This window comes from Furipterus horrens, unplaced genomic scaffold, assembly GCF_987537825.1.
Source record: "Furipterus horrens unplaced genomic scaffold, mFurHor1.1.pri manual_scaffold_5, whole genome shotgun sequence".
NCBI lineage: Eukaryota > Metazoa > Chordata > Mammalia > Chiroptera > Furipteridae > Furipterus > Furipterus horrens.
Window position 1 is genome coordinate 142,299,346 of NW_028327175.1, and position 576,716 is coordinate 142,876,061.

General features: G+C 37.9%; 5 protein-coding genes, 2 long non-coding RNA genes and 13 pseudogenes across 12 annotated transcripts in view; 10 read left to right on the top strand and 10 right to left on the bottom strand.

Annotated features, from left to right (window-relative positions):
- The window catches only part of LOC150010032 (uncharacterized), a 1,573-nt gene extending 388 nt beyond the window's left edge, over positions 1-1,185 (top strand). Inside the window, exons 2-3 of the long non-coding RNA XR_016511219.1 lie at positions 437-542; positions 1,159-1,185. This is a non-coding gene — a long non-coding RNA (uncharacterized LOC150010032). The remainder of the gene's footprint in view (positions 1-436; positions 543-1,158) is intronic.
- A 514-nt stretch (positions 1,186-1,699) lies between these two features.
- LOC150010033 (destrin pseudogene) lies at positions 1,700-2,244 on the bottom strand (annotated as a pseudogene).
- A 1,687-nt stretch (positions 2,245-3,931) lies between these two features.
- On the bottom strand, positions 3,932-5,930 carry LOC150010034 (gastric triacylglycerol lipase-like). Its single transcript, XM_090279404.1, has 4 exons — positions 5,826-5,930; positions 5,547-5,664; positions 4,527-4,725; positions 3,932-4,217 (listed from the first exon to the last, which is right to left on the bottom strand). The coding sequence occupies exons 1-4, from the start codon at positions 5,928-5,930 to the stop codon at positions 3,932-3,934; spliced, it is 708 nt and encodes a 235-aa protein (XP_090135530.1).
- A 6,437-nt stretch (positions 5,931-12,367) lies between these two features.
- Positions 12,368-13,404, top strand: LOC150010035 (ras GTPase-activating protein-binding protein 2 pseudogene; annotated as a pseudogene).
- Positions 13,405-22,163: 8,759 nt separating this feature from the next.
- On the top strand, positions 22,164-22,809 carry LOC150010036 (ras GTPase-activating protein-binding protein 2 pseudogene; annotated as a pseudogene).
- A 12,103-nt stretch (positions 22,810-34,912) lies between these two features.
- On the bottom strand, positions 34,913-72,392 carry LOC150010037 (gastric triacylglycerol lipase-like). 3 transcript variants are annotated; one of them, XM_090278013.1, is made up of 11 exons: positions 72,245-72,392; positions 67,496-67,618; positions 62,191-62,302; positions 61,905-62,022; positions 60,935-61,133; positions 56,641-56,750; positions 54,735-54,871; positions 53,072-53,158; positions 52,252-52,323; positions 51,811-51,882; positions 34,913-35,281 (listed from the first exon to the last, which is right to left on the bottom strand). In XM_090278013.1, the coding sequence occupies exons 3-11, from the start codon at positions 62,293-62,295 to the stop codon at positions 35,045-35,047; spliced, it is 1,137 nt and encodes a 378-aa protein (XP_090134139.1). In that variant the 5' UTR covers positions 62,296-62,302; positions 67,496-67,618; positions 72,245-72,392; the 3' UTR covers positions 34,913-35,044. The 3 variants fall into 3 exon arrangements, with proteins under 3 accessions (XP_090134139.1, XP_090134137.1, XP_090134138.1); XM_090278011.1 differs by having other exon boundaries at positions 53,012-53,158; XM_090278012.1 differs by lacking the exon at positions 67,496-67,618 and having other exon boundaries at positions 53,012-53,158.
- LOC150010038 (ras GTPase-activating protein-binding protein 2-like) lies at positions 67,613-80,215 on the top strand (annotated as a pseudogene).
- Positions 80,216-84,289: 4,074 nt separating this feature from the next.
- Positions 84,290-87,989, bottom strand: LOC150010039 (UDP-N-acetylglucosamine--peptide N-acetylglucosaminyltransferase 110 kDa subunit pseudogene; annotated as a pseudogene).
- A 14,628-nt stretch (positions 87,990-102,617) lies between these two features.
- On the top strand, positions 102,618-104,190 carry LOC150010040 (uncharacterized). The gene is made up of 3 exons (XR_016511220.1): positions 102,618-102,648; positions 103,442-103,547; positions 104,164-104,190. It is a non-coding gene; the product is annotated as an uncharacterized LOC150010040 (long non-coding RNA).
- A 514-nt stretch (positions 104,191-104,704) lies between these two features.
- On the bottom strand, positions 104,705-105,249 carry LOC150010041 (destrin pseudogene; annotated as a pseudogene).
- Positions 105,250-106,948: 1,699 nt separating this feature from the next.
- Positions 106,949-108,947, bottom strand: LOC150010042 (gastric triacylglycerol lipase-like). Its single transcript, XM_090279405.1, has 4 exons — positions 108,843-108,947; positions 108,564-108,681; positions 107,544-107,742; positions 106,949-107,234 (listed from the first exon to the last, which is right to left on the bottom strand). Exons 1-4 carry the CDS (start codon positions 108,945-108,947, stop codon positions 106,949-106,951), a joined length of 708 nt encoding a protein of 235 aa, XP_090135531.1.
- Positions 108,948-115,383: 6,436 nt separating this feature from the next.
- On the top strand, positions 115,384-116,417 carry LOC150010043 (ras GTPase-activating protein-binding protein 2 pseudogene; annotated as a pseudogene).
- An 8,439-nt stretch (positions 116,418-124,856) lies between these two features.
- Positions 124,857-125,502, top strand: LOC150010044 (ras GTPase-activating protein-binding protein 2 pseudogene; annotated as a pseudogene).
- A 12,083-nt stretch (positions 125,503-137,585) lies between these two features.
- Positions 137,586-175,074, bottom strand: LOC150010045 (gastric triacylglycerol lipase-like). Of its 3 annotated transcripts, none has more exons than XM_090279267.1 (11): positions 174,927-175,074; positions 170,167-170,289; positions 164,862-164,973; positions 164,576-164,693; positions 163,606-163,804; positions 159,313-159,422; positions 157,407-157,543; positions 155,744-155,830; positions 154,924-154,995; positions 154,483-154,554; positions 137,586-137,954 (listed from the first exon to the last, which is right to left on the bottom strand). In XM_090279267.1, the coding sequence occupies exons 3-11, from the start codon at positions 164,964-164,966 to the stop codon at positions 137,718-137,720; spliced, it is 1,137 nt and encodes a 378-aa protein (XP_090135393.1). In that variant the 5' UTR covers positions 164,967-164,973; positions 170,167-170,289; positions 174,927-175,074; the 3' UTR covers positions 137,586-137,717. The 3 variants fall into 3 exon arrangements, with proteins under 3 accessions (XP_090135393.1, XP_090135391.1, XP_090135392.1); XM_090279265.1 differs by having other exon boundaries at positions 155,684-155,830; XM_090279266.1 differs by lacking the exon at positions 170,167-170,289 and having other exon boundaries at positions 155,684-155,830.
- LOC150010046 (ras GTPase-activating protein-binding protein 2-like) lies at positions 170,284-182,897 on the top strand (annotated as a pseudogene).
- Positions 182,898-186,030: 3,133 nt separating this feature from the next.
- Positions 186,031-190,680, bottom strand: LOC150010047 (UDP-N-acetylglucosamine--peptide N-acetylglucosaminyltransferase 110 kDa subunit pseudogene; annotated as a pseudogene).
- A 14,946-nt stretch (positions 190,681-205,626) lies between these two features.
- RNLS (renalase, FAD dependent amine oxidase) lies at positions 205,627-480,888 on the top strand. Of its 2 annotated transcripts, XM_090279268.1 has the most exons (7): positions 205,627-205,777; positions 206,575-206,680; positions 207,297-207,439; positions 210,351-210,509; positions 398,047-398,220; positions 434,507-434,682; positions 480,149-480,888. In XM_090279268.1, exons 1-7 carry the CDS (start codon positions 205,660-205,662, stop codon positions 480,299-480,301), a joined length of 1,029 nt encoding a protein of 342 aa, XP_090135394.1. In that variant the 5' UTR covers positions 205,627-205,659; the 3' UTR covers positions 480,302-480,888. The 2 variants fall into 2 exon arrangements, with proteins under 2 accessions (XP_090135394.1, XP_090135395.1); XM_090279269.1 differs by lacking the exon at positions 398,047-398,220.
- LOC150010049 (destrin pseudogene) lies at positions 207,838-208,379 on the bottom strand (annotated as a pseudogene).
- On the top strand, positions 242,280-243,288 carry LOC150010050 (nucleophosmin-like; annotated as a pseudogene).
- LOC150010051 (small ribosomal subunit protein eS26 pseudogene) lies at positions 389,650-390,030 on the bottom strand (annotated as a pseudogene).
- Positions 480,889-576,716: the final 95,828 nt, after the last annotated feature.

Consider the following 576,716-nt stretch of genomic DNA (forward strand, 5'->3'; position numbering starts at 1 on the left):
TCTGTGCCTTTGCAGCTTTCTCCAGATTATGAGGATCCCAAAATGCCCATTGACCAAGACTTAATGAAGGTCTAGTTTACAGGATCCGGTTATTCTCATGAATCCTGACTCAAAGAGTGAAAGCATCCGTTGATTGATTCATTCTGACATTTCATTCATTAGTTTATTTTACATTCATTCATACCTTTCATTCAAATTAGCTATACGTACCAGACACAGTGCTGAACGGCGCTGTATTATTCACATGTCGCTTAAAAAAAAATTACAAAATCAGTGACCAAATTTTCTTTTTTAACTATTTCCTGCCAATGTTGGAAAACAAAACCTTCAACTTAAAACAATCTTTTCTAATATATTTGGGGTAACATGGGGGTGAATAGCATTAATTGCAAAAGGTTATTCTAATGCAGAGACATTTCCCTGTGGATTAATTAAGGGGGAAGAATGACCACCAGCAGCAGTCCTCATAATCCGCAGAGCACAGTCGACTTGGGTGCCCAGTACATTACCTGCACTCCTCATTATGCCAAAAAACACCAAAGGTGAGTTAATTGAGAGGTGGAATGAGTCTTACTAGCTGTATGATGTAAAAATATAAAGTATTCATATTTAACAGGATTAAACTTTGCTTCTTGTAATATAGTGAAGTTATTATGATCATTTTTGATGGTTTCAGCTGTAAAAGGTTAACCTAAGTAAGATGGAAAAACTGTAATACATGCCTAATAGTGCTGTTGTGAAGGTCAGATGAGATGTTAGATGGAACACAGTAAGGGCTCAATAAATATGAATTACTATGTTGGTTTTGAGGAAGAAGACAAAATAGCTGTGTTAGAAATCAATGTTAACCAATTTAAAACTGGTGTACTGGATAACTTTCTGTTCAACTTCACTGACTTTATTTTTATTTTTTGAAATGCACAAGAAAATGGGCCTTTAGTTAATGTCAGCAAAAGATTTATGGATTCTCAAAACACTTCTGTTCTTCACCTGAATTATGTTTTATTAACAGAAAACATAGGTTGAGTTGATCATATGACAATTTCTGGTTATTATTTAATATTATAATCTCTAAAAATTCTTGTAAGAGACCATAGTATGTTAGAGCTAATTATATAGTACATACTTATGTTATATATGTATATTGCTTTATTTCAGTTTTTATGATGAACTGTTAGCTCATGGTATTTTGAAGCCTCTGACCTCTCCTATTGAAGGAATGGTGATGAAAGAAGGCGACTGTAACTTTGTGGCACCTCAAGGAATTTCTTCAATTATTAAACATTACTTGAAAGAATTAGGTAGGAATAGGATTTTCTCTGCCTTCATTTAAAATTAGCATTTTAAAATAAAAGTTATACACATAATTAAATATTAATACTGTAAAGAAAATTATAAAATAAAGTAGATATTCTCCTACTCAACATTCAATAGCTAGTTTTCCCCCCCTAAAGTAATTGCTGATAACAGTTTCCAATGTATGCTTCTAGAAAAGTGTTTATGCATCTATTAATCTACATGCTGTCTATTTATATATGTTTATATTTATTCCTTTTTTAAACTTTAGATTTAAGATTTATTTAGGGCTGTTTGCACATGTTTGTAGAATATTTAGTTTAACAGATGACAAGATAGCTCCCCCTCAGTGAGACCCTGGCCTGAATATATTTGCTTTACTTACATAGCAAGAGGATAACATTTAACATGGAAGCTCTTGATTTGTGGCACTGAACAATGATCTACACAGGCATCCTTCAAAAGCTACAATTAAGGATCCACTTAGCTTTTCAGCAATACAAGCCTGGGTCTTCTGGCCCATTTGTTCAGCATTTGTGTTTTATGCCTTGAAACTTCTTTTTGATTGCATCCTTGGAGCTTGCATCAATCATTTTATTTTTCAGAGGTGCTAGCTCTGATGCCTGTAAAAACAAACAAACAAATAAAAACAGCAATTCCTCTTTTCTGGATTCCTTGATGTCAAAGCTTGGATCAAACGAGGCATAGCAACAATCTTTCTCAGGAAGCATTCCCACAGATGTTTGAAAGGATCAGTTATGGCTACCCCAACATCTCCAACCAAGAATGAAGTTCTCTTTGCCTTCCTCAGTGATGTACTTTTTGTCTGCACTGAGACAAAAAAACAATAGCCTTCTTTCTTTCCTTGATTTCTTCTGGTGTGGAACACTTTCTAACTTTCATATCATAAAGAATGTGACATACTTCATCAGCAACTTACACTTCTGAGGCTATCTTCAACTTGGTGGTAGTTTGGGGGAGGATAAGGAGGGAAGTCATTGGGCTCATGTCTAATGAGTATCCTCACAGCAGCAGGACCGAGCAACCTGTGTATATTTATTTTTTCAAAAAATATATGCTAATGGGATTTTTTACATAAACCATTCTGTAACATGTTTGGTCTATGTTGATAATAAATCTATCTATTCTCTCTCTCTCTCTCTCTCTCTCTCTCTCTCTCTCTCTCTCTCTCTCTCTAAACAGTGCATTTAGTTAGACATTGTTCACATCTCTTCAGGTTTTGTCTGATCAGTTGTGAACTGCTGCTCCCTAAAACCTATTTGTAGGAAGTTAGGGTTAGAAAAATGAATTTAGAATTTCTCTTTAAAATGGAGGAAGGCAGGGAATAAAATTGAGTAAATATATAACAGAAACACGTTTGCTTTTGTAAAATGTTTAAACCTTAATATTCTGATATCGTTATAGCTATTTGCATTTTTTTTTAAATTTTTATTAAATATTATGTGCTAGAGAAACAGTGGTAAATAAGAGGTGGTTCCTAACTTTGTTAACCTAGAGTGCAGTAGAGAGAAAAGACATTAAACTATTACATACAAACACAAGAAAAAAAATCAATGATATGGAACATAAGAAAGCAAAAAACAATGAATCAGAACAAGAAGAAGAAAAATAATCCAAAACAGGATAGTATAAGCAGCCTCTGTGACAACTTCAAGGTCCAAGATTCACATCATAGGGGTGCCAGAAAGAGAATAGAAAGAGCGAAAAGCTATTTGAAAAGATAATGAAAGAAAACTTCCCCAATTTGGTGGAGGAAATAAGCATGCAAGTCCGGGAAGCATAGAATCCCAAACAAGATGGCTGCAAAGAGGCCCACTCCAAGACACATCATAATTAAAATGTCAAAGGTTAAAGATAAAGAGAGAATCCTAAGAGTGGCAAGAGAAAAGAAGTTAGTTACCTACAGAGGAGTCCCATAAGACTATCAGTTGATTTCTCAAAAGAAATTTTGCAGGCTAGAGGGATTGGCAAGAAATATTCAAAGTCATAAAAAGTAGGAACTTACAGCCAAGATTGCTCTACCCAGCAAAGCTATCATTTGAAATTGAAAAGCAGATAAAGCACTTCCCCACCAAGAAAAAAACTAAAGGAGTTCATCATCACCAAACCATTATTATATGAAATGTTAAAGGGATTTATTTGAGAAAAACAAGATCAGAACTATAAACAGTAAAATGCCAATAAACATACCTATCACAACTGATTCAAGAAAACATGCTAAGCAAACAAGAACAGAGACAGAATCATGACTATGCAGAGCATTTTGAAGCTTGCCAGATGGGAGAAGGATATATGGGAATGGGTGAAGAGGTGAGGGATTGAAAGTGCAAATATGTAGTTACGGAATAGCCCTGGGGATGTAAAGTACAGTATAGGAAATGGAGTAGCCAAAGAACTTATACACATGACCCATGGACATGAACACAAGTTTGCAGATGCCTGAGGGAGTGGAGGGAACAGGGTAGGAGGACAAAAAGGTGAAAAATTGGAACACCTGTAATAGCATAGTCAATAAAATATAATTTATAGATAAATAAATAAAAGAATAAACACACGATTAAGCCACCCACTTGTTTTCAGCAGCCCTGCCTGACCTGGCCCATGTCAGCACCTCTTATCTCCTCACTTCAGTCAGACACACAGGATTCCTTCCAGTTCCCAGAATTCTCAGAGCATATTTGTGCTTCAGCATCATCAGCTGAACTTTCTTCAGTTCTCCACTTCCATTATTAATTTCCAGGAATAAGGCAAAGGTGGGATAGTGATAGAAGAACCTTTGATAATCTTTCCGCAGTGTTGAATTGCCTCCGCCTCCACCTTGATACTGATATTGTCTCAGATTGTCATTCTTCAACCCCCAATTGGGTTTTAAACATCCTCTTGAATCCACATGGATGTTTCTTTTGAATCAAATCAGGGCAGAAAATTTCTTGTTTCAGTCATTTTGCTGACTCCACTTGGAAAAATTTATTCAGAGAAACCCTTAAGACTGGTTAATGAGATCACAGGATGTTTGGAGAAAAGGTTACCCTTGCAATGAAGTGTATGAGATAATCCAAGAAAGGAAAAGAATAAAAAATGACTTCCCTCTCTTCTTACTTGGAGTGTAATTATTAAATGGGACTGAATTGGAAGGGTAAGCATACCCGTGTTTTAAAAACTCAATATTTATTTTTAAGTGTCCATTGATAATTGTTCCTTTTTCTTACCTGAAAGCCCAGAATTCGACTGAGTCTGGTGAATAATACACATGTCTCCTGGCATAGGTGTTTCCTCTGCTGTTCCCCAACCACACATCATAACCAGCATCAGCCAGAATGAAGCCCAGGCTGTTGTTGGGCAGGTTGGAAATCCAGTTTGTGGCTGATGTGAGCAAACCATGTTGCAAAAACACAACAGGTTTCTGGCCTAAAGAAAAAAAAAGTATTTATGAGTGTATAAACTGATTTGTTATTCCAAGACAAGTTATAAAGTTAGAAACAGGCTTCACATGACTAGAATTAAATGATTTGCTTCATTGAGTTGATTATTTTTGAATATCTTATTTTCATTATAGTGATGGTTTCTCAGATGACAAAACTTATTAAAATGTACACTTTAAGTATGTGTAGTTTACTTATGCCTCCCCAAACTATTAAAAAATATATATTCTAAAGAAATTCAAAGTGATGTTAATTTAAGTGATTAAGTTAATTTAAGTGAATTTAAATTCAAAGTGATGTTACTTTTATACGTTTTGTACTTCACAATATTTCTACAATGTGAAAAAGATGAATTTTTAATAGTATTAGAAAAAAGAAAGACTTTTATCTGTTTAGGAAATGAGCCTTGAATTGTCTCCTCATCCCCGCCTCTGTAACACGCGTCCAGGCTAACTCTCCCTGATCCTCTAGGACTTTTTCAAAGAGCAAGTTTTCCTTGACTTCCCCTAGTTAAGTGCCTATGTCAGGACTTTTAGCTTAATATCCTGTGCACAAATCTAACATTGCTCTGATCACATATTATTATAATCGTCTGTTTATAATTATCTCATTTGCTTGATGTCCTTCTTGAAGATTGAAGATACAACTTCATCAGTGTTATATTTCTAGAATGAGCAAGACTAATTAATGTTTAGGGAAAAGTAAATAGTAGAAAGAATAGAAGGAAAAGAACAAGGATGTCATGAAGAAAGGAAACCAGAGAGGGAAAGAGAAAGGAAAAAAGGAAGGAGGGAAAGAAGGTTATACCTCTATTGTCTGAATTATTCTTCCCATAAGGAATTCTGAAGATCTCAAGAATATAACCATCTTCAGTCACAACATCATGTTCTTCACTTGGGTATCCCCAGTAAGATATAATCTGACTCTGATGAGGAAATAAAGAAACCTCTTTAAGCTTCTTAAATGCATCTAGTGAGTAGATAATTATATTTAATAGAGGATATAAAAGCTTAAATCTACTAAAATTCTAAATCATGGTAATCTCTTGGTTTTATGGGTTTATTTTTTAATCCTCCAGTAACTTACAGCATTCATAGATGCCTCAGGGCTTGCAGGATTTGATCCTCCAAAGAAACCACGTGTAGTTCCAAGTGCAGATATCAAAGTCGTCACTGTTAGTAGTAACCACATCTTGGACCTGCTTGATGTAGAATAATAATTTGTGCCATGGTAAACCTATGACACTTTCATAACACTCCTATTTTCTGTTAATTTTATATTCATGTAGAGAAATGCTTAGGTTTTATTATATATATCTGTTGAGAAAACACCAGGGACATGTGGATAAATAGCACAGGCGTTTTAATGCTTAATATGTGTTCACTCTATTTTATTCCTTTTGCTTAAGAATATTTTCCATTTGGTTTTGAAGTGATGTTGAATGAAACTTAATTGATAAAATTGTATTCTATTCTAATTTTCTAGCAGAATATTATATATTTTTTATGTTTTCTGTTAAAACTTTGGCCAACTTATTTTGAGATTCTAAGGTTGGGGATGGGTGAGGCACTGTATGGGTATTTGACCCTTCTAGATTCAATCTCAATATAATATGTATACAAAACGATCATGATGTTTATAATATTGTTTATGATATTCTCAATAAACATTTATTGATTTGAAGTAATTATGTGGATTTAAAAGCTACCTCACCTTCTCAAAATGCTACTGTATCTGGAGTAATGTGTGAATATCATTTTAGGAAAGTTTTTGCTCTTTTGATATTTTTTATGTGATATGACCTGGTTGAAATTACTTAGGTAGGCCTTGACAAATATTAATTGACAATATATTGGATAGTAAAATAAATGTTTTTCACAAGTGTTTAGCAATTAAAAGAGAAATCAGTATAAAATCAGTATCATGATTTGAAAATGATTCTAGCAATTTCCCAATTCAACTCACTTATACTCTGAAGGTAAGAAATAGAAACCTACTTCCTAGATAATTTAATGATAATTTCAAGTAGGCTGACTTAGTGCTATTGATTAAATGATCAATCTTTCACATAATTGCTTTAACAAAATTGGCAGGCTTTGAAAAGGTATTTTAAAAAGTCGAAAAACATATGTCAACTCCAAAAAGAATCAGCAACTCTTATGACAAAAAGTTAAGTTCTTTAACATAGAATTAGCTTTTAAAAATTAGTAAGAAAAAAACAACAGCAGTTGAAGTTGGTGTAGTGCATGTAAAGCTTTTCATAGAAATAAAAGTGTCTTAAAAGCTTAAGACTTAAAAACATTTGCAAAAATTCTCAATTTAATTTTTATGAATATAATATAAATTAAAACTACTGTTACAACAATTTTCACCTATCAAATAAAGTCTGATAAATTACAGTAATGGCAAAGTTAAATAAAATAGACACTTAAATGTTGTTTATGAAAATATAAATATTTGAAAATCTTTAAGAAATGTAGCAATACTTATGAAAATTTATAAAAGACTTATGAAAATTTAAGATGCATATCCCTTCCAATCCATATTTAGAAATTTAACCTAAATATAATTACAGGTGTGTCTACATGTTTGTACTAGGATATACAATACAGCATTGTTCATAACAGGAAAGATTGGGGAACAACTTCAATGCCTATCAGTAGGGAACATAATTTTATAAATTATTTCACAACCATAACACAGAACGCCATGCATATTGTTTAAAAGAAAACAGTGAGGTAGATCTGTATGTGCTTATATAAAAAGTTATCCCAGAGGGACTGTAATTGCAAGGCATAGAAAACAATGTATTTAGTATATATTGTAGAGTATATTTACTTGTGACAATGAAAATGTATCATTTAAAAAGTAAAAATAAAGCACCAGAATTGTTAGGCTTTTTGTAGCTATAAAGCAATACAAGCCAAGAGGACAGTCACAAAATGTATTTGCTATGAAATGAATAAAATATTTTGCATAGAAGTTAGCTTAGCTGATTAGTCTATATACGAGGTCTGATCTCTCAAAAAAAAATCTAGTAGGTTCCAATTTAAACTGGGTTTTCCAACGTAAAATTTATCAGCCTTTCTTGTCAATGTGTGGTTCTTGGAGCAACATATTAGCATATTTTTTCTGGGACAATAACTAGGAATTTCACATACACTCACCTCTGTAAAACTGAACTAGTATTCCTTCAATTTTAACATTTTAAATAAAATTACAACTTATAAGCTTTCTTTTTTCCAAATGACCATCTTGACAGCATTCTACTGTTTTGATCTTCTGATGGAAATGATCATTTGTTCCTCAGCACAAGACAGACTATCTGATATTAGACCCAGAACATCTAAACTTCCTTCTATGTTATAATCACCACCTACAAGTTTGAGAATCTTCAGATATTAAGCTTGGGAAAAAGCTCCAAGGAAGAAGGGATATTTGAAGGAATGTCATGTGGAGTATAGTTTTATATCAATTCATTTTTAGTTTTCCAGAAACAAATAATTCAATATATATTTACTAAGAAGTTACTGCATGCTATGAGTGATATTTGGAGGTCACATATGGAAAGATTTAAATTCTATATAGTGAAGACTTGTAGGATTCAGATTATTGGTTTTAGGGCTTCTGGCCAAGATGGAGGCTTAGACCGACACGCTCTGTCTCTCTCCACAACTACGTAGTAATACAACTACCTCAAAAACAAAGATAACCAGAAATTCCAGAAAATAAAACTACATTGAAGCCCAACATATGAAGTTATAAACCAGTGGTGCTCATCTGGGCGGGTAGGAGGGGCAAAATCGGAATTGAGACAGAAAGGCTGGCTGGGCTGTTGGCAGTAGCAGCGTGGGTAGTGGCAGGACTGTGAGAAATTCCAGGGGAGCAATCCCAGCTGCAGTCGAGACCCGGCAGCTCGCAATTCCAATGCTGGAGAAGGCAGACCCCCCCATTGCCTTGGACGGTGAGGCCATGGGGAAGGAGCCTCCTGGTCTCTCATCGGAGAGTAATGGCAGGAACCCATCTTGGACCCCCGCCCCCACACAAAGCACCACAGAGTGGTGAAAAAAGTCGCAGGTTGCTGGGTAGTGTGAGGGCATGGGGCGCCGTCCCCTACAGCCTGACCAGGAAACAAAGGTAAGCAGAAAACTGACAGGATGAAACAGACCATGATTGAAATCCTGGCGACACAGCTCACCAGGCAGCAGATGAGGGACCTAACTGGTGAGCAAATAAGAAATCTTTCTGAGGCTCAGTTCAGAGCTATAGTCATAAGGCAGCTTACAGAATTAACAAAAGATTTGGAACGAGACAGGGAAGGACTGAAAGCTAGTCACACTGAAATGAACGAAAACACATATGAGACAAGTGGTGAGGAAATGAAAACCAGAGATCAAATCAACAAATCGGAACATAGGAAAGGAACAAACAGTCAACCAGTGCAGTAAATGGAAACAAAAAGGGAGGAACAGGAGGAGAGGCTCAGAAACCTCTGGGACAGCTATAAGTGAACAAACATTCGAATTGCCAGAGGGCGAAGAAGAAGAACTAGAAATAGAAAAATTATGTGAAAAAATAATGAAGCAGAACTTCCTGAACTTGGGGGAAAAAATAGACTTACAGGTCCAGGAAGCACAGAGAGTTCCAGAAAAACTGGACCCAGGGTGAACCACTCTAAGACACATTATAATCAAATTGTCAAAAATTAAAGATAAAGACAGAATCTTAAAAGCAGCAAGAGGGAAGAAAAGAATTACGTACAAAGGAGTCCTAATTAGACTATGAGCTGATTTCTCAAAGGAGACCCTGCAGGCAAGAAGGGACTGGCAAGAAATATTCAAAGTAATAAAAATAAAAAACCAACAGCCATAAACACTCTATCCAGCGAAACTGTCATTCAGAACAGAAGGGCAGAGAAAGTGCTTCCAGGACAAATTAAAACTGAAGGAGTTCATTAGATCTAAACCACTATTATATGAGATGTTAAAGGGACTGGCTTAGAAGAAGGAGGATCAAAATTATGAACATTAAAATGAAAACTGCATCACAACAACCAATATCAGAAGCTAGGGAATCGAAACTAAGGCAAACTAAGTAGGCAATGAGAATGGAAAAAGAACTATAGGTATGGGGAACATATTGCGGGGGGGGAGGTCAGCAGGAAGGGGGAGAGGGAGGGAGATGGTGCAGGAATTAAGAAGCATAGTAGGAGGGAATGGAGTAGACAGGAAGAGGTTGAGAAGAACTATATGCACAACCAATGGACATGGACTAAAAGGGGGGGACAACTGGAGGGAGGGGTATCACTGGGTGGAAGGGAGCAAAGGGAAAAGAAACTGGGACAACTGTAACAGTATAATCAATAAAACATATTTTAAAAAATTATTGGGTTCAAGTGAAATTACTTGAAAGATGATGAGCTCCGTTACTGGTGATATTTCAATAGATGCATAGAACCATTCGTCATGATTCATGTAGAGCACTTAGCATAGTTCCTTACTATAGCAAAACCAGACTAGAACCCTCAAGACCTAAATATGACCCTCTGGTCTAAGAGTTTAGTCTCTTATTTAGCAGAGGATTAAACTCAATAGCATCTCTTAAATGAATTTTTAAATTAAACCACGTCTTTAAAATAATATTTTAGGAAGGGACAAACTAGTATGTAAAGACCCACCAGCACTGTTTTAACATTCAAACCTGAAGACTTTGATCAACTATCTTAAGTATCCATAGTTTTATACCATTTATTGCCTCCACTAACTAATTTGTTAACATAAAGTGAGGATATTTGAGCAATAGTTTGAGTTAATGAACATTCCAAGAACCCAGTCATATACATGTGCTTGTCAAATATGTTCAGGGGCATAATAAATATTCTCAAAATTCCAGATAATAACAGTAACTAACATTTACAGATTGCTCACTATGTGCTGGAGAGTGTTCAACATGTTATATGTGCAAGTGAGTTACTTTCTTTAAGATGGTTTCCTCTTCTATAAAATAGGGCCACTAATAGTGCATGTCCTGAAGTTATTATGAGAATTCAGTAACATAAAAAATGTAAAGTTCTTAAAAGCATGTTAGGCATCTCATTAACCATGGATGAATGCAATTATAATTAGTATCACCTCATTTAACTATTATTCTGGCCCTATAAGGTAAGTAGAATTATACTCATTGTTTTACAGATGAGCAAGCCAAGGCTAAAGAAGACTTCCCCAATAAGTGTGTAGAAAAAAACTGAGTTCACATTTGACACTAGGAAGTCTTTCTCTAAAGACTTTCTTCTTCTCCACTGTAATGTTTTTTAGGATAATGCTAGGCCAGCATCTATAAGAAACTACTTGGGATATCACTGATGGAGAGTACTTAATTATATCCAAACATATTTAGAGTTTATGATTTGAAGGTATATATTAGTAGTCTATGAAGTTTAACAATAGTATTCTTAATGTTTACCTCAATAACTATTGATTTGTGTGAAATTAAATTATTCAATATAACATTAATACAGCCAGTTCATATGACATTAGAGGACTGATCTATTGCTTCTCAAAAGGGAGAATAAAAGACACAACACTTTCATATTAGACATTCATAGCAAAAATACCTAATTAATAAAAAAATTGTCATCTAGTATTTAAGAATTTTATGTAGATATAAAAATTTTAAAAAAATCCAATTTCAGAAGGTTAAACCTTAATTTATATAGCTCAATATGCAACAAATATCTAGGTTTTTAAAAATGCAGTTGGTTTAAGGAAAAATGAATCTAATAATCCAAATATCAGTTTTGCTCAGCAGAAATTATACTCACAGTCTCCTAAGAAACACGATGATGTTTCTCTGTATGTTTAGTAGTGTGGTTAAGCTTATATTTACTTCTCTTATAAATAAGATTTGACAATGGCCAGAATTACTCATCTGCTGATTAAATTGATAAAATGTCTTTAAAATCACCACAACAGCAAGATGTAAAAGGACACACCTAAAAATCAAACACTGTGTTCAGTTGACATAGTATTGAATTCTAACTTTTAACTTTTAACAGTCACAAATATTGGCCAAAGGAACTACGATGATTAAGAATGATTTAGAAAACATTGAAAATGTTCTTAATAGCTTAAACACATAAAACTGTTGAACCAAAGATATAATGTAAAGTATTAAGTATTATGGCTCAGATGAAGAGGCCTAAGATGAAAAAAAAGAGTCATCTTGTACAATCATGCAAATACATATAATCAGCAAGGATTCTTTATTATGGTCTTTGACCAGGGTCTCCAAACCTGCAGATAACGGTCTAGCTAATATACAAAACCCAACCTTGACCTTTAAATATATATAGAGAAGCCTGTGCTCCTGGTTTCTCACCACAGCATCTAGTGCCCTGAAATAGCTGGTTGTGAGGGAGCAAGGAGCTCATGGCATTTGGGCTTCTGAGATTCAACATGGTGTCTGAGGGAGAAGACAGTGAGTACGAGAATTTGGGGTAGTGGTTGAATTTTATGTGACTCTCCTGCTGACCTCCATGTGAGTACCTGCCATGCTGTTGGCTGGAACATTTGACATTGTGCAGAAAGAAATGTTTATGGACAAGCCTGATGGACAATTTGTAATACAGGATGTTTGTGAGGCAATATTACACTTTGTTGAATGAAGTTCTAGAATATTTACAGTGGTTTTAAGGCAGGAATTCTCTGAATGTTCATGGTGGGTTAGATGCTAGCAAAAAAACCCCAGGAGGCTGTTTATGGCAAATGATATACACCATAAAGTATTGTCTCTAAACTTCAGTGACTGTCATACAAAACTCATCATGTGGATGGTCATGTAACATTGAGTGATGAAGTAGTTGTCCAGGTCATTAGTTTTCTCTCTAATGGTATACAGAGAGGAAGTTTATGCAAACCTTTGTTCTGGCTCCTGAGAGATCGATTCCAAATAAGTTTTATATTCACAATGATATGTTTTGTTACAGGATGAAGTACTTGGTGATACTAAACAAGAACTTGAGGGGGAATCAGAAGAAGAATAAGGAGAAGGAGAAAAAGGAGGAGGAGAGTGAGGGGGAGGGGAAGGGGAAGGGGAAGAAGAAAAGAAGAAGAAGAAGAAGAAGAAGAAGAAGAAGAAGAAGAAGAAGAAGAAGAAGAAGAAGAAGGAGAAGGAGAGGAAGAAGAAGGAGAAGGAGAGGAAGGAGAGGAAGGAGAGGAAGAAGGAGAAGAAGGAGAAGAAGAAGAAGAAGAAGAAGAAGAAGGAGGAGGAGGAGGAGGAGGAGAGGAAGGAGAGGAAGGAGAGGAAGGAGAGGAAGAAGGAGAAGAAGGAGAAGAAGAAGAAGAAGAAGAAGAAGAAGAAGAAGAAGAAGAAGAAGAAGAAGAAGAAGAAGAAGAAGAAGAAGAAGAAGAAGAAGAAGAAGAAGAAAGAACTATGTCCAGAACCTGTACAAGAAAATGCTAACGGTGGACTCTATGAAGCTCACCCTGTGACTAATGGCATAGAGGAGCCTTTGGAATCACGCTCTCATGAACCTAAACCTGAGTCAGAATCTGAAACAAAAACTGAAGAGCTGAAACTTCCAGTGAGAGAGAAGAACTTAAAGAAATTAGAGAAGGGGGAAGATGGCGGCAGAGTAGGGGCAGTGTTCTCAGTTCGCTCCTGTTAAGGAGAGACTCCAGGAACAAATGCGGACAGGAGTGATTGAGTGAGTGTGGATCTCTGATAGCGTTAACAGGGAGGAGAGCGTGGGAGCAGCGTGGAGGAAGGTAGAGGGGTTTACCATGCACTGTAGGCTGAGTCATTCCGGGACCCGGTGCGTCTGCAGTACCAAGCCGGAGAGCTCACTAGCGGAGAGCTGCTTGGAGGCTCCCCCTGCTAGGGGCACACCGATAAGTGAATTCTTGTAGGGAGTTAGGGAGAGGATTTGGCTGAAAAAGCCAGAGGAGGGAGAGAACAGTGAACAACCAGGACTGGGAGAAACTGTGTGATCTGAGTCTAGAGAGAAACCTCCTCAGCTGCAACCTCCGACCTAAAGCGTGGCATTCCGGGCGTGCGCAGCACTTGCGCTAGGGCCCTACAGAACAAAGGGACAGTTTTGGGGCAAGGAGACCGGCTGCACAGAAAAGCTGCTGCAGAACTCTGGACCGGGGAGAGCTCCTGAGCAAGAGAGCAGTGCATGCCCCCGGTGCTTTGAGGGATCGCGCTAGAATCCCACAGAACAAAAGGCGGGTTTGGGGCTAGGAGAGAAATAGGGTGCGCAGGACGTGTAAGTAGGGAAGAGAGCGGAGGCGGTGGTTCTGGAGTGGAGACAATTTTAGGGTGGGGAGAAGGGCCCGCCGGGAAAGGCTGCTGCGGAGCTCCAGGCTTGGGGAGAGCTCCTGGGTAGGAGAGCGCTGCGCTGACCGACCACACTAGAATCCTGCAGAACAAAGGGACTGTGCTGGGGCAGGAAGAGAGATAGAGCGTGCAGGCCTATAGACAGGGAAGCCAGGGAAAGCTGTAGCTTGGAGTAGAGACAGTTTTGGGGCAAGGGAAAGAGCCCACGCGGGAAAGCCGCTGCAGAGCTCCAGACCAGGGGAGAGGTCCTGGGCAGGAAAGGGCCACTGGGCCCAGCGCTTTGACCGACTGTGCCAGAGTCCTGCAGAACAAAGGGACGATCTCGAGACAGGGAGAGAGGTGGGGTGCGCAGGCATATAGACAGGGAAGAGAGCAGAAGCTGTAGCCTGGGAATAGAGACACGACTGGAGGCAGGGCGGGGATTGCTGGCAGGCACAGGCTGGACCAACAGAGGGAAGGAGTAGCTGGACAAGCCTGAGGAGGGCTGAGGGTGCCTCAGGAGAGGACAACTAAACGCAGCTCACAGCAGAGCGGTGGTAGGCCCACGAATGAAAGACTAGCAATCTCAGAATCAAGCAGGACCTTCCCACAGCCAGCCAACCAACCAGAAAAGATTTGAAACCCATGGAATTTTGAATAGGGGCGGACTCAGGAAGGAAGGAAGGAAAAACAAAAAACAAACCAAAAACACACAGAGCCTGTGCCTAAAAGTAGAATTGAGTTAAAATCCTCTCATTCTTTTATTTCTCACTCCCTCTCTAACGGCCCCTCCCATCCTTTCTTATTCTCTTTCCTTTTCTCCCCTCCTCTTCCCTCCCTTCTCTCCAATTAACATGTCTCCCCTTCATCCTATTCTTTGTTAATTTTTTAATTTTAAGTTCTCTCCCTTTCCTTCCTATTCCCTCCTCCTAATCCCCTTCCCTCCCCCTTATCCTCGACCTCCCTCCGATTACTTTCTCTCTCTCTCCTTTCTCTGCGCTAAGCACTTTCAATTTTATTAAATTTCTTTCTTTATTTTGTCCCCCTTCAATCTACATTTGCTTTTCTTTCCTCCCTTGCCCTTATTTTCCTTCTCTCCCTATAAATATTCCCCCTCTCTTTCTTTCTCTCTCCCTATTCCATTTTATATTCCAATCTTTTAATATTCAAATTATAATTCTAATCTATTCCACTCTCCCTTCACCCTCCCATTCTTACCCCTTCTCTCTTTCCACCCTATCCCCTCACTTCTTTCTCTCCCTCTTGTATTTCTCTCCTTCATCCTATCTTTTGTCAACCCTTCAATTTCAGTCTTTCCCTCCCTAATATCTCCTCTTCCTCCTGATTTCCTTCCCTCCTCTGTGTTCTTTCCCTCCCCCACCCTCTTGCTTTCCCATCTCTTATTCCTCTCTCTATATATTCTCTCTTTCTATCTTGCAAATTTATATCATGTTTTAATCTCCTAATCTTTTTTATAATATATAATTTTTTAAAAATTTTAATCCAGTCCCCCCTCTTCTTCCTCCCCTTCTTCTTGCGTTCTCTCTCCTACCCTTCTCTTCTCTACTTTCTCTCTCTCTTTCCTCTCTCCCTTCCTGTCTTGCTATTTTCTACTCTGTATTTTTATTCTTGAAAAATTCTTTCTCAATCAGTTTCCTACCTTCTAACCTCCTCAGCCCTCTGCTTCAATTTCTGGCTGTCTGTCTGCCTGGAGGTCTGTTGTGTCTATCCTCCCTCCCACGCTAATCATATAGCATATACCGATTATATAATCCTAATACTATACACTTATACTTTCTCACTCCACACTGTAACCCTCTCCTCCTTTTCAAACATACAGAGTAAATGTTAATTGCTGTCTTACATAACCTTGATCCCAATTGCTAATATTATTACTCTATCAACTTCCCACACGAAAATTACTCTTCTTTCATTTAAAGACTCCTATCTGTTTCTCCTACGAAATAAGAGTTCCAATATCTCCACAAGTATATTAATACAGGCTTATTTGCAGCCTATAGTGAGATTGTAGTTGGGGGAGATATTGGAGGGTGTGGGTTTCTTGCCTGTGTTGTGTCATTATGTTTTAGCAGCACCTCCACAAAAGATCTCAAGACAAGGTGGGCAGAGTGACCCTCAATCAACTAACCAGAGAAAAAGACCCACCAAAGAGTAGCTGAAATACAACCAGACAGATTAAAGAAATAACATCAAGGACAACACAGATGGAGATCCAAGATGGCGGAGCAGTAAGTGGAAGTTACACTAACCTCCTCCCAGGACCAGCCAGTGCTGACTCAGCCCCAGTACAGCAGACAGACCATTCTCCTCCAAGTGGCATCAGACTAAGAGGAAATAAAAGCCCTGCTTACAGGAATTAAGTTGCCACACCCACGGTCCTTAAGCCTGATGACTAATCACAGATTGAGTAGATTAACAACTAAAGAAGACAGACAAAGGCAGCAGATCCCTGGAAGTCTCCAACAGGCTGCCTACGGCCAGTCTGGTACATGATCTGACGCTACCAGAGGCAGATCCAGGACAAGAAGATCATTCTAAATAGCACCAACAAACAATAGGAATCACAAAAATGGGAAGACAGAGAAACAACCCCCCATCAAAAGGAAAGGTAAAATCCCCAGAGAGAGAGCTAAAAGAAATAGAGGGGAGAAAAATATCAGATACGGAATTCAAAACATGGATTATGGAGAAGCTGTATGTGCTCAGCGGAAACTACAAAGAACTCCAGGGAAACTATAAGAAACTCCAGAAAAACTACAAGGAACTTACAGAGAATTACATGAGCATGAAAAAGGACATAGAAGCTATCAATAAGAGCCAGGAGAAAATGAGGAATACGATCTCTGAATTGAAGAACACAGTAGAAGGAATTAAAAGCAGGCTAGAGGAAGGAGAAGATCAGATCAGCGAGCTGGGGGACAACATACACAAAAACTCCCAGACAGTGAAAAAAAATGAAAAAAGACTCAACAAGACTGAAGAGGTTCTAAGACAGCTGCAGGACAACATGAAACATAATAATATCCGTATCACAGGAATTCCAGAAGGAGAAGAAGAAGAGCAAGGGATAGAAAACCTCTTTGAAAAACTAATGACAGAAAACTTCCCTCACATGAGGAAAGAAAAAGTCATGCAAGTCCAGGGAGCAGAGAGGGTCCCAATGAAGAAGAACCCCAACAGGCCCACCTCAAGACACATCATAATTAAAATGCCAACATTCAAAGACAAAGAGAGAACCCTAAAAGCAGCAAGAGAGAAACAACTAATAACATATAAGGGAGCTCCAATAAGGCTATCTTCAGATTTCTCAGCAGAAACACTACAAGCCAGAAGGGAATGGCAAAAAATATTCCAAGCAATGAAAAACAAAGGCCTACAACCTAGAATACTCTACCCAGCAAAGCTCTCATTCAAAATGGAGGATGAAATAAGGAGCTTCCAAGACAAAAGAAGGCTAAAAGAATACATCTCCACCAAAGCAGCAATGCAAGAGATGCTAAAGGGTCTGCTTTAAGAAGATAAAGAAACAAAGAGAGACAGAGAAGAACATGAGTACAAAGGGGAAAAATGACAATGAATAAGTTCTTACCGGTAATAACCTTAAATGTAAATAGGTTAAACGCTCCAATTAAAAGACATAGGGTAGTTGAATGGATTAGAAAGAATGACCCACATATATGCTGTCTGCAAGAGACCTACCTTAGAAAAAAGATCTACACAGACTGAAAGTAAAGGGATGGAAAAAGGTATTTCAAGCAAATGGACATGAAGAAAAAGCTGGGGTAGCAATACTTATATCAGACAAAACAGATTTCACAGCAAAGGCCATAAAAAGAGACAAAGAAGGGCATTTCATAATACTTAAGGGAAAAATCCATCAGGAAGATATAACCCTTATAAATATATATGCACCCAACTTAGGAGCACCCAAATATATAAGGAAAATTTTAAATGACTCCAAGAAAGATATAGACAGCAACACACTCATAGTAGGGGACTTTAACACCCCATTGTCAACAATGGACAGATCTTCGAAGCAAAGAAACACCAAAGATATTGAGGCAATGAACAACACTCTAGATCAAATGGACTTAGTCGATATATATGGAAGTTTTCACCCCAAAGAAGCAAAATATACATACTTCTCAAGTGCACATGGAACATTTTCAAAGATAGACTACATGGTAGGACACAAAACAAGCCTTAACAAATTCAGGAAAATTGAAATTATATCAAGCATCTTCTCAGATCACAATGGCTTAAAATTGGAAATCAACCTCAAGGAAAAAACTCAAAAACATTCAAACTCATGGAGAATGAATAACATGCTATTAAATAATGAATGGGTTAACAATGACATCAAGAAAGAAATCAAAAATTTTCTGGAAACTAATGATAATGAACACACAAGAACCAAAAACCTATGGGATACAGTGAAAGCAGTCCTGAGAGGAAAGTTCATAGCATTACAGGCCTACCTAAAAAAGCTAGAAGAATCTCTAATAAAAAATTTAACCCTACAGCTACAAGAACTAGAGGAAGAACAACAAGCAAAGCCCAGATAAAGTATAAGGAAGGAAATCATCAAGATCAGAGCACAATTAAATGACATAGAGTCTAAACTAACATTTCAAAAGATCAACAAAAGTAGGAGCTGATTCTTTGAAAACATAAACAAAATTGACAAGCCTTTAACCAGGCTCACCAAGAAAAAAGAGAGGGACCCAAATAAATGAAATCAGAAACGAAAGAGGAGAAATCACAACTGATACAACAGAAATATGAAGGATTGTAAGAAATTATTACGAACAACTGCATGGCAAGAAATTTGACAACCTAGAGGAAATGGACAAATTCCTGGAAACCTATAGTCTTCCCAAACTGAATCAAGAAGAAACAGAAAGTCTGAATAGACCAATAACAGCTAGTGAAATTGAAGCAGTAATCAAAAAACTCCCAGCACACAAAAGCCCTGGACCGGATGGCTTCACAAGTGAATTCTACAAAACATTTAGGAAAGAATTAACTCCTATCCTCCTCAGACTCTTCCAAAAGATACAAGAAGAGGGAAGACTCCCAAACTCGTTCTATGAAGCCAGTATAACCCTAATTCCAAAACCAGGTCAAGACACAACAAAGAAAGAAAACTACAGGCCAATATCGCTGATGAACATAGATGCTAAAATCCTCAACAAAATATTGACAAACCGGATCCAGCAACACATTAGAAAGATCACACACCACGATCAAGTGGGATTCATCCCAGGGATGCAAGGATGGTTTAATATTCGCAAATCAATAAGCGTAATACACCACATAAACAAAATGAAAGACAAAAAAACCACATGATCATATCAATAGATGCAGAAAAACATTTGATAAAGTACAACACCCATTTATGATAAAAACTCTCAGCAAAATGGGAATAGAGGGAGCATACATACATGGATGGAACTAGAGAGAATTATGCTTAGCGAAATAAGCCAGGCAACGAAAGAAAAATACCTTATGCTGTCACCTATTACAGGAAACTAATGAACAAAACAAACAAATGATCAAAATTGAACCAGAGCTATGTAAACAAGAAGTAGACTAACAGTAACAAGGCGGGAGGTGCGAGGGAGTGAAGAGGGTAAGATGGGGAAGGGTCTAGTCAGAGAACATGTATAAAAGACCCATGGAAATGGACAACTGGGTGGGGACTAAATGTGGGAGAAGGGGTGGCATTGTGCAGGGAAGCAATAGGGGGAAAAAAGTGAGACAACTGTAATGGAAAAACAAACAAAAACTTTTTTTTAGTGGGGGAAAAATGAAAATATGAAGAATGGAAATGTCAATTCAGTGAATATTAGGACAAAGATTTTTCTTCACTTTGTATATTTTTATCCCTATGTGATCCCTCCAGAGTTTGGCATTCTAAACAAGTAAGTAATGACATAAGTTCCTTTGCATAGAACTAATAAGACCAGTTGTCAACAGAGGTTCTTTTTTTTTTGACCAAGTCTTTGACTGGAATGTCAAGCCTAAAGGAAACATACTTGGGCTCAGATTGTTACCAGAAAGCCCTGAGGAACTGGGAATGACTTTCAAAGGTAATAAAAGCCCGTGAGATAAAAGGCCTGGTACCATGGTTGGTTGTGCGGTCCACAGCAATCTTTCCAGGGAAGGAACGAAGGTTGTTTTCCTGAAAGATGGCTAGAAGGGACCTTAAGGCACAAGGAAAGACCAGAAAGACTTGGAAAAAACAGGTGTGTACAGGCAAGGATGAATGCCAGATATGTGGCACAGCTTCTGTGCCCTGAAGAACAGACTGAAGGTCACCCCAAATATTCCTTGGGTAAGTTCCAGCAAAGCAGACTTGGGCTCAGGTTGTTACCAAAAAGCCCTGAGAACTGGGAAAGAATTTCAAAGGTAATAAAAGCCCACAAGATAAAAGGCCTGGTACCATGGTTGGTTGTGCGATTCACAGCAATCTTTCCAGGGAAGGAACGAAGGTTGTTTTCCTGAAAGATGGCTAGAAGGGACCTTAAGGCACAATGAAAAACCAGAAAGACTTGGAAAGGACAGGTGTGTACAGGCAAGGATGAATGCCAGGTATGTGGTTCTGCTTCTGTGCCCTGAAAGGCAGATTGAAGCTCACCCTAAATGTTCCTTGCGTAAGTTCCAGCAAAGCAGAACTAAAGATCATAAGTGATCATTTGCTGCTCTTGTTGTGTTTATGCAAATGAACAGGAAAAATTAAAAATGGACTTAATGCAGTCCCTTTAATGACAAGGAGGGTAATCTTAGGGAGAAAAATCATTATTCAAGGAAAATCACAATGGTCAGTGGTAGACTATAAAGTAGTGCAGCTAACCGTCTTAAAAGTTTCTTTTCATTTAAAATATTGTTTCACTTGAAAATTAAACCATGTCTGTGATATCATCAAAGATATTCAAGTTGCAGGCAAGTAGAATGTCAAGTGCCTTGCAACTGGGTATCTTCTCAATAAGACAGACTTACAGATTTAGAGACTTGTTTGTGGGTTCTGTTACATAAATTAACATGTGTTTTCTGTTTTCAAAGGGCATAAGCCTATGTCTGCATTACCTGAGTGATTGTACGTATAAGCCGCACTTAATCCTCTCTGCAGCGCTGCCTCCTGAGACTCAACGGTTTGGCTGAACTAAATGACTGGGTTGGTGAAGAATGAGGTGGTCTGTGGACTTCACTTTAAAACTGGTTTCTCTTTTCTATCTTAATGGCTTGGACAGAAAGGGCCCAGAGGTCTGAGAGGGGGGAAACCTAAACTATTTCCCTCAGCCCAAACTAAGTATAATGGGCAAAAGGGTTTGGGACAGGTGAGATGTGTCTAGCACACCTTCCTCCAAAGAAGCCCTTTTTTTCTTTTTTTTCCCCTAATGTGGAACATTGAAAAATTAATCCCTGCCTTTTGTCATCTAGTAGTTATGGATTGAATGATGTCTTTTAACGCTTTTTGCCAAATCTGTTGCCCCCAGAACACAACAAGGATGCCAGCCTGTTAAACTAAGCACGCCGTTGTCCGGAGACCGCCAACTGACCGGGAATCTGCACGATCCTTCCCCATGTGGGAAGGCCACCCTCCCCTCCACACCCCCACTATTATTAGTGATTTCTGGACCTAAGGGTAGGTAGGATGACGACCATGTCCAACTTGAAGCAGCTAGAGGAACTTGAGACCTTCGCCCAGTGTCTTTTACAAGATTACAAAGGGTCTTGATATCTGAGAGGGAGGGATAGTTATTTTTTATTGTTAAAATAATTAATTAATCACATATTTACTAAAAAAAAGAGATAGAGAGAAGAAGAAGAAGAATATATGAAATGGTGAAGTGGGAAAGCTTGTATGTACGAACCATGGGTATGAACTTGGGGGGGGATTGCTGGGGGAGGGAGATGCTGGGTGGAGGGGAGTAAAGGGGAGAAAGTTGGAACTATTGTAACAATATAATCAATAAAATACATTAAAAAAAAGAAATTAGAGAAATCTAGTTCTCCTACTACTGTCGAGAGTTGAAGTTAACCATAGTTCTCTCTCAGTCACTTCATGTGCATGAATAAGGAACTATGGAACATCCTGGTTCCCATCCTAGAGGGCCAAGACTAGGCAGAGTAGATGTGGAACAAAATGAATCTGATCACCTTAAAGTAATTCACTGTCTTGTCAGTTATCAACTTTTTGTGGTAATTTGCCACATGATGTTGATGAAAATGAACTAAAATAATTCTTCATGACTTTTGGAAATGTTACGGTTCTTCACATCTATACCAGATGTGTTGGGGGAAAGCTTCCAAATTTTGGTTTTGTGGTTTTTGATGACTGTGAACCAGTTCAGAGACCCTTAATTGCAAAACCAATTATATTTCAAGGTGAAGTATGTTTAAATGTGGAAAAGAAAGTTAAAGCTGCAAGAGAGTGAGAAGCTAGAGATGGTGGTGATGATAAGGGATATTAGGCACAACAATTGAGGTGCTGGTGGTGCTCATGGAATAGTGGGTGAAAGAGTGATGTGTGAGGAGAATAGAATAGGACCTCCTCCACGAAGTGGCATGGCATGGACACTTGACTCTCAAGGAAGAACCAGGCATATTTAAGGCCACTTTATAGGACAGTGTTGCTGAAGCTTTACTGTTGGCAAAATCTTCGCATTGGTACGCGCTTCATCATGTTTGCATTCTTGTTAATTTATTTTGGCTTAGGTTAGAAATGTGACACAGTCTTTTTGATCGTTTCTTTGATGTGAAACGTACCTTTGGTTTTGAGTTACACTGAGGTGGACATTACTTCCCCAATTTCATAACAGGATCCACATTGTTAATTTATAAATCTAGACTTGCAGAATTAAGGACTGAGGTATGACCTTATCTTAAATTATGTACAATGAAATGAACTTTTTAAAAAGACATGCTCAATAAATTCTGGTTCTTTGAGTCTAGAAGTCCTCTACTGCACATTTTTTAAGTGTTATTATTTCTGCCTATTAATGTTGGAAACACAAATGGTGCAATTGGAAAATTTTGCCTTTTTTCTTGGCTCCCTCCAAAATGCATACCAGCAGAAAATTGTTGTGCATGTATCAAAATGTAATAATATGTATTTTGAACTAATTAACATCCACATCTGTAGAAAGTATCTTTTATCCTTTTTTCCAATAGAGAATAGTTTGAGAAATGATGAGAGCACTTTATCTCCTTTTTGTGACCAGTGCGTGTACACATAACAGCACTGCAATTATATTCCAGAACTTCACATGCTATGATCTTGAAAACTAGCCCAGATTCAGAAGTCCATATCTCAGATTTTTCTACCTGCCCCTCTTCTGTACAGGGATGGCTGGCTGCTTAAGAAACAACTCCTTCTCTTTTTCCTTTCTTTAAACTGTGTATAGTTAAAATTATCTTTACTGTATATTTGTTCTCTAGTAATGTAATAAGTATCATTGTGCCTTTTATTAATACATCATTACAGCTTTGCTGGTAATTTTGTATGAACAGTGTATGAACTCTTGTGCTGCAAAGCCAACCAAGCTGCAAAATGTTGAAAAAAATCACTGAAGTGTATAAAAATTGCAGAATCTTTACAATTAGCAAAATTGACTAGTATATTATTCATCTTCTTTACTTTAATGACTCGTGTTCTCTGTGGCAGGGAGTCTTTTGTGATTGGAAGGAAGATGAAAGGAGGAAGTTGGTTATTTGAATAAGTCTCTTGTTGACTGTTCTCTTAGCATGAATGTGAGCATTGAAGCAGATCACATGAGAGGTGCTTGGAAAAGACAATCAACTTGATGTACATAATTGACACTTTAACAGCAGTCAGATTCCATAAATGGCAAGTAAACATGAACAACGACACTGTGATTTTCAGAGAAGAGAACAGCAGTTCTTAAGTGTTTGCATTTTCTATTTTGGGGCAGAGTAATGTCATTAATTGTGCACAGTTCTTGAACTGGTGTCAGCAACCAAGTAGCTCTGAATTTAAGTCTGGGATGACATCTTTTATCTTTACATGAATCTCTAGACAATTCTGTAAGAAAACTTTGTAGCTACTGGATTATTGTCTGTCTTTATAGCAAGTTCGAGTAAACCTCATGAATGGCATTCAGTACATATCAGTTTCTGATGTTGTAAGCCAGGAGTGGTAAATAAGTGTGACCACTTAAAGGGGCTTGTTAGCATGGAAGACTTCTCCATTCTATCTTGGGAAAAACAAAAATGCACTTGACATAGTAGCAAACTAGTTTTGAATCACAGAAACTGTTTACTATTTAGTAGACTAACATATTTTGTTTTCCACGTACTGGGCAATATAAGTGCAATTAAATCTGTCCCTTTGTTTCTTTTGAATGAGTTCTTCCATGTTTGAAGAAAAGTCTTGCCCTATTGCATATATTTTGTAGACACAGATATCTAATAATTTCTGTTTTGGGGGACTTAAGTATTATTCTTTGTCCTTTTTAAAACACTTTTCACACTTTCTATGTAAAGTACTTGAAGTTCTTACCAGAAACTTAGTTTTGAGTTTTGAGGCCTTTATCAAACTACTTTTTAAATCAGTGGTTTATTACCAGTGTTCTTTATAGCATATTTTTTCTCTACTGTTTTACTTCTTTCTTCCCATTTCATATATCTAAAATTTCCAATCCAGGATATTGCCCTGCTCTAGAACCAAAAGTAACAGCAGATGTCAAGTGTAGTAGGAAATAAGAACAATGCGTCATTCAGCTTCAGGATCAAAATACCATGAACAAAATATTAAAACATCACATGTAGAAGTTTGCATGGTGATTGGTCACCAGCCATACTGTGGACTTTTAATATTTGTTCCATTTTCAGTGAACCAGAGTAAAAATATTTCTCTACCATTAATGTTGTTTGTTGAGTTTTATCAATGATGATATTCTATCCTTATGACACTATTGCAACTAAATTGGCTTTAGTAGGTGTATTAGATGGATAACCATCTTTACTGCTGTGAAGCTTGAAGCATTATATGCCAGTAGAATCCAGTTTAATTGTTTCAGGTAGAAATTATTCTTTCAGTTTCCATTTTAAATGTGTTTGAAGTAAACAAAAAAATAACGGATTCTACAAAAAATAAAAAAGAAACATATTGATGGTGCCATTTTCTTTATATAAAATTATTGGTTGGAGTTTGAATGATGTGGTTGTTTACAAGTGAGTTATGCAATTAAAACACTTATATTTTAAAATTTAGTTGCTCCTTTACAACAAACATGTATAAATCTACAGCTCACAGTGAGAGAAAAAAGAACCATATATTGATTTGGTAAAATAGTTAGAAATTTATTTTTGGAAACTATTATTTTTCTTAGTTTGAAAATTCCTACCAGTAATAGTGAAGAAATAATTATTGTTGAAAAGAACAAAATGGCAAGTTATAAATAACAAGTTTCCACAAGCATCATAATAAAACTGAAATTGCATTGTTTCAAAAAAATGAAAGATATATCAACACTGTATTTACATATTTTATATTAGTAATATCTTAATTTTACTTAACTCTGCTTGACTTTTGTTTGCAATAACATTTTTGAAAGAAAAATATGATGATGCATTCTCATGAAGAGCAACACAAAAGGAGAGGGCTTTGCTAGCTATCCTAAAAAATTCGAAGTTTTCACTATTAGATGAGAAGTAGATTAACTATGTTCCTTCATGTCATTGTTTGCATAGCTTTAAACAAAAGAATGAAGGATGTGTTCATTTGGCTTTTTATTGTGTTTGAAAATGATTTGGAGACAGAGTCTGTACACATGTAAATCCTAGTAGACTTGGAAAGAGATCTATGATTCTTACAATGATAATACAGCCAAACAATCAAACATGGTCTTGCTTCTTTATAAATACCCTTAAGTTCTGATTACGTAGGGGTAATTGTGGCAGTCATATGAACTAGTAAAAGGGAGTCAGTTTCCAATTTGCAACATGGAGGAAACATGATGCTTTCTCTACTCCTTAGAGTTCCCTGAACCTCCTCAACTGCATTCCACTCTCCCTTTCCTCTTGCTAACTCTCCTTCATCTTTAGGTCTCAACTCAGCCATTGTTTACCTGAGGAACACCACCATGACACTGTTTCTCCTCTCTCCATACAGGACTGAAAATTATTTTTATACATCATCATGAAAATATAGTTACCTTTATTATGGGATTTATGATTGATAGACTATTTTTTAGATCTCTTCACTTGGACACAACACACTCACTCAAAGAGAGCAATTTCTTAAGTTTAGGGGTTCCAATTTGTTCAAACACTATTATATCCTCAGAGCCTACAACTTGCCTGGAACAAAGTACATGATCAATAAGTATTTGATGAAAAAATGATTAAAGAAAGAAAAAAATTGTGAAATTACCCATACACACTTATGCACAGGCATACCAAACATCATTTTGCAATAACCTCCCTGATGCACTTAAAGATCATGTTATTAAGTTCATAGAAGTATAACACCAAGAACGATATTTCAATATACATGAGAAAAATATGTATGTATCAGAGTATTACTACCTTTTATTTCTTATGCTGATGATAAGAAGTTTTGGTAAAATAATAGGAAATTATAAACTGCTGAAAGAAAATATGTAATTTAAAGCTGTACAAATTGTTCCATGAAAACTACTTTGACTCCATAACCTTTGGAATAGACTTTAAATACACCATTGAAGAAATTAATGTTCAAGGCTTTAATTAGGCAAATAAAAACATGAATCTGGTGTAGAAAGCATCTTTGAATCAGGCTGTAATGTTGAGAGGTCAATGGCACGAGAAATGTTTGTACCTATAGAACCATATATTGTGTGATTCACATATTCACGAAGCTTTAGTTTACCTAATAAACTTGTATTAATAACAGTATTTGTTAAACTATCTGGGAGGTTTGTCACGGAAATGCTTTCATTTCCTTTTATTGCTTGGTATCTTTTCCTCAAGGTTCAACATTTCCTTTAAATGTCACCTTCATGGTGAGGACTTCTCTGAATCTCCCTGCAGAGTTAATAGGTTGTGCCCCTAGGTGTCCTAGGTTTTTATCTGTATCTCTATACTAGCATTTCCATGTTTTAAATGTAAGCTGCTTTTCTGTTTAGATTGTGTATGATTAATAAAATAATGAATAAATGAATAAGCACATGAATAAAGATCTAAGGAGATAATATGAAAGCAACTGCTTGGGAAAATTTAGAGAACAAGAAAAGTAAATATAAGACAGTATTATCAATAGTGTTTTGTGTTGGCTTTGTTGAAGAAATGTAACAAGGTCTATAAGATCATGCCAGCCTACCCACAGGTATATACTGTGCTATATATGGTGTGCAAATTTCTTCATCTTTGGTTTTGGACACAGGAAAGAATACCGTAAGTCTAAATGCATAGACTTTAGGGTCAAACTCACCAAGCTCGAATTCTTGCACTGTCACCTATTGCATGAATAAATTGATATTGTTTTTAGCTTCTTACTTACCTTATTTGTAAAATCAGGATATCAGTGCCTGTCTTGCATATAGTTTTATATAAATTAGGCAAGATGATGTATACAGTCTACCTAGCATTAGGCATGGCACAGATGCATAATAAGTGGTAATTTTAAATTTTATAATAAATAACTTGACTAATTGCTTAAGATCTCATTTATTTATTGATAAAATTCTTATTGAATGTCTATCATATGCTTGAAAACTATCTCAGAAGCTAGAAATATAGTCTTTGAGAAGACAAACCAGGTTCCTGACCTCTAGGAGCTTATATTTCAGGGCATACAGAGACAATAAAGAAATGGACAAAGTTTTCATACATTGGCCCTGGCCAGGTAGCTCAGTTGGTTAGGGCCTTTTCCAAATGCACCAAGATTGTGGGTTCAATCCCCAGTCAGTCACATAGAAGAATCGACCAATGAATGCATGGGTAAGTGGAATAACAAATTGATGTTTTTTTCTTTCCATCTCCCATTCTCTCCCTCCTTCTCTCTCTCTCTCTCTCTCTCTCTCTCTCTCTCTCTCTCTCTCTCTCTCTCTCTCTCTCTCTCTTCCTTCCTCCCCTAAAATCCATAAAGATTTTTTTAAAGTTTTCATACACTGTGAAAAGTGCCACGAAGAAACAAAAGAACTATATGAAAGAGAAATGCATTATTTCACAAATATATGTGAAAACTCTTGGTGCTTATTAAATGACTCCATTTGATCGTCTTCATAAAATGCCAAGGTTTCCTTACCTCTTGGGAGTGAGTACATTATCATTACAACTCCTCTTAGAAGCCTAGAGTGACCCATATCACTCTGAAGAGTTAGCAATGACATTTATAAAGAACAGATGTTCATAACCTGGGGTCCATGTAACGTTTGTGTATTTAGGTCCATGCATTTCTAAAGTCAATAGCTCCTTTACTTCCATTAGATTCTCTAGTAAAACTTAAGGAATACTGTGAAAAAATATGAAAGATAAATTAATAGTATTAATGAAAAACAACTTGACAGACAATGAAATCCAGAGCTTTATATTTAGTAGTAAGATTTTTTATTGTGCCAGTGATTTTATGGTAAATGTCTTAAAATGTTTCATGTCCCCAGAGCATATCCATTTGATCATAGGAGGTAAATACAGAAGGTGAATAAGGTTAGGGATTTAACAGAGTAAGTTGCTGGCATCTTTAGGGTCATTCAGTAAGAGCTTTCCTCTACAGTGTAGCTGGGGTTTTCCTGTCAGTCACTTGGTACTGTGGAGGAGTAGGTTAAAAGAATACAAAGAAAGAAAAGAGTTTTCACAAATAATTATACTTAAAAGTATCTTAGGTTTTTGTAAAACTATGCTTTACTAGAAAATAATGTGTTTTATTAATATTACAATTATTGGTGAAAGTGAGTTGACTTTAAAATCCATAGCTTCTAGAAAAAAGAACACTTGCATATTAGTAAAATATAAAAGTCCTACCACAGTGGTCCAACATACCTGGCAACCTTGATGACCTTTTACATATAGACTAAGATTAGAGGAAAGACAATATTTTTTTTTTCTAATCTTTAAGACAATGGTAAAATAGATTACTGAAACTGGATCATCTTTGTTGGCTGTTTTGAAGACACAAAGATAGGCATGGTTTAAAATTTCTAGACAAAAACCAGTCTGGATACTGGGTATTGTTCTGGTCTGGCAAGTTGGTCTTGAATTGATCCTGTAGGTCTAGAGATAAGGGTGTTGATCTCACCCTATGATTCAACTGGTTCCAGCTTGTCCTTACTTCTCTTCTGTGATCGCCACTTTGGTAAGGCAAATTTATGAGTCCCTACCACAACAGAGGCAAGTAGAGAGTTGAGGAGAGAAGAGGTTTTGGTTAAGGGACAGAGATATTGGGACAGAATTATGAAAAACCACATTGGAGAGAAAACTAATGGGTGTTCTAAGAATTTATAGACAGAATCTACCACACTAAATCAATATCTAAAATATGAAAAAGCCTGAAAAACAAAGTTGTCTTTGGCTGTGTAAAGTGATGGCAAGTAGGTCAAACATATTAAAAATATTAGTATTCCATTAGTTTAGACAACAATTTATATGTTATATATGTTTTACTTTCAACTTATTGTCCAAAGAATAGTTCTTCTGAATAATTATCATATTACATTTGCCTTTTTTAAAGTATATTTTATTGATTATATTGTTACAGTAGTTCCAATTTTTTCCCCTTTGCTCCCCTCTGCTCAGTACCTGCCTTCCCTCCAGCAATACCACTCTCCTTAGTTCATGTCCATGGGTCATGAATATAAGTTCTTTGGCTCCACCCTTCCCTATATTATTCTTAACTTCCCCCTATCTATTTTGTACTAACCAATTATGCTTCTTAATCCCTGCACCATTTCCTCACCTCTCTCCCCAACTCCTCCCAGCTGACAATCCTTCAAATCATCCCCATACCTATGATTCTGTTCCAATTCTGGTTTGCTTAGTTGGATTTTGTTCTTATTTTTTAGATTCAGTTGTTGATAGTTGTGAATTTGTTGTCACTTCAGTGTGAATAGTTTTGATCTTCTTTCTGTTAAGTAAGTCCCTTTGACATTTTGTATAACAAAGGCTTGATGATGATGAACTCTTTCAGCTTTACCTTGTCTGGGAAGCACTTCATCTGCCCTTCCATTCCAAATGATAGCTTTGCTGGATAGAGCAATCTTGGCTGTAGGTCCTTGCCTCTCATCACATTGAATACTACTTGCCAGTCCCTTCTTGCCTGCAAAGTGTCCTTTGAGAAATCAGCTGATAGTCTTACTGGCACTCCCTTGTAGGCAACTCTCTGCTTCTCTCTTGCTGCTTTTAGGATTTTCTCTTTATTTTTTACCTTTGGCATTTTAGTCATGATGTGTCTTGGTGGGGTTCCCTCAGGTCCAGCTCGCCTGGGACTCTATGTGCTTCCTGAACTTGTCTATCCATTCCCTTTGCAAAATTTGGGAAGTTTTCCTCCATTATTTCATCACATAAATTCCCAATTTCTTGCTCTTCCTCTTCTGGCATCCCTATGATTTGGATGTTGGCACATTTAGAGTTGTCCCAGAGGTTCCCAAGCCTCTCCTCATTTTTTCCAATTTCTGTCTCTTAACTCTGCACTGGTTGACTGTTTTTTTCTTCCTGTGTTCCAAATCATCGATTTGAACATGGGTTTTCTTCCCTTCACCATTGGTTTTGTGTGGATTTTCCTTCGTTTCATTTAGCATAGCCTTCACTTCTTCTCTTATGCATTTGCCATACTCAAGTATATCTGTCAAGCCTGTGAGCATCTTTATCACCAGTGTTTGGAATTCTGCATCTGTTAGGTTGGCTATCTCCTCATCTGTTAGGTTGGCTATCTCCTTGTCACTCAGTTCTCCCACTGGAATCCCGATCCTCTCCTTCCTTTGGGCCATACTTCTCTATCTCCCTCTCTATCTTCTCTGACAGGCTTCTGAGTTTGTTTACGTTCGTGTCCCAGGCAGAGCTGTCACTCCTGTTATGTTGCAAGGGGTGGAGCCTTAGGGATTTATCAGTACAGGGCAACCTGTTTCACCATGTTTTGGTGCTGTATGTTGTGGTGCTATATGTGGGGGAAGGGTGTGAGAGGGAACAATGCTGCTTGCCCAGCACTCTCCCCTTTTCCAGTCACTTTTCCCACTTCCATATGGGACTGGTGCCTCTCTAGCTGTTGCCCTGGTCATCGTTCCCAGAGTGGATGGGTCTGCAGACATTCTAGAACCATGGGGGCCCTTTAAAGAAACAGACTCTGCTGAGAGAGCAGCAGTTTCTGCCTCCGCCCCAACCCCCACTGGTTTGCACAGTCAGAAGCAATGAGGCTTGATTTTCCCCAGTGCTGGGATCGTGAGCTGCAAGGTCTGGTGAGGAGCTGGGAACGCTCCCCAGGTGTCCCTCCTAACTTTTTAAGATGTGCAATTGTGCTTTCCACCTGCTGTCACTACTGCCACCACCACCCCACGTCCTCTCTGCCCCAGCTCCGCCGCTCCTACCTGTCTGGATGAGTATTTCTTCTTCATATCTTTGTTTGTTGGACTTTCATGTAGTTTGATTTTCTGGAACTTCTAGTTGTTTCTAGTTTTGAGGTAGTTATATTCCTTCTTAGTTGTGGAGGGAAATGCAACGTGTCTGTCTACACCTCCATCTTGGCCGGAAGTCTACATTTGCCTTTTTCTGAGGATCATTCAAAAACTTTGAAGTTTTCTAAAGATCACTAAATATATATTCTCAGTGCTCTACTATTTTAATAGGGTTACCAAAAAAAAAAAAAAAAAGAAATATAAAAAAAATCTTTAGCCTTAATTATGATCTTTAAAGTTATTGTTTGCCTCCTCTTGGTTATATTAATAATATATACATACATTTTATTTTTTCTCAGTATCTATACACATGTCATTTATATTTGTATAGCAGCATTTAAAGTCCATACACTTGTGTTAAATACAAATTTAGCAACTTCAAAACTAATTGAACTTGACTTGGCTTTCAACCTCCATTTTGTTTGAGGTAGAAAACTCAATTTTTCAATTCAATAAATTATAGATTATCTCAATTTTTATGTGGTAAAGTCGCACTCAGTTCTAGAATTCCCTTTTTCCATATTGCTCTCCCCAGGAATTACAAAAGGCCTGTGAAGTTATACATTACTTAAAAATTGAAAAGAAGAGAGGTTTGGCCTCTCCTGAAGCATAAATCCACAGTGTGCCTTGCATTGCCACAGATACCCATTGTTTTACCACAGCCTGTGACTCCTGTAATATATGTTGCATTTACTGATAGTATTCCTTTATCCCAAATCTTCCCATCTGCTGTACCTTGTTGAACATGTCTGCACTTTTCTGGTGTGTCTTTCAGGCACTAAGCTGCAATGCATATTTTGTGAAGCCACCCTCAGGTCTATTTACATAGAAATATATGTCAATAACTACTTTTATTCATTTATCCATTTACTTTTGCCTTTTTAAAAATTTTATTGCTGTTCTTTTACAATCTGGTCCACCCCACCCCCCACCCCATCCCTGTTGCTTTTAACACATACTAAGCTGAACAGGCAAGTGCCATCTCTCCAGGCTATACACGCTGGGAGTGAGGCACACTTCCTCCTTGGTTTCTACTATCTTCCCACCTCTAGAATTTAGCCTAAAATGTGGCAGAAAGCAACAACATTATACTGGCATCAAGGCTCTCTTTACTATCCCCCCTCCCCTGGCAAACTCCTATATCTAGCTCAGAAAGTGTTTTTACTATTCATTCAGAATAGAGAAAAATTAGCTTTCATATCAGCAGGTATTCTTCCTAAGTCTATTATTATAATATCATATATGCTCATATTTCCTAAAAAAAAATCTTTCTCAAAAAACTATCTCTTGTAGTTAAAAATGTTCAAGGTTATTGTTTTTTCTGTTTAGTTATTTACATTCAATTTAGACAGTCAATGAACTTCCTATGGCTGAGTTATTATATGTCATTTTCCCTTATATAATAAATGCCACCGATTTAACAAATAGAAGGCCTAAAGGTAATGAAAAAATATAAGGACAAATTTCAGATTTTATTTAAATAACTGGAAAAACATACATAGTAAGAAAAAATAATTGACTTTTCTTAAAAGTATATAGATTCTTCAAAACAAGCATGATGCTTTTTATAGTCGGCCTTTGATAATATCAATGATTTCACAATAAACTTGATGATATACATCTAATCCAAACAAAAAGTCTATATGATTGTAGTAAGAAATAGTTTTGTGGTAAATGTGGTTTCTGATTTGAGAAAGTAAAATGTTAACATCTTCAGGATCAGCCAACAAGTCACTTTCACCATTCCAGGTTGCAGTTGACACATTCATGTTTGTCATATTGTACAATGGAGCAGTTGTCTAAATATAAATGAATAAATATAAGTGTTTTAACAGGAAATAACAACTAGAAAATTTTATTTACTAATTCTTTAAATGTTAAATTAAAATACTGTTTTAAAATAAGCTGAATTAAAATAATTATTACTATGGATGCAATGAATATGAAAGAATAGCTATTACAATTTTTACTTAGAAATCAGATACCAACTGAAACTAGATTGTTTGTTCTAATTCAGAGTATCCAAACATTCCACAGAAGTAATTCCACATAATCATGTTAATCAAAATTTTCTGTGGCTGTCAATATATTTACCAATAAATGATAAATACTAGCAGCCAAAGTAAAATCCGATTTTATCAAATTTGATGTTTATGTTAGTTCAAACTATACGCAAGCAAACCACATCAAACATGGAATTTAACTAATGTATAAAAGTAGGATAGAAAATAATCTTTTAGAAATTTTTTGTTTCCACTTAAAAAATAAAGGCAGGGGGATGAAAATAAATAAGAAAGCTTAAGGCTTTCTAACAAATGTTGAGGGACATGAAAATATAATAAGAATCATTAACAGATTTTCCCTGAATATGAACTTTGTTCTCTGTACTATGCTGTATACAAGGTATTCTGGGCTTATTTATATTTTATACATTAAACCCTACTATACCATGAAAAGTTGGATCAAAAAAAAAAAAAAACTGAATTGCATAAAATATGAGGTCACAATATTATGGGGTTAATAGAATTTCTTAGATGAGGCTGTGCTTAGGGAAATTTTATGAGTTTGGGGGAGCCATTATTTGGGGGGGTGCAGGGCATCAATTGCAGGCAGTTGTACATTCTGACTTAACTATCCGTGGAAATGTGTTTGGATCTTGTGGCTGCCAGGACAGTGGCAGTTATTTTTAAAATCTTTTGGTTAGTTGGTACCTGTTTTGAGATTGAGGTCCAGGGCGATGGGAACAGAATAGCAGTAGGAATGGATCACACATCCTTTACTTCCCAATGTTTTGAACCAAGATTGTCTGTTTCTTCCTAACCCACCCTTGTTCTCTTCACCCCAGGAAGTGAAAGTGAGGTGACTTCAACTCAGTTTATAGCCTAATTAGCCTTTTCATGAAGTTAAACATGCAAAAGGGCCAGTGATATCCCAACTGTGCAGATGGAAAGATTGAGCTTCAGCAATTGTAGACAACAGAAAGCAATGCACTCAATCTCAAGCATGCATAGCAGCTGTCAGTACTCACCCCAAAGGCCGTCTTTTGGAAACACTCATGACTTATGGGTCATAATCTATGCTGAGTTTAGAAGATAAAGTGAATAACAGGATTGGAAGAGAAGTTTCATCTCTCCAGGAATGTACTTTTTCAAGCGTTTCTAGATAAATTGTTCAGTGAAAATCACATTCAAAAAATCATTTTCAATTAATAATGACAAATAGAAAGGTTTTTGATGCTATATATTTCCAAAGTCAAAATTATAGCAAGAAGCATTGCATCTCAAACATACAGAAAATCATGTGTGAGAGAAGAAAATAGTTTGAAAAAAGTTAATGAATAATTCTTCAAATCCGGAACTAATTTTTATCTTTTTCCATCATAGAAACAATTTCATTGTAAATTTCTTGAGGGGCATTTATTGCCCAGAGAAAGTCCCAGTGGTTGTAAGAAGGAATCTTCTTGTGGTAAATAAGATTAGAGAGTTTTGGAAGCAAAAGTTCCACATCTCGAGGGTCAGCCACCCAATCATTGCCGCCGTTCCACACTGCAATTGGCACATTCATGTCTGTCACATTGTAGTTGGGAGGTGTGGACTAATACACAAGAGAGAAAGAATCACAGTTTTTATAGATATCTGAACTTTATCCCTATACTGACTCTTTGAGTAAATGATAAAACATTAACTAGCATATATATTTTTTATTGAGATATAATTGACATAATCAAGGTATGAAAACATTGTATTAGTTTCAGGTGTACAACGTAATGTTTTGATATATGCGTTAGTGTGAAAGATCATCACAATAAATCTAGTTAATATCTTCAGTTTTTAGGGTTGCTGTTTTTTTCTAATGATGATAATTTATAAGATTCACTTTCTTGGCAACTTTAACATATACAAGAGAGTATTATTAACTACATTCACTGTGCTGTACATTACATTCTCAGGAATTACTTATTTTATAACTGGAAGTTTGTAACCTTTTTAGTTCACTTTCTCATTTTGTCCACCCTACACCCTCTGTCTCTGGCATCCACCCATCTATTCTCTGTAGCTAGGAGCTCATTTCTTTTTCTTTGTATTTATTATTTTAGGTTCCACGTACAAGAAATCTTTGTCTGACTTATTTCACTTAGTGCAATGCCCTCAAGTTTTATCTGTGTTGCCACAAATGTCATGACCTACTTTTATAAGTAAATTCTAAGCAATGGTTGCTCAGAGAACATCACCTTTATCTACAGAGCAAAGTGGATGCAATATGATTTAATCAGTGCTTCTCAAATTTAACAGGCCTGTGAATCACTTAGGGATCTTGTCAAAATGAAAATTCTGATTCAGTGTATCTGGGGAAGAGCCTAGACTCTGCGTCCCCAGGTGATGCTGATGTGGCTGGTCCTAAAGCACATTTTGAATAGTGAGGCTTTCAATAACAGTTCTTACAAATTGAAAACATAGATTTCCACTCCCACTAAAAGTAGTGAACTTGATTGGAGTCTAATTGTAATACACTGTTTCTCCCCAAACACTCTAAACTATGATCTCCTCAAAATGTCTTGAATCATTTATTTTAGCCTTGTAAAGACTTACCATTATGGTCAGGCTTTAGATAAGTTCAATTAAGGAATTGAATTTGTTAAATACTTACCTGATTTTACTTCCTATGGTTCACATTCTGAGAAAAGCTATCATCAGCCCCATACTCTATTTCTCAAAAATTGCCATTTACACATAGTCTTTATAAAGGCTCATAAAGAAGGACAATTTAATAAGAAAATCACTGCCAATTTATCAAAGGAATTTTGTTAGTTTTTTATACACTATTCTCCAGAAAAGTAATTCCATATACTACATTTTTCTATTCTCACCTTATGTAAAAGCCAACTTGTCATAGCAAAGGATTTGACCATATGCAATTCTCCTTAGTATTTTAATACTTTATTATACTTGAAGATATTCTGAGCTAATATTGCTTTTCTTGGAGACAGTGTGGATTTGGGATTAGACTATTTTGATCTCACTTAATGCTCCAACATGGAGTCCTCTGGTTATTGATGGTAGAGGCCAGGAGAAAGATTGATTCAAATCAAGTCTCAGTTTTGAGGGCTTGGTGAAGTGATGGTTGGGAGGAAAAATTGTTTTCAACCAATGTTTGATCTGTGGTGTTCTGAAAATCTCTTTAAAGATAACAAAGGCGTAAAAAAGGTTGGGGGCTATCTATTCTACACCTAAAATATTGTGGTTAAAAGACACAAATCCCTTTTAAATATTGAGTCATGGAAGCAGATGAAAATCGGTACTTTTGTTCAGCTACTACCTGGGTGAAAAAAATTGGGATTGGAATAAGGAAGAGAAGGAGAGAATCACACCAAAAATGTAGGCATTTCCTTTGTTCATATTTAGCCAGTGGTAATTTGAGAGTTTACCCTGAGAGAAGGAATTATTGACATTATGCCATTAAATATTGTCAATAGCTCCCTGTATGTATGTGTAGAGATAAAGAAGTTATTATCTAAACTCATATTGACCTCAAATAGGGCAGACTCCAAAAATTAGGTGCTTTGTGCTACAAAAAGTGGGAGGAGTGCACAATATGTCTGCCTATACCACATGGTGCCTTCTGCTGAAAAAGATTTCCAGCCTTGACCTGCAAGGACACCATCCTTCTCTTGTATCTGGAAGTGTCATGGAGTCATTACCCTGGCTGACAATGAAAGAGAAGATATTGTCTAAAAAGACCAGATAATAAGTGAATTTGGCAAAATAGCAGGGTACAAAGTCAATATTCAGAAATCGAAGACATTTCTGTACACCAACAGTAAAATATAAGAGATAGAAACTATAACAGAAATCCCATTTACTATAGCAACAAGAAAAATAAAGTACCTAGGAATACACTTAACCACAGAGATAAAAGACCTGTATTCGAAAAACTACATAGCACTGAAGAAAGAAATTAAGGAAGATACAAATAAATGGAAGCATACACCATGTTCATAGATGGGAAGACTCAACATCATTAGAATGTCCATACTACCCAAAGCAATGTATAGTTTCAACACAATCCCTATTAAAATACCAATGACATATTTCACAGGCCTAGAACAAATACTTCAAAAATTTATATGGAACCAAAAAAGACATCGAATAGCAAAAGCAATCTTGAGACAGAAGAACACAGTAGGAAGAATTACAATACCTGATATCAAACTATACTACAAAGCCACTGTAATCAAAACAGTCTGGTACTGACATAAAAACAGACATATAGATCAATGGAACAGAATAGAGAGCCCAGAAACAAACCCAGGTCTATATCATCAACTGATATTTGACAAATAAGGAAAGAACATAAAATGGAATGAAAAGAGCCTCTTCAACAAATGGTGCTGGGAGAACTGGACAGGGACATGCACAAAAATGAAACTAGACAACCAACTTACACCACACATCAGAATAAACTCAAGATGGAGGAAAGACTTAAATGTAAGCTGTGACACCATAAAAGTCCTGGAGAAAAACATAGGCAGGAACATTTCAGATATCCCACGTAGCAATATTTTCACTGATACATCTCCTAAGGCAAGGGAAATAAAGGAAAGAATAGACAAATGGGACTACATCAAACTAAAGAGTTTCTGCTCAGCAAAAGAAAACATCAGCAAGATGAAAAGGGAACAAACCATATGGGAAAACATATTTGCCAATGAAACCTCAGACAAGGGATTCATCTCCGAAATATACAAAGAACTTATACAATTCAACACCAAGAAGACAGACAACCCAATTAAAAAATGGGCAAAGGACCTGAACAAACACTTCTCCAAAGAGGACATACAGAGGGTCCATAGGCATACAAAAGAAAGCCAACATCACTAGCCATCAGAGAGATGCAAATAAAAACCACAATGAGATACCACATTACACCAGTTGGAATGGCCATCATCAACAAATCAACAAACAGAAGTGCTGGCGAGGACGTAGAGAAAGGGGAATCCTACTGCACTGTTGGTGTGAATGCAAACTGGTGCAGTCACTGTGGAAAACAGTATGTAATTTCCTCAAAAAACTAAAAATGGATGGAACTGTCTTTTGAACCAGTGATTCCACTGTTAGGATTATACCTGAAGAATCTTGATACCCGAATTCAAAAGAACCTATGCACCCCTATGTTCATTGCAGCGCTATTTACAGTACCCAAGTGCTGGAAACAGCCTAAGTGCCCACCTGTAGATGAGTGGATCAAAAAACTGTGGTAAGGAGGGAGGAAGATGGCCGCGAAGTAGGGACAGTGTTCTCAGCTCGCTCCTGTTAAGGAGAGACTCCAGGAACGAATGCGGAGAGGAGTGACTGAGTGAGTGTGGATCTCCAATAGCGTGAACAGGGAGGAGAGCGTGGGAGCAACGTGGAGGCGGGTGGGGGTGTTTACCACACACTGCAGGCTGAGTCATTCCGGGATTCGGTGTGTCTGCATTACCAAGCCGGAGAGCTCACTAGCTTGGAGGCTCCCCCTGCTAGGGGCACAACGATAAGTGAATTCTTGTAGGGAGTTAGGGAGAGGATTTGGCCGAAAAAGCCAGAGGAGGGAGAGAACAGTGAACAACCAGGACTGGGAGAAACTGTGTGATCTGAGTCTACAGGGAAACCTCCTCAGCTGCAACCTCCGACAGAAAGCTGGGCACTCCAGGCACGCACAGCACTTGCGCTAGGGCCCTACAGAACAAAGGGACAGGTTTGGGGCAAGGAGACCGGCTGCACAGAAAAGCTGCTGCGGAACTCCGGACCGGGGGAGAGCTCCTGAGCAAGAGAAAACTGCATGCCCCTGGCACTTTGAGGGGTCTTGCTAGAATCCCACAGAACAAAAGGCGGGTTTGGGGCTAGAAGAGAAATAGGACGTGCAGGGTGTGTAAGTAGGGAAGAGAGCGGAGGCGGTGGTTCTGGAGTGGAGACAGTTTTAGGGCGGGGAGAAGGGCCTGCAGGGAAAGGCTGCTGCGGAGCTCCAGGCTTGGGGAGAGCTCCTGGGTAGGAGAGCGCTGCGCTGACCGACCACACTAGACTCCTGCAGAACAAAGGGATGGTGCTGGGGAGGGAAGAAAGATAGAGCGCGCAGGCCTATAGACATGGAAGTCAGCGAAAGCTGTAGCTTGGAGTAGAGACAGTTTTGGGGCAAGGGGAAGAGCCCCCGCAGGAAAGCCGCTGCAAAGCTCCAGACTAGGGGAGAGGCCCGGGGCAGGAAAGGGCCACTGGGCCCGGCACTTTGACCGACTGTGCCAGAGTCCTGCAGAACAAAGGGACGGTCTTGAAACAGGGAGAGAGGTAGGGTGCGCAGGCATATAGACAGGGAAGAGAGCAGAAGCTGTAGCCTGGGAATAGAGACACAACTGGAGGCAGGGCGGGGATTGCTGGCAGGCACAGGCTGGACCAACAGAGGGAATGAGTAGCTGGACAAGCCTGAGGAGGGCTGAGGGTGCCACAGGAGGGGACAACTAAACGCAGCTCACAGCAGAGCGGAGGTAGGTCCACAAATAAAAGACTAACAATAACAGAATCAAACAGAACCCTCCCACAGCCAGCCAACCAACCAGAAAAGATTTGATACTCATGGAATTTTGAATAGGGGCGGACTCAGGAAGGAAGGAAGGAAAAACAGAAAAATAAACAAACCAAAAATACTCAGAGACTGTGCCTAAAAGTAGAATTGAGTTAAAATCCTCTCATTCTTTTATCTCTCTCTCTCTCTAACTGCCCCTCCCGTCCTTTCTTATTCTCTCTCCTTTTTCTCCCCTCCTCTTCCTCCCTTCTCTCCCCTAAGCATGTCTCCCCTGCATCCTATTCTCAGTTAACTTATTAAATTTAAGTTCTCTCCCTTTCTCTCTCTCTCCTTTCTCTGCACTAAGCACTTTCAATTTTATTAAATTTCCTTAATTTTGTCCCCTTCAGTCTACATTCATTTTTCTTTCATCCCTTGCCCTTATTTTTCTTCTCTCCCTACACATATTCTCTCTCTCTTTCTTTCTCTCTCCCTATTCCACTTTATATTCTATTCTTCTAATATTCAAATTACAATTCTAATCTATCCCCTTCTCCCTTCACCCTCCATTCTTACCCCTTCTCTCTTTCCACCCCATCCCCTCACTTCTTTCTCTCCCTCTTGTATTTCTCTCCATCATCCTATCTTTTGTCAACCCTTCAATTTCAGTCTTTCCCTCCCTAATATCTCCTCTTCCTCCTGATTTCCTTCCCTCCTCTGTGTTCTTTCCCTCCCCCATCCTCTTGCTTTCCCATCTCTTATTCCTCTCTCTATATATTCTCTCTTTCTCTCTATCTTGCAATTTTATATCATGTTTTAATCTCCTAATCTTTTTTATAATATATAATTTTTTAAAAATTTTAATCCAGTCCCCCCCCTTCTTCCTCCCCTTCTTCTTGCGTTCTCTCTCCTACCCTTCTCTTCTCTACTTTCTTTCCTCTCTCCCTTCCTGTCTTGCTATTTTCTACTCTGTATTTTTATTCTTGAAAAATTCTTTCTCAATCAGTTTCCTACCTTCTAACCTCCTCAGCCCTCTGCTTCAATTTCTGACCGTCTGTCTGCCTGGAGGTCTGTTGTGTCTATCCTCCCTCCCACGCTAATCATATAGCATATACTGATTATATAATCCTAATACTATACACTTCCACTTTCTCATTCCACACTGTAACCGTCTCCTCCTTTTCAAACATACAGAGTAAATGTTAATTGCTGTCTTAAATAACATTCATCCCAATTGCTAATATTATTACTCTATCAACTTCCAGCTCAAAAATTACCCTTCCTTCATTTAAAACACTCCTATCTGTTTCTCCTACAAAATAAGAGGCCCAATATCTCCACAAGTATTTTAATATGGGCTCATTTGCAGCCTATAGTGAGATTGTAGTTGGGGGAGATATTGGAGGGTGTGGGTTTCTTGCCCGGGTTGTGTGATTATGTTTTAGCAGCACCTCCACAAAAGATCTCAAGACAAGGTGGGCAATGTGACTCTCAATCAACTAACCAGAGAAAAAGACCCACCAAAGAGTAGCTGAAATACAACCAGACAGATTAAAGAAATAACATCAAAGACAGCACAGATGGAGATCCAAGAGTGTGGAGGAGTAAGTGGAAGCTATACTAACCTCCTCCGAGGACCAGCCAGTGCTGACTCAGCCCCAATACAGCATACAGACCATTACCCTGCAAGTGGCGTCAGACTAAGAGGAAATAAAAGCTCTGCCTACAGGAATTAAGCTGTCACACCCACGGTCTTTAAGCCTGATGGCTAATCACAGATTGAGTAGATTAACAACTAAAGAAGACAGACAAAGGCAGTGGATCCATGGAAGTCTCCAATAGGCTGCCTAGGGCCAGTCTGGCACATGATCTGATGCTACCAGAGGCAGATTCAGGAAGAGAAGATCATTCTAAGAAGCAACAACAAACAATAGGAATCACAAAAATGGGGAGACAGAGAAACAACCCCCCATCAAAAGAAAAGGTAGAATCCCCAGAGAGAGTGCTAAAAGAAATACAGGGGAGCAAAATATCAAATACAGAATTCAAAACATGGATTATGGAGAAGCTGAATGAGCTCAGCGGAAACTACAAAGAACTCCAGGGAAACTATAAGAAACTACAGAAAAACTACAAGGAACTCACAGAGAATTACACGAGCATCAAAAAGGACATAGAAGCTATCAATAAGAGCTAAGAGGAAATGAAGAATATGATCTCTGAATTGAAGAACACAGTAGAACAAATTAAAAGCAGGCTAGAGGAAGCAGAAGATTGGATCAGCGAGCTGGAGGACAACGTACAGAAAAACTCCCAGACAACGCAACAAAATGAAAAAAGACTGAACAAGATTGAAGAGGTTCTAAGACAGCTGCAGGACAACATGAAACATAATAATATCCGTATCATAGGAATTCCAAAAGGAGAAGAAGAGGAGAAAGGGATAGAAAACCTCTCTGAAATACTAATGACAGAAAACTTCCCTCACATGAGGAGAGAAAGAGTCACGCAAATCCAGGAAGCACAAAGGGTCCCAATGAAGAGGAACCCCAACAGGCCCACTTCAAGGCACATCATAATTAAAATGGCAACATTCAAAGACAAAGAGAGAATCCTAAAAGCAGCAAGAGAGAAACAACTAATAACATACAAGGGAGCTCCAATAAGGCTATCCTCAGATTTCTCAGCAGAAACACTACAAGCCAGAAGGGAATGGCAAAAAATATTCCAAGCAATGAAAAACAAAGGCCTACAACCTAAATACTCTACCCAGCAAAGCTCTCATTCAAAATGGAGGGTGAAATAGAAGTTTCCAAGACAAAAGAAGGCCAAAGGAATACATCTCCACCAAAGCAGCAATACAAGAGATGCTAAAGGGTCTGCTTTAAGAAGATAAAGAGACTTCCGGACAAGATGGAGGCTTAGACGGACGCGCTAGGTCTCCCTGTACAACTAGAGAGGAATACAACTACTTCAAAACAAAGGATAACTACAAATTCCAGAAAATAAAACTACGCGGAAGCCCAACATATGAAGTTATAAACCAGCGGCGCCCTTTGGGCAGGTAAGAGCAAAAGAGGGTGGCGCTGTTTGCGGTCGCACCTGGGACAGCGGCGGGGAGAACAATCCCGGCTGCAGTCGAACCCCCGGCAGCTCGCGACCCCAACGCTGGGGAAAGCAGACACCACATCGCCTTGAACAGTGAGGCCCAGGGGGGCGGGAGGATGGATCCTGGTCTCCTAGTGGAATAACTGTGTGAATCCATCTTGGATCCCCGCCCCCAAAGAAAGCACCACAGGGCTGCGAAATAGGTCGCAGACAGGCACCGGTCGCTGGATTGTGACGACAAAGCACCACGACACAGCAAGTAAGGATGCCGAACGGCGCCGGTCGCTGGGTCATTACGAGTACAGAGGCACTGCCCCCTACAGCCGGCCCAAGAAAACAAAATGCATCTGTCAAAATGAGGCAGACAACTATAGAAATCCCGGTGGCACAGCTCACCAGGCAACAGATGGAGAACCTGACAGATGAACAGATAAGAAACCTGTCAGATGCTCAGTTCTGGGCCATTGTTATCAGGTGGCTTACAGAATTCACAAAAGATCTGGAAAAAGATGAGAAAGAAGCGAAAAACACTCATAACGAAAGGAACAAAACCACATACGAGACAGATGGTGAGGAAAAAAAATCCAGAGTTCATTTCAACAAACTGGAATATGGAGAAGGAACAAGCAGTCAACCAATGCAGAGAGAGGAAATGGGAAGCAATGATGAGAGGATCAGAAACCTCTGGGACAGCTATAAAAGGCCCAACATAAGAATCATTGGTTTGCCAGAGAGTGAGGAAGATGAACTAGAACTTGAAAAATTGAGTGAAAATATAATAAAGGAGAACTTCCCAGACTTGGGGAAGGAAATAGACTTACAGGCCCAGGAAGCACAGAGAGTTCCAAAAAAACTGGACCCAGGGAGAACCACTCCAAGACACATTATAATCAAAATGTCAAAAATTAAAGATAAAGAGAGAATCTTAAAAGCAGCAAGAGGGAAGAAAAGAATTATGTACAAAGGGGTCCCAATTAGACTATCAGCTGACTTCTCAAGGGAGACCCTGCAGGTAAGAAGGGACTGGCAAGAAATATTCAAAGTAATGAAAATCCAAAACCTACAACCATGAATACTCTATCCAGCAAAATTGTCATTCAGAATGGAAGGACAGAGAAAGTGTTTCCAGGACAAAATAAAACTGAAAGAGTTCATTAGATCCAAACCACTGTTATATGAGATGTTAAAGGGACTGGTTTAGAAAAAGGAGGATCAAGACAATGAAATCTAAAATGAAAACTGCATCACAAGAAACAACAGAAGCTAGGGAATTGAAACAAAGGCAAACTAAACAGGCAACGAGAGTGGAAAAAGAACTATAGGTACGGGGAACATATTGGGGGGAGGTCAACAGGGAGGGGGAATGGGGAGAGGGAGGGAGATGATATAGGAATTAAGGATCATGGTAGGAGGGAATGGAATAGACAGAGAGAGGTTGGGAAGAACTGTATGCACAACTAATGGACATGATCTAAAAGGGGGGGACAACTGGAGGGAGGGGGGCCACCAGGTGGAGGGGAGCAGAGGGAAGGGAAATTGGCACAAATGTAATATTATAATCAATAAAACACATTAAAAAAAAAAGAAGATAAAGAAACAGAGAGAGACAGAGAAGAACACAAGTACAAAGGGGAAAAATGACAATGAATAAGTACTTATCGGTAATAACCTTAAATATAAATGGACTAAACACTCCAATTAAAAGACATAGGGTAGCTGGATGGATTAGAAAGAATGACCCACATATATGCTGTCTACAAGAGACCCACCTTAGAACAAAAGGTCCACACAGACTGAAAGAAAAGGGACGGAAAAAAGTATTTCAAACAAATGGACATGAAAAAAAATCTGGGGTAACAATACTTATATCAGTCAAAACAGATTTCACAGCAAAGGCCATAAAAAGAGACAAAGAAGGGCATTTCATAATACTTAAGGGAAAAATCTATCAAGAAGATATAACCCTTATAAATATATATGCACCCAACTTAGGAGCACCCAAATATATAAGGAAAATTTTAAATGACTCCAAGAAAGATATAGACATCAACACACTCATAGTAGGGGGCTTTAACACCCCATTGTCAACAATGGACAGATCTTCGAAGCAAAGAAACACCAAAGATATTGAGGCAATGAAAAACACTCTAGATCAAATGGACTTAGTCGATATATATAGAAGTTTTCACTCCAAAGAAGCAAAATATACATACTTCTCAAGTGCACATGGAACATTTTCAAAGATAGACCACATGGTAGGACACAAAACAAGCCTTAACAAACTCAAAAAAATTGAAATTATATCAAGCATCTTCTCAGATCACAATGGCTTAAAATTGGAAATCAACCTCAAGGGAAAAACTCAAAAACATTCAAACTCATGGAGAATGAATAACATGCTATTAAATAATGAATGGGTTAACAATGACATCAAGAAAGAAATCAAAAATTTTCTGGAAACTAATGATAATGAACACACAAGAATCCCAAACCTATGAGATACAGCGAAAGCAGTCCTGAGAGGAAAGTTCATAGCATTACAGGCCTACCTAAAAAAGCTAGAAGAATCTTTAATAAAAATCTTAACCTTACAGCTACAAGAACTAGAGGAAGAACAACAAGCAAAACCCAGATCAAGTAGAAGGAAGGAAATCATCAAGATCAGAGCACAATTAAATGACATAGAGTCTAAACTAACATTTCAAAAGATCAACAAAAGTAGGAGCTGATTCTTTGAAAACATAAACAAAATTGACAAGCCTTTAACCAGGCTCATCAAGAAAAAAGAGAGAGGACCCAAATAAATGAAATCAGAAACGAAAGAGGAGAAATCACAACTGATACCACAGAAATACGAAGGATTGTAAGAAATTATTACGAACAACTGTATGGCAAGAAATTTGACAACCTAGAGGAAATGGACAAATTCCTGGAAACCTATAGTCTTCCCAAACTGAATCAAGAAGAAGCAGAAAGTCTGAATAGACCAATAACAGCTAGTGAAATTGAAGCAGTAATCAAAGAACTCCCAGCACACAAAAGCCCTGGACTGGATGGCTTCACAAGTGAATTCTACAAAACATTTAGGAAAGAATTAACTCCTATCCTCCTCAGACTATTCCAAAAGATACAAGAAGAGGGAAGACTTCCAAACTCATTCTATGAAGCCGTATAACCCTAATTCCAAAACCAGGTCAAGACACAACAAAGAAAGAAAACTACAGGCCAATATCACTGATGAACATAGATGCTAAAATCCTCAACAAAATATTGGCAAACCGGATCCAGCAACACATTAGAAAGATCATACACCACGATCAAGTGAGATTCATCTCAGGGATGAATCAATAAATGTAATATACCACATAAACGAAATGAAAGACAAAAACCACATGATCATATCAATAGATGCAGAAAAAAGCATTTGATAAAGTACAACACCCATATATGATAAAAACTCTCAGCAAAATGGGAATAGAGGGAGCATACCTCCACATAATAAAGGCCATATATAAGAAACCTGAAGCCAACATCATACTCAATAGGCAAAAACTGAGAGCATTCCCCCTGAGATCAGGAACAAGACAAGGATGTCCACTCTCTCCACTCCTATTCAACATAGTCTTGGAAGTTCTTGCCACAGCAATCAGACAAGAAAGAGAAATAAAAGGCATCCAAATTGGAAAAGAGGAAGTAAAACTGTCATTATTTGCAGATGACATGATAGTGTACATAGAAAACCCTATAGATTCCACACAAAAATTAGTCAACCTAATAAGTGAATTCGGCAAAATAGCAGGATACAAAGTCAATATTAAGAAATTGAAGGCATTTTTATACACGAACAATAAAGTCAGAGATAGAAACTGAAAGAAAAATCCCATTTACCATAGCAACAAGAAAAATAAAATACCTAGGAATAAACTTAACCAAGGAGGTAAAAGACGTGTACTCAGAAAACTACATAACACTGAAGAAAGAAATTAAAGAAGATACAAATAAATGGAAGCATATACCATGCTCATGGATGAGAAGAATCAACATCATTAAAATGTCCATACTACCCAAAGCTATTTATAGATTCAATGCGATCCTTATTAAAATACCAGCAACATATTTCACAGACCTAGAACAAATACTTCAAAAATTTATATGGAACCAAAAAAGAGCCCGAATAGCCACAGCAATTTTGAGGAAGAACACAGTAGGAGGAATCACAATACCTGATATCAAACTATACTACAAGGCCGCTGTAATCAAAACAGTCTGGTACTGGCATAAAAACAGACATACAGATCAATGGAACAGAATAGAGAGCCCAGAAATAAGCCCAGGTTCATATGGTCAACTAATATTTGACAAAGGGGGACAGAACATCAAATGGAGTAAAAAGAGCCTCTTCAACAAATGGTGTTGGGAGAACTGGACAGGGACATGCAAAAAAATGAAACTAGACCACCAACTTACACCATACACCAGAATAAACTCAAAATGGATCAAAGACTTAAATGTAAGCCGTGATACCATAAGAAAAAATAGGCAACAAAATTTCAGATATCCCACGTAGCAACATTTTCACTGATATATCTCCTAAGGCAAGGGAAATAAAGGAAAGAATAAAAAAAAGGGACTACATCAAACTAAAAAGTTTCTGCTCAGCAAAAGAAAACATCAGCAAGATGAAAAGGAAACCAACCATATGGGAAAATATATTCGTCAATGATATCTCAGACAAGGGATTGATCTCCAAAATATATAAAGAACTCATACGACTCAACACCAAGAAGACAGACAACCCAATTAAAAAATGGGCAAAGGACCTGAACAAACACTTCTCCAAAGAAGACATACAGAGGGCCCATAGACATATGAAAGTATGCTCAACATCACTAGCCATCAGAGAGATGCAAATAAAAACCACAACGAGATACCACCTCACACCAGTCGGAATGGCCATCATCAACAAATCAACAAACAACTTGTGCTGGAGAGGATGCAGAGAAACGGGAACCCTGGTGCATTGCTGGTGGGAATGCAGACTGGTGCAGCCACTATGGAAAACAGTTTGGAATTTCCTCAAGAAACTAAAAATGGAACTGCCTTTTGAACCAGCAATTCCATTGCTAGGATTATATCTGAAAAATCCAGAAACACCAATTCAAAAGAACCTATGCACCCCAATGTTCATAGCAGCACTATTTACAATAGGCAAGTGCTGGAAACAACCTAAATGCCCATCTGTAGATGAGTGGATCAAAAAACTGTGGTACGTTTACACAATGGAGTTCTATGTAGCAGAAAGAAAGAAGGAACTTCTACCATTTGCAACAACATGGATGGAACTAGAGAGAATTATGTTTAGCGAAATAAGCCAGGCAACAAAAGAAAAATACCTTATGTTGTCACCTATTACAGGAAACTAATGAACAACACAAACAAATGAGCAAAGTTGAACCAAAGCTATGTAAACAAGAAATAGACTAACAGTAAGGGGGGGGGGGGAGAAGAGGGTAAGAAGGGGAAAGGTCAAGTCAAAAAACATGTATAAATGACCCACAGATTTGGGCAACTGAGTGGGGACTGAATGTGGGAGAAGGGAGGAGCAGGGTGCAGGGAAGCAAGAGGGGGAAAAATGTGAGACAACTGTAATGGAAAAACAAACAAAAACTTTTTTTTAGTGGGGGAAAAATGAAAATATGAAGAATGGAAATGCCAGTTCAGTGAATATTAGGACAAAGATTTTTCTTCACGTTTTATATTTTTATCCTTATCTGATCCCTCCAGAGTTTGGCATTCTAAACAAGTAAGTAATGACATAAGTTTCTTTGCATAAAATTAATAAGACCAGTTGTTAATAGAGGTTTATTTATTTATTTATTTTTTGACAAAGTCTTTGACTGGAATGTCAAGCCTAAAGGAGACATACTTGGGCTCAGGTTGTTACCAAAAAGCCCTGAGAACTGGGAAAGAATTTCAAAGGTAATAAAAGCCCACAAGATAAAAGGCCTGGTACCATGGTTGGTTGTGCGATCCACAGCAATCTTTCCAGGGAAGGAACAAAGGTTGTTTTCCTGAAAGATGGCTAGAAGGGACCTTAAGGCACAATGAAAAACCAGAAAGACTTGGAAAGGACAGGTGTGTACAGGCAAGGATGAATGCCACGTATGTGGTTCTGCTTCTGTGCCCTGAAGGGCAGACTGAAGCTCACCCTAAATGTTCCTTGCGTAAGTTCCAGCAAAGCAGAACTAAAGATCATAAGTGATCATTTGCTGCTCTTGTTGTGTTTATGCAAATGAACAGGAAAAATTAAAAATGGACTTAATGCAGTCCCTTTAATGACAAGGAGGGTAATCTTAGGGAGAAAAATCATTATTCAAGGAAAATCACAATGGTCAGTGGTAGACTATAAAGTAGTGCAGCTAACCGTCTTAAAAGTTTCTTTTCATTTAAAATATTGTTTCACTTGAAAATTAAACCATGTCTGTGATATCATCAAAGATATTCAAGTTGCAGGCAAGTAGAATGTCAAGTGCCTTGCAACTGGATGTCTTCCCAATAAGACAGTCTTACAGATTTAGAGACTTGTTTGTGGGCTCTGTTACATAAATTAACATGTGTTTTCTGTTTTCAAAGGGCATAAGCCTATGTCCGCATTACCTGAGTGATTGTCTGTATGCATAAGCCTCACTTAATCCTCTCTGCAGCACTGTCTCCTGAGACTCAACGGTTTGGCTGAACTAAATGGCTGGGTTGCTGAAGAATGGGGTGGTCTGTGGGCTTCACTTTAAAACTGGTTTCTCTTTTCTATCTTAATGGCTTGGACAGAAAGGGCCCAGAGGTCTGAGAGGGGGGAAACCTAAACTATTTCCCTCAGCCCAAACTAAGTATGGTGGGCAAAAGGGTTTTGGACAGGTAAGAGGTGCTTAGCACACCTTCCTCCAAAGAAGCCCTTGTTTACTTTTTTATTTTTCTTCTTTCTCCTAATGTGGAACATTGAAAAATTAATCCCTGCCTTTTGTCATCTAGTAGTTATGGATTGAATGATGTCTTTTAACCCTTTTCGCCCCCAGAACACAACAAGGATGCCAGCCTAGTAAACCAAGCACGCCATTGTCCGGGGACAGCCAACTGACCGGTAGTCTGCATGATCCTTCCCCGTGTGGGAAGGCCACCCTCCCCTCCACACCCCCACTATTATTAGGGTTTTCTGGACTGAAGAGTAGGTAGGACGACGACCATGTCCAGCTTGAAGCAGCTAGAGGAGCTTGAGACCTTCGCCCATTGTCCTTTACAATATTACAAAGGGTCTTAATATCTGAGAGGGAGGAATAGTTATTTTTCACGAACCATGGGTATGGACTTGGGGCGGGATTTCTGGGGGAGGGAGATGCTGAGTGGAGGTGAGTAAAGGGGAGAAAATTGGAACTATTGTAACAATATAATCAATGAAATACATTAAAAAAAACTGTGGTACATTTACACAATGGAATACTATACAGTGGAAAGAAAGAATGAACTCCTACCATTAGTAATAACATGGATGGAACTAGAGAGAATTATGCTTAGCAAAATAAGCCAGGCAACAAAAGAAAAATACCATACGATATCACCTAGTATAGGAAACTAATGAACAACATAAACAAATGAGCAAAATTGAACCAGAGGCATGTAAAGAAGGAAAAGGCTAACAGTTACCAGGGGAGAGTGGGGGAGAGAGAGAAGGGGAGTAAGTAAAGGAAGGGTTTAGTAAAGGAACTAGTATAAATGACCCATGGACATGGACAACTGCGTGGGGATTGACTGTGGGAGAAGGGGTGGGCTGGGTGGTGGGCGGGAGCAATGGGGGAAAAAGTGGGGCAACTGTAATAGAAAAACAATAAATAAATCAAAAATTAAAAAAAATTAACTTGGTAATGAAGCTATAAATTTATAAATACAGTACTAACTGCCCTCTGGTGTTCAGACTAAGGATTTCACTGATGAACTGTGCAATGTGTGGCCAGGGGAGACTAAGGTTCTAAAGAAGCCATTTAGGGTCATAAAATAAAAGTAAAAAATAAAAAGACCAGAGATTCTAGCTTCATCTCATGAACAATTAGAATTATTTGTTTTTTATATTAGTTAATGCACTTCAGAAAGGAGAGAACAGCAGACAGGGGATTTGGGATACATAGCAGGTCCATCTAATGAGATGAGGGTGATTAAATTCTAAGAAGTCTCTCATATGTAGCGATGTGGTATTTTGAGGGCAGCCTGAATGAGCCCAGCCACTGGAGCATGAGAGCACACTCAAGAACGAGAGACAGGGGTGGCGCTTGACATGATGAAGGAATTACAAGGGAATATGTCTCTGCTTTATCATTTCCTTATGGATAGGAATAACCACCAACATTCCTCCAGATGTATGCAGTTATCGTAATTTTATCTTTAACATTTTAAGCATTTGTCTTTCAAAATGTGAATGATTTCAACTTGGAAAAGCTTACCTGATTATAGTGCATTGTGTTCTGAACTATGCTTCCCCAGTCAAAAGCTCGCAACTTCCCAGACTTAGAAACCTAATGTAGAGAAATTAAGGACACGAGGAAATATAAACTCTGCTTGCTATGTGAAAAATAAAATTCAAACACTTCCAAGTAGTGTGACTTTAAATTAAAACTATTATTAAAACAATTTTTATTTTAAAATAAAATCTATTAATCATTCAACAAGGTAGTCATGCAAGTTTATATGCAGCTTTGCTTTCATAAAAATTACTCATTTCTTTACTGACCAGAGTACCTGTTCCCACACGATTTACATTCACATGGATTGATGGTGATTTTCAGCTGGTAGTCACATGCCAGGAAAATTTCTCACCAGGAGCATTTGATAGAATATTTTAAGAATGTGCTTGAAATAATTGAATGGCATTTGAGAAATGATACCTGGTGCCAGTGGATTATATTTTGAACAGAAGTTCCCGCTGGATTATGTGCTAAATACACATCCACACGACTCTAGAAAGAAAACACATATGTTCACATTCACACTTAGAACTATATTCAGTTTCTCAAACCTCTAGTGTAACTATTTCTGATCCAGTTCAAGCATTTAAGGGCAGCATTTGATGGAAGTATATGAATAACACCATTGTATACCACTTTAAAGCTTACAAAGTGCAATTGCACAGGCTAACTCATAATTTGCACTACTCATAGAGGGGAGTTATCATTTCTATTTTATCAAAATGCAAATTGGGACTCAAATGAGTTCAGCAAAATGTCCAATGTCACTCAGACAGTTGTAGCATAGAGCCAGAGACATTAATCTAGGTCATTAGTCTAAATCCTCAGCATTCTATTCTTCTCTACTCAGTGCCAAGGGGCAGTGAATAAATTGCTCACACACAAACCTTTTGGTTTGCAGAATTGTGTGTGTGAGTGTACATATAAATAAAGGTCATTATATATAGTAAGTTGTATTTTTTTTCCTACATTAAGGGACAATAGGGTGATGGACGCAACCTCAAGGGGACAAAATTGGGAGAAATGACCTGTGATTTGTCTTGGGCTATTCTGCATATCATGTACACATTTTGAAGCTACTGCTATTTCTGATAAATTACCATTTTTAAGTGATGATGGGACAAGAAATCAAAAAATGTTGCTCCACATATTCAGAATAGAAACTTTAATGCATACAAACCATGTTGAAGTTCTTAGCATCGAATCCAGAAAAAAGAAATAAAACATTGGTGCAGAGGACCTTTAGTATCTCACGGGAACATATTTCAGTGGCTAAAAATTGAACAAAATCATCATGTGGCAAGAGTATTTTGTTACCAAAAATAATCTGAAAAAGAAAAGCATTAGAGGATTAGAAAACCAAGTTGCAGAAAAGACTTATTAATTTGTCTAATTTTCTGGTACAGGTATGAATACGTTGTTGATATTTTCATAATTTTATGTTGTTTTAGGAATTTCAAATACTTTCATGTAAATCCCACAATAAGTTGTGGAATGGGCAGAGCATATGTTAATATTGGGTATTTATGGCTGCATTGAGAACCATACTGATTGCTGAAAAGTATGAGACACAAAGGGTCTTGTTTGTGTAATAAGAGTTATGAAATAAAATCATAAAACTGTATGGCAGAATGTCACAACTAAGTGTCAAGATGTGTGATTTCAACAATAAATCATGAAAAGATCAGAAAGGGCAATGGTGACTCAGAGCCATATTTTCAGCCACGTCTTCAGAGAGAAATGCAGCTAGGTAATTTAATAATTGAAAGGATTGGACCCAATGCTTCTTGAGGAATATAGACATTTTTTCTTTTGTCATCCCTATCTTATACACAGGAGAAAGCATGAGGTTAATGATTATTAGTGATCTTGAGCTTATTAGAACTTATTAGAACTAGAATTATGACCCAAGCCCCAAGCCTCTGACTTAAGGGCTTGTGGAGTTTTTTTGTTTTTGTTTAGTTTTTTTATCACTCTCTACATTGCCTGTGAGAAAATGTAGTGCCGGTAGAAAATAAGTTTTGCATCCATGTAGCCAGGATCATCATGAAATCTTACATTTTGAATAAAATCTTAGACTCTAAATAAAGTTTCTTAGGCTTTAGACACACATGTTAATTATTACAAGTGAAAAGAAATGAATAGTACAAAATCAGACAAGGCAATGGCATCATTCCATTGTATAGTTTGAGGTTAAACTGTTCTATTAAAGGGAACTGCATGTGTTGGTTCTGTGGATGGGAGAAATAGATGATTAGTCTTTGGAAAAAATAAATATTAATTTTTTGGTATGTATAGCTAGTTAATATTTATGCTTTTGAAATCTATGGTACCACCCTATGAAATCCCTATTTAAAGAGACCGGAGCTCTTATGAAAGGGCTTAGAAAGCCAAGAGTATCTGAAGAGTGGTCTTAAAGTCCTGGTCTCACTCAACCATTACTTTTCTTTTTCTCCCTTTTGCTTTCATTTCTTTCTCTTCCCTTCTCTCCTCTACCCCTTCCTTCCCTTCCTATCTTGTTCTTCCTCTTACTGGTTTCCTTGGCTCAATTAGTTTCAGTTCTTATTGGACTATTTTGTTTTGTTTCTATTTCTCTTCCCTTGCATCAGAGGTGGAATCACAGTCTTGACAGAGCTGTGTGGAGTGTTTGGTAAGTGAAACATCTGTGAAGGCATTGCCAAGCCATGCAAAGTAATCAAGAACAAAGAAATATACAGGGATCTCACAAGCTGTAGTGGGGATTCAAACATGGTCAGTGCTATTCAAGAAATAGTATAATAAATGCATACATTTCCATTCTGGATGTAAACATGATTGTTCACCAAGTGGTTTTGTTTCTTTCCATCACCTTGAAATCCAAAGACAATTCAATATCTTACATTCATTTAAAAAGAATCATGTACCTTCAAAAGGAGTGGAGGAATACGGAGAAGTTCTTTCAACAGTCCTTTCATGTATGTCACGGTAGCAACTGGAGCTAATGCATAAAAGGCTTTGATTCTTTTAGCCAGTTTGGGATTAGTAGAAAAGGCAATAAGACCTAAAACAGAATAACAAAGAAAGGGGGGAGTGTGTGTATGTGTGTGCGAATGTTACAACTGTGACATGATTTAGGGTTTAATAGGACTGCCATCTGAGGAAACTGAGAAATTGACCATTTCTGCTTATCCCAAGTGATTAGATTTTGGTATTTTTCAGCATTTGTTTTATTTTCATAGATTCTCCATATAACATGAGGCTAGAACTTTTAAAAGGTTATTATAAACTCTTTTATCTGACATAAAAATAGGCCAACTTTAGGATAATCATATGGTGACAAAAAAAGTTATTTATACTATACATAAATACATCACTTAAATACATCAATTTAAATTCATCATCAAATGAGATAATTAACTTTAAAATGAGTAGGCTATCTGAACATAAAAGTCAAAAGCATTAGTTTGAAATGTGACTAAATAGGATTTGAATACTGGCTCTGTGGTTTATCAACTTTGTGACCTTGGACATGTCACCTAAACTCTAAGAACCTCGGTTTCCTCAGCTGAAATATGGGGATAATAATGAGTGCTTCATTAGGTTGTATAGGAACTATACAAGGTGAATAATCATGTGAAGTATTTACCAGGATACTTGGTAAATAGTAAATGTTTGAGAAATGAGTAGCTAAGACAATTCAAATACCAACATGCAGTAAATAGCTCAGTCTATAATTAATTGGTTTAATATACATAATATACAGAGAGCCTAATCTTTATTATTAACTCCCCAGGTACCCATACCCTTTCATCGAGGTCACTATTATCTCTCGTATGGGTAACTGTAAGAGTCCTCTAACTGGTTTCTCTGCTCCAGCCCTTGTTCCCCTTCAGAAACTGGAGGATCCTGTTAACAGCATCGCATACTCTAGATTCTGTAGATCAATAGTTAGGATCATGTAATCTTTCTGTTCAAAACTCTTCTGTAATTTCCTCTTTCGCTTAAAGTGAAAGCTGAAATTCTTACGGCAGCCAAAAAGCATGAACAGTCCTCCCTCCTAAACTTCTCCCCCAGCCTCCTCTCTCTGTCTGCCTCTCTGTCTTAGTATGACTAATATACACAGTGAATAGCCTTACTACCATATTTTAAACATGGTAAGTGTAGTCCAGTCTCAGACTCATTGCACTTGCCTGTCCCTCTTCCTGGAATATCAGTGTTCCAGGTTTGCAGTGCTCGTGACTCACTCCCTGATCTCCTTCATGTTGTTACTTAGAGAGTGGTTGGTGCTGCTCCCTACCTAAATTCTTGTGAACCCTTCTGATGCCCCCCTGTATCCCTCACTGATTTATTATTTTTCTCTACAGCCTATCATTATCTACCATACTTTATATTTCACTTTTTAATCTTTATTATTTTCTCTACCTCCTCTCACTAGTTTATCAGTAGTAGGAAGAAAACATTTTGGTCTATTTTATTTTTGCTCTATTCTAGGACACATAATAGATGCTCCAATAATACGGTTGAGTGGGTGAAATCAATTCAGTCCAGAGCCTGTGTGGCACATGGTTCAGAGCATGGGCTTGGGAGTCGGAGTGCCTGGGTTATATCTGAGATACCCTATTTGTAGTAACTATGTTACCTTATACAAATTATTTAACTTCTGTTTTGTTTCCTCATGTAAACAGGAATAATTGTTCTTATACCATTGGTTCCTATACATTACATTATATGATGATGGAAAGTGATTAGCACAATGTCCAACATGCCTGTATAAACACTAGAAAGAGGTTTACACCAACTAAACCACCTACTTGGACGGCTTTTACCTACCAATGGTGGTGCCCTGGGAATGGCCAATGTAATGTAGCTTTTCCTGTCCAGTTTTCTTTAAGATGAAGTCAATTGTGGAAGGAAGGTCATATTTAGCCATTTTGTCAAAGCTGAAAGAAAAAAAGACAAAATAAAATATTTCTTGCTATAATTTCTAAAAGTCAAACATATTTATAGCTAAGCTCTGGTTGAGAAATTGAATACTAGATTCTCTAGTCATTGCTCCTTATAGATCATTAGTGAGTTCTAGGTGCTTTTTGTGGTGGCTTCCTATAAACATTTGACATTATTTCTGAAGCCCAGTATTCAAGCCACAATTTAATCAAAATGAAATGATATCTAGCTGGTGATTATTTCTATACCTAAAACACTGTCTGATTTAATAATAATCTGTATGCAATGTTCCACTGACATTTAATATAAACTACATCCCTCTCTATTTTATTCTGCACAAATCAGCCAGAATGATCTTTCGAACATAAAAATGGAGAAGACTTCTGGTCAAGATGGAGGCATGGACAAACACGGCTCACCTCCTCACACAACCACATCAAAATTTGAACAACGATCACTCAGAACTGTCAGAAATTGAGTTGAATGGGAATCTGACACCTATGGAACTAAAGTAAATACATCCATTCAAGGAGGAGACATGGAGACACGGAACGAGCTGGCCCCAAACCCATGTGCTGGATAAAAATTTGGGAGGAATATCTCAGGATATTGCAGCCCCCCACTAGGCCCCTCAACCCAGGGTTCCAGTGCCAGGAAGATGAACACCCATAAATTCTGTCTGTAAAAATCATCAGGCTTATAGTCAATGACAGTCACTAGTGGAATGCCAAGCAGTTCCTCTTAAAGGAGTCACACATAGACTTACTCATACTCTCTCTGAGCTCCAGCACTGGGGTGGCAGGCACCTTGAAACACAGCAGCAGCATATGGGGAGAAAGAGAAATGTCTAGCAACATGGTGAGAGCTAGGGGGCAGCTTTCTCCAAGACAGAAAGGCTGGCAGAGGCCATTGTTCCTTTTGAGCCCTCCGCAACAGAGCCACAGATCTGGCAGGCAGGGGCCATATTTGAGACTCCATCAACCTGGCTAACTAGGTTGGCTCTGCCCTGATGAATGCCTGCGGCTCTGCCTCACTCAAATGATGGCCCCACCCAAACTGTTAACTGTGGCTTTTCCACAAGAATGTCTGGTTTAGGCTCAAGCTTCACATCTTCCTAAATACTTTCAAATAAGCAACAGCCAGGCTTAGACACCACCAGTTCCCATACCTTGGGCTAAGTGACCCCAGGCCTGGTACTAGCAGCAGCCAGCTTTGAATCAGAGTTCGGCTTCTAACGGGAGCCTCCTAGCTCAGCACAAGTAACAGGCATATGCAGATTGCTTTATAGCACAGGCCAGGTAGTCCCAGGCAGAACACAGTTGGTGGTGACCCTGGCAGGGAACCCCAGAACCTGTGCATCCAGAAGACAGCTATAGACCACATCAGAGCACCACCACTCTGCCCTGTGCATAGCTGATCCTTCACAAAGGGCGGAGGTTGGTGGTCAGTGGTCACTGCCAGTCCTTGCTGCTGACTGGCCTGGTAAATCCCTCCCATTGACCTTCCAACAACAATCAAGTCTCAATTACAAGAGGAAGGTGTACACAAAGAGTGTGCACTTTGAGCACCCTGCCTGGGGGAGGGGGAGGCTGAGCCACAGACCCTTACAGTACACCTACTACATTAGGCCATGCTACCAAGACAGGGAGTCATAGCAGCTCTACTTAATACATGGAGAGAATCACAGGGAGGCTGCCAAAAAGAGAAGACTAAGAAACATGGCCCCAATGAAAGAACAGATCAAAACTCCAGAAAAAGAACTAAACAAAATGGAGATAAGCAATCTCTCAGATGCAGAGCTCAAAATATTGGTTATAAGGATGCTCAAAGAAGTTAGTGAGGACCTCAACAGCATAAAATAGATCCAGTCAAAAATGAAGATACACTAATTGAAATAAAGAAAAGTTTACAGGGAAACAACAGTAGAGGGCCAGAACACCCAGTGGAGAGCTACAGACCATGCTGGAGCACTACCAACCTGCCTCTGCACAGCTGATCCTCCATGGAGGGCAGAGGTTGGTGGTGAGTGGTCACAGCCAGTCCTCACAGCAGACTGGCTTGGGTAAATCATTCCTATTGACCTGCCAACAGCAGTCAAGGCTCAACTACAAGGGTGTACTCAGTCCACATGAAGGGTTCACCTTGGGTACCCAGCTTGCGTGATAGGGGAGACTGTACCTCTCGACCCCACAGGACAACTACTACATTAGGCCACAATACCAAGAAAGAGAATCATAGCAACTCTTCCTAATACATAGACAAATACATGAAGCTGCCAAAAAGAGACAAAGAAACATGCCTAAATGAAATAATAGATCAAAACCTCAGCAAAAGAACTAAACAAAATGGAGATAAGCAATCTATTGAATGCAGAGTTAAAAACACTGGTTACAAGGATGCTCAAGGAACTTAGGACTTCAACAAAATAAAAAATATCCAATCAGAAATGAAAACCCACTAATTAAATAAAGAACAATTTACAATGACACAAGAGTAGAGGTGATTAATCAAGAAAGAAAATCAATGATTTGGAGCAAAGGAAAGCAAAAAACAATGAATCAGAACAAGGAGAAGAAAAATAATCCAAAAACAGGATACTATAAGCAGCCTCTGTGACAACTTCAAGGTACAACATTCACATCATAAGGGTGCCAGAAAGAGAATAGAAAGAGTGAAAAGCTATTTGAAAAGATATTGAAAGAAAACTTCCCCAATTTGGTGGAGGAAATAAGCATGCAAGTCCGGGAAGCATAGAATCCCAAACAAGATGGCTGCAAAGAGGCCCACTCCAAGACACATCATAATTAAAATGTCAAAGGTTAAAGATAAAGAGAGAATCCTAAGAGTGGCAAGAGAAAAGAAGTTAGTTACCTACAGAGGAGTCCCATAAGACTATCAGTTGATTTCTCAAAAGAAATTTTGCAGGCTAGAGGGATTGGCAAGAAATATTCAAAGTCATAAAAAGTAGGAACTTACAACCAAGATTGCTCTACCCAGCAAAGCTATCATTTGAAATTGAAAAGCAGATAAAGCACTTCCCCACCAAGAAAAAAACTAAAGGAGTTCATCATCACCAAACCATTATTATATGAAATGTTAAAGGGATTTATTTGAGAAAAACAAGATCAGAACTATAAACAGTAAAATGCCAATAAACATACCTATCACAACTGATTCAAGAAAACATGCTAAGCAAACAAGAACAGAGACAGAATCATGGCTATGCAGAGCATTTTGAAGCTTGCCAGATGGGAGAAGGATATATGGGAATGGGTGAAGAGGTGAGGGATTGAAAGTGCAAATATGTAGTTACGGAATAGCCATGGGGATGTAAAGTACAGTATAGGAAATGGAGTAGCCAAAGAACTTATACACATGACCCATGGACATGAACACAAGTTTGCAGATGCCTGAGGGAGTGGAGGGAACAGGGTAGGAGGGCAAAAATGTGAAAAATTGGAACACCTGTAATAGCATAGTCAATAAAAAATAATTTATAGATAAATAAATAAAAGAATAAACACATGATTAAGCCACCCACTTGTTTTCAGCAGCCCTGCCTGACCTGGCCCATGTCAGCACCTCTTATCTCCTCACTTCAGTCAGACACACAGGATTCCTTCCAGTTCCCAGAATTCTCAGAGCATATTTGTGCTTCAGCATCATCAGCTGAACTTTCTTCAGTACTCCACTTCCATTATTAATTTCCAGGAATAACGCAAAGGTGGGATAGTGATAGAAGAACCTTTGATAATCTTTCCGCAGTGTTGGATTGCCTCCGCCTCCACCTTGATATTGATATTGTCTCAGATTGTCATTCTTCAACCCCCAATTGGGTTTTAAACATCCTCTTGAATCCACATGGATGTTTTTTTTTAATCAAATCAGGGAAGAAAATTTCTTGTTTCAGTCATTTTGCTGACTCCATTTGGAAAAATTTATTCAGAGAAACCCTTAAGACTGGTTAATGAGATCACAGAATGTTTGGAGAAAAGGTTACCCTTGCAATGAAGTGTATGAGATAATCCAAGAAAGGAAAAGAATAAAAAATGGCTTCCTTCTTTTCTTACTTGGAGTGTAATTATTAAATGGGACTGAATTGGAAGGGTAAGCATACCCGTGTTTTATAAATTCAATATTTATTTTTAAGTGTCCATTGATAATTGTTCTTTTTTCTTACCTGAAAGCCCAGAATTCGACTGAGTCTGGTGAATAATACACATGTCTCCTGGCATAGGTGTTTCCTCTGCTGTTCCCCAGCCACACATCATAACCAGCATCAGCCAGAATGAAGCCCAGGCTGTTGTTGGGCAGGTTGGAAACCCAATTTGTGGCTGATGTGAGCAAACAATGTTGCAAAAACACAACAGGTTTCTGGCCTAAAGAAAAAATTATTTGAGTGCATAAACTCATTTTTTATTCCAAGACAAGTTATAAAGTTAGAAACAGGCTCTCATTTGATTAGAATTAAATGATTTGCTTCATTGAGTTGACTATTTTTGAATATCTTATTTTCATTATGGTGATGGTTTCTCAGATGACGAAACTTATTAAAATGTACACTTTGAGCATGTGTAGTTCATTGTATGCCAATTATGTCTTCCCCAAAAATTAAAAATATATATCCTAAAGAAATTAAACATGATGTTAATTTAACTGGTCTTGCTTACTTTTATACTATTTGTACTTCACAAATATAGCTAGAAAAAATGACTTTTATCTGTTTAGGAAATGAGCCTTGAATTGTCTCCTCATTCCCCCTCTGTAACAGGCATCCAGGCTACCTGACCCTGATCCTCTAGGACTGAGCTCAGTTTCTTTTTCAAAGAACAACTTTTCCTTGACTTCCCATAGTTAAGTGCCTATCTCAGGACTTTTAGCTTAATATCCTGTGCACAAATCTAGCATTGCTCTGATCACATATTATTATAATCATGTTTATTTATCTATCTCATTTGCTTGATGATCTCCTAGAAGACTGAAGGTACAACTTCATCAGTGTGCATTACCAGAATGATCAAGACTCATTAAGTGTTCAGGGAAAAGTAAAAGGAGGAAAAAAGGGAAGGGAAATAACAAGGAAGTCATGAAGGGAGGAAATGAAAGAGGGAAAGAGAAAGGAAAAACAGAAGAGGAGAGGAGGTTTATACCTCTATTCTCTGAATTATTCTTCCCATAAGGAATTCTGTAAATCTCAAGAATATAACCGTCTTCAGTCACGACATCATATTCTTCACTTGGGTATCCCCAGTAAGAAATCATCTGACTCTGATGAGGAAAAACAAAACCTTTTAAAGCTTACTTCTTAAATGCATCTGGTAAGTATATATTATTGTATTTAATTCAGCATGTAAAAACTTAAATCTACTATAATTTGAAATCATGGTAATCTCTTGATTTTATAGTTGTATTTTAAAAAATCTTTTAATAACTTACAGCATTCATAGATGTTTCAGGGCTTGCAGGATTTGATCCTCCAAAGAAACCACGTGTAGTTCCAAGTGCAGATATCAAACTCACCACTCTTAGTAGTGACCACATTTTGGTTCTGCCTGAAGTAGAATAATAATTTGTGCTATGGTTAACCTATGATACTTTCATAACACTCCTATTTCATGTTAATTTTATCTTCATGTAAAGTAGAGAAATGCTTAGGTTTCATTATATTTATTTTGTTGAGAAAACACCTGGGACATGTGGATAATAGCACAGGCGTTTTAATGCTTAACATGTGTTCACTCTATTTGATTCCTTCTGCTTAAGAACATTTTCCATTTGGTTTAGAAGTGATGTTGAATGAAACTTAATTGATAAAGTTGTATTCTATTCTAATTTTCTAGCAGAATATTATATTTTTCTTATGCCTTTTGTTAAAACTTTGGCCAACTTATTTTGAGATTCCAAAGTTGGGGAGGAGTGAGGCACTGTGTGGGCATTTGACCCTTCTAGATTCAATCTCAATATAATATGTATTCAAAACTATCATGATATTTATAATATTGTTTATAGTATTCTCCATAAACATTTATTGATTTGAAGTAATTATGTGGATTTAAAAGCTACCTCACCTTCTAAATGTGCTACTGTATCTGGAGTAATGTGTGAATATAACTTTAGGAAAGTTTTTGCTCTTTTGATATTTTTTATGTAATATGACCTGGTTGAAATTACTTAGGTAGGCCTTGACAAATATTAATTGACAATATATTGGATAGTAAAATAAATGTTTTTCACAAGTGTTTAGCAATTAAAAGGGAAATCAGTATAAAATCAGTATCACGATTTGAGAATTATTCTAGCTACTTCCCAATTCAACCCACTTATATTTTACAGGTAAGAAATAGCAACCTATTTCCTAGATAATTTAATGATAATTTCAAGTAAGCTAACTTAGTGCTATTGGTTAAATGATCAATCTTTCACATAATTGCTTTATCAAAATTGGCAGGCTTTGGAAAGGTATTTTAAAAAGTCAAAAAACATATGTCAAACTCCAAAAAGAATCAGCATATCTTATGATAAAAGATTAATTTCTGTACTATCTAATTAGCTTTTACAAATCAGTAAGAAAAAAAACCACAGCAATTGAAACTGGTATAGTGTATGTAAAAACTTTTCATAGAAATAAAAGTGTCTTAAAAGCTTAAGACTTAAAAACATTTGCAAAAATTCTCAATTTAATTTTTCATCAATATAAATTAAAACTACTGTTACAACAATTTTCACCTATCAAATAAAGTCTGATAAATTACAGTAATGGCAAAGTTAGATAAAATAGACACTTAAATGTTGTTTATGAAAATATAAATATTTGAAAATGTTTAAGGAATGTGGCAATACTTATGAAAATTTATAAAACACTTATGAAAATTTAAGATTCATATCCCTTCCAATCCACATTTAGAAATTTAACCTCAAAGACAATTACAGATGTGTCTACCTATTTGTACTAGAATGTTCAATACAGCATTGTTTATAACAGGAAAGACTGGGAACAATTTCAATGACTATCAGTAGAGAACATAATTTTATAAGTTATTCCACAACCATACCACAGAATGCCATGCATAGTGTTTAAAAGAAAACAGTGAGGAGATACCATTTTACACCAGTCAGAATGGCCATCATCAACAAATCAACAAGCAACAAGTGCTGGCGAGGATGTGGAGAAACGGGAACCCTACTGCACTGTTGGTGGGAATGCAGACTGGTGCAGCCACTATGGAGAACAGTATGGAATTACCTCAAAAGATTAAAAATGGAACTGCCTTTTGAACCAGCGACTCCACTACTAGGATTATACCCGAAGAATCTTGAAACACCAGTTCAAAAGAACTTATGCACTCCTATGTTCATTGCAGCACTGTTTACAATAGCTAAGTGCTGGAAACAACCTAAGTGCCCATCTGTAGATGAGTGGATCAAAAAACTGTGGTACATTTACACAATGGAATACTATGCAGCAGAAAGAAAGAAGGAACTCCTGCCATTTGCAACAACATGGATGGAACTAGAGAGAATTATGCTCAGTGAAATAAGCCAGGCAAAGAAAGAAAAATACCATATGATATCACCTAATACAGGAAACTAAAGAACAACACAAACAAAGGAACTAAATAGAACAAAGAGCAGAATAGCAGTCAATAGGGGGGAGGGGAGAGGGAGAGAAGGGGGATAAGTAAGGGAAGGGATTAGTCAAAGAACCCATATAAAAGACTCATGGACATGGACAACGGGGAGGGCTATGATTGCGGGAGAGGGGGTGGGTTGGGTGGGGGAGAGAAATTAGGGGAAAAGGGGACAACTGTAATTGAAAAACCAAAATTAAAAAAAAAAAAAAGAAAGAAAACAGTGAGGTAGATCTGTGTGTGCTTATATGAAAAGTTATCCGAGAGGGACTGTAATTGCAAGGCATAGAAAACAGTGTATTTAGTATATATAGTACAGTAGATATATTTCTGTTTATGAAAATGAAAATGTATCATTTAAAAAATAAAAATAAAGCACCAGAATTGTTAGGCTTTTTGTAGCTATAAAGCAATACAGGCCAACAGAATAGTCACAAAGAAAATGTATTTGCTAGGAAATAAATAAAATGTTTTGCATAGAAATTAGCTTAACTGATTAAACGTACTTACTAGCTCTAATCTCTTATAAAAACCTAGTAGGTTTCAAGTTACACTGGGTTTTCCAATGTAAAACTTATCAGTCTTGCTTGTCAACATGTGGTCCTTGGAGCAAATGGAGACAATAACTAGGAATTTCACATATACTCAAACTCAGTAGAACTGAACTAGTATTCCTTCAATTTTTACATTTTGAATAAAATTACAACTTATAAGCTTTCTTTTTCTCCAAATGACCATTTTGACAGCATTCTACTGTTTTGATCTTCTGATGGCAATTGTCACTTGTTTCTCAGCACAGACAGAATATTTGACATTAGACCCAGAGCATCTAAAATTCCTTCTATGTTATACACAAACTACAAGTTTGACAATTTTCAGATATTAAGCTGGGGAAAAGGCTCCAAGGAAGAAGAGATATTTGTCTTCCAATATTTGAAGGAATGGTATGTGGAGTATAGTTTTATATCAATTCATTTTCAGTGTTCCAGAAACAAATAATTCAATATATATATATATATATTTTTAAGAAACTACAGCATCTTAGGAGCAATATTTGGAGGTCACACATGGAAAGATTTAAATTCTATATAGTGAAGACTTGTAGGATTCAGATTATTGGAGTTCAGTGGCGTTCTTTGGAAAGTGATGAGTTCTCAGTTGCTGATGATATTTCAACAGATGCATAATACCATTTGTCATAATTCATGTAGAGCACTTAGCATAGTGCCTGACTTAGAGTAAAACCAGACTGGAACTCTCAAGACCTAAATCTGACCCTCTGGTCTAATAGTTTTGTCTCTTATTTAGCAAAGGATTTAACTTAATGTGATAGGATCTCTTAAAAATAGATTTTTAAATGAAAGCATTTCATTACAATAATATTTTAAGAAGGGACAAACTAATATGTAAAGACCAACCAATAGTGTTTTGACATTCAAACCAGAAGGCTTTGATCAAACATTTCAGGTATCCATAATTTCATACCATTTATTGCCTCCACTAAGTGAGGACATTGACCAATAGTTTGAGTTATCAACCATTCCAAATACCCAGTCATATACATGTGCTCGAAGATGTTCAGAGGCATAATAAATATCCTTAAAATTCCGATGACAAGTTCTAGGATAATAACAGTAACTAACATTTACAGAGTGCTCACTATGTGTTAGGCAGTGTTCAACATATTATATGCGCAAGCAAGTTACCTTCTCTAAGATGGTTTTTTCTTCTATAAAATACAGCAAGTGTATGTCCTGAAGTTATATGAGAATTCATTAAGATAATAAAAGTAAAGTTCTTAAAAGCATGTTAGGCATCTCACAAACCCTGGATAAATGCAGTTATAATTTGTATCATCTCATTTAATTCTCATTCTGGCCCTATGAGATAAGTAGCATTATACTCATCGTTTTACAAATGAGCAAGCCAAAGATGAAAGAAGACTTCCCCAATAAGTGTGTGGAAAGCAACTGAGCTCACATTTGACACTAGGAAGTCTGTTTCCAAAGATATGTTCTTCTCCATCATAATGTTTTTTAGGATGACCCTAGGCCAGCATCTGTAATAAACTACTTGGGATATCCCCAAGGATAGTACTTAATTTGATGCACACATACATACTTTGGGGGGTTTATAATTTGAAGATATATATTGTAGTCTATGAAATTTAACAATAGTATTATTAATATTTAATTAAATCACTATAATTTGTGTGAAATTAAATTGTTCAACATAACATATTAATACAGCCAGTTTATATGACACCAGAGGGCTGATCTATTGCTTCTCAAAAGGGAGAATAAGAGATACAGCACTTTCATATTAGACATTCATAGCAAAAATGCCAAGTTAATAAACAAATTTGTCCTCTAGTAATTAAGAATTTTATGTAGATATAAAAATACAAGAAAAAATAAATCCAATTCCAGAGGGTTAAGCCTTAGATTATATAGATTAATATGCAACAAATATCTAGGTTTTTAAAAATGCACAGTTGGGTCGTGGAAAAATGAATCTAATAATTCAATATCAGTTTTTCTCAGCAGAAATTATACTCAAAGTCTCCTAAGACATTCAATTATGTTTCTTTGGATGTTTAGTAGTGTGGTTAAACTTGTATTTACTTCTTATATAAAAAAGATTCAACAATGTCCAGAATTACTCATCTACTGATTAAATTGATATAATGTCTTTAATATACTACATATCAGGATGTAAAAGGACACACCTAAAAATCAAACACTGCATTCAATTTGGCATAGAGTTGAGTTCTCACTTTTAACTTTTAATAATCACAAATATCGACCAAAGGAATTATGATGATTAAGAATGATTTAGAAAACATTTCAAATGTCCTTGATAGTTTAAACATATAAAACTGTTGAACCAAATGTACAATGTAAATTATTATGTAGTATGGCTCAGATGAAGAGGCCTAAGATGAAAAAAAATGTCCTCTTTTACAAACAGTGCTTAAAATATTCAGACTGCATGGTTAGACAACCACCTGCAAATACATGTAAATCAGGAAGGATTCTTTATTATGGTCTTTGACCAGGAGTCTCCAACCCTGCAGATAATGGTCTAGGTAATATACAAAACCCAGCCCTCACCTTTAAAAATATATAGAGATGCCTGTGTTCCTGGTTGCTCACCACAGTGCCTGGTGCCTAGAATAGTTGGTTGTGAGAGAGAAGGAGCTCTCAGCTTTTCAAGCTTCCAAGGCTCACATGTATCTGAAGGAGAAAGAAGAGAGTAACAAGAATTCGGGGCAGTGTGTTAAGTTTTATGTGACTCTCCTGCTGACCTCCATGTGAGTACCTGCCACGCTGTTGGTTGGAACAGTTGACATTGTGGAATATTTATGGAGCTTAATCAAGTGCTTGTAAGACAGGAAGCGTGTGAGGCAATTTTATACTTTGCTGAATAAAGCTCCAGAATATTTGTACAGGTTTTATGGCAGGCATTCTCCTATGTTCATGATGGGTTAGATGCTAGCAGAAAGGACCAGGAGGCTGATTATGGCCAAATAATATACACCACAAAGTATTGTCTCTTAACTTCAGTGAATGTCACATCAAATTTGTCAGGTAGATATTCATGCAACATTGAGCGATGGAGTAGGTCTCCAGGTCATGGGTTTTCTCTCTAATGGTGGACAGCCATAGAGGAAGTTTATGCAAACCTTTGTTCTGGCTTCTGAGGGATTGGTTCCAAATAAGTTTTACATTCACAATGATATGTTTTGTTACAGGATGAAGTACTTGGTGATAACTAAACCAGCACTTTAGGGGGAATCAGAAGATGTAGAAGAAGAAGAAGAAGAAGAAGAAGAAGAAGAAGAAGAAGAAGAAGAAGAAGAAGAAGAAGAAGAAAGAACTATGTCCAGAACCTGTACAAGAAAATGCTAACGGTGGACTCTATGAAGCTCACCCTGTGACTAATTAGAGAAGTCTAGTTCTCCTACCACTGCTGAGAGTAGATATTAAACCATAGTTGTGTTTCAGTAATCTCTGCTGAATGAACAAGGAACCAAAAAATAGCTTGTTCTCATCCAAGGGGGTCAAGACCAGGCAGAGTAGATATAGAACAGAATGAACCTGATCACTGTAGAATAATTCATTATCCTGTCAATCATCAACTTTTTGTTGCCAATCTACCACATGATATTGATGAAAATGAACTGAAAGAGTTCTTCATGACTATTGGAAATGTTATGGAACTTCACATCAAAACCAAGGGTGGGGGAAAGTTTCCAAATTTTGGTTTTATAGTTTTTGATAACTTTGAACCAGTTCAGAGACTCCGAATTGCAAAACCAATTATGTTTCAAGGGGAATTGTTTAAATGTGGAAGAGAAAAATAAAGCTGCAAGAGAGTGAGAAGCTAGAGATGGTGGTGATGATAGAAGGAATATAAGGCACAATAATTGAGGTGTTGGTGGTGCACATGGAATAGTGGGTGGTAGGATGATGTGTGAGCAGAATAGAATAGGACCTCCTCCATAAGGTGGCCTGGCATGGACACTTGGCTCTCAAAGAAAAACCAGGCAGGTAGAAGGCCACTTCACAGGACAGTGTTGCTGATGCCTCACTTTGGCAAAATCTTTGCATCAATACATGCTTCATCATGTTTTCACTCTTGTTAATTTATTTTGGCTTAGGTTAGAAATCTGACACAGTCTTTTTGATCATTTCTTTGATGTGAAACACATCTTTGGTTTTGAATTAAATTGAGGTGGACATTAGTTCCCCAATTTCACAACAGGATCCACATTGTTAATTTATAAATCTAGACTTGGAGAATTAAGGACTGAGGAATGACCTTATCTTGAACTATTTACAATGAAATGAACTTTTTAAGAGGACATGCCCAATAAATTCATGTTCTTTGAATCAAAAAATACTCTACCACATATTTTAAGTGTTACTGTTTCTGCCTATTAATGTTGGAAACACAAATAGGGCAATTGGGAAATCTTGCCTTTTTTTCTTGGCTCCCCCCAAAATACAAACCAGCAGAAACTTATTATGTAGGCATCAAACTGCACTAACACATATTCTGAACTAATTAACATTGATATCTGCAATAGGAGGCAACAGGGGCAAGAAAAATACTTTTCTTTTTTTTCCAGGAGAGAGTAGTTTGAGAAATGATGAAAGCATTTTCTCTGCTTGTTATGACCAGTGTGTGTACACATAAGCCGTAACAAGACTGCACATGTAGTCTAGAACTCCACATGCTAGGATCTTGAAAACGAGAGCAGGTTTAGTAGCTCCATATCTCATATTTTTTTACTTGCCTCTCTTCAGTACAGGGATGGCTAGCAGCTCAACAAACTCTCCTCTTTTTCCTTTCTTTAAGCTGTGTCCAGTGAAAGTTGTCTTTACTGTATATTTGTAAGACACATCATTGTGCTTTTATTAATATATTACAGCCCTGCTGGTAATTTTAATACAATATAATGTATGAACTCCTGTGCTTCAAAGTAAAACAACTGCAAAATGTTGAAAAATCAGTGAAGCATATAAAAATTGCAGTATCTTTAAAATAGTAAAATTGACTAGTATATTATTCATTTTTTTTTTGATAAAGCAAAGAAGTTTTTATTCAAAGGCAGTCACTTAAGTCTATCAAGTCATAGCTTTAATCACTTAAACTTATCAACTAAGGCTAAACTTTAACTCCTGGATTCACCTATCATACCCCATATTAGTTTTAATTATCTCATATCTATAGGGTTAGTTTACAAACTAAAAGAACATAAGATACAAAAGCTACACAATTTTGGAAGAATGGCAGGCTTCTGCCTCAGAGTTCATCGCCTCTAGAACATCCAAAGAATGAACCTGCCACCCACTGCCTGGCCAGCCCAACCCTAGGCTGCACCTGGAGTTCCTTCCCAACCAAAATATACCATCTATTGGGAAATGCAGGCAGCTGCAGCATGATCATCCAGGCATCCTTGAGGAAGAAGATACAGAGAGCCAGAAAGATCCAGCCTCATCTTCTGTAGTTAACAGCTTTCTGTTCTCTGTGGGAGGGAGTCTCATGTGTTTGGGAGGGAGAGGGGAGGAGGAAGTGGTTATTTGAATAAGTCTCTTGTTGACTGTTCTCTTAGCATGAGTGTGAGCATTGAAGTGGATCTCTTGAGAGCTGCTTGGAAAAGCCAATCAACTTGATGTACATAATTGACATTTAAAAGCACTCAGATTCCATAAATGGCAAGTAAACCTGAAGTGAGGACACTGCAATTTTCAGAGAAAAGAACAGCAGCTCTTAAGTGTTTGCATTTTCTATTTGGGAGCAGAGTAATGTCGTTAATTGTGCACAGTTCTTGAACTGATGTCAGCAACCAAGTAGCTCTGAATTTAAGTCTGGGATGACATCTTTTATTTTTAAATGGATCTCTAAACAATTCTGTAAGAAAACTTTGTAGCTACTGGATTATTGTCTGTCTTTATAGCAAGTTCGAGTAAACCTCATGAATGGCATGCGGTACATATAAGTTTCTGATGTTTCAAGCCAGAAGTGGTAAATAAGCGTGACCACTTAAAGGGGCTTGTTAGCATGGAAGACTTCTCCATTCTATCTTGGGAAAAACAAAAATGCACTTGACATGGTAGCAAATTAGTTTTGAATCATGAAAACTACTATTTAGTAGACTAGTAAACGATGCACATGCTTTGTTTTCACGTACTGGGCAATATAAGTACAATTAAATCTGTCCCTTTGTTTCTTTTGAAATGAGGTCTTCCATGTTTGAAGAAAAGTCTTGCCCTATTGCATATCTTTTGTGGGCACAGATATCTAATGATTTCTATTTGGGGGGGCTTACGGATGACTTATTGTCCTTTTTAGAGCACTTTTCACACTTTCTACGTATAGTACATAAAGTTATTACCTGAAAATTAAGTTTGAGTTTTGAAACCTTTATCAAACTACATTTAAATTAGTGGTTTATTATCAATGTTCCTTATAGCATATTTTTCCTCTACTCCTTTACTTCTTTCTTCCCATTTCATATATCTAAAATTTCCAATCCAGGATATGGCCCTCCTCTGGCACCAAAAGTAACAGCAGATGTTAAGTAAAATAAGAAAGTAGAACAAAGTATCATTCAGCTTCAGTATTAAAATACCATGAATAAAACATTAAAACAAGAACTGCACTAGTTCCCCAGGGGCCCAGTCTTCTACCTTTATGCAGTGGTGCTCTGGTGTTGACTTGCACACTCTTGCAAAAGCCTATGGTGCACATCTCTTACCAGTTCTGTTTTTGTAATATGTTAACATAAGAGACGTTCAAAACTATAGAGAATTTTTATGAGTTTATTTGAGTCAAACTGATGACAGTTGTGGGGAAGCAAAATCTCAGAGAATTAAGAAAATGCTCTCAAAAATGGCAGTTTTTGGAGATCCAAGATGGCGGAGGAGTAAGTGGAAGCTACACTAACCTCCTCCCAGGACCTATCTGGAATTACAACTTAATTGTGGAGAAATCACCTGGAATAACCCACTGAATACTAGCTGGAAAGAAGCCTTATAACCAAGGACAGACAGAAAAGGCTGCTTCATCACAACATGACTGATAGGAAGTATGAGATGGGAGAAGTCTGGCTGGGCTCCCATGGGTAGCAACTGAAGGGACAGAGAAATATCTCAGCAGCCTGGAGATCCCCCTGAGAAGGGTGGGATCTAACCCCCCAGCTGGACTTCCCAGCCTATAGCAACAGAGTAGAAAATAAAATAGCATCCAGCTGTGAAAAGCGAGAAGCCATGGGTTTTTTGCTGGTCTGAGAGAAATGGCTCAGGACTACTCTTAAAGGGACAACATATAAAAATATATTGGCACTCACTTACCCTGGGCTCCAGCAGAGGGAGGACAGAGTGGACTGGAGATGCTTAAGGAAAGTTTGGGGCAGTGGCTTTGAGGAGAGAAATGAGGGAGCAGTCAACCAGGTCCTAGTGCTGACTCATTCCACACACTGCCGGCAAACCACTCCCCTCCAAGTGGTGTCAGCCTGAGGGGAAGCAGTAGCTCCGCCCACAGGAATTAACCTTCCCTGCTCTCAGTGCTTAAGCCTGATGGATGACCACAGATTGAATATATTAACAATTTAAAGAGACAGACAAAGACAGTAGATCACTGGTAGTCTCAAAGAGGCTATCTAGGCAGAGACTGGGACATGATCTGACATCACCAGGGGTAGATCCAGGAAGTAAAGAAAGTGCACCTCTATAACAGTATGCAAGACATGGTAGGAGGAGTGACTCTCAATCAACTAACTGGAGGAAAGGACCCACCAGAGAGCAACACAACACAAACAAAACCCAAGTACAACCAGACAGTCCAAATAAACAGCATAAAGAGAACCTCAAGAGCATCAAGTTCAGGAGATCAAAGTGACTGCACCACTGAATCCAACAGGTCTCCTACCACAGAAGGTCACAGCACAAAGACAGGAAGTCAAAGTAGATCAATCTAAGAAGCAGAAAAAAACAAGAGCCACCAAAATGGGGAAACAAAGAAACAACCCTCCATTAAAAGGAAAAGAGGAATCCCTAGAAAGACTGCTAAATGAAATAGACATAAGCAAACTGTCAGACATGGAATTCAAAATAATGATTATAGGGAAGCTCAAGGAACTCAGTGAGCTCAAAGAAAACTATTAGAACTCCAGGAGAACTATGAAGAACTACAAAGAAGCTATAAGAAACTTACTGAGAACTATACCAGCATTAAAAAGGACATAGAAACTATCAATAAGAGCCAGGAGGAAATGAAGAATACAATTTCTTAACTGAAGAACATGGTAGAAGGAATCAAAAGCAGGCTAGATGAAGCAGAAGATCTGATCAGTGAGCTGGAGGACAACATAGAAAAAAATTCCCAGACAGTACAACAATATGAAAAAAGATTTTAAAACTATGAAGAAATTTTAAGAGCTGTGGGAAAACATGAAATATAATAATATCCATATCATAGGAATACCATAAAAAGAAGAAGAGGAGCAAGATATAGAAAACCTGTTTGAAAAAGTAATGACAGAAAGCTTTCCTAACTTGATGAGAGAAAAAGTCACGCAAGTCCAAGAAGCACAGAGGGTCCTGATGAAGATGAACCCAAACAGACCCACTCCAAGACATGTCATACTTAAAATGGCAAATCTCAAACACAAAGAGAGAATCCTAAAAGCAGCAAGAGAGAAATAGCTAATAATATAAAAGGGAGCTCCAATAAGGCTATCAGCAGATTTCTCGACAGAAACACTGCAAGTCAGAAGGGAATGGCAAAAAATATTCCAAGCAATAAAAAACAAGGCCTACAACCAAGACTGCTCTATCTAGTAAGGATCTCATGCAAAATGGAAGGTGAAATAAGGAGTTTCCAGGCAGAAAAAGGCTAAAAGAATATATCTCCACCAAACCAGCATTGCAAGAGATGCCTAAGTGTCTGCTTTAAGAATATGAAGAAACAGAGAGAGACAGAGAGGATCACAAGTACAAAGGGGGAAAATTACAATGAATAAGTACCTATTAGTAATAACCTTAAATGTAAATGGATTAAATGCTCCAATAAAAAGACACAGGGTGGCCGAATGGATAAGCAAACATGACCAACATATATGCTTTCTTCAAGAGACGCACTTCAGAACAAAAGATCTACAAAGACTGAAGGTGAAGGTATGAAAAAAAATATTTCAAGCAAATGACATGGAAAAAAACCTGGGGTAGCAATACTTATATCAGACAAACAGATTTCACAACAAAGGCCATAAAAAGAGACAAAGAAGGGCATTTCATAATACTTAAGGGAACAATCCATCAAGAAGAAATAACCCTTATCAACAAGTATGCACCCAACATAGGAGCACCCAAATATATAAGGAGAATCTTGGACGACTTCAAGAAGGATATCAACAGCAACACACGTACAGTGGGGGAATTTAACACTCCATTGTCAACAATGGCCAGATATTTTAAGCAAGGAAATACCAAGAATATTGTGGCACTGAACAACACTCTAGATCAAATGGACTTAGTTGATATATACAGAATTTTTTACCCCAAAGAAACAAAATATACATTTTATTCAAATGCATATGGAACATTTTCAAAGATAGACCACAAAACAAGCCTTAACAAATTCAAGGAAAATGAAATTATATCAAGCATTTTCTCAGATCACAATGGCTTGAAACTAGAAACCAACCTCAAGGAAAAAACTCAAAAACATTCAAATTCATGGAGATTGAATAACATGCTATTAAATAATGAATGGTTAATTATGACATCAAGGGATTAATAAGAAGGTTTCTGGAAACAAATGAAAATAAACATGAGAGAGAGTCTGGGTCCCTCAGAGTGGATGAAGAAACTACTCAGACACTCTCCATCTGTGAAAGGAAGGGAGGAAGTCTTCTCTAGTGGAAAATCACCCTCGTTTCTTTATTAGCCAGGGTTTTTATCCACTTTCCAAATGCGGAAGTACTTAAGAAAAATATGCAGCCCTTCCCCAAATGGTAGGGAGTGAAAGGGAAATGCAGATCAATACAGGGCTGAAACATCCAGGTATTTTACACAAGTTCAAAAGCATTTCCTCTTACTTAATTGTTCTGTTCTTCACATTTTACTGACAAAGATTTGAGGCTTTACAGAGAAAAAAAGAGCAGGTTTCCTTTTTCTTAAAAGCCACTTTGCATTTCTGTTCTATCTTTAAAATCCCCCAGAGGGTGGGATTCAGAGCAGGCCTGAAAGACAACCTGCCAGCGAAGGGCCCAGTGGGGTGCGGCTCCGTACAGCAGTCAGAGTCTTTTAAACCAAGCCTGTCTGATTCCCACATCTCCCATGCCTTTCTGTCCCCCACATAAACACGCAACAGCCCTAAACCTATGGGACACAGGAAAAGCAGTCCTGAGAGGGAAGTTCATAGCAATATAGGCCTACATAAAAAGGAGAGAAGAATCTCAAATAAACAACCTAACCCTGCATCTACAAGAACTAGAGGAAGAACAACAAACAAAGCCCAGAGCAAGGAAGGAAATAATCAAAATCAGAGCATAATTAAATGACATAGAGACTAAACAAACAATTCAAAGGATCGATAAAACCAGAAACTGGTTCTTTGGAAAGATAAACAAAATTGACAGGCCTTTATCAGACTCATCAAGAAAAAAAGAGAGAAGACCTAAATAAATAAAATCAGAAACAAAAGAGAATAAATCACACCTGATACCACAGAAATACAAAGGATTATAAGAGATTACTATGAACAAGTACATGGCAAGAAATTTGACAATGTGAGTGAAATGGACAAATTGCTGGAAACATATAATCTTCTAAAACTGAATCAAGAAGAAACAGAAAACCTGAATACTGATAACAAATATTAAAATTGAAGCAGTAATAAAAATCTCCCACACACAAAAGCCGTGGACCAGATGGATTCACAGGCAAATTTTACAAAACATTTAGGGAAAAACTAACTCCTATCCTTCTCAAATTATTTCAAAAAATCCAAGAATAGGGAAGAGTCCCAAACTCTTTCTCTGAAGTCAGTATTATCCTAAATCCAAAACCAGGTCAAGACACACAAAGAAAGAAAACTACAGGACAATATCGCTGATGAACATAGATGCTTAAATCCTCAACAAAATATTGACAAACCAGATCCAGCAATACATTAAAAAGATCATACACCATGATCAAGTGGGATTCATTCCAGGGATGCAAAGATGATACAGTATTCACAAATCAATCAATGTAATATACCACATAGACGAAATGAAAGCCAAAATTCACATGATCATATCAATAGATGCTGAAAAAACAGCTGATAAAGTTCAGCACCCATTTATTATAAAAATGCTCAGCAAATTCGGGATAGAACATACCTGAGCATAATAAAGGTCATATAGAAGAAACCTACAGCCAACATCATATTCAATAAACAAAATCTAAAAGCTTTCCCCCTAAGATCAGGAACAAGATAAGGATGTCCACTCTCTCCACTTCTATTCAACATAGTTTTGGAAGTTCTTCCCTGAAATATACTTAATGTTCAAAATGAGAACTTGAGAGACTGTCCAATGAAAGAAATTCTTTACTAGAAGAAAATATAAAGGAAAAAGAAATGACTTTTATTTGAACAATTAGATGAATAAGCAAAGTAATCCGTTATGTATTCTGCTAGTAAGTGGCAGATATAGGATTATAACTCCAGTGCCAAATGCTAGTGCCTTTTTTTTGCACCTCACTCTGATGCTATTAATACACTTATTGTTGTAATAAAGAGCCATGAGGCTGCTATCCACATGATCTCTTTGCTATTGCTGAAGGAGGGAGTCATAATTATGAAAAAGACTTTTCCCAGCCATTCTTCAGTCCTACAGAATAATGCTATTGTGGTTCAGAGTGTTTCTAAGCCCTAATTAAACAAGTCCCAGAGAATCAACATGTATGAGTAAAGTGACCCACAAAGAAAATTTGGGAGAAACTACTTGTGTTTCACCACACTTTGAAACCACTCTGTGAACAGTAAGACAGTGGAGAATCAAACTCTCTTCTTGAGGCATGTAGAGAGATGTATGAGGGGTAAAGTTTCACTTAACATTCAAATATTTTCTTGTCCTAAACTCACTGAGAAGAAATAAAAAAGTTAAGAATGGCCCTAGAGAGTCAAAAATTTATCTTGAAATGAATACCTGAATTGTTATCATTTTTTGTCCTTCCATAAGGAATTCTATAAAGGCCAAGGATATAACCATCTTCAGTTACAATATCATACTCTTCATTTGGGTATCCCCAGTAAGAAATAATTTGACTCTATGAAAAAAGAAAAGCAAACCTTTCAGAATAAGATTGTTAGTCAATTAATATAAACTAATTAATCTAACTTATTAATGTAATAATGAACTTTCATATTCTCCTAACTTTGGTGCTGTTTTTATCTTCACCAATTCACTGATTTATTCAGTAATAAGTACTTATAGATACCTAGTAAGCATTAACCTTATACAATAGGAATTTTTGGATATATAAAAAACAAAAATCTCTGTCTTCAAGGAGATATCTCAGAACTAACCCATTATTCTTTTTTTAACTACTAATAACTTACATTTTTACCTACTCACCCATACATATACAATTTTAAAGTATCTGTTTATCTATAAATGTTTGCATGACTAGGCATATAGCTAACTGTTCTTGTTATATTAAATAAACATGGCTGAACTTTTTCCAGACACACTTCGTATTAGTTGACCTATATAAAAATAAGAGTGCAGAAATATAAATTTGACTATAAATCTGTTAAATAAAAAATAATAGAATGGTAGCATTCACTGTTATTTTACCAGCTTAGCACTTATTTTTTAGCAACTTACAATATTCATTTTTATTTCAGTGTTCGCAGATCTTCGATATTGAAAGGCACCATGAGTAGTTCCAAGATTTAGTATAAAACATATCACTTTGAAGAGATACCACATTTGGGATCTACATATAAAAGCAGATGTTGATACTATTAAAATTAGAGCAAGTAATACCATTTGACTGTTTAAATAATTTTATGGGGTAGAAAATATTTCCATTTTCAGATAAGAAAGCTGAGGCTCTGAAAAATTAAAGAATTTGTCTAAGGATACACAATGTGTAATTGTCAGTTAGGCTTTATATTCAGGACTGCTTCATTTCAAAATCCATGATTTCCAGCTACCCTGTTTTGTAGCACAGACTTCTTCTTTGAAGTCTGCATTATTAGCATTGTTTAGCCCAACTCTGAGAGCTTTATCATATATTTAAAGTTAATTAAATTCATAAGGTATCAGTATTGATATAGAAAATATGAGTAAGACTAGCCAAAACCTTGATTAAATAAACTTTTATGGAATATCACACCACAACTTTTTTTTAAGTGCACAAGGAATATTCACTAAGAAAGGCCATATGTTGGTCATGAAGTACTACTAAATTTCAAAAATATTAAAATATTGCAAATTATGTTCTCCGATCACAACAGAACTAAATTGGAGGTGAATATCAGTTTTTAGAAAATGTAGAAAAATCTCAAATATTTAAAGTGCAAACAGTGCATATATGAACATATGAATAAGCCAGCGGTCCAAAAAAGATATACCGTGTAACATTAGAGAATATTTTGACCAAATGACTAGGACAGTATACTGTTTCTTAATATGTTGGACTTAATTGAAACAGGGCTTAGGGAAAATTTATAACTGCTAAGATACCTTGTTCACATAATAATAAATAGATGACAATAGGAGAACTTCTGTTAAACAATGTCACTTAATTTTGTGAACTCTTGAATTACATGTCAAAAATATAATGACTTGAAGATGGTGACATAGGAAGCTCCTGAATGTCCCTCTTCCCACGGACATACTAAAGAAATATCTACCTACACATGGATTTCTGTAAAAATCCAGAAACTACCTTAGCAACTTCTGCACATCACACAAATAAGAAAATATCCACATCAAAATGGGTAGAAAAGGCTGGAACACACTCACACCATAAATCCCACTCAGCACAACATCATACAATTTAGAGGGATTCCCAAACTCCCAGCTTTTTCCTGAGAGCAAAAGGTTTCAACACCACATCTAGGGCCCCAACTTTTAAGTCATTCACCCCGGCAATGGACCACCTCTCCCAAACACCTAGGTGTGAAAGCCAACCAAGCTTTCATCCTCGAGACACATAAGGCTATAGCAAACAAACAAGCAGTTATTAATGGGCATGAGCACTCAGTGCACCTGTCAGTGTACAGGGAGCTGGGAAAAGTGCTCATCTCTGTGTCTTTCCCTAAAGGGGGTGGGTCTATATTTTGCAAACTTCCCAAACTGCTGACTGAGGATCAGGCAGCTGATTTAGCAAGTATCTGGGTACTTACTGTTATCCTCGCCTTTGGGACACTGATAAGTCTTGGCATGGTCTCAGTTAGGGGGAGCCACTGAGAACAAAAGTGGCTTGGCTAATCACAAGGTCAACAACTACAGTATGGGTCAGTCTGATTCATGAGGTTAATCACTTACCTGAGACCACTCTTTCGAGACTAGCAGAGGTGACTGTTTTAGCTGATGCACAGAAACCAAGAGAGTCAAGAAAAGTGAAGAAAGAGGGATATGTTTCAAACACCACTAGCCATCAGAGATGCAAATTAAAACCACAATGAGATGCCACGTCACATCAGTCAGAATAGCCATCATCAACAAGTGAACAAACAACAAATGTCAATGAGGATGTGCAGAGAAGAAAACCTGAGTGCACTGTTGGTGGGAATGCAGACTGGTGCAGCCACTGTGGAAAACTAAAAGTGGAACTTCCTTTTGATCCAACGATTCCACTGCTGGGATTATACCCAAAGAATCCTGAAACTCCAATTCAAAAGAACCTATGCACACCTATGTTCATAGCAGCACTATTTAAAATAACCAAGTGCTGGAAACAGCCTAAGTGCCCATCAGTAAGTGAGTAGATTAAAAAACTGTGGTATATTTACACAATGGAATACTAAGCAACAGAAAGAAAGAAGGAACCCTTACCTTTTGCAACACCATGGATGGAACTGAAGAGTAATATGTTAAGTGAAATAAGCCAGGTGGCAAAAAACAGATACCATATGATTTCACCTATAAGAGGAACTTAATGAACAAAACAAACAAATGAGCATGAACCAGAGGCATGGAAACAAGGAACAGACTCACAGTGACCAGAAGCTCTCCTACAAGAAGTGGCGTGGCGGAGAAACTTGGCTCTGGAAGTGGAACTGGGCAGATGGAAGGCCACTTCACAGGGCAGTGCCAGTGAAGCTCCATTGTTGGCAATCTTGACATTGGTACATTCTTCATTGTGTTTGTGTTCCTAATTTTTTTTTTTTGCTTTTGAATGTGACACAGCTTTTTTGATCATTTCTTTGGTGTGAAAAGTATTTTTTGGTTATGAGGTGGACATTATTTCCCCAATCTCACAACAGGATTCATTCACACCGTTAATTTATAAATCTTAGACTGGAGAATTAAGAACTGAGGAATGACCTTATCTTAAACTATCTACAATAAAAGAAAGTTTTTAAAAGGGCATGTCCAACTGAATTCAGGTCCTTTGAGTCAAAAATAAAAAATCCTCTGCTTCACATTTTGTTTAAGTGTTACTGTTTCTGCCTATTAATGTTGGAAACATAGATAATGCAATTGGAAAATCTAGCTTTTTTTATTGGCTTCTCTCCACATCCCAAAATACAAACCAGCAGAAATTGTTGTGCACTCGTCAGAATGAACTAATGTGTACTCTGAACTCATTAACATTGACATTTGTAATGGGAGGCAACAGGGGAAAAATTCTTTCATCCTTTTTTCCAGTAGAGAATAGTATGAGAAATGATGAGGGCATTTTATCTGCTTGCTGTGACCAGTGTGTACACATAAACATTAACATGTCTACAAGTATATTTCAGAAGGAAATCATTTAGTTTGAACTAAATTTTAAAAAATCAAAACTTTAAAGACTATGGTCTTCAATACTTGACCAGATTTAGTATCTAAGATTTTTCTACCTACCCCTCTTCAGTACAAGGCTGGCCGGCTGCTCAACAATCTCCTCCTCTTCTTCTTTTTTTCGTTAAGCTATGCATAACGAAAGTTGTCTTTACTGTATTTTTGTTGTTTGGTAATGTAATAAGCATGATGATGCCTTCTATTAACACATCATTCCAGTCTTGCTGGTAATTTTGTACAATATAGTGTGTGAATTCCTGTGTCGCAAAGCAAAACTGCAAAATGTTAAAGAAGTCAGTGAAGTGTATAAAAATTACAGTATCTTAAAAATTACTAAAAATTGGCTTTAGTTAACAACTAAAATTAGTAAAATTCTTCCTTTAATTAACAGCTTTCTGTTCTCTGTGGCAGGGAGTCTTTTGTGATTGGAAGGAAGATGAAAGGAGGAAGTTGTTATTTGAATAAGTCTCTTGTTGACTGTTCTCTTAGCATGAATGAGAGCATTGAAGCAGATCACATGAGAGGTGCTTGGAAAAGACAATCAACTTGATGTACATAATTGACACTTTAAAAGCAGTCAGATTCCAACTATAGCAAATAAACTGGAAGTAAGACACTGCAATTTTCAAAGAAAAGCACAACAGCTCTTAAGTGTTTGCATTTTCTATTTGGGGGGCAGAGTAATGTCATTAATTGTGCACAGTTCTTGAACTGATGTCAGCACCTAAGTGGCTCTGAATTTAAGTCTGGGATGACATCTTTTCTTTTTACATGACTCTCTAAACAATTCTGTGAACAAAGTTTGTAGCTGCTGGATTGTTGTTTGTATTTACTACAAGTTCCAGTAAACTGCAAGTATGACAAAGGATATTCAATTTTATGCTTGAAGAATTCAGTACATATCAGTTTCTAACGTTTCAAGCTAGGAGTGGGGTAAATAAGTGTAACCATTAAAGCTGCTTGTTAGCATGGAAGACTTCTCCATTCTATCATGGTAAAAACAAAAATGCACTTGATGTAGTAACAAATGAGTTTTGAATCATGAAAACTGTTTGCTATTTAGTAAGCTAATAAATGATGCACATATTTTCTTTTCAATGTACTGGGAAATAGAAGTAAAATTAAATCTGTCTTTTTTTTCCCCTTTTGAATGAGGTCTTCCATGTTTGAGGAAAAGTCTTGCCTTACTACATATATTTTGTGGACACAGATATCTAATAGTTTCCATTTGGGGGGACTTAAGGATTCTTCTTTGTCCTGTTTAAAACACTTTTTACACTTTCTGACATATAGTACTTAAAGTTATTATCAGAAAATTAATTTTGAGTTTTGAAGCCTTTATCAAACTACTTTTAAATGAGTCATTTATTGTGCTTTTATAGCATATTTCTTTCCTTTACTCTTTTATTTCTTTTTTTCCCATTTCATATATTTAAAATGTCCAATCCAGGTCATGCCCTGCCACTCATGAAAACTGTGGCTCCCAAAGTAATGGCATGTTTAAGTGTAATAGAAAATTAGAGCAAAATGCCATTCAGTGTCAGCCTTTACATACCATAAACATTAAAACATTACATGGACAAATTTATTTGGTGATTGTTCACCTACCATACTGTTCACTTTTAACATTTGTCCACTTTCCAGTCAACCACAGTAAAAATATTAATCTACCATTACTGTAATTTGATGATTTTTATGGTACTATTCTTTTTTTTTTTTTCTGTAGCACAATTGAAATGTTTTACTTTTTTGATAAAGCATAGCATAATAGAAAAAAAACCTCGTTTCCAGTAATATCTATATCTCTATTCATAATTAAGTCTTCCATAGACCTGTTACCTGGAAACCAAAGCCTGTCACAATAAGCAAAGCTTTAACCAGAGTGGCTACTTTTCGTGCCAGAAAAAAGCCATCCCTATAGGAGGAATGATGTGCTATGGAAAAGGGCTGGAAGGCCACACAGCCTTGAGGGCACTAGAAGTATATCACCCTATTATTCCACATTAAGTAGTTTGGTGAATTGCAAATATCACTATCTGCAACCATGCTGGCAACCTTTAATATTTCCATCAGATAAAAAATAAATTAAGGAATTCCCTAAACCGATGTTCTTTGATTCACACTGTTAAAAGATAACACAGTTCATTAACACATAATTCTGGCTAAGAATTATACTTGAGACTCCTTGTTCAGGTTTTGGTTAACAGTAAGACTTTCAGAAATTCAAGTTCTTATTAATAATTTGTCAGCTAGAATACATTCAGGCATCGGCTGCAACTACAGAATAGGTACACTGCCTCAGTGCTTTGGGAAGACACTATAATCTAGAACACTACTAGCAGACAAAAAATTATCTGTTACTGGATAGCATAAGTGCAGTACAGCAAGACAAAACATATTCATATGTTGGTTTGTTTAAGCCTCGAGTCCTCCATCCTTTGTTGAAATTCAGTAATTTTATTCCTGTGGTTTAAAAATCAAGCTCCACGTGGCCTAAACTGGAATTTGTACTTCAAATCAAATAGCAGTACAGTCCGCTACTGCTGAGGCCGAATATATACAGACTCCAAGACCAAGTCCGTAAGACAGTTAGTACATAATTCCCCTAGAAGGTCTGAAAAACAATAACTCATATACATAGCTGGTCCTTTAGTGCTTTTTACCTATAACATATCTTTGATGGAAGTTATTTAATGTAGTCACAAATAACTATAACTTACTGATCAAATATTTGAATACTTATACTTACCTGGGATTTCATTTCTGCTGACAGAAATAGGAAGAACAGGACTCACTTTAAAAAAAAAGCAAACCTTAGAAAGGGAGGCAAAAATTTTATCACACACTATCAGTCTGGCAGCAGCATAGAGGGGCAGTTGACGGTAAAAACACTGGTGAAGTAGGTGAAAACTAAGCCAAAAAAAAAATCAGTATTATTATCATCAATGATAGTACCACAACTGTGCCCTTCATAATTAATAATCATTCTTATGAATTTCCACTTGGCACCAGATAATGTGTTTCAGAGAAACACTCCGGGATGTTCTGAATCAGACTTGGTTTTGTTAGCTGAGTTACGGGAGAAATTTTAAAGTAGGGTTAGGGGAAGAAAATAGACTAGAAAAACAATTCTGAGCCATCATCTAAACCAACAAAGCACTGATAGCTCCAAACATTAGGTTAGACAATCAAACAACTGATATAGACTCAAGTGGTTTATAAAACCTATAAAAGACTACACCAGCAAAGTTTCCATTAATCTGTAGAACTCAGAAACTAAAGCAAGGAGTAACATTTTAGCTTAAAACCTTATCTCAAGAGAATCATATATACTTCACATGAATAAAACACCTGAAACCAAACATTTTTAAAAACTCCAATACCCAAATATAAAGAAGAAATTAATTCAGAAGATTCAATCAAGCCACAGAATCACAAAAATGGCTGGACAGTTCAGATCTCCCTACCACACTAAGCATCCCATGGCAGACCAAGGGCGAGCAGACCTTCCAGACCTATGCACCATCTGGTTGCTGCAAAATTCTATGGAGATTCCTTGTAGAACAGCAGTTTCCATCTCTTGGGTCTCTCCCTATCTTGCACGAAGCAACTCCGGCTGTGCTATTCTATTATCATTATTTGTCACCCATCTGTAGCATGATACTTATACAGACAAGTAAAAGGTCCATTATCTAGTTCCCTTTCCCCTGAAGGTTTAGGCTCAGGTAGGGAGGCAATTCTGTTGTGCACAGTCTTTAGTTAGGCCGACTCAGTGACTTCAACAGGCTTAATCAGGTGATCGGGTTTGTTGCCAGCTGCGTAATGCTCCCACATCTGTAGATAGAGCCGCTCTAGTTCCATTGTGTATTGTTTGGTGTTGAAGAGAGGGGTAGATATTCTCTGTTTCCAGACTTTGCCACGAATTTTCTTCAGGTATTCTAGATCAGTTCCCAGTTTCACAGCTATATCTTCATATTCTTGTCTATTTTTAGCAATAAGCTCAAGACAACCTAAACAAGTGAGCTGGGAAGCTGCTACTCGGGAAGCCAGAGTTTCTCCTGGCATAGTCACCATGGGTGTCCCAGCCCACAGGACATCCATGCCTGTAGTGTGCCCATTACAGAGTGGGGTGTCCAGGCAGACATCTGCGAGCTGGGCTCTCCTGACATGTTCCTCTTTAGGAGCAACAGGTGAAAAAATGATACGGTTCTGGGGAAGGCCCATGTTTTGTGCGTACTGTTGGATATTAAGTTCTCCTACTGCTGGAAACCGCAACAGCCACAGCACGCTATTGGGAACACGCTTCAGAATATTTGCCCACATCTGCAAAGTAGAAGGGTCAATTTTATATAACTGATTAAAGTTACAATACACAATGGCATCTTCCGGTAACCCGTACTGAGAACGTGTGGTTACAATAATGGTACGGGGAACCTCCTCTCCAGTGGCAGCCTTATTGTTGATCTGGGTAGTTGCCAGTCCGTTGCTAATACTGAATCCATTAATTGTTACCTGAATTTGTCCTCTGTTAATCATTTCAATAACTGCTTCTGCAATAGTATTCATAGGGATAACTGGCATATTAAGAGCTGTATTACTGCTTTCTGCATTGTCTCCTCCTTCAGGACATTTCATCTTGATAATTTTCACATCTGGTAAACTATCAAGAAATGCTTTGAGGTGAATGCCATTCAGAACAATCCGATTGTCATAAATGTGCCCATTGGACTTAAAATCGATGACTGCCTTTTTCTTCAGATGAGGGAACATATTAGCATGATCCCCAATAAAGAAAGTATGAGGCATATAAGCTAGTTTCTCAGAATACTGCTCAGCAACTTCAGCTGGTGAGGTCTCCTGATCAGTGATGATATAATCCATGAAAAGTGCCCCACTAGTTCCAGGGTATCCCAGCCACATTGCCTGAATAGGAGCTGGCCTGAGAGCAAAGAGCTCATTTCGAGCTCCCTTGGTATAACCATTCATGTTCACAAGAATGTGTATACCATCCTGATGGATGCGATCAGCTGCTTTTCCATTGCATGGAATCTGAGAAAGATCAATGAAATGATTAGCTTCTGCCATCACCTTCGCTCGGAAGTTTGTACCATCATCTGGGCTCAGAGCATAACAGAACACCTCAAATTTATCAGGATTGTGCATGCCTGGGATAGACTGCATGAGGTGAGAAGTAGGATGATTCCCAAAGTCAGAACTCACGTATCCTACACGCAGTCGACCATCGCTGAGCTTCAAGTCCTTTGGATGTTCATATGGTGGTTTATGAAGGACATTAATGTTATCCAAGCAGAGGTTCCCATGCCTCTCAGCAATAGCCTTCCTGAAGCCATGAGAAAGAGGATAAAGCATACTATGATGAGGTTGCACAGAAGGCAGCCTATTCTTCTCTAACTGGTCAGCCACAATGCTGACCAACTTCTTCATTCGCTCATCATAGTCTGTCCAATCACAGACAATCTGCAGGCAATGAGCCAAGTTGCAATAAGCATCAGGAAAGTCAGGTTTAAGTTTCAGAGCAGTGCGGTAAGAAGCTATTGCTTCTGGAATATTTCCCAAATCCTTGTGAATAGAAGCCAGATTGCTGTGGGCATCTGCAAATGCAGGGTTAATCTGAATGGCACGAGTGTAGCACTGCAAGGCTCCCTGGACATCCTGCATCTCCTTTAGCGTGTTTCCCATGTTAGAGTAGGCATCGGCAAAGGTAGGACTGATTCGAATAGCCTCTTTATAATGCATCAGCGCTTCCTGCAGTTTTCCCTGCTGCTGCAGTACACTTGCTAAATTTGAATGGGCAGCAGCAAACTCTGGGAAGACTTCTAATGCTTTACGATACAAGCGAACTGCTTCTTCAATGTTTCCCTGTTCTCGTTTGATGTTGGCTAGGTTATTCAGTGAGTCTGCATGGGTGGGACACAGCCAGAGAGCTGTAATATAACAATATTCTGCCTCAGCAACACTGCCCTTCTCTTCGAGAACATTGGCTAGGTTGCAGTAAGCATCGGGGAAATGTGGCTGCAGTTCAATAGCTCGCCTGTAGGTGACTATTGCCAGATCTATTAGGCCTTGCTCATAGTATACACAAGCCAGGCTGCCGTGCACCACTGCGTGATTTGGACTCAAGCTTAGAGCACGAAGGTAAGCTGCCACAGCTCTGTCAAAAATCCGTGCCTCTTTCAAGACATTTCCTAAATTGATATAAGCATCCAGAAAATTGGGATCAAGAGTGACAGCCTTTTCAAAATGATGAATTGCAAGCCAAATCTCTCCTTGTGCATTGAAAACACAGCCAAGATTACTCCAAGCTACTGCAAAGTTCGGTTGCGTCTCAATTGCTTTCAAATAACATGCCTTGGCTTCTTCCAAGCGACCCAGGGCTTTGAGCAGGTTCCCCAGGTCACTGCAAACACAGTACAAATCAGGACCGTACTGAAGAACAGAGATGTAAGCTTGTACTGCCCCTTCCATGTCACCTGCTGCGACCAATGCGGCTGCCAGGTTGATATAACCATCGATGAAATCTGGCTTGAGACGCAGTGCATGCCGGTAATGCTCAATTGCTTCCTGCAACTGTCCTCTTTCCTTGTACACGTTCCCCAAATTCGAATAGGCTTCTGCCAGAAGGGGGTTCTGTTTAATTGCCAGAGTGCTAAAGTGAGCAGAACTGTCCAGCCTTCGACACTGGAAGTGTATAGACGAAAGTAATAAAAGCACACCAGTATTGTCTGGCTCTTGTCTCCAGAGCTGCATGCAGTGTCTCTCAGCTGCCTCAAAATCTCCTGCCTGATACTCTCGATGTGCCAACTCAGCTAACCCTTGGAAGGAAAGCATACGTTTCGTTGGTTCTGTGCTGTCGGCCACGTTGCCCACGGAAGACGCCATCTGGAGCTCCTTAAGGGAAAGCGAGAAGGGGGTGGATGAGTCCCGCTGTGCCGCCACTACTTGCACGAACGTTTCTAGAGGTAACAATGAGAGGGCAGCAGCCGTACCAGTGCTCTGGCAGGCTTGAGCGGTGGCAGCACTTACAGGCTTCGAACCTTAGGAACTCGGGCTGCCTATCTACCTCTCACGGTCCTGAAATGGCGGCTACGGCTCCTCCCTTTTATGGTACTATTCTATCCTAATGACACTATTGCAACTATCTTGGCTTTTGTAGGTTTAGAAGACAATGGATTGTCTAATCTTTATTACTGTAATGTGTTGGGCATTATATGCTAGTAGAATCTAGTTTAATTGTTTCAGGTAAAAGTATTCTTTCAGTTTTCATTTTGAATATGTTAGGACTAAAGAAACAATAAACAACTGGTATCTGTAGATATATATCTAATCTATATCTATATATAATCTTGAGGAAGGAAATCATCATTTAATAATATGTACCTCATTTTGAGGACTGCTGTTCTACAAAATACTTCAATTTCTTTTGCAATGTCCCCCATTAAGTGTTCATCCAGTTTTTGCTTGAAGGCTTCTGAACCAGCAAAGCTACTTAATGAGAAAATCTGTTTCTTTTTGGATGTATCTACCTGAAATTATTCCTTAAACATGTTATTTGAGTTAAGACAGAATCTACTTTCTTGTAGTTTTCATTGGTTGTTTCAGGATACTGAAAATGTTTAATTCTTTGTCTCCCTTTAATGTCTTTCACATATTTGAAGATAAGTTTCATGTTCTCCTTAAGTCTTTTCTAGCCTGGAAATCTCTATCCTCCTTAGCTGCTCAAATAAAGTAGTTTCAGGCCTGCTTACCATCCTGGTCACTTTTTTGGGGGGGTGACACAACTTTCTGAATGATCCTCTTAAAATCTGGGATCTAGCACTGAATTTAGCATTCTAGATGTGGTCTGGCCAGTCTAAAGTACGGGATTATAACTTCTCTTGGTCTGTACATTACAATTCAAATCATGGCACACCCTCATATTTACTTTTTGTCTTAACACCTCTATTATACTTATAATGCATAATGACTAGGGTCAACCAAAATTCTAAGCCTCTTTCCTTGATTCAGTAAAATTAATTTTTAGACACAAGGGTAAGATTTTTAATATCCTTGTCCAATTTTCTTTTGGTTAAATTTGTTTCAGTGACTGCCTATTAAAATACTTAAAACCATGATTATAAAATAGCCCCATGAGGGGGGGACCAAGATGGCCGCGGAGTAGGAACAGTGTTCTCAGCTCGCTCCTGTTAAGGAGACAATCCAGGAGGAACAAACTTGGGGAGGAATGATTGAGTGAGTGGGAATATCTGATAACGTGAACGGGGAGGAGATCGTGGGAGCAGCGTGGAGGGGGGTGGAGGGGTTTGTCACAAACTGCAGGCTGAGTCATTCTGAGACTCCGTGCGTTTGCAGTATCAAGCCGGAGAGCTCACTAGCTGGGAGTGAATTCTTGTAGGGAGTTAGGGAGAGGATTTGGCCGAAAAAGCCAGAGGAGGGAGAGAACAGTGAACAACCAGGACTGGGAGAAACTGTGTGACCTGAGTCTAGAGAGAAACATCCTCAGCTGCAACCTCCGACGGAAAACTCGGCATCCCGGGCGCGCCCAGCACTAGCGTTAGGGCCCTACAGAACAAAGGAGCAGTTTTGGGGCAAGGAGACGGGCCGCACAGAAAAACTGCTGCGGAACTCCGGACCGGGGGAGAACTGTGTTCTTGAAATCAGTGTTTGCTCTTTAGTCGCGCTAGAATCCCACAGAACAAAAGGCAGGTTTGGGGCTAAGAGAGAAATAGGATGTGCAGGGAGTGTAAGTAGGGAAGAGAGCGGAGGCGGAGGTTCTGGAGGGGAGACGGTTTTAGGGCAAGGAGAAGGGCCCGCAGGGCGGCAGAGAGCTCCGGGGAAGGAGAGTGCTGCGCTGACCGACCACACTAGAGTCCCACAGAACAAAGGGACGGTGCTGTGGTGGGAAGAAAGATAGAGCGCGCAGGCCGATAGACAGGGAAGCCAGCGGAAGCGGTAGCTCGGAATAGAGAAAGTTTTGGGGCAAGGAGAAGAGCACAGGCAGGAAAGCCACTGCAAAGCTCCAGACTAGGGGAGAGGCCCTGGGCAGGAAAGGGCCACTGGGCCCGGCACTTTGACCGACTGTGCCAGAGTCCTGCAGAACAAAAGGACGATCTTGAGACAGGGAGAGAGGTGGGGTGCGCAGGCATATAGACAGGGAAGAGAGCAGAAGCTGTAGCCTGGGAATAGACAGGACTGGAGGCAGGGCGGGGATTGCTGGCAGGCACAGGCTGGACCAACAGAGGGAAGGAGTAGCTGCACAAGCCTGAGGAGGGCTGAGGCTGCCTCAGGAGGGGACTACTAAAGGCAGCTCACAGCAGAGCGGTGGTAGGCCCACGAAAAAAAAAACTAGCAACCCCAGAATCAAGCAGAACCCTCCCACAGCCAGCCAACCAACCAGAAAAGATTTGAAACTCATGGAATTTTGAATAGGAGCAGACTCAGGAAGGAAGCAAGGAAAAACCAAAAAACAAACAAACCAAAAATACCCAGAGACTGTGCATAAAAGTTGAATTGAGTTAAAATCCTCATTCTTTTATCTCTCACTCTCTCTCTAACTACCCCTACCGTCAGTCCCTTCTTATTCTCGCTCCTTTTCTCCCCTCCCCTTCCCCCCGTTCTCTCCCCTTAGCATTCTCCCCTGCATCCTATTCTCAGTTAATTTTATAATTTTAAGTTCTCTCCCTTTCTCACCCTCTCCTTTCTCTGCGCTACGCACCTTCAACTTTATTAAATTTCTTTCTTTATTTTGTCCCCCTTCAGTCTACATTCATTTTTCTTTCATCTCTTGTCCTTATTTTCCTTCTCTCCCTATACATAATCTCTCTCTCTCCCTATTACACTTTATATTCTAATCTCTTAATATTCAAATTATAATTCTAATCTATCCCCCTCTCCCTTTACTCTCCTATTCTTACCCCTTCTCTTTTTCTACCCCACCCCCCCCACTTCTTTCCCTACCTCTTGTATTTCTCTCCTTCATCCTATCTTTTGCCAACTCTTCAATTTCAATCCTCCCCTCCCTAATATCTCCTCTTCCTCCTGATTTCCTTCCCTCCTCTGAGCTCTTTTCCTCCCAAATCCTCTTGCTTTCCTATCTCCTATTCCTCTCTCTCTATATTCACCTTTTCTCTCTATCTTGCAACTTTATATCATGTTTTAATCTCCTAATCTTTTTTATAACATATAATTTAAAAAAGAATTTTAATCCAGTCCCCTCTCTTCTACCTCCCCTTCTTCTTTTGTTCTCTCTCCTACCCTTCTCTTCTCTACTTTCTCTCTCTCTTTCCTCTCTCCCTTCCTGTCTTGCTATTTTCTACTCTGTATTTTTATCCTTAAAAAATTCTCTCTCAATCTATTTCCTACCTTCTAACCTCCCCAGCCCTCTCTTTCAATTTCTGGCTGTCTGTCTACCTGGATGTCTGTTGTGTCTACCCTACCTCCCACGCTAATCATATAGTATATACCGATTATATAATCCTAATACTATACACTTCCACTTTCACACTCCACACTGTAACCCTCCCCTCCTTTTCAAACAGACAGTGTAAGTGTTAATTGCTGTCTTACATAACCTTGATCCCAATTGCTAATATTAATACTCTATCAACTTCCAGCTCAAAAATTACCCTTCCTTCATTTAAAACAACTCCTTTCTGTTTCTCCTACGAAATAAGAGTCCCAGTATCTCCACAAGTATATTAACACGGGCTCATTTGCAGCCTATAGTGGGATTGTATTTGGGGGAGACATTGGAGGGTGTGGGTTTCTTGCCTGGGTTGTGTAATTATGTTTTAGCAGCACCTTCACAAAAGATCTCAAGACAAGGTGGGCAGAGTGACTCTCAATCAACTAACCAGAGAAAAAGATCCACCAAAAAGTAGCTGAAATACAACCAGACAGATTAAAGAAATATCATCAAGGACAACACAGACGGAGATCCAAGAGGGCGGAGGAGTAAGTGGAAGCTACACTAACCCCCTCCCAGGACCAGCCAGTGCTGACTCAGCCCCAGTACAGCAGACAGACCATCCCCCTCCAAGTGGTGTCATACTAAGGGGAAATAAAAGCCCTGCCTACAGGAATTAAGTTGCCACACCCACGGTCCTTAAGCCTGACGGCTGATCACAGATTGAGTAGATTAACAACTAAAGAAGAGAGACAAAGGCAGTAGATCCCTGGAAGTCTCCAACAGGCTGCCTAGGGCCAGTCTGGTACATGATCTGACGCTACCAGAGGCAGATCCAGGAAGAACTGATCATTCTAAGAAGCACCAACAAACAAAAGGAATCACAAAAATGGGGAGACAGAGAAACAACCCCCCATCAAAAGGAAAGGTAGAATCCCCAGAAAGAGTGCTAAATGAAATAGAGGGGAGCAAAATATCAGATACAGAATTTAAAACATGGATTATGGAGAAGCTAAATGAGCTCAGCGGAAACTACAAAGAACTCCAGAAAAACTACAGTGAACTCCAGAAGAACTATAAGGAACTTACTGAGAATTATACCAGCATCAAAAAGGACATGGAAGCTATCAATAAGAGCCAGGAGGAAATGAAGAATACAATCTCTGAATTGAAGAACACAGTAGAAGGAATTAAAAGCAGGCTAGAGGAAGCAGAAGATCGGATCAGCGAGCTGGAGGACAACGTACACAAAAACTCCCAGACAATGCAACAAAATGAGAAAAGACTGAACAAGACTGAAGAGGTTCTAAGACAGCTGCAGGACAACATGAAACGTAACAATATCCGTATCATTGGAATTCCAGAAGGAGAAGAAGAAGAGCAAGGGATAGAAAACCTCTTTGAAAAACTAATGACAGAAAACTTCCCTCACATGAGGAGAGAAAGAGTCACGCAAATCCAGGAGGCACAGAGGGTCCCAATGAAGATGAACCCCAACAGGCCCACCTCAAGACACATCATAATTAAAATGGCAACATCCAAAGACAAAGAGAGAATCCTAAAAGCAGCAAGAGGGAAACAACTAATAACATACAAGGGAGCTCCAATAAGGCTATCCTCAGATTTCTCAGCAGAAACACTACAAGCAAGAAGGGAATGGCAAAAAATTATTCCAAGCAATGAAAAACAAAGGCCTACAACCAAGAATACTCTACCCAGCAAGGCTCTCATTCAAAATAGAAGGCGAAATAAGGAGTTTCTCAGACAAAGGAAGACTAAAAGAATACATCTCCACCAAACCAGCAATGCAAGAGATGCTAAAGGGTCTGCTCTAAAAAGATAAAGAAACAGAGAGAAACAGAGAAGAACACGAGTACAAAGGGGGAAAATGACAATGAATAAGTACTTATCAGTAATAACCTTAAACGTAAATGGATTAAACGCTCCAATTCAAAGACATAGGGTAGCTGAATGGATTAGAAAGAATGACCCACATATATGCTGTCTACAAGAGACCCACCTTAGAACAAAAGATCTACACAGACTGAAAGTAAAGGGATGGAAAAATGTATTCCAAGCAAATGGACATGAAAAAAAAGCCGGGGTAGCAATACTTATATCAGACAAAACAGATTTCACAGCAAAGTCCATAAAAAGAGACAAAGAAGGGCATTTCATAATACTTAAGGGAAAATTCCATCAAGAAGATATAACCCTTATAAATATATATGCACCCAACTTAGGAGCACCCAAATATGTAAGGAAAATTTTGAAAGACTCCAAGAAAGATATAGGCAGCAACACACTCATCGTAGGGGACTTTAACACCCCATTGTCAACAATGGACAGATCTTCAAAGCAAAGAAACACCAAAGATATTGAGGCACTGAACAACACTTTAGATCAAATGGACTTAGTCGATATATATAGAAGTTTACACCCCAAAGAAGCAAAATATACATATTTCTCAAGTGCACATGGAACATTTTCAAAGATAGACCACATGGTAGGACACAAAACAAGCCTCAATAAATTCAAGAAAATTGAAATTATATCAAGCATCTTCTCAGATCACAATGCCTTAAAATTGGAAATCAACCTCAAGGAAAAAACTCAAAAACATTCAAACTCATGGAGAATGAATAACATGCTATTAAATAATGAATGGGTTAACAATGACATCAAGGAAGAAATCAAAAAGTTCCTGGAAACCAATGATAATGAACACACAACAACCCAAAACCTATGGGATACAGCGAAAGCAGTCTTAAGAGGAAAGTTCATAGCAATACAAGCCTACCTAAAAAAGCTAGAAGAATCTCTAATAAAAAATTTAACCCTACAGCTACAAGAACTAGAAGAAGAACAACAAGCAAAACCCAGATCAAGTAGAAGGAAGGAAATCATCAAGATCAGAGCAGAATTAAATGACATAGAGTCTAAAGTAACAATTCAAAAGATCAACAAGAGTAGGAGCTGGTTCTTTGAAAAGATAAACAAAATTGACAAGCCTTTAGCCAGGCTCATCAAGAAAAAAAGAGAGAGAACCCAAATAAATAAAATCAGAAATGAAAGAGGAGAAATCACAACTGATACCACAGAAATACAAAGAATTATAAGAAATTATTACGAACAACTGTATGGCAAGAAATTTGACAACCTAGAGGAAATGGACAGATTCCTGGAAAACTATAGTCTGCCCAAACTGAATCAAGAAGAAGCAGAAAGTCTGAATAGACCAATAACAGCTAGCGAAATTGAAGCAGTAATCAAAAAACTCCCAGCACACAAAAGCCCAGGACCAGATGGCTTCACAAGTGAATTCTACAAAACATTTAGGAAAGAACTAACTCCTATCCTCCTCAGACTCTTCCAAAAGATACAAGAAGAGGGAAGAATCCCAAACTCGTTCTATGAAGCCAGTATAACCCTAATTCCAAAACCAGGTCAAGACACAACAAAGAAAGAAAACTACAGACCAATATCGCTGATGAACATAGATGCTAAAATCCTCAACAAAATATTGGCAAACCGGATCCAGCAACACATTAGAAAGATCATACACCACGATCAAGTAGGATTCATCCCAGGGATGCAAGGATGGTTTAATATTCGCAAATCAATAAACGTGATACACCACATAAACAAAATGAAAGACAAAAACCACATGATCATATCAATAGATGCGGAAAAAGCATTTGATAAAGTACAACACCCATTTATGATAAAAACTCTCAGCAGAATGGGAATAGAGGGAGCATACCTCAACATAATAAAGGCCATATATGAGAAACCTGAAGCCAACATCATACTCAATGGGCAAAAACTGAGAGCATTCCCCCTGAGATCAGGAACAAGACAAGGATGTCCGCTCTCTCCACTCCTATTCAACATAGTCTTGGAAGTTCTAGCCACAGCAATCAGACAAGAAAGAGAAATAAAAGGCATCCAAATTGGAAAAGAGGAAGTAAAACTGTCATTATTTGCAGATGACATGATAGTGTACATAGAAAATCCTTTAGACTCCACAAAAAAACTACTCGATCTAATAAGTGAATTCGGCAAAATAGGAGGATACAAAGTCAATATTAAGAAATCGAAGGCATTTTTATACACCAACAATAAAAACTCAGAGATAGAAACTGAAAGAAAAATCCCATTTACCATAGCAACAAGAAAAATAAAATACCTAGGAATAAACTTAACCAAAGAGGTAAAAGACCTGTACACAGAAAACTACATAACACTGAAGAAAGAAATTAAAGAAGATACAAATAAATGGAAGCGTATACCATGCTCATGGATGGGAAGAATCAACATCATTAAAATGTCCATACTACCCAAAGCAATTTATAGATTCAATGCAATCCCTATTAAAATACCAGCAACATATCTCACAGACCTAGAACAAATACTTCAAAAATTTATATGGAACCAAAAAAGAGCCCGAATAGCCACAGCAACTTTGAGGCAGAACACAGTAGGAGGAATCACAATACCCGATATCAAACTATACTACAAGGCCACGGTAATCAAAACAGTCTGGTACTGGCATAAAAACAGACATATAGATCAATGGAACAGAATAGATAGCCCAGAAATAAGCCCAGGTTCATATGGTCAACTAATATTTGACAAAGGGGGAAAGAACATCAAATGGAGTGAAAAGAGCCTCTTCAACAAATGGTGTTGGGAGAACTGGACAGGGACATGCAAAAAAATGAAACTAGACCACCAGCTCACACCATACACCAGAATAAACTCAAAATGGATCAAAGACTTAAATGTAAGCCGTGACACCATAAAAGTCCTAGAGGAAAAAATAGGCAGGAAAATTTCAGATATCCCACGTAGCAACATTTTCACTGATATATCTCCTCAGGCAAGGGAAATAAAGGAAAGAATAAACAAATGGGACTACATCAAACTAAAAAGTTTCTGCTCAGCAAAAGAAAACATCAGCAAGATGCAAAGGAAACCAACCATATGGGAAAATATATTCGCCAATGACATCTCAGACAAGGGATTGATCTCCAAAATATATAAAGAACTCATACGACTCAACACCAAGAAGACAGACAACCCAATTAAAAAATGGGCAAAGGACCTGAACAAACACTTCTCCAAAGAAGACATACAGAGGGCCCATAGACATATGAAAGTATGCTCAACATCACTAGCCATCAGAGAGATGCAAATTAAAACCACAATGAGATACCACCTCACACCAGTCAAAATGGCAATCATCAACAAATCAACAAACAACTTGTGCTGGAGAGGATGCGGAGAAACGGGAACCCTGATGCATTGCTGGTGGGAATGCAGATTGGTGCAGCCACTGTGGAAAACAGTTTGGAATTTCCTTAAAAAACTAAAAATGGAACTGCCTTTTGAACCAGCAATTCCATTGCTAGGATTATATCCAAAAAATCCCGAAACACCAATTCAAAAGAACCTATGCACTCCAATGTTCATAGCAGCACTATTTACAATAGCCAAGTGCTGGAAACAACCTAAATGCCCATCTGTAGACGAGTGGATCAAAAAACTGTGGTACATTTACACAATGGAATTCTATGTAGCAGAAAGAAAGAAGGAACTTCTACCATTTGCAACAACATGGATGGAACTAGAGAAAATTATGCTTAGTGAAATAAGCCAGGCAACAAAAGAAAAATACCTTATGCTGTCACCTATTACAGGAAACTAATGAACAACACAAACAAATGAGCAAAATTGAACCAGAGGTATGTAAACAAGAAGTAGACTAACAGTAACAAGGGGGGCGGGGGGGGAGGAAAAGAAAGGTGTAAGGGGATGGGTCAAGTTAAAAAATATATATATATATGAATGACCCACAGACAGGTGCAACTGAGTGGGGACTAAATGTGGGGGAGGGGAGGGACAGGGTGCAGGGAAACAAGAGGGCTAAAAAAGTGAGACAACTGTAATGGAAAAACAAACCAAAATTTCTTAGTGGGGGAAAAATGAAAATATGAAGAATGGAAATGCCAGTTCAGTGAATATTAGGACAAAGATTTTCCTTCACGTTGTATATTTTTCTCCCTATTTGATCCCTCCAGAGTTTGGCATTCTAAACAAGTAAGTAATGACATAAGTTCCTTTGCATAGAACTAATAAGACCAGTTGTCAACAGAGGTTCTTTTTTTTTGACCAAGTCTTTGACTGGAATGTCAAGCCTAAAGGAAACATACTTGGGCTCAGATTGTTACCAGAAAGCCCTGAGGAACTGGGAATGACTTTCAAAGGTAATAAAAGCCCGTGAGATAAAAGGCCTGGTACCATGGTTGGTTGTGCGGTCCACAGCAATCTTTCCAGGGAAGGAACGAAGGTTGTTTTCCTGAAAGATGGCTAGAAGGGACCTTAAGGCACAAGGAAAGACCAGAAAGACTTGGAAAAAAACAGGTGTGTACAGGCAAGGATGAATGCCAGATATGTGGCACAGCTTCTGTGCCCTGAAGAACAGACTGAAGGTCACCCCAAATATTCCTTGGGTAAGTTCCAGCAAAGCAGAACTAAAGATCATAAGTGATCATTTGCTGCTCTTGTTATGTTTATGCAAATGAACAGGATAAATTAAAAATGGACTTAATGTAGTCCCTTTAAAGACAAGGAGGGTAACCTTAGGGAGAAAAATTAGTATTCAAGGAAAATCACAATGATCAGTAGTAGAGTATAAAACAGGGCAACTAACCGTCTTAAAAGTTTCTTCTCCAGATTTAGAGACTTGTTTGCGGGTTATGTTACATAAATTAACACGTGTTTTTTGTTTTCAAAGGGCATAAGCCTATGATCGCATTACCTGAGTGATTATCTGTATGCATAAGCCTCACTTAATCCTCTCTGCAGCGCTGCCTCCTGAGACTCAACGGTTTGGCTGAACTAAATGGCTGGGTTGGGGAAGAATGGGGTGGTCTGTGGGCTTCACTTTAAAACGGGTTTCTCTTTTCTATCCTAATGGCTTGGACAGAAAAGGCCCAGAGGTCTGAGAGGGGGAAAAACCTAAACTATTTACCTCAGCCCAAACTAAGTATAATGGGCAAAAGGGTTTTGGACAGGCGAGATGTGCCTAGCACACCTTACAAAGAAGCCTTTTTTTTTTTTTTTTTTTCCCCTAATATGGAACATTGAAAAATTAATCCCTGCCTTTTGTCATCTAGTAGTTATGGATTGAATGATGTCTTTTAACCCTTTTCGCCAAATCTGTTGCCCTCAGAACACAACAAGGACACCAGCCTGTTAAACCAAGCACGCTGTTGACCGGAGGCAGCCAACTGACCTGGAGTCTGCACGATCCCTCCCCATGTGGGAAGGCCACCCTCCCCTCCACACCCCCACTCTTATTAGGGTTTTCTGGACCCAAGGGTAGGTAGGACGACGACCATGTCCAGCTTGAAGCAGCTAGAGGAGCTTGAGACCTTCGCCCATTGTCCTTTACAAGATTACAAAGGGTCCTAATATTTGAGAGGGGGGGGTAGTTAATTTTTATGAACCAGGGGTATGGACTTGGAGGGGATTGCTGGGGGAGGGGGGTGCTGGGTGGAGGGGAACAAGGGGGAGAAAATTGGAACTGTTGTAACAATATAATCAATAAAAAACATTAAAAAAATAATAATAAAATAAAATAGCCCCATGAACTATCCATCTTGTTTTTACACCATCTAAAACTGTTAGATATGTCATCAAAGGTTATCTAAGTTATCAATGACACAATTAAGTAAAGATAGAACTGTGCATCAAATGAGTAGATATTCTCTGCTGACTGGCATATTTTATATTATTAAAGTCATACCATTAAAAAACACTCTATGAGAAAGGATATTTAATATTGAAATCATCCAAATGAATTACCATTCAGCCTACCTTACTTTAAGTATTACCTTCAAAAGGCTTGTATACCTTCTAGGCCAAAAGTTAGTGAACTCTCAGTTTCTGAGAATTCTATGTTTGATTCTAGTTCCCAGGGATACTGTATTGAATATGACAATGTCTCTGCCCTCTTGGTTCTTAAATTCTAGTAGGAGAAAGACAATAAATAACAATAAGTAAATGGGTATAAAAGCAAGATAACTTCTAAAAGTGATTGTTATGAAGAAAATAAAACAGGTTAATGGAGTAGTCAGTCACTGAGTGGCTGTTTTAGGTCAAGTAATTTATAGAAGGCCCCTTTAGGTGACTTGTAAGCTTGACTTGATTAACAGAAGGAGTCCACTTTGCAGAATCAGGAATAGGAAAGCAGTTAAAGGAAAAGGTCAAGGTGGCTAGGAAGAGTAAATATAAGTACATCTGTCCCAGCTATTTTGCAATACTACTTTCTCTAGGTCACCTAGTTATTCCCAACTCTCTTTGAAAGATAAATGTGTGCCAGTAGCCAACCATGGACCAACAACACTATAGTTATAGTTCTGGACTAATGTAACCCATCTGGAGGTTGGGAATGGGGAACAAGGTGGTAGTAATTAAAGTAATTAAAGATTAAAGTAATGAGAATCACAACCACCATGACTAGCTCTATTCAATGGTCACAACAATCCCAAATTCTGCCTTTTTTATTTTTAAAGATTTTATTTATTTATATTAAGAGAAGGGAAATGAGGGAGAGAGGGAGAGAAACCTTGACGTGCCAGAGATACATTGATCAGTTGTCTCTCACACACCCACAGCTGGGACCCTGGCCTGCAACCAAGGCACGTGCCCTGATAGAGAATCAAACCAGTGACCTTTGGGTTTGCAGGCCAGGACTCAGTCCACTGTGTCACACCAGCCAGGGCTCTGGCTAACTTTGTAAAGAGCATACTGTTGATCACAGGAGAGAAAAAAAAAAGATAGTGAAGAATTAATGAAAATTCACAACTCCAGGAAACACATGTCAAAAGTTCTTGAACATAAACAAAGGTTTACCATTTCCACTGATACGTGGACAATCTGAGTATGTGCTCAATGAAGATAAAATAATTCAATTTAGCTACAGCACAGGGCATATGCAGATTATCAACATAAAATATAAACAGGTTGGGGGAATATCACTGAATACTTCTATGCCAAGCAGTTAAACTTGATTTTGTATGAAATTGAGAGTTACTAAAAACTTTTTGAGGATGGTGGTGTGACTGATCTCAAAGCTTGGTGCAGAACAGACGAGGAGTGTGGAGACCAGTTAGAAAACTATGATAATAGTAGTAATAATAATTTCAGTTAAGAACTTAAGTAATGGTTAATATGTTGGTGATTACTTTTCAGAGTGCAAAATGCCCACAGTTGACAAGAATGCAGTAAAATAGGTATTTTAGTACATTTCTGGTGGAAGTGGAAATTAAAGACTTTTCTGGGGTATAACTGCATGGGATTGGATTACAAAGAAGAAGTCCAAAGGACCAGAGGACTGATAGATATGACGCATGAGGAAAGAGAAGCTATTGAAGATGATTAAGAGGTTTTAGACCTGATTGTGAAGATGATCAGACTATTAACAGAAATGAGGAAGCAAGAGATGGTGGAAAAGAGCAGAACAGATTCAAAAGACTATGAGGATCTGTCCTGGCCTCATCATACAAATACTGTGTAATCTTGGGAAAGCCCACTTAAACTTAAGTGTCTATATTTATGAATATAAAATGGTGGTGGCAGAAGGCATTGAAACAGACTACCATAAATATCCTTTCCAGCTAGACAATTCTGAGATTTTAGAATGTTGTGAATCATATTATTGAAGCTTTTAATTTCAGAGAAATCTCTTAAACTATAAACAAATAATAAGGCAGTTACTAGCTTATTATGTTTAACATATTACCTTTATTAACAAATAAATGGTTAGAAATATAAGGGTCTTTAAAAAACATTTGAATTAATAGTACGCTTCCTCTCATTTCTTTGCTACTGCATATGTATTTGTATGTCTCTGTGTGTTTACAAGAATCTGGGATTTTACTGCTTTGTAGCCTTTTTTTCAGCATTATAGCATATATAGTTTCCTATATATCTTGGTATATTCAGAACCATGTTTTTAAAGACGTTTTATACAGGTATGTGAATAGCTATAATCTAATCAATCCTCTATTGATTGTATATATCACTGTTTCTAATAACATTGAGGTAAACACATTTTTACCTACATCTTAATGTATATTTGAACACTATTTTCCCAAGATAAATGTCTAGACCTGGAATATCTCATTTAAAGGGCATAGTTTTAATTTGATATATTTTCAAACTCTTACCAGTAAGCTTGTCTATTACATTTCTACCAGTAATAACATTCAAGTGTGTTTTGTTACATTCTTGCGAAATGTAGGCATGTAACATTTAAAAAAAAGCAATTCCCAACAAGAGTGGCATCTCATTTTAATTTGTATTTGAATGTAGAAGAGTTAAACATTCTTATGTTTATTGGACTTTTGTATTTCTTTCTGTTCAAGGATCTATTAAATCTGTGAATATTTTCCTTTCCGATTGTCATTTATTTGTTTTAAAGATTTTATATAATAAGATTATTAAACTTTCATCCTTCATAGGTGTTCCAAAAATTTGTTCACCATCTATATTTTGTCTTGTGTATTTTAACATACAAGTTGTAATGATTATGCATTCTATGTTTTTCTGCTCAGTTCCACCTTTTATTTTTATGCTTAGAAATGTCTTCTTAGATTATATATGTTCTCCTATATTTTCTTCTTGTTCTTTTATTGGATATATGTAATATTAATCCATCACTAATTTAATGTATGGTAATTTCTTCATGATGTGGACATAAAGTAGAACTTATAATTTTAAATGTTTTCATCATAAGTGGCTACCATAATCAATTTTCTTACTAGTTTTTATAGCTGTTGTTTCCTAGTTTTCTAGGTAAACTTTTTTATCTACAATTCAATGTAATTTAATTCTTTATTTTTTAATAGTTCACACTTCTCATTGCTTTTTGTTGTTTCACTGACAATTTCCAAGACAATGTTGGGGGAGGGCATTAGAGAATTTGTAACATGTTCTGACACAAAACATTATTTACTGGACAGTTATCTAAAGTGTTTTGGTGAATCAATTATCTTTCATCTTCACAAATCTGAAACGTAGACATTATCATTCCCATTTCACAGATGGAGAAACTGAAGTTCAGGAAGATACATAAACACAAAGCCCAAGGGCTAGTTTAAGAAAAATTTTCTTGATTCCAAAACCTTTTTCTATTATGTGAACAGTGGCCATGAAGGCGCTGGAGGAAAGCTTGCTCTGGCGTCGCCGGAATGTCCCCTCCAACCCCCACTTTCAGACTTATCTCGTTGTGTGGGACAAGGCTGGGGACTCAGGTGGGTCGTCTAGTGGCGAAACACCGGAAGAGAAGCCGGCGCGGGCGCCCGCTTCTGATGTGGCGTGGGCCCCCGCGGAGAAAGTCGTAAGAAAATGCAGTTTCTTTAGGTCCCGGCACTGTCTGGCCGGCGCAGTGCGCGCCTCGCCACGTGATCGAAGGCTTCCGCCGCCGGGAAAAGGCTGGAGAGCGGGCGGGCGGAGGACGGCGACCGGGGCTGGGCTGGCTGCAGCGCGCCAGTACTGGGCGCACTTCGTGCCAGACTCGAGCGGCTTGGAAGTAATCCTGACCGGAGTTTGCCAAACTTGGGCCTACCGCTGTCGCTAATAAATAGAGTTTAGATTTTCACCTTGGCCTGTCTGTGCCTTTGCAGCTTTCTCCAGATTATGAGGATCCCAAAATGCCCATTGACCAAGACTTAATGAAGGTCTAGTTTACAGGATCCGGTTATTCTCATGAATCCTGACTCAAAGAGTGAAAGCATCCGTTGATTGATTCATTCTGACATTTCATTCATTAGTTTATTTTACATTCATTCATACCTTTCATTCAAATTAGCTATACGTACCAGACACAGTGCTGAACGGCGCTGTATTATTCACATGTCGCTTAAAAAAAAATTACAAAATCAGTGACCAAATTTTCTTTTTTAACTATTTCCTGCCAATGTTGGAAAACAAAACCTTCAACTTAAAACAATCTTTTCTAATATATTTGGGGTAACATGGGGGTGAATAGCATTAATTGCAAAAGGTTATTCTAATGCAGAGACATTTCCCTGTGGATTAATTAAGGGGGAAGAATGACCACCAGCAGCAGTCCTCATAATCCGCAGAGCACAGTCGACTTGGGTGCCCAGTACATTACCTGCACTCCTCATTATGCCAAAAAACACCAAAGGTGAGTTAATTGAGAGGTGGAATGAGTCTTACTAGCTGTATGATGTAAAAATATAAAGTATTCATATTTAACAGGATTAAACTTTGCTTCTTGTAATATAGTGAAGTTATTATGATCATTTTTGATGGTTTCAGCTGTAAAAGGTTAACCTAAGTAAGATGGAAAAACTGTAATACATGCCTAATAGTGCTGTTGTGAAGGTCAGATGAGATGTTAGATGGAACACAGTAAGGGCTCAATAAATATGAATTACTATGTTGGTTTTGAGGAAGAAGACAAAATAGCTGTGTTAGAAATCAATGTTAACCAATTTAAAACTGGTGTACTGGATAACTTTCTGTTCAACTTCACTGACTTTATTTTTATTTTTTGAAATGCACAAGAAAATGGGCCTTTAGTTAATGTCAGCAAAAGATTTATGGATTCTCAAAACACTTCTGTTCTTCACCTGAATTATGTTTTATTAACAGAAAACATAGGTTGAGTTGATCATATGACAATTTCTGGTTATTATTTAATATTATAATCTCTAAAAATTCTTGTAAGAGACCATAGTATGTTAGAGCTAATTATATAGTACATACTTATGTTATATATGTATATTGCTTTATTTCAGTTTTTATGATGAACTGTTAGCTCATGGTATTTTGAAGCCTCTGACCTCTCCTATTGAAGGAATGGTGATGAAAGAAGGCGACTGTAACTTTGTGGCACCTCAAGGAATTTCTTCAATTATTAAACATTACTTGAAAGAATTAGGTAGGAATAGGATTTTCTCTGCCTTCATTTAAAATTAGCATTTTAAAATAAAAGTTATACACATAATTAAATATTAATACTGTAAAGAAAATTATAAAATAAAGTAGATATTCTCCTACTCAACATTCAATAGCTAGTTTTCCCCCCCTAAAGTAATTGCTGATAACAGTTTCCAATGTATGCTTCTAGAAAAGTGTTTATGCATCTATTAATCTACATGCTGTCTATTTATATATGTTTATATTTATTCCTTTTTTAAACTTTAGATTTAAGATTTATTTAGGGCTGTTTGCACATGTTTGTAGAATATTTAGTTTAACAGATGACAAGATAGCTCCCCCTCAGTGAGACCCTGGCCTGAATATATTTGCTTTACTTACATAGCAAGAGGATAACATTTAACATGGAAGCTCTTGATTTGTGGCACTGAACAATGATCTACACAGGCATCCTTCAAAAGCTACAATTAAGGATCCACTTAGCTTTTCAGCAATACAAGCCTGGGTCTTCTGGCCCATTTGTTCAGCATTTGTGTTTTATGCCTTGAAACTTCTTTTTGATTGCATCCTTGGAGCTTGCATCAATCATTTTATTTTTCAGAGGTGCTAGCTCTGATGCCTGTAAAAACAAACAAACAAATAAAAACAGCAATTCCTCTTTTCTGGATTCCTTGATTTCAAAGCTTGGATCAAACGAGGCATAGCAACAATCTTTCTCAGGAAGCATTCCCACAGATGTTTGAAAGGATCAGTTATGGCTACCCCAACATCTCCAACCAAGAATGAAGTTCTCTTTGCCTTCCTCAGTGATGTACTTTTTGTCTGCACTGAGACAAAAAAACAATAGCCTTCTTTCTTTCCTTGATTTCTTCTGGTGTGGAACACTTTCTAACTTTCATATCATAAAGAATGTGACATACTTCATCAGCAACTTACACTTCTGAGGCTATCTTCAACTTGGTGGTAGTTTGGGGGAGGATAAGGAGGGAAGTCATTGGGCTCATGTCTAATGAGTATCCTCACAGCAGCAGGACCGAGCAACCTGTGTATATTTATTTTTTCAAAAAATATATGCTAATGGGATTTTTTACATAAACCATTCTGTAACATGTTTGGTCTATGTTGATAATAAATCTATCTATTCTCTCTCTCTCTCTCTCTCTCTCTCTCTCTCTCTCTCTCTCTCTCTCTCTCTCTCTCTCTCTAAACAGTGCATTTAGTTAGACATTGTTCACATCTCTTCAGGTTTTGTCTGATCAGTTGTGAACTGCTGCTCCCTAAAACCTATTTGTAGGAAGTTAGGGTTAGAAAAATGAATTTAGAATTTCTCTTTAAAATGGAGGAAGGCAGGGAATAAAATTGAGTAAATATATAACAGAAACACGTTTGCTTTTGTAAAATGTTTAAACCTTAATATTCTGATATCGTTATAGCTATTTGCATTTTTTTTTAAATTTTTATTAAATATTATGTGCTAGAGAAACAGTGGTAAATAAGAGGTGGTTCCTAACTTTGTTAACCTAGAGTGCAGTAGAGAGAAAAGACATTAAACTATTACATACAAACACAAGAAAAAAAATCAATGATATGGAACATAAGAAAGCAAAAAACAATGAATCAGAACAAGAAGAAGAAAAATAATCCAAAACAGGATAGTATAAGCAGCCTCTGTGACAACTTCAAGGTCCAAGATTCACATCATAGGGGTGCCAGAAAGAGAATAGAAAGAGCGAAAAGCTATTTGAAAAGATAATGAAAGAAAACTTCCCCAATTTGGTGGAGGAAATAAGCATGCAAGTCCGGGAAGCATAGAATCCCAAACAAGATGGCTGCAAAGAGGCCCACTCCAAGACACATCATAATTAAAATGTCAAAGGTTAAAGATAAAGAGAGAATCCTAAGAGTGGCAAGAGAAAAGAAGTTAGTTACCTACAGAGGAGTCCCATAAGACTATCAGTTGATTTCTCAAAAGAAATTTTGCAGGCTAGAGGGATTGGCAAGAAATATTCAAAGTCATAAAAAGTAGGAACTTACAGCCAAGATTGCTCTACCCAGCAAAGCTATCATTTGAAATTGAAAAGCAGATAAAGCACTTCCCCACCAAGAAAAAAACTAAAGGAGTTCATCATCACCAAACCATTATTATATGAAATGTTAAAGGGATTTATTTGAGAAAAACAAGATCAGAACTATAAACAGTAAAATGCCAATAAACATACCTATCACAACTGATTCAAGAAAACATGCTAAGCAAACAAGAACAGAGACAGAATCATGACTATGCAGAGCATTTTGAAGCTTGCCAGATGGGAGAAGGATATATGGGAATGGGTGAAGAGGTGAGGGATTGAAAGTGCAAATATGTAGTTACGGAATAGCCCTGGGGATGTAAAGTACAGTATAGGAAATGGAGTAGCCAAAGAACTTATACACATGACCCATGGACATGAACACAAGTTTGCAGATGCCTGAGGGAGTGGAGGGAACAGGGTAGGAGGACAAAAAGGTGAAAAATTGGAACACCTGTAATAGCATAGTCAATAAAATATAATTTATAGATAAATAAATAAAAGAATAAACACACGATTAAGCCACCCACTTGTTTTCAGCAGCCCTGCCTGACCTGGCCCATGTCAGCACCTCTTATCTCCTCACTTCAGTCAGACACACAGGATTCCTTCCAGTTCCCAGAATTCTCAGAGCATATTTGTGCTTCAGCATCATCAGCTGAACTTTCTTCAGTTCTCCACTTCCATTATTAATTTCCAGGAATAAGGCAAAGGTGGGATAGTGATAGAAGAACCTTTGATAATCTTTCCGCAGTGTTGAATTGCCTCCGCCTCCACCTTGATACTGATATTGTCTCAGATTGTCATTCTTCAACCCCCAATTGGGTTTTAAACATCCTCTTGAATCCACATGGATGTTTCTTTTGAATCAAATCAGGGCAGAAAATTTCTTGTTTCAGTCATTTTGCTGACTCCACTTGGAAAAATTTATTCAGAGAAACCCTTAAGACTGGTTAATGAGATCACAGGATGTTTGGAGAAAAGGTTACCCTTGCAATGAAGTGTATGAGATAATCCAAGAAAGGAAAAGAATAAAAAATGACTTCCCTCTCTTCTTACTTGGAGTGTAATTATTAAATGGGACTGAATTGGAAGGGTAAGCATACCCGTGTTTTAAAAACTCAATATTTATTTTTAAGTGTCCATTGATAATTGTTCCTTTTTCTTACCTGAAAGCCCAGAATTCGACTGAGTCTGGTGAATAATACACATGTCTCCTGGCATAGGTGTTTCCTCTGCTGTTCCCCAACCACACATCATAACCAGCATCAGCCAGAATGAAGCCCAGGCTGTTGTTGGGCAGGTTGGAAATCCAGTTTGTGGCTGATGTGAGCAAACCATGTTGCAAAAACACAACAGGTTTCTGGCCTAAAGAAAAAAAAAGTATTTATGAGTGTATAAACTGATTTGTTATTCCAAGACAAGTTATAAAGTTAGAAACAGGCTTCACATGACTAGAATTAAATGATTTGCTTCATTGAGTTGATTATTTTTGAATATCTTATTTTCATTATAGTGATGGTTTCTCAGATGACAAAACTTATTAAAATGTACACTTTAAGTATGTGTAGTTTACTTATGCCTCCCCAAACTATTAAAAAATATATATTCTAAAGAAATTCAAAGTGATGTTAATTTAAGTGATTAAGTTAATTTAAGTGAATTTAAATTCAAAGTGATGTTACTTTTATACGTTTTGTACTTCACAATATTTCTACAATGTGAAAAAGATGAATTTTTAATAGTATTAGAAAAAAGAAAGACTTTTATCTGTTTAGGAAATGAGCCTTGAATTGTCTCCTCATCCCCGCCTCTGTAACACGCGTCCAGGCTAACTCTCCCTGATCCTCTAGGACTTTTTCAAAGAGCAAGTTTTCCTTGACTTCCCCTAGTTAAGTGCCTATGTCAGGACTTTTAGCTTAATATCCTGTGCACAAATCTAACATTGCTCTGATCACATATTATTATAATCGTCTGTTTATAATTATCTCATTTGCTTGATGTCCTTCTTGAAGATTGAAGATACAACTTCATCAGTGTTATATTTCTAGAATGAGCAAGACTAATTAATGTTTAGGGAAAAGTAAATAGTAGAAAGAATAGAAGGAAAAGAACAAGGATGTCATGAAGAAAGGAAACCAGAGAGGGAAAGAGAAAGGAAAAAAGGAAGGAGGGAAAGAAGGTTATACCTCTATTGTCTGAATTATTCTTCCCATAAGGAATTCTGAAGATCTCAAGAATATAACCATCTTCAGTCACAACATCATGTTCTTCACTTGGGTATCCCCAGTAAGATATAATCTGACTCTGATGAGGAAATAAAGAAACCTCTTTAAGCTTCTTAAATGCATCTAGTGAGTAGATAATTATATTTAATAGAGGATATAAAAGCTTAAATCTACTAAAATTCTAAATCATGGTAATCTCTTGGTTTTATGGGTTTATTTTTTAATCCTCCAGTAACTTACAGCATTCATAGATGCCTCAGGGCTTGCAGGATTTGATCCTCCAAAGAAACCACGTGTAGTTCCAAGTGCAGATATCAAAGTCGTCACTGTTAGTAGTAACCACATCTTGGACCTGCTTGATGTAGAATAATAATTTGTGCCATGGTAAACCTATGACACTTTCATAACACTCCTATTTTCTGTTAATTTTATATTCATGTAGAGAAATGCTTAGGTTTTATTATATATATCTGTTGAGAAAACACCAGGGACATGTGGATAAATAGCACAGGCGTTTTAATGCTTAATATGTGTTCACTCTATTTTATTCCTTTTGCTTAAGAATATTTTCCATTTGGTTTTGAAGTGATGTTGAATGAAACTTAATTGATAAAATTGTATTCTATTCTAATTTTCTAGCAGAATATTATATATTTTTTATGTTTTCTGTTAAAACTTTGGCCAACTTATTTTGAGATTCTAAGGTTGGGGATGGGTGAGGCACTGTATGGGTATTTGACCCTTCTAGATTCAATCTCAATATAATATGTATACAAAACGATCATGATGTTTATAATATTGTTTATGATATTCTCAATAAACATTTATTGATTTGAAGTAATTATGTGGATTTAAAAGCTACCTCACCTTCTCAAAATGCTACTGTATCTGGAGTAATGTGTGAATATCATTTTAGGAAAGTTTTTGCTCTTTTGATATTTTTTATGTGATATGACCTGGTTGAAATTACTTAGGTAGGCCTTGACAAATATTAATTGACAATATATTGGATAGTAAAATAAATGTTTTTCACAAGTGTTTAGCAATTAAAAGAGAAATCAGTATAAAATCAGTATCATGATTTGAAAATGATTCTAGCAATTTCCCAATTCAACTCACTTATACTCTGAAGGTAAGAAATAGAAACCTACTTCCTAGATAATTTAATGATAATTTCAAGTAGGCTGACTTAGTGCTATTGATTAAATGATCAATCTTTCACATAATTGCTTTAACAAAATTGGCAGGCTTTGAAAAGGTATTTTAAAAAGTCGAAAAACATATGTCAACTCCAAAAAGAATCAGCAACTCTTATGACAAAAAGTTAAGTTCTTTAACATAGAATTAGCTTTTAAAAATTAGTAAGAAAAAAACAACAGCAGTTGAAGTTGGTGTAGTGCATGTAAAGCTTTTCATAGAAATAAAAGTGTCTTAAAAGCTTAAGACTTAAAAACATTTGCAAAAATTCTCAATTTAATTTTTATGAATATAATATAAATTAAAACTACTGTTACAACAATTTTCACCTATCAAATAAAGTCTGATAAATTACAGTAATGGCAAAGTTAAATAAAATAGACACTTAAATGTTGTTTATGAAAATATAAATATTTGAAAATCTTTAAGAAATGTAGCAATACTTATGAAAATTTATAAAAGACTTATGAAAATTTAAGATGCATATCCCTTCCAATCCATATTTAGAAATTTAACCTAAATATAATTACAGGTGTGTCTACATGTTTGTACTAGGATATACAATACAGCATTGTTCATAACAGGAAAGATTGGGGAACAACTTCAATGCCTATCAGTAGGGAACATAATTTTATAAATTATTTCACAACCATAACACAGAACGCCATGCATATTGTTTAAAAGAAAACAGTGAGGTAGATCTGTATGTGCTTATATAAAAAGTTATCCCAGAGGGACTGTAATTGCAAGGCATAGAAAACAATGTATTTAGTATATATTGTAGAGTATATTTACTTGTGACAATGAAAATGTATCATTTAAAAAGTAAAAATAAAGCACCAGAATTGTTAGGCTTTTTGTAGCTATAAAGCAATACAAGCCAAGAGGACAGTCACAAAATGTATTTGCTATGAAATGAATAAAATATTTTGCATAGAAGTTAGCTTAGCTGATTAGTCTATATACGAGGTCTGATCTCTCAAAAAAAAATCTAGTAGGTTCCAATTTAAACTGGGTTTTCCAACGTAAAATTTATCAGCCTTTCTTGTCAATGTGTGGTTCTTGGAGCAACATATTAGCATATTTTTTCTGGGACAATAACTAGGAATTTCACATACACTCACCTCTGTAAAACTGAACTAGTATTCCTTCAATTTTAACATTTTAAATAAAATTACAACTTATAAGCTTTCTTTTTTCCAAATGACCATCTTGACAGCATTCTACTGTTTTGATCTTCTGATGGAAATGATCATTTGTTCCTCAGCACAAGACAGACTATCTGATATTAGACCCAGAACATCTAAACTTCCTTCTATGTTATAATCACCACCTACAAGTTTGAGAATCTTCAGATATTAAGCTTGGGAAAAAGCTCCAAGGAAGAAGGGATATTTGAAGGAATGTCATGTGGAGTATAGTTTTATATCAATTCATTTTTAGTTTTCCAGAAACAAATAATTCAATATATATTTACTAAGAAGTTACTGCATGCTATGAGTGATATTTGGAGGTCACATATGGAAAGATTTAAATTCTATATAGTGAAGACTTGTAGGATTCAGATTATTGGTTTTAGGGCTTCTGGCCAAGATGGAGGCTTAGACCGACACGCTCTGTCTCTCTCCACAACTACGTAGTAATACAACTACCTCAAAAACAAAGATAACCAGAAATTCCAGAAAATAAAACTACATTGAAGCCCAACATATGAAGTTATAAACCAGTGGTGCTCATCTGGGCGGGTAGGAGGGGCAAAATCGGAATTGAGACAGAAAGGCTGGCTGGGCTGTTGGCAGTAGCAGCGTGGGTAGTGGCAGGACTGTGAGAAATTCCAGGGGAGCAATCCCAGCTGCAGTCGAGACCCGGCAGCTCGCAATTCCAATGCTGGAGAAGGCAGACCCCCCCATTGCCTTGGACGGTGAGGCCATGGGGAAGGAGCCTCCTGGTCTCTCATCGGAGAGTAATGGCAGGAACCCATCTTGGACCCCCGCCCCCACACAAAGCACCACAGAGTGGTGAAAAAAGTCGCAGGTTGCTGGGTAGTGTGAGGGCATGGGGCGCCGTCCCCTACAGCCTGACCAGGAAACAAAGGTAAGCAGAAAACTGACAGGATGAAACAGACCATGATTGAAATCCTGGCGACACAGCTCACCAGGCAGCAGATGAGGGACCTAACTGGTGAGCAAATAAGAAATCTTTCTGAGGCTCAGTTCAGAGCTATAGTCATAAGGCAGCTTACAGAATTAACAAAAGATTTGGAACGAGACAGGGAAGGACTGAAAGCTAGTCACACTGAAATGAACGAAAACACATATGAGACAAGTGGTGAGGAAATGAAAACCAGAGATCAAATCAACAAATCGGAACATAGGAAAGGAACAAACAGTCAACCAGTGCAGTAAATGGAAACAAAAAGGGAGGAACAGGAGGAGAGGCTCAGAAACCTCTGGGACAGCTATAAGTGAACAAACATTCGAATTGCCAGAGGGCGAAGAAGAAGAACTAGAAATAGAAAAATTATGTGAAAAAATAATGAAGCAGAACTTCCTGAACTTGGGGGAAAAAATAGACTTACAGGTCCAGGAAGCACAGAGAGTTCCAGAAAAACTGGACCCAGGGTGAACCACTCTAAGACACATTATAATCAAATTGTCAAAAATTAAAGATAAAGACAGAATCTTAAAAGCAGCAAGAGGGAAGAAAAGAATTACGTACAAAGGAGTCCTAATTAGACTATGAGCTGATTTCTCAAAGGAGACCCTGCAGGCAAGAAGGGACTGGCAAGAAATATTCAAAGTAATAAAAATAAAAAACCAACAGCCATAAACACTCTATCCAGCGAAACTGTCATTCAGAACAGAAGGGCAGAGAAAGTGCTTCCAGGACAAATTAAAACTGAAGGAGTTCATTAGATCTAAACCACTATTATATGAGATGTTAAAGGGACTGGCTTAGAAGAAGGAGGATCAAAATTATGAACATTAAAATGAAAACTGCATCACAACAACCAATATCAGAAGCTAGGGAATCGAAACTAAGGCAAACTAAGTAGGCAATGAGAATGGAAAAAGAACTATAGGTATGGGGAACATATTGCGGGGGGGAGGTCAGCAGGAAGGGGGAGAGGGAGGGAGATGGTGCAGGAATTAAGAAGCATAGTAGGAGGGAATGGAGTAGACAGGAAGAGGTTGAGAAGAACTATATGCACAACCAATGGACATGGACTAAAAGGGGGGGACAACTGGAGGGAGGGGTATCACTGGGTGGAAGGGAGCAAAGGGAAAAGAAACTGGGACAACTGTAACAGTATAATCAATAAAACATATTTTAAAAAATTATTGGGTTCAAGTGAAATTACTTGAAAGATGATGAGCTCCGTTACTGGTGATATTTCAATAGATGCATAGAACCATTCGTCATGATTCATGTAGAGCACTTAGCATAGTTCCTTACTATAGCAAAACCAGACTAGAACCCTCAAGACCTAAATATGACCCTCTGGTCTAAGAGTTTAGTCTCTTATTTAGCAGAGGATTAAACTCAATAGCATCTCTTAAATGAATTTTTAAATTAAACCACGTCTTTAAAATAATATTTTAGGAAGGGACAAACTAGTATGTAAAGACCCACCAGCACTGTTTTAACATTCAAACCTGAAGACTTTGATCAACTATCTTAAGTATCCATAGTTTTATACCATTTATTGCCTCCACTAACTAATTTGTTAACATAAAGTGAGGATATTTGAGCAATAGTTTGAGTTAATGAACATTCCAAGAACCCAGTCATATACATGTGCTTGTCAAATATGTTCAGGGGCATAATAAATATTCTCAAAATTCCAGATAATAACAGTAACTAACATTTACAGATTGCTCACTATGTGCTGGAGAGTGTTCAACATGTTATATGTGCAAGTGAGTTACTTTCTTTAAGATGGTTTCCTCTTCTATAAAATAGGGCCACTAATAGTGCATGTCCTGAAGTTATTATGAGAATTCAGTAACATAAAAAATGTAAAGTTCTTAAAAGCATGTTAGGCATCTCATTAACCATGGATGAATGCAATTATAATTAGTATCACCTCATTTAACTATTATTCTGGCCCTATAAGGTAAGTAGAATTATACTCATTGTTTTACAGATGAGCAAGCCAAGGCTAAAGAAGACTTCCCCAATAAGTGTGTAGAAAAAAACTGAGTTCACATTTGACACTAGGAAGTCTTTCTCTAAAGACTTTCTTCTTCTCCACTGTAATGTTTTTTAGGATAATGCTAGGCCAGCATCTATAAGAAACTACTTGGGATATCACTGATGGAGAGTACTTAATTATATCCAAACATATTTAGAGTTTATGATTTGAAGGTATATATTAGTAGTCTATGAAGTTTAACAATAGTATTCTTAATGTTTACCTCAATAACTATTGATTTGTGTGAAATTAAATTATTCAATATAACATTAATACAGCCAGTTCATATGACATTAGAGGACTGATCTATTGCTTCTCAAAAGGGAGAATAAAAGACACAACACTTTCATATTAGACATTCATAGCAAAAATACCTAATTAATAAAAAAATTGTCATCTAGTATTTAAGAATTTTATGTAGATATAAAAATTTTAAAAAAATCCAATTTCAGAAGGTTAAACCTTAATTTATATAGCTCAATATGCAACAAATATCTAGGTTTTTAAAAATGCAGTTGGTTTAAGGAAAAATGAATCTAATAATCCAAATATCAGTTTTGCTCAGCAGAAATTATACTCACAGTCTCCTAAGAAACACGATGATGTTTCTCTGTATGTTTAGTAGTGTGGTTAAGCTTATATTTACTTCTCTTATAAATAAGATTTGACAATGGCCAGAATTACTCATCTGCTGATTAAATTGATAAAATGTCTTTAAAATCACCACAACAGCAAGATGTAAAAGGACACACCTAAAAATCAAACACTGTGTTCAGTTGACATAGTATTGAATTCTAACTTTTAACTTTTAACAGTCACAAATATTGGCCAAAGGAACTACGATGATTAAGAATGATTTAGAAAACATTGAAAATGTTCTTAATAGCTTAAACACATAAAACTGTTGAACCAAAGATATAATGTAAAGTATTAAGTATTATGGCTCAGATGAAGAGGCCTAAGATGAAAAAAAAGAGTCATCTTGTACAATCATGCAAATACATATAATCAGCAAGGATTCTTTATTATGGTCTTTGACCAGGGTCTCCAAACCTGCAGATAACGGTCTAGCTAATATACAAAACCCAACCTTGACCTTTAAATATATATAGAGAAGCCTGTGCTCCTGGTTTCTCACCACAGCATCTAGTGCCCTGAAATAGCTGGTTGTGAGGGAGCAAGGAGCTCATGGCATTTGGGCTTCTGAGATTCAACATGGTGTCTGAGGGAGAAGACAGTGAGTACGAGAATTTGGGGTAGTGGTTGAATTTTATGTGACTCTCCTGCTGACCTCCATGTGAGTACCTGCCATGCTGTTGGCTGGAACATTTGACATTGTGCAGAAAGAAATGTTTATGGACAAGCCTGATGGACAATTTGTAATACAGGATGTTTGTGAGGCAATATTACACTTTGTTGAATGAAGTTCTAGAATATTTACAGTGGTTTTAAGGCAGGAATTCTCTGAATGTTCATGGTGGGTTAGATGCTAGCAAAAAAACCCCAGGAGGCTGTTTATGGCAAATGATATACACCATAAAGTATTGTCTCTAAACTTCAGTGACTGTCATACAAAACTCATCATGTGGATGGTCATGTAACATTGAGTGATGAAGTAGTTGTCCAGGTCATTAGTTTTCTCTCTAATGGTATACAGAGAGGAAGTTTATGCAAACCTTTGTTCTGGCTCCTGAGAGATCGATTCCAAATAAGTTTTATATTCACAATGATATGTTTTGTTACAGGATGAAGTACTTGGTGATACTAAACAAGAACTTGAGGGGGAATCAGAAGAAGAATAAGGAGAAGGAGAAAAAGGAGGAGGAGAGTGAGGGGGAGGGGAAGGGGAAGGGGAAGAAGAAAAGAAGAAGAAGAAGAAGAAGAAGAAGAAGAAGAAGAAGAAGAAGAAGAAGAAGAAGGAGAAGGAGAGGAAGAAGAAGGAGAAGGAGAGGAAGGAGAGGAAGGAGAGGAAGGAGAGGAAGAAGGAGAAGAAGGAGAAGAAGAAGAAGAAGAAGAAGAAGAAGAAGAAGGAGGAGGAGGAGGAGGAGGAGGAGAGGAAGGAGAGGAAGGAGAGGAAGGAGAGGAAGAAGGAGAAGAAGGAGAAGAAGAAGAAGAAGAAGAAGAAGAAGAAGAAGAAGAAGAAGAAGAAGAAGAAGAAGAAGAAGAAGAAGAAGAAGAAGAAAGAACTATGTCCAGAACCTGTACAAGAAAATGCTAACGGTGGACTCTATGAAGCTCACCCTGTGACTAATGGCATAGAGGAGCCTTTGGAATCACGCTCTCATGAACCTAAACCTGAGTCAGAATCTGAAACAAAAACTGAAGAGCTGAAACTTCCAGTGAGAGAGAAGAACTTAAAGAAATTAGAGAAGGGGGAAGATGGCGGCAGAGTAGGGGCAGTGTTCTCAGTTCGCTCCTGTTAAGGAGAGACTCCAGGAACAAATGCGGACAGGAGTGATTGAGTGAGTGTGGATCTCTGATAGCGTTAACAGGGAGGAGAGCGTGGGAGCAGCGTGGAGGAAGGTAGAGGGGTTTACCATGCACTGTAGGCTGAGTCATTCCGGGACCCGGTGCGTCTGCAGTACCAAGCCGGAGAGCTCACTAGCGGAGAGCTGCTTGGAGGCTCCCCCTGCTAGGGGCACACCGATAAGTGAATTCTTGTAGGGAGTTAGGGAGAGGATTTGGCTGAAAAAGCCAGAGGAGGGAGAGAACAGTGAACAACCAGGACTGGGAGAAACTGTGTGATCTGAGTCTAGAGAGAAACCTCCTCAGCTGCAACCTCCGACCTAAAGCGTGGCATTCCGGGCGTGCGCAGCACTTGCGCTAGGGCCCTACAGAACAAAGGGACAGTTTTGGGGCAAGGAGACCGGCTGCACAGAAAAGCTGCTGCAGAACTCTGGACCGGGGAGAGCTCCTGAGCAAGAGAGCAGTGCATGCCCCCGGTGCTTTGAGGGATCGCGCTAGAATCCCACAGAACAAAAGGCGGGTTTGGGGCTAGGAGAGAAATAGGGTGCGCAGGACGTGTAAGTAGGGAAGAGAGCGGAGGCGGTGGTTCTGGAGTGGAGACAATTTTAGGGTGGGGAGAAGGGCCCACCGGGAAAGGCTGCTGCGGAGCTCCAGGCTTGGGGAGAGCTCCTGGGTAGGAGAGCGCTGCGCTGACCGACCACACTAGAATCCTGCAGAACAAAGGGACTGTGCTGGGGCAGGAAGAGAGATAGAGCGTGCAGGCCTATAGACAGGGAAGCCAGGGAAAGCTGTAGCTTGGAGTAGAGACAGTTTTGGGGCAAGGGAAAGAGCCCACGCGGGAAAGCCGCTGCAGAGCTCCAGACCAGGGGAGAGGTCCTGGGCAGGAAAGGGCCACTGGGCCCAGCGCTTTGACCGACTGTGCCAGAGTCCTGCAGAACAAAGGGACGATCTCGAGACAGGGAGAGAGGTGGGGTGCGCAGGCATATAGACAGGGAAGAGAGCAGAAGCTGTAGCCTGGGAATAGAGACACGACTGGAGGCAGGGCGGGGATTGCTGGCAGGCACAGGCTGGACCAACAGAGGGAAGGAGTAGCTGGACAAGCCTGAGGAGGGCTGAGGGTGCCTCAGGAGAGGACAACTAAACGCAGCTCACAGCAGAGCGGTGGTAGGCCCACGAATGAAAGACTAGCAATCTCAGAATCAAGCAGGACCTTCCCACAGCCAGCCAACCAACCAGAAAAGATTTGAAACCCATGGAATTTTGAATAGGGGCGGACTCAGGAAGGAAGGAAGGAAAAACAAAAAACAAACCAAAAACACACAGAGACTGTGCCTAAAAGTAGAATTGAGTTAAAATCCTCTCATTCTTTTATTTCTCACTCCCTCTCTAACGGCCCCTCCCATCCTTTCTTATTCTCTTTCCTTTTCTCCCCTCCTCTTCCCTCCCTTCTCTCCAATTAACATGTCTCCCCTTCATCCTATTCTTTGTTAATTTTTTAATTTTAAGTTCTCTCCCTTTCCTTCCTATTCCCTCCTCCTAATCCCCTTCCCTCCCCCTTATCCTCGACCTCCCTCCGATTACTTTCTCTCTCTCTCCTTTCTCTGCGCTAAGCACTTTCAATTTTATTAAATTTCTTTCTTTATTTTGTCCCCCTTCAATCTACATTTGCTTTTCTTTCCTCCCTTGCCCTTATTTTCCTTCTCTCCCTATAAATATTCCCCCTCTCTTTCTTTCTCTCTCCCTATTCCATTTTATATTCCAATCTTTTAATATTCAAATTATAATTCTAATCTATTCCACTCTCCCTTCACCCTCCCATTCTTACCCCTTCTCTCTTTCCACCCTATCCCCTCACTTCTTTCTCTCCCTCTTGTATTTCTCTCCTTCATCCTATCTTTTGTCAACCCTTCAATTTCAGTCTTTCCCTCCCTAATATCTCCTCTTCCTCCTGATTTCCTTCCCTCCTCTGTGTTCTTTCCCTCCCCCACCCTCTTGCTTTCCCATCTCTTATTCCTCTCTCTATATATTCTCTCTTTCTATCTTGCAAATTTATATCATGTTTTAATCTCCTAATCTTTTTTATAATATATAATTTTTTAAAAATTTTAATCCAGTCCCCCCTCTTCTTCCTCCCCTTCTTCTTGCGTTCTCTCTCCTACCCTTCTCTTCTCTACTTTCTCTCTCTCTTTCCTCTCTCCCTTCCTGTCTTGCTATTTTCTACTCTGTATTTTTATTCTTGAAAAATTCTTTCTCAATCAGTTTCCTACCTTCTAACCTCCTCAGCCCTCTGCTTCAATTTCTGGCTGTCTGTCTGCCTGGAGGTCTGTTGTGTCTATCCTCCCTCCCACGCTAATCATATAGCATATACCGATTATATAATCCTAATACTATACACTTATACTTTCTCACTCCACACTGTAACCCTCTCCTCCTTTTCAAACATACAGAGTAAATGTTAATTGCTGTCTTACATAACCTTGATCCCAATTGCTAATATTATTACTCTATCAACTTCCCACACGAAAATTACTCTTCTTTCATTTAAAGACTCCTATCTGTTTCTCCTACGAAATAAGAGTTCCAATATCTCCACAAGTATATTAATACAGGCTTATTTGCAGCCTATAGTGAGATTGTAGTTGGGGGAGATATTGGAGGGTGTGGGTTTCTTGCCTGTGTTGTGTCATTATGTTTTAGCAGCACCTCCACAAAAGATCTCAAGACAAGGTGGGCAGAGTGACCCTCAATCAACTAACCAGAGAAAAAGACCCACCAAAGAGTAGCTGAAATACAACCAGACAGATTAAAGAAATAACATCAAGGACAACACAGATGGAGATCCAAGATGGCGGAGCAGTAAGTGGAAGTTACACTAACCTCCTCCCAGGACCAGCCAGTGCTGACTCAGCCCCAGTACAGCAGACAGACCATTCTCCTCCAAGTGGCATCAGACTAAGAGGAAATAAAAGCCCTGCTTACAGGAATTAAGTTGCCACACCCACGGTCCTTAAGCCTGATGACTAATCACAGATTGAGTAGATTAACAACTAAAGAAGACAGACAAAGGCAGCAGATCCCTGGAAGTCTCCAACAGGCTGCCTACGGCCAGTCTGGTACATGATCTGACGCTACCAGAGGCAGATCCAGGACAAGAAGATCATTCTAAATAGCACCAACAAACAATAGGAATCACAAAAATGGGAAGACAGAGAAACAACCCCCCATCAAAAGGAAAGGTAAAATCCCCAGAGAGAGAGCTAAAAGAAATAGAGGGGAGAAAAATATCAGATACGGAATTCAAAACATGGATTATGGAGAAGCTGTATGTGCTCAGCGGAAACTACAAAGAACTCCAGGGAAACTATAAGAAACTCCAGAAAAACTACAAGGAACTTACAGAGAATTACACGAGCATGAAAAAGGACATAGAAGCTATCAATAAGAGCCAGGAGAAAATGAGGAATACGATCTCTGAATTGAAGAACACAGTAGAAGGAATTAAAAGCAGGCTAGAGGAAGGAGAAGATCAGATCAGCGAGCTGGGGGACAACATACACAAAAACTCCCAGACAGTGAAAAAAAATGAAAAAAGACTCAACAAGACTGAAGAGGTTCTAAGACAGCTGCAGGACAACATGAAACATAATAATATCCGTATCACAGGAATTCCAGAAGGAGAAGAAGAAGAGCAAGGGATAGAAAACCTCTTTGAAAAACTAATGACAGAAAACTTCCCTCACATGAGGAAAGAAAAAGTCATGCAAGTCCAGGGAGCAGAGAGGGTCCCAATGAAGAAGAACCCCAACAGGCCCACCTCAAGACACATCATAATTAAAATGCCAACATTCAAAGACAAAGAGAGAACCCTAAAAGCAGCAAGAGAGAAACAACTAATAACATATAAGGGAGCTCCAATAAGGCTATCTTCAGATTTCTCAGCAGAAACACTACAAGCCAGAAGGGAATGGCAAAAAATATTCCAAGCAATGAAAAACAAAGGCCTACAACCTAGAATACTCTACCCAGCAAAGCTCTCATTCAAAATGGAGGATGAAATAAGGAGCTTCCAAGACAAAAGAAGGCTAAAAGAATACATCTCCACCAAAGCAGCAATGCAAGAGATGCTAAAGGGTCTGCTTTAAGAAGATAAAGAAACAAAGAGAGACAGAGAAGAACATGAGTACAAAGGGGAAAAATGACAATGAATAAGTTCTTACCGGTAATAACCTTAAATGTAAATAGGTTAAACGCTCCAATTAAAAGACATAGGGTAGTTGAATGGATTAGAAAGAATGACCCACATATATGCTGTCTGCAAGAGACCTACCTTAGAAAAAAGATCTACACAGACTGAAAGTAAAGGGATGGAAAAAGGTATTTCAAGCAAATGGACATGAAGAAAAAGCTGGGGTAGCAATACTTATATCAGACAAAACAGATTTCACAGCAAAGGCCATAAAAAGAGACAAAGAAGGGCATTTCATAATACTTAAGGGAAAAATCCATCAGGAAGATATAACCCTTATAAATATATATGCACCCAACTTAGGAGCACCCAAATATATAAGGAAAATTTTAAATGACTCCAAGAAAGATATAGACAGCAACACACTCATAGTAGGGGACTTTAACACCCCATTGTCAACAATGGACAGATCTTCGAAGCAAAGAAACACCAAAGATATTGAGGCAATGAACAACACTCTAGATCAAATGGACTTAGTCGATATATATGGAAGTTTTCACCCCAAAGAAGCAAAATATACATACTTCTCAAGTGCACATGGAACATTTTCAAAGATAGACTACATGGTAGGACACAAAACAAGCCTTAACAAATTCAGGAAAATTGAAATTATATCAAGCATCTTCTCAGATCACAATGGCTTAAAATTGGAAATCAACCTCAAGGAAAAAACTCAAAAACATTCAAACTCATGGAGAATGAATAACATGCTATTAAATAATGAATGGGTTAACAATGACATCAAGAAAGAAATCAAAAATTTTCTGGAAACTAATGATAATGAACACACAAGAACCGAAAACCTATGGGATACAGCGAAAGCAGTCCTGAGAGGAAAGTTCATAGCATTACAGGCCTACCTAAAAAAGCTAGAAGAATCTCTAATAAAAAATTTAACCCTACAGCTACAAGAACTAGAGGAAGAACAACAAGCAAAGCCCAGATAAAGTATAAGGAAGGAAATCATCAAGATCAGAGCACAATTAAATGACATAGAGTCTAAACTAACATTTCAAAAGATCAACAAAAGTAGGAGCTGATTCTTTGAAAACATAAACAAAATTGACAAGCCTTTAACCAGGCTCACCAAGAAAAAAGAGAGGGACCCAAATAAATGAAATCAGAAACGAAAGAGGAGAAATCACAACTGATACAACAGAAATATGAAGGATTGTAAGAAATTATTACGAACAACTGCATGGCAAGAAATTTGACAACCTAGAGGAAATGGACAAATTCCTGGAAACCTATAGTCTTCCCAAACTGAATCAAGAAGAAACAGAAAGTCTGAATAGACCAATAACAGCTAGTAAAATTGAAGCAGTAATCAAAAAACTCCCAGCACACAAAAGCCCTGGACCGGATGGCTTCACAAGTGAATTCTACAAAACATTTAGGAAAGAATTAACTCCTATCCTCCTCAGACTCTTCCAAAAGATACAAGAAGAGGGAAGACTCCCAAACTCGTTCTATGAAGCCAGTATAACCCTAATTCCAAAACCAGGTCAAGACACAACAAAGAAAGAAAACTACAGGCCAATATCGCTGATGAACATAGATGCTAAAATCCTCAACAAAATATTGACAAACCGGATCCAGCAACACATTAGAAAGATCACACACCACGATCAAGTGGGATTCATCCCAGGGATGCAAGGATGGTTTAATATTCGCAAATCAATAAGCGTAATACACCACATAAACAAAATGAAAGACAAAAAAACCACATGATCATATCAATAGATGCAGAAAAACATTTGATAAAGTACAACACCCATTTATGATAAAAACTCTCAGCAAAATGGGAATAGAGGGAGCATACATACATGGATGGAACTAGAGAGAATTATGCTTAGCGAAATAAGCCAGGCAACGAAAGAAAAATACCTTATGCTGTCACCTATTACAGGAAACTAATGAACAAAACAAACAAATGATCAAAATTGAACCAGAGCTATGTAAACAAGAAGTAGACTAACAGTAACAAGGCGGGAGGTGCGAGGGAGTGAAGGGGGTAAGATGGGGAAGGGTCTAGTCAGAGAACATGTATAAAAGACCCATGGAAATGGACAACTGGGTGGGGACTAAATGTGGGAGAAGGGGTGGCATTGTGCAGGGAAGCAATAGGGGGAAAAAAGTGAGACAACTGTAATGGAAAAACAAACAAAAACTTTTTTTTAGTGGGGGAAAAATGAAAATATGAAGAATGGAAATGTCAATTCAGTGAATATTAGGACAAAGATTTTTCTTCACTTTGTATATTTTTATCCCTATGTGATCCCTCCAGAGTTTGGCATTCTAAACAAGTAAGTAATGACATAAGTTCCTTTGCATAGAACTAATAAGACCAGTTGTCAACAGAGGTTCTTTTTTTTTTGACCAAGTCTTTGACTGGAATGTCAAGCCTAAAGGAGACATACTTGGGCTCAGGTTGTTACCAAAAAGCCCTGAGAACTGGGAAAGAATTTCAAAGGTAATAAAAGCCCACAAGATAAAAGGCCTGGTACCATGGTTGGTTGTGCGATCCACAGCAATCTTTCCAGGGAAGGAACGAAGGTTGTTTTCCTGAAAGATGGCTAGAAGGGACCTTAAGGCACAATGAAAAACCAGAAAGACTTGGAAAGGACAGGTGTGTACAGGCAAGGATGAATGCCAGGTATGTGGTTCTGCTTCTGTGCCCTGAAGGGCAGATTGAAGCTCACCCTAAATGTTCCTTGCGTAAGTTCCAGCAAAGCAGAACTAAAGATCATAAGTGATCATTTGCTGCTCTTGTTGTGTTTATGCAAATGAACAGGAAAAATTAAAAATGGACTTAATGCAGTCCCTTTAATGACAAGGAGGGTAATCTTAGGGAGAAAAATCATTATTCAAGGAAAATCACAATGGTCAGTGGTAGACTATAAAGTAGTGCAGCTAACCGTCTTAAAAGTTTCTTTTCATTTAAAATATTGTTTCACTTGAAAATTAAACCATGTCTGTGATATCATCAAAGATATTCAAGTTGCAGGCAAGTAGAATGTCAAGTGCCTTGCAACTGGGTATCTTCTCAATAAGACAGACTTACAGATTTAGAGACTTGTTTGTGGGTTCTGTTACATAAATTAACATGTGTTTTCTGTTTTCAAAGGGCATAAGCCTATGTCTGCATTACCTGAGTGATTGTACGTATAAGCCGCACTTAATCCTCTCTGCAGCGCTGCCTCCTGAGACTCAACGGTTTGGCTGAACTAAATGACTGGGTTGGTGAAGAATGAGGTGGTCTGTGGACTTCACTTTAAAACTGGTTTCTCTTTTCTATCTTAATGGCTTGGACAGAAAGGGCCCAGAGGTCTGAGAGGGGGGAAACCTAAACTATTTCCCTCAGCCCAAACTAAGTATAATGGGCAAAAGGGTTTGGGACAGGTGAGATGTGTCTAGCACACCTTCCTCCAAAGAAGCCCTTTTTTTCTTTTTTTTCCCCTAATGTGGAACATTGAAAAATTAATCCCTGCCTTTTGTCATCTAGTAGTTATGGATTGAATGATGTCTTTTAACGCTTTTTGCCAAATCTGTTGCCCCCAGAACACAACAAGGATGCCAGCCTGTTAAACTAAGCACGCCGTTGTCCGGAGACCGCCAACTGACCGGGAATCTGCACGATCCTTCCCCATGTGGGAAGGCCACCCTCCCCTCCACACCCCCACTATTATTAGTGATTTCTGGACCTAAGGGTAGGTAGGATGACGACCATGTCCAGCTTGAAGCAGCTAGAGGAACTTGAGACCTTCGCCCAGTGTCTTTTACAAGATTACAAAGGGTCTTGATATCTGAGAGGGAGGGATAGTTATTTTTTATTGTTAAAATAATTAATTAATCACATATTTACTAAAAAAAAGAGATAGAGAGAAGAAGAAGAAGAATATATGAAATGGTGAAGTGGGAAAGCTTGTATGTACGAACCATGGGTATGAACTTGGGGGGGGATTGCTGGGGGAGGGAGATGCTGGGTGGAGGGGAGTAAAGGGGAGAAAGTTGGAACTATTGTAACAATATAATCAATAAAATACATTAAAAAAAAGAAATTAGAGAAATCTAGTTCTCCTACTACTGTCGAGAGTTGAAGTTAACCATAGTTCTCTCTCAGTCACTTCATGTGCATGAATAAGGAACTATGGAACATCCTGGTTCCCATCCTAGAGGGCCAAGACTAGGCAGAGTAGATGTGGAACAAAATGAATCTGATCACCTTAAAGTAATTCACTGTCTTGTCAGTTATCAACTTTTTGTGGTAATTTGCCACATGATGTTGATGAAAATGAACTAAAATAATTCTTCATGACTTTTGGAAATGTTACGGTTCTTCACATCTATACCAGATGTGTTGGGGGAAAGCTTCCAAATTTTGGTTTTGTGGTTTTTGATGACTGTGAACCAGTTCAGAGACCCTTAATTGCAAAACCAATTATATTTCAAGGTGAAGTATGTTTAAATGTGGAAAAGAAAGTTAAAGCTGCAAGAGAGTGAGAAGCTAGAGATGGTGGTGATGATAAGGGATATTAGGCACAACAATTGAGGTGCTGGTGGTGCTCATGGAATAGTGGGTGAAAGAGTGATGTGTGAGGAGAATAGAATAGGACCTCCTCCACGAAGTGGCATGGCATGGACACTTGACTCTCAAGGAAGAACCAGGCATATTTAAGGCCACTTTATAGGACAGTGTTGCTGAAGCTTTACTGTTGGCAAAATCTTCGCATTGGTACGCGCTTCATCATGTTTGCATTCTTGTTAATTTATTTTGGCTTAGGTTAGAAATGTGACACAGTCTTTTTGATCGTTTCTTTGATGTGAAACGTACCTTTGGTTTTGAGTTACACTGAGGTGGACATTACTTCCCCAATTTCATAACAGGATCCACATTGTTAATTTATAAATCTAGACTTGCAGAATTAAGGACTGAGGTATGACCTTATCTTAAATTATGTACAATGAAATGAACTTTTTAAAAAGACATGCTCAATAAATTCTGGTTCTTTGAGTCTAGAAGTCCTCTACTGCACATTTTTTAAGTGTTATTATTTCTGCCTATTAATGTTGGAAACACAAATGGTGCAATTGGAAAATTTTGCCTTTTTTCTTGGCTCCCTCCAAAATGCATACCAGCAGAAAATTGTTGTGCATGTATCAAAATGTAATAATATGTATTTTGAACTAATTAACATCCACATCTGTAGAAAGTATCTTTTATCCTTTTTTCCAATAGAGAATAGTTTGAGAAATGATGAGAGCACTTTATCTCCTTTTTGTGACCAGTGCGTGTACACATAACAGCACTGCAATTATATTCCAGAACTTCACATGCTATGATCTTGAAAACTAGCCCAGATTCAGAAGTCCATATCTCAGATTTTTCTACCTGCCCCTCTTCTGTACAGGGATGGCTGGCTGCTTAAGAAACAACTCCTTCTCTTTTTCCTTTCTTTAAACTGTGTATAGTTAAAATTATCTTTACTGTATATTTGTTCTCTAGTAATGTAATAAGTATCATTGTGCCTTTTATTAATACATCATTACAGCTTTGCTGGTAATTTTGTATGAACAGTGTATGAACTCTTGTGCTGCAAAGCCAACCAAGCTGCAAAATGTTGAAAAAAATCACTGAAGTGTATAAAAATTGCAGAATCTTTACAATTAGCAAAATTGACTAGTATATTATTCATCTTCTTTACTTTAATGACTCGTGTTCTCTGTGGCAGGGAGTCTTTTGTGATTGGAAGGAAGATGAAAGGAGGAAGTTGGTTATTTGAATAAGTCTCTTGTTGACTGTTCTCTTAGCATGAATGTGAGCATTGAAGCAGATCACATGAGAGGTGCTTGGAAAAGACAATCAACTTGATGTACATAATTGACACTTTAACAGCAGTCAGATTCCATAAATGGCAAGTAAACATGAACAACGACACTGTGATTTTCAGAGAAGAGAACAGCAGTTCTTAAGTGTTTGCATTTTCTATTTTGGGGCAGAGTAATGTCATTAATTGTGCACAGTTCTTGAACTGATGTCAGCAACCAAGTAGCTCTGAATTTAAGTCTGGGATGACATCTTTTATCTTTATATGAATCTCTAGACAATTCTGTAAGAAAACTTTGTAGCTACTGGATTATTGTCTGTCTTTATAGCAAGTTCGAGTAAACCTCATGAATGGCATTCAGTACATATCAGTTTCTGATGTTGTAAGCCAGGAGTGGTAAATAAGTGTGACCACTTAAAGGGGCTTGTTAGCATGGAAGACTTCTCCATTCTATCTTGGGAAAAACAAAAATGCACTTGACATAGTAGCAAACTAGTTTTGAATCACAGAAACTGTTTACTATTTAGTAGACTAACATATTTTGTTTTCCACGTACTGGGCAATATAAGTGCAATTAAATCTGTCCCTTTGTTTCTTTTGAATGAGTTCTTCCATGTTTGAAGAAAAGTCTTGCCCTATTGCATATATTTTGTAGACACAGATATCTAATAATTTCTGTTTTGGGGGACTTAAGTATTATTCTTTGTCCTTTTTAAAACACTTTTCACACTTTCTATGTAAAGTACTTGAAGTTCTTACCAGAAACTTAGTTTTGAGTTTTGAGGCCTTTATCAAACTACTTTTTAAATCAGTGGTTTATTACCAGTGTTCTTTATAGCATATTTTTTCTCTACTGTTTTACTTCTTTCTTCCCATTTCATATATCTAAAATTTCCAATCCAGGATATTGCCCTGCTCTAGAACCAAAAGTAACAGCAGATGTCAAGTGTAGTAGGAAATAAGAACAATGTGTCATTCAGCTTCAGGATCAAAATACCATGAACAAAATATTAAAACATCACATGTAGAAGTTTGCATGGTGATTGGTCACCAGCCATACTGTGGACTTTTAATATTTGTTCCATTTTCAGTGAACCAGAGTAAAAATATTTCTCTACCATTAATGTTGTTTGTTGAGTTTTATCAATGATGATATTCTATCCTTATGACACTATTGCAACTAAATTGGCTTTAGTAGGTGTATTAGATGGATAACCATCTTTACTGCTGTGAAGCTTGAAGCATTATATGCCAGTAGAATCCAGTTTAATTGTTTCAGGTAGAAATTATTCTTTCAGTTTCCATTTTAAATGTGTTTGAAGTAAACAAAAAAATAACGGATTCTACAAAAAATAAAAAAGAAACATATTGATGGTGCCATTTTCTTTATATAAAATTATTGGTTGGAGTTTGAATGATGTGGTTGTTTACAAGTGAGTTATGCAATTAAAACACTTATATTTTAAAATTTAGTTGCTCCTTTACAACAAACATGTATAAATCTACAGCTCACAGTGAGAGAAAAAAGAACCATATATTGATTTGGTAAAATAGTTAGAAATTTATTTTTGGAAACTATTATTTTTCTTAGTTTGAAAATTCCTACCAGTAATAGTGAAGAAATAATTATTGTTGAAAAGAACAAAATGGCAAGTTATAAATAACAAGTTTCCACAAGCATCATAATAAAACTGAAATTGCATTGTTTCAAAAAAATGAAAGATATATCAACACTGTATTTACATATTTTATATTAGTAATATCTTAATTTTACTTAACTCTGCTTGACTTTTGTTTGCAATAACATTTTTGAAAGAAAAATATGATGATGCATTCTCATGAAGAGCAACACAAAAGGAGAGGGCTTTGCTAGCTATCCTAAAAAATTCGAAGTTTTCACTATTAGATGAGAAGTAGATTAACTATGTTCCTTCATGTCATTGTTTGCATAGCTTTAAACAAAAGAATGAAGGATGTGTTCATTTGGCTTTTTATTGTGTTTGAAAATGATTTGGAGACAGAGTCTGTACACATGTAAATCCTAGTAGACTTGGAAAGAGATCTATGATTCTTACAATGATAATACAGCCAAACAATCAAACATGGTCTTGCTTCTTTATAAATACCCTTAAGTTCTGATTACGTAGGGGTAATTGTGGCAGTCATATGAACTAGTAAAAGGGAGTCAGTTTCCAATTTGCAACATGGAGGAAACATGATGCTTTCTCTACTCCTTAGAGTTCCCTGAACCTCCTCAACTGCATTCCACTCTCCCTTTCCTCTTGCTAACTCTCCTTCATCTTTAGGTCTCAACTCAGCCATTGTTTACCTGAGGAACACCACCATGACACTGTTTCTCCTCTCTCCATACAGGACTGAAAATTATTTTTATACATCATCATGAAAATATAGTTACCTTTATTATGGGATTTATGATTGATAGACTATTTTTTAGATCTCTTCACTTGGACACAACACACTCACTCAAAGAGAGCAATTTCTTAAGTTTAGGGGTTCCAATTTGTTCAAACACTATTATATCCTCAGAGCCTACAACTTGCCTGGAACAAAGTACATGATCAATAAGTATTTGATGAAAAAATGATTAAAGAAAGAAAAAAATTGTGAAATTACCCATACACACTTATGCACAGGCATACCAAACATCATTTTGCAATAACCTCCCTGATGCACTTAAAGATCATGTTATTAAGTTCATAGAAGTATAACACCAAGAACGATATTTCAATATACATGAGAAAAATATGTATGTATCAGAGTATTACTACCTTTTATTTCTTATGCTGATGATAAGAAGTTTTGGTAAAATAATAGGAAATTATAAACTGCTGAAAGAAAATATGTAATTTAAAGCTGTACAAATTGTTCCATGAAAACTACTTTGACTCCATAACCTTTGGAATAGACTTTAAATACACCATTGAAGAAATTAATGTTCAAGGCTTTAATTAGGCAAATAAAAACATGAATCTGGTGTAGAAAGCATCTTTGAATCAGGCTGTAATGTTGAGAGGTCAATGGCACGAGAAATGTTTGTACCTATAGAACCATATATTGTGTGATTCACATATTCACGAAGCTTTAGTTTACCTAATAAACTTGTATTAATAACAGTATTTGTTAAACTATCTGGGAGGTTTGTCACGGAAATGCTTTCATTTCCTTTTATTGCTTGGTATCTTTTCCTCAAGGTTCAACATTTCCTTTAAATGTCACCTTCATGGTGAGGACTTCTCTGAATCTCCCTGCAGAGTTAATAGGTTGTGCCCCTAGGTGTCCTAGGTTTTTATCTGTATCTCTATACTAGCATTTCCATGTTTTAAATGTAAGCTGCTTTTCTGTTTAGATTGTGTATGATTAATAAAATAATGAATAAATGAATAAGCACATGAATAAAGATCTAAGGAGATAATATGAAAGCAACTGCTTGGGAAAATTTAGAGAACAAGAAAAGTAAATATAAGACAGTATTATCAATAGTGTTTTGTGTTGGCTTTGTTGAAGAAATGTAACAAGGTCTATAAGATCATGCCAGCCTACCCACAGGTATATACTGTGCTATATATGGTGTGCAAATTTCTTCATCTTTGGTTTTGGACACAGGAAAGAATACCGTAAGTCTAAATGCATAGACTTTAGGGTCAAACTCACCAAGCTCGAATTCTTGCACTGTCACCTATTGCATGAATAAATTGATATTGTTTTTAGCTTCTTACTTACCTTATTTGTAAAATCAGGATATCAGTGCCTGTCTTGCATATAGTTTTATATAAATTAGGCAAGATGATGTATACAGTCTACCTAGCATTAGGCATGGCACAGATGCATAATAAGTGGTAATTTTAAATTTTATAATAAATAACTTGACTAATTGCTTAAGATCTCATTTATTTATTGATAAAATTCTTATTGAATGTCTATCATATGCTTGAAAACTATCTCAGAAGCTAGAAATATAGTCTTTGAGAAGACAAACCAGGTTCCTGACCTCTAGGAGCTTATATTTCAGGGCATACAGAGACAATAAAGAAATGGACAAAGTTTTCATACATTGGCCCTGGCCAGGTAGCTCAGTTGGTTAGGGCCTTTTCCAAATGCACCAAGATTGTGGGTTCAATCCCCAGTCAGTCACATAGAAGAATCGACCAATGAATGCATGGGTAAGTGGAATAACAAATTGATGTTTTTTTCTTTCCATCTCCCATTCTCTCCCTCCTTCTCTCTCTCTCTCTCTCTCTCTCTCTCTCTCTCTCTCTCTCTTCCTTCCTCCCCTAAAATCCATAAAGATATTTTTTAAAGTTTTCATACACTGTGAAAAGTGCCACGAAGAAACAAAAGAACTATATGAAAGAGAAATGCATTATTTCACAAATATATGTGAAAACTCTTGGTGCTTATTAAATGACTCCATTTGATCGTCTTCATAAAATGCCAAGGTTTCCTTACCTCTTGGGAGTGAGTACATTATCATTACAACTCCTCTTAGAAGCCTAGAGTGACCCATATCACTCTGAAGAGTTAGCAATGACATTTATAAAGAACAGATGTTCATAACCTGGGGTCCATGTAACGTTTGTGTATTTAGGTCCATGCATTTCTAAAGTCAATAGCTCCTTTACTTCCATTAGATTCTCTAGTAAAACTTAAGGAATACTGTGAAAAAATATGAAAGATAAATTAATAGTATTAATGAAAAACAATTTGACAGACAATGAAATCCAGAGCTTTATATTTAGTAGTAAGATTTTTTATTGTGCCAGTGATTTTATGGTAAATGTCTTAAAATGTTTCATGTCCCCAGAGCATATCCATTTGATCATAGGAGGTAAATACAGAAGGTGAATAAGGTTAGGGATTTAACAGAGTAAGTTGCTGGCATCTTTAGGGTCATTCAGTAAGAGCTTTCCTCTACAGTGTAGCTGGGGTTTTCCTGTCAGTCACTTGGTACTGTGGAGGAGTAGGTTAAAAGAATACAAAGAAAGAAAAGAGTTTTCACAAATAATTATACTTAAAAGTATCTTAGGTTTTTGTAAAACTATGCTTTACTAGAAAATAATGTGTTTTATTAATATTACAATTATTGGTGAAAGTGAGTTGACTTTAAAATCCATAGCTTCTAGAAAAAAGAACACTTGCATATTAGTAAAATATAAAAGTCCTACCACAGTGGTCCAACATACCTGGCAACCTTGATGACCTTTTACATATAGACTAAGATTAGAGGAAAGACAATATTTTTTTTTTCTAATCTTTAAGACAATGGTAAAATAGATTACTGAAACTGGATCATCTTTGTTGGCTGTTTTGAAGACACAAAGATAGGCATGGTTTAAAATTTCTAGACAAAAACCAGTCTGGATACTGGGTATTGTTCTGGTCTGGCAAGTTGGTCTTGAATTGATCCTGTAGGTCTAGAGATAAGGGTGTTGATCTCACCCTATGATTCAACTGGTTCCAGCTTGTCCTTACTTCTCTTCTGTGATCGCCACTTTGGTAAGGCAAATTTATGAGTCCCTACCACAACAGAGGCAAGTAGAGAGTTGAGGAGAGAAGAGGTTTTGGTTAAGGGACAGAGATATTGGGACAGAATTATGAAAAACCACATTGGAGAGAAAACTAATGGGTGTTCTAAGAATTTATAGACAGAATCTACCACACTAAATCAATATCTAAAATATGAAAAAGCCTGAAAAACAAAGTTGTCTTTGGCTGTGTAAAGTGATGGCAAGTAGGTCAAACATATTAAAAATATTAGTATTCCATTAGTTTAGACAACAATTTATATGTTATATATGTTTTACTTTCAACTTATTGTCCAAAGAATAGTTCTTCTGAATAATTATCATATTACATTTGCCTTTTTTAAAGTATATTTTATTGATTATATTGTTACAGTAGTTCCAATTTTTTCCCCTTTGCTCCCCTCTGCTCAGTACCTGCCTTCCCTCCAGCAATACCACTCTCCTTAGTTCATGTCCATGGGTCATGAATATAAGTTCTTTGGCTCCACCCTTCCCTATATTATTCTTAACTTCCCCCTATCTATTTTGTACTAACCAATTATGCTTCTTAATCCCTGCACCATTTCCTCACCTCTCTCCCCAACTCCTCCCAGCTGACAATCCTTCAAATCATCCCCATACCTATGATTCTGTTCCAATTCTGGTTTGCTTAGTTGGATTTTGTTCTTATTTTTTAGATTCAGTTGTTGATAGTTGTGAATTTGTTGTCACTTCAGTGTGAATAGTTTTGATCTTCTTTCTGTTAAGTAAGTCCCTTTGACATTTTGTATAACAAAGGCTTGATGATGATGAACTCTTTCAGCTTTACCTTGTCTGGGAAGCACTTCATCTGCCCTTCCATTCCAAATGATAGCTTTGCTGGATAGAGCAATCTTGGCTGTAGGTCCTTGCCTCTCATCACATTGAATACTACTTGCCAGTCCCTTCTTGCCTGCAAAGTGTCCTTTGAGAAATCAGCTGATAGTCTTACTGGCACTCCCTTGTAGGCAACTCTCTGCTTCTCTCTTGCTGCTTTTAGGATTTTCTCTTTATTTTTTACCTTTGGCATTTTAGTCATGATGTGTCTTGGTGGGGTTCCCTCAGGTCCAGCTCGCCTGGGACTCTATGTGCTTCCTGAACTTGTCTATCCATTCCCTTTGCAAAATTTGGGAAGTTTTCCTCCATTATTTCATCACATAAATTCCCAATTTCTTGCTCTTCCTCTTCTGGCATCCCTATGATTTGGATGTTGGCACATTTAGAGTTGTCCCAGAGGTTCCCAAGCCTCTCCTCATTTTTTCCAATTTCTGTCTCTTAACTCTGCACTGGTTGACTGTTTTTTTCTTCCTGTGTTCCAAATCATCGATTTGAACATGGGTTTTCTTCCCTTCACCATTGGTTTTGTGTGGATTTTCCTTCGTTTCATTTAGCATAGCCTTCACTTCTTCTCTTATGCATTTGCCATACTCAAGTATATCTGTCAAGCCTGTGAGCATCTTTATCACCAGTGTTTGGAATTCTGCATCTGTTAGGTTGGCTATCTCCTCATCTGTTAGGTTGGCTATCTCCTTGTCACTCAGTTCTCCCACTGGAATCCCGATCCTCTCCTTCCTTTGGGCCATACTTCTCTATCTCCCTCTCTATCTTCTCTGACAGGCTTCTGAGTTTGTTTACGTTCGTGTCCCAGGCAGAGCTGTCACTCCTGTTATGTTGCAAGGGGTGGAGCCTTAGGGATTTATCAGTACAGGGCAACCTGTTTCACCATGTTTTGGTGCTGTATGTTGTGGTGCTATATGTGGGGGAAGGGTGTGAGAGGGAACAATGCTGCTTGCCCAGCACTCTCCCCTTTTCCAGTCACTTTTCCCACTTCCATATGGGACTGGTGCCTCTCTAGCTGTTGCCCTGGTCATCGTTCCCAGAGTGGATGGGTCTGCAGACATTCTAGAACCATGGGGGCCCTTTAAAGAAACAGACTCTGCTGAGAGAGCAGCAGTTTCTGCCTCCGCCCCAACCCCCACTGGTTTGCACAGTCAGAAGCAATGAGGCTTGATTTTCCCCAGTGCTGGGATCGTGAGCTGCAAGGTCTGGTGAGGAGCTGGGAACGCTCCCCAGGTGTCCCTCCTAACTTTTTAAGATGTGCAATTGTGCTTTCCACCTGCTGTCACTACTGCCACCACCACCCCACGTCCTCTCTGCCCCAGCTCCGCCGCTCCTACCTGTCTGGATGAGTATTTCTTCTTCATATCTTTGTTTGTTGGACTTTCATGTAGTTTGATTTTCTGGAACTTCTAGTTGTTTCTAGTTTTGAGGTAGTTATATTCCTTCTTAGTTGTGGAGGGAAATGCAACGTGTCTGTCTACACCTCCATCTTGGCCGGAAGTCTACATTTGCCTTTTTCTGAGGATCATTCAAAAACTTTGAAGTTTTCTAAAGATCACTAAATATATATTCTCAGTGCTCTACTATTTTAATAGGGTTACCAAAAAAAAAAAAAAAAAGAAATATAAAAAAAATCTTTAGCCTTAATTATGATCTTTAAAGTTATTGTTTGCCTCCTCTTGGTTATATTAATAATATATACATACATTTTATTTTTTCTCAGTATCTATACACATGTCATTTATATTTGTATAGCAGCATTTAAAGTCCATACACTTGTGTTAAATACAAATTTAGCAACTTCAAAACTAATTGAACTTGACTTGGCTTTCAACCTCCATTTTGTTTGAGGTAGAAAACTCAATTTTTCAATTCAATAAATTATAGATTATCTCAATTTTTATGTGGTAAAGTCGCACTCAGTTCTAGAATTCCCTTTTTCCATATTGCTCTCCCCAGGAATTACAAAAGGCCTGTGAAGTTATACATTACTTAAAAATTGAAAAGAAGAGAGGTTTGGCCTCTCCTGAAGCATAAATCCACAGTGTGCCTTGCATTGCCACAGATACCCATTGTTTTACCACAGCCTGTGACTCCTGTAATATATGTTGCATTTACTGATAGTATTCCTTTATCCCAAATCTTCCCATCTGCTGTACCTTGTTGAACATGTCTGCACTTTTCTGGTGTGTCTTTCAGGCACTAAGCTGCAATGCATATTTTGTGAAGCCACCCTCAGGTCTATTTACATAGAAATATATGTCAATAACTACTTTTATTCATTTATCCATTTACTTTTGCCTTTTTAAAAATTTTATTGCTGTTCTTTTACAATCTGGTCCACCCCACCCCCCACCCCATCCCTGTTGCTTTTAACACATACTAAGCTGAACAGGCAAGTGCCATCTCTCCAGGCTATACACGCTGGGAGTGAGGCACACTTCCTCCTTGGTTTCTACTATCTTCCCACCTCTAGAATTTAGCCTAAAATGTGGCAGAAAGCAACAACATTATACTGGCATCAAGGCTCTCTTTACTATCCCCCCTCCCCTGGCAAACTCCTATATCTAGCTCAGAAAGTGTTTTTACTATTCATTCAGAATAGAGAAAAATTAGCTTTCATATCAGCAGGTATTCTTCCTAAGTCTATTATTATAATATCATATATGCTCATATTTCCTAAAAAAAAATCTTTCTCAAAAAACTATCTCTTGTAGTTAAAAATGTTCAAGGTTATTGTTTTTTCTGTTTAGTTATTTACATTCAATTTAGACAGTCAATGAACTTCCTATGGCTGAGTTATTATATGTCATTTTCCCTTATATAATAAATGCCACCGATTTAACAAATAGAAGGCCTAAAGGTAATGAAAAAATATAAGGACAAATTTCAGATTTTATTTAAATAACTGGAAAAACATACATAGTAAGAAAAAATAATTGACTTTTCTTAAAAGTATATAGATTCTTCAAAACAAGCATGATGCTTTTTATAGTCGGCCTTTGATAATATCAATGATTTCACAATAAACTTGATGATATACATCTAATCCAAACAAAAAGTCTATATGATTGTAGTAAGAAATAGTTTTGTGGTAAATGTGGTTTCTGATTTGAGAAAGTAAAATGTTAACATCTTCAGGATCAGCCAACAAGTCACTTTCACCATTCCAGGTTGCAGTTGACACATTCATGTTTGTCATATTGTACAATGGAGCAGTTGTCTAAATATAAATGAATAAATATAAGTGTTTTAACAGGAAATAACAACTAGAAAATTTTATTTACTAATTCTTTAAATGTTAAATTAAAATACTGTTTTAAAATAAGCTGAATTAAAATAATTATTACTATGGATGCAATGAATATGAAAGAATAGCTATTACAATTTTTACTTAGAAATCAGATACCAACTGAAACTAGATTGTTTGTTCTAATTCAGAGTATCCAAACATTCCACAGAAGTAATTCCACATAATCATGTTAATCAAAATTTTCTGTGGCTGTCAATATATTTACCAATAAATGATAAATACTAGCAGCCAAAGTAAAATCCGATTTTATCAAATTTGATGTTTATGTTAGTTCAAACTATACGCAAGCAAACCACATCAAACATGGAATTTAACTAATGTATAAAAGTAGGATAGAAAATAATCTTTTAGAAATTTTTTGTTTCCACTTAAAAAATAAAGGCAGTGGGATGAAAATAAATAAGAAAGCTTAAGGCTTTCTAACAAATGTTGAGGGACATGAAAATATAATAAGAATCATTAACAGATTTTCCCTGAATATGAACTTTGTTCTCTGTACTATGCTGTATACAAGGTATTCTGGGCTTATTTATATTTTATACATTAAACCCTACTATACCATGAAAAGTTGGATCAAAAAAAAAAAAAAAACTGAATTGCATAAAATATGAGGTCACAATATTATGGGGTTAATAGAATTTCTTAGATGAGGCTGTGCTTAGGGAAATTTTATGAGTTTGGGGGAGCCATTATTTGGGGGGGTGCAGGGCATCAATTGCAGGCAGTTGTACATTCTGACTTAACTATCCGTGGAAATGTGTTTGGATCTTGTGGCTGCCAGGACAGTGGCAGTTATTTTTAAAATCTTTTGGTTAGTTGGTACCTGTTTTGAGATTGAGGTCCAGGGCGATGGGAACAGAATAGCAGTAGGAATGGATCACACATCCTTTACTTCCCAATGTTTTGAACCAAGATTGTCTGTTTCTTCCTAACCCACCCTTGTTCTCTTCACCCCAGGAAGTGAAAGTGAGGTGACTTCAACTCAGTTTATAGCCTAATTAGCCTTTTCATGAAGTTAAACATGCAAAAGGGCCAGTGATATCCCAACTGTGCAGATGGAAAGATTGAGCTTCAGCAATTGTAGACAACAGAAAGCAATGCACTCAATCTCAAGCATGCATAGCAGCTGTCAGTACTCACCCCAAAGGCCGTCTTTTGGAAACACTCATGACTTATGGGTCATAATCTATGCTGAGTTTAGAAGATAAAGTGAATAACAGGATTGGAAGAGAAGTTTCATCTCTCCAGGAATGTACTTTTTCAAGCGTTTCTAGATAAATTGTTCAGTGAAAATCACATTCAAAAAATCATTTTCAATTAATAATGACAAATAGAAAGGTTTTTGATGCTATATATTTCCAAAGTCAAAATTATAGCAAGAAGCATTGCATCTCAAACATACAGAAAATCATGTGTGAGAGAAGAAAATAGTTTGAAAAAAGTTAATGAATAATTCTTCAAATCCGGAACTAATTTTTATCTTTTTCCATCATAGAAACAATTTCATTGTAAATTTCTTGAGGGGCATTTATTGCCCAGAGAAAGTCCCAGTGGTTGTAAGAAGGAATCTTCTTGTGGTAAATAAGATTAGAGAGTTTTGGAAGCAAAAGTTCCACATCTCGAGGGTCAGCCACCCAATCATTGCCGCCGTTCCACACTGCAATTGGCACATTCATGTCTGTCACATTGTAGTTGGGAGGTGTGGACTAATACACAAGAGAGAAAGAATCACAGTTTTTATAGATATCTGAACTTTATCCCTATACTGACTCTTTGAGTAAATGATAAAACATTAACTAGCATATATATTTTTTATTGAGATATAATTGACATAATCAAGGTATGAAAACATTGTATTAGTTTCAGGTGTACAACGTAATGTTTTGATATATGCGTTAGTGTGAAAGATCATCACAATAAATCTAGTTAATATCTTCAGTTTTTAGGGTTGCTGTTTTTTTCTAATGATGATAATTTATAAGATTCACTTTCTTGGCAACTTTAACATATACAAGAGAGTATTATTAACTACATTCACTGTGCTGTACATTACATTCTCAGGAATTACTTATTTTATAACTGGAAGTTTGTAACCTTTTTAGTTCACTTTCTCATTTTGTCCACCCTACACCCTCTGTCTCTGGCATCCACCCATCTATTCTCTGTAGCTAGGAGCTCATTTCTTTTTCTTTGTATTTATTATTTTAGGTTCCACGTACAAGAAATCTTTGTCTGACTTATTTCACTTAGTGCAATGCCCTCAAGTTTTATCTGTGTTGCCACAAATGTCATGACCTACTTTTATAAGTAAATTCTAAGCAATGGTTGCTCAGAGAACATCACCTTTATCTACAGAGCAAAGTGGATGCAATATGATTTAATCAGTGCTTCTCAAATTTAACAGGCCTGTGAATCACTTAGGGATCTTGTCAAAATGAAAATTCTGATTCAGTGTATCTGGGGAAGAGCCTAGACTCTGCGTCCCCAGGTGATGCTGATGTGGCTGGTCCTAAAGCACATTTTGAATAGTGAGGCTTTCAATAACAGTTCTTACAAATTGAAAACATAGATTTCCACTCCCACTAAAAGTAGTGAACTTGATTGGAGTCTAATTGTAATACACTGTTTCTCCCCAAACACTCTAAACTATGATCTCCTCAAAATGTCTTGAATCATTTATTTTAGCCTTGTAAAGACTTACCATTATGGTCAGGCTTTAGATAAGTTCAATTAAGGAATTGAATTTGTTAAATACTTACCTGATTTTACTTCCTATGGTTCACATTCTGAGAAAAGCTATCATCAGCCCCATACTCTATTTCTCAAAAATTGCCATTTACACATAGTCTTTATAAAGGCTCATAAAGAAGGACAATTTAATAAGAAAATCACTGCCAATTTATCAAAGGAATTTTGTTAGTTTTTTATACACTATTCTCCAGAAAAGTAATTCCATATACTACATTTTTCTATTCTCACCTTATGTAAAAGCCAACTTGTCATAGCAAAGGATTTGACCATATGCAATTCTCCTTAGTATTTTAATACTTTATTATACTTGAAGATATTCTGAGCTAATATTGCTTTTCTTGGAGACAGTGTGGATTTGGGATTAGACTATTTTGATCTCACTTAATGCTCCAACATGGAGTCCTCTGGTTATTGATGGTAGAGGCCAGGAGAAAGATTGATTCAAATCAAGTCTCAGTTTTGAGGGCTTGGTGAAGTGATGGTTGGGAGGAAAAATTGTTTTCAACCAATGTTTGATCTGTGGTGTTCTGAAAATCTCTTTAAAGATAACAAAGGCGTAAAAAAGGTTGGGGGCTATCTATTCTACACCTAAAATATTGTGGTTAAAAGACACAAATCCCTTTTAAATATTGAGTCATGGAAGCAGATGAAAATCGGTACTTTTGTTCAGCTACTACCTGGGTGAAAAAAATTGGGATTGGAATAAGGAAGAGAAGGAGAGAATCACACCAAAAATGTAGGCATTTCCTTTGTTCATATTTAGCCAGTGGTAATTTGAGAGTTTACCCTGAGAGAAGGAATTATTGACATTATGCCATTAAATATTGTCAATAGCTCCCTGTATGTATGTGTAGAGATAAAGAAGTTATTATCTAAACTCATATTGACCTCAAATAGGGCAGACTCCAAAAATTAGGTGCTTTGTGCTACAAAAAGTGGGAGGAGTGCACAATATGTCTGCCTATACCACATGGTGCCTTCTGCTGAAAAAGATTTCCAGCCTTGACCTGCAAGGACACCATCCTTCTCTTGTATCTGGAAGTGTCATGGAGTCATTACCCTGGCTGACAATGAAAGAGAAGATATTGTCTAAAAAGACCAGATAATAAGTGAATTTGGCAAAATAGCAGGGTACAAAGTCAATATTCAGAAATCGAAGACATTTCTGTACACCAACAGTAAAATATAAGAGATAGAAACTATAACAGAAATCCCATTTACTATAGCAACAAGAAAAATAAAGTACCTAGGAATACACTTAACCACAGAGATAAAAGACCTGTATTCGAAAAACTACATAGCACTGAAGAAAGAAATTAAGGAAGATACAAATAAATGGAAGCATACACCATGTTCATAGATGGGAAGACTCAACATCATTAGAATGTCCATACTACCCAAAGCAATGTATAGTTTCAACACAATCCCTATTAAAATACCAATGACATATTTCACAGGCCTAGAACAAATACTTCAAAAATTTATATGGAACCAAAAAAGACATCGAATAGCAAAAGCAATCTTGAGACAGAAGAACACAGTAGGAAGAATTACAATACCTGATATCAAACTATACTACAAAGCCACTGTAATCAAAACAGTCTGGTACTGACATAAAAACAGACATATAGATCAATGGAACAGAATAGAGAGCCCAGAAACAAACCCAGGTCTATATCATCAACTGATATTTGACAAATAAGGAAAGAACATAAAATGGAATGAAAAGAGCCTCTTCAACAAATGGTGCTGGGAGAACTGGACAGGGACATGCACAAAAATGAAACTAGACAACCAACTTACACCACACATCAGAATAAACTCAAGATGGAGGAAAGACTTAAATGTAAGCTGTGACACCATAAAAGTCCTGGAGAAAAACATAGGCAGGAACATTTCAGATATCCCACGTAGCAATATTTTCACTGATACATCTCCTAAGGCAAGGGAAATAAAGGAAAGAATAGACAAATGGGACTACATCAAACTAAAGAGTTTCTGCTCAGCAAAAGAAAACATCAGCAAGATGAAAAGGGAACAAACCATATGGGAAAACATATTTGCCAATGAAACCTCAGACAAGGGATTCATCTCCGAAATATACAAAGAACTTATACAATTCAACACCAAGAAGACAGACAACCCAATTAAAAAATGGGCAAAGGACCTGAACAAACACTTCTCCAAAGAGGACATACAGAGGGTCCATAGGCATACAAAAGAAAGCCAACATCACTAGCCATCAGAGAGATGCAAATAAAAACCACAATGAGATACCACATTACACCAGTTGGAATGGCCATCATCAACAAATCAACAAACAGAAGTGCTGGCGAGGACGTAGAGAAAGGGGAATCCTACTGCACTGTTGGTGTGAATGCAAACTGGTGCAGTCACTGTGGAAAACAGTATGTAATTTCCTCAAAAAACTAAAAATGGATGGAACTGTCTTTTGAACCAGTGATTCCACTGTTAGGATTATACCTGAAGAATCTTGATACCCGAATTCAAAAGAACCTATGCACCCCTATGTTCATTGCAGCGCTATTTACAGTACCCAAGTGCTGGAAACAGCCTAAGTGCCCACCTGTAGATGAGTGGATCAAAAAACTGTGGTAAGGAGGGAGGAAGATGGCCGCGAAGTAGGGACAGTGTTCTCAGCTCGCTCCTGTTAAGGAGAGACTCCAGGAACGAATGCGGAGAGGAGTGACTGAGTGAGTGTGGATCTCCAATAGCGTGAACAGGGAGGAGAGCGTGGGAGCAACGTGGAGGCGGGTGGGGGTGTTTACCACACACTGCAGGCTGAGTCATTCCGGGATTCGGTGCGTCTGCATTACCAAGCCGGAGAGCTCACTAGCTTGGAGGCTCCCCCTGCTAGGGGCACACCGATAAGTGAATTCTTGTAGGGAGTTAGGGAGAGGATTTGGCCGAAAAAGCCAGAGGAGGGAGAGAACAGTGAACAACCAGGACTGGGAGAAACTGTGTGATCTGAGTCTACAGGGAAACCTCCTCAGCTGCAACCTCCGACAGAAAGCTGGGCACTCCAGGCACGCACAGCACTTGCGCTAGGGCCCTACAGAACAAAGGGACAGGTTTGGGGCAAGGAGACCGGCTGCACAGAAAAGCTGCTGCGGAACTCCGGACCGGGGGAGAGCTCCTGAGCAAGAGAAAACTGCATGCCCCTGGCACTTTGAGGGGTCTTGCTAGAATCCCACAGAACAAAAGGCGGGTTTGGGGCTAGAAGAGAAATAGGACGTGCAGGGTGTGTAAGTAGGGAAGAGAGCGGAGGCGGTGGTTCTGGAGTGGAGACAGTTTTAGGGCGGGGAGAAGGGCCTGCAGGGAAAGGCTGCTGCGGAGCTCCAGGCTTGGGGAGAGCTCCTGGGTAGGAGAGCGCTGCGCTGACCGACCACACTAGACTCCTGCAGAACAAAGGGATGGTGCTGGGGAGGGAAGAAAGATAGAGCGCGCAGGCCTATAGACATGGAAGTCAGCGAAAGCTGTAGCTTGGAGTAGAGACAGTTTTGGGGCAAGGGGAAGAGCCCCCGCAGGAAAGCCGCTGCAAAGCTCCAGACTAGGGGAGAGGCCCGGGGCAGGAAAGGGCCACTGGGCCCGGCACTTTGACCGACTGTGCCAGAGTCCTGCAGAACAAAGGGACGGTCTTGAAACAGGGAGAGAGGTAGGGTGCGCAGGCATATAGACAGGGAAGAGAGCAGAAGCTGTAGCCTGGGAATAGAGACACAACTGGAGGCAGGGCGGGGATTGCTGGCAGGCACAGGCTGGACCAACAGAGGGAATGAGTAGCTGGACAAGCCTGAGGAGGGCTGAGGGTGCCACAGGAGGGGACAACTAAACGCAGCTCACAGCAGAGCGGAGGTAGGTCCACAAATAAAAGACTAACAATAACAGAATCAAACAGAACCCTCCCACAGCCAGCCAACCAACCAGAAAAGATTTGATACTCATGGAATTTTGAATAGGGGCGGACTCAGGAAGGAAGGAAGGAAAAACAGAAAAATAAACAAACCAAAAATACTCAGAGACTGTGCCTAAAAGTAGAATTGAGTTAAAATCCTCTCATTCTTTTATCTCTCTCTCTCTCTAACTGCCCCTCCCGTCCTTTCTTATTCTCTCTCCTTTTTCTCCCCTCCTCTTCCTCCCTTCTCTCCCCTAAGCATGTCTCCCCTGCATCCTATTCTCAGTTAACTTATTAAATTTAAGTTCTCTCCCTTTCTCTCTCTCTCCTTTCTCTGCACTAAGCACTTTCAATTTTATTAAATTTCCTTAATTTTGTCCCCTTCAGTCTACATTCATTTTTCTTTCATCCCTTGCCCTTATTTTTCTTCTCTCCCTACACATATTCTCTCTCTCTTTCTTTCTCTCTCCCTATTCCACTTTATATTCTATTCTTCTAATATTCAAATTACAATTCTAATCTATCCCCTTCTCCCTTCACCCTCCATTCTTACCCCTTCTCTCTTTCCACCCCATCCCCTCACTTCTTTCTCTCCCTCTTGTATTTCTCTCCATCATCCTATCTTTTGTCAACCCTTCAATTTCAGTCTTTCCCTCCCTAATATCTCCTCTTCCTCCTGATTTCCTTCCCTCCTCTGTGTTCTTTCCCTCCCCCATCCTCTTGCTTTCCCATCTCTTATTCCTCTCTCTATATATTCTCTCTTTCTCTCTATCTTGCAATTTTATATCATGTTTTAATCTCCTAATCTTTTTTATAATATATAATTTTTTAAAAATTTTAATCCAGTCCCCCCCCTTCTTCCTCCCCTTCTTCTTGCGTTCTCTCTCCTACCCTTCTCTTCTCTACTTTCTTTCCTCTCTCCCTTCCTGTCTTGCTATTTTCTACTCTGTATTTTTATTCTTGAAAAATTCTTTCTCAATCAGTTTCCTACCTTCTAACCTCCTCAGCCCTCTGCTTCAATTTCTGACCGTCTGTCTGCCTGGAGGTCTGTTGTGTCTATCCTCCCTCCCACGCTAATCATATAGCATATACTGATTATATAATCCTAATACTATACACTTCCACTTTCTCATTCCACACTGTAACCGTCTCCTCCTTTTCAAACATACAGAGTAAATGTTAATTGCTGTCTTAAATAACATTCATCCCAATTGCTAATATTATTACTCTATCAACTTCCAGCTCAAAAATTACCCTTCCTTCATTTAAAACACTCCTATCTGTTTCTCCTACAAAATAAGAGGCCCAATATCTCCACAAGTATTTTAATATGGGCTCATTTGCAGCCTATAGTGAGATTGTAGTTGGGGGAGATATTGGAGGGTGTGGGTTTCTTGCCCGGGTTGTGTGATTATGTTTTAGCAGCACCTCCACAAAAGATCTCAAGACAAGGTGGGCAATGTGACTCTCAATCAACTAACCAGAGAAAAAGACCCACCAAAGAGTAGCTGAAATACAACCAGACAGATTAAAGAAATAACATCAAAGACAGCACAGATGGAGATCCAAGAGTGTGGAGGAGTAAGTGGAAGCTATACTAACCTCCTCCGAGGACCAGCCAGTGCTGACTCAGCCCCAATACAGCATACAGACCATTACCCTGCAAGTGGCGTCAGACTAAGAGGAAATAAAAGCTCTGCCTACAGGAATTAAGCTGTCACACCCACGGTCTTTAAGCCTGATGGCTAATCACAGATTGAGTAGATTAACAACTAAAGAAGACAGACAAAGGCAGTGGATCCATGGAAGTCTCCAATAGGCTGCCTAGGGCCAGTCTGGCACATGATCTGATGCTACCAGAGGCAGATTCAGGAAGAGAAGATCATTCTAAGAAGCAACAACAAACAATAGGAATCACAAAAATGGGGAGACAGAGAAACAACCCCCCATCAAAAGAAAAGGTAGAATCCCCAGAGAGAGTGCTAAAAGAAATACAGGGGAGCAAAATATCAAATACAGAATTCAAAACATGGATTATGGAGAAGCTGAATGAGCTCAGCGGAAACTACAAAGAACTCCAGGGAAACTATAAGAAACTACAGAAAAACTACAAGGAACTCACAGAGAATTACACGAGCATCAAAAAGGACATAGAAGCTATCAATAAGAGCTAAGAGGAAATGAAGAATATGATCTCTGAATTGAAGAACACAGTAGAACAAATTAAAAGCAGGCTAGAGGAAGCAGAAGATTGGATCAGCGAGCTGGAGGACAACGTACAGAAAAACTCCCAGACAACGCAACAAAATGAAAAAAGACTGAACAAGATTGAAGAGGTTCTAAGACAGCTGCAGGACAACATGAAACATAATAATATCCGTATCATAGGAATTCCAAAAGGAGAAGAAGAGGAGAAAGGGATAGAAAACCTCTCTGAAATACTAATGACAGAAAACTTCCCTCACATGAGGAGAGAAAGAGTCACGCAAATCCAGGAAGCACAAAGGGTCCCAATGAAGAGGAACCCCAACAGGCCCACTTCAAGGCACATCATAATTAAAATGGCAACATTCAAAGACAAAGAGAGAATCCTAAAAGCAGCAAGAGAGAAACAACTAATAACATACAAGGGAGCTCCAATAAGGCTATCCTCAGATTTCTCAGCAGAAACACTACAAGCCAGAAGGGAATGGCAAAAAATATTCCAAGCAATGAAAAACAAAGGCCTACAACCTAAATACTCTACCCAGCAAAGCTCTCATTCAAAATGGAGGGTGAAATAGAAGTTTCCAAGACAAAAGAAGGCCAAAGGAATACATCTCCACCAAAGCAGCAATACAAGAGATGCTAAAGGGTCTGCTTTAAGAAGATAAAGAGACTTCCGGACAAGATGGAGGCTTAGACGGACGCGCTAGGTCTCCCTGTACAACTAGAGAGGAATACAACTACTTCAAAACAAAGGATAACTACAAATTCCAGAAAATAAAACTACGCGGAAGCCCAACATATGAAGTTATAAACCAGCGGCGCCCTTTGGGCAGGTAAGAGCAAAAGAGGGTGGCGCTGTTTGCGGTCGCACCTGGGACAGCGGCGGGGAGAACAATCCCGGCTGCAGTCGAACCCCCGGCAGCTCGCGACCCCAACGCTGGGGAAAGCAGACACCACATCGCCTTGAACAGTGAGGCCCAGGGGGGCGGGAGGATGGATCCTGGTCTCCTAGTGGAATAACTGTGTGAATCCATCTTGGATCCCCGCCCCCAAAGAAAGCACCACAGGGCTGCGAAATAGGTCGCAGACAGGCACCGGTCGCTGGATTGTGACGACAAAGCACCACGACACAGCAAGTAAGGATGCCGAACGGCGCCGGTCGCTGGGTCATTACGAGTACAGAGGCACTGCCCCCTACAGCCGGCCCAAGAAAACAAAATGCATCTGTCAAAATGAGGCAGACAACTATAGAAATCCCGGTGGCACAGCTCACCAGGCAACAGATGGAGAACCTGACAGATGAACAGATAAGAAACCTGTCAGATGCTCAGTTCTGGGCCATTGTTATCAGGTGGCTTACAGAATTCACAAAAGATCTGGAAAAAGATGAGAAAGAAGCGAAAAACACTCATAACGAAAGGAACAAAACCACATACGAGACAGATGGTGAGGAAAAAAAATCCAGAGTTCATTTCAACAAACTGGAATATGGAGAAGGAACAAGCAGTCAACCAATGCAGAGAGAGGAAATGGGAAGCAATGATGAGAGGATCAGAAACCTCTGGGACAGCTATAAAAGGCCCAACATAAGAATCATTGGTTTGCCAGAGAGTGAGGAAGATGAACTAGAACTTGAAAAATTGAGTGAAAATATAATAAAGGAGAACTTCCCAGACTTGGGGAAGGAAATAGACTTACAGGCCCAGGAAGCACAGAGAGTTCCAAAAAAACTGGACCCAGGGAGAACCACTCCAAGACACATTATAATCAAAATGTCAAAAATTAAAGATAAAGAGAGAATCTTAAAAGCAGCAAGAGGGAAGAAAAGAATTATGTACAAAGGGGTCCCAATTAGACTATCAGCTGACTTCTCAAGGGAGACCCTGCAGGTAAGAAGGGACTGGCAAGAAATATTCAAAGTAATGAAAATCCAAAACCTACAACCATGAATACTCTATCCAGCAAAATTGTCATTCAGAATGGAAGGACAGAGAAAGTGTTTCCAGGACAAAATAAAACTGAAAGAGTTCATTAGATCCAAACCACTGTTATATGAGATGTTAAAGGGACTGGTTTAGAAAAAGGAGGATCAAGACAATGAAATCTAAAATGAAAACTGCATCACAAGAAACAACAGAAGCTAGGGAATTGAAACAAAGGCAAACTAAACAGGCAACGAGAGTGGAAAAAGAACTATAGGTACGGGGAACATATTGGGGGGAGGTCAACAGGGAGGGGGAATGGGGAGAGGGAGGGAGATGATATAGGAATTAAGGATCATGGTAGGAGGGAATGGAATAGACAGAGAGAGGTTGGGAAGAACTGTATGCACAACTAATGGACATGATCTAAAAGGGGGGGACAACTGGAGGGAGGGGGGCCACCAGGTGGAGGGGAGCAGAGGGAAGGGAAATTGGCACAAATGTAATATTATAATCAATAAAACACATTAAAAAAAAAGAAGATAAAGAAACAGAGAGAGACAGAGAAGAACACAAGTACAAAGGGGAAAAATGACAATGAATAAGTACTTATCGGTAATAACCTTAAATATAAATGGACTAAACACTCCAATTAAAAGACATAGGGTAGCTGGATGGATTAGAAAGAATGACCCACATATATGCTGTCTACAAGAGACCAACCTTAGAACAAAAGGTCCACACAGACTGAAAGAAAAGGGACGGAAAAAAGTATTTCAAACAAATGGACATGAAAAAAAATCTGGGGTAACAATACTTATATCAGTCAAAACAGATTTCACAGCAAAGGCCATAAAAAGAGACAAAGAAGGGCATTTCATAATACTTAAGGGAAAAATCTATCAAGAAGATATAACCCTTATAAATATATATGCACCCAACTTAGGAGCACCCAAATATATAAGGAAAATTTTAAATGACTCCAAGAAAGATATAGACATCAACACACTCATAGTAGGGGGCTTTAACACCCCATTGTCAACAATGGACAGATCTTCGAAGCAAAGAAACACCAAAGATATTGAGGCAATGAAAAACACTCTAGATCAAATGGACTTAGTCGATATATATAGAAGTTTTCACTCCAAAGAAGCAAAATATACATACTTCTCAAGTGCACATGGAACATTTTCAAAGATAGACCACATGGTAGGACACAAAACAAGCCTTAACAAACTCAAAAAAATTGAAATTATATCAAGCATCTTCTCAGATCACAATGGCTTAAAATTGGAAATCAACCTCAAGGGAAAAACTCAAAAACATTCAAACTCATGGAGAATGAATAACATGCTATTAAATAATGAATGGGTTAACAATGACATCAAGAAAGAAATCAAAAATTTTCTGGAAACTAATGATAATGAACACACAAGAATCCCAAACCTATGAGATACAGCGAAAGCAGTCCTGAGAGGAAAGTTCATAGCATTACAGGCCTACCTAAAAAAGCTAGAAGAATCTTTAATAAAAATCTTAACCTTACAGCTACAAGAACTAGAGGAAGAACAACAAGCAAAACCCAGATCAAGTAGAAGGAAGGAAATCATCAAGATCAGAGCACAATTAAATGACATAGAGTCTAAACTAACATTTCAAAAGATCAACAAAAGTAGGAGCTGATTCTTTGAAAACATAAACAAAATTGACAAGCCTTTAACCAGGCTCATCAAGAAAAAAGAGAGAGGACCCAAATAAATGAAATCAGAAACGAAAGAGGAGAAATCACAACTGATACCACAGAAATACGAAGGATTGTAAGAAATTATTACGAACAACTGTATGGCAAGAAATTTGACAACCTAGAGGAAATGGACAAATTCCTGGAAACCTATAGTCTTCCCAAACTGAATCAAGAAGAAGCAGAAAGTCTGAATAGACCAATAACAGCTAGTGAAATTGAAGCAGTAATCAAAGAACTCCCAGCACACAAAAGCCCTGGACTGGATGGCTTCACAAGTGAATTCTACAAAACATTTAGGAAAGAATTAACTCCTATCCTCCTCAGACTATTCCAAAAGATACAAGAAGAGGGAAGACTTCCAAACTCATTCTATGAAGCCGTATAACCCTAATTCCAAAACCAGGTCAAGACACAACAAAGAAAGAAAACTACAGGCCAATATCACTGATGAACATAGATGCTAAAATCCTCAACAAAATATTGGCAAACCGGATCCAGCAACACATTAGAAAGATCATACACCACGATCAAGTGAGATTCATCTCAGGGATGAATCAATAAATGTAATATACCACATAAACGAAATGAAAGACAAAAACCACATGATCATATCAATAGATGCAGAAAAAAGCATTTGATAAAGTACAACACCCATATATGATAAAAACTCTCAGCAAAATGGGAATAGAGGGAGCATACCTCCACATAATAAAGGCCATATATAAGAAACCTGAAGCCAACATCATACTCAATAGGCAAAAACTGAGAGCATTCCCCCTGAGATCAGGAACAAGACAAGGATGTCCACTCTCTCCACTCCTATTCAACATAGTCTTGGAAGTTCTTGCCACAGCAATCAGACAAGAAAGAGAAATAAAAGGCATCCAAATTGGAAAAGAGGAAGTAAAACTGTCATTATTTGCAGATGACATGATAGTGTACATAGAAAACCCTATAGATTCCACACAAAAATTAGTCAACCTAATAAGTGAATTCGGCAAAATAGCAGGATACAAAGTCAATATTAAGAAATTGAAGGCATTTTTATACACGAACAATAAAGTCAGAGATAGAAACTGAAAGAAAAATCCCATTTACCATAGCAACAAGAAAAATAAAATACCTAGGAATAAACTTAACCAAGGAGGTAAAAGACGTGTACTCAGAAAACTACATAACACTGAAGAAAGAAATTAAAGAAGATACAAATAAATGGAAGCATATACCATGCTCATGGATGAGAAGAATCAACATCATTAAAATGTCCATACTACCCAAAGCTATTTATAGATTCAATGCGATCCTTATTAAAATACCAGCAACATATTTCACAGACCTAGAACAAATACTTCAAAAATTTATATGGAACCAAAAAAGAGCCCGAATAGCCACAGCAATTTTGAGGAAGAACACAGTAGGAGGAATCACAATACCTGATATCAAACTATACTACAAGGCCGCTGTAATCAAAACAGTCTGGTACTGGCATAAAAACAGACATACAGATCAATGGAACAGAATAGAGAGCCCAGAAATAAGCCCAGGTTCATATGGTCAACTAATATTTGACAAAGGGGGACAGAACATCAAATGGAGTAAAAAGAGCCTCTTCAACAAATGGTGTTGGGAGAACTGGACAGGGACATGCAAAAAAATGAAACTAGACCACCAACTTACACCATACACCAGAATAAACTCAAAATGGATCAAAGACTTAAATGTAAGCCGTGATACCATAAGAAAAAATAGGCAACAAAATTTCAGATATCCCACGTAGCAACATTTTCACTGATATATCTCCTAAGGCAAGGGAAATAAAGGAAAGAATAAAAAAAAGGGACTACATCAAACTAAAAAGTTTCTGCTCAGCAAAAGAAAACATCAGCAAGATGAAAAGGAAACCAACCATATGGGAAAATATATTCGTCAATGATATCTCAGACAAGGGATTGATCTCCAAAATATATAAAGAACTCATACGACTCAACACCAAGAAGACAGACAACCCAATTAAAAAATGGGCAAAGGACCTGAACAAACACTTCTCCAAAGAAGACATACAGAGGGCCCATAGACATATGAAAGTATGCTCAACATCACTAGCCATCAGAGAGATGCAAATAAAAACCACAACGAGATACCACCTCACACCAGTCGGAATGGCCATCATCAACAAATCAACAAACAACTTGTGCTGGAGAGGATGCAGAGAAACGGGAACCCTGGTGCATTGCTGGTGGGAATGCAGACTGGTGCAGCCACTATGGAAAACAGTTTGGAATTTCCTCAAGAAACTAAAAATGGAACTGCCTTTTGAACCAGCAATTCCATTGCTAGGATTATATCTGAAAAATCCAGAAACACCAATTCAAAAGAACCTATGCACCCCAATGTTCATAGCAGCACTATTTACAATAGGCAAGTGCTGGAAACAACCTAAATGCCCATCTGTAGATGAGTGGATCAAAAAACTGTGGTACGTTTACACAATGGAGTTCTATGTAGCAGAAAGAAAGAAGGAACTTCTACCATTTGCAACAACATGGATGGAACTAGAGAGAATTATGTTTAGCGAAATAAGCCAGGCAACAAAAGAAAAATACCTTATGTTGTCACCTATTACAGGAAACTAATGAACAACACAAACAAATGAGCAAAGTTGAACCAAAGCTATGTAAACAAGAAATAGACTAACAGTAAGGGGGGGGGGGGAGAAGAGGGTAAGAAGGGGAAAGGTCAAGTCAAAAAACATGTATAAATGACCCACAGATTTGGGCAACTGAGTGGGGACTGAATGTGGGAGAAGGGAGGAGCAGGGTGCAGGGAAGCAAGAGGGGGAAAAATGTGAGACAACTGTAATGGAAAAACAAACAAAAACTTTTTTTTAGTGGGGGAAAAATGAAAATATGAAGAATGGAAATGCCAGTTCAGTGAATATTAGGACAAAGATTTTTCTTCACGTTTTATATTTTTATCCTTATCTGATCCCTCCAGAGTTTGGCATTCTAAACAAGTAAGTAATGACATAAGTTTCTTTGCATAAAATTAATAAGACCAGTTGTTAATAGAGGTTTATTTATTTATTTATTTTTTGACAAAGTCTTTGACTGGAATGTCAAGCCTAAAGGAGACATACTTGGGCTCAGGTTGTTACCAAAAAGCCCTGAGAACTGGGAAAGAATTTCAAAGGTAATAAAAGCCCACAAGATAAAAGGCCTGGTACCATGGTTGGTTGTGCGATCCACAGCAATCTTTCCAGGGAAGGAACAAAGGTTGTTTTCCTGAAAGATGGCTAGAAGGGACCTTAAGGCACAATGAAAAACCAGAAAGACTTGGAAAGGACAGGTGTGTACAGGCAAGGATGAATGCCACGTATGTGGTTCTGCTTCTGTGCCCTGAAGGGCAGACTGAAGCTCACCCTAAATGTTCCTTGCGTAAGTTCCAGCAAAGCAGAACTAAAGATCATAAGTGATCATTTGCTGCTCTTGTTGTGTTTATGCAAATGAACAGGAAAAATTAAAAATGGACTTAATGCAGTCCCTTTAATGACAAGGAGGGTAATCTTAGGGAGAAAAATCATTATTCAAGGAAAATCACAATGGTCAGTGGTAGACTATAAAGTAGTGCAGCTAACCGTCTTAAAAGTTTCTTTTCATTTAAAATATTGTTTCACTTGAAAATTAAACCATGTCTGTGATATCATCAAAGATATTCAAGTTGCAGGCAAGTAGAATGTCAAGTGCCTTGCAACTGGATGTCTTCCCAATAAGACAGTCTTACAGATTTAGAGACTTGTTTGTGGGCTCTGTTACATAAATTAACATGTGTTTTCTGTTTTCAAAGGGCATAAGCCTATGTCCGCATTACCTGAGTGATTGTCTGTATGCATAAGCCTCACTTAATCCTCTCTGCAGCACTGTCTCCTGAGACTCAACGGTTTGGCTGAACTAAATGGCTGGGTTGCTGAAGAATGGGGTGGTCTGTGGGCTTCACTTTAAAACTGGTTTCTCTTTTCTATCTTAATGGCTTGGACAGAAAGGGCCCAGAGGTCTGAGAGGGGGGAAACCTAAACTATTTCCCTCAGCCCAAACTAAGTATGGTGGGCAAAAGGGTTTTGGACAGGTAAGAGGTGCTTAGCACACCTTCCTCCAAAGAAGCCCTTGTTTACTTTTTTATTTTTCTTCTTTCTCCTAATGTGGAACATTGAAAAATTAATCCCTGCCTTTTGTCATCTAGTAGTTATGGATTGAATGATGTCTTTTAACCCTTTTCGCCCCCAGAACACAACAAGGATGCCAGCCTAGTAAACCAAGCACGCCATTGTCCGGGGACAGCCAACTGACCGGTAGTCTGCATGATCCTTCCCCGTGTGGGAAGGCCACCCTCCCCTCCACACCCCCACTATTATTAGGGTTTTCTGGACTGAAGAGTAGGTAGGACGACGACCATGTCCAGCTTGAAGCAGCTAGAGGAGCTTGAGACCTTCGCCCATTGTCCTTTACAATATTACAAAGGGTCTTAATATCTGAGAGGGAGGAATAGTTATTTTTCACGAACCATGGGTATGGACTTGGGGCGGGATTTCTGGGGGAGGGAGATGCTGAGTGGAGGTGAGTAAAGGGGAGAAAATTGGAACTATTGTAACAATATAATCAATGAAATACATTAAAAAAAACTGTGGTACATTTACACAATGGAATACTATACAGTGGAAAGAAAGAATGAACTCCTACCATTAGTAATAACATGGATGGAACTAGAGAGAATTATGCTTAGCAAAATAAGCCAGGCAACAAAAGAAAAATACCATACGATATCACCTAGTATAGGAAACTAATGAACAACATAAACAAATGAGCAAAATTGAACCAGAGGCATGTAAAGAAGGAAAAGGCTAACAGTTACCAGGGGAGAGTGGGGGAGAGAGAGAAGGGGAGTAAGTAAAGGAAGGGTTTAGTAAAGGAACTAGTATAAATGACCCATGGACATGGACAACTGCGTGGGGATTGACTGTGGGAGAAGGGGTGGGCTGGGTGGTGGGCGGGAGCAATGGGGGAAAAAGTGGGGCAACTGTAATAGAAAAACAATAAATAAATCAAAAATTAAAAAAAATTAACTTGGTAATGAAGCTATAAATTTATAAATACAGTACTAACTGCCCTCTGGTGTTCAGACTAAGGATTTCACTGATGAACTGTGCAATGTGTGGCCAGGGGAGACTAAGGTTCTAAAGAAGCCATTTAGGGTCATAAAATAAAAGTAAAAAATAAAAAGACCAGAGATTCTAGCTTCATCTCATGAACAATTAGAATTATTTGTTTTTTATATTAGTTAATGCACTTCAGAAAGGAGAGAACAGCAGACAGGGGATTTGGGATACATAGCAGGTCCATCTAATGAGATGAGGGTGATTAAATTCTAAGAAGTCTCTCATATGTAGCGATGTGGTATTTTGAGGGCAGCCTGAATGAGCCCAGCCACTGGAGCATGAGAGCACACTCAAGAACGAGAGACAGGGGTGGCGCTTGACATGATGAAGGAATTACAAGGGAATATGTCTCTGCTTTATCATTTCCTTATGGATAGGAATAACCACCAACATTCCTCCAGATGTATGCAGTTATCGTAATTTTATCTTTAACATTTTAAGCATTTGTCTTTCAAAATGTGAATGATTTCAACTTGGAAAAGCTTACCTGATTATAGTGCATTGTGTTCTGAACTATGCTTCCCCAGTCAAAAGCTCGCAACTTCCCAGACTTAGAAACCTAATGTAGAGAAATTAAGGACACGAGGAAATATAAACTCTGCTTGCTATGTGAAAAATAAAATTCAAACACTTCCAAGTAGTGTGACTTTAAATTAAAACTATTATTAAAACAATTTTTATTTTAAAATAAAATCTATTAATCATTCAACAAGGTAGTCATGCAAGTTTATATGCAGCTTTGCTTTCATAAAAATTACTCATTTCTTTACTGACCAGAGTACCTGTTCCCACACGATTTACATTCACATGGATTGATGGTGATTTTCAGCTGGTAGTCACATGCCAGGAAAATTTCTCACCAGGAGCATTTGATAGAATATTTTAAGAATGTGCTTGAAATAATTGAATGGCATTTGAGAAATGATACCTGGTGCCAGTGGATTATATTTTGAACAGAAGTTCCCGCTGGATTATGTGCTAAATACACATCCACACGACTCTAGAAAGAAAACACATATGTTCACATTCACACTTAGAACTATATTCAGTTTCTCAAACCTCTAGTGTAACTATTTCTGATCCAGTTCAAGCATTTAAGGGCAGCATTTGATGGAAGTATATGAATAACACCATTGTATACCACTTTAAAGCTTACAAAGTGCAATTGCACAGGCTAACTCATAATTTGCACTACTCATAGAGGGGAGTTATCATTTCTATTTTATCAAAATGCAAATTGGGACTCAAATGAGTTCAGCAAAATGTCCAATGTCACTCAGACAGTTGTAGCATAGAGCCAGAGACATTAATCTAGGTCATTAGTCTAAATCCTCAGCATTCTATTCTTCTCTACTCAGTGCCAAGGGGCAGTGAATAAATTGCTCACACACAAACCTTTTGGTTTGCAGAATTGTGTGTGTGAGTGTACATATAAATAAAGGTCATTATATATAGTAAGTTGTATTTTTTTTCCTACATTAAGGGACAATAGGGTGATGGACGCAACCTCAAGGGGACAAAATTGGGAGAAATGACCTGTGATTTGTCTTGGGCTATTCTGCATATCATGTACACATTTTGAAGCTACTGCTATTTCTGATAAATTACCATTTTTAAGTGATGATGGGACAAGAAATCAAAAAATGTTGCTCCACATATTCAGAATAGAAACTTTAATGCATACAAACCATGTTGAAGTTCTTAGCATCGAATCCAGAAAAAAGAAATAAAACATTGGTGCAGAGGACCTTTAGTATCTCACGGGAACATATTTCAGTGGCTAAAAATTGAACAAAATCATCATGTGGCAAGAGTATTTTGTTACCAAAAATAATCTGAAAAAGAAAAGCATTAGAGGATTAGAAAACCAAGTTGCAGAAAAGACTTATTAATTTGTCTAATTTTCTGGTACAGGTATGAATACGTTGTTGATATTTTCATAATTTTATGTTGTTTTAGGAATTTCAAATACTTTCATGTAAATCCCACAATAAGTTGTGGAATGGGCAGAGCATATGTTAATATTGGGTATTTATGGCTGCATTGAGAACCATACTGATTGCTGAAAAGTATGAGACACAAAGGGTCTTGTTTGTGTAATAAGAGTTATGAAATAAAATCATAAAACTGTATGGCAGAATGTCACAACTAAGTGTCAAGATGTGTGATTTCAACAATAAATCATGAAAAGATCAGAAAGGGCAATGGTGACTCAGAGCCATATTTTCAGCCACGTCTTCAGAGAGAAATGCAGCTAGGTAATTTAATAATTGAAAGGATTGGACCCAATGCTTCTTGAGGAATATAGACATTTTTTCTTTTGTCATCCCTATCTTATACACAGGAGAAAGCATGAGGTTAATGATTATTAGTGATCTTGAGCTTATTAGAACTTATTAGAACTAGAATTATGACCCAAGCCCCAAGCCTCTGACTTAAGGGCTTGTGGAGTTTTTTTGTTTTTGTTTAGTTTTTTTATCACTCTCTACATTGCCTGTGAGAAAATGTAGTGCCGGTAGAAAATAAGTTTTGCATCCATGTAGCCAGGATCATCATGAAATCTTACATTTTGAATAAAATCTTAGACTCTAAATAAAGTTTCTTAGGCTTTAGACACACATGTTAATTATTACAAGTGAAAAGAAATGAATAGTACAAAATCAGACAAGGCAATGGCATCATTCCATTGTATAGTTTGAGGTTAAACTGTTCTATTAAAGGGAACTGCATGTGTTGGTTCTGTGGATGGGAGAAATAGATGATTAGTCTTTGGAAAAAATAAATATTAATTTTTTGGTATGTATAGCTAGTTAATATTTATGCTTTTGAAATCTATGGTACCACCCTATGAAATCCCTATTTAAAGAGACCGGAGCTCTTATGAAAGGGCTTAGAAAGCCAAGAGTATCTGAAGAGTGGTCTTAAAGTCCTGGTCTCACTCAACCATTACTTTTCTTTTTCTCCCTTTTGCTTTCATTTCTTTCTCTTCCCTTCTCTCCTCTACCCCTTCCTTCCCTTCCTATCTTGTTCTTCCTCTTACTGGTTTCCTTGGCTCAATTAGTTTCAGTTCTTATTGGACTATTTTGTTTTGTTTCTATTTCTCTTCCCTTGCATCAGAGGTGGAATCACAGTCTTGACAGAGCTGTGTGGAGTGTTTGGTAAGTGAAACATCTGTGAAGGCATTGCCAAGCCATGCAAAGTAATCAAGAACAAAGAAATATACAGGGATCTCACAAGCTGTAGTGGGGATTCAAACATGGTCAGTGCTATTCAAGAAATAGTATAATAAATGCATACATTTCCATTCTGGATGTAAACATGATTGTTCACCAAGTGGTTTTGTTTCTTTCCATCACCTTGAAATCCAAAGACAATTCAATATCTTACATTCATTTAAAAAGAATCATGTACCTTCAAAAGGAGTGGAGGAATACGGAGAAGTTCTTTCAACAGTCCTTTCATGTATGTCACGGTAGCAACTGGAGCTAATGCATAAAAGGCTTTGATTCTTTTAGCCAGTTTGGGATTAGTAGAAAAGGCAATAAGACCTAAAACAGAATAACAAAGAAAGGGGGGAGTGTGTGTATGTGTGTGCGAATGTTACAACTGTGACATGATTTAGGGTTTAATAGGACTGCCATCTGAGGAAACTGAGAAATTGACCATTTCTGCTTATCCCAAGTGATTAGATTTTGGTATTTTTCAGCATTTGTTTTATTTTCATAGATTCTCCATATAACATGAGGCTAGAACTTTTAAAAGGTTATTATAAACTCTTTTATCTGACATAAAAATAGGCCAACTTTAGGATAATCATATGGTGACAAAAAAAGTTATTTATACTATACATAAATACATCACTTAAATACATCAATTTAAATTCATCATCAAATGAGATAATTAACTTTAAAATGAGTAGGCTATCTGAACATAAAAGTCAAAAGCATTAGTTTGAAATGTGACTAAATAGGATTTGAATACTGGCTCTGTGGTTTATCAACTTTGTGACCTTGGACATGTCACCTAAACTCTAAGAACCTCGGTTTCCTCAGCTGAAATATGGGGATAATAATGAGTGCTTCATTAGGTTGTATAGGAACTATACAAGGTGAATAATCATGTGAAGTATTTACCAGGATACTTGGTAAATAGTAAATGTTTGAGAAATGAGTAGCTAAGACAATTCAAATACCAACATGCAGTAAATAGCTCAGTCTATAATTAATTGGTTTAATATACATAATATACAGAGAGCCTAATCTTTATTATTAACTCCCCAGGTACCCATACCCTTTCATCGAGGTCACTATTATCTCTCGTATGGGTAACTGTAAGAGTCCTCTAACTGGTTTCTCTGCTCCAGCCCTTGTTCCCCTTCAGAAACTGGAGGATCCTGTTAACAGCATCGCATACTCTAGATTCTGTAGATCAATAGTTAGGATCATGTAATCTTTCTGTTCAAAACTCTTCTGTAATTTCCTCTTTCGCTTAAAGTGAAAGCTGAAATTCTTACGGCAGCCAAAAAGCATGAACAGTCCTCCCTCCTAAACTTCTCCCCCAGCCTCCTCTCTCTGTCTGCCTCTCTGTCTTAGTATGACTAATATACACAGTGAATAGCCTTACTACCATATTTTAAACATGGTAAGTGTAGTCCAGTCTCAGACTCATTGCACTTGCCTGTCCCTCTTCCTGGAATATCAGTGTTCCAGGTTTGCAGTGCTCGTGACTCACTCCCTGATCTCCTTCATGTTGTTACTTAGAGAGTGGTTGGTGCTGCTCCCTACCTAAATTCTTGTGAACCCTTCTGATGCCCCCCTGTATCCCTCACTGATTTATTATTTTTCTCTACAGCCTATCATTATCTACCATACTTTATATTTCACTTTTTAATCTTTATTATTTTCTCTACCTCCTCTCACTAGTTTATCAGTAGTAGGAAGAAAACATTTTGGTCTATTTTATTTTTGCTCTATTCTAGGACACATAATAGATGCTCCAATAATACGGTTGAGTGGGTGAAATCAATTCAGTCCAGAGCCTGTGTGGCACATGGTTCAGAGCATGGGCTTGGGAGTCGGAGTGCCTGGGTTATATCTGAGATACCCTATTTGTAGTAACTATGTTACCTTATACAAATTATTTAACTTCTGTTTTGTTTCCTCATGTAAACAGGAATAATTGTTCTTATACCATTGGTTCCTATACATTACATTATATGATGATGGAAAGTGATTAGCACAATGTCCAACATGCCTGTATAAACACTAGAAAGAGGTTTACACCAACTAAACCACCTACTTGGACGGCTTTTACCTACCAATGGTGGTGCCCTGGGAATGGCCAATGTAATGTAGCTTTTCCTGTCCAGTTTTCTTTAAGATGAAGTCAATTGTGGAAGGAAGGTCATATTTAGCCATTTTGTCAAAGCTGAAAGAAAAAAAGACAAAATAAAATATTTCTTGCTATAATTTCTAAAAGTCAAACATATTTATAGCTAAGCTCTGGTTGAGAAATTGAATACTAGATTCTCTAGTCATTGCTCCTTATAGATCATTAGTGAGTTCTAGGTGCTTTTTGTGGTGGCTTCCTATAAACATTTGACATTATTTCTGAAGCCCAGTATTCAAGCCACAATTTAATCAAAATGAAATGATATCTAGCTGGTGATTATTTCTATACCTAAAACACTGTCTGATTTAATAATAATCTGTATGCAATGTTCCACTGACATTTAATATAAACTACATCCCTCTCTATTTTATTCTGCACAAATCAGCCAGAATGATCTTTCGAACATAAAAATGGAGAAGACTTCTGGTCAAGATGGAGGCATGGACAAACACGGCTCACCTCCTCACACAACCACATCAAAATTTGAACAACGATCACTCAGAACTGTCAGAAATTGAGTTGAATGGGAATCTGACACCTATGGAACTAAAGTAAATACATCCATTCAAGGAGGAGACATGGAGACACGGAACGAGCTGGCCCCAAACCCATGTGCTGGATAAAAATTTGGGAGGAATATCTCAGGATATTGCAGCCCCCCACTAGGCCCCTCAACCCAGGGTTCCAGTGCCAGGAAGATGAACACCCATAAATTCTGTCTGTAAAAATCATCAGGCTTATAGTCAATGACAGTCACTAGTGGAATGCCAAGCAGTTCCTCTTAAAGGAGTCACACATAGACTTACTCATACTCTCTCTGAGCTCCAGCACTGGGGTGGCAGGCACCTTGAAACACAGCAGCAGCATATGGGGAGAAAGAGAAATGTCTAGCAACATGGTGAGAGCTAGGGGGCAGCTTTCTCCAAGACAGAAAGGCTGGCAGAGGCCATTGTTCCTTTTGAGCCCTCCGCAACAGAGCCACAGATCTGGCAGGCAGGGGCCATATTTGAGACTCCATCAACCTGGCTAACTAGGTTGGCTCTGCCCTGATGAATGCCTGCGGCTCTGCCTCACTCAAATGATGGCCCCACCCAAACTGTTAACTGTGGCTTTTCCACAAGAATGTCTGGTTTAGGCTCAAGCTTCACATCTTCCTAAATACTTTCAAATAAGCAACAGCCAGGCTTAGACACCACCAGTTCCCATACCTTGGGCTAAGTGACCCCAGGCCTGGTACTAGCAGCAGCCAGCTTTGAATCAGAGTTCGGCTTCTAACGGGAGCCTCCTAGCTCAGCACAAGTAACAGGCATATGCAGATTGCTTTATAGCACAGGCCAGGTAGTCCCAGGCAGAACACAGTTGGTGGTGACCCTGGCAGGGAACCCCAGAACCTGTGCATCCAGAAGACAGCTATAGACCACATCAGAGCACCACCACTCTGCCCTGTGCATAGCTGATCCTTCACAAAGGGCGGAGGTTGGTGGTCAGTGGTCACTGCCAGTCCTTGCTGCTGACTGGCCTGGTAAATCCCTCCCATTGACCTTCCAACAACAATCAAGTCTCAATTACAAGAGGAAGGTGTACACAAAGAGTGTGCACTTTGAGCACCCTGCCTGGGGGAGGGGGAGGCTGAGCCACAGACCCTTACAGTACACCTACTACATTAGGCCATGCTACCAAGACAGGGAGTCATAGCAGCTCTACTTAATACATGGAGAGAATCACAGGGAGGCTGCCAAAAAGAGAAGACTAAGAAACATGGCCCCAATGAAAGAACAGATCAAAACTCCAGAAAAAGAACTAAACAAAATGGAGATAAGCAATCTCTCAGATGCAGAGCTCAAAATATTGGTTATAAGGATGCTCAAAGAAGTTAGTGAGGACCTCAACAGCATAAAATAGATCCAGTCAAAAATGAAGATACACTAATTGAAATAAAGAAAAGTTTACAGGGAAACAACAGTAGAGGGCCAGAACACCCAGTGGAGAGCTACAGACCATGCTGGAGCACTACCAACCTGCCTCTGCACAGCTGATCCTCCATGGAGGGCAGAGGTTGGTGGTGAGTGGTCACAGCCAGTCCTCACAGCAGACTGGCTTGGGTAAATCATTCCTATTGACCTGCCAACAGCAGTCAAGGCTCAACTACAAGGGTGTACTCAGTCCACATGAAGGGTTCACCTTGGGTACCCAGCTTGCGTGATAGGGGAGACTGTACCTCTCGACCCCACAGGACAACTACTACATTAGGCCACAATACCAAGAAAGAGAATCATAGCAACTCTTCCTAATACATAGACAAATACATGAAGCTGCCAAAAAGAGACAAAGAAACATGCCTAAATGAAATAATAGATCAAAACCTCAGCAAAAGAACTAAACAAAATGGAGATAAGCAATCTATTGAATGCAGAGTTAAAAACACTGGTTACAAGGATGCTCAAGGAACTTAGGACTTCAACAAAATAAAAAATATCCAATCAGAAATGAAAACCCACTAATTAAATAAAGAACAATTTACAATGACACAAGAGTAGAGGTGATTAATCAAGAAAGAAAATCAATGATTTGGAGCAAAGGAAAGCAAAAAACAATGAATCAGAACAAGGAGAAGAAAAATAATCCAAAAACAGGATACTATAAGCAGCCTCTGTGACAACTTCAAGGTACAACATTCACATCATAAGGGTGCCAGAAAGAGAATAGAAAGAGTGAAAAGCTATTTGAAAAGATATTGAAAGAAAACTTCCCCAATTTGGTGGAGGAAATAAGCATGCAAGTCCGGGAAGCATAGAATCCCAAACAAGATGGCTGCAAAGAGGCCCACTCCAAGACACATCATAATTAAAATGTCAAAGGTTAAAGATAAAGAGAGAATCCTAAGAGTGGCAAGAGAAAAGAAGTTAGTTACCTACAGAGGAGTCCCATAAGACTATCAGTTGATTTCTCAAAAGAAATTTTGCAGGCTAGAGGGATTGGCAAGAAATATTCAAAGTCATAAAAAGTAGGAACTTACAACCAAGATTGCTCTACCCAGCAAAGCTATCATTTGAAATTGAAAAGCAGATAAAGCACTTCCCCACCAAGAAAAAAATTAAAGGAGTTCATCATCACCAAACCATTATTATATGAAATGTTAAAGGGATTTATTTGAGAAAAACAAGATCAGAACTATAAACAGTAAAATGCCAATAAACATACCTATCACAACTGATTCAAGAAAACATGCTAAGCAAACAAGAACAGAGACAGAATCATGGCTATGCAGAGCATTTTGAAGCTTGCCAGATGGGAGAAGGATATATGGGAATGGGTGAAGAGGTGAGGGATTGAAAGTGCAAATATGTAGTTACGGAATAGCCATGGGGATGTAAAGTACAGTATAGGAAATGGAGTAGCCAAAGAACTTATACACATGACCCATGGACATGAACACAAGTTTGCAGATGCCTGAGGGAGTGGAGGGAACAGGGTAGGAGGGCAAAAATGTGAAAAATTGGAACACCTGTAATAGCATAGTCAATAAAAAATAATTTATAGATAAATAAATAAAAGAATAAACACATGATTAAGCCACCCACTTGTTTTCAGCAGCCCTGCCTGACCTGGCCCATGTCAGCACCTCTTATCTCCTCACTTCAGTCAGACACACAGGATTCCTTCCAGTTCCCAGAATTCTCAGAGCATATTTGTGCTTCAGCATCATCAGCTGAACTTTCTTCAGTACTCCACTTCCATTATTAATTTCCAGGAATAACGCAAAGGTGGGATAGTGATAGAAGAACCTTTGATAATCTTTCCGCAGTGTTGGATTGCCTCCGCCTCCACCTTGATATTGATATTGTCTCAGATTGTCATTCTTCAACCCCCAATTGGGTTTTAAACATCCTCTTGAATCCACATGGATTTTTTTTTTAATCAAATCAGGGAAGAAAATTTCTTGTTTCAGTCATTTTGCTGACTCCATTTGGAAAAATTTATTCAGAGAAACCCTTAAGACTGGTTAATGAGATCACAGAATGTTTGGAGAAAAGGTTACCCTTGCAATGAAGTGTATGAGATAATCCAAGAAAGGAAAAGAATAAAAAATGGCTTCCTTCTTTTCTTACTTGGAGTGTAATTATTAAATGGGACTGAATTGGAAGGGTAAGCATACCCGTGTTTTATAAATTCAATATTTATTTTTAAGTGTCCATTGATAATTGTTCTTTTTTCTTACCTGAAAGCCCAGAATTCGACTGAGTCTGGTGAATAATACACATGTCTCCTGGCATAGGTGTTTCCTCTGCTGTTCCCCAGCCACACATCATAACCAGCATCAGCCAGAATGAAGCCCAGGCTGTTGTTGGGCAGGTTGGAAACCCAATTTGTGGCTGATGTGAGCAAACAATGTTGCAAAAACACAACAGGTTTCTGGCCTAAAGAAAAAATTATTTGAGTGCATAAACTCATTTTTTATTCCAAGACAAGTTATAAAGTTAGAAACAGGCTCTCATTTGATTAGAATTAAATGATTTGCTTCATTGAGTTGACTATTTTTGAATATCTTATTTTCATTATGGTGATGGTTTCTCAGATGACAAAACTTATTAAAATGTACACTTTGAGCATGTGTAGTTCATTGTATGCCAATTATGTCTTCCCCAAAAATTAAAAATATATATCCTAAAGAAATTAAACATGATGTTAATTTAACTGGTCTTGCTTACTTTTATACTATTTGTACTTCACAAATATAGCTAGAAAAAATGACTTTTATCTGTTTAGGAAATGAGCCTTGAATTGTCTCCTCATTCCCCCTCTGTAACAGGCATCCAGGCTACCTGACCCTGATCCTCTAGGACTGAGCTCAGTTTCTTTTTCAAAGAACAACTTTTCCTTGACTTCCCATAGTTAAGTGCCTATCTCAGGACTTTTAGCTTAATATCCTGTGCACAAATCTAGCATTGCTCTGATCACATATTATTATAATCATGTTTATTTATCTATCTCATTTGCTTGATGATCTCCTAGAAGACTGAAGGTACAACTTCATCAGTGTGCATTACCAGAATGATCAAGACTCATTAAGTGTTCAGGGAAAAGTAAAAGGAGGAAAAAAGGGAAGGGAAATAACAAGGAAGTCATGAAGGGAGGAAATGAAAGAGGGAAAGAGAAAGGAAAAACAGAAGAGGAGAGGAGGTTTATACCTCTATTCTCTGAATTATTCTTCCCATAAGGAATTCTGTAAATCTCAAGAATATAACCGTCTTCAGTCACGACATCATATTCTTCACTTGGGTATCCCCAGTAAGAAATCATCTGACTCTGATGAGGAAAAACAAAACCTTTTAAAGCTTACTTCTTAAATGCATCTGGTAAGTATATATTATTGTATTTAATTCAGCATGTAAAAACTTAAATCTACTATAATTTGAAATCATGGTAATCTCTTGATTTTATAGTTGTATTTTAAAAAATCTTTTAATAACTTACAGCATTCATAGATGTTTCAGGGCTTGCAGGATTTGATCCTCCAAAGAAACCACGTGTAGTTCCAAGTGCAGATATCAAACTCACCACTCTTAGTAGTGACCACATTTTGGTTCTGCCTGAAGTAGAATAATAATTTGTGCTATGGTTAACCTATGATACTTTCATAACACTCCTATTTCATGTTAATTTTATCTTCATGTAAAGTAGAGAAATGCTTAGGTTTCATTATATTTATTTTGTTGAGAAAACACCTGGGACATGTGGATAATAGCACAGGCGTTTTAATGCTTAACATGTGTTCACTCTATTTGATTCCTTCTGCTTAAGAACATTTTCCATTTGGTTTAGAAGTGATGTTGAATGAAACTTAATTGATAAAGTTGTATTCTATTCTAATTTTCTAGCAGAATATTATATTTTTCTTATGCCTTTTGTTAAAACTTTGGCCAACTTATTTTGAGATTCCAAAGTTGGGGAGGAGTGAGGCACTGTGTGGGCATTTGACCCTTCTAGATTCAATCTCAATATAATATGTATTCAAAACTATCATGATATTTATAATATTGTTTATAGTATTCTCCATAAACATTTATTGATTTGAAGTAATTATGTGGATTTAAAAGCTACCTCACCTTCTAAATGTGCTACTGTATCTGGAGTAATGTGTGAATATAACTTTAGGAAAGTTTTTGCTCTTTTGATATTTTTTATGTAATATGACCTGGTTGAAATTACTTAGGTAGGCCTTGACAAATATTAATTGACAATATATTGGATAGTAAAATAAATGTTTTTCACAAGTGTTTAGCAATTAAAAGGGAAATCAGTATAAAATCAGTATCACGATTTGAGAATTATTCTAGCTACTTCCCAATTCAACCCACTTATATTTTACAGGTAAGAAATAGCAACCTATTTCCTAGATAATTTAATGATAATTTCAAGTAAGCTAACTTAGTGCTATTGGTTAAATGATCAATCTTTCACATAATTGCTTTATCAAAATTGGCAGGCTTTGGAAAGGTATTTTAAAAAGTCAAAAAACATATGTCAAACTCCAAAAAGAATCAGCATATCTTATGATAAAAGATTAATTTCTGTACTATCTAATTAGCTTTTACAAATCAGTAAGAAAAAAAACCACAGCAATTGAAACTGGTATAGTGTATGTAAAAACTTTTCATAGAAATAAAAGTGTCTTAAAAGCTTAAGACTTAAAAACATTTGCAAAAATTCTCAATTTAATTTTTCATCAATATAAATTAAAACTACTGTTACAACAATTTTCACCTATCAAATAAAGTCTGATAAATTACAGTAATGGCAAAGTTAGATAAAATAGACACTTAAATGTTGTTTATGAAAATATAAATATTTGAAAATGTTTAAGGAATGTGGCAATACTTATGAAAATTTATAAAACACTTATGAAAATTTAAGATTCATATCCCTTCCAATCCACATTTAGAAATTTAACCTCAAAGACAATTACAGATGTGTCTACCTATTTGTACTAGAATGTTCAATACAGCATTGTTTATAACAGGAAAGACTGGGAACAATTTCAATGACTATCAGTAGAGAACATAATTTTATAAGTTATTCCACAACCATACCACAGAATGCCATGCATAGTGTTTAAAAGAAAACAGTGAGGAGATACCATTTTACACCAGTCAGAATGGCCATCATCAACAAATCAACAAGCAACAAGTGCTGGCGAGGATGTGGAGAAACGGGAACCCTACTGCACTGTTGGTGGGAATGCAGACTGGTGCAGCCACTATGGAGAACAGTATGGAATTACCTCAAAAGATTAAAAATGGAACTGCCTTTTGAACCAGCGACTCCACTACTAGGATTATACCCGAAGAATCTTGAAACACCAGTTCAAAAGAACTTATGCACCCCAATGTTCATAGCAGCACTATTTACAATAGGCAAGTGCTGGAAACAACCTAAATGCCCATCTGTAGATGAGTGGATCAAAAAACTGTGGTACATTTACACAATGGAATACTATGCAGCAGAAAGAAAGAAGGAACTCCTGCCATTTGCAACAACATGGATGGAACTAGAGAGAATTATGCTCAGTGAAATAAGCCAGGCAAAGAAAGAAAAATACCATATGATATCACCTAATACAGGAAACTAAAGAACAACACAAACAAAGGAACTAAATAGAACAAAGAGCAGAATAGCAGTCAATAGGGGGGAGGGGAGAGGGAGAGAAGGGGGATAAGTAAGGGAAGGGATTAGTCAAAGAACCCATATAAAAGACTCATGGACATGGACAACGGGGAGGGCTATGATTGCGGGAGAGGGGGTGGGTTGGGTGGGGGAGAGAAATTAGGGGAAAAGGGGACAACTGTAATTGAAAAACCAAAATTAAAAAAAAAAAAAAGAAAGAAAACAGTGAGGTAGATCTGTGTGTGCTTATATGAAAAGTTATCCGAGAGGGACTGTAATTGCAAGGCATAGAAAACAGTGTATTTAGTATATATAGTACAGTAGATATATTTCTGTTTATGAAAATGAAAATGTATCATTTAAAAAATAAAAATAAAGCACCAGAATTGTTAGGCTTTTTGTAGCTATAAAGCAATACAGGCCAACAGAATAGTCACAAAGAAAATGTATTTGCTAGGAAATAAATAAAATGTTTTGCATAGAAATTAGCTTAACTGATTAAACGTACTTACTAGCTCTAATCTCTTATAAAAACCTAGTAGGTTTCAAGTTACACTGGGTTTTCCAATGTAAAACTTATCAGTCTTGCTTGTCAACATGTGGTCCTTGGAGCAAATGGAGACAATAACTAGGAATTTCACATATACTCAAACTCAGTAGAACTGAACTAGTATTCCTTCAATTTTTACATTTTGAATAAAATTACAACTTATAAGCTTTCTTTTTCTCCAAATGACCATTTTGACAGCATTCTACTGTTTTGATCTTCTGATGGCAATTGTCACTTGTTTCTCAGCACAGACAGAATATTTGACATTAGACCCAGAGCATCTAAAATTCCTTCTATGTTATACACAAACTACAAGTTTGACAATTTTCAGATATTAAGCTGGGGAAAAGGCTCCAAGGAAGAAGAGATATTTGTCTTCCAATATTTGAAGGAATGGTATGTGGAGTATAGTTTTATATCAATTCATTTTCAGTGTTCCAGAAACAAATAATTCAATATATATATATATATATTTTTAAGAAACTACAGCATCTTAGGAGCAATATTTGGAGGTCACACATGGAAAGATTTAAATTCTATATAGTGAAGACTTGTAGGATTCAGATTATTGGAGTTCAGTGGCGTTCTTTGGAAAGTGATGAGTTCTCAGTTGCTGATGATATTTCAACAGATGCATAATACCATTTGTCATAATTCATGTAGAGCACTTAGCATAGTGCCTGACTTAGAGTAAAACCAGACTGGAACTCTCAAGACCTAAATCTGACCCTCTGGTCTAATAGTTTTGTCTCTTATTTAGCAAAGGATTTAACTTAATGTGATAGGATCTCTTAAAAATAGATTTTTAAATGAAAGCATTTCATTACAATAATATTTTAAGAAGGGACAAACTAATATGTAAAGACCAACCAATAGTGTTTTGACATTCAAACCAGAAGGCTTTGATCAAACATTTCAGGTATCCATAATTTCATACCATTTATTGCCTCCACTAAGTGAGGACATTGACCAATAGTTTGAGTTATCAACCATTCCAAATACCCAGTCATATACATGTGCTCGAAGATGTTCAGAGGCATAATAAATATCCTTAAAATTCCGATGACAAGTTCTAGGATAATAACAGTAACTAACATTTACAGAGTGCTCACTATGTGTTAGGCAGTGTTCAACATATTATATGCGCAAGCAAGTTACCTTCTCTAAGATGGTTTTTTCTTCTATAAAATACAGCAAGTGTATGTCCTGAAGTTATATGAGAATTCATTAAGATAATAAAAGTAAAGTTCTTAAAAGCATGTTAGGCATCTCACAAACCCTGGATAAATGCAGTTATAATTTGTATCATCTCATTTAATTCTCATTCTGGCCCTATGAGATAAGTAGCATTATACTCATCGTTTTACAAATGAGCAAGCCAAAGATGAAAGAAGACTTCCCCAATAAGTGTGTGGAAAGCAACTGAGCTCACATTTGACACTAGGAAGTCTGTTTCCAAAGATATGTTCTTCTCCATCATAATGTTTTTTAGGATGACCCTAGGCCAGCATCTGTAATAAACTACTTGGGATATCCCCAAGGATAGTACTTAATTTGATGCACACATACATACTTTGGGGGGTTTATAATTTGAAGATATATATTGTAGTCTATGAAATTTAACAATAGTATTATTAATATTTAATTAAATCACTATAATTTGTGTGAAATTAAATTGTTCAACATAACATATTAATACAGCCAGTTTATATGACACCAGAGGGCTGATCTATTGCTTCTCAAAAGGGAGAATAAGAGATACAGCACTTTCATATTAGACATTCATAGCAAAAATGCCAAGTTAATAAACAAATTTGTCCTCTAGTAATTAAGAATTTTATGTAGATATAAAAATACAAGAAAAAATAAATCCAATTCCAGAGGGTTAAGCCTTAGATTATATAGATTAATATGCAACAAATATCTAGGTTTTTAAAAATGCACAGTTGGGTCGTGGAAAAATGAATCTAATAATTCAATATCAGTTTTTCTCAGCAGAAATTATACTCAAAGTCTCCTAAGACATTCAATTATGTTTCTTTGGATGTTTAGTAGTGTGGTTAAACTTGTATTTACTTCTTATATAAAAAAGATTCAACAATGTCCAGAATTACTCATCTACTGATTAAATTGATATAATGTCTTTAATATACTACATATCAGGATGTAAAAGGACACACCTAAAAATCAAACACTGCATTCAATTTGGCATAGAGTTGAGTTCTCACTTTTAACTTTTAATAATCACAAATATCGACCAAAGGAATTATGATGATTAAGAATGATTTAGAAAACATTTCAAATGTCCTTGATAGTTTAAACATATAAAACTGTTGAACCAAATGTACAATGTAAATTATTATGTAGTATGGCTCAGATGAAGAGGCCTAAGATGAAAAAAAATGTCCTCTTTTACAAACAGTGCTTAAAATATTCAGACTGCATGGTTAGACAACCACCTGCAAATACATGTAAATCAGGAAGGATTCTTTATTATGGTCTTTGACCAGGAGTCTCCAACCCTGCAGATAATGGTCTAGGTAATATACAAAACCCAGCCCTCACCTTTAAAAATATATAGAGATGCCTGTGTTCCTGGTTGCTCACCACAGTGCCTGGTGCCTAGAATAGTTGGTTGTGAGAGAGAAGGAGCTCTCAGCTTTTCAAGCTTCCAAGGCTCACATGTATCTGAAGGAGAAAGAAGAGAGTAACAAGAATTCGGGGCAGTGTGTTAAGTTTTATGTGACTCTCCTGCTGACCTCCATGTGAGTACCTGCCACGCTGTTGGTTGGAACAGTTGACATTGTGGAATATTTATGGAGCTTAATCAAGTGCTTGTAAGACAGGAAGCGTGTGAGGCAATTTTATACTTTGCTGAATAAAGCTCCAGAATATTTGTACAGGTTTTATGGCAGGCATTCTCCTATGTTCATGATGGGTTAGATGCTAGCAGAAAGGACCAGGAGGCTGATTATGGCCAAATAATATACACCACAAAGTATTGTCTCTTAACTTCAGTGAATGTCACATCAAATTTGTCAGGTAGATATTCATGCAACATTGAGCGATGGAGTAGGTCTCCAGGTCATGGGTTTTCTCTCTAATGGTGGACAGCCATAGAGGAAGTTTATGCAAACCTTTGTTCTGGCTTCTGAGGGATTGGTTCCAAATAAGTTTTACATTCACAATGATATGTTTTGTTACAGGATGAAGTACTTGGTGATAACTAAACCAGCACTTTAGGGGGAATCAGAAGATGTAGAAGAAGAAGAAGAAGAAGAAGAAGAAGAAGAAGAAGAAGAAGAAGAAGAAGAAGAAGAAGAAGAAGAAGAAGAAAGAACTATGTCCAGAACCTGTACAAGAAAATGCTAACGGTGGACTCTATGAAGCTCACCCTGTGACTAATTAGAGAAGTCTAGTTCTCCTACCACTGCTGAGAGTAGATATTAAACCATAGTTGTGTTTCAGTAATCTCTGCTGAATGAACAAGGAACCAAAAAATAGCTTGTTCTCATCCAAGGGGGTCAAGACCAGGCAGAGTAGATATAGAACAGAATGAACCTGATCACTGTAGAATAATTCATTATCCTGTCAATCATCAACTTTTTGTTGCCAATCTACCACATGATATTGATGAAAATGAACTGAAAGAGTTCTTCATGACTATTGGAAATGTTATGGAACTTCACATCAAAACCAAGGGTGGGGGAAAGTTTCCAAATTTTGGTTTTATAGTTTTTGATAACTTTGAACCAGTTCAGAGACTCCGAATTGCAAAACCAATTATGTTTCAAGGGGAATTGTTTAAATGTGGAAGAGAAAAATAAAGCTGCAAGAGAGTGAGAAGCTAGAGATGGTGGTGATGATAGAAGGAATATAAGGCACAATAATTGAGGTGTTGGTGGTGCACATGGAATAGTGGGTGGTAGGATGATGTGTGAGCAGAATAGAATAGGACCTCCTCCATAAGGTGGCCTGGCATGGACACTTGGCTCTCAAAGAAAAACCAGGCAGGTAGAAGGCCACTTCACAGGACAGTGTTGCTGATGCCTCACTTTGGCAAAATCTTTGCATCAATACATGCTTCATCATGTTTTCACTCTTGTTAATTTATTTTGGCTTAGGTTAGAAATCTGACACAGTCTTTTTGATCATTTCTTTGATGTGAAACACATCTTTGGTTTTGAATTAAATTGAGGTGGACATTAGTTCCCCAATTTCACAACAGGATCCACATTGTTAATTTATAAATCTAGACTTGGAGAATTAAGGACTGAGGAATGACCTTATCTTGAACTATTTACAATGAAATGAACTTTTTAAGAGGACATGCCCAATAAATTCATGTTCTTTGAATCAAAAAATACTCTACCACATATTTTAAGTGTTACTGTTTCTGCCTATTAATGTTGGAAACACAAATAGGGCAATTGGGAAATCTTGCCTTTTTTTCTTGGCTCCCCCCAAAATACAAACCAGCAGAAACTTATTATGTAGGCATCAAACTGCACTAACACATATTCTGAACTAATTAACATTGATATCTGCAATAGGAGGCAACAGGGGCAAGAAAAATACTTTTCTTTTTTTTCCAGGAGAGAGTAGTTTGAGAAATGATGAAAGCATTTTCTCTGCTTGTTATGACCAGTGTGTGTACACATAAGCCGTAACAAGACTGCACATGTAGTCTAGAACTCCACATGCTAGGATCTTGAAAACGAGAGCAGGTTTAGTAGCTCCATATCTCATATTTTTTTACTTGCCTCTCTTCAGTACAGGGATGGCTAGCAGCTCAACAAACTCTCCTCTTTTTCCTTTCTTTAAGCTGTGTCCAGTGAAAGTTGTCTTTACTGTATATTTGTAAGACACATCATTGTGCTTTTATTAATATATTACAGCCCTGCTGGTAATTTTAATACAATATAATGTATGAACTCCTGTGCTTCAAAGTAAAACAACTGCAAAATGTTGAAAAATCAGTGAAGCATATAAAAATTGCAGTATCTTTAAAATAGTAAAATTGACTAGTATATTATTCATTTTTTTTTTTGATAAAGCAAAGAAGTTTTTATTCAAAGGCAGTCACTTAAGTCTATCAAGTCATAGCTTTAATCACTTAAACTTATCAACTAAGGCTAAACTTTAACTCCTGGATTCACCTATCATACCCCATATTAGTTTTAATTATCTCATATCTATAGGGTTAGTTTACAAACTAAAAGAACATAAGATACAAAAGCTACACAATTTTGGAAGAATGGCAGGCTTCTGCCTCAGAGTTCATCTCCTCTAGAACATCCAAAGAATGAACCTGCCACCCACTGCCTGGCCAGCCCAACCCTAGGCTGCACCTGGAGTTCCTTCCCAACCAAAATATACCATCTATTGGGAAATGCAGGCAGCTGCAGCATGATCATCCAGGCATCCTTGAGGAAGAAGATACAGAGAGCCAGAAAGATCCAGCCTCATCTTCTGTAGTTAACAGCTTTCTGTTCTCTGTGGGAGGGAGTCTCATGTGTTTGGGAGGGAGAGGGGAGGAGGAAGTGGTTATTTGAATAAGTCTCTTGTTGACTGTTCTCTTAGCATGAGTGTGAGCATTGAAGTGGATCTCTTGAGAGCTGCTTGGAAAAGCCAATCAACTTGATGTACATAATTGACATTTAAAAGCACTCAGATTCCATAAATGGCAAGTAAACCTGAAGTGAGGACACTGCAATTTTCAGAGAAAAGAACAGCAGCTCTTAAGTGTTTGCATTTTCTATTTGGGAGCAGAGTAATGTCGTTAATTGTGCACAGTTCTTGAACTGATGTCAGCAACCAAGTAGCTCTGAATTTAAGTCTGGGATGACATCTTTTATTTTTAAATGGATCTCTAAACAATTCTGTAAGAAAACTTTGTAGCTACTGGATTATTGTCTGTCTTTATAGCAAGTTCGAGTAAACCTCATGAATGGCATGCGGTACATATAAGTTTCTGATGTTTCAAGCCAGAAGTGGTAAATAAGCGTGACCACTTAAAGGGGCTTGTTAGCATGGAAGACTTCTCCATTCTATCTTGGGAAAAACAAAAATGCACTTGACATGGTAGCAAATTAGTTTTGAATCATGAAAACTACTATTTAGTAGACTAGTAAACGATGCACATGCTTTGTTTTCACGTACTGGGCAATATAAGTACAATTAAATCTGTCCCTTTGTTTCTTTTGAAATGAGGTCTTCCATGTTTGAAGAAAAGTCTTGCCCTATTGCATATCTTTTGTGGGCACAGATATCTAATGATTTCTATTTGGGGGGGGCTTACAGATGACTTATTGTCCTTTTTAGAGCACTTTTCACACTTTCTACGTATAGTACATAAAGTTATTACCTGAAAATTAAGTTTGAGTTTTGAAACCTTTATCAAACTACATTTAAATTAGTGGTTTATTATCAATGTTCCTTATAGCATATTTTTCCTCTACTCCTTTACTTCTTTCTTCCCATTTCATATATCTAAAATTTCCAATCCAGGATATGGCCCTCCTCTGGCACCAAAAGTAACAGCAGATGTTAAGTAAAATAAGAAAGTAGAACAAAGTATCATTCAGCTTCAGTATTAAAATACCATGAATAAAACATTAAAACAAGAACTGCACTAGTTCCCCAGGGGCCCAGTCTTCTACCTTTATGCAGTGGTGCTCTGGTGTTGACTTGCACACTCTTGCAAAAGCCTATGGTGCACATCTCTTACCAGTTCTGTTTTTGTAATATGTTAACATAAGAGACGTTCAAAACTATAGAGAATTTTTATGAGTTTATTTGAGTCAAACTGATGACAGTTGTGGGGAAGCAAAATCTCAGAGAATTAAGAAAATGCTCTCAAAAATGGCAGTTTTTGGAGATCCAAGATGGCGGAGGAGTAAGTGGAAGCTACACTAACCTCCTCCCAGGACCTATCTGGAATTACAACTTAATTGTGGAGAAATCACCTGGAATAACCCACTGAATACTAGCTGGAAAGAAGCCTTATAACCAAGGACAGACAGAAAAGGCTGCTTCATCACAACATGACTGATAGGAAGTATGAGATGGGAGAAGTCTGGCTGGGCTCCCATGGGTAGCAACTGAAGGGACAGAGAAATATCTCAGCAGCCTGGAGATCCCCCTGAGAAGGGTGGGATCTAACCCCCCAGCTGGACTTCCCAGCCTATAGCAACAGAGTAGAAAATAAAATAGCATCCAGCTGTGAAAAGCGAGAAGCCATGGGTTTTTTGCTGGTCTGAGAGAAATGGCTCAGGACTACTCTTAAAGGGACAACATATAAAAATATATTGGCACTCACTTACCCTGGGCTCCAGCAGAGGGAGGACAGAGTGGACTGGAGATGCTTAAGGAAAGTTTGGGGCAGTGGCTTTGAGGAGAGAAATGAGGGAGCAGTCAACCAGGTCCTAGTGCTGACTCATTCCACACACTGCCGGCAAACCACTCCCCTCCAAGTGGTGTCAGCCTGAGGGGAAGCAGTAGCTCCGCCCACAGGAATTAACCTTCCCTGCTCTCAGTGCTTAAGCCTGATGGATGACCACAGATTGAATATATTAACAATTTAAAGAGACAGACAAAGACAGTAGATCACTGGTAGTCTCAAAGAGGCTATCTAGGCAGAGACTGGGACATGATCTGACATCACCAGGGGTAGATCCAGGAAGTAAAGAAAGTGCACCTCTATAACAGTATGCAAGACATGGTAGGAGGAGTGACTCTCAATCAACTAACTGGAGGAAAGGACCCACCAGAGAGCAACACAACACAAACAAAACCCAAGTACAACCAGACAGTCCAAATAAACAGCATAAAGAGAACCTCAAGAGCATCAAGTTCAGGAGATCAAAGTGACTGCACCACTGAATCCAACAGGTCTCCTACCACAGAAGGTCACAGCACAAAGACAGGAAGTCAAAGTAGATCAATCTAAGAAGCAGAAAAAAACAAGAGCCACCAAAATGGGGAAACAAAGAAACAACCCTCCATTAAAAGGAAAAGAGGAATCCCTAGAAAGACTGCTAAATGAAATAGACATAAGCAAACTGTCAGACATGGAATTCAAAATAATGATTATAGGGAAGCTCAAGGAACTCAGTGAGCTCAAAGAAAACTATTAGAACTCCAGGAGAACTATGAAGAACTACAAAGAAGCTATAAGAAACTTACTGAGAACTATACCAGCATTAAAAAGGACATAGAAACTATCAATAAGAGCCAGGAGGAAATGAAGAATACAATTTCTTAACTGAAGAACATGGTAGAAGGAATCAAAAGCAGGCTAGATGAAGCAGAAGATCTGATCAGTGAGCTGGAGGACAACATAGAAAAAAATTCCCAGACAGTACAACAATATGAAAAAAGATTTTAAAACTATGAAGAAATTTTAAGAGCTGTGGGAAAACATGAAATATAATAATATCCATATCATAGGAATACCATAAAAAGAAGAAGAGGAGCAAGATATAGAAAACCTGTTTGAAAAAGTAATGACAGAAAGCTTTCCTAACTTGATGAGAGAAAAAGTCACGCAAGTCCAAGAAGCACAGAGGGTCCTGATGAAGATGAACCCAAACAGACCCACTCCAAGACATGTCATACTTAAAATGGCAAATCTCAAACACAAAGAGAGAATCCTAAAAGCAGCAAGAGAGAAATAGCTAATAATATAAAAGGGAGCTCCAATAAGGCTATCAGCAGATTTCTCGACAGAAACACTGCAAGTCAGAAGGGAATGGCAAAAAATATTCCAAGCAATAAAAAACAAGGCCTACAACCAAGACTGCTCTATCTAGTAAGGATCTCATGCAAAATGGAAGGTGAAATAAGGAGTTTCCAGGCAGAAAAAGGCTAAAAGAATATATCTCCACCAAACCAGCATTGCAAGAGATGCCTAAGTGTCTGCTTTAAGAATATGAAGAAACAGAGAGAGACAGAGAGGATCACAAGTACAAAGGGGGAAAATTACAATGAATAAGTACCTATTAGTAATAACCTTAAATGTAAATGGATTAAATGCTCCAATAAAAAGACACAGGGTGGCCGAATGGATAAGCAAACATGACCAACATATATGCTTTCTTCAAGAGACGCACTTCAGAACAAAAGATCTACAAAGACTGAAGGTGAAGGTATGAAAAAAAATATTTCAAGCAAATGACATGGAAAAAAACCTGGGGTAGCAATACTTATATCAGACAAACAGATTTCACAACAAAGGCCATAAAAAGAGACAAAGAAGGGCATTTCATAATACTTAAGGGAACAATCCATCAAGAAGAAATAACCCTTATCAACAAGTATGCACCCAACATAGGAGCACCCAAATATATAAGGAGAATCTTGGACGACTTCAAGAAGGATATCAACAGCAACACACGTACAGTGGGGGAATTTAACACTCCATTGTCAACAATGGCCAGATATTTTAAGCAAGGAAATACCAAGAATATTGTGGCACTGAACAACACTCTAGATCAAATGGACTTAGTTGATATATACAGAATTTTTTACCCCAAAGAAACAAAATATACATTTTATTCAAATGCATATGGAACATTTTCAAAGATAGACCACAAAACAAGCCTTAACAAATTCAAGGAAAATGAAATTATATCAAGCATTTTCTCAGATCACAATGGCTTGAAACTAGAAACCAACCTCAAGGAAAAAACTCAAAAACATTCAAATTCATGGAGATTGAATAACATGCTATTAAATAATGAATGGTTAATTATGACATCAAGGGATTAATAAGAAGGTTTCTGGAAACAAATGAAAATAAACATGAGAGAGAGTCTGGGTCCCTCAGAGTGGATGAAGAAACTACTCAGACACTCTCCATCTGTGAAAGGAAGGGAGGAAGTCTTCTCTAGTGGAAAATCACCCTCGTTTCTTTATTAGCCAGGGTTTTTATCCACTTTCCAAATGCGGAAGTACTTAAGAAAAATATGCAGCCCTTCCCCAAATGGTAGGGAGTGAAAGGGAAATGCAGATCAATACAGGGCTGAAACATCCAGGTATTTTACACAAGTTCAAAAGCATTTCCTCTTACTTAATTGTTCTGTTCTTCACATTTTACTGACAAAGATTTGAGGCTTTACAGAGAAAAAAAGAGCAGGTTTCCTTTTTCTTAAAAGCCACTTTGCATTTCTGTTCTATCTTTAAAATCCCCCAGAGGGTGGGATTCAGAGCAGGCCTGAAAGACAACCTGCCAGCGAAGGGCCCAGTGGGGTGCGGCTCCGTACAGCAGTCAGAGTCTTTTAAACCAAGCCTGTCTGATTCCCACATCTCCCATGCCTTTCTGTCCCCCACATAAACACGCAACAGCCCTAAACCTATGGGACACAGGAAAAGCAGTCCTGAGAGGGAAGTTCATAGCAATATAGGCCTACATAAAAAGGAGAGAAGAATCTCAAATAAACAACCTAACCCTGCATCTACAAGAACTAGAGGAAGAACAACAAACAAAGCCCAGAGCAAGGAAGGAAATAATCAAAATCAGAGCATAATTAAATGACATAGAGACTAAACAAACAATTCAAAGGATCGATAAAACCAGAAACTGGTTCTTTGGAAAGATAAACAAAATTGACAGGCCTTTATCAGACTCATCAAGAAAAAAAGAGAGAAGACCTAAATAAATAAAATCAGAAACAAAAGAGAATAAATCACACCTGATACCACAGAAATACAAAGGATTATAAGAGATTACTATGAACAAGTACATGGCAAGAAATTTGACAATGTGAGTGAAATGGACAAATTGCTGGAAACATATAATCTTCTAAAACTGAATCAAGAAGAAACAGAAAACCTGAATACTGATAACAAATATTAAAATTGAAGCAGTAATAAAAATCTCCCACACACAAAAGCCGTGGACCAGATGGATTCACAGGCAAATTTTACAAAACATTTAGGGAAAAACTAACTCCTATCCTTCTCAAATTATTTCAAAAAATCCAAGAATAGGGAAGAGTCCCAAACTCTTTCTCTGAAGTCAGTATTATCCTAAATCCAAAACCAGGTCAAGACACACAAAGAAAGAAAACTACAGGACAATATCGCTGATGAACATAGATGCTTAAATCCTCAACAAAATATTGACAAACCAGATCCAGCAATACATTAAAAAGATCATACACCATGATCAAGTGGGATTCATTCCAGGGATGCAAAGATGATATAGTATTCACAAATCAATCAATGTAATATACCACATAGACGAAATGAAAGCCAAAATTCACATGATCATATCAATAGATGCTGAAAAAACAGCTGATAAAGTTCAGCACCCATTTATTATAAAAATGCTCAGCAAATTCGGGATAGAACATACCTGAGCATAATAAAGGTCATATAGAAGAAACCTACAGCCAACATCATATTCAATAAACAAAATCTAAAAGCTTTCCCCCTAAGATCAGGAACAAGATAAGGATGTCCACTCTCTCCACTTCTATTCAACATAGTTTTGGAAGTTCTTCCCTGAAATATACCTAATGTTCAAAATGAGAACTTGAGAGACTGTCCAATGAAAGAAATTCTTTACTAGAAGAAAATATAAAGGAAAAAGAAATGACTTTTATTTGAACAATTAGATGAATAAGCAAAGTAATCCGTTATGTATTCTGCTAGTAAGTGGCAGATATAGGATTATAACTCCAGTGCCAAATGCTAGTGCCTTTTTTTTGCACCTCACTCTGATGCTATTAATACACTTATTGTTGTAATAAAGAGCCATGAGGCTGCTATCCACATGATCTCTTTGCTATTGCTGAAGGAGGGAGTCATAATTATGAAAAAGACTTTTCCCAGCCATTCTTCAGTCCTACAGAATAATGCTATTGTGGTTCAGAGTGTTTCTAAGCCCTAATTAAACAAGTCCCAGAGAATCAACATGTATGAGTAAAGTGACCCACAAAGAAAATTTGGGAGAAACTACTTGTGTTTCACCACACTTTGAAACCACTCTGTGAACAGTAAGACAGTGGAGAATCAAACTCTCTTCTTGAGGCATGTAGAGAGATGTATGAGGGGTAAAGTTTCACTTAACATTCAAATATTTTCTTGTCCTAAACTCACTGAGAAGAAATAAAAAAGTTAAGAATGGCCCTAGAGAGTCAAAAATTTATCTTGAAATGAATACCTGAATTGTTATCATTTTTTGTCCTTCCATAAGGAATTCTATAAAGGCCAAGGATATAACCATCTTCAGTTACAATATCATACTCTTCATTTGGGTATCCCCAGTAAGAAATAATTTGACTCTATGAAAAAAGAAAAGCAAACCTTTCAGAATAAGATTGTTAGTCAATTAATATAAACTAATTAATCTAACTTATTAATGTAATAATGAACTTTCATATTCTCCTAACTTTGGTGCTGTTTTTATCTTCACCAATTCACTGATTTATTCAGTAATAAGTACTTATAGATACCTAGTAAGCATTAACCTTATACAATAGGAATTTTTGGATATATAAAAAACAAAAATCTCTGTCTTCAAGGAGATATCTCAGAACTAACCCATTATTCTTTTTTTAACTACTAATAACTTACATTTTTACCTACTCACCCATACATATACAATTTTAAAGTATCTGTTTATCTATAAATGTTTGCATGACTAGGCATATAGCTAACTGTTCTTGTTATATTAAATAAACATGGCTGAACTTTTTCCAGACACACTTCGTATTAGTTGACCTATATAAAAATAAGAGTGCAGAAATATAAATTTGACTATAAATCTGTTAAATAAAAAATAATAGAATGGTAGCATTCACTGTTATTTTACCAGCTTAGCACTTATTTTTTAGCAACTTACAATATTCATTTTTATTTCAGTGTTCGCAGATCTTCGATATTGAAAGGCACCATGAGTAGTTCCAAGATTTAGTATAAAACATATCACTTTGAAGAGATACCACATTTGGGATCTACATATAAAAGCAGATGTTGATACTATTAAAATTAGAGCAAGTAATACCATTTGACTGTTTAAATAATTTTATGGGGTAGAAAATATTTCCATTTTCAGATAAGAAAGCTGAGGCTCTGAAAAATTAAAGAATTTGTCTAAGGATACACAATGTGTAATTGTCAGTTAGGCTTTATATTCAGGACTACTTCATTTCAAAATCCATGATTTCCAGCTACCCTGTTTTGTAGCACAGACTTCTTCTTTGAAGTCTGCATTATTAGCATTGTTTAGCCCAACTCTGAGAGCTTTATCATATATTTAAAGTTAATTAAATTCATAAGGTATCAGTATTGATATAGAAAATATGAGTAAGACTAGCCAAAACCTTGATTAAATAAACTTTTATGGAATATCACACCACAACTTTTTTTTAAGTGCACAAGGAATATTCACTAAGAAAGGCCATATGTTGGTCATGAAGTACTACTAAATTTCAAAAATATTAAAATATTGCAAATTATGTTCTCCGATCACAACAGAACTAAATTGGAGGTGAATATCAGTTTTTAGAAAATGTAGAAAAATCTCAAATATTTAAAGTGCAAACAGTGCATATATGAACATATGAATAAGCCAGCGGTCCAAAAAAGATATACCGTGTAACATTAGAGAATATTTTGACCAAATGACTAGGACAGTATACTGTTTCTTAATATGTTGGACTTAATTGAAACAGGGCTTAGGGAAAATTTATAACTGCTAAGATACCTTGTTCACATAATAATAAATAGATGACAATAGGAGAACTTCTGTTAAACAATGTCACTTAATTTTGTGAACTCTTGAATTACATGTCAAAAATATAATGACTTGAAGATGGTGACATAGGAAGCTCCTGAATGTCCCTCTTCCCACGGACATACTAAAGAAATATCTACCTACACATGGATTTCTGTAAAAATCCAGAAACTACCTTAGCAACTTCTGCACATCACACAAATAAGAAAATATCCACATCAAAATGGGTAGAAAAGGCTGGAACACACTCACACCATAAATCCCACTCAGCACAACATCATACAATTTAGAGGGATTCCCAAACTCCCAGCTTTTTCCTGAGAGCAAAAGGTTTCAACACCACATCTAGGGCCCCAACTTTTAAGTCATTCACCCCGGCAATGGACCACCTCTCCCAAACACCTAGGTGTGAAAGCCAACCAAGCTTTCATCCTCGAGACACATAAGGCTATAGCAAACAAACAAGCAGTTATTAATGGGCATGAGCACTCAGTGCACCTGTCAGTGTACAGGGAGCTGGGAAAAGTGCTCATCTCTGTGTCTTTCCCTAAAGGGGGTGGGTCTATATTTTGCAAACTTCCCAAACTGCTGACTGAGGATCAGGCAGCTGATTTAGCAAGTATCTGGGTACTTACTGTTATCCTCGCCTTTGGGACACTGATAAGTCTTGGCATGGTCTCAGTTAGGGGGAGCCACTGAGAACAAAAGTGGCTTGGCTAATCACAAGGTCAACAACTACAGTATGGGTCAGTCTGATTCATGAGGTTAATCACTTACCTGAGACCACTCTTTCGAGACTAGCAGAGGTGACTGTTTTAGCTGATGCACAGAAACCAAGAGAGTCAAGAAAAGTGAAGAAAGAGGGATATGTTTCAAACACCACTAGCCATCAGAGATGCAAATTAAAACCACAATGAGATGCCACGTCACATCAGTCAGAATAGCCATCATCAACAAGTGAACAAACAACAAATGTCGATGAGGATGTGCAGAGAAGAAAACCTGAGTGCACTGTTGGTGGGAATGCAGACTGGTGCAGCCACTGTGGAAAACTAAAAGTGGAACTTCCTTTTGATCCAACGATTCCACTGCTGGGATTATACCCAAAGAATCCTGAAACTCCAATTCAAAAGAACCTATGCACACCTATGTTCATAGCAGCACTATTTAAAATAAGCAAGTGCTGGAAACAGCCTAAGTGCCCATCAGTAAGTGAGTAGATTAAAAAACTGTGGTATATTTACACAATGGAATACTAAGCAACAGAAAGAAAGAAGGAACCCTTACCTTTTGCAACACCATGGATGGAACTGAAGAGTAATATGTTAAGTGAAATAAGCCAGGTGGCAAAAAACAGATACCATATGATTTCACCTATAAGAGGAACTTAATGAACAAAACAAACAAATGAGCATGAACCAGAGGCATGGAAACAAGGAACAGACTCACAGTGACCAGAAGCTCTCCTACAAGAAGTGGCGTGGTGGAGAAACTTGGCTCTGGAAGTGGAACTGGGCAGATGGAAGGCCACTTCACAGGGCAGTGCCAGTGAAGCTCCATTGTTGGCAATCTTGACATTGGTACATTCTTCATTGTGTTTGTGTTCCTAATTTTTTTTTTTTTTTTTTTTTTTGCTTTTGAATGTGACACAGCTTTTTTGATCATTTCTTTGGTGTGAAAAGTATTGTTTGGTTATGAGGTGGACATTATTTCCCCAATCTCACAACAGGATTCATTCACACCGTTAATTTATAAATCTTAGACTGGAGAATTAAGAACTGAGGAATGACCTTATCTTAAACTATCTACAATAAAAGAAAGTTTTTAAAAGGGCATGTCCAACTGAATTCAGGTCCTTTGAGTCAAAAATAAAAAATCCTCTGCTTCACATTTTGTTTAAGTGTTACTGTTTCTGCCTATTAATGTTGGAAACATAGATAATGCAATTGGAAAATCTAGCTTTTTTTATTGGCTTCTCTCCACATCCCAAAATACAAACCAGCAGAAATTGTTGTGCACTCGTCAGAATGAACTAATGTGTACTCTGAACTCATTAACATTGACATTTGTAATGGGAGGCAACAGGGGAAAAATTCTTTCATCCTTTTTTCCAGTAGAGAATAGTATGAGAAATGATGAGGGCATTTTATCTGCTTGCTGTGACCAGTGTGTACACATAAACATTAACATGTCTACAAGTATATTTCAGAAGGAAATCATTTAGTTTGAACTAAATTTTAAAAAATCAAAACTTTAAAGACTATGGTCTTCAATACTTGACCAGATTTAGTATCTAAGATTTTTCTACCTACCCCTCTTCAGTACAAGGCTGGCCGGCTGCTCAACAATCTCCTCCTCTTCTTCTTTTTTTCGTTAAGCTATGCATAACGAAAGTTGTCTTTACTGTATTTTTGTTGTTTGGTAATGTAATAAGCATGATGATGCCTTCTATTAACACATCATTCCAGTCTTGCTGGTAATTTTGTACAATATAGTGTGTGAATTCCTGTGTCGCAAAGCAAAACTGCAAAATGTTAAAGAAGTCAGTGAAGTGTATAAAAATTACAGTATCTTAAAAATTACTAAAAATTGGCTTTAGTTAACAACTAAAATTAGTAAAATTCTTCCTTTAATTAACAGCTTTCTGTTCTCTGTGGCAGGGAGTCTTTTGTGATTGGAAGGAAGATGAAAGGAGGAAGTTGTTATTTGAATAAGTCTCTTGTTGACTGTTCTCTTAGCATGAATGAGAGCATTGAAGCAGATCACATGAGAGGTGCTTGGAAAAGACAATCAACTTGATGTACATAATTGACACTTTAAAAGCAGTCAGATTCCAACTATAGCAAATAAACTGGAAGTAAGACACTGCAATTTTCAAAGAAAAGCACAACAGCTCTTAAGTGTTTGCATTTTCTATTTGGGGGGCAGAGTAATGTCATTAATTGTGCACAGTTCTTGAACTGATGTCAGCACCTAAGTGGCTCTGAATTTAAGTCTGGGATGACATCTTTTCTTTTTACATGACTCTCTAAACAATTCTGTGAACAAAGTTTGTAGCTGCTGGATTGTTGTTTGTATTTACTACAAGTTCCAGTAAACTGCAAGTATGACAAAGGATATTCAATTTTATGCTTGAAGAATTCAGTACATATCAGTTTCTAACGTTTCAAGCTAGGAGCGGGGTAAATAAGTGTAACCATTAAAGCTGCTTGTTAGCATGGAAGACTTCTCCATTCTATCATGGTAAAAACAAAAATGCACTTGATGTAGTAACAAATGAGTTTTGAATCATGAAAACTGTTTGCTATTTAGTAAGCTAATAAATGATGCACATATTTTCTTTTCAATGTACTGGGAAATAGAAGTAAAATTAAATCTGTCTTTTTTTTCCCCTTTTGAATGAGGTCTTCCATGTTTGAGGAAAAGTCTTGCCTTACTACATATATTTTGTGGACACAGATATCTAATAGTTTCCATTTGGGGGGACTTAAGGATTCTTCTTTGTCCTGTTTAAAACACTTTTTACACTTTCTGACATATAGTACTTAAAGTTATTATCAGAAAATTAATTTTGAGTTTTGAAGCCTTTATCAAACTACTTTTAAATGAGTCATTTATTGTGCTTTTATAGCATATTTCTTTCCTTTACTCTTTTATTTCTTTTTTTCCCATTTCATATATTTAAAATGTCCAATCCAGGTCATGCCCTGCCACTCATGAAAACTGTGGCTCCCAAAGTAATGGCATGTTTAAGTGTAATAGAAAATTAGAGCAAAATGCCATTCAGCGTCAGCCTTTACATACCATAAACATTAAAACATTACATGGACAAATTTATTTGGTGATTGTTCACCTACCATACTGTTCACTTTTAACATTTGTCCACTTTCCAGTGAACCACAGTAAAAATATTAATCTACCATTACTGTAATTTGATGATTTTTATGGTACTATTCTTTTTTTTTTTTTCTGTAGCACAATTGAAATGTTTTACTTTTTTGATAAAGCATAGCATAATAGAAAAAAACCTCATTTCCAGTAATATCTATATCTCTATTCATAATTAAGTCTTCCATAGACCTGTTACCTGGAAACCAAAGCCTGTCACAATAAGCAAAGCTTTAACCAGAGTGGCTACTTTTCGTGCCAGAAAAAAGCCATCCCTATAGGAGGAATGATGTGCTATGGAAAAGGGCTGGAAGGCCACACAGCCTTGAGGGCACTAGAAGTATATCACCCTATTATTCCACATTAAGTAGTTTGGTGAATTGCAAATATCACTATCTGCAACCATGCTGGCAACCTTTAATATTTCCATCAGATAAAAAATAAATTAAGGAATTCCCTAAACCGATGTTCTTTGATTCACACTGTTAAAAGATAACACAGTTCATTAACACATAATTCTGGCTAAGAATTATACTTGAGACTCCTTGTTCAGGTTTTGGTTAACAGTAAGACTTTCAGAAATTCAAGTTCTTATTAATAATTTGTCAGCTAGAATACATTCAGGCATCGGCTGCAACTACAGAATAGGTACACTGCCTCAGTGCTTTGGGAAGACACTATAATCTAGAACACTACTAGCAGACAAAAAATTATCTGTTACTGGATAGCATAAGTGCAGTACAGCAAGACAAAACATATTCATATGTTGGTTTGTTTAAGCCTCGAGTCCTCCATCCTTTGTTGAAATTCAGTAATTTTATTCCTGTGGTTTAAAAATCAAGCTCCACGTGGCCTAAACTGGAATTTGTACTTCAAACCAAATAGCAGTACAGTCCGCTACTGCTGAGGCCGAATATATACAGACTCCAAGACCAAGTCCGTAAGACAGTTAGTACATAATTCCCCTAGAAGGTCTGAAAAACAATAACTCATATACATAGCTGGTCCTTTAGTGCTTTTTACCTATAACATATCTTTGATGGAAGTTATTTAATGTAGTCACAAATAACTATAACTTACTGATCAAATATTTGAATACTTATACTTACCTGGGATTTCATTTCTGCTGACAGAAATAGGAAGAACAGGACTCACTTTAAAAAAAAAGCAAACCTTAGAAAGGGAGGCAAAAATTTTATCACACACTATCAGTCTGGCAGCAGCATAGAGGGGCAGTTGACGGTAAAAACACTGGTGAAGTAGGTGAAAACTAAGCCAAAAAAAAATCAGTATTATTATCATCAATGATAGTACCACAACTGTGCCCTTCATAATTAATAATCATTCTTATGAATTTCCACTTGGCACCAGATAATGTGTTTCAGAGAAACACTCCGGGATGTTCTGAATCAGACTTGGTTTTGTTAGCTGAGTTACGGGAGAAATTTTAAAGTAGGGTTAGGGGAAGAAAATAGACTAGAAAAACAATTCTGAGCCATCATCTAAACCAACAAAGCACTGATAGCTCCAAACATTAGGTTAGACAATCAAACAACTGATATAGACTCAAGTGGTTTATAAAACCTATAAAAGACTACACCAGCAAAGTTTCCATTAATCTGTAGAACTCAGAAACTAAAGCAAGGAGTAACATTTTAGCTTAAAACCTTATCTCAAGAGAATCATATATACTTCACATGAATAAAACACCTGAAACCAAACATTTTTAAAAACTCCAATACCCAAATATAAAGAAGAAATTAATTCAGAAGATTCAATCAAGCCACAGAATCACAAAAATGGCTGGACAGTTCAGATCTCCCTACCACACTAAGCATCCCATGGCAGACCAAGGGCGAGCAGACCTTCCAGACCTATGCACCATCTGGTTGCTGCAAAATTCTATGGAGATTCCTTGTAGAACAGCAGTTTCCATCTCTTGGGTCTCTCCCTATCTTGCACGAAGCAACTCCGGCTGTGCTATTCTATTATCATTATTTGTCACCCATCTGTAGCATGATACTTATACAGACAAGTAAAAGGTCCATTATCTAGTTCCCTTTCCCCTGAAGGTTTAGGCTCAGGTAGGGAGGCAATTCTGTTGTGCACAGTCTTTAGTTAGGCCGACTCAGTGACTTCAACAGGCTTAATCAGGTGATCGGGTTTGTTGCCAGCTGCGTAATGCTCCCACATCTGTAGATAGAGCCGCTCTAGTTCCATTGTGTATTGTTTGGTGTTGAAGAGAGGGGTAGATATTCTCTGTTTCCAGACTTTGCCACGAATTTTCTTCAGGTATTCTAGATCAGTTCCCAGTTTCACAGCTATATCTTCATATTCTTGTCTATTTTTAGCAATAAGCTCAAGACAACCTAAACAAGTGAGCTGGGAAGCTGCTACTCGGGAAGCCAGAGTTTCTCCTGGCATAGTCACCATGGGTGTCCCAGCCCACAGGACATCCATGCCTGTAGTGTGCCCATTACAGAGTGGGGTGTCCAGGCAGACATCTGCGAGCTGGGCTCTCCTGACATGTTCCTCTTTAGGAGCAACAGGTGAAAAAATGATACGGTTCTGGGGAAGGCCCATGTTTTGTGCGTACTGTTGGATATTAAGTTCTCCTACTGCTGGAAACCGCAACAGCCACAGCACGCTATTGGGAACACGCTTCAGAATATTTGCCCACATCTGCAAAGTAGAAGGGTCAATTTTATATAACTGATTAAAGTTACAATACACAATGGCATCTTCCGGTAACCCGTACTGAGAACGTGTGGTTACAATAATGGTACGGGGAACCTCCTCTCCAGTGGCAGCCTTATTGTTGATCTGGGTAGTTGCCAGTCCGTTGCTAATACTGAATCCATTAATTGTTACCTGAATTTGTCCTCTGTTAATCATTTCAATAACTGCTTCTGCAATAGTATTCATAGGGATAACTGGCATATTAAGAGCTGTATTACTGCTTTCTGCATTGTCTCCTCCTTCAGGACATTTCATCTTGATAATTTTCACATCTGGTAAACTATCAAGAAATGCTTTGAGGTGAATGCCATTCAGAACAATCCGATTGTCATAAATGTGCCCATTGGACTTAAAATCGATGACTGCCTTTTTCTTCAGATGAGGGAACATATTAGCATGATCCCCAATAAAGAAAGTATGAGGCATATAAGCTAGTTTCTCAGAATACTGCTCAGCAACTTCAGCTGGTGAGGTCTCCTGATCAGTGATGATATAATCCATGAAAAGTGCCCCACTAGTTCCAGGGTATCCCAGCCACATTGCCTGAATAGGAGCTGGCCTGAGAGCAAAGAGCTCATTTCGAGCTCCCTTGGTATAACCATTCATGTTCACAAGAATGTGTATACCATCCTGATGGATGCGATCAGCTGCTTTTCCATTGCATGGAATCTGAGAAAGATCAATGAAATGATTAGCTTCTGCCATCACCTTCGCTCGGAAGTTTGTACCATCATCTGGGCTCAGAGCATAACAGAACACCTCAAATTTATCAGGATTGTGCATGCCTGGGATAGACTGCATGAGGTGAGAAGTAGGATGATTCCCAAAGTCAGAACTCACGTATCCTACACGCAGTCGACCATCGCTGAGCTTCAAGTCCTTTGGATGTTCATATGGTGGTTTATGAAGGACATTAATGTTATCCAAGCAGAGGTTCCCATGCCTCTCAGCAATAGCCTTCCTGAAGCCATGAGAAAGAGGATAAAGCATACTATGATGAGGTTGCACAGAAGGCAGCCTATTCTTCTCTAACTGGTCAGCCACAATGCTGACCAACTTCTTCATTCGCTCATCATAGTCTGTCCAATCACAGACAATCTGCAGGCAATGAGCCAAGTTGCAATAAGCATCAGGAAAGTCAGGTTTAAGTTTCAGAGCAGTGCGGTAAGAAGCTATTGCTTCTGGAATATTTCCCAAATCCTTGTGAATAGAAGCCAGATTGCTGTGGGCATCTGCAAATGCAGGGTTAATCTGAATGGCACGAGTGTAGCACTGCAAGGCTCCCTGGACATCCTGCATCTCCTTTAGCGTGTTTCCCATGTTAGAGTAGGCATCGGCAAAGGTAGGACTGATTCGAATAGCCTCTTTATAATGCATCAGCGCTTCCTGCAGTTTTCCCTGCTGCTGCAGTACACTTGCTAAATTTGAATGGGCAGCAGCAAACTCTGGGAAGACTTCTAATGCTTTACGATACAAGCGAACTGCTTCTTCAATGTTTCCCTGTTCTCGTTTGATGTTGGCTAGGTTATTCAGTGAGTCTGCATGGGTGGGACACAGCCAGAGAGCTGTAATATAACAATATTCTGCCTCAGCAACACTGCCCTTCTCTTCGAGAACATTGGCTAGGTTGCAGTAAGCATCGGGGAAATGTGGCTGCAGTTCAATAGCTCGCCTGTAGGTGACTATTGCCAGATCTATTAGGCCTTGCTCATAGTATACACAAGCCAGGCTGCCGTGCACCACTGCGTGATTTGGACTCAAGCTTAGAGCACGAAGGTAAGCTGCCACAGCTCTGTCAAAAATCCGTGCCTCTTTCAAGACATTTCCTAAATTGATATAAGCATCCAGAAAATTGGGATCAAGAGTGACAGCCTTTTCAAAATGATGAATTGCAAGCCAAATCTCTCCTTGTGCATTGAAAACACAGCCAAGATTACTCCAAGCTACTGCAAAGTTCGGTTGCGTCTCAATTGCTTTCAAATAACATGCCTTGGCTTCTTCCAAGCGACCCAGGGCTTTGAGCAGGTTCCCCAGGTCACTGCAAACACAGTACAAATCAGGACCGTACTGAAGAACAGAGATGTAAGCTTGTACTGCCCCTTCCATGTCACCTGCTGCGACCAATGCGGCTGCCAGGTTGATATAACCATCGATGAAATCTGGCTTGAGACGCAGTGCATGCCGGTAATGCTCAATTGCTTCCTGCAACTGTCCTCTTTCCTTGTACACGTTCCCCAAATTCGAATAGGCTTCTGCCAGAAGGGGGTTCTGTTTAATTGCCAGAGTGCTAAAGTGAGCAGAACTGTCCAGCCTTCGACACTGGAAGTGTATAGACGAAAGTAATAAAAGCACACCAGTATTGTCTGGCTCTTGTCTCCAGAGCTGCATGCAGTGTCTCTCAGCTGCCTCAAAATCTCCTGCCTGATACTCTCGATGTGCCAACTCAGCTAACCCTTGGAAGGAAAGCATACGTTTCGTTGGTTCTGTGCTGTCGGCCACGTTGCCCACGGAAGACGCCATCTGGAGCTCCTTAAGGGAAAGCGAGAAGGGGGTGGATGAGTCCCGCTGTGCCGCCACTACTTGCACGAACGTTTCTAGAGGTAACAATGAGAGGGCAGCAGCCGTACCAGTGCTCTGGCAGGCTTGAGCGGTGGCAGCACTTACAGGCTTCGAACCTTAGGAACTCGGGCTGCCTATCTACCTCTCACGGTCCTGAAATGGCGGCTACGGCTCCTCCCTTTTATGGTACTATTCTATCCTAATGACACTATTGCAACTATCTTGGCTTTTGTAGGTTTAGAAGACAATGGATTGTCTAATCTTTATTACTGTAATGTGTTGGGCATTATATGCTAGTAGAATCTAGTTTAATTGTTTCAGGTAAAAGTATTCTTTCAGTTTTCATTTTGAATATGTTAGGACTAAAGAAACAATAAACAACTGGTATCTGTAGATATATATCTAATCTATATCTATATATAATCTTGAGGAAGGAAATCATCATTTAATAATATGTACCTCATTTTGAGGACTGCTGTTCTACAAAATACTTCAATTTCTTTTGCAATGTCCCCCATTAAGTGTTCATCCAGTTTTTGCTTGAAGGCTTCTGAACCAGCAAAGCTACTTAATGAGAAAATCTGTTTCTTTTTGGATGTATCTACCTGAAATTATTCCTTAAACATGTTATTTGAGTTAAGACAGAATCTACTTTCTTGTAGTTTTCATTGGTTGTTTCAGGATACTGAAAATGTTTAATTCTTTGTCTCCCTTTAATGTCTTTCACATATTTGAAGATAAGTTTCATGTTCTCCTTAAGTCTTTTCTAGCCTGGAAATCTCTATCCTCCTTAGCTGCTCAAATAAAGTAGTTTCAGGCCTGCTTACCATCCTGGTCACTTTTTTGGGGGGGTGACACAACTTTCTGAATGATCCTCTTAAAATCTGGGATCTAGCACTGAATTTAGCATTCTAGATGTGGTCTGGCCAGTCTAAAGTACGGGATTATAACTTCTCTTGGTCTGTACATTACAATTCAAATCATGGCACACCCTCATATTTACTTTTTGTCTTAACACCTCTATTATACTTATAATGCATAATGACTAGGGTCAACCAAAATTCTAAGCCTCTTTCCTTGATTCAGTAAAATTAATTTTTAGACACAAGGGTAAGATTTTTAATATCCTTGTCCAATTTTCTTTTGGTTAAATTTGTTTCAGTGACTGCCTATTAAAATACTTAAAACCATGATTATAAAATAGCCCCATGAGGGGGGGACCAAGATGGCCGCGGAGTAGGAACAGTGTTCTCAGCTCGCTCCTGTTAAGGAGACAATCCAGGAGGAACAAACTTGGGGAGGAATGATTGAGTGAGTGGGAATATCTGATAACGTGAACGGGGAGGAGATCGTGGGAGCAGCGTGGAGGGGGGTGGAGGGGTTTGTCACAAACTGCAGGCTGAGTCATTCTGAGACTCCGTGCGTTTGCAGTATCAAGCCGGAGAGCTCACTAGCCGGGAGTGAATTCTTGTAGGGAGTTAGGGAGAGGATTTGGCCGAAAAAGCCAGAGGAGGGAGAGAACAGTGAACAACCAGGACTGGGAGAAACTGTGTGACCTGAGTCTAGAGAGAAACATCCTCAGCTGCAACCTCCGACGGAAAACTCGGCATCCCGGGCGCGCCCAGCACTAGCGTTAGGGCCCTACAGAACAAAGGAGCAGTTTTGGGGCAAGGAGACTGGCCGCACAGAAAAACTGCTGCGGAACTCCGGACCGGGGGAGAACTGTGTTCTTGAAATCAGTGTTTGCTCTTTAGTCGCGCTAGAATCCCACAGAACAAAAGGCAGGTTTGGGGCTAAGAGAGAAATAGGATGTGCAGGGAGTGTAAGTAGGGAAGAGAGCGGAGGCGGAGGTTCTGGAGGGGAGACGGTTTTAGGGCAAGGAGAAGGGCCCGCAGGGCGGCAGAGAGCTCCGGGGAAGGAGAGTGCTGCGCTGACCGACCACACTAGAGTCCCACAGAACAAAGGGACGGTGCTGTGGTGGGAAGAAAGATAGAGCGCGCAGGCCGATAGACAGGGAAGCCAGCGGAAGCGGTAGCTCGGAATAGAGAAAGTTTTGGGGCAAGGAGAAGAGCACAGGCAGGAAAGCCACTGCAAAGCTCCAGACTAGGGGAGAGGCCCTGGGCAGGAAAGGGCCACTGGGCCCGGCACTTTGACCGACTGTGCCAGAGTCCTGCAGAACAAAAGGACGATCTTGAGACAGGGAGAGAGGTGGGGTGCGCAGGCATATAGACAGGGAAGAGAGCAGAAGCTGTAGCCTGGGAATAGACAGGACTGGAGGCAGGGCGGGGATTGCTGGCAGGCACAGGCTGGACCAACAGAGGGAAGGAGTAGCTGCACAAGCCTGAGGAGGGCTGAGGGTGCCTCAGGAGGGGACTACTAAAGGCAGCTCACAGCAGAGCGGTGGTAGGCCCACGAAAAAAAAAACTAGCAACCCCAGAATCAAGCAGAACCCTCCCACAGCCAGCCAACCAACCAGAAAAGATTTGAAACTCATGGAATTTTGAATAGGAGCAGACTCAGGAAGGAAGCAAGGAAAAACCAAAAAACAAACAAACCAAAAATACCCAGAGACTGTGCATAAAAGTTGAATTGAGTTAAAATCCTCATTCTTTTATCTCTCACTCTCTCTCTAACTACCCCTACCGTCAGTCCCTTCTTATTCTCGCTCCTTTTCTCCCCTCCCCTTCCCCCCGTTCTCTCCCCTTAGCATTCTCCCCTGCATCCTATTCTCAGTTAATTTTATAATTTTAAGTTCTCTCCCTTTCTCACCCTCTCCTTTCTCTGCGCTACGCACCTTCAACTTTATTAAATTTCTTTCTTTATTTTGTCCCCCTTCAGTCTACATTCATTTTTCTTTCATCTCTTGTCCTTATTTTCCTTCTCTCCCTATACATAATCTCTCTCTCTCCCTATTACACTTTATATTCTAATCTCTTAATATTCAAATTATAATTCTAATCTATCCCCCTCTCCCTTTACTCTCCTATTCTTACCCCTTCTCTTTTTCTACCCCACCCCCCCCACTTCTTTCCCTACCTCTTGTATTTCTCTCCTTCATCCTATCTTTTGCCAACTCTTCAATTTCAATCCTCCCCTCCCTAATATCTCCTCTTCCTCCTGATTTCCTTCCCTCCTCTGAGCTCTTTTCCTCCCAAATCCTCTTGCTTTCCTATCTCCTATTCCTCTCTCTCTATATTCACCTTTTCTCTCTATCTTGCAACTTTATATCATGTTTTAATCTCCTAATCTTTTTTATAACATATAATTTAAAAAAGAATTTTAATCCAGTCCCCTCTCTTCTACCTCCCCTTCTTCTTTTGTTCTCTCTCCTACCCTTCTCTTCTCTACTTTCTCTCTCTCTTTCCTCTCTCCCTTCCTGTCTTGCTATTTTCTACTCTGTATTTTTATCCTTAAAAAATTCTCTCTCAATCTATTTCCTACCTTCTAACCTCCCCAGCCCTCTCTTTCAATTTCTGGCTGTCTGTCTACCTGGATGTCTGTTGTGTCTACCCTACCTCCCACGCTAATCATATAGTATATACCGATTATATAATCCTAATACTATACACTTCCACTTTCACACTCCACACTGTAACCCTCCCCTCCTTTTCAAACAGACAGTGTAAGTGTTAATTGCTGTCTTACATAACCTTGATCCCAATTGCTAATATTAATACTCTATCAACTTCCAGCTCAAAAATTACCCTTCCTTCATTTAAAACAACTCCTTTCTGTTTCTCCTACGAAATAAGAGTCCCAGTATCTCCACAAGTATATTAACACGGGCTCATTTGCAGCCTATAGTGGGATTGTATTTGGGGGAGACATTGGAGGGTGTGGGTTTCTTGCCTGGGTTGTGTAATTATGTTTTAGCAGCACCTTCACAAAAGATCTCAAGACAAGGTGGGCAGAGTGACTCTCAATCAACTAACCAGAGAAAAAGATCCACCAAAAAGTAGCTGAAATACAACCAGACAGATTAAAGAAATATCATCAAGGACAACACAGACGGAGATCCAAGAGGGCGGAGGAGTAAGTGGAAGCTACACTAACCCCCTCCCAGGACCAGCCAGTGCTGACTCAGCCCCAGTACAGCAGACAGACCATCCCCCTCCAAGTGGTGTCATACTAAGGGGAAATAAAAGCCCTGCCTACAGGAATTAAGTTGCCACACCCACGGTCCTTAAGCCTGACGGCTGATCACAGATTGAGTAGATTAACAACTAAAGAAGAGAGACAAAGGCAGTAGATCCCTGGAAGTCTCCAACAGGCTGCCTAGGGCCAGTCTGGTACATGATCTGACGCTACCAGAGGCAGATCCAGGAAGAACTGATCATTCTAAGAAGCACCAACAAACAAAAGGAATCACAAAAATGGGGAGACAGAGAAACAACCCCCCATCAAAAGGAAAGGTAGAATCCCCAGAAAGAGTGCTAAATGAAATAGAGGGGAGCAAAATATCAGATACAGAATTTAAAACATGGATTATGGAGAAGCTAAATGAGCTCAGCGGAAACTACAAAGAACTCCAGAAAAACTACAGTGAACTCCAGAAGAACTATAAGGAACTTACTGAGAATTATACCAGCATCAAAAAGGACATGGAAGCTATCAATAAGAGCCAGGAGGAAATGAAGAATACAATCTCTGAATTGAAGAACACAGTAGAAGGAATTAAAAGCAGGCTAGAGGAAGCAGAAGATCGGATCAGCGAGCTGGAGGACAACGTACACAAAAACTCCCAGACAATGCAACAAAATGAGAAAAGACTGAACAAGACTGAAGAGGTTCTAAGACAGCTGCAGGACAACATGAAACGTAACAATATCCGTATCATTGGAATTCCAGAAGGAGAAGAAGAAGAGCAAGGGATAGAAAACCTCTTTGAAAAACTAATGACAGAAAACTTCCCTCACATGAGGAGAGAAAGAGTCACGCAAATCCAGGAGGCACAGAGGGTCCCAATGAAGATGAACCCCAACAGGCCCACCTCAAGACACATCATAATTAAAATGGCAACATCCAAAGACAAAGAGAGAATCCTAAAAGCAGCAAGAGGGAAACAACTAATAACATACAAGGGAGCTCCAATAAGGCTATCCTCAGATTTCTCAGCAGAAACACTACAAGCAAGAAGGGAATGGCAAAAAATTATTCCAAGCAATGAAAAACAAAGGCCTACAACCAAGAATACTCTACCCAGCAAGGCTCTCATTCAAAATAGAAGGCGAAATAAGGAGTTTCTCAGACAAAGGAAGACTAAAAGAATACATCTCCACCAAACCAGCAATGCAAGAGATGCTAAAGGGTCTGCTCTAAAAAGATAAAGAAACAGAGAGAAACAGAGAAGAACACGAGTACAAAGGGGGAAAATGACAATGAATAAGTACTTATCAGTAATAACCTTAAACGTAAATGGATTAAACGCTCCAATTCAAAGACATAGGGTAGCTGAATGGATTAGAAAGAATGACCCACATATATGCTGTCTACAAGAGACCCACCTTAGAACAAAAGATCTACACAGACTGAAAGTAAAGGGATGGAAAAATGTATTCCAAGCAAATGGACATGAAAAAAAAGCCGGGGTAGCAATACTTATATCAGACAAAACAGATTTCACAGCAAAGTCCATAAAAAGAGACAAAGAAGGGCATTTCATAATACTTAAGGGAAAATTCCATCAAGAAGATATAACCCTTATAAATATATATGCACCCAACTTAGGAGCACCCAAATATGTAAGGAAAATTTTGAAAGACTCCAAGAAAGATATAGGCAGCAACACACTCATCGTAGGGGACTTTAACACCCCATTGTCAACAATGGACAGATCTTCAAAGCAAAGAAACACCAAAGATATTGAGGCACTGAACAACACTTTAGATCAAATGGACTTAGTCGATATATATAGAAGTTTACACCCCAAAGAAGCAAAATATACATATTTCTCAAGTGCACATGGAACATTTTCAAAGATAGACCACATGGTAGGACACAAAACAAGCCTCAATAAATTCAAGAAAATTGAAATTATATCAAGCATCTTCTCAGATCACAATGCCTTAAAATTGGAAATCAACCTCAAGGAAAAAACTCAAAAACATTCAAACTCATGGAGAATGAATAACATGCTATTAAATAATGAATGGGTTAACAATGACATCAAGGAAGAAATCAAAAAGTTCCTGGAAACCAATGATAATGAACACACAACAACCCAAAACCTATGGGATACAGCGAAAGCAGTCTTAAGAGGAAAGTTCATAGCAATACAAGCCTACCTAAAAAAGCTAGAAGAATCTCTAATAAAAAATTTAACCCTACAGCTACAAGAACTAGAGGAAGAACAACAAGCAAAACCCAGATCAAGTAGAAGGAAGGAAATCATCAAGATCAGAGCAGAATTAAATGACATAGAGTCTAAAGTAACAATTCAAAAGATCAACAAGAGTAGGAGCTGGTTCTTTGAAAAGATAAACAAAATTGACAAGCCTTTAGCCAGGCTCATCAAGAAAAAAAGAGAGAGAACCCAAATAAATAAAATCAGAAATGAAAGAGGAGAAATCACAACTGATACCACAGAAATACAAAGAATTATAAGAAATTATTACGAACAACTGTATGGCAAGAAATTTGACAACCTAGAGGAAATGGACAGATTCCTGGAAAACTATAGTCTGCCCAAACTGAATCAAGAAGAAGCAGAAAGTCTGAATAGACCAATAACAGCTAGCGAAATTGAAGCAGTAATCAAAAAACTCCCAGCACACAAAAGCCCAGGACCAGATGGCTTCACAAGTGAATTCTACAAAACATTTAGGAAAGAACTAACTCCTATCCTCCTCAGACTCTTCCAAAAGATACAAGAAGAGGGAAGAATCCCAAACTCGTTCTATGAAGCCAGTATAACCCTAATTCCAAAACCAGGTCAAGACACAACAAAGAAAGAAAACTACAGACCAATATCGCTGATGAACATAGATGCTAAAATCCTCAACAAAATATTGGCAAACCGGATCCAGCAACACATTAGAAAGATCATACACCACGATCAAGTAGGATTCATCCCAGGGATGCAAGGATGGTTTAATATTCGCAAATCAATAAACGTGATACACCACATAAACAAAATGAAAGACAAAAACCACATGATCATATCAATAGATGCGGAAAAAGCATTTGATAAAGTACAACACCCATTTATGATAAAAACTCTCAGCAGAATGGGAATAGAGGGAGCATACCTCAACATAATAAAGGCCATATATGAGAAACCTGAAGCCAACATCATACTCAATGGGCAAAAACTGAGAGCATTCCCCCTGAGATCAGGAACAAGACAAGGATGTCCGCTCTCTCCACTCCTATTCAACATAGTCTTGGAAGTTCTAGCCACAGCAATCAGACAAGAAAGAGAAATAAAAGGCATCCAAATTGGAAAAGAGGAAGTAAAACTGTCATTATTTGCAGATGACATGATAGTGTACATAGAAAATCCTTTAGACTCCACAAAAAAACTACTCGATCTAATAAGTGAATTCGGCAAAATAGCAGGATACAAAGTCAATATTAAGAAATCGAAGGCATTTTTATACACCAACAATAAAAACTCAGAGATAGAAACTGAAAGAAAAATCCCATTTACCATAGCAACAAGAAAAATAAAATACCTAGGAATAAACTTAACCAAAGAGGTAAAAGACCTGTACACAGAAAACTACATAACACTGAAGAAAGAAATTAAAGAAGATACAAATAAATGGAAGCGTATACCATGCTCATGGATGGGAAGAATCAACATCATTAAAATGTCCATACTACCCAAAGCAATTTATAGATTCAATGCAATCCCTATTAAAATACCAGCAACATATCTCACAGACCTAGAACAAATACTTCAAAAATTTATATGGAACCAAAAAAGAGCCCGAATAGCCACAGCAATTTTGAGGCAGAACACAGTAGGAGGAATCACAATACCCGATATCAAACTATACTACAAGGCCACGGTAATCAAAACAGTCTGGTACTGGCATAAAAACAGACATATAGATCAATGGAACAGAATAGATAGCCCAGAAATAAGCCCAGGTTCATATGGTCAACTAATATTTGACAAAGGGGGACAGAACATCAAATGGAGTAAAAAGAGCCTCTTCAACAAATGGTGTTGGGAGAACTGGACAGGGACATGCAAAAAAATGAAACTAGACCACCAGCTCACACCATACACCAGAATAAACTCAAAATGGATCAAAGACTTAAATGTAAGCCGTGACACCATAAAAGTCCTAGAGGAAAAAATAGGCAGGAAAATTTCAGATATCCCACGTAGCAACATTTTCACTGATATATCTCCTCAGGCAAGGGAAATAAAGGAAAGAATAAACAAATGGGACTACATCAAACTAAAAAGTTTCTGCTCAGCAAAAGAAAACATCAGCAAGATGCAAAGGAAACCAACCATATGGGAAAATATATTCGTCAATGATATCTCAGACAAGGGATTGATCTCCAAAATATATAAAGAACTCATACGACTCAACACCAAGAAGACAGACAACCCAATTAAAAAATGGGCAAAGGACCTGAACAAACACTTCTCCAAAGAAGACATACAGAGGGCCCATAGACATATGAAAGTATGCTCAACATCACTAGCCATCAGAGAGATGCAAATTAAAACCACAATGAGATACCACCTCACACCAGTCAAAATGGCAATCATCAACAAATCAACAAACAACTTGTGCTGGAGAGGATGCGGAGAAACGGGAACCCTGGTGCATTGCTGGTGGGAATGCAGATTGGTGCAGCCACTGTGGAAAACAGTTTGGAATTTCCTTAAAAAACTAAAAATGGAACTGCCTTTTGAACCAGCAATTCCATTGCTAGGATTATATCCAAAAAATCCCGAAACACCAATTCAAAAGAACCTATGCACTCCAATGTTCATAGCAGCACTATTTACAATAGCCAAGTGCTGGAAACAACCTAAATGCCCATCTGTAGATGAGTGGATCAAAAAACTGTGGTACATTTACACAATGGAATTCTATGTAGCAGAAAGAAAGAAGGAACTTCTACCATTTGCAACAACATGGATGGAACTAGAGAAAATTATGCTTAGTGAAATAAGCCAGGCAACAAAAGAAAAATACCTTATGCTGTCACCTATTACAGGAAACTAATGAACAACACAAACAAATGAGCAAAATTGAACCAGAGGTATGTAAACAAGAAGTAGACTAACAGTAACAAGGGGGGCGGGGGGGAGGAAAAGAAAGGTGTAAGGGGAGGGTTCAAGTTAAAAAATATATATATATATGAATGACCCACAGACAGGTGCAACTGAGTGGGGACTAAATGTGGGGGAGGGGAGGGACAGGGTGCAGGGAAACAAGAGGGCTAAAAAAGTGAGACAACTGTAATGGAAAAACAAACCAAAATTTCTTAGTGGGGGAAAAATGAAAATATGAAGAATGGAAATGCCAGTTCAGTGAATATTAGGACAAAGATTTTCCTTCACGTTGTATATTTTTCTCCCTATTTGATCCCTCCAGAGTTTGGCATTCTAAACAAGTAAGTAATGACATAAGTTCCTTTGCATAGAACTAATAAGACCAGTTGTCAACAGAGGTTCTTTTTTTTTTGACCAAGTCTTTGACTGGAATGTCAAGCCTAAAGGAAACATACTTGGGCTCAGATTGTTACCAGAAAGCCCTGAGGAACTGGGAATGACTTTCAAAGGTAATAAAAGCCCGTGAGATAAAAGGCCTGGTACCATGGTTGGTTGTGCGGTCCACAGCAATCTTTCCAGGGAAGGAACGAAGGTTGTTTTCCTGAAAGATGGCTAGAAGGGACCTTAAGGCACAAGGAAAGACCAGAAAGACTTGGAAAAAACAGGTGTGTACAGGCAAGGATGAATGCCAGATATGTGGCACAGCTTCTGTGCCCTGAAGAACAGACTGAAGGTCACCCCAAATATTCCTTGGGTAAGTTCCAGCAAAGCAGAACTAAAGATCATAAGTGATCATTTGCTGCTCTTGTTATGTTTATGCAAACGAACAGGATAAATTAAAAATGGACTTAATGTAGTCCCTTTAAAGACAAGGAGGGTAACCTTAGGGAGAAAAATTAGTATTCAAGGAAAATCACAATGATCAGTAGTAGAGTATAAAACAGGGCAACTAACCGTCTTAAAAGTTTCTTCTCCAGATTTAGAGACTTGTTTGCGGGTTATGTTACATAAATTAACACGTGTTTTTTGTTTTCAAAGGACATAAGCCTATGATCGCATTACCTGAGTGATTATCTGTATGCATAAGCCTCACTTAATCCTCTCTGCAGCGCTGCCTCCTGAGACTCAACGGTTTGGCTGAACTAAATGGCTGGGTTGGGGAAGAATGGGGTGGTCTGTGGGCTTCACTTTAAAACGGGTTTCTCTTTTCTATCCTAATGGCTTGGACAGAAAAGGCCCAGAGGTCTGAGAGGGGGAAAAACCTAAACTATTTACCTCAGCCCAAACTAAGTATAATGGGCAAAAGGGTTTTGGACAGGCGAGATGTGCCTAGCACACCTTACAAAGAAGCCTTTTTTTTTTCCCCCCTAATATGGAACATTGAAAAATTAATCCCTGCCTTTTGTCATCTAGTAGTTATGGATTGAATGATGTCTTTTAACCCTTTTCGCCAAATCTGTTGCCCTCAGAACACAACAAGGACACCAGCCTGTTAAACCAAGCACGCTGTTGACCGGAGGCAGCCAACTGACCTGGAGTCTGCACGATCCCTCCCCATGTGGGAAAGCCACCCTCCCCTCCACACCCCCACTCTTATTAGGGTTTTCTGGACCCAAGGGTAGGTAGGACGACGACCATGTCCAGCTTGAAGCAGCTAGAGGAGCTTGAGACCTTCGCCCATTGTCCTTTACAAGATTACAAAGGGTCCTAATATTTGAGGGGGGGGGGATAGTTAATTTTTATGAACCAGGGGTATGGACTTGGGGGGGATTGCTGGGGGAGGGGGGTGCTGGGTGGAGGGGAACAAGGGGGAGAAAATTGGAACTGTTGTAACAATATAATCAATAAAAAACATTAAAAAAATAATAATAAAATAAAATAGCCCCATGAACTATCCATCTTGTTTTTACACCATCTAAAACTGTTAGATATGTCATCAAAGGTTATCTAAGTTATCAATGACACAATTAAGTAAAGATAGAACTGTGCATCAAATGAGTAGATATTCTCTGCTGACTGGCATATTTTATATTATTAAAGTCATACCATTAAAAAACACTCTATGAGAAAGGATATTTAATATTGAAATCATCCAAATGAATTACCATTCAGCCTACCTTACTTTAAGTATTACCTTCAAAAGGCTTGTATACCTTCTAGGCCAAAAGTTAGTGAACTCTCAGTTTCTGAGAATTCTATGTTTGATTCTAGTTCCCAGGGATACTGTATTGAATATGACAATGTCTCTGCCCTCTTGGTTCTTAAATTCTAGTAGGAGAAAGACAATAAATAACAATAAGTAAATGGGTATAAAAGCAAGATAACTTCTAAAAGTGATTGTTATGAAGAAAATAAAACAGGTTAATGGAGTAGTCAGTCACTGAGTGGCTGTTTTAGGTCAAGTAATTTATAGAAGGCCCCTTTAGGTGACTTGTAAGCTTGACTTGATTAACAGAAGGAGTCCACTTTGCAGAATCAGGAATAGGAAAGCAGTTAAAGGAAAAGGTCAAGGTGGCTAGGAAGAGTAAATATAAGTACATCTGTCCCAGCTATTTTGCAATACTACTTTCTCTAGGTCACCTAGTTATTCCCAACTCTCTTTGAAAGATAAATGTGTGCCAGTAGCCAACCATGGACCAACAACACTATAGTTATAGTTCTGGACTAATGTAACCCATCTGGAGGTTGGGAATGGGGAACAAGGTGGTAGTAATTAAAGTAATTAAAGATTAAAGTAATGAGAATCACAACCACCATGACTAGCTCTATTCAATGGTCACAACAATCCCAAATTCTGCCTTTTTTATTTTTAAAGATTTTATTTATTTATATTAAGAGAGGGGAAATGAGGGAGAGAGGGAGAGAAACCTTGACGTGCCAGAGATACATTGATCGGTTGTCTCTCACACACCCACAGCTGGGACCCTGGCCTGCAACCAAGGCACGTGCCCTGATAGAGAATCAAACCAGTGACCTTTGGGTTTGCAGGCCAGGACTCAGTCCACTGTGTCACACCAGCCAGGGCTCTGGCTAACTTTGTAAAGAGCATACTGTTGATCACAGGAGAGAAAAAAAAAAGATAGTGAAGAATTAATGAAAATTCACAACTCCAGGAAACACATGTCAAAAGTTCTTGAACATAAACAAAGGTTTACCATTTCCACTGATACGTGGACAATCTGAGTATGTGCTCAATGAAGATAAAATAATTCAATTTAGCTACAGCACAGGGCATATGCAGATTATCAACATAAAATATAAACAGGTTGGGGGAATATCACTGAATACTTCTATGCCAAGCAGTTAAACTTGATTTTGTATGAAATTGAGAGTTACTAAAAACTTTTTGAGGATGGTGGTGTGACTGATCTCAAAGCTTGGTGCAGAACAGACGAGGAGTGTGGAGACCAGTTAGAAAACTATGATAATAGTAGTAATAATAATTTCAGTTAAGAACTTAAGTAATGGTTAATATGTTGGTGATTACTTTTCAGAGAGCAAAATGCCCACAGTTGACAAGAATGCAGTAAAATAGGTATTTTAGTACATTTCTGGTGGAAGTGGAAATTAAAGACTTTTCTGGGGTATAACTGCATGGGATTGGATTACAAAGAAGAAGTCCAAAGGACCAGAGGACTGATAGATATGACGCATGAGAAAAGAGAAGCTATTGAAGATGATTAAGAGGTTTTAGACCTGATTGTGAAGATGATCAGACTATTAACAGAAATGAGGAAGCAAGAGATGATGGAAAAGAGCAGAACAGATTCAAAAGACTATGAGGATCTGCCCTGGCCTCATCATACAAATACTGTGTAATCTTGGGAAAGCCCACTTAAACTTAAGTGTCTATATTTATGAATATAAAATGGTGGTGGCAGAAGGCATTGAAACAGACTACCATAAATATCCTTTCCAGCTAGACAATTCTGAGATTTTAGAATGTTGTGAATCATATTATTGAAGCTTTTAATTTCAGAGAAATCTCTTAAACTATAAACAAATAATAAGGCAGTTACTAGCTTATTATGTTTAACATATTACCTTTATTAACAAATAAATGGTTAGAAATATAAGGGTCTTTAAAAAACATTTGAATTAATAGTACGCTTCCTCTCATTTCTTTGCTACTGCATATGTATTTGTATGTCTCTGTGTGTTTACAAGAATCTGGGATTTTACTGCTTTGTAGCCTTTTTTTCAGCATTATAGCATATATAGTTTCCTATATATCTTGGTATATTCAGAACCATGTTTTTAAAGACGTTTTATACAGGTATGTGAATAGCTATAATCTAATCAATCCTCTATTGATTGTATATATCACTGTTTCTAATAACATTGAGGTAAACACATTTTTACCTACATCTTAATGTATATTTGAACACTATTTTCCCAAGATAAATGTCTAGACCTGGAATATCTCATTTAAAGGGCATAGTTTTAATTTGATATATTTTCAAACTCTTACCAGTAAGCTTGTCTATTACATTTCTACCAGTAATAACATTCAAGTGTGTTTTGTTACATTCTTGCGAAATGTAGGCATGTAACATTTAAAAAAAAGCAATTCCCAACAAGAGTGGCATCTCATTTTAATTTGTATTTGAATGTAGAAGAGTTAAACATTCTTATGTTTATTGGACTTTTGTATTTCTTTCTGTTCAAGGATCTATTAAATCTGTGAATATTTTCCTTTCCGATTGTCATTTATTTGTTTTAAAGATTTTATATAATAAGATTATTAAACTTTCATCCTTCATAGGTGTTCCAAAAATTTGTTCACCATCTATATTTTGTCTTGTGTATTTTAACATACAAGTTGTAATGATTATGCATTCTATGTTTTTCTGCTCAGTTCCACCTTTTATTTTTATGCTTAGAAATGTCTTCTTAGATTATATATGTTCTCCTATATTTTCTTCTTGTTCTTTTATTGGATATATGTAATATTAATCCATCACTAATTTAATGTATGGTAATTTCTTCATGATGTGGACATAAAGTAGAACTTATAATTTTAAATGTTTTCATCATAAGTGGCTACCATAATCAATTTTCTTACTAGTTTTTATAGCTGTTGTTTCCTAGTTTTCTAGGTAAACTTTTTTATCTACAATTCAATGTAATTTAATTCTTTATTTTTTAATAGTTCACACTTCTCATTGCTTTTTGTTGTTTCACTGACAATTTCCAAGACAATGTTGGGGGAGGGCATTAGAGAATTTGTAACATGTTCTGACACAAAACATTATTTACTGGACAGTTATCTAAAGTGTTTTGGTGAATCAATTATCTTTCATCTTCACAAATCTGAAACGTAGACATTATCATTCCCATTTCACAGATGGAGAAACTGAAGTTCAGGAAGATACATAAACACAAAGCCCAAGGGCTAGTTTAAGAAAAATTTTCTTGATTCCAAAACCTTTTTCTATTATGTGAACAGTGGCCATGAAGGCGCTGGAGGAAAGCTTGCTCTGGCGTCGCCGGAATGTCCCCTCCAACCCCCACTTTCAGACTTAGAATTTTAAGAGAGCAAAGGTGACGTCAGGCACAGACAATTACCCTACAGGCACGTTCAGCAGTGTCTCCACTGGAGCCAACAGCAGCTGGTGTGGAGGCGGGTTGCCACCGCTAACCTACGCGGTTTCCAGGCTTTTGCAGGAGCGCAGGCGGGAGTGTGCAGCCCGGCCCTCTAAACGAGGGGGAAGCCCAAGTTTGCCGCTCTCCGCTGCGCTGACCTGCCTCTCAGCGCCGGTGGCCTCGTCTCTGCCCCCTGCAGGCCGGCAGACGGGACTGCTCAAGGGACAGTGGTGGCTCGATCCAGGCCGCCCATCCACAGACTGCAGGCCGAGCAGCGTCGCCGCGGAGACACGCGGCCATGGCGCGGGTGCTGATCGTGGGCGCTGGGCTAACAGGAAGCTTGTGTGCAGCGCTGCTGAGGAGGGAGATGGCCTGTCCTTTACATCTCGTTGTGTGGGACAAGGCTGGGGACTCAGGTGGGTCGTCTAGTGGCGAAACACCGGAAGAGAAGCCGGCGCGGACGCCCGCTTCTGATGTGGCGTGGGCCCCCGCGGAGAAAGTCGTAAGAAAATGCAGTTTCTTTAGGTCCCGGCACTGTCTGGCCGGCGCAGTGCGCGCCTCGCCACGTGATCGAAGGCTTCCGCCGCCGGGAAAAGGCTGGAGAGCGGGCGGGCGGGCGGAGGACGGCGACCGGGGCTGGGCTGGCTGCAGCGCGCCAGTACTGGGCGCACTTCGTGCCAGACTCGAGCGGCTTGGAAGTAATCCTGACCGGAGTTTGCCAAACTTGGGCCTACCGCTGTCGCTAATAAATAGAGTTTAGATTTTCACCTTGGCCTGTCTGTGCCTTTGCAGCTTTCTCCAGATTATGAGGATCCCAAAATGCCCATTGACCAAGACTTAATGAAGGTCTAGTTTACAGGATCCGGTTATTCTCATGAATCCTGACTCAAAGAGTGAAAGCATCCGTTGATTGATTCATTCTGACATTTCATTCATTAGTTTATTTTACATTCATTCATACCTTTCATTCAAATTAGCTATACGTACCAGACACAGTGCTTAACGGCGCTGTATTATTCACATGTCGCTTAAAAAAAAATTACAAAATCAGTGACCAAATTTTCTTTTTTAACTATTTCCTGCCAATGTTGGAAAACAAAACCTTCAACTTAAAACAATCTTTTCTAATATATTTGGGGTAACATGGGGGTGAATAGCATTAATTGCAAAAGGTTATTCTAATGCAGAGACATTTCCCTGTGGATTAATTAAGGGGGAAGAATGACCACCAGCAGCAGTCCTCATAATCCGCAGAGCACAGTCGACTTGGGTGCCCAGTACATTACCTGCACTCCTCATTATGCCAAAAAACACCAAAGGTGAGTTAATTGAGAGGTGGAATGAGTCTTACTAGCTGTATGATGTAAAAATATAAAGTATTCATATTTAACAGGATTAAACTTTGCTTCTTGTAATATAGTGAAGTTATTATGATCATTTTTGATGGTTTCAGCTGTAAAAGGTTAACCTAAGTAAAATGGAAAAACTGTAATACATGCCTAATAGTGCTGTTGTGAAGGTCAGATGAGATGTTAGATGGAACACAGTAAGGGCTCAATAAATATGAATTACTATGTTGGTTTTGAGGAAGAAGACAAAATAGCTGTGTTAGAAATCAATGTTAACCAATTTAAAACTGGTGTACTGGATAACTTTCTGTTCAACTTCACTGACTTTATTTTTATTTTTTGAAATGCACAAGAAAATGGGCCTTTAGTTAATGTCAGCAAAAGATTTATGGATTCTCAAAACACTTCTGTTCTTCACCTGAATTATGTTTTATTAACAGAAAACATAGGTTGAGTTGATCATATGACAATTTCTGGTTATTATTTAATATTATAATCTCTAAAAATTCTTGTAAGAGACCATAGTATGTTAGAGCTAATTATATAGTACATACTTATGTTATATATGTATACTGCTTTATTTCAGTTTTTATGATGAACTGTTAGCTCATGGTATTTTGAAGCCTCTGACCTCTCCTATTGAAGGAATGGTGATGAAAGAAGGCGACTGTAACTTTGTGGCACCTCAAGGAATTTCTTCAATTATTAAACATTACTTGAAAGAATCAGGTAGGAATAGGATTTTCTCTGCCTTCATTTAAAATTAGCATTTTAAAATAAAAGTTATACACATAATTAAATATTAACACTGTAAAGAAAATTATAAAATAAAGTAGATATTCTCCTACTCAACATTCAATAGCTAGTTTTCCCCCCCTAAAGTAATTGCTGATAACAGTTTCCAATGTATGCTTCTAGAAAAGTGTTTATGCATCTATTAATCTACATGCTGTCTATTTATATATGTTTATATTTATTCCTTTTTTAAACTTTAGATTTAAGATTTATTTAGGGCTGTTTGCACATGTTTGTAGAATATTTAGTTTAACAGATGACAAGATAGCTCCCCCTCAGTGAGACCCTGGCCTGAATATATTTGCTTTACTTACATAGCAAGAGGATAACATTTAACATGGAAGCTCTTGATTTGTGGCACTGAACAATGATCTACACAGGCATCCTTCAAAAGCTACAATTAAGGATCCACTTAGCTTTTCAGCAATACAAGCCTGGGTCTTCTGGCCCATTTGTTCAGCATTTGTGTTTTATGCCTTGAAACTTCTTTTTGATTGCATCCTTGGAGCTTGCATCAATCATTTTATTTTTCAGAGGTGCTAGCTCTGATGCCTGTAAAAACAAACAAACAAATAAAAACAGCAATTCCTCTTTTCTGGATTCCTTGATTTCAAAGCTTGGATCAAACGAGGCATAGCAACAATCTTTCTCAGGAAGCATTCCCACAGATGTTTGAAAGGATCAGTTATGGCTACCCCAACATCTCCAACCAAGAATGAAGTTCTCTTTGCCTTCCTCAGTGATGTACTTTTTGTCTGCACTGAGACAAAAAAACAATAGCCTTCTTTCTTTCCTTGATTTCTTCTGGTGTGGAACACTTTCTAACTTTCATATCATAAAGAATGTGACATACTTCATCAGCAACTTACACTTCTGAGGCTGTCTTCAACTTGGTGGTAGTTTGGGGGAGGATAAGGAGGGAAGTCATTGGGCTCATGTCTAATGAGTATCCTCACAGCAGCAGGACCGAGCAACCTGTGTATATTTATTTTTTCAAAAAATATATACTAATGGGATTTTTTACATAAACCATTCTGTAACATGTTTGGTTTATGTTGATAATAAATCTATCTATTCTCTCTCTCTCTCTCTAAACAGTGCATTTAGTTAGACATTGTTCACATCTCTTCAGGTTTTGTCTGATCAGTTGTGAACTGCTGCTCCCTAAAACCTATTTGTAGGAAGTTAGGGTTAGAAAAATGAATTTAGAATTTCTCTTTAAAATGGAGGAAGGCAGGGAATAAAATTGAGTAAATATATAACAGAAACACGTTTGCTTTTGTAAAATGTTTAAACCTTAATATTCTGATATCGTTATAGCTATTTGCATTTTTTTTTAAATTTTTATTAAATATTATGTGCTAGAGAAACAGTGGTAAATAAGAGGTGGTTCCTAACTTTGTTAACCTAGAGTGCAGTAGAGAGAAAAGACATTAAACTATTACATACAAACACAAAGGTACTTAATAAATGCTAAGAAGGAGTGAGAGCATTATGAGAGCGTGTATAATAAGAAAACATAACTAATGTGAGTTTCAGAGGTGTGAGAGGGGGAGATGGGTCAAAGAAAATGTCCCTGAGGAATTAATGTTTTCATAGGTTCCTGAAAGGTAAGCAAGAGGAAACTAGGCCAAGAAATGAGTGGTGATAATTCCATGCAGTGGACACATGAAATTGGAACTGTTCTAATGTAGGATCAAGTTGGTGCATTCGAGGAACTAAAAGGTCATTCTGACTGGAGAGTAGTGAATGAGGAAGAAAATGATGAGATGAAGTTCAGGACTAAGACAGGGGCCAGATCATAAGAGGTTTAATAAGCAATATTACAGATTTTATGCTTTATCTTATGTGCAGTGGGAAGTCATTGAAGAATATTATACTGTCAAGTAAAAAAAGACAACAGCCAACACAACAATAGCCATCCAGTGTGAATGTATCAGAATTGTACCTATTTTTTTTATCAGATCATCAAAAAATATATTTTTTAGTTTGCTACAGAATTTTAGTAATTAGTTTATGTGTGCCATGAGATGAAAAAGGCTGAAAATTGCTGCCTTAAACAAATATTGATTATACCTACTATATCCCAAGGACTATACTATATATGCTATATGCTATATATAGAAACAAAACAGACTTAATTACAGATTAAAAGGGAAGAAAATATTAATCAACTAACTACTCAGATAATTACTAAAATACCTGTGATAAGTGCAAAGAAGGAAAATGCAATAAGAGGATATTCTAGATTGTGTTTCTCTTGATTCCTTCTTAATAAAGCTAACTGATCCATTGATGAGGACTTGGATTTCTCTTACAGAGACACCTTTTTCAGATTTAATAGGGAATAATAATTTCTTTAATAGGGAATATTGCTCTTTCTTGCTATTGCTAAAGAGAAGACTTAACACCTTTACTAAAATGTATACTTGCTCTACAATGATAATGAGCTCAAAGCCAGAGAGATGTAGCTTTAAATTTTGGCATGATATTTCTGAATCTGTTTCCTTATCTGTGAAATTAATTGGTGTAATGTATATCAAGTGGTTCACATAGTCTTGGCACATAGTAGATGCTTAGCAAAAAATAGCTATGGTTACTATTATTATTAATTGTAATAGTGTTTTTTTCCCCAGAGTAGGCATTGATAGGCAGATCCAAGGGTGTCAGAGGACAGGAATTCCCACTAAATGAGACAAAAAGTAAAGGAAGTGAACCCTAGGGGCTGTAGAGGACAAACTACACCATTTAGTCACCCAGATGGATCCAGTTGGTGACTCTTCCCTCGCCCTTTTTTCACATTGAAAATTCTGTTTACGTGAACATGATTTTGCTTTTGTAACAGGTGCTGATATCTGTTTCAGACAACGTGTGACCCAGATCAACCTGAAAAATGACAAGTGGGAAGTCTCCAAGGAAGCAGGCTCCCTTGAGCAGTTTGATATTGTTGTCCTCACGATGCCAGTTCCTCAGATACTGCAGCTTCAAGGTGACATCGTGAACTGTGAGTCTCAGCCTCTGCTGTTTACTTCAGGGAATGGGATTTCTTTGAGAGAGCATGAATTCAGCTTAACTCTCTTAGCCAAGGGTGTAATAGTTATGGATTCTATTGATTTGCATGTTTTACAAACTGATAAGATGGCCTAGTTTACAGTGGTATTAGCCTTGGTCAAACTGAAACCCTTAGAATTTTTTTTCCTTAACCAGTTAAAAGTTGAAGGATTTTCATATTGCTCTTGTCTCTTAAGAGGTAAATCATTTTGATGTACATGCAGTAGCTTGGCCCCCAGGAATAGCAGTTTCTTTGTGGACAACCAGGAGAAAGATTTTTATGACACAAGCATTGATTATGTGAACCCCTGGCAAACCTCATTTCGGATTGCTCTTGAGTAAGTGTCTCATGTTCTTCCCTGCTTGGGATTTGTTGGCTCATCTTTCACCTGGCTCCTCCCCTGTCTTTTTCTCAAAAACAGCTTTAAGATGTAATCCTCCTACCATAACATTCATTCATTTCAAATACACATTTCAATGGTATTTAATATATTCATCAATATATGCAACTATTCCCACCCTCAATTTTGGACTATTTTAATAATCCCCAAAAGAAATCCCATATCCTAAAGCTCTGGCCCCCATCCCTGCATCCGCTATCCCTAAACGAACTGTCATCTACTTTTTGTCTCTGTAGATTTTCCCATTACCTAGATTCTTCAGAAAAACTGTTCTATGGTTCTGCTGTGCCTCTCCCTATGCCAGGTTTCACTGATTTTTCTCCTTTCATTTTTGTCTGACTGAACCTGACACATCAAGGTCATTGACTTCTAGAGGATACCTCACCTTGCCTTGAAGCCCATGAGTTATAATAAAACATAGCTTGGCGATGGTGGGCAAGACTTTGGGTCATGTGGGAAGGGCAGTGGATATTGATGTGCCTGGAGCTTTTGACTTCGTTGCATGACTAAAGCTGACAATGGATTTGATTGAGAATGGCCTTTTATGCCACTATTAGAAAGAAAACCTGGTAAATGTGGTTTATATATCATAGATACAAAAATGTGATAGAAATTGTTCTCTGAGGAAGAAAATAGCTGCTTATTATATCTTGAAAGTAATTTACTTTTCTTTAAATATCAATTCCAGTATATAGAGTATATAGGTACCTTCTTTTCTAGTGCTGTGTGAGGTTATGATAGAAGCAATTGGAATATTATATACCTATGAGCAAATTAGAAAACTAATTTCAGTGATTTCCATCATGAGTTAACTTCTAGTCTGTTGCCAACGTCACTTTAAAGTAGGATACTTTATTGTCATGGAGTCTGTAATAATTGGAATAATTGCAAGGTTGTCTTAAATAATATACTGGAACATTTTACTAGAACAGTTATTGGTCAGTGTATTCAGTTGTGCTACAAGTTATATATTTCAATTTTTAAAAGCTACATTGTTTTGTATGTGAAGAGAGATCCCTCAGCATTGCAATTTGAAGGTATTTATCAGTATTTGTATTAGAGACATATAAAACATAACACTTGAGATGTGTTTAAGGGCCTTCCAAACAATTGTTTTATATAAATCTTCTATACCCTTTTTTTTTGTATTTGAACTATATTAGACTGAGAGCGATAACTTAATTCTGCTAATATTGTATTTCATTATGTCTTTCCAGAGATTTTTGGGCAATTATTGCTTTATGATTTTTGATACCATTTTATTTGATTAATAATATATGTTCATTAAATTTATTTGATACATCCTTTTTACTTTTGGCCTTTCAGAGATACTTTATTTTGGAGGTACCTTTTTTTGAAATTTGTTCATCTTTCAGTCCAGTAACTTCATAAAGATATATAATAGTTGTGTGTCAGTTTTGCATGGAACATGTTATCCATTTTTTTACTTGAAAATTCAGCTTTCAGGTAAGTTTTCTTCTTATACTTGAAGAGGTATTTCTGGTCCATTTATTATGATCACAGAGTATCTCAGAAAACACAAAGTATCTCCCTCCCATATCAGCCATTTTGTTTGAACTCACTTTCAACTTCAGTGTTTGCATTACTTTTTAACTTTCTCTTTCTAGCCTTCTCTCCATGTCACCCATGGAGTTTTCAAAAGTGTTCCTTTTGCTCTCTTCCTTGAGATACCCTTTCAAAAAGGTCATATAATTCTTCACTGTTTTCAAGTCATTGCCTAAGTGTTTGTTGAACTACTATGCTTCTTGACAAAATTTTTCTGATGTGTGTTTTTCATCAGCTCATTTTTAAAGTTCTGTTAGGTTTTGTTATCTTTATCCATTTCTCTGCATAGGTCCCTCTCTAATCATTAATCATCTTTAAACGGGACTGTTTCTGTCAATTTTGTGATGATGAATAGTGTTATCAGGAAGGCCAGATATTTCAAAGTATGTTTTCTCAGAACACTTTCCATATAAATTTTGCAAATATTTACCTGTGAACAATTGAATGCTAATGATCATTAATATAATAATATAGTTGTTAACATGAAAAGATTTCAAAATATTTTAAAATGAAAAATAAAAAGATGCATATGTATGTTTTCCATCAACCAAAAATATTTTGACAGAAACATTTTAACATTGTTTATTGCTCAAAGATTATTTTTATATTCTTCATTACAATTTTTTTAAGTTGTAACTTAAAAAATAAAGATAGTTTAGTCTTATTATTAAAAAGGATAATCTTGACATAATTTGAAAAAGTATGCTGAAAAAGAAACAGATTTTTTTCTTTTTTCTTTTTAGTTGAGCAATATTGATGGAATATGTAGGCTCTTCATCAAGAATGACCTCACTATGAGGAAAAAGTTAATCTCTTCTGTCTGTGTTTCTGGAGAACTTTAAATACACTGTTTTGATTTTAAACTTTTTCAATTTCTACAAAGACATCCATTTACAAAGCCATTTACTGCCATCTAGTGGACCCTGGCATATATTGCAGTTCCCATCTGAATTTTTATTTTTATTTATTTTTTAAATTGTAATAGTTTATTTTTTATTGTATTTTTTTCATTACCATTTACCCCCCTTATACACTCTTCCATATCCACCCACCCCCTTCTTCCCACAATCACCACACTGTTGTACTTGTCCAAGAGTCCTTTTCTTTTTTGCTTAATCCCACCCAGTCCCCACTTCCCACCCCCAACCCCCACAGCTGTCAGCCTGCTCTCTATCTATGAGTCTGTCTCTGTTTTGCATGTTAGTTCAGTTTGTTAATTAGATTCCACATCTGAGTGAGATCATATGGTATTTGTCTTTCTCTGACTGGCTTCTTTCACTTAACATAATATTCTTCAGGTCTATCCATATTGTCGCGAAGGGTAAACGTTTCTTCTTTTTTACACCCAAGCAGTATTTAATTATGCAAATATATACCATAGTTGTTTTATCCATTCATCTACTGGGGGACACTTGGGCTGCTTCCAAATCTTGGCTATTGTAAATAATTCTGCAAAGAACATAGGGGTGCTTATGTTTTTTTGAATTAGTGTTTCAGGTTTCTTCAGATAAATTTCCAGAAGTGGTTTTGCTGTGTTATAAGGTAGTTCCATTTAAAATTTTTTTAGGTCATTCCATACTGTTTTCCATAGTGGCTGCACCAGTCTGCAGTCCCACCAACAGTGCAAAATGTTTTCCCTTTCTCCACATCCTTGCCAGCATTTGTTGTTTGTTGATTTATGGATGATAGCAATTCTGACAGGTGTGAGGCAGTATCTCATTGTGGTTTTTCATTTGCATCTCTCTGATGATTAGTGATGTTGAGGATCTTTTCATATGTCTATTGGCCATCTGTGTGTCCTCTTTGGAGAAGTGTTTGTTTAGGTTCTTGGCCCATTTTTAAATTGGATTGTTCGTTTTTCTTTTGATGTTTAGTTTTATAAGTTCATTATAAATTTTGGATGTTATCCCTTTATCAAATGTATCAGCAAATATGTTCTCCCATTTAGTGGGTTGTCTTTGTGTTTTGTTGATGGCTGCCTTTGCAATGCAAAAACTACCCAAAGCAATCTATAGATTGCATGCAATTCCTATCAAGATACCAATGACATATTCCACAAAACTAGAATAAATATTTCAAAAATGTTTATGGAATCACAACTGACCCTGACTAGCAATAGTTATCTTGAGGAAGAAGAACAAAGTTGGAGGAATCATGCTACCTAATATCAAAGTATACCATAAGGCTATAGTAATGAAAACAGCATGGTACTGGCATAAAAATAGACACATAAATTAATGGAACAGAATAGAGTCCAGAAATAAACCCATACCTTTAGAGTCAATTAATGTTTGATAGAGGAAGCAAGCACGTACAATAGGCTAAAGATAGTTTAATCAATAAATAAAGTTGGTAAAACTGGACAGATACTTTAAGAAAAAATGAAACTAGACCACTTTCTTAAAGCACACACAAGAATAAGTTCAAAATGTATTAAATATTTAAATGTTAGACTCAAAACCATAAAAGTTCTAGAGGAAAATATAGGCAGTAAAATCTTGAACATTGCTCATAGCAATATTTTTTCTGATATATCTCCTCAGGCAAGGGAAACAAAAGAAAAAAGTAAACAACTAGCACTATGTCTCTCTGAATTTTTAAACTAGAGAGGACTGTGAAGGTGATTGAAATACAGAATATATATAAAACTATCACATAGTTCACAAAACTCTATTATATCACAGGGAAATGAATTTAGGCCTATTCTAATTCATTTACCTAAAAGTGCATAGCTTATTAGAGACAGAACGAGGACTGTGTTACAGGTCTTATATTCATACAAACCATGAGCAATCCTTTGTCTTTGGCTTGTTTTTTCTTTTTAAAAAAATTTGTTTTGATTTATTTATTGTTTTTCTATTACAGTTGTGTCCTTGGCTTTTTTTTGTACTTTTCTTCTCATTCTATCTCTCTTTGTCTAAATCATGTCTGGCCTTTAGGATGACCATATGTACCATCCTTAAGTGAGAGACTTCCCTTTTGATTACAGTGTGGTCTGGATTTCTTCCTAACTCTCCCATTTCCCTATATAGTTTCCTACAGAAGAAAGAAAACTTTTTTTTTTTTTTTTTTGCAATTACTTGTTACCTTTATTACATTCTCCAAGTTGGGAGAACAGGGAAGTTATATGGACCATATAGCAAATCTCTTATAATTCATGATTCACCTTCTGCTTTTATTACTGCACTCTTCTATACATTAACATTACAAAAGTCACCTCACTTAATCCTCACCTGACACCATACACAGTTATATTCCCTATGCTTTACTTTTCATCCCTGTGACTATTTTGTAAATGCCAATTTGTACTTCTTAATTTCTTCACCTTTTTTGCTTAGCCCCCTAACTCTCCTCCCATCTGGCAACCATCAGTCAGTTCATTCTGTAAGTTTGTTTCTGTTTTGTATGTTCATTTATTTTGTTTTTTGGATTCCGCATAAGAGGGAAATCATACGGTTTTTGTATTTCTCTGTCTGACTTATATTAGTATAATAACTTCTAAGTTCATCCATGTTGTTTCAAATGGTAAGATTTCATTCTTTATATGGCTGAGTAATGTTTCATTGTGTATGTGTGCCACATTTTCTTTTTTAAAAAATATGCTTTATTGTTTATGCTATTACAGTTGTCCCAATTTCTTTTCCCTTTGTTTCCCTCCACCCAGTGACCCCCTTCCCTCCAGTTGTCCCCTCCCCTTAGTCCATGTCCATTGGTTGTGCATATAGTTCTTAACATCTTCCTATCTACTCCACTCCCTCCTACTATGCTTCATAATTCCTGCACCATCTCCCTCCCTTTTCCCCCTTCTCCCTCCCTGCTGACTTCCCCCCAATATATTCCCCATACCTATAATTTTTTTCCCACTCTCATTGCCTACTTACTTTGCCTTTGTTTCAGTTCCCTAGCTTCTGTTGTTGGTTGTTGTGATACAGTTTTCATTTTAATGTTCATAGTTTTGATCCTCCTCCTAAACAAGTCCCTTTAACATTTCATATAACAGTGGTTTGGATCTGATGAACTCCTTCAGTTTTACTTTGTCCTGGAAGCACTTTCTCTGCCCTTCTAGTCTGAATGACAGTTTCGCTGGATAGAGTAATTGTGATTGTAGGTTTTTGATTTTCATTACTTTGAATATTTCTTGCCAGTCCTTCTTGCCTGCAGAGTTTCTTTGGAGAAATCAGCTGATAGTCTTATTGGGACCCCTTTGTATGTAATTCTCTTCTTCTCTCTTGCTGCTTTTAAGATTCTCTCTTTATCTTTAATTTTTGACATTTTGATTATAATGTGTCTTGGTGTGGTTCTCCCTGAGTCCAGTTTTTTTTTTTTTTGGAATTCTGTGCTTCCTGGACCTATAAGTCTATTTTCTTCCCCAAGTTATGGAAGTTCTGCTTCATTATTTTTCACATAATTTTTCTGTTTCTAGTTCTTCTTCATCACCTTCTGGCAGCCCTTTGATTCAGATGTTGGCCTACTTATAGCTGTCCGATAAGTTTCTGAGCCTCTCCTCATTTTCCTCACTTCTCGTTTCCTCTTTCTGCACTGGTTGACTGTTTGTTCCTTCCCTATGTTCCAATTTGTTGATTTGACCCCCGGTTTTCTTTCCCTCACCACTAGTTTCGTATGTGTTTTTGTTCATTTCAGCAGGACTAGCCTTCATTCCTTTCCTGTCTTGTTTAAGATCTTCTGTTAGGTCTGTAAGCATTTTTATAACCAAAGCTCTGAACTGTGCCTCAGAAAGATTTCCTATCTGCTGCTTCGTTAGATTAGATATTTGCTGTCTGGTCAGCTGTGTCACTGGGATCTCTATCTTGATCTGTGCCATCCTGGCAGTTTTGTGTTGACCTTTGCTTCCTGGGCAGGGCTGTCACACCTCCTACGCTATAGGAGGTGGAGCCCCATGCACTCGTCATAGCCAGGCGATCTGTCTCACCACGCTGTGGCGTTTTCTGCGGGGGCGGGGGTCCAAGATGGATTCCTGCCATTCACTCTCTGCTGAGAGACTGAAGCCTCCTCCTCTGTCTCCACCCCCTCAGGGCCTCACAGTCTAAGGCAATGGAGGTCTGCCTTCCCCGGCTTTGGAATCGCAAGCTATGGGTCTGGTCTGCAGATGAGGGTGCTCCCCAGGTGCTCCTTGCCTCCTCCTAAATACGGGCGTCTGTGCTTACCGCTGTCCTGCCACCGTCACTGCTGCTGCCGCGGACAGCACAGCTTGACCTCTCCGCCCTGGCTTCGCCCTCCTACCTGTCCAGATGAGCACCACTTCTTTATAACTTCATATGTTGGACTTCCATTTATTTCCTGGAACTTCTGGTTATTTCTGGTTTTGCAGTAGTTGTATTCCTCCTTAGTTGTGAAGGGAGACAGAGTGTGTCAGTCTAGGCCTCCATCTTGGCCAGAAGTCTCCTGTGTTTGTTTGCTTCTGTGTCCCAGGGAGAGCTGTCGCTCCTGTTACATTGTAAGGGGCGGAGCCTTAGGGATTCGTCAGTACAGGGCGACCTGTTTCACCACGTTGTGGCACTGTATGTGGGGGAGGGGTCTGAGAAGGAACAGTGCCGCCTGCCCAGCACTCGCCCCCTTTCCAGGTACCTCTCTCACTTCTGCACCGGACTGGTGCCCCTCTAGCTGCTCCCTGGCCATCGTTCCCAGAGTGGGTGGGTCTGCGGATGTTCTAGGACCATGGGGGCCCCTTAAACAAGTGGACTCTGCTGAGAGACTGGCAGTTTCTGCCTCTGTCCCAACACTCACTGCTTTGCGCAGTCAAAAGCAATGAGGCTTGATTTTCTCCGGTGCTGGGAAAGTGAGTTGCACAGTCTGGTGAGGGGCTGGGAACGCTCCCCAGGTGTCCCTCCTGACTTTTTAAAACGTGTAACTGCACTTTCCGCTGGCCTGCTGCTATTGCCACTGCTGCCACCACCACACCGAGTCCTCTCTGCCCTGGCTCCGCCCTCCTACCTATCTGGATGAGTATTCCTTCTTTATATCTTTGTTTGCTAGACTTCCATGCACTTTGATTTTCTGGAACTTCTGGTTGTTTCTAGTTTTGAGGTAGTTGTATTCCTTCTTAGTTGAGAAGGGAGACGCAGCATGTCTGTCTACACCTCCATCTTGGCCAGAAGTCCACATTTTCTTTATTCGTTCATCTACCAATGGACACCGTGTTGGCTTTCATATCTTGGCTATTGTAAATAATGCTGCAATGAACATAGGGATAGCTATATCTTTCTTTACACCGTACACAAGAATAAACTCAAAATGGATTAAAGACTTAACATGTAAGACACAAAACCATAAACCTTCCAGAAGAAAACATGGGCAGTAAACTTTTTGACATTGCTCCTAGTAATATTTTCTTTTTGGTACATCTCCTCAAGCAAGAGAAACAAAAGATAAAAATAAACAAGGAGACTACATCAAACTAAAAAGTTTTTGCACAGGAAAGAAACCATCAGCAAAACAAAAGGACAACTTTCTAGATGCAAGAAGATATTCACCATTGATACATCCAATAAGAGGTTGATATCCAAAATATATAAAGAACTCATACAATTTAATATCTCAAAGCAAACAATTTGATTAATGGGGAAAGGCCCTGAATAGACATTTCTCAAAAGAGAACATAAAGATGGCCAATAGACGCATGAAAAGATGTTCAGTGTTGCTAATCACTAGAGAAATGCAAATTTAAATCACAAGATATCACCTCACCCCTGTCAAAATGGCTATCATCAATAAATCAACAAACAAGTATTGTCAAAGATGTGGAGCAGGAGGAGCCCTTCTGCACTGTTGATGGGAGTGCAAATTGGTGCAGCCACTATGAAAACAATATGAAATTTCTTCAAAACATTAAAAAAAGAACTACCATATGATGCAGTAATCCCACTTCTGGGTATTTGCCCTTCTAATTCTTGATCACCATGTTTTCCATATTTGCCTAATAAAAATTGCTAGTTAAAAAAATACCAGGGTCACTTTTGAGAAGATTTTGATTCCTAGGTTTTGGGCACGGCCCAGGACTCTGCACCGTTAACATGGAGCTCATGGGAATTTCTCTTCCCTGTTTGCCTGTGTGAGATATTGTGCCCTGTAATAACACTCATCAGATTTTATTGTGATTCTTCTTTTTTAGTGTCTTCCCCACTAAGCCATGAAATCCATGAGGAAAGGGGCCCTATAGCTCATTCTGTTCCCACCCAGAATCAAGTACCATGTCACACCGAGGTCCACACATCGCTAGTATTGTTCAATTAATATCTGCCGAATGAATGAGCATGTGTTTTGTTTTATTTACTAACTGGATTATATGCTCCTTGAGGTCAGATAATCATAGAGTAACTGTCCTGGCTTGATTCCTGGTTCACAATGCTAGGGTAAAAAGGTGAACCTTGGATGGATCATAGAATTTTAGGACTAGAAGGAACCCTGGGGCTCATTGCTTTTTCCACACTGATATTAGAGATGAGGAATTTAAGACATGATCTGCCTTGTACATGTCACACAATTTGTAAGAGGCCAGACAGGAGAGAGTATGGTCGAGAAAAAAAGGACATTTCAAATACCATTGTCTTAATTTCATGTTTCCCACAGATTTAAATAGAGCTCTTCACCAGGTTGTAAGGGAAGATCTGGGCCTGAAATCCACATATGTGACTTTCCTGCCTGAATTCTTCCATTTTCCTGTGAGGAAAGTAACAGAGGCAGAAGAAGGGATGTGGAATGAATATTGTAAAATAAAACAGGTGGCATATAGTCAGTGATTGTGAGGAATGAGGAGTCTGGAAGGTTTCTTTCCCTATACCAGGCTGCCTCCCACACAGAGATCCTCAGGTTTTCTCCCACACATACTTAAATTAAAGGAATGTATATTTTAAAGGTCTCTTAGCTAATATGGTTCCTTTATAGGTTGGTATGCTATCTCATATCCTTAAAACAAGAGTGTTATTTTTTTTTTTTTCTACTAAAGAAAGAAAGAGAGAAACTAGGTCTGGTGCTTCAATCTCCCTGTGAGTGCCACTCCTTCTATCCCTGTGTATACTCACATGTCTTCTTGCTTCTACCAGATGAATCGATAGAGGTGAGAACCTTATTCATCTGAGCAAAAACATGTCAGTATGGCTCCAGGAGGAAAATGTGCCAGTTATGCTCTGCCCTTATTTATCCCCCCCACCCCACTCTACTAATTTTGGATCAAAGGTCTTTGGGAAGAATATGATGAAAGCCATAGTCAGGTCTGTGCTGTGCATGTGGTTGCAGATCAGAAGAGACTCCAAGAGGAAAGTTGTGAGAGGCAAGAGGAGTCACAGAGTATGGTCTCCTTTCTTCAGAAATCATTGTCTACTGTGTATTTGTATCCAGAATACTGTGTGGTATTTGGATATTTGTGGAGATTGTGAATAGTTTAAAAGTTTCAGTAAATTCACAGTTGGTAGGTTTTTAATGAACTATGAAAGATCCTGGGGGTATATTTATTTCTAAATTTCTAAAGATGCCCTAGTAAATAACCACGTTCTCAGTAGTTACCTATGTACCATGCCTCCCCTTTTCTCACATCAGTGCTCTGGCAAGCGAAAAAAAGCTCTGCATGCTGTCCCCTCATCTGTCTTGCTTTCCAACTTCTGGCTACATACTCTGGCTTCAGATATCCTACCCACCAATGTGCGCCTTAATGCTGTCCTTAAGATATGTAAAATTGTTCATCATCTTCTTTCTTCTATATTATTTAGTTTTTCAATTTTACTTTTATTTTCTAGTTAATATAGCTTACTGATGAAAATATGACAGTAAAAGTAAAATAATATCCACTCATAATTCTAGACCCATAAATACTAACCCAGTAAATACACATTTCTAGATATTTTTAAAGGTAGATATAAAAATATATTTTCTGTTTTCAAACTTTATAATTTAGGAATATTTTTTCAATGCCAGTGAATGTTCATGTGTGTCATTGTTTTTACTACATAGTGTTTTATTTTTTGATTCACCTTGATGTATGAAAACAGTTGATGGACATTTTAGGTTTCCAGTTTTATGAAGTATTGCTTTGACAGTGCTAAGCTGAAATAGATTTTCTTCTCTAAACGCCTTTCCTCACAGCATGTTATTTTACTGTAGAGTAGAATAAAGCCCTCTTGATGCTTTTTGTTTTAGTTTTCTTAGCTAATATATCTTTCTTTTTTCTCTGCATACTTTAGAATCAGATTGCATTAAAAACTTCTACTGAAATATTGATTTGAATTACATTTAATTTAAACATTAACATAGGGAGATTTAATGTCTTTACAATAGTTCACCTTCCCACCCAAGGAAATGAAACCATTCTTCATTTAGTTATGTATTTTTATGTCCTTCAGTAAAATTGTATACCTTTTACCTAAAGATCTTACATATTTTTATTGGACTTGTTATGAAATCTTTTATGATATTTGTAGAGATTGTGAATAATACCACATTTGTTATCTTATGTTTACTTAGGTGTTTCCAGAGAATACCATCTAGCTGAGTTTTTAAATACAACCTGAAAAGTCTGTTTCTTTTCATAGGAGAATTTAATCCTTTTACATTTATTGAAAAAACCAAAATCTTGTTTCTAAACTTTCCATGGATATCTATTATTTATTTTACTTCATCCCCCCCCCACTTTTTTCTATTTTCTTATATTTGCCAATTTTATCAAGTATTTTTTATCCCTTTCCTCAATTATTTATAGGATCTATAGTTCTTTGCCACTCCATTATGGTTATCTTATCTTAAAACATATTTAAACCTATTTCATCCACTTCCTATCTCTCCCGACCTTATTCCACAAATATATTTTAAATGCTTACTGTATGAGATGTTGTTGTGCAAGTCAAAAAACTTAAGCAGTCCTTCTCCTCTTCTCCCCAAATATGTTTTATTACTGAAATGACAAACCTGATTAGTAATCTTATAACAAATAAAACCATCTGAAGTTTAATTAATAATTAATTCCCTATCCCATTGTCCTTCTCTACTCCCCAGAGGTAATTTGTGTGAACAGTTTAGCGAGTGCTCTTCCACACGTTGCTCCAAGCATAAGGGTGTCTTCTAATGTGTTGTTTTGAAATTGGCTTTTTAAATGGACATTTTTTCAGGTAAATATATATAAGTTATTTCCATTTAACAGCTGTGTAATTTTCTATAATTTAGATGTACCAGGACTTAGTTTTTTATCTCTTATTATTTATTGATGGACAGTTATGTGCTTTCCAGTTTCTTCTTATTTATTCCTATTTATTGCTATATTGGGTGATAAAATACCATAATTGAAGTTTGTAGATCAAAATATCTGTATATTTTAATAGATATTGCCATATTACTTTCCAAAAATTTTGTGATGATTCTCATTCTTAATTTTTTAAAATACCTGTTTTTTAATATTCTATATTCAAGGGCATTGGATGTTTTTAAGTTTTTATTAATCTTTTAAGATTTCTGCTAAAGTGATAAATGAAAACAGGTACTTTATTCTTGCTTTAATTTGCATTAGCCTGGACTGAAAGTGAGATTGAGCCTTTTTTCATAAATGTATCGGTCATTTAGACTTCCTCTTTGTGAATGTCCTGATCATCTCCCATGGTTACTTTCCTAGTGGGCAATTTGCTTTTTAGGAGAATTTTATGTATAAGATATGACTTTTTCAATATTGTAAAACAGTTATTTCCCAGACTATTATTTGTCTTTTGCCTTCATTTATGTAATTTGCCATAATTTCTTAAAATAATTTTTTTTTAGTCAATTAGATCTATATTTACTTTTATAGATGCTGGATTTCCTGACTTGCCAAGGACTATTTATTTACCTCACTCTACAGTCATACAAATATTCTTTTTATATTTATATATTTATATTTTATATATTTAAATATATTTACATTTTAATAATTTTAATTCTTATACTTTTAAATCTTCACTCTGTCTCTGTCTGTAATGTGCGTTTTATAATGTATGAGGTAGGCATCTAGCTCTGTAGGGTATTTTACCAATTTTATCAGCACCATTTATCTAATGAGAGATTATTTTCCCACTAAATTAAAATTCTTCATTTGCCATGTGTTAAGTTCCATGCATATTTGTACCTGTTGCTGGGTAACTATTCTGTTTCATTTATTTATTCCTGTGCTGATACCATCACTATTTCCTTTACAGTCACTTTGTGGTTGTAACTCATTTTTGAGGGAACAATATGGAGTGTATACATGAGCAAGCTTTAGAATTCTGAGGGCAGTCAGCTAGGTCCTCTTCCTGGTAGCTTCTTGAACTTCAAATGCAGGACCATTATTGCTTTTTGTTCCCAACTTTACAGAAATCCAGGATAATAAGGAAAAGTACTGTGTCATTTTTAATGTCTGAAAGCAAGAATTTCCTTAACACGTCTTTATTAATATTCAATTTAATAATTACCATGCCCTCATCAAGAAGGTTTATTTGTGCCCTGCTCTGGCCCCCTGCTCATTCTTCAAACTCAATTCAAAACTACGTCCTCAAAAATGTCTTCCTGACCCCCCAAGGCCAGGCCATTTCTCCTAATACATGTTATACTAGTTTCCTATCCCTCATATTTTTAACACATATCACAATTGTAAGTAATTAATGGCTTAATCCATGGTGTAATGTGTGTCTATCCCAGTAGAATATAAAGTACAGGCAGACAGGAACTGACTCGGACTTGCCTGTCCCAGTTTGCTCAGGATTACCTCTGAGTGCTTCATAGGAGGCAGGCCCTCAATCTGCTTACCAACTGAACGAATGACACCATCTGAAGTGTCTCAGACAGGCAGAGGAAAGGATGGAATGCTTGGGAGACGAAAGGGGGTCTTAGCAAAAAGTTGGAAATATAAATGCTTAGTTTATATTCTGGGAACTGAAAATAGACCAGAAGCAAAGGATTTGTGGTGGGGAATATGGAGAAATAAAGCTGGAATGTGGATTTGGGGCAGAATGTGAACATCTGTTGAACAAACAACAGAGGTCCTAATTCAACAGAAATACTGAATCTATGTTTTAAACCTGGCTGGATACATTGAGATGATGAATAACTTTACCTAATTGGATTGAGAGGGAGGAAACATTTGCAGGACTTGGGGAACCAGTGTTAAAAGGCTTTTAATCTTAACATATGCACTGTCCTCAGACACTTAGAACTTTAGTAAGCTATACTACAAAAATGCATAATCTTAGAACTTACTATGTGCCATAGAATATGATAACATATTGCTCATAATAAGCACCTTCAACCTCCTTTCTACAACTTCTAGAATCTCTCATCATCGTTGATGGAAAAATGAGAACCAATTCTTTTTACTAAAAGAAGTTTAAATTCCTCATTTTCCTTTGAAAAGATTTTGATTAAAAGCACAGGAAACGAAAGTCCTCTCTTCATCTAGTAACATGCTTCATTTTTTTTTTTCCAGCAGACCATCGCCATCGCCGAAGGAGGGGAAATAATTCAGTTTCTAAACTTCTTCATATATTAGCTGCTCTGTTGGTCTGCCTGCAAGCTTATGAGCTGAGAGCTGGTTCTGCTTAATCTTCCATTCTTTCTCTAAGTGCCTGGGAGGCAAACCCAAGCTAATGTTTGCCTCCCTGCCACCCTCCACAAACCCAGGAGTCAGTGAAAATGGAGGAGACTCCCACCCATGTTGGAGTTTAGAATGATCTGGCACTACTCTTACTTGTGTTTACTACCCACTCTAGGTCCTAGCAGGACAGAATAACTTTCCCTACTTGTATCCCTCTGGGGAACTAGTTACTGTGTGGGGAGAAAATGAAGAAGAGAGATAACCGGATGATGATGATAACCAACATCAAAGAGCATTTGGGGAATATCTATTAAGCACTTTACCTGCATCATATCATTTATTCTTCACAACCACTTTATGAGATGTAGTTCATCCCCATTTTATAGAAGAGGAAAGTGAGAAGCAGAGAAATTAAATTAACTTGTCTGAGGCCACATAACTATTGAGTGGCAGATCTGGAATCCAGATCTTCTCCAGACTCTAGTATTTGAGGCATTGTGCCTTTTTGTACGTATACCCAACATTAATGTGTGTGATTTCCCCATGTTTGATATAAATGCATCAATTATGTCACACTTTTGATATTTTTTAGTTTTTGTACACATGCTGTCAGTAGATAGATGTTTGAAACTAGGCCAAGAGGTTGCACCTCTAACAGAAGATCCTTTTGTAATGCTGCCTTCAGAACTTAGAACTTTATTTTTCATTCAGAGTTCTTCAATATCAGAAAGCTATACAAAGAAATGTCAAAGCTAAAGATGGGGTGAAGTGAAAGAGCAGAGAGCTATAATTTATTGAATTGCGTCATTATCACCAACTGAGTCACCAACTGAATTAAATTAAACTTCTCTGAGCTGGCAAAGACAGTTTAAAGAAGGAAGAAATTTGAGAACTGAGAATTTTAGCTTTCTGGCATAAATCTCTAAAGAGTCTCATGAAATGTGCTTAACACAAACAAGAAAGTATTACCACAATCAAATACTAATGTTAAAGTAGGGAATTTAAAACATTAAGATTAAAGGAAAGGAAGGGAGGGATAAAGGTATACCAGCATTCTGCATTGGACAAATTTCTTCCAAATTTGTTTTTCTCAAATGTATCAGATTTATGAGACATGGCTATGTGCTGACTAGACATTCTGATCACCTATCATTCTTCTAAAGTACTGTTTTCAGAGTCTGACATTTTCTCATTCTGACTTGAATGTTTGCTTCTAGAAGAGAATGAGAGAGAGAATCTAAAAAAATATTTGAGTAGCTAGCACAAAACACTTAATGTTTACCAGTGTAGAAGTTTCTTTTTGTTTGAGGAAGCTATTTAAATGTTGGTCTCTCCTAAAATTTCTTCCATGAATTAGCCTCCTCAAAATCACTATACCCAAAGCAGAGTTCCCTTTCCATTTCTGTGACTTGTTAGATATTTTTGGCATCTTATAATTTTACTTGCCACAGGCATATAAAATCTTGACATTTTATTCTAAGAAGAGAAATTAAATCCAGTTTTATTTTTAAATGGTAATTTTAATCTTTTATTCAGATGTTGAATTCATTTTTTTCATTTTAAATGTTTATCAAACATCTACTGTGTGCTCAAAATTGTTCTAGGCACCCTGAATACAGCCGTGAACCAAACAATAAAAGCATTAGTGGTGACAAGAAAGTGCTGGAAGAAAGAAGTGATGAGGTATGCTAAATTCTGCTTCTAGTTCATGAATGTTAAAGGGTCTTCTTTAAGAAGAAGATAAAAAACATGAACAATCAAGTGGCAATAAATACATATCTATCAATAATGGAATCTAGAAAACAAAATAAACAAGCAGAACAGAAACAGAATCATAGATACAGAAAATGTTGCCAGATGGGAGGGGATTCAGGAGGATGGGTAAAAAAGGTGATGAGATGAGGAAGTACATACTGGTTGTTACAGAATAGTCACAGGGATGCAAAGGACAGCATAGGGAATATAGCAGACGAAGAATATACTTGTATCTGCGTGGCCCATGGACATGGACAACAGTGTGGAGATTGCCTGAGGGAGTGGGGAGAGTCTGGGTGGAGGAGGGCAACGGGGGAAAAATTGGGGCAACTGAAATAGCATAAACATTAAAATATAACTTAAAAACATTTTTTTAAAAATTGGCTATTTAGCCACATGGAGGGCACAGGTAACATTGACAATTGTAGTATCTGCAGGTACTGGGAATGAAAAAACAGGAAGAGAGAATATTGGTATTACAGATTCAGTCTAGTGTTTCTCAATCTTTTATAGTTATCACCTCCCTAAAGAGCTTTTTAAGACATGTTTTTTCCTAATCGTCCACCCCCACCCCAAGAAATTCTAATGTCACAGATATACTTTGAATTTGTTAGATATTATATGTATGATATGCTTTATCTATAAAAAGAATAAGACTTTTTAACCTGAAAGGGTCACATTTTGCCTTTTGAGGGTACTGTCACCTCTACTCTAAGTGGAATGACTTAGACAATTCTTTAGAAGGAGTTTTCCTGTGAAGGGGTGCAAAGAATTGGGCTGGTAGCTAGAGGAGGAGGTTGGATCATTTTTATTGTTTTGTATTTTCAAGATGGGAAATACTATATCATGCTTGTGTGCTGCTGGAAAGAATCGAGTAGAAAGGAGAAAATTGATGATGTACACTAAGATTGAACAGCTGCAGGAGTCATGGTCTCAAGTAGGAGATAGAAGATGGGCCCTCAAATGGGAGCCAGACAGTACCCCCAAATAACAGGAGGGAAGGCGGAGCACGTGGGCACGGGTGCAGATAGGATGATATCTCTCGAGTTGAGAGCCTGTGGAAGTCCTCTTCCCATTGATTTGTTTTCTCAGTGAAACAAGAAGTAAGATCATCAGCTGAGATTCAAGAGAGGCAGGAAATTTTGAAGGTTTAAAGGAAAAGGAGAAGTGTGATCAGTCATCTAGGGAAGTGCATTGAGTGCATTGAGAATATAGGATAGCCAGGCAACACTAAGACCCACTTGAAGTTAGTGATTATTAGTTTAAAATAAGACAAGTCAATATTTTTTTTCCTCAAGCACTTGATTTTCTCTAACCACATTAGAGATTTTAAGTATTTGAACCAATGAATAAAGCGAGGTAGCACTGAGTTTATGCTGCATGCTACCTAAGAGTTTTTCAATTTACTTCTTATATGCTTTTAATTGGAATGTTTCATTCTTGATTGTGTTACAAATTAAGGACTTCAGATAGTAAGTCCTTACTTCTCTGATCAAAGTAACTAAGATCAACGAGGATTTTAGTGCTTTTATTTTGGTTGGTGTTGTTGCTGAATATGGGAATATGGGAAGAGAATATAAAAATGACAACTAGTTGTGAATCTCCTTCTAAAGGCGTATATTATTTTCATTAAAAATAAAACTAAGTAAATGGTAGTTTCTTTGAAGATGTGGTAGACATTCTCTAGAAATTTCTGAAATTCTCTACTATGCTTAATCATTCCTTCATACACGTATTCACTCAACAAGCATTTTCTCAGCATCTACTCTCTTGTCAGTGACAGGAAGGACAAAACTGAATACAATATGATTCCTATCTTGAAGTACATTATAGGCATCTTGATGTTACACTACTTTTAGGTGTATACATTTTTCTTTAGAGTATATAAAGATAAACTTAAACTAATACATTTAGACATCATGGTTCCTATTTGGCACCACATAGGATTAGCACTGAGAAAGAGAGGATGTTATAAAATTTGTAAAATAAAACATTCAAACCCATTCATAAATTCAAAACATTTTATATAAAATGTTCCTAGTTGAGTTTCTGCTCTTTTAATAGGAAACAGCGGTGTGCGGATAGAGATTGCTTTGTCATGACTACAGTTGTGTGCTTTACAGAATCTGTATTAGAAATTACTAATTCTCGAGATTGTTATGCTTTTCCTTGACAAGACCAGTTGTTGCTTTTGAAGAGTGAACAGCTTCATAAATCCGGCCTGTGATTTATCCTTCTGTTGAGGCCAGGCCTGGTACTTACAGACTGCAGGACACACAGATGAACAGCATGTGGCAGTGTTTAAATGCTGTTCTGAAAACCAAAGCCACAGGCCTAAGACAATTTAGAACACACTTGTCTGCAATCATTGCGAATGCATCCTGGGATTATATTTTTCTTTTATATTGCTGTGTGTCATGCTTTGTTTGCCAAACAGAATATAGAAAATGAATAGGCAGTTTTCTGGCACAATTCTTCATAGATAAATTGTCAGAATGAACTCTTATGCTTAAAAAAAACAAGCACAATTTAGTCACTGGATATGGCTGTATGCAGGTTGTTGCTGTGGGGAATTTTGGTTTGCATAATGTGTTATTTTCTTTGAAAATTCTGATAGACCAAGATTCTCTTCGTTTTCGTAGTAGTCCCACTCTGCCCACTGAAAAAGAGCAAAGTATCAAATTACTGTGGTTTCACTTATATAAATGCAGTTGCACATACCTAACATAATTGTGACTTTATTTTGCTGTGACTTTAAATTATAGATATTATTTTAATAAAAGAGAATTAAGCTTTTGATTCATTTTTATGACTTTCAGAGAGAATTTTCTTTCATGTAGATTTTTTCCCATATAGGACATACAGCCTACTGAATTTTAAGCCATCCCCCAAATACAAACATGTGTATATGTGTGTGTGACCCTCTTCATTTTCCTTCATATTTCAAGGTAATACCACTAGGAGTGATTGAAATCTTTATATAATAAAATAGTGGGGGCAAAGCTCTATGAACACAGCAGTCATTATCACAGAGCAGATATATAAAGATATTTTTAACCTGTGACTATTGTCTTTATGTATGAATATTCTCACCACTCTTCTACTTTTCGTATTTACTGTCATCACAAAGACTGCTTTGAGAGAATGTGATTCCTTACTGCCCACACTGCCATTTGCATTTCAACTAATTATAATACACATATATCTATTGAGCACTCACTGTAATTCTAGGAATTGTCTCAGATTCTGAGTTCACATAGGTTAATGATCCCTGGCCCCAGTTCTTAAGGAGCTCATAGTGGGAAGATTTGTCTGTTGTACTTTTCTTACAGTTGACTCTGAGTTCATTGTTTTGTGTATAGTTAGGCTTTAAGACAACTTCAGGTAATTTCTTCTGCCCTACTTGCTAGTATGGGCTCTACTGCTTGTTAGCTCTGTGACTTAGGCACATTACATAACCTCTCTGACTTCCTGATTCCTCTTCTATACAACTGAGGTGATGATTCCTACCTCATCAGGGCATTCGGGGGATTAAATAAGATGATGTATTAAAGCACCTAGTAACTTGCTGGCACATGATCAATGGTGAATGAAGAAAGCTGCTGCTGCTGCTATTGAACTTGTATTTGTCACATGTCTGGCACTTATTGCTAAGGTTTACTTCCCTTTGCTGCTATCTATTCTTCAAACACATGGCCAGTTAGAAATTCCGAACTAAGGTAAATAGTAATAACTCCAATTTATGAGCATCTTTTATGTGCTAGATATTTTACATGTCTTGTCAACAATCCTTAAAATAATCCAGTATTGTTAATATCCCTACTATATAGGAGAGGACCAGGGCGATGAAACATTCCTTTCTAACGCAATGAAAATTCCTATTAGAAGAATCAATTTCCTGACTCCAAAACCTGTCATCTTTTTAATATCACACTTTCTAAGCTACCTTCTAATTTTCAATGCTTTAAATTTTTTTTTTTTGAAAAATGGGTGTGTATTTATGATCACAAGCAGTAGAAGTTTTCATTTGAGCACAAACTCAGATACTGAAATCAGGATGCCTGATGATGTCATTAACAAGCTGAGATACAGAGATCTGCACTTTTGTGAATAAACGTGACTTAGTCTATGGACAGCCAAAATTCCCCAAATAGTTTCATATCTTCCTATTTGTATGAATTGATTTTTCCATATCAACTGAAAGGAGAATTGTTTTTAAGGGGTGTGTTGGGAGTGCTTTCTTTCCTTAGATTTTTGGAAATATTTTAGAAATTTTGATAAAAGTTTATCACTGATTTTTAACAGGTTTGTTGATATTTTGACTTTTCTTTAATCATAGTGGTAAACTTTGAAGATCTGTTCTTGCTTCAATAGACTGTTTCTCTGTCTTTATTTCGTACTTCTTGGTCTTTGGCAGCCCGAAAACATCAGGCGTAAAGAGGTGATACAATTAAGAAGAATAACAGCTGACCCATGTGGCTCAGCTGCTTAGCCATTGCTAATATAACAAGAGTTCCTAATTTGAGAAAAAGGAACTTGTGTGTGTGTATTTTCTATGGAGAAACGAACAAACTATTAAATTAAATTAGAATAACTAGAATTCTATGTAGAATTCTCGTTATCAGCTTCTAAATGGTTACCTTGGGCAAATGCCAATGTATCTGGGCTTTATTTTCCAACTCTGTAAAATGAGATCATTGAAGTCCAGATTTCTAAGATCCCTTCTCAATCTAAAATCGAAACTAACATGATTCTTTTAAAAGGCAGTATTTTTCCCCCCTGTAAGAAAGGCAGGTGTGTGTAATTGCTGTTTGGAATGTGAATTATTTGAACATGAGATCATAGGTAATAGATGTATGAAAGGGTGTTTATAAAATGTTATTGTGGATAAGTGAGAGAGAAATATTTTCATTGTTGTTTATAAGCACCTTGGTTAACAAGATTGCACCTTTCCTAAACACATTGAGTTTGGGGGGAGGAAAGAAAAAGAAAGGCTTATATTCAAACTAAGATTTAATAGTTCTTAAAAAAACCAATGGTTAATTTGTCTCTTTCATTCATTAAACTTGAGTTCCTTAAGTCTCACTTTATTTGTACCACCTTACACTGCCCCAGGTAATTTTTCTGAATGACTGAATTATTAATTGAATGACAAAATCCCCTGTGTACTTGATTATACTGCAAAAAGTAAGACTTTTTCAACTTGAACTCTTTTTAGCCTCAACTGTCTCATCACCTACTATCCACCTACATTATATGGAACAAAGAAAAATCAGTTACTAAAGTGAAAAAAAAATTCCCCTCTTACCTTGCCTTTTCACTGAACTCTCATTAAAAAAGCAAACTACTGTCTTTTTGGTGACTAGCTGAATGATTTCTGAAGTTTTACAAACAAATGATTTTTATTTCTGTAAAGCATTTCTAGCACTATTAAACCATTACATGAAATATAGCAGAAATTTGTGTAGGACTTTTTTCCCATTTGCATAAAGGTATAGCTAATGTAGCAACAAACTATAGCAGCAAAAAGAACAACAAAAAATTTTGGGGATTGTGTGTGTGTGTGTAAGTGTGTAGGTGGGTAAGGATGGATTTGAGTGTGGATATTGTATTGAAGGAGGAATGGAATTTAAAGACACAATTATTTTGTAACTACTCTGAAGCAAGACAAGTTTAGCACCAAGTCTAACAATAATATGTTTTAATATTAGTTGTTTTAAATCTAATAATGTTTTATACCTGGAGAAGTTTAAAAACTGGATTTCATTTGTGAATATAGAAAAAAAATCAAACCACTGCTTTTTCTGGGCCTCAGTCTCCTTAACCAGGACATGGGAAGATGAGATAAATGAAGTTTAAGATTCTTTTAGCACCAAAGATTCACTGAGTTTGTAAATCAGACAATCAGTCAGCTATAATACTGGCTTTCCAGTTTGACTGTAGAGTAACATTTCTCTACTTTCTTAATTTCATCTCTCCTGCACTGCCTTTTCACTCCCTTCTGTTTATCTCCTCTAAATGAGAATTATTCTTGTTTCCCTTTTTGTTCTTTGTATTATAAAAAATTAAAATAGTACATTGGATATTTTTCAAATATATATTTTACATATATGGGCAATATTCTTTTATTTTGATGTGTATAGGAGTAAGTTTTAGGAGATGAGAGTGTATAGGACTACAACTATATAACAAAAGCTCTACCTTTTTCTGTGGCCCAATATGAATGGGAGCATTTACCAGGATTTTTCACATTGAGAACAATTTATTACTGTCTAATTGTTCTCTGCTGCTGGAATCACTCCCCTAAATGTGAAAGAAGAGACCTAACCTCGCTTTTATGCTGTAAATGCACATGTATCAGTCCACTTTTTATTAATGATTCTGAATAAGCATTTCTTAATACATGTTGATGCTATTGTCATATGACACTTTCTTGATGGGGGGAGTTGTCAATTTTGCATTCTGGGGTCTTGCAGAATGCTAGATACTATTCATATATGTGTGTTAAATGAATGCTTCTATAATTTGTTGGTCCTTGAATGCATGGATTTTTAAAAATATATGTCTTCTTGTAAATATGTAGGGATATACATGATAATGATGTAGAAGTGTTAACACAACTAGTTCTTTCATGAGGTGCACATAAGTGATTTTTTAAAGTTTACTTAGTTTATATTTTAAATTTGTTAATATAGGACTTATAGGACTTGCTCTAATGATGTTATCTGCTCATCTGGAGTACTTCTTCCACAATTGTAGTTTTGCCCTTTCTTATGACTGCCTTATGAGGTAGTAGTTATTACCCTTTCATATTTAGGGACAGCCACTCAGAATCTTGACTAATGACTAAATAAAGTGAATGATTAGTCATAAATAAAATATGATTGGAAAGTAATAGGAGCAATTTTCTTAGCTGTCTCAAAGAACAGAATGGAGGTTGTGCCAAGAAATTCCAGACATGTTTTAAGGATGCTGGGATTAGGGAAGGTATTCATAAATATCTTTGGCCTTTGGTGCCATTTCTCAGGAGGCTTTTTTTTTTTTTAATTTTCACAACGTTTTCCATAGTAGCTTACTCATAAAGAGTTTTAAAAACTTCTAATGAAATGCACCGCATAAATTATTTGGGGGAAGAAAACTGACATGATATTTAACGTTTATGAATGTCTGTGTCTTGAGCAGCAATATTGTATGTCACATATTTAAATATCCCTCTGCCCTGAGAAACAGCACAGCAAAGAAGAATGACAGTTGAGCGAGGCTCAACAAGAGACAAATGTCTACAACTGTGTTAACTTATCAGGCCTTGGAAACTTGTCTCCTTCACCAACTATTCTTCTGTATGCAAGTAGATGCAGACTGTGAACCAGCATGATTTGTTTAAAGAGATTTGAGGATACATTAAGGTAAAGATATTTAAGTCAGAAAAGGAACCTCAATGTCTGATTCAGCTTTTCTATTAAATTTTCACAATCATATTCAATATTGCAATTCCTAGTTGCTCAGGCTAATACCAAAGAGTGTGATGGTTATTGGAAATTGGACTAAAATCTCAAATCATTACTGGTAAAACAGGTGTAAATAGGTAACTCTCAAAGGATTTTACAGCTTCAACATGAACAAAAATTTTAAACCATTACAATGGTTCTTCTGATCTGCAACCCTGAAAGGTCAAAGTATGTTTAATAATGAAAGGTAAGACAATTATTTTGATATTGTATGCTTTTGATGCGATAGTGTTTTATATATGGTAATTTAGCTCTTACAACACAATGAAGAGGTAGGTTCAGTTATTATTCCCACTTTAAAGATGAGGAAATTTAGGGTTAAGTAACTTGCTGAAGGCAACACAGTTAATGAGTGAGTTGGAATTGGGACCCAGGCAGGCTAAATTTGGGGGACCAGGCCTTCACCACTATACTGCACTACTTTTTACTATACTGCTTCTGATACTAAATGAATGAATCACAGATTTGCAAGGATAATGAAACCATGGTAGAAGAGCGAGATGGGCAATATTTCATTTTCCATATTTTGATAGCCAGTGTGGTAGACAAAATAATTTCCCCTCAAAGATGTCCATATCCTAATCCCTGGCAAATGTTACCTTACATGGAAAAAGGGACTTTCCAGATATAATTAAGTTAAAGATATTGAGACAGGAAGATTATCCTGGGTTTTGTGGTGGATCCAAAGTAATCTCAGGAAGGAAGAATCAGAAGTAGATGAGATATGATGATAAGAGCAAAGTTCAGAGATGCAATTGCTGGCTTTGAAAATGAAAAGAGACTACAAACCAAGAAATGTGGGCAGGCCTTGGAAGCTGGGAAAAGCAGGAAACAGATTTTCCTCCAGAGTCTCCAGAAGAAACACAGCCTGCAGATACCCAGATTTTAGTCCCATAAGACCTATTCTGTACTTCTTACCTCCAAAATGCAAGATAGTACATTTGTGTTATTTTTAGGCTGGTTTGGCTCAGTGGATTGAGCGTCGGCCTGCGAGCTAAGTGTCGCTGGTTCGATCTTCCAGTCAGGGCACATCAGAGAAGGAAAACTCTGATTCCAAAAAACCTCCGCTGCCTTGCGGCATACCTCTTCAGGGGAAAGGCTAAGGGAGTAAACCCCGACAGAAAATCCGGAGCCGGAGTCCCTAAGGCGGTTTGACGTTGTAGTCAACACCGGCAACTCCTGCGGCGCACCTGAAGCCAAGCTGTATTGACTCCGTCTTTCCCTTGGACCCTTCAGCTGCGAAGAGAGGGGGGGTCTGCTGCATGGGCAACAGCAGACCCTCCATATCACCCTGCCCAGGCTCTGTAGCTTCAGCGTCATCGCAAGATGTCAATTCAACACGGGAGGAGACAGATACCATGTCACTCCCGAGTCGGACTGCACAGCCATTCTCGGTGGTGCAGATAGACTCTTAAGAAGCTACACCATCGTCTCTCGAGACGGACGGCTGCCGATGGGAAGCCATATGTAGTTATTTGTTGCAGCAGCAAGAGAAAACTAATATACCCAGTAATTATTTTCATTAACAATAATGTTTTAATGAAACTTGCTAATACTCATTTAAGAATGATAATCATATTGAACATTATAACCATTTCTAACTCAATATACTATGTAGGAGTTGTGAGGAATTTACTTCTCTCTTAAAAATAATTCTAGTTGACTGCTTTCTCCAACAGTTTGAAAGCATCTTTATATCCTTACAGTTTTGCTGAGTCAAGTACTGATAGTCTTAACTAATTCTAAGGAACTTTTGAGCAATTCACTTGGAAATAACTAGGAACTTATTTAGGCATAGATCTTTTAATGAGATAATTCTCTTTACTTTATAGTGAAAAGGGTTTGCCCCTACACAGAAGATTATTTATATCCTACCCATAATTGGAAAAGCCAAAATTGCCTTGAAGTTTCAAAATGCTGGTATTTGGAAATGTATTTTCTTTAACCAAGATAAAATCTATTTTATCTGCAATTAGTTTCACTTTGTATATTCCAAGGCTGTGTTTGTTAGTAAATTTTGTAAAACCCTACTAATTATTTGAAAGGAAACATGCTTTTCAAATTCATGAAGTTTGAGATAGAATCCCAGTACTAACATGCACATGCCAAGACTGGCAGATGAAAGCACTTCCATATCTCCTTCCACTTTGAACACAGTGATCATGGACTTGGAGCATGTTCTTTAGATTAGCATTATCATAAATCAATGTGAAAAGAGGAAAAAGAATTTAAAAATAAATAGGAAAGGAAGTCTTGCATTAAGGACATGATATATCTGAAGATTATCTCAAGAGGTTGATATACCCTTTTAAGGCCATTGTTTCAGAATAATAAAATGAAAAACACTCATATTCATTTCTCCTCAACCTTTCATTCTGAACACTCTAATGCACATACCATAAATTAAGTTCAATAAGCATTTGTTGGACCTCTGTCGTTGGTGTACCATAATATTTCCATGATTCTTTTCTTGTCATTTACATGGTAAATCTAAATGCCATTTACATTTGTTGTCTGTTGTTTTGATTTCTTGGTAAGAACTCAATTAAAATTTGAAAGTTCTTATTCTCTTTGAAGTAATATTGGATTTTCTAATATTTATTATCCAGAAATTTTATTTAGTTAGCTCAATAATAAGTTTATGCTTGGGTAAAAAAGATCTTAACATTTCTTGCCGGAATAATTTTTTGTTTTATCATTGACATATGACATAAATTTTCTGAACTGTGGATTAGATTACAAAATTTTTATTTACTCCTAACATGAAGAAAATAATCAACTATTTTAAATCATTATCATTATCAGAAGTTTATTCAGTGTTAGTGTTCATTGATTTATTTCTGTTTCTTATATGAAAGTAAGAAAAAAATTGTCTCCTTGCAGTAAGCACAAAAGGCAAAACTTAATTCTCTTACTTAAATGCTATCAACATAAATCAGCGAACTCTGTCTTTATTTTAACTATTCAGTTTTTAAAAGTGACCATTATTCATTTTAGAATTTTATATTTTTTATTTCTAGATCAAGCAGGTGAAAAGATAAGAAAAGCATTTTTTTCTTTTTATAGTACTTTAAAATGCTTTGCATAGGCAACAGTGCTAAAATAGTCTTTTGCACTTAAAAATGACTTCACAATAAGATAAATATAAAAAGTAAATATAAAGTCAAATATGATACTTGAAGTATTCTGTAGTTTTGGATTTTAGTTTTTATTCTCGATGTGAAAGTAATTGCAGAATTTTCCTGTTATTTTCTACATACTTTATAATTACTTCTTGGTGGCATTGTAGTTGACATATGTTTTTCTTCAATACTAACCCCAAATTTAGGACACTATTTCATATGCATATACACATAATTGTTTATTTAATAATTATTTATTGAATGAATAAATTGATTCAAATTCTTGAAACACCTCAGAATGATCACCTTATCTAACTTTTATTTATTAGTGCTTATAATTAGATATAGATGTAGATAAATATGCCATGTTAGAAACTGACAAAAACAATATTGTCTTTTGACAAAATGAAGTTCCTGGGAACTAAACTTAACATAACAGCAGTATAATGATGAATTGTGCTATTGGATTTATACTGACTTACTATTGTTCCTTTTCCCTTTTTTATTAAAGTCTCTGTTTAAGTTTTTGGTCAGCATTCTAGAAAAATGAAGGCAAAAGGTTCAGGATAAGACACAGGGGACATTTTAGTTGTTTACTACATTGAAAATGCATGTTATGGTGTGAAATGCCTGAGAAGCAGAGTTCAGAAAAACAGCTCCCGCTAAGAAGGGGGTTTCTACAATAAGGCAGTCCTATAGCAAAGGGGCATTATCAGACAGGCTGCTAATGGTAGGGACCCCAAAAAGCAGAAATATCCAGAGTAGCACACCCTGGAGTATTACCATTCTTATCAAACACCTACCAAATGGGATTATCCCATGACCCCAAAGGGTCATAAAATTGGAATGTTAATTTTGTACTCTATACCGTACAACATAAGCAGCATGCTATTTCAACCTTTTATTTTAAAAATCAAGCTCAAAATTCTGTCACAAGAACATCTTTTCCTTAGTAGTATTTTTTACCTAAATTGTGAAAGAAGACTCAAAATCACTGGTCATCTAAATACACTTAAGGAATTGAAGCTCTGTCCCCTAGAGTGACTGTATGTCATCCAGAGTCCCATGGTTGCATATTATTTCAAAATCTAGCAATGCAGAGCCACCAATCTTGTCAGAATTGCTTGCCTATATGCTACACTGCGTATTTTAAGTCATTTTTGGATTGCCAGAATGCATAAGAACCCTGGAAAAGATTCTTGTAAGTCAAACTTTTAGTTTGGTGGCCAAATGATTAGACATAACTCACAAGGTTTTTTCCTATCCAAATTTGACCAATATTTTATGGAGTCTATTATGAGGGTAGTAGGAATAAATTGGAAAAAGGGCTGAAGATCAGGGTTAAGCAACAGGGAAGACTGACAAATTGCAGTCCTTCAAACTGATAGAAATTGGAGGTATAAAGACATGAGGGATGGTGCACCAGAGTACATTTATCTCTGCCACAAACAAGTCAAATGGGATGAAGACATGCAGATATTTGTCCTTCCATATTCCATTGGGTACTTTTAATGAGGCAAACAGGGTATAGAGATACCCTGTCTTTCTGAATGAAAAAGAGAAAGAAAGGAGAAACAATAAGACTAGCTAACACATAAATAACACAGTGGACCAGATAGATATAAAATATTTATTTAAAACATAAACATATAAAAAAGTGTTTTAAATATATTAACTAAATTAATTCTAGCACCACTCGTAACATTATTGTCCCCATTTACATGATGGAACTGAAGTACAGAAAAGTTAAGTAGCTTGCTCAATATCGTCGTCGTCGGTCGTCGGCAGCCGTCCGTCTCGAGAGACGATGGTGTAGCTTCTTAAGAGTCCATCTGCACCGCCGAGAATGGTTGTGCAGTCCGACTCGGGAGTGACACGGTATCTGTCTCCTCCCATGTTGAATCGACATCTTGCGATGACGCTGGAGTGTCCTCTCCAGTGGAGCTGAAGCTACAGAGCCTGGGCAGGGTGATATGGAGGGTCTGCTGTTGCCCATGCAGCAGACCCCCCCTCTCTTCGCAGCTGAAGGATCCAAGGGAAAGACGGAGTCAATACAGCTTGGCTTCAGGTGCGCCGCAGGAGTTGCCGGTGTTGACTACAACGTCAAACCGCCTTAGGGACTCCGGCTCCGGATTTTCTGTCGGGGTTTACTCCCTTAGCCTTTCCCCTGAAGAGGTATGCCGCAAGGCAGCGGAGGTTTTTTGGAATCAGAGTTTTCCTTTAAGCTCAATATCACAGAGCTTATAAGTAACTGAGCCTGAGTAAGGATTCCTACCCAGGCTGTCTGGCTACAGACCACACTGTACTGTTGTGCCTTCAATTTTTCAGACTTAGAAAATAAACATTTTAAATATAATGTCTTCATAATCATATAATCAGTAAATATCCCATAACTTTATCCAGTGAGATGCAAAACTCTATGGTGTCTCAAATAAAGCAAATAATATGTATTTTATTTGGGGGTTCAAATTCCCTTCGGTTATCAGATTTCATGTAATCAGTTGGTCACTAAGATCTTGTGACCAATTAGAAGCTGGTTCTCACGTAAGCTAGCTGTCTGGAACACAGTGGTCAAAGATGGCTTCTGTTGTCACTAATCTATTCAAATATTTCGTAAGGTATATAAAGAATTTTTGTGTGTATTTAGTACATTATGACCAATTGTTTATGTTAAGTAAGTGTCTTTGTGTATTTTAGGTTTGCTTTTCCAGAGACATCTGCTATGTGTCTTTCTTAACCAGATATAATTTCTTAAAAAGATAATTTGGATTGTACTAGACAACCAGTAGATAACCCATTGGTCCATCTAAATTTTAAAATATATAACAAGAAATCATGAAGTGGCATTTAAGAAGTTTCAGAGACTGGGGACTCCTAGATAACCAATTTTAGAAGGTTTATTCTTTAATATTGAAATGAATTCACATATATGTTTTATAGTTTTTCTCACAGTTATCATTGTGTGAACTTCCCACTTCACAAGGGAGAGGAAAGAGACTGTAGACATCACTGAGGGTGGAAATACTAGGAGCTGGTGATGAGAATGGAGGATGGGATAGAGGACGGAGGGATGGTGAAGGCTGGGGGAAGGCTGGCAAGTCATCACATATCATGAGGAATTAGACTGGAAATATTGAGCAAATGGATTGTGTAACTGAGGCATGAGGACAAAGGGAAAGGTTAGAGAGATGGGAATGTACAGGTTGAAATTGATTTAATTAAGTTCACCTCTTTTAAGAGCACAATTTAAAAGGATTCTTTATGGGATTGTCTGTGTCTCCATGTAGACATTACCCCAATTTGGTGGTAACTTTTTCCTCATTGTTGTGTATTAGGAACGCCATGGTTTTACATCACTCAGGGAAGATAGACTCACAAGTCCTGTGAGAGCCCAGAACATTTTTATTATATTTTGTGATTACAGTTGGAGTGCTGCTTATCTTCTTTCTTGTAAAACTCAGAGGGAAGCTTTCCAAGGGCTTTACTGCTCTTGGGTCCCTTTGTAATCAAATATGCATCTTCAGCAGTAATTTTAGCATCTTATTATTGTGTTGAGCTCTGGCAGCACTGCAGCCTCACAGCTTTGACATCACTTGTGGTTTGCAGAACATCAGCAGTGCTGTCTAGTGCTCCTGATAATAGTTTCTAAATGCATAGCTGATTTATACTGCTTGGAATTGTCCCATCTCTTCCTAGCAATTGAATTTGGCAAATTAATCATTTAACCTTTTCTACCCTGTGTGCAGGCCTCACTGTGAAGTCACTGGTATAACACCACGTAAGGTTTCACATTGATAGAAACATGTTTGCCCTGGAATTGTGAATGTCACACTTTCTGGAAGATGTACATATTGTCTTTTCAGATGAAGAAACAAAAGCAAATAAAAACAATTTTTTTCTAAGGACACATCTTAACGAGTCCAAAATGGAACCAGAAAGGACGATCTGTGCTCTTCCTTCCCAGTCACATGAGTGGTTTCTTGGGCTTCCTTCTCTTCTCACCAAAGCTCCTGTGTCAACAGCACAGAATAATCCTATTTGAGCTCAGCCCCACACTTACATTCTCAGAGCTGATTCCATGACACTAGATTTAAGGACTTAGAGAGGGGGACTATTAAGCGGACCAATGTGAATCTGATGAGCTTATTCTCCATTCATTATAACCTTGAATTTTTATATCACAGGGATCCATCTTTAATCAAGGCTTGTAATTAAGAAGAAACTTTGTGGAAAGAGACTCTGACAGTCACATGAATTGTCCCCTAAGAAAAATGTAAAGGTGTCTCTGCCCTCTTTAGCTCCCTATCCTCAGTAATGCCTCATCACATCCTTGGAGTAGGCTGTGAAGGGTTGCATTTAATACTACCATCCCTTCCAGCCCCCCATTACCTGTACCTAACCTCACCAAATAGACATGCCAGTCACTGAGACTTCCTCCCCCATGAAGAATCGTCAAATAAACCTCACAGGCAGGAAGTCCTTGTTAGTACTATACATTTACTCAGAGCAGGGCAACAAAGATATTGCCCTTTGCCTCAGGTCAATTTAACCCAGATCAGATTTGTCTAGAATATAGAGATATAAATTGTACCGCTAAAGAAGGAGCCATTGTTAGGTCAGTTGTTTTCTCAAGCTAAAAAAGGTTAGAATGATTTTCTTTTACAAACATAATCTTGCTGCCCTGATTTCCTGATTTCTTGTGCACGATAATACCATGTGTTCTCCAGACTAATTCTTCCCCAGTGCGATTCCATCTTGTGTGTCTGTTCTGCAGAACAGAAGTCGTTTATCTCTGTCTGCTTTCTTTCCCACCTAAGTGCGTTCCACCCCATGAAAGAGTCAGTGGACATGTGCCCTCGAGGCCCCAAAACTATCTTTTTAGTTGTGAACTAAAAGCTGACAAATATTATCACTTTAAGATGGATAATGATGAAAATGAGCACCAATTATCTTTATGAATGGTCAGTTTAGGGGCTGGTACAAAGGATGATTGCACCTTGCTGACTCAGAGGCAATGAATTGTGAAGGCTCTCCAATTAAAGGAAAACTGGCAACTTTGAAAATGTCTTTACAGCCAACAGTTTCTCTTGTTGGCTTTGAAGTAACACCACCTGTGGTCTTATGGTTGAAGGGTGGTTCAAGGCCTCTACGTATTAGTGGACAGCACTTATTAGCTGTGGAGGAAGATACACAGTCAGAAGATGATGAGGAGGAAGATGTGCAAGTCCTAAGTATATCTGGAAAGTTTTCTGCCCCTGGAATTGGTAACAAGTTTCCACAGAAAAATGTAAAGTTTGCTGCTGATAAAGATGATGATGATTTTCAGGATGAAGAAGCTTGAAGAAAAAAACTCCACTAAAGAAATCTGTATGAGATACTCCAGCCAAAAATGCACAAAAATCAAATCAGATTTGAAATGACTCAAAACCATCAACACCAAGATCAAAAGATCAAGAATCTTCAAAAAAACAAAGCAAACAAATTTAAAAAATGGGGAAAACTCCTAACACATAGAAAGGACCTTGTTTTATAGAACACATTAAAGCAAAAATACAAGCAAGCATAGAAAAAAAGCATTGGACAATCCTAGCACTAGTGGCAAATTAAGCCCAAAGATGGGGAAAGGGGAAAAGGAGAGACAAATATAGTCCATACTGAATATCATCAGCAATCCAAACTGAAGTTTTCTATTTTAATCTCAATCCCTTTTCCTGACTTACCACTCACCCATGCCCTCTTCCAGGTGGGAAACAATCTCCCTTTTAATCTCCAAAAGTACTTTTCTTTTAACTTCTGTAGTTCAGTGAACTTTTCTTTCTACTTGTTTATTTGCCTTACCTTTTTGACCATGTTCTAAACATTTTTTGTATCTCCCTAGCTGCTCAATAAATATTTGAATAAGTATTTAAAAAAGACTAATTCTTGGAACATTCTAGAAGGGTTTGTGTGCTTCTTATTTTGTTGCTACTTGTTGAAGTCCAAAGGGGTTAAATGTGTCAGACACAGTGGGTCATTTGCATGATATACTACACGTTAATAAAAAAGCATATGTGGGAATTCCAGGATATGTTTTATCCTGTTTCAGCATTAAATTTCAGATCATGGCCAAGGATCTGTTTTCATTGAGAAAAGCCAGAATCCGTCAAAGTCAACATGAAGCACAAGAATTGCATCATGATGAAAAAGAGTTAAGACATGTACACAGACATGTTGTTCTTTTCAGTTGTTATCAAAGTAGGCTCATATTTTTTTAAAAGTATTAAATTTTTCATTGCAATTTAGAAAACTTGTAGTTAGAGAATTCAGTTTACATATTGATTTATATTCCATTTTGAAAATTGCTCACAGGTAAATATTTTCTCTCTATATAATAGAAATGCTCATACAGTTTTCAGAGTTAACAGCCTTATCATGGAAAACAACTGGTAGAAGTTGGCATTTTTTTAATTGAAACCATATTCTAGAATTTTAATTTCAAGCAGGTTAAGAAATGCTTTAAGAAAAGGCCTATCATGAGTGACCACACTATATCAGAATGTGATTCCTGATCATGGTGAGAGAGCAACCTGGAGTTTCCAAAACTGTTTCTGATTAAGAGTAGCAAATTATCCTGCTTCTAGAAAATTACCATACACTTTAACACATGAAAAAACTGTATGTGGTATGCCTATAAAGTAATAAGATTTTGTTTTTAAACTCTTCTCATTTAAAAAATAAATTTTTCTTTTTGCTGCTGTGTTTGGGTGTTTTTTTCTACCTTGTCTTCCAACTCTGATTAGATCCTTTCCTTCATCTAACCTGTTTATTCCTTCCAGTGTATTATTTATTTCAGATATTGTATTCTTTATTCCTGACTAGGCCTTTTTTATGGTTTTTATGTCTTTTTTCATGCTGTTGAGTATCCTTATAATTATTATTCTAAACTCTATTTCTGATTAATTGCTTGCCTCCATTTTATTTAGTTATTCTTCTGGAGAGTTATCTTGTGTTTTCATTTGGAGCCTGTTTCTTTGTCTTTCCATTTTGGCTGCTCTTTTGTGTTTGTTTCTACATGTTAGGTAGATCCACAAAGACTCTAGTGTAGTCCTATGTCAGGCACTGCCTGTGACTGGCCTGGGCAACCTGTTGGAGCTATTTGTGATCTACAGCTTATGGCTCCCTCTGCTGGGCCTGGGTGTGTGCAGAAAGAAACAAGCTGCACACCAAGGCCCGCTTTTACCAGTACTGGGCATGGGGGAGAGTCAGTTAAAGTCTCCAAGATTTGGTTTTTAAATTACTTATATATAATTTACTTAAAATGTATGTTGTCCTTGAGAGAGTTCCTCTGGAAATTTGTACTTATCCCACAAGTCTCAAACTTTTTTGAAAAATTCCTTTAAATAAAGTTTTAGGCAACACTTTTAAATAAAACCAGAACAAAGTATCTTTTTGAAACTACCCAAAAGTGGATTTGGGACTTTAGAGCCACCCTAGAAAAAGTCTTCAAATTGCTGTCATAGGCACACATTTTTTTAGATGCACACCTACTTCTCTGGCCATTGCCTAAACAATTTTTGACTCTTCTAAAACTATTTTTTACTTTCAAAGGAAAGGTTTTGCTATCCTTGTAGATATTTGAAAGAATGAGAGCATTCTCTAAAAGCAATTCCAGAAGGTAATTGTTCAAAATATTAATAATAATAGTAACAATTTTGGTATAACAGCATCACTTTTAAAACAACACAATTGTCTGGATATATTAATTCTTACATATTTGTTGAAAAAACATAATACTTTATAGTCACACATCTAATAGGTTACAGTAGATGCCTTGTTTTAGAACTTTTTCATTTCCTTGAACCAGAAAACAACTACTGTTCTAGCAGCCTCACAGTAGCTTGTGAACTGCTTGTCTTTGACTTTTGGGAGAATATGGGATCCTACAGTTTTTCAGGATTTATGTTGTATAAACTAGCATAGTTGGTCCATGGGCATCTTAAAAAACTACATCTTACAGTAGTAAAAGTGTGTTGTTAGTAAAGTAAGTCTTCACAAAATAGGGCAAAAAAGGGTATTATATTTTGAAAAACAGATAATTACTTGAAATACTTTTTATCGCTATATAAGTTTTATATTTGAACTTACCTTGACATTTCTGGTGGAGGTGAAATCTAATTTAACTCATTTTTGTTACTTTGTAAATTACATTATTAAAGTGATAACAGTATTTTTTCATAGATGATGGCTAAAAATACATCGATGGAATAAATGAATGTGAATACTGAAGAACTGAATCATGAACAACATTTGTTATATTACAACAGCTTGATGGGTATTTAAAATTGATACAACTTTACTTTGGTAAATCTTTCTTTTGAATTATTTAACTTTGGAATATATTACATTGACTTCAGAGTTATGGATCTGAGATTTAAGAAAATGTTGATATGTCTATGTTACAAAGTAAGTTAGATATTTACAGAGATGAATTTATTCAACACTTACGTACTAAGAAACTATTGTGGTTCCACATGCTGTACTGGGTGCTGGAGATATTGTGATAGAAAACAGCATCCTTGCTATTATGAGCTTACACTCTAGTGACTGTAGGGCTCCAGAGAGAAAAGACAAAACTAGGAGTCTACATAGCGACTCTGTGTTCTATGGGAAAGCTCTCATTCCAAATTTCTGGGTTTTTCTCTTTACATAGAAGTATGATGAATTTGGATTCATGGTCTCTACCCTTTAAGCTCAGAACTTATGCTTATGATTTTCTGAAATTTTCTTTGTTATCTTAATTGATATAATCCCACCTCCCAAATTCTTAGTATTTTCAATGTGTAATATATGTGAGTACTATGTGAGTATTTTGTAAACTGGAAAATCTTTTCACTCTAAGGTAGTGCTATTATTCAATAAGAAGGCATTGAGTTAATATCTACACAAAGTACAACGTAGATCTGCCCAGTTACATAGAAAATGAGAAAACAACTCATCGAAAAGTCCTTTCTCCTCTCTCTCAAAAATTGGAGGTATTTTTGCCTGAATTAGCTGGTTAATATATCAACTGTTTACCTCAGTTTTGTAGAAACAATTTCTAAGTGTCTCAAAATTAGACTATGGTAATTTAGAGCTTACATTTTTCTGGTGGGCACAGAATGTTTCACCCCATGAAAGAGAGACTCTCAATATTGTTTATGGAAGCAGAGAACAAAATGAAGCCATGAATCTGGGAGATACTCTATTTGGCCACTGCTTTGGGGGAGAAATAATTCCAAATAATTAAAAATGGCCAGTTAAGCTTTTCCTTAAACATTTTTCAGCAAGGGAATATAATAACTTCCCTCAGTAACCTAAGTCAGCATTCACATACATATTTTTAAGTAGGTTTCTTCATGTAGAAAACTGGAAAAAAGGAAATACAGGTTAATGGCTAAGACCATCCCCTATATCTTCCTCCATTTTCCTATCATTTTGCTTTAAAAAAGAAAAGCCCCAAGCCATAGTTAAGCCTTCTTAAGAATAAACTGCAACTGAAAATGCTCAAACTTATTAAGAAAAGAAAAAAAAATGAGATTTCACCACTGCTGTTTTCACTAGGAATGAACAAGAATTTTATTATGTCTTTGAAGTTCTGCTTCTTGTACTCTTTTCTGGAAGCATCTCTAAAGACAGACATTGCAAGAGATTCTGAGGAGAAATAAATCATGATTGAATATAACCGTAGCAGAAATGTCTTTTCTAAGGGTTAATGAGGTCACATTGTTTGTTATATTTTTTGAAGTCTTAGAATACTTGTGGATTTTTTATTCTGATGACAAAGTGCAGCTGTTTCTAGTCAACTCTTTTAAATAAAGTTCTTTCTTAGCACATTCATTTCAAAACCAGCAAATTTCTGGGCCCAGAGTCAATCTTACCCCGTGTACATGCCAGACACTTTCATTACTTTTGAGAGTCATAGGTTAATCTCCAAGGATAGTTTCTTTTCCAGTCAAAATCACATGTAAGTAAATAAAGGCCCCATCTGGCTCTCTGCATCTGAAACTTGTTTCAAATTCACTTATAAATTCTTTATTTCCTCACAGTTCTGCTACAGTAACAGTTTCTGAATATCAATTATATTTTCCACTGCTGAAACTCTCAAGTGACTCAACAAGTGCATCATTATCTTTTTCTTCTCCAAGTTCCCCTGAGGACCTTACATTTGGAAAGATTTCACCCTTATAAAATTGTCATGATCAACACCATCTTTTTTCCTGTTTTTGTTTTTTACTTTTTATTGAAATATAGGTATAGGAAGTGTGCACAGATTAAGTACACATCTTAATGAATTTTTACAAATTGAACATGCACCCATGTAACCAGCACCCCTTCCAACAAATAGGACACACTAGCACCTGAGAAGCCCCCTTGCACTCCCTTCCAGTCACTAAATCTCCCAACCTCCAATAGTTACTACCCTGACTTCCAACAGCATAGATTTTTTTTTTAAAAATTTCTGTTTGTTTCTGTGCTTCATTTAAATTGAATCACACAGTATGAGCTCTTAAGTGCTTAACTTCTTTCACTAAGTGTTATTTGTGGAATTATCTTATTGACGTGTAGTTAAAATTGTCTTTTTCTTATTGCTTTATAGTATCACATTATGTAGCTATAGCACACTTTATTCATTTCACTGTTGATGGGCATTTGGGTAGTTTTTCAGTTGATGCTATTACGGATAGTGTTCTTATGAACATTCTTGTACATTTCTCTTGGTGAGCAATTTGTATACATTCCTCTTGGATATGTACATAGATCACCAACATTTCAATTTTTTTATTTTATTGATGAAAAACTTAGATGAAAATTTCTGATCAGCCTGAATCGATCAGAGTTACCATACTGAGTTGATATGATTTTTTTTCTAAATCATAGACTTTAACATTTTGGTTACCCAGGCTACCCTCTTGGTTTTGGTCAAGCTAGTTTCATTTCTGCTCTTTTCACTGCCTTCCTCTCACCCTGTATATCTATTTACTGTTCCCTCTCTGCCTTTACTTCTCCTAGAATAGAGAAGAAATAATATGATATTTATATTAATAAATAATAACAGCAACCATTTATTGAGCACTAACCATGTTAAAAAAAAACACTACTATGATTTAACTGCTTCTTAACTCTCACATAATCCCCATGTTATGCAAATATATTCCAATTGACCAATAATTTTTAATAATAAAATATTACAGATGTATTGAAAAAGAATCAAGAACAGTATTCCAACAATTCATGGACCCAACTATTAGATTTAATTTATGTAAAGAGTCTGGCATTTTTGCTTCAAATTTTTCCTGTACCCAAGATTTAGAATTAGTTCACTTGCTTAAGTCATACTACCATTAAGTGACAGAGCTGACAGCTGATTTTTAACTTTTTCTTACTGTCCCTGTAAACCCTTGCATTCTCCCTCACACTTTGTATTTCTTTTAAGGCCTAAGCTCCTCTCTTGCATGATTCTATACTGTTTTTGCTTCTCTCTAAGAATGCTAGCCAATATTCTTTCAGCCAACAAATATTTTTGAGCCTTTTTTATGTTCCAGGAACTATGCTAATACGTTTCCATGCCTCATGTAATTCTTAACTACAGCCCATAAGGGAGGTACTGGTATTGACCTCAGTTGACAGAAGCGGAAACCCCAGTTTAGGGGTTAAATCACTTGTTTAGTACCATAGACTTATTAGGCACCCAAGATTGTATCAATCTCAGTTGTGTCTGACTCTAAAGCCAACGCTTTTAATAACCTCTCAAAATCTTGTTCATTGGAGAAGGAATGTTATTTTTTATTATTTCTTGTAATTGTAGTTAGTATGAAATGCCAGCTGGGTGTAAGGCCCTCTCCCAAGTTTCTGCCATCTCTTGTTTCACAAGTGAGGACGTTAATGTCTAGAGCAGTTACAGGACCAGCTCTGGGCCCCATGGCTACTCAAGGGAGCCAGGGCTAGAACCTGTGCTTCATGATGCCTCATCCCGACTTCGCTATTATATAATGCTGCACCTCTCCAGGTTAAGGAGGTAAATGTGTGAATAGGTCCATGAAACAAATTTAAAACTCTTTTGTTAATCCTCTGATAAAACCACTCTCTTAAAGGCAATCCCCAATGACCTCCTCTTCATTGCATTTAGAATTTTTCTCCGTTTCACCCTCCTTATTTCAGGGCCTCCTCTAGGAAACTTTAGCTCTGGGCTATTCTAGATCTGAACTCCGCGTGTTCTTCTGTGATCCCATTTTTCTCTCTTCTTTGTTAATCAGTCCTCTTCCTTACTCCTAAAATACAGGCAGTACTTAAAGCTTTGTCTTGAGCCATCTTCTTTTTCTGTGCTCTCTCCCTTAACATTTTATTTACTCCAAGAGTTTCTGTGCATAAGACCACAAATCTTTATTTTAAACCCTGATTTCTCTTCCAAGATTGAGACCTGGGTCTCAGGCTGCTCGCAGAATTCAACTTGTGCAAAGCTAATCTCAGCATCTACTTTTCTCACCAAACATGTTCCTCCATTTATGCCCAGCACAGTGCCGTCCCATTGGCTTGCCATTCTGTCGTGACTCCATGCAGCGCTTACCTCTTGCCTGCACTATAACAAAGACCCTTATGGAATTTTCCTGTCACTAGTCAGATCCTACTTTAATCCATCCTTATATCTGAAACCTAAATAATCTTATTGGTACCCAAGATCATTTCATTATTCTGTGCATATAAACTCTGAGGGGTTCCCAGTGCCTACCAACTAAGATTAGGTCTTCAAAGTCCCATTTTATCTGATTTCTACTCACCTTTCAGATCAAGTTAATCTATTTCTTTTCCTTTTGACATGTCTACACATTTCACTTTCTGTATCTTTTTCTGACATTTCCTAACATTTCCTCACTTCTGTTAAGACCCAGTTCATCCTTCAAGGCTACTTTCCTGTATCACTTCCTTATATCCTCAGCCAAAAGTAATACTTGGTGGTCCTTTCTAATCAAGGATGACCAGTACTAGGGAAAAGGCCAGTCAAGGGGAATCCAAGTTAAACAAGGACCAAAATTTCATGGTAAATAAGAATAAAATGACTGATTTGGTAATTAACTTGAAAATGAAATAAAAAATTATAAACATAAGCTTATTTTCCTTATAATTTATAAAAGTTAGGTTGTAATTCAGATTATGTACTAATTCCTGGAATGTACAAAGAACGATTAAAGTATTTAATGAGATTTTAGCATTATTTTCTGACAGTTGTAAGATAGAATAATTCAGTCACATTGATTTTGACTTTCGCAGCACCAACATAATTTTTTTAATATTCCAGAAGCTCAGTTTTATGTAGATCATCTTTTAATTTGATTTGATTTTAAAAGCACCACGTCAGTCACTTATTATGTCTTTAATTACCTGGTTTCTCTTTGCCAGATCCTCATTTATAAGTGACTTTGCATTTGATTTTAATGGTTTTTTACCCCATCTCTATGTGCACTGACTTTATGCAGTTGTGCAGATTTTTCAATATCTACAATTATTATGAAATAGATTAAAATTGATATTGTAATCATGAAACAAACTGCAAAACCCTTTGTGATTACTTGACATTTTCTTCTTAGGTTTTCTATAGCATTTACTATGGTCTAAGTGTTTGAGTATATATCTGTCCTGCCAGGTTTTAAATTTCTTGCAAGTTCTTAGTTTTTTGTTTGTTTGTTTCTTGTACCCTTTCATGAATTTTTGATAATGTCTTGTACATAGTAAAAATTTAAATTTTATTGTTCCTTTGTTCCTCAGCAGAACCAATCCTTGCCTTTTACTGCATGTCACCATTAGAAACTATACCAGAAAAATGAATTGATTATTTTTCCCATTGGAACAGCACAGACAATAATGAGTTGCATTCCTAATCAAAGACTCAACTTCAGATAAAAACAATAATGTGACATAAAAGATGGAATAACTGAAGCCTTTTATGATGACTTAAATGAAAACATATTCCAAGTCTTGTAAAATGTCAGTATAGCATGCATAATGATTATTTGTTTATTATAACATGTACATAAAATGTAAAGGTACAAATTAGATTACACATTTAACATAAATGTAAAGGCTGTTGTAAATGTGAATTTAAAAGTTTAATTGATGACAAATTCTCTTCTTCCAAAATTTATAAGGGTCTTTGTAACCTAATTCTTTTTATTTTTAAATTATTTATTTATTTAATTTTTGTGGTGTAAAGACCTGACTTAATTTTTTGCCTTAATTTTAATCTCTTTATTTTTACTTTATTCTTATTGTTTACGCTATTACAGATGTCCTCATTTTCTCCCCCGTGCCAACCTCCCCTCCCCTCACACCACCACCCCCCCTTTCTCTGGCCATCACCACATTGTTGTCTGTGTCTGTGGATTATACATCTTTTTAAAGGTCTCATTTAAGTATGCCTTAAGCAGATACTTCCCTAGGGGAAGCAAACAATTCTGTTTACTTTTGATTTGCCTCATCTTATTGTAAGGTTACTCAGTACTCTTTTGGGAGATGATAATGATTTTGCTTCTACCACTGAATAGCTGATCTAACATTTTCTTATTCACCCTCTCCTTATTCACTTTAAAGCCATTCAATCTCAGAACAAATAAATTCTACACATGAGCAAAAAGTAGTTATGTCATTTTACTTGATATATAGTCATGAGAATACTACACACATCATTGGAGTGCTGTAAGAACTATTACTAGGTCTTTGGAATGGGCCTTTTAATGGGAATTTTTGACAGAAGATAGTGCCCTGACTTGACTTAGCATGTGCTATTATATGGAAATCAGTGAATGAATAAAGGTGGCAGAAATTTAAGAATGGTAGAAAGTATGCAGCTATGATTTAGTGGCACTGAGATCTATGAAGTGACTTGAGGTGGTGACCACCTGCATTGCTAACATATAACTAGGAAAAAAAATTGCCTTCATAACTCGAATGTCCCTGCTCTCTCTATAAAGCTCTTATCAGGACTAAGTGGAATTGTAGTATATCTAACCTAATGTGAGTTTTTCAAATATTCTGATAAATCTAATTTGTAGCAGAGAAGAAATTAAAATAGACAATTATCCAAAAGATGAGTTTAGAAACCATTCCCTTATTCTTACCTTTCTTTTCAGTACCTAAACATGCCATTCTACAGTCCTGTTTCTCTTTGTTGCTCTAGCAATGCCTATTAACCTGCAAGGTCGTTAATAAAGGAAGCCTGCCTTCTGCTGTACCTTTCTATCCCTCCATTCTCTGGCTCTCTCCAATTGTAATGCATTGATTCCTCTACTCTGAAAAATATTTCTTACACACTGGGTCAAGTATTGGGACCAATGACCTTAGAGATATTTATTGAAAAATATTTGTTCAGTTCAACTGTTAATAAATAATATTTAATTCAAACATATTTTTTGTCTTTACATCAAACTTTTTTTTAAAGCAAATTCTCATTTTTTAAATTTATTAGAGAGTGAACCAACATGCATTTCTGGAAATCATGTTATCTCATTCACGTTTTTGATGATCCTGCCTTGGTGCTCCCCCTCTGTTTCCTACGGGTTTACTTTTTTTGACTTCTTTTCTACTTTTTTAAAGTTTTTTTCAATGTTATCCATCAGACTTTCTGCTAAAGTTTTTAAAATTTTACTTTTATCATAGTATCCTTTCTTATTTTATAGATGCAATATCTTCTTTCATCCTTCTCAGGATAACAATTTTTTTCAAGTTTTTTTTTCTTTCTTCTCAGTTGCTGCTTTTTTGTTTGGTTTGGTCTTCTGCTTTTCATGTTCTTTGCAACTGGTTACCCTTGGTAGTCCTTTCATATTTTAAAAATGCATGACTAAATGCATGTTGAAAGCTCTGTGTGTGGGAAGAGGGAGGCATTAGTACATTTTGCTGAAGGACAAATCAGGCTAAGTTCTGACCATTTTCGAGGGCACCTCTCAAATAGGTCTAAAGTTGACCCACATAGTACCTTTGTGTGAATTAGAAAAAGGTGTCCTCTGGAACATTTGAGTTGTTGGACAGTTGATGTCTTCATGCTGATTAGAAAAAGTTAGCCCCTTCCCAGAGCACATGGCTTGGAAAATGGAGCCTGGATTGGGTTTCATTCCTTACTCACTTCTCTAATCAATGTCCCTTGTATAGTTAACAACCTGAGAAACTGTAAGAGACCTACTCCTAAAGGTTAGTATCTGTAGGCCTTTCTCTTCAGATGGTCAGTGTCTCAGGAACTGACATTTAGTGTTCTGCCTGAGAGTGGGATTGGATAGGGCTGGCGCGGGGGTGGGGGGGTGGGCTAAAGGTCTGGCTGCTAGATTTCTGGAAGCCAAATAGAGGAAAGAAGTTGAGGATAAAATGTCTCATTATTGAATATGCAGACTTTCACTTAAAAATCTGTTTCACTAGGAGAGTTACCCATACCCAGATTTACAAACCTATCTGATTTAGCATCTTCCGAGTCTTCTGCCATGATGGTCGTGAAGGGTAGAGGAGGAAATGTGGGGATTCCTGGAATCCAAGTTTTAAACTACATTCTTGTTTTCCATCGTAAATTGCTTACTTCTGAGACATCTTGTGCCTCTAGTTCCTGAACCTTCCTAGAATTCTGCATCTTCACTGGTCTCCCACTGTTTACCTCCTTTGCAAACTTAAAATTCAGCTATCTCTAAATCCCAGACAGTTATCCTTCATCCAAGTACTAAATAGCTTTTAAAATTTTGTTTCTGTACCTTGTCTACTATTGTGTCTTTTCAAGTTTTCTCTGTCTTTTTTTGTTTATTCACTTTTTATATGTATAGTCATCTTACTAGGAAATAATAAAGAAGCAGACAGAAACACCTGTATAATTCTTTGTGTTTAAATGAAAGTTCATAACTTCTTTATCATTTGGGGAAAGGGGAGTCTGTATTACTGAATTTTTACATATACTCATTCTAATATGTGTTCTAAATTTGGTAGTTAAGGATATCATATATTTTCTCAAGGTTGTAGTTGCTGCATTGTTCTTATATTGGTTTTCATTTGCCATAACTGAGGTGCTGAGGTTCATTGCAAGATTATGAAAATGAAGTAGATTTAAACAAGAGCTAAAGTGCAGCTTCGCACCTTGGTAAGAACATTTACTTGGACTTCACATCATCCCACAAATCTTGATTGTCTTCTGTGGGTCTTGTGCCAGGTTTTTTAATGCAAGTCATATAGTGATTTATTAAGGGTCTAAGGAGACCTAGGTAGCTAATCCATATTTGTATTATTACTAGGAGGTATTATAATCTCTAGTGTCTGCTTAAAGTGTGATCTAATGTTGCAAATTAATACAGAAATGTACAAGACCATTTAATATTTTTACTAACCTAGTTGTACTCCACAGCAGCACTCTAGTCAAATGAATAGCAAGTTATATTCTTTACCACCCACTTGAACTTACTTGTGAGTGAATATTTATTTGTAATGTCATAATAACAAGCCTGAATATCTAATTTAGTAAGATATTATGATCTAGAATTCTGAAAATCACTTCCTTCGCTACAGGAGCAGTTTAAATACTAGTGTTTGTTTTCATATATGAAGTATGTCTAGAAAGTATCCATCCATTAATATGAAAAATAGAGACATTTATTGAAAAAGATACAGCATATAAGATACAACATAGTACATAGGACAATGACACCTCAGTGCCCCTTAAAATAGGGACCTTGGGACCTCACACAGTTTTCCCAGTCGCCATCAGCAGCCCCATTGTATTTTTCTGAATCTCATCAACAGTCTGAAATCTCTTCTCTTTCAAAGGTGATTTTAGTTTTGAGAAAAGTCAGCAGTCTCAGGGTGCCTGGGTGATTTGATGTTTCGCCAAAAAACTCTGCGCAAAATGTGATGCATGAGTGGGCATCTTGTCATAATGAAGCTGCCAATCACCAGTTGCCCATATTTAGTTTCCAAGGAGGAATGTTCAAGCTTAACACAAAATTTGATGCAGATTCATTGCTCTCACTCAATCATTTTGAATGTGATGGTCACACTGTACACATGCTCACTCAATGGCATCTACCACCCCCACTGACTAGTACAGTGATGTCGTCATTGTTCATGCACACACATTCCAGTCCACTCTCCTTGGCTGCCAGGTTACACCAATATCATGCAAACCATTCTTGTTATATTAACAATTGCTAGACTTTTTATGGACAGACCTCATATATAACTAAATATTTAAGCTATGATTGCAAACTTATGGGGCATTATTTCTAAGCACAGTTCTATGTCAACAAAAATAAGTAAGTAAAATTAAGACTTCCAGTGATATATAGGGACAAACTGAAGTGGCATAGGCAGACGTGGCTTGCCTCTTTGCACAACCACATCAAAATTACAACTAAAACATAGAGCAACCATCATTCAGAAACATCAGAAATTGAGTTGAATGAAAATCTGACAACAACAGAATTAAAGAAACCACATCCATCCAGACTGGTATGAGGGGTGAAGATGTGGAATGGGCTGGTCCCTTACCCACATGTAATGGATAAAAATTCAGAAGGAAAATGTCAGGAACGAAGAGTCCCAGCCCCACACCAGGTCCAAAAGCCCAGGGCACCAGTGCCAGGAAAATAAGTCCCCACAACTTCTGGATGCAAAAACCAGTGGGAATTGGGTTGGTAGAAGAAACTGCTGGAACGCCAAGTAGTTCCTCTTAAAAAACTCACAGACATACTCACATACTTGGAATCACTCCCTCTGAACTCCAGCAGCACAGTAGCAGCTTGAAAGGCACCAGTAGTATATAGGGAGAAACTGAAGTGTCTGGCATCAAGGCAAGCAGAAGCCATTGTCTCTTTTCTAACTCGTCCCCCCATAAAGCCAGAATGTTGGTGCCATATCTGAGACTCCCATCAACCTAGCTAACAATGTTTGACCCACCTTGGAGATACCCAGAGACTCTGCCACACCCAACTTAATGGGCCCACCCAAGCTGCTTTTCTATATGAATGGCTGGTCTTGGCTCATGCTTCACAATTTTCTGAATCCTATCAAACAAGCAACAGCGGGCCTCAATGAGCCCCAGGCCCATCATTAGCAGCAGCCAACCTAGATTCATAGCTTGGCTTCTCTTGGGAATCTCCAAGCCCAGCGCAAGAAGCTGCCATCACAGACTGCTTTATAGCTCAGGCAGGGTAGACCTGGGCAAAACACAGGTGAGGGCTGACCTTGGCCTGCACCACCTGGGAAACCCCCGGGTCAGCTCACCCAGTGGACAGCTACAGACCACAATGGAGCATCATCACCTTGCCTCTGCACAGCTAATTCCCCACAGAGGGCGGAGATTAGAGGTAAGTGGTCATAGCCAATTTTTTCAGCTCACTGGCCTGGGTAAACCCCTTCCATTGATCTGCCAACAGCAGCCATGGCTCAACTACAATAGGATGGTATACTCTGCCCACATGAAGGGCACACCTCGAGTACCCAGCTTGGGTGATAGGGGAGGCTGTGCCACTGCACTCTATAGGACACCTACTACATTAGGTCACACTACCAAGACATGGAGTCAAAGCAACTTTACCTAATACATAGAAACCAACACAGGGAGGCTGCCAAAATGAAAAGACTAAGAAACATGGCCCAAATGAAAGAACAGATCAAAACTCAAGTAAAAAAGCTAAACGAAATGGAGATAAGCAATCTATCAGATGCAGAGTTCAAAACACTAGTTATAAGGATGCTCAAGGAACTTAGTGAGGATCTCAACAGCATAAAAAAATCCAGTCAGAAATGAAGGATACACTAACTGAAACAAAGGACAATTTACAGGGAAACACCAGTAGAGTGGATGAAGCCGAGAATCAGATCAATGATATGGAACATAAGAAAGCAAAAAAAAAAAAAAAAAGAACAAGAAGAAGAAAAAAGAATCCAAGAAAATGAGGATAGTATAAGTAGCCTCTGCGACAACTTCAAGAGGTCCAACATTCACATCATAGGGGTGCCAGAAGGAAAAGAGAAAGAGCAAGAAATTGTAAATCTGTTTGAAAATATAATGAACGAAAACATCCCTAATTTGGTGAACAAAATAGACATACAAGTCCAGGAAACAAAGAGTCCTAAACAAGATGGATGCAAAGAGGCCCACTCCAAGACACATCATAATTAAAATGTCAAAGGTTAAAGATAAAGAGAGAATCTTAAAAGCAGTGAGAGAAAAGCAGTTGGTTACCTACATGGGGAATTCCCATAAGTCTGTCAACTGATTTCTTCAAAGAAACTGCAATCTAAAGGGGATCAGCCAGAAATATTCAAAGTAATGAAAAGCAAGGACCTACAGCTAAGAAAGCTCTACCCAGCAAAGATACCATTTAGAATTGAAGGGCAGATAAAGAACTTCCCAGACAAGAACAAAACTGAAGGAGTTCATCATCACCAAACCATTATTATATGAAATGTTAAAGGTACTAGTTTACAAAAAAGAAGATCAAAACTATGAACAATAAAAGAGCAAAAAATATATGTCTATCAACAATTGAATATAAAAACTAACTAAGCAAACAAGAAGAACAGAGACAGTATCATGGATAAAGAGAGTGTTTTGATGGTTGTCAGATGGGATGAGGGGGAAGATTGAGTGAAGAGGTAAGGGGATTAAGAAGTACAAATAGGTAGTTACAGAATAGCCATGGGGATGTAAAGCACAGTGTAGGAAATGGAGTAGCCAAAGAACTTATACACACAATCCATGGACATGAGTAATGGTGTGGAGATTGCCTATGGGAGTGGGGGGTGCTGGGTGGAAGGAGTCAAAGGGGGAAAAATCAGAACAACTGTAATACCATAATCAATAAAATAGAATTTTAAAAAATAAAAATGAGGTCTACTGAAAACCTTTTTAGAGAAAATAATCTCTCCTTAACTTTGAATGACCTTCTGCATTGCTGTGGATTCAGCCACCTGACCTGTTTTATTATTTAGGTTCTCTAGATGCAGGTATGTAGGGCTTCCCTGGGGCCTTGAAGAAAGTTTATTGTATTGTGAAATTAGAAGGTTTAAAGATTTCTTATGTTCTGTAGAATATATTTCATATCAGGGGTAATCAACAGAAATTTTATGGAATGGGATGTAGAATGAAAGAATAATTCTGATATTAAATTTTTGGTTCAAGTATCTCATAACACACAAACACACAGGCAACAACAACAACATTCTTTGCTTCTCGAATGACTTAGACATGCGCATTTTCTTTTTGCTGTAGTACTTACATGCAGTTAGATGTCCCTTGCCATTGGGTTGCCAGAGGAGAAAAATAAACTATAGTATGATCTGCTTTTGGTTTAGGGCAAGAAATTTTGGTGTTTGAAGTATATTTAAAGATTAGCTACAGCTAGTATTTGGCACAGTTTTATTTGTAGGACCAATATTGTATTGATAAATTTGAAAATAGTCTAGTCAGTGCTTTGCAATAGTACTTTCAGTGATGATGGAAATGTTCTGTATCTCCACTATCTGATATGGTAGGTAGGCACTAGCCACATGTGGCTGTTGAGCACTTGAAATATGTCTGGTGGGGCTGAAGAACTGAATTTTCAATTTTGCTTAATTTTAATTAATTTAAATTTAAATAGCTAAATAGATAATGGGGCATTCTTTTTATAAGTACTTGGAAATATAGATAACAGAATAAAATTATTTCGAACAGCAGGTCTAGCCTATGGAACAGAAAACTGCCAGTAGCTTGACCTTGGCACAGGTCATTCATTCACACATCTATTCAACAAGTATGAAGTACTTACTGTGTATTGTACTAACTGTATTATGTTAGATATTGAGGTAAACAAGTTTTCTGTTGCTGAATTGAGCTCCAAATAAATGAAACATTTTTAAGGTCACAGCATATATATGAAGTTGATCAACTGAGGTTGGAGGGCCAAATGGTTCTGTTACTATTACAAAGCAGGTAGAAAGAAAAAATGGGACCCCAGAAGCCATCAGGGAAATGACTACAGCCAAAGAAAAGAGGACAGAAGCCAAGAGACCTCAGTAATTTTTTATAAGTAATCAGTTTGAAGAAATGGTACAGTCAAAATTATCAGAAGACACAGTTCAAAAAGTCAAAACAGAAACAAAGGGCCAAAGCCAAGTGGAAATTATTGCAAGATTAACACAGTGAATGGCACATTTCAGAAAGCTGCTGTTCAACCAGGACACAGTATTGTACCGAAGTACAGCTCAGTGGCCATAACACTACGTGAAATTCATCTAGCAAGGAGATGTAGTAGGTATGAGGCTGCTACTCACTTACATCCCCTATGTTGTCTTGGGTTAAAGGGAAGGGAGGAGAGGGTGAATTTATAACTTAAACAGTGATTCTTCTATTCTGCAGGTGATTCTGAAACTACCCTGACCTTGAGAATCCCAGCCAGATTCTGCATTTTCATACAATACCATAGTCTCTTTCTTATCCATGGTTTTATTTTCCACAGTTTTGGTTACAGCAGTGAACTGCTGTCCAAAAATATTAAATGGAAAATTCAAGAAATAAACAATTCATAAGTTTTAAATTGTGTAGCATTCTCAGTAGTGTGATGAAATCTTGTGTCATCTTGCTCCATCCCACCTGGGGCCTGAATTATCCCTCTGTCCAGTGTATCTGCTCTGCATATGCTACCTGCCTGTCAGTCACTTAGTAGCTGTTTAGTTATCAGAGAGACAGCATATTCACATAACATTTATTACAGCATATTGTTATAATTGTCTTATTTTTTATTTGTTATTGTTAACCCCTTACTTTGCCCAATTTATAAATTAAACTTTGTCATAGTTATGTATGTATAGGAAAAAAAACAGTCTATACAGTTCAGTACCATCTGCAGTTTCAGGCATCCACTGGGGATCATAGAACGTATCCCCTGGGGGTGAGGGAAGACTACTATATCTATAAATTTCATTTTTGGCTTTTTAAAAAAATGAGTCTGTAACCAAAAAACTACAATGATTCATGAGTATGATATTTAAGAATCCAAGAAAAAGATGAGAAAGAGTCATCTTTCATTTTGTTCTTTGTAGTTTTCTAAACTCAAAGGGAAGGATGGATGTTTGTGAGCTTGGAACTTGATGTAAAGTGAGCCCTTTCGAAAGGAGAAAATAATTCTGTAAATGTTCATTCTTGTAGAATAATGGACAGTAAAAATAGTGTCTTTTTACACTTGGCTAGCAATATAGATAACTGTATAATGTCATTTTCTAAATGGCATTTAGTGAGACATGTGCAAAGAAAACCCATAGCTAATCAATAGCAATATTTTCTTTTAAAAATATTTGTATTATTTCAGTTTCAGAATTCACCCTTTTATAAATCTTAAGAAAAAAAATCTTCTGAAAATTTCTTCTCACATTTCTTGATTCATAAGTGTATGTGATGATGTCAAGAACCGTAAAGATAGAAAAGGATTTCTTTGTTTAAAGAATTTCTTCCACTTCCCTGGATAGCTGTTTAGGAATATAGCTGTGTACACGCTCATGCTAAGGAAGGTCCAGAAAGAGGAAATGCTGCTGCCTTTTATGGTCCCATCAAACATTACCCCCAATCCCTGGAGGCAAGAAGTTCTTTGGGGAAAAGCTCACTTTGCTGCCTCCACTGTGGAAGCTCATTTTCTCTTGTCCTGCATACAGGAAAGCAGAACAGCTGTTTGCCACAATGGCAAAATACTTAGACTGTTATTTCCTTATCAGCCTTCTCTTTCTTAGATTAAACAAACCACATTTCTTTTTCTTTTTGTGTCCAATTTTCTTATCATTTTTTATTCTTTCAATTTCTGTAATCAGTCTGTGGGATTCTTTCCAAATCCTTTATAGATGTTTTCAGGGCCTAAAACTGAAGCTAATCAGTACCCTTATAAAGGCTTGCCCAGTGCTGAGCCTAAACGGGTGATTGCCTTGTAATTCTTATCAGTCACATGCTAAAAATACCCTTGTACAAAAGTTGGCTTTTAAATTATAGTATTACATCATTGGCTTGTATTTATTTTGCATTTTTCATAGAGGCACAGGTTTTTGTGTCTTGGATGCTCAACACCAGGCTTGATAAACCTTTTTTTTTTTTTTTTAATCCTCTCCTGAAGGTATTCATGCTTTTAGAGAGAGAGCAAAACATCGATGTTACCCAGACCAGAGATTGAACCTACAACCTAGAATGTGTTCTAACCGGGAATAGAACCCACAAACCTTCCGTTACGGGATGATGCTCCAACCAACCAAGCCACACAGGCCGGGGCCAGGCTTGCTAAATCTATATTGGTTCAGAACGGTTTAACTTGGAAAAATCTACACCACTTAACTATATTGTTGCATCTATTTGTCAACTCCCACAGTATCATTGCTATTTAGAATTTTATTCTGTATTTCAATTTCTGTAGCCAGTTTGTGCAGAATTCAAGTTTTTCACCTTCAGTTATGCATTTTTTTCTCGACATATGTTTATTAAACTTCTCTATTTCAGGCACTGCCTGTCCCGCCCTGCAGATTTTTAATATGTTGATAAATACTTTGGAATCACACTACAACATTGTTCTGGCCCAAGGCAAGAGTTTCGTGGCCTCATCTTAGGGAAATGTAGTTAACGAAGTATACAAAAGTCCTCATTAGAAGATGAGTCTTCAAAGACAACATTAGGGTGATGTTCAGATGTAGGACCAGCTAGTGAACTGAGGCTGCCAGAGCTTGTTTGAGCATCTACTCAGGGGTGAAAGTGAAGCAACACTTACTATTGCTTGGGTAACACCCTCTAACAAGAGTTATGATAGAAGTTACCCTTTCATGTCCACTTATTGGCTAAAATCTGAATCTCCTTATTTCATTGTCCATTCTGGTAATACGGGTGTTCCCAGTTCTTGGTGTTCAGACCGCTCTGTTCTTTTCTTTGCTAATATGATTCTGAGCCACGGTTTTAACTCTTTTTATCTGTACTTCTGTTTATAACTTCTCTATCCAAGATCCAGTTCTGTCTCATTAGTTACCTCAAACACTATTATTTGAAATATCTTTTATCACAAACTTAGTACATTTTATTCTCTCCTAAGTTATTTGCCAGTTCTTATAGCTGCATTTCTCTTACTGACTTATACATCCTTTGATGAAAACCTCATTTATTTTGTTTAATCTGTCACCCTTTTCTTGCGTTATATTCTTATAATCACAACTGCCTTGGTGTCCTCCTTCATTAATCCTTATTACCCATTATGGGCAGACTGAATTTCATAACACAGTTCCCAAAAACCTCCAGTGGTTCCCTACTATCTAAAGGGTAAAATCCCAACATTTCAGGCCTCACATACCTGGGAACCAAATAGGATCAGAATATTAAACACAATTATTCTGAGCCTTGCCTTTATCATTGCTTCCACCTCCCTTAAACATCATGCAATGAATTCCCTAAAAGGCAATTTATCTTTGAAAGTTGGGACAAGGAATTAGAATACCCATGGTTAAGATCTGAACTAGAAAAAACTAACTCAGGAATAGGATGATTTGATTTGGACAGAAAGTATCTCAAGCACATTTTGCAGCAAGGCCTGAAAAAAAGAATACAAATGTACAGGAAATAAGATACTCAATGAGAGAGAAAGGAAGCCTAACAAAGACTTTGGTAGAGGGAGATTTGAAGAATGGGAAAAAAAGAAAAGTGAAAATACCAGGTCTAAGTTAGTATAAACTAGTGTTTACATAGACTCTTGGCTCCTGATAACTTATGTCATCCTGTAACTCTCCCAGGTTTGTTTTCAGCAGGCAAGTATTCTAGGGAAATAATTCTCTTCTGAATTTAGAACTTCATCTGCAGGTGGAAATTTTCTGCACATGCTCAATAAGATATTTATTTAAAGCTTTGGCAAGTCCATGCTCTGTGTAATACATAGAAGTGGGCTAAGTAGATGATCAGTAAGTATTAGAGAACATACACCTATAATCTTCCTCTTGTGTAGAATTTAGGAAAGGTTAGGGATGGAACATTTGCTATGCTTGGAAAAGCACAGAAATTCAAGCCTGAATGTGCATTAGACTGACCTGTGATTTTAAAAAACAGAAATGCCTGGAAGGATCCCAGACCTTCTGAATCAGGGTCCCTGGCTCTGGGTCCCAGATACTTTTAAAATGCTCCTCAGATGATTCTGAAGAGCAGCCAAGCCTATGAACCACTGATTGAAGGCTGGAGAAAGTATTGGTTTTCTATAGACAAAATCCAAAGAACTATTTTGTCTTTCCTTGTGGATGCACCATGGGAAAATGGAAAAAGCACTGGGCTGAGATCTAATTCTGGACTTAGCTCTGCTAATGTAGGTCTCCTAATTTCTTTTCATTTCTGTATGGAGCGGTATTAACAGAAGCCTCTATACCAAAGGCGCTAACTTATAGTAGGTGGGCAATAAATGTTAGTTCTTACTTGCCCTTTCCCTCTCTCTAGGTAAATAGTGATTCTTCAAAAATAAGTAGTTCAGCACCCACTTCCTAGTCTAATGGGAGAAATGAATGACAAACCAATTATGCCAATATTTATTAAATTATAATCTTGTTACATGCCGCAAATGTAAAATATTATAAGGATCTCTAACAGGATTTTCTGTCTACTTTACATTACTATGTTAGCCTTCTGTTTTAGCTCCATCTTTTCATATTAATGTATTGAAATCATATTTCTCCAATGTTACCACAGGAAAGCTTATTGTAAGGAATAAAATCACTTATCCACAATGTACACTGTGATTTGCCTGTGGGTTATGTTATATCTATATTACTTAATGTTATGAATAAATATGTATACTCTTAATGCCAAGCTTTTTGAAATCCTTTTCCATGTATTTTAATAAAGGATCTAGATTTTAAATTTTATTATATCTGTTGGGTTAAAGACAAAAGAACTGGTTCTCATTATGGTCTAACTTGGCTGAAGTGGCAATGAAAAAACATTGAAAGTCAGTTCGATTTGGCAACACTAAAAAGAGAAATCTCTCCTACCATGTTTTGAAAAACAACTGTCAATTAAGTTTCATTTGGGATTAGGATCTGTCCTAGTTATGTACTTCAGAAAATTAAGATTTATAACGGAAGAGTCTTAGTGTCTTAACACCATTTGGTAAAGCTGTAATCTGTTCATTGTTTCCCATTGTGTAGAACTCAGTGTTCCTTTTAAAATGACATGAAAATTGCTTCTCAGGATCTTCTGGCATTGGCAATCAAGTTTTGTTTGGTGAAGAAATCTTTATTCAGTCAAAAATTATATGACCCTTTTTGGCTTTACACTGTTCATAAGTAGCAGGATTTTAGGCATTTGTATCTATAAGAAATCTAGAAGAAATCTCTGCACTGGATGGTGTAGGTGCCCTTGTTGAAAGATTATTTCTATATTACCAGTGAAAATATTAGAAGAATAAATAATGGCTCCTGGAAATCACTTCTCAAATTTATCAATCTGTGTTATGTATGGTCGTATAAAACAGAAGAGCATTTCACTCAGTTTATATTATATACACATAGGATAAATATCAAAGTGAACCTCTGAGACATCAAAAATTAGCACACTCAAAGCATTTAAATTCTGCAAACATTGCTAAAACAATAAACCTTTTAGATATGTTTTCAACTAAATATTATTATCTTCATTTTTAGCCAGTGTTACAGATACCCAACAGCAATATCAATTTCTGTTAATAAATGGTGCCTCAAATATGTGCATGGTTAAAAAATGATACATTTATTTTTTCCTTATTATGTAAAGTCTGTTTGTAATAAAAAGGAGCTCTGTACATAGGACAAAATAGATTTATGCACAATGAATTTATAATGATTTTCCAGATGTTCATATTTAACTAGCAACCATTATGAAAGGAGCAAGACTTTTAAAGGTTATCTTCCTGATTAACAGCTTTCACCATTCCTGGCTGGGTGATTTTATAGTCTGTCAGGGAAATTAACCATGTAGCCTCCAGATCATAGCTGTCATAATATAGACATGGTATAATTTCACACATTTCAATCATATATTGAGATGAAAAGCAGACATTACTTGATTTCATTTAATGATTTATGCACTGTCACAGATATATTGACATACCCAAAATACGAAGGGAAATGAACAGTTTGTCAAAGTTGGCATATAGTTTTTAAAACAAAAATATGGCCATCATCAGGGATGAAATGTATGACCACAAAAGCCCTCTCAAGGACTTCATGTCTCATGATTAATTTTTGTTTTCTCATGATGCTATTGAATATACCAGTGTGTCAAATTTCATCTTCTAAGAAAAACATCTCTTTGAAACAAACTAATTCAGTAGTAAAAAGGGAAATATTAAATCAGAAAAAGAAGTCCAACTTTATAGACAGACTGCAAATTATAGGGATTTCTCAATAGTCCCAACAATGTGCTATTGTTCTGAGGGCATGAGCTTCCTTATGCTTGAGTGGCTTATTATAATCAGTCTGCATTCTCACACCATGTAAATCCATTAAATTTATGACTCAAATCCATGAGAATTATAACTGAGAGAGTCTTACCAAATCAAAATGAAATTTAATTATATGTTCACATTATAATCTAGAGAATAGAGGTTTTAGTTTAAAATCGGCCTCATCTCTTTGTTCTGAATGGAAAAGGAACCATTTTTTTTCCCAGTTGTGACATACTTTCCAGGGTATATGTATTTTCCATATGCTTCTAAAGGTCTACATGTAGATAGTTCCTAATCTAGCCATCTTCCTTCCTATATCCTTTAACCCACTGTATTAGTTTGCTAGGACTGTCATAATAAAATACCACAGACTGTGTGACTTAAACAACAGAAATGTATTTTTCTCACAGCTCTGAAGACTGCAAGTCCAAGATAAAGGTGTTGGTGTGTTCTCCCTCTTTGACTTGCAGACAACCACCTTTTTGCTGTGTCTTTGCATGGTCTTTCTTCTGTGTGCCTGCATCCCTGGTATCTCTCTTTGTGTCCTCTTCTTATAAGGACATCAGGAAGATTTCCCCACCCTAATGGGCTCATTTTATTTTAATTACCTATTAAAGACCTTATCTCCAAGTACAATCATGTTCTGAGATCCTGGGAGTTAGGGCTTCATCATATGAAACTGGAAAGACACAATTCAGCCCATAACACCTTTTATGTATTGCTCTCAGTCTCTCTCTCTCTCTCCTTCCCTTTTTCCTTTTTTCTTTTATTTTACTTTTTATGAAAACATTTATTGAACATCTACTTGTATGCCAGGTGCAGGGCTAGAGGCTGAAGATACAATGATGAATGAATAAATTATAGTCTTTCCTCCAAAGCTTTGAGGAGAAAGCAAGGAAGCAAGGAAATGGTTAATTATATTATTGAAGAATAGTGTTCTCATGAGGGTGCACATACGGCATTATGAAAAAACAGGCAAGACCACTGAAACCTGCCTTGGGCAATTAAGAAAAACCTTTCCTGTAAAAGCGGCCTCTTAGCTGAGTCTTGAATGACTAGTAGCAGTCAGCCAGGAGAAGAGAACTGAGAGACTGTTCCACAGAGAAGCAACACATGCCAGAGCCCATAGGTGGAAAAGACGGTACAATTGGATCCTGCAAATAATACAGTAGAATGTGTGTGAAGCAGTTGTGAGGGTTGAGACTGGAGCGATAAATAATGGAGAACAGTAAATCATTATTTAGTACTTCTTGAAAATAAATTAACGTAAACATAATGGTATGCTTGGAAAAATAATTCATATTAAAGTCAAAATAGAAATGACAACCTTGGGAAAAAAATATTTGTAACCCATAGTAGAAGGGGCTAGATTCTTTAAGAGTTCTAATCAGAGTGAAAGGCCAGTAATCTAGGAGAAAAATAGGCAGAGGAGTAGAGAATTGGGAGAAAAGAAATGCAGTGGCTCTTAAACGTGTGAAAAAAGTAAGATACAAAATAAAACCACAAGATACTTTTCCATCTTTGGTCCTGGCAATTTAATAATAATGTATTGTAAAGCTAAAGAGAAACACATATATTGCTGGTGATAGCGTCAATTTTTATAACCTCAGCAGAGGAAAATTTGGCAATATCCTCCAAAGTTGTAAGTACACATTCCCAAAAGTTCAATTTCTAAAAAATATTCACACACATGAAATAGCATTTATACAAGTTTTTTTCACAACTAATTATAATAGCAAAATTTTATCATCTAATAATAAATCAAATGCATTCAATATTTTGAGGCAGATACAATGTTATCAGCGAAATATTCTGAAATCAATAAAAATATAAGAGGAATGGATAGAGGGATGAAGGGATACTTTGATATGTGCTAAAGCAAGTACATAATAAAATATTATTTATAGAGTCTAGCTGGTGAGTATATGAGTATTTACTGCAACTTCTGTGTACATTTGAAAACTTTTATAAAATGTTTTAAAAATTGCTAATAACGTTATAGTCTATTCATACGGAATGGCTTTATTATGGTGCATCCATACCATGGAACACTATAGCTATTTTTTAAAACAATATAACAGATGTTTATCTACAGACAGGGAAGGCTCTCCAAGATAGATTAGGAAGTGAAATTAGATACCACCATTTGTATATAATATCTCTAAAAAGATGTGCAAAGATTGGGGAAAAAAATAAAGCCTCTGGTAGGGGAACTTCATCTGGATGACAGGGTGGAAGAGAGATCTATTCTTTTACACACATTTATTTTGAATCATGTGCCTTTAACTTTCTACTCAAAAACAAAATTTAAAAACATTATAAATAGTTATTGGGCCAGATACTTCTGATATCTTATTTTTTCTAATTCTCACTGCTGTCCTGCAAGGTAGGTTATTAATATCACCATTTGCAGATGATAAGAATTTCTGAGTTGAATGATTTGCCAAGGCCACAGAAATATTAAGTGAAAAAGGCACAGCTGGGGCATAGGTCTGTCTATTTTCAAAACCTTTGCCCTGTGCACCGCCAAGTGGTTCTAGGAACACTGCATTCCAAGCAAAGGCCACAGAGGTGGGAAAGGGAAGCACTTGATGGAGACCTCTGAACAGTACAGAGTAGCTGGAGTGCAGAGGCCTTATGGAGTGTACTGGGAGAGAAGGAAAATTAAAACTACAGCCCTGATTATAAAAGGAACTTACACACTACATAAAGAAATGTGTACTGTACTCTTATTTTACAGACACTTAAAAGCCATAGATGGTGTTAAAGATTAGTAACTTTTTGATTGTGTACTGTGTGGTGAAGAATAGAGAAAACCAAAAAAATGACAAGTTCAGACAACTGGCTTAATGGAGAACTTTTATTAACCGTATTGTTTTCTGAGCATCAGTCAAGTAATATAATGGCAAATGTTTTGTAAACCATAAACACTTTTCATTATAAATTTTCATGTATGCATTTTATAGGCACATATGAACTCCCTACATATGTGCAATAGAAAACTTCCAAAAAGAACATCCACAACAATTTACTAAAGCAATAATTAAGGCCAAAGTGGACTTGTATCTAACATAAAAGGGCACAAGCACTTTTTTCTTTAAATCTCACCCTCTTTTAAAAAAGAGAATAACAATAGCTAATAAAAATACTAGCATTACAAAGGGATTACTATGTACCCTGCCCAGGCTCTGTAGCTTCAGCTTCACTGGAGAGGACACTCCAGCGTCATCGCAAGATGTCGATTCAACACGGGAGGAGACAGATACCGTGTCACTCCCGAGTCGGACTGCACAGCCATTCTCGGCGGTGCAGATAGACTCTTAAGAAGCTACACCATCGTCTCTCGAGACGGACGGCTGCCGACGACGACTATGTACCAGAATTTTCCAACTTCTTTTCTACAATATTATAATTATCATTACTAATAGTTATTATAAATATGCTATTTAATATTAAATATTATAGAACTACATAATTAAATTATATAAATGCTATGAATAATAACATTATAAATATGCTGTTTAGTAGCAAAAATTTCCCTTGTATTTTATACCATTTTAGTACATGCTGTATACTCAGTTGAATTCACTTAAATATAGTATTACTGGTTATATGCAAGAATGACTTTGAATTGTTATTTATAAAAGTAAAAAATTGGAAATAATCTAAATATCCACAATAGTAATTTGATTAAATGAATCATTGTTATTTATATTATGGAATATTATGCAGGCATAAAAATATGGTTTCAAAGAGTGTTTAATGGCAAGTGAAAAAAATAGGAAACAAAATATTATTTATAGCATGAGCGTCCATTTGTCAAGGACATCAGTGATGTCTAGGTTGCAACTGTCAGTCTTCTGCCTTCATCATACTTGTTCTACCTCAGGGACTTGAACTTACATTAGTATCACTCCTTCCTTCTTGAAATGCTTTCTTTACTGGCTTCCTGGACAAAACTCCTTCTTTTATTCTCTGACCTCTCTTAGTGTCCTCTTCACATTCTCTCAAATCTTCTCTAGACTTCTGAATGTTAGAGTGTCCCTGGACTCAACCCAATGCCCTCTTCCCTTCCTCATCTACACCCTCCTCATCCAGTTTCACCACTGTAAGCCCCAAATGTACATTTGAGGCTTGCGTCTCTCCCCTGAACTCCAGCCTACTTGGGAACTCAACCTGCTTATATAAGCTCCCCAAACTTAATTCATCTAAGATGAACTTCTGATTTCTCTCTTCACAAACATGTTCCTCCCATAGCTTTCCCCATGTTTGAAAACGATGATTCTGACTCGTTGCTTGAGCTAAAATCTCTGGCATTATCCTTGACTCTCCTCTTTCATACTTCACATCTTCATCACTGAGGAATGGAGGGAGATTCTATGACCACTGTGGCTTGTGTGTCACTGAAAAATGGTTCTCCTGAGAAATGAGGGCCTGAGGGTCTGATGCAGCTGTGGAAGGCCAGGAACCCACCACTGACTGGCTTTTAGGGAGGGAGGGAGATAATGCCCACTGAATCCCCATTGTTTTCATTCAAAATCCCAGCTTTTTATCTTGTAAAATGGGCAAATAATTGTATATACTTCGTATAGTATTTTATGTGGATTAAAGTTTTAAGTGTAGGTAAGGTGCTAATTAATATAGTGCTTGTTATATAGTAAGTTTTAAATAAATATTAACCTGCTTATCTTTTATTTATTTTCATCTTTGGTGATATGAATATGTTCTTTATTAATAGAGATATTGCTATAATGTTATCCCTGCTGAATGAAGCATTTAGGGAAAGGAGATGGATGTTTGGTGAAAGATTTATTCTGAAGCTGCTTGTGATATGACTCAGTGGAAATTTTAATTGTCACTGTTAAATGGTTTCTTGCTACTTTGAATAATTGAAAATACTTAAAAGGTATTTTAAAATCTTTTTTGTGCTATTTTTGCAAATTTACATCAGGATTGTTATAATTATCTGCCCCAATATTTTTGGTTTTGTCTTATTTTTTAAATGTTCAGTCATCTCTTCTGTTATACTATATAGTGCGTATTATCCCAAATGTGCATTCAGTTTGTGTATATGCCAGGTGATTCTTTGGGGGAAAATATAGCCTTCTATCTAAAAATCTGACATAAATTTGATATACTTTCATGAAATGTAAAATGGTTGAGACTTCCAAATCCTAAATTCTCTAAATGTTCATTTATATTAAAAGCCTCAGTAGGCACATGAACTCCAAATGTTAATATCATGGGGATGATTTAAAATGACCATTTGGACATAGATAGAAAGGGGACTATAAAAAATTTATCAGTTTTGGAATGGGGCTTGATAAGTCATTTTGGCAGAAACAGTCATAAATTGTTCCAGGCAGATGGGTATCACTCTTACCAAAGGTATTTGAGAAAGAAAGATTATTTGACCAATTGGTATCTTATTTTAGCATTTAATAACACAGGGAACAATTTTTAACGTAATTCCTGTTGAGTTCGATTTTTCAGCTGTTTTAGACTTAAATAGCCATGCTGCTTTCAAAACTGCAGTTAGTTTTCTTCTATCACGTCAAGATTTTTCTGTATCACTTATCTTAATGCAACCACTCTAGGCTGGATTGAGCCTGGATTGAGGGAAGCACTAGTGCTCTCCTATTGGCTGAGGGCAAACCTCCCTCCAGTGAGGACGGGTGTGGGACCACCTTGGAGACCAGCGACAAGTTCATACTTGTCTAGGCTATTCAGTTACACATGAGACAGTGTGGTGGGAGGTTGTGTGCCGCTCTGTATAGTGAATCATATTCCAAATTGTAGTCTGAGTTCTTGTCTGTATACAAGGAGTTAGCAGAATTTATTTTTTATTTACATATGTACTTATTTCCTTTCCTTCAGATCATGTGTGCCTCTGCTATGTCTCATCTTAAGTGCCTAAACAACCCTAATTTGTTTTGTTATATCTGTGGCAGTTTCATGATTCCCAAAGGACAAATATCAGTGCATTTGTCAGACAAGCCTATTTTGCATATTTTAAAGTAAAACTTGGTGATCAAGGTAAGTCCTGGGCCCCTCACAAGGTGTGCAAGAAGTGTGTCAAGAGTTTACGGATGTGGATGAAGGGAACACATGATAAAATGCCACTTGGTATACCTATGGTTTGACGAGAGCCCAGAGATCATTCAAGTGACTTGTTACTTTTGTACAGTGAAAACGTCAGGATATAACAAGAAAAATAAATATAAAATAGAGTACACTAGTCTACCATCAGCTATACACCCAGTGCCTCATTCAGCTGAAATCCCAGTGCCAGTTTTCATTGAACTACCCTCTTTCGAAAAACAGGAGTATGGTGAAGAACTGAGTGACAACAACGATGAAGATTTTGAAATTAAAGATGACTCCGTTCATAAGGGATTTGATCAGCATGAGTTGAATGATTTGGCACGAGATTTGGGACTATCCAAAAAGGTTTCAAAACTCCTAGCATCAAGACTGCATGAGAAAAACTTGCTCGAAAAAGGAGCAAAGGCATCCTACTTTCGATCAAGAGAAAATGCATTTCTGCAGTACTTTCAGTGACAGTGGCTTTGTGTGTTGCCATAACATACATGGTTTAATGAAGGAATTGGGAATTCCAGTCTATAATGCAACTGAATGGTGACTGTTCATCGACAGCTCAAAGCAGAGCTTGAAGTGCGTCCTCCTCCACAATGGCAATTTATTTGGTGCAGTCCCAATTGGCCATTCAGTTTGTTTGCATGAAGAATATGAAGACATAAAGAGAGTCATTGATCTGTTGCAATATCACAAGCATAATTGGATCATCCGTGTTGACCTTAAAATGATCTGCTTCCTTCTTGGTCAGCAACGTGGATACACCAAATATCCCTGTTTTATGTGTATGTGGGACAGCAGAGCTCCTGAGAAGCATTGGGTGGAGTCGAAATGGCCTCCAAGATCTGACCTCAAACCTGGTGATCCAAACATTCTACATGAGCCACTTGTTGACAGAAAGAATGTTCTATTCCCACCTCTGCACATAAAACTGGGTCTCATGAAGCGATTTGTTAAAGCTTTGCCAACTGAAGGAGACTGTTTCAGGTATCTCATTTTGGCATTTCCTAGCCTGTCAGTTGAAAAGATAAAATACCTTAATATGTATGTTTAGTAGCAGAACTTTACTACTTGTACATAATTTGACTTACAGTAACAATATATAGCCTTTATATGAATAAAATAACTCTAAATAAACAGTCTATTCAGGTAATTTTTTCTTTATTTTCCTTTGTATGTACATTTTGTATGATTTTGGGGACAAAGGAAGGGTATCCTGTACCTTAAAAAGTTGATGTGATAGAGAAAAACTGGGGTCATTTTTAGATTCTAATACCAAAAGTTAGTCAAAAACAAGTGTCAGATATAACTCAACGAAAATTGTGTTCTCCAGTGTAATCATAACTTGGATGATATCCTTCCTAATAGGTATTCCTCCCTTTTTATATTGTTTTTTGTAGAGAATATCTCATTTGTTTTTATTATTTTTTGCATATATTTTTGACTTATCTCCAACCCTTTTTATTTTTTAACCTAAACTGTTCTTGAATATTCAACTTAACCATTTTATGGCTTTTTAAAAAAAGGTAATAAATGTTTTTATATATTTTATTCTGAGTGTAGAACTGGGATTAGAACTCTTTCTTTCCTTCTGCCCTCCCTTTCTTGCTCACTCTCTCTCTTGCTTTCTTTCTATCATTGATTCCATCATTCAGCTAATACCTTCCCCACATTTACCCACACCAGCCACTATGCTATGTGTTGGGATTGCAGTAAGGTACAAGATATATGTGGTCCATTTTCTCATGGATCTCACAGGCTAATGCAATTCAGTCCCTCACTTAGGATAATGGGTAATCATTGCCTGTCTTTGTTTGGCAGTGTCAAAGACCAGCATGTCACAAAATCATGATCATACAAATAGAGGAGAAGGAAGTGATGGGTTCATATAAGCTCTCATTAGTATCATGACACTGAACTTCAAAAGTACTGCTGCATTCATTCCTTCTTTATCACCTCACTGGGAGCCAAATAAGAACCACAGAGGAATTCAGTTTAGGAGTGCCGGAAGAGAACTCCACAGGGCCAGTCTTAGAAGGGATTTAAGAGCCAGCCAACAACAACAACAAACAAAAACATTCTTGCCAAAGGAAAAGCAGTCATTCCAAAACTATCACATCCTGGGACCCAGAGGGAAATGTGCAGCGCCTTTGAGAAAGGATGAAGGAGGTTGATAGTACATCATCAGTAAGTACATCAACAGTTATATTTAGGATTCAGCTGAAAATGGTAATATTTGACATTATTAGAAACCATGTTTTCTTAAATTCTGCATAGTTCTCTTCTCCTATGTACACAGTGTCTCAAATAGACATTCCTAGATGGGATAGAATACTGGGAAAGTGAGAGTAATTATGGGCAACAGGCCTCCACCTAAAGATACAGAGTTCCAAGGCTGTGGTCTTTTAACTCTTCACCCCCGCAGCTGCTGTAGACACAACACGGAACCATCACCATCACCAATGACTCACAAGCTACTAATGTGGAAATGCTAGTAAAGATCATTAGGATTATATCAAACAAGAATGCTAAATAACAATAGCAGCAATGATCCTAGCTACGTTTGCTAAGCACTTACTAAGTGTCAGGCATTCTGGCAAACACTCTCAATACATTTTCTCATGGAATCATCAAAACATACCCATGTGGTAGAAAATTGTTAATAAACATTATAGAAATGGAGAAATAAAAGCATGGAAAACTTATACAATTATCATTAGGTTACAGAGATTGTAAGGGGTGGAGTCATTCAAATACAGATCTGTCTATCTGCACAGAACACTGTGATTCCTCTCTATAGCTCTGTCTCATTCAAGAACCCTCAATTTCAAGCTGCTTATCAATTGGAATTTGCTATTTTCCCCAAGTTTAATGGATACACAGCTGGCAACTAAAGACAGGGTAAGAGACTTAATAATAAAAGGCTTCAAAATAGTGCTTATAGTAATAGAGACCATTCAAGTTTAAAATTTCAATTTTCCAAAAATGATGATTCATTTTGCAGCTGCAACTGCTATCCATTAACTGATTAACTCTTCTCACTAGTGACTGTTTACTCTATTTTAAAGTTTCAGAAATAGCCAGTTAATCCCGCAGTTATCAGTTGCAGAGACATTAGATTTACATATAATCACAGCTCAAAATCATGCCTGTGGATATAATAAATGGTTACATTCTTTTATCAGTGGATTTAGTTTCCTAGTGGCCACTAATTTTGAACTCTCGATGTGTGCTGCATTGAAATTAAATATTTATTATGATCTTTTGAAGTTTACATTGGAAAGTACTTCAAAAACTGTCAGTACATCAAATTATAATATATTGCTTCTCTTTTTAAAAATCTGATACTGGTAATCCTTTGTGAATTTTGTGCTTTATGATTCTTTCATCAGTGCAGATGTTAGCAACTCACATGGGAGAGTTAAAAAATGTCTTCTCATAAAAGCTGTAAAAAAAGTGAGCCATAAATCATGCACTTTAAATATAGGAAGAGCATCTTGCTATGGGGTAGTACAGTTTCTCAAGAACAGATGATTGTAAAATGAAAGGTTTAATACTTCCATTAACATAGCACTTTCTTAATTGATTTGTTTGCAGCTGATTGGACCACTTTTTTTAGGGATGTCATTTAGGACTTACTAGTCTGTATTTTTCAATAGATTTTTTTAAATTACAAGGATAAATATCCAAAGAAAAGTGTTATACTCATTTCAGTGTGGTGATTGCTGGGGGACGGGGAGTGGGAGGAAGGTGGAGGAGGCTATAGGGTATGGAGGTGATAAATGGTGATGGATGGACAGGGACTTAACTTGGGGTGATGAGCACACAATACAGTGTGCAGTTAATGTGTTGTAGAATTGAGCTCCTGAAACCTGTATAATTTTTTAGACTTATGTCACCTCAATAAATTCAATAAAAAGGAAGAAAGAAAAGTATTATATGCATTTCATGTGTGTATGTGTGTGTGTATGTGTGTCATTGGGGCAGGTAGGCCCTTAGACTATGCATGCACATTTAATTGCATTTCATTGCATAGCTCTTGGACTTGACTTATGGTTAACAGTAAACATATATAATTATTCTTTCATGCACCTTGGCCATTGGCAGTGATTTCATAGCAGTAATTTAACTGCTGAGGCTGCAAGTCAGGATTCATCAGTTTTATTAGGATGCTGAACCTTAAAAGCTTAGGGTTGATGATGTTATTAACTCTCCCTGCATTTCCTCTGTAGTAAAGGGAAAAATTGGAAGTGCAGCAGTTTTTAATATAGTCCACATGTGGGTGGCTATAAAATGCAGGGTTGAAAACTCTGTCAGAGCTCAGTAAGTGACTAACTCAGTTAACAGTACAACTTCAATTGTCAGGCATTTAGTTGCTTCTGAATACTTTAGCCTTTCACTTTGCAAAATCAAATTTACAGAATTGTTTTGTGTTCTGATGTCTTTGTTTTTGTTTTTATAAATATTCACCTTTCTTTGGGTTTTTAGACATAAGTTTGCATTAATTTTTGCCCACCTTATGAAAATGTTCAAAATTACAGAAAAGCAAAAGAAAAAAAAAGAACACAATGGCATATAATATCAATTGTTACCATTGTTTCATATTTATTTTCTTTCTATATACAGATAAAATGATATAGATTTTATGTTTATTTTTTATTTATCTTTGCTTGTTAGTTTTTATTTTTCTCGAATCATTGGAAAGAACATTGATAAGTTGCAGACACCATGACAGTTTTTTTAATTAATTTTAAATTCAGGATCCAGTTAAAATTCACTCATTGAATCACATTGTTATATCTCTTTAGCTTTAATCTAAAACATTCCTCCCGCAACCCAAACCAGGCTCTACTATTGTGTAATTTGTGATCTTGACATGTTTGAAGAGTTCAGGCCAGTAGAAAATCTGATGATCTGAATTTGTCTCATTGTTTCCTCATTAGATTCCGAGTAAACCAGTGGCTCTCAAATTTTTGCATGCGTCAGAATCATCTGGAGGATTTGTTAAATATAAATTTCCTGGCCTATCCCCAGAGTTCTTGATTCAATAGTTCTGTGTTGGAGCCCAGTCATTTGCATTTCTAACAAGTTCCCAAGTGATGCTGATGCTGATGCTCTAGGAGCCACACTTTGTAAACCACTGGGGTAAACATTTTTCACAGATGATATGTGCTCTTCTTATTGCATCACATCAAAGGGTACAGGTGGCTGCCTGTTCCACTATTGATCATAAAAGTTTGATCATTTGGTTAGGGTGTTGACTGCTAGATCTCTCCATTGTAAAGAATCTTTTTTCTCCTTTGTAATTAATAAGTTATCTATGGAATATACTGTAAGAAGTAATCTGCAGGGACGGTGCAAATTTCTATTCTTTCTCTTTTTTTTAGTATTATATTTATTTTATTCTTTTTATTTATTTATTTATTTTTTGGTTTTTCAATTACAGTTGTCCCCTTTTCTCCCAATTTCTCTCCCCCACCCAGCCCACCCCCTCTCCCGCAATCATATCCCTCCCCATTGTCCATGTCCATGAGTCATTTATACAGGTTCTTTGACTAAACCCTTCCCTTACTTATCCCCCTTCTCTCCCTCCCCCCTCTCCCCTATTGGCTGCTATTCTGCTCTTTGTTCTATTTAGTTCTTTTGTTTGTGTTGTTCTTTAGTTTCCTGTATTAGGTGATATCATATGGTATTTTTCAAATTTCTATTCTTAAGAACCTGGTTTTAGCATCTGATGACAATTCTTGCCTGATTTAATTATCATTATTCTGTTATTTTGTAAATATTTCTTTTTCCTCCTCTCTTTCTCCTTCCCATGCACATAATATACGCATACAATTTCTCATTCTCTCTCTCCCATAGTCTCTGCTGTTTCTCTCTCCCACTCTTCTTCCCCCCCAGCTTAACCCACTTCTGACTTTTCACTATGAATCAAGAGTTTTTACATTTCATATGTTATAATTTATTATCATTGTTATTATTTTGGGGACAGTCCCTCCTGGGTCCTTTTGAAATGATGCCAATACTATTAGGCATTCACTTGTTTTCTGGAAAAAGGTGTTCAGATTTCACCTTGTACTATTTCTGCTCGATCCCTCAAATCAACCATTTCTCAAAGGAGAACTGGTTTCCTTTAGTAGGGAATATTATTTATGAGCCAGTATGTAGCTGTTGGGAGTTCTCGTTGCTATCAGAGTGTCATTGCTTCTAGGCTCTTTCAAGAACAGACCTAAGATTTAATTTTTTAAGTGATGAAATTATACAGTTCAAATGCAGCACCACCAAGTTCTTCCTCACCTTACTCCAGTCCCCATTGGTATCCACATGCATCCACAGTAAAAACTGATTCTCAAAACCAATTTTTAAACATGTTAAAAATTTTAAATATTTAAATATATACATATATATATTTGCTGCAGCACATACAAAATAGAATCAGAATTATGATAGTAATATTTCAACCAGTAATAATAAAACTACTAAGAAAAGTAGATTTCCTTGTAATTTTTGGTTCTTAGATGTATTAGAGTATATATAGTCTGTTGTGTTCAAAAGTTTCTTAAATTATTTTTATTGTTTATCAATTCGATATACAGTTTATTTAGTTGTTGCTGTTTTTATTCCCTTTAAGGGTTTTATTTTCCAACTATTTTGATTTAATTTTATGTTTTGAATATATAAAATATTTATGTGGTTAAAGTCAAAATTATATAAAACTCAAAATGTTTTAACCCCATTTATATTTATTGGTTTCAGCTTTATTATTATTATTTTTAAAATTATTTATTTGTTTGTTTGTTTGTTTATTTACTTAATTTTAGAGAGAGGGGAAAGGAGAAAGAGAAGGAGAGAAACATCAGTGTGCGGTTGGTTGCCTCTCACTCACGCCCCCAACTGGGGACCTGACGTGCAACCTAGTTATGTGCCCTGACTGGGAATCGAACCAGCGACACTTGGCTCACAGGCTGATTCTCAATCCACTGAGCCACAGCAGCCAGGGCTTATTATTTTGGTTTTTTTTTTTAATTAAAATAAATGAGTCCATGTACATTTCCCCTTCTTATACGAAAGTAGCATATAATATACATTCTATGGCAGTTTTATTTTTTCATGTAACCATATTTTCAGGTAATCACCCTAATACAAGTTCATTAAAATCATTCTTTCTCAAAAGTACATACATCCCATTGTGCATCATAGATAATTCAATCAGCTGCTTATGGGTGAACATTTGCTGTGATAAGTAATGTAAGCAGCTTTTAGCCTGTCTTATTTAGGGTCTTGCATGAGGTTGCAATCAAGCTGTGGGCCAGTTATATTATGGTTCAATTAGGGCTGAAGAATCTGCTCCTAGCTCACTTACATGGTTGCTAGCCAGCCTTTGTTTCTTGCCAAGGAGGCCTCTCTCTAGGCTGCCGGAGTATTCTCCAGACATGAGAGCTGGCTTCCTTCTTCCCTGGGTCACTCTCTGACATGAGAGCTGAGTTCCTTTAAAATGTATGATGAGAGAAAGCATTTTCACCCACTGTGCACATGTCCAAGGCAGAAACCGTGGTCATTTTATAACAGAATACTGGAAGTATCATCCTATCATATCTGCTATATTTTATTAAACTGTAAGTGGGTCACTGAGTCTAGCTCACACTCAAGGGATGGGGAATTAGCTCCACCTCTTGGGAGGAGGGGTGTCAAAAATGTATGAACAAACATATTTTTAAAACTACCACATTGTCTAACAGAGACTTCAATCTCAAAACCCTTATTCTGTGATAGCACTTGTACTATGTGATGTCACAAATATCATCTTAATTAATCCTAACAACCAACTTGTTCTACTCCAGAGTAGAACTACACATCTATCAAATTGCAGCTTTATAGTTTTAATGAGTTTTCAGGTTATACATCAATTTCTATGCCTATACTCAAAATTAAATTTCAGTAGATCATCTTACACATCTGTGCTATTCAGTATCTTAGATTTTGTTTTCCTGTTTTGAGGACAATGATAAAAAACAAAAGCCCCGTTTAGAGTAGGGAGAAATGGGGTGGGGGGTGATAGATAAAAATGGCTATAAATTGATAATCATTGAAACTGGATAATGGAAAGACACTTGAGGCCAATTATAATATTTTATCTACTTTTACATATTTTTTAAGTTTTCCAATATGAAAAGTAAAAGAAGAGAAAAGGAGAAAAAGAAAACCTATCTCTTTTAACTTAGTTTTCTGTCCTTTAGATATATTGCAGTAAGGTAATGTAAGTACTTTTGATCATTTGAAGAAAAAAAAAAAAGACTGGTTCTTCTGATAACCATGAAGTTTCCAGGTCATGAGGAGGAAGCTGAAGTTTCTAATATGTAGCCCTTCTTCTGATACAGAGTTTCCAAACTTTACTGTACACAAGAATCATCTGCAGAGCTTGTTCAAATGTCCCCAGATGCCGATACCAGCAATTATAATTTAGAAAGTCTTGATGAAATTTTTAAAAAGCCTGCATTTTAAGAGAATATCCCTGGTGTTTCTGATTCCAGTGATAGATGAATCCCAATTTGATACACACTGTTCTATGGATTTATCGTGAGGGCACGCTTATGAGTAAAGCTGTGTGATTGATATAAAGATGAATGTGTTCTTCTACTGTGCTCTATTTCCAAAAGAAAATTGCAAACCAGTAGAGGAGAAAGACATGCATAAAGTGGTATAATGGGAGTATAAAGATTTGGACTCATTCCATACTATCTAACCAGCTCTCAGCAAGAAGTGAAAATCATACAGGGGTAAATTTTTTGTCTGGTTGAACAGAATGAATGAACAAGAGCTTTGAAAAAAAATAGGAATAGATCATTGTTACCTTTTCTAAAAAATAAAAGTCAGATGTTTGAAGCTAGTCTTGTCAAGTGCTGAAAATTGTTCATTCTGTAGGTGATATCTCTGATAAGTACCAGGGTTTTAGGTTATTGATTAAAGAGGAATCCAGGTGCTTTGAATATAAAATGTTCAAATGACAAAGGTAGTTGAAAAGCTAACACATTATAGCTCACAAGATCAACTCACTTAAATATTATGGTAGACCTTACAGGAGCTCAGGAGTGTCATGGACAAAGTCATTATTTTAATTCTTAAGATCTTCCCAGGAACATCGACAGATAGACTGTTCAGAATCTGCACTGTTGAGAACTCAGGTGTTAATATTTAGCTATATCTCATTCATCAATTAAAATCTATTTTGTAAATAGGATTGTATGCTACTCTATGCATATCTGTGGAGGACATAGGGCTTAAAAAGAGAATTAATACTTAATTGACTGTCAGGAAATCTTCCCTTTTTTTCACAACCATATTATGAGATGGGTATTATCCCCATTTTAATGATAAGGACACCAATTTAAAGGTAATAACTTTTATAGCTAATCAGTCACATAAAATATATCTCCAGGTAATCAAATGATTTGCTCTTTAGTGTACAATTTAATTAATATTTTTGATATTAAGTTTTTCTAATAATAGCCAAAGAGGAGAAAGATGCTCCTAGTTCAGCAGCATCAAAATAATAATAGCTAACTTTTATTGAGTACTTATGAAATAGGTATAGTGTTAGTATGTATAAGTCCATTATATGTCATCTCCTGAGTTAAGATAATAATCTCATTATATACTTAGCTGTTTATTTAGGATAAGGGAAAACAAATCAAATTTATCCACTTGCTAGACAAAGTTATACTTTTATCATAAATCTCCTACTGCTGCACTACTTGTGAGTTATCTTTTAAAAGGCTGAGTGAGATCAGAGGAAAAATATAACAGCCAAACCAAACTTTTCGAAGAGGATGATGATTTAAAATATGTCTTTGAATTAAACACTGGTGATTGAGACTTACACTCTTTTCAAGTTCAGAGAAATGTCAACACTAACTAGCATGATTTGCTTGCCTTAGTTTGTATATACAGTTTTCAAGAATTACTTTTATCCTGAATGAAACTAAACTAAGACATAAATTAAGTTGCACTAAAAAATCCAGATGATGTCAGGAAGCATTAAGAACCCCTTATGTACTCTTAAACAATAGTCCAGAACTAACTCCAGTTAAGCCTAAAATCATTCTAGAGAAGTTTACTTCTAGTTTAGAGAAATACAGATATCTCAACTATAGATGACATCTCTGATAATTTTCAGCTCTAGAACATGTATAACGTAAGTGCTGGAACAAGTTATATAATTATTTGTCTTAATCCCAGCATTCTTAATCCTCACTGCCTCCTGTGGAGTTACTGTGGGAGATGATTCCTCCAGTTAAATGCTGATTTATGGCCTCCTGTTCAGACTACAATAGGAACTGACTTATAGCTAAGGTATCTGAGAATAAGCCCTCATATTTTATGTCCCATTAGTCAAAATTTCTATTTGGCACATCAACAAAAATAGCAGCCTAGAAAACACTATTAAAATTCTGATCTAACCATAAGTAGGACTTTGCTGTCATTAAATCTTTACAAGTTCATTGTAATGGATATTTATGACTATACATGTTCATAATTCTTTCCTCTATGCCTCTTCCTGCCAATAGGAAAATTTCCAAAAGCTTGCATATCTTATAAATATATGCATAAAGTTATTACTTCCCACCTTTTATCTGTTTGACACTTGTTTTTAGACTGCAGTACAACCTTCTTGTTGGCTAGTTTGCCTTTTTCTTATATGTACTTCTCAGGATCTCAGCTGGATGATAGGCAGGGTCCACTGCTGAGCTTTGGGCAGATAGGGACAAACGTGCTAGATCAGAGCTGGCAGAAATTGATTGTTAAGGTGGTGATGGGGAGGGGGTGAATAGGAGCCTATAGAGCTTCTTAAGGAATCACTCAGGCTGTGTCCACTTTGGGATTTATATCTCTCTGGTTACTGTGGGGATGGTAAATCTACTCACAAAGCAACTGAGAAATCTCCTATGAGAGAGGAAAAGGGAGAGAATGCATTCTATGCCCACCCTGCAAAAATGCTAGACCTGATAAAGCAGCCACAATAACAAATAATTTTTGTAAGAGCTTATAACATATTAGCTGTTAGAAACACAGACCTGAGTCCTGGGCGGGGAGAAAGAGAACTATAAGGAAATGTTGAATGTCCATCACACTAAACTTTCCTGCTTTAAAACCCATCTAACAGAGGATTAATCAACTGGGAGTTTTTATACCTTAGGGATCAAGATAGTCACTGGCAGAGAAATGCTGTGCCCAGCTAAGGAACAAAAGAAATTCTGTGCCCAGGAGAGCAGGGCAGACTGGTGAGTGCTTAGCTGCTGCTGCCATATCTCATGAGCAATAATGGAATCTTCCTCATGCACAACACTTCTACCTTTAATTACCTCAGGTTTATCTCCTAAGCCAAGGACATTCTTCTACATAAGCACACTGTCATTGTCAAACCTGGATAAAATTATGATCATGTTGTAATTTCATCTACTATTTTGTTTATATTCAGATATTCCCAAAATGTCCTTCATAGCTGTTTTTTCCCAAACTAGGATCCAATCAAAGTCCATGAATTGTATTAGTTTCTTCTGTCCAGAGAATGTGTAATTGTTAATTTTGAAATAACTTTAGACATAGAAAATAACTGAAAGAATAATGCAAAGGATTTCTATATAGTTTTCACCTAGATTCTCCAAATGTTAACACTTTACCACATTTGTTTTATTAATATCCCTCATACATACTAATAATAGACTTGTATTTATTTCTGAACTGTTTGAGAATAAGGTGAATAAGTGATGCCTCATATCCTTAAATATTTCTGTGTGTATTTTCTTAAGACAGGACATTTTCTTATATAATGGTAGTATAATGGTAAAAAACAGGAAATTAATTTGGGATACAATATTATTATCTAATCTACATACTCTATTCAAATATTGCCAATTATCTCAGTAATTCCCTTTATAACAGCAGAAAAAAATGTTTACTTTTTTTCCAGGATTCATTCCAGGATCATATGTTTCATTTAGTTGTCATGCCTGTTTAGTTTTCTTTTATCTGAACAGTTCCTCAATCTTCATCTTTAATGACCTTACTATTTCTGAAAAGTTGAAGAGTATTGAACAATTATAATACAAATGTTCCTTCATTTCTATGTCTGATGTTTCCTCATGATCAGATTCGGGTTTTGCGATTTTTGACTGGATGTGAGGAATGCCCTTCTCAGGACATTATGTTGAGTAGGCACATGATGTTGATTTTTCCTACCATTGGTGATGCTAACTTGGTGATGTTGACTGGTGGTGATCAGTTGGTTAAGTGATGTTTATAGATTTCTCCACTGTGAAGTTACTATTTTTCCCTTTGTAATTCATAAGTAATTTGAAAGATACTTTGAGATTCTGTAAATATCCTGTTTCTTATCAAACTTTCATCCACTAGTTTTAGTATCCATGGATGATTCTTGCCTGAATCATATCCAGATAAATTTTATGCTCTTGACCAGGACTTTTTGCTTTTTTCTCTCCTAAAGACCTCACAAACATCGTTTTATAACTACTTTACTCAAGATTTCTTCCAAAATTCTAGCTCGTTGGCTCTAAAAATCTTTCAATGGTATACTGTGTTTAGAGACCAGGTGTTGTTGAGTCTCCTCCTCCTCACACCTTCCCTTTGGACAGGTGCTTGTTCTCTCCCAGAACTTTTATTGGCTTAAGCCATCCGTTTGTTATGTAAGATATTTTGCTTGACATTTCTGCTTTGTCCTATTTTTTTTTCTCCTGCCTGTTCCCAGTTTTAAACAAAAATCTTTTTTATTTAATGCCCACATTTTCAAATCCAACAACTTCTTCTTTCCAAGGTTAGGCCCTTGTCACCTGCCTCTCTGTGTAAAGGACTTTCCCACTATTGTTTTAAACCCATGCCTTTTAGTCTCCAAGTCTGCCATTTTCTTTTCCCATCGCTCCCATTTCATGAAGCTTTTGAAAATCACCTTCATTGAGCCTTTTTATATCACTTTCAGCCTGGGCTACTGTAATTTGAAGACTGCACCCCAATGACTGTCACCTTCTTTCACCTTGAAACAGGTGAAAATAAGTTAATTCTGTACTGTTTCTGTCTAGCCCCTCTGCTTTCAGGGAACTGACTTGTGTCTATCTTCTGTATTACTGCTTTTTAATATGCGTATTTCTCCAATATTTTCAACAAGTTTACTTAGTCTTTCCAAACGACTTTGAACTCACTATTTAGAATTAATTTACTCATTTTTCCTTTACCTCGGATTTCATATCCTCCCCTGACCTTTGCTGCTGCTAGCAATCAAGTTCATTCTCATTGGGGCCAATTCTATAGGCCCATTCATTTTTCTCTGTTCTTTCATTTTCATTTTGATGTGTTTTCCAGGGAAGCAACACATTCAGTTTGAGATTCTCAGCCTTTAGTGCACCTGTTCTTTCTTCCCTGTAGTCTTTCCTGCCCTGTGGCCATCTCCGTAGCTGTGTCTGTATTTCCGCAAAAGTTCCCTAGCCTCCCTCTTCAGAAACACTGGGTATGTTGTGGTTCTCAAACTTGATACCGCCCCTGACTGCACACCATAGGGAAACGCTATTTTGAGTTGCAACTACCATTTCTTGAGCTGTTTAGCATGTATTTGCCTATTCCAGCTTTAATGTTTGTCTTCCATGAAATCAAGTGTTTTTTTAAGGAGTCCAGTTTGTTGTGTGCTGTGTGTGGCAAAGGGACATGGCACCTGATCACAGACAGCCTCTAAAGTCTTTGAAATTGTGTAGAGATTCCTACGCATTTCTCTTGGGAGAGGGTTTATGTTTCATCAAATTCTCAGAATCATCCTGCCTCCCTGTTTCAAATTCTGGTTCAAGTTTAGATTCCCTAATCCAAAAGCCAATCAGGCTATTTTATGCATTTTAGCATCTGAAGAAGTAAACTCTCAGGCCACAGAGTCTTCCTTCTCCTATTCCTTTCTCAAAGTTTAACATTTCCCAGGTTAATGAGATTCTAAATAGTTCTCTTGGAAGTTCTGGATTCTTTGCTCATAATATAATACCCCAAGGGATCCCAGCTTTACAATTTAAAAATCTTATCAATTCCTTAATTCCAGAGGTTTTAATTACTGCCTTGGATTCCTACAGTGAAGTCTATATTCATTCTATTGGACAATTGCTTCCCTGCTTTCACAGGTAGATAATTTCAAATAGTTTTCTTAGAAGTGCCCTTCTGGGGTACTTCTCTCCTTCCAGAAGCTGCATAAATGTTCTCTCCCCTCCTCCTTCTGTCCCCTTTGCCTTCTGGAACCCATATGGAAAGCAAAATAGACAAGTTAAAAATGTTTGCCTCTTTCCCTTTTCGTCTTCTGCATCCCCACCACAACTTTTAAAAACTGTTTTCCTCTGTCCTGGCCCAGTTTTTCAAATATGCTCTCTCTTCCTTTCAAAATTCCCACTTGGAGCTGACACTCATCAAACTCCTGAACCAAAAGAAAAAGTGCTGAGATACACATATCTGCACTCTCTCATTTCCACTCATGTTGCCCTTAATCTTGAATTTCTTTGTCAGTTAGGCTAACCCCAAACCAAGTTTTTATATCTTTCCCCTTTTTCTTCCATTCCTTCTCCCTTCTACCCACAGACTGCCCTCTCTCATTGTCATTTTAACATTCTCTTCTTTCTCCCCAAAATTCCCTCCTCTCTCATCCCCCCAGAGCCTCTTTTGATTTCCCTTTTCAGTATTCACCATTCACTTGAATGAAGACTATTTACTTTGACACAATCTCTGTGAGGTAGTGAGAGCCATTGTAATATATACTCCATCTTATAAAGATAATAGCTGACATTTGGAAAGTTTAACTTACGTGCCTAACACAACGTAAGACTTACAGACCCAAAGCCCTGTTGTCACAGTCAGTTTATCTAAGGATCCCTTTCCTTCTTGGAAATAAAGATGAAGATAACAAATTGAGGCTGTTAGCTAATTTTCTCAAGTCATACTAATATCTGTGTGCCCCTTTCTTAGACAGTTAAGTTTCATATTTTTGCAATAAGTGAAAACATACAATGATTGCAAACTCTCTAAACAAAACATTTACCTCAAAGTTGTACCAGTTTATTATGTAATGTTGCTTCTTAAAGACTGAGGATATTTTGACATATTCAAAATTAGGTAATAGAAACAAGATTTTTTATCATCGCTAGGACTTGTTTCTCTTTTTGCAGAGGTTATTAAAAAAAGGTATTGAACATCTTTTAGCATCAAAGCATATGCTGAATTGGAGGCAAATCTCAGTGTCTAACCTGCAAAAACTCAAGGATAGGGTGTCCATGTTTGTTTGGACATAGAAATAAATTGGTAATATTTGAATGTTTATTGTTCTCTTGAGTATAGAATATAAAGACAGCAGAGTAACTTTTTTAGCTGGTGTCTTGGTGTCCTGAAACTTTTGCCTAATTGTTCAATTTAAAAGAATTAAAGATTAAGTCTGGCCTAAGAGACTTTTAGAGAAAAGCTCACTATTGATTTTTGTGTGCACCATTCAGAGTTTCCCCAGCTTACATAGCTGGTAAAGCAGTGGGGTTGGGACTTGGACCAAGTTTTCAATCCCAGATCTAATGCTTTTCTTATATAGCTCCGCTATCATTTGTAATATTAGTCTTTGAAAATAACCCCTCTATCAGGCTAGCTTTTGAATATGATACCACACATATGCAGAAAGATTTCACATATGATTTCTGAATAATCTTGGGTCACCTTAGAAACCATGCAGTGGATATTTTTGAAAAGTAAGTAGAGCTTCAAATAAATACTTTCAGTGCAAAGGAAAGAATAAATTTGGTTCCATTAAATTATAGTCTTTTATTAATTTTATTCACTCCCATTTAAGCTCTTTATTTATCCTTGTTTCTTTCACTGGCCCAAAACAGAACTTGTTTACAGAATGACTGAAGAAAATGTTTTGTTGAACAGATATCTCATTTGTATGGTAATTATTAAGAAAGTAAAAGCCACTCAGTTTTTTTTTTCATATTTTCACTTTTTAACAGTCTTTAACATTATTCCATGTAACCTCCGAATGTGGACCTTTCTCCACTCTAGAGCTAATTGCAGTTCAAAATCTAAATATCTCTAACTCCTCCTTTTCCTCTTTCTTTCAAAAATCTCTGTCAGTGCATGTATTTTAACAGAATCCATATGTTTCTTTTATTCTCCTTACCTTTTTTTTTTTTTTTTTAATGAGTCTACTGTGCATATCAGGGCATGTTTCTTGGTATTTATCTTATACAATCATGACAAAGGATAATCTGTTTTCTTTTAGTTTAATTTCAGAGTCAGAGGTCAAGATATTGTCAGTTGAATTGTCTTCCAGTGTTTTTATCACACTCATGCTCTGCTAGTGTTCAGAATTTGTTGGGAATGTTTTTATAATCCAGTCATCAGTGGAGGTAAAAAATAAAATGGACAAATACAGCTTTGAATGACTTCACATCCCCCATTACCCCTAAGGAAACAATTAAGATACTTGAGATTATGACTTTAGAGTTGTTGCAGTTATAGCAAAAAGGGAGAGCAGAAAAGGACAGGGGAGAGAGATAGAGAAGAGAAAGGGGCACTGTATTATCCCACAATAAAAAGTCCTAAATTTATAGCTATAGCTCTACAATAATATAATATAGTGGTCTTGAGTTGGTTTATAAAATGATAAGAACAAGTAAAGTACTCTGTTTAAAGATAAATGTTCAGGAAAAAATACTGGAAAATTTACAGATTAGAAAATGACCGAGGGGAGGACAATTTGCTGAGTGCTAAAAACCTACAGAATAATTAACATCGTGTTGTAGCTATTAATTGACTAATAACTGATGCCTAATTTGCATGCTTTCCTCTGTTCCTATGTGTAATTTCTGTTAACATTAGAAGATACTCTGCATGATATGGTGGAAAACAAGATTATAATCTGTGTAAGCCCCTTATAAATATCCATTTATTACATTTATTATCTATTTTACCCGGATGTCAGAATATACATCATTGATGAAAAAATTATATTACATGTTATTTCTATTAAATATCCATTTATTATCTCTTCTAACGATACAACATATTATCATAATGGTTCACTTAAAGCCAGCTTGCAAATAAACATATGCCAGAGCCAGGAATTAATGCATGTTGGTAAGGTAGTAACAAATTAGTCCATTACATTGATTTAATTTTTTATATAACAGAAAAAAAAATGACTAGGACAGCATGTCAGTTATTGTAGGTAACATTTGTCTATAAATGTTTTCCATTATAAAATATATTTAGATACTTTCATACTTTTATTCATTTTCAAGACTTAAAATTCCTTACTCAGAACTTTATTCTGGGTGGAAAGGGGACTGCCATACGCATTGGGAGAAAAGAGAAAATATCGCATCCCTCCGTTTGGTCATTCTGCTTTCCAACTTCCAGGAACCATCTACAAACTGTCTTTTAGTAAATATTTGGAGATGGTGAGTTTGAAAAAGATTGGGTAACTGCACATGCAAAACTAGGGAGAAAAAATATGTTGAAAAAACAACAACAAAAGAGCAGGTCAATAATTTACATTTTAGTTCTATAAATACATTAATACTGTCATGGCCCCAGTACTCACCTTCTGGACTTTTCTTAGGAAGACTAAATTCTACCTGGAACATTACTTTTTAAAATGAAATAGAGTATCTTTTCCAGAATGTATTCTAGGAAATGTTCTGCAGACCAGGATTGGTGGTGTGTGTGTGGCAATGATGGGACTTGAGTTTCAGTTCGTGGTAAAATAAGATTGAGAGGTTCTCACACAGTCTGCTTTCCTCTTGACACACACAGTGCATAGTAGGATGTGAAAAGTTCTGCTTTAAAGCACATTATTTAACTTTGTTTATCCCAGCTTTTCACAAACCTGAAATTATTATTTTTTTACCATTTTAAACTTTTATTTTGTTACTTGTTTTATTTTACATTATTATTATTATTATTATTATTATTATTATTATTATTATTATTATTTACTCTAACACACCTCTAACATCTCTAAGAAATAAGATTTCCTCTTTAGGAAACATTAGACTAACTTTCACCTTCATGCTCCTTCATTACCTCCTTTTCACATCATCACTACCTCTTCAGGATCTGCAATGCTATCAGTGAAAATTTTAACAGGTAATTAATGCTTTCTCCTTCCCCATACTGCACAGATACATGAGGCTATAGATTGAGTACTCTCAGCACTGTTTAATTATATTGAGGAAATCTTAATAAATAGTAGGTTAGTAAGAAATTAGTTCGATCCATTTAATACACTTTTGAAATATAGGCCAGGGCATTACATAAGCTTTCTGAGAACAGTAAGTTAGTCAGCTCATGTATGCTCAAGAGGCAATGGCAACTGATAGAACAGAGTCCATTTTAATCCATTTTTTAGGCCCAAATAAAGGAAAATGTTTCTTATAAGGTTTTGGTTGTTTTTCCCCTCGTTTTTAGGCTTTAATATGTTACAACTCCTTGGCAGTTTGTATGCTATGGCTTAATTAAATGGCATTAGTCACTTCAAGAGATTTTATAAAAAACACAGAATTTTACATTTTAAAAATCCAAGTTCTAGGTAAGAAGAAATTGATATTTTGATGTTATATTGTACAGTCTTAGAATTCTGAGGTTTTTGAAGAGGCTGTGCATCAACGTAAATAAAAGTTAAAAAAATAAATATGTCATAGTTTTAGGTAGGTTTTTATTGTAACTTGCAGTCCATAATGTTATTTTTAAAAGAACTAGAACACATTATTCTGCAAAGAGTATGTTTACATTTGCTAATAAACATGATTCTTGACCATAAAAAGTATGATATAAACAACTTTCTGTATTGTCTGATTTTGTTTAGTAATTTTTGTCAAAGTTATGGCTTATGTTCACTTTGCATGTGCACAGGTTTTTTAGGTGAAGATTTTAGTTCTCACCATGAGCTTAAAAAGTTCAGAGATGAGAGTAAAGAAAATCTTTCTGTTGAAAATTATTCAATATAGAATTAGCTACAATTAAAGTAACTACAGACCAAATGCATTTCTTTTAAAATAATCTCAGACTATATGATATTTAATAAACTTAGAGATCACATCTTAGAGTATTACCTTGAGGCACTGCAAAATAATTTCACTATTTGAGTTTCTAAAAGGTAAATGTTTTGCTACAACTTGCTTCGAAATCAGCTTAACTCATGTTTTCTGGTTGACTATTAAGTGAACAAGTTGAAATTAACATTTTGCAACATAGCTTTTCTCCTTGTACAATCTAGTCATAAATATACAGACGAAGTTTATTTTAAAAATGAGTTTTTGAAAAACTTAGTGGTATTTCAACCAATTTTCAATTTAGCTGACCTCTGTATACAATGGACAACCTTCTAGCAATATCTCACCTTTAGTTGCTCAGTACAGAAAAAATAATAATTCATAAAGAACTCACAGTTCAATCAGGCCAGACTTTTGAATTTACCTTCGTGTCCCACAAGAAACTACAACCCTGAATACCTTGCTCTGATGTAGATCAAGTTCTAGGATAGAAATTTATGGTCTTAAATTCCCAGATAATGAACTGAGCCTTACAGATCCAACAAGCGTTTCTACTTGGCTGAATTTGCTGATATGGGCATCTCTACAACAAGACTGATACATTGATGTGATTCCACCCAAAGAGGTTATCTGTTTTTGTGAGAAAATAGGGAGCTCAAATTGATGAGGTCCTTGTTATTAAGTTTCAATTTGAATCACCTTGGGAATCATAGGCTCCACAGCCATTTTGGCCTTTCACTTGTTTACACAAAGGGAACATCTTCAAAGGACTCATGTCCTAGAAATCATACTGGCCTCATTACACAGAGCTGTGGTTTTGATGTTCTTGTTCCCAATTTATTGCCAGGGTCCAAGTACTTGGGTGCCATGGTGATAAAGTGCCATTGAAATACATAGGTAATCAGTCAGTGTACTGCAGGATTGATTTCTTTCTTTCCTTTTCTGAACAGACAAAAGCATTCTTCTTAGAAGCAGTGGGCGTAGGACACTTACCATATACATTGAGACAACAATGATAAAGGCAAAGATGCTATTTAATTAATAACTTCATCTGGCCAGTGAGTATCTCCAGGGAACTGAAAGTATTGAAAACCCTAATTGATCTCTCCCCATGTAGAACACAGGCCTCTCTTTTCTCATTTTTAGATTGGAAGATACTGAAAAGGCAAATCATTTGCTCTCAGGCTGAGTTCAAGTTCATAATGGAATTGAGGCCAGGACTAGGAACTCTTGGATTTCAAGGCAAGACCGCTGAGTACAGTGTGCCTTGCTGCAGATAATGATCCTCATTTTAATCACTTGTCTGTTCTGAGGAGCACATCACAATTTAAAAGAGGTCATACAGTCTGAGCCGGCTATAAAGCATATTTTTAAAAGGTCTTTTAAATATTCAAATGCATACACTTCATATTAAATGTTATCAGCTTTGCCATTTGCAACTATGACCCAAATTTCTCCCTCAAACATTTTAATTGAGGCCAAATTATTTCACTTTCTGCTTTTACATAAGAACATAGTATACTCATTGCTGTACAGTAATCATGGAAATTTTGGCTCCTGGTACTTTTGCTCTCTTAGCCTTTAACCTGTCTTTCTTCACATTTATGTCATTTTTCATTCCACTTTCTCATATTTTAATATTATATTTTATTTTCTCATTTATTTATTGGTCTTTTCATTACAGTGAACTCTTTGAAGTTCTTAACAGACAACATTTTGACTTTTTTTCTTAAATAGCTTTATTGAGATATAGTTGACATAAAATAACCTGTATTTATTTATAATGTGATAAGTTTTCTGTATGTATACACTCATGAAACCACTTAAGACAATGCATATATCCATATCCCCCCAACAAATTTCCTCATGATTCTTTGTAATCTATTCCTCTTCCTGCCTTTCAGCCCTTGCATCCCCAGGCAACATTTGATACACTTTCTATCTCTATAGATAACATTTACCTTTTCTAGAATTTTATATAAATGGAATCATATAGTATGTGCAACTTTTGTCTTCTTTCACTCTGCATAATTATTTTGAAAGTCATATGCATCATTGCAGGTATCAATAGTTCATTTCTTTTTATCAACAATATAGTATTCTGGGTATGGGTATACAACAGTATGTTTATCCATTTATCTGTTGTAGATATTTGGGTTGTTTTCAGTTTGGGGCTATAAAAAACTGCTTTGACCATTTGCATGCAAGTCTGCATATGTGTTTCCTTTTTTGGGTAAATACCTGGGAGTAAAATGGCTAGATCATATGTGAGGTGTATGCTTAATTTTTTAAAGTAATTGTCTAATTGTTTTCCAAATGGTTATACCATTTTGCATTCCTACCAGCAGTGTTTTGCCATCTGTATATCTTCTTTGGCCAAGTGTCTACTGAAATCTTCTGTGTTTTTTTTTTTTTTTTTTAATTGTTTTTCTATTATAGTTGTCCCATTTCCCACCCCTTTGTTCCCCTCTACCCTACTCCCCAACACATACATTTAATCCCCACCCTGTTGTCCATGTCCATGGGTCATTCATACTAGTTCCTTGACTAGACCCTTTCCCATCTTTCCTCCTTTTCCCCCTCCCCTTCCCCCCTGGTCACTGTCAGCCTGTTCCTTGTTTCTGTGCCTCTGGTTCTATTTTGCTAATTTGTTTGTGCTGTTTATTAGTTTCCTGTATTAGGTGAGATCATATGGTATTTTTCTTTTGCTGCCTGGCTTATTTCACAAAGTATAATACTGTCCAGTTCCATCCATGTTGTCGCAAATGTGTATTTTTTATTTGGCTGTTTCTTTTCTTATTTTTGTGTCTTAAGATCTCTTTATATATATTATAGATTCAAATCCTTCATTAAATATATGCTTTGCAAATATTTGTCTCACCCTTTGGCTACCTTTTCCTTTCCTTAACAGTACCTTTTGAAGAGTATATATCATTAATTTTGAAGGATATAATATATAAATTTTTTCTTTTATGATCATATTACAAAGATTTTTCTCAAACTTTAAATCAAGAAGTTTTATAGATTTTAGGTTTTACATTAATTTTATGATGCATTTTGAGTTAATTCTTATATCTAGTGAAAGGTATGGAACAAAGTTCATATTATGCATATGAATATCCAGTTGTTCCAGAACAGCTTGTTGAATAGACTGTTTCTTATTCACTGACTTGCCTTTGCACCTTTGTCAGAAATCAATTGTTCATATATGTCTGGGTTGATTTCTGGACCCCCTCTTCTGTTGCATTGACCTAATTGTCTGTCTTTACACCAATGACACACTCTCTTCATCACTGTAGCTTTATAATAAATCTTGAAGTCAGGTAGTTTTATCCATCCAGCTTTGTTCTTCATTTATGAAATTGTTTTACCAATTCTAGGTTCTTTGCCTTTCCACATGAATTTCAGAATCACTTTTTCAATTTCTTCAAAAATCTTGCTAGGATTTGATTGGGATTTTGTTGACTATATAGATCAATTTTGGGGAGAACTGACATCTTAAAAGATTGAGTCTTTGACCCATGAACAAGCATAAAATAATAAGAAATTGCTTAGGGATAAATCTGACTATGGATAAGATAAATACACTGAAACCAAAAACTATTGCCAAAAGGAAATTAAATACCTAAATATATAGAGAGATATACTTCAACTGGCTTTTAAAATTTTTTTGCCATGCTTTTGTGACCTTGTTTTTCCCCTCCCAATCAGTCTTGCTATTCAACTTTAAAGAAATGAAGATATAATAACTTTAAAGGTGTGCTATTAGTCTCTTCTTTCAATTACTAATGAAAAAATGATTGATGGGAAGTTTAGAAAAGTAATGTTTATAAATAAATTATTCATGGAATCATTATCTGCTCTGTATACTATCCAAACACTTTGTTCTACTCTTCCATTTTTTTCTGTCTACCTTTTGGCATTATCACTTCTCATTAGTGTCTGCTAGGGTAGATGGGAGTAGAGAGAAGAAATGAGACCAAACTCATAAATTCTCATTCTTCTGTTATTAAAAGCCTTTATGGAAAAAGAGATCGAATGCTATGTTCAGGAATTTTACTATCTTTCTGGTTTCCATTCCACATCCCACATTTCCATAGAAAGTGACAACTGGCAGTAGTAGGAATGTACAAATATGCACATTTAAATATCAAATGCTGCCTTCTAAATTTGTTCCTGTATTTTATCAGTGAGTACATAGAACATATGTGAAGTGCATTTCTCAGGAGGGAAGCCTATCCTTTTGAAGAAGATTTTTCACTGTATTAAAGATTTAGTTGTTGAAATTGGTTCAATATCCAATAGAGTTGATTTGGTCGTTGTTGAGATTAAAGCAAGGTAATACTGAGAAACTTCACAAACATTTGTGTTATTCATCCTTCAGATTAATAATTCTTATAAAAATGTCCTTTTAGTTCTCATCTTGTCAAAGACTTGACATAAGTTGTAGGTGATGTATATGTTATCAAGACATGACTTTTCCAGAATTGTGGGGAATAATAAATTGAATATTATTTACAAGAGTATCTTCAATAAGATGTAATTAAAGTTGTGATACTCTGGATAAAATAGTAAAGAAAAGAATATTTATTGATATGCACTGTCTTTAATTATCTTTATTATATTCACTTGATTGTTAATTTTCAAAATCTATAAAAGATTATTATTCAATTACTACTAACCTGTAAGGTTATCATGTATCTTAATTTATAGTAAGATATCTTGAAAAATATAAAATATGGATTTTTTATCATGTAATATTAAGTTATCGATTCTCAGGAACAAAGTGTTGTGAACAAAGAGAAGCAAGCAAAGAATGGAACCCAGACATTGTCAAGAAAAATTATATTTGGCCCTAATCAGTGTGGCTCAGTTAGTTGGGCATCATCACTCAAAGTGAAAGGAGGCCGGTTGATTTCCGGTCAGGGCAGATGACTGGGTTGCAGACCCAGTCCCCTATAGGGGCATGTGTGAGAGGCAACCGATCAATGTTTCTCTCACACATCGATGTTTCTCTCCCACTCTTTCTCCTTCCCTTCCCATATCTCTAAAAGTAAATAATAAAATACATTAAAAATTTTTATTTGTTCTTTGAGAAACAGAAATATAAAAAACACAACTGGAATAAGAGAAGAAATAGAGTACCAAGATAATTATTTTGCAATATATATGCAGATATATATGTATGTATGTAGCAAGTCATTATGTCACACACCTTAAACTTATATAATGTTATGTGTCAGTGATAGCTCAATAAAGCTTGGGAAGAAAAAGAGTACCAAGAAGGCCTAAATTTATTCAAATAAGCAAGGTCTGTGATGTGTATCACATGACATTTAGGCAACCTATAAATGTTATCATGGAATTAGTAGCCAAGAGTTTGAAGAATTTACAGTTAACAGGAACATTTTCTATGCAGTCTTTAGGGATTTTATCCAACCTTAAAAAGGAAATTAAAAAGTTAAATTCTGCCAGCATTTACTATAAGCTTACTGCATGTTAGGCTTGAATACAGAGGGAAAAAGTCAAAATCCTGATTTCAAAAACTTTCAGTTGTTATCAGGCAAGAAAGGAGCTTGGAAAATCCTTTCCCCACAAAAGCTATTATAAAACTGGATAAAAACTGAAAGAAAACACCGTTTAAGTTCTGTAGAATCAACCAAAGGCATGTAGTAATCTGAAAAGCTTTACGTTTAAAATACTGTTGAATGTTGGATCTAGCCATCAGAAAATGGAAGCTTTACTAGCTCAAGATGTTTGAGCACAACCTCAATCTAATTTTGTTGGCTGACCATTAAACTATACAGTCACAAGTGTGACTCCTGGGAATCCAGGTTTAAGAATTAAAAGAAGAATTAAAAAAAAAAAAAGAAAACAAAAGCAAGCAGGGACATCAGTGGCTGCACTCATGAGGAGACAAACATTACAGATGTATCCCAGGCAAATTGCTGCAAAAACAAACAAACAACAACAATAAAAAGCAACAACCACCATTATCAGGGAGAGAAATCAGAATACAGATTTGCTGCAGTATTGTCTAAAATGTTCAGTTTTTAGCAAAAAATAAATTAAAATGACCGGAAAGTCTAAGAAAAATAGTAGTCAATGGAAACCATCTCTGAGTATTCTCAGATGCTGAATTTAGTAGACAAAGACTTCAAAGCAGCTAAATAAAGTCATTTTTAAAGAATTAAAGGAAATTATAACAATCTAAATCAACAAGTAATAAATACCAATAAGCAGATGTAAATTATTAAAAGATCCAAAGGAAATTCTATTTTAAGATATGTAGCATTTTTCAATATTTTATTTATTTATTTTTAGGGAGAGGGGGAAGAGAGGGAGAGAAACATCAATATGAAAGAGAAACATCGATCAGTTGCCTTTCATATGCACCCCCAACGGGCAACTACACCTGCAACCCAGGATGATGCCCAACAGACAGAGCCACAAGGGTCAGGGTTCAAAAGGAAATTCTGAAGTTAAAAATACAGGAACTGAAGTGAAAAAAAAAATCACTAGAGTGACTCAAGAGCAGATTTAAGATGGTAGGAGAAAGAATGATCTTGAGAGTGACCAATAAAAATTATACAATATAAAGAACACAAAGAAAAATGACTGAAAAAAAATGAGGAGAACTTGGAGACATGTGGTACAGCATTGAGAATACTAACATACATGTAATGTGAGTGCCAAAAGGAGAGGAAAAAGAGAAATCAGCAGAGAAAAAAATGTTTGAAGAAATAATGACCGAAAACGTTACAAATTTGAAAATCAACATTACTCTACAGATCCAAGAAACTCAATGAATCCTGTGGTGAATGAACACAAAACTATCTGCACTTAGACACATTGTAGTCACACTACTGAAAGCCAAAGGAAAAGAGAAAATCTTAAAAGCAGCAAGTGAAAATCAGCTCATGACATGGAGAGGAATTGATAAAATTAATGACTGACTTCTCATTTGAAAGAATGAAGTCCAAAGCAATTGAATGACATATTCAAAATGCTAAAAGAAAACATTCCAACTAAGAATTATATATCCAGCAAAACTAATCTTCACAAATGAAGGTGAAATAAGATCATCCAGAATTTAAAAAAACAAACAAACAAACAAAAAAAAACAGAACTCATTGCAAGCAGACCTGTCATACAAGAAAAGCACAGAAATTCTTTTAGGATAAAAGGAGGTGACACTAGAAGAAAAATTCACCAAAAGAAATGAAAAATGCTGGAAATGATAAATATAAAAAGTTACTATAAATATAAAATGGTTACTATAAAAGGTTCTATAAGTATATTTTATTATTTCTTTTCATAACTTCCTAAAATGACATAATAGTCTATAGAGTAATTATAATACTGTATTGTTACATTTACATAAATTGTATATATACATATATAAAATATGTGACAATAATAATACAAGGCATGGGAGGGAATGGAATTATAAAGGAGCCAGTCTTTTATATTTCAATGCAATTAATTTATTTGTCTGAAGTTGATTGTGATAAGTCAAAATACATATTGCTATCCTTATAGCATTCATTAAGAAAATAGTTCCAAATAAAATCATGTAAAAAATTAACACAAGAGTTAAATAGAGGGGGCAAGGTGAGGGGCTAGAGAGATTGAGAAAAAAAGGAAAAAGGACTTGTGGGCATGGACAACAGAGTGGCGATTCAGGGGAGGGGTATAAGGGAGCTAAAGAGTAATGGGAAAAAATATATATATTTAACGCAAAAAAAGCATTAAGGAGGAATAGAAAAAAAAGATGGGCTATATATAAAACACAAATAGTAGAATGGAAGATGTAAATCCAACCATGTCAATTAAATTTGAATGGCCTTAACATCTCAGTCAAAAGACAGAGATTGGTAAATTGTTTTTAAAAGCAAGATCTAACTATATGCTGTCTATAGAGACACAAGTTAGATTCAAAGACACAAATACGTTTGAAGTAAATAGATGAAAAATATATTACGTAAACAGTAGCTATTGGAAAGCTATAGTGGTTATAATGCTATCAGACAAAATAGACTTTAAAACAAGAAATATTGCTAAAGAGAAAAAGGAATATTTCATGATGATAAAAGGGTCAATACCAGGAAGAAATAACAATTATAAGTATATATGTCATCAGCAGCCGTCCGTCTCGAGAGACGATGGTGTAGCTTCTTAAGAGTCCATCTGCACCGCCGAGAATGGTTGTGCAGTCCCACTCGGGAGTGACATGGTATCTGTCTCCTCCCGTGTTGAATCGACATCTTGTGATGAAGCTACAGAGCCTGGGCAGGGTGATATGGAGGGTCTGCTGTTGCCCATGCAGCAGACCCCCCCTCTCTTCGCAGCTGAAGGGTCCAAGGGAAAGACGGAGTCAATACAGCTTGGCTTCAGGTGCGCCGCAGGAGTTGCCGGTGTTGACTACAATGTCAAACCGCCTTAGGGACTCCGGCTCCGGATTTTCTGTCGGGGTTTACTCCCTTAGCCTTTCCCCTGAAGAGGTATGCCGCAAGGCAGCGGAGGTTTTTTGGAGTCAGAGTTTTCCTTCTCTGATGTGCCCTGACTGGAAGATCGAACCAGCGACACTTAGCTCGCAGGCCGACGCTCAATCCACTGAGCCAAACCAGCCAGGGTACATATAAGTATATACACACACCTAACAATAGAGTCCCAAAACACATGAAGCAAACAATTATAGCATTGAAAGGAGAAATAGGACAAATCATGGAAATGAATTAATTTCAATCAACTACTACATAAAATATTTGGATGTTACTAGTTATGTCTTTGTAAAAATAATATTGTACTAGACCAATGTAGATTCTTTTTCTAACATATACCACACACACACACATAACAGAGGAATGAACAATACTGATTTTTAGTTCCAAAAGAATCTTAGAAAGTGTTAAGTTGAATAAAGGTTATTTGGGGAGTATAACAACAATTTGACTAAAGTCTCATAAGAACTTTAGAAAAGCATGAATTTTACTACAGGTTTTCCTTAAAGGATAACTATCAGCAGTTAGTCATCAACTTTGAAGAACCTATCAAATTCAGCCCACAGCTCTGTCAAAGTACTTGTACTTAATTGATGACCCAGGAAACAGAACTCAGAATATCTTACCAGATTTAAAGTTTCTGTAGGAGATGACATTTCTAATGCTTTTAAGGGTAGAATTAAAATTCAGAATATGTTATTAAATAGGAAAATAAGCTTTCAGAAATTAGATGAAGTTCTGGGATAGGCAAGTATAATGGAAAAATGCAGTAATATAAGAATATAATGGATAAAGATGGACTAATCATAAACTTAAGAGAAAAGGAGATTAAATTATGAGTGAAGATTTGATGAATGTAGGATTGTGCAAAAAGCTATGATGTAAGGGTATATTAAAAAGAATGTGGCAAACAAGTTTTAAACAGGAATATTTTTCTTTTTCCAGTAAGTATTATTTCCATTTTTATTTAAATCATTTTTAAATTTTTCAATTACAGTTGACATACAATACTATATTAATTTCAGGTGTGCAGTGATTAGATATTTTATAACTAAGTGATTATCCTCATAAATCTCAACCCATCTGACACCATTCATGGTTATTAGAATATCATTGACTATATTCCCCATGCTATACTTTACATCCCTATGACTATTCTGTAACAACTAATTTGTACTTCTTAATTCTTTCACATTTTTCACCCAGTCCCCCAACACCCCTCCCATATGGCGACGGTCAAAATGTTCTCTGAATCTGTGAGTCTATTTCTATTCTGCTTGTTCGTTTATTTTGATATTTAGATTCAATCGTTGATATATATGTATTTATTGCTACTTTATTGTTCATATTTTTATCTTTTTTTTCTCCTTTTCTTAGAGAAGACCCTTTAACATTTCATATAATACTGGCTTGGTGGTGATAAATCCTTTAGCTTTTTCCTGTCTGGGAAGCTCTTTATCTGTCCTTTAATTCTAAATGATAACTTTGCTAGCTAGAGTAATTGTTGTTGTAAGTCCTTGCTTTTCATCACTTTGAATACTTCTTTCCAGTCCCTTCTTGCTTGCAAAGTTTCTATTGAGAAATCAGCTTGACAGTATTATGGGAGCTTCCTTGTAGGTAACTCACTGCTTTTCTCTTGTTGCTTTTAAGATTCTCTCTTTGTTTTTAACCTTTGGCATTTTAATTCCGATGTGTTTTGGTGTGATCCTTTTGGGTTCATCTTGTTTGACACTCTCTGTGCTTCCTGGACTTGTATGTCTATTTCATTCACCAAGTTAGGGAAGTTTTCTGTTATTATTTCTTCAGATAGGTTTTTAATATCTTGCTCTCCTTCTTCTCCTCTCAGCACCCCCGTGATATGAATGTTTGTATAGTTGCAGTTGTCTCAAACTCCTTACACTATCCTCACTTTTTTGTATTCTTTTTCTCTTTATGCTGTTCTTATTGGGCGTTTTTTGCTTTGTTATATTCCAAATTGCTGATTTGATTCTCTGCTTCATCTACTCTATGGTTGACTCCCTGTAAATTATTCATTTCAGTTAGTGTATCCTTCATTTTTGACCAGTTCTTTTTTATGGTATCCATGTCCTTTTTTATGTTATTAAAGTTCTCACTAAGTTCATTTAGAATCTTTATAACCAGTGTTTTGAACTCTGTATCTGGTAGATTGCTTTTCTCTGTGCAAAGCTTGGGTGGTAAGGGAGACTGTGCCACTGGATCCTATAGAATGCCTACTACACAAGGCCACTACACCAAACCCAGGAGACATAGTAGCTCTACTTAATATATAGAAACAAACACTTGGAGGCTGCCAAAATGAGGAGACAAAGAAACATGGCACAAATGGAAGAACAGAACAAAACTCTAGAAGGATAACTAAACAAAATGGAGACAAACAATCTACTAGATGCATAATTCAAAATACTGGTTATAAGGAGTTTTTTAATTATGATCTGTTGGTGAATTTTTCTTTATATGTTGCATCCACTTTTTACTATAACTTTATAGAAATAGAAACTAAAAGAATGTACAAAGAAGATGGTTGATACAAAAAACAATAAATGGAAAATTGCTCCTTTGTATGGGCAAATAAGAGGAATTTGGGTTAGTTTCCCAAAAATGTAAAAGGCTAAGAGATGGCAGCATAATCTAAAAATCTAGGCCAGAAATCAATAGCTCATATTTCTCTTTTCAAGTTCTCATTAGCTTAGACAAGTCCAATGATAATGATGATAATAATATTGATATTTCTAATATTGCCACTAATGTTTATAGAGGACTAATGCTTTCCATTTACATGGATTTCCTTATTCAAACTTCACAATGATGCTATGAGGTAAATACTCAAATTAACTTTATTTTTCATATTAGGAAACCAATATAATTTTTTTCAGATGAAAACTGGGCTCATAAATTTGTCTGTCTTATAACCTCAGGTGGAAACATGAAAATGCTTTGCAACACTCTAGCTTCCAAGGCTTATTTGTTTATCAAAGTTACAGGAATTCTATATAGAGGATGCTTCGTAATTGTTAAGAACCAAGTAAGGAAAAATTGGCTTCAAAGAAAGATGATTGACTTTTTGCTTTTCTATAATTTAAAGCCAACAAGCCATTGGTGAATACCTGCTACAGTTTAACATAATCCTAGATGCCATGGTAGGACATACAAAGAAAAAACTATATCAACAAATCAACAAACAACTTGTGCTGGCGAGGATGCGGAGAAATGAGAACCCTGGTGCATTGCTGGTGGGAATGCAGGCTGGTGCAGCCACTATGGAAAACGGTTTGGAATTTCCTCAAAAAACTAAAAATGTAACTGCCTTTTGAACCAGCAATTCCATTGCTAGGATTATATCCAAAAAATCCTGAAACCCCAATTCAAAAGAACCTATGCACCCCTATGTTCATAATAGCACTGTTTACAATAGCCAAGTGCTGGAAACAGCCTAAGTGCCCATCTGTAGATGAGTGGATCAAAAAACTGTGGTACATTTACACAATGGAGTACTATGCAGCAGAAAGACAGAAGGAACTCCTGCCATTTGCAAAAACATGGATGGAACTAGAGAGAATTATGCTTAGTGAAATAAGCCAGGCAACGAAAGAAAAATACCTTATGCTATCGCCTATTACAGGAAACTAATAAACAACACAAACAAATGAGCAAAATTGAACCAGAGGTATGTAAACAAGGAATAAACTAAAAGTAACAAGGGGGGAGGCGGGAGGGAGAGAAGAGGGTAAGAAGGGGAAGGGTCTAGTCAAAAAACGTGTATAAATGACCCACGGACATGGACAGTTGGGTGGGGACTGACTGTGGGAGAAGGGGGTCAGGGTGTGGAGAAGCAAAAGGGGGAAAAAGTGGGACAACTATAATGGAAAAACAAACGAAATTTTAGTGGGGGAAAAATAAAAAATAAATAAATTAAATTAAAAAAAATATATATATATATATATATTTATATTTACTACCCTAATAATAATTGTAGCTAATATTTATTGAGTACTTATTTAATCCTCATAACAACCTCATACAGTAGCTACTATTACCCTTATTTTACACATTAAGAAACAGAAGCTAGTTGATAGAACCGTCATTCAAATCAAGATACTCTGCTCCTCACTTGGTTGTAGACATGATAGGTAGGTAAGTAGGTAGATAGATGGATACATACATACATACATACATACATATATACAGTATAGGGTACAGTAGTTAGGACTATGTCAAGTCAGAAAAAGGGAGAAGTCAATTTGAGCTTGTATGAGCAAGTACATTCAGTATTCGTAAAGTCATGGGCTTTATAATGTACTCCATTATGTATGGAGTACATTATGAGTGGGTTGCATAGGAATGAGCAGAGCATATTTGTAGTAAATAGTCAATTCATTCATCCAATAAGCATTTATTAAGACCCTGCTGCTGTATGCCATGCATTGTGCTATTTGCTAGGATATGAAAAATCAGCAGCCAAGAGTGTGATAAACATAAATAATGGCAATGCTAGGTGATAAGTGCTATAGCAGAGGATTCAAGGAAGGATCCATTGTGCATAGGATAAATTGAAGTTCACATAAGAAGCCTGTTATCCCTGGGTCTTAATAGAGAAGTGTGATTTTACCAATTAGAGAAGAGATTGCAGGGAGGAAGGTTGAGAAGAGCACATGAGAATTATCCTGTAGTTCAGAGTAACAGATGTGTTACCACAGAAGGTAGTTGGTTGGGGGTAATTAGGAACTTGAAGCTGGAAAGGTGAATTGAGGATGGATAAACCCTGTGTATTGTGGGTTTATTCCTTATCTGGGGGGGGATAATAGTGAGCCTGCAGGGACACAGAGCCGCCCAGGCATGCTTTGATGACAAAGGCAGCTAATGTTGGAGTAAAGTAGGGCCACATATAAAGGGATATTTTAGGGACAAAGTGAGATAATTGAAATTGAAGTGATAGGAAGTGAGGAATCATGTGGTATGATTTAACCCAGTCATGTAGTTAAAATCAACAACTGGGACTGAAGTGATGAAATACTGGCATGGTGGAAGTGGGAGCAGAGAGGAAATGATGAGTCTGAAAGAAATGTTGAAGATATATTGCCAAGTATCAAAGACTGAATAGAAGTCATAGAGGGAGACAGGAGTCAGATGGCCATATATTTTCAAGCCTAGGAATCTTGGAGACTAGGAGAACTGTGGCACTGACAGCAGACATTAGAAAATAAGGATTTGTTTAGATGGGAGAAAGGAAACATTTAAAAAATGTGTAAGACATAATAGGAGAGCCATCTTGGAATATATTTAAAGTCTTTATTGCTAGTGAAACTCACTCTACAAAGAAACTGAGGCAGCTGACACTCAAGTTTTAATATTATAGGTCTTTAAAAAGAAATCAGATGAAAATCTAAGAAGGATAAACATTAATCTATCTGAAATAGGTAGCAGGCTACATGGCCTTAAAAGATTCCATGCATGCATTCAACAGACATACACATAGCTTAGTAAACAAAAGCATATTCTCTAGGCTCAGGCAGAACTTCGATTCTCCTGCACTGGAGAGCTGTATGAATTTGGCAAAATACTTGCCCTCTCTGACCCTGAAATTCCCCAGCTGTGAAAGGTAACAGTGGCAGTGACTTCTCAGAGGAAGTTCATGGGGATTAACTGGGGTGATGCATATAGAGCCTCCAGTCCATTGCTGGGAAGACACAGATGATCAGTGAGGATTAGATGCCACTGTATTGTCTGCTATCATCTCTGAATCCCCATCATCACTGTCATCCCTATCATCATCAGTATCCCTGTTCACTATCTGCCTCTCCTTCATTGTCATCACTGCCATTTCTGCAGTCACCATCATGACTGTCATTTTGATCTTCATGGTGTAATATTATAAGGTGATAGGCACCCACTTTGTTGCTCTATTAGTCAGATTTTCTGTGAACACATCCTGAATATTACAATTTAAGAGACAACTCTAGACATGGAACAAGTCTTAAATTGTTGTTGTTAATTTAGGTCACACTGTACCATTCTTCTGTTCTTTTTTAAAGAATAGATAGTTATGCATCACTTAATGTCATTGATAGAAAAATATAATTTGCTTGAATTGTTGTTTGGGGTTAAATCAAGAATTTGAGTTTCATTTATGTTACAGGAAGTTGATTGTTCAAAAAATGGTCATACTATTATTGCAGTTTTACCTTTTGTGGACAGAGAAGGAAAACTCTGACTCCAAAAAACCTCCGCTGCCTTGCGGCATACCTCTTCAGGGGAAGGCTAAGGGAGTAAACCCTGACAGAAAATCCGGAGCCGGAGTCCCTAAGGCGGTTTGACGTTGTAGTCAACACCGGCAACTCCTGCGGCGCACCTGAAGCCAAGCTGTATTGACTCCGTCTTTCCCTTGGGCCCTTCAGCTGCGAAGAGAGGGGGGGTCTGCTGCATGGGCAACAACAGACCCTCCATATCACCCTGCCCAGGCTCTGTAGCTTCAGCTTCACTGGAGAGGACACTCCAGCGTCATCACAAGATGTCGAGTCAACACGGGAGGAGACAGATACCGTGTCACTCCCGAGTTGGACTGCACAGCCATTCTCAGCGGTGCAGATAGACTCTTGAGAAGCTACACCATCGTCTCTCGAGACGGACGGCTGCCGACCTTTTGTGGAAAAGGTGCACAACAGAAAGCCCTTACAGAGTTCAAAAAAGATTTAATTAAATTTGAATTCAGCAAGCCTTGCTTCTTAAGGAACACATTGCGTTGGCTGTTAACCATGCTTTGGGCTTGCATGTTTTATGAACGTTAGTACCCTGGCAAACAAAGAATAGAGAGCAGTCTCTCCTACTTACCACTCAACTCTATTAATACAGTTTTTACAAAACAAATAAAGAATTTTACTGTCTTTTCACTATTGCTAAATACCCACATCTATGGGGAAAGGGATTTGTGTTGAAGACATGTACTTCTTAAACAACAACTTAGGGAGGTAGTTTCTATTTTGTCTAGATTTTGCTTTAAAATATTATAAGATTGTTGATTTAGAAAGTGATTTTCATGAACATTCCTGAAGATAAAGGCATACTACTTTCAATATGTTACCTATTCATTTGTGGGCATGGGGGAGTTTATTTATATACTCCACTGTCTTCTTCCTAGTGATAGACATTCCACCAAGGTTAAGGGCAGTCAGTACACAGTGAATGACCGAGCTACTCCTTGGTATGGTCCATGGATCAGTGCCCACCTGAAAACTGCTTGCTGCCGGTCTTTGACAACAGAATTCAGGTATTGGGAGTACTTGTTTAGAAACTTTCACAGTAACTTTACACTGCCATGACTTCCAAATATATGCTTTTGTAATTAGCAAAAAATTTAGCTATCAAATGATTGGAATTTTAAAAAAACAAAACAAAACAGTAACAACACCAAAACAAAAACAAGTTAATTCTGGTCCTTCACTGCCATGGTCTTCAGAACACTAGTTCTGTGGGATGTTAATAGGTATTGCATTAAATGTGCATACCATCCTTAGATACATTTAGGAGGAAATGATAAAATAAGCCATGTAAACTCTTGTCTTCAGGACTCTTCAGGGACTTAATTGTGAACCTGCAGGAGAGAAGTAGGATTGGCAGAGTCTCTGATGTCACAGAACCCTGGATTTGGAAAGCATCTGCAAAAAGTCATGTCCTGTGAAGGACACTTTATGAAGGTTTACTATTCCATAACTATTCTGAACCTTCCTGTCACTTCTTACACAGTTCCAATATAGCACTATATTCTTGAAACTTTATTTTCTCTTATTTTTTTAATCTTTGAAACATGACCTATAATAATACCACTGTAGTCAGTGTCACTTCCTAGAAACTGGAGACTGCATTTTCCCCCCCTGATTACTGGGTCATCACAGAGAATATAGAATGAATCTCTGCAGTTTATGTGAGGGATAACTTGAAAATAATTGTGTTGGAAAATTCTTCTTGGCATAAGAAAGTGAGATTAGGAACTGAAAGGACATTGGAATAAATCAGATAGGAAAAGGTTTTTTTGTACTATCATAGAAGTAGAGGAAGAAAGAAAGGGCAACTGGGGGCTTTAAAAAAGTCAATGAAAACATACTGGAAGAAAATGTAAAAGTAGTCCTTGAAATGCTATGTGATATCAGAGCTCAGAGACCAAGACCTATTGCCAGGAACAAGGTATAGGGAAGAGATTGCTTCACCTCTGAGTACATTGGTCTCCCTTATTTAACCAGCACACTTTCCATTCCAATTGCTTTTTTTCTTGAGTTTGATACATTAAAACAGCTCTGTTGATGGCCGGCCATCACGTTGAAAATGAGGCGTTAATAAAGTATAGAATCCGCGAAAACCCCAAAGAAATTGGGCAAACTCTATGAATGCACAAACACAGCTGTAAGTTTGGAAAAGCCACAATGGAATGCCAGTAATCTCGCTCCTCCCTGTGTGACCAAGCCTGCCAGCTTCCTCATCACATTGCCTCACGTAGCCACCCTTCCTGTCCTCTTGAATCCCAACCTCATGATCACTGTTACCTATCTTCCCTCTGCCTTCAAGTATACACGGCATCTCCCTTTCTTAGGCACAGCAGTGAAGTTAACAATCCTACATTCTCTAGCTACTTTTTATTTCCTACTTTTCTGTTTTTGCAAAACTTCTTAAACAAGTATCTTATTTCTTTGCCGCCTCGCGTCTCTGTAATCTCAGGCATCTGGCTTTAATAACCACAATGATGCAGCAACTAGGGCTGACTTGACTGAGTGCTTAAACTGCACCAGGCTCGGTGCTCAGTGTTGAGCACACATTATTTCATTGCATTCTCACAAGAAGCCTCTGAGGCAGGTATCACTCCTATTGTAATTTGATAGAGGAGGTGTTCAGGCATAGATTAAGCAGTCTGCTACATATACACAGCCTCTATTGACAGGGCTGGGATTTAAGCCCAGGTCTGACTGACCCCACTGCATTCTCATACCCTACCTCTTTGTTAGCCCTGGCTGGTTTAGCTCAGTGGATTGAGCGTCGGCCTGCGAGCTAAGTGTCGCTGGTTCGATCTTCCAGTCAGGGTACATCAGAGAAGGAAAACTCTGACTCCAAAAAAACCTCCGCTGCCTTGCGGCATACCTCTTCAGGGGAAAGGCTAAGGGAGTAAACCCCGACAGAAAATCCGGAGCCGGAGTCCCTAAGGCGGTTTGACGTTGTAGTCAACACCGGCAACTCCTGCGGCGCACCTGAAGCCAAGCTGTATTGACTCCGTCTTTCCCTTGGACCCTTCAGCTGCGAAGAGAGGGGGGGTCTACTGCATGGGCAACAGCAGACCCTCCATATTACCCTGCCCAGGCTCTGTAGCTTCAGCGTCATCGCAAGATGTCGATTCAACACGGGAGGAGACAGATACCGTGTCACTCCCGAGTCGGACTGCACAACCATTCTCGGCGGTGCAGATAGACTCTTAAGAAGCTACACCATCGTCTCTCGAGACGGACGGCTGCCGACGACCTCTTTGTTAACGCAAAAGTTTCAAGAAAATGCTCCCAACTCAAAGAGGTATTGCAGGGTGGGGAAAAGTAGGTTTACAATGGTTTGTATGGAAAATAATACAGTAATTAATAAATTATAATACAAGAATAAATGCTGTGTTCATGTACTCGCAAATGTAAGCCTAATTTTGCCCCTCCCTGCATTTAGTGCATTTGTTCTGAAGTAGGAACATCCCCATCCTCCTTGAAGGCATTTGCAAATTTGTTGGGACATTTGGTTGTCTCAAAGCTGGAGGTAGGAATGCTACTTATATTTAAATAGCTAGAAAAAAAGGAGTATAGTGGTAAGAGCTGTCCTGCACTGCTGAGAACCACCCCACAGCAAAGAATTATCCTGCCTCAAATGCCAATAATGCCTCATTTAGAAACAATGATAATGGATGAGAATCTAATAATGGATTCAGAAAGCCTAGATAACTTCCCCGAATCTGGAGCCATAAATCAAAATGATATCTGTCTGGCTCTAAAGCTTATGCTTTTTTCACTCTGTTCAACAGAACATTAAAATATTATGTATAATTTGATTTGCTTTCAGAATTATCATATTTTATATGCAACATCTTAAATATAATTGATTTAGAGAATATTTAACTAATTTCCTGATTAAATGAATGTTCTTCTTTTTATGCATTTAATGGAGATAGCATGTATCATAGTATTTGTCAAATTTTCAGGTGGATGCTAAAACTTAATGAAAGAAATCATCAGTATTATATTAAATGAAGGAAGCTGCATATATTGGAGCATGTTGTCTTCTTCACTGTCACCTAGTAGTGGGAAGGACTCATTTAGGAAAGGAAAAAGGGAGGGAAGTGGGTCAAAGCTAGATGAAGAGGTTAGGAGAGAAGGAAATATATATTTGGATTTTTATTTAATTAGTCTTGTATTCTGAGCTCTGAACTGTCACTTGCAATGTTTGTGTCCTGAAATTTCATTTAAAAAATATCTCCTTCATAAACGTTCTAAGGCCTATAGGGTTGCCCAAATTTAAATAGTTTCTGCACTTTCTGTATATAAAGGCATCTCTTTTATGTGCTTATTTCCAAAATATATTCCATATAATTTTTTGTAGCAATTATAGGTTGTGCTGAGCAAAAACCTTGTCACTTTTGTGAAAGGAGAATTGTGCTTTTCATAATCTAGATTGCATACCTAGGGCATACACTTGAACATGCCCCGAGTCTGCAAAATTGAGCCATTCTTTTCAAACACCAAAGCCCATGTACCTTTTTTTCTACCCACAAAAATGCAATAGTAGTTTCAGCCTCCTCCTCATGCCTACCTTTGAAACAGCCATCCTGAATTGCCAGGAGGAAAAAAGTATCATTTTTTCATACAGTTTTACTCCTTCCTATGTTCACAACTTGAGATATGTTTAAATTCCCAATATAGATTATTTCCTGGGCACCATAGAAAACAGAGAATCTCAAACTTTAGTGGTAATAAGAATATCTAGGGAGCCTGTTGAAATGCATATTTCCAAACTCTGTACTAAAAACTTGTATTTTCTAGCTTTTGAAAGGAGTAATGTGCCTTATCAGTGAGCTCCCCAGGTGAGGAGGTGTAGGTGGTTCACAGACCATACTTCGAAGACAATTAGTTTGGCACAAATAATTGTTAAATATATGAATGTATCTGAAGGCTTTCCTGGCATCATTATTTCTATCAACAGAGGCTTTTATCTATAGCTACATGAGCGTACAAGCCTAGAAGATTCTTATTATGGTTGCTTCTCATGATTTCACCTAAGGTCGTTTCCATTGCCATAGCTATCACACTGCTTCAGGATTTCCTATCTCATGGCTTGTTATCATGTTTCCTGGAACCCATACTTTCTTTACTCCAACACATTTTTAAAACCACTATCAAGTTAATTGTTCTCAAACTCATGCTTCTCTGCATTGAAGACTCTTTATGATTTCACCCAAGCTACTTTTCCACTTAATCTTGTTCTGCCCTCCTTCTCTTTACACGGTTCACACTCTTGTCCATAATCAAGCTTTATGCATTCCCACCTTCCTGTCTTTGCTCAGCCCTCCCCCCACAGGCAGAAAGGGTCAGCTCAGTAGGTGTGGGTTGTTCAAACCCTGAATATTCCAAAGAAATGCATGTCTTCAGGACTAGCCCTTGGCCAGCTCCTGGGAGATAACCTTTGAGCCCCTGAAATACTCTTCCTGATAAGAGTGTTTTTGTATGCTGATAGTCTTGGACCATTTTGTATTTGTGGCAAAGACCAATTTGTATGTCCTAAGGTTTGAACCATACTGTATTTATGGGAAACATCTATTTGCATGACTAAGGCCTTGGCATACCAGTTTAACCAGATAAGTGTATCCTGATTTAAGGTTAAGGCCTGTTTTAGCTCTAGTGGGGAGCTAGACTCTGAGTAGCTGGTCTAAATCAAGTGGGCTCTGTGTGTCTAGTGTGACTGACCCCCAGTAGCAATCAGGTGAGCTTTCCTAGTTAGCAACATTTCACATAGATTGTCACACATTGTTGCTGCAAGAATTAAGTGCATCTCCATAGGACTCCACTGAAGAGGGGACACCTAGAAGCTTGTACCTGTTTTTTACTAGACTTATGCCCGTGTGCTTTTTTCCCTTTTCAGATTTTAATTTGCATCCTTTCACTGTAGATATAACAGCTTTTCTGAGACCTGTGAGTCCTTCTTACAAGTCGTCAAGCCAAAGGGTGGTCTTGAGAACCCCTGATGTACCCCCAAAGGACTGCCCTCTCTTTTCTGCCTTACCACACCCTACCATACCTCAAGAGCCTGCTAAAATCCCTTTGTTTCCACGTTGCCTTCCCAGAAAGGTAGGCAGCAAGTAGCACCCTCTGCTGGTGAGAGAGAGTACTCATTGGAAACACCTTTCTGAAAAGAAATTTGGCCATGTTAGCAAAAGTTAAAATGGACATACCAATGATCCAGCAGTTCAACATTTTGGAGTTTATTCTATAGAAATCTTCATACAGTGGTGCACTGAGTGTGTTGCTGTCTTGTTTGTTGAAGCAAAAATTGGAAATAACCCAATTATTTATTGATGACAATAATAACAGAATAATTACCCTTTAATGGTAATAATGATAAAGCTTCCATTTGCTAAGTATATTCTGTTCCAACCCTTCACTGATGACAATAATAACAGAATAATTGCCCTTTAATAGTAATAATGATAAAGCTTCCATTTGCTAAGTACATTCTGTTCCAGCCCTGTACTAAGTGCTTTACTTACATTTTACTTAAATTTATAGCAAATCTTCCATGTAGATAGGTTATCCCCACTTAGATAAACAGTGAGGGACTTAGAGGTTAAATGAAGTCAAATAGCAAAGATCTGTATGACTCCATCCATATAATTCATACTAGGCTAAGAAAAAGTGGCTAAGAAAAAGTGGTAGAAATCATGTATCATAGAAATGTACACTTGAAACTTACGTGATCTTATTAACCAACATCACCCCAATAAATTTAATATAAAAATAAATAAATATTTTTAAAAAGTGGTAGAGCTGTGTGTGCTAGCATAGAGTCATATCATATATTATTAAGTTTAAATATTAAAATTAAGCTATGAAATCATTTGTATATGTTGCCATTTTGTAAACCACATATATGTATACACACATTTGCATAGGAAACAAAAAATGCAGTAAGAGTTATTAATTTACTGAACAGGTAACAAGTAACTCCTTTTCTCATAATATACTAAAATGATAGTTATATGATACACTTGGCTGCCCTCATACAAGGTTATGAACCAAAGAAGAAAGAAGATCTGAAATTAAAAATAATTGTATGTATCCATTAGTAATAGGGAAGGGACTGTTGATCCTAAATTTGGGGCAATAAAAAGCATTAATGTGTTAGAAATACTACTAATACATTTATGAAAGGAAAGAAAGCCTGAGTCCTTTCACAGATAGAAGCAGACAATATATCAAGTATTGTGTTTTTATATCTATTATATGGATATTTAATATGGATATTAAACAATGTTTAGTTGCAGAAAAATTAGAAAAGGAAGCAAAGCACAAAGAAGAAAATAATAAAATATAGACTGATATAGTATTTTCTCAGAGTATAATTTCTTTCTGTGTTCTAAGTACAAATCTTAGGAGACATGCTAGCAGTTTTCCTTGAAACAGAAAAGAAAAAGAAAAAAAAGTTTGTTGTTTAAATAAACTTGACTTAACACCTTATACTGCATCCTCTCCTTATAGTGCAAATATGTTTATTAAAAAGTCTTGCAATAAATCCCTGCATTATTCAGTGTTTTTCAGATTGTGTGACCATATAACCCTCTTGCTCTTCAACTCTCTGTACCTGGGCAGCCCAAAGAATGAAAGGTAGCTGTTGCTTCCTCTTTATCATAGGAACCAGGGCACTGGCAGCAACACTTTTCTCATCTCTTTATCCAGAGACAAATCATAGTCTCAATTTATTGTTCCCAGTATTTGTACATATAAGACCCCCCCAGGAATGAATCTCACTGGTTCTACTGAAGCCACATGCCCCAGTCGCTATGGAGAATGGGATAAGATATGCTGATTGATCAACCTGGGTCATAGGCTAAGTACTCTAGTCAGGGCACTGAGCTCTGTGATGGCCAAAATGGCATGAATCACAGATATATTAGTGCGAAAAATTAGTTGTACCAAGGGAGAGAGAAGAGAGAAAAAAATGACAAAATAGGAGATTTCTAATATGCTGCCTTTGTTTAGTTTTCTGTTGAAACTCCTTGTGTATTTTATTTAAAATATATAGTGTATATGCACACCATAAATTCATTCTCATATTATACTTTTCCAGTTAATATGACAGTTATTTTTGTTGATATTAAATATTCTTCAGAAACAGGCACTTCCAGAGATATGCATATTCCATTTTATGAATGAACTATATTTAATTATTCCTCTATTGTTAGGCATTTAGTTTGTCCCTAGTTTTGTTTTAAAAAAAACTCTGGGTTACAGATTCAGCATCAGGAGTTCTTTTGAATTCAACACAACATTCAGACTCCAGACCATATTTGACACCATTCTACTCCAAAGGGTATGGGATTCGGGAACACTGCTTGCCATAAGGGCAACGATGGTCATTCCTTCCGAAAGGAGTCCTTGCAGAGGTCCATAGCAAATCATGTGCAAAGATGCACATCAGGTAATGGCAGGGACTGTCCCAGTTTATAAGCCTTATTCCCCCAAAGAAGCCGATAGCCCTTGCAGCAATTCCATAGGAATAGGTTTTCAAGGTCCTTGTAAATGACACATTCAATGACAAGAGCATCATGCTCCGGGAAACCCAATACTATGGTTCCTATCAGTTATTTATAGTTCTTCTATTCTAGATACCACTTACAAGTCCAGGGTCAGTTTTACTATAAAGTCGTGTTGACTAGTTGTGAACATACTTGACCTGCCCCCTCATCAGATTCACAGGCCTGAAAGTCAGATTTTCATGCAGAAATGGGGAAAGGTTTTATAAATTCTTTACCTACAAACATTCTTAAACATAAATCATTGTCCAGATATGTGGTTATTTTCTTAAAATAAATCCTAAAAAGTGGGAATACTAAGTCAGGGTATTAATAATTTAAAACTTCTTGACATATACAGCTAAAATATTTGCTAAGAAAGAATACCAAGTTAAAAACTGTTGGTGGTACATTTGTCACAGTTGGGTCTCCACCTGACTTTTCAGCATCGTTTCTGTCACTTTCTACCTGAATGTAACTTTCCGTCCAGCCCCATTAACCTCTTCAGTATTCCATCCATATTATTTTCTTTAACATTTCTTGCTTAGCCTTGTCCTATGACTAGAATGTTCTGTCATTTCCATGCCTGGTGCCACCTGATTTACCTTTTGATGTACACTAGAAATGTCACCTCTTGAAATGTTCTCCAAAACTGCATCCTTTAAGCACTTTTTCTAAGTTAGAATTCTTGACTCACCTCTCTCATGCTCATAGTTTTTGATTCTGAAGGGTATTTTAGTGCTTTTGAGGTTGTCTTATTATTAGGTGTATATTACATCTGTCTTTTATACTAGAATATGAACTCTCTGTAGCTGGAAACTACATTTGCAATATTTCAACTCAGGGCTCTTTGTATAGTCTATAGTGGCCTTTTAAAAATATTTGTAGAAGAGTATGAGTTAATTCATCAATAAACATTTATTAAACAGTTACCATGGGGCAGGTACTGTTAAAAGTACTCTATCTCCAGCATCTAGAACTGTCCCTGCACATAATAGATGGCCAAAAGTCAATAAATACTGGCTGGATAAGTAAATGCAGATACAACACTATTCTCCTGAAGCACAAATTTTAAAGAGAGACAATAAACCAATAAATAAGAAATTGTCAAATGTAATAAGCGCTATGAGGAGAAATAAAATGAGGGTGATGTAAAATTCTGGGTGACCACTTTAGATTGGGTAATCAAAGAAGGTTTTGCTGTGGAAGAGACAAGCTGAGAGCTGTATTTTAAGCAGTGGTTAGCCATGCAAAGATTTGGAGAAGGGCGTTGTAGGCAGAGGTAAAACCTAGTACAGAGACCATGTGATGGAAAGTCTGACGTGTTCCAGGTAGTGACAAGAAATGCTCTGCCATGGGCCAAAACAGGAAAACAGATGATTTTAAAAATATTTAATGACTGGTACAATATAAACATTAATTGATGTATCATAGCCTATTTCAGCCACTGTCTCCCTCTCCCCACTTCCCCTGCCTCTCATCAGCCTGCTTCCTGACTCTTGTATCAGCCCTGGATCCAGAGCACAGAAAGCTTGAGAGACATCAGTCTCGTCACTCCCTTCCTGTTATTCTCTTCCAACTTCTAATCAGATGGAAGAACACTCCCTACCTGTTTTTATTTTGTGGAATGTGAAGCAGATCATATTTTCAATGGGTATTTGAAATTCCTTTAAGACTGACTGCAAGACTCTTAAGAGGTTTGGAATGGCTGTTATTCACTGCTTCTCAAACTTGAGTGCTCATGTGAATCCTCCGAAGATCCTATTAGGGTACCAGTTCTGATCAGTAGGTCTGGGTTGGGGCCTGACATTCTGCTGTTCTAATAAGCTTCCAGGTGATGCTAACATTGCTGGTCCATGGTTTCCACTTTTATAGAAGGGCATAGAGCCCATTAAAACCTACTAAAGAGCTTTTACGTTTCCTGCCCCCCACAGCCTGCACCCCGTGCTAATTGCATCTAAAGCCCTAATATTATGAATCAATCAGGTGGATTTTTAAAATTCCCCCAGGTGATCCTAGTATTTGAGAGGCACTGGTTTAAGGAAAATGGTTGGTAAATTGTGTCAGCCCGTCCCTTATGTCACACACAGGCTAAATTCTACTGTCACTGATGAGCTACTAGGTGCTCTTTTAGAAAACAGATGTCTTAGGAAGAGTAAACTCCACCCTGTCGAAAGCCTAAAAAATAAAATAAAATAAATAAAGATGGTTAAGATTTCATTTAAAAAAAAAATTTCATTAAGAGGGTGTTTCTGCTTTCTCCCTTAAGAGCAGGCAGGACTTCTTTCTTCCATTTAGACTGCTGTAAGTTAAAACTCCTGTTACTGATGCTGGCCTCTTTTGAAAGAATTTGTTTTTTCTCTGAAACCTTTGGGCAAACTGAGGCTATCCAGTAAAGAAAAGAGGGACTTGCTCTCTGTCCTTTGCCATACAGTCGAACAAAATGAAATAGTGGGGATAAATATGGTCACGTCACACTGGTCTTCTTTCAAAATTCCAAACTGATGAAAAAAAATTATACCTTATTGAAACCCACTGTAATTAATTTCCAGACGGTACTTCTATTATAAATCCAAATTTTAAGAGGTTTGTTACTCAGCTATAAAATTTTTCTCTAGGCTATGACTTGGACATAGACAATTTCACCTGGAAAGATATTTTAAAAATAAAAGATTTTTTTTTTTCATTGAGCAAGTGAAGTGTGGTTTTAAAAGCAATGAAAAATCCACTATTCTCAGACATTCTTTGCATCTCTCTCACTATTTCTTCTCCAAGTGGTCTTGATTTTGAACAAATGCACCCTAGATTGTTCGCATATTTTTAAACCAAGTGTTTAAATTACCAAATGTTTGGGAAACTCTTTGAATTAAGAAAATGCATTTTGAAAATCACAACTTAATAAAAAAAATTGTTTGCTATTTTCATGTGCAGAACTAAGGTGGGGCAGTATTCTGTTCGTTGAAGATCCTCAGTCTGTCCCTCGTTTTTTCTAAGGTGGGGGTTGGGTTTAAAGCTGAATTGAACAATAGGAAGCCTATTCACTCCTTGTATGCTTTCACTGACTATTCCTCAGTGGGGTTCTAAGATGTCTCTCTGTCATAACATATTTTAAAATAAATGTTGATGAATTTCATGACAAAATCCTTGATTTCTGCTTATTGGTGCTGGGGACTATTTTTGAGATAACATCTCCCCATATTCAGAAAGGAACTGTGCTGCCTTCCAGTGGTTTAGCTATTCCTCCAATGGCTGTATTAAGCAGGACAATCTTAGACTTTTCACAGCACATTACCTATTGTCTCTCATTAACTTCCCATGCTTATGGTGAGTTTTCTTCTCCCCCTTTGACAATAAATGTAAGATTTAACACCTCTAGCTCCTACCTTGCTATGGCATAACAAAAGCCCAGTGATACATCAGTGCCCAGAGTAGCTCTGTCCTAGGGCACTAAGTATAGAGAATCTTTTTATTGGTCAGTAGTTGTCAACCCAAGGCCCTATAGGACTTCATGCACCCCAACAGACTTTACCTAATTATGATCGAATCAAATTTCCACTTATAAATATATGCTGCAGTCATTAAGAGTGATATTTCTTTTGAGAGAGCAAATAATATAAAATCTTGATATATAGAGGTTTCATAAATAGCTATCAAAGGAATAAAAGCAAAAGTAGACATTAACTTTAAAAACATACTTTAGGCTCTTTGTCAATGATACTAGTTGTTCGGGCTGTTGCCTCAATTTGATTGGCCATTTTTATTCTGACACACATTTTAGTTCAGATATCACCTCTAGGGGATGATGCCTGACCATTGCCCCATTCACATAGTCTCGATCCAGTGTTCCTCCCTTTTCTCTCTTTGGACTCCCATAGTACCCTCCACTTAGCTCAAACATAACTCCTCAGAATTTTCTGTTTGCTTTTCACCAGCTAGGCTATGAGCAATGTGGGTTCAGAGACTACGTATCTTATTGACTGTTGGAACCCTAACCCATAGCACACTGCCCGAGCACCATGCTCAGTAACTATTTGTTCTATAAATCAATAACAAAATGAATAAATCAGCGAAGTGGAAACATAGGCACTTGTGCTTAAATAACAACTTTTGAATTCATTTGCCAGTATTCTATAATACTTTCTGGTTTTATGTAAATATTTGGGGGCAAACGGTCTTGTTTTATTTGACAAGGGCTCATTTCCTAGCAGGAGCAGCAGGAGCAGGAGTAGTAATAGCTAACATTTATTGAATATTCAATTACCAGACACTATTTGAAGTGCTTTACCTATATTAACTCTGCTAATCTTCACAACAGTGTATGTAATGGACACTGCTATTATCCATATTAGACAGATAAAGAAACTGAGCTACTTGATCAAATCACCACCACTAGTAGTTCAAGCTCAGCTGTTCCAGTTTGAACCACCTTTAGGCGCCATGATCTATGGGTGAAATAAACAGCCGTACTTGTGGCCATTCCCTATGAGCACATCATAGCCAACTGTTTTCACATCAGGGGACAGCCAGTCTTCAACATTTCATTTGGCAGCCACCACTGCCTCATGAAAAGGCCATTTCTCCTAATCTCCATTTGCTTGTAGTGCACACATGTTTTTCTTTCAGTTCCTCCCTGTTAGTGTTTTATGACTTGGGGAGCTTGAAGAGGCAGCTGTATTGTTAATGTAAGCCATTACCACAGAGGTTTCTGCTCTTTTTCAGAACCTCATAATTTGTTAAAAGTTCTGGTCTGGGTTTCCCTCACATCTTATTGCTGACAGTTTTAGCAGTATCTGCCAACATTATTGGTTGTCTCCAGGGTACTGATTGAGATATAAAGGTTTCTGTAATTGTCTAAGATCATTTGCTGCTTTATGTAGTACAACTTGCTCACGTAGGTACACTCTGCTTCCAAGTGATTTTTCTGGCCCCGTTGAGCTATAAAATCATTTGATGCCGCTGTAACTTTAAAGACAACAAAATATTGACTCTTAATCATTGCCTTTGTACACTGACAAGGTGAAAACTGTAAGAAGAGATTCTTAAGTTGAAGAAAATAAAGGGACATTTTTCTCATCATTTTTTTTTTGCTTACTGATATGGATTCACAATGTTATTTTTATAGACTTTCTGCTAGCTCTTTCTAATTTTGAAGCATGGATAGTAGAAATTTTTGCAAACAGTAGATCATGGTCAATATCAAAAGCTGCTCTCACCTAAGTTTTTCTTGAGCTGATAGCTATTTGAAAATGAAGCCCTGGTCCAAGGTCACACAGTTTGTTAGGGCCAAAATTGAGGCTAGACCCCTGGTCTCCAGACATCCAATTTAGTGCTTTTTCTCTTATTCCACATCCTCAAAGTTTATTTCTTTGAAATAGTGGACAATATTGTATGTTAGGAAGACAAGTAAGAAAAATTCACTTGGTGAAAGAAAGCCAATTATTTTGAGAGCTGAAAGTTCTCAGCTAGATTTAAGGTCCCAAAGAACAACACACACAACCTCAAAAGTAGCTTTCCAAGAACATAACAGAAAAAGATGGAAAAACTATATTTTATTTTTTAGCCAAACACTATACTAACCTAAAATTACGGATTTACTACATTGAGAAACTATAAAAGGAGTAGTAAACTCTTAACTCCATTAGACTTTTTTTTTTTTTCTCAGTGGAGTTCATCTTCCAGTATTGTAGAGATTCTAGCATAAAATTTCTAGCATTCTTCGTCATGTCCCCAAAAGAACTTATAGTCTGTATTAGTTTCCTAAGACTACCATAACAAATGACCACAGATTGGGTGACTTAAACAGTAGAAATCTATTGTGTTGCAGTGCTGGGGGCTAGAGATCCAAGACAAAGGTGTTAGTAGGGTTGGTTCCTTCTGAGGATTATGAGGAAAAGTCAGTCTAATGTCTCTTCCCTAATGTCTTAGTTCATTCAAGCTGCTTTAACAAAAGACCATAGACTGTGTGGCTTATAAACAACACATATTTATTTCTCACATTCTGGAGGCCGGGAAGTCCACGATGAAGACACTGGCAGATTTGGTGTCTGATTCCTAGATGATGGCAGTCCTCTCACATGGTGGAAAGGGCACTAATCCCATTCATGATGTCTCTGCTATTATGATTTAATCACCTCCCAAAGGCCTCACCTCCTGATGCTTTCCCCTAGGGGGTTCAGATTTCAACATATAAACTTTGAAGGGGACACAGACATTCAGCTCATAGCACCTAGCTTGTGATGGTTTGCTGACAATCTGTCATTCCTTGGCTTATAGAAGTATCATCCCACTCTCAGCCTTCATCTCCACATGACATTCTCTGAGTGCACATCTGTCCAAATTTTTCCTTTAAAAAATAAATAAATAAGAGGACAGCAGTTCTGTTGGATTAAGGCTCACCCTGTTTCAATATGACCTCATCTTAATGAATTATATATGCAAAAACCCTATTTGCAAATAAAGTCATTGTGTGAGTTACTGGTGTTTAAGACTTGAACATCTGAAGTCAACTCATAACACTGCCTATTTAAGGAAAGATGAATTCTTTGATTATACATCAAACAGGAAATACCTAAATACAGGCAATATGGTGTTTTAGCAGTAAAAAGAAATGCAAGTAGAAGTATTTACTTTAAATTAATCATTTAATACCATCAAATCCATCATGTACTTTTAAATACAGTCCCTATAATTCATGATCACACTATCTGGAGATTAAGAATATAATGGATTGTTTCATCACCTTGAGATACTGCCTTGATTTTTGTAGGCTTTCCTCTTATCTTTTTTTTTCTTAGCAGGACAAATGTTTTTATTTACTTGGAGCGAATTCTTGACAAATTCTTAATCCTCAACTTCCAGTTCAACTTATTTAAAAGGTTATTTAGAAGGCAGCATTTCCTAACTCCTTTCAGGCAAGTTATTATTCTCATCTCTATGCTCCCACAATATTAGGTACACATCTCCATTGTAGTACTACTGTAGTCATTAAAATAGTCTTTGTTTTTATGCCTGACTCCTCCATTAGACTGTGAGTAACCTTGAGACAGAGATTGTCTATTTTATTTATAAGACAGTATGTTATTTCCCCAGTACCTGTCATTGTGTATGACACCTAATGCTTGGGATGCCTTAAGCAGGCAAAAAAATAAAAAATAAAAAAATCATTAAAGAGGGAATAAACATAGCATAGAAGAGTTCATAGAGGCCTATCATTTTATTATTATTTTTTTTTTTTTAAGAATTTAAAAAGCCTTTATTAGCTGGCCAGTGACTACCCAATCTCACTCCACACAGGGATTCAAGTGAGTAGCCGAGGCCTATCGTTTTAGAACTAGAAGAGGTCTCACACCAAATTTTACCTAATGTAGTCTATACAACTAGTATCATGGTCATTGGTTTGTTAATATACACAAATATAAATTAGTAAATAATTAACTCAAATCAGTATTCATAAAGCAGATACTTTCTAGGATAACAGAAAAATCAACACTCATTTATAGGACAGTTATTATTTGACAAATTCTCAGAAGACTAAAACATATGGTCTTTTAAAACCCTAGTGAAAGATTTTAAATAAATTGTAAGCATTATAATTAGATGGAAAGCATTTCAAATTGCTTTAGATTTTAAAACTTTTGGAAAGTATCATGAAAATTTAATTCCAAGTAATAAGTAATATTTATTTGAGCATATCCTGTCTGCTGCTTTGTAGCTACCTTGGACAATAACTTTACCTTTCTTTGGGCTTTATAAAATATTAAACCATTACTTTTGGTAACTTTTAGCTCCAAAATTCTATTGTCCAAATATATATCCTACAATTATACATTGTACCCCTGCTATATTCCTGACACCTAACAAGATACTAGGATCTTGATTGGACGCAAAAATGCATGAGACATTGCCTCCATGGGATCACCATCTGGACATGTCCAAGACATCTCACTATTACACCAGGGAGGTAAGTCCTATAAAAAGCACAGAGATGGTAGTATGGGATATCAGAGGATTCTCTTATATGCCTGGGAAGCCAGAGAAAGCTTCACAGAATCTAGGAATATTTCATCTGTGATTATTGAAAGGTTTCCTAAGCTGACTTTCATGCAGAAAACCTACTTGCTGCATATTTTGTAGACACTTTAAAGTGTGGTCAGACCATCTTTGTCACCTCCTCTTTACTTTGAATTGACAGCTGAAAGGTCAGCAATTTCAAGTGTTGTAGAGCCCAACTGAAAGCACTGGAAGGCCTCCTCCCAATCATCAGCCAGAAGACAGGCAACCCTTACTTCCTGCCTGAGCTCTGGATAGATCCCAAGTGTTGAGGGCAAACCTGAGTTTAGAAGTTCAGGATCCAAGCAGGACTTTTGACTGTTACTGTGACCTGGAAGCTAAGGGCAGGCTGGCACCATGGGAAAACATTTTCAGAAGCTCTCTGACGATAATGGAATATGGTCAGGACAAGTTTGTTTGTACCACAGGAGCCATTTCTTCCTTCCCATTATTAAATCTCTAACCCCCTCTATAGACACAGAATCAAAAGATGTTCAGTTTCTACCCACATGGTTTCCTCCACTCAGGACTAAAATAGGCCTCTTCCTAATACAGAAGAAAAATAGCCCAAGCTCTTTTGCTACAGAGCAGAAGCAAAGTCAGCTTTCTTCTTCCCCTTCTACTTCAGTTCAGTGTAACATACAGGATCTGTGGTCACTGAGATGAAAAATGAAGTGGATTAAAGTAAACCCAAAAAATGGTCAGGGGAGAGAGGGCAGTAGTAGAGAATTTCCATTTATTTAGTAGCTCTAAATTTCTAGGGGATTTATCATCCATTCACGTTCATGCATTTACTCAGCGAGCATGTCTGAGCAGAAACGATATGCCGGCACTGTGCTAAGCACTACGCATAGGGCATAAGCAAAATAGAGACAGTTCTTTTCTTCTTGGAGGCTTCTTTCTGTTGGAAGATTAATAATAATAAGATACTGACAAATTGTGACAGGTGCTTGATGAGAAGGAGAAATATGATAGGCAGGAGGTTGAGGAGACTTTAAATGGGTAATCTGGGGTGGCTTTTTGGAGATGGTGACACTTAAGCCAAGACATGAAGGATGAGAAGGAGTCAGCTATGGAAGACGTCAGGTAGAGGGAACTGCAAATGTAAAAATAACATGCTATTTCATGTATACCTCATAACAACTGCTTGAAGTAGGTGTCATTACTTTTAATTTAACCAGCAAGAAAACAGATGTGAGGAAAGAAAAATATACTGATCAGAATTCTGTCTTCACTAATAACAGGGAGATTTCCATGGAAGATGCTTTTCAGGGCTATAAAGTTCTTCTACCCCTCTGAGCCTTAGTTTCCACTTCTTAAAAGGAGCATAAAAACCCACCCTTCAGAGGGATCTGGTGAGGGGGTAAATAAACTAGTAACTACTTAGGACCACACTGAACTTAACAAATGGTCCAGTAGTATTCGCTTGTTCCTTTTGCCTTTATTCCCCAGTGCCAGAATTAAAGACACCATCATGCATCCAGGATATGAGGTAATTATTCAGTGGTCAGTGTATTTCTGAGCTGTGAGTTGTAGGGATCACCTCAATTTCAATTCTACCTTATTTAGTACAGATAGTACTGCTAAGGGTTTGGAGTGATCCAGCTCCCTTTAATCGTGAGCACAGCTATGTCAGAACATAAGTGCCTTTTAGTGAACAGGGAGTTGACCTGAGAGCTTCAGTCATGCTGGAAAGAAGTCAATGGTACATCACATTCTCAGTCGCCAGTGAACATTTGTCCTCTGCCAAGCAGAAGGGAGACACAGAAGAGAGCAGGCCCAGTCATTTGTTTTTCTTTTCAGCTATCACCACAAACCTTGAATTTCCTAACAGTGTCTTGGGCTCTGTTCGACTAACCAAAATTGATTAGCAAGCTCCTGGCGTGCTTGGACTGTTTTAGTAGCAAAGGTGCAAAACAATATTTCTGCTGTGGCACAATACCTAACAGACAAAAAGAGCAAACTGTTCCATACAGGCTGAAAATAAATGAGTTGCCTCTCTTGGTGGCTCCTGATGTTTCCAATAAAAGGTGGTAGGTGGGGTCCTGTGGCTTTGTCTCTAAATTGAACACTGAATTTTCCCACTGACAGATTTAATCACTATAAACAGAACATGTTTCCATCAAGGGACATAACTGCTGGAAAATAGAGAAGCTGTAAAATGCATCCTTTTAGTAGCAAAAATAAAAAGGAAAGGAAATGGGAGGGAAAAGCCCTTATCGACCTCAAATCTTTTTGAAAACAGTCCCTCCTCTTCTTCTCCCGCCTCTCTTCCCCCACCCCTGTCAGCTACAGCCCCTCTTCTCTACCCTCACCCTCCAAAAATATTGTAGAAAGAAAGAAAGCTTCGCATCATATGTTTTTATTGAACAGTGAATTTCTGGTTCATGGAAAAATATTGGAAGCACTAAGTTAAAGATCTAGTTGTAAGGGCCAAGCAAACATGTCTTCCTCCTTCTCTCCCTTCTTTCCTTCCTTCCTCTCTCCGTCCCTCTGTCCCTCCCTCCCTCCTTTCCACAACTAAAACAGTCTTCTGCTGCTCATTTTTATAAGACATTTTCTAGTATCCCCAGGGAAAATGTGCCCTTTGGATTTTAGCTAGAGGCTCATTTCTAAAATATAAACTAGGGCAAAATTAGAATTAAGGCACACATTTGCTTTTCGAAGCTAGGTTGAGGACTGTTATTCTGGGTTTTTTCTCTTGTCTTAATTCGTAGACAAATACTATTCTTTCTTTGAACCTTTGTGTGCAGTATTCTCTAGGGAAAGAGGATGACAAATTACACAAGGTCTTGTTTCCCAGAGAGTTTACAGCACAGGAACCGAAGAGGTTTATAGAAACAAAAAATTATCCAGTCAAGTGGTATGTTCTCATCCTAAAACAGTTGGGCCCCAAATGCCAATAGGAATTCAGCAGAGGAGAGCTGTACCCCATTCTTACAGCTATAGAAAGTCAGGGAGGACCCCCAAGGGACTGGGCCCTGAGGGCTGGGTGGGAATGAGTGTAGGAAGTGTATGGGGATTTAAGGATAAAGAAAAAGCAGAAAAGAGAAGGAAGGCATTACCACGAAACAACAGTGTACAAGTCTTATGTTTCATAAAAGGGAAGCTCCATGCTGCATTTGGAATCAGCTCAACAGAATGGGTAAAAAGAGCAAACTTCATATGGCATGTGACAGATTTTGTTAGGCCTCTGCTCCTCTTGTGCCCTGCATCTGCAGAATGGACGTGGTAGCACCTTGTTGGAGAACTGTTGGGAATAACCAGTGAAAATAAATTGAAACGCGCTTCTCTAATCTGCCATGCTAGGAGGCAAGGCTCTTTCAGAGGGAACAGGCTACTTCTTAATCTCACCCCATGATGGATGTCCAGGGAGGACCCGCTCCTTGAGGGGGAAATGGATTTGGGTGAGAAATCAGGATACCCAAAAGGTTACCATCCAGACTGCAGGGTGCATATGAAAGCGAACTTTGTTTTTAGAGTCCAGCTGCCCCCAAACCCTCCAGAATGAAAGATGAACACACTGGTTACATGTCTGCTCCTTCTGAGGTCAGATCTAGCTTCTAGACCTCCACAGCTGCTGCAGAGTTCAGGAGGCTTTGTTGTTGAAGACATCTAGATACTGAAGACTGACAGGCTACTGAGGGATTTATTCTAGTAAAATGCATTTCCTCAGTCTGAGTTAAAACATAAGCTCCCTTCTAAAAATTATAAAATGTCAACAACAGAAACCCCAGAGGCCCTACATCTTTCCCCTGTAATGAATCTCACACCAGAGACCATGCACTGCCTTGGCTTGCATGTCATTGCATTTGGTCAGCAGAAGATCTACTAGGTTTACTGTGAGCATGGGGCTACAGCAGGCTGTATCGGCTTTATGATGCAGTTGAGGTGGCAAATGATTTTCTTTAATAATTTGCATCATCTTCATCTTCATTGCTTTCGCCCTCCCGCTATGTTTTCTCATTGAGGTAGACCAATGCTTCAGATAACGAGCTAACACTTAGTATTATGATTTTGTTACACTTTATTGCTTCCTTTAGCCACATAAATCCCCGAGGTCTTTACAAACAACCATTATATATTATGTTTGGTGGGTGCAGCAACTGTGGTGTGTACTATCAACTATGTCATTTCAACAAGAGCATAAATGGGGATGGCTGCCTCAAGTTAAAATTCTTCAAGCCATTGATGCACCACCATTGTGTAAATTCCTGGGTGATGATGGGGAAGAACGACTCTTTCTTGAGGCTTCACAAGGGCTTCGGGGATTTTAGCTAAAGCCAAGATTTTCCCTGAAATTTGTGTTGTGTTTTTGTTTGTTTGTTTGTTTTACTGTGATAGAGGAGGGAGGCTCTTTATTTTTTATTTTCTATTCCGCTTTATCAAATCATTTAGAATGCTTATGCTATATGAAACCTACAAGTATGACTCAGTAGGATCTTCCTAAATGTTACTAATATTGTACAAGAAGACAGTGAGAAAAACACGTTAAAATCATGAGTTATTATGGTGAGGTGCACTGGTCAACCACAAGGTCTCCCACTTTTCTTGGGGAAACCAACCCTGTATAGGGACCAAAACTGGCAGGATGCCTCCCACCCTGAATGTTTTTGATGTAGTCAGGCATCTCAGAAGACTAATGAAACAATTGATAGGTTTCTGGTAGCTCTGAGGCTGCTGTATTATGAGTCATCAGAGCCTATACTAAGGTTGGTTCCATGCCCAGTCCCTGCTGTACGTTCAGGGTGGATTATTGCTCAGTCTGTGTGAATGGTGCCCTTTGAGTTGTGCAGTGGGAAGCCCTGCTTATGATGTAGCTAACAAAGGCCGTAGGTCCTCCACCTGGATTCTGTCCTCAGCTCTGCTGTTAAATTGCTCCTTGACCTTGGGCAAATCAGAGAGCCTTAGTTTTACTTATCTATAAATATTCCTTTTAGTTCCTCTATTTCTAAAATTGTCTCATCCTCTTTTACTTTTATTTTCTGTCTCTAAGTACTATATGAGAATTTTTGAATTTGGGTTTCTTAGTCATTACCACTGTAGTACATTGTCAGAAATATATATATATTCAAGAAAAGATGTAATAGACACAAAAGCAAGCTGGAAGTCTCCTGCAGGAAAGCCATAAGAACTTTAATTTTGCTAAAGCTTTGGGTACTTACTCTAACCTACTAGAAACACAGTTTGGAGTAACTCGAGATTTAGTGCCCAGCGTGGGGAGAAATACCCTGGAAATAACCATTCCTAATTTACTTAGTTGAGATGGAAAATAAGAGAGTCCCCTGGCAATAGGATTCCCTTTCCAAATCCTGAGAATTTTGATTAGGACTGGTTTTATGAGTTTTATCAAAGAATATTCTTGCTGACTTCTTATACAACTTCTGTCCCTTAAGCCCATCAACTAAAACTGTTCCAGGCTTACTGGCACTAAGACCTCTTGGGAGCCTTTTAATGGAGGTACATTAGTATTCACTTTAAAACAAAAAGACTAAATGGTGAATGGGGGTGTGTTGGGTAAAGTGACTTGGGAAACTTTTTTGTTTTGTTTTCTGGAAAATAACAGAGTCATTGAGAGATATATATATATTTTTTTACCTCTTTTTTAAATTGACTTTATTAGGGTGACATTGGTTCACAAAACCATACAGGTTTAAATGTGCAGCTCAACAAAACGTCATCTGCACTGCATTGTGCACCATCAGCTACTAGTCTGTCAACTCCTTGAAGACGGAAGCTATGCTGTTTATTTTAGTTTCTTTTAATTTTTAAGCTTCTTTCTCAGTTCCTAAAATAGCATCTGACAGATTACAGTACTCAATAAATATTTGTTGAATTGAATTAAAATGAGCATTTATATATATCAAATAGTTCAAATGGAGGAAACATGTCCAGACTCGATTAACTAATCCTCCAGGAAACAGGCACAGGTTATCTGTGCTCCTGGTTTGTGTTTTCTCCATCAACCCTGGGTATACCCCCAGCTTTATCCCCACTTTGGAACAAGTTCTACTGCTTGCTTCTTTGGTCACAGGGGAAATAAATCTGATAAACCTATTCATATTGAGCTGTAATTGACTTTAATATGTTCCCCTTGAGTGACTTAACTGCCTCTGTTTACTTGAGCCCTGAATAATCCTGTTAGGCTTTATAACTTTTAATAAGGAGTTGACCTTCTGGGACATTTAAAGGTTATTTTTACATTCTAACCATTGAAAATAGATACAAAGAGCCATGTGGATATAAAAGCATTATTAATGGAACCCCAATAGACCCCTAAAGAACAAAGCCTCCTGCTGAAGTGGTGTGAAAGAACATGCCTTAAACAGGAAGCTGAACTTGGTGCTTCATACTTACTTATCCAGACATCTATGAAGCAACTACCTATAGAAAAAGTTGGACCTACAAAATTGATTCTGAATATATTTGTTCCCACCATGCCACAAAAATGTCACTGGAAAAAGTAACCAATTACTTCTAATGACCAAATCCAATATTCATTTCTTTGTCCTTATCTTAATTGATTTCCAGCTGTTATTTGGCTCTGTTGAATACTCCCTTCTTGAATTTTTCTCTACCTTAGGCTTCTAGGACACTACCCTTCCTTGATTCCCTTTTTTCTCACTAATTATTCTTGAATGAGGTTTTCTTTCTCTGTTCACCCCTTAAAAATTGGTTCTGTGATCATCTGTCTTCTCTTCTCACTATGCATAATCCATCAGCAATTTTATCTACTCTCATAGCTTCTACTCTTAACTGTATTCCAATAACTATGAAATCTACATCACCAATTCAGACTACTATCCATATTCCAGATCAATATATTCTTTTTTATCCATAAATATTTACTGACAAATTACTGTGTGGTAGTAGATAGTGGGGATACAAAAATAAGAGTCCCTGCTTTTAAGAAAGACTAGTATCCGAGATAGGTGAAGTAAACAGAGTGGAGTAATGATACCAAAGAGAATATTTGTAAGCACTGAACAAGAAAACTCAAAACAAACTAGGGGATTTAGAAAAGGAACTTAGAAAGAAAGGATCTTCTAAAAGACATTTAAATGCTGATTAACAGTGAACACTGTTATTGATTCAAGATTACCTCCCATCATTTTCTTCTCTTTCCCTTGGGTGATGGATAATTTGAGTCCAAGGTAGGGATTGGTCTGCAGGCCTCCTCTTTCCTAACTGTCATCTGTCAATTTCATGTGATCCGCACAGCTATACATTGGTCTCCTCTGATATTCATGGTCCTTCCATGACTTCTAGTCTGATAGACCTCTCAGGATGTGTAGACCTTCCACAAAAGGCTCCAAATCTCTTTGCTACTCTTCCTCCCCCTTTCTGGGATATGCAAATCCTCTGAGGCTGACATCAGATCCTGCTTCATAAATACTAAATTTCAGATGGCATCTTAGAATGAGAATTTTCTGATAGGCTCTACCCTGAGATCTTTTTGTATAATCTATCCCTCCAGCTTATTTTCTCTCATCTAATTCTGAAGGACTCAACCTTGGGTGGAATTCAGAGAGCAGGCATCCCATTTTCATATCTAGCACTCCTTCTTTCTTCTTCCTTTCTCTCTCTAAGCCCCACTCTTTGTCCCAAGAAGGGTGTTGATTAGTTTTATGGCTTTCTCTAAGATTCTTGATATAACTTCCCCATTTTGTCTTAAAGATTCTACTGAAATTTATAAGTATTGTTTTTTCCTCTCAAAAGGCCCAGCTCTTGCAAATCACAGGCTCTTTGGCATTCAATACTGTTGATTCTGCCATGATTTTCAGGGATGTATTTTGAAATTTAAAGCTAAGAGTTGGCCTTCTTGTTCTTGATGATGTTTTTCTGTCCCTCCTCCCTGAAACAAATTTAAAAATTTAGCCTTCTTTACTTTAATGTTATAAAGGCCAAAATTTTTTTTAAGAATTAAGAACAGAAAAATATATTGGAGTTTATAATATGATTTTGCTGTACTAGTAGTTCCTACCAACTTTCCATAGTTAATTATATGCCCTTCCATTATTTAATCATTTACTAATTTCTTAATTCTAGTATTAAAAATTCAGATAAGCCTCTTGTATTCCCTGGGGAAGAAGGGGTAAAGAGGGGAGGGGTCTAGTTAAGGAAAATGTATAAATGACCCATGAACATGGAAACAGTGTGGGGATTGACATGGGAGTGTGGGGGTGGATGGGGCAGTGGAGAGAAATGGGGGAAGAATTGGGACAACTGTAATAGAACAACAATTTAAAAAATTAACCCCCCCCCAAAAGTCTCCTGTATTCCTCAAAGCACCCATGTTCATTCATGCATTTACTCATTAATTCATTCATTTATTAGCCAAACATTTATTAAATACTTAGGACAGTTAACAAAAAGACGAGTAATGGTCCTTGCCCTTCATGAGTTCATGAGTTAATAAAAATTAATTAGAGAATGAAAAGAAGGTAAAAAGTAAACTAAGATAACTCAGAGGAGAGTAATATAAATCAAAATGAAGAATTCAAAACAGCTTTCTAGAGACCGTAACACTTGAGCTGAATTTTAAAGGTTCAGTGAATTCAACACATCGAGCGAGGAGACTTAATTCCATTCATGGGGCCTTCATGTATGAATAAATGGGAACGTATTTGGGAAATACAACTATATGATTGTGTCCTGAATAAAATAGAGTCTTTGGTGGTCAAAGAGGAAAGCAATAGAGAGATAAGATTGGTGTTCAATAAAAAGATCAAGAAGGACCTTATTAGGAATTTGAACTTAACTATGAAAACTATGATGAATCATAAAAGGATTTAAGACTTTTACAAAAATTCTTAAAAAGGATTTTGGAAAGGTCACGGAGGCTACAGTGAGGAAAATGTAGAGAATAAATTGCATTTTTAGGGGGATCTCAAATTAGAGGGAATAAAGATTAGGAAATTATTGCGAGTGGTAAGAACTTGGATACAGAAAATGAACCCAGATACAGATGAATGTTAGGAACATAGATACAGACACTGAGGCTGGATACAGACAAGTGGTAAGAACCTAGCTACTAACAATGAACTACAAAGGAGGGGATATGAAAAACTTTTAGCAGGTCTAATCTTCAGGTCTTGGATGTGGGAGTTGATGAGAGGGTAGATGATGCTGAGGTTTCTAAAGTCATTGAGTGATTATTAAAATGGTAGTTTTTATCTCTTAATTAGGGAAGAGCAAGTTGAGATCTGGCTGTATTAAATTTGACATACCCAAGGGAAGTGAAGTAGAGAAGTCTGGTGGAGAGCTTTACAATAGGATCTGTGGCTCAGACAAGTGTTGGAGCTGGAAGTGTTGCTAAAGCTCAAGTGTGGGCAAGATAACCAATCAGGAGGAGTGTGAAAACGTGTATAAATAAGAGGCAGAGAAGAAAATCCTGGGGAACATGGTACAGGCCAAAAGAATAAAAATAAAAGTAATTCTCAGAGACGAGTAAAAAGGAGCTCGTGGGAGGAGGGGAGGACTGCCAGGGCAGATAAAGCATAAAATTCCAGCAATGAGAGAAACAAGAAAGATGGTGTAGTGAGCAGAGCTGCCTGTGGCATGGCTCCTATGCATTAAGGATAGAAAAGTAATGAGGAAGCAAGTAGAGAGTATGAATATCAGAATTCCATGGCTTAAAGAAAGCATAAGCTTCTTCTAGAAGATTAACAAGGAAAAAAGTGGGTGTTCTGAATCAATGAGGGGATTTTTTAGAACTTTAAACCAGATTCTGAGCATGAAAACCAAGTTTTAATCAGGTGAATGTACAATCACAATATTTGAATATAAGGGAAACCCATTTTAGTAGGACATATCAAGACACTCTAAATGAATCAAGTGTGGTATAATATATACAAAATATACTTAAGAGAGTAATGTTCTGCAGTAGTAAACTATTTGCTCTTTCCATACTGTCTAAAAAAGCTAGACAACAACAACAAAATCCTACATAAAACTATATTGTCCTACATATAAGAAAATTATATCCCTTTTTCAGTTTTATATTATACATTTGAGGACCCATGAGGATCTGTGTCTCTGCAGAAGAGCTTCTGAACCATTTCCAAATTTCAAAGAAATGTTTCCGGCTTCTTGTCATATTATGTGAGCTTGTCATTCCTGTTGCAAGAAACTTTGGGGAGGATGTCACTGTAGGGTATAGTAACCCTGCTGCCTCTGCCTCAAAGGAGCTATTTTCTTCCTTGCACACAAGAAACTTCAAGTTGGCTGCGTGCGTAAATGAAAGCATCATAGCTGGGAGCTGTCCTCCCAGGAGCCCCATGAAAACATAGCAAGGTTTCTATGTGTATTACTCATGGAATCAGCACAGAAGCCTTTGAGAGCAACCCTTATAACCACCAGTCCATCTTAGATGTTTGATTATATTTCTGATGCTTAGAGAATTATTTCTTCCCCAGAAAACATACACCCCCTACCCTGAATTACTTTATATACTATGGAAAGGTACAGAGAAGGAAAACTCTGACTCCAAAAAACCTCCGCTGCCTTGCGGCATACCTCTTCAGAGGAAAGGCTAAGGGAGTAAACCCCGACAGAAAATCCGGAGCCGGAGTCCCTAAGGCGGTTTGACGTTGTAGTCAACACCGGCAACTCCTGCGGCGCACCTGAACCCAAGCTGTATCGACTCCGTCTTTCCCTTGGACCCTTCAGCTGCGAAGAGAGGGGGGGTCTGCTGCATGGGCAACACAGACCCTCCATATCACCCTGCCCAGGCTCTGTAGCTTCAGCGTCATCGCAAGATGTCGATTCAACACGGGAGGAGACAGATACCGTGTCACTCCCGAGTCGGACTGCACAGCCATTCTCGGCGGTGCAGATAGACTCTTAAGAAGCTACACCATCGTCTCTCGAGACGGACAGCTGCCGACGACGACGACGACTATGGAAAGGTAGTTCTCACTGCTCTGCCCACCAAGCAGGCTGTGACTGAAGAGAGTATACCTATGCTTGACTGTGGAAATAGACTCAGTTCTTATCCCCAAATCAAGAAGCACCCAGACTTGGCATTTACCTCCTCCAGATTGAGGAGATAGCACAGAATGCTGCAAATATGCTGGGAGACTTTTAAGACCTCTAAGTAATTTGCCTTTCAGTGTCAATTCTTTTTTTTTTAATCTTGAGAAAAATGCCCACTTTCCAGCACAATAATGTGCTCTCTCTTTCCTTAATCACCATGATTAGCATAGCATGATTGCAGTGAATCACCATCAAGTTGTATACAAGTGGGTAGGAAAGAAGAACTCTCTCTAAATAAGTACTGCATAGATAGAAATCTGGAAGAATTGGAAGGGTAATTTAAGTGAATTTTCTGATAAGGAAATTGTTCAATCTGGGGGTTTATAAATAGCCATGGGTTCCCAAAATTACATTACTAGCCATGAAGAATATTTTCACCTGATATGTCAATTTTTAAGTCATCAGGATAGAACTCATTTGATCCAGTGGAAAGATAACACAAATATATATTATCTATAACACATGATTATTTATAAAGAGAAAATAATTTTCTTCCTCTTAACATGAAATTCTATAATTTATAGTTGGAAGAATTGCCATTCTTAGATAATATATACTGATATTTCCCTATCCAGCACCTGTTCCTCTTTCCCAACAGAACCTGAATTTGTTCAGGTATCTGCCCCTTCTCCAAGGAGCCCAGGAGACTGAGGCGAAGCTAAATTCATCCCCAGTTCCAGAGACAGCCTTGACTTTCTAAACCAAGCAGAATCAGACTCTCCTGTAGTGACTGTAATAGGTCTAGTTAGCTAGTCATGTGACCTAAAGTCTGATGACAGGGAAGGAGTTTTATTGCATAGTTGGAAGAGGAGAGGAACCAGCCTTAAGAAAAAGCCAACACCAAAGATTATAGAAGAGAGGCGTAAAAGGAATTTAGCCCAAGGGGACATGCTATGGCTAGTGAATTAGCCAAACTTGAAATCTTTTCTTCTTGCGGGCTTCCCATTGCGTGAGATGATTAATTGCCTTATTATTTAAGTCAGTGAATGGGCTTTTCTTTCTTTGCATTGGAAAGTTTCTTGAATGATACATTTATGATTAACATTTTATGTTCATGTCTGGGCAAATCCTGCAAGTAATTCAAGCCCAAGGCTGCCTCGGTACTTTGATTGGAGGAGTATAACCACAGATTTTCTCTTCTACCAATCTAACACTGGACCTGAAATCTTGGCCATTAATTACTGCTTTAGGCTAAAGTACTATGTATTCACAGGTGGTGATTGTTAGGATGCAAGAGAACTGACATCTTAAACCATGAATTCCCACAAACATTTGTGGGAGTACAAATGTTTGTTGGTGCATTTCAGTGCTACTCAGCCATTACTTATTGTATATAAACTGTTAGGACCTATAAAGAAATGAAATTGAAGATGAAGAAGCTACAGTCCTTGGCCTCAGAGAATGTATAATCTAGTAGGGTGTGACAGGTGTGCATGTGCACAGTTAGCCATATTGCTAGCAGATCATGAAGGGATCAATAATGTGGGAATAAATGGAGAGCTTTGAGAGCAGACATGATTACTGTTGTAGGAGGAATTGCAGAAGATTTCAGAGAGAAAAACACACCTTACCTGGATCTGGGTAGGCAAGATTTCAAGTACTGAAAGGATGGTACAGACATTTGTAATATTTACTTGAAAGAAACAATGAAGCAAGACCTTGATGTAGAATGTTATATTGGACTCAGAGCTGGGAGGTCTGAGTCTGAATTCCACCTTTGTCACTGAGGGAAAACTACTTTCCATTACTTTAAGCCTGGGTTTCTTTATTTTTAAAATGAGAGTTTGAGTGGCTCATATGTACGGGATCTTTCACCTCTGATGTATTGTGATTCTACCAATGCTTTAAAATAGGCCAGTATTATACACAACCTGCTTCATTTTTTTTTAACCACAAACTTTGCTACAATATTTTTTGGCTAAAATTTGACCTTGATTGTACTTAGATATTTCATTTTAGAGTGTGTTTGACCAAGTCCTAAAAACCTCAAAAACTCACAAAAATGTTTTCACCAATTAACAAACAGGATGGTAAGACAACTCTGTTGATTTCAGATCCTAAACTTGCTCTGAGGAAAAGAGAAAAGACATTTGTTGTATTTTATACCATCTGATAGAGTCACTTGGAATTGTTGGAACTTATAATACTAGTAATAAGTAGAAGATTAAATTAAATGGCACTAGGGACCCCTGGAGTTTAAGATTCCATGTTCTTACTAACTAGCCACTAGCAGGCCTCAGAGACTTACAACAGCACAGTAACAGTAACTGCCTATTACTGAAAAGAGTTTGGAGTTTGCTGTAGTTCTAGTAAAGTTAAAATGGTTTTTGATATACGAGAAAGAGAAATGAAACAATATATAACAAGGAGGAAGACTATTGTGTTGCACTTGAGAATATGTTGGATTGACCTGTGTGTATCAGTACAGATTCCCTTTTGGCTGTTGGAGCTAGAAATAGGATCTGCTCGGTGATATCAGTTTGTCATCCCTATTTTTGGCAAGATACAGAAATCAATTCTGGTTAACTTAAGCAAAAGGGAATTTGTTAGGAGAACATGGATGTATATATTGAGGGCAACTCAAAGAATGAAAAGGAGACCGGAGAATTGGGTTTGGGAATGGGAAGAACGCAGGGGATTTCCAATGAACCAAAAAGGAGGAGGAGCAGCAAAAGTTTCCAATAGACTTCCGGTCAGCCCGCACAGTTGCTATAAATATCTTCACCCATGTTTCTTCCATTCTTCCACCAGCAATTTAAGATTATTGGCAAGGAGTAAAACATACTCTTGGCCAAATTCAGATCACCTGCCCATTCCCTTGATGCTCCACGGGAGATAAAAGAAAGGATCTGAACTTCCTGCTTCTTTACAAAGAAACATACTCTTCAACCAAGGTTACCTCTAACACGACAATAATATGCATATTTCCAAAGGGTGGCATTAGGTTGGGGGAACAGATGCTCTGCAGCCAAAAAATGGCAAGTGGTCCATAGGTAGGTTAGGATGTCTTCAATTCTTCAAGTGACGTAATTTTTTTACTCAGATTTACCTACATATGGAAGGAATTTAATAGCTTATATAACAAGAAATTCAGACTTAAGGCAGTCATAAAATTGGTTGAATCAGCAACTCTATCAAGTCATTGTGTCCCAAGTTCTTCCCATTTTCTCCCCTCTGCCATCTTCAAGGTGTTGATTTTGCCTTCTGACTGGACTGCGTCATAGCTGCAAGACAGATGCACATTTCCAGGCATCACATCCAGATATGACAAAATCTGGGAAAGGAACGTCACCTTTTTTTCCTGAGTTTCATTCTTAGGCGTGCAGAAATCTTTTTGAACAGCACCCTAGTAGACTTTTCTTCACAGCTTATTGGCTCAAATTGAACCTCCGGAGCATCTATAAGCACAGAGAACAGGATTTCTATGATTGGTTTAGACTAAGTAACATCCTTCCCCCATTCCCTAAAAATAGGGACAAAGTCAGCCTTGTATGAGTCATGAGTCACATGGAGGTTAACTGGATATTTGAATAGAATTGAAGTTTTATTAGAAAGCGGGGTGTGGGAATGAGAATTGGGAAGAATTCCAAGTCTCCAATATACTCCACTACCCTGGGATCTGGAAATTCTTTGTAGAAAATTGATCCAATATGTAAACTTTGAATTGGATTTCACCCTAAGACATAAACCTTGTATACAATAATTATAATAATTCTTATTATACTATAAATATCTTGATTTTAAAATAAATTACTTCAAACTATATATCTGTCTGGTTTTGAGTAATATTGTTGATACAGAATTCAGCCCCATCTATATGGGACTTTAAATACAATCTTTTATTGATATTCTTTCTGCATTCAAATGTTGATGAAAATTTGGCATAACTAGAGAAGTGGTGAGGCAGACAGAAGGATGAGTGCCTGACTTCTCTTTTCAGCAAAATGATGCTTCTTTATGCCACTCACAGATTGAAAGCCAACAGTCTATCAGTTTCCCATAAAGATACCCTGGTTACAAAAAAAACAAGGCTAAACTGCCTTAGTTTTATAGCTAATATTTCTCAGGCAGGGCCTAATGTGCAGTTTTCACTCTTGTTCATGAAGTTGTTTAGTGTTATAAACTATACATTGGCCTCCAAACTGCTGTAAGCATCACCTCTATTATTTGCGTGTTTCATCAATAAATTATGCCATTTCAGAAATATGCAAATTTCTATCAATATTTTTGGTCTTGAAATTACAAACCTCAAGCTTGTATAAATAATATATGGAAATGTAGATGGTATCTGCAAACTGGTTTTATTATCGGGTACTTAATGACAATGAAGTATAATATTTAGTTGGATGAGTTCTTTATAAAATATCCAGAAATGTGTCCTTAGCTGTCCTGCGTCACTCTCTTAAGAATAAAGACATCTATTTATTTATAGGGATAAATAATAGAATTCTGAGGGACAAAGACCAACTTGAAGCCCAAAGGATAATTTTTAAATAGCAACTCTTTTAAAAGGCACTCGGGGGCTTGTGTGCATTAGGGCTTTGTGGATACATGCATGGTTTGTAACCTGGCAACATTTCTTACGAGCAACCTGAAATTGCTTTGCTGCCAATATTCATATTAAGTGGTAGAAGCTTTGATTAAGAAATATAATTGTAAGCAGCTTTATCATCTTGACAAAAATAAAACATAAAAATTCCTTACATCTGCGGACTTGTTTATAGGACAGAGACCTGGAATTCTTGTTCTAATTCAAAACTGTCCTGGGAAACCCATCTGGTCCAAGGTTATCTCTGATCCAAGGAACACACAGGGGTGTTTTCTCAGGCAGGGCATGAAAGGCTGTAGGGTGAATCTAACGCTGGCCTTCTTGGCAGCATCTCACATGCAGGGCCTCCATCTAGTCCCTGGTATCATCACACTTTCACTCTGCCTGGGTAGCAAATTAGCACATTAGACACCCAGAATGAGCTCACAATACCAGCCCAGAAGCTGCTTCTCCCTGAGTATCAGGTGGGGAATTCTTCTTTACCTTCCCACGCCCCTGCCCTTCTTGTGCTCACACCTTACCTCCTGCATTGGCTCACCTAAACTCTCTGAGTGCCATCACCCTGCCCCAGGATCCATCACTCTACTTCCTCGCTCCTCCCTGCATCTATCTTCCTCTCAATGTTATCAGCTCTTACAGTGTTATGTCTAGGACCTTGCAGATAGATCGACTATTAAGATCTCATTTTAGTGATAATATAATAACAGTTATAACATTGGTAACTAAGAATTACGTGGTATGGTTGTAACAACCACAATTATAATAAAATAGTTCTTTATTATAACCTTCCTATGTAGTAGCCAATTTTACTTTTTTTCCCTGGAAACACCACTATGAGGAGCCACTATTATTATCCCCACTTTGTACCTTTATATTCTTTTCCTTTGGTTCTACTTTTGTGTCCCTTTTGCTTTCCAGCAATCAACAGAGACGCTTTTTGTGTTGTCTGGAAATTTTTAATTTCAGATTCTTCCATTGTCTTATTTTCATAACAATCTCTTCTTCTTTTATGGTGCTGCTATCCTCTAGATTATCTTTTAGTTTTACTTAAATAATGAAATATTCTGCTAGTTCCATTAACTCTGTTTCCTTATGTTCTTTGGGAGTATTTGTTGATCTTTGTTCATATTTTTCATGCTGTTTTTGGTTTATTTCAATTATTTGGTAATTTGATTCTTATTTGTCCTTTCACTCCATGTTTGAAAATCTTTTTAGGGAGTTGGTGGAGGGTAGGAGAAGATGCAGATTCTAATTATAGTTGCTCTCAAATGAAAGGAAAGACAAATGCTCATTGTGCTGGAAACTTTCCCTCTGGCTTTGAGGGTGCCTCACCCCTCTTGCGGTCTTTAGTTTCATTGGTGGTGCCTGTCTTCCTAGTCATAAGGCTCTTTCTCACTATTTCAGCAAATGGAAAAATTGAGGTGGGAAAAGTAACAAGACATGATCAGAATTTAGTTCGCCAATTGACCACACAAACATGCTTCTGCTACTTGTATGTGCTTACACTAAGTACAGATCTCATTAATGCTGTCTGTCACCTTCACAAAGTGCTCTCCTGCTTATATTTGGGGGCATGGTTTCCTCCAGTACTAATCTCCATCTGATTTCTAACTTTCAGGAATACTTTAAAATCTCTAGCCCTTTGATGGTTACAAACTCTTATTTTCCAATGCTATGTGGTTTTATACATTTTTTTTTTTAATATTCGAAGGTTCCCAAAACACTAATTCGAAACAACATAAGCACCCCTATGTTCATTGCAGAATTATTTACAATCACCAAGATATGGAAGCAGCCCAAGTGCCCTTCAGTAGATGAGTGGATAAAACAACTATGGGACATTTACAAAATGGAATACTACTTGGCCATAAGAAAGAAGAGTTTTACCCTTTCCAACAGTATGGATGGGACCTGGAGAACATTATGCTAATGAAAGAAGCCAGTCAGAGAAAGACAAATACCATATGATTTCACTCATATGTTGAATCTAATGAACAAACTGAACTAACAAAGGAAAATAGAAACAGACTCACAGATAGAGAGCAGGCTGACAGTTAAGAGGGGAAGGGTAGGAAGTAGAGGGATTGAGCAAAAAGGAAAAAAGACTCATGGACAATGACAACAGTGTGGTGATTGTGGTGGGGAAGTATAAGGGGACTAAATGGTAGTGAAAAAAATACAATAAAAATATTTTAAAAATAAATAAAATAAAATACCTTTCATGTTATTTCATGGGATTTTTTATGGGAGGGAACAGGGATTTTTGGATTCAATGCACCATTTCGATCCAATATTTACTCCCATTTCATGGATGAAATAACTAACTAAATAGCTAAAGAATGTGCCCAAGAATCTGATAGCTATTCTAATCAAGTCCTCTGATGCCAGAGCCTATGTTCCCAAACAATATGTATGCTGATTTTCATAACAGGCTTTCCAATGTATACCTAATCACATAGAATGGTTCATTTGTTTCACGCAACATGTATAGCCTCTAACGTATTATGACTGTCATTTCCAGTTTAATGATGAGGAAACAGACTCAGAAATTTTAAGTGACTAGCCCAGGAACTCACAGCTAATAGTGGCATGTAGCGAATATTTCAACACTTGTAGCAGATAATGCTTGGCACGTAATAAGAACTCTGAATACAAAGAAGAGTTTTATGTCCCTGCTCTCCAAGGCCTTACAGAACAGAACCAAAAGTAGAGCCCAAGTTTTCTAATTCTCAACCTATCTCATTGTCACACACACACACACACACACACACAACACATTCTAACTCTATTGGGAGACTGCAAATGGCAAGACCTGGCTTGTTTTTGATATGACTACATCCAATAATGCATTGATGTTTCATGCAAGTATACATGAAAGAATTAGCCCTTAGGTTTTTCAAAAGATTTCCAATATGGCTTCAATGCTCCAAAAGTTAGGGATCTCTGTTTTAAGGTAGCTATGCAATGTGCTTGGAAATAAGAGAGAGAAAACTAGCTGAATCAAAGAGAAAACATTGACAAATAAGCTTGCTAAAGAATTAGTCAACAGAGGAGTATAGTAGAACAGGCTGATTTTTTAATAGTGCCAGTGATCAATGCAAGTAGCATCTAGCTCCTCTTATGCAACCTCATTACACTGAAGACTCCAAGAGACTGTCCTTGTCACCTGCAGAAAAAAATGGCAGGCCTATAATAAAATAATCACAAACACATTATATTACATTACATTATTTTGCTTTGGTACTGTTACCTAGGTAATTGTACTCTGGGTGAGAGAGCATGAAAGCAGAAAGCATTGGATATCAACACTAAATGGCATGGCTGAAGTGAACTTTCATTGCTTTTTGCTGAATAAAGAGGTTTGATCTAAGTCCTGACTTACGCTCTTTGTTAGTTATTGTTGGTAAAATACTGCTAATAACAACCACCATATGTCCACAGAGCTATAGAGATGAATATCTGGGTTCCAAGAAGGGAATTCATTACACTCCTAACACCTAACTTTTATTATTATACTAATGAAAAGCAAAGGAATTTGATATTGCTTAATTAATAATAAATGTCTATAACTGTCTCTTTTAATTCTCACCAAAATATTGTAAAATGAATATTATGATATTTAGATAATATCTAAATTATATTTAGATTTCGAGATAAGGAAACATATCCTGAGAAGTTTAGTTAAGTGACATACCTAGGTACCACAGCTACCCAATCACATATCAAGTAATGAGAGGAATACTCACACCCCAGTCATCTGTCTCTGAATCCCCACGTTTATGCCACACTACCTTGCTAATGCAGGAATGCTCAGTAGAACAAGTTGGAACTATGGGCTTTTCTATGCTTGTTTCATCTGTCAGATGGAGACATTCACCTTATAGACATAGGGGTCTTAGGATTCACTAACACTATAGGACTCTTGAAATTTTTCTGTTCTGCCCTCAACTCAACTCATCACACCTATCTGTGTGTTTAGAGATGTAAAATTGGATCTAGTGTTTCTCCTTGTTTCACTGAAGTAATCATTTCTTTCCTGTGACCTCTAGAATAACATGACTTTTTAGTCAATTATTTTGAGTGCCAGTTATTAATATTGTGCCTGGGTAAACACAATTCCTGATATTTAAACATTTTAAGAAATTCAGCGTGGCACCACCAAGAGCTGTATATCATTGAAAAACAAAAATTTTCAACTGGTTCCAAAATCTCACTTTGAGCAAATGGGACTACATCAAACTAAAAAGTTATTGACTAGCAAAGGAAACCAACAAAATGAAAAGACAACCCATCAAATGGGAGAACATATTTGCCAATGTTACATCTGATAAGAGGTTAATATTCAAAATTTATAAAGAACTTAGAAAGCTCAACATCAAAAAAACCCAAACAATTCAATTAAAAAATGGGTGAAGAACCTGAATAGATACTTCTCCAAGAGGAGAAATGCAAATTAAAACCACAGTGAAATATCACGTCACACCTATCAGGATGGCTACCATCAGTAAATCAACAATCAGGTGTTGGTGAGGATGTGGAGAAACGGGAACCCTCTGTACTGTTTTGGGAATGCAAATTGGTGCAGCCACTGTGAAAGCAGTATGGAGATTCCTCAAAAATTAAAAATGAAACTGCATTATGACTCAGCAATTCCACTTCTGGGAATATATCCAAAGAAACTTGAAACATTAATTCAAAGGAATATATGTTCATTGCAGCATTATTTGCAATAGCCAAGATCTGGAAGTAGCAGATGAGTGGATAAAAATGCTGTGGTATTTTTACATAATGGAACATACTCAGCCTTAAAAAAGAAGGAAATCTTACCATTTGCAACAGCATGGATGGACCTGGGTAGCATTATGCTAAGTGAAATAAGCCAGTCAGGGAAAGACAAGTACCATATGATTTTACTCATGTGTGGAATCTAATGAACAAAATAAACTAACAAGCAAAATACAGAAACAGATTCATAGATAGAGAACAGACTAATGATAACTGTCAGCAGGGAGGTGGGTTGTGGGGCTGAGTGAAAAAGGAGAAAGGATTAAGCAAAAATAAATAAATAAAACTCAAAGACATGCACAATAGTACAGGGATTACCATTAGGAAAGGGGGCTGGCGGGAGGTAGAATAATGTAGACGAAGGATAAATGGTGATGGAAGGAGACTTGACTTGGGGTGGGGAACACACACTACAATGTACAGTGATGTATTATAGAATTGTGCACCTGAAGCCTATATGACTTTATTAACCAATGTTACCCCCCAAAATTCAATGAAAAGTAAAAAAGCAAACAAAAAAAAATCTTACTTCAGCTATGATTGGATTTGGGTTAAAAGGAGGAAAATGTATGCTGGCATTTGGCTCCATGTAGAAGATTGCGAACTGCAAGCATTCACATTCATTTTAGTGCCTCTCCAAAAATCGAAGACAAGACGCATAATCAGAGACTTTTACAGGGGGTCAGATTTATATCCTCCTTGGTGTTTGATTTGAAAACTTTGACTTTAAAAAGTGTTTTACAACCACTAAAATAACAAACCTAAGAGTTGTAACTCAGAAGCCAACAGAGGATATAAAATAAGAATCATTAAAAAATATTCATTCATTCCAAAAGAAGACATGGAAAAAGATGGAAAATGGAACAAAAAAAAACAGACAGGAAAAATAGAAAACAAATTGCAAGTGATAGACCTACATCCAACCAAATCAACAATGGTATTAAATATAAATGGTCTAAATGCCCTAATTAAAAAGCAGTTGTGCTGGATCAGTTGAATGACTGTACACTAAAAGGAAAAGAAAAAAGAACTCTGATTCTATCTCACAACATATAAAAATTACTCAAAGTGGATCATCAACCTACATATAAAATGTAAAATTATGCAACTTCTAAAGGAAAACAGAAAAAATCCTTGTGGCTTGGGATGGACAAAGATTTCTTAGCTATGATACCAAAAGAACAAACGAGTGAGTGGGACTTAGGTGTAGCAAACTACTCTAGCCATTCTTGTTCTTCCTAACGCTGGGAGACAGATCAACTTGAACTACAACTCCATTTAACATTCCTGTTCAGGAAACTAAAATTTGAATTATATTGCCTAAGAATCCTTTTTTTTTTTTTTTAACTTCTAAATATAGTGGTTATGACTAACTTCTGTATAGCATTGTTCAAGTTACACATGGATTTTCTATATATCATCTTAATTATACAGCTGTATAAAGAAGATTCTATTTTTATGCCCATCTTACACATGACTGAACTGGGGCTCAGAGAGATTCAGTTCCTTGCCCAGGGTTACACTGATAGAAAGTGACAGGGCCATACTGTAATAGTTCCCTGACTTTATAGTTTGGTTGTTTTCGACAGTCTCATTTTGCCTCACTGTACAGAATGTGCAATTGGTCAGCATTAACTCTTTCAAGATACCAGGATATTACTTAGTAAACTAGATATTTATCCTTTATCTTTCAAACCGATCATGGCTGCCATCCATGTTTGCAAGTGTGGCGAAAGAGAAAAGATGCATGACCATCCGCTCTCTCCATCTTGAATAGAAATAAATTAGCTTTAGCATTTAATACCACTTTGCCACTCTGTACTCAGGTTACCATAAATTAATGTAATTCCCAAAGTGTCTACCAGATGCCCATGGTGTTACCTCTTCACCCAGCAGGAGCTGACCCGATATTCCTCTGATGTTGTCTAAATAGATGACTCACTTCAGGGAGCCTCCCTTTGAATTCAGTGCTGTTGGCATGTGCCCCAGTTCTGTAATAGCCACATACCCCAGGGGTAAAGTAATGGATCTTTGGCAGTCTGGCTGTCCCCTTTATGTCTCTTTCACATTTGTTTACACATTTGTGACTGTCCTCTGAGAACAGTGCAAAGTAGAAAGGATAATACCCTCCCACTATCCTCTCAAAGGGTCAAAACCACATGAACAGTCTTATCGGTCTCAGTCAGATTATTCTTCAGTTGTGCTTCTAGACACAGTTAAGCCATATGAAAGCTGAAGTAGAGTGTCACTAACAGAATCAAATTTAGACCAGTATTTGAGAAAGGTAAATGAATAAAAGTGAGCCTTTTATATTATAGCCAATCATTTAACATTTGGATGGGGGAGAGGGGCATTTTATAAAGCTATCCAGAGAAATGCAAAACTATATTCCCTTATTAGTAATAGCTCTAGTCCTTTTCTTTGGAAAATAAATTTAGTATCACACTTGTATGTTATCTTGAGAAATAAAAATGGAGTAAGAGGCTTGGGAAGCTGTGATTGGAAGTAAAATACTTCAAGTACCATATATAGATGTTTTGTCTGATTCTAACAATAGTTTTTGCCCTTTTTGATTTGCATTATTTATGTCTATAAATCTCTCTTTTTTTCCTATTGTTCAGGGTATGCGTAGCCTTTATAACAATTTGGGTAGGAGCAAAGAGTTGGTTTCTCTACTTTCTCCTAGTACAAGGGGTGACATAGTTTAAAAAAAAAAAAAAAAAAGCATAGGCGTGTCTAAGTTGCCTCTGCCACTTGGTAATTGTTTGACCTGGGAAGAACTATTTACCGAGGCTGAAGTTCAGTTGTTTCATATATAAAATGAGGTCATAATCCACGGGTCATTTTGAGAAACAAATGAGTTACTGTAAAATATAATTACAGGCATGTAGAAGATATCCAATAAGCATCATTTTTATATTTTCCCTTAATGAGTTTAAGAATATGACTAATTTCTGACATTGTGGAGCCATCAAATCCATTGCTTTGGTGTGACTTTTCTTTGATTTAAATGTTCCTTTCCATAACTAATAGATTTTAAGGTTCATGTGTTATTTTTTATTTGCTTATTTTCTACATTTTTCTACAAACAACTTGTTAGGTATCACTTGTTATAGTCAGTATATTTTGTTGCTGTTAAAGACATTTTTATTTTAATTACTATAATTTGTATGAGGGCATGTTCTTACTTTTCATGCTTTGCTTATAAAATTATATTTTATAAAAAATAGTTGCTTATATGTTGCATTTGCTTTTCTTTAGTTTCTGACTATATTGTATAATCATATCATCAACAAATTATTCAGGTTCTATCTTTAAATTTCAGTTTTTCAAAAACTTGAAAAGCATTTTCTGAAATAAAATAAACTTATCAAATATAAAAAAAAAGAATATGACTAATTTCTCTCTGTTCTATACCATTTTTGAGACATGTACCTTTATTCAGATCAAGTTGTAAATAAGTTCTTATTTGGCAATCAGAAATTTAACAGCAGTAATGCAGTCTCTAGCTTCTGTACTTCAGCTGATTATAGTTTTCTGTTCTTTGAACTTAAAGTGAAATGTGATTTTCAGTTCTGTTTTGGAGTTTATAACTTAAAATGTGTCAAGCAGGTAAAATATCTTACCTTAAGAGAAAGAATAATTAATAGATAAATATTAAATATTAGGTACTGGAAATAGATCCATAATTTCCTACAAATCTGGTGGAGGCAGAAACATGCATTACCCCAAATAGTACTTCTGGTTCTGAAATGCCATAAAGAGCCAGGCATCCTGTCAAAGAAATATAGTCTTATGCTCTCAATGCCATACCCTGACTACACTCCAACACACAGGGCTTCAGGCACCCTAATGAGTTAATAGAAAAAAGAAAAACTCAGAGAATCCACAGGGCTGATAAGCTGGAGCTATAATTAACATAGAGTGTGGCAGTAAAGATTAGTCAGATACACTTGTATTCCACTCCTTGCTAACTGGGTGAATTATGATAAAGATTAAACAGACCTCTTTCTATTTAACTAGAAATCTCTTCAATTTTCCTTTTGTAAAACAGGGATAATATTGGTACTTGCATGAAGGACCAAGCACACATAGATGCTCAATTGATATTACATACTATTTTTGTCAGTTATCTAAAAGAAACCATTTCCTGTTTACATTTTATTCTAATTGCAATGTTTTAAAATGAAAAAACAAAACAAAACATGTGGGCTCTTAGCTTCAATTTGCTCCACCCATTCTAACTTCTTAGATTTAACTAATCTTTATTTGATATCTTTCTGAAGGTCCCCCTTTCCCTGCCCCACCATTACCCCATGGAATCTTCCCATGTGTGAGAGAGCGGTGTGGCATGTTGATTAAGAACACAGTTGAGTTTGAATCCTAGCTCCTCCTCTTACTGACTTTGGTGCCTTGGGCAACTTTATCTAACTACCAGGTACCTATTAAATGGGCACAATAATAGTACCTGACTCCTGGAGTTTTTGTAATAATTGAATTATTACATGTAATGCACCTAGAATAGTGCCAGGGAAGTGATAATATGATCTTTAAATTCTAGCTATGATTAAATGCTAGTAATTAGGAATAACAAAATTTATGCACTTGTTTCTCTTCTGAAAGCACCTGTCTATTCAGAGGGCCTGAATTGTGGCCTCTGTAAGTTATCAGTACAACTGTCCTATGTTGCAATATTAGAGATATGAGTGTCAGGGCAGCCTTGCTCTGAGAAATCACCCAGAGACCACTGTGGGTTTATTGAAGGAAAAAGGGGGAAGTGGGGAGGGGAGAGGAAGCTCCCGGACCAACTCAAGGGCCTGTGGAAGCAAGGGGAATGAGGAATGGGGAATGGGGACTCCAGGTCCTCCTTGTGGGCCCATAGGAGTCCCACCTGCACTTCTGGAGGCACCTTTTTTATACTTGACAACCACACATTTTGATGAGGGTGAGTTTGCTTATCAACATATTCAGTAGGTCATTTACATCTGATTGCTCCCCACCACCACCACACACACACACACACACACACACACACACATACACACATCATGTTAGTTAACATATCAGGCTAGGTCCATTACCATTTCCCCAGGGAATGGTTTCAGTCCATCAACATATCTTTTGGTAACTGTTAAATCCATCAGCATATCTTTGGGAATGGCTAAGTCCAGGGCCAGGTTGATTAGCATTATACCAAAAGTCAAGGTATGCATTCTAGCTGCCTCTGTGTTCTGACAATGAGGAATGATGAGTCCCTCACTGACTTCATTTGGGGCTTCTTATTCTTCACATGAGCCCACTTCAGAAAACAGGGTTTTAGTGAACTGCCAAAGGTTGCCCAATTTTGACATGGCTCTGACTTTCAACCTGGGTTGTAATTCACATGGACTTCTCTGCGTTTCGCATTAGACTGTCATCTTCTCGGGGGAAAGGCCCGTATCCTAACCTCATTATATCTGCAGCACCTAAACTGCCACATAACTGAATGAATGAATGAATGAATGAATGAACGAATGAACAAATGAATGGATGAATTCACATTCAAAGTATAGTATGCTAGTCCTCTGCTCAGCAAAGAGTAAACTTCCAAGCTACTTTGGGGGTAATCTTGGAACTTCAAACTTTTCAGGGATACATCTGTGCCTCCTAATTTGGGTTTTTCTACCTTCGAGTTTCATCACCCCTGCCATAGTTCATTGCCCCTGCCCAAACACACTTAGGTGTTTTCATGTCTCGGTGCCTTTATTCTTGCTAGTCTTTTCATTTTGGAATGCCTTTCCCTTTTTCTCTTCTAATTCTGGATCTCAATTCACACCTTATGCAAACATTTCATTCTCTATTCTAAGTGTAAGTCATTTCACCTTCTCCTGACCCCCTATGGGACAGGAGAGTGAGAAGCTGGGAAAATTCCTTGGCAAGAAGAATAGGAAAACTGAGACAGATAGCTGAGCACAATGGCCCAGCAATTTACATCCAGGAGCAATTTACAGCCAGGTGCAGATGGTCACCAGGCTGGAAGGCCCCAGTGCCTAGTAGGGGGCAAAACTGGAAAAACAAGGACCTCACCCCCAGGGTAACCTCTTCTTCCCTGGCCTTTCCTCCCTGAAGATAACATCTAGGCCTCAGCTGTATTTCAGCCGCAGGCCCCGAAAAGCAGCAAAACCAGGTGGGTGATGGCAGGACCAACTGCAATGACTAAAGACCCTCTGTCCTGTCACTGATCAATCAGTGGAGACCATGACCCTAAAATGACGCACCTGGAGAACTGATGACTATTCTACTAAAACCCTCTACTGAAACCTCCCCTAAAATTTCCGCCTACAAGAAAGAAAGAAAAGGACCCAGCACATTGTGCTCTCCCTCTGGGAAGCAGCTGTCCCATTTTCTTTCCTTTCTTCTCCCTCCACTCCTTTCTTCACAGACACACATCTCCTAAACTCTCAGGCAATGGGCAGCAGGCAGCTTGTCCAGGCTGATCCCCTGAACCTGCCCCCAAAGCCCCCTTTTCCCTGACTTCCCAGTGAGCTAAGGCAGCCCAGCCTAGGCTCTCTTGTTGCTTCCTCTATGCTAAGCCCTTCCTTATTTTACTGTCCCCAGCTTTAATAAATGGCTCCTCATAGTCACCTGGACTCATGCTGTGAAATCTTTCCTGAATGAAGTCAAGAACTCACACACTACAGACCCACTCAGGGCCAGGCCCCTGTCTGGTAACACCTATAGCAGCTGTTTTCTAAACCAGTTAGCTGTTGCTTTGTATAAACTGTTGTGTATTTTTAGTTATTATTGTACAAGACAGATGCTTAGCCAGATTTCAAACCCTTTTGAGAACAGTGACCATGTCCTGCACGGCTGTACCTAGCACTGTACCTTACACTTGGTGCAAAGATGACGTTACTGGAGTGACTTGGTCTAACCTCCTTAAACAGACTACAGTGCAAATCAAAACTAAATGAAAACATTAATTTGTGAGTAAGTAGGAAGATTCTATATGCTGAAACACATGACCAAGATGTAAGTTGCAGGTAGAGTTTCAGCTTATCAGTTCCTTTGGACTCTGTGCTTAATTTTTATTTGGTTTGATGCAACCTTTTATTTTTGTTTGATTTGTGCTTCAGGGCAGGGTTAGTGAGGTAAGGGCATTTAACCTTGAGTCTAGTTGCATGCTCTAACAAATAAAAGCTCTACTGCAGAATTGTTTATTTTACAATAAAACATTTTAAAACAAAACATGAGACAACTAATGCCTCTCTGCCATCTGTTCTAAGAAGTGTGGGGAAGGCGTAGACGGGGGTGAGGTGTTATATGCACAGTTCCTTCCTCCTCTTCAAACCTTTCAGGAACATGGTGCTAATGATGTGGTGTAGATATCACCCTAATTTACAGTGTGTGGCAATTTATTGGAACATCCTGATAATCACAATATATGGAGCTACCAAATTCAAAGCATTGTAAAGATTTGAAACAGGTAGGATGCTGGAAGGTCATGTAAATTCTTCCTATTTCCAGTCCTGGTGGATGTGTCTTTTTAAAATGCAGATGAAGGGAAACAACATTACCAACCATTGCTCCAAATCTCACAGAAGCCACCATGACAGCACATCTGTGTCAAGGACTAAGGTTGTCTTTGATACTGGACATTTCCTGTGTCCCAGTTGCCAAGAGCATCTGGTTCCATGCCTTTACTTTACTTGGAATTCATGCATTAAAAAAAATTTTTTTACATCTATTCACTGTATGTTATTTCCACCTGGGTAATGTGTCAGCATTGCATGGAGCTAGAACAGCAGCTTTCTTCACTCATCACCCAATTAATGTTAGCCCTTGATTGGATAACCACAAAGGAGGGGCAGTGTTCCGTTTGTTTTAGGATATGACAAAACACTTTAGAATTGGTGTGGGCTGTTTCTAGTCATCAGGAAGACATAGAGCCATCTCCTTGAACTACCTTCGACTTGAGTTCAGCTTGGCACACTGCATCCGAGAGACTCACCATCCACGCACTTCCAGGCAACTGCTTTAATGCCACCTATCACTTTCTTCTTTCCATTAGTTATCAGGCTCCTTATGTTTCTATTCCTGGATCATTTCTTTTATTCCAGGAATGAACTTCTAGTTTTCCTCTGTCCAATCTGCTTGGTCTTCCAGGAACATCAGTGAGACTGACATTCTGTGCATCCAGCTTCTGTCTCCACTTTTCATTCATTCATTCGTCCTTCCATCAGCTTAGGTAGATTCACTTATGTGCCAGGTCAAATTATACGTACTGAGTGAACAAAACACAGTTCTAGCACTCATGGACCTTCCATTCCAGTGGAGGGAGTCAAAGTAAACAGACACACTTGTGCCAGGTGGCAATAAGAGTGAAGGAAGCTGCTGATCTAGCTGCATGCGATGCTCACACGTTACCCAGGTGGTAATATGAGCTATAAAAGAAACTAAAACAGGGTGCAGAGAATGATGGGTGGCGGGGGGAGGAGATGGGGTCTGGAGGGAAGATCTCACATGACAGATGAGAAAACTGAGACACAAGAGGGACAACTAATTGGCCAGAGGTCACACACTTAGTGAATGGCCACGCCAGGTTCAAAACAAAGCCACCTGGCTTGAGAGCCCATGCTCTTTGCCATGGTGCCAAGCTCTGCTCTTGATCTTCTGGCATCCTTTTAATGGACAGCTGAGAGTATTTCAAGAGAAAGTGTCCATACCTGCTGTAGACAGCACTGCACTCCCAGCAGGAGTTCACACAGTGCAAGAACCCAAGGCATTGAGGAGAATGTGCAATACCAATGCACCATCCTACTGACTGAAAACAGACCAACCAACAAGTTTAACAGAAAAATACCAAAGTTGCCAGTATAGCCGGCTCATTTTCTTTTATTCACTCAGCAGGCTGTGTAAGCATTTACATAAAAGTCTCAGTTTGACATTGTTGTATTCGACTTAAATCTATTACAATTATAAGTAGTGCTACTTTCAGGAGAATCTGAAACCCATAAACTCAGCATCACATTCCTTATTCAATAAAACAACTTTCCCAATGTCCCTTCAGCTGTAGCAAATACTCGGTAATTAACCTTAACAAAGTCGGTCCTTGTCCATTTCCACAAAATTAGTTTCTAAAGAAGTTATTAAGAGCACTGGTTGCTCCACAGTATCTATTAATAATACTCTGAGTCCAAATAAATAGAGCATGTCCTTGTAGTATAAGAGATAAGGAAAATGCTGACAAGCCGTGTGTCAGCGTGTGTGTGGCATAAATGAAACACAAGGCAAGCCTAATCGTGCTGTCCTTTTACAACTCAGGGTCATTAACAGTGCTGTTAGGAGAAATAGAAGGTTCGTGAAAACGACTTGGAAGCATGAAGGGAATAATAGAATGTGTTCCAGTTAAACAGAACTAGTATTCCGTGATTTTGGACTTATCACCAAGGCTCCTTGCATTTTGAAAAGTGTTCTTGTAATAAAATCATCCTAATTGGAAAAATGGCAATAACTGGATGTCAGCAACAAAAGAGAAAGAAAGTGATTTCTTCCATTATCTTTTTTTTAATGTTATGTTTTAAGGGATTTCTATCAAGCTGCTCACTTAAGGAAAGCTAAATCATGAATTAAGAACACTTTCAAACCAAGGATCAGCTATATGTTCTGAGGGTTAGTCATAGTAAACAGAACACCCTAATGAAGCTTAAATTAGTTAATCCTCAGAATTTCCGGGTATCTGGAAGGGAGTATAAGGAAGCAGCACACTACAACAGCAGATGTTCTATTCAAGGAAATCCAGGCCATCAAAAAATTCCATTTCCAATTCCTTGAAAGAAATACTGAAAGGCCACATATATTTATAGTGATTTGCTATCTGCGTTGGATTGAGTTTTGAAACAGTAACTATCTGAGATAAAATTATATACCTCCTGGAGACTACTTTTTTCTCCCACGCTTCTCACTCATATCCTTCATTTTTCAATATAAGATTATTTTAAAATCACAAGTGCGTTGAATAAAGCAGTGTTAGCAGAAAACAAGATGAGCTATCAGGGAAGAATGCATTCTCAGTCTTCCTATAGGAAGGCCACATTTAATATTTGGAGCTATCATTTAATGTTTAAGTGACTATTTCTAATAGAGCAGAAGTTAATGAAATAAAGATAGAGCTTTTCCCTCCAAATGCTTTATCCTTATCAAGAGTACTTATGAGAAGGACAGTAGAAGTATTGGGCCTAGAAAGAGATTTAAAAAATAATAATCCTGCCCTTGAGGAACCAAGTTAGGATGAGGTGACATGTTTATAAAAGATGAATTATAATACAGTGTGCCCTTGTGTAATGAGCAATAAAGAGAACAATGATGTGTGGGCTTTTGTGAGGTCTCCTTTCTACAGAAGGATTAGAAAATAAAAAAAACATTCTAGGCAAAAGAATGGCCAGCAGCAAATGTCAGAGAAAACATGGTTGAGACATACAAGGGGACCAGACTGGTGGAAGCAGGGAAAAGGTTGAAACAATAGGTTATGTCTAGGTTGTATGGAGTCTTAAATGCCAGGCTAGGAAATTGGAATTTCCTTCTGTAGGCAATTAGCAGCCATCAGAGGATCTGGATTGGTCATGTGTATAATGGGGACAAAAGAGTCATATATAGGTATAAAATAAAAATAATGACTTAGAAAGAAGAGTGATTCAAGGCAGGTGATCTAATTAGGAAACCACTTCACATCTCCAGACATGTGTGGGTAGGACAGACTAGGCAGATGGCAGTGGAAATGGACACATGAGAAACTTTTGAAGATGTGTGGCCTGTCTGGATAGTGACTGCATGAGAGATAAGACTGAGTTACAAATGACTCATTTTTAACACTTACCCAAACTTTACCAGAAATATGTTGGATTCTTAATTGTTAATGTTTGCAAGTTAGATTGAATGCTTCTTATTTCTTGCAGAGGTGAAGAGTAGCTTCTTTCTGCTGTGAGTAGACATTTGCACAAAAAGAACAGAGCACACAGAATCATAAAATATGGGTAAAATGTCATCAGCAATATTAATAATGCTTCTTGTCCACTTGAAAACCAGTAAGGAAGAAAGGAGAAGATCCTTAGAGAAAAAATTAAGTTTAGTTACCTCTTCAGGTACTTACTATGCTGGAAGAGGCTCATGGGGTCGTTCCTGCAGCCTCTGGCACCATGGAAACTGGGACCTTCCTCAGTGTTCTCATCAGATGCTATAGGAACAGCTTGGACCACACACAGGACCTCACCTCAGACTACCCAACAGGAGACCTTTGGGCCCTCTCTATTTGAAGTTGTTGATATGGACTTGGTCTGATTAAGAGTAGCCAGGCATTCAGATGATCTTCTACTCAGGCACAAGTAACTTCCCATTCCTTAACAAACCATAACCAAACCCAGTCGTACCCCTGTATTTCAAGCATAGTATTAGTGCCTAAACTCAAACTGCTGTTGTAGTAGTTTGAATGGTGGCCCCCCCCCCCCAAAATATGCCCACATCCTAATCCTGGGGACCTAGGAATATTACCTTATCTGGAAAAAGAATGCTTACAGGTAGAAATTAAGGATCCTGAGATGATGAGATTATATAGGCAGGTCCCAGATCCAATGACAGGAGAAACACAGAGGAAAAGGCATATGATGACAGAGGCAGATATTTATGTCATGTAGCCATAAGCCAAGAAAACTAGCAATCACCAGAAACAAGTGTCATGGAACAGATTCTCCTTTAGAGTCTCTGTAAGGAGTATGGCCCAAACAATACCTTGATTTGGAACTTCTGGCTTCCAAAAATGAGAGAATGAATTTCTATTTGTGGTAATTTGTTATAACAAACTAAGATAGCTATATTAAAAATCATTTCACCCCAGCCAGCTTTATATTTGATGGTCTATAAAGATTAATGATTTATATGGCACTTTGATGAGCAAAAAGAAAGAGGTGGGCTATAGATGATATTATGTATAATAATAATATTGCCTCTATAGAATAAATGCCTGCTATCTACTAGGCCCTCCACCAGGGCCTAGACATTATATCATTTCTCCCCACCAAAAAACCGTAAGATAGGTATAAACCACCATGTTGCAAATGATGGATGTGACCAAATGAAGCTAAAACCACCTATCAAGCTAGGGTCAAGTATGGACTGTTTGGCTCTAAATCTAATGCTCTTTCTATTAAGTGGCACATGTGCAGCAAAATAAGATCTCAAGGAAGAGGAGAATACTTCTCAAAATTAGAAAGTGGAGAAATTAACTTAAATTGTTACATCTTTCGAAATCAAAAGAATAAGAAGGAGCAGGAATTAAACTTGGAAAATAAACACAATGACTTGGAGAAGGAGAATAAGCTTAGTCTTATTTTCCTCTATTTCCTTCACCTCTTGCTCTCCGTGGAGATGTCAGAGAGTTTTGAATACACAGCAAAGTACTCAGATCCCAATAAAATGAGTGGCCCCACCACAGACCAGTTGCGTGCATCTTCTGACAGTGGCCATACGAATAATCTCTCAAGCAGAATTCTTTCCTTATGTTCCTACTGGTCAACACAAGTTCTGGATAGAAGCAGCAGTTTGCTTGAAAAGTCTAGCTGGGAGACCTCCTTGAAATGGCATTTGCAGAGCAAAGGCACTGTTTGTAAGTAGATGGTGTGTCTGTGGGTGACAATGGGTTGTTGAAACCCTGTTTTGAGCCATATTCACCTTGCAACGGGCTTTAGCATATGACCTAAGAAACTGTAAGACTTTCAGGGAGTCCTACGGAATCTGGGCCTTCCTCACCCTAACACTGTTCCTTGAGGTCAGCCAGTGGAGAGTTTGAACAACTCTGCTGCAGCTGAGGTTCAGCAAGAAAAAATTGGAGCGAGTAGACCAGCCTTTCAGAGTAGTCATTTAAAAAATTGCTTTCAAGGGGATATCCGTATGGTTGAAAACACAGTATTTTCCATAAAGGCTCCTTCCCTGGGGTCTCATAGATCATCTGCCTCAATCTGTCACTCCTAAAGTTCTCCATAACATTTGCAAAGACTCCTTAGCCCAGGAACATAAACAAAATGTGTAGTTTATACTTTAGTGTATACACATAGACCCCAAGAGTGCTCAATAAGAGCTAGTAGACAGAGAAGATGTTTAACCAATTTAACATCCTGGCCACTTGAACTGCTTGTGCAATTCCATGAGAATCCTGCTAATGGAGACAGAGAGAGAGTGTATGTTTGATCCTTATCTTGAGTGAGAGCCTTTTTAGCCATTCATTCAGAAGATTCCTTAAGTCGGACTTTGTAAACCTTTGATTAAACAAACACTGCCATTTTAGATGGCCAAAGTTGAGAACCCACTGCTATTTTCAATAATGGCATAATAAAATAAGTGTGTACAGGCTTGGCACTATATGGTGGACTAACAATGCATCCTTTCTAAATCCCCCCAAAATAACTATCTAATATATTGTATTTAACCCTTTGAGTGCCATGCATAATTTGAAATTTGGATCAACATGAGAAAAAGTTATATCAACATATAACCTGAGGCACAAAAAAAGCAAAAAACAAAACAAAACATAAAATATTAATTATTCCATTGTTATTTACATTTATAGCCATTGAAAAAAGAGTCACTGGGAGCGACACTGGCACTTTTGGGAAAATTTGTCAGCATCGCTCACAGCGACATTGGCACTCAAAGGGTTAAGTTTTATGCTGTATTATCATGGAAAGGACCCAATGTTAGAGTCAGAATTGGATTCAATTCCTAAGTGTGCCACACACCCGCTGGGAGACCTCGGAAAAGCCATTTTGCCTCTGACTCTTGATTTCCTCTCAATTGTAAGTAAAACAGGATTAAATATCCCTACTTACCAGGGTTGTTGTAAGAAGCAAATGGGATAACATGTGAGAGCATCCAACACATAAGCATGCAATAAAAAAAATACTGTTGAATTATTAGCTTCATTAAGGCAAAAAAAACATGGCTATCTATTTCTGCCTCTTCTGTGAGCAAGTAAAAAAAGAAAAAGAAGACAAGCCTCATTGTTTCCACTCTGAATTTACTGGATGATGACTGAATCTTAGCTTCATTTTATGTGAATATTTTTTTGTGCATTTTAAAAGTCCATGGATATCCATGTCAGATCACTAACTCCAAAAGAGAAAATGAATAATTATGCAACACATGAGTATAAATGAGTCAGGGATGTCAACACTGCCACATAAAACTGTATTTGTATCTGCATCTTAAGGCATCCACAGTACATAAAACTATGTGGTCGAGATTGTGAAGATTCCAGAGAAAATAACCTGCTGAGGTCCTAAGACTGAAATTTTATGAAATGAAAAATGAAGAACATTTTTTAAATGAAGAACACTTTCTTTGTTCTCATTCTCTAGGGTTGATATTGAAGTTATGGCTGAAGTCCTTGGCATTGTCATAATAACTTAGACATTTAAAGGGCTGCAACTCATGTTTCAGGAGTTGGCTTGTGAGTCCTCTCAAAAACAAGAGTACCATTTTATTCAGCAGTGTTGGCATTGTGACCTTTGGGTAACATGCTGTATTATCTTTCACACTGTGACACTATTTGTTAATTTGCCTGTCAAATTAACATAGTGAACTATTTACAGCTGTTCTATGTAATGTTTTACTGATAATAATTCCCCATAAATGTGGACTCTTGTCACTTAAAAAAGAACTATTATCAAAGGCTTCTAAATCCAAATTCCAACTTAAATATGATATTCTTTACCAAGATTTGCTAGTTATGGGAAGCATATAAGAAGAAACCCCAGTTCAAGAAATAGTTTCTCAAACCACATGTGCAAATCCAAGTTTTAGGCTACTAAACAATACTACCTTCTTTAGACCCTGCTGTTCAAAAGCCTTTGGAAATTTTAAAACATATAAAATCTTGATTCAAAAAGTACAACTTCCCTGAGAAGAATTCAGCAGAAAACAAAAATAACCTAGCGGAACTCCCACTCCCCTCTCTAAACATATCATCAAGTCTAGGAATACCAGGTTCTCATCCTATATAATTCTAAGAACTCCCATAGGGAAACATGTGAAAGAATTTAGAAACCTCCCTTATGGAAATTCTCATAGATCTATATAGCATGAGGAGCTGGCTTATAAACAATAAACATAAAATTCTTTAAGTTATGATCTTTGCCCTCATTTAAGCTCCAGATGTTAACTTGGAAATGATAATCTTGGGGCTCCAATAAACTGTTTCCTGGGTTCCTAAGAATTTAGTCAGTCACTCAGTAACATAAGGATATTCTTATGTCCCTCTTGCCATAAAGGGACATAGGATATTTGTAAAATTGTTCCATTCTTTTTTTTTTTTTTTCATTCAGTTTTTGGTAAGGTGGAAGCTAGATTACAGAGGAACAATCAAATTTTAGGCAGAAGGGTAATATAATTATATTTACATACATAGTTTTTTAAATTACAAAGAACCATAGGTTTGTTATAAAACCTATAAAGTAAAAATTTTAAAGTCTTCAAAAAATCTAATAAACTTGTGAATTAATATAATTCACATATTTCTCTCCTCAGAGTAAAGAGGAAAAATGAGGTGGCAATTGAATAACTTTGAAACTTTCACCTACTTAGAATTCCCTGTAGCATTTTCTCTAAGGAAAAGAAAGTGGGAGTTCTTAATGTACCTCAACTTATACAGTAGAGTTACTGTGACAATACAGAAACAGGAATCAGGGTCAGGGTCTTGGAAGAGCAGAAACAGGTTTTGTCATGCTAACCATGGTCAGAAAACTGGAGGTCTAAGGAGAGCAAGACTGGAGGATTCCCACAGCTCAGAATCACAGAAGACTGCAGAAGTCGGGACAGTTACAGAGAGGAGAAAACCTGGAGGACCGAAACTGCTGCCAGTGAAACCTTAATAATTCATCTTCCTTTTCCATCTGTTGTTGACTTTCAGGTTAATCAATTCATGTCCAGTCTAGACTGGGAGCAAGAACAGCTGACCTCTGCAAAGTGTAATGACTAACACTAATTGAGTACTTACTATGTACCAGATTCTATTCTAAGGGTTGTATGTACACATCTCATTTTATCCTAATAAGATTACAGCAACCTGATGAGATAGGGTTACTATTATCCCCATTTTATCGATGGAAAAACTGAGTCTTAGAAAGATCATGTAACTTGCTCTATCATATAACTAATAAATCTATATGAAGTCAATTTTTAGTCCTTGAATGTTTCTATAGACACACAAACCAGTGTCACTACATTCACCTTATTGAAGGAGGGGGACGGGAAGTTATTCAAAAAGCACAAATCAACTTAGCCTAATAAATTGTATGGTTGAGATTTTGGATATGAAGTCATCGACCCAGCCAGTGCAGCCAAGATTAGCAATCAATCTTTTGAATGAAACACAATCTCAATGCATTCTTGAATTCCAGTTCTTTCAAATGCCATATGCCTTTCTAAGCTTCATAATGAGCTCTAGTTATTTCCAATGTGGGTTGTTTATTTGGACAGAGGTGGGAGCTGACATCGTTGACAGGCAAAGAGAAGCAAATGTTTTACCAGCCCACAAAACCATCTCTTATAGGTTCATTTTTTCTTATGCTCATGAATTTTCACTCTGATTCTCTGTTGCCTTTCCAACACCCCAGAGTATCTTTGATCAAAGCCGGGCCTTCTTACTGTGCCCACAGCATGGTCAGTCTAGTTGGTCACAAATACTTTACAGTATCTGCATGCTTTCCATTAGGGTACTTGGGTTGGAGGCAGCACTGAAAACTAGAGGAGAGTTTTGGTACATTTGCAGTCTCCTTTCTACCGGTCTCTCGTAGAAGTCTAACCACCAAAACCTTGCCCAAGATAAAATTTCATTGTATTCATTGCAGTAGATCTGAGTGGCACAGAAACTATCTGGTGAGCTAATTACAATCAGTTTAAGAGACAAGTTTGGTTATCTAAGTGAATCCCTAATGGGCAGGTTAATTGGTGAGGTAATTTCTGAGCAAAAGAGTCTTTTCAGTACTTACAACTTCTAACCTCTACCCTATATGTCATTAAAATAAGAGTTAACAAGGTCTTAAGGTTGCTAGTGCTGCATGTGACAAAACACTTTAAAAGATCCTTTCTGCTTTTGTGATTTTCCTATACAGACAGTAAGCAGAATACACACATATTTTAGGACTTCACATAAGAAAGCATCATAGTCAAAGTTGAACCTCTAAAATCAAGTTTCAAACAGTAGTCTTAACCTTCTTCAAGAATCTGATGAGTGATACGTATACACATACATAATGGGTATTGCATTAAGAGCCCATGATATAAGCAATTGTAGAGCTAAGAAAAGAAATGGAAACTATGCCCTAAATCTGTATTTAAATATCAACCTCATCGTTCCCAGCTTCAGTTTCTGCATCTCTAAAATTATGCTGTTTGAATTTCCTACTCTCAACTGTCCCTTCAGCTCAAGGACTTTTTGACCACTTTTTTCTTAAGCTCATGGAAAGCTAGTTTTTATTATGCTCTTTCAGTGGTAAGAATTTAATCCCTCAAGACAAACTTAGATTAACAGAAGACCAAATTATTAGCCTTCTGTGTATTTCTTCAAATAGATTCAGAATATTTGCTTCATGGTAGCCAGGTGTTAAGAATAAACTAAAAAAACAAACAAAACTTCTTATAATTTTTTAAATGGAAGGCATGTATACCTAGAACCAGTCTAAATAAGAAAATTATCTATGTTATTTGCATTCACTTCTTCAAATAGAAGGTCTTTTTTATATCTTTTAGTTTTGCTACAGAAGTGACTGAAGACCATTTTATTTTGGTATGAAATATAAAATGAGAGGAACAAAATAAGGGCAGAATTCTTTGTGGCTTTCCTAGTAAATGATGATGAGTAGAAGTTATTGACATGGCAAAATTTTATCACCATCTGCAAGAGCAATAGAAAACAGAATGGATGCGATCCATTCAAATGAATTGTTTGAAACATATCTGAACTTGTGAATTGGAGACAAAGTGAAAGAGTGATCTGCCAACCAAAAACCAATGAAGCACAGAAAGGCAATATCTGAAAGAGGAAGGAAGAGGCCCTTAAACTTGAAAGGAAAATATGACCTAATCTCTACCTCATTTGACCTTGGTGATGCTTGACAGTTGGCACTAAGCTACAAATAAAGCAGTATTTAGTCAGCTACTTGGAGGAAGACCATAGTTTAAAAAGCAAGAATGGTATAAGATCAAGTCAGTGTAAGGTGAAGTAGCTGAGAAATCCTGAGAAGTTAGACTCATCTTTATGAGGGAAAGGAACACACTGCCATTGACTGTTGTTTTCACAGTGCCAATTAATATTTCACAGTGCTTAATTAATATTTGTAGAGTGAATGAATAAATGAATGGTCGAGTAATGTTGGGAATGAAGTTAAGATTTGCACATGAATTAATGGAAGAAACTGCAGGCCAGCAAAAGTTATTAACAGAACTGAGGTCTAAGATCTAGATTAGTGATGAGGAATTCAGCAGAAGGAAAAAATCAAGAAAAAAATATTTACTGCCAGAACAGAAAGATTTAGGAACACAGTATCTGGAAGAATTTGAATGGAAACCAGGAGATATTTGTCTTCAACCTCCACCTTGATGCATTATGTGATCTCAGGCGGAGAATCTAACTTTATATTTTCCTCTTAAAAATAAGAGTTGACATTTTCTCTCACTTTTAAAGGGACATTAAAGATTCCTCAAACACAGCGGTGAATAAATATTTCTCCTTTGGGACTGGACATTATCAACAGATCTATATCCAAAATGTAGGCTTTAAATATTTCTAGTTTCTCTTCAGAATCCGTTCCAAGGATACACATGTATTCATTCAACAAATAGGGAGCACCCACTACTTGAAAAATACTATTTCAAGCATGGGTAAATTTTTCTTCATGTTGAATAGTTTAGCAGGCATGTACAGAGAGCAACTGGGAAGCTACAGAGTACTTAGGATTACTTTATTTTCCTTATTGCTTAGTCTTGAGAGAGTGCTTTATCCTCTCCCACACCCCTCATTCATTTCTCTTTCCTATAACCTGATCTCAAGCCCTTTGCTCCAAGGAAACTGCCTTCCTCTAAGGTCATCTATGAGGTCTAATCCTTTGGACATTGTTCAGGTCTTTCTTTTTTCAACTTCTGTTGAGGCATTTGATATTATCGATCATTCTTTTTTAAGACTCCCACCTTCCCTCATTTTGTTATCAATGATGTAGTATGTTCTAAAAATTTATAAACTTTGCTTGGAACCACAGAGATATAAGTGTAAATCTCATCTTTGTCATTTTATAAGCCTCAGTAGATTACTCAACCCAGGTTAGTTTCTTCATCTGTATAATTGAGGTGCTTACAGCCTTCATCCAACACCCCCCCTTATGTTGCTATTGTGAGGGTTAAATAAAGGGAAAGCATGGTGCCTGGCACATAGTAGGACAGGATCAACGTAAGGGTTCTATCTGGGTTCTGCTTCCCTCCATGTGGACTGCTACTTTCTTACTTCAGGTCTTCCTCATCTCCTCCCCAAATTATTTCAGTGGCCTTCTCACCAGCCCCTCTGCCTTCAGTCTCTCACAACTCCATTCTCCCCCTCACCCGTGGACTTTCTGAAATGCAAATCTGACCATACCACATTCCTTCTTAAAATTCATCAGTGGAACCAGTGACCTGTAGGATAAACAAAGTCCAGACTCCTAAGCATGATGTGACGCAGGCTCATCTCTCCAGCCTCATTAACCACAACAGTCTCCCACACCCTTCACTTTGACCATGTAAGTTCCCAGAGCGCTCTGTGTGCTCATTTACCTCCAGGCTTTTGTGCATGGCTCTTGTTCTACTTGAAAAGCCTATTCTTTTCCTTTCCTTCTCTGCCTAGATCACTTCTGTGTGTTCTTCAAGATTCAGCTCATCATTACCGCTTTTAAAATTCTTCCTAGAATAGTTAGCTCTACTCTGAAGCACTTCAGTATTATCTGATGCATATATTATGTGTTAACCATTAATCTTGCTTTTTAATTAGATATGTACTCCATGAGGAACTGTATCTTTGTCCCATTCTTTTCATAAGACCTGGCACCTAGTGTGCTTCATACATGTTTGTTGACCTAATTACATAAACAATGAGTTTAAGTGTTTTGGAGAGGACAGGAGTGAAAAAATAACATGGAGTGTGAGCCAGTATGAATGTGGAAGTCAGTCAACCAGGAGTAAGTGGGAAAATTTGCAAAATTGATTATTAAGGCAATGTGAAATAGAATCACAATCTGCCTAATGGTAAACATGTTTGCAACATGTTTTTTTCCCATGGCTAGTGAGGGAATAAATTCTACTTTTTAAAAAGGAAAGGAATATATAAGAGTATAAATAAGTTCTATAACTAGGAGCAATGATTAAATGCTCCTTTGTAAATTATTTGAAGCTCAAAGAGGGAGATGAAACCACAAGGATTCCCATAGGGTCGACCAGTAGACTGCGCATTGACCAACTCCTGTGGAACTCATTGACTGAGATGAGGAGCGTTACAGAAAATGGCCTTGTCCTTTGAAATCATGAGGATTTAGCCTACTTCGAGGAGAGACTCTGAGCCTAGCCATGTAACAGCTCCAACAGAAGAATAAAGTTTAGGTCGTGTGTTTTCACGGCTTTTAACTCTTCTAAAGATTCCTTCAATACAAATTAGAGCTAGTGATATTGTGTCAAACTATTATATTTTAGTATTGTCCACTAAATTTATTTTTTAGACATCATGTTTTCATTGGGACTAGTTTATCTGGTGACATTCCAAATCTGAAATTATGATTTAGCACCGGGTATCAGAGCACCTTTCTTGCTTGAACTTAGTAACAAATGCTAAGGGAGTACAACTGGCAATTCTGTTAATTTAAATCTTCCAGGCTTTTTTACTAGTATGGTCCAAGCAAAAGTTTTATTTTCTGAAATTGCAATGTAAAAATAATAAAATGAGAACAAACAGGATGACTGTAGGGTGAAATTATTAATTAATTTTAAATGATGGTCAAAACTTCAAGTTCTCCAATTTAATTTCTTTGAATAATAAAACTATAAATATTTTAAATGACTTATTAAAAAGTATTTGTGATCTCATTTATATATGGAATCTAAAAAAACCTCCTAGATATAGAGAACAGATTGGTGTTTGATAGGGTAGGAGGTGGGGGTGGATAAAATGAGTGAAGGTGGTCAAAAGGTACAAACTTCCAATTCAGGACAAAAAAGTTCTGGTAATGTAATGTACAACATGGTGACTATAGTTAACAATTTTGTATTGTATATTTGAAAGTTGCTAAGAGAATAAATCTTAAAAGTTCTCATTACAAGAAAAACAATTTATAACTGTAAAATGATGGACATTTACTAAACTTAGTATGGTAATCATTTCACTATATATATGAAATCATTATGTTGTCTATCTACAACTAATATTATATATCAATTTTATCTCGAAACTGGAAAAATAATTTTTAAAAGGTCTTTGGATTTTTACTCCTTTATTAAACTTCACACAGAAAGTTTCATGTATTCTCTGCAGTCTTAGGAATGTTGCCTTTATATACACCAAAAGTTGGCAAGCTGCAGCACATGGACTAAATTCTGATTTCCTAAACAAAGTTTTATTGGAATACAAACACACTCATCCATTTATTTATCATCTATGACTGCTTCCATGCTATAATGTCAAATTGAATAGTTGCAACAGAGTATATATGTGGCATACAAAGTTACAGTATTTACTATATGATCCTTTACAGAAAAATATTTGCTGACCTCTGATATGACAGTGGATATTAAGACAAAGAAGTAAAGCCTGCTCTTTAGAGCTACTGAGCTAACAGACTTTAGAGTAATTTCCCTTAAAAATAATAAGTAAAAAGATTTAAAACACAAAAATAGCTGTCAGCTATCAAAAATGAATTTTACCTTCACCATTGATTTTTTTCAACTAATTGTTAGAGTTTCTTGCTCACCACTATACATTTAGAAGGTTTAATATAACAGGCATTTTATGTGCATAGTAAGTCAGTTATTTGGCTCTATTACTTTTAATTCTTTGAAAACCACCTGTGATATTCATTTTCAGGTGTAGGTGAGATAGCCTGCAATCTAGAACTGATTTCTTATAAGAAAGTAGAGAAGATAAGATAAAAATCACTAAGTCAGAGGCTCTAATGACTCAGAAAATCTTTCTGGGTTCTATTTAAATCATTAGAAACTAAATTGATGATTCATATATGTGATGGCTCTTGCAGAGAAGTAAGAAAGGAATCATGATTCATTTAATATTAGTACAAGAGCTTTGTTCTTATGGCACAGGGTGGAGAAATGCATTTCTAAAGCCTTGAGATATGTGTTTTCTTGCACATGTTATTTTTCCTGATTTTGGATTCCAAATGGAAAATAAGGCTAGTTAAATTAACTTCCTAATCACATTATTGTGAAAACTTTCACAAACAATACCTGAAAATGAGAAGTCATTTCTGATCCCTCTGATTGCATATCCAACTAATGACTAAATGACATTGTGTATATAGACTTTTATTTGTTCTTATCCACAGCAAATGTGTAAAAAAAATTACATAGTGGCTGATTTCCTGAACAGTTGAACAATTTGGTATAAAGTAAAATTTTTGTAAATTGAATCATATGTTCTTCTTTAAATTGTATTTTCAGAAATGGGTCTCTATTAAAGCTTTTTTTCTCAACACATTATTTTTAAAAACACATACTCACAATTAAAACAAATCATACTTTTCATAGAGAAACACAATTTACAAATAAGCCTATTCATACACTTTCTAGAACAAGAAGAGTTGTAAAAAATAAACAATTAACCAAATATTATTGTCAAATTGCAAAAAAATGCATTATGAAAACACAAAACTGAAAATATAGTAGTATTCAGTATTTTAAATAGTTGAAAGGGAGAAGTTTTATCTTAAAGGATAATGTTTAAGATTAAACAAAAAGAGATAAGAAATAGAAACCAAAACTTTCACATTAATTGAACAACTCTCCTCCCTATAAGGTCACCATAATTATCTTTTAAAGATATATTCTGGCCACTTTCCAGACATCTTTAACTGAGGTGCTGAAGGAATAGTTTAAACACATTTAACAATTGCATTTATGAAATATGTGTACTATCTCTTTAAGAACTTGTCTTTTCTTTCATCTTTTATCAGTACACTGCTGGGGATGGGAGTAAAAGCAAGTAAAAAATAAAATTCCAGCAAAATAGTAGAATGTACAGCAGAGTCAAAGTTCATACTAATAGTGATTTCCTTAGACAGAAGCATTTTTTATGCTATATGTTAACTGAGTCTGTAAGTCACATCACCAGTGTCATTCTTGTTTTACCCACAAAAACAGATTTGCATGTATTATTGAGTAAATACTAATACTGAAGTCAGAGTACTCTAATAATGATTGTCAAAGCAGGTACCTGACTGTCCTCATCAGCCCCAAGAATTATGATTCCCTCCATTAGGTCAGCAGCTGTAGCAGGGCAGTGGTGGGCACCATGAGGGCTAGATCTTTGCCTATTCTATTTGCATTTTGCTCTTAGAACTTAGTAAATATTTGTGGACCTACCGAACAATCTAGAACTGGCTGTCCTTTATTTATTTATGCTAACTCCTATTTTCTCTCCATTTTTTTCTAATGATAATTTCACCTTTTATCCCAGTATTCTCATGCCATGTCCTCTGTAGTAGTATTAATTCTCTCCTAACACATCAGTCATATACGTACAGCACAGACACCTCTCTTTTTCTCACCCTCTCAAACACAAAGGAACCTAAGAGAGTGTAGCCATAGAAAAAGGAATCAAAAACCAAACTAAAACAGCAATAAAAACTATAAGCCAGACCTTCCATGTTGCATTTGTTTTTCACAGGGAGAAGGACTGGACATTCCAGAAGATGAAGATTATGTTCTTGCCATTGATAGTGAGCTAGCATATTCCATGTGCACCTGGAGCTTAATAAGAATTTTTTGATGTTGACGATTATGATAGTTCAAGGGAGCAGGAAATTGAAAGAATCAGAGAAGGAAATGAGGCCCAATCTATGTGTCCCAGATTTGTATCTGCAGTCTACACCAAAGCAATTATTTTTACCCACATCTATGAGATTTGAACGTAAATCACTAGATACACATCATTTAGTTATCCTAACAACTTCAAGAGGGCTACACTAAAATGATCTCAAGGTAGTCATTTTCCCTGTGCTTAAAGATCCCCAGAGAAGCAACATTTCCAATTTCCCAGGTGCCAGGAAGTTTTCCCTAAGCCTATCTATAATTCTTTCTTCTGTAATATAAGTCCTGACTCTCTATTCAGCTGACTAAAACAGCTCCTTATCTTCATCTGGATAATATTTCTTTGCCTATTTGAAGGTTGTTATTACAGCTTCTCTCTACTCCAGCATTCTTAAATGCTCCTAGTCCCTTAACTTTGCCTATTTTGTAACCCTTTCAACACATTTATGTCTGCCTTTTGGATAATCCCCAAGAATAATGTATTTCACTAAAACTACCTGAGATAAAACTAGATGGAATTAGGGCAATGCTGAATCAAGGATCTGGTTTCTTTTTGCCACACAGTTACTTACGCACTTTGAGTTATCAAGCTTGTTTCCCATTATAGAGCCATTTTGGTACTTCCTGTTAAGTTCAGGATCCATTATGATCTTCACATCTTTTCCAAAAAAACTTGAGTCATGTTTTTCCCCTTCTCTAATTAAAAATAATGTTTCCTTTTCTGGGTAAATTGCTCTTCCATTTTGAATTTCACTTGGCCCATGACTTAATGGTTTAGAAATAGTTTTAAATTCCTACCTCTTTTTTAGGAAAATCCTTTCATACTTTTGCAGAAGAATAAAATGTCAAAAAGAAAAAAGAAAAAAAAGACCCCCAGACATATCAGAGATAGTAGAGGTCTGAATTGTAGAAAAGGTTAGTCTAACTCCTTAATTATATAGATGATGATGAAACTAAGAGTGATTAAACAATTTGTCCCAGGTCACAAAGAGTCGCAGGAACAGAGGCAGGATTGAAACCATAGTCACCCGATCCTCAATTACATGTTTTTTTTACAACACGGAGAATGAAGCCTTTTAACTGTTCCTTACGTTACATTAAACAAAGTTGACAAGGTACCATACAAGTAGGGACAGCCCCTATACCCCAGAGCCTGCTAAAATTATTCAAACTAGGCAGTCCTATTGGGGAAGCACCAGGGTAGTCAGGAGGCAGAAAGGGAGGGGGAAATAAAGGCAAGAGCCTTTATTGTGGTTTCTGTGGGAAGGAATAGGTGAGGCAGGGTACACAGTTTTAGGATTGGCTAGTTTGTTGAAACCATTCTTTCTCCCACTGAATGGTCTTGGCATTTTGTCAAATCAGCTTATTATAGATACATAGATATATTTCTGAACTCTCAATTCTATTTCATTGATCTATATGTCTATCCTTATAGCCAGTACCATACTGTTATAATTGCTGTAGTAAGTTTTTTTATTGGGGAGTATGAGCCCTCAAACTTATTTTTTTCAAAATTGCATTAGCTATTCTATTCCTTTGAATTTCTACATAAATTTTAAAATAAGTTTGTCAAATTCTACCCCAGGAAAAGACTGCTGGGATTTTGACAGGGATTTTATCAAATCTATAGATCATTTATTTTCTTTATTGTTTTTCTATTTCCTCTTTTCAAAAATTCCCACCCTAATATTTATAGTTTCTTTCTTCTGCTTCTTTTGGGTTTAATTTGCTCTTTTTTTTTTTTTTTTTTTTTTTTTAGTTTCTTAAGTTGGGAAGTTAGGTTATTGATTTGAGATCTTTCTTCTTTTTAATATAGACATTTACAGCCATAAATTTCCCTTTAATCACTGCTTACCTGCATCCCGTCCATAGGTTTGCTATGTTTTGCTTTAGTTTTCATTCATCTCAGGATATCTTATAGTTGCCCTTATTATGTTTTAGTTGACATATTGGTTATTTAGGTGTGTGTTGTTTAAGTTTTACATATTTGTAAATTTCTGTCCGTTACTGATTTCTAACTTCATTTCATTGTGATAAGAGAACATACTTTGTATGACTTTAAATATATGAAACCTGTCTCTTGGCCTAACATAGCACCTACTCTGGAGAATGTCCCATGTATACTTGAGAAAAATATGTTATTTGGGGGATGTCTGGTGGAATGTTCTGAATATGTCTGTCAAGTCTAATGGTTTCTAGTATTGGTCATATCATCTGTTTCCTCTTTGATCTTCTGATTGTTTTGTACATTATTGAAGGTAGGCCATTGATGTCTCCAACTATTATTTTTCTCTTCACTTCTGGCAGTTTTTGCTTCATGTATTTTGGGACTCTGTTGTTACGTGCACACACTTTTATTATTACATGTTCTTGGTGGAGCAATCCTTTTTCTAATAAAATGTCCCTCTTTATCTCTGTTAACAGTTGTTGTCCAAAAGTCTATTTTGTGTGATATTTAGTATAACTACTTCAAGTCTATTTTGGTTTCTGTTTAAATAGTTATCTTTTATCTTTTTCTATCCTTTTACTTTCTATCCATGTGTGTCTTTAAATCTAAAGTGTGTCTCTTATGGACAGCATAGAGTTGGATCAGGTTTTTATCCTCACCTTAATTGGAATATTTAAGCCATTTACATTTAATGTAATTTCTGAACCAGTAGGAGTAATGTCTGTCATTATGCCACTTATTTTCTATATGTGTTATATCTTTTTTGTTCCTCTATTCTTCCATTACTATATTTTAAAAAACTATTTTCTTAGTGATTTCTCTGAGCTTACAGCTACCTCCCTGTCGCTTAGTTCTCTCACTGAACCTTGATCTGTTCCCTTTTGTGGGCCATATTTCTCTGTCTCCTCATCTTGACAGGCTCCTGTGTTTGTTTGCCTCTGTGTCTTAGGTAGAGCTGTCACACCTGTTACACTGTAAGGGGCAGAGCCTTAGGTATTTGTCAGTATGGGCGACCCGTTTCTCCACGTTGTGGCGCTGTATGTGGGGAAGGGGTCTGAGAAGTAACAATGCCACTTGCTCAGCATTTGCCCCTTTTCCAGGCACTTCTCCCACTTCTGTATGGGACTGACGCCTCTCTAGTTGTTACGCTGGCTGTCATTTCCACAGTGGGTTGGTCTGCAGATGTTCTAGGACCATGGGGGCCCTGTCTGGATGAGTATTTCTTCTTTATATCTTTGTTTGTTGGACTTCCATGCAGCTTGACTTTCTTGAACTTCCCGTTGTCTCTAGTTTTGAGGTAGTCGTATTCCTTCTTAGTTGTGGAGGGAGATGCAGCATGTCTGTCTAGCCTCCATTTTGGCTGGAAGTCCAGATTTTTTTTTTTTTTAAGCTTTGGTAAGTCATTATTTGCCCTAACTGCCTTTGGCAGCTATGATGTGAAACAATTGCACCTTACTTTTTTTTTCTACAAATAACAGAACATTGTTTTCATTGAGAAAAAGGCTGTTCATAATCTATGAGTGCTGTCAAGTCACATACAGACAATATTACAAGTGGGTTATTTCATGGGACCACCAGATATGTCAGATAATGACAGTTCTCTTTGAATGGGTTTTGGAAGGAGCTCTAATCCTGTTCTGACCCTCCTGTGGCTGCCATGCTGCTGTTTTTTTACAATGATTGCATGCTGTTGGTTTTCAAGGTTATTGTAGAGCTGGGGAGGGAGGTGATGGGAATAGAGCAAGATATAGTCCAACAAATTAACTGTTTTTACTGATTTTCAGCTTTTTAAAAAAAATAAAAGCTCTCCTGATTGCTGCAATCATTTTGTTAATTACCAGAGCTCTGAAAAGGTTCATTCTGACTCTTTTTATTTTTTTTTGCCTTATTGTCATAGCTTTTATGAAGGAGAGAGTTTTCAAAATTCCTTACTCTGCTATTTTGTACTATCACCCCTCTTTTAATATTATATAATTTTTAATACCATTTACTTTCCTGAAGTAAAATTCATGGATAATATTACCTACCAAAACACATAATTTTAATATAATTATCTAAACATAATATAATGAATAAGAAAATAATATATTAATACTAATCTAAAATACTTGTGTACAACTATATTAGAAGACGAAATGAAAAATTGAAATACATTTATTTGTAGATTAAATTGAATTGGATATTACAAATAGAAATTATTGTATTTATGTTTTTGGAGTACTCAAATACCATGTGTGGCCATTGATGTTATAGTTTTCAAAAATGCTGAACAATTCTTGGTAAAGTTCCAACCAAAACAGAGTACAATCTTCCCTCAATTTACACTGGACTTGCATTTCTGGAAAATTCAGTGTATATTAAAACCATGTGAAAAATATTAGTGTTTTTATGTAAAACTGAATTCAGTCCTAGGCTTAAATAATTACATACAGGTTCTTTTTCTTTTTTAAAATCTACATGAATGGTTGGTGGGATATGAAAATCTAACATGCTGTGGAACTGCTCCTCACAGCCGTGGTCACTACCCCACTGAATGTCAGTAACAGCACTGTAATCATTGGACCCTGTTAGATTAAGCCTAGGACCAAATTCAGTTTTACATAAACAACCCCACCCCTCAACACGCACACACAAACAGTCCCAAAATACCCCCTAGACGGCAGTACCATTCCTTTGAGAACCACTGTTTTAAAGGAGCTTATAGGAGGGTTTTGTTTGCTTTTTTAAATTTGTTTGATTGGTTCTTGTTTTTGTTTTAATCTAAGATACACCAAGTTTAAAGAAAGTCCCCCAATAAGAAAAGTTTGCTATTTTTGTAATTCAACTGCTATTCTGTCCCTTTTCTAATTTTCAGGATACTTAAAAACAGAAATAATCACTGAATATTTACAGATAACTTTGAAAGATTAGATGCCTAAACACTCTCTTTTCTTTTTCCTTTGGAATTTTAATTGTAAGTTAGAATTTTATTTAGTGTAATTAGGTGAAAAAATATAGAAACTGATCTACATGTAATAACACTGCTTCCTTCTGTCTTAAGATCCTTGGTCTTTGGAGAAGGGCTTTGTAATTCCACTAACATGTTCCTGTAGTTAACTGGTCCAATGGTCTAAATTTCTTGAGTAGGATCCTTGTTGTGTGTAACTTAGATTGTCCAAAATACCTTCACTTTTGGTCCTTGTGGAGATGAGTGAAAGCAACTTTATGAAGAAGTCACTAAATTTCTTAGTCACAACAGTTTCAAGGAACCAACACCGGGACCCTAGACATTTAGATGGAACATGTGGTTTTATCAGCTCTGATGAGGAATCTAATGACAGAAGTTCTATGAAGTGAATCTCCTCTGGTCTTCAATAAACTATAATACAACCAAATTCTTCTTCCTTCTGTATTTACGACTGTTTATGAATGTTGTTGTAGAGTCTGTAATTGCTGTAACCTTCTTTTGACCTTCTGAAAATAATACCTAAATAGCTTCCATGTTGCCAGATAATCTGAAATGCTGTGGCTTCCTGGTCTTCATTCTGATGGACTTAGAATTACGTGCATTTATGTGGTGACTCTTCCTCTGCAGCACCTGTGGACTGTATCCCTGAATCTGAAAACAGATATTCTAAGGCATGTATTTTTTACAGTCTCCTAATAACTAGAGAACCCTTCTTATAGTTTATGAACATTTTTATTTAGAGTTGTTCCTTTCATTTCTGTATCACAGAAGATGCATTCTCACCAGATAGGCTTTAGCTTTAAAAATGTCTGAATTTGATTCCACCAGAGGGCACCATGGTAAACTTCATTTTCAAAGAGACTCATACATAACAGATCAGCTAAGAAATCCCCAAACTAGAATGTTGAAATAAATGTAATTAAGCAGCAATACCTTGACCAAAATATTGTTTTCTTTGTGATTTTAAAGTATCTATAGAGTGATTCCTTTTGCAAAAGGTATGTTTAGCACTCACAGACACAAACTGGCAAATCAAAATAGAGACAAGCTTTTTCGTGGCCAATGTGTGAGCTCCCTGGTCTGTTAAGAAAACAGCACCACTCTCTTGGTGGGGTGGGGACCTCTAATTTTATGGCTTTAAAAAAGAATGAATGCCTTTCCACACATGAATCGCAGAAGGCAAAGCAATACTAGTCTTTCCCATGTGCTACAAAATAGATTTCTTTAGTTAAACTCCAATTTTAGGGTGATTTCTATTGTTTATACTAACAGCCCTTAGGAGTGAAGTTACACCATTTCCCTAGTCCCAACCCAAACTAGATTTCGTTCCCTTATTCAGAAATCATGGTACTGAGATCCCACAAAATTTCCCAAGTGATGGCAGCTATGTCAGAACTCACAACTCCAGTAGGAACTAACAAATAACAGGGCACATACAGGAAACACAGTGTACCCACATCCATGGCTCCATGGTTGCAGAGGTGTTTTTTCATCAGAATATGTTAATGCCTTAATATTCATTCAATCATTCAACAAGCAGTACCTCCCACATACCTCTGTTGAGGGATCTGAGGATACAGGGGTGAAGGAAATAGACTTGGTCTTTGCCTTAATTGAGCCTGATGAGTAGTAGGGGAGAGACATAAAAAGATAATTAACAAGGAACCAAAATAATTTGTAATTTCAGATTAAGAAATCACAGGAAATTAATAGAAAGGTACTGTGCATGAGAATGAAAGAAGCTTTATCTGTAGGTTTATGTAATAGAAGAAAGAGCCAGCCATGTGATGATATGGAGACAAAACTGAAAGCCCCTCAGCTGGAAAGACTGCAGAGTGTTTAAGTAACTGAAATGAGAACTCTGTGGCTAGAGTGATGAGTTCTAGGCAGAGTAATGCAAAGTAAACTGGGGTTGATCATGGCAAGGATTTTGAGTTTTATTCTCAGGGCAAATTTTAAGCAGGGAGCTGACATGGTCCAGGGAATAGAAATGAAGGGAAGAGGAAAAGAGAGAAGATGGGGTGCAAGAAGTGAGAGAAATCAGCTAGGAAGCTATTGCAGTGGACTGGCAGGAGAAAATGATGCTGGCTACAGAAATGGACTGAAGCAGCCTGACTCAAGATACATTTTGGAAATGGAATCTACATGACTTGCTGATAAATTAGATATGGGGAGAAAGTGAAGACAAAGATGTCTCTCTGGTGTTTAGCTTGAGCAGCTGGGGTGAATGGTGATGCTATTTGCTAAGCCTGAAGAAGGAATGGCTTTCAAGGAGAGGTGGGGAGGGGGGAATAATTAGGTATCCAGCTTCTACATGATAAATGCAAGAAGACTGTAATACACCCCAGTGAAATATATCAGAGCTGCCCTTGGAGCTCTCTCGACACAGTCTCATTTGCACCAGTATTCTATCTCCTTCCAAATACCCACAGAGATGTTCCCTATGTCTGTGTTTTCGAGGTCTGCAATCATAAAGGGCAAAGAGCCCTTCACCCCCATTTGCATTTTCCACTAAACTGCAAGCTGACGTGGCTTCTGCTTCTCTTTTCTGCGATCGGAGCATTTGCTGCTCTCTGTCCCGAAAGACAACTCAAAATCATTATCTCCACAACACCTGTGTGGCATCAAAAGTGTTGGATTTGTTCGGGTTAGTTGCATCTTCTGTGGCCAGAAAACCTCAGCTATTAGTCTTACTAGCTGAATGACCCGAGGCGTGCTATTTAACTTCTGGGAGCCCTGCAGGTTTTTGTAAAAACAGTGTCAAGTATTACATGAAAAAGCACTCTGTAAATTGAAAGCAGGTACATAAATCGGTGTTGTTATTCTCTTCTCATTTTAATCTAAATTATCACCTCTGTCACAAATAATATGTCATTTACTTTGGTTGTTCTGGTCCCTTTCTTCTTGCCTGCTTCTTCTGTCTCTTGTTCCCCTCCTGCCACATAAATTTGCTTTCCCGAAAAAGGCTAGTTATTTGGAGACATCATCACCAACCAATCAGAGCTCACCATTCCTTCTGGCTGGTAAGCCAATCAGATGTAACCTCCAGGTCTCTTTTCAGTGTTGCTAGGGCTTCAGGTCTACTTCTAAAAGCTGACTTGCTTGCTTTCTGTTAGTTCTCATTTTCTCTCCCTCCCTCTCTCCCCCCAACCCCCTCTCTCTTCCTCTTGCTGCTGCCCTCCTCTCCATCCCTCCCCTCCTCCCTCTTCAGCATTTGGAACAATTCCAAATACTTAAGCCTCCCAGAAGTTTGGGTTAGGGATAAGCAAGATTTGACTGTGTATTTTTTCCCTTGAGAAATAGAGAACAGCTATTCCATGTTCAATATTGTAGCCAGTATTTAGGCAGCTTAATGTCCCTTGGCTACATAAAATTCAGTTTTGTTTATGGGAGTTCTGTGGTGTGCAAATTGACTTCACGTCAGATAGTCTAGAGCATAAACTGGCATTAAATTTTGGAATGATGCGTCATATCACTTGAACCTCAATGAGCTTCACAAAATATATTCAAGATATTTTAAAACTCTTCCAGTTTTTCAGTGATGGCAGAAGATAACTACATTGTGGTTATAATGCGTCTGTTTCTTGAATTTTCAGTGCTGGAATTATTAGAGAAAACCACCAGGGATAGCAGTGATTTGGGAACTAATACCTAATCACTAAATGGCTGTCCCCGCTCTCACTCACTTCCAGCTTATCTTTGGAAGCTCATTAACATGGGAATAATAACTAGAGACCCTCCCTTTTCAGAGGACACATTGATCCATCTTTAAATGCTCTGTAGCAAGAATGTTAAGGAGATTCCCTTAACACAAAACAGCTCTGCCTTCCAAAACCCTAAAGGCATTTGATAAGGAAAAATAACAAGTGATGTCTTTCTCATAACCTTTGCTACCTACTTAAAAACTGAAACAGTAGAAGAATTTGCAGCTTAAAAATGACCAGAGAAATGGCAGAAAGCCAGAATTTTGTCAGAGACAGCTTAGAAAAGCTTAATGATTAACAAATGGGTCACTGCCTTCAGGCTCTGACCTTTAGAACTAACCAATTTTAGCCTTTTGGTGAGGTTCCTTCAAATCATTATGTGTCAAAGAAAAAAAATACTTCCCAATGGCACAGTACCACCCACACCAAAAGGGACTCTTAGCAGCCCACCTATTTTGTACGTAGCTTTTCTGAAGTTGGTCCTAAACACAGTATTAACAACTGTCTAATCATATTTTTTGTTAGAGTTTAGGGAAGGGCCTAAGCACGACTTCATATCCTGCAGGTGAAATGTACAAAATTCGGTTAACATGGTAACGGCTCTAAAAATACCTAGGCTACAGTTTAACCACAGTTTCCTCCTTAAGGTAAAAGAGCCATCATTTCAAGCTGTTTGAAAGTGCAACAAAAGCAATCTCTGTCGGCCTTTGTGCAAGCAGGCTATTAAATCAGGACTAGCACTGACAATCTGCAGCCACTCTGCATCAAAGTAATAATTAAATTTCTGCAGGCCAGGACAGCGAAGCACAAACCAGCTAAGAAAAATTACATTGATAAGCCTTTTTTCCCCTCCTTCAACCTGTTTTCGGGTGTGGCAGAGACTCGGAGACAAGGAGTCACCACACTGTAACCACAGGGCCCCACCCAAAGGAGAGCCTGGGGCAGAAGGACCCAAGGGGACAACAGGCAGGCTGCCCTGGTTTTTCCAGCAGCCTCTGCACCAGGCTCCCACTGACGGTGCACACGAGGCAGAATTTCTCATGTGGGGTTTCCTGTCAAGGCCCTTTGGCCTGGATGGAGAGTATGGCGTTAGTCTTTCCTTGAAACCTTTGCAATTAGAGTTAGAAACACTTTAGGTAAGCTCTTTTGAGTTCTGACTCTTATTGGCTATGCAGGGTAAGAGGTTTCTTACTAAATTCTGTCATGCCTAAACAGATTTAGTAAATAAAAGTACCTGGCATACAGTTACAATTGAATTTCAGATAAACAATCAATTATTTAGTATAAGTGTGCCCCAAGCAATATTTGGGATATACCTTTGCTAAAAAATTTTTTGCACTGTTTATCTACAAATTTAACTGGATGTCCTTTATTTTATCTGGCAACTCTAGTAAGGTCCTTCATTTTCTTTCTTCCTTATAGTCTCCTCATCCTCTAACACCCAATCAGTAATTTGGATTTGGTTTGTTGTTTAGTTTTGCTTTGCTTTGTTTCTAAGCTTTGGGTCAATTTAGAAAGACTATAGGCCAGGAAAAATGAACTAGCATTTACTGAGCACATTCTTAGGCCAAGCCCCAGGTACTTTTGATCCTTTCTTTTGTTTTGTTTTGTTACTTATAATTAACATTTTACAAAGGAGGATACCAAGGATCAGAGAGATTAAGTGACTTTGACCAATGTCACACAGCTAACAAGTATCAAAGCTAGTAATAAGCCAGTTGAAGGTGACCCCAACTGGCTTTGTCAACTACTTTAGTACATATACATTAGTTAGATTTTAATGCAGTGTTTAATTTTTGCATGTTTATAAGATATTAATTTCTTTTTCTTAACAGACCTCAACCAAATAAAACAGAGTCCATAATAACTAGAAAGCTCTAATTTCCACCTGAACTGGGAACTATTCTCCATCAATTCCTTCTAAATAATTAGCTCTTTTATTGATCCCTTTTCTGTTATTGGACCTTCAGCCCATTTCTGAAATCTCTCCGCTAGAGCTATTCCAAGGAAGTGTTTGCTGTATATTAACGTATCTTTTGCACTATAAGATGCACCTGACCATAAGACACACCTAGGTTTAGAGGAGGAAAACAAGAAAAAAAAATTCTGAACCAAATGGTGTACTAAAATATTTAATAAAATATAACAGAATAATATTTCAACCACATAAAGTGAACAGCAGTCAACAGCAGTATTAAAAACCATCTCTGTCATTAACAAATGAGGAGAGACTTTAAGGTTTGCGTACTCTTCCAGTTTTCTGTGAACCCCAAGAACTCATCAGTGCTAGTGTCAAAATCCATGAAGCTCAGTTGCTCACAACCACTGATACCACTTTCTTCGCTATCTTCATACTGACCAGACTCCCTGAGATTCAACAGTAAAGTGGGACATTTTAAGCATCCCCAGGGGTTTTGCGTGGGCCCAGAGCTTCCTCTTCTAACAGCTGTCGCCACTGCTGACAGGTCAGGTAACACACATCATGGTCTGTGATGCAATATTTGCTCCATAAGATGCACAGGCATTTTCCCCCCACTTTGGGGGGGGGGGTGCATCTTATGGAAAGAAAAATACAGTAATTAATTTAATGCTTAAATCTATGATATAGGTGGTGCTATAGCTATAATCCCCACTTTACAGATGAGGAAGAAAAAAGGCTTAGAGAGTAACTTCCCCAAGGTCCCACAACCTAGATTTTGCAGCCAGCAAGACCACATTTAAAACATGGTTAATTCACTTAGATGTATACAACTGACTATAAGAAAGGCTCTGAAATTCAATTTCTCTGAACCATAAATTGGAAACAGTAGTGCCTCTCCCACAAGAAAAAAGCTTTACACGAAGTAAGTACTCAACAAATAAACTTATAAAATGATTTTGAGAATGATCTACACTTGGCACCTGTAACAATAAGAGACATAAGAGAATACACTTGGGACTGGCAGCATTTTTCTGTAAAGGACCAGAGAGTCAATAGAATAGGCTTTGCAGGCCAGCAGGCAAAATCAAGTATATTACATAGGCATTTTCATAACAAGAGAGAAAACAAATTTCCACCATTCCTTATTAACAAAATTGATAATTTAATAACAATAATAACAGAGTACAATTTTCTGTAATATAGGTCCACAAATGAGCTTAATGCAATCCTTTTATTGTGGAGAAGGGATAACATTTCACTTAATTGGGGTTCAAAGTTAGTATTTCCTATTATTAGAATTGATTACACATGTTCATCTGTTAATGATGATGATTTATAATGAGATTTTACATATTTCATCTTTGAAAATGTTTTTTCATACAGAAAGGTATGGCCAAATACTAATATCTGTCCGTGAACGGATGATTTTAATTGAACCCATTTATTGCTTGGAAGGCACTTAAAGAATTCAATTCTTCTTTTAATATTTGTCTTTTAGCATGTCATTAAATTACTCTGATTTGAAGCGTAGGTAGAAGCTCCTCAATTGCACAGTTAAATGGATTTTGAAATATGGAAATTTTGTTTGCACTTGCATTATAATCCAGAAATGCTCTGGAACTCTAGTTTGAGCTCAGATAAAATATCTAATGCACATTTGTGTGGAAATGAAGGTCTTGCTTCTTGTTTTAACTTTTGACCACACAAGAAATGCATAAAGCAGCTTGACATTATATTTGATTCAAACATTAGCTGTCATTGAAATGACTTGACCACAGTAATAAGTTTCACATTTAAGTACTTGTTTTACCTTTTAATTTAGGGTTGTACTCATGAAAAAACAATATCAATTCCACAATGAAAACTCATTTCCAAAACCATTTCAGTGTTCAGTTATTTGAGTGGATGGTGGCATATGTCATTCACAAAAAAATTCAACCATGGCCCTCAAAAAAGATCAAAATAAAATTTTACCACTGCTTAGCAATTGATCTGCTATGTGGTAGAGAAACAGGGTATTTCAGGTCCTATTATGTCTAATACTTACAGAACTGATGATGGTTAAGTCATCTACAGTTCAAGGGAAATCACTGAAAAACTATAATAACTAATAAAAGAGCAAATAGGGAAAAACTGAATATAAGAAATACAAAATACATTTGGATACATATAGGTATAAATACACATGTACAATTCAATGATTTTGTTATTCTATGGTAATGACCAATTAGAAAATAAAATATATTTTAAAAACTATTCACAAGAGTAAAAACTGCAGTAAACTACCCAGGAAGAAACCAAACAAGAATTCTACATGGGTAGATGAAGAAAACTCTGAAATTTCACTGAAGGACCTAAAAAATCACCTGGATAAATAGGTAAATATACCACATTCGTGTACAAAAAGGCTCAATATAATAAATACGTCAGTTGGCCTCCCATTAATCTTAAAGTCAAAGCAATTTTCTCAAGGCACTTGGCAAGTTGATTCAAAATTTATATGAAAGATGAAATGTTTAAAATTCAGCAAGAAATTGAGGGTAGGGTGGTAAGACCAGATTACTTGCTCTACCAGATATTAAGGCATACCAAAAAGCTATGGAACTTAAAATAAAATGGAATTTATGTAGAAATGGTCAAATTGATCAATGAACCAGAATGATCCAGAAATAACTATATGTTTAAGCATTTAGTTGATTAAAAAAATACATTTCAACTCAGAGAAGAATAAATAAATGCTATAAAGACAACTATCCATTTATAAAGAGTTCAATTTGCCCTCCCTCATATCACAGGATATAATGAATTAAAGATGGATTAAAGAGTTGATCGTAAATAAAGGTATAAAAGTATTGTAAGAAAATATAAGATATTTTTTATAATCTTCAATTGGGAAAGACTTTCCTTTAAAAAGAGAAAATACCAAAACTAAAAGGAAAAATAATTTAAATATCTCACTATGTAAAATTCAAAGTTTTCTATCACCTAACAAGCAACTGGTTGAATATATTTACAATGTATGTAACAAGTATAGGATTATATGCAGAATACATGATAAAGTATGTCCAGAAAAAGTCCAGTCATTTTAATATAATGAGAATGATTTGCATGACATCGATGTAACCTGGCAGCCAAGGAGAGTGGACTGGAATGTGCATGCATGAACAATGATGACTTCATTGTACTAGTCATTAGGGGCAGTAGACGCCATTAAGTGAGCATGTGTACTGTGTGGCCATCACATTCAAAATGACTGAGCAAGTAGAGCAACAAATCTGCATCAAATTTTGCATTATGCTTGAACATTCCTCTGCGGAAACTATTCAGATGATTCAGAAGGCTTTCCGATATGAGGCAATGAGTGTGGCACAAATGCTTCAAAGATGGTTGAGAATCTGTTGAAAGTGATCCATATTCTGGAAGGCTTGCAAACACCTGAGAATGTTGAATGTATATGAGTTGCAATCAACAAAGATCAGTGATTAACAGTGCAAGAAATAGAAGCTGATCTGGGGATTCCAAAAACTACTGTGAACGAGATTTTGATGCAGGATTTTGGCATGAAATGTGTCATGCCAAATTTTGTTACATGGCTTCTGCTACCAGAGCAGAAGGAACATTGTACTATAGTTGCTAATGACGTGATTCAAACCACTACCAATGAATCATATTTCCTCAAGATCACTGGAGGTGCATCATGGGCCTGTGATCTAGAAACAAAGGCCCAGACATCCCAATGAAAGTTGTCTGGTTCTCTACACCTGAAGAAGGTGCGGCAAAGTCACAGTAAGATCAGGACCATGTTAACTGTGGTTTTTGATTGGGAAGGTTCTGTCCATCATAAGTATGCCCCAACAGGCCAAGCAGTTAATAAGGAGTACTATCTCAATGTTCTTCATCAATTGAGAGACACAGTATGACAAAAACAGCACAGTGACTTCTGGCCAAGATGGAGGCCTAGACAGATATGCTGCATCTCCCTCCACAACTGAGAAGGAATACAACTACCTCAATACTAGAGACAACCAGAAGTTCCAGAAATACGAGCTGCATGGAAGTCCAACGAACAAAGATATAAAGAAGAAATACTCATCCAGACAGGGCCCCCATGGTCCTAGAACATCTGCAGACCAACCCACTGTGGAAATGACAGCCAGCGTAACAACTAGAGAGGCGTCAGTCCCATACAGAAGTGGGAGAAGTGCCTGGAAAAGGGGCAAATGCTGAGCAAGTGGCATTGTTACTTCTCAGACCCCTTCCCCACATACAGCACCACAACATGGAGAAACGGGTTGCCCTGTACTGATGAATACCTAAGGCTCTGCCCCTTACAATGTAAAAGGTGCAACAGCTCTACCTAAGACACAGGCAAACAAACACAGGAACCTGTCAAGATGACGAGACAGAAGTATGGTCCAAAAGAAGAAATGGATAAAGGTTCCAGTGGGAGAACTAAGCAACAAGGAGGTAGCCAACCTAACAGACCTAGAGTTCAAAACACTGGTGATAAAGATGCTCACAGTCTTGACAGATATGCTCAAGTATGTCAAACGCATAAGGCAAGAAGTGAAAGCTATGCTAAATGAAATGAAGGAAAATCCACATAAAACCAATGGTGAATGGAAGGAAACTGGAGTTCAAACCAATGATCTGGAATGTAAGGAACTAAAAAACAGTCAACCAGTACAGAATGAGGAAACAAGATTTGAAAAAAAAAATGAGGAGAGGCTTAGAAACCTCTGGGACAACTTTAAATGTGCCAACGTCTGAATCATAGGGGCACTAGAAGGAGAAGAACAGCAAGAAATTGAAAGCTTATGTGAAAAAATAATGAAGGGAAACTTCCCAAATTTGGCAAAGGAAATAGACATACAAGTCCAGGAAGCAAGAGAGTCCCAAACAAGCTAGACCCAAAGAGGACCACACCAAGACACATCATAAGTAAAATGTCAAAGGTTCAAGATAAAGGGGGAATCTTAAAAGCAGCAAGAGAAAAGAAGAGAGGTACCCACAAGGGGGTGCCTATAAGACTCTGAGCTGATTTCTCAAAAGAAACTTTGCAGGCAAGAAGGGACTGGCAAGCAGTATTCAAAGTGATGAAAAGCAAAGACCAACAACCAAGATTACTCTATTCAGCAAAGATATCATTTGGAACATAAGGGTAGATAAAGTGCTTCCCAGACAAGGTAAAGCTAAATGAGTTCATCATCATCAAGCCTTTATTATGTGAAATGTTAAGGGGACTTATTTAAGAAAAAGAAGATCAAAACTATGAACATTAAAATGACAACAAACTCACAACTATCAACAAATGAATCCAAAAAATAAAAACAAAATCCAACAAAGCAAACCAGAATAGGAACAGAATTATAGGTATGGGGATCATTTGGAGGGTTATCAGCTGGGAGGGGGAAAGGGGAAAAATGGGGATATGGTGCAGGAATTAAGCATAATTGGTAGGAACAAAATAGTCAGGCGTAAGTTAAGAATAATATAGGAAAGGGTGAAGCCAAAGAACTTATATGCATGACCCATGGACATGAACTAAGGGGTTGGGATTGTTGGAGGGAAGGGGGGTATTGGGCGGAGAGGAGCAAAGGGAAGAAAAATTAGGACTATAAGAAAATAACCAATAAAGTATATTTAAAAAAAACAAAACAGCCGCAGCTATGGGCAAGTGCTGATTCGCAGCTTCATCACGACAGTGTGCCTGCTCACACATCACTGTCACATACAGAGTTTTTAGGCAAAATATCAAATCACCCAGGTGACTCAGCCCCTCTACAGCCCAGATTTGTTTGTCCTGTGACTTCTAGATTTTTATAAAACTAGTATCATCTTTGAAAGGGAAGAGACTAGGCCATCGATGAGATTCAGGAAAATATGATGGGGCAGCTGATGTTGATTTCAACAAAGGATTTTTAGAGTGTTCTGAACAGTGGAAGAGATGATGGGAGAACTGTGTGAGGTCCCCAGGTGCCTATTTTGAAGGGGACCAAGGCATCATTATTCTATGTACAATGTTTCTTGTATCTTATATCTTACTTTCTGGACAGACCTCTCGTATAAGCAAGATAGAAACAACTCAAGATCAAATGGGCAAAGTTGACAAGTAGGCAGTGCACAGTGGACATACAAATGGTCAATAAACATATGAAAAGATGACTGACCTCTCTGGTTGGTGTAGTTTTCTATGTCAGTGTGACAAATTCCAGAATTTAGTGAAAAAACAACCATTGCATTACATCAAAAACTCAGCAGATCAGAAATTTGGACAGGTTACAATGGGAGCAGCTTATCTGTGCTCCACAATGTCTGGGCCCTAAGCTGGAAAGACTCAAAAGCTGGAGGGTTACTCAACAACTGGGGGTTGTTATCTTCCTAAGGCATCTTCACTCCAGTCTGTGGGTTGATGCTGGTGTAGGCTGGAGCTCTCTGCCAGAAACCTATGTCACCTCTCAAGTGGCCTGGGGTTCTTCATAATATGATGGTTGGGTTCCAATACCGAGTGTCCCAAAAGAACCAGGCATAAATTGTATCATCCTTTATGACTTAGCTCAAAAATCATATACAGTAGTGTCATTTCTGCCTCAGCCACAAACTCTCTCAGATTCAAGGGAAGAGGATACAGATCCTACCTCTTGATAAGAAGGGATGTAAGAAAAGAATGTAGGATGGAGGATACTGTTGCAACCATTTAGGGAAAAATCTATCTGCCATACTGTTTATCAAGAAAATGCAAATCAAATAACTCAAGACTATCACACATCAGATTGATAATTCTTCCCAGTTCATTCTCTCCCCCCCCCTCTCTCTCTTTGTAAAAAGAATGGGAGGGGTTATAAAAAGGAAAATAAGAAAACCAAAAACATGGGACTAAATTTTAGCATTGTGTCTTTCCCTAGTTTTTTAAAAAAATTCTTGGTCTGGAAATAATTTATTTTTCCTCAAATATTATTAAAAACTGGCTAATTTTTAGAATATGAAAAAATTACTTATTTTTTGCACACTCTGCTTACATAGTGATACATTTTCACATTTAAGTAAACAAAAGCAAAAAAATTTTCTTAATTTAACTAATCATTCAACATTAGAGCATACTCTCTACTGAACATAACACTGCATTTTCCCCCTGTAGTTTATAGTTTATAGTTGTCTTTTACTGTGTGTGTGTGTGTGTGTGTGTGTGTGTGTGTGTGTGTGAGAGAGAGAGAGAGAGAGAGAGAGAGAGAGATGGAGAATAACACATTATCTTGTATTTCAGCTTTTTAAAAAATACTTTTCAATTATATTCAAGAAAGTAAGAAGCTCAACTATAGCTAATTCTGATTTTTAATAAATAATACAAGTATTTTTTGTTACAAAATAATTTTTCTATATAAAAAACTTACTCACTTTTTAATAAATGATTTATAATTAATGGATTGATATTTCTGGTGAAGTTTAAATTGTTACATTGTTTGTATATGTTAAGTGCATTAGCATATAGGCTAGTATATTTAACAAGACTATTAGAACAGAGAAAACTTTTTCCAAAAAGAAAATAAGCTTTACATATGTTCTTTACCAAAGCCATCTGGGTTCTTTTAATATAAATGTGAATGTAAAATTGTATGTTTATTTACTGTACTGGTGATATTTATATAACGTTAATTGTATAGTTCACTACACAGTATGTAGCATATGATGTGCCTGTCTTTCACACAACTAGATCACTGCATACACAGTTATGCAAATTCATAATCCCACCCTGATGTTGATACCTGCCACTATAGAAATAAAGGCAGGGGTTTCAAGGACTAGTAAAGAACGATGTAGACTGCATGCTTTTCCAGCCTAGCTGGAGTAATAGTTGATGCTACTTTCCCCACATCATCATCTTTTTGACTTGCAAGAGAATCATAGATTATTCTTTTGCAATTGCTAACAAAATACAAACACCAAGTTAGCAAATTAAAAAGTTAAATTTCCCAGAGTGACATTGACTCATTTATATTGCATATAAGAAATAAATATTTCATTTGCTGCATCACTCAATTCAATTTCTCAGTATGCATTATTTGAAATAGAGGTGAATTATTTTTTTTATGGGCTCCCTATTCTGATTTTCTCCTTTTGTACCATGTCCCTGAATCTTTATGCAAGAACACAAGCTAGCACACTGAAATTGGCACCTAGTGGGAAAGCAGAGCGTAAATCAGTTCCCACTCCAGGCAACGCTGTTTATAAACACTTTGTTGGTAGTTTTTTTTTTCAAATTAGGAATGTGTATTCCCATAGAACCAATGTTCTAATTTACTCTCAGTCTTGTCCACAAAAGCTTATTTATCATTAATATAATAGAAATGCTATCTATTTGCTCAAACAAAACACAAAACAATACAATTGTTCTATTTATATTGGACACTGGTTATTGAAGAAAAGCCAGACGGGAAAGTAGATGGAGTCTTTTGTGAGATTCTGAAGGGAACTTCAGGGAACTCTTACAAGTTATGGTTCTTTATTACACTACAAAATATGTGGCTTTTCTTATCACTGCATCACCAACTATTAAAGCCACTTTCAATTTATTTGGGGGGCAAAGAGTTATTCTGTTCTATTGTTGGGGTATGGGTCCATGTCTTGTTCATAAATAGAGTAAAAGAGATAGGGAAGAAAAGCAATTGGTGAGCTAAAAAGAGATCTTCCTGAGACAACAGGACAATGTGGGTAAGGAGGAAGGCTAATGGGGAGGAAGTAATCTGGGTTTGTAGCTTAGGAAAGGAGGTGGCAAGAGTAAACTATTAGGTGTCCATCTGACCAGGCAGGACAGCCAGTTTGCTGCTTAAGCTGGAGGTGAGGGCAAGGTCGGCTGAATGGAAGCTTACAAAGATCTACAACTGAATTCTCATATACATGGGATACCCATAACCTAGGGTGAAACCAGATATGGCTGAAAAGATTTCAGCAGGTACCCCAATAATTTTATTCTAAATGTTCCTGTAATCAATGAAACTATCCCCGCTTTAATGTCCCTAAGCAGACACAGGTGTGGAAAACGTTTGATCTCTGGAATTTGCTCTTTAAATGATGCAATGACAAGATCCCGTTTGTCATCCCATCATGGAGATCACCTAGCAGATGTACACATTTACCTGCAAGCAGAGAGTAAACAGGTGTGTGAGGTGGGTGTGTTAGGGCAGGAAATCAATGGAGAATTTATGGTTTTGACTCTACAAATGGTAGAATCATGGGTCTGGAATATGTCATGCGAAGGAAGAAAACTACCTACTCTTTTCAGGCAATAGACTGCTTTGGTTAATTTCATTAGAGTTAAATCGTATGTCAATTTTGGATAATAACAGATACCTAGTGAAAAAACAGATCTTTGGTAAAATATATTTTAATAAACTTTTTGATAAAATATTACATAACTGAAGTTATAGATCAGAAGCAAATACCTTGAAGCTATATAACTGAATATAAAAATTATGTTGTTCCAGAGATTAGCTAGGAAAAAAGTTATTTTCTTCCTTCCTTGTTCCCACTTCTAAATCTTTTCTTAACAACTGTTCCTTTATATACCAGTTAAGGCTATCTTGTTCATCCCTTGCCCTGCAACAGCAACAACAGCAACAACAATTGCTACTATTATTTTTATTTGCCCCTATTTTGGAATATAAAATTTCAAAAACTTTTAAATAATGTTTAGAATTTAAAGTTTCCAATCTTTGTAACAACTTTTTTAAGTTAAGTCATTCTACTAAACAGATGAAGCTCAGTGAGTTGAATTATGTATATTGCATTATATTGATATGCACCTATTTATACACTTAAAGATTTTCCCGGAGGCTCAAAAATCCAAGTGTTCAGTTAAGAATAATCTGTGTCATCACAGCTTTCAGAGTAAACATTTTCAGTGATGTAAAGTTCAGAAGAAAATAGGGGGAAGTGACTGAAAGCTGGTAGTAAAAATTTATAGTTCAATCGCATGAATAAAATGGAAATAAAAGAAAAATAACAAAGAAAAATGAACAATATTTTACTAATGTACCACCAGTATATTAATAAAAGAAACTTTAAAAACATTGTAAAGAAAAGATAAGCTAATATGAAAATGAAAAATAATTGTGCTTTTCATCAAATTGAGGTTTTTTTGTTAGTTCTGGGAGCATACTAATTTTAAAATAAGTAAAATGCTGTAGGCTTCCACTAAATGAAGTCTGGTGCCATTACGGGTTTTTTTCCAAGTTCAGTTTATTTGCTTTGGCTTTAGCTGAGCATTGTGGGGAGTTGTTAGGTAAATAGAAAAGAAACTAGTGGATTTGCAAAGTACAAGATGAACATATTTCTGAGTGTCCTAGAGCTTACATCACCAAATTCTGACATTTTGCCACAATACCGCAGATTCCAGATCCTTGCAAACATTGCTTTCTGATTTCTATAACTATAACAGTTTTGAATTAGATTAATTTGCTGAGTCATTGCCTCAGTATAAAGTGGCTCTGGTGATAAATATAAAAATAAATATCTGTGTAAAAATATGAGGTGACATGTAATAAAGTTTTTATTATTATGAATTTTAAAATCACTATATTGCTCATGAATGACATGGCCATAAAGTAATTAAATAGATAGGCAGGGAAGAGTGGCTGTAAAATATGTATGATATTCTGTTTCATTTTGTTTAATAGCACACACAATGCTTTATTTTCCTACTCTTTCTCATTTGAAACTCAGCACTTTTCCTACAAAAAGGATGATAACATAATAGTCCAAAAGTTTACAGGGCATGGAAATAATGCTAGCATTTTTCAACCTTACTGTTGTGGTTTCCAGGCTTACTGTATATGTTCTATAAAGAGAACAGGAAAGCTAACTGCATTTCTATTCTGAAGCCCAAAAAGAAGCTTCCAAAGGATAAAATTGGTACTAACCAGGGTAAAACTATGTTATGCCTCAGTCCAAATTCTATCCTAGATTCTGCTAAGTGTTTTGTTAAGAGGTATTTTATAGTGACCGACCTAGTACTGGATACACAGTGGACCTACAACAAACAATGTTTGAGTTAAATAATCCCATATTCTTTCAGAAAACAGCTCCTACGTTTAAAAAAGTGTTTATTTTTCTAATCCTGTGGTTAGAATTTGTTGCTATAGAAACAACTGACTATCATTTTAGTTTCACAGGACTTCCATCCAAATAGAAGAGTGGATAGTGAGTTCATAAACCAGCAGAGACTTCATGCTATTGGGAAAAAGTCAAAAGGCTTTATGAAAAATCAGCTACAGCCACAGTGAGGTTAAATACTCTTTTTCAAAGGCCACTGGGACAGCTAAGTAAGAAGGCAATTCCTCTACCAGGAAGAAGACATTGTCTTTGTGCCTTGACAGATTGTTCTTTATGGTTATGGAGATGGGGAGGCAGTAGGGATTAGAAATCTATTCCGATTACTGGAGGGAGGGGAGAGGACCTGATTCATCATAAATACTGATAACAGCAACTAACAGCTTGGGCCTTCACAGTACTGCTAAAGACATTTTAGTATGAAATCAGCCCCCCAGTGTGGCAGGGTTGCCTGCTCAGTCATGGAAACCTAAGAACTTGCTCTTAAAATGCTTTATTTATGTCCTTACTAGAAACAAAATAAAGGCATGATCAATTAAGTATTATTATATTTTAGAAACTTAAGGTGTCTTTATGTTCTTTTCTTCCCTTTTTAAAGTCATTTATTGTCTTGATTGTTAGGGTCCCACAAAATTTGGGAAACATTGGGATAAACTTCTCTGACCAGTAATGAACTGAACTGCCCTCATGCCTATGCTTTTTAATGTGTTGTGATGACTTCCAACTAGACAGAATATACCTGTTAAAGTTTGTATTCAGGTAATGATTAGCATTCTCCCTAAGCACATAAGTGTATAACCAGCTTAATCCCAAACTTTTATCAAACTGTTTTTACCATGTAATCAAAAGACAATACAGAGAAACCCACTTCTTTGGCACCTTTTGTTTCTATACAGTCCTGGGGTAGGATTAGGATTGAGAAAATGTAAGGCTGGGATGCTAGAGTAATGAACCAAAATATGAGTTTCCACTACTTTCATAAGACAAATCTTGGAACATTCAGCATTTTAAATTAGATTGCTAAAGAATTCCACAATTTATGTTAATTTTTCAAAAGTGATTGTCTGAAATGTTTTTGGCATCTGTAATACTCCTTACTTTTTTTTTTTTTTTAAAGTACAACTTCCATTTTATTTATTTTCCAGAGAACTGTTCTTCAGTCCTTAAGGACTTAGGTCCTTACATGGGCTTTGGTGGAGGACGTGGGCAGCACCCGCAGGTCTGAATCGGGGTGGAGGTGTTCGGTCCTTCCGGGCTTCACGAGAGCGATTCCTGACTACCTTGCTGTGAATGGCACAACTCACACAGTAATGCAGTTTCACATACAGCTTGGGAAGCACATAGGCATCGAAGACACTCGCTTCTGAAATGTCCCTCATGGCTGCGGCCTCAACTATGTTTCGAATGACAAACTTTTTAATGGCCTTATCCTTGGGCACGCATCGGGCGCAGTTGGTGCAGTGAATAGGCTGCACATGGCCGCGGCCTTTCTTGGCACGACCGTTGTTCCTTCTTTTCTTGGTCATCTTGGAAGCGAGGACACGCGAAAAGCTGTAATACTCCTTACTTTTTAAAGAAAAATTTTGGTTGTTTTACCCTCTGCTCTGAAAGTGAAATGTATCCCATATACTTAACTAGCCAGAGATGTCTTTGATTTAGCAATACCCCGATATGCTTGAATGTTAGAAATTTGTCTGTAGGGCTTTAAAAAAACTTTTTCTGAAGAATGATAGACCCGCAGATACCTCTAAAGGCTTTTAAATTCACAAACTATAGTGTTAGGGTTTTGAATACAGTTCTGTGCCAGGCATTGTGCTAAGCACTTCCTATTATCTTACTTAATTTTCTTAACAATCCTTTAAGCAGGTGCTATTATAATTCTCATTTTACAAGAAAGCAGATGCTTAGAGGGATTAAGCAACTTGACCAAGGTCACATAGTAAATGTCAGAATGAGAATTCAAACCCCAATTTTTCTGACTTCAGAGTTGCTTCTCAGTATGGAAGAAATCTTTCCCCGGGGAAATTCCACATAGATATATAACTGCAGAAGTCTGTCACCAATAAACTCTAGATTTATTGCTTGCCAAAACTATTTTTGAAACTGTGCTTCCAGGTTTAATGGTTGCTGTACTTACAGAGTCCAAGTGACCATTCAGTTTATTTCAGGTGAAGTGAAACAAGACATTCTGTGATGCTTTTACATGAAAGAAATGACTCATGAATGGTAAAAGTTCAGACTCTGTACTGGTCTGCTGTTTATGGAAGTTGGGTCTTTCAGAACTATTTCTACAGCTACTTTGAGTAAAGAGGAGTTGGCTGTTCTGGCTAAAATTCTACTGGTTTCATGTGCCCACAGAGCTGGACGGTCTAATGTGACAAGTGCTTGAAATTTCTTGATGTTCTTGGAATTCAACATAAAAGATAAAAGCAAGAATAAGTAAACCAAGAGCATCCGGTGTCCCCTGATACAGACTTCAAAATGCTTATAATACAAGTTGACTTCCTAGCTTCAATTGTCCCTGAGTTGAAATTCTTCACATATGGTGGTAAATCAGGAATTTAGCAATCCTCTGTACTTGGCTATAAACAACAAAACTTCTGGAAGAAGATTAAGGCTTTGAGCACCAACTGTCAATGTGAGCAGCATTTACCGTTAACTGCAACATTTATGATGAATGCCATGTTAGTGCTAAAAGGTGTTTGTTTTACTAGCAACATTGAAGTATTCGTTTTCATGCCAAAAAAAGTCAGAATTAGATGAAGAAAAATACAATTGAAAACAGTACTTTGTTTACTTATGAAAACACAGACCTTCATGAATCACAAAATATTCTCATTCAGAATACTTCTTGGTTTGAAAAGTTGATCTGTACCACTCCATAAATGTAGAATGTATCATGCTTTACCTCAGAGTGCATTTGTAGATGAAACTAGAAGAAAATATAGTTAAATATTATTTCAGGCAAGTTCCAAGCAAGAAACAGATGGTGTATTCTAAAAGGTTTTAACTGGGAGACTTGAATGAAAGGGCATTTGCAGAATGGCAGTTAGGGCTGAGGCAACCAGCAAAGGATACTGTGGCACCCTGGGACAGTAGCAGTAGGAAGCCCTTACTACTGCTAGGCCTAAGTGGGTAAGAGAAGAAAACAATGTACCATGCCCCATGAGAGTTGGGACCATGGAATAGGAGCTACCTAAAAATACCTTTAACTGTAGAGAAACTTGGCATTGCCAGCACCTGGCAAGGCAGGAAGAAGCAGAAGGTATCAATATTCCAGTGTCTGTAGCCTTCCACCCTAAAGTCTCTTGCCTGTGCCTCTCATTGGCCAAAACCATCCAGAAACCAGAACTCCATGGAATGCAGCCTATAGCGGGGATAGTCACCCTGGGCACAGCAGAACAGAAAGGAGCAGGGCCTGGACCTGAGGGGGGCAAGAATAACCAGCACAAATCTAGTTTTGATCTCTGAGTGTTTAAACAGAAAAGAGGGGGAGGAAGGGAGAGTGAGAGAGAGAGAGAGCTCATGAGCATGGGCCAGTGTCTGAGTGTGCACAAAAAAGAAAGAAAACAACTGATAAGATCATCAACATAGGTATTATATATAATACTAAAGAGTAAGCAGCACATAAAAAATTATGATATGTAATTAATGAAGAGTCTCTATAGTACATCACCCCTTTTAACTTACTAACATGAAGAATCTAATAGACCAATTAACAACATGACATGAACAGGTTGTTTTCAAAAGAGAAAATACATATGGGTTAGTAGACATATGAAGAATGTTTAGTCTCATCAGTCACTAAATTAATCAATATTAAAATCAAAATATCTGGTTTTTATATTAAGTTATCAAGAAAAAGGATAGTTTTCTGTATGTATATTAAACCTCATGGGCAAGAATACAGTGAAATGGATCTTTCATACACTTAGTGGAAGTATAAATTGGTGCAGTCTTTCTGAAAATCAATTTAACAGTAATTCCACTTCCAATATTCTGTCTTAAGGAAATAATTAGATCTAGACACAAGGGTATGCATAACAGCTTTATGTCGTAACAGGCAAATAGGAAATAAATGTCTGATATTAATGGGATGGTTAAATTACACAACAGCTTTTCTATCAAATTTTATGGGAGCATTAAAAATTATGTTTACAATGAGGTGTTTTTGTCATATGCTAAGCAAAAATGCACTTTGCAAAATTGTATGTCCTGTGTGATCACAGCCATGTTTAAAGAAAAAAGTAAGGAAAATGTCAGAATGTTAATAATTATTTCTCTGGATAATGAGAATATGGTCGTTATTTTTCTTGTTTTCTCTTTAAGCCTTTGTGTATTTTCCAAATATTCATTATATTCATTATATTCACTAACATTTATTGAATGCCCACATTATACCAGTCATGGTCCTGGGATCTGGACACCTCCAGTTGCTTATAATCTAGTGTCTTATTTTTATACTGTAACTTCAAAAATTATAGAAAAATAAAGCTGTTATTTATTTAACTTGAGTAGGTGAGAAGTAGCATACTACCTATTTCTCATTTGGTCTTTTCACTTCACACCACCTTTTCAAGCCAGCAGAAATCCTGACTGCTTAATATTCAAAGATATAGCCAAACCTCTATGCAAGGTAAATGAATAAAGCTTTCAGAAAGAAAGAACTAAGAAAATATCTTTAAGGCCTTGGAGTAGGCAAAATAAGGCCTTGGAGTAGGCAAGAAATTCTTAAACAGGATATGTGTGCTAGCTATAGATGAAAAAAAAGAAGATAAATTGTGCTAAATTATAATTAAAACTCTGTTCATCAAACCATGTGATTAAGAGAGTGAAAAGGCAGGCTACTAAGAAGAAAGTTTTACTATACATACATGAGTCATATCCAGAATTTCTAAAGCACTCCTAAATAGCAATAAGAAAAGGGTAGACAACCCAAAAGAAAAATGAGCAAAGATTTGAACAAGCAATCACAAAAGGATATGCAAATAAACATTGAAAGAGGTTTCCAAATGTTAGTCATTATGGAATGCAAATTAAAACCACAATTTAAAGACAGGTAGTAGCAAATGTGGACAAAGATAAGGAGTGACTGAACTTTTATACACCCCAAGTGGAAGTACAAATTGATACAGTTACTTTAGAAAGCCAGAGAACAGTATCAACTAAAGGAATATAAGGGAACCCCATAATCCAGGAATTCCAGTACTGGGTATATATATCCAAGAAAAACACATACAGATGTTCTTTGCATTACATTGTAATCGCCAGAAACTACAAACAATCCAAATGCCTATCAGCAGTAGAATGGATAAATCGTCGGCAGCCGTCCGTCTCGAGAGACGATGGTGTAGCTTCTTAAGAGTCTATCTGCATCGCCGAGAATGGCTGTGCAGTCCGACTCGGGAGTGACATGGTATCTGTCTCCTCCCGTGTTGAATCGACATCTTGCGATGACGCTGAAGCTACAGAGCCTGGGCAGGGTAATATGGAGGGTCTGCTGTTGCCCATGCAGCAGACCCCCCCTCTCTTCGCAGCTGAAGGGTCCAAGGGAAAGACGGAGTCGATACAGCTTGGGTTCAGGTGCGCCGCAGGAGTTGCCGGTGTTGACTACAACGTCAAACCGCCTTAGGGACTCCGGCTCCGGATTTTCTGTCGGGGTTTACTCCCTTAGCCTTTCCCCTGAAGAGGTATGCCACAAGGCAGCGGAGGTTTTTTGGAGTCAGAGTTTTCCTTCTCTGATGTACCCTGACTGGAAGATCGAACCAGCGACACTTAGCTCGCAGGCCGACGCTCAATCCACTGAGCTAAACCAGCCAGGGCAAGAATGGATAAATACAGTGTAGTATATACATATAAGCAATACTTTCCCACATTAACTACAATTAACTACAACTGTATGTAACAACATTTATAAATACCACAAGCATTAATATTAAGTAAAAGAAAACAGACACAAAGGGTACATACCATATCATTCTGTTTATGTGATGTTCAAAAACAGCTAAACAAATCTATAGCGTTAGAATTCAGTATTACTGAATGATCTGTTGTTTAATATAGCTAATGATTATACTGGTGTGTTCGCTTTATGAAAATTCATCAAGGCATACTTTTCTGTATGTATGTTAAACCTCAAACATTATATTAGATATAATTATATATGTATATGTGACACATAACCACACATACATGCACACACATTAAAATATGTAAATGTATTTATTTATACACACACACACATGCACATATATATATATATATTCCATCTAAAATGTAATGACTCCTGACCTCTTCTACTGTTCTATCCAATGCAAGACTACTGCAAAGCTCTTTGCCCTAACTCCTCTGTTGCATCCTTGCAGTCTTCCCCTGCAGCCAGAAAAATTTTGAAAACAAAAGCTCAGTCATATCTGTTTGTGGCTCATAACTGGTAGTAACTTTACGTGCCAATCAGAATAAAATCTTCAGAGGAGACATATACCCCTGACAGCTTATCTAAAATAGCCTCGCTATCCACACCTGTCACTTTTATTTCTTTACCTTGCTTTATTTTCTTTATAATTTTTATCACCAACAGACATACCATTTAGTAGGTCATTTATTTATAATTGGTCTTTCTACCACTAGTATATAAGCTACATGACAGCAGGGACTTTACCTTTCTGCTTTATATCCCTAACATCTAGAACAGTGCCTGTCATAAAGTAGACAATGATTGAATGAAAGAATAGAGATCATCACCAAAAAACATAGGAAATAGGCAGATAGGTAAGGAAACTAAAGAATGAAATTCCATTAGGAAATAAAGAATGAAATTACTTGATGTTTTCAGGAGTACAGCCTGGGTGTTCTTTTTCTCTCTCTTCCTCCACCACTTCCTATTTCTCTCTCTGTCCTTCACCTCCCCCAACCCACACATGCACACATACATGCACATACAGGCATAGGTACAAGGAGAGTGGAATTAGGACAGTTCTTCAAACAGATGGAAATAGGAGTAAAAACTATCCTGTTCAATATAATTTATAGCCACTTTACTCACATCATAGTCAAAAAGTATATTCAATATTATAAGTACATGTGTGTGTAGTTACAGAGATTATATGACCCTAGTGGTTCAGAATTGGGCATTTTTATATGAGACTTGTTTTTCAGATAGATGACACATGACAGTATCATACATATACATGATAGTAAAGAACGTATCATTTTTCTTGCTAAAAATATATATATTTGGGACCTAGGATGCTCCCTTCGGCATTTGCACAAGAAAAACTTTCAAACAAAATCAGAAGATTTTGTTAGATCCTGCAACAATCAAAAACTTTTAAGGCCCTGAAGATGAATTTTTTTGTAAGTGAATATGTCCAGAAATTGAGATCATTTCAGTCAGAAGTCTCACCTCCCTGTTCTCAGAATGAATTGTGGAGCCCCCGGAGCATACAAGGGTGTTTAAGGTTAATTTCTGTTTCTATATAGATTTCAATTACCTTTTCAAAGGGCTACCCAGTGGGATTTGCCACTCGGCAGCTTGTCTAAAAGCTAGCTAAATGTGCAGATGTGCATGTGGGAGAGGGGAAGGTCCCATTTGGTTGTCAACCTAGTTGACCCTTTACTTTCTGTTAAAAAAAAAAAGCATTTTAGGCCCTTTCAGTTACTAAATAGCTCACTCCACAGTTTTGTTGCTTTGTTTTTTAATTGAAAAACTGGGAAACTTAGTGATAAGACCCCAATATGTGCTCAACTGCTGGTATTAGTCTTTTTTGCCACCTCCCCCTCAGAAAGCAGTTAGGCATAACATCAAGCCATAACTTTAAAAGCAGATTAAATAATAAAATGAAGTCCAAGATATATTGAGTATAATGAGGCCAATGTCAGAAGATCATTTGTTCATCAAGTAGTTAATATCTTTTAATAAGCAGGAAATGATAGTTAAAAAGAGTGATGGCTTAGACTTACGTGTGCAAAATAATTGTTAGTGTCCAAGGAGAAAGCAATGCCAGAGTTCATTTTGAAGGTCAGACTTACAGATCAGAGGGGACAGTATGAAAAATGAGTACCTGTGCATTACTCCAATATGGTAATTATGGCTTCATCTTGACCCCCCGAGTTGGGAGCTGTGTAACCTAGGGCAAGTTCCTTAACCACTCTGAATCTCAGCTCCCTAGGGACGTAAAATGAGGATGGTAAAATCACCTACCATGTGGGTTAAATGAGGTCTTAGTTCTAAAAATGTTGTAGCCAAGAATGTTATAATAATGTATAAGATTATTGCGGTGCTTAAACAATTCATTAAATACCCTTCTTGTCTTCTCTCCACCTCCTAAAATCACTTCTCTAAGGTTTAGCTAAACTTAGCTGTCATTCCTGAGGTCTGTCTATCCCTATTGTTTTATTTAGGATATTTTTTACTAGCTTAATGAAAATTTTTCATATGTCCCATTTCTGAATTGGCCTGCCTAAACCTTTAAAATTGAATAGTAGAATAGCCTTATTTGAATGCAAATTATTAATGCTGTACATATAGGAACAAGCTATAAGGAGCTTGGAGAGGGAGATTCAAACATGGAGGAAATTTCCTTTTCCACCCCAAGATGAAACATTGTCCCATTTTCCTAAATAATTTCATTTCTATAATAGAAAAAGTGCCAATCTAATGAGCATTTATCCAATGCCAAGCACTGGACTATTTATTATTTATGTAATCCTCACAACACATTAATATATCCTGTACTAGTGTTGCCACTTATAGACAAGAGCACGATAAATGAATAATTAAGTAGCTTGACCAATGTTATATACCTGGTAAGTGGCAAAATCAGAATTTGAACCCAAACCTACCTAATTTGTTTCCCAGTCTTTTTCCATTTGTTAATTATTTACGTCCTACATTTTAACTAGCTTTGCATGTCTGTGTTTGCCTTTCTATACTTTTATACTTTAATCCTTGGTTTGTCTATAATGAGTAGGGTAGAGATCTATAACAAAGATGACTAAGGTGCGGTCCCTGTACTTAAAGGACTATTATAATCCACTGGCAGGAAGATTACAAACCAGCAAATCTCTATAAGACATGGAAGAATTTAAGAGGTCCATGAAAGATGGAGCATCAGTCTTCCCAGCTGTCACATGGGAATAATACTTTACCTTATACAGCAGTTGTTAGGATAGAACGAAATGCTTGTGTCAAGTGTTTAGCAAAGACCCTGACTCATAGTAAGTGCTCAGTATATGGAATCTATAATGTTGCCAGACAGTCCCAGCATAGTAACTAGGATACAAAGCTAGAAAAGCAACTTGGTGTCAAATTTTGAGAGCCTTGAATGACAGGCTAAAGAGTTTGGACCTTCACTATGGTAAAAACAATCGTGCCAAGGTCAGTAATCATTCTGAAAGAAATGAAAGCTGACGCTATTTCACATTACCTTTCAAAGTTCATCATAAGTGAGATGGAATTGGTGGAAACAGTTGGAACTAGTTTAAGGACTTTTGTATTTCATGTACTAAAAGGAAAGATGATATTTTCAAGTTTGATGTCCTGTGCTTTTTCTTCCACAGTAATTAGCGAATGCCAAAGGCAACAATTGGAGTCAGTGAGCTACTCCTCTCGCTACGCTCTGGGTCTCTTCTTTGAAGCTGGCACGAAGATTGATGTCCCTTGGGCTGGACAGTACATCACCAGTAATCCCTGCATACGCTTCATCTCCATTGATAATAAGAAACGCAATATAGGTCAGTACCCTCATTAGTTCCCTTAAATACAGTAACAATGGTGGATGTAGATCATGAAAAATCCTGTTTAATTGAGTGTTGCCATTCTGCACAGAGCAAGTATTTAACTCCAAGCCACAGGGGATAAAATTTAATGTCACATTTGGCCAATAATAAAGTACACAGTGAAACCAGAAAAGTTTTTCAGAAAAATCATTCACAACATGGTTTGTATTACTGAGTTCATGAAAACAATGTCAGAAGGCTTAAGATTTCAAAATGGCCCACGTTCCATGGCTTTAATACGGATTCATCTACATGCAAACATATTTTTCATCATTTGTTTCTTGGCTGAACTTGTTTTTATTTGCTTAGTTGTTTGTTTTTTAATTTGATAAATGCTGCTCTTGTTTCTACGTCCCAGGGTAGGGGAGCAAAAGGTAAAATTTACGCTGTTAGGAAAATCTTTCACTTTAATATAATTTTACTTATTTAATTTTCTTCTGGGAGAGTACATAAAACTACTTTGTATACAATGCAACTTAATGATAAGGAAAAATGTTTCATAAGAGCTTTACTAGAATGGGATAAAATCTGCACTCCACCCTTTTTGTTAAAGATAGTTATAAAAATTAGACTTGAATTGCAAGACCTGATTCATTTCAGGCATAAAGGTGAAAGTATATTCTTATTTGTAGGATTGTGGTGATCCCTGAGATAATGATCTTCGAGGAATAAATTGTAATAATCTAAAATTACGAAATTCTTGAAAGGGATCGTCGTTTCAATCTGTTAGTGTTTTATGATGCAGTGATGGTTTCATTGAGCCATTAGTTAGAAGTCTTGCTTGATAAAATCACCAACTCTTGTCTTGTGGCTTGCCAGAATCTTATAATGATAGAACTGGGCTGGAGTATGGTTTTATATCAGAGCACATGATCTTAGAAAAATGTTTCTTTTATAACTTAAAACTCCCTAAGGGCTGGACTGTTATTGTTAATATGATACCACATATTTGTACAATCAGCAGTTCATGAAATGCCCTGTAACAGCAATGGACTAACCATCTCTTCAAAATTTAATTTAATTTAAATTTTAATTATATTTTCTTGGTTATGGTATTACAGTTGTCCCAACTCCTCCCCCCATTTGCCCCTCTCCACCCAGCACCCTCCACTCTGTCAGGCAATCCCTACACCATTATTCATGTCCACAGGTCATGCGTATACGTTCTTTGGCTACTCCATTTCCTACACTGTGCTTTACCTCCCCATGACTATTCTGTAACTACCTATTTGTACTTCTTAATCCCCTCACCTCTTCACCCATTTTTCTACACCCAACTCCCATCAGGCAACCATCAAAATGGTCTCTGCATCCTTGATTCTGTCTCTGTTCTCCTTGTTTGCTTAGTTTGTTTTATAGATTCAATTGTTGATAGATATGTATTTATTGCTATTTTATTGCTCATAATTTTGATCTCTTTCTTAAGAAAGTCCCTTTAACGTTTCATATAATAATGGTTTGGTAATGATGAACTCCTTTAGTTTTTTCTTGTCTGGGAAGCTTTTTATCGGTCCTTCAATTCTAAGTGATAGCTTTGCTGGGTAGAGGAATTTTGGCTGTAGATCCCTGCTTTTCATGACTTTGAATATTTCTTGCTGATCCATTCTAGCCTGCAAAGTTTCTTTAGAGAAGTCAGCTGACAGCCTTATGGGAACTCCCTTGTAGGTAACTAACTGCTTTTCTCTTGCTGCTTTTAAGACTCTTTATCTTTAACCTTTAGCATTTTCATTATGATGTGTCTTAGAGTAGGCCTCTTTGCATCCATCTTGCTTGGGACTCTCTGTGCTTCCTGGACTTGAATGTCTATTTCGTTCACCAAATTAAGGAAGTTTTCTGTCAAAATTTTTTTCAAGTAGATTTCCAATTTCTTGCTCTTTCTCTTCTCCTTCTGGCACCCCTATTATGCAAATGTTGGAATGCTTGATGTTTTCCAGAGGCTCCTTACACTATCCTCATTTTTTTTAATTCTTTTTATTTCTTGTTGTTCTGATTGGTTGTGTTTTGCTTCCGTGTCTTCCAAATCATTGATATGATTCTCGATTTCATCCACTCTACCATTGTTTCCCTGTAAATTGTTCTTTATTTTGATTAGTGTATCCTTCTTTTCTGACTGGTTCACTTTTATGCTGCTAAGGTCCTCACTAAGTTCCCTGAGCATCCTTATAACCAGTGCTTTGAACTTTGCATCTGACAGATTGTTAATCTCCATTTTGTTTAGTTCCATGTCTCCACCATTCTCACCATTCTGGATGGATGTGGTTCTGTAGTTGTCAAACTTCCATCTAACTCAGTTTTTGACAGTTCTGAGTGATGGTTGTTCTGTATTTTAGCTGTAATTTTGATGTGGTTGTGCGAGGAGGCGAGTCGTGTTTACCTATACTGCCATTTTGGCCAGAGTGCACTAACCATTTTTAACTCTACAGCTGCTTTGTTCTCTCTAAGAAAAAGAAAATAGCCCTTGGATTTCTCATGTTATATGTCATGAATTAAACACTATCCTTTGTGCATTGCTTCATAAGACCTGATGTCTGTAAGGATGTATTCAGTAATATATAATAGAAAAAGAAACCATTTAAACTTGTTTAAACTACATGAGGACATTTGTTATATTATCTGATATAAACTGATCTGTATACTCCCAAAATTCATATGTTGAAGCTTTAATACCCAATGTGATTATATTTGGAGATAGAGCTGTTAAGGAATAATTAAGGTTAAGTGAGGTCATAAGGCTGGGTTCTCAATCCAATTGGATTGGCGGCCATATAAATTGAGGAAGAGAGAGAGAGAGGTGCACACACTGAGGAAAGGCCAAGTGAGGATAGTTATAAGGTGAGAAGGTGAGCTGTTTGCAAGCCAGGAAGAGTTCTCACCAAAAACCAAATCAGTCAGTACCCTGTTGTTGCACTTCCCAACTTCTAGAACTGAGAGAAATAAATTTCTGGTGTTTAAGCCAGCCAGTCTATGGTATTTTGTTATGACAGCCCAAGCTTACTGATACATTACCTACAGGGAAGAAGTTGGGAAACTTCAGGATTGGTTGATTCAAGAACTGAGCAATATCTTCAAGGACCTGTACTCTGTCTTCCACTTTTTATGTTGACATCCTCAAAGGACTAGTAGAGAGATAGCAATAACTGTGGATTCACGTCAAGACCCAACAACATGCTTAAGAAGAAGAGGGACTATTGCTGTCTAAGAATCAAGAAAATATTTCCAGAAACTCCTCAACTGATTTTATCCTGTATCTCATAGGTCAAAATTGGGTTACTCAAGCAGTCTGAAACAAGCTACTGGCAAAGAGGAAGACTATTGTGATGAGCCTAGAAAAATTAAGATTTATTCCTGAAAATGTTATTAGGATAATTTTCTCTTTAACCATGTGAGGAGTAGATACCTGAACAAAATAGGGTTTTTGTTTGTTTGTTTGTTTGTTTGTTTTGGCAGAAAGAACAAAGTAGTGAATGCTGGGTTGGCAACAAATAATGCCTTTTCTCTTCAAGTACATTCACATCTTATGTGGGAGGCAAAGTTCTAAATTTGGTACATAAAGAGAAGAATCGTGTATATTCAAAATTATCTTTGAAAATCCCTTGAAACTACATGACATTTTGGAAAGTGATGTAACTTGCAGTAAATTCAGTATTTTTCCAACAAAGATTTCAGTTTCTTTGGGTAAGGCCAGATGTAATACTTGGTTTTCTTTTATAGGGCAGAGTGATATTTTCTACTATGAAAGGCATACAGGAAAGAAAGAAATAGCAGTCATATTTCCTAACAGATTAAATTCTCTGTACAAATGGAGTGGGCTGGTGGGTGAAAGCACCAATACTACCCAATGCAGTAGCAATTTAAAAAAATCATAGTTATGCAAATTTGAAATAGTGTAGCATTAAAATATTAATAACTTCTCACATAATCGGCAACATTTGAAATAATAGAAATACAAAAAATTTTTTTAATGTTAATAATCATCTAATTTTAAAGCTAGGGGGTCAGGTTAATGGAAAACCATGTTTTTGCTACAGCCCGTGGTAGTGCCGCTTCAGACAGCCAAGAAACACCTGCATTCCTGTGTCAGTTTTATTGAAAAATTAATCTTGGATTATGCAAATTTTAAATTATGGGTGGCCTCCAGTAGTAGCATTCCTTAATGTAAAATCTAACTGCCTTGCATTTAAACTATTTTTTCTCATTACCTGGGGCAGGATGCTAAGTATGTCTACGTAAATCCACATAATATTCACATACTGTAACTCCACTATATTTTATTAATATTGATATTTTACTAGACCAGTGAAAGTTATCTCTTTTTTGTCACTTACACTATCCTACACCCACCCTTTATTTGTGTGGAGATATATATAGATATATAGATATATCTATATATATCTATATATATATATATACACACACATTATATATATATACATTATATATATAATGTATATGAATATATATCTGTATGTATCATATTTAAAATAAATATCAATTTGCTGTCATTTAATAAGCACAAATTATAAAATAAAATTTTATTCCACATATTTGTGACTTCTAAAAACAAAAATGGGTTATCTACAGAAAATAAAATAACTCAGAAAATGAAATGTAAGGAGAACATTTGCACACAAAGTAAAAACAAATAGCAGATCCCTTTCAGCCTCTGGTTTCCCTATCAAGCTATTCTCAATGGGAAAGATTCACATCCAAGATAGCACTTGTCCTCCCACTTGTCAAGCAAGTTAACTCAGTATGAAAATCAGTGCCAGAGATGGAGGGAAAGTGGAAAAGCAGCTAAATATATAGCATCAAAAAATAAGCTTTGAAAATATTCTATGGAACATATTACTGGGAATAATATGTCTTATGGAAGTTTCAGAGAAACTGAATTTACAAATATTTGATTTATATGTTTTAAACTCTCAATTTATTCAGTTGAACAATTAATTATTTACAAATATAGACTGAAAAAATCTGTATTGAATGCCTCTGTGTGCCAGGCACTGTGCTAAGAACTGAGGATTCCATAGTCCTCACCCTCATAAAACATAAGGTTTCATGAAGTCTACTCGTGAGAATTCTGAAACATAGATACATGAGGCTCTATTGAACCAGTGACTTGGAATTAAGTAAGAGTCCTCATAAGTATAAATGGATGCACTGGTATATACACAATATATACAATATAGAGTCAACATTCCATCTTTGTTCTGTCTGCTCTGCCCTCTGAGAGTGATGTTTTCACTTGTGGTATTGGCTTCAGCTTCTGACTGTCAGGCTGAGATTTACAAAAGACTTTCAGGTTGGCCAAGAATAGGTCCAGAACACAAGAGGTAGAAGTGAAAGTAACTGAATGTTGTTTTTATCCACTATTAGTGGAAGATGAGAGGGGATGAGAATCAGATGACTCTTTATGATGAATAAATGCACAGATCTAAATTTACAGGTCATAGATGAGAGGAACAGAAAAATGGACAGAGGCTGCCATCACTGCTGCCAATTTAGAAATGAAACAGCAAGGGAAATCTCCCTGTTGGTTTTGTAAGTAGGTGAGGAAGGCCATGTATATAGCAAGAAGTGTAAAATCAGCAGAGGTTCACAAGTGGAAATTGCCACAGTCCCTCTGACCTCCCCATTAACAAAGATCATGTTGACTAGGTGTGTAGCTATTGTCTAATAAAGAAACTGCTATATGAAATGTGATAATATCCAATTTTTGCTACTTATAATTCAATCCTATTAAGAGATGGTTCTTTTATCTGCTTAGCACCTAGAAGAGATTAAATGCCAGATTGGAAGTGGGAGCGAGGAGAGCTAAATTGCTTTGCCTAATTGAGGAGAAAATTTCAGACATCCTGAAACAATGGGGGAAGGCAAGGAGCAGAGAATGGGAAAGAAGAAAGAGAAAATTAGATAGTGAGAAGCTGTGGCTTGACCTGAGGGATAACTGTGTAGATTTGTAACGTGTTGGCCATGTAGTTTACTTTGCAACCCCATTTTGCAACACCCTGCAACCTCAAAGTAGTCCTGGATTGAACAATTTCTTCAAATTCATGGTCACTTTTTACTGGGGAATTGTTAAGTTATCAAGATAGTGCAGGTACTTTCTGAAATATCCAGGATGAAATTAGATAGGAGCTTTATGGTTTCTTTAGGTTAGCCCCTACACAGAAATTTGGAGTTTGCTTTTTATGTGGCAAGCCTCGCATGTGTTTGAGAACCTTATTATGAATCAAGACAGAACTCCTCATCCTTTGGACCTCAAATGAAGCGAGCTCAACTTGATGTTTCCACAATGCCGGCAACCATGTCAATCTGTTGAGAGCTGAAAATTGGGAAAAGGTGCTTCCTGTGGAATGGAACTGTTTCAAAGGATCTTGAAGTCAAGTCCTTTGAGGTCTGAAATGAAGCCGTCAACACTCTGGATTGGAAGCCAGAGCTCAGAATGATGTGCTCTGCTCTGCTTCCCAGAAAGTGCCTGGTTTTCATCATTCTGGAGGTATCTCAAAACCTTTGCAAGTTGAGAACGCTCTTGTAAATCTGTGTAACTCTCAGACAGCTTGTGAGCCTCAGGTCCCAGGAGACAGTCAAGACTGTTGAGCTGGTTGAGAGCTTGAGAAGTCTTCATTCTGGCCCTTTTTTATTTGGGATCTTGACAACACTGTCCCAAAGAGGTGGGAACTTTCCTTTGTCTAGAGATTCCTCAGAAATGATTTCACCATTTTCTCACTTTCAAGAGTTCCTCCTCAGATCTATCTAAATGTCTCGTGAGCTAAAGAATTAATATTTCCTGCCTGCTGCTTTCTCCAGAATTAGAAACTCTCTCATTTAATGGCAATACATGCCACTATACATCATACATGCTGCCCATCTCTTGATTTCTCTTATCTTGATCAAGATTGAAAATAAAAGATAGACACAAACATCAGGCAGAATAAGAGTATATGTATTTAGTGTTCAATAAATATTTGCTTAGCCAGTTGTCCTTTATGCAGCTCTGAGATATCCTTCCCAACTCCTGAAATAACACTGACAATTAATACTTAAGCACTGGCCACCCACTTAGCAGGCAAGAAAAGGTAATGGCTAGTCACCAAATTATTCATCCTAAGACAATCTAGGTGTCTGTTCCCATGGCTCTTAAAAGTCATATAAAACAAATAAACTCTCTAATTGCTTAATTTAGAAGCCATTGAAAAGCATACGTGAGTCTTGGCCATTAGAATGATTAGAAGCCTTTTTAGGGGATCTGTGCTGTGTCTACAACATTGGGAATACCTAACAAACTGGATGTATCAATTCTTTTTTTTTTTATTGTTGTTCTATTACATTGCCCCAGTTTTTCCCCCATTGCTCTCTACTGCCTCACCCTCCCCACACAGTCAATCCCACCCTGTTGTCCATGTCCATGGGTCATTTACACATGGTCCTTGACTAGACCCTTCCCTTCTTCCCTCCCTTTTCCCCCTTTCCCCTCTCCTCTGGTCACTGTCAATCTGTTCCTTGTTTCCATGCCTCTGGTTCTGTTTTGCTTATTTGTTTATTTTATCCATTAGGTTCCTGTTATAAGTGAAATCATATGATATTTGTCTTTCACCGCCTGACTTATTTCACTTAGCATAATACTTGCCAGTTCCATCCATGCTGTCGCAAAAGGTAGGAGTTCCTTTCTTTCCTACACAATAGTATTCCATTGTGTAAATGTACCAGTTTTTCATCCACTCATCCACTGATGGGCACTTTGGCTGTTTCTAGCACTTTGCTATTATAAATAACACTTATATGAACATGGGGGCACATAGATTCTTTTGAATTGGTGCTTCAGAATTCTTTGGGTATAACCCCAGCAGTGAAATTGCTGGATCAAAAGGCAGTTCCATTTTTAGTTTTTTTTGAGGAAATCCCATACTGTTTTCCACGGTGGTTGCACAAGTCTACATTCCCACCAACAATGCAGGGGGGTTCCCTTTTTTCCACATTCTCACCAGCATTTGTTTGTTGATTAGTTAATGATGGCCATTCTGACAGGTGTGAGGTGATCTCATTATGGTTTTAATTTGCACCTCTCTGATGGCTAGTGATGTTGAGCATCCTTTCATATGCCTATGGACTCTCCATGTGTCCTCCTTAGAGAAATGTCTGTTCAGGTCCTTTGCCCATTTTTAATGGGATTGTTTGTCTTCCTGTTTTTGAGTCATATGAGTTCTTTATATATTTTGGATATCAAGCCATTGTCCAAGGTATCATTGGCAAATATGTTTTCCCATATGATTGGTTCCCTTTTCATTCTGATGATGTTTTCTTTCACCTTGCAGAAACTTTTTAGTTTGATGTAGTCCCATTTGTTTATTCCTTCTTTTATTTCCTTTGCCCTAAGGGATATATTGGTGAAAATATTGCTATGTGGGATATCTGCAATTTTACTGCCTATGTTTTCCTCTAGGACTTTTATGGTGTCACGGCTTACATTTAAGTCTTTTATCCATATTTAGTCAATTCTGGTGAATGGTGTAAGTTGGTGGTCTAGTTTCTTTCTTTCTTTTTTTCATGTTTCTGTGCAGATCTCTTAACATCATTTGTTGAAGAGGCTATCTTTACTCCATTTTATGCTCCTCCCCCTTTGTCAAATATTAATTGACATATAGACCCAGGTTTATTTCTGGGTTCTCTATTCTGTTCCATTGATCTATATGTCTGTTCTTATGCCCGTACCAGACTGTTTTAATTACAGTGACCTTGCAATATAGTTTGATATCAGGTATTGTGATCCCTTCTACTTTGTTGTTCTTTCTCAAAATTGGTAAGGCTATTTGGGGTCATTTTTGGTTCCATATAAATTTTTGTAATATTTGTTATAAATCTGTGATATGTGTCATTAGTATTTTAATATGGATTGTGTTGAATCTATAGATTAGTTTGGATAGCATGGACATTTTAATGATGTTAATTCTTCCCACCCATGAACATAGTATATGCTTCCATTATTTGTACCTTCCTTCATTTCTTTCTTCAGTGTTCTGTAGTTTTCTGAGTACAGGTCTTTTGCCTCCTTGGTTAAGTCTATTCCTTGGTACTTTATTTTTCATGTTGCTATATAATAAATGGGATTTTTTCTAGTTTCTGTTTCTGATATTTCATTGTATGTGTACAAAAATTGAATATTGACTTTGTATCCTGCTATTTTGCCAAATTCACTTAGTATGTCAAGTAGTATTTGGTGGAGCCTATAGGGTTTCTAGGTGCATTATATTGTCGTCTGCAAATAAAGACAGTTTGACTTCCTCCTTTCCAATTTGGATGCCTTTTATTTCTTTTTCTGGTCTGATCACTGTGGTTAGAACTTCCAATACTATGTTGAATAAAAGTGGTGAAAGTAGACACGCTTGTGTTGTTCCCGATTTTAGGGGGAAAACTTTTAGTTTTTGCCCATTGGGTATGATGTTGGCTGCATGTTTCTCATATATGGCCTTTATTATGTTGAGGTATGTGCCCTCTATTCCCACTTTGTTGAGCTTTTTTATCATAAATGGGTGCTGTACTTTATCAAATGCTTTTTCAGCATCTATTGATATGATCATGTGATTTTTGTCTTTCATTTTGTTTATGTGGTATATTATGTTTCTTGATTTGCAAATATTATACCATTCTTGCATCTCTGGGGTGAATCCCATTTGGTTGTGGTGTATGATCTTTTTAATGTGTTGCTGGATCCGGTTTGCCAATATTTTGTTGAGGATTTTAGCATCTATGTACATCAGCGATATTGGCCTGAAGTTCTCTTTCTTTCTTGTGTCTTTACCTGGTTTTAGAATTATGATAATACTGGCCTCATAGAAAGAGTTTGGGTGTCTTCCCTCTTCTTGAATTTTTTTGAAATAGTTTGAGAAAGATAGGCGTTAACTCTTCCCTAAATATTTGGTAAAATTGTGAAGCCATCCAGTCCAGGATTTTGTGTGCTGGGTGTTTTTTTGTTTACTGCTTCAATTTCACTAGTTGTTATCAGTTTACTCAGTTATTCCGCTTCTTCTTGATTCAGTTTTGAAAGATTATATGTTTCCAGAAATTTGTCCATTTCACCCAGGTTGTCAAATTTCTTGTCATATAGTTGTTCATAGTATTTTTTTACAATCCCTTGTATTTCTGTGTTATCAGTTGTGATTTCTCCTCTTTCATTTTTTATTTATTTGTGTCCTCTCTCTTCTTTTTCTTCGTGAGTCTGGTTAAAGGCTTGTTGATTTTGTTTATCTTTTCAAAGAACTGGCTCCTGGATTTATTGATTCTTTGAATTGTTTTTTAGTCTCTATGTCATTTAGTTCTGCTCTGATCTTTATTATTTCATTCCTTCTACTTGTTCTGGGCTTTGTTTGTTGTTTCTTCTCTATTTCTTGTAGATGTAGGGTTAAGTTATTTGAGATTTTTCTGTCTTTTTTAGGTAGATCTGTATTGCTATGAATCTCCCTCTCAGGACTGCCTTCACTGTGTCTCATAGGTTGTGGGTTGTTGTGTGTTACTTTTCATTTGTTTCCAAAAATGTTTTGAATTTCTTCCTTGATAACATTGTTAGCCCATTCTTTATTTAATAACATGTTATTCAGTCTCCATGAGTTTGAATGTTTTTGAGTTCTTTACTTGAGGTTGGGTTCCAGTTTCTAGGTTTTGTGATCTGAGAAGATGCTTGATATAATTTCAGTTTTCTTGAATTTGTTGAAGTTTGTTTTGTGTCCTACAATGTGGTCTATCTTTGAAAATGTTCTATGAGCATTTGAAAAGAATGTATATTTTTTTCTTTTGGGGTGAAAGGTTCTGTATATGTCAATTAAGTCCATTTGGTCTAGAGTGTTGTTCAATGCCTTAATATCCTTGATGTTTCTTTGCTTGGAAGATCTATCCATTTTTGACAATAGGATGTTAAAATCCCCTACCATGAGTGTGTTGCTGTCAGTATCCTTCTTGAAGTCCTCCAAGATTTTCCTTATATATTTGGGTGCTTCTATGTTGGGTGCACATATGTTTACAAGGGTTATATCTTCTTGATGAATTATTCCCTTAAGTATTATAAAGTGTCCTTCTTTGTCTCTTTTTCTAGCTTTTGTTTTGAAATTATTTTGTCAGATATATGTATTGCTACCCCAGTTTTTTTATTTCTGTTTGCTTGAAATATTTTTTCATCTCTTTACTTTCAGTCTGTATAGATCTTTTGTTCTGAGGTGGGTGTCTTGTATACAGCATATATGTGAGTCATGTTTTCTTATCCATTCAACTACCCTATTCCTTTTGATTGGAGTGTTTAATCCATTTATATTTAAGGTTATTATTGATAGGTACTTGCCATTACCATTTTTCCCTTTGTACCTGTGTTCTTCTCTCTCTTTCTCTCTTTTTCTTCATCTTCTTAAATCATCTCTTGCAATGCTGGTTTGGTGGAGACATACTCTTTTAGCCCCCCCTTTTGTTTTGGTCTGGGAAGCTCCTTATTTCGCCTTCCATTTTGAATGAGAGCCTTGCTGGCTAGAGTAGTTTTGGTTGCAGGCCTTTGCTTTTCATTACTTAGAATATTTCTTGCCATTCCCTTCTGGCTTTTATTGTTTCTACTGAAAAATCAGCTGATAACCTTATTGGAGATCCTTTATATGTTATAAGCGGTTTCTCCCTTGCTGCCTTTAAGATTCTCTCTTTGTTTTTGAATTTTGTCATTTTAATTATGATGTGTCTTGAATTGAGCCTCTTTGGGTTCATCGTCATTGGGATCCTGTATTCTTCCTAGACTTGTATGACTTTTTCTCTCATCAAGTTAGGGAAGTTTTCTGTCATTACTTTTTCAAACAGGTTTAGGTCACTTGCTCCTTTTCTCCTTTTGGTATCCCTCTGATACAGATATTATACGTTTCATGTTGTCTTGCCTTCTCTTAAACCCTCTTCATTCTTTTTTAGCCTTTTTTTGTTTTATTGCTCTATCTGGAAATTTTTTCCTACCTTGTCTTCCAGCTCGCTGATCCAATCCTCTGCTTCATCTAGCCTATGTTTAATTCCTTCTATTGTGTTCTTCGTTTCAGAAATTTTATCCTTCATTTCCTTCTGGTTCTTTTTTTTTTTTTAATTTTATTTTTTGGTTATTCAATTACAGTTGTCCCATTTTTCCCCCATTGCTCCCCCCTCTCAGCCCATCCCTTCTCCCACAATTATATTCCTTGCCGTTGTCCATGTCCATGAGTCATTCATATACGTTCCTTGACTAGACCCTTCCCTTACTTATCCCCCTTCTCTCCCTCCCCTCTCCCCCCATCCTTCTGGTTCTTATTGATAGTTTCTACATCCTTTTTCATGCTGGTGTATTTTGCAGTAAGTTCCTTGTAGCTCCCCTGGGGTTTTTTGTAGTTCTCACTGAGCTTGTTGAGTATCCTTATAACCATGATTTTGAACTCATTGTCTGATTGTTTGCTTGCCTCTATTTCATTTAGCACTCCTTCTGGGAATTCCTCCTTTTCTTTCTATTGGGGGTTATTTCTTTGTCTCCCCATTTAGGTGACTCTTCTTGTTTGTTTCTGCTTCTTAGATTGTTCTGCTTTGACTCTTTGTCTTCATGGTGTGAACTTCTTTGGTAGGAGGCCTGCGGGACTCAGTGGTTCAATCTCCTTGATCTCCTGAACCTGATGCTCTTGAGATGTACTTTATGTTATTTATGTGGGCTACTGGTTGGAATTTGGTTTTGGTAGTTGTTGGGTTGTTCTTTTGTGGATTCTACCTTCTGCCTGGCTGACGGATAGTCACTCTGCCCACCATGTTTTGTTTGCTGTTGTAGAGGTGCTGCCAGAACAAAACCAAACAGCCCAGGAAATAAACCCACACCTGCAAAAATATTCCCCACCCATAAGCACACTGTCAATAGCAATGAGCCAGTATTAATAAACATGTAAAGTGATTAAGACTATTATAAGAAAGGAAAAGTGAATATGGGATGATTAATGGAAAGTAAAATGATTTTGAGAGGATAGAGGGAGGAGCAATAATAAGAGTGAAGACTAGAGACAAGGCAATGAAAGAAAGAAAAAGTTACATCATAAATTAAAAAAAGGGAAAGAAGAAGACAGAATGAAGTAAGAGAATGGAAGTGTATAACATTAGGTTTAAAAAGAAATTTAAAAATACAAATAGTGAAAGAGAGAAAAAAAAAGATAGCAACTGAAATGGAGAAAAAGATCCACCACAACACTATCAACAATAATGAGCAAAGATTAGTATAGATGGGATGGGAATAATAAGGAAAGAAAGAAAGAAAGATGAAAGAAAGAAAGAAAGAAAGAAAGAAAGAAAGAGAAAGAAAAGCTTAAGAGATGTCGAGGTAAGGGAAGTGATTTTGAGAAGATAGAAGGCAAAGGAATACTAAGAGTGAGAAATGTAAACAAGGATAAGGCAGGGGAAAATTCAATTTAAAATGAAGAAAAGAAAAGAAAGGGCAGGAGGAATGCAAAATTGAATAAGAGAAGGGAACAGTAAAGTTTGAGATTTGAAATACAAAGATAGTGAAGATCTAGGAATAAATCAAAGAAATGTAACAACCACCACCATATCCACAGCTAACAAGCTAAGACTGATCGAAGTGGAGAGAGAATAAGAATATTTTAATAATGGAAACAAGAATGTGAGATGACTGATGACAAGAAAAAATGTTTTTTGAGAAGCTGGAGAGGGGAGAAATAGTAAGAGTGCAGTCTTAGCAAGAGAGAAAATAGAATTTAAAATTAAAATAAGAAGAATAAAGAAAAAGGTGAAATGGAATAAAGAAGAGAGGAGCAAAATATGAGATTTGAAATAAACTATAATATAAAAACTAGTGACTTCATATGCACAAACTTGAAGAACAAGAAATGAATGTTAAAAAGCTATGCAGGAGAGAAAATAATGCAAATCATTAAGAAGACCATGTTGGACTTCATCTCAGTACTTTCTAGTGTTGACCACTTTTTACTCTTTCTGGATCTGTCCCTGGTGCTGTCAGATGTTGTCCTAGTCTGGGCTTAGGCAGCCTGTTCAAGACTACCAGAGATCCACAGTCTGTAGCTGTTTCCTTCAGTTGTTAATCTAGTCAATCTGTAATCAGCAGTCAGGTTTAAGAACCAAAGGGTGGAGCAGAGTAATTTCTGTGGGCAGACCTGTTGCTTCCCCTCAGGATGATGCTACTTGGAGGAGACTGCTCTGCCTGAACAATAGGGCTCCTGCAGTATGGGAGATGACTCAACACAGGATCCTATGGGCTGCTCCCTCAGTTCTCTTCCCAAGGCCCCCATCCCCAAACTTTAAGTGTCTCTAGTCCACTCTGTGCTCCCTTCCCCTTTGCCAGAGCCCAGGGTAAGTGGCTGCAAATGAAATTTTATGCATTGTCCCTTTAAAAGGCTCTCTGTAACTTCAGCTGTCTCTCCCTGGCAGGCAGAAACCCTGCCATTTTTCACAGATGGGTGCTATCTGGGTTCCTTTCTGGCTCTAATGCTGTAGGCTGGGGGCCTAGTTTGGAGTTTAGACCCCATAGTTCTCAGGGGGAACCCCCTGGCCATTGGAATTTTTCTCCAGCATTTAAACTGCTGCTTGTGGGAGCCCAGCCAGCCCTCTCACTTCTGCTGTGTATTCCATGCCAGTCATGTTGTGGTGAAGTGGTTTCTTCTGTCTGCCCATGGTTATAAGTCTTCTCTCCAGCTATTGTTCATTGGTTATTCCTGATGATTTCTCCACAATTTAGTTGTAATTCCAGATTGGTCCTGGGAGGCAGTTATTGTAGCTACCACTTAATCCTCCACCATCTTGGGTCCTCTCAATTCTTTATAAAGTGTCAGAGTTATTACCAGTTAAGATCTGGAAATTTTATGGAGCCTTCTTCCCAGAGAGGTACAACTACTCTCACTAACAATTTTACCTTGGTCTCTAGGGATGATACATCTGCTTTGAATGATGCCCTATGACACAGACCTTGATTTCCAAGGTTATACTTCAAAGGATTCCATTGTTCTTTTTGTGAAAGATATCCCTTTTTAATAGTTAAAGAACAGTTGTGCTCCAGCTGAGATATGTAACTTAGAAAATATGTGATAAGTTCTGCAAGTGTGCCATTTCTTTGCCATGGTTTAACAGTTATCCCTTTTTTAAATTGCAATGATATTAAAGTGAAATTATATTTTACATAGGAACACTGCCATAAGTAATAGTTTATATCAACCCAAGTTTGGTCAGTGATTAATTCTTTATTATATAATTCATAATTTGATGTTTTCATGGGTGGTCAAAAATAACCAATTTTATCCTGCATGGTTCTATGAATACTTTGCAATACTAGATCTAGTTTCAAATCATAACTCAACACTAGAATTAGATTGAACCATATTATATTACATTGCTATCTTTGGAAATTAAAAATGGTTGAATACCAGCATTTTCATGTGATTCAACTTAATAGCTCTGTGATCGTGATTAAGTTTCTTACTCTCTCTAAGCTTCACTAATCTGTACTGTAAGTATAAGGGTAATAAAGTCTTCCAGAAATGTTACAAGGATTAAATAGAGTATATCAAAAATCTCTAGAAGCATGCTTAGCACATAGTAGGCACATAGTAAATGCTATCTTTATAGTCCCATATAAATTATTTTATACTTTCATCATATTAGTTATGTAACCTTTTTTTTTTCATTTTGAGAAAGAAGAAGTTTGCCAATAATGGAAATTTAGTTAAATTATGTTATCTTTGTGAAAAATAATAACACATACATTAGGATGGCTAAACAATATCTCATTAAGGTGTTAAATTCCGAGGACATTAGGTTAGATGCCATTCTTTCTTTTTACACAATCTTGAGTCACTTTTTGAATAAGAATAATCCCCCCAAAATTTATACTATAGTCATTCTGAGAAGAGTTAGACACTATGAAGTAAGTCGTCACCAAATCAAAAGGCTGAGATTAATTCAAGAGCAGGTTTCAAACTGACTGCAGAATCTCACCACAGGAAATTGCTTCATCATGTTTCATAAATACTTTATATTAGTTAGCATTTTTACTCTGTCCAGAATCACCAATCCATCATTTTGCCCAGATGTGATGTTATTGAGTCCATTTAGCTTAAAGAAACCTTTGGTTTATTACCAGTGACTTTCTTGTTATTGAGTGAGTTCAGAAGGCTTTGATATGCCCCTTAGGATACATGGGCCCTGATGTTTTTAATGATCATTGCACCTACAGACTTCATATACGTGTTCATTTAGATAATAAGAAGAATCCACATGTACTGTACAGGACATTGAATTCCCTGCATAATATGAATGAATATTAAACATTAGGATCTGAAAAAATAGTGCAATTTCATTAATATTTATAACTGATTTGTGAGACTAGGGGAATTCTTCAGTATAAAATATTCCAAATTCATGTTTGAAAGAATGAAGCATCCATGAATTTAAAATATAGTTTTCCTCACTGAATTAGATTTCTAATATCCAATATACCTAGTGAATTCTTTGTTGTTGATGTTATATAGCCTTACATTATTTAATAGAGGCTGAAAAGGCATTTCAGAAACTCAAGCTCAGTTGAACCTAATCTACTCTTTTTTATTAAAAGCAAAATTCCTTTTCCACTATCTATACTCATAATAATGGTTTCTTAGAGTAGCTAACAATATTATAAAAATTTTAGTTCCTTTGATTCAAAAAATTTTACCAAATTACTCAGACTTAATCTTGGGCTTTTTTTCCTGTCAAAATTTAACAGAAAGAATAATTTCACTGGTCTTATTACTAAAGAAGATAACAATGTCCACAGTAAACCAGTAAGTTTCCTCTATGAAAAGAGCCAGAAACATTTTGACATTTATCATAAATAAGAACTTCATTATCTGATCAATCTGAGTCTATAAAATTCAACTTTTTATAATGTCAAGGCTAAAACTTCTTTTTAATACACTAAAAGAATGAGAGCAAAGCTTTAGGTCAAATCCTCCAGCCCAGAGATAGATTTCATCCATTCATGGAATTCTTTTGAACAGTTCCAAATCTAAAGTTGAACCCAATTATGCAACTACAGCGATACAGTGATATCCTTAGAGGCAAACCAGTATGCTGGCTCAAGGGGAAAACTTTGCCCAGTTCAGGAAGAGTCCAATCATAATACCACTTAACACACAAAATTTCATATAAGGCATTATTGCTGAGTAGGCCAAAATAACGATGTATAATAAGGGATGGCTGCTTTTCTGCTGATGAGTATTTGGAAAGGGGAGCATTTTAGTGGACTGTCATCATAGAAAACCAGAGCTTTCTTACAAACTGTGGAAGACCTCCAGTGAGGGCTGTAACACCAAGTGCGAGTTAGGACAAATTCTCTGCTCTAGGGACCTGGGTAGGGCCCAATTAAAAGACTATCGAAACCCTTCCATTTTTCCTTTTAGCAGTGCCAATAAAAGCTGCAACAGGCTGAAAATCTCTTTGTGTCTCAGGATAAATAGATGTTTTCATAAAACTTGGGAGGTCGTAGCCAAAGAAAAAGCTTTTCCCAAACAGTCCCCAAAATATGTGGAGTCCCACTAAATGTGGCCCCTTTCTTTAAGTGGGTAGAATCAATGAAATTTTTAAAGGGATTAATGCAAGGAACATAAAAGAAAAATTATTCTAGCCCTGGATAGGAAGTCAAATTCAGAAAATGCTTGTCAGAGTTGTTTTATTCTTTTTTAAACAATTATATATGTTGAAATCAAACTTCACATGGGCAGCACTGGCTCTTGATTTCCTGCCTTTGAAATTCAGAACATCTTTCTCCTCCAGCCTTCTCTGATTCTGAAAATGGAGAGACTGAATTACTTTACTGATCTTCGTATCTCTAGCACCTGGCATAGTGCTTAACATATGGTAACTTCTCAATTAAATGTTTGTTGATTGAAAAAAAATTAATGAGGGAAACAAAAGATAATTTGGGATCTCTGATCTGAAATATGAGATGCTTTTAAATCCATTGATCTCCTAGCTATATCATTTGAAAAGTCTACTCTCCAAGTAAGAAATATGTGCAAATCAGGGTGGTTAATGGGCAGACCCCTAAATCTTAAAGGCACTGTGTTTCACATATTGTGGCTACAGAATCACATGCAGGTTGAATAGCTCTACTTCTTCTTGTAGCTCTGTCATCTGGAACCCGAGCCCCGAATGTCATAGTGAAAGACATGGAGGAAGCACATCTTTTAACAGCCTTGGACGAAACGTGACACACTTCACTTCCCCTTATAGCCAACTGACCAAATCTAGTTATATGACCCTGCCTTAACTACCAAATAGACTGGGAATTGTCAGGGAGCTCATGGAATATTTAGTGAGCAGGAACTGTCTCTGCCAGAGAATGTAAAAAATATTTCAAATATATATCATAATATTAAACAAAATTGGCCAGATGAAGGTACTATCGTCGTCATCGGCGGCGGCGGCGGCAGCCGTCCGTCTCGAGAGATGATGGTGTAGCTTCTTAAGAGTCTATCTGCACCGCCGAGAATGGTTGTGCAGTCCGACTCGGGAGTGACACGGTATCTGTCTCCTCCCGTGTTGAATCGACATCTTGCGACGACGCTGGAGTGTCCTCTCCAGTGAAGCTGAAGCTACAGAGTCTGGGCAGGGTGATATGGAGGGTCTGCTGTTGCCCATGCAGCAGACCCCCCCTCTCTTCGCAGCTGAAGGGTCCAAGGGAAAGACGGAGTCAATACAACTTGGTTTCAGGTGCGCCGCAGGAGTTGCCGGTGTTGACTACAACGTCAAACCGCCTTAGGGACTCCAGCTCCGGATTTTCTGTCGGGGTTTACTCCCTTAGCCTTTCCCCTGAAGAGGTATGCCGCAAGGCAGCGGAGGTTTTTTGGAGTCAGAGTTTTCCTTCTCTGATGTGCCCTGACTGGAAGATCGAACCAGTGACACTTAGCTCGCAGGCCGACGCTCAATCCACTGAGCCAAACCAGCCAGGACTGAAGGTACTATAAACCTCATATATTGGTATACTATAGATTATATATTTTACCAATTTTATAAAGCCTTGCTTAAATTTTAATGTATCTCACTTATAGTAATATTTCATTTGTTAGTAATCATTAATATCTTACTCTCCTGTCTCCCACAGACACTTTCTACAAATATTTAATGTTACATAGAGAAAAATGCTCATTTAAAACAATTTCATGTTATGACCATGATTTTTCAATATACTTACAAATTTGGATCACTTTAAGGAAATTCTATGGCACATTTCTTTTTATAGTGAAGGATCAGGATCCAAAAATTGACTGTAAGGGAATAATTTTTCCAAGGAAAAGAACATATGTTCTCTTTGCTCCAAAAATTATTTATGTCTACAAAAGTTATTCATCGGTCACACATTCAGTGAATGTTTATTGAACTCCAACTACTGGCCAGGCATTTTTCTAGATGTTCAGGTAAATAAGATAGCCCTCTAGTGCTTCCATTCTACGGGTAACATTAAAACGTATTCCAGGATGATAATAAAAAGTTAGAATTCTTTATAAGCAAAATTTCAACAATGTTTAATCTGATGTTCTTTTTTTCCCTTAATTTATTTCTGCAAAATTTTGAAGATATATATTTTAAAGTCTATACAATATAATGTTTGTGGACTTGAAGTATTGATATTTCTGTGAGACATTGCCTTTTCATCTGATCAGTAATCCTAGTCAGATCTTCTACAGTCTTTGAGTTACACTTACAAGAATATAAAAATGTGCCTTTTTTTAAAGGGACAGTAATAGACTCTGAGGCCATATCTGCTCCATCAAAGAAGGTGGAAACAATGCCCTAATTAGAGATCAGTCACCTGAGGGTGTCTTCCTTATTTATATAGCTTGCCTGAAGACACTCCTCTGGAGAGATGTCTCACAAAACCAGATCTGTGTCCTGCTCATTCATATAAAGGCAAATGCCTAAAGAATGATGGAGAGGGTTGGACTCAAACATGAGCTCTTGGGCAAGTGGAAAACTTCCCTGACACAGATCTTGCTCTAACGGGGATTCTATTGATCTGCGAGGATTCATCTTTTCCATGGTTTGGAACTCTTGTTTCCTTGGTTTGCTGCAATGGAAACCCATCAAGAAATGACTTCCTCTAAAAGGTTAGAATTATTTTAAAATACTCAGAATTTTCAATTCAGTAATTAATTAAATGTGATTGGAAATTCAAAGAAATCTGAAGTCCTGAGAATGGGGGCTGAGGGAAAGCATTACCTAATATTTCATGTAATGGAGAAAGATTTAGAAGTCCTGAGCTCTTATATGCACAATGTAGGTCTGGGTGTGGGGGAACCACAGGTCTGCCTCACAGCTCTTGTCACCCCCCCTTGCTATTTCAGTGTATACACGTGTATTCCCATGTATATGTGTTAATTATGTCTCAAATCACAAAGAAGAAAATTTTTTTTTTCTCTCTTACAACTTATTTCTATATAAGCAACAAAGAGAAGTTTTCAGTAGTGTGAATTTAGAACAACTTTTGTCAGGAGTTTGAAAAGTTAAAAAAGAATGAAATTAAAAACCAGAGCAATGTTGTTCAATCTTTGTAAAACTCCATACCCATAATCTTTATTAAACCAGGCAGTGGAAGTCAGATTCAGATATGGTGCTAAGTGCTTTACTTGTTTCATTGCACTTCACCCTCACAACTCTGATGTAAATATTATTATATTTTTATAGATGAAGAAACTAAAGCTTAGATAAATGAAGTAAAACCTGGACTATTGCCTGAGCTGTGTTTGTCTCTATGTCATACTTTTTTTGATAAAATTAAAGATCTCTATTCTGGAGAGCCTAATGAAAACTTCCCAGGGAGTCTTCTGTCCTACCACCCACCCTTAAACACACTGAGATTGACTAATATCTGGAAACTACTCTCCTTTTTCATATTCTTCCCAAGCTCTGCTTTCTGTCATTTACATATTGAAAATACTAGTGGCTTTTACAATATTTCCTTAAGATGTGATTATAACACCAATATGTTATTTCAAATTTCACTGGCCTCCACCCATCATCCCCTTCTCAGATTTGGGTTAAAGGCCAAATTCTCAATGCATGCTTCGACCACCAGCCCCAGCCATCCTCTTCTACCACTGCCCACCATTAGGAATCCTGGAAGTGGAAGAACCTTGGAAAACTAGTTCTCCTACCATTGCTGACATGGCACATGATATTCACATACACAGCACGCTTCATGAGGATCACTCAAGTTATTAGGTATCCTGAGAGGCCTTTCTTACACTCAAGATTACATATATCAAAATACATGTAAGCAAGAGTAATGTTATTTTCAGAATAAACTTGAATCCAACTTAACATATCTTTAAAAAGCAAAATGTTCATAACCTTGGGTATATTAATTTAACTTTTATTAGTTACAGATAATTTTCCACAGAGCTGTGACATGAGTCAATTATTTATCCGTTTCAGGAGGTGAATCAAGTATCTGTGAGTCAAGAACAAGTGTAGCAGAGCTGAAATTAGACTAAACAAGGTAGTGCTTTTTCTCACCATACTACAAGATAGCTCATTGTATTATTAAGCTTAAAAGTGGGATGGCAGTTAAGACCCTAAAATCTGAGGAAAACTCAAGGATTGAGAAATCTCAGACAAAGGGAAGTGTTTTCATCACATCAGTCTTGTGAGTTCCTAGATTTATTCTCTTCTCTAAGGACCAGGAATTTCTACCCTAGTGACAACATGGAGTGGTTAGGCAAAGGATGAGATTTACTTTTCAAATTGTCTCTTCCACCTGGAACCCCACTTTGCAGATTCATAGAAAAATTAAAGCTGAAAGGGAGCTTAAAAGAATGGACTTTTCTAATTCCTTTATTTCACATATGAAGAAACGGAGGCCCAAAAGGAGATATTCTCATAATTATTTGTTCAAGCTTTCTAAAGAAATTGGTAAAATTTATCTTTATAGACTAGATATATAAATTAAGATTAAGGGCAGGTGGGGGGGGGGAAGAAGAAAGAAACCTAGTATTCATAGGAATAAGCATGCCTATGCCAGACACAGTACTAGATACTTCACATATTTAGAATAGTTCAGGTTGAAGGTGACATCAAACCCAGCTCAGATAGCTTAAGCAAGGAAGGAAAGGAAACTTATTGGTATTGTTCCTGGAAAATCCAGGAGTAAAGCTTCAGGCATGTCTGGATTGACTTAGTCAACATCATGAAGGCTTGGCTTCTGTCCATTTTTTGACTCTATTGTCTACTAAATTGGATTTATTTTTGGTGACACTAGGTAGTACCAAGCATTTCAGTGCCAATATACAAAAAAAAAAGGGGAAATAAAAGGAAGGAAGGAAAGAAGGAAGGAAGGGAAGGAGGGAAGAAAACAGGAAGAAAGAGAAAGGAAGGAAAGAAGGAAGGAAGGAAGCAAGGAAGGAAGGAAGGAAGGAAGGAAGAGAAAGGAAGAAAAGGAAGAAAGAAAGAGCTTATTTCCCCTAAACCTTAAAACTAGTCTTGGAATTTAATCTCATTGATCTTATTGGCCTGGCCTGAATCCATTGCTGAAACAATTATTATGACCAGTAGGAATGGATTAACTGATCAGTTTAAGTTAGGCTTCTTTTATCAAGGCTGAAAGTAGGGGAGGGGTGATCCCCTAAAACAAAATTTGGGTACTGTTGCCATAAAAGAGCTGGTGGATGCTGAGCAGCTGACGTTCACTACAGCATTCACTCACATGATCCTCATAACTAGCCCAGAGATCAATATTTAATTATACTATACTATACCATACATTTTCTCCAAGAGCTACTCATCTATTAAGTTTCTTCAATCTATTAAGTGGATTACCAGACAAAAGATTACCATTTGCGCCCTTTCATGACTCAAAGCCAATCCAGTATGAAACACACACACACGCGCGCATGTGCGCACACACACACACACACACACACACTAAAATGAAATTGTGTAGGCAAAGTGTATTTTTTTCCCTAGAACTAGGAGCACTCCTTCCCCATATTCTAGGCCCAACCCTATTCCCTATTTCTTACCCCTAATGTCAGCCCTTTCCACTGATCGCCATGTCTATTATGAAATCTTGTCTACTTTGAAGATTTGATTCAACACCTTAATTCTTATATCTACTCCTTGCCCCTCTAATCAGTAGAAAATTCTACCGAGTGGTACAGCCTGGCCCTGTTCCCACTCTCTTAAACCCGTCTCAAAGCCTCTAATATTCAGCATTCACAGGTATTGTGGAACTAAGTAATACGCTGTTTATTATTTAAGTATCTTGGATTACTGGTAAATGTTATCATTTACTTTCTCAGCTAGCTGGGGAAGGCAGAACATACTCTTCTGTGAACAATTTTCTATTGTTTACTAGAAGATTATTTCCTGAATTTGTATACATTTACTTATGCCGGAGCTATGGGGAAACATCTTATGAAATTGGAAGTATAAAGTTTAAGGGGATTCCCATTTTATTTTCAATTCATCGTGTAGGGTTTTACACACTTGTTTATATTTAACTAAATGTCTATCAGAATGGTTAGCTTACACAGAATTGTTTAAAGGATGTCTGTATGTCTTGTTAAACACAAAAAAATCCAAACATATGTAGCCGGGGATAACAAGGATTACAAACATACATGTATATCAGCTTTAAAACTTCCCTTCCTGTCCTTTATTTAAAATGGCAAATGCATATATCCACAGATATGTTAGTGGCCACAAGCCTAGAATAAACAAGTCAAAGGCCAAAAGAATAGAAGAAATTAATTGGCATGTTAGTGTTTTCTAAACCTAGTATTTCCAACCCAATGATGGAAAAATTCCCTAGGGTCACATATAGAACCACAGCTACAACTGTTTATTTGTGAGCATTCAATGCTGTCAGATTCTAAATGGGCTGTTGTTTTGTCCAGTAGAGCTGTCCCCATCCTGTTTATTCAATGGATGCAGAAAAGATTGCTCTATGTATCCACATGCTCTAGGTGCAGACAGACAACATGGAGTCCTCTGAGAGAAAGGTTTCGGGGGGGGTTGGGGGGACATGGAATGAATGCGTTTGAGTGTATGCAAAAACTTACCAGTCGGTAGGTGACAGAGATGTTCGAGCATTATGAAAAAAAAACATGTTAGAGTGTTAGAGGTACATTGAGAATCAAACAAATGAATAGATGAACTAATTATCAACTCTAGGAAAGATGAAGGGTTGGACTAAACAGGATGTGTGGTTACAAAGGACTAATTGGTTGCTCAGAAGCATTACTATACATTATTATGATGTAAACTCTGATTAATGATTTTACCAAAAATTGTTGAGATGTTGGTTGGAGTGAGAAGGGTGATGTGGAAGACCTAAGTACTCATCTGCCATATTAGGGGGTGAATTTATTCATTCATCTATTCATCCATGTTTTTGACAAATATAGATTGCTTATCATGTGCCAGTTCCTAACGTAGGTGTTAGAAATGTAAAAGAAGTAACTTCAAGTAGCTTTCAGTCTAGAGGGAAGACAGACAAGTGAATAGACAATTAAAATACAGTGTGATAAATACTGTGATTCTGGGATGCACTTTTCTCCCATGATGCATCGTTTTCTGAGATTTAGATTTCCCATCAACGAAGTGGAAGGTAAAAGTGATGGCACAATAAAACCTCAGTAACTCTTAATCCTCTGAAATGAAGTGAGTCAGCCTTGACAGGCAGGCTTGCCAAATAACACTTGATGAGCACTTATTGCATGCCAAACTTTAAACTTCTCACTTTACAAGGATTTAATCTGCACAGTAATCCTGAGGTTGGCACTAGGTTACCACAAGGACAACAGAAAGACAGATCACTGGAAAAGAATATACAAATTGGGTTGTATGTGAAAATACCACAATCATATGTAACTAACGGAAAACTAAAAATAAGGTATATTTTAACCTAACAGATTAACAAAAATTACCCAGTGTTGATAAAAGTATGGAGAAAAAAGAGCTCTTATATGCTATTGGGGCAAGTGGAATTTTGGAGCACCATTTAGCTACATCTAAAATAGTTTTACAATACTTTTAGTTTTCATTTTATACCCTTTCCCAGTGTTGGAGTAACTTTAAAAAAAATAATTTTGTAATTTAAATAAACATAAAATTTAAAATTCCAAGAAGAATTTCCTACCATCATTCCTTTAAGAATCACACTGTGTATAATCATACGAGGGACTCTTGAGAAGTCCTATATAGTTTTGTTTAAAACAAACATTTTAAAAATATATTTTCCCAAAGAATTTTATTATTGTTGTTTTCCCTAATAACTATTAATATGGCATGGGTCATCCTGTGGGCAACACTGACCTAAGGAATCACAGAGATATTATGACTGGCCTAAAGTTATACAGTCATGGAGTAGGGAGACAGAATTTCTGACTCAACATACAAAACTCAACTGATGCCCCCCAAAAAGTGTCTGTACAATCAGGATGGAGAAAGGGATCTGATTCACTCATACTAAATAAAGTGTATCTTGTTTCTTAAAGGGAAAATTAGAACTCCAGATTTTTCTGTCAGTCTTAGATGGTATATCATGATTTCCTAGGAAGAGTTAGGTACTAATGTTCAAAAAGAAGGGGGAAAAAAAGACACTTTTGCCCTTGAATTATATTTCCTGTCTTTTAGAAGAGTACCATTTTAGCCCTATCATTTCTTCCTTTTTAATAGGCATTTTACCTTTAAAAAGGGAAGCAGGGATTTCTCAGGGAATTTTGGTATCTAGTTACTGACAAGAATACAATTTCTCCATTTCTGTTTCTGAATCTTTTTTAGGCCAGTTACCCTCTCCTGTTAGTTTTTTAGATACTGTTATGCCTCCCAGATGAGACTGTTCATTCTTACCTCTTGAATGATTTTTATTGGTTATTTAAAGAAATTGCTATATCAATTAATATAATCCCCTACCCACGGGGAAATAAGGAGGAAAATAAAATAACTATTTCTCCTCAAAGATGATAAAAATGGATAAAAATGAAATAAGGAAAGGGGAAAACTGAGTAAAACCACTTTTGTCTGTGCCTGGCCCATGCTGCCATTTCAAAGTTTACAGTTCCAGACCCTTACTCTTCAGTTAAAACCATAAAACTATATTAAATTAATATAAATACTTATTACAAAAGTCATTGCTGCAGATAAAGTTGCAGGTAATAAAGTTGCCCATGATATGAGCAGGGCTCTTGTGGATGAGTTTTGGCATCAGTAATGTGTACATAAGAAATAGGTTTGAGATTATTAAAAAGCAAATAAAACCTGCAGGTGGTCCCTCTGAATAGTGAGGCCTAGTTCCTGATTCTGGGCCAGCAGCACACACACAGAACAGCAGACACAGTGCCAACGATGTGGGGTGCCAAATGTCAGTGCTATATGCTTGTTTGGGTTGGCTCTGCTAGAGAGGGGAGGAAGAGGAGAGAGAGACCAGAAGCACATATCTCTCCATCTCAGTCTCCCTTTGCCCACCCCACTCTTCTTTCTTCCCTTTCACCTCCTATTCTTTCATGGAAAACGAGTTAAATTTTTTTGCTGTTGGATTTACTGATGTGATTGGTTTACTCTTTATTGCGTTTGCTGCTGTGCCTTGGAGCCATATGAAAGAGGAAATGTAATAAGAGCTTTCATGGCTAGAGGGCAAGGATAGTTGAGCCAGTTTCACAGGAGTAGGGAGAGGGAAACCTACCACCAAGTTCTGCTGCCAGAAAAAGGGAAGAAAGAGAGCTGACCATCACCACCCCTGACCTGTGGCTCTCAATTCCTCAATTCCTTATCCAGTTCCTGTCCTCACGTGAATTTGTTTCCTAAACTTCATTTGCACATACTTTTTGTGCCATATTATTTAGCAGATTACCGTTCTTGAATTGTTTTGTGTGTCACCTCCCCAACTAAGATGTACACCTCAACTGAGTTTCTTACATTACCAAACGCTGCACTAGCCACTCATGTACTCATTTGATTCAATCAGTAATGAAAGAAGCATTTTCACCCATTCCTTGATGCTCTTGCCCTGTAGCCATGGTGTTAGCCCCTCCTTCTGTTTCTTTAGTCCTCTTCTTCCTTGTCAGAGATGAAATCTCTGTCTCTTGAAAGACCCGACTTCTGTCCAACTTGATGACCTAACTTTGTCCCTTGATAGATACTGCCAAAAAAAAGTTTATCAGGTAGAAAGGTCTCTGAGATATTTGCATGTGAATAAGGGTGTCCCAGTGAGTTTGAGCTTGTTGTATGGCCTAAGAATGTACATTTCTCATATAGTTACAGAAGTAAGAAATCAGAAATGGTTACAGAAGTAAGAAATCAGAAGATGGAGGGCAATACTCTAAGTTATGTTTTTTGTATATCCAATTTTCTAGGACAATGTAAAAAATTGATCTTCCTCCATTGCTTTGTTTATTTTCCTATAGTAAGAACTTAATATCTTTTAGGATTTTTTCCCCAGAAGTATCTATTGTGATTCATTGAGTAGAATTGTCAACCAATACCAGGCGGTTTAAATAATGTATTTAAACACATGGAAAAGCAAGTCTTGACTCATTGACTTTTCAAAAATTTTAAATATTCTCATTACCTTATTTTTTCTTTAGAACTATTTTTTTTAATCCCAAAACAACTCTTGAAGAATTAAAATTTTTTTCATACTAGTTATTGTGAGGATATAGGAAAATCAATTTAATATAAAAGATTTTTAAGTAATTTGATGGATTATATTTTGGTTCACTATTGTTTTTATTCATATGGTTTCCTTCTTTTTAGTAATTATAAGTTTTATTTGTATTTTTAACTTAATGCACTGGCAAGAGCAATATTGAACACCATTGGTATTGTGAAGCATCCTTGGTTTATGCTGATATTACTGTGAAAATCTATATTATTTCATTATAAAGCATGATATAAACCTCTACCTTAAGAAAGAAAGATATTGTATCTCACTTTGGGAAAGTTACTTTTTTTCATATTATATATTTATTTTTCATGAATTGATATTAAATATTAATAGATTCATTTTAAATACATATTGACATAATGTATTCTCAATTGTACCTGTTAATATAAAAAAAGTACCTATTATTTAAGAAAATAATCATCTGTAGTTTGGTGTGTTGATATGTGTAAATATGATATGTGTATCGGCAATCAACATTATATTTACTTAACAATTTTAAATTACAAGTGAAGCTGTAACAGGGGCCCTCAAAAGTCCCCACAGCCCATGGTTTTGGGGATGGGGAAAAGAGACAGTGAGACTTTTAAGGTACTTTGCATATCTATGGCAGGCTGGTAGCTGGGGCAGGTAAAAGGGCAGAAGATACTGTTTTAAGATACTTTGCATATCAATAACAAGGGGATAGCCTAACCTTTTCTGAAGAAGCCAGCCAGAAGGAAAGGCAGCAGCCATTTGGGATGCTGAATCTTATGATTTTGAAAGGATGTAGAGGGACCCCCATGAGGTCTGGTGTGTAAGAGAGACAGCCATAATGTAGCAGCTATATAGTCTGTAGTGAGGCTGGTCTGCAATAAGAAGGAAGAAGCAGAAAGCAGCTATGCAATTCGTAGGGATGATCCAACCATGTGGCCTGGGCTAGTAGGAAAGCAGGCACGCTGCTGCTCGATCGTGCCAGTTCTAGCTGACCCTGAAGTCACCAAGGACTCTGCCTTGCAGACCCAGACTCTATCTGAACTCTTGCAACTCTGGACACATGGAGAGGACACTCTCAGGACTTGTGCCTTTCCAGGACTTCACCATGGTTTTCTGGACTATTATACAGAGGCTGATGACATCGTACCCCAGATCCTGAAGGGGAGAGCTGACAGATAAGGGATGGGGAACTACTGGGCTTGGTTTTGACTTATAGCCTTTTGGGAAGCAAGGGAAGTTCTGGGTCTCATGAGAGAACAGAGCTCCAAGCTGAAGTGCTCCAAGCCCCTCCAAAGTTGGAATCTTGTAAATAAAGACCTGTTTCTCTCAACAATAATTGTTGGGTCTTACACCAAGATGCCACGTGAACAAGCCCCTCTTTGCTCAGTAGCAAAGCAACTGGGTCCTAAAGACTTTTTTAATTCATTGGCTTTTTTTCTATTTCTTTAATTTTGGTTAATACTGATGCTTTTTATATTAATTTTGATAAGTTTTATTTTCCAAGAAAAAGTATCTTTTTTCTTTAAGATATAAAGGTTTTTAGCATGGATGTGTACACTTTTATGGCTTTAAAGAACTCTGTATGTGTTACATCCTATCTGGCAGAGGAAGAAAATGGGAATGATTGCCTGTTTTTGAGTGGAGTAGAAAAAACAAAAAAAGAAATAAAATGTCTCCCCTGAGATGCCAAACCACATATTCACCCTCAGGCAGATTTGGAGCCAGAATTCATTCTGCCAGTATATTCTCAAAATCTAGTTAAAGTAGTCATGGGCAGTATTGCCCAAAGGCATCTGACACAAAAGAAAGTAAATCTCCAAAGGAACACTCTTTAAACTAAAGCCTCAAAGAATTTCTCAGATAAAGTTCCTAGGAACTTTGGGCTCCCTATAGGAACATGGACTCACTATAGGGGGGAAAAAGTCACAAAACACAGAGGCAGCACACCATTACGAGCAATAGCCATCCAAACAACAGAAAGCAGACGCAAACTCATAGGACTGCAGATGCTGGAACAACCAAACACACAATATAATATATTGACTATGTTTAAAGAAATAAAAGAGAGTACTGACAATATGACTGGGGAGAAAAATAACTGCAAGATTTTAAAAATAGAACTTTTATAAATGAAGAATAAAATGATTTAAATTTGAAACTCAAAGGACAAATTAAACATCAGAATAAACACAGATGTAGGGAGAGTGGTGAACTGAAAGATAAATCAAAAGAAAGTCACAGAATCTAGGCTAGAGAGGCAGAAATGGAAAATATTAAAGAGACCAGATATGTTATGATAGAATGAGAATACCTATCATTTATCTAATTAGAGCACCATGAAGACAGAACAGAGAGAATGCGGAGAACTAATAGCTGAGCAATCTCTAAAAATGACAAAAATGAGTCTTCAGATTCAGAAAACCCAATGAAGTCAAAGAAGGTAAATAAAAAGAAACTCAGACCTCAAGATACTGAAGTAAAACTGCAGAACACCAAAGGCAAAGAGAAAAAACAGAAATAGCCAGATATAAAAGAACAGTTACCTGCATAGAACTTGCAATCAAATTAAGAGTTGACTTCTTAACCGCATCACTAAAAGCTAGCCTACATTGGAATAATTTCTTAAAAGTGCTGAGAGAAAATATTTTCAATCTATTATTATACAGTAAGGATAACTATCTTTTACAAACAAGGATTAAATAAAGACATTTTTAGAATAACAAAACGTGAGAGAGTTTATCTTCAGCAGAACCTCATTAAAGAATTTCAAAAGAAGATACTTTGGGAAAAGGAAAATGACCCTGGAGAGAAGAAGTGAAATCCACAAAGGAAGCGGTGGATAAATATAAACAAACACTGACTGCATTAAAACAAAATTGAAGAAGTAAATCCTGAGCAACAAAAGCATGTAAAATCAGAGTTAAAATATTTTAAGGTTCTTGTATTATGCAGGAGAAGGATAAAGATAGTAACTTTTGACTTTATATGGATGATTAAATCTATGGGTAATCCCTAAAAATAGAAACAAGCTGTGTAACTTCCAAACTAGTAAAGGAAAGAATGAAATAAGGGGTAAAAGTAGTTTAATCAAAAAGAAGGCAGAATTTTAAAAAGAAAAAAGAAATTTTGAAATAGTTAACTAGAAAGCAGAAATAAACTTTAAGGTGAAAGGCATTTCTAAATGAAAGATATAACATTCTTAAAAGGTATCAGGAAATAGCAGGAAACTAATAACATAGTTTCAATATAAAGCAAAATTTTTCAGTAATTAATCAAGCACACACAAAATTTGTGAGAACTTAGTTGAGTTAGAACACACAATTAATAAAAATGCTTCAACGGACTTTAAATGTGAATTCAGCATCTAGAAAATTATATTCATGCATACATGTAACACTTGAAAACTGCCTATATATGAAGCCATTTAACAAATCCTAAAGTATCATACAGATCACATTCTCTGACTTCACCTACTGAATTAGGGTTTGTTTTTAAAAAGGTATTTTATTGTAAGCAGTATATCATAAGATATTATTTTCTTGACCCAATATGATAATATTTATCTAATAAGCAAGTTTAATCACTAAATCCTATGGAGACTTAGCCAAGGAAACAAGAGAAAGCTGACTCAAAAAGACAGCAATGGAAAAATTAGGAAAGTTTACTGAGAGTGAAGATGCATCATTAGAAACCAAGGGTGAATTCTGGCTGCTGTGGCTCAGTGAATTGAGCGTCGGCCTGAGAGCCAAGTGTCGCTGGTTCGATTCCCAGTCAAGGCACATTACTAGGTTGCATGTCAGGTCCCCAGTTGGGGGCGCGAGTGAGAGGCAGCGACACAGTGATGTTTCTCTCCCTCTCTTTCTCCTTTCCCCTCTCTCTAAAAATAAAATAAACAAACAAATAAATAAATAATTTTTTTAAAAAGACTCATTAAAAAAAAACAAAAAGGAAACCATGGGTAAGATCATCCACACCCTCGTCTTCCCATTTACTATGAACAAATACAAAAGCTGGACAGTGAAAAAGGTTGATAGGAAGACAATTGATTTGTTTGAAATATTGTGTTGTAGATGAGCTCTACAGATACCCTGAACTACAAGACAAAGGAACTTGTGGGTCCTAGAGCAAATTAAACCTGCAAAATCACTAGAGGCAAAAAACAAACCAACCTGACAAAACTAAAGCTGTCCTACTTCAGGCATATCATGAAGGCAAGATTCTTTGGGAAAGACAGTAGTGATGGAAAAATAGAAAGCAGCAGGAAAAGAGGACCAAATATCCGATGGATTGACTCCATTAAAGAAGCCATAGTCATGAGTCTAGGAGCTGAACAGGGCTGTTGAGGACAGGATGTTATGGACCTCACACCAGGCGTCGGAGCTAACTCAATGGCACATGGAACAGACCACACACAAGCAAGTTTAACCTGTTAATGTCCATAATTATGACTGATATGATCATGGTTCTGAGTCAGCTAATGTACTTATTTCAAAACAAATTTCAGTTTCTGTCTGGATAATAGGTAACATCCATAGCTTTTTATTGTATTTCAGGTGAGAGTCTTCTGTATCTCAGTGTTCTATGAACAGAGACGATGATGATGCTGTTACAGCTCGGGCTGCTGCTATTGTTACCATCATCTTTCAGTGTCTGGACACCCACCCAAAATTGTAGACTAAAAACTCTGTCCCCACTTCATACCCATTAGGATGGCTATTATAAAAAATAAAGTAGCAAGTGTTGGCAAGATGTGGAGAAAGTAGAACCTTTGTGCTTTGCTGGTTGGAATAAAAAAGTGATACAACCACAACAAGGATGCCAGCCTGTTAAACCAAGCACGCCGTTGACCGGAGACAGCCAACTGACCTGGAGTCTGCACGATCCTTCCCCATGTGGGAAGGCCACCCTCCCCTCCACACCCCCACTCTTATTAGGGATTTCTGGACCCAAGGGTAGGTAGGACGACGACCGTGTCCAGCTTGAAGCAGCTAGAGGAGCTTGAGACCTTCGCCCATTGTCCTTTACAAGATTACAAAGGGTCCTAATATTTGAGAGGAAGGGATAGTTATTTTTTACGAACCAGGGGTATGGACTTGGGGGGGCGTTGCTGGGGGAGGGAGATGCTGGGTGGAGGGGAGGAAAGGGGAGAAAATTGGAACTGTTGTAACAATATAATCAATAAAAAACATTATAAAAAAAAGAAAGTGATACAACCACTGTGGGAAAGTATACAGTTATTCCTCAAAAATTTAAGCATAGAATGACCACATGATTCAGCAATTCCGCTTCTGGCTATATACCTAAAAGAAGTGAAAGCAAGGACTCAAAGAGATATTTGTATACCCATGTTTATAGTAGCATTATCCATAATAGCCAAAAGGTCAAAGCAATCCAAGTTGCTTCTATGGATGAATGCATAAACAAGATGTGGTATATATGTACAATTGAATACCATGTGGCCTTAAAAAGAAATTGAAATATCATACAAAATAGATGAACTTTGAAAACATCATGTTAAGTGAAATAAGTCAGCCACAAAAGGAAAAATATTGTATGATTCCACCAATATGAGGTATCTAGAATAGCCAAATTCATAGAGACAAATAGAATGATGGTTGACAGAGGCTAAGGGAAGGGGAGTGTGAGAGGTTAGTATTTAATGGGTAGAGAGTATCAGTTTGAGAGGATAAAGTTATGAATATGGATGGTGGCGATGATTGCAGGACAATGTGAATGTACTTAATGTCAGAGAACTGCACACTTATAATAGGTTAAAATGGCAGATTTTTGTTATCTATATTTTACCACAATAAAAGGTAAACAAACAAACAATACCTCTGTGCCAATACCAAGGAATAGTTTGATGCTGTTCCTGAGGTATTGATAGAATAATCAATCTTAATACTTTGAAAACTACTCTATAGAATAGATGTCAAAAAAATTTTATCTATGAATGCCTCATGTTTGTGTAGCACTTTATATTTGAAGAAAGACTTTTGTATGTCCTAATTTATTTAATCCTTGTGACAGTCTTATAAGGTAAGTTGTAAAACTCCCTTTTAATTCATGGAAGAAAGTACAGCCCAAGAGATTAAATTGTCAAGACCTCGGAGCTGTTAAGGACGCAAGGGTTCAAATATCTACTGACTAAAGCCTTTCACCTCCCAACATATAGAAATAGTTGTCAACTTACTATGAACTTGGCATTTAAAATGCCCAAAGCAAAGTGTGATGCTTGTTAAACTGAATATAGAAAAGAAAAAGATATCATTACCTTCTCAGTGAGCAAGGAATAATGATTATACTGAATTTATGCTCTGAATCCTATTAACATATTTGTGGCTTTTTATAATGCTCTCTTTTCAAATCTTGGTCACGTTTAAACTCTGGTTGGCTGTTTGTATTTTTGAACTTTTGCTTCTAAAAATACTTTTTAATTTGGGAGGTGGGGAGCTTTCTCTTAAAACTTACTGTTTTAGGTTGCGGCTGTTTGATTTTTAATCTAAATTCTCAAAAAAAGATGTGCCTGATTCCAATAAAAACAAGTAGCCTGGTTTTTCTCTCATTGTTATGCAAGAACACTCTCATTTGGGGCCTTAAATTTCCTTTTTTTATTGCTCTCCTTGGAGTGGATAGCTAATGTAAATGAGAGAAACCTGGCAACAGACCATCACTGCCCTTAGTAATTTTACAAGTTCCCCCTAGAACAAATGGCTGGGTCAGTGCAACCTCTCGATTCTCAGCATGCAGATAGCATTCATCTTCCTCTGAAACCTGCCATAGATGAGTCAACTCAGAACCCCCACTCCCCTGCTGCAGAATGCTGACCCAGGAGCTTTCGCTGTCTCTGGGAAGATTTGGTACCTCACGGAAGAGTGGTGGAAACAAGCCTCCCTGAATTTATTAACTGATAGCATCACTAACTCCCTGTGGCAATATGCAACAGGTTTCACTGTGATGGGACTTGGTGAAAGAATCTGAGATTTTGCACTCCTCAGTCCTTCCCTGTGCATGGTACTTGTGTAGTCTACATTGACAGGTTAAACCTTGAATATTCAAGGAGATGGTCCCTTGATTTCCTCTTTCAAGTCATACCGGCTACTGTGAAAAGAGGGGACCATTCCCTTATCATTGTATTCACTAAATATACTCTGAAGTCCAATCTCCCACCTCACACATGTAAAAATGCTTGGAAGCACTCACTTTATTTTAACATGCTTATAGTATTTTGGGGTGCTCTTCCCTCATGTTTTGTGTAAAATTCATAATCAAGTATTCTCTGAGCAGAGAGCAATGGAAAAATTAAGTACTTTTACAAAAAATAACTCACACATATCATTTGGGCATCACCATGGGAACTTTTCCCTTATATATATGCAATGTATTGTTTATACTCTCATAGGTTACATTCATGAAGCACCTACTCTGTGCCAGAAACAGCTGAACACTTCACATGCATTATGTTATTTAATACAGACCTAACATTCTGATTTTATATAAAATCAAAAAAAACCTTGAAGGGCAAAAAGGTTAGGTGGCTCATGTTGTTCAATTTTTTTTCTGTGTAAAATTGTACAAACTTATCCCAAATAGATTATCGTCTTTAGAATCCCAAAGTAAAGAATTTGCAGAATCAGGCTTGCCAACCCCTGTCAGTACCTTACAAGCTTTAATGTTCTTTTCTCTCAGCAGGGGGGGAGCACCAGTTTCATACTATTATTTCATGCATTTCAGCTCTAGTATTGTTTTCCCTCAACTTTCTCCTCTGCGTGATTCAAGCAAACAAGAATAGCAGGCAAACTCTTGTTAACATTTCTTCCAAGTCTGTAATTCATAAATCCTCATTCATTTTGCTTTCAACTTTGAATTTTATTTGATTTTCCTATTTTCTACTAAAGAGTGAAAGATACGAAGCAGACACTCATTATTTGTAACTGTAAATTATAGCAAAAATATTCAATGGCAAGCAAAAATGGAAAGTAACTCCATGTTATAAGTGAAGCAGACTTTTCTTTTTAATGCTACTTACAAGATAAAGGAAAATATTAGAAGATCAAGCCTGTTTTTAGAGAGAAGCTTGATTTTTTTTGAAAATGGTAAAGATATTTTATTCTAGCATTTAATAATTTCAACAAAATAATTTATAATCCATTTAACAAGAACTGAATACATAGTTTTTGAACATCTGCTTTGTTCTTAGAATTTAAAGAGAATATAGGCTATATATAAGAAATGACTCCTGCCCTGAAGAGTTTATAATTTAGTGGATGAGAGAAGATGAACATACAAATAAATTTAATTATACCCAGTATGTATTAGGTGCCCTTCCTTCCCATTATTTAGCAAGACCTAAAAATGTATTCTCTAAAATACACCATGAACTTCTCCTCCTCTTTGGAGAAGCTTGATCTTGAATTTCAGAAATAGACTAATTTTATGCTTCAAAGATTAGAACCTGTTTTCCCTCCATTTGTTGTCTGTTTATTGTGATCAGTCCTTAAAATCTGGATTGAAATGCTAGAGATCCTTCCATATTACCCACTTTAAGATGTATCTTTATGTTTCTCTTATTTATGCTAGCATCATCAGCAATTGGGCCTTCCCTTGTGATTCACACCACCGTTGCATTTGGAGTTACATACTTGGAACACAGCATTGAGGATGTGCAGGAGTTAATCTTCCAGCAGCTGGAAAACATTTTGCCAGGTTTGCCTCAGCCAATTGCTGCCAAATGCCAGAAATGGAGACATTCACAGGTAATCATTGAATCCACAAGTAGGAGTACAGTTTTCTTAATAGGTCAGCAGAACTGACTTGACTTCTTCTCATCCTTTGCCTAATGTGAAAGCGAAAACTTCTACAGGTTTTATTATCCTGATATTTCCCAATAAGAGATGCATACAATTTTCCCCAATCTACTGATTAAATTTTAGCATCTCAAGACATACACCCTGAAAATCTGGGGTTTCCTATGCAAGCAAGGCAAGTAATATATCAAAATGCAGCTGTTGCCCTGGGGTTTTTCTAAGTCAGTACTGTGGTTATACAGAAACCACTCTAACCTCCCCGATTTTTGCAATACGTCAAATTAACCTCATAAGTATACTTTGCTACCACAGTTTTCATTTTTATTAAGTTCCCACTTTGGTTTTGATGGCTGCCAGCAGAGCTCTGCGGGAGAAAGATGAATACCTGCACACATCAGCTAGTTAGGCTGTTTTTCAGGGTTAGATAAACCTGCTGATCTCATGACTGGTTCAGACTTAAAGCTCTTTAACACCAAGTAAATGTTGACTTTTCTGAAAGTCTCTGCATATTTCAGTAGAAGTTTGTGAGTATTCCTAGAAAAAGCCTTTTGATCTGTAAACTCGGTTGTGAAGTTATTTGGGGACAGTGGAGCAAAGGGCAGAAGAGGGAAAGACAGATCGAGTTGTCTATTTTTTCCTAAGATTTCTGAGTCCATGGATGAACTGACTTATCAGCACTATTGGTTATCAAAACTGTTAAGCCTTTAGAAAAAGTGGCGTTGTGAGAAATCACAGTAGATTTTTTGTGTCTTAAAGGGCTATCCAAAATCAGAGGAAATGGGAAATTGTAAATTACTTCCTAAAATTGCTGCAGGTCTATGTGTTTACCCATATCCTCTCAAGTTAAATTATACAGTAAAACTTTGGGGAAAATATTTACTTAAGTATGTCATGGTCGCTTTAGAAGACTACTTTTTCCTTTTAAAGCATTGAAAAATCTCAACAGCTAATGTCTTTAAATGATATTTAACTCAGTTTTAGGTTGACTTGAAAAAGAAGTCAGGGAAATAACCTGATATAATTTAAAATTAGATCTATTACAGAGCAAGTCTCTTCACAATTTATAAATATTCCTTTAAAAAAATGGTTTGTGAGTTTTTCCTGTGACTCCCTTAAAATAATTTAATAAACAAAAAACATGGATTAAAATTTACTGATTTCTTAAAATTTAATGTGTTGTAGGAATAGATCTGACCTTACTATGAAATGACCTATTCAAAATTGTGCAAAATCACAAAATTTAATTTAAAAACATTTGAACACAAAGTACATCCAAACCCTAGCAAATAATTTTTATTACAATTTGGATGTTCTCTCTTGAAATTATTCCAGTACATTTACAGCTCTATAGTCATGAAATCTATATTGGCTGCAAAGCCTGAAAGGGAATAAGCTGTCATTTCAACCATAGATGTTTGCATTTTTCACCATTCGTATACTTCTCCTAGTACCTTGAGCAGCATTCTACAAACACAGCATTGTCATTGGCAGCAGACCTACATCATGAGATGATAGCTGGACAGATGATAGCTAACTAGATAGATAGATATATAGATAATCTCTCACATCACCTTAGAAAAATAAAGAAACAGGGTCAGAGACATAAGAACATTTAACTAGTTTTCAGTGATTACTCCCAAGAGAACATTTCTTCAGTGCTTTTAAAATGTCCATTCTAATCTTTGAAATGTAACATAAATACATGGACCCCTCTTCCCTTGCCATCCAGAACACATGATCTATCTTTGATAATATCTCTAATATAGTGCTTAAACTGAAGGGCAGGATGGTGTAGAAACAAGGACAAAAAAAAAAAAAAGAGGTATAAACAACTGATTTCAACCCTTTTCTTATTTCTGATTAGCAGTACGGTCCCCTTACTGGGGAAATTCACCTCATATTTTTTTCTAACCTGGGTTCCGCCCTATGTTTTCTTCCTTTTTCTCCTCCCCCTGTCCTGCACCACCAAAATCTCCTATTTTTCACATTCTAACCCTTCTTTTCTTCTCTCTCTTTGACCTTCAAACGCTTATTTTATGAAATCTTAGGTAGACCACAGAAATGCTGTCCCATGCGCTAAGCAGCCCCGGTGTAGATACCCATTTCTAGACCCCTCAGACTTCACTTTTTATCTCCATGCATTTTATTTTTCTCTTTTTGGGGAATCACTATACTGCATCCTGGCACCCAGAGACTGGAGGGCTGGAAGAAGAAGAGAAAGGGAGATAGCTGTGATGCGCATCCACAGTGTGCCCTACCTGGGGCAATTCCAAGATGTGATCTCATTTAATATCAGAAGGAGTCTTAAAGGTTGCTAGTTTTAACGAAGTCTAGCAGTAAGAAAAACAAAGCCTGGTAGACAGGAAACAAATTCTCCAAGGCCCATTGGCTAGTAATGAGAAAACCAGTCTATCCGCCTTTCAAGGTCTTTACTCCATTTCCCTGACCCTCTGTGTCTTCTTCATGGACACTGTTTCCTATTAACACAAGTTCAATGGCTTAAAACGACATAAGTTTATTATCTTACAGTTCTGGAGTTCAGGAGTTCAAGATGGGTCTTGCTAAAATCAAGGTGTCAGCAGGGCGATGTTTCTTCCTGTGTAGGTTCTAGGAGAGAATTCATGTTCTTGCCTTTACATTTTCCAGAATCTGCACATTCCTTGCCTTAAGACACATTCTACTGTCTTTAGAGCCAGCAACAGTGCATCAGGTGCTTCTCATATTACTTCACTCTGACCTCTTCTTCTGCCTCACTTGTTCTTTAAGGACCCTATGATTACATTGGACTCACCTGGGTAATCCAGGATACTCTCCCCATTATCCTTTACGAGGCAGTATCTTCCACTTCCTTCATATAACCTCTGGGGAGAGCATCAGTCCTTTAAGGCTCAAGGCACTCAAAGGAAGGGACTTCTGTCTGAAAAGGAAGGTAAGGGAGTATTATGGCAGGGGTGGGATATGGGGGGTGGTTTCTTGTTTCCCTATGTTGTTCTCCATGCCCAGTGCTGCCTCTAAAGTCACATACCACATTGGCAGCAGGGGAGTGGGGGTGGGGGTGGTGTGAAAGATATTTCATTTATTCATTTGGTTACTCATTTATTCAACAAAGGCCTACAACAAGCTAGGACTCTGCTCATAGAACCCTAGAGGCTAATATTTGCTGAAGGCCACTCCTAAGGCACTCAGATGTTTTGTCCTGAGTAAGATAACAATACATTCTTGTGGGTGCTGCCCTTCAGGGAGGAAAGAGGCAGATAAAGAAGGCGTGTTTGAAAGACTTGGGAGCTGTCCTCTGCCTCCCATTTGGGGTTTGAGTAAAACACTTGCGTAGGTGGTGCAAACAAACTTAGCAAAGCAATGGCAGATTTTCTGTGGTTGTCGGTTCCTCCCTTTCAAACCATTTGCCCTCCATAATATAAATGTTTATCTAGTTAATATAATTTGATACCTAGGCTGTGATACATTGAATTGAGGTTTCTGTAACAAGTATAATATACAAATCCTTTCAGTAGAAGAGTAATAACTAATTGAAAACACTTTTCCATGTACCTTGATAGGGGACATGTGATCAGTTTGATAAATTTAATACTCTCACCACTGCTATTTGCTGTGCTTTCTCAAACTATAGGATATGTCTGATTTGCTTGAGAGTTTAATTTTCCCCATCTTTATTTGCATACTCATGGATTATTTTTCAACAATCACCAAATGTATTCTCAAATACCAAGGGGAACAAAAGGGAAATTTTGGGGACTAGGAAATAGGAGATGGATGTGGCATATAAACACATTGGTATCTTTGGCCAAATAAATAGATTTGGACTATCATATTAGGCTTTTGCAGTAAAATTGGAAATCAATTGTCATCTATAGTTACATTTCCTCATTTGGTCTTTTGCCTTCTCTCTCCCCAATGGTAGTCCTTTCATATTTTTTAGGAAGAAGGATCATGAACTCTTTATGAATCTGATAAAAGCTATTAACATGAAAATTCTCATTATTTCAAAATATACCAGTACATGTAAACACAAAATTGCATACAGTTATGAGGATTTGTAAGCAACTTAAAGTCCTCCCGTAAACACAGCATTAAGGATACCTTCTACAAAAGCTATAAAAGTCATACTACTGTCACCTCAATTAATCAAGAACTCCTCATGTCCCAGTTTTGTGTTGCAAAGAAACATAATTCACCAAACAAAAGGAATGTAAAGTAATTCAAATTTTTATAGAAATTTAAAAAGCATTCAAAATCCTTCATCCTCAGCAGTATTTTTTGAAGTCTCTGTTCTTGTTCACTATATATCCCACTCTGGAAGCTCCCTCAATTTTCTTTGCACCCTTAAGGCTTAATTCCTCATACAATTTTCTCTTACAACCAGCTATGTGGGCACATCTCTTTTTCTGTGTTTCTTCTCTTCAGCCACTCATTCACACGCTCGACTGTTTTGTTTTTAATTTTTTAAATATATTTGATCTTAGATAGAGAGGAGGGAAGAGAGAGAGAGAGAGACTGGGGATTGGACCTTCCACCTAGGTATGTGCCCTTACCAGGAATCAAACCCTCAGTCCTTTGGTGTACTGGTTGGCGCTCCAACTGAGGCACACCAAACAGGGCCACATGCTCCAATTTTGACCATATCCATTTTTTTCCTTCTTAAATAAGTAAATCTTTGCCCTTTTCAATGCAAATTTCCTGTTTCGGCTTCCTCGGGTCTTCCCCACCTGAATATCTCAGTTGGCATAGAACTTCCGAGAAGGAGAAAGAATAAAAGAGAAAGGAGGAAATATGCACCAACTTAAGGCCAGAATTTTTCTTAGAGATTTGTGTTTGGTGGGGGAGGAGGCAGTGTACAGAGAAAAGCCTGAGACTACCCATATACCTATTGAAATATATTATTCCCTCATGAGGTTAATTTCTGGTGTGTAATTATGTCTAATTTCAGCATTGGAAGGTCAGGTGGTGATTGATAATTTCATTTTTTTCTTTCTCTTTCTATGCATCTCCTGTTGTATCTTCCTTATTTTCTCCTTGTAGGTAGGTAGGAACTGGAAAGAAGTAACTGACATAGGAATATACCAAATTATAAATAAAAAGGATTGTCCCTTTCAAAGTAGGTGGTCACCTTGATAAGCTGCACTTTTATTTCAACAAGATGGGGCATCTCTTTCAGAGCCTGACATGCATTCTTCAGCATATTATCAATTGAAATTTGACCTTGAATTTAATGTTTTAGAAACAACCAAAGTCATTTGAACTTACATCTTTTTAATAAAATGGATGTCAACCTTGATAATCTTTTAAATGTTTTGTAGGGGTAGATAAAGAAATATAGCTGTTTATATTTATCTGTTTTAATGTCACTGTTAGGCTGAATCTAAAAGAAGTTCAAAACTGGTACCCCTAAAAGACATTGCCCAGTACATCATTATGGATTTAAACATGTGGTCTTCTAGGATAACTACTTTGAAAAACAATAATCAATAGTGTTTCTGCACTACAAGTACGTTAGTTAAGTTGTTCAGTAGTTGATTTCCTCAATAAAATCATGCTTTTTTGGTCATTCTGCCACTTGTCCTATGTCTTTCCTTCCACACTTGTATTCATAATTCCTGGATTTTTAATAATGTGCTATGATTAAGATCTTGAACTTTGGAGTCAGACAGACTTTGGTTCCAACCTTGGTTCTCTGTATGCCTTTGAGCAAACTGAATGGCAGCTCTAAGTCTCAGGGGCCCAATCTGTAAATGGCAACAACTGAACCTACCTCACTGGTGGTTAAATGAATGAGAGATAGTTCTTAACAGGGACGTTTCAGGACTGATTCAACACCAGAGCCTATGACACTTAGTCATACCATAGGCGCTGTTGAATAATATAACAACAAAGTGAGGTAAAAATGGTGGATCTCTGTGGACACAAGCAACTCTTCTCACTTGGGTTTTTTTAAGCTTATATATTTTTCAGCTTCTTGCCATTCATTCCTGAACTAATTTGCACATTTTCCAGCGATTGGTAAATTCAACACATTTATGCCATGAGTCAACATTTCCTGGCATGCAATTATGGCCATGAACACTCTTGCCTATGTGCTATATGGATACAGTAAACTATAAAGAGCCAAAACAAGCCTTTTGGGATCAGTGGACTGGCACGACCCAATCCATCAACAGCAGGAAATCTAACAGGTGTCAGTCTAAGCAATTCATTGAGTAATTTCCCACTTCTTTGTAACTGGCACATAATTAACTAGTTACTTCACCTTATTATGAGGTAGCTGCATATGTGTGAGATCATCAGCTGAGAAATTCTGGTCATTGAATTAGGGATGTGCAGTCATAGTTTAATTGAAGTTTTATGGGCATGTATTTCCCCTTTGCACAAAATCCCATATTATATGAGCTATTAAAAGTTTTAGCACACACACATTTAATTAAATCAATTTACTCAAGTACTTATGGGACTTACCCTGACATGTAGTCAGTATCACACTTGTTCAGAAAACTAATTATTTTGAGCAGCTCTATTTTATAGAAAACTTTAAAAAGGAGTCTGTGTTATCTTTCCTGAACAAATGTTACATATATTCATCTATACCCAATATTACTACTTAAAACTGGATGGTGGAGGTTATATGGACATGGACGGCATAAGAGAAACAAGCCCTTTTCTAACCCTATTATATATAATGTAAACCTACTTGATCTACTTAGAGATCAGTAATATGGTATAAACCCCACAAAAAAAATGCAGTTGACAAAAGCTGTTTATACCCATGTTAGAAATTAATAATATATATTCATCTTTTCATTTAGTACACATATATTTAGCTCCTACAATGTGCCAGACACTATACCAGGTTCTAAAGCCTCAAAGACAGCTTCCTTCCTATTACTTCCCTAAACCATGACAGTCCACATCATCAGTTTATTAGAGAGTATATTAAAGAGTCTATATCTACCTATCTATCTATAATATCTATCTATCAAAAATGCCATTTATTAATCTCCTACTCTGTGTAACTCACTGGGCTTTGTATGTAACTCCCTTTATCCTCCAAACACCCTATGGAGTTTATACTCCTTCTGCATTGCATGGATGAGAAAATTAAGAGTTAGAGATCAGTACCTTGTGTGAGGTTTTTCCTCCAGGAAGTGGCAATACTGGAGTTCAAATGCAGGTCTGATTAAAAACTAATGCTTTTAAACACCTGACTCTAATGCTGGTAATTGTTCAAGTTCTGGCTTTCTCCCAATTATGACACATTCTTATACTATCACTTTTGCTATTGTCACTAGAAGTAATAACAGTTAACATTTATACTCTGATTTTAGAAAGCACTTTTATACTTTTTTTTATTTGATCCTCACAACAACTCTGACAGACCAGAAGTAAATATTTACTATCTTTGTTTTAAATGAGGAAACTAAGGATCATGGTGAATGTTTTGTTTAATGTTATGCAGCTAGTAAGCAGCACAATAAAAATTGGAACATGTCAAGTTAGATTCAAAAGCCTATGTTGCACACAGTATACAAAAGTTAATTAAACATGGATCATAGGCCTAAATGGAAAACCTTGCACTATAAAATATCTAGATGAAAACACAGGGGAAAATCTTTATGCTCATGGGTTTGGTGAACATTTCATAAATAGGAAACAAAGTACAAACCATAAAAAGATAAACTGATAAACAGGGCTTAATTAAAATTAAAAACAATGTCTTTGAAAGACACTGTTAAGAAAATGAAAAGACAAACCACAGACTTAGAGAAAATATTTGCAAAAACATATATCTGATAAAAGACTGGTATCCAGAATATATAAAGAACTCTCACAAATCAGTAATAAGAAAAAAAAAAAAGGCCAATTATTTTAAAATGGGCAAAGTATCTGGAAGAGTACCTCACTTTATTATTTTTATTTTTATTTTAATTTTTCAATTACAGTTTACTTTCAATATTATTTTGTATTGGTTTCAGATATACAGCATAGGGGTTAGACAATCATATACTTTACAAAATGTTTCCCTCAACATTTCCAGTATTCACCTGGCACCATACAAAGTTATTGCAATGTTGTTGACTGTATTTCCCATGCTCTATTTTACGTGCTTTTGCATGCTTGTACTTCTTAATCTTGCCACCCCTTTTACACAGTCTACCAACCTCCTTACCCTCTGGCAACCACCAGTCCACTCTCTATATCTTTGAACCTATTTCAGTTTTGTTTACTTTACTCCTTAGAGTCCACATCTAAGTGAAATAATGCAGTATTAGTCTTTCTCTGACTGACTTATTTCACTGAGCATAATACCCTCTAGTTCTAGCCATACTGTTGCAAATGGTAATATTTTATTCTTTTTTCGTGGTTAACTAATATTCCATTGTATATATGTACCACAGTTTTTTTATCTACTTGTCTATTGATGGGCACTCCATATATTGGCTATTTTAATAATGCTACAATGAACATAGGGGTGCATATCTTCTTTCAAATTAAGATTCCTTCACTTTAAAATGATGTAATTTTAACCATGGTATTGTAAGAGTTCTATAATGAAAATTGAAAATAATCTAAATATTTTTCTCTGGCAAATGAACAAATTGTTATCCAAAACATTGTTGAAAGAAATCAAAGATGACTTCAATGACAAGACATTCCATATGCATAGATTAGAATACTTAATATTTTTAAGATGGTAGTATTACCCAAAGTGATATACAGATGTAATTCAGTCTCTGTCAAAATTCCAATGGCCTTTGAAAAATGGAAAAGGTGATGTAAAAATTCATATGGAGTCACAAGGGACCCCGCATAGCCAAAACAGTCATGAAAAATCACAAAGTTGGAGGACTCTACACTTTTTGATTTCTAAACTTACTACAAAGCTACCATAGTCAGAACAATAAGGTAAAGACAAAAGAATGGATATATAGATCAATAGAATAGAATGAAGAGTCCAGAAATAAACCCATATAGTGCTCAATTGATTTCTGACAAGGTTACCAAAAGCATGCAATGGGGGGAAAAATAGTCTCTTCAACATACAATGCTGGGAGAACTGGATATCAACATACAAAGGAATGAAGTTAGACCCTTATCTCACTCGCATGCAAAAATTCACCCAAAATGGATCGAACACCTAAAAATACAATATAAGACTTCCGGCCAAGATGGAGGCTTAGACGGACACGCTAGGTCTCCCTCTACAACTAGAGAGGAATACAACTACTTCAAAACAAAGGATAACTAGAAATTCCAGAAAATAAAACTACACGGAAGCCCAACATATGAAGTTATAAACCAGCGGTGCCATTTGGGCAGGTAAGAGTTAAAGAGGGCAGTGCTGTTTGCGGTCGCACCTGGAGCGGCGGGGCGGCAAAAAATCCCGGCTGCAGTCAAGCCCCTGGCAGTGCGCGACCCCAGCACTGGGGAAAGCAGCCACCGCATCGCCTTGAACAGTGAGGCCCAGGGGGGCGGGAGGATGGATCCCGGTCTCCTAGCTGAATAACTGTGTGAATCCATCTTGGACCCCCGCCCCCAAAGAAAGCACCACAGGGCTGCGAAATAGGTCGCAGACAGGCGCCGGTCGCTGATTTGTGACGAGTACACAGGCACTGCCCCCGACAGCCGGCCCAAGAAAACAAAACGCATCTGTCAAAAGGAGGCAGACAACTATAGAAATCCCGGTGACACAACTCACCAGGCAACAGATAGAGAACCTGACAGATGAACAGATAAGAAACCTGTCAGAGGCTCAGTTCTGGCCCATTGTTATCAGGTGGCTTACAGAATTCACAAAAGAGCAGGAAAAAGATAAGAAAGAAGCGAAAAACATTCATAACGAAAGGAACAAAACCACATACGAGACAGATGGTGAGGAAAAAAAAATCCAGAGTTCATTTCAACAAACTGGAATATGGAGAAGGAACAAGCAGTCAACCAATGCAGCGAGAGGAAATGGGAAGCAACAATGAGAGGATCAGAAACCTCTGGGACAGCTATAAAAGGCCCAATATAAGAATCATTGGTTTGCCAGAGAGTGAGGAAGATGAACTAGAACTTGAAAAATTGAGTGAAAATATAATAAAGGAGAACTTCCCAGACTTGGGGAAGGGAATAGACTTGCAGGTCCAGGAAGCAAGGAGAGTTCCCAAGAGACTGGACCCAGGGAGAACCACTCCAAGACACATTATAATCAAAATGTCAAAAATTAAAGATAAAGAGAGAATCTTAAAAGCAGCAAGAGAGAAGAAAAGAATTATGTACAAAGGGGTCCCAATTAGACTATCAGCTGACTTCTCAAGGGAGACCCTACAAGCAAGAAGGGACTGGCAAGAAATATTCAAAGTAATGAAAATCCAAAACCTACAACCACGAATACTCTATCCAGCGAAATTGTCATTCAGAATAGAAGGACAGAGAAAGTGTTTCCAGGACAAAATAAAACTGAAAGAGTTCATTAGATCCAAACCACTGTTATATGAGATGTTAAAGGGACTGGTTTAAAAAACAGAAGCTAGGGAGATGAAACAAAGGCAAACTAAACAGGCAACGAGAGTGGAAAAGGAACTGTGGGTACGGGAAGCATATTGGGGGGAGGTCAACAGGGAGGGGGAGTGGGGAGAGGGAGGGAGATGATATAGGAATTGGGGATCATGGTAGGAGGGAATGGAATAGACGGAGAGAGGTTGGGAGGAACTGTATGCACAACTAATGGACATAATCTAAAAGGGGGGGACAACTGGAGGGAGGGGGGCCACCGGGTGGAGGGGAGCAGAGGGAAGGGAAATTGGCACAAATGTAATATTTTAATCAATAAAACACATTAAAAAAATAAAATAAAATAAAAATACAATATAAAATTATAAAACTCCTAGGAGAAAACATAGGGGTAAATCTTCACAAGTGGCAATGGTTTCATAGATGTAACACCAAAAACATAAACAAGAAGAAAAAAAAATAGATAATTTAGGCTTCATCAAAATTATCAAGGAAAAGACAATCCACAGAATGGAAGAAAATATTTGTGAATCGCTTCCTGAGACAGGTTCACTATCAAGAGTATATAAAGAACTATTTAACTCAACAACAACAACAAAAATCCCATTTTTAAAATGGGCAAAGGACTTGAATAGACATTTCTCCAAAGAAGAGATATAAATGGTCAACAAGGACACAAAAAGATGCTCAATGTCACTAAACATTAGGAAAATGCAAATTGAAACCACAATCAGTACCATTTCACACCGCTAGGTTGGCTATACTGTAATTTAAAAAGGGAGAAGGAAAAGAACAAGTGCTGTTGAAGTTGTGGAGAAAATGGAATTCTTGTACCAAGTTGGAAATACAGTAGTAAATGTAGTAAACAGTTTGGCACTTTCTCAATAAGCTAAACATACAATTACAATATGACCAGGCTATTCTACTCCTGGGTATGTACCTAAAAGCGCTAAAAACATGTTCAACCAAAAATGTGTACAAATTTTTATAGCCGCACTATTCACAATAGCCAAATGTGGAAAAAAACTAATTGTTCGTCAACTGATGAATGGATAGACAAAATGTGGAATGTCTATAAAATGAAATATTAGCCATAAAAAGAAGTAAATTAACTTCAGTTATAAAAAATCTATCATTATATGGCAAATATGTGTTCAATGTATTTCTAATAACAAGACCCATTGGGAAATTATATAGAAATGCACATATTAAACATTTAAAGAACAAGGTAAAAGCAATGAAGTACTGATGCATGCTATGGTATGGATGAACCTTGAGAACATTATAGTAAGTGAAAGAAACCAGACACAAAAGCTGGTTTCTTGAATGATTCTATTTACATGAAATATCCAGAATAGATAAATCTATGGAGACAGAAAGCAGATAAGTATTTGCCAGTGACTATTGGTAATGGAAAATGTTATGTTATGTGTATTTTACCATACACAAAAAAAGAGATGTGGCTGGCAATAAAAATGCTGCACATCATTGGTTATTAGAAATAAAACTACAGTGAGATACCATGACACACCTGCTAGAATGGCTCAAATCAAAACTCTGAAGATACCAAATACTGGCAAGGATGTGTAGCCACTGAAATTCTCACATATCACTGTGAGAATGCAAAATGTCACAGCCCCTTTGGGGAACAGTTTCATACAAAATTAAATATACACTAACCATGTGACCCAGCAACCTCACTCCTAGGGATTTACTCAAGAGAAATAAAGACATATGTCCACATAAAATCCAATTTGTAAATGTTCACAGCAGCTTTATTAATAATTGCTCCTAACTGGAAATAACCTGAATATTCATCACCTGGCAAATGAACAAACTATTAGACATCCATAAATGAAAAATACTCAGTAATAAAATGAAACAAACAACTAATATTTGCAATAGTGTGAGTGAATCTCAGAAGCATTATCTAAGTGAAAGAAGCCAGACTCAAAGACTACATATTGTATTATTCTATTTGTATGGCTTTCTAGGGTTGAAAAAAACTATAGGGACAGAAAACTGATCGGTGGTTGCCTGATCGGTGGTTGCCAGGGGCTGTATTTGGGAAAAGAGAATTACAAAGGGGCAAAGTGAATGTTGAGGGACCTGTTCTCTGTATTGTTTATAGTGGTAGTTAACACAACCATGTACGTTTGTTACAGAACAAAGTGGGATTTGGCCACCTGCCATCGTACACAAGCATAACACAATTAATTGGTGGGGAAGGAAAAGGGTTTTTATTAACAAAGTCCCCAATTTGGCTGAGGTGGGTGCTCCCCCGCTCCAACCCATTCTCTTCTGCAAAACACAGAAATCCCCTTGTTTCCAAAAAGAGTTAAATCCAAATCCGTGCCCAGAGACCCCACTCTATTCTTATCTGTCCTTTTGAAGTTCAAGGCTGCTACATGAACAGGCCTCCAGGTCTCCATCTCTCCAGCTCCAGGCTCTTTCTCTCTATGGAGTGCGCACTTGTCAGATGGGCATCTCCATTGCCCCACTGCAACTTTCTCCCTTTCCTGGGTGGGGGGGTGGGGGGGGCATGCTGCCAGATCACTGTAGCTGGTTGTGCGAGGGGCTTGGTCCACAGGGCCCTGGTGCCCAAGGCTGCTCATACCCCTGGGGCCAGCAAACATTCTGGGCCCACACATATGTGTGGTGCTCTCAGAGCAGGAGAATGGGAGAGGTCTGGAATCATGCCCTGCGGGCTGCCACCAGTGTGATGGGCATCCCACAAGAGCCTGCAGGGCAAGGCAAGAGCCACAAGTAGAGCCTGTTAACACTCCGGTATGCCCCAACCAAGCAGGAGAAGGGGGACACAAAAAGAGCGAGTTTCCACGCACCCTCCGTTTTAAATCTTTTGCGCCAAAATCCCACGTGAGGCAAAAACGTCCAAATTCTTAGCCAGTCTTGGCTGGCATCCACCGCACTGGTCAGCCCACACAGTGTCTCTCCTCCTCCTGCTGCCATGCCAGAAGTGGGTAGAAGGGTTTCTAGCCCCGCGTGGGGGCACAGCATCTCTGCTCCAAGCGAGGTGTTGCCACGCTCACCTTCACCATACATGTGTATTGTGACCTTTTCAACTCACGCATGCTCTGTGCAAGCTGTATCACACGTGGAGTTAGTTGTTCACCTTTTTCCAAGAGTAAGGAGATATCTCTCTCTTTCTCTCTCTCTCTCTCTCTCTCTCTCTCTCTCTCTCTCACACACACACACACACACTCCACAACCTTGGGGTTTCCTTCCACCACTCCCTTCTCAGGGGAGTGTAGCCTCTGGCACCATATCGGGGTCCCCCGCTCCCCAGCGATCTGGCCAGACCTCTATTACACTTTGTCAAAATTTATGGAACAGTACACATCGGAGTGAATTTTAATGTGTATAAATTATTCCTCAGTTAAGTTGACCTAAAACCACTTGGTTTTATGCTCCATTATTTTCTCTCGGAGGAGCATAAGCATTGACCCTTTTATTTTCACAGTATGAAAAGTAGAAAGAAGGTTGTTTCTAGGCCCGAAGATCAAAATGGTTACAATCTTTCGCCATAATTGCACAGCCCAAACAAAAAGCTGTTAAGTTCGTTCAACATGAGTGAGAACCCGAAGGAAATAATGACCATGTTTCTGGGTCATCAAGAAGAAGAAGGGAAAGGAAATGGGAAAAGTGGTGAAGAAAGGTTGAATTAGTTGGAAATTAAGCAGCTTATTAACTTAAGTGGGAGAGAAGGGGGGATTAGGCGCAGTTGAGTAGGAAATATTATTTCGGGATTATCTCTAGACTCACAATCAAAAGCACTTTTGCCGTCTGCATCCTAGGATCCCAAACTGTTGGATTCTTTGAGAGACTGTGGTGCAGCATTTACATTTAGATGGAAACAAGAGGATACCAGTCAGTTAAATCTCCATATTACTAGGAACTGTTTTCTGTACTCTCGCACCTTACGAAGTGCTCTGCAAGTACTGGGAACACAACAGATATCTGAAGGGTTAATGAATGAGTATACTAAAACTTGCTGAAGGACAAAACAATTTTCTATTAAGTTAAAAGCTCTACAGGGTAAAGCAATACAACTTGTTTTGTCCATTATTACTGCAATAGTACTAGAGGAAACAGTATTTCTTTATTGTGTGCTTGTTCTGAACAAATCCTCTTCAAAATAGACTGCTCCAGTATTTTCAGGACTTCAAAAGATAGACTAGATCCAAATGGAGTCAATGTAGACTTCAGCAACTATATACAGTTTCAGAAAGTATGTCCTTAGCACTTTGAGCCCAGGAAAACTGCTACATGGATCATATAAGTGATTTGTGGCACATTTTGCCTGCATCTACCCGATGGTTTATTCAAATAGAGTAGATACATACCAATAAAGTGAAAAGCTCCACTGAGAATTGACCAAACCACATCACTTTCTTCACACCTAGGGTGTTCCAACCAATAGTAATTTTATAGCAGCTCTTTGTAGTATCAGAGACAGAGCTCTGTCTGCAGCCAGGAACCCACAACACAAGCAAGCCTTTCCCTAATGCACAACACATTTATGAAATCACCATTAAATATAATAGAACACCGGAGAGATGAGTAGAACAGAGGCAAGATGAGATCATGAACATAATACATAAGAACCAGTTAAAATGGAAAAATTACAATGAAAAATAAAAAATGTACCATCTCTATAGAAAAACACCCATGTGTTGATAAAGCTTTTTATGAATATTAAGTACTATAACATAACATAATATAGGATTGAGAATCTCAGATACCAGTGGCCAAAAGAGGTATAATATTTTAAGGGAAATATACCTAAAAGTATTTCCAATGGTAAAATCAACAGCCCCAATTTATCATTATTATCCCAGTTCTGGGTATCACTTAATCTTCACTAATATGCAATGTATGGTTAAGAAATAATCCTTATCACCACTTTTTCTAATAATATAACAATATACTCCGTATATATATGGTTTCTGGCTGTGTCACAAAATCTAAGCATGAAGAGTTGACTATTTTAAGAAAGAATTAAAAAAAGGTATAGACATCATAAATTGGCTAGATCACCCAAAAAGTTGGTTTTTTACTCTCTGACACCTATAGCTTTTAAGATTGTACTTACCATCTCCCAGAGAAAAATATTTAAAAGATTATTTAGACTTTTCATCTGTGCAGATTTACTGCAGCTTTGCCATAAGCTATAGCATGAACTGTGTCACCATGGTCTCCCCATCCTTTGACATAAGGGCAAACATCTGTGTATCCTATCATGCATACACATACATATAGACACTACCACATACACATTCGTTTAATTATATTTTACACACTTTTCAAGATATTTTTTACAATAGCATTTTATGAGCTAAGGGTGAATTATCTGAGTAAGAAACTATCTTCACTTCCTATTTGAAATTCAAGGTGATTCAGATACTCCTGGTGTTTTTGCCTGCAGTCTACAAAAGGTGAGCCACAGGCCAAGAATTCAGCTTTCCAGGGGTGATGACCTAAGTGTCATAGCAAGGGGTGTGTATACCAGAACACACCAGTAGTTGTCTCCTGGACAGTGCATCTGCTCAAGAATTAGGTTAGAATGGTGAGGTATCATGTGTGATAAAATAAGAGGAGACTAATTACTTGACAATTCAGAAAGAAAAAGAAAAATTAGGAGACTGAGAAACCAAAGTAATTTTCATAGAGGAAAAAAAATCCACTACAGTAAAGACCATTTGAACACTGAGAATTTAAAACTTCCAAAAGTTTGAATTTGTGTTGTTGTTGTTTTGGCCTGCATGCACACATTCTTTGAGCAAACATTTATTCAACATTAACAATATATTGGGGAGTAACAAATGGTGGGGAACACAAAAATGAATGAGACACTGTCCTCATAGCTTGCTCACTAAGGCATTTAAATATCAGCTATCTTTTACCATATGCAATTTGGTGAGTTAAGTGCAGAGGAATCTGCAACATTCTGTTGCATTTGCATCAAACCCAGAGGGACTTTTTAAAAATAAAAGAAAGGAATGGAAACATTACATGTTTAATTCAGCCAATAGAAAACATTTTGTACTCTTAAGAAAGTCTATATTCAACTTTCATTTCTCAGATCTTCCTTTCCTGTATCATGGAAATTTGCTTAGGGCCTGATAGTACTTTTCACTGTGATACAATAGTGAAATACCATCTTCTTTTCTAATTTTTAAAAAAATTATTAAGTTTATTGGGGCGACATTGGTTAATGAAATCATACAGGTTTCAAGTGTACAGTTCTATAATATACCATCTGTATGTCGCAATTGCATTTCACCACTCAAAGTCTTATCTCCTTCTGTCACCATATAGTTAACCCCCTTTACCACTTCCTACCTCCCCCACCCCTTTCCCTCAGAACCACGATACTGTTGTTTGTGTCTATGAGTTTTTATTTGTTTTCTTGTTTGTTCATTTGTTGCTTTCAATTTTATATCCCACATATGAGTGAAATCATTTGGTTCTTGACTTTTTTTATCTGACTTATTTCAAGATCCATCCATGTTGTCACTAATGGCAGTATTTCTTCTTTTCTTATGGCTGAGTAGTGTTCCATTGTATGTATGTACCACACCTTCTTTATTCAATTATCTATTAAAGTCTTACCTTTTTCAAAGTGCCTGGACTAGTTCCCCATCTATAAATATGCAAACAGATGTTTCCATGGACACTAGCATATGTTTTGGTCTCTCTTTCATTTATTTACATTTCTCCCTGTTTTTGAAAAGGCCTATGATAGATGCATTTTCAAAAGAAATATGGTAAGAATAAGATGTATACAGAGAATCAATACAAACCACATTTACCCTCTAGGTACATGAATTTGAAGGTAGGTATTTATTCTACATCTGATAAAGTCTTTCCCCTGAAATTCCTATTTTTCACCACACCTTTTATGATTACTACCTGAATATTTAGCCACAGGTGAACAAAGAAAGATTTTGTTACACCAGATTCTGGTTCTGTCTCAATTAATATTCGCACAGAAGAGAGGTTGTACACATTTCTAGGAAATAAGTTTTACACAAGATTTTATTCCACTTTTAAAAATTACTCATCTCAGCTCTGGCTGGGTAGCTCAGTTGGTTAGTGTCATCCTAACACACCAAGGTTGCAGGAATCAGCCAATGAGGGCATTAATAAGTGGCACAACAGATTGATGCCTCTTCCCCCCACGCCTTTGTGCTCTCTCTCTCTCTCTCAAATCAATCAATAAATAAAAATTTAAAAAAAAAAAAAACTCATCCACTCACCAAGTCCAAACTAAGGTTGTTCAATGTTACCTGAGATTACTGATGTTTTGTTTTTTTTTTTAAAGCCAAACTTTGCTGTCCTGCCAACTCCCATTTATGGAAAACTTCCTTCAGGCTGACAAAGACGGCTCTAAGCCACATCAAGTGCCTTGCCCCAGTGCAGTGGTTCAAAGTGTTTTTATTTCATGGACCAGTAAAATCCCTCTAAATGTTCTGGGAACCGATGTAATATTGCTATCTTTTTTATTCTGCAGTTAAGAATTTAAAAAGCAAAAACACAGCTACAAGAATTTAATGAAAAGAATAACCAAAAAAATAATAAAGATATAATCTCATAACAAATTTATAAATAGAATATACTTAACCCTATTAAAAAAGTTCATAATTCTCCTTATTTTTTCTCTTCTTGCCATAGATTGACTTTTGGGAACCACTTCCTTTGCGCTTTGCATAGGGGCTATAAAAGAATAAGTTAACCAAATATTCAATTTCTGCTGTTTATGTTCCATGGCATGGGTTCAGGTTTACACTGGCAGCAGAATAGACGCAGAGAGGAAATGTATGATTCAGCTCTGTACCATCGCAGCCTTTCTAGCCATTTATGCCGCCAGTGTGGTCAGCACCTCACACGCACAATGGGCCAGGAAATGCCAGGGCAAGGAGGTTATTACTCAGAGTTTGCCCCAGTCAAGTTAGTGTGCCACTGAGAGACAAGAAGATTTCCCTGGAATGCAGGGACAATTTAGAGTCACCCTCAGACATTGAAATTGATTTTTAAAAATTAGTTTTAAAATAAGATGCCATGCGAGTCTCAAAAGCACAAGTGATGGTTTAGACAGCTCCATTTGCTGTCAGGACTCAGGCACATTCAAGGGTAATTAAAGTGACCCTTGGGAATGTCACAGAACATTAAAAAGCAGTAAAATTGCCTACAGTCTTTTACAATGCCTTTGGGTTTCTAAAATAGAATTATCTCAAATGCATTTGAGAAATAGATCCGTTTATAGAGGAATTACTTTGGTTTCATACATGTTTATGTTTTCAAGTGATCAGGTTGTTTTCTCACAAGCAAAGATAAAGCCTTACACATATGAAGCTCTTAAGAACCGTGGAGTTTTTCATCATGTTAACTTGGTCAGCAAAGGCACAAATGCTGATGAAAAAACCACAAAGACATTTTCCCTTTTCTAAAATGACAGATTGATGAAGAAGGCTACATCCGGGATCATAGTTTTAATTTAGATCAAAATAGTCTCTTCTAGAAACAACTGCCTCCCAGGACCTACATCTCAAAGGAGAAAACACAAGCCCCAAGGGTTAGGCTGCAAAAAGTGGACCCTGCAGCTAGATGCAGAGGCTGGGAGAATGTTAACTGTGCTGTTCACTTTACTATGTTTATTGTTTTCGTTAATGCTTGGTTCAAAGTTCCGTAAGTTTTGAGTCATCTGCCCCACTTCTATTTTTCCCACAAACCCTGATGCTTTTAGAGTGCAGTTTTGTAGCCAAAATACCTGTATTTGATTTTCACACTTCAGTCAAAGCCCAGATGTGACATATGGAAGGGCAGTGATCTGGGAAAAGGGTATCAGAAGGTTATTAGAAGGAACCGGAGTTGGGCCTCCAGCATGAGCTGGAGAAAATGGCTCTTGATGTGATTCTAATTCTTTGTATTGACATAACTCTGGTTTGGAGAAAGGCAAAGCATCAGACTATCCTGGCTTAATGGGGGAAAAAAAAAAAAAAACAGTAAAGAACACTTAATTCCATTATTCCTAATTATGTGTTTGCTCTGCAATCTTCTAATCCAGGATTGGTATATAGGATTTCTTTCAGGTGCCAACTCCAATTGACTGGTAGTGGCTGCCTGGAGCGATGAAGTGGGTGGGATGCTGAGGCCACTACTGGGCTCAGTGGGAAAGAATGCCACAATTGGTCAGTGGTGTCTGTCAGGAATTGCCGAACATGTGTCACCCCTATAATCTATGATCCAGTTGAGGAAATTTGCCTACTAAGATGAATGGTCTGGGAAAGCAACCAGACATGGTTCCAGAATCGGTACATTTACCTTTGAAAATGAACAAATTGATTCTCTGATAACCAGTCTTTCTCTGTCAGCTTCACCTGAGGTTGTTCATTTGATTGAACTGAGAAAATGGAAGGTTTAAACCAGCAATCCTGAAGATGTTAAAAGACCTGACACCAGATGCTATTACCAGAAAATACCCTCCTTGAAGGATCTGACCACTCATTATCTTTTGATCTGTTATGTATTTACTATGAAGTATTTATCAGGTTTCTCCATGAACCCTATTTAATACTTGCCATATTTCATCAACTGGAAAATGCCATCCATTTGGTACTACTAGGAGAGAGCCAGGTTGTTGTTTTTTCACACACTTGAACTTGGATATTTCTAGTGGTCTAGCAGTGGGACCACCACTGAAACCTCTTGATATTTATTTTTTTACATTTAAAACATACTTCTATCTTTTAAGTATATTTTATTGATTATGTTGTTACAGTAGTTCCAATTTTTCCCCCTTTGCTCCCCTCTGCCCAGTAGCCCCTTCCCTCCAGCAATCCCACCCCTCTTAGTTCATGTCGATGGTTCATGCATATAAGTTCTTTGGCTTCACCCTTTCCTATATTATTCTTAATTTCCCCGTCTATCTTGTACCAACTGATTATTCTTCTTAATCCCTGCACCATTTCCCCATTTCTCCCCCTTTCCCCTTCCAGCTGATAACCCTCCAAATGATCCCCTTACCTATGCTTCTGTTCCTATTCTGGTTTCCTTAGTTGGATTTTGTTTTTATTTTTTAGATTCAGTTGTTGATAGTTGTGAGTTTGTTGTCATTTTAGTGTTCATAGTTTTGATCTTCTTTTTCTTAAGTAAGTCCCTTTGACATTTCATATAACAATGGCATGATGATGGTGAACTCTTTCAGCTTTACCTTGTCTGGGAAGCACTTCATCTGCCAATCCATTCTAAATGATAGCTGTGCTGGATAGAGTGATCTTAGCTGTAGGTTGCTTTTCATCACATTGAATACTGCTTGCCAGTCCCTTCTTGTCTCCAAAGAGTCTTTTGATAAATCAGCTGATAGTCTTATAGACACCCCTTTGTAGGCAACTCTCCGCTTCTGTCTTGCTGCTTTTAAGATTCTCTCTTTATCTTTCACCTTTGGCATTTTAATGATGATGTGTCTTGGTGTGGTCCCTCTGGGTCCAGCTCACCTGGGACTCTCTGTGATTCCTGGACTTGTATGCCTATTTCCTTTGCCAAATTTGGGAAGTTTTCCTCCACTATGTTTTCACATAAGTTTTCAATTTCTTGCTCTTCCTCTTCTTCTGGCACCTCCATGATTTGGATGTTGGCATGTTTAAAGTTGTCCAGAGGTTCCCAAGCCTCTCATTGTTTTTTTTTTTTTCAATTCTTGTCTCTTCATTCTGTACTGGTTGACTGTTTTTTTCTTCCTTATGTTCCAAATCATTGATTTGAACCCCAGTTTTCTTCTCTTCACCATTGGTTTTGTGTGGATTTTCCTTCGTTTCACTTGGCATAGCCTTCACTTCTTCTCTTATGCTTTTGCCATACTCAAGCATATCTGTAAAGCCTATGAGCATCTTTATCACCAGTGTTTTGAATTCTGTGTCTGTTAGGTTGGCTATCTCCTCATCTCTGAGGTTGGCTATCTCCTAGTCACTTAGTTCTCCCACTGGAACCTTGATCTGTTCCCTCTTTTGGGCCATACTTCTCTGTCTCCTCATCTTGACAGACTCCTGTGTTTGTTTGCCTCTGTGCTTTTGTTAGAGCTGTCGCTCCTATTATGTTGTAAAGGGCAGAGCCTTAGGTATTCATCAGTATGGGCAACCTGTTTCACCACGTTGCAGTGCTGTGTGGGGGGGAGGGGTCTGAGAGGGAATAATGTCACTTGCTCAGCACTTGCCCTTGTTCCAGCCACTTCTCCCATTTCGTATGGGGCTGGCGCCCCTCTAGCTGTTGCCCTAGCCGTTGTTCCCAGAGTGGGTGGGTCTGTGGATATTCTAGGACCATGGGGGCCCTTTAAACAACTGGACTCTGCTGAGAGACCAGCAGTTTCTGCCTTCACCCCAACCCCTACTGGTTTGCACAATCAGAAGCAATGAGGCTTGATTTTCCCCAGTGCTGGGACCATGAGCTGCACGGTCTGGTGAGGAGCTGGGAACGCTCCCCAGCTGTCCCTCCTGACTTTTTAAAACCGGCCTGCTGCTGTCGCCGCTGCTGCGACCAGCACACCATGTCCTCTCCACACCAGCTCCGCCCCTCCTACCTGTCTGGATGAGTATTTCTTCTTTATGTCTTTGTTTGCTGGACTTCCATGCAGCTTGATTTTCTGGAACTTCTGATTGTTTCTAGTTTTGAGGTAGTTGTATTTCTTCCTAGTTGTGGAGGGAGACGCAGCATGTCTGTCTATGCCTCCACGTTGGCTGGAAGTCCTTGATATTTAAATTAACAAATTATTTAAGGAGAAAAGAATATGAGTCCCAGTTGCTGTCTGAAAACTTCTTTCCCATGGAAGAATAAGTGCACAATCAGAACTTACAGAACAGGTGTCAGTGGCTCAGAAGAAACCCCCAGAAAGGATAACTCAGTGGCACACTCTTGTAAGAAATGCTCCTTCCCAGTGTTCTAGGTAGTACATAGTACAGACGGCATGGGGAAGAGCATGGGCACCACCAACTCTGAGACAAAGATTGCCACAGGAAAATCAAACTCTGAATGAGGAGTTTTTGAAAATGCTTAACCAATGTATTCCTCATTTATTTCCTTTTTGTTTGCAAAAGACCTACATGTAAATAAGCTTAAACAAACTACTCTAATAAGTACAAAATAAAGCTTTATGTCATATTGACACCATTTTTTCTCTCTCTGGTATGTAAAATATTGGTGCCTCTTCCTGTTGACGGTGACTTAGACTCAATGAAATGCAGTATAATTTACATTCATATCAAGTACAGAGATGCAGCCTTAAGAACCCGATTGTGAACTGCACATCTAGGATTAGAACTTCTGAGACTTTCATTCTTGCCTTGCCCTCTGGAATGTCACTTAGTGCCATATTTCAGAAAGGTTGGTTTTAACTATCCAAATCATTAGCTGGATGGCCAACTAGAAGTGATTAGCCTAAAATACAGCCATATTATAAACCAGACCAGTAAGACTGGTCTATACGGGGAGATGTCTGACAGTCCAAGGGCAATCTTTAGCTGTCGGTATAGGTATGGAAGGAAGAAAGCCCATTTCATGTGTGTCACTGATTTTTTTAAAAAATTATCGACTGTCATTTTCTGGGAATACCCATTAGCCTGGTTGTCTGCATTTCTCTTTCCATCTTTAATTTCATTCTTACACCAAAGAAACTTTTTTTTGCATGAACTTTTATAATTAATAATCATGATACAAAAAAATTATTAAGTTAAACCATATAAAACTGACAATATTTTACCATTTCTGACCTACAGAATCAGCAAGTTTGTGTGGTTCAACTTAATACATGACATGATGAGATTTTCACATAAAGCAGTTTATAATCAGAGACAAGAAGACAGCCTTCCATTCATCATTATTGAGAGCCTTCTAAATATGATCTCTCTCCCATTTAAGCTTCTGCCAGCTCTGGGGGAGCCTCTGAATAACACTTTTTGTGTAGATGGTTCCCTGTGAAGACCTTCATTTGATCAACTGTATATACAATATTTTATCTTTTTTAACTAAATAAAAATTTGTTGTACACTTCATAAGGGCTAGGAAGGAAGACAGGCATGGACATAATTACAGTGCAAAATAGCAAGTCACATAATAGCTATAAATAACAAGCTGAAAAGGCACTTACCCTGCCTGGAAGAGCAGGAAGAACTCGGAGCAGATTACACATGTACTGGTTCTTAAAGAATGATCAATTTACTTGGCAAAAAAGAAAGGGAACAATACAACATCACCAAGCCAAATGGCTTGTTCAAAGTCACAGAAGAACAACAAAGAAGGATGTGTTTGAAGAACCTTAGTCTGAACATAGATAGGACATGCAAATGAAGTGCCAAGAGATGAGGCTTGAATGGAGGCAAGATCTGGTTATGAAAGGTCTTCCCATATGGGGCCAAGGAGTTTTCATTCTATTCTTCATGTGGAGAGAAGTCACAAAACACATTCACATGGGTTTAAATAGCTTAGCAATAAAACTTTTTTCTGCTATACATTTTTATGATCAGTCCAATCATCACCTAAGTTTATAGAAATATTACATTAGCAACCCCACATCATGAGCTTCTGCAGCGGGAGCTCTTTTTGACAAGCCCTGATACACATGTGAGCAGAAGCAACTTGGATTTCCAAGGGGTTGTTTCATCCCTAACATCTCTCTTAAACACAGTCATTGAGCTGTGGTTTCTCACTGTGGCTGGAACCTGAGAAGTTGTGGCTTTGACAATTACGAGCTGCTCCCCTGCAGGACTTGCTACTTCACTTGGATAAAGGAACTTGCCAATATACACTGCATGTTTTTATATTTTCCTCATTGGGTAATTGCAAAATGGGTGATTCCACCTAAATGCAGAAAGATTGATTTCATCCAGACTGCAGACTGGCTAATCAGTGGCACCCCAGTCATGTGATCTGGCGTCTGGTATTTACCACCCATCAAATGAAATCACACGGCACTGATACATGATCAGCTCACCCCTGGGCAGAAATTTTTTTCCTTAAACTCCCTCCTCCTTAATACTTATGTAATGTTTAATAGTGCCATGGCTTATCTATTCAAGGATACCAACTGGAGTGTATTAAAACTTTATCACAAATGGAGATTTATGTGTGTTTGCATAAATTATACATAGATAGACACATACACATGTATATACAGGAATATGTACGAATGGGGTACCCCATTTATGTGAATTTTCCAGATGTGTAAAGCTAAGTGACTATCAAATATTTTTCTTTTTTAAAAATTTATACATATATAGACACACGTGTGTGTCTGTGTATGTGTGTGTGTGTGTATGATTGAGTTATCTGTATGAATCTTCCAGATTCATAAAACTATGTGACTACCTAAATAGATCTTGGTACCAATTCTAATGTTGAGGGAGGTCGCTCCAAACCAAGAAACAATTCTCAGACACCAGTGGGTGTCCAAGAATTCAACTCAATTCTTACACTATCCACCTGAAGATAGCATCAGATTCTGCAGGTTAAGGGTTCAGTTCTATAAACTGCCCACCTTCCACCACTTCAGAAGCCCATTACAAACCCAGGTGTTACCTGTGCTTCTGACCCATTGGCTAATTTAAAGGTTCCCATGATCCCCCTCCTCATGTTTGATTCATTTGCTAGAGTGACTCACAGAACTGAGAGAAATGTGTTACTTAAGAGATCACCAATTATAGAAGAATGTAACTCAGGAACAGTCAATTGGAAGTGATGCATAGGGCAAAGTATGTAGGAAGGGACATAGACCCTCCATGTTCATTCCAGACACACTGCTCTCCCAATACCTCCATGTGTTCATCAACCTGGAAGCTTTCTGAACCCTGTCCTTTGGGTTTTTAGGAGGCTCCACTACATAGGTATGATTGACTAAATCCTTGACCGTTAATGATTGAACTCCATCTTCAGCCCCTCTCACCTCCCTGAAGGTGGTGGGTGGGATAGGACTGAAAATACCAACCCTCTAATTACAAGGTTGATTCCACTAGAAGCCAACCCTCATCCTTAATTTTTTTACTTTCCAAAAGTCACCTCATTAACATAACAGGAGGCAACTTTATCACTCTCAGCATTTAAGAAATTTCAAGGGTTTCAGGAGCTGTGAGTGAGGAATTTTGGACAAAGACCATGTATACATGAAAAATATAATTTGATCATCAGAATGACCAAATATCTATTTCTTATAAATTACTCTATCATACTGTCAAATGTTTCTGTTTTGTTTTACTTAAATCAAGTATTTAACAATTTTTTCAGTTACAGTTTACATTTAATATTATTTTAGATTAGTTTCAAGTGTACAGCAGTGTTTAGACAATCATATACTCTACGGAGTGTCCCCCCCCCCCCAATATTTCCAGTACCCATCTGGCACCATACATAGTTATTGCAATATTATTGACTATATTTTCTATGCTGTAATTTACATCACCATACCTATTTTGTAATGACCAATATGTGCTTCTCAATCCCTTCATCTTTCTCACCCAGCCCCCAGCCCCTCTTCCCACCAGAAACCATCAGTCTATTCTCTGTGTCTGTGAGTCTGTTCATGTTTCGTTTGTTTATATTGTTCTTTAGATTCTACATATAACGTGAAATCATATGGTATTTGTCTTCCTCCGACTACCTTATTTCACTGAGCATAAAACCCTCTAGGTCCATCCATGCTGTCACAAATGGTAAAATTCATTCCTTTCTACGGTGAAGTAATATTCCATTATATATGTACCACCACTTTTTTATCCAGTCATCTAATTTTTTATTTACTTAATGTTTTTCTATTACAGTTGTCCCACTTTATCCCCCATTGTTACCCACCCCAACCAGTCCACCACTTCTTCCAGAGTCAATCCCCACCCCATTGTCCATGTCCATGATCATTTATACTAGTTTCTTGACTAGACCCCTCCCCTACTTACCCCCCTTCTCTCCCTCCCTCCCTCTCCCTTGGTAACTATTAGCCTGTTCCTTGTTTATATGCCTCTGGTTCAATTGTGCTCATTTGTTTGTGTTGTTCATTAGTTTCCTGTATTAGGTAAGATAATATGGTATTTTTCTTTTGTTGCCTGGCTTATTTTGCAAAGCATAATACTCTCTAGTTCCACCCATGTTATCGCAAATGGTAGGAGTTCCTTCTTTCTTTCTGCTGCATAGTATTCCATTGTGTGGATGTACCACAGATTTTTTATCCATTCATCTACACATGGGCACTTAGGCTGCTTCCAGCACTAGGCTATTGTAAATAGCACTGCTGTGAACATAGGGTGCATAGCTTTTTTTGAGTTGGTGTTTCAAGATTCTTTGGGTATAATCCTAGCAATGGAGTTCCTGGGTCAAAAGGCAGTTCCATTTTTAGTTTTTGAGAAAATTCCATACTATTTTCCATAGTGGCTGCACCAGTCTGCATTCCCACCAGCAGTGCACTAGGGTTCCCATTTCTCCACATCCTCGCCAACACTTTGTTGATTTGTTGCTGATGGCCATTCTGACTGGTGTAAAGTGGTATCTCATTGTGGTTTTTATTTGCATCTCTCTAATGGCTAGTGATGTTGAGCATTCTTTCATATGCCTATGGACCCTCTGTATGTCCTCTTTGGGGAAGTGTTTGTTCAGGTCCTTTGTCCATTTTTTAATTGGGTTGTCTGTCTTCTTGGTGTTGAGACGTGTACGTTCTTTATATATTTTGGAGATGAATCCCTTGTCTGAGGTATCATTGGCAAATATCTTTTCCCATATGGTTGGTTCCCTTTTCATCTTGCTGATGTTTTCTTTTGATAAGCAGAAACTCTTTAGTTTGGTGTAGTCCCATTTGTTTATTCTTTCCTTTATTTTTCTTGCCTTAGGAGATATATTGGTGAAAATATTGCTACGTGGGATATCTGAAATTTTCCCGCCTCTGTTTTCCTCTAGGACTTTTAGGGTGTCAAGACTTACATTTAAGTCTTTGATCCATCTTGACTTTATTCTGGTGTGTGGTGTAAGTTGATGGTCTAGTTTCATTTTTTATCATGTCCCTGTCTAGTTCTCCCAGCACCATTTATTGAAGAGGCTCTTCTCACTCCATTTTATGTTCCTTCCTCCTTTGTCGAATATTAGTTGACCATATAGACCTGGGTTTATTTCTGGTCTCTCTATTCTGTTCCATTGATCTATAGGTCTGTTTTATGCCAGTACCAGACTGTTTTGATCACAGTGGCCTTGTAGTATAGTTTGATGCCGGGTATTGTGATTCCTCCTACTGTGTTCTTCTTCCTCAAGAGCGCTGTGGCTATTCAGGATCTTTTTTCATTCCATATAATTTTCAAAAAATTTATTTATTTATTTTGTTTTGTTTATTTATTTATTTATTTTTAGAGAGAGGGGAAAGGAGAAAGAGAGGGAGAGAAACATCACTGTGTGGTTGCCTCTCACTCGCGCCCCCAACTGGGGACCTGACATGCAACCTAGTCATGTGCCCTGACTGGGAATGGAACCAACGACACTTGGCTCGTAAGCCGATGCTCAATCCACTGAGCCACAGCAGCCAGGGCCCATATAAATTTTTGAAGTATTTGTTCTAGGTCTGTGAAATATGTCACTGGTATTTTAATAGGAATTGCGTTTAATCTATAAGTTGCTTTGGGTAGTATGGACATTTTAATGATGTTGATTCTTCCCATCCAGGAACATGGTATATGCTTCTGTTTATTTGTAACTTCCTTAATTTCTTCTTCAGTGTTATGTAGTTTTCTGAGTACAGGTCTTTTATGTCGTTGGTTAAGTTTATTCCTAGGTACTTTATTTTTCTTCTTGCTATAGTAAATGGGATTTCTTTTCTAATTTCCATCTCTGATATTTTATTGTTGGTGTACAGAAATTCCTTCAATTTCTGAATATTGACTTTGTGCCCTGCTATTTTGCCAAACTCACTTATTAGATAGAGTAGATTGTTAGTGGAGTCTATAGAGTTTTCTCTGTACACTATCATGTCATCTGCAGATAATGACAGTTTTACTTCCTTTTTTTCAATTTGGATGCCTTTTATTTCTTTTTCTTATCGGATTGCTGTAGCTAGAACTTCCAAGACTATGTTGAATAGGAGTGGAGAGAGTGGACATTCTTGTCTTGTTCCTGATCTCAGGGGGAATGCTTTCAGTTTTTGTCCATTGAGTATGATGTTGGTTTCAGGTTTCTCATATATGGCCTTTATTATGTTGAGGTGTGCTCCCTCTATTCCCATTTCGCTGAGTGTTTTCATCAAAAATGTGTGTTGTATTTTATCAAATGCTTTTTCAGCATCTATTGATACGATCATATGATTTTTATCTTTCATTTTGTTTATGTGGTGTGTTACGTTTATTGATTTGTGAATTTTAAACCATCCTTGCATCCATGGGATGAATCCCACTTGTTTATGGTGTACGATCTTTTGAATGCGTTGCTGAATTCAGTTAGCCGATATTTTTTTTGAGGATTTTAGCATCTATGTTCATCAGTGATATTGGCCTGTAGTGTTCTTTCTTTGTTGTGTTTTGACCTGGTTTTGGAATTAGTGTGATACTGCCTTCATAGAAATAGTTTGGGAGTCTCTCTCTTCTTGGAATTTTTGGAATAGTTTGAGAAGGATAGACATTAGTTCTTGCCTACATATTTTGTAAATTATCCTGTGAAGCCATCCAGTCCAGGGCTTTTATGCGCAGGGAGTTTTTTATTACTGCTTCAATTGCACTCTTTGTTATCAGTCTATTCAGGCTTTCTGCTTCTTCTCGATTCCGTTTTGGAAGTTTATATGTTTCCCAAAATTTGTCCATTTCATCTAGATTGTCAAATTTCTTGCCATACAGTTGTCTGTAGTTATTTCTACAATCCTTTGTATTTCTGTGATATTGGTTGTGATTTCTCACCTTTCATTTCTGATTTTGTTTATTTGGGTCCTCTCTCTTTTTTTCTTGATGAGCCTAGCTAAAGGCTTATTGATTTTGTTTATCTTTTCAAAGAACCAGCTCCTAGTTTTATTGACCTTTTGAATTATTTGTTTAGTGTCTATGTCATTTAATTCTGCTCTGACCTTGATGATTTACTTCCGTCTACTGGCTCTGGGCTTTGTTTGTTGTTGTTCCTCTAGTTCTTGTAGCTGTAGGGTTAGAGTTTTTATTTGAGATTCTTCTATCTTTTTTAGGTAGACCTGTATTGCTATGAACTTTCCTCTCAGGACTGCTTTCGCTGTGTCCCATGGGTTTTGGCTGTTGTATGTTCATTATCATTTGTTTCCAGAAACTTCTTGATTTCTTTCTTGATGTTATTGTTAACCCATTCATTATTTACTAGCATGTTATTCATTCTCCAAGAGTTTGAATGTCCTTGAGTTTTTTTCCTTGAGATCGATTCCAGTATCAAGCCTTTGTAATCTGAGAAGATGCTTGATATAATTTAAATTTTCTTGAATTTGTTGTCTTGTTTTGTGTCCTACCAGGTAGTCTATGTTTGAAAATGTTCCATGTGCACTTGAAAAGAATGTATATTTTGCTTCTTTGGGGTGAAAAGTTCTATAGGTATCAACTAAGCCCATTTGATCTAGTGTGTTGTTCAATGCCTCAATATCCTTGGTGTTTCTTTGCTTTGAAGATCTGTCCATTGTAGACAATGGGGTGTTAAAGTCCCCTACTATAAGTGTGTTGCTGTTGATATCCTTCTTGTAGTCTTCCAAGGTTTCCTTATATACTTGGGTGCTCCTATGTTGGGTGCATATATGTTTACCAGGGTTATATCTTCTTGATGGATTGTTCCCTTAAGTATTATAAAATGCCCTTCTTTGTCTCTTTTTATGGCTTTGCTGTGAAATCTGTTTTGTCCGATGTAAGTGTTGCTGCCCCAGCTTTTCTTCATGTCCATTTGCTTGGAATGCTTTTTTCCGTCCATTCACTTTCAGTCTGTGTAGATCTTTTGTTTTGAGGTGTGTCTCTTGTAGAGTAGACAGCATATAGGTGGGTCATGTTTTTGTATCCATTTGTATGTCTTTTGATTGAAGCATTTAATCCATTTACATTTAAGGTTATTATTGACAGGTATTTATTCATTTCTCTTTGTACCTGTGTTCCTCTCCCTCTCTCTTTTTCTTCTTTTTCTTAAAGCATTCCCTTTAGCATGTCTTGCAATGCTGGTTTGGTGGAGATGCATTCTTTTAGTCTTCCTTTGTCTGAGAAACTCCTTACTTCACCTTCCATTTTGAAAGAGAGCCTTGCTGGGTAGAGTAGTCTTGGTTGTAGGCCTTTGTTTTTCATCGCTTGAAGTATTTTTTGTTATTCCCTTCTGGCTTGTAGTGTTTTTGTTGAGAAATCAGCTGATAGCCTAATCGGAGCTCCCTTGTATGTTACTTGCTGTTTTTCTCTTGCTGCCTTTAGGATTCTCTCTTTGTCTTTGAATGTTGCCATTTTAGTTATGATGTGCCTTGGAGTGGGCCTCCTTGGGTTCATCTTCATTGGGACCTGGTGTGTTTCCTGTACTTGTGAGACTTTTTCTCTCCTCATGTTCGGGAAGTTTTCTGTCATTACCCTTTCAATCAGGTTTTCTGTCCCTCGCTCCTCTTCTTCTCCTTCTGGTATCCCTATGATATGGATATTGTTGCGTTTCAAATAGTCCTGAAGCTCTCTTAAACCCTCCTCCATCTTTTTCAGTCTTTTTTCATTTTGTTGCAGTGTCTGGGAATTTTTTTCTACGTTGTTCTCTAGCTCACTGATACGATCCTCTGCTTCATTTAGCCTGCGTTTGATTGCTTCTACTGTGTCCTTAAGTTCAGAAATCGTATTCTTCATTTCTTCCTGGCTCTTATTGATAGTTTCTACATCCTTTTTCATGCTGGTGTAGTTCTCAGTAAGTACCTTGTAGCTTCCCTGGAGTTCTTTGTAGTCCCCCCTGGAGTTTATTGTAGTTTTCTCTGCGTTTGTTGAGTTCATTGAGTTTACTCATTACCATTGTTTTGAATTCCATGTCTGATAGTTTGCTTGCCTCCTTTTCATCTATCCTTCCTTCTGGGAATTCCTCCTTTCCTGTTGATGGGGTGCTGTTCCTCCTTCTCCCCATTTTAGGTGGCTCTTCTTGTTTGTTTCTGTTCTTAAATTGACCTGCTTTTATTTCCTGCCTTTGTGGTGTGACCTTCTTGTATACAGTTGACCTGCTACCTTGGGCTGATGCTACTTGGGGGTGAGTAGTCTGCTTAAGAGATTTATCTCATAGTACTGTGGATGATTCTACACTGGGATCTAGTCCACTGCTCTCCCAGCTCTTTCTCCAGAGCCAGCACCCAAAACGTTTAGAAAGCACCTCTAGTTCACTTCACCCTCCTTTAGCCTCAGCCAGGGGCAAATGGGCTCCCTCGTGGAGGCCAGGGATGGGCTGACCAGTTGGGCACCAGGGCGGCTGGTGGGCTCTTCTGTGCACGCACACGGGGCTGGCAGCGGACAGACTGTTTACACGCCGGGGCGCATGGGCCGCGGGTGCCTCTGCTGGCGGGCCAGCGCTTTGGCTGCGCGCCGGCCTGCGGTTTGGCTGCACGCCCGCCCGGGTGGGCCGCGGGCACCTCTGTGGGCCAGCCAGCGGTTTGGCTGCGCGCCTCCGCTACGGGGCCGCGGGCGCCTCTGCGCGCCGGCCTGCGGTTTGGCCGCGCGCCGGCCGGTGGTTTGGCTGCACGCCCGGGTGCGCCGCCGGCGCGTCTGCCAGCCAGCCGGCGGTTTGGCTGCGCGCCTTCCCTATGGGGCCGCGGGCGCCTCTGCGCGCCGGCCTGCGGTTTGGCCGCGTGCCGGCCGGCGGTTTGGCTGCACGCCCGGGTGCGCCGCCGGCGCGTCTGCCAGCCAGCCGGCGGTTTGGCTGCGCGCCTTCCCTATGGGGCCGCGGGTGCCTCTGTGCGCCGGCCTGCGGTTTGGCTGCTCGCCTGGGCTGGCTGGCCGCGGTCGCCTCTGCGCGCCGGCCTGCGGTTTGGCTGCCTGCCGGAGGTGGCGGGCCGTGGGCGCCTCAGCGCGCTGGCCGGCGGTTTGGCTGCGTTCCCGGGACGGCGCTCGGGCGGGTGCATGTGACCGTTGGCCGGTGATGTGGTTGCGCTCCCGGGCGGAAGGACCGGGGCACTTCTGTGACACTGGCTTGATCGGGGGGAGGGTTGGGGAATGGGCGAGTGTGCTTCTCTGTCTGCGTTCCTGAATTATCTCACCCCTCCTCTAGCCCTTCCTCCCTGGTCCGCAAAAAATCAAAAGAAAACACACACACACACACCTGGCCTACTCCTGGCCCTGCCAGTAGGCAGAGCCTCGCCCTCCACCTCTGTCTCTCTCAAGGAAAACCTTGGGTCACTAAAAAATCTTTGTGTACTGCAACCCCAGCTTGGCGAGCCAAGCCAGCCAGAAATCCCGTTTCACCCCTTTCTCGTCCTCGATGCTCACCAGATAGTTTGCTCCCAGACGGTCCTCTCTTATCTAGCAGTGCCAAAGCTCAACTCCTGCCAGTATCCAGATGTTAACTGAGATACTTTGTCCACGATCAGCCTAAACTACAGACAGGTCTCGGGAGCAAGCAAGCACAGCCTCCTCTCCTCGGCCATCTTCGATCTCCCCCAGCTTTCTGGGTCTTAATAGGCACCAAGAGTGTCAGCGTATTAGTTTTCCTGTAATCATTAATACTCATTATGATGGTCCCAATATCCAAGAATCAATCCGAATATGCATAAAGTATTGTTATTATTACTTGAATGTTCACTGATATCAAATGCTTTACTTGCACGTGCCACTTAATTCACACAGCAACCCTATGAGGTGGTTACTCTTAAAATTCTCATTTCATAGTGAGAAAACTGAGACTCAAAGATTGTTATTTGTCCAAGGACAGAAAGCTAAAAGGAAAAGAAACAGATTCAAATAGAGCAGGCTAACTCTATAACTCACCCTCCCAATATTTTCAGAAACATTTCCATAAAGTCTGGATTTATTTATTTTAATATGCTTTATTGATTATGCTGTTACACCATTGTCCGAATTTCTTTTCCCTTTGTTCCCTTCTACCCATCGAGCCCCCTTCCTCCAGTTGTCCCCCTCCTTAGTCCATGCCCATTGGTTGTGCATATAGTTCTTCTCAACATCCTCCTGTCTACTCCACTCCCTCCTACTATGCTTCTTAATTCCTGTACCATCTCCCTCCCTTTATCCCCTTCCCCTTCCCTATACCTATAATTCTTTTCCCACTCTCGCTGCCTGCTTAGTTTGCCTTTGTTTTGATTCCCTAGCTTCTGTTGTTGGTTGTTGTGATAACAGTTTTCATTTTACTGTTCATAGTTTTGACCCTCTTTCTCCTAAACAAGACCCTTTGACATTTCATATAACAGTGGTTTGGATCTGATGAACTCCTTCAGTTTTACTTTGACCTGGAAGCACTTTCTCTGCCCTTCTATTCTGAATCCAGCTTCACTGGATAGAGTAATCATGGCTGTAGATTTTTGCTTTTCATTACTTTGAATATTTCTTGCCAGTCCCTTCTTGCCTGCAGAGTTTCTTTTGAGAAGTCAGCTGATAGTCTTATTGGGATCCCTTTGTACGTAATTCTCTTCTTCTCTCTTGCTGCTTTTAAGATTTTCTCTTTATCCCTAATTTTTGACATTTTGATTATAATGTGTCTTGGTGTGGTTCTCCCTGGGTCCAGTTTTTTTGGAACTCTCTGTGCTTCCTTGACCTGTAATTCCATTTCCTCCCCCAAGTTAGGGAAGTTCTGCTTCATTATTTTTTCACATAATTTTTCTGTTTCTAGTTCTTCTTCTTTACCTTCTGGCAACCCTATGATTTGGATGTAGGCTCCCTTATAGCTGTCCCATAGGTTTCTGAGCCTCTCCTCATTTTCCTCACTTTTTGTTTCCTCTTTCTGCACTGGTTGACTGTTTATTCCTTCCTTATGTTCCAATTTGTTGATTTGATCCCTGGTTTTCTTTCCCTCACCACTAGTTTCATATGTGTTTTTGTTCATTTCAGTAGGACTAGCCTTCATTCCTTCCCTGTCTTGTTTAAGATCTGTTGTTAGGTCTGTAAGCATTGTTATAACCAAAGCTATGAACTGTGCCTCAGAAAGATTTTCTATCTGCTGCTTTGTTAGATTAGATATTTGCTGTCTGGTCAGCTGTGTCACAGGGATCTCTATCTTGATCTGTGCCATCCTGACAGTTTTGTGTTGACCTTTGCTTCCTGGGCAGGGCTGACACACCTCCCATGCTATAGTGGACAGAGACCCGTGCACTCGTTACAATCGGGTGACCCTTCTCACCACGTTGTGGCATTTTCTGTGGAGGTGGGGTCCAAGATGGATTCCTGCCATTTACTCTCTGCTGAGAGACTGGGAGCCTCCTCCTGTGTCCCTACCCCCTCCAGGCCTCACAGTCCAAGGCAATGGGGGTCTGCCTTCCCCAGCATTGGAATTGCAAGCTGATGGGTCTGGTCTGCAGCTGGGGTGCTGCCCAGGTGCTTCTCACCTCCCCTTAAATACAGATGCCTGTGCTTACCGTCATCCCACTGCCATCACCACTGCTGACGCTGCCAGCACAGCTTGATCTCTCCACCCCTGCTTCGCCCCTTCTACCCATCTGGATGAGCACCACTTCTTTATAACTTCATACATTGGACTTCCATTTATTTTCTGGAACTTCTGGTTATTTCTGGTTTTGCGGTACATGTATTCTTTCTTAGTTGTGGAGGGAGATGGAACATGTCAGTCTAGGGCTCTATCTTGGCCTGAAGTCCCATAAAGGCTGGATTTAAATGTCACTACTACCCAAAGCAATCTACAGATTCAATGCAGTTCCTATCAAAATACCATGGTATATTTCACAGAAGAAGGACAAAAATCTGGAAATTTATATGGAACTACAAAAGACCCCTAGTAGCCACAACAATCTTGAGAAAAAAGAAAAAAGTTGGAGGATTATACTACCTGATATCAAGCTACCACAAGGCTACAGTAATCAAAAGGGCATAATACTGACATCAAAACAGACATATAGGCCACTGAAATAGAATAGTCCATAAATAAACCCATGCCTTTATGATCAGTTAACATTTGACAAAGGAGGCAAGAATATACAATGGTGTAAAGGCAGTCTATTCAATAAATGGTGTTGGAAAAATTGGACAGATGCTTTCAAAAAATGAAACTAGACCACCTTCTTATTCCATATACAAGAATAAACTCAAAATAGATTAAAGATTTAAATGTAAAACTCACAAGCATAAAAATCCTAGAAGAAAACATAGTAAAATCTTAGACATTTTCCATAGCAGTTTTTTTTCTGACATATCTCCTCTGGCAAGGGAAACAATAGAAAAAATAAACAAATGGGACTACATCAAATTAAAAAGGTTTTACACAGCAAATGAAACCATCAACAAAATGAAAAGACAACCCACTGAATGGGAGAACAGATTTTCCAATAATACGTGTGATAAGGGGTTAATATCCAAAATCTATAAAGAACTTATAAAACTCACCACCAGAATAACAAACAATGTGATTAAAAAATGGTCAAGGACCTGAATGGACACTTCTCCAAAGAGAAATACAGATGGCCCATGGACATATGAAAAGATGCTCAACATCACTAATCATCAGAGAAATGCAAATTAAAACCACAATGAGATAACACCTCACATCTGTCAGAATGGGTATATGAATAAATCAACAAACAAGAGTTGGCAAGGATTTGGAGAAAAGGAAGCTCTTCTGCACTGTTGGGAATGCAGACTGGTGCAGCCACTAAGAAAAACATTATGAAGGTTCCTCAGAGAATTAAAAATGGAACTTTCTAATGACCCAGCAATTCCACTTCTGGGAATATATCTGAAGAAATTCAATACACTAATTGGAAAAAATGTGTGCACCCCTATGTTCATTATAGCATTGTTTACAATAAACAAGCTTTGGAAGCAACCCTCGTGCCCATCAATAGATGAATGGATAGTGAGAAAATGGTGGAGGAGTGAGGGGAGGCTGTGCTTGCTTGCTCCCAAGACCTGTCTGTAATTTAGGCTCATTGTGGACAGAGCATCTCAGTTAACAGCTTGATACTGGCAGCAGATGAGCCTTGGTGCTGCTGGCAGCAGAAGAGACCGTCTCAGATGACCTATCTGTTGAGGATCATGGAGGAGAAAGGGGCAAGATGCAAGTTCTGGCTGGCTTGCCTACCGGAGCTGCAGCTGGCAGTGCGGGAAGATTTTTAATGACCCTAGGTTTCCCCAGAGAGGAGTCAGAGGTGGAGAGCGAGGCTCTACATGCTGGCAGAGCCGAGAGTTGCCCAGGTGGCGCCTGGTTCTGAGAGGCAAGGAGCAGCGTATTTTGTGTGTGTGTGTGTGTGTGTGTGTGTGTGTTTTCTTTTGATTTTTTGCGGACCAGGGAGGAAGGGCTAGAGGAGGGGTGAGATAATTCAGGAACGCAGACAGAGAAGCACACTCGCCCATTCCCCAACCCTCCCCCCCGATCAAGCCAGTGTCACAGAAGTGCCCCGGTCCTTCCGCCCGGGAGCGCAACCACATCACCGGCCAACGGTCACATGCACCCGCCCGAGCGCCGTCCCGGGAACGCAGCCAAACCGCCGGCCAGCGCGCAGAGGCGCCCGCGGCCCGCCACCTCCGGCAGGCAGCCAAACCGCAGGCCGGCGCGCAGACGCGCCCGCGGCCCGCCACCTCCGGCAGGCAGCCAAACCGCAGGCCGGCGCGCAGAGGCGCCCGCGGCCCCGTAGCGGAGGCGCGCAGCCAAACCGCTGGCTGGCCCACAGAGGTGCCCGCGGCCCACCCGGGCGGGCGTGCAGCCAAACCGCAGGCCGGCGCGCAGCCAAAGCGCTGGCCCGCCAGCAGAGGCACCCGCGGCCCATGCGCCCCGGCGTGTAAACAGTCTGTCCGCTGCCAGCCCCGTGTGCGTGCACAGAAGAGCCCACCAGCCGCCCTGGTGCCCAACTGGTCAGCCCATCCCTGGCCTCCACGAGGGAGCCCATTTGCCCCTGGCTGAGGCTAAAGGAGGGTGAAGTGAACTAGAGGTGCTTTCTAAACGTTTTGGGTGCTGGCTCTGGAGAAAGAGCTGGGAGAGCAGTGGACTAGATCCCAGTGTAGAATCATCCACAGTACTATGAGATAAATCTCTTAAGCAGACTACTCACCCCCAAGTAGCATCAGCCCAAGGTAGCAGGTCAACTGTATACAAGAAGGTCACACCACAAAGGCAGGAAATAAAAGCAGGTCAATTTAAGAACAGAAACAAACAAGAAGAGCCACCTAAAATGGGGAGAAGGAGGAACAGCACCCCATCAACAGGAAAGGAGGAATTCCCAGAAGGAAGGATAGATGAAAAGGAGGCAAGCAAACTATCAGACATGGAATTCAAAACAATGGTAATGAGTAAACTCAATGAACTCAACAAACGCAGAGAAAACTACAATAAACTCCAGGGGGGACTACAAAGAACTCCAGGGAAGCTACAAGGTACTTACTGAGAACTACACCAGCATGAAAAAGGATGTAGAAACTATCAATAAGAGCCAGGAAGAAATGAAGAATACGATTTCTGAACTTAAGGACACAGTAGAAGCAATCAAACGCAGGCTAAATGAAGCAGAGGATCGTATCAGTGAGCTAGAGAACAACGTAGAAAAAAATTCCCAGACACTGCAACAAAATGAAAAAAGACTGAAAAAGATGGAGGAGGGTTTAAGAGAGCTTCAGGACTATTTGAAACGCAACAATATCCATATCATAGGGATACCAGAAGGAGAAGAAGAGGAGCGAGGGACAGAAAACCTGATTGAAAGGGTAATGACAGAAAACTTCCCGAACATGAGGAGAGAAAAAGTCTCACAAGTACAGGAAACACACCAGGTCCCAATGAAGATGAACCCAAGGAGGCCCACTCCAAGGCACATCATAACTAAAATGGCAACATTCAAAGACAAAGAGAGAATCCTAAAGGCAGCAAGAGAAAAACAGCAAGTAACATACAAGGGAGCTCCGATTAGGCTATCAGCTGATTTCTCAACAAAAACACTACAAGCCAGAAGGGAATAACAAAAAATACTTCAAGCGATGAAAAACAAAGGCCTACAACCAAGACTACTCTACCCAGCAAGGCTCTCTTTCAAAATGGAAGGTGAAGTAAGGAGTTTCTCAGACAAAGGAAGACTAAAAGAATGCATCTCCACCAAACCAGCATTGCAAGACATGCTAAAGGGAATGCTTTAAGAAAAAGAAGAAAAAGAGAGAGGGAGAGGAACACAGGTACAAAGAGAAATGAATAAATACCTGTCAATAATAACCTTAAATGTAAATGGATTAAATGCTTCAATCAAAAGACATACAAATGGATACAAAAACATGACCCACCTATATGCTGTCTACTCTACAAGAGACACACCTCAAAACAAAAGATCTACACAGACTGAAAGTGAATGGACGGAAAAAAGCATTCCAAGCAAATGGACATGAAGAAAAGCTGGGGCAGCAACACTTACATCGGACAAAACAGATTTCACAGCAAAGCCATAAAAAGAGACAAAGAAGGGCATTTTATAATACTTAAGGGAACAATCCATCAAGAAGATATAACCCTGGTAAACATATATGCACCCAACATAGGAGCACCCAAGTATATAAGGAAACCTTGGAAGACTACAAGAAGGATATCAACAGCAACACACTTATAGTAGGGGACTTTAACACCCCATTGTCTACAATGGACAGATCTTCAAAGCAAAGAAACACCAAGGATATTGAGGCATTGAACAACACACTAGATCAAATGGGCTTAGTTGATACCTATAGAACTTTTCACCCCAAAGAAGCAAAATATACATTCTTTTCAAGTGCACATGGAACATTTTCAAACATAGACTACCTGGTAGGACACAAAACAAGACAACAAATTCAAGAAAATTTAAATTATATCAAGCATCTTCTCAGATTACAAAGGCTTGATACTGGAATCGATCTCAAGGAAAAAAACTCAAGGACATTCAAACTCTTGGAGAATGAATAACATGCTAGTAAATAATGAATGGGTTAACAATAACATCAAGAAAGAAATCAAGAAGTTTCTGGAAACAAATGATAATGAACATACAACAGCCAAAACCCATGGGACACAGCGAAAGCAGTCCTGAGAGGAAAGTTCATAGCAATACAGGTCTACCTAAAAAAGATAGAAGAATCTCAAATAAAAACTCTAACCCTACAGCTACAAGAACTAGAGGAACAACAACAAACAAAGCCCAGAGCCAGTAGACGGAAGTAAATCATCAAGGTCAGAGCAGAATTAAATGACATAGACACTAAACAAATAATTCAAAAGGTCAATAAAACTAGGAGCTGGTTCTTTGAAAAGATAAACAAAATCAATAAGCCTTTAGCTAGGCTCATCAAGAAAAAAAGAGAGAGGACCCAAATAAACAAAATCAGAAATGAAAGGTGAGAAATCACAACCAATATCACAGAAATACAAAGGATTGTAGAAATAACTACAGACAACTGTATGGCAAGAAATTTGACAATCTAGATGAAATGGACAAATTTTGGGAAACATATAAACTTCCAAAACGGAATCGAGAAGAAGCAGAAAGCCTGAATAGACTGATAACAAAGAGTGCAATTGAAGCAGTAATAAAAAACTCCCTGCGCATAAAAGCCCTGGACTGGATGGCTTCACAGGATAATTTACAAAATATGTAGGCAAGAACTAATGTCTATCCTTCTCAAACTATTCCAAAAATTCCAAGAAGAGAGAGACTCCCAAACTATTTCTATGAAGGCAGTATCACACTAATTCCAAAACCAGGTCAAAACACAACAAAGAAAGAACACTACAGGCCAATATCACTGATGAACATAGATGCTAAAATCCTCAAAAAAAATATCGGCTAACTGAATTCAGCAACGCATTCAAAAGATCGTACACCATAAACAAGTGGGATTCATCCCATGGATGCAAGGATGGTTTAAAATTCACAAATCAATAAACGTAACACACCACATAAACAAAATGAAAGATAAAAATCATATGATCGTATCAATAGATGCTGAAAAAGCATTTGATAAAATACAACACACATTTTTGATGAAAACACTCAGCGAAATGGGAATAGAGGGAGCACACCTCAACATAATAAAGGCCATATATGAGAAACCTGAAACCAACATCATACTCAATGGACAAAAACTGAAAGCATTCCCCCTGAGATCAGGAACAAGACAAGAATGTCCACTCTCTCCACTCCTATTCAACATAGTCTTGGAAGTTCTAGCTACAGCAATCCGATAAGAAAAAGAAATAAAAGGCATCCAAATTGAAAAAAAGGAAGTAAAACTGTCATTATCTGCAGATGACATGATAGTGTACAGAGAAAACTCTATAGACTCCACTAACAATCTACTCTATCTAATAAGTGAGTTTGGCAAAATAGCAGGGCACAAAGTCAATATTCAGAAATTGAAGGAATTTCTGTACACCAACAATAAAATATCAGAGATGGAAATTAGAAAAGAAATCCCATTTACTATAGCAAGAAGAAAAATAAAGTACCTAGGAATAAACTTAACCAACGACATAAAAGACCTGTACTCAGAAAACTACATAACACTGAAGAAGAAATTAAGGAAGTTACAAATAAACAGAAGCATATACCATGTTCCTGGATGGGAAGAATCAACATCATTAAAATGTCCATACTACCCAAAGCAACTTATAGATTAAACGCAATTCCTATTAAAATACCAGTGACATATTTCACAGACCTAGAACAAATACTTCAAAAATTTATATGGGCCCTGGCTGCTGTGGCTCAGTGGATTGAGCATCGGCTTACGAGCCAAGTGTCGTTGGTTCCATTCCCAGTCAGGGCACATGACTAGGTTGCATGTCAGGTCCCCAGTTGGGGGCGCGAGTGAGAGGCAACCACACAGTGATGTTTCTCTCCCTCTCTTTCTCCTTTCCCCTCTCTCTAAAAATAAATAAATAAATAAACAAAACAAAATAAATAAATAAATTTTTTGAAAATTATATGGAATGAAAAAAGATCCTGAATAGCCACAGCGCTCTTGAGGAAGAAGAACACAGTAGGAGGAATCACAATACCCGGCATCAAACTATACTACAAGGCCACTGTGATCAAAACAGTCTGGTACTGGCATAAAACAGACCTATAGATCAATGGAACAGAATAGAGAGACCAGAAATAAACCCAGGTCTATATGGTCAACTAATATTCGACAAAGGAGGAAGGAACATAAAATGGAGTGAGAAGAGCCTCTTCAATAAATGGTGCTGGGAGAACTAGACAGGGACATGATAAAAAATGAAACTAGACCATCAACTTACACCACACACCAGAATAAAGTCAAGATGGATCAAAGACTTAAATGTAAGTCTTGACACCCTAAAAGTCCTAGAGGAAAACAGAGGCGGGAAAATTTCAGATATCCCACGTAGCAATATTTTCACCAATATATCTCCTAAGGCAAGAAAAATAAAGGAAAGAATAAACAAATGGGACTACACCAAACTAAAGAGTTTCTGCTTATCAAAAGAAAACATCAGCAAGATGAAAAGGGAACCAACCATATGGGAAAAGATATTTGCCAATGATACCTCAGACAAGGGATTCATCTCCAAAATATATAAAGAACGTACACGTCTCAACACCAAGAAGACAGACAACCCAATTAAAAAATGGACAAAGGACCTGAACAAACACTTCCCCAAAGAGGACATACAGAGGGTCCATAGGCATATGAAAGAATGCTCAACATCACTAGCCATTAGAGAGATGCAAATAAAAACCACAATGAGATACCACTTTACACCAGTCAGAATGGCCATCAGCAACAAATCAACAAAGTGTTGGCGAGGATGTGGAGAAATGGGAACCCTAGTGCACTGCTGGTGGGAATGCAGACTGGTGCAGCCACTATGGAAAATAGTATGGAATTTTCTCAAAAACTAAAAATGGAACTGCCTTTTGACCCAGGAACTCCATTGCTAGGATTATACCCAAAGAATCTTGAAACACCAACTCAAAAAAAGCTATGCACCCTATGTTCACAGCAGTGCTATTTACAATAGCCTAGTGCTGGAAGCAGCCTAAGTGCCCATGTGTAGATGAATGGATAAAAAATCTGTGGTACATCCACACAATGGAATACTATGCAGCAGAAAGAAAGAAGGAACTCCTACCATTTGCGATAACATGGGTGGAACTAGAGAGTATTATGCTTTGCAAAATAAGCCAGGCAACAAAAGAAAAATACCATATTATCTTACCTAATACAGGAAACTAATGAACAACACAAACAAATGAGCACAATTGAACCAGAGGCATATAAACAAGGAACAGGCTAATAGTTACCAAGGGAGAGGGAGGGAGGGAGAGAAGGGGGGTAAATAGGGGAGGGGTTTAGCAAAAGAACTAGTATAAATAACCCATGGACATGTACAACAACGTGGGGATTGACTGTGGGAGAAGGGGTGGGCTGGGTAGTGGGAAAAGTGGGACAACTGTAATAGAAAAGCAAAAATAAAAATTAAAAAAATAAAAAGAGCCAGAAAGTTATTTGTCCCTTCACAAAATGGCCCTAGACTATCAGTAGTCACATTCTGAAATCACTAATTTATATAGGAACCTAACAGTATTCTTCCTTCCTTCGTGTTTCACTGACAAATCAGATAATCTGATTTTTAAAAATACCATCTGAAGCAGAAGTATGAAAGCTCTGATGAATGTCCAACTCTGTCCTTCAGTGCCTATACTATGTGCTATCTATTTTAGTCACTCAGATCTTTTCTGCTGATTTCAAGATTATTGGCTGTGGAATGACAAATACCAATACAGCATGATCTCACTTATATGTGGAATCTAAAATAATCAAGTTCATAGAAGCAGACAGTAGAGTGGTGATTGCTAGGAGCTGGTGGGAGAGGGAAATGGGATCATATTGGTCAAGAATACAATTTAAGTTATGCAAAATGACTCAGTCCTCAGATCTAATGTGCAAAAAAAGTAACTATAGTTGAGAATCCTATATTGTGTACTTGAAATCTGCTAAGAGGATAAACCATAAAGTGTGCTACAAAAAAAAAAAAAAAAAAAAAAAGAAAAAAATTGTGAGCTGATGGATGTACTAATTAGCTTGATTATGGTGATTATTTCTCAATGTCTACGTATATCAAAACATCAAGTTGTACACCTTAAATATAAACAATTTTTATTTTTTCAGCTGTACCTTAGTAAAGCTGGGAAAAAACAAAGCTACAATTCAAAATAAATGCATGCCATAATTTTTTTTTAAAAGCTTACCTGTAATGTCTCTGATGGATGATGTTATCAAGTGACCTCCAGAGAAGTGAGATACTCAACATTTTACACTTATATCTGAGTGACACATGTCATTAAAGGTCCATCTCTTTAGAGATTAAACAAAGAAATAATTGTACCACCTCTTTTTTAAAGTAAAATATGGCATATAAATAAAAAAATACCTAAGCAAAGTTTTTCTGGTTCAATAAATTATAACTCAGCCTATCTAGAACCAAAATCTCAGCTCCATAATTCAAATAACATTTATTACATTTCTTGACTTTTTTTGTGACTTTTAAACTAGCAAGTACTCTTATTCTTTATGAAAACATTGTACAAGAGAGACCAGAACTGTCACATGCTGTCTATGTAAATGATACCCTCTGAAGTTGTGTAGAGAAGCAATCCCAAGTGAGACTGTCTTTATAATAAATTTGTGTGATTTGTATTTTGGGGATTTTTTTTTTTTTTTTTTTTTTTTTTTTTAGTGCTTCATAGCCAAACCATCTCAGTGTCCAAGATTTTACATCTACATCCTGCTTATTCTCCTGGCTGTGAATGTTTCTTAGCAACATTCATCCTAATTTTGAGAATATAGATTTTTCCAGGTAATAATCTTTCTGTACCTCTTTCATCATTTCAAATATTATAGACTTGGTTCTACAAAAATAAAGTAAATTCCAGACTTAAGCTGATTCTCCCTATTTGGGCTAATAAGTAATAAATTCTACATTTTTAATAGAGTTTTATATTTATGTTTTGTATTTTTAAAATTTGAAACCCTATATCTTTCTCATTTTGCCTTTCGGCCATGTCCCTTTCTCCAGTCAACCTCCTTCTAATGTACACACACACACAATAGATGCCCCACAGTTTTGTAAGCACACTTTGTTCTCTCATGCCATAGACTATGAGCATTTCCTCATGCTGCTCCTTCTCTATGGAAAGCCTTATCTCTGTTTCCTTGGCAAACTCTCATGCGTTCCTCAGAACTCAAGTGAAATGACCAACCACCTCCCTTTTGAAGCTTCTCTGTCCAGGTGTGCTGGGTTGGGCCCACTCCAATGTGTTCCCATAGCATGCTTTCTTCACTTTGTCTTAGCCCTTAGTCACTGTTAAATGCCAACAGTCATGCTGAACTGAAAACTCCTTAAGGACATGACCCTTAAATCTCTTTTCTGTCCACCTTGTCTGGTACATAGCAGGGACTCGATACTTAGTGAATGAGTCTATGAATATCATCTTCTTCTTATAAAAATTACCACACTGTCAACTAATTGAGCAAATCATGAGCTACTCATTTTGAAGTTCAATGCACTTCTGACTATCTTATCAAATAATTGAAAATGTAAACATGTAAGAATGTCAGTGTAAACACTTGGATGAGGGGGAAGCATAGGGGTCTTGGTTTTGTTTCTCATTGTTCCTTGTAAGACACTTTCATTTCTCTGAGTTGAAAAGCCCCCCCTAGGTGGGTGTTGACATGATAGCGCAATGGAGTACAGAATGTTAATTGCAACACACACACCCCCTTTTTCTTTTTTACTTTTTCAGGTTACAAATGCCGCTGCCAACTATCCTGGCCAAATGACTCTTCATCTCAAGCCTTTCCTTGTGTGTGGAGGGGATGGATTTACTCAGTCCAACTTTGATGGCTGCATCACTTCTGCCCTATGTGTTCTGGAAGCTTTACAGAAGCATATTTAGTATTCTTTTTTTAATTTTCAGTTACAGCTGACATACTATATTTTATTAGTTTCAGGTGTACAACCCAGTGATTAGACATTTATATAACTCACAAAGTGATGGCTCAAGTAAGTCTATTAATTATCTGTATTCTTATCTTCTACATGTACTTTGAGTTTTTCTTTTCACAATTTTCTGTTATCAGTGTTTTGTTTTCTATTCTGTTGAAATTACCAAAAACAGTGCTTCTTCACTTGTCATTGTTTTTATGGAGTATAAAATCAACTTTAAATTTTTGATAGTTACAACCCATGCTATAATAAAATTCCTTGGACCTTTTACCTTTTGCCACTTTTCTGAGTTGCCATGACTACTTCTTGATGGAGTGGAGAAAACTTAGTGCTTAAAAATAACAAATGACCCTCCCAAAAATTATGTCAAATCAAAGTCACAGTTCACGTTCCCAAACCTTTATTATTCTTTTGAAAAATTTGCTTTCAAATAAAGAATAATCATTATCAAAGCCTGGTTTTAAATCTTCAAATATGCCTTTGATTCAATATTTTTGCCAACTGCGGAACTACAACATTCCTCCACTCTGTGAATAACAGTGTAATTTTTGTTTCTTATTTTTCTCCCAAGTTATTAAATGATCCTGAACTGTAGGTCATATATGTCCTCATCTCTAGGATTGCAGTATGGAGAGCAACCTGACTGACGAATTAACTTCTCTTTAAGTTTTCAGAAAAATAACCAGATTCAACTTCAGGTCACACAGTACCTCTTAACCTTAAAAAAATGCAGTCTTATTATAACAGATAAAAATCAAGTAGAAACTGAGAGAAAATATGTTGATCTTTACCTTTTGTTATCTCTCATGGCTGCTTTTATGTGCATTCAGTATGTGCTGTGGCATTTAGACTGTGTCAAGTTTAATGAATTTAATGCAACCCCAAAAATGTATTGAACCAGAAATTAGACGTACTTAAAATAATTCAATATTTGCCAACATATTGGTTCAGTGACCCACATGCTTCAGTGACAACTCGGTGACTTGCTGGTTGAGAGAAATTAGTCCTCGGCCTTCCAAACAAACTGCTTGTTGCTAATTTGAAAAGCAAAATGATAAGCTCTATTTTATCATTTTGAAAGGAAAGACATTGTTTTAGCCTCTCAAACTAAGAAAAGTTCTTGGTAGTAAACCTGAAGTTTCACACTTGCCCACTAATCATATATACACATACACAGGCATTGCTTATATTGCTACAAAGTGGGTTTTGTGATTCTATGGAGTATTGTTTTGTGTCTTTTTAATAATCAATTGATGAAAAACAGAAATGCCTACATGTAATGTCACTTATTTTTGAAAGCAGAGAAAATAAAGGAAAATTAATGTAATATTTGCTATGATATGATGAAAAATATTGAGACTCCTTTAATCATTTTGGCCCATATTTGCTTAACATTTGTCTTTATTTTGGCTTTATCCTTTAAAAAAAGATAGAAAAGCATTCAAATGTATTAACTATTTTGTTTTTAATATAATTCTGGAGTCATTTGACTGAAAACATCCTGAAGCTTGTTATATTTGTCTCATGAATGTATGTCCTCCGAAGGAGAGGAAAAAAAAATTTATAAAGGTGGGACATGATACATAAAGACGGAACTCTTCTTACTGTTACTTATGACTTTCAAATTCTATTCATTCTGTTTCCCTAATAACTTTGTACCTATTTTAAGAAGCTTTGGCAATATGAGAAAAAAACTCAACCCTTCCCTATATGTAGATCATTGTTCCTTTGCTATTTTAATCATTTTGAAAACTCACTTTACACTTAGCTCTATCTGTGATAGGAAGAGGCCAATTCCCTGATGTTCAGATAAGGGAGTAAAAATGTACCAAATGCGTATGTTCCTCATTTTCATTTACTCGTTTTCCTGTAGACATGAAATGGATATGGGGTTATCTTGTGCTGGAAGCCATCCCAGAGGGCCGTGAAAACCCAGATGGCCAGGATGCCCTAAAAGACCCAGGGCTAAGATATCAAGCTCCCCTGGGAAATCAGGGTCAGCACCATTTGGAACAGTTGCCAAGGTGTGTGTATGTCAGCCTCACAGAACCACACTACGCCATGATATTTCCAAACAAGAACATTATTAATCAAGCTAGCCAAGGAAAACTGCTCTGTTTTGAAAGGAGTATATTCAAGTGAGAAACGGCTGGAGCAGTGGGTGATTTAATACTTGTTAGCTGATAATTATAGCCTTTGCCAGAATAAAACTTTATGATGCAGTATTGAAAAGCTTAATTACTAAACTGTCTATACACTTCTTGCTCAGGCAGCAAGGGTGACAAATTATATCAGTGGAATAGTATTTTTCACCTTTGGCATTTCTAAAGGGGAGAAGTATGTCTAAAAACATCAAGAAAGCAGTAATCATTGTAGGCCAGGTAGCGGGGGAAAAGACACTTCATTGAGTCACTAAGTCCTTCTCTACAAAATGCCATCATCCCCATCCCCTGCCTACCCATTAACTTGTTAAGTTTTTTTTTTTTTTTTTAAAGGTCCATTTTACATTTTTCTGGTATTTTATACTCATCCAAGTACACACACATCCACTTTCCATCCTCCTAACACCCTTTGAAAATAAACAACAAGAAATTCTTATTCACATTTGACAAATGAAGAAACTGAGGCACAAATATTGGCCAACCAAGGTCACATAATGAGATGCCAGGACAAGACTCATGACTCCCATGACCCATTTCTATTTACATGGTACCATGCTGCTGCCAAACGAACATGATGATTAAAGCTGAACTGAAATATTAGTTGGAGGTACAGTCAGCACCACATGGTCCTCTTATTGATGGTTCATTTTAGAGAGCTAACACTAATTCTGATGTAATATATACAGTGGTTTAACATGGAATAAAGTTTCCATAAGTACTGGCTACATGACTTATATTCCTGTTATTTTCATTTGCTTGTTTATTTCCTACTTTGGGGGGCTCTTGCTGTGAGAAATAGCTGCATCATAATAATACTGAACTTCAGCCTGACAGTAGTTGGTTAGCTACAGGCTGCATTCATCATTTTCTTCTGTATTTCTCTTTGTTTCTTCATTCATTTTGCTTCATTCCCCTCTCCTCTGTCATTTCTTTCTTCCCTTTCATATTTTATGATTCTTCCTCTATGTCCCTATCTCCATTCTCTGAAAACTGGAATGTAAGTGCAATCACATTATGATTCATATTATTTGTCCTATCTTATTTAATTTTTTTTCTAAAATTGAAAGCAGTTGATTCTGCCTTTTATTCAAGTGGATCAGATAATCAGTATTTTGATTTTCAAGATAGATGCAAGAATTTAAAACTGGCTGTAGCATTCAGGGATCTCAGTGCTAATAACCTAAAAAATACATATAAAGCATGAAATCAGGGTCTTTGGTGAACACAATAAAATATAATCAGCAATCTCCTCCTAAAGATTCTAGTTATAGGAAGACAAGTCACATGGGGTTGAAAGCAGGGTCAAAGCACATGGTGTCATGGCAGGAAGTATGAAAGATGCTCTAACTACAAGGCTGAGGAATCCTAAGAGAAAGGACCATTTTTAGTTAGGAGAGGGTACCTGAACATATGCAGAGATGAATCGGGCAAATGCAGCCCTCCATTCCATACCTGAGCAGGCCTGGCTGGCTTTAGGAATCCAAACTGCATATCAGGACAAGTGAGTTCTTTCTTTGGGAAGGTTCAGTGGAACACAGAAAGTGGTCTCTGGGAAGAAGAAGATGCCTCAGCAAACCCAGACTCGTTTGTGCAGGACTGAGCCACTGCTTTCCAATCTGAAACATATTTGTGTCTCGACCAGTATCATCTAGCCAGGTAAGCCAAGGAGGGTTGGAGTGGTAATGTGTCCTATACTTCCTTCTCAACAGACACTAATTATAGTTCACGTAAGAGTTCATTGGTGAATCCATCAAATGAACCTGCTAAAGAGAAAGACTGTCTAGGAGAATGTTAATCTAAAAGACGTGTAGAATCATAGAATCCTGGAAATCAAAGGGAGGTCTTGGAGACCATTTTGACCATTTCTTAGCCATCTGGGATTTTAAACCCATTTGAGAAACTTTAGGAAACTATGAATCTTCTCCTAAAAACAACAATAAAAATAACTATGCACATAGAATTTGTGTACCACTTTAGAACCTGTTTTAGTGAGTAAGTTGTATTGAATCACAGCCTTGCCCATTCATTTGTGTATGGTCTAGGACTGCGTTTTTACAGCAGCAGGGATGAGTGTTTGTGTCAGAGACCATATAGCCTGCAAATACTAAAATAGTTACATGATGCTTTAATAAAAAAATCTGCTGACTCATGTTTTAGGGGATTACCATCCCTCCAAAATCTATTTTTAGACACTCAGGGGTCTATGGATCTCAGATGGAGTACTTCTAAGTCTCGACCCTATGATTTTATGTAAATACAGGCTTATCTTAGATCCACACATCTGGTCCATTGTTCCTTGATCCTATGCCCCATTGTAAATCGTTTAAAACAAGAGTATATCTTTGAAGTTAAGCACATATTCTCTAGAATTAAATAGATCTGTGTTTTATCCAGAACTTTATCATCATTGTATGACCTTGAGACAGTTAAGCAACCTCACAGACTCCTCATCATCTGAAAAGTGAGCTACTCATAAGATTGTTGTGAGGCTTAAATATACAGAAAACCTTAAGAGTGCTGGACACATGGTAAGTGCTTAATAACCAGCAATGATGGTGATGATGACAAAGGGGAGGGAGAAGGAGAAGGAAGAAGAGTATTAGCAGATCTTCCCAGTGCCTCTGAGGCCCCTAGGAAGGCCAGTTTCCTCTGCAGTTGATGATAAAGTGAGTTTGTGCATTGACAGCAAACCATAGGGAAACTCAGAAGCTTAATAGCCCTAGGTTCCTTCAAAACCTTCATGAAACTGCATAGTAATGTCTGTCTGAGACCAGCCGCAAGCCACTTTTGTCCTCTTACAGTTGGTAAGTAGACACTTGTTGCTTGCAGAAAAGGGGCTGGTTCTAATGTGGTCCTTGAAAAGAAACCAGGAGTAGAGACGGTGTAAAGTAGAAGCATTCTCCACAATGCATGGTGTCTTTCCTTTAGCAAGTATGTGTGCTGACTGCAAAAAATTACAAACTTGGACTGGATTCTCCTGAAGATTGTTTACAGGCACACCTTGGAGATACTGAGGGTTTGGTTCCAAACCACCACAATAAAGTGAGTACCTCAATTTGACGATCTGTAATCTTTTTGATGGTGGAGGGTATTTCCTCCAATTTGTAATAAAATACACATCTGTGAAGCATAATAAAACAAGGTACAGCTATACTTAAGCTCTGAAATACTGTGAACTGGGAGTTTTTCGCACCCTTAAAGTGTTTGGCTAAGTATGCAGATTGATTCCCTGTCCTTGGCTTTCATTTTTAAAAGCTCAACTCCTGGTAAGTTCCATGACTTGTGGTGAGTCCCATGCCATGCTGAATCCACCACTTTCTAGACACGTGATAGTAGACCAGTTTTTTATGTCTCTGAGCCTCAGGATCCTCATCTGTAAAGTGGGGATATTAAGTTTTAGGATTATTCTGAGGGTTATGGAATATACATGTAAAGATTTTATCACTGTGCCCTGCATATAGAAAATATTCAATAAATGTTAGCAGTTATTATTACTATTATTAGTAGTAAAACATTATTAGGAAAAATATCCCTTCTCATAATGATCCCTACCTTTATAGGTAGCTTTAGACCTATACCGGAAACCAAGTTAATAGCTGTAAAACTCATCAGGAATGGCATGCAAGTGTCACTGTAAGTTTGGCCTCAGAGTCATTTTCCTTCAGAATTTCTTACTGACTCTAGAGTAAATAAGTGCTATTTCCATGCTCCTGAACATACCTTGCACAGTATCCCTTTTCCCTCAGCCAATCTAGTCTCCCCACTTTCATTATAGTACTCACATGTATACTTATTCATTCAATATCTACTTGTCACCAAAACTGCAAAAACCACAAAAGCAGGGCCTGGCACATAGAAGGTACTCAGTAGAAATCTGTTGATCTAATGAATTCAACTAATCAACATTTCTTATTCTGATTTCAACAAGTACCAAAGGGAACATTACTGATATAGAATTATCCCATAGAACAAAAATGTACCCACCTCAATAAAGAAGATAATTACAACAATATCTACATTCTCCCTATATATTTTCTATTCAGAGTCAATAGGTGTTTTCAGAAAATTGCTACTTTATGATGCCTCCTATTATTTGGGAAAACCTTATTTGGAAAGTGGGAGCATTTGGGAGACCCACTATGCCATTTGAAACCACCTAATACTTCACTTCTCATCATTTTATCTACTATTTAAAGGCTTCTGTCTATGAAGTCAAAAATCTGAGTAAAGAAATGCACCAGGCTATAGCAGCCTGCTGAGTCTGTTTTATGATATCTTACCAGAAAAGCTGGAGTCACATATGAGAGTATACTAAAATTTATTAAAACTACAGATAACTGAATTACCTGGACAGGGATGTTAAATACATTTCAATTTAAATAATTATTAAGTAGAAATTCTTTTTTTGTACCAACTTCTGCCTTGTTGTCTTTCCAGAATGCTCAATTCACTTTTTTTCTTTCTTTCTTTTTTCTTTTCTTTTTTTTTTTTTTTTTTAGTGCCTAAGGTATCCTTAGCATATTAAAGTTGAATGAGTCCTGGTAATCCTTGGAACTGGGATTTCATTAGAATGTAGTAAGCTCCATAGGGACAAAGATTTTGTCTTGTTTCTTCACTCTGGTATCCCCAATAGTGTCAACCTGAGACACCAGAATACTGCCTAGATTAAATAATTCAAAAACATTCAGACCATCAGCAACTAAGAAGCTCTTACATATTTAAAAGATGTTGGAAAATAAATTGAAAAACTTAACAATTTATAAAGTTTAACAAGGTACAAAAAATTAAAATTAAAAAGCTTTGAGTCTTACTTAAAAATAAGTTCTATAAAAACAAGGATCATGTCTGACTTATCTAAAATGTTTCCCTAAAACCTAGCACAGGGAAGGTCACATAATAGATCCTGAATAAATTTTTGTTGAATAATTAAATGATTAAAGGAAGGAAAAGTTTAAGCAAAAATGAGTACTACATTCTAAAAATCCCAAGAGAAACAATCTCTGTGCAGTTGGTGTGTTTGTGTGTGTGCGTGTGTGTGCCAGAGTGGGAGGGGAGGAAATGAGGCTTTCCCTCTGCAAACAATCAGCACAGGTCCTATGGCAATGTGTCCTGCCATTGTGATTTATCACCTACCAACAATGAGCAATCAGGGTTTCTTAGCTCATATTTTTATTTTCTTGGTATTCTTTTTATTAGAATTGATTTAAAGGTGGCAAGAGTTAGAACTATAGAATTAAAGAAACTACATACATCCAGACTGGTAGGAAGGGAACAGACATGGAATGGGCTGGTCCCTCACCCACATGTGGTGGATAAAAATTTGGGAGGGATATCCCAGGAGCAAGGAGTCTCAGCCCACGCCAGCCCCCCCCCCACCCCCCCACCCCCAGGGTTTCAGTGCCAGGAAGATTAAGTCCCCACAACTTCTGGCTGCAGAAACCAGCAACTTCTGGCTGCAGAAACCAACAAGGATTGAGTCAGTGGAAGAAACTGCTAAAACCCCAAGCAGTTCTTCTTTTTTTTAAAAAAGATTTTATTTATTTATTTTTAAAGAGAAGGGAAGGGAGAGAGAAAGAGGGGGAGAGAAAAATCACTGTGTGGTTGCCTTTTGCACACCCTCAACTGAGGATCTGGCCCACAACCCAGGCATGTTCCCTGACTGGGAATCGAACTGCCAACCCTTTGGTTTGCAGGCCAGCACTCAAGCCACTGAGCCACACCAGCCAGGGCCCAAGCAGATAATCTTAAAGAATCCACACATGGGCTCACCTACTCAGACTCTATCCCTCTGAACTCTAGCACTGGGATAGGTGCTTGAAAGGAACCAGTGATAAACAGGGAAAAACCGAAGTGTCTGATATCAAGGCAAGCAAGGGCCATTGTTCATTTTCTAAACCCTTCTCTTCAGAGATCCAGCAAGCTGGTGCCATATCTGAGACTCCATCAACCTGGCTAACACTGTTTGACCCTTCTTGGAGATCCCCAGAGATTGTACACCACCCAACCTTTGCACCCACCCAAGCTGCTTTTCCATATGAATGGTTGGTTTTGGCTCATGCTTCACAACTTCCTAAATCCTATCAATCAAGCAACAGCTGCCTCAGTGAGCCCCTGGCCTAGCACTAGCAGCAGCCAGACTAGATTCACAGCATATATTTTCCTAGCAATCTCCAAGCCCAAAACAAGTAGCAGCTATCTCAAATTGTTTTATAGCTCAAGCAGGGTGGCCCTGGGCAAAACACAGGTAGAAGCTGACCTTGGCCTGCACCACCTGGAAAATCCCAGGGCCAGTGCACCCAGCAGACAGCTACAGACCACGTCAGAGCACTACCATTCTTCCCCTGCACAGCTGATCCTGAACAAAAGGCAGAGATTGGTGGTAAGTGGTCACAGACAAACCTTGCTGCTGACTGGTCTGGGTAAATTCCTCTCATTGACCTGCCAAAGCAACCAAGGCTCAACTACAAGAGGAGAGTGTACTAAGCCCACACGGAGGGCACATCTTGAGAATCCAGTTTGAATGATAGGGGAGGCTGTGCCACTGGGCCCTATAGGTCACCTAATACATTAGGCCAAGCTACCAAAGCAGCTCTACCTAATATGTAGAAATAAACACAGGGAGGCTACCAAAAGGAGGAGACAAATAAACACAGCCCAAATGAAAAAAACAGTTCAAAATTCAAAAAAAAAAAAGAGCTAAAAGAAATGGAGATAAGCAATCTAGCAGATGCAGAGTTCAAAACACTGGTTATAAAGATGCTCCAGAAACATACCAAGGACCTCAGCCACATAAAAAATATCCAATCATAAATGAAGGATTCAACTTCCAGTCAAGATGGAGACCTAGACAGACATACTGGGTCTCCCTCCACAACTAAGAAGGAATACAACTACCTCAAAACTAGAGACAACTAGAAGTTCCAGAAAATCAAGCTGCATGAAAGTCCAACAAACAAAAGTATAAAGAAATAATACTCATCCAGACAGGTAGGAGGGGTAGAGCCCGGATGGAGAAGACACAGTATGGTGGAGGCAGCAACAGCAGCGGCAGCACCAGTGGTGGCAGTGGCAGGCTGGTAGAAAGCACAGTCACACGTTTTAAAAAGTGGAGAGGGACACCGGGGGAGCGATCCCAGTTCCTGACCAGACTGTGCAGCTCACGGTCCCAGCGCCAGGGAAAATCAAGCCTTGTTGGTTCTGACTGACAGAACCAACCTCTTGTTGGGAAAGAGGAAGAAACTGCTGGTATCTCAGCAGAGTCTGCTTATTTAAAGGGCCCCCACAGTGCTAGAACGTTCGCAGACCCACCCACTCTGGGAATGACAGACAGGGCAACAGCTAGAGAGGCGCAAGTCCCATACAAAAGTGGGAAAAGTGCCTAGAAAAGAGGTGAGTGCTGAGCAAGCAGCACTGTTCCCTCTCTGACCCCTCCCCCACATACAGCGCCACAACGTGGTGAAATGGGTCACCTTGTACTGATGAATACCTAAGGCTCGCCTCTTACAATGAAACAGGAGCGACAGCTCTACCTAAGACACAGAGGCAAACAAACATAGGAGCCTGTCAAGATGAGACAGAGAAATAGGACCCAAAAGGGGGAAGGGATCAAGGTTCCAGTGGGATAAATAAGCAACGAGGAGATAGCTAACCTAACAGATGCAGAATTCAAAACACTGGTGATAAAGATATTCACAGGCTTGACAGATATGCTTGAGTATGGCAAATGCATAAGGGAAGAAGTGAAGACTATGCTAAGTGAAATGAGGGAAAATCCACACAAAACCAATGGTGAAGGGAAGGAAACCAGGGTTCAAATCAATGATTGGGAATATAAGGAAGAAAAAAACAGGCAACCAGTACAGAAAGAGGAAACAAGAATTGAAAAAAATGAGGAAAGGCTTAGGAACCTCTGGGACAACTTTAACCGTGCCAACATTCAAATCATCGGGGTGCCAGAAGGAGAAGAGAAAGAGCAAGAAATTGAAAGCTTATGTGAAAAAATAATGAAGGAAAATTTCCTAAATTTAGTGAAGGAAATAGACATACAAGTCCAGGAAACACAGAGTCCCAAAAAAGCTAGACCCAAGGAAGACCACACCAAGACATATCATAATTGAAATGCCTAAGTTGAAAGATGAAGAGAGAATCTTAAAAGCAGCAAGAGAAAAGCAGAGAGTTACCTACAAAGGGGTGCCTATACAATTAACAGCTGACTTCTCAAAAGAAACTTTGCAGGCAAGAAGGGACTGGCAAGAAGTATTCAATATGATGAAAAGCAAGGACCTACAGCCAAGATTACTCTATCCAGCACAGCTGCCATTTAGAATAGAAGGGCAGATGAAGTGCTTCCCAGACAAGGTAAAGCTAAAAGAGTTCATTATCACCAAGCCATTATTATATGAAATGTTAAAGGGACTTACTTAAGAAAAAGAAGATCAATACTATGAGCACTAAAATGACAACAAACTCACAACTATCAACAACTGAACCTAAAAAATAAAAGCAAAATTCAACTAACCAAACCAGAATAGGAATAGAATCATAGCTTTAGAGATCATTTGGAGGGTTATCAGCTGGGAAGGGGAAGGAGGAGAATGGGGAAATGGTGCACAGATTAAGAAGCATAAATGGTTGGTACAAAATAGACAGGGGGAAGTTAAGAATAATATAGGAAAGGGTGAAACCAAAGAACTTATATGCATGACCCATCAACATAACTAAGGGGGGTGAGATTGCTAGGGGAAGGAGGGTACTGGGCAGAGGAGAGCAAAGAGGGAAAAAATTGGGACTACTGTAACAACATAATCAATAAAATATACTTTTAAAAATGAAGGATTCACTAATTGAAATAAAGAACAATTTACAGGGAAACAACAGTCAGGTAGATGAAGCCAAGAATCAAATCAGTTTCTTAGGACACAAGGAAGCAAAAAATCAACCAGTAAGAACAAGAAAAAAAAGAATCCCCCACCCCCCCCCCAAAAAGTGAGGATAGTATAAACAGTCTATACAACATCTTCAAAGGTCCAACATTTGCATCATACAGGTGCCAGAAGGAGAAGAGAAAGAACAAGAAATTGGAAATCTTTTTGAAAAAATAATGACAAAAAACTTCTCTAATTTGGTGAAGGAAATAAGTATGCAAGTCCAGGAAGCACAGAGAGTCCCAAACAAGATGAATGCAAAGCGGCCCTCTCCAAGACCATCATAATTAAAATGCCAAAGGTTAAAGATAAAGAGGGAATCTTAAAAGCAGCCAGAGAAAAGAAGTTAGTTACCTACAGGGGAGTCCCCATAAGACTGTCAGCTGATTTCTCAAAAGAAACTTTGCAGGCTAGAAGAGATCTGCAGGAAGTATTCAAAGTCATGAAAAGCAGGGACCTACAGCCAAGATTTTTCTACCTAGCAAAGCTATCATTTAGAATCAAAGGACAGATAAAGAGCTTCCCAGACAGGAAAAAACTAAAGGAGTTCATCACCACCAAACCATTATTACATGAAATGTTTAAGGGACTTATTTAAGAAAAAGAAGATCAAAACTATGAACAATAAAATGGCAAAAAATACAACTCAATCAACAATTGAAACTAAAAAACAAACTAAGCAAACAAGAACACAGACAGACTCATAGATATAGAAAACATTTTGGTGGTTGCCAGATGGGAGGGGGTATAGAGGAATGGGTGAAGAGGTGAGGGGATTAAGAAGTACAAATAATTAGTTACAGAATAGCCATGGTGGTGTGAAGTACAGTATAGGAAACAGAGCAGCCAAAGAACATATATGTATGACCCGTGAACATGGACAATGGTGTGGGGATTGCCTGAGGGTGTGGGGGGTGCTGGGTGGAGGGAGGCAAAGGGGGAAGAAATTGGGAGAACTGTAATAACATAATTAATAAAATATAATTTTAAAACTATTATAAACATCATAATTAAGAACAAATTATTAGAATCATCTACATTAAGTTAGGAAGAAGTCAAAGATCCTTGGGTTGGTGTTTTGAAATTTCTAGAGACTACATTAAGGCATAGAAGATATTTAAGAGATGGGAACACTGGGAAAGAAAGGCAAAATGTTTACTAACTTCTGTCAATATGATTACAGTCCTAGAAAATACAGGTCAACTTACTTTTAGAATTAATGAGAAATGACTAGAGAGGCTGAATTATAAGTATTCAAGATCAATAACTTTCCATATGCCATAATAATGCAAATGTATCTTATATATTTTTAATTTTTAAATTTAATCTTTATTGTCTTTTTTTCCATTACCATTTTATCCCCTTATACCCCCTCCTGCACCCAATCACCACACTGTTGTCCAGTATATATATATTTTATTAACCAAAACATAGAATACAGAGGAATATCTTTAGGAAGATATATAAGGAAACATTTTCAAATTCTCACTAAATGATATTTTAGGAGATTTGAATAAGTAAAAAGATATATTCATGTTCTTAAAAGGGAATAGTGAATATTATGAATTATTTTTTAATTTTCCTCTTACTAGTTTATAGATTAAACATAATCACAATGAGATTTTTTTTTAACATGGAAAAGCAATTCTAAAGTTCATCTGAAAAAAATAATAGGTGAACATAATAAGTTTAGGAGTGAGAAGATCATACTATGGAACTTATTGTCTATTTTTTAAAGATTTTGTTTATTCATTTTTAGAGAGAGGGGAAAGGAGAGAGAAAGACAGAGAGAGAAACATCAACATGCAGCTGCCTCTCATATGCGCCCTGACTGGGGACCTGGCCTGCAACCCAGGCAAGTGCCTTGACCAGAAATCAAACCAGTGACTTTTCAGTCCACAAACCAGCACTCAATCCACTGAGCTACACAAGCCAAGGCTGTTGTTATTTTCCTTGTAAAAAATTATGTGGTGGCCACAGTTGGAGCCTAGGTCCCCTGCACAGAAACTCTGATGTGGGTCTTCACAAGATAGTTCATCAGTGAATCTCTGATAGCAAGACTTGGTGCACATGGTCTCTTTCCAGAGATTGGGGGTCTTAGAGACAACATCTAAAGTGGCCTTAGCAAAGTTGCTCAGGGTGGCAGGACAGCCAGGGTGGCAGTGTAGTCCTTGACTGAGGTGCAACAGTCATCCATAGTGGCCATCATCAGCAACTGAGACAATGCCACTGTCCCTGGGTTGGGGATTAGGCACTCTAGCACAGAGCCACAGTGCTCAGTCACCTTGCAAGGGACGATGTGGGGCTTGCTGCTATTGTTCCCCCAGTAGCCTTCTGGCACAGGACAATACAGACCATGATGGTGCCACAGACGGCAATGGCTACTTCTTTGGAGCACTTAACCCCAGACTGCCATGTCCATTATAGTCCCCAATGGTGATAAAGGCCTTGAATCAGGTCCTCCGGCCAGCACCAGATTGTTTTTGCACTGGCATAACCTTCAAAAGGCATTATAAAAATAGGTAAATAAAGCAGTTCACCATTGGTTCTAGAATCAACACATATCAATGGAAATAATGGCTATAAATGTGATCAAGAAAGCATTAGAAAAGCATACATGGGTTAAAGGGGTAAATATAAACAAATATACATCCCCCTAAAAAAACAGAGGAAAATATGGTTGAATATTTAAAACTCTCAGAAAACAAAACTAAAAGTTTATAGATTAATTATGAAAAAACACTTAAAAATGATTTATAATAAAAGTATAATATTCTTAATATAGATAAAATTTCTTAAAGGATAAAATGTGTTATTTTATTTTATCATATATACATTTTTTAAAATTGTGACATTGCCACATATTTACACTTTGACTTTATATGTATGTATTTATAAAAATGTAGTAATGTCTTCTGATCTTTTTTTCCAGCATATTGTGTATAGTTGTTGTAATAAATGCCCTTGCACATGTTTCTTTTATACTAATGCAGTGCTGATTTTCCAAGTATGGGCCTTGATACATAAATTATTTGTAATAGTAATTTAGGGACCCAAGAAGTGTTTGTTTGTTTTTTATTAAAATAACAGAAAGAGAAAAAAGAATGAGAAGGCTAACATGTGGTAAGAGTACCTATTATTTCATAAGACTTTTGCTTCAGTGCCCCGAGTCACTACGTAAACTGGGTTCATATAGAAAACCACTGCTAAAAGTGATAGTATATAAAATATATAATATTACTTCTCTTGTCCTCTCTAGCCCCTATATACCCGACAGTTCTCCCTTAGTCCAAATCTGGAGGTGCTGAGAGGCTAGGGCACATCGACCACCTTGAGAAGGTACACGGTCTGGTTAGAAAAGAAAGAAAGAAAAAGAGAGACATCAAATGTGATTCTATCCTTATCCCACGCATTAGAGGCTGTTCTGGGAATTTGACTCACAAGGCATATCCCTAACATGATAGCCCTTCCTTTTTCTCTGGGGAGAGCCCGGAGCAGCCCTCTCCCTCAGGTGGCCATGTCTCCATCACAGGTTGCATCATTTTCTTTGAAAGACATGGCCTGGCACAGCACACTTTCCATCCTGCCACTCTGTGGCAGAGATAAAGCATCAGACAGAAAGGACCTCCTGGGACCCCATATTTCCACTTGTGAAGATGCTTTTTGAGGGAACAAGAACACGGGGCATAACACAACTGATTTTCTAGGCCAAAGTGCTGGGTATTTGACTCAAACCCCTCACATCAGGTCGAAACCATATGCAACCCATGCTTTCTGACCCAGATGAGAGAGAACAGTTTTCTTAAATCAAAATGAAACAGGATGGGGTGAACAAACCCACATGAAACAAGCTGAGAAGTCCTCTCAGGCACTCTGGGAACCTGAGAGCCTGCTGAGCTGACCAGACCAAAGTTGTTCCTGTGGTTCACTTGTGAGCTGGCTCGGAAGTTTGCTGCCACTATGAAGAGACCGAAGGCTAGTTCAGCATAAATGGTCCCCTGGCTGCATGGAGGGCAGTCACAGGTGAGTCATAAGCAGCGTAGAAAAGTAGAGATACACTCTGGAGGTCTGATAAATGCTACTTTTATCTCAAGACAAGTGTCTCATAAGGAGCTGAAAGTGGAATTACTCAAACTAAAAAGTGCTGATCTCACCAGGATGATTCCTTGCTGACCCAAGTCTGGGAAGTGTTACTGCTAAAGCCCCAGAAGTGAACTTGCTCATCAAAAAGAACAGAATAAGATACTCTCAGATGTACTCAGTGACATTTTCACAGCATGAGAAGCCACCCCTTGCTCACCTCAAACCAGAGCACTGAAATGCTTGATTCTGTGCAGTTGTGGTAGGAAGGCCTGCTATCAAAGGCAGGCTCTAGTACCGCAAGCCAAAGATAAATAACAAAGGAAATCATTGAGACCATGACCTCTTGGTGACCCTCTGGAGCTAAATCTTTGCTAGACCTCAGAATATCAATCAGGCCACCAGCCTGCCAAGAACAGTGTATGTATGAACAGCATGGAAGCCACTCTGGCCTGGCTCTCTGGAAGCTTGAGAAGAGAAATCCCAAAGGAATTTTTCATTATAGCCCCAAAGCAAGGGCTTGATATTTAGCTGGAGAAACCCATTCTGAGACATGAGCTCATTTCTGGGACTCCACCAGGGTCATTCTGAAAAAGTATGCTTTGGGAGTTGGGATGGTATCTCTCTCTGGTCCAGTGGTGAGATATCGTCGTCGTCGTCGTCGGCAGCCGTCCGTCTCGAGAGACGATGGTGTAGCTTCTTAAGAGTCTATCTGCACCGCCGAGAATGGCTGTGCAGTCCAACTCGGGAGTGACACGGTATCTGTCTCCTCCCGTGTTGAATCGACATCTTGCGATGACGCTGGAGTGTCCTCTCCAGTGGAGCTGAAGCTACAGAGCCTGGGCAGGGTGATATGGAGGGTCTGCTGTTGCCCATGCAGCAGACCCCCCCTCTCTTCGCAGCTGAAGGATCCAAGGGAAAGACGGAGTCAATACAGCTTGGCTTCAGGTGCGCCGCAGGAGTTGCCGGTGTTGACTACAACGTCAAACCGCCTTAGGGACTCCGGCTCCGGATTTTCTGTCGGGGTTTACTCCCTTAGCCTTTCCCCTGAAGAGGTATGCCGCAAGGCAGCGGAGGTTTTTTGGAGTCAGAGTTTTCCTTCTCTGATGGTGAGATATCAGTATTTGAAAAATGTGGTCTCTCACCAACTAGCAAACAGTGAACTGGCAGGATCTCACAGGGATTGTGTTTATGGAGTCCCATCGGCAAACAGTATAGGGTATTTGCTATATGACCACTCTTGTGGAAAGTTCTCAGAGGATGCTGAGCAGAACCAGACTCTTGCTGCTCATGGAGGGAAGCACTGAGCAGATCGAAGCATGGGTTCCCCTCTGGAGACAGTGTCACAACACAGGAAAGCAATTCCTGGCCACCACTTCCAGTTTAGGAAACCCCTGAGGCATACACAACAATGGAGGCTTGGTCCCTAAGTGGCCATTGGAGTGTCCAGCTGAAGACTGAGGCAAAGTCAGCCAACTCCTCAAAATTAAAGGTGTGGAGAGACTTCCGGCCAAGATGGAGGCTTAGACGGACACGCTAGGTCTCCCTCTACAACTAGAGAGGAATACAACTACTTCAAAACAAAGGATAACTAGAAATTCCAGAAAATAAAACTACACGGAAGTCCAACATATGAAGTTATAAACCAGCGGTGCCATTTGGGCAGGTAAGAGTTAAAGAGGGCAGTGCTGTTTTCGGTCAGCGGCGGGGCGGCGAGGAATCCCGGCTGCGGTCAAGCCCCTGGCGGTGCGCGACCCCGGCGCTGGGGAGAGCAGCCGCCGCATCGCCTTGAACAGTGAGGCCCAGGGGGGGCGGGAGGACAGATCCCGGTCTCCTAGCTGAATAACTGTGTGAATCCATCTTGGACCTCCGCCCCCAAAGAAAGCACCACAGGGCTGCGAAATAGGTCGCGGACAGGCAGGCGCCGGTCGCTGATTTGTGACGCGTACACAGGCACTGCCCCGGACAGCCGGCCCAAGAAAACAAAACGCATCTGTCAAAATGAGGCAGGCAACTATAGAAATCCCGGTGACACAGCTCACCAGGCAGCAGATAGAGAACCTGACAGATGAACAGATAAGAAACCTGTCAGAGGCTCAGTTCTGGGCCATTGTTATCAGGTGGCTTACAGAATTCACAAAAGAGCAGGAAAAAGATAAGAAAGAAGCGAAAAACTTTCATAACGAAAGGAACAAAACCGCATACGAGATAGATGGTGAGAAAACAAAATCCAGAGTTCATTTCAACAAACTGGAATATGGAGAAGGAACAAGCAGTCAACCAATGCAGCGAGAGGAAATGGGAAGCAACAATGAGAGGATCAGAAACCTCTGGGACAGCTATAAAAGGCCCAACATAAGAATCATTGGTTTGCCAGAGAATGAGGAAGATGAACTAGAACTTGAAAAATTGAGTGAAAATATAATAAAGGAGAACTTCCCAGACTTGGGGAAGGGAATAGACTTGCAGGTCCAGGAAGCAAGGAGAGTTCCCAAGAGACTGGACCCAGGGAGAACCACTCCAAGACACATTATAATCAAAATGTCAAAAATTAAAGATAAAGAGAGAATCTTAAAAGCAGCAAGAGAGAAGAAAAGAATTATGTACAAAGGGGTCCCAATTAGACTATCAGCTGACTTCTCAAGGGAAACCCTACAGGCAAGAAGGGACTGGCAAGAAATATTCAAAGTAATGAAAATCCAAAACCTACAACCACGAATACTCTATCCAGCGAAATTGTCATTCAGAATAGAAGGACAGAGAAAGTGTTTCCAGGACAAAATAAAACTGAAAGAGTTCATTAGATCCAAACCACTGTTATATGAGATGTTAAAGGGACTGGTTTAAAAAAACAGAAGCTAGGGAGATGAAACAAAGGCAAACTAAACAGGCAACGAGAGTGGAAAAGGAACTGTGGGTACGGGAAGCATATTGGGGGGAGGTCAACAGGGAGGGGGAATGGGGAAAGGGAGGGAGATGATATAGGAATTGGGGATCAAGGTAGGAGGGAATGGAATAGACGGAGAGAGGTTGGGAGGAACTGTATGCACAACTAATGGACATAATCTAAAAGGGGGGGACAACTGGAGGGAGGGGGACCACCGGGTGGAGGGGAGCAGAGGGAAGGGAAATTGGCACAAATGTAATATTTTAATCAATAAAACACATTAAATCTGAAAAAAAAAAATTAAAGGTGTGGAGAGAATCTGGAAGACAAAACCTGACCCTTGGTCTAATAGGTAGGAGATCTTGACCAGAGGAAAAGTTCAAACAGATTTAATTTGCATCTTTTAGTTGTAAAACTCACCAAGGAGTATAAAGATCATTTGATAGAGATTATATATGTAGAAATATACATACAAAGATTGATCATATACAAGAGGACCAGTTCTTTAAGGTGAAGAAGGACTCCCCTTGGGTTTCTCCACGGGCCTCTCAAAATACAATTTAAGCCACAAATAATGGATTTCTCAGTCCTTGCTGCCTGATTCCATAACTTCATGATGTTGTTGTAGATTCCCACGAGGATTAGCCAAAGAAAATGTAGGAACATAATAGTCCTTGACCCACTGTGGGACAATCATCCAAACAGAGTATCTAAACCTTGTGATCCCTGAGGCTAGGCCCTGGTTTGTTGACAGGTGAGAATGATGACTCAGACTTGGCTGATGTTTCTGTACTTTGCTCTCTGCCACAGCATCTCAAACAGTAAAAAAACAGGAACTTAAAGGAGGAAAAAAACTAATAAAATGCTTTTATACCAAGACCTTAGTTTGGTATACTAATCCTATTTACATATAGAGCACCTGTTCTCAGGAATCCCATTGTAAGTACTCCTTTATTCAGAGAACTGTCAATTCATATCCATTCCTTGTGAATGTTAAACAAGGGTTTTGTGCATGAAAACATTTTATTCAATCTCATGGTTATCACATACTTTTTAAAGTGGCCAGAGAAGTCTGATAAATTTGATTCACCTGGATTTTGCATTTTATTGCTTTTTCCTCATATAGGGTATACCTCCTTGAGTTTCACTGTTCTTTTGTCACGGACTTGAATAATTTTCAGACTCTAGTAAACATTTGCCAATTGTCTCCTTAACATCTACTGCCTTTCCTTACAAAGACTTCAGGTGGGTTCCTTCCCTTTACCTATTCTTAATCTACGTGCTATGGTGAGGTGATGCCCTAGCCCTGGGTGGTGGGGGAAGAGAGAGATAACCCCTAGGCCTGAGTTAATCAGTACTTTGCATTGTGTTGGCCACAGCAACTTGTTCAGGGGTAAAATAAACATGACCTAAACTTGTTCTGTCACACTGAGGTTCAAAAGTCTATGAAACGCACATAATAAATCAAAGTCATCCCTAATGCATCCTTTGACCACCACCAATGATTCATACAAACTTCTCTGCTCCAGAACAAGCCTTACACTGAAGTTTCTTCCTATAATCATAAGCCAATAAAATGTCATTCCCTTCCCCAAATATTTAAGATCCAAATTTCTCAGCCAGTCCTCATGGACTCCCATCTTTTCCTAGTGTGGCCTCCCTCTGAGCCCCTTATGAAGACACTGGATCCTACAGCTCTTCTTTTTTTTTACAGTTGTCCCAGTTTTCCACCATTGCTCTTCCCTGTCCCACCCACCTCCCCTACCCCTCCGCCACAGTCAATCCCCACCCTGCTGTCCATGTCCACAGGTCATCTATACTGGTTCCTTGACTACACTCTTCTCTTTTCCCTGCTTCTTCCGATCCCCCCTCCCCTCTGGTCACTGTCAGTCTGTCCCTTGTTTCCCTGCCTCTGGTTCTGTTTTGCTCATTTGTTTGTTTTGTTCATTAGGTTCCTGTATTAGGTGAGATCATATTGTATTTGTCTTTTGTCGCCTGGCATATTTTACTAAGCATAATACTCTCCAGGTCCATCCATGCTGTCATAAAAGGTAGGAGTTCCTTCTTTCTTTCTGCTGCATAGTATTCCATTGTATAAATGTACCACAGTTTTTTGATCAATTCATCCACCGAGGGGAACTTAGGCTGTTTCCAGCCTTTGACTCTTGTAAATTGCGCTGCTATGAACATAGGGGTGCATAGGTTCTTTTGAATGGCTCTTCTTAATTTCTACATTCAGATTCTCTCTGTGCTCCCTTCTTCTCATGCCTCTCTTCCATCATTGGTCATCTTTTTAAAAAATGTACCCAAACCCAAAATGTGGAGGTCTAACTGTATTGCTCCCATGTCTATAATTTGTAGGTTATATTCTTCTCTTAATTAGGCTTAGCATATGTATTTGTATGTTTTCCTCCTAGAATCCAACCATTCCTTGTATTTGATAGCATTATTTCTGTATTATTTGTTAAGTTTGCAGCAAAGAACCTTCAAACACCTGCCCAACTGCTACGATCTTCACTCCATGAGATTGGTAATTCATTAAAAGTGAAATGTATGGTGAATCAGTTTGGCACTCTGTAAAGCAGACACTGAGGTCAAATTAGATGGAGAAGGGGACATGCTTGTGAAGGATAGAGCATACTGGGAGCAGAAGTAGCTGTGGAGATCTTTCGGGTAGTGTTGCAGGTCTGAGGTCTGTGAAAGAAGTGAAGGAAAGAGGACTGGGTTCAAAGAGCTACACAGTACAAGCTTTAGATGATCATTTGAGAGCATGAGAGCAAAGATAGCCTGTTAGAACAAGAAATGGCTCAGGCAGAAATGGCCCAGCTTTTGTGTCCCAGTCTGCTCAGTGCAACAACTGACCACCAGCCAACTACCTTCCTCACAGAAGTACAGAAGTTTCTATTAAAGGTAATCCAAGTAGTAGCCATCGTGGGTATTTTTAAAGTGGAAGTCATTTGGCATATGGAGTGTGTGTGTGTGTGTGTGTGTGTGTGTGTGTGTGTGTGTGTGTGTTTAAAAAAAAAAAAGATTGCCTTGAAAATAGAGGTCTGATCTGTGACATGATAAAACCATGAAAACCAGAATAGAATCTTTCTGTCTGGGAGACCAAGCCTCACCCCCAATTTCTAGACTGTTTGTCTCATTGAAAGAAAATAATTTCTCAACTTTAAAAAGGAATAGAATTAGAAATGCCACAAGTGCAAAGTATTCTGGGACTCCCAGGCACCCCACATGCTGTGTTAATCATAAAGAGGGGAAAGCCCTCTGTTTTGGCCACAAATCAGGGGAGTTATTTTGGGAACAGCCCCAGCAGTGACCCAGACATTACCATCTGAGTTCCAAAGTCCTAAAGAACATGAGAGCACTTTTTCACAGCTAGTGTTTCTTTCTTCATTGGGGTTCTTGCACAGATTTGTCACAAATCCAGCATTCTCCTTCACAGGGGAGCCTGCAGAGAAGCAGATCATTGTCATTAGAGAAGGTGAGCTTTCCTGGGAAGTTACCTGCCTATGTAAGGGACCTCATGGCTCAGTCTCCAAGGTCTTCTACAGCCTCATAAAGAAACATTCAGAATTTACCATACACACCACATCTTACCAGCCCATCTTCTGCCAATATATTGTCTCATAAGAAAGCCCAAGAAATGACCATCATTTCTAGAATCTTTATGATGTCATCTGTGTAATTTCTCTGATGCAAGCTGCTGGCTGCTGGGGACACAAAGGGAAAGGGATTCAAAGAAAAGTAATGCATGATGCTAACCCTAAAAGTATGGCTAACGAATTCCCAAGTCAGGTCACTGTAAGTAAACTCAGACCCTCCTCTTACTCGAAGGGGAAAAATAAACCACTTATAATAAGCAATACTAATTGTACACTTCTGATAATGTCATTTTATATTTAGAACACCCTATCAAGAAGGTCTTTTCATAACCCTCCTTGGAGAGATAAGGACACCTAGGCTCAAAGTGATTTAGTAATTTGCCTAAACGAACCAGATAGCAAATGGCTGAGCTGAGACTTGAACTTGGGCCATTCTGACCCTAGAGGCTGTACCCATAACCCCACTTTTATATTTCTCAATCATTGTGATCAGGGCGTATCTGGGTTTTGAGGGGACTGAAGCATATATATTGAGGAGCCCTCATTCAGAAAAAGAAAAAGTATATGAAAACAAAATTCAGTCCAGGGCCTTGGAAGGGGTCCATGCAAATGAGAGAGGCTGAAGCTTAAGCTTCATTAGCTTCATAGTAAATCCACTTTTGATAGTGATAGTGTTATTATTGCCAACAATGTTAAAATTAAGAAAAATAATTATTCTTCAAATCCAAATATATGAAAATCTAGTTGGTTTAGGGTTTGAATTTTTACTTGTGGTAACAAAGTTGTTGTAGGTACTCAGAGATCCCACATACCCCTTTCCAACAACCAGATAATTTCTCTGCATCTTAGTCATACTCCACCTGCTCAAATTCTTTTCATGTCATTCTTGCACTTCTATTGGTGGTAGCTCACTTTCAACTTCTTAAAAATAATTATAATTATTGTTAATATTACTACATGTGCCAGGATTTGCTCTAAGCTTTTTTCTTATTGACTATTAATTAAAACACCTACTGCCATTTCCACTTTTCAGATGAACAAAACGAGGACCTGGGAGATGAAATAGTTTGTCTCTGAAACCTGCACATTTAATCAATACACCATAGTGCTTCCAATAGCTTGGGTAAATCAGACCTTAACACAAGCAAACACCATAGAGGCCAGACAAAATACAATTGATTACAAATGTGTCAAGCCAAATCAACAATTCTGAGACACAGAAGTCTTTGAAACTGTATAATTTGGTGATAGAAAATACATTTCCCCCTGGGTTGCAAGTTATGAAGCGCAAAGAATAAACTTGGCAGTGCCTCAATTTCCCTATTTATCATAAGTATTATATTTGTGTGGTCATTATCAAATGACCAGAGAGCTGTCCCACCCCTGGAAACTAGTAGCCAACCAGAAACAGCACCTGAGAAAACTTGGTGGTTGTTATAAAATTGTCTGGTCAAACAGACTTGGCAGGCTTCCTGGGGCTGAAGCTCCATGGAGGGTATATATCTGAGTAATGTTCCTTGAACTTAAGTGTTTAAAGGAATCTTAAATTTTACCTAGTTCTAACTCTTCACTTACAGGTGAAGGTAGTGGCACTGGGATGCCAGAGGTCACAGAGCTGATGACCATCCTTCAGTCAACAAAATAATTGAACAAATTATGGAACTGAGGTGGAGGACTTCTCCACTGCTCCATGCTGCCCTATGGTTAGGATATACTATTGGCACAGCATCAGTGATCTTGCATTAAAAAAAAAAAAAAAAAATTCTGCCTATGTCATAGTCATACAAGGTTTTCATTGGTCTGGGCTCTGTCTACCGATCCACCGTCCTCTCCCACAGTTACACAGAATGAAACCTTGTTCTTTCTATTTCCTAGAAAGTACTCACTATGTACTATTGTCTTAGCTCAGACTGCTATAACAAAATACCATAAACTGGTGGCTTATAAACAACAGAAATTGATTTCTCACAGTTCTGGAAGTATATCTTCCATACTCTATGTAATAGAGAAAAAGGAAAGAGATCAATCTTCTTTCACACTTAGCATTCCAAATGTTGCTTCCTTTCCAGTTTTGGGGCATTATCAGGAATTGATAAAGCAGCTATTCCTTCTGAGAATATCTAAGCAAATCTTTCCCTACCTTTTCCTCATATCCTCCGATACATCCTTTCCCTAATTCTATCTCATGTGTTGCAGTTTGTTCAGAGCAACCTTAGAAGGTTTTTACACATAAAGTAGTTGTCCTTTACTTTAAAAAAAATGAAAAATGTGTTATTGGTATTTTTTTTCAGTCATATTTTTAGAAGTAATTTAAAGAGTTCTTTTTCACTTTCTTATAAGCAAACATAATATTTTTCATTAAACTCCAAACACAATATTTTTGAGTACTATGGTTTCTTTTTGTTTTGTTTATTTTTTATTGAGTTTTATTTATTGTTTGACATAACATTTTGTAAGTTTAAGGTATACAACACGTGATTTGATACATTATATATTGAAATATTACCATTGTAGCATTGGCTAACACCTCTATCATATCATTATCATTTCTTTTTTGCAGTGGAAATAATTAAGATCTTGTCTCTTAGCAAGTTTGATGTTTACGATACAGTACTGTTGTCTATAATCACTATATTGTGCATTAATTCCCCAGGACTTATTTATCTACTAGTTTCAAGATTATACCGTTAAACATCTCTCCTTTTCCTCCTTTGCCCAGTCCCTGATAACCACCATTCTACTCTGTTTTCACAAGTTCCGCTTTTTTAGATTCCACGTATAAATGATATCATACAGTATTTGCCTTTCTCTGTCTGACTTGTCTCACTTAGTATAATGTCCTAAGTTCTTCTATGGTTTCCTTAAAGAAATATTTGTTTGAAAAGAAAAAAAAAAAAAAAAAGGCAACTCTCTTCACCAGTGGTATCAATGAGCTAATAAAACACTAAAATTAGGTTGGATGATGGGAATAGCAATTCCAGGCTAAGGAAAACACCATTGGCTGTCTAATTCAGTCCAAGGACCACCCATGGAGGCTTAGAAAGTACAGTGCTGTCCAGGAAGTCAGACTAGCACTAGATAATGTTTCAGAGGAGGGTTTCAAAGTCCAATGAGTTCGAATCCAAACTCTGCTTCTTGTTCTGTGACCATTACATTATTTAACCACCCAAGAGTCTTAGTTTTATCATCTGTACAATGGGTAAATAATACCTACATTTATGTGGTTGTTATAAGGATTACTTCCTTACATGAGTTCAGGTTCATAAAGCTCTTGGCATAGAGGCCTAGTCGTCGGCAGCCGTCCGTCTCGAGAGACGATGGTGTAGCTTCTTAAGAGTCTATCTGCACCGCCGAGAATGGTTGTGCAGTCCGACTCGGGAGTGACACAGTATCTGTCTCCTCCCGTGTTGAATCGACATCTTGCGATGACGCTGGAGTGTCCTCTCCAGTGAAGCTGAAGCTACAGAACCTGGGCAGGGTGATATGGAGGGTCTGCTGTTGCCCATGCAGCAGACCCCCCCTCTCTTCGCAGCTGAAGGGTCCAAGGGAAAGACGGAGTAGATACAGCTTGGCTTCAGGTGCGCCGCAGGAGTTGCCGGTGTTGACTACAACGTCAAACCGCCTTAGGGACTCCGGCTCCGGATTTTCTGTCGGGGTTTACTCCCTTAGCCTTTCCCCTGAAGAGGTATGCCGCAAGGCAGCGGAGGTTTTTTGGAGTCAGAGTTTTCCTTCTCTGATGTGCCCTGACTGGAAGATCGAACCAGCGACACTTAGCTCGCAGGCCGACGCTCAATCCACTGAGCCAAACCAGCCAGGGCAGAGGCCTAGTACCTGATAAATATTTGATGAAGAGTCGTATTAAGCCACCCATAGATAATGCCTACCAATTTGCATAGCTTGGGTTAAAGAACATCAGAGTGGTACCACAACAAACTGGCTGTAGTAATCAAAGAAAGCAACTCAAGTTTGCTTAGCTTCATATTTCCTCTACTTCTGGAAAATTTGTTGGTCAAGAAATTATGATGCAAATTGAGCACAGGAAGGAAAGGTGTTTTTGTTTTGTTTTGTTTTGTTTTTGTTGTTTTTACTTGGGAGTCAAGGATTAGGATACTGTTAGATATTTAGCACACATTCTCTAGGCCAAAACAAATCTTATTTTACTTAAATTCTAGCTTTAATTTCCGCCTCATTTTATACATGTTCTGTGTCTATATTTTTATTACTTAATTTAACTGGAAAAAATTAGGACATTCTACATCTGACTTTTCACTTCAGAATGTACTCTGCTGTTGACTGAAGATCAAAGTGTAGAGATCATCCCTGCTCAATTTACAGGTGTAGAAAATGTTGTGCAGGTGAGCCATAATTCATTCACCTGATTTCCATGGATAGACATTTAAACTTTTTCCAAGTAGAACTTTCATGAGTAGCCCTTGCACTCGTAAGCACCCATCCTCAATGCTCATATAAGTTGAGAAAATGTATGTTAGGTTTAGCACTGAGGGTTACTGGGCATGATGATGGTAAGTAACATATTACTTTCTGTTTGTTGAACTATCCATTCCTCTAGCTCAAATTAAATTAAAATTAATGTCCTGTAGATATTAATGGCTTCTACCAAGTTGAAAATGGAACTATTTTCCTCACTCAGATAGCAGCAAGAATCTTTGGAAACCCCTCTTTTTTTTTTTTTTTTTTTGTCTTTATAATTTCACTTGACTAAGTAGATTCAAGGTAAGACCTCTATATGTGATTCTCAACCAATTATTTTTTAAGTATATTGTATTGATTATGTTGTTACAATAGTTTCAATCTTTTCCCCTTTGCCCACCTCTGCCCAGTACCCTACTTCCCTCCAGCAAACCCACATCCCTTAGTTCATGTCCATGGGTTGTGCATATAAGTTCTTTGGCTTCACTCTTTTCTATATTATTCTTAACTTCCCCATGTCTATTTTGTACCAACAAATTATGCTTCTTAATCCCTGCACCATTTCCCCATTTCTCCCCCTTCCCCTCCCAGCTGATAACCCTCCAAATGATCCCCATACCTATGATTCTGTTCCTATTCTGGTTTCCTAAGTTGGGTTTTGTTTTTATTTTTTAGATTCAGTTGTTGATAGTTGTGAGTTTGTTATCATTTTAATGTTCATAATTTTGATCTTCTTTTTCTTAAGAAAGTCCCTTTGACATTTCATATAATAATAACTTGGTGGTGATGAACTCCTTTAGCTTTACCTTGTCTGGGAAGCACTTTATCTGCCCTTGCATTCTAAATGATAGCTTTGCTGAATAGGTTAATCTTGCTTGTAAGTCCTTGCTTTTCATCACCTTAAATACTTCTTGTCAGTCCCTTCTTGCCTGCAAAGTTCCTTTTGAGAAATCAGCTGATAGTCTTATAGGCACCCCTTTGTAGGTAACTCTGCTTTTCTCTTTCTGCTTGTAAGGTTCTCTCTTTATCTTTCACCTTTGGCATTTTAATTATGATGTGTCTTGGTGTGGTCCTCTTTCAGTCTAGCTTGTTTGGAACTCTCTGTGCTTCCTGGACTTGCATGTCTATTTCCTTCCCCAAATTTGGGAAGTTTTCCTTCATTATTCTCTAATATAAGTTTTCAATTTCTTGCTCCTCCTCTTTTCCTTCTGGCACCCCTATGATTCGGATGTTGACATGTTTAAAGTTGTCCCAGAGGTTCCTAAGCCTTTTCTCATTTTTTTCAATTCTTGTTTCCCCATTCTGTATTGGTTGAGTTTTTTTCTTCCTTATGTTCCAAGTCATTGACTTGAACCCTGGTTTTCTTCCCTTCACCATTGGTTTTGTGTGGATTTTCCTTCGTTTCATTTAGCACAGCCTTCACTTCTTCCCTTATGCATTTGCCATACTTAAGCATATCTGTCAAGCCTGTGAGCATCTTTATCACCAGTGTTTGGAACTCTGAGTCTGTTAGGTTGGCTATCTCCTTGTTTGTTAGGTTAGCTATCTCTCTGTCGCTTAGTTCTCCCACTGGAACCTTGAGTTGTTCCCCCTTTTGGGCCATACTTTTCTGTCTCCTCATCTTGACAGGTTCCTGTGTTTGCCTCTATGTCTTAAGTAGAGCTGTCACTCCTTTTATGTTTTAAGGGACAGAGCCTTAGGTATTTGTAAGTAGAGGGCTACCATTTCACCATGTTGTGGCGTTGTATGTGGGAGAGGGATCTGAGAGGGAACAATGCCGCTTGCCCAGCACTCATCCCTTTTCCAGGCACTTCTCCCACTTCCATATGGGACTGGCGCCTCTCTAGCTGTTGCCCTGGCCTTCATTCCCAGAGTGGGTGGGTCTGCGGATGTTCCAGGACCATGGGGGCCCTTTTAACAAGCGGACTCTGCTAAGAGACTGGCAGTTTCTTCCTCCGTCTCAACCCCCACTGGTTTGCACAGTAAAAAGCAATGAGGCTTGATTTTCCCTGGCTCTGGGACCATGAGCTGCCGGTCTGGTCAGGAATGCTCCCCAGGTGTCCCTCCTGACTTTTTAAAATGTTTGACTGCATTTTCCGCTGGCCTGCCACTGCCACCGCTGCTGCTGCCACCACACCTCGTCCTCTCTGCCCCAGCTCCACCCCTCCTACCTGTCTGGATGAGTATTTCTTCTTTATATCTTTGTTTGTTGGACTTCCATGCAGCTTGGTTTTCTGGAACTTCTGGCTATCTCTAGTTTTGAAGTAATTGTGTTTCTTCTTAGTTGTAGAGGGAGACCCACCATGTCTGCCTAGGGCTCCACCTTGGCCAGAAATCCCAACCAATTATTTTTAACCAACTCCTTGGTACTTTTCCAAACCAGTCTTTTTATAACAATAATTTAAATGATTAGGTATACTCTAGACCATACATTAATGCTAACTAGGAAGTAACCATTAAGTGGTAACATTTTCTACTGTTACCAGAGTATTTAGAATTAGAAAATGATTATAAAGTCCACAGGGGGAAGGTGCAGGGAAGCTGGGGCATCCAGAATATTCTTTAGCTTGAGAGATTCAAGCTTACTGGTAGCAGAGTATTAGAGACTACACTTTCTTTGTACACTTCCTCATAACCCCTGTGCCAAGGACCCCTAGGTCTCTGATGAAGGGATGAGCCTACCTTTTCTAATATCCAGACATCACAAGCCCCTAATGCTCCCAAGATAAGAGTACCTCTATATAGTTTGGTCAAATGGTTCCTATTTGAGCTAATGGCCAAGTCTTAGGCCTGGGATTTATTTCTCACCATCACCTTAACTCACCTTGTAACTTTGAATTTATTATTTTTTCCATTATCTGAATTTGTCCATTGGTAGAAGAAGAATGAATATTTGCAATCATCAAATAATAATTGCACTTTGCATGGAGAATTCCTAATGAAATGAGGAGTCATGATTAGCATACATGCCAGGACTATACAGTTATTATTAATTATTAATTATCTCATGTACTACTCACTATAGCTCTAGGAGGGATGCATTATTATACCCTCTGTTTACAGCTGTGAAAACTAAGGCTCAGAGAAATTAACTAATTTTCCCAAAGGTATCAGAAAAGTGAGTTGTAAAGTCAGGGTTCATACTTGGCTTTAAAGACTCTTCTTTCCACATGTTAAATTAGATTTTATTTACTAGGGTCCAGAGCGCATAGTTCTAAACATTTATCTTGTGTCCAAAGTCCTCTGAGAATGCATGCCTAAAAGACTCTCTCTCACAGGAATTACTATTAATGTCACAGTCAGGCAATGATATTTTTTTATCTACCCTTTCCTTTATGTCCTATCAAGAATAATGGCACTAACATTTTGCATTCCAGACTCTCTTTCAACTTCACAAAGTATTTTCCATATCTACTGATGCATTTTATTCTCACAGAAATACCATGATTCCCCAGAGATGAGGTCAAATAATTTACCTAGTCAATTATAAAATTCCTGACTCTTCACCCAGTGAAATTTCTTTTGGGAGGAAGAGTGTGCATTTATGCATATGTGATTCAATTAACTTATTGGATGTTTTTAGACCAAAGAATATGTGTTTGTTGTAACAAACCAAACAGTACAGATCTGTTTTTGAGATTAATTACCTTCTCCTTTCTTCTTTCAATCCTATCCTCCTGAAGCTGTCCATGGTAATGTATTGGTGTTTAATCTTCTATTCCAGACTATGGACATCCATGGTTTCAAAGATAATATCACACTGAACCATGTAGTAGAAGGGACTTCTTTCAGTATGACTTTTACATTTTGAGCACAAGAATCCACTTGAAATTCTCTCACTAACCCTAGAGGCTATTTCTGCCTCCCCTAGTGATCCCATGCCTGAATCCCCCTCCCTAACTATAGGCCTCCCAGCCTGGCCATGTACAAATGAGGTTCTCAGGATTAATTGGCACCAGCTGAGCTTGTTATGTTCCCAGGTTGTCACCCACTTGACGTAGTCACTGTTCATCCCAGTACATAATAATTGTGAGCCAAACCCACTCTGCCACGTTAGCCAGCTGCCCATCGGCTTCCACTGAGGGTATTTTGTGGTCTCGAAGGAAGGCTTCATTAAGAACTTTAATTTGGGAGTGAAGTCTTGGTATGCACACTGCTCCAATATGAATGCAGCACATCATCCATTAATCCCTTCCTGCCATTCTTCTGACAATGTAAGAGTCTCTCTTGGGCTCTGTCCTAGAATTGTTTTACAATCATTTAACTTACACTCACATCACATCAATTTTGACATCATAATGTGATTTGCATCGATTTGAGGCTGCCATCAGGATTAGTTCATAACTATATCAAAACCTCTGTTGAGTAAATAAAGACCTGATTTTGAATGTGGGGAGTGATGGAGGATGGGAAAATCACAGAAAGAGACCAGAAACAATACAAGCTCAGTAGGGAAATTTTAGACATCAAACATTTTTTTAAACACAAAATACCAAAGGTCACTAGTCTCCCACATCAAATACACAGACAAATTTTTTTTAAACAGATTCATTTCAGTCTGAGTCTTGAAACAAGTCTAAAATATGTGATTTTGTAAAGAAGATGCTAAGATAAATTTGCTGTTTTCCAAAAACGAGGGATAAACCATTTGGGATGTCAGACAAAGAAGGCGATGAAGAAGGGCACCATTTTCTTCTCTGTCTGCATGCAGCACATGGACGTCAACTTATCCAGAGGTGTTGACACCTAATTAACTGATCCTGAAGTGCAAAGTGCCAAAATCATACTCATTTGCAGACCTAAGATGCCACCAGAGGGGCAAAGCGGGCTGCAAAGTGTGTCTTTGTGCCAGTTTTTAAAGACTTGCAGCCCCTTTATACTCAGTTAAGGCTGACTAGAGCACCCTACTTCATCCGATGTGCCCAAGATGCAACTTCTGCATTTATCTTAGCAACAGTTCAAGAAGGGAGTGAGGTTTGGCCAAATGTGGGCGGAATCAGCATAAAAACGTTCCTTCACCATATCATCTTGTCTGAAGAAGGCGGGTCGAGACAGAAGGTTTTCAGGCTGAGTTCCCGCCGACCTTAACTGGAATAACTCACTCTCTTTCACATTTGCAGCTGTGTCCTCCTCAGGGAGTTGTCCAACTAAATGTGATTTTAAACATCTGTCAGCTAAATCAGAACTCCAAATTTAGCACTTGGGAACATTATGTGGATTTGTGATGCTCGCTGGAGAACACTGGATCCATAAACCAAGCTCACGTGACACAGCCGGGGTGGGAGGGTACTCTGGTTGGTAATTTCAGTCTATGACACATTTAATTTGCCTGCACATTTGTGAATGTTATGTAAAGGGAAAGAGTGACCATTTCCCTGAAAACTGCTTTCTGAATTGCTGCAAGATCAGTAGCCAAAAGGGAATGTCTTTACATTGGGAATACAGACTGTATTCCGATCCAGTCATTTGCCTGGAATTAAAAAAACAAAAAAAACCCCGCAATGGGTTCATTTGGTGTGAATTTCCTGAAACTGTGTTCCCCACCTTGAGTTGTCTTTCTGGTCCAGCTATAACTTTGCTCCACCGAACCAATCCAGAAGGAGGAGTTCTGCATATAGTCACAAATCTGAGTTACCATGTTTGGAGATGTCAAGTATGAGACAATCATCCTTTCCCTCTGTTGAATGATGTTCCTGAAGGCTTCACTCAAAGATTCTCCCTGCTGAGGTAATATTCCTAGGTGATTGGCAAGGAATCCTTAGTGCACATAGGGGTTTGTAACCCATGTTCTCAGTTCCTGAGATTATGATGTCCTTGAGGGCAAACATAGGGAGGAATATCCTTGCAATTCAATAGGGGGTTCCAACAGATGACTTGCCACAGTAAACTAAAACTTGTGAATTTGCCCTACTTAGATTACCACAAAAGCTCACAGTCTCCGATGTCCTTCTCTCCACTAGGCCTTCCCAAGTTCTCAGAGTTAGTTACCCTCTCCGCTGAGCTCCCAAGACGCCCTGTGTGTGCCTCCCATTTGGTATTAATGTCTGGTGTTGTTAGGGAGTGTCTTCAAATGCCACTGTGATCTCCAGGGCAGCAAGATGGTGTTTGACTTGTCCTGTATCCCAAGATTAGGACAGACTGTCCCAACTGACATTTTATAGTTAGTGAATGAATGCACGAGGGACTGGCACTAGTTTGCAAGGCATAAGAATATTCCATCGAGAGGCAAGGAAAGATGGTTCAGGCATGGGGTTGGTGGCCACAGGAGAACCCTTACCAGGGTGCCTTGGATAATCCATACATGGATCATGACTGATGTGGGGAACTGACCAAGCACACATTTCCCTTGCTGCTGTAGAGAGGGCCGTCGGCTCAGAGGTACAAAACCCCAGGTGAGGACAGCCAGGAGCTAGGACATAGGGAGAAAAGTGCCATCTAAATGGGGTTGTTTGAGGGGACTGAGCAAGGAGGGGCTTCTACTTCAAATTATCTTCTTTCTGGAACCTGAAACTAGAATATTCCTAGAAGGTATGGTAAGTCTTCCATCTATCCATCCCACAGCTGGGATGACACACTTACCTTGGGAGCCCACATAACATAATAGTTTCAACCAAAGACTATAGCATCATATAAATCAGGGTTCAAACTCTTGCCCAGAATTCACTTAGTGTATTATCCTGGGGAAATTACTAAACATCTCTGAGCTAACTTGTTAGGTAGCTGAAGGAATTGAATAAGCTAGTGTGAGTAGAGAATCTGGCACAGAGCACTGTTCAGTATTGTCAATTTTATCATTGTTATTATAATTAGTTTGGACTCCTGTTTGTAAGTGATAGGAACTAACTGGCTTAAAAATACAGGTGTGTCTCACAGAAACTAAGAGTGGGATGGGCCTCAGAGAGGTACCATCATTTCTGTCCTCTCTTGGCCTCTTCTCTTCTTGGGTCCACATAATTGTGGGAGAAAACCCACCTCTCAATTCCTAAGCTGACACGGTGCAGATTCAGCTATGTGCACCCCCCCCCAAAAAGAGACTAACACAAGTCTTTTTTCTGGCCTTATTTTCACATTTCTGGGGAAAGGATCAGATCAATTCATTTTGAATCTGGTGCTAGCCCTGCTTATTCAGCTGGGGCAGGGTTAGGCATAGGTGAGGCAGAGGTCACAGATACCCTGTGACACCCTCCCCAACTTGGGGCCCATTTCATTGGAGTGGAGGCTGGGAGAGCTGCTGGGTATATGAGGGAGAAATCACCATGACACAGGCAGATGCTGCAAAAGATACCTTCAAAGTACTATGAGGATGAAAATGGGACATTTAGAAATGTGAAAAAAATGTGTGAAATGTCTGTGTGAAAAAAATTATTGCATATATGTTATAACTATTCACTTATGAAGGTAAAGATTTATAGGGAACACAAAAAATTGTTTATTTTTACATTATGGTGATGATTTTTTAATGGCTCTTGATTTATTAACCAAACATTGTTTAATGTGGAAAGCTCCTACAGGGATTAATCACCCCTGAGCCTTTGCCACCTAACACCTAAGCAAGGATTAGTTGACAACTGGCTAAGAGCCAGGCCCCAGGGGACAGATCCAGGCCTGGAGGAGAGGAGGTGGGAGGAGCGGGAAAGTGCCAGGAGCACTGGAGGCAAGCTTCTAGTGCCCAGCAGTGGATGGATACTACCACCCTCCCTTCCCAAGAAGGCAGCAAAGCTGGCTTAGAATTCCGAAGCCTCCATAGAATTTCCACCGAACATCAGTGAACTCCAGGCCAGAGACAGGACACCTACCAGAAAACTCCTTTGGTAATAAAAAGGCATCGGGAACATTGTGAAAGGACAATGCGTGGTTTCCAGGGCAAAGCTGATGCCAACTTCTACAGGTCCTACCAACATCCTATAGAAACAGCAGCCTCCCAGTCCATTAGCACTCAGCCCTGGTTCCCACACATGGACACAGTGACGATAACCTGGGAAGTCTTTCATTTTTTAATCCCGAGGATATGTTTATTGATTTTTAGAAGGAGAGAAAGGAAGGGGGTGGAGAGAAAGAAAGAGAGAAACACTGATGTGAGAGAGAAACATCCACTGGTTGCTTCTCCCTGCATGTCCAACAGGGGGTCAAACCTGCAACCTAGGTATGTGCTCTGGGGCAAACCTGAAACCTTTTTGGTGTATGGGATGACACTTCAACCCACTGAACCACCCAGCCAGGGCAACTCAGGAAGTCTTTCCATTTGGGCTCTGGCATCCTGCTTCCACTAGCCTGAATGTCAATGTGCTGCTTCTTCTAGCATTTCCCTCAGGTATTGGTTAGGACAGATGGTCACTGTCATGTTAAAGCCAAAGACTTATGAAGCAACTTTGAGAGCACTGAGAACTGAACAGAGTTGAAAGCCTACCCCAGGGACGGAGCACTGAGACTCTGGCCAGGACAGGGACTGAGGCTCTGAGATGCAGTGAGTAAATCCCATCCGCAGCCAGAGCTGCAGAGTAGAAACACTGTTTTTGAAATGGCTCAAGATAGCAGCCCTGAGACATTGCCCCAATGTTCCCTAAACAATTCTTTTATCTTCAACAAAGCTATGTAAGGCCAAAGCTCCAGAAAAATCCACTGTAACCTATGGACTTTAAGTGAGTGTTGAAGGCCCAGGCATTAGGAGATCCTGATTTTTAGTGCTAGAGACCCTTCCTTTTTGTGCCATGACTATTGTCTTAACAAAACCCTTAACATTGCCAACATGGGCAGTTTCAGCAGTGCTAATCTGTAGCCTCAGGCCTCTGTGTCCTGTGGAGTGTGGACCTACAAAGTTGTCTATATAACACAATTACAAAATAGCCATACATTAGTTAAGGTAGTCAAATAATTGAGAACCTACTATGTGCCCAGTAGTGTGCCAGGAGCTGAATATAAAACGATAAATAAGACTCAGCCTTGTGGAGTCTAAGTACCTACAGTCCAGTAAGGGGAAAAAAGACATCTAAAGAAGCAATGACAGGATAATAAATGCACATAGAATTAACTGAGTACTTGGCACACCAGAGAGAAACTTAACAGGATATTGAAGGGTCAGAGAAGGTTTTCTAAAGCAAAGACTTGTTCTACAGAGTCCTACAGGAAGTGAAGGACTTGGACAAGTGAAGCTAGGAATAAAAACTTCAGTTATTAGACCCTTCAGCAATGGCCTCTGGCCCACCTCACATCATGAAGCCCAACTAGGAGCTGAATTGGCAAAAGTAGCACAAGTCCATATGCTCATGTGGAGAGCTGGATGGAGTGAGGAGTTGAACACATGTAAAAATAAAAACAAAGGCTTTTCTTCCTTCTGGAATTGTTACAAAATCTGACTTCCTGATTGACAGCTAAGAGAACTGTCTGAACTTTCTGTCAGAACAAGTTAGTCACCTAAGTAGTTCATCAAATATGTAGAGTGCCGACTGTGTACCAGGTAGCAGGGGCTGGAAGAAAAAAAAAAAAGATACCAGTTGTCCTGGCTGGGTGGCTCAGTTGGTTGGAGTGTTGTCCCGTACACCAAAAGGTTGTGAGTTCGATCCCTGGTCAGGCTGTGTGTGGGAGGCAGCCTATTAATATTTCTCTCTCTCTCTCTCTCTCCCACCTCCCCTTCCTCTCTATCTAAAAACAAACATATCCTCTGGTGAAGATTTAAAAAAAAAAAAAAGATATTACATGGCAGAGAGAGGAGAGATGAGATAGGATGTGAGGTAGAGGAGAGAAGGAATGGAAAAGCTATGGAGCTGGCTAGGTTACCGAACCGCTTACTGGTGGTATAAGCTCACCAGCTGATTTTTATCTGCTGGTTGGCGACTAGCAACTGCATCTCTGCTAAGATGAACAGGAATGGATACACTTGGCAGAAGGGGTTCAGTTCAACGTAGTACACAATTTCTTGCCAGTTGTCTCTGACATGCTTTGAATGTAGGATTAATGCTCTGTGGGAAGACACACCATTGGCAGAGATTTTTAGGCAAGAAAGTTTAGATGACTCACTTAGATTTCCCCCTGGCCTGTGCCTGAAATTTGACAAAGTTTAGCTGAAATATGGAGTGAAGGAATCTTCAAAGGGGCTTCAGATATTTAAGTTTCATGAGCATCTGTCCTAACACAGAGCTAAGTCACAAGAAAATGGCAAATACAAAAATGTGTTATTCCAGCTCAGTGTGTTTGTGCATGTGCATGTTTATGCATATGCGTGTGTGTATGTGGTGTTTGTGCATGTGCGTGTATGCAATCAGTGACTTGCTTAATGTCAGATCTCTGTCCATTCTTACCGAATTCAAAAGTAAAGAGAAGCGTGTTGGGAGATGGAGTTTAAAAAAAAAAAAGTGATGGGAGTAAGTACTAATTGGTAGTTTAATTGGTAGTTACAAACTAGGCACAGGGTTCTAAGGTAAAGCGTAGGGAATATAGTTAACGATACTGTAGCAACTATGTATGCTGCCTGATGGGCACTTGACTTATCACAGGGAACACTTTGTAACCTATATGAATGTTTGTCTGCTGTGCTAATACAGTGCGAACTGTAATCAAAAAGTAAAACTTACAAAAGTAAAGGGGAGATGTTTATTAGGTAGTTACACACCCACCTAATTCATTCTCTATTCTTTGGAATCCCTCATTTATAGAATTTTAGGGCTGAGGGGGAATAGAAATGAAATGAGAACCTGTCTATTGGGATGCTTAGCACATGCTTGGCATATTTTATCAGTGATTACAAATTACAACTATTTCAAATCTCTCACTTTACACATAAGGAGACTGGGGAACATAAACAGTTCGAATGAATTGTTCAAAGTCCCACAGCTGCTCATTGCTTTATGTGTCAATTCATGCAAATATCACCAAGTGCCTGCCTTTCTACCAGGTCTTGTGTGCGGGACACTGACAAAGCCAAGAACTAGAAACCAGTTATCTGGATTCCCAGCCCAGGGATCTCCCTTTAAATTCTGAAATTTACATTTTAGGTACCAAGTTAAAGGCATCAACCTTCCTGTCATCTTCACAAAGTTCTAGAAGAGTGATCTAATTTCTCAGTGACAATCTGTGTCTTCTCCCTGAATACGCAAGCATTTTGATCACTGGCAAAATATAGAGGAAATATTTTAACCTCAGAAGATAAACCTCATGTGAATTTTAGGTTTACAGCTTTTATAAAAATCAAAGTTGGCAAAGTGAAGCAAACTGGACAAGTTCAAGTGCAGTTTGCTGTATTATTCTATCAGATTGTTGTCTATTTTGTTATGTTAAAGAGTGTAACAAGTTAACAAACTTTCATTGCTCTTTCACAAATTATGTTTTCAGGCTATTAAAGTTTGGGTTAATGAAGTTATCTGTGGATCATTCCCAGAGAATTTGAAATCGGAGGACGCAAATGAATGGTCCCAGTCAAATCCAGCCTTTGGTTATAGCATTTGGTTTGGCTTGCACATTGTTGGCCCACACAAGAGTTTTTAAATTTTTGAATTACTTCACAACATTAAAAATCAGGAGATTATTATATGAAAATAAAGATTTTCATATAAAGCTCGAACAAAATCAGAAGTTTTTGAGACAATGAGCCATTCCTTACTCACTGCCAGCATGAGTTCCTTAGGGCTGTGGACAGGGTAGCCTTTTTAAGTCAAGGCAAACACCCACATGGTCCACCTCATGGTGTTCTCTAAACCTGCCTGCTTCACTCATTTATATACCAGCCCCTACTGGCGTTTGAGTTCATGGCCTCTGCTACATATCAAGGGTCAAAAATCTTTCCAAAACTGTCAAAGCTTCCAATCAATTTTCTCCTAGTGTTGAGTGCAAAATGGTCCGAGTGATCAGTGAGGTTAGAGTAAAAAAATGATGTATTCATTTTCTTCCCTGAACAAATATTATTTTCTCCTGTGTTCCAGACTTGTGCTGAGAATGGAAGTGATGGACATAACTAAGGCTTAGCCTCTCCAGCAGCCCCTGGGCTAGTGGGAAAGAGAAGCATGTGATTAGACTGGTCTATCCAAAGGTTATGGTGAGTAAGAGTAGCATAAAGGTGGGAGCAACCAATTCTAATAAGGGAAATTTATGGAACTTTATTAGAGCAAATAAGTGAACTAAATCATCAGAGTCCAACAAGAAAAACAGGAAACATTCTAAGGAAATGGAGTAGGTTCATATTGTTGGTTGGTAACCCAGGTATGGTGGTTTCAAAACATGACCCCCAAATTCTGTGACACTCCTCCCTTGGAGGGAGTGTTCTGTGTTTCCGCCCCCTGTTTGAATCTGGGTGGACTTGTGAGTATTTTAACTAACAGAGTAGGGGGAAATTGATGCTCCACAACCTCAGATGTGAGAGCATAAAAGGGAGTGTCCTTGTCCTGGATGGGCCCCTCACATTTGCTGCCCTGATCCACCGTGCAGCAGACTGCTCTGAGGGTGTCGCTCCATGAGGAAGTCACGCCACATGTCAAGCCATGCGTGGGTGCTCTAGTCGGCAGTCCTAGCCTCTGAGTCATCACAACCCAGGGACCAGACAGGGGACTAAATAATCTGCCGATGATTCCAAACCCTAGATGTCACATCAGCCCCAGCATGTGAGTTTTCCCAACTGAGGCCCAGATATTATTGGACAAAAGATAAATCATATTGGCTGCTTGCATTCCTGATGCATGGAACGCTTGTTCTGAGCCACTGAATTTTGATGTAATTTGTTACATAGAAACAGTCACCAGAACTACAGATTTTGGAATTGCTAAAAAAGCCAAACAAGACAGGGAAGCAACCTAAATATTAGCAACAGCAGGAAACACAGTGCTACCATCTTGAGGAGAAAGGGACAAAGAAAATAGTTGGTATTCATGAGGCTCAGGGTCCAGGGTCACCTGGCAGAAGTTAGATCCAAGGCAAGCCTTCCAGAATGAAGGGAACAATGGAAAAAACACAGCTGGAGCTGAAGATGCTACTCAAGGAACAAGAGAAATACTAGGTTTCTCTCTCCTTCTTATTCAAATATCTTCTGCTACTGCCTCCCGCGGGCCTAACTCAATCAGAAGCCTAGAAAACACAGTCTGCAAGAGTCAGTCTCTTCTAATACAGAGCAGAGCAGGGGAGGCAACAACAACAACAAAAATCTAAGGAGGACAGGCCCAGGACTAGCACACTAGATATTGAGGAATGAATAGAGGATTGCAAGACAGATGAAGAGGGATAAAATTTCAGTAGAGGTATGAAGGGGTGTGCTCATGCTCAGGAAACTTCCAGTATTCTCCAAAGTTGGAAGGTACCTTGTATTTGGGGTGGAATAGAATAGGTAGGTAGTCTCATCCCCATTGTATGGACAAGAAAACTGAGCTCAGTTTTGTAGATTGAATATTAAAAGCCCCCCATTCATATACTGAAATGTAATCCCCAATCTGATGGCATTTAGAGATGAGGCCTTTGGGAGATGATTAGGTCATGAATGCAAAGTCCTCGTAAATGCAATTACTACCGCAGAGATCTCTCTTTCCCTTCCTGCTATGTGAAGACAGAAAAGACAACCATCTGGGAACCAGGAAGCAGCTCTTCATCACACAGTGGATCTGCCAATATCATGATCTTGGACTTCCAAGCCTCCAAAACTATGAGAAATAAATTTCTGTTGTTTATAAGCCACTTAGTCTATGCCAGTGGTTCTCAACCTTTCTAATGCCACAACCCTTTAATACAGTTCCTGATGTTGTGATGACCCCCAATCATAAAATTATTTTTGTTGCCACTTCATAACTGTAATTTTGCTACTGTTATGAATCATAATGTAAATATCTGATATGCAGGATGTATTTTCATTGTTACAAATTGAACATAATTAAAGCATAGTGATTAATCACAAAAACAACATGTACTTTCCAATGGTCTTAGGCTACCCCTGTGAAAGGGTAGTTTGACCCCCAAAGGGGTTGCGACCCACAGGTTGAGAACCGCTGGTCTATGCTATTTTATTATAGCAGCCCAAAGGGACTAATATAATGAGAGAGGATAAGTGTAGTGAATATTTGTCATTTGGAGAGTTATCTGGGTCCCAACATCTTACCTGGGAGAACCCTCCTTTGTATAATAGATGTCTTGGTGGCAGGTAGGGCATTGCCAGCCACTATGAAAGCGAAAGGGGCTGACCTCCTCTGTCAGAGCTGCATGATCTAAATTGGGCATCTTTGCCCAGAATTTGGGATTTTGAATGACTAACACAAAGGTAGAGTTAAAATTTTATTTACAGTAGCAATGGTAGCATTTTAGGCTCACTATTGTTAGCACTGCATGTCCAGTGGAAGCCTTTGGACCCTACCGGTCTTGATCTTGGCTCTGGCCTGATTCGTGATCTAAGTTTTCTAAGTCTGATCCTCCAGACTTCCAGTTAATTCTGGGAACTACCCAATATCTTGCCAACAAATTCCTTTCATGCTTAAGTTAGATAGAATCAGTTTCTGTTGCTTGCAGTCAGACAATATTATAATAAGTAAGAATTTGTGCTCTTAACTGCTTTTTATATTCAATAGCATTTATATTGAGAGTACGAGGTAGATGTTGAAGTGAAAATAAATCCAGACTGAGACACTAGATACATAAGTGATGTGGATCTCTTTGAACTCACTAATCATGAAGGGATATCTCTTAAGAAGGAAAAAGATTAAACCATCAGCTAACATTTATTAAGTAATATAATAGCTTCCTACGGCTGCTGCTGCAGAAAAAAGTGCCACAAACTTAGTGGCTTAAAACAACACCAATGTATTATTTTAGGGTTCTAGAGGTCAGATATCCAAAATGGGCCTCATTGGGCTATCGCCAAGGTGTCAATAGGGCTGTGTTTCTTTTCCTGAGGCTCTAGGTGAGAATCTGCTGTCTTGCCTTTTGTAACTTCTAGAAGTTGCCTGCATTCCTTGCCTAGTGGCCCCTTCCATTTACATAGTCAGGCAGGTTTGAGTCTTCTCATATTGCATCACTCTAACAATGACTCTTCTGCCTCTCTCTTCCACATTTAAAGAACCCTTGTGATTATATTGGGTCCACACACGTAACCAGGATAATCTTATTTTAAGGTCATCTGATTAACAATCTTAATTCCATCTGCAACTTTAATTCCTTCTTGTCATGTAACATAATATACCCTTATGTTCCAGGGATTAAGACATAAACATCTTTGAGGAGCCAAAAATCCTGCCCACCATAAGTACTTACTGTGATGGCTAATTTTATAGGTCAACTTGACTGGGCTAAAGAATGCACTGATAGTTAACAAAACATTATATTTCTGGGTGTGTCTATGAAGATGTTTCTGGAAGAGACTAACATTTGAATTAGTAGATGAAGCAAAGATCACTCTCTCTAATATAGATGGGCATCATCTAATCCATTGAAGGCCTGAATAGAATAAAAAAGTAAATTTGCTCTCTGCTTGAGCTGCGACACCCACATTCTCCTCTCCTCTGACATCAGTGGTTCTCAGGCTTTCAGATTCAGACCAGGATTTATATTATCTCCCCCACCCCCCAATTCTCAGGCCTTTGGACCCAGGCTGAATTACACCACTGCCTTTCTTGGTTCTCCAACTTACAGATGGCAGATTGTGGGACTTCTTGGCCTCCATAACCATGTGAACCAATACCTATAATAAATGCTATATAAATAAATTCTTATAATAAATACATTTGTTTCTATTAAAAATTTCTATAAAAATATATAAATGTATACATTTATAAATCCTATTGGTTCTGTTCCTCTGGAGAACCCTAATACTCTTAGTATGTACCAAGCTTTAACATAGTTCACTTAATAATTTTCCTAGTGATACTTTCCTGGGCCATGCACTGGGCTTTGTGTCCACAGCCCCAGGTATTAATAAAGAGTGTTTTACAGGCCATTGTTCTCTCTGTTTATATTTCCCTCAGTGACTGCACGGAAAAGAGGATGGTTAAGAATAAGATTGAGCCCTGACCGGCATGGCATGGCTCAATTGGTTGGGTGTTGCCCCAAAGTGAAAGGTCACCAGATCAATTCCAGGTGAGGGCACATACCTGGGTTGTCGGTTCCATCCCCAGTCAGGGCAAACATGAGAGGCAACCAATCAATGTTTCTCCCTTATCCTCTCTCTAAAAAGTAAATAAATAAAATATTCAGAAAAAATTGAAAGGATATGATTGAAGTGTTCTTACATCCCTGCCGCAAAACCATCTCAATTGTAACACAATTTGCAACAAAACAATAGAAATATAGTTATTTGGGTCAACTGCTTATCATTTTTGCCTAATTACCATAGCGTAAAATAAGAGTTGGCCAAAAAACATGTCTTATTAGCTTGTGGGAGTTTTATTTGATTACAATGGTAACCTCCATTCTATACACTAAACTTCATGTCTGTTTACACATGTAAAATGGTTGTCTGCTCACAACTTAAAAACATTAGAGGGTATACTGGGTGTTGGAGACATGGTAAATTATCCAATGCCCAATTTCCTGCTGTAAGGAATGGTGGTTTAAGCTGTCATTGCTATTTTAGGGAGGCTATACATTCCTATTGTCTTTGCTTCCAACATCCTAACCCTGAGAGGAATGGGGGTTGTAGGGGGGAAGGGGGCACGGGGTTTATAAAAGCACGATAAAATCTGTTGTATTATTTATATTACATTCCGGACATATTAAAAAAAGAAAAAGAAAAAAAAACACCACCCTCAATTCAGAGCAATTGCTGCAAGTCATACGCTCCTGATTATATGGCAGTATTCCTGGTGGGAAAGCCAGAAGTAGTGAAGGATGGATTTTAGCATGTCCTATGTGTTTATTTATGGCGCAACACATCATCAAACGACACTTCACAGACCCTAAGCTGGCAAACTGGAGGGCTTTGAAGAGAAATAATGAGCTGAGAGGTTCATGACGTGCTATTAAAAAGTTTGTGATTGGATTTGGAAAATCAGATGGGTCTCCAAGGAAAGAGACCATTTCTGAGCCATTGCACTTAGAATATTTTTGAGTCTCAGAGCAGATATTTATGTGAAGGGAGAGTTGTTTTTGTCTCAAATCCAGGTTCTGACTCTGATGTACAGAGGGGAAGCCACTTCGCACTGCAGACCTGAAGTCCTGGAATAGCCATGATGTCACCTTTTTCTACTGATCAGCTACCACTGCACAGAGGCACACTATTAGCTCTGTGATGTTTTAGCTTAATTCTCCCATATGTGGGTTGCAATTGCAGCCAAAAAAAAAAAAGTCGGCAGGGGGTTTTACAGCCTCTGAATCACTCAAGGTGCTGCAGGCTCGGTGAGATTGGGGAGATCAGATCAGGACACATGATTATGAAAAAAAAAAAAAAAGACAAAGAGAAAGAAACAGCACTGGGACAGTGGGATTTGGAGATGCCTGATGTGTGATTTCCAAATCAAGCCTTTGATCTTCCAATCAGTGATTTGATGCTCCAGGTGTTCACCTTTGAGATTTTCAGTGCTTTTTTGACATATGTGATGGAAGAAAGCACCCTCTTCTGGGTGGTAAACCATGGAATTCCTGTCACTAAATTAGAAAGGAGACATTTTAGGATATGAGATCATAAAAGAAGAGAGTATTTGAAAAGGAGAAAAAAATTACACACACAATAACATAACTAGGGAAACACAGGCTGAATTTGTGGTGAAGCCATTTTTTCCATTGCAGATGACACTTTAACCCTGTGAATCCCAAAGTCCTCCCACACACAGCAGGAAACCATGGCTCCGCCTCAGCCATCACCATAAAGCCAGGCGGGACTGTAGGCTGAAGGAGGAAGGTCTAGAAACCTCAGATTAGTGCTCAGCTCCTCAGCTCACAGAGCATGATCCCCAAACCCTTCACTTGAAATCATTCTATGACTCATTCTCTTCTCCCCATCAGCAACATAATCACATAAATGCATAACTCTCTCAGAAGCTCTTTTGAATTGCACAAGCAATAATAGGGCAAAGCAATCATACCACGAACAATGATTTGTGATCATTAGGGGCAAATAGGGGAGCTGGGCAAAATGTTATGTGAATCAAAGCAGTAACTGTTGTTTCTTCGCCAGCTTTCTTCACCAAAGTCACATGGATGATGGTATATTTTCAAGCCTGCTCCAGCCAAACTGAAATGTGAAAATACTTGTTTCGTATGGGCAAAGCTGTTCTTTTTGTTTTGTTTTGTCTTGTTTCTTTCTTTCACTGTGGGAAAATGAACTTATTTTCAGTCACCCCTGACGTCTGACCACTCAACCAATCAAGAGGACACTGCGGTAAACCACAGCTCAACTTGAAATTCTCTCTTTTAGGCACGGTTCCTATACTTTGGATGGCACTGGTCCTGCCTGCCCGGCTTCGCTGTCCTCTGCGGGAGCTGCATTTTTGCTTTCCTCCATTTACTCAAAGTGAAAGGTCTTGCTCTAAAGCACCTTTCAACTGGGCCTGTCCTCAAAATAAGCTGAATGCAAAAACTGACACCAGTTTTCCCAGCCAAAGCCCCTAAAGTGGCCCATTTATACACTGCGTCCTTGTAAAAGGGTGGGGAAGCATGAAAACTTTAAACATCCTGAAAAAGAAACAAGCCACACACACACACACACACACACACACACACACAAGCCAACTCATCTGATTAATATCAGAATGATCCAGCAGGGTTTATACATATTCCTTCTGTTTCAATCATCTTGTTTTTTGTAGCTGTTTTACACCTCCAGTATCCTGCCATCTGCCCACTTGAAAAAAATGCAGCAAAGCATTCCAAAAACAATGGCTGGAAGGAAATAATTGAGTAAACCCAAGAGAGATCCACTTTTCTGCCCCCTCCCCCCTTTACTGCTTCACTCCCTGGAGGGAATAGAGTGTGAGGTGGCCCTGAGGTGCCTGCTGTAGGGGGCTCAACCTCCCCATGCTCACCCTTGTCATGCCATCAGGCTAACGAGAGAGCTTGGTGTACAGAGGTAGCTGCCCTCTGGGCTGAGGAAGGAGGAGGAGGTGGGGCGGGCAGCTCCCTGGGCAGGTCTGTCCTACTCAAATCTGAGCTGTGTCTCTGCAGTATAGGTTGGCATTTGCTGGACAAGTTAAGGCAAGTTGGAAGCATGGAGACCCCAGACCAGGCCCGGTGCCCCCCCAACTCTCTTTCTGCCCAAAACAAGTTAGCAGGCTCAAAGAGCATGGAGAGTCAGAGAGAAAGCAGCCTTTCAATTTTGTTCACAAATTCTGGGGAAATCTCTAGCTTAGCAAAGGCTTTATCAGCCTTGGGGGTGGGCCAAGGAGCAGGCTGAAATTGAGCTGGCCAGGCCAAGCGCAGCTGCTGGCTATTCACGCTTCCCAGAGGGACTTTTCCTCAACCCCTGATTTAGACCAAGTAGTGGATGGGTGATGTGCACGTAGCTGCCTCGGGTGATTGGAGAAACAAAATGACTTTCAATTATGGAGCAATTCAGGTGGAGTCAGAGGATGCAGAAAAGGTTTTCTTTCCGACAGCAAAATAAGGTGTCAGAGAAAGAGCTGCTGGCCTTGCAGAGAGATTATTAGTTTAAAGGGACATTGGCAAATGCTTTCAGTGGAATGTTTAGGCTTGGCTACCTGCCTTTCCCCCACAGTTCATAGATGCATAAAAATATTATGTGAATTGAATTTTTCTTGTGAATTAAAATATCAATGCCCTGATTTTGGGGAACAAGCATTGCCAAGTTAATGCTGAGCATGCAGAAAGGAGGACTAGGACTCATGCTTTGCCTTGAGGGCAATGCAAAAAATGTTCACAAAGGAGCGTCATTCCACTGATTGTCCGAGGTCACCAGACTGTGCATGCTCAAAATGGAACTCAAGACTCGCAAATGCCAATGTCTGATTAATTGTCCTTTGAGTAAAACAATGAAAATGAAATGGATTAGCAAAGCTGCAGGCCAAAAAGTTCAAAAAGCAAACAGAGCCTCAAGAAGAGTGGGATTGTCTTTAATTAGGCTGACTGTTGAATGCCCCTGTGAAAATGTTGTCCATGTGAAATTATCATTTGCACAGTAGGTATATCCATTTGTGATTTCTCATCATGAAAGCTAAATTAAAATTTAGTGAGTATCTCTGTGTTCCTGGAACTGTGCACAGTATTTGCCCAAAAATTATATGATTCAACCCTCATGAGAACCTGGTGGGTCATATAACATCATCACTATTTTCCTGATGAAACTTAACCTGATTAAAATCTTATTTGATGGGTAAGTGGTAGAACAGGGATTCAAATCTAGCTTTCTTAATTTTCATATTTAAGAACCACTCGATGGCCTCTTTCCTTTTTTTATATATATATATATTTTTTCAATTATAGTTTAGATTCAGTATTATTCTGTATTAGTTTTAGAGGTACAGCACAGTAGTTACAAAATCGTGTACTTTACAGAGTAGTTGCCAACTGCTTTTTTCTTTTCTTTTTTTAAAGATTTTATTTTTTTATATTTAGAGAAAGGGGATGGGAAGGAGAAAGAGAGGGAAAGAAACACTGATGTGAGAGAGAAAAGTTGATCGATTGCCTCTTATACACACCCCGACCAGGGACAAACTCACAACCCAGAAATGACAAACTTTAGCTTCACAGGACTGTGCCCAACCAATAGAGCCATACCAGTCAGGCCCCAATTGCCTTTTTTCAATAGTATCTTATTTTGTGTCTTCATACCTAGGTTCACTGTTATAAAGTGTAAATTTATGGATGAGAAAAATTATGAGCTAAAATAGAGGTTTCTTTGAATTACCTACTTGCAAAGTTTTGCCTAAATATGAAGGTAGTGAGGTTGGTCTTGAAATCTTACCATGCCTCTTAATTAATAGTGCATATGTTTATAAATAAACTCTCTGTGAGGAAAACATTATATAACTTGATTAAAATCTGGTCTGGTATTTGAAATGCATTGCAGTGTCCAGACATAAAATAGCTTGGACATTATAACAGGAAAATACTGGCTTAAAAAGTTGAACTTTAAAGATGTGAGCAAATAGGTGATTCAGGGCAAAGTGCATCCTGATAAGGCAAGAAGATGGAAATTAATTTAGTCAGCATCTTAGTTAGAAGACTTGGATGCCGACCTCTTCTAAAACAGCAGAAAAAGATATGGTGTAATTTTTGTTTTCTTTCTTTTTCTCTTTTCTTGTTTGACAAAGATATAGGATATGAGAAACAGGTTAAAAGTGCTAGAAATAAAGACAAAAAATGAATGGGAACTGCTCTCAGGGGTCTCCTGGTCCAGAAATGGTGGCAGAAAACGAAACAAAACACGATGCTAGATGACAAAATAGGAAAATATGTATAAGGCACAAAAATAGGGCAGAGGAGGAATTGATTGCCTAGAGAAAGAAAGAAGCAGTCAGGAAAAATTGGAAAGGAGGACAATTTGAGCTGGAATATAAAGACTTTGACCACGTGGGTAATGGAAGACAAGAGAAGAGTCTGTACAAAGGCACAGAGGATGAACTGAGGTCACATTTGGGACCTAGAAGAAATCTGATATTGCTGCAGGGGAAGGCTTGATGTGGAGAGACAGACTGGTGTAGCAGTGAGGAGGTTGAGCTTGGAGGTAGCCATGGATTTTGAAAAGTAGATTGCAGTTTCCAAAAAGTTACTTTTGCGGTGGTGTCAAGAATGAATGGTTAGTCATCTGATCAACAAAATGAAAAGCTGGTTGTTTCAAAAAAAAGTAATTAAATAGACAAACTCTTGGCATGACTGATTTTTTTTAAGAGGCAGAAATAAACAGTGCTAGATATGAAAAGGGACATTGAAACAGAAAAAGTAAATATTTAAAAATCATAAAAGAATCACATGAACAACTTTAGGCAAATGTATTTGAAACTTTAGATACACTAGATAATTTTTAGAAAGCATAAATTTTGGAAATTAACTGGAGAAGAAATTAACACTGAATAACCAGTAAGGGGGGAAATTAACTCAATAGTTTTAAATATACCACAAAAAGTACTCTCTCCAGAAGACTTTGTGGACATTTTTTTCCCAGAAATTCAAGGAAGAAACAATAACCACTAATAAATAACTATTACAGGGAATAGAAAATAAGAGAAACTCCCCAGCATATTTTATAAAGCCATTATAATCCTGATTCAAAGCCAGACAAGGAGAGAACAAGAATCTATTTCACATAAGGACAAAGATGCAAAAATATACATGAATATTAGCAAGAAATCCAAAATGAGTGTGTATATAAATATCATCTTTATCTTTTATGACACACAAGAATTGTTTATCATTATAAAATTAATTATGTAATATATCATACTGACATATAATAGATCATGGAAAACATTCAATAATTTTTTTTTAATTTTGCCAACTAGTTTGAATCATAGCTCCATGACTTACTAGTTATTAAATTTAATTCAGGTAGAAAACAATCTAAGCTTGGTATAGCAGAGGAAGAAAAGGAAACAGAAGAAAAGAGAGTAGAGACAAAGAGAATGAGTCACTCTGACAAATCCAATTTCAATATCCAGACATCTAAGAAAAGCCCTGATGGCAGAGACTAAGGGAAGGAGGGATTTCAGCAAAAATGAAGAGGAAAGACTGACAGAAGCCAGTGACTGACTGGATATGTGTGGGAGAAGGGTTGTAATGAGAAGGCAGGAATCTATTATTGACTCCCAGCTTTCTGGACTAGGTGGTTGTGTAGATGATAATTCAATTAATCAAAATAGAAAATATGGTTTGAAGGTTTATCTGAAATGAGCAAGGCGCTCTTGCATGAGGGGGCAAGAACTATTTAAGGAAGCTGAGTATCAGCCTGGGATAGTTTTTCTGCCACAGGATTTCAGTTAATATGAGGAGGGAAAGAGAGAAAAGGACAAGGAGAGAGAAAGACCAAACTATTGGCTTTTGAAGCCTAAGTTGGGCCTGTCAGAGTCGCCACTTGAATAAATGTTTACTAAACTAGCCCAAAGCTACCAACAGTTTACACAGTATATAAATAAGTAAGGGGCTGAGGCTTTTGGACACCCAGAATTATAGTAACTAAGAAAAAACAAAAGTTATCTTGGAACTATATAGTAAACTCAGAGTTAAGAAGTGCCTAATGACAGTAATATAGTGATAAAAATATATTTTAACATTGAAATCAGAGCAAAGAGGGAAAGATGTTTCCATTTTTTTAAATCTTGCTTTATCTTATATTTTGTTATGCTTTTATAAATAGTTGTTGCATTTTGGATTATAATTTAAGCTTTGTTTACAGCCAATGTAATTTTTGTAGAAAATAACAAAATACAATATTTTGGTCCTCAATGACTGCATGCTGGCTGCTACCAGAATTGCCTTTTTTGTTCCCTTTATTTCTTTGACTTGCCATCTCAACTTGACAATATCCATGTATGTATCACTCATTATGCTGAGGCTTGAATATGTATCAAAATCTGTAGAAACAAGCCAAACCATTTTACTATGTATATGCAAAATGTCAAGAAAGTTAGTGACTAAATATTTCTACCCAGCCTAGGAAAAGGATACACAAAACTACAGAACATGGAAGGCCACTTCCAAAGCAGTAATATCCTACCAAGAAATTTTGTTAATAGCAAGACCAGTCTTCCCCAAGATGGTTGAGAATGATGACAACTTCATTTGGCTTTAAGGAAACTCATCCAGGTGTGGGCTGGGGAGGCAGTGCTGGAAAAGAACGAGGGGCCCATATAGAGTTTGGGTGATTGTTTCCCAACTAACTGGTGCTTAAACTTTAACCTTTGGGACACCAGACTACAAATGGCATTACCCAGGAACCAAACCCAGATTGGAGGGAGAATGAACTAGAACCCTTTGCCAGGATCAATCTTCTGCTCTGATCCAAGTGGCAAGATCCACAGCAGGACAAAGAAACTTTTGAAAGGAACTTGAAAAGAGTTCAGTTACTCTGCGGTTAACCCATCAAAGACGTCTTCCTGTAACCCAGAGGACGGCAGGCCTCGACATGTGCAGGCCATTTGGAAAACAGATTCATATGGAGTAGATCAAACATTTCAGGAGAGCCCCTGGCCTTGAATATATAAAGCCTTATGAAAATCATTAAGCAATTCATTGATATTTATTTGCCTACACTGCGCTTCAGCAGAGCAAGCAGGGAGATGAGGATGAGAATCATTGACCCAGTTTTAGAGGCCCCAGTTTAGGAAAGAAGGATTCCCTTACATGCCTGATTTTTAAGAGCCTTTTAAGTAGACATCCTACCACACAGCTGGCATAGGAAGGCTGTCTTGGCTCCCTTTAACTGTGTATTAGGTTAACAACCACCTCAAGCTTCTTAGAAACCTAGAAATCCCCAGGCAGCTAGAGGAATTCCACAGGGCTAAGAAAACCCTTGCAATCTCAGAGCTTTAGGCAGAAAAATATTTCCAAACATCTTCCTTTCTCACTCAGTGGCACGTTGTGTAACCCACTCCCAGCCTCATAAAACATGGTGGCTCCACAACATGCCCAATAATCTGTTCTGCCTAGTGAACCAAAACTCTTCCATGGCTTAGGGCCAGTGGACAGTGGACCTGGAAATGAACAAGGAGCAAGTTCATATTTTCACTTTGGGAGTCACCAGGTACACGTGTTCCTTCTAAACCAAAGTAATCCTACTGTCTGGTGCAGGGGACTGGGCTTGCTTTAAAGCTTAAGGAAGAGGGCCCTGAAGATTCATTGGCTTCCTAGCCTCAACTTCCCTTTTACTCAGAAGCAAATTTTCCATCAGTGGACAAGGGATCATCAGAATGTCATGATTCCGGACTTCCGGCCAAGATGGAGGCATAGACAGACACGCTGTGTCTCCCTCCACAACTAAGAAGGAATACAACTACCTCAAAACTAGAAACACCCAGAAGTTCCAGAACATCAAACTGCATGGAAGTCCAGCAAACAAAGACATAAAGAAGAAATACTCATCCAGAAAGGTAGGAGGGGAGGAGCCAGGGCAGAGAGGATGCAGTGTGGTGGTGGCAGCAGTGGCGGTGGCAGCGGCAGGCCGGCAGAAAGCACAGTAACATGTTTTAAAAAGTAAGGACGGACACCAGGGGAGCATTCTCAGCTCCACCAGACCTCGCAGCTCACAGTCCCAGCACCAGGGAAAATCAAGCCTCATTGCTTCTGACTTTGCAGACCAGTGGGGATTGGGGTGGAGGCAGAAACTGTCGTTTCTCAACAGAGTCTGCTTGTTTAAAGGGCCCCCATGGTCCTAAAACATATGCAGACCCACCCACTCTGGGAACGACAGCCAGGGCAGCAGTTAGAGGGGTGCCAGTCTGGTGTGGAAGTGGGAGAGGTGCCTAGAAAAGGGGCAAGTGTTGAGCGCATGACATTGTTCCCTCTCGGATCCTTCCTGCACATACAGTGCCACAACATGGTGAAACAGGTTGCCCTGTACTGATAAATCCCTAAGGCTCTGCCCCTTACAATGTAACAGGAACAACAGCTCTACCTGGGATGCAGAGGCAAACAAGCACAAGAGCCTGTCAGAATGAGGAGACAGAGAAGTATGGCCCAAAAGGAGAAAGGAATCAAGGTTCCAGTGGGAGAACTAAGTGACAAGGAGATAACCAAACTCACAGATGAGGAGATAGACAACCCAACAGATGCAGAATTCAAAACACTGGTGATAAAGATGCTCACAGGCTTGACAGATATGCTTGAGTATGGCAAACGCATAAGAGAAGAAGTGAAGGCTATGCTAAATGAAACGAAGGAAAATCCACACAAAACCAATGGTGAAGGGAAGGAAACTGGGGTTCAAATCAATGATTTGGAACATAAGGAAGGAAAAAAACAATCAACCAGTGCAGAATGAGGAAGCAAGAATTGAAAAAAATGAGGAAAACTTCCCAAATTTTGAGAAGGAGATGGACATACAGGTCTGGGAAGCACAGAGAGTACTGGATGAGCTGGACCCAGAGGGGACCACACCAGGACACATCATGATTGAGATGCCAAGAGTGAAAGATAAAGACAGAGTCCTGGGGGTAGCAAGAGAGTGGCGGAGAGCAGGGGGATGTCTATAGGACTGTAAGCTGATTTCTCAGAGGACACTTTGCAGGCAGGAAGGGACTGGCAAGTGGTATTCAATGTGGTGAAAAGCAACCTACAACCAAGATTACTCTATCCAGCAAAGCTATCATTTAGAATGGAAGGGCAGATGAAGTGCTTCCCATACAAGGTAAAGCTAAAGGAGTTCATCATCACCAAGCCATTATTATGTGAAATGTCAAAGGGACTTACTTAAGAAAAAGAAGATCAAAACTATGAACACTAAAATAACAACAAACTCACAACTACCAACAACTGAACCTAAAAAATAAAAACAAAATTCAACTAAGGAAACCAGAATAGGAACAGCATCATAGGTAAGGGGATCATTTGGAGGGTTATCAGCTGGGAGGGGGAAGGGGGAGAAATGAGGAAATGGTGCAGGAACTAAGCATAATTGGTTGGTACAAAATAGACAGGGGGATGTTAAGAATAGTATAGGAAAGGGTGAAGCCAAAGAACTTATATGCACGACCCATGGACAAGAACTAAGAGGGGTGGGATTGCTGGAGGGAAATGGGATACTGGGCAGAGGGGAGCAAAGGGGGGGAAAATTGGAACTACTGTAACAACATAATCAACAAAATATAGTAAAAAAAAGAAGAAGAATGTCATGATTCTTACACTTTGGGCTTTTAAATCTAGCCATGGAGGATGGCAAATGCAGTCTCTGAGGCTCCTAGAAGCTGAGCTCAGCTTTTCCCAGAACATTACAGAGGTTGAAAATCTGTCCTCAAATATTCAACATATGTTCTGAAATTCATTAAGTTCCAAAATTAAAAAACAAATTTAAAAGATCCAACCTCACTTCTTCTACAAAGCGCATACTCAAGGAATGTTTGTTGACTAATGAATTTGTTAGCTGATAAATACAAGAAATACAGTGTTGTTGGGTTTTTTTTTGTACCTCATGGCAGTTGAAGTTGCTGGGAAGACATTTGTTCCCAGTTAGTTATTATAAAAGTTTTAGAAAATGAATTACCTAACCCTACCTGTGTTTGAAAAACAACTTTCTTCACAAGGCCTTCCCTATAGTCTTCCCTTCGGCGTTTTTCAGGGGAACATCTGTCACTTGGCTTTGAATTGTTAATTAAATTTTTTTCATCTCCTCAACCTCATGGTCCCCGAAGGGAAAAATCCTGTCTGATATTTGTTTACTTAAGTTTCAGAGGGTAACTCCCTCAGGATCCAACATATATTCTTGCTCAAAGCATATACTCAATTACTGTTTGTTGACTGGTCAATTTGTTTGTTGATAGATATTAGAAATATAGTCTGGTTTATGCTGTATGGCAGTGAAAGTTGCAGTTCACAAAAAGCATCATTCTCTGTGCTTTTTTTTAATAACCTGTATGTGCAAGAAATATTGTTCTGGAAGGTCTTTTTTGTGGTTTCAAGTTAGCTTTGGACACCAGTATTTAAGAGGAAATTATGTGTTTTATGCAGTAAAATAAGATAGCAAGTATATAAATATTATCACCGCAAATATTGCAACACTGCTGATATTTTCTGTTGATTTACAGACATACTGGTTAATTTCTGTTAGGCCCATGACAGCAATTTCTGTAGCAGATAGAGCAGTTTTAGTTATGACAGATCCTTTGTAGAAAAAGTAGTTGGACTTTTCAGAGTACAAGATCTATTTTTGATGCTTTTTGTATTAAGGAAGGAAGGGGAGAAGGGAGGGAGGGAAAGAGGAGACAGAGAGCAGGAAAGAAAAAGAAAGAGAAAGAAAGAAAGAAAGAAAGAAAGAAAGAAAGAAAGAAAGAAAGAAAGAAAGAAAGAAAGAAAGAAAGAAAGAAAGAAAGAAAGAAAGAAAGAAAGAAAGAAAGAAAGAAAGAAAGAAAGAAAGAAAGAAAGAAAGAAAGAAAGAAAGAAAGAAAGAAAGAAAGAAAGAAAGAAAGAAAGAAAGAAAGAAAGAAAGAAAGAAAGAAAAGGAAGAAAGGCAAAAAAAGAACAACAAAAAATCTCTTTGTTAAAGTATCCACATACATGACTTAACCACTTGTTAACTACTGACATATCTGTACATATAGCAAGTATATCAACACAGAAAAGTGAAGAAAATAATTGTGACCTTAGAAATATAATTTGAGGACATTTCCCTCATAAAACATTATCAGTGACCACTTTATCCAATTCCATCTTACCTTCAGAACGAGCCTGAGGAAAGCTCATTTTGGGAGTCAACCTAAACTTTAGAACTTCAAAGTAGCACTCTACTTGTCAATGCTTGAGATAGGGATGTCCTTCCAAAAGAAGCCTGGGAGATGGGTATTTACAGAAGCTTGAGCTTCTCATAATTAGCACAAAAGCCTCCCTCATGGCATGTATTGGCTCCTTGTGTCTGACTCTGCAAACATTCTCTCATGTATCACTCTGTCGAGGCTGGGACTGTCTTTATTTGCAGAGGACTGGTGCATGAGAGGTGCTTAATACTTACCATATTTGTTGAATAAATGAATTTTTATATCAGCCCTATAAAATAACAGCATAATGCATTTACTGGAAGGGGAAACTGAAATGGGAAGTAACTTGTCTGAGCTCTTGGTGGAGTGCTTACTTTTACCACTCTGACCAGCATCTGTGCTGGCCCCCCTCAGAAAAGGCAACTATTTACCTAGGTACCCCTTCCTCTTTATATCCAGAGGACAACTTTCAGGGCTATCACTTCCTTTTGCTGATAAGTTATAAAGTTTTTCAGTCCCTTGAAGATTAGCCAAAAACAAAGCTAAACTATCAAGGGCCATGTAATAGTGTTTCCCGTGATCCTTTTATTTTTTCTTTTAAATCAGAAAATGGTTACTTAGGCCTCCATAAGGTCAGGTCAGAGCTCTACCTCTTCCACCTTTATTAAAACTTCCTTGACTTGGAAAATCATTTCTATGCCAAGGACTGTGCCAGCCGTATTTACAAGTTGCCAAGTCCACCACCTCTTTCTTAAAGGAGCCAAGGCCTTTTCTTCTCCAGAACTTTATGGTACAATTAAGCAAAAGCCAGCCATTTTCAAACAATGTAATACCACAGTTTCTATAAAATATTTTAGAAACTTTGCCATATCTAGTTAAGTGTTTAATGTAATACAGGTGTTCACTAGCAAGAATCACATAAATACATTATTTAAAGATCAAAAATTTCTAAAGAGGTAGTAGTTACTTAAAGATCAAAAAATTCTATGGAAGTCTACAAATATTGATCAGAGACTACCAAAAACTTATTATCTATAATTTCTTCATTAAGTGTGCTATATTAACATACAAAACAGTCCACACTGATACAAGAGCTCAAATCCAAAAATGTGTTTTAGTAAAACTCATTACAATAGGATTCTACCTATGCAATACTTTCACAATATAAAGAAAAAAAATAGTGTCATTGATTATATACTAGCTCATATTAACCATTTTTACTGAATCTACACTTTGACAAAAAGTGTATATCAATGAAAAAACTGAGAGAAAAAAATAGTAGGCTAATTGTTTTATAGACTTATATAAATTGACTCTTCTATATTGTTAATCTTGGGATTGAGATGATAATATTATCCAGGAAACTGCCATTCATTTGAATTGACTAAGATGTTATATGTAAACCACACAACACAATATCTGATACGTAGGTTTGGTGTTTTGTTTTAGCAGTCCATGGCAGTCATTGATAAAACCGAGGGTACTCCAAGGTGAGGAAACATTATATTAATAAAACTGGTCATGCTTGTTTGTTTTGAGTACTACCCTTGGTGTGACTATGCTTACCATCAGTGGAATTTATATTGGATCTATGTTAGGGTTAGATTTATTTCTGTCAAACACAATAAAACACCAATTGTCAAATATGTTTTCAATGAAGTCTCACCCATCCTGCAAGTTTCATCTTGAATGCCACCTCCTCTATTACATCTACTCTGATTACTCCTCCAAGCAAATGTTTTCACTCTTTCTTGAATTCCTCCAAAACTTGGCTTTTACCCCTCTGAGGATACTTGCCTTGCTCTGCATGTTATGTTGCTGTCTCTTTGCCTTATCTCCTATTGGATTTGAAATCCCTTAAGAGTAGGGATCCATCTTATCTTCACATTTCTTATAAGCAGAGCAGAAGGCGCTGGACTTAGAAGTTCAATAAAAATGTGTTGAGTTGCAGTGAATTGTGACCCACCCTAGCTACCAGGTCCTCAGCCAGCTCGAGTGCAGAACACAATAGGGTCTTGTATTCCCTGCTGCGCACACCCACAAACATACACTAAACACCTGGAAACATGGGGACACTTGTTTGCTTGGCAAATACTCTCCCTCCCAGAGTGTCCTCCTTTTTGAAGAGGCTCCTCTGACAGCCAGCCTGCTGCTGATTCGCTGGGGCCCTCCCCAGAATGACCCATTACTGCAGCACATAGCCAAATTCACTGTGCCAGGAGCCAAGAAAAGAGAAGGGGCCAAGTAGGAGAGTGTCAATGCCAAGAATGTGCTCTCAGACTCACAACTGAAGGGGAAGCAGGGCACACAGCAAGGGAGAAACTGGTGTTCCATTTGCACTGAAGCCTCCTCCCCCTACTGCCCTCGTTTCCTTCTCATTCCTCCTGTTTTCCTCCCCTGCACCCTGTTCTCCTCTGTCACTTGGTCCTGAAGAACTCAGGGAATTCAACCCTAATCCCCAGGGAGAAGTCTCTGCTCCAGGGAGGTCAAGGCCCTCTCCCACATCCTCTGTGGGATGCCCTCGACCGACTCCGTGGTAGGGGGGCTCGCTGCTCTGTGATAAACACAAGGGGCACTGATCCGTTTCCAGGAACTTTAGTGGAAAGTCTATTCCCCCCAATCCCTCAAGACATTTCCCAGACCCTGAAGGGATTGCTATTACCATTGTTATTATCATTTACAAAGCTCGTATCTTTTTTTTTTTTTTTTAAGTTTTCTTAAAGGAACAAGATAGAGTAAGCATATGTGTCCAGCTTCCGGAATACGTCTTCAGATTCTTCTTCCTTCATGAGAATGACATAACTGGTTGGAGGCTGGTTGGGCAGCGAGGCAGAAGGGCTCAGGCTTCTCCTTGAAGCCCAGGCAGAGTTGCCAGATTTAGTGAATAAAAATACAAGACACTTGGTTCGATGTGAATTTCAGATAAACAACGAATAATGTTTTAGTATAAGTATGTCCCAAATATTGCATGGGACATACTTATACTGAAACAATATTCGTTGTTTATCTGAAATTCAAATGGAACTGGTTATCCTATATTTTATCAGGCAACCCTCAGCCCAGAGAGAGTCAAGACAGCAAAGAGATTTTCACAACAAAGCGTCTTTGAAAACCCTGGCTGAATGGCTTTGGAAGACATTTCAGTTCAGGCCCTGCATGTTCCCTGGAGTGTGAGCTCAGTGTCATAGGAAAACAATTGGGAGAATGAACATTCAGTGAGCATTCCGCCCCTTCCTTGCCCTCAGCAGCCTGTGGCAAACTGCTCCCCTCAACCAGCTGGGGAGGAAAAAAGCTTCTCTTTGAAGATGGCTCTCCCCTCCTCTTTTCCAGATTGGATTGTTTCTTGGATTTGCTGGAGAACTGCTTTTGCTAATTGCTTGCAGATTGCAGTCCCACCAGGCCTGCCAACTGTGGAGGGGCATGGAGGGGTTGAGAGGTAAAGAGCAGGGGGTTTGCAGTCAGGCAGACCCTGTTTGAATTCTGGCTCTGCCACTCCCTGCCAATGGCACACCAGGCAAGTCGCTTACTGTCTCTGGACTCCAGTGAGGGTGGCATGAAATTGGAGCATGTGCAGTGCTTATCACAGTGCCTGACACATAGTAGGTGCTTCTTAATGTTAGCCATTGTTATTATTGTTTTATCTCTTTGGTAGGCACACATGACATTGACACATTGAATAGAATCCCCTCAAGCCTGAGACTTGGAAATGCTGGACCACAGGTGCTAGAAGGCAGCTAAACCCTTGTATAGCAGACAAGAATACTTGATTAAAATGTGACCCCACCTCACCATTTTTCCTAAGGCCCTGCCCCATCAATCTTGCAGCAGCCAGCAGACTGACCACTTCTGAAGTCAATGATCAGATCACCAAATGGACATGAATTACATCACCACAAAAATGTATTGGGAGTGAGTCAGAAGTCTACTTTAAGAAGTAGGAATAAGAGAGAGAAAAGAAAAAGAAGAGGAAGGAAAGAAGAGTGAACTGGAAGGAAAGGAAGGGAGAGGAAGGAAAGTACAAGAGAGAGAGAATTCAGTTTTTGGTTTTATTGTTAAAAGCCACCTCTCCATGTACATGGGTATGGTGGTCATCTGTTTGGGGCAGCTACAGGCCCTATCCTTCCCTCAGACCTTCCCTGGTGATTCAGACTCAGCTGTAGCACAGCTGACCCAGGCCTATGCCAACCAGATTATCATAATCCCCAGCCCCAGAGCTGGGCACATGACTCAAGTCCAGCTCATCAATCTCACGGAGAGCTAGTCTTAGGCCCTGGCCTGAATGATTGAAAGAAGTGTGAACTTTTCCTCCTAGTCTTTGAAACTGAGAGAAAATGAAGGTCTAGTTCCTCTGCAGATAGCTTACAACCAAGGAGATACTGTTGAAGAGGTTACAGCTTACATATGTGAAGTCCGTGCAAGGACCAAATCAGTATAGAAGGAACCCAGCCACTGAGAGAGTAAGGGGCAAAACATGTTCCTGTATCCATCCCTGCTCACAGGCAGGTCCAAATATGACCTATTTATTGTTTAATTCTGTTTGAGACAAGTTTTCTGTTACTTGCAGACACAGCTGCAACCAGTCTCCTGGCTTCTAGTCCATTTCTCTCTGCCCAGTGCTTGATTTCAGAATCTTCCCATTTGTAGCTACTAAGGTTCATCTCAACCTGCTTATTTGCCAGTGGTCAAGGATTTGAGCCATAAACTCATACAAACCCTGACATTGCCTCTCCCCAGAGGTATCCCCCTAGGATAACAGATAGGAAGGGTAAAATTTCCATTGACAGGTTGTTATACCAGGAAGTGTCTGGCACTATGCTAAGAATTTTATGCACTAAATCCTCCAGCAAACTCATTTAAAGATGATACAGATGAAGGAACTGAGGCTCAGAGGGTGTATTATGTGTCAGCAAGGTTGTTTTTCCAGAAGCATCTCCCCTTGGCTTCTGGGTGCCCATCTTCCTTAAGTGTCTTTACATGGTCTTTGCTCTATGTCTGTGTTCTAATGTAGAACACCAGCCTCATTGAATTAGGGCCCATCCACATGACCACATTTTACCTTTGTTACAGCTTTAAAAGCCATTTCTCCAATGTAGTCACATTCTGAGATACTGTGGGTTAGGATATCAACATATGAATTTGAAGGGCGGGAAGGTATAATTCTGCCTACAACAGACTAGTTAGGTAACTTAGCCTAGGTCATACAACTGGATACATTGAGGAGCTAATATTCACATTCAAGTTTCTGTGTCTCTAAAGTCCATCATCCTTTAAATCTCATGCCTTCCCATTTTCTCAGTTCACCCAGGCTCTGCATTCACTACCACTATGGCTTGCTGTGATGAGTGTCACAAATACAAATACAAAGCTTGCCCTCCAGTGCATGATCTGGTAGGGACAGGATAGGAGGGTAAAAACTAGTAAGCAGTCAATAAATACTAAGTCCCTCCTCTTCATTCTAACAAGGCTTATAGTAACATGAGAACTGAGTTAAGAAAGTTATAAAGAAAACTATATGTTTACACAGGAGGGAGAGATTGGCAATCATTGATGGGGCGGGGGGCAGCAGGTGGAGAAAAGGAGGTAGGATGAGAAAAGGCTTCCGGGAGGAGATGAGAGTTAAGAAATAAAAAATAATTTCTGGGAGCACATAGGAATTAAACTGTCAGAATGTGAATCCTAGCTCTACCACCTCCTGGTTATATGATCTTGGGCAAAGCACTTAGCCTCAACTTCCTCATCCTGAAAATGGGCATAATAGTATCTGTGTGGATCTCACAGATTTCTCGTGAGGAATCAATGGAATAATCTCCAGAAGAATTAGAATGATGCTGGCATATAACAGCAGCTTAATAAAGGCTACCTATTATTATTTGGGATGGCTCCAAGAATAGGTAGGATTTTCATAAATAGAAAAAAACTTATAACTGAAAGGAATAAATAATTAAAGTTATGATGAAGCTGATCTTAAACGTGTAAGTGATGAATTTGGACTTGGCTTTTTATAGGCAAGAAGCCATGGAAGCCTTGAACAGGGGCTATGATACTGTTACGAGTAAATATATGCTGTGAAAATATTGCTCTCACAAACTCGTGCAAAATGGACTGAGGGGTGAAAGGACATGACGGAAAGACTGGGTAAGCAGGGAGCTGTTTGTAAAAAAAAGATAAGAAGTAATACGAGCTTGAAGTGGGAGGCAAAGGGCACCCTGCAGGGTTAGTGAAAGGGGAGAGGAGAAACTGCAGAGATCAAATATGCAAACTTGGCTACCAACTGGTTATCTCCAGTCAGGAAGAAGAAGAAGCCACACTTTCAAGACTAAATAATTGGTGGTTGCCTGTAGCAGACGTCATCCCTCCAATTTTGTTTATTCACCCTCCTCTAAGTGGCCGCTGCTTCAGAGAAAACGGACGCCCTTATCTGCAGCCCTGAAAGTGAGTTGGGGGAGTATTGACTTGTCCAAGACACCCAGGTGGCTCCACTTTCTTTCCAGTGATTGGAATAAGCATGAGTATATGGCAAAATTTGGGGCAAAAAGAGTGAAAAAGAAACAAATGTCCATTAACTGTAGAATGGATAAACACAATGTAGTATATCCATACAATGGAGTATTATTCAACAATGAAAATGGTGAAATACCGATTCATGATATAATATGGGTATGCCTCAAAACATTATGCTAAGTGAAAGAAGCCAGGCACAAAAGACCACATATGATATGTCTATTTATACAAAATGTTCAGAAATGGCAAATTCATTAAAACAGAAAGTCAATTAGTGGTTCCCGGGCTGGACAGAAGAGGGGCGTGAATGCGGGGTTTCTTTGGGGGCAATGAAAATGTTTAAAAATTGATTGTGGTGATTGATGGCTGCACAGTTCTGTGAATGTACTAAAAATCATTGAATTATATACTTTAGATAGATGAATTATTATATATAGTATGCACATTATACCTCAATAAAGCTGTTATTAATTTTCTTTAAGAAGCAAAGGGAAGATTGTTAGGGAGACTTCTGGAAAAGTTTTCATCACTCTTAAAAAGAAATACAAAAAATAGGTGGCTCCTCTTGTGGAAGCTGATGCATCTGAATATGATCACTAGTGTTGTTACAGAAACCTAGTTTCTATGACAGGAGCCAATGGAAGCCAGAACTGACCTACAGAGCAGGCCACAGCTGAGAGAAGCACCCAGACTTCTCATTGCTTAAGATAATAAATTTCTTTATTTTTTAGACCAATTGAGTTGCGATAGTCTGTCACTTATAGTCACAATGTTCTAACTGATACAGTTCCATTAACAAAAACGTTTAGGTCAGGAGAAGTTTTGGTTTTTCAGAGCAACTGTGAGTTAGCATTAATTTAAAAGTTGCAAGTGTATTCCAACTAACAGGTAAGTGTAGTTTGTGATCTGGAGAAAGGGATGAATGGATTGATTGAAGAGTTACATGCTCAGACCTGAAGCCTGAAGCCCAAAGGAGAGCACAGAGAGTAACCAGAAAAGGCTGAGCTGCCTGGACTCCCTACACTGAACAGGAAGAAGAGGAAGAGAAATTAGGGAAGGAGCCTGAGTAAAAGTGTGTGGAAAAGGACCTGGAGAAATTGGAAAATGGTGCAAATGCTGTCATTTAAACATAGAAGGGCCTTCAGGAAGACAGGGATTGAAGTTTGGGTAAAATTTTACAAAAACGCCAAGAGGTAATAACAGAGAAAATATGGTTAGAGAGACAACCAGGAGGTCATTGTACAAAAATAATTTTTTAAGGAATTTTAATGGACTGATGGTGATCAAGGCCAGATTTTAGAAGTGGGCTGGACGGACAGTGAGTCATTGCTGAGGAAATAGAGACAGAAGTTTAGGAGCCTCCGTAAAGAAGTTTGGTTGCTGTGAAAAGCATTACCACATTCACCAATGTCTGGTTCTGCTCCCCATCCTCGCATGTGGAAGATGATACTTCTCAGTGTCCTTGAGAGGAGCCAGGTGATTTTTTCTAGTGAAATGTGAAGTGGGTCAGTGGACTGGGTCAGTGAAAAGCCCATGCCTGATTTTTCTTCTCTCTCTGCCACATTGGTTGTGGAGGAGGGCTCATCACATAGATGACAAAAACAAAGATTGAAGCCCCTTATTGCTGAGTCCCTGCCTAAGAGGATAACTATTCTCAAAGAGGTTCACCTGGTCTTCTGTGGCCATTGCATGAAGAAGAAATAAATTCTTGTCAAGCCACTGAGATGTAGGTGTTGTATGTGCTCATGACCTTGTCTGATCCCTGCTAATAGATAATGAACTAAGAAAGTAGCAAAAGGGAAGAGCAAAGTCAAAGAAAGGATGTTTTTGTTTATTTATTTATTTATTTGCATTTGCATAGTTTTAGGACACGTGAGACCCACACATGCTTGTTAGGAACATGGAAAGAGTCAGTAGAGAGGAAGAAACTGAAGAAGAGGAAACGGTGTCCTAAAGAAAGCAGAACATATGGGAATGCACAAGCGTAGAGGTTGGTCTCTGCCCTTCTTCCAAGAGAGATTAAAAATCTAGACCCAGGATAAATACTTGGCAGTTTGGGTTGGAGGTGAAAGTTGAGAGAGCCTCATCAGCCTATGCACTTGACTTCTGAGACAGGAAAGCAGAGGTTGGAACTTGGAATCCTTGGAGTGGAACAATTTCAAGGAATGATGAGTGTCTACGACTGAAATCACCATGCATGCAGCAATCGATTCTGCGCATCAGCTTCTGGAAACTGTCCATGAAGGATGACTGGCAAGGACTGCTACAGACCACGTTTCATTCTTTTGGTCTAAATTTTGTAGGCATTTCTTAAACAGATTTATCATTATTTAAAAAGTAAATTCGGTCTTGTTCAGAAAGGGTTAAAACTGGTTTTTCTAAGCTCCAGCCAAGTCCTCCACCCCCACTGTTTCCCCAAGTCCTTTAATGAAATTAGTCATTCCATTGACAGGCCAGTGTGGTCCCCTCACAGAACAACACATGCTGTGCTCTCTCTGGGAGTGCACTTGTGATGAACTTTGAGCTACACATCTGCTGCAGAGAAGGAACTCTTATTCCCAAATGGCTGACATTAGCTGAAGATTCTGGGTTCATCTTCATCGTGGCATATTTGTATTAGATGGGCAGCTGAAGAATAGATTTAGTTACGATGTCTATACCTCATTGCAATGCACTCCCAACTATTGTTCTTTTCGTCAGCTTGATGTTATTCTGAGACTCTGTTTCTGCAAAGTGAATATTTGGATTTAAACTGGTGTCCATCCTCATTTATCCCCAAGCTCTGTTTGTTTCTGAGCTAAGGATATATTTTCACAATGTCATCATGCCGAGCTTTTTTGATTTAAAGTAGTTGGTGAGCATTTTGTGTAAAGACCCAGAGAGTAAATATTTTAAACTTTGAGGGACATACAATCTCTGTTGCAACTACACTCTGTCATTGTAGCACCAAAGATAACCAGATATAATAGCTAGATGTATGAACACAATTATGTTCCAATAAAACTTTACTTATAAAAACAGGCAGTGGGTTGGATTTAGCCCATGGGCTAGACTTTGCAACCCTAGATTAAAGTATGGATTAGTAAGAAGACTTAAGGTGAACTGAGAGACAAAGACCAGTATCCTTTCATGTTCATCTCCTAGAAGGAAAAAAATAACTAAAATATTTTGTTGGATTTTTTTTTTTTTTTTTTTGCTGGCAACAGTATGGCATTTCCCTCTTTCTAATATAGTGCATCTTAAAATTTGAGATTCTTTTCCCACAAAAGAACATTAAAATTAATTCAGAAAGGAGAATGTTATGAAGCTAAAAATTGGAAGGTGAAAATATCACTTATCTGCAAACACAGAACCTTTTTAGAAACTGATTACTCAGACATTGAATTGATTATAAGAGATGTACAGTAAAAACAAATTTGCTAACCTTTATTTCAGAGATCAAAGGTTAAATTCATACCCTATAGGATGGTTCTGTTAAATCACTCCCAAGCTGCCTGGTGACATATTTTTGAAAAATATTTCTCTCCAACTTTATCAAGTGTTCTTTGTGTTCTGGAAACATGATTTGAAGTCCCAGCTGGAGCTGAAACCACATGAATCTTAGCTGAAATTCTTTTTCAGCAATCTCCAGAGGCATATGGTTAGTTGGTATAGATGTTCATTGTAAGGGTTAATACCTCAGAGTCTAGGGTTAATCAAATACTGAAATTAACTTTTTACACTGGATAACCAAGGATTGTAGGAACCATACATAAATAAAGAGCTAAAATTGCCCACTTTTATGTCCTTGACATTGGGCTGAAGAAACATGTCTTAAACTGAAATATTCATCAATGATTGAGTGTTCCCAATTTGTTTGCCTCTAAGCAATGCCCAAAGCAGAATCTCAACACTTTAAAGGTTAGGAAAACTCTGTGCACAGATTAGTCTAACCAAAAAACATTAAAAAAAACAAACAAACAAACAGCTTTTCTGTTTCTTTAATTGTAAACTCATACAAAACTTTGCAGTAGCAACAATTCACAAAGTCCATTTAATGGCAAAGTTTTGTTAGTCCATAATAAGATAAAAGAAAATGAAGACACTAGTATAAGAGCATTTTATTTAAAGGACCTTCCTTTGGTGTCTCTGTTTTTATGTTAAATGATCAAATTTACCCTGGCTGGTTTGGCTCAGTGGATTGAGCGTCGGCCTGCGAGCTAAGTGTCGCTGGTTCGATCTTCCAGTCAGGGCACATCAGAGAAGGAAAACTCTGACTCCAAAAAACCTCCGCTGCCTTGCGGCATACCTCTTCAGGGGAAAGGCTAAGGGAGTAAACCCCGACAGAAAATCCGGAGCCGGAGTCCCTAAGGCGGTTTGACGTTGTAGTCAACACCGGCAACTCCTGCGGCGCACCTGAGGCCAAGCTGTATTGACTCCGTCTTTCCCTTGGACCCTTCAGCTGCGAAGAGAGGGGGGGTCTGCTGCATGGGCAACAGCAGACCCTCCATATCACCCTGCCCAGGCTCTGTAGCTTCAGCTTCACTGGAGAGGACACTCCAGCGTCATCGCAAGATGTTGATTCAACACGGGAGGAGACAGATACCGTGTCACTCCCGAGTTGGACTGCACAGCCATTCTCGGCGGTGCAGAGAGACTCTTAAGAAGCTACACCATCGTCTCTCGAGATGGACGGCTGCCGACGACGACGATCAAATTTAGTTCATTCTAATCAATAATTAGTAAAATGAGGTTAGCAGCCTTATATTGGTCCCGAGTTGTTTTAAACTACAATTTCTATGAACTCAGTTGTGCGGCCCCACAACTCATGCTCAAATACCCCAAGGTGATAGTATTTAGAGATGTTATTTGGGAGATAACTAGAGTAAATGATATCATGAGGGTGGGACCCTTACCAGGAATTAAATCAGCCAGTACCTTGATCTTCAACATCTCAGCCTCCAGAACTGTGAGAAATAAATGTCTATTGTCTAAGTCACCCAGTCTATGGTATTTTGTTATGTCAGCCCATTTAATGAGTAGGGAGCTGAGAAGATAAAAGAGTGTTACTGAAACGTTAATTTCTAACATTTTCTGGCTCTATAAAGAGTAACAAATCTGGATTTTCTTCTTCACAAACTTCAAAGGGCATGTCATTGCTGGCTGACCCCTAAGAATATGGAATGTAAAAAGTAGGCCGAATAACATTTTATCTTTTGGGGACACGTGTGTATACTCAGAAAGAGGTGTCATTGATGTAGTAGGAGGCAGGACTCAGGATACCTGATTTGCTGGGTGAAGAAAGTGAGAACTGATTTTTCTAAATGAGATAAATATAAGGATTAAACCCAAATGTCCCCAAGGATGGCATTTCACTCATTTACCACATATTTCCTATTGTAGCATGAAGCCAACCAATGACAATGTAGTAATTGAAGGTTCCAATAAGACACCTATCAGATATCCAAGGCTTGGCTTCTTAATATATAAATGGGGATAATAGTATGTCCAATCTCATGGGGGTGGTTGGGAATTAGAGATAATACATGGAACACACTAGTTTAGTTACTGACATAAAATAAGTGTTCAATAAATGTTTGTGCTATTAGTTGGATTATAGGTTTAAAATAAAGACCTCCCCAAAAAGCTGGTTTTAGTTATGGAATTACTTTCCCAAATTTTGAAGCTAAAATAGAAAATAAAATTGCCTCATTCATTATCAACTAAAACCACTCAAGTGGTTGGAAACCTTCTACCTGAAACTTTGCTACTATGCATGTAGGGGGTGGAGGGTAATAATCACAAAGGATGATTTTTTTTAAATGGTGAACTTTTCTATTGAGAGGCAGAGAGATAGACGGGACCTCGACCTCCAGATTTTCTCCTGTTAGCGAGCTACCACCAATGAGGACCAGATAAGGATATCTGACAAAGACTTGATTACCCTCTGCAGCTTTGGCCCCAATCTTCTGACCAGTGAGACTCAGACCTGTGTGCCTGTGAGAATTTATTTTGCCTGGGATAAGGAGACCTAAAAGGCCCACCTCTCTTCAAATGCCTCTCAAGCAGGAGATAGCCTAGCATTAATAGGTTCAGCCATGCAGATCACCAAAAGAGAAGCAATGCAGAATATAGCCAAAAGGCCCAGAACTCCCATGTAGAAATCATGCATTTACCTTTTTTTTCCTTATCACATGAAAATTCCACTTAGATCCATGACTCCAAAATTCTTCCTTCTTGGGATGGTTGAGCAATGAGTTGAGGTAAAGGAGAATTCTAAGGTTCTTTTAAAATATATATTTTTTACTTTGGTATGAGGGTGCGAGCCAACACACACCTGTATGGAAACTGTTGAAAGCACACATCTCCCCGCCCCCCCCCAAAAAAAGACATTGCATATGCATAAAATGTTGCATGTAACTTGGGGGAGTAAACCGATCTCCTCCAGTCCATCCATGAAAGCCAATTAAGAACATTTGCCTTATTGTTATTTTAAACAGATATGCATTGAACGCTCAGTGTCAGGTACAGTATGAGGCACTTTTATATCTGCATGTCCTTAGATCTCAAAACATTCTTTCCTTAGAGATACTGTTGTCCCCGTTTTACAGTTAGGAAACTAAAGCTAAGACATTTTTAATGACCTGCCCCATTCTAGATTTCAATAGTAGCTCTGTCATTTACTACCTGCATCACCTTGAGTCAGATCAGTTGCTCTTACACTCATACTTAGCTATAAAATTGGGTTAAAATGCAGTCATGTGCCACTTAACATTGGGGATACATTTTGACAAATGCAGTGTTATGTGATTTCATTGTGAACACCACAGAGTGCACTTACACAAACCTAGATGGTATAGCCTCCTACTGTAATTGTACGTGCTATGCTTTTATATAACTGTGCAGTAGGTTTATTTACAACAGCATCAACACAAACATCTGAGTAATATGTCTATGACATTATGATGGGGGGTATGATATCACTAGGCAATTAGAATGATCAGCTCCATTATAATCTTATGGGAATGCCATCATATATGTGGTTGGTCATTGACTGAAATGTTACATGGTGCATGAGTTTAGTACTTATTGCTGATTGTTGTGTGTACAAAATTGTATGTACTGACCTAAATTGTTGTGTGGCTTAAATGAGATCATGCAGTAAAATATTTTGCACAGATTCTGAAGCATGTTAAATACACATTAAATTTTCGCATTAAAAAAAGAAAACCTGGCCTGAGTATTGAAATGAGACACCAACCCATATGTCAGCTAGAGAAAGCCGTATGATACTGATCAAAGCCCCTTTGGGTATAAGAAACAAAAATCCATTTGAAGTAGCCCAAAGAAGGAAGATTATTTAATCAACAATTTGTCCAACAAATAGAGTGCTCACACTCTCCCAAGACACGGTGACATCGTATAGCATCTTAGGACTAGAAGTCCAGCCAGACTTCATGAACTAACACTGGAATCTTGTGTTTGGAAAACAATCCCTCGATTTTTCAGGACCTGATGGTCTTTCTCATATCTTCTCATGCCTTCACTACCCTTCTTGTAACTGCTTCATTTTTCTCTTTCTCTCCTTGCCCATTTTCTTTGAATGCTCATTTTGGACATAGCCCAGTGTAGCTCTTAGACCCAATCTTTGTGTTCTCCCCACTTATGTATATACACCAACTGAATCCTTCTCATGGTGATTTAAACATCTATGTCTCCCCTTGGGGTCAGACAATCTTAATCAGCTGAAGCCACTGTGGGGGCTCTCAAGTGTGCAAATGTGGTGGCTCGGGCCCACTCATTTCAGGTCATGGTGGGGGGCAAGTTTGGAAAATGGGTTTATTGTATGCCCTGGTCTCTAAGAGGAAGGACGGTTGAACTGATCATGGTTCCTTGAAAGTTTATCCCCACCATGGAAAAAAAAAAAAAGCTAAAAGTCGTTTCTACTCAAAAGGTACACATTCTTGTGTTTTTTTTTTAAGGGCAACATTATGTCCAAGTCTTTAGGGAAACATGTCCAGCAGTGGTTTGTGCCTGTCTCCTACCTGTTTTATTTTCATTGGCAGCAAATAAAGATCATGTTTTGAATAAAAATCCAGTTCTGTCCCTTACATGTTTCATTAAGCATGATGTGCTGTTTCTGTTCTCTTGTTTCATAGTCACGTCCAGGCATGATTTTCAGATTCCTTTTGTGGCCATATTTTTGCTCATTTCTACATTTATGATTTCTTATAGCCACTAAATCAATTTAACATTTTACATAAGGTTGAAGGATTTTAGAAAGATAAAAGCCTATTATCAATTCATTGCTTATATTAATGAATTGATAAAATTGTTTTTTATTTCTGCTGTTTAAAAAAAAGAAAGCTACAGGGAAACCTAAAACTGAAATATGTTTCTGGAGATGACAGGAAGGATGGTGAGTGGGTGAGATAGTGGAGTTGGAAGACTGAGCCCAGGCTTCACCCCCAACAAGCCGTGTGTCCTTAGGCAAGTTACATAACCTTTCTGGGACTTAGCCTCCCCTCACTAGCCATATAGGGCTGACACTGCCTTGAAGTTGAGGTCATAAATTTGTTTGAGGACACAATGAGATTAAAATGATGTGCTCTAACAAAAACACTTTTCTGATTTGTGAATATGCATCAAAAAAATGGAAACTAGTTAAAAGAATAAAAATTTCCTGAGCCTAGAAAACCAAGTGTCACCTCCTCCCTTGCCATGTGACTCCCATCAGCAGTTTCTGGTGACTTTAGAATCAGATGGATCCAACCCCTTTGTACTAACTGCCCTGTGCAGATCCCCACCATCTTGTGGGCAGGTCCCCTAATATTTGTCTCCCTGATGGTTCTTGGGTCAGTCCCTCCAAAGTGAATGTTCACCTCTAATGGTCATTTAAAAACTAAATCAGTCCATGTACATTAGCACCTGTTGCTCATCAGGCATTGTGTTAGGTTGTGACTTGATTATAATAAAAACAATAACAATATACCATGTGATTTTTTATGTGCTTACATAAATGATTTCATCTGATGTGCACCACAAACCCCTGAAGTATGTACTATTATTATTTCCCTGTTAAATAAATTAAGAAGTGAGGCAGGAGAGGTTAAGTAACTTGTCAGATGTCAAATAGACTGTTAACTATGGAATCAGGCTGTGAATTCAAAAGATCACTAGAACCTCCTCCCTGGCCCCAAGGGCTTATAATCCACTCAGAGGTTGTATTTCATCTTCCACTAACCATAACATAGAATGACACATCCAACCCTAGCACTATGGGCAAGGAAACTCAAATCTGGGCTTTTTTCATCCTCTTTCTATTAGGAGGGCTTCAGAAAGAAGTTAACAGCTGAGGTGAGTCTTAGCCATAGAGCCAAGCTGACCAGATCTCCCTTGTCATCATTCACATAGACTTACCCATCCAGGATTTTAGACATGATTCCTGCCATAGTTTCAATAGCCACATTAGCCTAGATGTCAGTGAATTGAAGGGAGGGGTGGATCTCAATTGAGAGGTCAAATGCTTAAGTGCTTGACAATACTGCACACTACCCATCATCCAGCTTCCCATCTAGCATGCACTTGCTTCAGGCAACTCCTAAAAGCTGAGACCCTGGGGATCATCTAGTTCAATGATAGCAAAAGATTTCATTTCCTGTGCCAACTCCATTCCCCTGGGGGTTGCTGCTAAACCCTAGGTTTAGAGGATTTTTATTTTTTTTTAATCCTTGCCTGAGGACACTTTTTCACTGCTTCTAGAGAAAGAGGCAGGGAGAGAGAGAAGCATCCATTCCAGAGAGAAGCATCAATGGGCTGCCTCCCATACATGCCCAGATGGGGATCAAACCTGCAACCTAGGTATGTGCCCCAACCAGGAATCAACGCTCCAACCAACCAAGCCACACTGGCCACAGAGGGTTTAGAAGGATCTTGAGGCTGTCATGGATCAAAGGACAAAGTGCCTCAACTGATTAGTGATGTATGATGGGGCCCCAGAGTAGAACATTGTGGCATACATGCAACATGTATATCAGGCTGAATCTAATCCAACATGTTTATTTTACAGAGGAGGACCTAGGACTCTAAAATGAAAGGCTGAATGCCTCAAAATCACTTAACAGGTTAAGGACAGTTACCTGGCTTCTAGTGCTCTTCCCATAACACCTCAACTCCTGTCAAGTAATAATTGGTGCTCACAGATCAGCAGCAAAACCCAGCAAGCAAGTTATATTATGCTTAGTACAGTATCTGTGTGAAGTGTATTTCATTCTAATTCCTTGAAAGCTGATGATCCATGTAATATAACTCTATTCATCAGAATATCTGATTATTCAGATTTTTCCCTGACTTGGCTGGATAATAGCCAATAACCATCCCCTGGGTAAGCAGCAATTTCTTGCAGAAGAGAGGAAAGAAGACAGGTCAAGGTCTCCCTTCCTTTTCTAAAGAGCCAGTGATAAACATTTATGTACTGTTTGCCAGTCTGACCTGAGATGTCAGTAAAACCTGACAAAATAAAATGCACTTGAAGGAATGACGGCTCTCTAAAGAGCAAGCTCAGCTAAGTTAAACCTTGGTGGTTAGATTTCATCATCTCTAAACATTCTTGAAGTATGAGCTAATCAAGGAGTGAGCCCCGAGGGACCAATGGGAATGCACAGGTAGAGAGAGAAAAAGGGCATACCTAGCAGGGAAACTGCATTTATATAGGTTTGGTGCTACAAAGGAGCACAGCCCCTAGGGAGGAGAAAGGTCAGCCTGGTTTGAGCATGGAGTCTTGGGAGCAATTGAGAAGCAAATGTACTTGGTGAAAAGAGCCTGGACTTTGCAGTCAGATGGACTTCCAACCCAACCCTAACTCTGCCACTTAACCAGCTGCAGGATCCCAACATCATGGGCAACTTCTCTGGGTCTTGGTTTCCTCATCATATATGCTTCAATATGGTATAAAAATTGACTGAGATAATTATGTCAAACACTTGTACCCAGTGCCTAGAATATGGTTGGTGCTCAAAAAATGGTCAAGTAATTCATTAAAATGCAGGTTTATTACATTTTGAAGGAAAGCAATACTGGGCCAGGCATAAGAAGCTTTTAATTCTGGTCCCAGCTCTGCTGCAAACTGACACTGGGACCGTGTACTCTCTGCCCCAGACATAGTAAGCATTAAATAAATATTGGCAGAATGAGTAAATGAGAAAATTCTAGAAAGATTTTACATATTTGTTGGGCCCCAGTTTTCTCATCTACCTAAGGAAGACTGATTTTTCAGATCCCTTTTAACAATAATGTTCTTTTGATCTCTGTAGTTCTCACAGATGCTCAACTCCACTATGGGTTGGGCACTGTCCTGCCCATGAGACTGAAGTCCCAGGAAAGTCTGTAGAATGCAGTGTTTGACCTCAGCTGTCCCTGGGCTTAATCACACCTGAAGATTTGACCCTAACCACCCAGAGATCCCATAACGTTCCACTTCTTCTTGGAGCTGACCCCAAACAAAGGAAAGCAGATTTAAAAACAAGGGCTAGCCAAGGGTAAGAATGAGACCTGGGGATGTATCCCAGCCTCTGCTCATTCATATGAACTGTTGTCACAAGCACTGTTCTCTTCCTGGGCTTTCGGCCTCCTCACCTGTGAATCAGGGACTATCAAGTGGAGGCTTTTGCTGCTTGGCTGCCATGAAAGTCAGGATGCTCGACCCACCCTTGACCCTGATCTGCCACATTCAGGTGGGGTGCCAGTTTGTTCAGTGGGAAGGCAATGACAAGCTGGATTTGCCAGCCATCATGGCACCAGCTGGGCTCTGGGACTGCCGCACTTCCCCTGGCTTTCTGTTCCCTGGTGGAGATCCCCTTGAGGTGTGGGCTCAGACCCAGAAGGGGGCAAAGGCACTCAGAGGCAGTCAGACAACAACCTTCACAAGATGAAAGTTCAAAAGGAAATAGCACAAGCTGGAAGTAATTGATGTGTCTTTAGTGCTTTAAATATCTCTGCTTTTGTTTATTTTTTTAAAACTCAACAAGTCACAAGCACTGAATGGTAAATCAGATTTCTGTTTTCCCCTAATTTTGGTACTCCAGTTTCAGAGGAGCTTTTACATGGCTTTAAAGATAAAACTTCAGAAGGCCTTAGCTCTGTGCCCAGGGGGCAGGGAAAGCAGCCATCTGACAGGGAGAAGGAAGCGGCAAACGCTGTCTCATCAGCCCACTCTGAAAATGAGGTTGGAACCAGGAAGTACAATGAGGTAGGAACCAGGCAGATAAATTTGCTGGGAGCTGATAAAAGCAGGAGCCATGATACCAGAGAAGTCAGGGGGCCAGTTTGTCATTAAAGCAGTATCAATAGGAAATCCTTACAGGTTTCCAAGCAGAGGACTGGACAGTAGGAATATTCGGCTGATGAAAGATATTTCTAGTATCTCTTCTTGGTACAGACTAAACAAGTGGTAGAGAGAAAACACTGACCAACTAGTAGATCAAATTTAGATTTGGAAATAGAAAGGATCGCGCTGTGTTTTCTAAGCTATGTTTTACTCAAATAACAAGAATGTTTTTAGTGCTACAATACCACTTAATTTTGTATTCATTTACTTAATAAAAAATTATTATATCTCTACTATATGATCATCCCATATGAAAGAAATAGTTTCATCAACAAATGTGCATAAAAATGTGCTAAAAAGAAAAAGGGAGAAAGGACACAATTAATTGTCCAAGGAGCAGGGCAAGTACTATATGATATCATCAATCTGTTGAAGGAGAATTATCCAAGAGCTGGAGTGGTTTTGGTGGGACAGGTAGACAAGGAGCAGGAGCTGGTGCAAAGGGAGCATTCCAGTTCAGGGGAAGAGATTGGTGAAGATTTGGAGGGAGATACAAGCAGACCTCCAAGCTATCTGAAGAGTGAACTGAACATCCATGCTCCCAATCCCCGCTCATGCCAGGAAATGAGTACTTCCGGTGCCTAAGAGAAATCTGGAGAATAGAAGAAATCCCCGGGAAAGTGTGCTTCCCATCTGTGGCCCACATCCCCGGCAGCCTGCCCACCATTTGGAAAAGATCATCCAAGGGTTGGTCTTCTATTATGCATTTCGCTTAGAAATATCTGAGGTTCCATGATTCCCCTCTAATCCCGTTTACCATATGTAACATATATTTTGACAGGCACAGGGCTGGTTCCTTTGACCAATATTCACTTCAGGACGGAGAAGGTGCTGCCGTCAGCCTGTGCCGAGGGCTGGCCATGTGTGACCGGGGCACCCATTTCAGGACGAACCAGTTCCCCCAGGAGCCCAGTGCTCTGGCACAAATTATAGTTCAGGAAATCAGATAATAGGGTATCTGTTTAGTTTTTCTCTTCTTTTTATTTTTTTAATTTGAATGCAATAAGAATTTTCCTCTAACATCAATCTGAATTAAATTTCTGAGTTTAAAAAAGTCACCAGAATTTTACTTGCTCTCTGAGGGTTCTACAACTTGGGTTTCTCTTTCTTCCTGAGACCTTCTATTTTATTTTCCTGGATTACCTGTAACTAATTCTGTTTTCCAGGATGTGTACCAGGATTCCCTGCTCTGAACCAAAGGTTTCTCAACTTCTTATATCCAATAACACTCATAGAATGAGGATCACTTTTTACTATAAGAGACACAAGATGTTTCTTTGGGTTTTGTTATCTTTCTTTTTTATTAAAAATGTTGGAACATAAACCACAGATCTTAATATTTTTACTCAACTGATGAAAAAGTGGCTTCTGTAAAATATATGAATCCACCCACTTTCAGAAGACCTCTAATTAGCGCAGTGCCACCCATGTCATTCTTGTTCCTGATGGTCCTGTATTGTTTGATGTCGTTTGCCACTTTTCCTTATTTTTTAGTCACCGATAACAGTAAGTGTTAACTCTTAATGTCACATCTTGAGAGTGCAGCCCAGAAGGTGTAGCGCAACAGTGACCTTAGTGGCATTCTAAAAAGCTTGTTTAATAACCACCCCAAATGGATGTTTAAAAATCAATCTGTTTTTTTTTTTTTCAGAATTGATCTTGCTCTCCCCCACCCCCACCCCCCAACTGAGACCTACTGTTGCCTCAATTTTTGTAGCCTCTAGGCCTACTGGGCCACTAGAAAGCCCAGAGCCCAGAGCTGTTGCCCTAACCGATGCCTGGGCAACAGCCCACATACTACACGTTCCTGCTTCTCCACATCAGAGGGTACCCAGGAGCACAGAAGTCTAGAGTGGGATTGATTTTCAGATAGAGAAACTGAGTTCTGAAAAAGTATGGTGGACACCTGGGGATTTGGGATTTGGCTGGTTTGTTTTCTGATCCCTTTCTCCCGGACTTTCTTTTGGAAAAACATCTTTCTACACATTTCTAGCATGTATAGTTCTGGAGAGGTTCTTCCCACTCCTATACCTTAGGTCAGCAGTTTTCAACCTTTTTCATCACCAAAAAATATATTTTTTACCAATCTGACAAACAACACGTATAATTTTGACTCACTCACACCAGATGGCTATTGTTGTATTGGCTGTTGTCATTCTTTTTGTTGACAATCTAAGGGAAAAGAGATCAGTGTCCCTGACTAAATAGTCAGTTATTGCATGCTTTAAAAATTCTTGTGGCCCACCAGTTAAAAATGGCTAACCTAGAAGACAGAACGCAACCTGACCTGGCCAGTTTTCTCCCCTGAGTTCAGTAATTGATTCAGGAGGTGGGCTTGTAACCCAAGCCAAGCCAAAGCGGCATTCTCAGGATTTGTGCTGGAACTCTTGGGAAAGAGATATTGTTGTTCTACTGGGTTTGAAAGCTGATAGAAGTAAGTAAGCATGAAGCTTCTGGTGGCCACCCTGTCATCATAAGGGAGGAACCTTTTGAAGATGTCAGTCAAGAGGAGAATAAAGAGATCAAAGGTGAAGAGACATAGATGTGCCTGAAGATAACTATGCCTGAGATTTTTAATAAGGTTGACCAAAAACATTTCCTTTTTTGCTTAAGGCAGTTTGAGCAAAGCTATTCACCTTGAAGAAAGAGGCTTTCCTGCCTGATGTGTTGGTACTTAGAACCTACTGTTAATGGAGGGTTTTCTTGTTATTATTGGTATACTAAGGTCCAGGAATAGATTGATTAATTTCTGTTTGTGCACTGATTAAGACACGAGATAGAAACATTACTTTATGAACATTTCCAACTCATCTTAATCTATATTCTTAATCTCTAGTTTCCTAAACATGACAAAGTACTGACCAAGTAGAAAAATTTACAGATGTCTCTCTTATGTGAGGTCTGACATATAATAAAAGGTCTAAATGTAAGGAGCAACAATGTAAGACCTTTCTGATGCACAAAACTAGTGTCCCTTCCCCAAAAGTGTGTTCATGGACTCATTGTACATTGATAATCTAAGTGACACCCCTCTCCAGAACTGGCCAATCAGAGCCAAGGAAAAGGACTTCCCAAAGTCAACTTTATTTCTGGTCCACAGACCAAAAGACTATCTCTATCCATTAACAGGACCTGAACAGAAATCATGAACTTTGATATTAGGCAGACTTATATTTAACTCCCAAGGTTTGTAGCTTACTAGTTGTGTGAAATCTCAGAGGAGTTTTCTTAACCTTGGTTTTCTTTCCCCAAAATGCAAATAGTACCACCTATCTCATAAGGTTGTTGAGGACATTCAATGATATTATAAATGTAAGTACTTTGTCTAATCACTGGCACATAGTAAGCACTCAATAGCTGGTAGCCATCATTAGTATAATTAGTAACAGCAATTATAAAGATAGTAACAGAGTCTGTAGGAGTTTGCTCACTTCTATTTAAATTTTATGTGTGTGGTATAACTGAAATTTTAGGACTACAAAATTGCATTAAGATTAATTACCATTAGATAAGCCTTGGTGTCCTCAGCCTGGCATGTAGAGACTAGGAGAGCAAAAGATGAAAGGGCATTTTGATCAGTTTTGTTGAGGTCAATACAAAGTATGTACCTTGACTAAGCCAATTTCTCAAACACTTTGAGAATTTTGTATGCTAATCTCTTCTTATTTTCAATTCAAGATAAATGCCTCATTTAAGATAATGAATGCCGACAGATCTCTTTTAAGAGTTGAATTATACCAACTTTATTAAAAGATAAAAGCTAATACCTTCCATTTATTTGTTCAGCCTCTACAAATGACATCTGAATGACATATTAACTTTTTAAAAGAATTTTGAAAATGCACTCTACCATGCCATTTTTTAAACTATGGTATAAAATGGAAAGAAAACCAAAGATAAAAATTGAAAATAAAACAATATTATAATAACCAAACAGAAAAATAAAGTAATGCCAATGAATGTAAAAATAATATACACACATATTTGAGTATGGTTTACTCAGACTCTGTTAAGAGAGTTTTAAATGGTTTTACAGGTCAGATCTTTTCTCAATTCAAACCTGTCTTGTGGTAGGTAAGGAAAAGAGATTCATAGTCCCCCCCTGACGTAGGAACCAAGGTGGGTATTTCTTCTGTTTTATTGTGTTTAGGGCTCTTTGCCCTGACTCCCAGCCCACTCCCCCACATCAGGGTTGTCCTTTACCAATTGGCACATTACTAACCAAAGTGATTGGCTCAGGGATGGGTATGTGAAAAAACTTTGGCCAATGAATTCTGATCAGGTTCAGAATTTTGTTAAATAGAACATCTTGGGGAAAGAAATGTACTTTTTCCACAAGACCTGAAAATGAGAGGATGTACTCCTACTACTGCCAACTGCTATTACTATTGTTCGTGAAACATGAGACTGAAGCCAACCCTAGCAGAAAGCAGAGGAAAAAATGGAGAGAAACTGAGTCCTGAGAATACCCTTCGAGTCTTGAGTCCAGCTGTGCCTAACCCTGCTCCCTAAGCTTCCAAGTTTATATAAGCCCATGCCAGTTTAGGCCAGGATTTTCTTACTTGCCAATTAAAATGACTTCATAATATCAAGATCCATCATCAAAAGCAAACAAACAGAATCAAGAAATATCTAAGTTTAAATTAGGCATAAGCAAATCCGGTCTATGATCACAGCTGAGAGATGATGGCCCAGGGACAACAGCTTGTTGAACCTAGAAATTCCTACAAGTTCATCCACAGACTCATGATGTACCTTCAGATAAAAATAATTTAAAAAACAAATAAAACATTTGATTTATGCTATGTGGCCACATCTGTTCAATTGGGGAGTTTCAAACAGAAATTGAGAAAAGTATCAGAATCTAATGTGATAGCTCTGGCTGGAAAATGAATCGGGACTTGAGTGGTCTCTCTGGGAAATTAGCTAAGGAGTCAGCACTTTTACAGCTGCCCTGATCAGGGGAAGCAATGGGATTGCTTGCTAAATATTGAACTGGGATGTTTGTATTATTTAGGGCTCCTGTGATTTCAAATTAAGAGGCTTTCCCAAACTTGGGAAGGTGCCTTGAGGGCCAGAGATAAAAGGGTGTGACTCCTCTCACACACAAGCAGAGAGAACTCAGACAGATGAGGAATTGTAGTTTAAGAAATAGGGACTGTACAGAGCAGATGCAGTAGGAATTTGGAACCAACTTAAGACAGTACATTGTTTGTTCAATTCCTGGTAGAAATCCTGCCCCTCAGATTATTTTTAATCTTATATAGCAGCTTTTTTGCCAAAAAGAGCTTTGATGCAATGCTAGCATAAAAATCACTTAAAGTCAACGTAGTTCGGAAGAATCTGGGAATGCAGAAGTTTCCCTCTGAACCACAGTGAGGCCTGTGGCCATTTCTGGCAGGGTGGACTGCAGTGAGGGCAGGCTCAGAGCTGAGGAGGTGACATGGGGCAAAACCAGCCTTTTTCTTTACATTCAGCACTTTGTATTAGGACTCTGACATTCTTCTGAATCATGTTTTTGGAATATCTGACACTGTTTAATTCTTCTTCTACTGGGTAAACATCAGGAACTGTTTAAAAAACAGGACACAATTAACGCAACACTGTATGCAGTCAGATACCAAGGTTTGAGTCCCTTGGGCTAGACATTTGTCAGCTACAGAAGGCTCGTGCTCTACCTAGGAAGCCAAGGGAATCATTACACACCTTAGTTCTTCCGCATGCTGTAAGATGGCTCATCTGGGCACCGTGTGCTAAGCTGCATTTATAGCAGAAACATTTCCCATACATTGAAACCTCATTTTATATGGCAAACAGGCAAAGGGGTCTGGCAGTGATGAAAAACACAGTATCCAAAATTCAGTAAAAAACAGAGAATCAACCTTAGAATAGTGGCTAAGACATAGCAGGCACTTATATGTTGAGTGAACAAATAAAAGCAAAAGTAAAAAGCAAATGAATGAATGAATGATTGAATGATTATTTGTGCAGTTTCAAATGAGACTTGAAAGAAAACTGGCTGGAAAAGTTTTGGAAGTAGAGAGAGATCACAGTTGGTCAACAGGATAAATATTTATGGTTCATTCACCTTGCACAAGGTGAAGTGGGTGGGGGAAGATACAAAGATGTTATCAACATGATTTCTGCTCATATTGCTTACAATTCACCTGAGAAAATAAATATGCTATGAAAAGAAGAACTATAATTCTAGATTAATGCTCTTATTTAAATAAGAGGTACAGAGGAAAAACACCTACAAGGATTTGTATAGGGTCTGGGGGTTGAAGGTCAGAGAAGGCTTTGCGTAGAAATAGCATCAATGTAAGTAGAATTTGACTCCATGTCCATGTTCCTGCCATCATCTCTTGTCTGAACTGCAGCCTCCAATTGAGTTTCCAGTCACTTGATCTGCTACTCTTCTGACTCACTGTCTGCAAGGCAGCAAGAATGAAGAATGATCTTCCTAAAAAATAAATCCTATCAGTTTCCTCCCCTGCTAGAAACCCACAATGGCTCCTCACTGACCTTAAAACAAAGCTGTAGCTCACTAGGCTCTCAAGTCCAGCAGGATCTGGCCTCTGTCTTCTGACCCTAATCCCTACCTTCTCAGCCCTACCTGGCTCTGCCATCCAGCTACACTGAACTTCTTTAGGTTCCCAAGGGCACATTGCTATCTCCCCTGGGCTTCTTACCTGGTCTTCCTTCCACTGAGAAAAATTTTCCCCTGTTTTTCACCTAACTCCTGTTCACAGGTTAGATCTCATCACAGATAACACTTCCTCTGAAAGAGTCCCTTGGCCTCAGGCCCCAGATTACCTGTCCCTCCTATATTCTCTCAGAGCACCCTGTGCTTCCTGCTGATAGAGCTGGTTGCACTGCATGGTCATGTTTAGTGCTCCGCTTTGCTACCAGACTGTAAGCTTCATGAGAAGAGGGACCAGGCTTATCTGTGTCACCACTCTGTTCTCAACACAAAGCAGTGTCTGAAATTTGTTAGATATTTGTAACCAAATGCAGGTTCGGCTGCTTGGTGCTTCAAAAGCCAGTCCTTAAGAGACAGGTGCCGGTAAAAGGAAAGTGGCTTATTCAGATGACACCCATCTGGAAGATGGGAGACTCTTGTCCCAAAGCCGATCTCCCTGGGAAGATAGGGAACTCCTGTCTCAAAGCCCATCTCCTTGAGAAGATAAGGGACTCAAGTCTTGAAACCCACATCTCAGTGCAGGCAGAGGTTTTTATAAGGAGGGGGAGGGGAAGCAGAAAAAAGAAACCAAGGGGAGTGGATTGAAAGGTTATCTACGTGCAGACCAGCACAGTCCATTCTGATAAGGCAAGTGATGGTCCAGTGTGCGTCATCCTGACTTCACGTCATCTTGGCTCTATGGTTGAAGGTCAGCAATCTCCCAGAGCTAAGATGCATGAAGGTCGGAGATTGTATCTTTTGAAGTTAATTCCTAGGAATCTTATACAAACATGCTGTTCATCCACAAGCTGCATATTAGTCAAGAGGCAGAATTTACAGAAACAATGTCAAAAAAATGGTGGTGTGGATTACAATTCTGCCCTGTTATATAACAGGGCAATCAAGTTTTGTTGAATGGCTAGATGAATGAATGAATGAATGTTGTACAAACAAGTTGGGCAGGGATTGAGGATTGCAGTAGGACTTGAATGATAGGTCACGAATTCTGAATTTTACCTTGAAATCGTCTAATTATTAAACAATTCTATGTACAAAGTGTGACAAAACAAGAGATGATTACGCTGATATTCAAAAGAAAAAATAGATATAACTAATGTTATAAGAACAAAAGGTTGGAGAATGAAAAAAGAAGAAGTCAAAGATTTCATTTCACAAAAATTAAGGGTTTGAAAGAGGAGACGTGAAATCAAGTGTGCAGTCTAGAAGTGCTTCTTAGAGAAATTACTAATATTTGGTGACTTTTAAGATTGGGTTCAACTCAAAGTTGGTCCTCAGAACTAAACATAGGCCAACCTCTCTTCATGCTGTGTCTTAAACACTCGCGCGTACTTCACACAGACACACATATAGTAAAGGGGGAATGCAAAGTTGCGAGTACAATTTGTAAATAACCCTTCCCACATAGGATAAACCACATTTCTTTGACTGGGGACAGAGAATGATAAAGATTTAGACTTGGATTGAAGAAATGAATACTTCCAAGCTTGACTCCACTTGACTTAGAATGCCAGCAAACATGCAAGCTGGTCCTCTGTTACCCAATCCACAAAGTTGATCCAGTCTGCCTTAACAAAATTAAAAAAGAAGAAAAAAAAGAAAAAGAAAAAGTTTCAATGTTACCATTGTTCTATTCATGGTAAGTGCCTCATAGGCAGAGGAGGGACAAAAAGTCCAGCTAGTTTGCAAATACTATAAAGGTCAAATAGCCTGACCAACTACCATGAGTTGTCTTAGAATACATTGTCCTGGGTGATTCCTGAACCCCATTCTGCAATCAGGCAAATGTTGTTTGGATTATAATATTAAACTAGGAATAACATAACTCACACTCTTAATTTATTAAAAGAGTGGAAAATTGTACAACTGAACATTTTTCTTAATCTTCAAAGCCTGAGGGGTCATAATTTGTAGGGATCACTGTGCTAGCTTGGGTACTGTTTATTTACTGTTGACAGCTTCTTCAGTTCTGTACAAGATAGAAAAGAACTTCCAGTCCTTCCTCAGGGAATGATAAGTTAGGCAGGCAAAAAATCCTACATAATCTAAATAAGATGGGGCTATAAAATAATAACAGGAAATTTTTAAAACACAAATACCAGAACTTACTATTCAAGAGAGCTGCTCTGCAAACCAATCACATTGGGTCATGGTACAATTAGTTCAGAGGGATGTCTATTGCTCAGACATTTGGGGGAGGTATTTTCAGACACTGGGATGCAGTGTGGTGTAGTGGAAGAAGCAGAAATTTTGAATTCTGTCCATTACCAACTGCATGGCCATAGGCACACTTCCTAACCTATCAAATGCTTAGCTTTGCTTGTAAAATGGAGATAAGATACCACACTCTTTTTTCTTTTTAGCATCAGTGAGATAATGCTAAAAAGTACCCATCTTAAGCGTGGTTAGCACTAAAGGAAGTCAATACTTTTTGTGTCATTTCGGTTCAGGTTTAGATCAATAGAATAAAATAAAATCAGTCCTGTTAGGTAATCATAGATTTTTTGACCAGTAGCAGAATTACTCAGCTTAATCACTCCTTCAGACATCCAACTCAGTCTCTGTATTAGTTACCTAAGGCTGCCATAAAAAAGTACTGCATGTTGGGTGGCTAAACAATGGAAATGTATGCTCTCACAGTTCTGAAGGCTAGAAGTTCAAAATCAAGGTATTAGCAGGACTGTACTCTCTCTCTCAAGGCTCTAGGGGAGAAACCCTTCATGCCTTTTCCTAGTTCTGGTGGTCCCTAGCCATCCTTGAAATTTCTTGGCTTGTAGACTTAGCCTTCCAATACCTACCTTCATCATCGCATGCTATTCCTCTGTATGTCTGTGTCTCTGTGTCTCTTCTCTTCTCCTTATAAGGACACTAGTTAGATAGGATTTAGGGCCCACCATCATCCAGTGTTGCTTCATCTCAACATAACTAATTATATCTGCAAGATTCTACTTGGGGGTTCACTATTCAACACAGAGCAATCACAAAAATAAAAAAATTAAATTAAATTAAAAAACATACACACAATTCCTGACCAGTGTGGTTCAGTTTGCTGGGCATTGTACCACAAAGCAAAGGGTCACCAGTTGGGGCACATGCCTAGGTTCTGGGTTCGGTCCCCTGTCAGGGCATATACAAGAGGCAACCAACCAATGTTTATCTCTCACATTGATATTTCTCTCTCTCTCTTTCTCCCTCCCTTTCTTCTCTCTAAAAATAAATAAATAAAATCTTTAAAATAAAGATAAATGAAAATTTTAAAACATAAGTTTTACATTTTTAAGGACATTCAAAATTACCAGATGCAAATTTTACAAAAGCTACTAAAAAAGAAGAATTCCAGATATGTTTCAGACAGTGGCAGCCGGCAGCTCTTTTGGAAAATATGTCTTGGCCACCATTGTCATTAAAGACTCTGTATCTACTCTCATGATTTCAAAACTTTAGTTAAACCACTATTTTTTCCCTCTATGAACATGGAATGCAGAATATATTCATGCATGCCCAGGCTTACCAACTGATACTCAACTCAAAGGGACCAGAAGAGCAATTCTTAATAATAATAATAATAACTCTTTCTCTAAATTTTACCTGTCAAGAAAGTGATTCAAGCTGAGTTCCTCCTTTTTTCATCTCCAGTCTCCAAGCTTTGTGTAATTATACAGTTTACATCTGTATAAATATCATAAATTTCAATAGATAGGCAACATTTAGACATCTTTTGATGCAAACAGAAAGTTAAAGATATTCTCCAGTCTCAGGTGAGACCCCCTCCCTTGAAGAAGGCATATTTTGGATGGAGACAGATACTAGAAGACCTGCTTGAGTAAGTGGTAGAGAATCCTCTTATGGAGAGATGGCAAGAACACCAGGGTTGAAGGACGTTTTCAGTCACTTGTGTGCTGTGAGCCTGTGGTCCAGATCAAGCTCTGAACTTTGAAGGACTGGGCTATATTGGGTTGAGCAGACATGATGACCCCATTCTAAGGTCTTCATGTCTGATGAGGCAGATGAGCCATACACAGAAGGCATAGATCTCAAAACAAGGGAAGTTTTAATTTGATTCTGGGTATCTGGAAGGTTTATAATTATCACCAAGATTAGCACAGTGATTCCTGGGCTCCCTATGCCAAAATCTTCAGGGTTGAAGGAGACTTGTAAGAGGCCCTCCTGAAGCAAATAGATATTCTAGAAGCAGCGATAGGGGACTGCGGGACAAAGTCAAGCCAATGGAGTCCCAGCATGAAGAGGCATTCTTCATGTGAAGACTTGACTGAGTGTTATGTGGGGGAACATTTTGTTCAACTTTTAAGCCCTGTGATTTTAGCTGTGGAAGATTACAAAAGTCTTATCAACTCTCCTCCTCTTTTAATAAAGCATTTTTATGATTCGTACTAACCAGTGTTACTCGAGTTAAAGAGCTGAAGTCAGCATCCTGAGCAAGCAAAGGAACAATTGTCTCAGGTTGTGGATGAAAATCAAAAGAAGTGTCTCACCTTCATAAAGTTCCCTGATTTCCTTCTGTCATAGTGGTCTTTGACAGCAAGCTTACACTTGAAAAAGTTCTCAAAGGGGAATTTAATTTGGGAAGCAAAGAGAACACCTGAAAACTGAAATGCCTGCCAGAGGCGTGGCAAGCCTAGGAATCATATAGTCCATTTCTGTAAAGGCTAAGCAGGTAACCTTAATGAGCGAAGTGGAACTAGTTAAAGATAGCCGTGAACACAAGATAGACACCCTGTCCAATAACAGTAGTGACCCCCAGCTCCAGCATGTTGGTGTCAAGCAGGATTACAGGCCCACAGTTGTTAAGTTTTTGAGAAGCCCAATACCCAAAGTATTTAGATGTAATCTACTTATTTTTAACAGCTTTAGTGCAATATAATTGATATACAATAAATTGAATGTGTTTAAAACATACAACTTAATATATATGTATGTATATGCCTATGACCGAACCATAATCAAGATAATGAACATATCCATCTTTCCCAAGAGTTTCTTTTTTCCCTTTATAATCTTTCTCACCCTCATCCCCAGGTGATCACAGATGTGCTTTCTGTCACTATAAATTTATTTGCATTTTCTAGAGTTTTATATAAATGGACTCATATAATATGTACTTTTTGGTCTTTCTTTTTGCATTCGCATAAATTTTTTCATTTGTGAACAGATCTTATCATTAATATAAATATGCTTTAGTATAACTATTTTGAGACTCGTTCATATTGTGTGCATTAATACTTCATTCCTTTTTGTTTCTGAGTAGTATTCCATTGTATGTATACACCACAATTTGGTTATCCAGTCATTTATTAATGGACATTTGGGTTGTTTCCAGTTTGCCCGCTACTAGAATAAAATTGCTATAATATTAGTGTGTAAGTCGTTGGGCACGTGCTTTTTTTTCTCTTGGATAAACATATAGGAGAAGAATGGCTGGGTCATATAATAGTTAAATAATTAAGCTTTCAGGAAAGTATCAAAATGTTTCCATAATGGCTGCACCACTTTACGTTCCCACCAGCAGTGTGTGAGAGTTGCATTTCCTCTACATGGTTACTAACACTTGCTATGGTCAGTCTTTTTAATCTTAGCCATTTTAATAACTATATAGTGATAGCTCGTTGTGGTTTTAATTTGCATTTCCCTAATGACCAATTCAATTGAGTATCTTTTTAATTGTTTATATGCTGCCCATATATCTTCATTGGTGAAGTGTCTATTTAAATCTTCTGCCCATTTTGCCCTGGACAATGTAGTCCAGTTGGTTGGAGCATCATCCCATAACCAAAAGGTTAAGGGTTTAACTCCCAGTCAGGGCACATACCTAGGTTGCAGCCCATTCCGGCCACATATAGGAGGCAACCAATAGATGCTTCTCTCTCACATCAATGTTTCTCTCACTTTCTCTCTCTCCCTAAAAAAAAAAAAAAATGTCCTCAGGTAAGAAGTAAAAAAATCTTCTGTCCATTTTAATTGAGTTATTTATTTTCTTATTATTGAATTTTGAGAGTTCTTTATGTAATTACTATACATGTCCTTTATCAGATGTGTGATTTTCAAATATTTTCTCTCAATCCAAGACTTCATATTTCATTCACCTAATAGTGCCATTCAAAAACATAGGTTTTTATTTTGCCAAAGTACAACTTATCTTGTTTTTTTCTTCCATGGATCATGATTTTGGTGTTCTATCTAAGAAATTTTCACCTAACCCAAGGTCATAAAGATTTTTTTTTCTTTTCTTCCCATTAAAACACTAGAAATAAATTTAAATTCTATGGAAGTTCTGTGTAAGCCAAACAAAGCACATCTTTGGGCTCAGTCTTGCCTGTGAGTCACCTGTCTCCCAGTCTACAGCCTTTTACTTATAGCATGATTCCTCATATCCCTCATTTCATACCATGCGCGGCTAACAAGTCCCTTCCTTACCTTTTCCACAGTACATCGTTTTTTGCAAGGAACTGTTGTAAGTCTTGTTGAGGGTCATCTTTTCCATGATCTACCCAGAAGATCAATGCCGTCTCTCTTTAAAAAGTATTGGCATGTCAATACTTTCAGTGAGTATTGAGAAAAAGAATAAATCATGGTTTAGTTCTCCTGAGTCTGAACTTGCTCCAAGTACTGGTCAAAGAAAAATGACATTCACTAGCATGATATATTAGCCAAGTATTGCTGACCTTTGAAGAGAAAATTGCAGAGGGACGGGGTCAAGGGGAAGGGGCAGAGAGAAACCAGACTTTTCTGTTTAAATTTTGCTTTCAGGTAATTAGGGTCAGTGCCAGTTGGGGTCCCTTATTCTTCAGTGCTAACTCACAACTCAAAAAGGTGATTTCCAAAGCACTTGACTAATTAAATGCTCTTCCTTTAACACAGACTCTCCAGGATAGTGTTTTTAATATACCGAAGAAGACAAAATTCTGGCCCTGGGCAAATGTTAAAAGCATTTTTGTGTAGTCAACAGAGAAAGACTGTTCTTAGCCCCTCTGGCTTTGTTCTGGAAATCCACACATGATGCAGAAAATTAGTTGTCTCATGTCCAAACACTGTTCACAGAACAGTTTTTTAAAAAGTAATCAGACCCCACTAAAATGAAGGGTGCAGTCAGAATGTGTGATATATCCTGAGAGCACAGAGGCTTGAGAATGTCACAGGGTGGATGGACAGCACACAAGTGAGGGACAGCTGGGTTTAGCAGAATCTTTTATTGGGAAAAAGCTTTGTTGGACCTTCTAAAACCACTACAGCATTAAACTTAAGGAACTCAAAAGGAGCAAGCACATCTATTGAGCCCCAGTGCTCTGTAAACACCTAAAACCTTTCCTCTATTACAGCCGAGATGCCGGTTTGGATCAAAAGCATAAACTTAACATCAGAGGCTCTCCTATTCTGTTGATTGTTTCAGCAATGGTTCAAGCACAGTACTGAACTCCTATAAAAAAGCATTTTCAGAGAAGTGAAAGCTTTCCATTGCCCTGAAAGGAGAATATTGCTTTGGATCCCCCTTTATCTCTTCTTCTTGGGTGCATCTGGTATTCTCAAAGTAGCAGTTCAGTTTATCCTTCCTCTGAAACCATTTCATGCTACTGTTGTTGTTTTTTACAAAAAAAAAAAAAAAAAAAAAAAAGTGTAAAAGAAATTCAAAAGACCAACAAGGGGTTAAATGCTGAAACTTCCACTGAGTCAACAGTTGAGGCTGGAATACCACTTGGAACTTCAGATCCTTAATTTTGCCCCAGCCATCAAATTCATTGGCCTGTTTGTATTTCTTTCAGGATTCAGTACTAGTCCTTGATCAGTTCATCACAACCCCAAAAGAAACCTCTGATTTTTGCTGTTAATCCAAGTTTGAGTAGATTTGAAATCTAAATAAATATGAACTGAGGAATAATTTTCCTAGCAAACCCCAGGACAGCAGAACTTGGAATAACTGTAAAGGATCTGTTATCGCAAGGTTTCTTCCATCTCCCTCACAGAGACAATCATCAAAAAGCAGGAATTGTGGACATTTTTTTTTCTGATGTGTGTTGAGGAATAATAGCTTGGTTAGGAAAAATTTTAAGTTAATTTTGTTTAGTACAAAACACATTGCCCACCATAAAGGCGGTCATTCTGTTTTAGTTTATATTAGTCCCGGATGAGTTGATCTAGTAAGGAAAGCACGGCCATTGGTTTTATAGACAGGATTTTGAATAGCAGTCCACTTGCTCTCTGTGTGGCCTTGAACAAGTGTTCTGACCTCTTTGATGATCATAATATACAACGGGGTTACTGACACACAGACCAGAGGGTTGCTGTGAGGATTCTGCATTTCAAGAAGCTGAGCAAGGAACCCAGGAGTTGTGGCTGTTTTGCATCTGTTCTCACAGCATCGTAGATGCTAATGTAGCCTTCACCACCTTGTTTCCTAATTGATTATGTCATCTTTGACCTTCTGCAAGACCCTGCTAGGGCAAGGGCTGTGTCTTGCTTGCTCACCTTTGCATTATTCACCTGACACAGGGAGTACAGAGGAAGCTTTCAATAAATATTTCTGGAAGGAAAGAAAGAGGGAAAGTAGGGAAGAATAGGTTGATTAGAATAACAATGAAATGATTAAAAGCATAGATTTGGAGTCAAACTGAATTTCAAATCCAAACCCTCTGACTTACTAACTGGGTGACACCAGGGAAGTTATTGAACTTTCACCTATAGAAAAATAATAACATCTACCTCAAAGAAATGTGATAAGGATTATGAGATTAATTTTGTAAAGGGTTTAGCATTTTCCTGAGCACGTAAGAAGTGCTCAGTGACCACTAGTCTCTTTGTTGCTGTACAGTTTAATAGAACTTATCTTAAATCTGATTGAGTAATAACTGCCTTGGTCCTTGCTGGATGAAATGGGAGTGGGAATCATTGCTATTAGTAGAAATAAGTCATCAGCACCATCCTGGAACTGTATGCAGGAGAGGATGAGCTGTCCTCGTCATCAGCAAGACTGACCCTGTGGGAAGTGTGGAATTTTAACCAATTCAGACAAGTGTTTGAACAGCACCTATCTGTTTGTTAAAGGCATAGGACTAAAGGTTCTTAGACATTCAGAGATAAACCATATTCTGCCCTACAGGAGCTGACAATTCATAAATTACTATAAGAAAAGGCAGATAGTGACCAAGTGCTCTGGCCAAAGGGCAGACCATGGTCTGGACCCAAGGCAGTGAGGAGGGGTGATGTGCTGATTGGGAAAATGGGCTCTGAGTCCAAATCCTTGTCTAACTGTTTTCTGGCTGAGAGGAACTTCATTTCCTAGCATATAAAGTGAGAGCACCTAGAGTATTTGCTTTACAGAATGGTGGTGAGCATTAAATGAGATAATACTTGTAGCTGGACATAATGCCTGATACGTGCTCAGTAAGTGTTAGCCATTATTGTTTTGGCTGTTATTATTTTAAGTGGAGAATAGTAATATTTTATAAACATTAATATATAGTATAGCACTACCAGCATATTATTATATATCTTATATTTCTATAGTTAGTATCTTAATATTAATCAGTATAAAACTAATAGTATAATAATAGTATTCGTAACATGGTAAGTGCTTCATGAAAAATTTGGCATTTGAGCTAAATCTTGAAGAGTGGGTAGCATTTAGGCAATGTTTGGCTATTCAGTCTCTAAGGAATGAAAACAGATGTTTTTATCTGAAGCCTTTACAAGTTTTAATCAGTCCTAAGTTTTATACAGGGGTTGGCAAAAGTAGGTTTATAGTTGTGAGTACGTGAAACAGGGTTTATTTTTTTATTGTTATTTATGAATTATTATATTATTTACTTGTATTATTTGTCTTGTTGTTATTTTGTATCTTTACTTATGATTTCTCTTTTAGGTAATGAGGGCTAGTAATTGAACCTCATTTTGCCCACCGCTGCATTCTCCAGCTGTCGAACCTCTTGCAGAAGGCTCTGCCCCTGAAGGGTTAATGAGGATGAGGCCCAGAACCACAAACTGTCAGGGATGAAGGAGAGGAAGGAATGCACGCTCAGCAAAAACTCCCCAGGTCATTTCTTTCCCACCCTGACATCTCACAGGAGACCAAGGCCGGTGTTGATCAGAACACTCCACACACCATAAATATTCACTTCACAATTGCTAGATTATTAGTATTTATGTGGAAAACAAATTCCCCTTTGGGACTCCTGCTCAACTCTATTGGCACCTGGTGGATCCTTTAATATTTAAGTTCTTCCATCTTCAAAGATCCACATCAGAGTCTTTCCTGAGGCTGAGGACTGAATGTTCCTGCACCTGGGAATTTCCCTTGTGGCCAAAAAAGCTGAAGGGGGGAGAAGGGAGAAAGGTTTCATGCATGAAAGAAATGTTCAAGGAAGAAGATAAGGCAAACTAGAGGGGGATGAGTCTTGAGGTCTAAAAACCACATATAAAGACTTAAATTAGACTGCTTCCACCCCTTACCCCATTCCCATTAGAAGTTTATAAAACAGTGCAATGTGTGTGTATTTGTGTGTGTGTATGTTTATACACACACACACCCATGGAAGCATTAGGAAGGGTGCAATAAATCAGGGCTGAAATTTACATTGACTTCCCAGAAAATGTTTTGTGAAATTTGTTTGTAAAATAAATCTAAGGCAGCCAGTCTCAAACTTCAGTGAGCATAAGAACCACCTGGAGAGCTGCTGAAAATTTATATTTCCAGCCCCAGAGAGCCTGATTCAGTAGGTCCAGGATGAAAATCTGGAATCTTTATTTTTAACAAGCATCCCATGTAATTCTGATGCAAATTGTCCTTGAGCCACTCTGGAAAATGCTACTCTAAAGTTTATGTTTTTCTCTTTATAATTTTTTCTGTCCTCTTATTCCTTTAGGAATAACATTTTTTTTTTTTTTTTTTTTTTTTTTTTGCACATCCCTGGGCCCCACACCCAGACCTTCTGCATTTTATTTTATTTTTTTAATTATCACCAGAAGACATTTTTTTCATAGCTTAGAGAGAGAGAAAGGGAGAGGGAAAAGGAGAAACACTGATATGAGAGAAACATCGATCGGTTGCCCCCTGTAAGCCCTGTAACCTTTTGGTTCATAAAACGATGCTCCAATCAACCGAGCCACACTGGCCAGGGCTGGGAATAACTTTTAACTATTTTCCCCAATTTTCTCACTAATCATCAGATTCCCATCATTGGCTTAGGTGGGTTTTTTTTTTTTTTTTTTACTTTTTAAAAAAATTATATTTTATTGATTTTGTTATTACAATTGTCCCAATGCCCCCCCCCCTTGTCCCCATCCACATGGATTTCATATCATTTTTGGAAACTATAATATTTAGTGTCTAAAAGCTAAAATGCTTTTTTATTGAGTAGAGCTGAGGCAAATGTAGTGGGGATAGCTTTATTCTGATCTTCAGCTAGACAATGACAGAGAATACCAGAAAGATTTTCCCCAAGGGGCTTCTCCACCAAGAGCAGTTTTAACTGAGGGAAGTCAGCTGAACTGGGTCTTTTGTGAGTTCTCTTCCCTATTAACTTAAGAGCTATGTGGTCAACTTCTGCACAGAGCACATGGCCACGGCAACTCAGCCGTGTGTGCCGCGCGGAATCCAGGGCTATGGTTTGCTCTGCGTAAGCAGCTGTGCGCAAGTGTGAGGCAAACCAGAGGGACCCAGTTAAGAGGCAGATAACACAGGAGCCTTCCCTAATCCTGCTGTCCTGGGATTTGCCCTTTGATGGCTTCGAAGGGAACAGCCCAGGCGCCTGATGACTCACTATGTCTTTTGTGTCCCGTCTGCATTTGAAGTTGGATAAACTGCTCATGGATGAGGTGGAGGAAAGATGAAGGAAGACTCTTGGGTCCCAGGACCAGACAGACCCTGCGGAAGGAGCCGCGCCATGGATGCAGGCTCTGGGTGGGAAAAGGGGGTGATGACAGATTATGTGCTTAGTGGCAACAGTTAAAATCCTCATCAGAAATTTGAAGACCAAGATATATTCTTATCTCGGAAAGTTGTCACAAAGCTGTTAAAATAATGGTTAACCCGTTGCTCCACAACAAAGTGGCTGTTAAGTCCTGCTATTTTCACAACTATGGATTTCAGTTTCTTCTATGAAATAGAAGTGTTGGAGTTCATGATTCTATGACCCCCTCCAGCTTTGAGCAGTTGTGAAGTTGGTCATCTATTACTGCATAACAAACTTCTCCAAAATTTAGCAGCTTAATTTTGCTCACAATTTTGTGGGTCAAGAATTTAGGAAAATCTCTGATGGGTAACTCATGTCTGATTCCATCTGAGGCAGAAAGATCCATTTCTGAGGCTCTGAGATGGCTTCTTCACTCACCTGTTCAATGCCACGGGGTCTCTCTCTCTCTCTCTCTCTTTTCTCTTCTTCTCTCTTACCCTCTCTCTCCTTCCCTCCCTCCTCTCTCTATTTGGCAACTCATCCTCCCGGGCCCCTCCATGTGGTTCAAACTTCTCAAGGTGATGTGTCAACCTCAGGGTGGTACATACCTTGGTGTTTCAAGAGACCAAGTTAGAGGCTGCTGGTCCTCTTAAAGGCAGGTCCAGAGTTAGAGTGGCATCTTGTATTCTACTGGTCAAAACATCACAGGCCAACCCAGATTCAAGTGCAGAACTTGAATTCCACTTATCAATGGGAGGAGTATCAGAAAATTTCAAGCTATCTTCTATGGGCCACAGCCAGCATTTAAATAAAAATTAATTTCCAATATGATTAAATCCACTCAATGGCAATGACTCAAAAGAAAAAAAAGTTTGTTCTTTCACAAAACTTTAGAGATGTAGCTTTCTTAAAACCAGAAGGCTATTTGGGATAGTCAATGATTGTTCTATGGCCTCATCATACCCAGATAAGAAGCTGACTACAGAGGAAGGTCAGGTTCATGAAGACACTATTTATAGACCAAAAAGCTATGTTTAAATAGAAACTGATTGCTGTTAAAAAACAAACAAGCAAAAAAAAAAAGACATTTTTATATAATTGACTTTTATCTTTGATAATGCTCAGTCCTTGGCTGTTTCAGAAAGAATGGCATGGGAGTTGCTAAGTATCCAGTAACTATCTACAAAGCCTTGTTACTGAGGACCACTTCATAAGGCCGACGGATAAGCTCATGGCTTAGTGCTTGGCTTATGCTACTCAGAGTGACACAGATGCCACCCTTGCAGTCCATGCACAAACAGATCTTTGTTGCTCAAATCTATGCAGCAAATTCTTTACCATGAATAATCTTCTACAACAAATGCTCCCTTTAGTTCCTTCTCGGTGTTGAAAGTATTTGCACTCCCAAGAGAAAGAAATCATTGCTCAATAGGAATTAAATTTTAGAAATGCTCTCTTGTAGCATTGCTACAGAAAAGAAGTGGAATGGCATCATTTGTCTTACAAGTATGGTAAAAGGAATAAGTGGATCAATTTGGTATGTAGACACAAAGTACCATACCAACAAGGCAGCATGGCAGAATGGAGAGGCACCTGGACTTTGCAGTCAGCAGTCTGGGTCTGCAACCACGCTTTATCACTTCCCAGTCATGACACTTTGGAGCAATAACTGAGCTTAGCTGCACCTCACTTTTCTCAGGTCAAGAAAATAGCACAATAGAAACATCTACCCCATAAGGCTGTTTCTGAGGGTTAAATGAGAGGATCCCTGCAAAGTACACAACACGCAATACCACATTATGGACCCACACATACTCACATTGCTCCTCAGGTGTACAAAGGAAATGTAGTTTCTTAGGAGTTCCCCCACTGCACTGGGCAGTTGGGAAGGGAAGATTTTAAACATGCATTACTGGTACCTCAATCACTTTGGTTTGAATAAATATTTTTGGTGACTCCATGTAGTTTAGGTCATAAAGGGTGTCTCTCCCTCCCAGGGCTTTTCACCAAAAATGGGGTCAGAATACAAATGGAAGATGAGGGCTTGGGACTGCAACCTTGCTTTGGTTCTTGCTTTTCTTTGCGATGGGGCATGCCTTGTCCTGAACGGGCTTTGACCATGCTGCCAACCTGAGAAGCAGCCATCTGCTTTCAGATCTTCGCAGTGTCACTGACCTCCAGCCCCTCTGAGTCCTGTCATCAGAGCAAACTGAACTTTTTAAATTTCCTGCTCATCATGTGCAAACCCTAGGGAGCCAGGGGCCCTGCCTCAGACTCATCTGCCCATGACCTCTTCCCGACCTGAGCCACTCTATCACTGTCACTCCAACATGGAGCCAAACATTGGGTTTCTCCCATGACAGTGGTTCCTATGGGGAGGAAGCCACAACTTTGCCTCCAGGAGATACTGGCTGGTAACATCTAGACATTTTTGATGGTCACCACTGGGGAAATACTAGGGTCCATAGTAGGTAGATGCTAGAGATATTGCTAAAGATCTTACACTGCATGGAGCAGCTCCTCAAGACCAAAGAATTCCCTGGCCCAAAATGTCTCCAGTAGCAAGGGAGAGAAAATCTATCTTAGAGGCTCCCAGCAACCCCAGGCCACCATAAAGGAAGCAAGCCACTAGGTTCAAGGTTTTCAGTTCTCCTTAAACATATCTAGATGTTTCCACCACACAGCACAGCCTCCCTCTCCCATTAGCTGGGGCTTTTATTCTGAGAATGGAGTTAGTAGAGAGGTAGAGACATGGGTACCTCACCACTTTGTTCCTCACCTCGAACTTCACTGAGGAGAAACAGCAGGCTTTCCCAGCCTTTCCTAGGTGACAGAGATGTCCCCAACATCATTTGTTTTTCCTTTTCTAGATGTCATTTGCTCTGGGGCCTTCTCTGGGACCAGAAGAGTGAAGTGAGTGCAATCAAAGAAGTTGACTGGGCACTGAGGGAAGATAAACTGAGAGGTATTTCAAAATGACTTCATTGTTCTTTTATTAATATTTATAAATATTATATAACCAGTGCCCTGGCTGCTGTAACAGCTCAGTGGGTTGAGCACTGGCCTGTGAACTGAAAGGTCACTGGTTCAATTCCCGGTCAGAGCACATACCTGGGTTGCCAGCCAGATCCACGGTGGGGGGCATGCAAGAGACAACAGATCAATGTTTCTCCAGCAACTGATCAATGTTTCTCTCACACATTGATGCTTCTCTCTCTCTGTGTGTGTCTCCCTACCTTCTTATCTCTCTAAAACATAAAATAAAATAATTTTAAAAATATTATAAAACAGCAACTTTTTTTAATGCCAGGCAGTGACTTGATAAGGTATACATCGCATGGAATTACTTACACTATAAAGTGTTTATTATTACTTCCCCCTCCCAAAAAAAAACAATTTGAGGGGGAGTCTTTTTTTCTAGGTGGCCTCTCTTCTATACTACTGAGCTGCTCCCTGAAGGTCTGCCCTAACCAAAGGAAACCCTATTTGTAGGTCACATTCTTGCCTCTCTCCACCTGTGAAACCTGAGCTGAGCAGCCACCCTCAGTTCTTTCTGCATCAGGCCTGAAAGCCACCTGCAGTGACTGAGGTGGTCCAGACCTGATCATGATAAAGACAGAATGATTTCATGCACAGACTCAGGAGCAGGGCTGTGGAGCTAAGAATGCTGGCTCTAGCATTTGCTAGAGATGAGACAAGGGGGAATTACTTCATCTCTCTGAACCTCAGTTTCATTAATTGTAAAATGTTGATTGTGATAGTATCAAGGATATAGGCAGTTTCAGTCAGCTCCAGTTGCCATAACAAAACACCACAGACTAAGTGGCTTCAGCAACAGAAATGTACCTTCTCATGGTTCTGAAGGCTGGAAGCTTGAGGTCAAGGTGCTAGCATGGCTAGGTTTTTGTTTTGTTTTGTTTTTAATTTTTATTTATTGTTTTTTTAGGTAGAGAGAGAAAAAAAAAACATTGATTTGTTCTTCTACTTAGTTATGTATTCATTGGTTTCTTCTCATATGTCCCCTGACAGAGGACTGAACCCACAATCTTGGCATATGGGGATAATGCACTAAGGCTTGGCCAAGGCCTAGCATGGCTGGTTTCTAATGAGGCTTCTCTCCCTGGCTTGTAGACAGACAGCCATCTTCTCGCTATGTCTTTACATGGCCTTTCCTTTATGCCAGCGATTTTCAACCTATTTTCTTTCATGGCACACATAAACTAATTACTAAAATTTTGCAGTACACCAAAAGATATATCTTTTTGCCAATCTGACCAAAAAACGATATAATTTTGATTCAATTACATTAGATGGTATTATGGTGTTGGCTGTTGTCATTCTTTTATTTGACAATCTAAGGGAAAACAGGTCAATGACCCTGACTAGTCAGATATTGCATGTTTAAAAATTCTTGTGGCACACTGGTTGAAAATCGCTGTTCTATGCACCCACAGAGAAGAGTGGGGGAGGCTTTCTTGTATCTCCCCTATTTTTATAAGGAACTACCAGTCCTATCAGATAATCACCCCACCTTTATGACCTCATTTAACACTAATTACCTCCTAAA

What these genes read in the sequence shown, in the direction of transcription:
- LOC150010034 (XM_090279404.1), bottom strand. Translation starts at nt 5,930, where the DNA reads ATGTGGTTACTACTAACAGTGACGACTTTGATATCTGCACTTGGAACT. An exon ending in GAATAATTCAGACAATAGAG is followed by an intron (nt 4,726 to 5,546) that starts GTATAACCTTCT and finishes TTTTTTCTTTAG; the next exon opens with GCCAGAAACCTGTTGTGTTT. An exon ending in GTCGAATTCTGGGCTTTCAG is followed by an intron (nt 4,218 to 4,526) that starts GTAAGAAAAAGG and finishes TTGATTCAAAAG; the next exon opens with AAACATCCATGTGGATTCAA.
- LOC150010037 (XM_090278012.1), bottom strand. Translation starts at nt 62,295, where the DNA reads ATGTGGTCACTACTAAGAGTGGTGAGTTTGATATCTGCACTTGGAACT. An exon ending in GTCGAATTCTGGGCTTTCAG is followed by an intron (nt 56,751 to 60,934) that starts GTAAGAAAAAAG and finishes TTTTTCTTTCAG; the next exon opens with CTTTGACAAAATGGCTAAAT. An exon ending in TTCCTCCACTCCTTTTGAAG is followed by an intron (nt 53,159 to 54,734) that starts GTACATGATTCT and finishes TTTCTTTTTCAG; the next exon opens with ATTATTTTTGGTAACAAAAT.
- LOC150010042 (XM_090279405.1), bottom strand. Translation starts at nt 108,947, where the DNA reads ATGTGGTTACTACTAACAGTGACGACTTTGATATCTGCACTTGGAACT. An exon ending in GAATAATTCAGACAATAGAG is followed by an intron (nt 107,743 to 108,563) that starts GTATAACCTTCT and finishes TTTTTTCTTTAG; the next exon opens with GCCAGAAACCTGTTGTGTTT. An exon ending in GTCGAATTCTGGGCTTTCAG is followed by an intron (nt 107,235 to 107,543) that starts GTAAGAAAAAGG and finishes TTGATTCAAAAG; the next exon opens with AAACATCCATGTGGATTCAA.
- LOC150010045 (XM_090279266.1), bottom strand. Translation starts at nt 164,966, where the DNA reads ATGTGGTCACTACTAAGAGTGGTGAGTTTGATATCTGCACTTGGAACT. An exon ending in CTGAAACATCTATGAATGCT is followed by an intron (nt 164,694 to 164,861) that starts GTAAGTTATTAA and finishes TTTCCTCATCAG; the next exon opens with AGTCAGATGATTTCTTACTG. An exon ending in GAATAATTCAGAGAATAGAG is followed by an intron (nt 163,805 to 164,575) that starts GTATAAACCTCC and finishes TTTTTTCTTTAG; the next exon opens with GCCAGAAACCTGTTGTGTTT.
- RNLS (XM_090279268.1), top strand. Translation starts at nt 205,660, where the DNA reads ATGGCGCGGGTGCTGATCGTGGGCGCTGGGCTAACAGGAAGCTTGTGT. An exon ending in GGACAAGGCTGGGGACTCAG is followed by an intron (nt 205,778 to 206,574) that starts GTGGGTCGTCTA and finishes GGATTAATTAAG; the next exon opens with GGGGAAGAATGACCACCAGC. An exon ending in AGAAATGGAGACATTCACAG is followed by an intron (nt 434,683 to 480,148) that starts GTAATCATTGAA and finishes TTACTTTTTCAG; the next exon opens with GTTACAAATGCCGCTGCCAA.